Genomic DNA, 540,185 nt, shown 5'->3' with positions numbered 1-540,185 from the left:
CTGCGCGATGGCCTCCGAGATCAACCCTGCGCACGGGGTGATCTCGGAGGCCATGGGCTGTCCTATCCATTTTCCGAGACTGAACTGAACGGAAACTAAGCCCGCGCGAATCCCTTTCCTGCCCTTTCCCTCCCAGGCGGAAGCGAAACGGCTGATTGGTTGCGCGCGTGGCGTGAGCGCGCGCCTATGCAGCTGGAATCGTTGCTAATTACTGACGCTCCGACGCAGCTGTCAACTTATCAAACCACCCTTTCCCGCAGCTGCTCTGCTTTGGGAGCAACTGTTTTTTTTTTTTTGCGTGACCACGACAACGCCACTTGTCAGTCAACACAAGCTTCGCTAGAAAACAAGCGCGCCGCAGACCTTTTGTTTCTTTAGTTGCGTCGGTGGCATGACACTTGCTCGTAGCCACCGTGCTGTGCTGCGTACGCCAATGCGCGCGGAGTCTTTCGCGCAAATTCCGAGGCCGCTATATGGTGTCGTTATCGAAGTTTCTCTTGCGTGGTGCTTCGTTACGGAGTCCAAAGAATGGAAGAATGCATGTGGTTCCCTGCCTCTAGTGGCTTTCACACATTAGTGATTTGAAGGATCTCGTGGACGTATGTTTGACTGTTGTGAACCAAAGCGTGGATGGCGCTGCTTCCGGGAGACTTGTGCATAAGGCGCCTACTTTGTGTACGTGATTCTTGCTCGCAAGCACCAAGCGCAATTTTTCGGACTACGTTACACGCGTAAACGGTAATACGTACGTTTGCGGACAAGGTATAACTCCACAGCTGTATTTGCGCCATCGTGATGCTTCTTATTGGCCTTCTTGTATTTAGATGGCGACCCGCTAGCTGGTCGGCAAGCAGAGCACAAGCGACAAGCAAAATCCGCATACAGCAGAGTGTATAAAGAGCTTTCACGTTAAGCAGCTAAAGCAACCCCAATATATTGTTTCGAAATGAAGATATACTTAATTTGAGCAAGAAAGACAAAAAATTTAGATGCTGACATTTCATTCAAATGAAACAAGGCTGGTTCCAAGCAAACATATTCGTGCATACGCGTTTGCTACAACGTACATTATAGACATCTATAATACGAAATATGCGAACATGCATCCAACTATCTTAAGATGCAATAACTGCGGTAGTATTTCGCATCTGTATAGCTTGTTGCTCGAGTATCTTGTATCGTACCACGACAAAGCTGCAAGGTATCTTTGCCCAACCCTGGGTATATACTGATGCAAAACGAGCTTTGAGGCGAGTTCCATATTCCAGACATTTCTCTGCCACATCGCAAGATGCTTTACGTTGTGCATCTGAGCTAATATTGCTAGTATTGCGCACATATATGCCTTAATTATGGCACATATGCAGCGTGCCTTAATTCTTATAACGAATTTGAAAGTATCCTTCGCGCTATGGTCCGATCGACGGTTGTTCAGTGCGAGAAAGCATGCGCCATCGTGTGAACACCCCTTGCACCTTGCCAGTATCCTTGAGAAAACCAAATAATAATCGTCGCCCACTCATGCGTACGTACATGGCAGCCCAATTCAAAGCAAATTCAAGAACTGACAAAAAGGTGCAATGTGGGCTAACTAGCGCTCATCACCCGCGCAGTACCACGAGTGTACTTTTCTTATTATTTTTTGAAGGCCTGCATTCATTGTATCTAACTGACTGACAGACACATTGAAGCTGGAAAGAGAGCTCCTCTACAAGCCGCTATTTCGAATTTCAGTAAAACAGGCAACGGATCCTAACAACCACGAAAAGTGCTACAGTCGACGACGTCCGAGGTTATGGAATCGCAGAATACATTCAGAATAACAATGTCAACCCCATTTTCACGCAACATACAAAGTGTCGCAGCAACAACGCTGATGAGCAGGCGGGATGAAAAAAAAAAAAGCATCAGGTGATGCTTTGATACTAGCGACAAGAAAGGCGCCTTACCTCACAAACAACACTGTTTTCTGTTCTTTCCGGCCGAAAGAACAACGTACCAATGTTGTGCAGCCACTGCTTCTTGCGCAAGCCGTCACGCTTTCCTTGTCTTATCACAAAAACTGCATAATCACTTTCAGGCTTCTTGCTGCAGTTATATGCGCTAGAGCACGGCACTGCGCTAGCACAACACCGCAGGAAAAACAGCGTGCAACGTTCACTGCGCCGAGCCAAGGAGAAAAATGGCACCAACGAAAAAAAAAAAGTAAAACCAGTGTGCAAGATCCGCGCGTTTCCAAGGGCAACGGCAAGCAGACCAAACGGGAAAGGTAAGCGTCCGTCGTCGTCCAACGAAGTATCCGAAAACATTATCTTGATGTTTACTGCCAATTGTGCGTAGATCAGTGCATACGCGCAGCAATCAATCGTCGTGCAGAAAAATTGGCAGTGGCTTAGCACGGCTATGCCAGAATATACGTAGCGAAAGCTAAAGCCGAGACCACACGTACGCTTGCGGACGCGCGCTAGCTCGCGTCCGCGCGCCTAGCGCAAGCAAGTTCGCCGTGGCCGTGCTTTGCGTCTGTTTTTAAAACGGATTCGGAAACGGAAGGGACGAGAAAGGGGCGAGGAGGAGGCGAGGAGATCGCGCGGCGGCGGCACAGACTTCAAAGAGTGGCGGTACTTTCAAGTGATCAACGGACTTTAAGGTGGCTTTATGCGCAAAATGCGAGCGCGCGGTCACGGAGAAACCGAGCCAATGCACAGCGTTGGATTCGCCGCTGCAGCTGCTTTTAGTCAAATGCCGTGTACCGTTCGGGCATCGCGCGACGTCGCACGGACGTGTCATTCTCTGCTGCATGCTGTTCGTGCCGAATTTCGCGAGTCGGCAAAATCAGCGCAGCACTAAGCGATAACGAAACTACTCAAACGCGAAAGAGCCGTCAGGGCAGAGTAGAGCGGACACAAAACCTTTCGAACGTCCGTGTCGTCAAGGGCGATGTCAATGAGTTTTTTTTCTAAACATCGAGTAGAACGGGACAACTCGCATTTCCTTCCGTCTTATAATGCAATGCAATTATCTTTTTCATTGTAAGAGGTTGAGTACTAGCGACAGAATTAAAATTAGAAGTGCCTACGTCATTGTGCAAATTGACCCAAATTGACGCATTTGCCTTTACTGTCCCTTTAAAGGCCGGAAACTACGCCCCCCCCCCCCCCCCAAAAAAAAAAAATGTATTTTTCAGTTTGCCCATTTTTGTGCTTCTAAGACATTTGATTTCCATAAGATTTTATAAGTTTTGTTCCAATAAAAATGGTTTGGAACGTTTTTCCTTGACTTGTCAAAAGGACAATTTTGACAAAGTTGCAATTCTGGGGAGAAAAAAGCCTCTAATATTTTGGCTCTCGTAATTATTCATTTTTTACCTAAAAGACCAATGCCTGGAGTGTGCACCAAGTCAAATTTTAGTGCAATCTTTTTTTTCAGAAAACATATTTATTGAGTTATGTTTCACATGTCAAAATTACAAACTTTTTCGGGCAACTTTTGATGAGCTCCAGCTCTAGTTCAAATGAATATAGGAGATTGGTTTGTACCTCAACACACACCTTAGACATTCTAGGTCATTTCTATATCCTACCCATAGTGTTCGATTTTTTTTGCCTAGATGCTATATTTTCTTTAAACAAAAGAACCCAGTTCCTAAGGTATACCAGGAACTTTTTGTTCTAATCCAAAAATAATTACATTTTTGAAATCAACACTTCAAAATACACAATATGTGCAAATCTGACAAGGCTCTACTTATAAATAAGAAAGTTGACTTTCAAGTGTGGCCTCCCACCTTAACGCTAGCTTCACTTTAAAAAAAAACAGAGCATACAGAAGTGCAATGCGCCACAACTATTTCTGTGTTACCTAGCGGTAATATTTCAAACACTGAGTGCAAACAAAGTATTTTTGCTAATATCAAAAGTCAGATAATTCAGTTTTCGATGCCAAAGTGTTAAGGGAGAGTAAAGATCAGCGAAATGTCATTGATTAAATGTCTTTGTGTAAACCCTCCCCTTTTGATGGAAGCAAGTGAAAACTTTCGCATTGTTTGATGTGGCCCGCAAGCACTCAAAACAACAAACCTCCACATTCTATAAAAGTTGAGTGAAGGTGTGTGCAGTGGGGCCTGTGTACCAAGCGTTGAACACTGTTGTACACTACGCCAGGCTCAATAATTAACAGCTACTTTTGATTTCAGTTATGGCTTCCTCTGCTCTGACACCCAGTACGTGACATCTATTCACCGTATTCCTGAGCAGTCGTCCCGCAGCATCAGTAATCTCGAAGAATGCTTGAGCAATGCTTTGCATTTCATGTGCACATGTGTTGTTTAGCAAGCATACCATAAGCCCCTGGTGCACACTTGACAATGCCAAATCATGCACCACGCTACAAACACATCAGAACTACAGCAACACCACCCCCTTGCCAGGTCGCCACAAATAAGGTTCAAGCAGAGAGCAAATGTTCCATAGATGGACAGCAACTTCGCTGAAGGTTCTCATTTATTATTTACAGGATGCCTAAACGCAAGTCATGCCACCTACACAGGTGTGGCAAGGACGACACAAAAAGATAAGCATGCTTTGCCATGCAATGCATGTCAATTGCATGGATGGCGAGAGATGGCTATTAAATTGCTTCGTCCCATTTTTCATATCTTGTGTGTGCACATCTATGACTGTACTAATCCCAGAAATGAAAAGCAATTAGGGCTGTGCGTCAATTCCAAAAACTTTTCCCAATGTTGCTCGCCAACTATGCACAGCACTTCTTTTTTCTCGTGGAGACTAGAGTGTCACCATCCTACCGAAAAGGAAAGAAAGCAAGCTCAGCTAGATCGTTGTGCATAGTAACACCGGCAACACACCACACTTTATATAACAATTCACCATGCCACTTGGCTAGCTGAAATAAATAGGGAAGTTACCGGGGCAAGTATTATGACAGCCAAGTGATAATCCATGAGAGTGTGATTTTTCTCACACCGAAAATGGTTTTGGGTCACAAAGTGAAGGAAGCCTCAATCAAAAGGACTGGCAAACACATTTCTTGTCCCACAGTTCAGGCACACTGGACATGGACATGCCTCTGGTGCTTGGCTGGTAGCTGCATACACACAGCTTGTCTTCACTCCATCTTGTTCCGTTCGAACCGTACAGTCATGATTTCCTAAGGAAGAGATGCCGGTTAGATGCCTCGTCCAGCAGGTAGACTCACTTCACCACAGTATTGGAAGGGCTTTATCGTTTACAGGAGCATGTTTAAAAAATAAAGGGAAAAAGAATAAGGCAGAACTGATCTTACAATGCATGTCGATTTGCATTACAGCGATGTAGCAACGCATTGTATCGCCACCGCAGACACACGGAGTAGCAGTCTCACTGCCAACCACAATGGCAAATAATACCACAACACACATATTTCGAGGAATACAGATTTAAAGAAAAAAAAAGAAATATCGTCTACGACCCAGGTCTTCCCTTAACTGGATGTATGTAGCAATGGCTGATGACGGCAATGGCAGAATCCATGCCTGACTTATCATGCGACCAGCAGCACTCACCTCATCCGAGTCCAAAAGGCTTGGCAGGGCCCTAGAAAAGGAAGTAAGCGATCAGACAAGTAACAAAAACTTTGAGACAGTGAGGATTTCCAATAAAACTTACGTTTCTCCCAGGGATGAGGGAATCGTCTCCTCGACCCACTTCAGGTCATCCTCCTGCAGCAGGAAAATATGTTCAAAAATTGCTGTTGCTTAATTGCAATGTTGCATGCACAGAAAATTTACTGAATGAACATTTAATCAGCATAGAAAGCAATCAGGTAGGGCTCAATGTGTCCAGACAATTGGCACCATTGGTATTCTTGAGGCATGCAATTTAACCTTGTAATGCCAAACATAGTTCCACATAAAGAAAAATTAGAAGTTCCCCTTTAATTCTGGCCATGGACAGTACATTCGTACAAAAAAAGAAAAAAAAGATTTATTTGAGTTATAACTTAATTAGTACAGTCATTTATTAGTTAGCAAGTGATTTGTTGAACTATCCACAGTTGAGACTTGACTAACAGCTTGTCAAAAACACAACTATGGGCTTTGCATTAAGTCTGCCGCACTTTTATCAACATTTTGAGGCACCAAATTCGGCCTAGCATATATGATATGTTGAGCATTACAGGAACACTAAAGCTAAACACTAAATCGATGTAGAGTGATGAAGTACTGTCTAAAAGCTCCATTATCATTACTATTGCAATAATAGGTTGATTATTAGAAGAGCGAATGAAGGTCACAGTTCCATTTTTCTGAATCTCTCGCCAAAACCCAGACATCGGTACGTTAGTGTGACGCCACGGATTTCAAAGTGCTTATTTTTTCTCACATTTAGCCATTTGGACCACGTTGACTCAGTTAAACTTCCCGAAACTTGACATGTTTTTATCCTTGGCTCCTTTAGATTACAATGCAGCCAATTTTTGGTGATAAAGGATTAACTAGAACGAAATCTACGAAATCTAAGATGTCGTAGCAGGTGCAGGAATGTCAAGGCGACATTGCCACCGATCTTTGACCTTTGCACCTTGAATGGCTTACCGGGCCACTTCTTACGGTAAGAGTGGCTTTATTGGTGTTGCAGAAGCTTGATTCACTAATACAAGCCAAATCTTTTTTTTTTTTCTTCAGTTTCCCTTTAGGGAAGCCAGTCAAGTTCAGCATGTCACAATCTCTCTAATATAAACCTTTTTCATCCGCGATGTGGCAGCAGTGCGTTCACGACCCCAGAGAACTTCCAGTCAGCCATTTTCGACAGTCCAGTTAAAAAGAAGTATTTTGTCGCACAGTATAATGTAGGCACATATTCTTGATGTTTTCAGATATAAAATGCGTGCGCCGTATGTCGAGATCATGTATACGGTTTTTTTGTTGCATTTGACACTGCAATTCCACTTGTCAAACTTTTCTACTCTGCAACAAAACTGGTGCCAGATGTAGGGTCCCATAAATTTTTAGGCTATTGTAACTTGCGTTGCCCCGGAGTGTTTAACCAAACACTCCGGAAGTCTTCTGGGAACTATGTTTGTAAGCATGAAAAGGGTCTATAAAATGTTTCCTACTGGATCCTCCTTGTTGGCAGCTGGCTGGCCTGTTGCTGGCTTGGTGGACCGCATCTTCATGCCCTCTGCAAATGAAAGGTAGTGGCAGTGAAGGCGTGCTCAAACGAAGAACACACGACAAGCACTCACCAAAAGCATCGTGAGGCTGCTGCTGGAATTCCTCCTCCTCTAGCTCATCGTCAGCAGCATCCAGAAGTGGCGTGAAGGCATACCTGCATGGAGGGCCATCAAATGTGTGCACAGACATTTAGTTGATTCATGGAATTTAATGGCAACTACAGCAACAACTGAAATATATGTTGTTGTTGTTTTCAGAAAAATTTGTGGAAAAGTGCCACCTCGTTTTTTGAGCTGTCTTTGGCACAATTTCAATTGTCGTCTGGCCACGGTGAGCCAAGGAAAAAAAAGAAAACTGAGAAAGTGTCACCATTTTATTGCCTTTGTGACTGTGAAAACTTTGCAAATTCTGTGCAAAAGAGAGTTACTACTGTCTCAGGTTACGAAATTAGCAGATGTAGGCTTGACTTTAGTGCTGCAATCAAAAACAGCATGATAGAATACGCATTAGTGAACGGTAGCACAGTGGCACTGCACCACTCTATTTCTGCAAACAGAAATTAAAGCAGTAAAACTAGACTTTCACTGACTTTCACCATTATGCTATTCATAGTGAACTTGACGACACCATGGTGGAATTTCTTTGTGATCATTGTGCACGAGATGTCCCAATAACAGTACGTTCAATTCATTGCAAAGGTGAATAACTTCAACCATAAGCGTGCCGCTTTCTTTTAGCACTTTGTAATAAGAATGTGGTGGAAGACCAGCTATCCACTGGGACAAATCAGCAGAGCGATAGGGAGGTACCGTCAGCCACCGCAGTCTGCGAACACAGCACAAAATAGTTGAAGTTGCTATCGACGGGAGACCAACAGTACATGCTAGCAAGAACTTGAGGGCACTTAGCAAAATATGACAATAATTACATAGCAGGTGTCACAGATCCAAACCAATTTACCACAGAACGAGTGGAGCGACAACTTTTTCTGTGACTGCACACCACTTTCGCTTGCGCCGAAAACATAGCAGCTCACATACTGGAAGCTGCAAGGAGTAGAAATAATGTGCAATGTGACTTAGCACTACATCCACGAGTTGCACTTGTAATACATATAACTACACGAAAGTAATTATTCTGCAGAAAGCTCTGTGCATCAAAAACATCTGTACTACGCAACGCATTGAGTGAGACTTCTTTGACTGCACTACTTGGGTAGACTCGATACCACAGCATCACCTTCTGTTATGAAATAGAATATAGGAATGTTGAACTAACTGGCACTTGATGCAAGTTTGAAAATAAAGAATAAAGAAACTCCAACCAAAATTTATTTTAAAAGCCCGAAGCTTCGAAGCCCGACCAGCTCCCTCTTCAGGGGCGAGATGGCGTGAGAGGTAGCAGTGCTTATATGCATCTTTTTCATGCTTTGACAGGCACGGGGGCACTTTTCGAATTCAATTCTCAACCAGGCAGATCTCTGCTGGATGTTTACCTTATAAGTTTGTTTTGCACAATGTTTGCATAGTCAGAAAAAGCAAAGAAAATAAACTTTTCTGCACCGAAGCGAACACTGGGCATCACACAGCACTGCAGTGTTGAGATGCGAGTGCACCCACCGCTTGTTGTTGTTGGTAGGGCGCCAGAGGACCATGATGACCAGCAACACCAGGGAGAAGAGCAAGTGCCAGTAGCCCTCGTCAAACCATAGCTCCTTCCAGTCCTGCAGGGAGCAGAGCTGCTAGTGCAATACCAGCCACCAACCCGACAAGGAGAGCACTTACCGTCAGACATTCAGCCGTGCGGTGGTCAAAAGTCACCCACACCATGAACACAACAGACGCTGGAAGCAGGACAGTTGCTCAGCGACAGACAGTTATCCACCAAACATTCCCACACTTACCCAGAACGGCAAACACCAGAGTGTTGGTGAAGTGACGGTATAGGGAGAGTTTGATGACGTTGCGACGCAACCGCAGTGTGCGTGTTGTCTGACTGAGGCTGCTGAAGATCCACCAGCAGATGGCGCTGTCCAATAGGGCCAGCCCTATGCCCAGCACCGTCAGCAACCGGTCAGGCGTGTTCTTGGGCTGCGCACAACAGATGGTCACACAGAAAATGCTCAGGACTACGCTGACACTGTATGTCCGCTATGTGCACCTAGAGTGACGCATGCCATAAGGTACATCAGAACAGTATTATCCAGATAGGCACCCATGACGAGAAACTTGCACACACAGTGGCATCACATTTGCCCATTATACGGCAAAGAGTACAAAAGTGGGACTGAAACTGTAGAAACGGACAACTCAGGCACTGTCCCATTTCTACGCTCGGTTGCAGTTTCACTTATGTGCTGTTTGCCGCGTTACTTCACTATGCTGACAAGCCTGACTGACAACCATTTTGCAACAGATTCCCACCGGGAAAGTGGCACAGGAAGGTCCCATTTTGGCACACCCACCTTAAGTGTGCGCAAGCATCCCTCGAGGGAGGCCATCACAAAGTAGGCAGCCCCTAACCCCAGCACACGGTGGAGCATAGGCCCCAGCCGGGGCTTGACGATGCCGAAGCCCAGGCTGACCACCACCACCAGGAGCCGTGCCAGGGACCGCTTGAGGCACGACAGCACCTCGGCAAATAGCACGGCCCCTTGCACCGAGCGACCGGTTGCATTGATCGACTGGTACTCGGCGTAGAAGACTGCCTTCTCCAGCATGCCTACACAAACAAGAGCGGACGTCTAGTATATAGCCCAGAAACAGTGCACCTTTCGTGCTCATTTGTGACAGCTGCACCAATCACAACTGTAATTTACGTAAATCCGTTGGTTTCTTTCATGACAGCTAAAGTGTAAATATCGACCTTACTTTTTTATTGCATTCGTAAACATCCTAGGCAAAAGGGATGCATGCTCCCTACCATATTTGAATTGCCACCTGTCAGTGACCATTAGGAACACTTGCCATTATTGCCAGTGCACACGATGACTGAACACACCATTTCAATTAAAGAAAATTCAAGACAGCACCACTTAATTAGTAAGCTATCTCTGCCTTGTTTGCCACAACAGCAAACGTAACACTGGAAAAAGAAATCAGGCAACTCCAGCAATTCCTTCTGCTCTGAACTCACTTACTGCAAATGCAGAAGGCTCTGGCAATGGACATCAAGATGAGTAACGGACTAAATTATATGGCCATTATACTGGCTGTGCAAATGAATGCATTACTTTGTACGAATTTCAGAGACGAACATAAGTTAGCTTGGTTAGGATGCCATGTAGCAACTGTATATTCCAGTTTAGACCGAACCAATGTGCAGTCTTTCAGAATGCCGATTGAACCCTTAGATGCCAGTAGGGGCTAGGAGCATAGCACTCACCCAGAAAGATGACACCTCCGATCCAGAACTGGATACGCAGAAGGTCTCGCCACTGGAGTGCCGACACAGCCAGCCACACCACGGCGTACACCACGTACACGCCACACATCACCCCGTAGAACTGTGCACCAAGAAGACCAGCTGAGTCACCCACCCCAACAGCTGGTTACCGCCATCCAACTCACCGGCAGGAAGGGCCAGTCGACGGCCGAGAGGTAGCCATGGCTGCCCCGCAGGGACATGTCCACTGTAGAGAGTGTGCTCATATAACTTTAACTGTGCAGTTATGTGGCAAATCAGTTTCGTGGAAATCTGCAAGAAAATTTCAGGAAAGGGACAACCACGAAAGTGTCTTGCTGTACCCTTCTGTGAAACTTCCCCAACCTTGCAGATTTCCATAGAACTGATTTGCCGTATTCAGTGTCCCTGCTCTGAGTTGTCAATTAATCCATTTCTGTCTGAATTTTTTTTAACGGAGGGAAAATTTTATATTATGTGCATCTGAATGATAGAAGTCAGGGAAAAATAAAGAAACATATTCACATTGGGAGTTCTTGGCAATGAATCAAAGGTTTTATTCACAATTGTAAGGGTGCAAATAAGACCATTTTGCTGCCACCCAAGGCAGGTGATAAGCATTAGGTAGCAGGCACCATAGGTAAGCGCAGAGGCCTACCCTCAGCATGACGCAGTGCATAGACATTTGTGAAAATAGTTTTGATGTTCATTTTTCTTGATGTCAGATATCATCAGAGCAGAAAGAGTTCATTTTACCTTGCTCTGCTATCTGCTAGCCTCCTGGTTAGCTCTGATGGCAGAGCAACAGCCCTGGAAAGGCGCTGCGTCTAAGGTTCAATTCCTGGACCAGAACAAATCTTTCTTGACCAACAAAGCTTTCTTACTGAAAAACCGGTGTGTGTTTCCTTGGTGGCTTAGTGCTAATGTCAGAGGATGATGATTTTCCCCTTTCACATGCAGCTATTTGATGAGCAAGACTCACTCATTTCCATATCTTGTGTATGCTGGCCGGTACCACAGGCTGGTACCGTAGAATACTAACTGCCAGTCAGGCTTGTAGGTAGGAGTCCTTTCATCATAATAGCAGCACAAACTGTAGGGCCTGAACACGATGGCAAGAATGCCTTTGATGTCGTGTTCTACAGTTACTTATTATATTTATTATTATTATTATTACTTTATATCGGATATTGTTCATGTTCCAATTTATGCCAACAGTGACTTGCATATACTTGCATATACAGTGCTGCACCCTGCTTCATTCTGCAACCAATGCCCTAAATGTGCCCTATTTACATCTGGCAATAAACACGACCTCAACTAGGGGTTGCCTCACTGCCTCATTTACCCGAGTCATCTTCGGCTGCAAGTTATCTGCACCCCGAACTGGGGATGAAACGACTGTACGTGCAGCTCACTTTCCACGTTAATGATGACGTGGCTGCATGGGTACTGCATGCATATTAACAATTTATGGAGAAGTATTGCCTACAGGCAACACACCATAAAAGAAAAATTGTTTTCTCGTCGTATTTTGATATTGAGTATGAAGTTTCAGGCTAAATGTCGTCAGCCAACACTGAATGACGGGCAGCAAGCTTCATTTGTTGGATAAGAACGGGAACACAGGACGATGATGTTTCACGCGTGACTAGTTTCTTTTGAAGATGCCATCAGAGGATACAGACCGATACCAGATCTCCAGCTGCAGAGGTCACTCATGTAATGTAAAACAAATGGAATGCAATGCGCACCTGTTTCACATCTGACTAGGACTCTCTGTACGAGTTCCATACGAAGCTATAAGTGGCTTGTGGTGAAGCTCACTCTCGGTGTTCTGTCTTGTGTTGTCCCTCTACTGCTGAAAACATTCCGCAAGAAATATTTAAAAAACTTTCATTGAATATGCTTTCTCTGTATATTTTGCACATTTATAAGAAAAATAAACATTTCCCTTGGATATTTATGGGTCTCATGTTTAAAGGGTTAACGCGTGGCCATCCGAAACAACAAGCAGCTCAATACTCGCTGCTGCCATTGGCTGGGGCACGGGTGCTTATTGCACTGCCGTGGGTATCTCACCTTGCAAGGAAAAGTTGCCATCAGAGCGCACGTGCAGCAAGAGCATGTAGATGCCATCCTCGTTCACGCTAGACACGGTCGGCAGCTCTGTTGGCTGGACTGCCGTCTTATTGCCTCCTGCAACTGTGGCATGCCGAAACAGTACGGCATTGTTCAACAGTGCTGCCCAGCCATTTTGAGAGTGGCCGAGTAGACAAACTGAAAAGAGCTGCAATGCATGTGGGCACAAGAAATTTCAAAACCACTGACATCAACTTAAACTTGTTCTCATACAGCGTTCTGACTGCTCTTGTCTTTGCTAAAAAACAGCATTTCGCTGCTTGATATAAGCACCTGACAGGAAAACTTATTGTCCAGCATAAACTGGCAAGTATTGCAAGATTGTGCTCCTCTGGGCTGATTTGTAAATGGAAATCACTGACACATCGTCGGCTCATGCCTCTGTGCTATTGTGTGCATGTCGATTTCAATAGCAGCATGTGCATCGTGTTAATTCCTGAATAAAGGAGAGCTAGCTCCTTCCCCGTCTTTCTATGTCATGTGGAACCGACCAGCTCGATAGATTAACTTCACCATGTTCAGAGTGCATGCACAGCAACCTTGTAAGCGCCATACTTGGGTTCAAGGAAACTTTGTGAGGAATGCCAAGGATGATCCCATAGTGAATATTTAGAGTGAGAAGGCAAGTTAGGAGCGCATCTCCTTAACCCCACTACTATAGCAGAATCTTTTTATTTTCCCCCTCAACAGAGCCATCCTCCCTTCATCAATAAAATTTATTCATTCATTCATATTCCCCCCGCCGCCTTTTGATCTCGAGGACCAAGGACTACAATCTGCGTGCTTTGGGGCAGCGGTGGTTTAGTCATAGTCGGCATGAAATCGGTCTGAAATCGGTCACATGCTATTTTTTGGTCGTGAATGCCAGACGTCTTTTTAGCTTTAGTATCATTCCCTGATGTGTATGAAACGTGGATGGATGGATGGATGTTATGAGCATCCCCTTTGGAACAGGGCGGTGGGTTGTGTCACCAAGCTCTTGCTATAATACTGCCTAATGTCCTACCTAGGTTAAAAAAGGAAAAAACAAAACTATGAACTCCCACAGCCAAATTTTCTGACCCTTTATTGCAAACTTTGCTTTTGTATGTCTCCGTTTTTTGTCGTTTCCCTATTTTTCTTTCACCAATCTTCCAATCGCCTCTTACTAATCTCTATTGCAGGCATGTTTGCTTTTCCCCTGCTCTCGCTGAACCCAAGGGCTTCAAGGAGGCCAGTAGTGCCTAAATCGACCGCTGGGCGGATGTCTTCACATTCTAATAAAACATGCTCTATGTTTCCCTAGCATTACCACAGCAAGCACATGCTTCTTCCTTCTTATATCTCACTTTATAGGTGCGTGTTCCAAGGCATCCTGATCTCGCTTCGAAAAGTAATGAGCTTCCCTTTGAGTTATCATAAATTGTTTCTTTCCTGATTTCGTTTTTCCCTCTGAAGTAGCTACTCATGGCAGGTTTCTTTTCCATTACCAGCCCCCATGAGATTATTTCAGCCTCTCTGACTTTCCACTTGACGTTCTTTGTTGCTGTGTTGCCCACCCTACAGGCCACATACTTGCTGGTAAGCTTCCTAGTTCTTTTCCTCCTTTGTGAATCAATGTTCTTCCCGTACAGATACCTCCAACACTCTCCCAGCCCATTTACTTTCTTCCGTATTCCTCAGTCGTTCCTCATAATCAATTTCACTGTGTGCTTCCCTCACTTCAAAACTAGTCCAGCCCATACATCAGTGTCAGTATCAAGATGCGCCACCTTGAGGCACATGTTTCGCAGTATGAGCGTCCTCGGCAAGGTGCATGAAAAGCCTGTGCATTCCGATTGAGGCGTGCATTTCTGGGTCGCACTTACCCTTGGGTTTCAAGCTCAGCAGCTGAAAGAAAAGGAGAAGGTCTCAGCACTGGAGCTCGCAGACGGTCCGGCGACTCACCGGTGGACGGTGCCGCAGCGCGCCCAGGTCGATCAGGTGCAGGCACTGGTGGCGTTCGTCTTCGATGCGACTGTACGCTGTGGCCAACTCGAACAGCTTCGCACCGGCGTCCAGCCCCGCAAGCTGCTCCTGCGTCTGTGGCACGATCCACGTAAGTGTCGGGCCGGGAGAGCTAGGTCTTTGCTACGCACCAGAAGGTCGACGTCGAGGAACTCCTGGAAGCAAGGGCTGCGGTACATCGTCCAGCCGACCTGCAGCGTCAGCGCGTCCCCGGGCACGCTCGCTTCGCAGGAAACTGCAGCACAGAAGGCACTGGTTGCTGGCGGCCGCATTTTTCGCACGTCAAGGCGTCATCCGGTGTCGCCATCGCTACGCGCTGGCATTCACAGCTCGCGGTAGCCGTACGGCGACGCCGAATCACGACGCGATTAGCACGCGCGAAGGAACGCTTTATCCGGCCATCATGACACACTTACTTGTCACAAAGACCGTGGATCCATTGTACAGGCTCTTCTGAACGGCAAAATAATGATTGGACACCTGCGACCACCGAGAGAGAAAGAAGGGTCGGGCGGATCGTCGTCAAAACCGCGCGCGGTAGGTGCACAACACAAACACACAAGTGGCGTCGGCACAGATTTCGCACGCAGCGGGCAACGTGATGCGAAACCAACAAGCACACAACACCCGGCAAAACTTTCATGAAGCGTTCGATCGGGGGATTTCGAACACCGATGCAAACAGAACCAAGAGGCAAAAACACGCACATTATCAACCTTGAAGGACCACTTCCCCTGGTCAGGAAAACAGTTACAAGGAACGCACAGTAACAAAAGGCTGAAATATAACCGCATCTTCTTGAAACATTCACAACGTTACGTTTTACACAGATCCATGGGGTGGTTATCGCGACGGCACACACACACACTCGACCAGCACTCGACACGCTCATCAGAAAACAAATGGTGTAAGGCAAAGCGTATTTGCGCACCCAAATGTGTGACAGTTATTTGTTTATACTAGCTAAAAGTAAAATAAGTGACAAAATATAAAAAGTGTTGTAAATGCGAATCTTTAATAATTATAAGTACATAATGTGTCGACATTGCACCCTTGCCTTTGAGATTGGTTTTTATTAAAGGGTATCTCGAAGGCCACGGTCTTGCGCACTGCAAGCGCGCTAAGTGATTGGGATGGAGTGGGTGTGGCGTCGCACGCAAATGTATGGCAAAATGCCGAACACGTATACATGCACGCGTACCCACCGTTTACCTTGCGCACACAGAGACCGCTGGCACAGCGTAATACTTGTCATAGGCGTAAACGGTTGAAATAATGCTGTCTGCATTAATAAACAACAGAAAAGCTCAGGTTTTCAGAAACAACACCTGGAACAATGGGGGGGTGACCTGGATTGTCCTTTTTACTTATATTTGCGAACTCAAGAACGACACACAATTTCGCTAATCTTCCCCCCTCCTTTTTGTTTCATTTTTTTTTAGCTTTCAAAAGTTTGCTGAACTAATACTTTGTAGTCGTTTTTGAGATCGAAATTTAGATGCTTGTAGAAAAATCGATTTGCCAGGTGTTGTTGAACTTCTTAGACAATCACCTTCCCACTTTTATCACCAGATTTATATATATTTGATTGCACTCCTAGCTCCTTATTTATTACCTACGAATTCTTTATGAGAAAAGCCTGATGTAAACATCGTAAGTTAGACACAAGCAACGTCCTGCTGACCATCTTTTAAACTTGCCGTTTGGGGGAATAAATTAAGGCCCTAAGATAATGCAACTGACCTCTTTGTTCGATAAGCTACCAGATAAGCTGTTGACATTGTTTGGTGTTCGACTCCTGGCTGTTTTCTTCCAATATTGCATATATGTTGCGCAGTTGCTCATATTATGCAAGCGCTTCCTATATTGACAAAAGCCTTTCTTTTACCATTTCAAGTACACTGCTCAGTAGCAAGCTGGTGCTTAGCGAGAAACTTTAGCTGATCAAGCTTGTTCTAGGGTCTCCTTCCAGCTCGACAAATTCTGGCCAGGCATTTTTTGTGGCCGGCTTAATAACTTACACCCAAGGGTTTTTTTGGGTGCAATGGAGGAAATAAAATACGCCTCCGGGCCGTAAACATGAAGTTCACAGCAAATGCATTTGACTAATGTTTTTCAAATTTTAATGACTTGTATGTGGCCTCCCGAGTCACTTGGTTCATGTGCCGTCTCCTTTCCTGGCGTCAGAATCTACTCGTTCAGATTTTAGCACATCCTTCCAAGTCCTTTCCACATGAATGTTCAAATGATGGTGCAAACTTTCTCTATGTCGATCGCTATCTCTTCCATTACAATTTTCTGCTCCCATCTAATCTTTTTTGTCGCAACACGACGGAACATACACAATCTGTTAAGAAACACAACCAAAACTGTTTTGCAGTTTTGGTTGGCACAATATTTTTCTAGGGTTTCGAGGTCGAGAGCCTTCAGTTAAAGCAAAAAATGAAAAGTCAAGAGCGTCACATCATTACTCCAAGTTTTTGGCGGAATTCACATTTGCTATGCTCTTTCCCTTTCATTCTGCCCACAAGCCACTTTTGAATTGAAAGGACTTGCTGAGTGCCCAGTTGGTGCATACAAAGTGAGTGCAAAAAACATGCAGCACAAAAGGGAAATGACAGACACGAGACAAGTGTTCCTTCCCGTGTCCATCTCCTTTCTTTCTTGCTGTGTGTCTTTCTTGCTCTCACCAACTTTGCTACTTGTGAATGTTCACCAGTGATGACTCAACAAGCATAGCCAAACATACGTGGAGTTTATTCTAACAGGTATTTTATTAACATGTCAAGACTAGATCTTTATTCAGGTTTAACAAGTTATTAGCATTTTACGTTGAGCCTTTCAGTAACAGCTTCAGCAGTACTGAAACTTGCAAGCTGCCAGCAGCACGTCGCCCTCCACGCTGAAGTGGCTAATGCGCTGAAGTGGCTGCAGCCGGTGCTGGAACTGCAGATAGTGCTGGCCATTGACGGCCACATCATAGGTGGCATCCAAAACCTGCACACGAGAGGCCAGCGAATCTACTCGATTGGGAATTGCAGCATCAGACCACAGCAGAAACGCACTTAGCAGAGAACAACAGGAGAATGTAATAACATAGATGCAACAAAGTAAAAAAAAAAAAAATGGCACTTTGCTACAGTCAAACTCTGCAACATCGAAATAACATTCTTGTGTAAGTACCGCAACCCTCCTTTTCAAGTGTTCCCAGCCCTCATAAGCCGCAGATGTACAAGATGTGCTGTGTTAACTCCACGTGGTATTGACATGATACACAGAAGCTTGTTAATCTCCTGTTCAGTTATTTTGATAGCTAAGAGTCTGTTGGCGAGAAGCTTGTTGAAATTGATTTTCTGTCCCATTGCACATTCCCCCAGCACCACTTACTGGAGGCAGCACCTGCCGCTGCATGCTGTCCGGAGTGCACTGCGCAGCAAGGCTTCCTACACTCTGTTGATACAGTCGAACCTCTATATAACAAACAGGGTTACAAGAAATTATTGCATATAACAAAGTAAATCTAAAATGTTTGTCACTGATATCAACATGTAAAAAATACATGCTTATAAGAAAGATCAGATATAATGAAGGTATTTATCTTTGTTGAATGCAGCTTCATTATAAAAAAAAAACAATTACATTCCAGAGTCTTAAGCGCCAAAACCACTATTTGATTATGAGGCGTGCCGTACTGGGGGACTCCGGATTAATTTTGACAACCTGGGATTCTTTAACACGCACCTGATGCACGGTACACGGGTGTTTTTGCATTTCGCCACCCATCGGAATGCGCCTGCCGTGGGCTGGATTTGGTCCCACATCCTCATGCTTAGAAGTGCAATGCTACAGCAACAAAGCCATCATGGTGGGTTTCATTATAACAAGATTTAGCTGTATGTTTGTGGGTAAGCTTTCATTGCTCATTCACCATGTGAAATATAACTGAGTATTTTCAACTGGAACGTTCTTATTCCACACGTCTTGCGTAAGAACCCCAGTACCTTTCTTTTCTTCTTCTTCTTCTTCTTTAAATTGCACTATCTTATGTGCGGTGAAACGTGCAAGGGCGGCTTCGCCTCTGAATGGCTTGGTGCGCAGAGGCATTTGTATCTGTATCTCTTTCCTCTTTGGTTGTTTCCACATTTGATAATGCTAAAGGAAAGCTCATCAACTCTGCAAAATTTGTGTCCAGGTGTCCAGCAGCATGTCTTGTCATGCTGTGCACGTGTCTTAGTGCAGCCTATGTACCAGGTACCACCTGGTGCATAGGCTGCGTACAAGGTACCACCTGCTACTATGCGCTGCCCTGTACTGTGTCTCACCAATTTCATTCAGCACAGCAAGCTACAGGTCATGTCAGCCAATTGGAATATAGAACCAGATGAAGTGGTCCATTGTGTACCACTGATTGCCCTTCGCATGATGCCACCTAAATGGAAGCTTCATGGAAAGATAAGTGGCTCACAACGTGTGTGACCATACTCCCCTCCTAGAATACGCAGGCAGCTCTCACCACCGATTGGCTAGCACATCTCGCCAGCCATCACTGGATTGCACGGTGTCCACGAGGCAGAGCACACAGGCTCTGCGCTTCACAAATACACTTATGGAGCAAACTTTTTATTGCTTTTGCACTCTGCAACATATATGGGTGCATTTGCCTGAACTACTCAGTTCACATTTTGTGTGAAAACACTGGTAGCTTCTTATTGTGCATTTGGTGTATTTGGTGCATTTTTTGTAACACCACTGCAATCTGCAAAGGACCACATATGTTTTGACTACTTGGCCACTGGTGTTCGTGGTTGCTGAAATTTAGTGCTTCGATGGTGGTGAAATTTCATTACATTGAAATTGAGGATAGACACATTTCACTATATCTGGGCTAAAACTTTCGTTAAATATTTAGTTAAATTGAAGTTTGTTACATTCGGGCTTAATTGTATGATGCTTTGTGCACTGTCAATAATCGTGACACATGGAACAGCTACAGCCTATCACAGCAGCCTGACTCATACTGTGGAACAGTAAGTTTGCTAATGCAATGCAAATGCCTACAGCGCAACTTCTGTCTGTTCACTCGCTCCTGAAATTATTTCGCGAATGCTCACAATGCAGTCAAGAAGAGCCAGCCCAGTGCGCACATTAAGTTTCTCCATTCCAGTGCACCAAATAGGCCCTAAAAGATGTAGCAGCACACTTTCCTGGCCATATGCAGGAAACTGCACATGGGCAGGAAGCTATTCAGCTTACTGCCCGCCTGTGCCGGCTTGCCACACAGGGGTGTGTGGTTTTGAGGGGAAGCCATTGAGGAGAAAGGGCGTACCCGGATGAGAATGTCAAAGTGCACCCCGGGGGCAAAGGGGAAACCATGGCATTTGCGCTCCTCAGTTCCCCAGTCACCATCCTGGAAGCTGTTGCGCACCATCTCCTTGCGATGGAAGCGCGGGTTGAAGTGGAACGCAATGTCCGAGCCTAGGCCGCCGCATTGGAAGTTCAGCGAGAACCTGCACGGGTGTTGTACAGAGCTCCGATTTCATGAACAGACTAACACTTTGATTTCATTTGTAATGCCCTCATGGCGTACATCATTATGAAGGAAGGGATCACGTTTCTTCACAGGCACATAGGAGGCCAAAGAAGTGAAATACACTGTCAAAGACAAAAGAAGGAACACATCACAAATGTTTTTAAAAAAAAAAGGAAGAAGGATGACTGTGGGGCGTGCCTCTCGGCGGCTTCTGAGAAAACTACTGTTCGTGGCAAGAGACAACCCGAGCTCTGGTGCATGCATTTGAAATGCTCAGCTGTGAAATCTGGCCTGGATTCACTGGAACAAGATTAAACCTCAGCAGCTTGTGGTCCCCACAATTCAAAGAACAAAAGAAAACAAAGAAACATGTTAGAGCAAGGAAAAGGGCAAATGCAACAGAAGCAAGTGTCAAGATGGGCAGATAAGCATGTTGAAATATCTCAAACACAAATGCGAACCTTGATAAATACAACACAATAGGAGAGATGAGCAAATATTAAAGGGAACCACTAGTTGTTTATAGAATTTGTAATAGTTATACCATCCAGTGAAGTGGGCAGGTGTCAGTTACAGCATAGACTAGTTAAATAGGAAGGACCAAGAGTATGTAGCAGTTGTTTGGTCAAGACCATGAACTTCATATCAATGTTTGGTGAGCAATGCTGTTGAATGGCTTCAATTTTATTTTTCAGGCACTATTCAAGCACTTGAAATTGCCTAACCACTGTGAAATGTACTCTTTTTAAAACAAAAGAAGATATCCAATCTAGCAGACACAGATTAAAGGGTACTGACTATAGTATACATAAAGGCTTCTCTCGTTCCCATACAGAAGTTTTCTCCCTAAACAAACTTTGTGTCTAATCTCATCTTCAGGAGGTAACATGTTGTTACTTACAGAAACATGACCAACACCAATGCCGAAGTCATACCTAGCCAAGCTTAGCGCTCTGCTGTACACCGAACCAGGGCCTGTATTATGTAAAAAATACTTTTCATTTTTTTATCCCCTTTGTCAATGGTTTGCGTGAAGCCCCACCTTTGCTATTGCCAAGATTGGCCAACCAGCAGGACAGGTGATAAGCAACGGCTAATAGAATGAGACAAAAAGAATCCTTACATACTACAGTGCCAGGATGCATTGTAATTGAAATCACTTGCTCCAAGTTTTAAGACTTCCGCGAGTTCATGCAGACCAGGACAAGCGTGACTCACGAGGTGGCCTCGCTGTGTGGCCGGCCGCTGACATACACCATCAGTCCTGGTGCCAGGCGGCCACCAGGCAACATGTGCAGGAAGGGCGTCGGCTGCATTGCAGAAGACAATTCAGACTGGACTCCTTCGGGGACTGCCAATCCAGTTGCTGACACACCTATTTCACTATGTGGGCATTCTCCAGCTGTAGCAAATCCATCATCTAGTAATGTGCTTATGCTTGCACTCATGATGTTAAAAGCTACCAGGACCCATCACATCTTGCACTGTTTCCTGTCACTATTTCTTGGCCCTTTCTTCCAAGGAGCAGTAATGCTCAACACTATGTGCAACATTACAGCACCTGCCTAGGGTGATGCACTACCCTCAACTTTATGGAACAAAGTTTGTCCTATGTGGCAATAATTTTATAATGCCATGCTACTATGTGTCTGCTCAATTCATTTAAATGAAGAAGCACTCTCACGCAATTACTTTCAAAGATACAATTACTTTCGCTAGACTTTGGCACTGGACGCATCCGTGTATATAGCCGGCAACATTGCTGGCACTGTGCGAACATACCAAGCTTGGCACGACACCAGAAATGCTGTTGGCCGGATGTACCGGAGCGTCCGGAGCCATGTCGCAAACGTCAACGCATCAACGAAAGCGATCACCTGAGAATACCGCCCTTGGAGTCAGGAGGGCTCAGTTAGTGCTCTAATGGATGCTAAATATTGGAACACAACACTCACAGCGGCAAGCTACAGGCTGTGTTCACTTGCTACTGCTCATCAAGCATATCCTTGGCTACCCTTGTGAAGCAGCCTCTCTTGCACTCCTGTTGCGTTACTTCGAGTGGTTCTCTGGCCACAGCTATTGTGTGCTGCGAGTCATGACACATGTGTGGCTGGATAAGTGGAATCGATTACCGGGTTGTACACAACGGTCGGCTCATTTGCCAGTGGCTGTTCCGGCTGCTGGAAGCCCTCCATGGGGGGCATCTGCATGAAAACCAGCAAGTTTTTAACAGGACACCCCGGAGTTGTCTGTTCTTTTTCACAGTCTGAGCAAACCAACAAGTGTTCACACTCATTGAGGTGCTTTACATAGCAATGGGAGGGATTGAAAAGACAGAAGAGGAAACGGAAATGGACTATCTGCATAATATAATTTGTTAGGTGAGTAGCTCAAAAGTTTTCAAAAAAGCTTGCCTATGAATTACCGAAATTTTCAAATTTTCAAATACTCATTGAGAATTACATAGTTTTGGTCATTCACTAAATTTAACATATTTATGATGACTAAGACGTGGAATTATGACAGATATCATACACTTAATTTTGATCGCTGCAAGAGTTCTTGCAATAAACAGAAAGAAATAGTAAGGATGGTATCAATGCCTATATTGAGGCATTTTCTGAAGTTGTACAAGCGTGCAATGTTGAACTAGTTGGTTGAGCAACATTATGAAGCTAGCTATATGAAGTAATGATAGTAGCTTCATTGGCCGTATAAACTTGTAAACATAGGCATACTAACTAAGTTAACAAGCATGGTGTCATGCATGCACAAGCAAACATGAACACATCTCGCTCAATGACTACGGAAACTCGCTGTCAAAATGCTTGAGTGAGGAAGTCCGGCAGCAGCAGCGAGCGAATTGAAGCTCATGCTGCATCTCGCATCAACACAAACTAAGCAGTGAAAACACAGCGCGTGGCTGGACTCTGTTCCCGTCACAGATGGCTTTCAAGACACAGCGGAGTAGAACGCGCCTCCCCTCTCTACCCTCTCCCCGGATTGTTGCGCATGACGGAAGATGGCACACTTCCTCCAGCTTGCCTCACTTGCGTGCGCAAAATTGAGCCGCAGTGACCAGTTCACCCTCGCATGCTTTGACTCGCACATACAGCGCACGACAACGATTTTATCACCCTTGGACTTTATACGGAAACTCACGGTGACGGAGACGGCATAAATGCGCCTGGAGTGTCCATATAATTGCTATCGCATTAAAAAGAAAATATTGCTGGCTACAGGATCATAGCAAGATCAAACAATGCTGACAATCGACTGGTGGTTTATTCACAGGAAAGACATATACACATGAAAAGGCAGGAAAATATTAAATACAGCAAATTTTACATTTGTGTGTACTGCAACACCTGTGGATTCCCGTCTCCATTGCCTTTTCCTGTGGTTATCTTTCTTGAACGTGCAACTTGGTTCTTAAAAACCTGTGGATGTTCACCTATTTTGCATTATGCCTGCGCAGTATGGAATCACCGGGAAAGCACTCGAGATTTGGGAGGCGTATACCATTCAAAAGAGAGCTTCCACATTTATCAGGGGGCCATCAATTTCGACAAGGAGATTACATATCTCAACAGCTAGATTTGTTTGCTTTCCCACACATAGTCATCTGCCATTTTATTTTTACTACTGTTAGTTTTACTTTTGTCATTATTGTCTTTAGAGTGATATCTTATCCTTGTTACTCATCTTTGTACTTTGTTTATCAAATGGTCTTCAGTTTGTCCCCTTGATAAGTTGCACTTCACCTCTCCATAGTTGCTGACCAGCTGTTTTTCAGTATGTTCCTTTCCTGGATGAGATGCAGATGCGATGTTGGCGATCTTTAATACCTTCCCACTTTTTCAAGCATATATGTATTTCCTTTTTATGTATATAGTAAGTCTTTCCTACCAGTTGATAGTCAGTGCCGATGTTGTTTATTCTTCCCGTGGTTCTGTAGCTAGCACTGTTTCTTCATTGTTGTGAAGTTGTCCTACAATATTGTAGGAAACAAATCTCCACTACATGGAGATTCGTTTGCTTTCAAGAATTTAAAAACAAATGTTTTTGGAATACACTCCCACAGAAGACTACTGTTAGCTATTGATACATCAATACACTATTTCCAGTTTCTATGTGTGCCACATGTATGTAAATTTAGTCAAAACTGAAGATGTTGACCCAGCCCACCTTATTCAGGGTTATCTAGAAATGCCCTTTACACAGGAACAAAGATCTTCACATGTGCCACGTGTTCGAAGCAGATGGCAAGCTAAATGCACAAGGACATTTTGAACTGAAAGAGAAATTAAAGAAAATCCTAGGAAACCTAAGAAGTTCTTATGAGTTGGGAATGCATTAATGTCCAACTGAATGCCGCTAAGCAGTCCTTCGAGTTTCAGGCAAGTGAGAGTGTTGAGACACTTTTGCGTTTTGATTTGGCCTTACCAAGGCGCAGTTAGAATGCAGGCGAGAGCTTGGACGGGCAAGGAATGCACGGGTAACCCAGGCTTCCGGGAGTGAGGGTGAGGGCGATTTGGCATCGCGGTGATGCACTCTTCGCTCACATAACGCCAGCAAACAACTGCAGCAGGAGGTGTTCCCTTTTGCCCGCTCTGCTTCGTCTAGGCGCACTCGTGCCATGGTGTCGCAGCCAAAGGGAAATCCATCAAGGCGTGCTTGTGACGTAGAGTCGCAGCCAATGGGAATTTAGGTGCTGTTTCGCCGCTACAGACGCCGGACTCCGGCTTTTTTGCTCAATCAGCTTTTGCATCAAAATAAAAGCAAATCCTCTGTCATTCAAGTACCACTTCTGGTGAAGTTGCATGCAGAGTTGTTAAAAAAAAACTATTCTCTTCTCAAATGCCTTTCTGATGAGATGCCGATGGCTTTCTACTATTGCAGCGCTGTAAATAACCTCTGTACGAAGAGAACAACTTTTGTCCACCAGAGCAGGGTTTATTGAAGACACAACATATCACTCACTCAGATACTGTGACAATGACTTAGCATATGCAAGCTACACATTACTAAAGCTGCGCATCAGGCTTGCACATGGTACTTATGAGTATAATACACCGGTGTTATTTGTCAGTTTAAGCACAGTGCATTTAGCCACTACATTAAGCGGCATGTGTACTGTGAACTTTAAAAAAAATAGGCGCACACGGTGTGCTAGATATGCAGCAAGAAAACGCACGCACCAGGGCACCGAGGGGTGGCCGCTGCTCGACGCGGTGGATGGTGACACAGCCGTCCACCTTGAGTCGTTCCACCATGCTGTACAGCAGCCGGTGCTTGAAGTCCGCAAAGTGGTTTTTGTTGAAGGCCACCTGCACACATACGGATGGTTCCACTGAAGTCACAGTAGTACTTGCTTACCTGCCAACTTGTAAACTTAAAAATTTGTAAAGATCTCGCAGACATGGCAAAGAAATAGGGGGGGGGGGATAGCATGCCTTTTGTGGGATACATGCACACTTTATTAATAATGATTTACTTCAAATGCGGCACACAAGCAGTTGCAAAGTCGAAACAGCAGAGACTGTCAAACAACACGTTTTTAAGATCTAAGCGAACTTTTTAATTAATTTGCTGTTATCAATTGTGGGGGTCTTACATGTGCTCTTGGGACAAAGGAACAACAACACAGTAGTGCAAGCAATCACAAGGGCATTTACTGCAACTTTTATACACTAATGCCTGCTAGCTGAATTGCTATCCACAGAACGTGCATGGGCGCGGTGAGCCCGGCTCACTGCGACTGGATATCGAGAGAATATGTTCGCCTCACGCTGGACACTAACACCTGGTTGTTTGTGCGTACAGTCATGTAAACGGTGGCTTGTTCGAACCATTGTGTTCGTCTGTTCCGATGTGCTGCTCCTAGGCCTCGCAAGGCGGTCTCACAGAAGCATGGATTGGCGCAAGTGTGGAACAAAGAGAGGAAAAGCCTATTCCTTGTCACGCGCGAATAACCACACTGTTAGTTGGCATTAGTCGGTGTTAGCAGCGCAACACTCGCACCATCTCTTAGTATGTGTTGCAACCACACCTACCGCCACCAGCGCTTAGCTACGGGGAAAATAACATCACGCGACGCATGAGAGTCGAGCATCCCCACACAATTTCACTCGCTTCCAGAACTTGTCTGTAAAAACTTGCTCGAAGCAAGTATCACTCTGGCAGCCTTCATAAGACTTCCAATTGTTTACCCGCAAATTATACTTTTTCATTAACATAACAATTTGCATAAAGCTTGACACAACCTGTGTAAACAAACTTACCTTGACTTAAGTCGTAAATGATGCAGCCTTCGGTTCACCTCATTCTTACTAATTGTGCAATACAAACTACTTTGAAGCAATTTAAGGTAAGTGATAGGTTAGCACAGGACGACCATTCATCCTCCTATAAAATTCTTTAGGACGGATTACATTTGAAATGTTATTAAGGGAGTGCTTCTGAGTTTTTTTAAGAACACAAAGAATAATGGCATGTAGCGTAATAAAACAATAATATTATTACCATAAACACAGCAAATAAATGTCACGTGTACCTATTTGGCACGTTACAGTATTTAAGATGGGAACAAAGATATACAGCATGAACTCTACACTGTTTTCAGAGAGAAAAGCTATTCCTCAACCTGCTTGCTGTCTTGTAAGATGCACTGAAGCAGACAATGCAGCCCTTTATGCATTGTATAAACAGCAGGCAGGCAATGCCTACAGAAGCCAACAAGAAAAGGTGCCATACGGTCTGCCAGCTGTTACAAGCTGCATTGTATGGCTATGCAAGAACGGCTTCCCACAACATGACAAGGCCATGTGAAACAGTCTCTTATAGCCAAAAGGTTGTTTTTCCAATGGGTGGCTGCTTTACAATTTGCCACCATAATGTACAAGTTATACTTTGCATTTAATTTTATCCCAGGAGATTTCTTTAGACTGTTCAGGTATGGCTTTTTATGCAGTTGCCATACTGTCTCATTGTAGCATTTCCTTCTCTCATTGCTACACGCCTGTACAATTATATCAGCCATACTTGGGCCGGCAAATAAAAGAGTCAATGGTCCTGTCCTTTCTGTGGGTCTCGCCTTCGGTTCACTGCATCATATATATAGTAGTTCATACTCAGAAGGGCTAACAAGAGTGGATGCCTCTACTGAAATATCCTTTCAAGGTCATATTCTGGCAACGAAAAGTGCCTCGTGTAATAAGTGAGTACTGACAAAGCCTTCTAGAAAACTGGCTGGGCTGGTGAGGCAGCCCTCAGTTCCTATAAAGGCCCCCACATCAACCACCATCAGAAATTTTGGTTGTGCACTAGGATTTATAAATGGCCATTCAGGAAGCGTTATAGTCCCCAAAATATTTAAAAAGGTATAGTAGTAGCCGAGTAAGAACCAAAGAAATGTCAGAAAGCAGCCGTGTAAGGAGGCAAGCTGCCCTACCCGTATGGAAGCTTCCTATGCAGTTTCCTCGACTACTGCTGATAACCTAAATTCCTTCTCTACCGCCTCCCGCATCGAAGCAAGGAGCCATACCACCTCCGATTCTGTCATGGGCCACGACTCCCTGCCCTCCTAATACTCATGTTTTTGACTCCTCCCTTGCTGCATGCCACACTACCAGAGGCGTTCCTACGCACTCTACATTTCACGGAATTCCCCCAAGTAGTTCCCGCTGCAGCTGGCTGGCTATCAAAGCCAATTGCTTTCTCTGGCTCCTTCGTCCAATTTCGTGTTCGGTGGTTGGAATTTCGCTGCTGATACAAAGGGCGCATGCTCTCACACAGCTGAGCTACAGGGTGCATTCATTGCCGAATGTCAACTATTAAAGCTTTTTGAGATGCATGTGCTGTGCACAACAGCTATAAACAGGCTGGTTAATGGTTCTTAATGGTTAATGGTTCTTCATGGTTAATTACGTAATGAAACATTGCTACAAATGCACACCGTGAAGTGCATCATTCCTTTTAATAAAGCGAATAGCTTTCTAGGAGTATATGGCTTTTCACATACATTTAAAATCGGCAGCGATTGTTTGTTCACAAATTTTTACTGTGCAGCAAGCAATGTGTGTGTAATGCGAAAGCACTATGTGCGTGATGTCATCTCACTTGGTGTACACGCCTGTGAGGATAAAAATGCACAAGCTTTAATTTGAATTTTCAGCTTCTTTCGCTGTGTGCATGGGTGCAATACTTTGAAGAGTACATAATCATCACATCACATGATTGCCTGTTTACAATGCCTAAACCTAGTCAAGGGCCCTTCAAGCATTACTCATTTGAAACGCTGCATCGACTATCCAACAGTGGTTGCTGCTCCTTAAAAGAAGCAGGAACTGGTTCGTTAACCATGGCCTCTAAGACAAGGCAGCAAGCTTATGTTGCTCTGGTCATCATGCAAAGGGAGTAATATTAGAAATACTACGAGGCCCTCGTAATATTGGCACCAAGTGGCACACTGCAGTTTTACTCTCCCATGGTGATAGTGGCATTTACGAGACTGAAACGAAGCAGGCTCATACCAATGTCCCACGGCCCACTTTTGATCGTGATCGGCAAGTACGATCCGGATCAAATTTCTCAGTTGCGATTGGCTCCTTTGCGCAAGCTGCACGGGGGAGCCAATCGCAGTCAAAAATTTCGATCCGGGTCAGGCTTGATCTCGATCAAAAGTGCACCGTATGTCACCAGTATCAATTTCGCACAAGCCTGACCACAATCTCACTCACTAAACTGCTTCTTTCGCACCTTTTACAGTAGCTTAAGACTTACGACGGACAAGCACTGCCTGCTGGTAAGCATGGCCTTTTGTTCTTTTTATTTCACTTTCTTCTTCTCTAACAGACTGAATTTGTGATTGTTTACTTTAATGTAGGCATTGCATGATACAAGGCAGCTTGCCCGCTATGGCCACCTCTAGCTATGTATCGATTGCCAATTATGTACAAGGCCCATTCGGTTTGTCCTGCACTTCATGAACTAGTTTCCCGCTAGTTGATCAGTAGGTTTGGTGATAGTTGTTTCTCGTGCACTGACACGACACAGCCTGCATGAGCCCTGCATTAGCTCTCTGATAAGTGCAGGTAATGCTGTGAACTCATTCTGCACGAAGTTTAGAGTACCAAACGAATGGCAATGAGCAAATGCCGACTACATTAAGCTGCAGTGGTGAAACGAACAGCCAAGTGCAGCACCTTCTGAGCTAGTTCAGAAGGTGCGCGCGAATCAAACGGGCCAGCACTTGTATGCTAACAAGTGTGTCAACAGGGAGGAGCGCCTTACCAAAAATACTGCCCATTCACTAACACTCCTGTTGACAATCAACATTCAATCGTGCGCCTCTGCATGTAAACGTGTCTTGTAAAATTAAATCGTAATTCGATGAGGCTTACTGCGCAGCTCTGGCTATTTCGGGGCGGGGTATTGATACACCTAGAGGTATGCCTCAAAAAAATAGGGGGGGAAAAGGAAAAGCACCTTGTAGCCCATCTCCTCGACGAGTATCATGGCCTCAAAATTTTGTCCCTGCTGCACAGGCAGGTGCTCGACTGTCTCCTCGTCTTCCCAGTCGCCGTTGCGGAACGTGTTGAACACCGTGTTGCCGACGTCGAAACGCGGGTTCACGTGCAACGCGATGTCGCCAGTGGCTGTCACGAGGTTGATGCTGAACCTGCAGCAGGAATATATACCCAGATCGTGTCAACACGGGCAGTCAACACGGGCGATCGACTCGCCGATCATCGACGTCACCTCTTGGGACTGCCGAGAACATGGCCCGAGAGGTCGATGATAGTGCCCGGCAGTAGCCTTTCCACGGGCTGGTCCATTGGCACTACCTGCGAGATCGACGACACAGCTGCGGCACAAAGCGCTCAAGCCCAGCCCAAAGGCCTACCGGTTCAAAAGTCACCAAGCGTGGTTCCGGATACAGCGGTAGAGCGACCACCGACGACACCTTGGCTGTCATCTGTCCACAACAGCCAGTTGGGCGGTGTCTACGCAGACTACGCCGCGCGCTACATACGCCCCGCGTTGCGCTATCGCTGCTGCTGGCTGCTCAGCAGCCGTCGTCGAGTCTCGATAATCGCCGTCCTGTGAGCAGAGCCCGTGTATTCACGAGATACGTGGATACGTGGCTAGTAATCTGATGAGAAGACGCGCGCGCGAAGGTGCGAGGAAAACGTTATGTTATTGCTGGTTCTTCCAAGTACGGTGCGCCGCAGAGCAGACGGCACCGCAGGAGCAACGATATTATGGCAGCAATAGCCGCGAGCCTCGACTAAATGGTAAATAATATAAGATGTAAGTGGACATTCGTATAAAGCATTGATATTCGAAATGTTCTTGACAATATCGAATTTCTTTGAAAAATCGGTTTCCAAAAATCCAATCGGTTTCGGTTTCTTCCGAGTAGGGGCGTAGGCTGTTTCGTTTAGGTGAAACCCGTATGGGTTTCTTTTGTAGCTTCAGGTTACGTTCGTGGCATTTACTCCACTTTGCGGGATTATGCAGCTGCAACACTACATGTAAAAAAACTAAACCGAGTGCTTCGCTAGAACATGGCCTTAAAAAAGATGCCACCATGGAGGTTCTAAATAAATGTGATATGACACTATATGGATGTCACAAATGCGCGAAGCTCAATACGAAACTCAACCACAGCATCAGGGTAAGAACACATGGAATACAAGGCAAACAGCTGCAACAAATAGCAGAAAGGCACCCACTTTGATTTATTGATGTTCTTTGACATTTTACATCATGAGCACAATGAGTCACAAAGCTTACAAGAAGAAGGCTGTGGGATACTGCGGGATACTCCTAAATTTCTGATCTGTCGGAATACTTACAGCCGCTTACAACTCTCCTTTTTAATGGCGCCGATTTTAATGGCGCACCTCTGCGTGTTTCGCGCGTGCACAGAGCATAGCTAGGGTTGACACAGATGTCTAACTAGATATACCTACATGCATGTCTGCTTAGGGCCGAAAAACATCTATTAATCTATAACCAGAAACCCGCAACACTTTATCGAAGGTATTGGGCGGCGCTGGTTCAACGCTCCGATCCGAGATCAGATCTTTCTAGCACGTTGCTTGAAATACGATTAGATGCCATTTATTGGTAGTGTTCAACTTCCAGTGCTCGCTGCAGTTAAGGCAAAGTACATTGTAGTTAAGTAGATCACCAATTGTAGTTTCGCTTTCATACCAGATGATAACGCACGTATGTCACATGCCACAAGGAGACAGGTGCCTTCAGCCAATCATCACTTCAACAGCAGACAAAATGGACATGTTCACTAGGTGGAAACTTATTAGACCCCCTGCTGACTTCTTGGGAACCATGCAAAGCCACATCAACTGGGGTGATCTGTCACCAGCGCAAAGAAAACTTCAATGCAGGCTGTTTTGCATTTTTGGGATGACAAAACATTCAAAATGTGTGTCTTGCTGCTGCAATGCCTTCACAAATGCCATTTCTGTTTAGTACATTCAGTAAATGCATGCAAGCCTGCTGAAAACAGGCAACATAATAGTGTGTCAGCTACTCAAATACTGGCATTCACAATATAGTATAACATCACTAAAGCAGAATTAAAAAAAAAATTATGGTGTTTTACGTGCTGAAACCACTTTCTGATTACGAGGCACACCGTAGTGGAGGGCTATGGAAATTTTGACCACCTGGGGTTCTTTAACGTGCACCTAAATCTAAGTACACAGGTGTTTTCGCATTTCGCCCCCACCGAAATGCGGCCGCCATGGCCGGGATTCGATCCCGCAACCTTGTGCTCAGCAGCCTACCATAGCCACTGAGCAACCACGGCGGGTGCAGAATTAATTGTGCAACTTAAAGTGGCCATGACAAAGCCGTCCAGCTATTCTTTTATTATCATTGTAACTAAGAGTAGAGGAGGCCAGTATGGTTATACAATGAAATCTCGATATTGTTACGGCACAACCAAGAGTGGCGCCAGTCAGAAGATGACGGCTTAACGTGTAGGTGGAATCAGTCTCGACAGCCATCTTGTTTATGCATAGTTGTCTCTCTTGTAAATATTGTAAATAGATGGTTATCTGTGACTTCTGCAACTTAACAATACAATTCGAAATCTCTTAATTCGAACTGACGGCTCATTCGACCTGCTCCATTGGTCCTGACAAAGTCCTGTGTATCTGAATAGAGAATAGCTCCCATGTATTGAAACTCCAAAAAACATCCAACGGTTAATTTGAACGAAATCTCTCACTCCCATGCACCATATTTCGGCCAAACCCAAGGCAAAGGCAAAGCTTTGATGCATCTCTAGCTATCGTAATGTCGCATGCCATAAAAATTATGACGAAAGATGCCTGGGAAGCCGAGACTAACCTGGAGCAAGCAAAGCAGTGCACGCCCTCGTTTCCCTTCAGGCTTAGGAGGAGAAGGAAGGAGCCACCAGTGCGTGCTAGCAGGCACGTACGCAGGATTTTTTTTCGGGGGGGGCCCAACCCAAGGTAACTTTTCTGTGCAAATGAGTGGGGGGGTGTACCTTTACTAGTACAAATATGAATAGCGCCCAGCATTCGCCATAAAAATGCGTAAACCCACAAAAGAGAAATGAAATAAGGTGTATTTTACAGGTACGCCTGTGCGATACGCCTCTCCCTTACTTGGCAAACAAAGAACCACGTCAAGTGGACTCGCGCAGGAATAACACTGCCAAGCACAAGTACAGAAGCGAACGTGTAACATAAATATTGCTTTAGTAGAATAGAACCTTAAGAAACAGCAGTTGACAACAAAGGCACACGGACTGCGCGGAGTTGTCTAACTCCGCCAGCCAATCACAGAAGCAGACGAAATCGTCGTCATGCGGCCTTTTCAAAATGGCGTCGCACTTGATACCTCCGGAGCGTCTGCTATTCTTCAAGAGTCTTTTCATCGGCGGAAGCAATGAGGTGTGCAACAGACATGGACAAAATGTATCGAATCTGAGCATTTCACTCGTCAAAATTCGCTGTGCAGTTCATTTCACTGCTGAACCTGTTTTACTCATGAAACTTCACTGCCAACTGTAGTGAAACTTCACAGCGAATAGTTGTAGCGAAGCGAGCATGTTATTGCAGTTAAATAGTGAATTAGGAATTCGCCATTCCACTATAATAGGCGAGGGGAAAGGTATAACATTACGCGCTAATAATTTTATTTTGATATCTACCGCCTTACTTGGTTAACAGAAAAAGTTTGAAGTACGAATTATTTGCAGCCTCGCGGAGGAGCAGTGGCTGGCGGTTATGAGGGCGTGGGCGGGGCTTCATTGCAGACTTAAGTGGAAGCTTTAGCTCTGGTGCTCCTATCTAAATATATATGTAATGTAAAAGGAGAATTCGTTTTCCTCAGCAACCACTGCACCATATTTGACAAGCGTTGTTGCATTTTAAAGAAAAACTTAAACTCCAGTGACCGTTGGCTTCGAATTTTTCCTTTAGGTTCTCAACGTTTTATTAGAAATTGGCAAAAATCGAAAATTGTCAGAAAACTAGACTATCAAGTTTGCAACTCTGTCTTTCGGTAACGAGAAATGATATCACAATTCTGTAAATTGCACCTAATAGTACATCTAAGGCGTACAAAATTGATATGTTACGCATGAATATAAAAAAAAATTAGTAACATGGAAATACAGCTTTTGCAGAACCCTTGTAAATACCGTAACAAATTCACATAAAATATAAAATGACATATAAAATTTTTCCGCTTTGAATGTTCTAATGGATGCCGTTTACAGAACTGCGATATCTGTTCTTGATGCAGAGCTTTGGATTTGTAGACTTCTTGCTTCTATTGTTTTCAAACTGTCGAATATTTGAAAATCGTTTTAAAAAAACTCAGGCCCTAAATCGAAATTCCGCTTCCAACAGTCACTATAGTTTAGCTGTCTCTCTCAAATCCAACAAACTATTAAAATCGGTCCAGGCGCTATCCCAGAAAAACGTTTTTGTGTTTTACATGTATTTGAATAGGCCGCGTCGGAGTTGGGCCCGAGCTAAAGCTTCCTCTTAAGTTGTATCCGACTACAGTAGCGCTTTTTGAATTAGCTCTGGAAGAGATATACAGAAATATATATTTGCGGAACAATCACAGTTGTTTTGGATCCCTTGTTTACTGCTCTAACAAGTGCCACAACCGACTCGCATTGTTATTTGGGAAGCTACGTAACGATGCGTGCCCGCGAGCCGCGTACAACCGCGTATGGCGCAGGAAGCTGCGATTTTACACGTAGTGCGCCACCGCGGAAGGTTAGAAAAACATCTACATAAGCACAGCAGAGAAATGGCAATGTTAAGCGGCTCGAATGATAACTGTAGAAGCATCATTCAGAACACACGGAATTGTCCTCCACTTCCGGCGGCGTTTTCTCTATTTCCTTTTAAAGAAAAAGATGTTGATCCATAAATATTTTCATAAACAACGGTTGCAATTATTAATTTTCGCTTTTCCTTTTTGATTGGCTGTTGCCTTGGCTCTCTCCCTTAGGAGATCGCTTAATTTCTCAAATCCTTGCGACTATTGTTTCCAGTTGGCAATGTTGCACGAAAAGAGCTGTAGAATTAGGGAAAAACCAGACGAATTAACAGGTGACTGTCATATTGCCTATGAGTATAAGGGTTATTGCAGGGATTGATGATGGATGCTGTCTCGCATCATTTTATTTTCCACCTTATCTAATCCATATCACGGGTATATTGTTCCGAGGATCTGTCAGCGTCGCGGCGAGCCGTCACTCGAGGAAATAATGGAACAAAAAGAAACGTTAAAGGCAACTGGTATTTTCTCTGGCCGCAACTCGCTCCACGTGCACACAGATCAGCTGACCACGAACTGAATCCCTTTCCTGGCCTCTGGATCAGTCTAAACGAGGAAGGTTGAATATGCGAAGAAACAACGATGGGCGTGGCATTCGAATAGACGGTGACAACTAAATACATCTCGAGTTGATCGCGCGGGCCCCGAATTGACGAGGAAACTGGCCATAACATCCCAGGAGACGCCGATAACTGCCGCCATCCAGAAGGAGTGAGAAAGGCAGCAAAATGTTGACCGCCGCATAGCTGTCAAGCCTCAACATTGATTTGGCGGCGCTTTAAGAATGTGTGAGAAATGGTGGCGTGGGCGGGGAGGGGGGGGGGGGGGGGGGGGCGTCTTAATTTCGGGGGGGGCCCGGGCCCCCCCGGGCCCCCCCTTGGGTACGTGCCTGCGTGCTAGTGCATGCTTGCTCATGTTAAAGAGCGCTCGATGACGTCATCAATATGGGGCACACGTCACGCTACAGTCTTTCTTGGCTCACCGTTGCATGTTTGCCATCACACCATGGCAAACAGCAAGTGAGGTGCGATCTTATCACACTTGGACTTTATACGGAACCTAGGCTTCTTCCGGCACATGTCGCAGGATGGTGGAGGAAACATAATACATTTACAAAGTAAGGTTAGTGATGGTTCTGGTTTTGTGCACTGTATTTAAAGGGGTTCTCCTTAGCTCGGACTCGATTTTTTCAAATAAATTTCCAGTTTCCTTGAAGTTTGAATGAACCATATTCTACTTTGCACCATAAGCTGGGCTCTCGGTACACGTTTTAAGCCAAACCTCTGATTTGAAACTGCTGCCTCTAACCTTGTCGCAATGGCAGAGACTAGCATTTTGGTATACCTTGTGCGATGTCAAGAAGTGCGGGGCTGTCACTGTGTCGTCTGCTCAGAAACATCCCGAAACCATGCAGCTGCCCAATGCATCTCAAGCTGACCACTAAGATGGACATCAGTGATCAGCTTGAGATGCACATGTGAAAGCAAAACCACGCGTAGCCTGCGCACATTGACCATGCAGAACATACATTTCATTAGCTGTCATGGTTGCTGACTGCTGCATAGTCAAATGGCGATAAAAAAATTCAAATAATTTTTTTATTGCACTGGATGCACTCAAGTTTTGCCAGTTTGTTGTGGGATGCGTAAAGTGTAACGTGTAAGGCATACTTCACACTCAGAAATTTGGTGTCGTGGTCCCTTTAATCCAAGCAGGTTTGAGACGACGTGTAGAAGATAAGGATCTAGACTGTATATTCCTCATGGCATACAACTTTCTGTAACGAGCTGTCATTGCTAAGCAACAAAAGACCACCGGACATGAAGCTGGCCATTCTCGAGCTCCAGTTCATCGTCGCCAATCTCTGAGGCCAGTTCACTTCCCATTGGCTACTGCATTAAGGCCTGCATGTTCTGTTGGCGCTTCTTCAGCTGTCCATCTTGTTGGAATAGGCTGCTCGTGCTGGGCCATCACCTAGCACTGACTGGCCTTGCCTCACGGGCTGCTATCTGCATGAACAAAAAACAAGAAAAGATATTGCCAACTGTTCATTTCCAAGTGCAGATGTAAACTACAGTGTAGACCACTTATAAATGGAAGTTGCTGGAGTCTTGAACACATGCACAATGACCAAAACAATTTTCAAAGCCTGCGCAAGTGAAAAACATGCAGACCAAACAGCTATGTGTATCTTATAATTGAAGTGCGATCAGGTTTTCAATTTGTGAATGATGATAAGCTTAGAGCCCCAGGACCAGCCTTTACAGAAGGTGTTCACTGGAAGCAGACAAGATAACACAAGCAAAAGCGCAAAAGAAAAGCATTTACTTTCTGCACACACTCAAAAGGTGCAGAGCGACAATGCACATGCATTTGGTGTGCAGTGTGGCCTGGAGCGCAAGCTGCTCATGAGTGGCTACAGCACAGCATGTGTATTATTTTATTCAGAGCAGTTTACAGAATTTTGACATTGTTTTTTGTTGCAGAGTTACAGAATTGTGAACTTGATACTAGAGTTTTCTTCTTTTTTAATATAATTTCTGAACTTTCAGGGATCTTTCTGTTAAACTTGGGGGGCATAAATTGAAACTCCACTTCCAAGAGTTGCTAGATTTTAACTTCTTTTAAATGCAACAAACCTCATCAAATTCGGTGCAGTGGTTGATGAGCAAAGCGAAGAAAAAGTTCACAAGGTGCTTAAAGGGACTGTCTACTGTTTTTCATACTTCCTCCTTTGTACCCCAAAAGAAAGCTTACCATTCGAAGTGTCTAAGCATGCAGCAGCTCCTCTGGAAAATGAGCAGAAATTCATAGAACACAATTTTTTGATCTGCGTTGCTCACAGATGCCCACAACACTGATTACTGGACACGATGCCAATGCCATGCCAGCAAAAGTGAGAAAGTGGAAGTGCATTGAGTTTCTGGACCTTGGCATGTGACCTTGTGTTAAACACTGAAATTATTACCTTAATGGCTGTCCTCAGCATGTGACCTGTTGCATAGTTATCTTTTTCATGTAACCTATATTCTCATGTTCCCTACAGGTTCAGTCTGTGTAGTCAATTCTAGCCTTTTTTGCGACGATAAAGCAGGGACGTCATGGTAAGGAATGCCTACACCAGTACTGTGATGACACTGGCATGCCTTAAGAGGACTCTTTAGCTCGGGCCCAACTCCGATCCCGCCTATTCAAATACACGTAAAACACACAAACAATTTTCGAAGATAACCACTGGGCTGATATTTAATAAATTTGCTGCATTTGAGGGAGTAAGTTAAATTCTAGTGACTGCTGGAAGCGGAACTTCGATCTAGGGCCTGAAATGTTAAAAAGGAATTTTCAAAAACTTGTAAGTTTGAAGAAGGTAGAAGCGTAAAGTTTACAAATTCGTAGCTCTGCACTAAGAAAAGATATCCCAGTTCTGTAAACTGCAACTTTTCGAGCATCCAAAATGGATGAATTTAATATATCAATTTATATCTTACATGAATTTGTTACATTGTTTACAAAGGTAATGCTACAGTTTAGGTAATGCACATATTAGCGGAATGTTTGAGAGCCACATGTTTTATACCAATTTTGTCCGCTTTAGATGTGCTATTAGGTGCAGTTTACAGAATTGTGACATTGTTTTTCAATGCTGAGTTATAGAGTTGTAAGCATGATAGTTCCATTTGTTCAGAATCCGCGATTTTTGCCAATCCTTATTAAAAAATTTAAACCTAAATAACAAATTCAAAACCAACAGTCACTAGATTCTAACTTTTTCTTTTGAATTCAACCAACCTCATCAAATTTGATGCAGTGGTTGCAGAGAAAAATGATTTCTCCTTTCCCATGTATTTAAGATAGAAGTCTCCAAGCTAAAGCTTCCTCTTAAAAGTGCAATGCATTTTTGATGTTCTGAAAAAGACTGCCACCCTCACCTCTCTCTCACAATGCTACTCGCACTGTTTCACGTCACATGTCAAGAGGGAATAAAGTCAACGATCGATACCGTATAGACTCATGTAAGGAATGCACCCCCAACTCAGCAGCCCAAAATAATGAAAAAGAATTCTAACGGAGAAGCAATTGCATTTGGAGCCCCGACTGCGCTTGGCATCAGCAAATTTTTGTGCACTGTGTACTTCTGCATGCCACTACTAGATGGCGTGAGCACCAGTGTGCACAAGTCCCCCGCTGGGCCGGCACCATTAAGACCAAAAAGTCGGTCCCGTGTAAGGGCCGCACCTCATCAAAATTGTTAAGAAAAAAGAAGAAGTACGGCCCTTACACAAGTTTATACGGTAATTCGTACATGCTTGATTATTCGGACAAACCCGCAGCGCCACCACTAACCCCATAGGCTTAATGTATAAGGACAACTGAAATTTCGGACTCTGAGTGCATGAACATGTGCTAATATGGCCACTGAGTCTAGAAGAAACAGTTATAGAATTTTCGTTGTGTGTATCGGGCATGGTTGCCAGTCATGTTGCCAGCGCTCTGTGAAACCGAAACTAGCGAAGCCTAGTTGTTCTAGTAGTTCATCTGGAGTGACAGTGTAACGATGGTCCAGATTCACACAAAAGATAGCATGCTTGGCACTGTGTCAAGAATGCTGTCGCTCGTAGACGCTGATGTGTTTTGTGCTATAGTCACGCCAAATTGAAGGTATCACCGAAAGCGACAATCCAATACAGCACACCTTTTTTAGCGACATGTGGAATAAATTCACTTATTTTTGAGCTAACCCAATATTTCAGACTCCCGATTATTCGGACATTTTGGCGATCCCAATCGAGTCTGGATTACCAGTCAGCAACTGTACCCGAGGCCACATCAATGCACAACTCTGTTTGCCTGCACAAAGGCAGCGCCACTTTTCAACATGCACTAACCAAAAATAAGAAGTTACTCTCTTATGCAAAGAAAGGTTGGCATAAGTGCATAAAATGCAATTTCAGGCAATAAATTAATGCACCCAAGCAGAATAATTCTGCATGCCCGGTTTTTCGGTTATGTTACTCGTTACTCTTGGTTACTTGTTACTCTCTGAATGAACTATGTAATCTTGCTGAGCTCACAGAGCTAGAAAAACAAATTGAATATGACAGACTAAATATTTTTTTCTTAGTGATCATCAATCAAGTAAGAATAAGACATGACCAATATTTTCAAATCAAAACTGATGAAATATCCATATACTAGCACAGTATGCATATACCCCTCGAACAGTGCGTAATGACTGCTCCAAATATAGTTTCTTTCCTAGGGCCATTCAACACTGGAATTATTACTGGAATCAGTTGTCACACCAAATTCTGCCAGGAACTTTTATAAACACTATATGCCTTGTGCACCCGATGCTCTGTCATATGTGTTATCGTGTCGAGTGTGATTTGTTCATTTTTCTTTGGTTTACCGCTTTGCCTGTTCTTGTGTGTTTAGTCCTTCGCTTTTGATGTATCAGAAATGTAGTTCTCTTTTTCTTCTTTTCTTACAAATGCACTTCCTTTATGTACCCTATTCACTCCTGCAATAGCTTGTAAGGGCAGACAGTATGAATGAATGAAAATGAAATGTGACCGTACACATATTGGTTGACACTCTCTCCGTCAAACAATGCCACATGTATCTTGTGCACCACTTCCAGAGCGAAATTAGATATAATTCCTAGTTTACAGGATACATGCATGCTCGTTTCCATGCCCGTTTCCGTCAATGTGACACACGATCTTCTCATTCCCACCACAATGCAAAAGCATGTTCTTAACGGCAGACAGTCCCTCTAACAGTAAACAAGGACCAACTCTGACCTCGATGCTTTGCGCCAGGTGTGCGTCAGCTGCGGAGGCCACGAGGCTTATGACAGTGGCACTTGGGCTGCCCTGCAGCCGTCCCACACGACCTGCCCGATGGAGGTAGTCGGGTACGTGCGCAGGCAGGTCGAAGTTAATCACACGGCTGGCACGTGAAGTGTCCAGACCCCGTGAGCCCAGGTCGGTGCACACCAAAAGATCTGTCTCGCCCTCGGCGAAGCGTGCATACTGCCGTTGCCGCTCCTAAAACAGATACCCAGCATGAAGCTCATTCAACAAGGAATACAGTCTAAATCAGAACTGGGCAGCTGATGCAAAACCTCCCGGTGCAAATCAATTTCTAAACTAATCTTTTTATTCTTTTTTTATTATTTCTTGTTTTTTCCAGCGAAAATCATGTGAGTCAATGACACTGGCATAGAATCGTTCAACATGTGTGATATTACCCATGGTTGGTCTAATTCTAAGCAGCTTGCCTTCTATCGCAGCAGAGAGTTGTCATTCCCCAGCAGTATTGTTAGCCTAGGTTCGTAACCTAATCTTGCCAACAGCCACAAGCCTAAACTGTTCGGAGAAAAAGAAGGTACCTGCTTTGGAAACACCGCTTTCAGCAGTGTCAAAGACCTGATGGTGGAACGCGAGTCCGATTCAGCATACTGCATTTTTCGGTAAATAACCTGCGTCCTCATACAACCCACAACCGCAGTTACAACACCCAGAAAGAAGAATAAAAGGCCCATCCATATAACATGCAGAAACAACTGCACACAACAACGCTCAAGTCTTTATAGAAACAGTCACATGGATGACAACTCTTCCATGTCGCACCTTCAGCCAGCGGCTGTGTCCCCACCACTTTGGTGACGCTGATATCTTCTGCTACATTGCAAAGAACTGCAGTCTAGCGCAACTCCCATGGTCCGAGTTCTGGTTTTCTGGCATCGCGTGCACTATAACCCAACTGCTAACCCAGCAGAATGATTGACCATGAAAGAGAGAAGAGAGAGCCTCAATAAGTGAGGCGGGATTCCTCAGGAGGTAGCGAAACTTAAATGGCAAAGAACTCTGCCCTGATATGAAATGCCCTAAAGTGATATTTGCATATCATCTGCGCCCTCATTTTACTGTTACATGCAAAAATACTGTATGCGGCTTGCAGGTGGGGTTCTGTGTACATCCTCACTTGACTGCTAACATCACTTCCTTTATGGCAAAACCTTTCGTTCCGCACGCACAGTACCTGGATAGACATTTCCCCATGGAGGCAGGCAGCCTCCATGCCGTTCTCACGGAGCAGGTGGCCCAACCACTGGCAGCAAGCGTTCGTGTTGGCAAACACCAGCTGTGCCTGCCCCTTACGCTGCAGCAGTTCCATCAGCTTGGCCATCTTGGCCGCAGCACGCACGCGCAGGAATCGGTGCTCCACGTGGGGCAGCAGCCGGTGCAGCTGTGGGCTGGTGATGCGCAACAGGTGTCCTTCCTGGTCACCCAGCAATTCCGACAAGGCTTCCTTCTGGGGCCGCGAAGCACCTACCAGCACCAGCTGTGCATCCGGCCGCACTACCTGTGGTCAGTTGGGCGATATGCACATGGCATCACTGCACCTCGCAGACCGAGCAGCTGACATTGCTTCCAAGAGCTACGAAATCATCTCTCTTCCACACATGCTGGCGCGTGCTTCTTTCTGGCTTCTTGTCTGCATCTAAGTTTGAAGGAACATATGTATCACGTGCGCATTTTTCAAATATTATTAGGGCACTATCGTTTCATTTATGTGCTTTGTACCCTTACTGCACTGGCCGCTTGCTGTGTAAACGCACGGTAGCTGCGTTCACCCAAAACACTATTAATGACGTAAGTAGTACCTGACACTATCCACAATTTCACAGTACTGTGGTACGTTATGCTAGCATCTTGCTTCAATCTGCAAACAACTTTTTTCAAGTACTCTTTAGTGCTGCCAAAGCTAACAGGCGTACCATGGCTTCCAACAGCTGCTTTCTGCCATACTAGCAAATGCTTGTTCTAGTCTAAACAGCGTGAAAGGACAGGACAAGCTAGGACGCAAACGAGAAAGTGCTGACAAGATTATTTTGCGACGCTTGTGAACACTCAAGCTCAAACGCTTTCTGTGCAATTCCACAGCCATGATGTGCATGTTGACAGGAACAGTGCTCCTGGAATAGTGCTCTAAGCTGGACAGACACCTACCTAAGCAATTAATGCTTACTGTTTCATTATGACAGACCAGAAGCTGTGCATTACTTTCAATTATCTACTGGATCCTGCTGTTGATACCGCTGATGTGTTTTTCGTATGACCACAGAAAAGAACTGAAAAAGTTTAGAACCAGGAAATTACCGAAACAAACGAACATAGTGCAGGCTTAATAATAGGTGATCTATTCAGTCAAACCTGGCTGCCTTTACAAGAGTAAAGAAACAAACTGGCATTATAAGTGCTTAATGTCTTTGAAAGGTAAACGCTATTTGCCCAACGCCATGCACACATACTCAATGGCATTATGACAATTCTGCCTGCAGCACAGTGCTTTTTCGAAATTCATTCAGCTGCCAGACATTTGCTCCCAATGTTAGCAGTTATCCCTGCTTGCAATAGACATTTGTGAAGCAAACTGAAATAATTGTACATTGTCTAAGTAATTGTCTACCAATGCTTTAGATTGCAAAATTAATTTTTACATTGCAAGCCAACTTACTGAATTCACTGCAGCCTGCAGAAGCTCCCATCATCTCAATGTCTAGTGTATTTAGAAGGGCACACGTAGCAGCAACTTCCGATATAATAATAATAATGAGAAGAAGAAAGTTAAGGTCCAAGACAATGGCATTAAAGGGACACTAAATAGAAAAAAATTGTAATTAGCTGTATCAGTAAACTCTTCAACAATACCCGGAAAGCCATTGTTATCATGACAAGAGGATTGGTAAGCCAGAGAAGGTGCCGGAAATGAAAGTGCAGGACGGGAACCTCACTTTGAAGTTCACGCACCAGCTCGCTGTGATGTCATGGATTCCGGCAGTGCTTGCTTTGGCTTAGTGAATTTGTTAACTACTGCCAAAGACTGAAGTTGGCGAAAAAAGAGTACCTTTACCAATCCACAATGGCCCAAATACAAAAAAGTTTTGCATTCCATGTCACCACACTGACATACTGACACTAGGATGTCGATGAGAGAGAGAGAGAAAAAGAACTGACTTTTGTTGTCTTTTCTAATGAACAACCTCTTATCGTGACATGAACAAAAACAGAGTTGTGAAAGCCCACACAAAATCAGTATAAACCGGTGCAGTGTTTCTATTTAGTGTCCCTTTGCCTGTGTCGCAGAGGCATTTCTCTCAGAATTGACAAACAATGAGAAATAGCAGTCATCTTATCAGTAAATCTTCATAATTTATGAGATTTGAGAAAGCAATGGCCTATGCTCATCACTCATTGCTTACTCAGTTGCTCAGTAGTTTGGTCATGCCTGGTGTAACGTGAACGCAACTGCTTCGACGGGTGCCACTATGCCCAGACAATAGATCAACCTAAATAATGTTTGCCTGTCTTTTATGCACAGCACCAAAGGCACTTCTTTGGAGGCGTACATTATTCTTAACCCTACGAGGGTCGAAGACGAAAATATAGGGTGCCGCTAAGAAGTCCCAAATGGGTGATGCTGTGAATTTGCGACACCGTCTGTACGACTATAAAACATGCCAATTTTTCAACTCCCTGTTGCCCACCCAGCAAGTGCTGCCGCCCTGTGTAGATACAATAATTCTTTTTTTAATTCGTAGTCTCTTGTTTTTGATTACAAGGCTTGTTTATGCCGGGATATTGGTGACTACTTGCGCATCCGCGCGGCGGTTAGTTTTGGTTTCAACTTGCGCGCCGTTTCCGTTTGTCACGCTCACAAAAACTCATGTCTATCTGGTTTCTGATCTCTCAAACGGTCACCACTAGATGCTCTCTCATTTATTGCTCACAGGGGTGTGATCACGTCTGTTCACAGGTGGGCACTGGTATTACAAACGATGCTGTCATGCCAGCGTTTCTTTTTTTTTGAGACTCATGAAAATTGATTGCCCCTCATTGGAAATGGGAAAAAGCATTACCACGAGTTTCCGACTTGTTTCGTTTTTATGATGGGCACACAACCGTTGAGTTTTTTTAATGCACTCAGATACACAGTTCGATTACACTATGGATGTACATGCCGGTTGATCTTCTGCATGCAATTCGAGTGGTGATTTCTTTTACGTGGACTGCTGTCCAAGTGCTGAGTCAGAATAGTACATTTATTCCAGTGTGTATCTACTTTTTTTATTGTTGTTATGAGTATTTATGCAAGCCAATCTGCATTCATGAATAAACAATGCATGTTTACATATGGAAAATATTTTTCGTCACCTTACGGTTTATGGTCACTTAACTTTTTCCGAAATAGGTCACTCTGAAGATTTTAAATGTGAAAAGAAAAAATGTGACTCTGGAAGTCTCATTCGGCAAAAAAGAAATTGACCCTCAAAGAGTTAAACAAACAAAAGCCATTATGGAGTTGTCGGACTAAATATTTCTAGACTCATGCACCTAGTATTTTGGGAAGCACCGCACCTCGTCCACAATGCTGGTCATGGAGTCACGGAAGCTGTCGTCGAGCAAGGTGTCCACCTCGTCCAGCACTAGCCGTCTCACACGCCGCAGGTTCGTACTCCGCAGCACACCTGGAGTGGATACCTGCGCAAATCTTTTCTCAGCCATAACTAGCCACCAGTGGCTTCATCAAATGAACCACTCACTTTGTTTGCTTATTCCACAGAATGAAAAGCTACCACCCACTTTAATTATTTTTTTTTTCAGTAGTTAGCTGTATTGTCACTCCAGTGTAAAGGACAGAAAAAGATTATATGGGGATTGACCCTCTGGAATTTTAAGAATTGCCACAGAGAAACGTAGCCAAGCCTCATTTTAAAACAATGGCCCATATGTAGAGAACTAAAAGCAATACAAATATCTACATCCTCGCACAGAGGAAAAAATAAAACAAACTTTAGCGATTCCTTTGGCTCTGAACTAATTTACTGCGAAACAACATTCTTCCACAGAGAAATAACAGAGCCACAGTTCTACTACTCCAGGTACGAACCCACAAAATGCCTGGTTCTGTAAATATGACCTTCAAGCTCGGCCAAGGTCAAACTGGGACTTAGCCTGCCGATACTGGCAGCTGCTGCGTATGCCGCGTGGGTGTCTATATCTTGAAAGCGATCTGCAATGTGGACAAAGTACGACAAGTGCTGGTAGCTTCGTATGTGCTGTGCTTTCGGCACTTAGTTTGCGCTGAAGCGAGACGCAGCATGAAGGTCAATTTGCTCACTGCTGCTGCCGCGTCGAGCAGCATCTGCGTGTTGTCTAGTGGTGCAATTGTACATGCCGTAGTTGTTGATGGTGCCGAGCAGCACCTGTGTCCTTTCCCGAAGCAAACAAAACCATGCTACTGCTCGACAAACTTGGTTTAGCCGCGTTCAACCACAGCAAGTTTTTCATTTTAATTTCGCTTGAATGCACACATTAAATGCATACATTTAAAATACAATTTCAACAAAGCAAAACTTCCCTAGGAGGACCTGTCCGGATAACCAGAGTCCCAGCGGTTTCCAGAGTACTTTCTGATTTCAATGAAATTTTCATATAACATAGCAACAACCCTCCATACATGGGAATGGAGCCTATTTTTCCAGCGCTTGCTTTTGTTACAGCATGAAAAGCTTTCCAGAGACAAGGTAGAGAATGCAAATATTTCAATTGCACGACGTCTTGAATTTTAAAGAATGTTAAAAAACAAGAACACATTTTTATTCATTTATACTTCCTATACAGTGCTTGCATAATGTTGTAAAGTAAAGTAAAATAAACTCAATTTTTGAGCACAAAGTCTAAAAATGGGCCTAATTTGAAATTTTTTAAATTTTGCTTACCCCACATATTTTCACACAATAGTTTTCTTGTGCATCTTCCTGTGCTACTTTCTGAACGTGAAGCAAAATATAATCAGGATCTTGTACGTGTTGCAGCGTTAAATTTTAGTGGCAAAATTTAGAAAAAAAGAAGAAAGACAAAATTCAGAGATTTGACAGTTTTGGAAATCGAATTTTAAAAAATCCCAAATGATTTTGAAGAAATTTCCCCACATTAATCTCCTTTAAATGGTTATCTGTTTTTTGCAAAAGCATGTTGCACCATTTTGTTCCGATTACAAGACAAGGCTAAATACAGTGACGTACAGAATAAGTTGCTGTGTTTGGTGACCCGCGACTTCCGTTTCGGAGTGTCGCGTCGCGCAGCCACCAGACTTAAGTTTTCTAACGCGGCAGTAGCAGCAGCGCCTAGACTCATATGCTCCTCAAACATGAGCAGTTGGTAAAACTTGCAATTCAATGCCCTCCATTGCAGCATCTGCATCTCGTAACCTCTGTGCTGGCTTTGGGATGCTGTATCAAATGAGAGTAATACTAGCATCCATAATAGCAAAAAAAAAAAAAAAAAAAAAACAGTGTCTGCATACACAGTGGAGGATATTCCGTCATCTCTTGTTGTTTCTATTACTTAGTTTTATTAAATGTGAGTAAACAAAGCGAATGATGTCATAAAGGGCGAGCAAATGCTTTACATGACAACTACGTTCTAAGCAGGCATTATTGCCACGCAAACGACTACACAAGCTTCGCACATCCACAAAATGGCTTTGCCATGGTGGCATAAGGCCCTTTACACTTCGCACTTATGAAATTCGCATATATGGTGGCATCAGATTTCCCTCTGGGCTACAATTGTAAGAAACTCCGAGAGGTCCGCAAATGAGTGCTATACTTTGGCAAGCACCTTAGTGCTCTCGCAGGTATTGCTCTGCGAGAATTTTGCTTATGGTGAATTCCAATGGCAGAGTCGGTGCAACTTTTTCTGCTCTTTCTGCAGCAGGGGTGTTCCAATGTCAGAACGAGGGCACAAGCTGCATGTTCCAATGAGATATTGAAGTAGATTTTGAGCCACGACCACTCCGTGGAGTAGTCGAGGCTGCTCTGCAAGAACTGGCGCAGGGGACCGAAACTCTGCGTCATGTGTTTCCTTCACGTGAGCTTTTTTTCTTCTACCATTCACCACATTTGGTGACATCGTAGTAGTAGTGACCTTGGAGTTAGCAGTTAACGCCATGGACAACTCGTTGCGGTACAGGGCATTGCTTTAGCTGCTTGATAGTGACAGCACTGACTCAGATAGTTCTGATATGTACAACGAATTGGACACACAATGACAATTAAACCGTTGCTTAAGCGCGGGCTTCCTAGAGGATGCTTCACATGTGCTGGCCGCGAACAGCAGAAGCGAATGACCATATGCAGGGCAGCCAGGGCAACTCTGGATGTCTTATAGTACCTCCGTTCTTCCACTATGCCATGGTTGCGTGGATTGTGTTCTAACTGTAAATTATGAGGTGGTGATCGCTTGCAAAGGTGGTCAGTTGCTCCGAATCCACTACTGGAATTCAGCATCAGTGTCTTAGGCACTGAGCAGACCAGAATAGGAAGAGGACGGAGACAACGGTGCCATGGCCCATCCTCTTCCTCTTATAACGCCTTCAGTCATGGTGTACACATTAGTGTATGCAACTTGTTCTTGCCACTTCTGTCCAGTGATGTCAAGAAAAAAAATTGCTGACATTCAGCTTTGAGTAAATTGAACACTACTTAACTTAACTTAATTGAACACATGAGAGTGTAGTGTATTGGGGCAGACGACCAATTTGCAGAAGGCACCACCACGCCTGACATGACATTCATTGTGCCACATTGTGCAATCAATGGCGAAAGAGTCGTTTTTCCTGACTCTTATTGCTTGAGGCCATTAAAATAACATGAGCTTGTATACACCCTTGGATAATATGAAAGAGAACACCTCACTTGTGTTCAAACCGCAATTGCGTTAAACATGCAAGTCGAAACCTCGCTAACTGCTATTTATGTTGTTTGCCTGTTGAAGAATCCTGTTCATGAAACTATTCCTCATACAAGCACACACAACGAAAATTAATGGGTTTGAACACAAATTTGGTGTTCCCTTTCATATTGGCCGGGTTGTGCACTTTGAGCTGGGGATTAAATTTTTCATTGTGACTGACACAATGCATTGTGACTGACAGCACAACACATAGATTAAAAGTTTGAATTATGGGATTTTATGTGCCAAAACCCAGATATGATCATGAGGCACACCGTAATGGGGGACTCTGGATTAATTCTGACCACCTGGGGTTCTTTAACGTGCAACTAAATCTTAGTAAACAAGCCTATTTGCATTTCAGCCCCATCAAAATGTGGCCTCAGCAGCCAGGATCGAACCCAAGACCTGGAGCTCAGCAGCACAACGCCATAGCCACTAAGCTACTATGGAGGGTACAATGAACAGTTAATTACTCTTCATTATGCTGGCTTACGGGAAAACTTACAAAGCCATCATTATATTGCCCTGAATTGCTTTCAGGATAGTATTCAGCACCTTGGAATCAAATTACATAAATTTGACACACTTATCAACCTACTTTACCATAATTTGTGACTGAAGGGAGTGAGAAAACTTTACGCCGTGTGAACTGTCAAATTGTTAGAAAAACCACATGCCGAAGACACGCACCAGCAGCTGTGCTTTGTCTACATTGGCGTGTGACACACGGCGAGAAAGCAGGCACGCTGAGAGGCCACAGGCGCTGGCCAGAGTGTGGGCCACTCTAGCCAGCTGGTCGGCCAGCTCCCGGCTGGGGGCCACGACCAGCGCCTGTGGCTGCATCTGCTGGAGCTGCTGCAGCATCTCTTGCAGCAGGGGCAGCAGGTAGGCCAGTGTCTTGCCACTGCCGGGCTCGGCCAGGCATAGCACAGGACGCTCCTTCTCGCGCACCAGCACCTCCAGACACTCGAGCTGTGCAAAAAAAGAATAAAAATAAAGAGGGAGCATAATTTGCAGGGAATATTTGTTTTTGCATTACTTTCTCTCCCATTTATGTCACAATCTGTGGGTCTGAGCAATAAAACAGGGACCATTTAGCGATCCCTATGACTATTGCACAATCTCTCAAAGTAGGTATATGCCATAGGTTATCGGGCTATCGACAACTGTGCTCTAAATAGAATATGTTACAGGGCTAGCTGGTTCATTCTTGCACGGAATAATAGGTGCAATTTTTGGGCGGGACAGTGTGAGAGACAATTGAAACAGTTGCGAGCTAGTGCCTGTCCCTTGTCTGTCTCACTGTCCCATCTGAAGTTTGCGCTTATGTATTGCATGCCATAACTGTGCTCTTTCAGCAATCAACAGCTCAGCTCGAAATAGTAAGCTAATAGCAAGCTCCCATGCAAGTTGAGTACCACAAGTGACAATAATGACCTAGGTTGACCTCCCTTGGTTAAAAGCCAACTGCAACAAAATTTCGGACTACGTAAAAAGCCTAGCTTAATATAGCACACATATGAAGGAACTGAACGTTCATGCAATATTTGACGTTTGAAATAGGAGCAGAAGTGTCATGGATAGCTTGCAAAAATTGCCTTCTTTAATGCTGAAGCCGAAACTAATGCTGCCATTATTGCTTGATGGAGGCAACACCTGACCCTAAGCATGCAACTTCTCACATGCATAAATCAGTGGTCGTTAACTTGGAGGTGTTTGGCCATGCACATAGTTAATTTAAACAAGCCCGGGGCAACTGGTAGTTGATATGAGGTGCAGATTCATGCTGCATTGTGGGGTCAGCTGCAGGTACGGTTTCGAGGGGTGGCCGATTTTGGTGACCAGAGAGGCTTTGATCTTGGGATGCACAGTCAGCAAAACTGCTGCGCACTTGTTTAGGGTCTGCGGGTCGTCACCGGATGGATGGATGGATGGATGGATGGTGGCTATACCCTTTGTAACGGGCGGCGGCTGGCGCCACCTAGCCTTTTTCTCCCCTTCCTATTTTATTATTATTATTCTTTTTCCCCTTTCTTTATATCCTCTTTTCCTTAACCTAGTTTTCACTCCCCTCCTCCCCCCAATATAACTATCTAACACAGTAGAGGAAACATTATCTCCCCGATTTATGGTGTTATCTATCCCTTGACTTCCTCCACCAATCCTCTAGCCTCCCCTTCGTTACTGCCACTCTTTTCTCGTCTATTTGCCCTCGTTCCCCGGGAAAACCTAATGCCCCTTCCATATCTGCCACTGTTCCCTCTGCCACGGTTGGGCGAAGGTCTGTGCATCTCAGCACTATATGCTCAGTGGTCTCCATTTCGGTTCCGCATGCTGTGCACCGAAGGTCCACGTCTTCAAATTTAGCCCTGTATGTTTTCGTTCTCAAAACCCCCGTCCTAGCTTCGAATAATAGTGAGCTGCCCCGCGAGTTATCAAATAAGAGCTCTCTCTTAATCTCCTGTTTTTGTGCCCTATACATTGATAGCGCTGGCTTTTCGAGCATTCTTTCTTCCCACATTTTTCTTTCCGTCTCCTTCACCTCCTTTCCCACACTAGAACCACGTTGGACCCCCTCCCTCGGCTGTAGGTATCTATTCCTCAGCTTCCTCGTTCTGAGTGTCCACTTTGTGTTCAAACTTTTCATGTACAGATATTTGTACACTTTTCCTGCCCACCTTTTTTCCTCCAGTGCTGGGAGTCTCTGTTCAAATTTTAGTTTACTTATTGCCTCTCTACCTTCGAATGACGTCCATCCCATGTCCCTCTGCACTCCCTCATTAGGGGTGTTCCCGTGTGCTCCTAAGGCCAACCTGCCTACACTTCTCTGTCTCGTTTCCATGCATGCCTGAACTTCCGATTTCATGCACAGTACTGAATTTCCGAATGTGAGGCCAGGTACCATAACCCCTTTCCATACGCCCCTAACCACCTCGTACCTATTATAGTTCCAAAGTGCCTTATGTTTCATTACAGCTGAGTTCCTTTTCGCTTTTTCAATCATAATTTTTTCCTGTTCTTCCAAGTACTTTTTGCCCTCGTTTAGCCATATGCCCAAATACTTGTATTTTTCAACATGATCAATCTTAGTGCTTTGTATTTCCAATGGTTCCCCCCTTTCTTCATTGTATACTATTATCCCAGACTTCTCTCTACTGAATTGCAGTCCCAATTTTTCTCCCTCCTCTCCACATATGTTCATTAGTTCCTGTAGCTCTACTCGGGTGTCAGCAAGCAGTACAATATCATCTGCATACATCAGTCCGGCTAGTACTTGAGCTACCTTCTGCCCTTCCAGCATATAGCTTATGTCAGTTCCTATTGTGCTCTGTTCTAGTCTCTTTTCCATTTGGCTCATGTAAATCATAAAAAGCAGAGGCGACAATGGACAGCCCTGCCTGAGACCTCTTCTTATTTTAGCTGGCTTTGTAGTTTCCCCCTCCCATGTTATCTCTACCTCATTATCTGTATAAACTTGTTGTAGGAACTCAATCATCTTTCTATCTAGACCATATTCCCTCAACTGGCTCCATAACTTTTCTGGGTTTACATTATCATAGGCTCCTCTAATGTCTAAAAAAGCTATCCATAGCGGTTTCTGCCTGGCTGTCGCTATCTCTATGCACTGTGTTATAACAAATAAATTATCATCTAGCCGTCTGTTCCTTCTAAATCCATTCTGCAGTTCTCCCAAGATCTCTTCACGTTCTGCCCATTCCTCCATTCTCTTTTTCACCATCTGCATTGCTACTCTGTATATGACTGATGTGATAGTTATTGGCCTGTAAGATTTAATGTTGTCCTTGCTTCCCTTACCTTTGTAAACTAATATCATTCTGCTTGATTTCCAGTCCTGTGGAACATCTCCCCCTACTACTATTTGTTCAATAAGTTGTCGTAATTTTAATTTACTTTTCTGGCCTAATATGTTTATCAATTTCATAGGTATGCCATCAGGTCCTGTCGCTGTTCCCACGGGGACCTTGTGTTCAATTTTGTCCCATTCCTTACTTGTCATCCTTCTGTACTCCTCCTCTAATTCTGTCCTGCTGTTGTCATTGTTCTCCATTTCGCTACCCACTGGCTCTGCAAATGTTGCCTCTATTGTTAACCTAAACACAGAGCAGCGAGGTCCTCAGGGTTGAGCGCACAACTCGACGGCGATTTGACTGCAGGAGCGGACAGGCGGTAGTGCATGGAAGGGATGGAGATCACTGCTGCTGCTGAACATCTTCTGCCTCGAGGTGGTCTGCAGTAAAGCTTAGAACCCTGGGACTGCAGCCTGGCCTAGTGAGACGGAAGGTCTGCGTGCCCTAAACTAGCGTAAGGTTTTCCATTCCGTTCCATTGTAAGCAGCCAGCCATGAAAATGTCTACCGGCGTCTCCCAATGGTCGACTTGAGTGCTCTAGAGTGCTCCGAAAGTCCACGATGCACATAAACACCGGGATGCGCACAATTCGGTTGAGAGCACAATTGAAATCAACTATAATCGAGTATCAATGAGGCAAGATTGCCATTGACAAAAATGATGCGCATATCTGTAGCAGCAGTGCGGCTGCGGGCTCATGGGGAAGTTTCCGACAGGTGTCCGTTACCGCGGCTTCCCCGGCGCTCTGAAACGAGCGTGCGCTGGCTGCTCTGACAGGAGGGGAGCGACCAGTCGAAGACGCCTCGCAAAAACTGAGGCTTTCTCGGGCACCATGCAGTAGCCACGAAAAGTGCTTGCATGCGAGGCGATCACTTACCTGCACAGGGCTCGGCCGGGTGATGGACATCGCCTGCAGCGCGGCCAGCAGCCGCGGGTCCAGCCAGTCCGGGAACGGTTCTGCCTCAAGGGGCGGCGGCGCGTCTGCCAGCCGCCGCACCGTAAAGTGGTCGCCGTGGCTGCGCGACGAGCGTGTCCAACCGGCCGATGCAAGCGGTTGCCCCACGGTGGTCTGGCCCCAGTGCCAGTTACGCTCCGGCCGGCGGCAGCTCACCACAGGACGCCGCACGTTGCCCATCTGACCGAGCCGCTGTAACGCGGCACGGTCTTTCTCGAGCAGCTTGTGCCGCAACTTGCGCATTTTGTGCTGAAGGTACACGGGCGTGCGCAGCGTCGCCGTCCCATTCTCGGCAGCAGTCGTCAGCTGCACAACACGACGTGCAAGCTATGGAGACGGGCAATAGCATGCGCCGGAAAGAAGTGTGAAAGCTGCCATCATTTTTTTTATTGTCTGATTGTACGTACCTGTCTTGAAAAGAAGATGCTAAGCAGACGCTTATAACCAAACGAGGGTGCTGCTAATGACATATTTCGCAGCCACGCAGCAGCGCAAATCTTCATCACACGAAACACCAAGAATCATCACACAACACATGGAGAAACGAACCTCGGCCCGTCTCGGCTTGTGGCATCTGCGTCGTCTGCTGTGTCTGTGGCGGAAGTGACGTACAGAGGGATAGACCGCGGCTGCACAGCATGCTGCCCTGCAGAGTAGAACCGTAGAACAGTTGTGTGCAGTGCAGTACGCAATGATTGTTAAAATTTCCAGTTTTCACGCTGGGAAACATGTTTCTTGAGATACATATATAACAACTATGCGCTCCGAGCTTTTAAGCTTAGGTGTTTTTGAATCTTGCCTGAATTATTTTAAATCAATCTCATAAATCTAAATTCGTCCTATCGCACCCCCAGGGAGGTACGGTGGTTCAAGAGATGTGGGATGTGTCACGTGCAACACCATGCAGGATTGCAAACAAAATCAGAGCAGTTGGGGCCGCTGCTGTCCAGCTTTCGCCTCTCGAACCAGTCATGTTGAGGGATCGGTCGGATGCGCCAAGACGGCGCATCGATTTCCGTGAAGAGGGCACCACTCCTGCAAATCAAGCCATCTTTAGGCTCATTAAAGATGTTTTCTCTCTTTCTCTTTGCTCGCCAATTACACTTTGTTAGAGGAAGTTCTCTTTCCCGGTCACCATTTCTGGTGGCGGGGAACATAGAGTTTCCAGTTTTCCCCATTGAGCCATAAATGACAGTCCCGATGCGAAATGTTGAGAAAGAGCAAGGCAGCGGGAAGTGCTACACTTGCAGCTACCTGCCCAGTCAAGAGTTCCGAGTCCCGGCAGTAACTTCAGCAAGGCTCGGCTTTTGCGCAGAGCCCGGGTCCCTCAGGCACATAGTAGGGGGTTGCAGAGCTAAATCCTCCGAACCCTTACCCCACTACCGACATTTGGGAGAGAGCCTTGGCCAGCTCCGACTTCGTGGATCAGCAACGGCTGATTGCGAGGGCCCAGGACGCGGCCCGAGCTCAAGGCATTCTGGAATGAGGACGCCTCTCCAAAGCTGCATTCACCCAATAAAAAATGTTTATTCTCTCTCTCTCTCTCGCAAATACAAACGTTACTAAAAGTATCAAAAACATGGCAGACTGCCTCGAGCAGTGCCAGCACATGGAAGCGCAGGTTTGTACGTAGCTACCCTCCCCACTTTAGAAACCTACAGGAGAAAGTGCCGATTGTACACCCATAGCCACCGAAAAGCGGCAATTTAGAACAGGCAGCGCTCAACCGTGCGAACGTGGCAACGGGAACGCCGACGACTGTGTACGGTCGACATCATCAGAGCAGATCGGCTGAGTGAGAGCGATCAATGTTCAGATGTGTCAGAGACACACGCTTCCGCAGTGTTAACCAGCTGTGATCATTTTATAGGCCTCAGCAAAGAGCCGCCATACCGGCCCAGTGGCGCAAAAAGGATACTCAATAACTCAGTATTACCGCAAATGTAACAGCTTCGATAATAAAACTTCCTTGCCAAGTACTGTCTTATTGTCACCTCTGTTTCTAAACTAATACTAGCAGCTCATCAACTCGAGAAAATCATTTCTTAAAGTTATAGATTGCTGTGAGTATAGTTGGTCAACTTTCGACAAGGCGTAAGTGAGGAATGGCCAAGCAGGATATATGAATATTCTGGAGTAGCAACCCCTGCAGCCGCATACTAGAGAAGCCGGCGGCGGCCATATTGCTAGAGGAAAAAAATGGGCGGCTCCAGCACAAGGAGCCGCGTAATACGCGCGGCGCACCACTGCGTTTGCGGGTAGAGTCACAAATTTTTTCCAGTGACTCTATTTGCGGGTCCGGGATTTCAAAAACGCTATGCACGAAGCTCCCGGGAGCTTTCTGGTAGAAACGCGGCCACTTGCGTGGGTAGATCTCCTGTTAATGTTTCGCACTTTTAATATTTCACTATGAGAAGAGCTAACATAAAGCACATACGCTGGCGATGTGTTTTTCCATTACATTACATATTTGGCTGTGCACACATGGAGAAACTGTACTGAATATTTTGTATCTGCTGCAGACAGTTATAAAAAGACGCAGCTGCGCCCGCAAGGCGAAGCACTAATTGCAAAAGCAAATTAGTTACGAAATAATGATAATAACTTTATCGGCTGTATGAACTTTATAAACATTCGCTTAATAAGTAAATTAAGCACGGAGTCACGCGCACAGTGGAAACGTGAACACATCTCGCTCGATAACCGCGGGAACTTGCTGTCAAAAAGCTGGAGTGAGGAATCGCGGCAGCAGCATCTCTCGCTTCGATGTGAACGAAACGTCGAAAGCACAGCGCATATGAAGCCACCGGCACTACGCGCCCTCTGCAAACTTCGCAGATCGTTTAGATGAGGCCCGCGCGGGCGCACACTTTGGCCACGTCACAGATCGCTTTAAAGATACGGCGCCCACACGGCCGCGCAGTAAGCAGCAGCCGCCGGAGAAGAACGGCCCCCCTCCGTCGCCTCACCACAGTGCCTCGCGCGCGACAGAGAAGGGCGCGCTTCCGCCCCGCCTACCTCGCTCGCGCATGCGAGATTGAACCCCGTTTGCCGATTTTACAGTGGAGCTGTGAGAGCCTCGCTGGGTTTCTCGACGTGCGCAGCTTCGCCGAGCTGGGGGAGAGAGAGGTGTGAGAGAGTAAAAGCCAGAGTATAAAAATAGCATCGCGCAGCATAGGGACGCGGCGAGGGTGGATGGAGCCCAGCGGGGGAGAAGGAGCGAGCGAGGAACGCGAGCGAGGAACGCGGTCCATATGCGTGCCCTCTCTTGTGGCGCGCGAGGCTGGGAGAGAGAGAGGCTGGGAGGGCAGGCGACGGAGGAGGGGCGTTCGTCGCCGGCGGCTGCTCCGACGCCCTCCTCGCCCACCATTCAGCACAGAGTGGAGACAACCGCGGCGTCTATTACCTCTATGCTATTACGGCGTTGGCCACGCTGGCGGATGCCCCTTTGGCGGACGCCGTATGGATGCGTTGCCGGCGCTCGTGTATCTTGTGTGCGATTTGGCTCTAATTCACTGACCTTGCCCCAGCTCCGCTGGTCTCTGGTGTTTGCGATAGCAGAGCCACGCATAATTTTTATCGTCCTTGGACTTTATACGGAACCTCACGGTGACGGCGATGCCGACGGCAAAAATGCGCATGGAGTTATCGCAATAAAAGGCCTTCACACCCCATTGTTTACACTAGGAAGTACTCGCTATCCATATATATACTGAATCTAGCTAGTGTTACGTCATACGGAACTTCAGTGTGAAGTACCCAAAACCTTAATTAGCACTCTGCAATTTTCTAGTGCGCTAACAGTCCTGCTTTTATACAGAAGAATTTCACGCTAGACGGGTTAGTGCAAATGAATGAACAGAAAAATTACGAACCATACGCGTACGCAAGAGAAATGAACAGGACAAGCGCAGAACTTGCAACTTTTCGCTTGTTGTAAGTGCAGCGCTCCTGTCCACACAGATGCGGCGCAGTAACTACACGGCAACTATATCGTACAAGCACACTTTGCATTCGAGCACCACCCGAGGCCACTGCAAGCCAACGATGAAACTCCGTCCTCTCCCTTCCACTACTATGTAATAAAGTTGTTTCCTCTTCTCCTTTTGAAATATATGTAGCCCATATATGTGCTATATAAAAACACTACACAGTGAGGTGCGAACGAGTATTTAAGACGTAAATGTAATATTTACATACGCGTACCTTGCCAATCGTTCCCAAACGTGCGCACGACACGGTCATGAGCAAACGACGATCGAGAGCTTATGTTACAAGTGAAATGTTAAACCAGGCGTCATCTTAACACACGACTGGTGGAACACTGAGGTGCTTTATTGTCCTTGGAACGAATGCCACAATCAGGTAAACACGGTTCAATAAGCATGACGAACATATCACAGAACTGACATACTATCTGCCACTACGCAGGTTCGGGCTTCTTGCCTCTAGCAAGATGGCGGCCACAGGCTTCACCTTTAGAGAGCTACCTCCACTCCAGAAGTCTTTATCCATAACCGCCAAGCCTAGCACGTGCAATTTGAGAAGTAACTCAAGATCAAAGCGGCGCTAGTTGTATCTTTACAGGTACGCAGTTTTGCCACTGCAGCATTTTTGACTCTACTTTTCATCCTAAGCCTTGTGACGTCCTAATCCAAGACTCGCTTAAAATGGTAAAGGCTTTCGCTGGTTGAAGGCATTGAGGGTTTAATGCAAGAGTTTCACACAATAATTATTGTAGAAAGCTCTATGGTTGAAGGAGCCGAATGCGATTTGGGGAACCGAAAATACGTCATTTTGGATGCAACCTACAATCTAGGACATGAAGGCCATAGAGGTTCCTACAACATACTGTATGATGACGGCAATATGTTTTCGGCTCAGAAGGGCCGAAACTTGGGTATGTTCTATGAGATTCATAGCATAGCCTCCGAGGGAGCGTACCCCTAAAATCCACGCTCCATAGGGCGCCCTCTAAATTTAGAAAGCGAATCTTAAAGGCTAGGCTTTTGCTTGTTGAATTCGGCGGAAGCAATTTTTGGAGCCAGAAACACGTCAGAAACATGGGGGCTTTGGGCACCGCCTATTATTTACCCTTCGTAACGGCTCCTTCAGAGTAACAAAAAGTGATTTTGAAGGCAATGTTTTTTGTGTACAGTAAGGGCCGAAAGCAACTGTAGGCACTAAAAACGACGTCATGGACGCCATACTGTAGCGTGCACAAGCCGTTCACAAGCCAGAGCCAAGAACGGCAAGTTTTCCTCCCGGTTATGGACTCGTGAGAGTCCGTTCCGTAGTGTTGTGTGTGCCTGCGTCCCAAGGATCTTTTCGTACTGTGAGTGCTGCCTGCTACGCTTTTAAGGAAGGCCCAGTGGTAAGTGGTGATCAGGATGCCTAGGTTGTAGTTACACTAGTAAACCTCTTTTCGTGGCTAGTTGTGCGCGGGGAATAGCGATGACTTGTGGCCCTCGAAATGCTCAATTGCAGCGTCATCATGGCACGGGGAACGAGCGCCGGGTTTGACCGTCACATCACAATCTTCTCTCCCGAAGGAAGGCTGTACCAAGTAGGTGTGTAAACAACCACTCTATTTGCAATTGTTCCCGTCGGTAAGCGCAGAAACTGGGCATTCTCTTCGAGCAGTGCTGGCAAGTTGCTCCCTGAAGACATATTTACGCCCTTTGGGGCATACGTTGTCCCCAAACAGTAGTCATCTATCTTGCATGCATTTATTTTCATTTAAACACTGCCACCTTCATGTCAGGAACGCTACGCCCCGCTGATGCGCGCATGCTGTTCGTTAGCTGAAAGTGCCGTACAGTGATGAAAAAAAAAAAAAAAACCCGCTCACTAGATGACGATTGTTTGGCGTCAAGTGCAGATTATTACCCTAAATTAGCCCGCCACTGATCAGAGCGGGCAAGCAGGCGGCAGCGATGCTCAAGGGACGACGCTTCTTCGGTGGTGCAGGAGACAATACGTGTATTATGCTGATGTCGCACGGTGCACTGTCGATCGTGATCGAGCCCGATGGAGATCATAGTTCTCGATTGCGATTGGATCATTTGCGCAAGATCTGGAAGGAAACCAGTGGCGGTCGAGCAATGCGATCCCTATAGGGCTCGATCGCTATCGAAAGTGCCCGTGACACGCCAGCGAACATTGCCGCACCTAATTTTATGGTGAAGAAGTACTGACAAGGAAAAATGTCTGCCCCGCTTTTTTTCTTTACGGAGTAGCGGTTAATTCTGTAATGAGAGTACGTGTCACGGTTAAAGATTGCTTACTGTGCAGGTTCCTTAAAATGCAAACATACTTGATATGGGAGAATGAGAATAAAAGACAGATCGTGTGTTTACACTCATACTAAAGCTATATCATTCCTCTAATGGGCAGCACAAAACACATGCATAGACAATGGACACGTCAAACATAAAACAGGAAACGGTCTTTCAACTAAGTCGGAGAGAGAGCCAAGAGCTGCACATTACCTTGTCTCAGCGGGGCTCTTCAATTTATCATCCTGGACTGCTCGAGGCTGTGCTTTCCTTTCAGCCAATGAGCATTGCATATGCAGTGTCTCAAGCAGTCCTGGAACAACAGATCGTAATAGAGGCCCAGTCCATTGTGTTGGGGAAGTTCTAGGGACAGAGTTCTACAGGAGACAAGTGTCCTCGATGGAAGATGTGGTCCCACCTGATACAGGTTGCAAAGTGCATACTTAGCACCCAAGTTAAATCCACCGGAATGCAGAAGGGGAGGTGAGAGACTGCCCTCTGTGCCCTACTGAATGGCCCAAAGACATACACTAGCTGGGTGTACAGGTGTGGGCCCTGGGAACATTTCACTGGCCAAAGCCTAGACCCGTAGTCCAACGAACTGCTGCTTCTGCCAATATGAAATTCCTTGCCGGCCTTTTCACCACAATGGTGCCATTGCTTCATTACAGGCTTGCATCACAAGGATATCTGTGGTTCTCCCCCCCCCCCCCCCCCATCCCCTTCTCCGGGTTTTCTGTACTGTCACTTGAGAATGCTCTTGCCTTCACCATTGTCTCGTTTGTGATGGTAGCTAGTACACTTCATGACAGTATGAACTCAAGTGCAAAACAACTGAAATTTGGTAACTGCCAGTGTTGGACCCGAAGTCTCAAGTATAAACCCCATGCAAGCGATCTTGCGTGTGACAGTGACAAGCAATGTAATGGAGATGGCTGTCGCATTCGCTCGTTGCCTACAAGCCTACTACCCCATGCGAGCAACAATTTTGAGTGACGTCTCCTCGGTGTTGCCAGTATGAGGGCAGCAACATACGCACCGAAACTAGCGATGCGTTCTTTATTAATTTAAGTTAATGTATTTTACTGTAAAAAGAAGCATAAAATATTTCTTAGGGTCTTGCAGTAGGTTCTTATCCTTGCATGTATAAAAATTCAATCATTTGCTCCTTCCGTGCTACAGTTGGTGGTATTTGAGTGATGTACATCCAGTTCAGGCTTCCCGCTATTGGCTAGTAGCTCGTAGCACTTCCAGGCAATGAGCAACAAATTCTAGATTTGCAGAACCGAGCAACAAGACCGAGCAATCTGTTCAAGCGACGGCCTGATCTTTCGCTCATAGCTGTCATGCACAAAATCACTCTCATGGTGCTTTAGCCTTCATTGATCACAAGATACAAAGGGAAAGGCCGCATAGATCATCATCAGCTGCAAAAGACGAAACTGTTTCTCAGTACTCCGATAGGCGATTATCTAGTACTACTCTTTATTGATTTGTTCCAAACCTACTTTGCATGCCTATAGTGGCAGAAAGCTTTAGTTCTCAGCCTGTGGTGCACCATTGCTTAGAAAAGTCATATTTTGTTGCCTTTGTTTTGCATGACAACACTATTACATAGAATGTCTGTGCACTGCTGCGTCGGAAGCCAATCAGATTGCTTGACCTGTTTAAGGATTTGGGTTCATTCTACGATTTTACAAATGTTTCGTCAAGTTTTACAGAAAATAAATTCTGTCTTGCGAGAAACTCATCAGTCTCATACCCTTGAGGAGATCCTTCTCATTGTGAAATGAGCAGCTTTATTCAGACAAGGGCACAAAGCAGGTGAAATCACCACAAACAAAATTGCTGAAAAAGTCGCTGTGATCTGAAACACATCGCTCGACAGTTTGTGCTGTTCCACATTTGCTTGTATGCTGTGTCTGAAAATCAATTATCGTTATACGCTTACGTATTCCACAAAAGGTGTGTGCTCAGGACAAATTTATAACTAAATATATTCTATTCCACATCTCCCCCTTTCGGTGTTATGTCCGAGTGAGCTTACGAATTTTCAAAGTTGACAGATTGGCCAGTATGCTTATATATGAGCTAATCATATTATGTTAGATAAGCAAAGGTGGGTGAAAAAACACAGGGTAGCGTCATTGTGACCATTAGGTAAATGCAACTTTTGAAATCGGTTTCTAAGTTACATGGCTTATGTAGGTTCCTTAATCTAGGCCTTAGTGTGGAGCTGTCTTGCTGATTGCATTCAAACATACTTGAGCCTCCCTTCATTAGCAAGTGCAAAAAGATGCGCAATGCCTTGCTTGGGCCCATAGTTGAGATGGCCAGCCCTGCAATGAATCTGGGTGCTTTGACTATTTGGTTACTTATCTTGAGACAGCAGTGGCACAAATGTATGAAAGGATGCATTAATGGTCTTTTTGTGTACGGTATCTACGTGATTTTAGTGCTCTTCCTGTATCTTCTGATCTGAGAAAGCTATTCAAACTTTTTATTTGGTACAGTTAATTAAGCAGCAGCGGTGCTCAGCGACACAGGTTGCGCTCATCACCCGTGGCACTGATAAAGGCAGAACTAAGCAAGCCAAATGATGAGAGTTATGTCCCAGAAGTATGCCACACATTCTTTGAGGCATGGAATGAACTGCTTTCCAGTCTGTCTAATAAAGATGGGCACATTGCATGGTGTTCAGCATGCAAAATGCAATTATGACCACGCAGAGTATGCATTCAAGGCCATCAATCAGGGAGCTCTTACATCTATCGGAGTCAAGGGCGTTGACACAGCTGTGGTGGTCACACAGAAGAAAGTGCCGGTACGTGGCTTCACATAATCCTTGCAGCTTGAATGGTCTAAGCATAGTCTTTTTTCACCAGGACAAGCTGCTGGAGCCAACCAGCGTGACTCACCTGTACCAGCTGACTGAGGGAATTGGTTGCGTCATGACAGGAGTGGTGGGTGAGTCTCAGGGGCCCTTGTCGTCAGTGCCACTTGGTGCTGCAACATTATGAGTATTTTTCTCTGTGTTGTGCAGCTGATGGCCAGTCCCAGGTGCAGCGCGCCCGTTATGAGGCAGCCAACTGGAAACACAAGTACGGCTACCCGATCCCGGTCGAGATGCTATGCCGTCGCGTGGCTGACATCTCGCAGGTGTACACGCAGAATGCCGAGATGAGACCCCTTGGTTGCAGTGAGTGCCTGCTTGCTGTGGCTGGCCGATTTGCATATTCATGGCTGGCCTCCACGCAGGTATGATGTTGGTGGCCTACGATCCTGAGCACGGGCCACAGCTCTACAAGGCGGACCCAGCAGGATACTACTGCGGCTACCGGGCCACCAGTGTTGGTGTCAAGCAGACAGAAGCCAACAGCTACCTCGAGAAGAAGTTTAAGAAGCGCCAGGACTACAACTCCAACGAGACCATACAGGTAAGACACTTCTTCCACTGCACACTTGTGCTGGTTTATGCGGGATTTGATTCTTTATTTACCTGGGGAGTGCCGAGTACACCAGTCTTTGGCCGCACACATGATGCTGCCGCAGCTGTCCAGATGTATTCTTAAAAACGACGTATTGCTCAGAAGCGTTACCATTACACATGTATGCTATGTTAAAATGCGCGCAGTGTGCTGTGCATGTAAAGTTAAATGGCAAAAAGCACCCATTATATGAAAGGAGTCCATGAAATTCCAATTAATCTTTACATTAGGCAAGGAAAGAAACAATGTTGTATTGTCAGATAAAGTGCTAGATAGGTGGCTTTATAAATGTGAAGCCCCCCCCCCCCCCCCCCTTTTTCTCAGTAAATTGTTGTAGGACAGCACTACTTATGTATGCTAGCACCGTTCTTATCTGCTGCCAGTGATTGAAATCACAATGTTACCTCTGCCTGAACCACGCCACCACTTACAAAACACTGCCCTGCTAGAAACCATTTCAGTTTACGGGTGACTTGAAAGACAACGCCAGTTTCACGCTTGTACTGGTGCAAATTTGGTGCAGCGCCGCAGTAGTTTTTCACTGATGCAAACTTCTCAGCATATTTATTTATATTTTCATACTCTCAGGACCCGAGGGCATTATAGAGGAGTGTCTAACAATAACTCGTTCATTGCAGCTTTAAAGTACCATACCATAAGGTTTTGCACGCAACTAGCCGACATTGGAAGAGATTCGCTGTCAGTTGTGGAAAGTGTGTCGAGCAGACATCACAAGTGACAGTGTGATTAGATGATGGAGCAAGGAGTTCACAGCAGGCCAATGCAGTACACAGTAAAGACCATACTGGCCAGCCATTACTTGTATCTGTGAAACTGATGGAGAGCATGTGGCTAGCAATTTAAGATAACACCCTAGACAGCCTTGATCTTGCACTCAGTGACATTCACCTCTTTACCCACCTGAAACAATTCCTGGCGGGGCAGTGTTATGATGGTGAAGTTCCTCCGCCCAGGAATAGGTGACAGCTTGGTTTCAATCACTGTCGGTAGGCTTCTATGACATAGGAATACAATATATGTACAGTACGTACTTGGTACTGCAATGTGACAAGTGCCTGAATATAATGAGCATTTCTTTTCCGATGAGTGCACCTTTAACAGTTAATCGGAACAAACTTTCTGGATACTTGTATATAGCACTGCCAACTTTCATGATTTCATCGCGTTTGCTGTGTGCATAAGCAAAAATGTTTACATGACGGCAAGCGCTGCTGATGCCTCTACACCACATGGCCACAATTAGTACATGACCGGGGCAGTTGGAGAAGTATGGGAGAGGCCTTTGCCCTGCAGTGGGCGTAACCAGGCTGATGATGATGATGATATGAAGCCTTGCACCATCTCTGTGTGCAGCTGGCCCTGAGTGCCCTGTCAAGTGTTCTATCAGCCGACCTGAAGCCGTCCGAGGTGGAGGTGGGCGTGGTGTCCAAGGAGCAGCCAAACTTCCACGTGCTCACCGAGCAAGAGGTGGATGCACACTTGGTAGCCATTGCCGAGAGGGAGTGATGAGTTCAATAAAAATGTCCAATTCATTATGTTATTTTTCATTCATTAGAGTGGCTTATTTTCAACAGCAAGGCGCAGGAATGCTGTCGCAATTCAGAGATTTTCGCAGGTTGGAGTAAGTGCAGCCATACAACTCGTCTAGAATGCAGCAAAAACTAACTCTGCTTAGTGGGACAGATATAGCTGTAGCCTGCTGCTGCCACATGATGAAATGAGATTGTCTTACTGTAGCCTAGACAAAAGGCCGCCAAGGCTCGAGCCTCTATAGGAAACTAGATGGCAAGGAAAAATGCACCAAAAACGCACACTCCTGTGAAGAGGTGCCTGCAAATACCAAATCTAGGCAGTTGCATAAGGCTTCTGCATCAAAATGTCTTTGCCACCGCTTTGGCAATACTCCCAGAGCGAGAATCGAGGGGTTCCCAGGAACTTGGTTATGTTACAACCACATGAAGGTACGGAAATGATTGGGGAAATTAAATGTTATGTTTAATGGGAAATACAGTAATGAAGTGGATGGAAAGGTAACTTACCAAAGGTAGGAGTCGAACCGCCATATTTGCTATTATGTGTGCAGTGCTTTCCTGGCTTAGCTACCATGGCGCCATCCTTGCACGCGCTTTCTTGGATGTTGCAAGGTTAGCCCTGGGAGTGTAAGCGGCATACATGGACAACATGGTGGATGTGGAACATCCCGTGAACTGCAGTATGCGAACTAGTAGAAGGTCTGGTCGCATGCGCTATGACTTTAATGCTTTTAACAGACCATGAGAACATGCAATTGTGTAGATATCAGAAAAAAAAGGCTTGCAATACCAATGGTTCATAAAATGATGTACTAACAATCTTCTGCTAGCACAAGAACCATCCATGGAACTGACATCTTGGAGTATATATGCTACTATTCTTCATTGCAAAATGGCTTCCCAACACGCCAAGTTGGTGCTGAACAGTTGCGAAACCTGCTCATATTGCACAGACATTGACACTCGGGCTGACAATGCTGTTACTACGTTGTAACGCGTACGGGCGCTTTCATATCGCTCACTTATTGAAGGGCAAGCTAGTCTTGCACCATTGCTGTTTATTTTCTCATCTAATCTGAAATTATTTCATTGAAATGCAAGCATAGTTGCAGATGTGAGAACTGTTAGTAGGTACTTTAGGTTAGTTTTATCAACGATGTCAACTACAGCCCACTGCTTAAACAAGCCAAACCTGTAGCAGACTGCAAAATGATGCCCCACGATACACAGCACTCGTCTCTTTATTCACGATTTGGTGGCAGCCAGTGGGTTCTTCAGGACAAGAATGACAGAGTCCCCCCGGAGGAACATTTTGGAGATGTATCGGTCCTTGTTGACTGGGTTGTTCTTCTTGGACTTTCCTGTCTTGGGAATCTCCGTCCACATCTCCTTGACATTCTCCAGCACCATGTTGCAGTGCCTGCATGATAGCATGACATGTTTAAGGCATTAAAAATAGGAACCAAGGTAGTTCATGACAGATGGAACCGTTCAGTCATTTCTTTCAAGGGAATTCTGACCAATGATAAATATGGGTGATGGTCTGGGGGACGTGTGCCTTTTCAATGCAATTTTCAATTCCTGTGTTTCGACACCAAAGTACAATATGAAAAAACCTTGAGCAGAGTTCATTATTGCAGAGCATTAAGCCATCCAAAACATGACGAACACAGCTGAAGCCTAACCCCAACAGTCTGCCAGTCTCTCGCCTTTCGGTGCTGCACAAGCATGATTTGCCAACATTGCGCATGCAACGAATGCTCCAGTTGCACAAGGCCACCATTTACACGTACCTTGGCATTAAAAGCCAACTGCAAAAACATTTGGGCCACGTAAAAGGCCAAGTTTCGATCAGTCACGATACAAAGCAGCCTCCACACGAAATTTTGCTTTGAAATATTTCTGTGATTGCTCTCACCAATTAATTTTTACAGTACAGTCCTTTAGACTATTGTTGCTAAGCTAATAAGACATTTTTGTTGTTAACGTCTAATTATAATTCACATCATTTTTTTTTTTCTCTGCAGCAATGTTTCTACAAGTAGGTGATGTCAGATGCAGCTGGTGCAATATATGATCGGGTTTAGATAAACAGGAAATACGTATTACTGTATGGAAAGTCATCTTACACTAGGTAAATAAAATGAAGCAGATGAAAAGCTACCATTCAGTGCATTGCGTGGCCGAAGGGGTGGTTGTCTTTACACAGTTACAAGCTAAGCTGCATACCCTCTTAAAAGCAGTGAAAGATCTCTTGAGAGTGAGTGGTGCTGCCTCGATAGAAGCCACGTACGACAACAAGGTATTCCTGATAACAAGGTAAATTGCATGTACCCGTGGCATTTTATCAATAAGAGTGCTAAACGTACGGCCAGATTATTGCGAATGAGCAAGACCGCATCGTTAATAAGTTTTTTGCTGGGACTTCCAGGGAGTTTGATCACACGCCGTGACTGTTGAACACTAACTATTTTTCCAAGCATTAGGCCGCTATTCGGCGTAGTCCCTACAGAGACATGCATTCTGCTGGATGTGTGTGAAACGGAACAGAACAGAATGAGACACGAGGCGAGTTGCTAGCTTGCGCCGCAAGAAAAGTTTGAAATTCGACTGCGATAGAGTGCAATACTGGGCGAGTTGGTTAATATCCATAGTAAAAGAAGCGCAATATAAACGGCAAGCGGCAACACAAAAAAGAGAAGTACACAGCGCCTGTCCAGCGTACCTCTCTGTCTTGTGTTGCCGTTTCTTTGGCGCTGTTTTTACTACGGAAATAAAACTGCGCTCTTACCTATCAAAGGCTTTCACTCGACCTAAGAGCTTCTTGTTGTTTCTGCAATTAATGAGTACTTGAGTGTTGTTCTTTACAGACTGAGTTAACACCGAAAGGGGTCCGGTGTTGAATTCTTCCTCTTCTCTTTTCGCCAACTCCTCCGGAGTCATTTCACTCTTAGGTTTCTGCAAAAGACTGGTGGTTGGGAGAGGAAAAACGAGATGGTAAGATCGGGCAGCTGACTTTCTGAAAATTCGTGCGAATCGAAGGAAAAGGGACTTACGACATGGTGGCAGTAGATGCAGTAGTTCGAACTTCGACGATGCCCGTGAAAACGATGAGTAGGCGTGATGTAGCTCAAACGTGAGATGAACGGCGGCTACAGCGGCAGTAGGCGAGAAACAAGAAAAAAAGAACGCATAGGCTGCGCGTTGCACTACAACCTACAGCGTCAATCTATACAACGCATACAATGCGATCAACACACGCTACGGAACCTCGGACGCTCCAGAGAGAAAGCCGCCACAATTTGGCTTGGCTATGGCTTAGGTATGATTTGACATGGCTTGACTATAAAGAATCATGACGTATTTTTCGACTTCTGTTATTGTTCAGCGGTTCAGCAAAATCATGTCTTTTAAATCCACTTCGTTAAAGCTTTGTTGTTCAAATTTTGCATAAACATTGTATTTTCTGGTCCGGGTTATTCAATTGTAAAACCTGGCCATGCATTTGGCACTGTTACCTGTCTGGTCTTTAAGAAAGAAAGATAAAAGGTACCGTAATGCTTAAAAATAAAACAACTATCATGTCACAAATGTCGTTTGCTGTACAATGAAGTATTGAAGTATGCTGTACAACACGGAGGAAGGAAACTAAGGAGAGGCCCTGACGTCACTCTTTGTGAAGCAAAAGTGAAGCCGGAATTTGGCGTTGCTCATGGCGATGCTCCGCCTTTTGGGCCACCCTCCTCTCTTGTTTACATCTTTCGCGAAACCACGCCGCGCTGCGCGTGGTGTCGCGCGCGCTCGCGCAACATCTGGCAGAGCACGGTGCAGGTAACACAGCGCAACAAGACACGGTGACTAACGCAAACCCGCCCACTCAGCGCCTTTGCCACGGCCTGAAACCTACCAGAGCAACACGTGTGAGCGCTCAAAACCATAACAACGCCGCCATTGTGGCCCAAAAGGCGTGGCCATACAACAACAAAAAAATAAAAAAGCAGCAAAAAAATGAGAACCTACTACGTCATTTCCGCCACACTTTTCTCCTAGCGCGCGGAGGGGGTAGGGCCTCTCCTTAGTTTCCTTCCTCCGTGCTGTACAATGAAGATTGGTTTTGCTACTCGGGCCTGCGACGTAGACGTGAAGGGATCACATCAATATCATCATCAATGCGAAATGGCAGAAAACACGTATCGAATGTAGTCAGCCGCTGCCTGCAGCTGGGAACAATTTTGACGCTGAAGTGCCGTACGTGTTGTGCGAGTGTACCGGTTCGCAGCGTTTTCTCCTAAACAACCGTGTACAAGGTTCTGGTGCGCTAGCGTGGCAATGGACGGTAGAAAGCAGCAAGCTTACGGTGGTAAGTGCAAATTGTTTCGTTCCGCTGCGCGATATGTCGTACTCTGCCCCTTCTGCCTGTTTGTCCTGCATTTATTTCCTCTGTGTACTGAGAATTATTTCACTAAGGGCAAAACAGCGTACAATCTTCAACAGCATCACTTACAACAGGGACGATCACAGTGAACACAAGGCATGAGCGGCCTGCGTTCTCTCTGCTCTGCCCCGCGAGTCTTTCGCAAATGTGCAGCAGCACAGATGTTTTCGTAACGACAGCAAACAACCCATCTTCGACAACATAGGACGCTGCATAGGATATGATTCGCCTGCGTCCTCGTTGCTCGCCCCGCCCCTGTTCAAAAAGTGCATGCTGTTGAATATGGATCTAATTTGGAATTCTAGCATCATTCAAACTACTCGAATCCGGTTCGCAGGGCGACCGGCCGGCCCGCAGCTGTTCGAGGACACGGGGTTCCCAGGAGCACCATACGGCGGTATGCCACAGCCTGGTCTCTACCCCATGATGCCCGACCCGATGGCCGCAATGGCCATGCAGTACGGTACCGCGCTGGCGGGCCAGGGCAAGGACATGGTACACCAGAAGGTAAGGCGGCGCGGTATCTTCGATGGTACCGCTGACGCCTCGGTATCGCGCAGCTCGAGAAGTACGTCTCGGTGTCCAAGATCAAGTACTACTTCGCCGTGGACACGGCTTACGTGGGCCGCAAACTACTGCTGCTGATGTTCCCGTTCGGCCACTCGGTGAGTGATAGTGGCAGACGGTGGAAGCGCGGCACGGAGCTGACGGGCCAGTGCTTTGCAGGACTGGGCCGTCAAATACGACCAGGACGAACCGGTGCCCCCGCGGTACGACGTCAACGCCCCGGACCTGTATATTCCGAGTAAGAAGCACCAGAGAGCCGGAAAACACAATGTCTCAAAACGCATTTAATGCAGGCATGGCGTTGGTGACGTACGTGCTGCTTTCGGGCTACCTGCTGGGCCTGCGCAATGAGTGAGTGCTCGCCGCGTTGGTGTGCTGGTGGCATGCCCAAACTCTCTTCTCACGTGCAGGTTTACCCCTGAACGGCTAGGCCTGCAGGCAAGCTCGGCGCTCATGTGGCTGACGCTCGAAGTTCTGGCTATCTGGCTGGCCACGTACATCCTCTCCATCCGCTCCAGCCTACGTGTCCTCGACCTGGTCGCATTCAGCAGCTACAAGTTCGTCAGGTAAGGCTGGTTGTCCGTGTGGCTGCAGTATTTTCTCCCATGGTACACTGTCCCCCCCCCCCGTGCAGCATGATAGCGGCTCTGCTGGCGAGTATGCTGCTCCACAGGCCAGGATACCTGCTCGTGCTGGCCTACGGTTGCCTCACGCTTGACTTCTTCCTGGTAAGTGGCCCGACCACCAGTGTTGCGTGTGGTTCTGACCAGGACCCATTTTGCAGCTGCGCACCCTGCGGCTCTCCCTGCTGTCTGGCAGCTCGTCCGAGGGCTCGCGCCGGGGCCTTTATCTGTTGCTGGCCGTGTGTGCGCTCCAGCCGGCTCTTGCCTACTGGCTCACACAGCCCCTGGCCCAGCAGCTGCCTCAATAAACTCGTCCTGCTGCCACAGGCTGCTGCTGTCTGCCACTGGACAACCCAGGCTGCGCAGGTGTTCGGCGTAGAAAATCAGCTCCTGGGTGACCAGCCTGCGAGAGGAGGACACAAGGGTTCAGCTGGTTGAAGGCCCCCTGAGCACAGCAATATGAGCAGCTACCCGTGTTGAGGTCCTCCGTCGCGACTTATGGACAGACGTGCCAGGTGGCGTGCTAGCAGGGACCGGAATGTGGCGTGCACGGCTTGCAGGAGGGCTCCCACGTCTGTTGGGCTCAGCAGCTCTGCCACGGCAGTGTGGAACTTGGTCAGGTGGCGGGCGATCCCCCGGAAGGCTGGTGATGGCACGGGTGCCTTTACCTCCCACTGGACAGAAGTGCACGCATTTAAAAGGTGCCCCTACCCCCTCGCGCTGCCAGGCTAACCTCAGCAAGCTGCCCGTCCAGCACATTGCTCACAATGCTGGCCAGCTTGGTGAAGATCTCCGTCACATGTTCGGCATACTCCTGCAAATAAAGATGTCCTCTTTCTTTTTCTGGAAACTGAGTGATCGTCAGGATGACATAAGCAGGCTTGTGGTCAAAACCAGCACTGCAATACTGTTCGACCTTTTCACACAAGCGCAGATTTTGATAAGATTGCGAGGGAGACCTCGTGCTATGGTGTGTTGTCATCATAGAGAATACATTGTTTTTTTATTTTGGATGACTTCATCAAGAAAAATAGTTCAAGGCTTCTGTATTGGTTAACGCTGGTATGCACTGTTCTACTGATAAATTTTTGGGTCAAATGTAACTTTTATATTATTATGATTGCACTCACTTATTGCGTAAGACAAGCAAAAGCTGTCCCTTGGCTAGATTTTTAAGGTTAGACCATGTCGGCAGAATTGAAGAGGTGACTTTCACCGGGACACACTTTGACATTGTGTTGCATATGGGTACGATGCACACCGAGTGCACAAAGAAAGGAAAGCCCTAGAGATGACTGTGACATGCAGTTTTGTTCCCAACATAAAATCCAGAAACAGCAATACTGTGGCACGCAACACAGTGAATTCTCTCCACTGGTAAACCATTCCAGTGTAGCACTGTACATGTATGATTTTGCACAATTAAGAGAAACAGCCTTGGTTTGGTCCACTTGGTGCTAGCATGTTTTAAGCAAATTTCTTCAGTGAAATGCTTGAAGAAGTGCAAAATCATGTATGGTAACCAGTATGACGAAAAGTGAACTGCACTGATAGGGGGGGGGGGGGATGAAAATTGCTGTACGCTAAAACAAATTTGTGGTGATACATAGAGTACAAACTTTGCATGGTGAAAGTCGACTGAAAGGCGTTATAAAAAAAAATGTTTTTGCTGCTGCTCTTGCAAATAATTTATATTCATTAGCCAAGTTAGTAGCCTACGAAAGACATTCAAGAAATGGGTAGAATTATGCCAATAGATATGGTATATAAGGGAATTATGCAAAACTTCAAGTATTTTAGTAGTGGTGGTGCAATGTAGCTTATAACGTGCCAATTTAGGGAGAAACTGGCAAATCGTGCATTGGAGTTGGCGTCGAACCAGCAGCCAGCACTATAAGCGGAAATGTCAGCTGTGAAAGTGCAAATCTGGCCAGGTGGCAACCCAACAAACACCTGCATCATCCTGTTTGTATGTACGTGTCTTCTGTTTATCATTACACTTTTGCGAGCCTCGGCATTCACACGGCTCTTCAACTTTACTAATAGTACTTCAGAAAATCGCATGACCACCAATTTTTGAACACATGTTGTTTTGAACGGTTCAAAACAACATGTCAAGACTGGTCAAGGGCCTCTTGGGGAACTAGGGCACAGGTAAGCCAATGGCAGCTGGACTAACCTTTGCAATGGCATTGAAGTGCCTGGCTGTGTCCTTGCGAGCCACCAGGTGCTGCTCAAAGTGCGACTTGACACGGGGCAAGAACGCCACATGCAGCTGCAGGCAGCGGGCTGCCAGGGCTGCACAAACGACCTTGGCTCTGTCAATATACATGGACTGCAGGAAAGCATCTCGAAGGCTAGCATGCGTGTTCAACTCGTACTTAATCAATATGGAGTGATAAAGCGTTATTTTAAAACGATATTTTTGTTAATCTTTTGAAGTTTCACCTACCCAAAGTTGGGGGACACGAACTGCTGGGCATACACAAGAACGCAAAAGGGGTAAAAAAAAAAAAAAGCAAGCAGGGTATGGTGCTTTGGGTACATAAGAACACTTCGGTGGTGTGCCATGGCTAAAGCTCCCTAATTTTGCATTCATTAAAAGAAAAGGCCAAAGCTCAATGTTCTGAAATTTGCACTGGACCTTAAGCTCAAGCCTGTACGTTGTTGTGATGTCGCAGATATCAAAGTTGTATTTCTTTTGTGTGTGAGCCATTATGGATCAATAAACAATAAAGGCTCACAAGAAGAATGAAATTCTGAGGTTTCAAATGCAGAAACCACTACCTGATTATGAGGCATGCTGTAGTGGGTACTCTGGAGTGTAAACAGTGTAAGTTTGACTACCTAGAGTTCTTTAACAAGCACCCATATCTATGAATGTGACATTCTCGCATTCGGAGGGTCCCCTACGGGGAGCGCACCCCAAGAACAGTTGCAGCAGTTCGTACCCAGCATGCTGGCAGTAATGGTCTTGAGGCCAACACGCTGAAGCGCCCCGGCCCCCAGCACGAGCTGGGAGGTGCGCGAGTTGAAGAGCCGGAGCAGCTCCTGCAGTTTGGCCGCCAGGCTCAGGCCAACCCAGGGAAGGTCCCGTGCGCACTGGCAGTACTCGAGCACCATGCGAAGCAAGAGCAGCGTGCTGCCAGCAACGCTGTAGCGCTGCCCGTCCAGCGTCAACTGGGGTGCACTGCCCCCCTGCGTGCGTGGGCTCTGGATGTCCAGGAACTGGTCCACCATGCTCTGCAGCTCGGTTGGCACGTCCACCCGTGCCCATAACTCGCCATCGAGCAGCAGGCTACGAGAGGAGCAGGTCCGAGATGCACCGGACAGCGAAAAAGGGTGGCACAGCCATCGTCCAACAATTACCTAGAGGGAATGTCTCCGATGCCTTCAAGAGGCTAACAGTATCATAATGGCTGAATGATAAAACAGTGCATAAAATTCTGCTTTTTCTGCATTATTACATAGAAATATATTTGAGCAAAACTAGAGCAGTTGCACTGAAGTCCACAGTTAGATTGAATCGGAACACAGATGAGAATGTGCACACTCAGTGTGCATCATCTTTACCTGTTACCAAAATTAGAGTTGAAAATATTCTTGCTGCTGATGCCTGCCTAGCCACATAGCCTATCTGCAAAAAATGACAGAGGCCTAAACGCGTCTTTTTAAAGAGTTCAGCATAAGAGCCTGGCAAGTAAACATTAATGCAAGATGCATTAGGGAAGAACTTTTATGTAGATGTCATTTTAAGGAAGCTTTATTTGTGCAGCCATGACCATATCCTAGGTCACACCAAGACACACCAAATTTTTCATATCTCGACATTCCCATCATCTCACAGTGCCCTCATAACTCTCACATAGGCAGTGACACCACATTTTCCTCAAGGTAATATTGTAAAAAAAACTCTCCAGTCGCTGTTCCGTACACTGCTGGCATGTCCTCACCTGAGCTTGGCTTTGTGCTCCTCGTGGAAGCGGCTCACGAACCGATCCGCCTGCAGTGCACAAACCCGGTGTAAACAAAGCATTTACCAGAACACAAGCTCTGAACCCCTCTCCACTATTGAATTTCCTTGAATTCTTTTCTTTGGAATATGTCATGTGTGCTCTAACGCTGCCCTTTCATATGTCCTCCTTTGATTATGACTTATGTATTCTGTAGAACCCAGCAACAAACACAAGCTGATAGCCAGCAGTATGACTCATCTATTTGGTTGCCTCGTTTACATGTTGGAAAGTAGCACTTTATTTTCGTGCCCTTCATGCCGTACCTAAGAGAATAATGTCCAATAATCTGACCACAGTGCCAAAAGCGCGCTGCATCGGGTTTTACGAGACACACCTGAGTGCGCAGCGCCAGCACCAGGCTGCCTTGGCTACGGTGTTCGCACAGCTGCGCCCAATCCTCGGCGCATTGCTCGGCACGGCGGCACAGTGCGGGGAAGCTGCCTGTGTTGAGCAGCGACCGGTGCGCGTCGGACGGGACGAGCCGTGCGCAGCGCTCCTGAGCTACCTCGGCTACGGCAGCCAGGGCACTCCGTCGAGCCTGCTCGAGCCGGGCCTCTTCCTCGGCTTCCAGGGCGGCCCCTTCCGCCGCCTGTGCAGCCAGAGCGCAGTGCTGCAGCCGTGCCAGGTTGCAGGTGCGCCGCAGCACGAGTTCGGCAGCATCCAGAGCACGTTCGAGCAGCGCAGTCCACGCGTCGCCCTGGGACATGCCCTCAGCCAGGGCTGCCTTGACAGCTGCCTGCAGGGCCGTGCATGCCTCTTCACGCAGCAGCGTTGCAAAGTCCGCGCTCGCAGGCCGGTTCAGACGCAGAATGCCTGCCACCAGAGCTGTCAGGGATTCCTCCTCCTGCACATCCACAAATCTTTTTCTGTCGAGAGCAGTCCTGGTGCAGGTGCTCCAGAATGAAACATTCAGACAAGCGCCTGAATGAGTCTTAAATACTATGGAGGCAAAAACTTAAAGGGGGTGAGCACATTACTGTTATCGAAATTTTAGCTACCTTATTGCTGGCATTATAGAACATAACTGTAGCCCCAAGGAATACGAAGGCATAAATATGAAATGTATAGGTTAAATGAATTTTTCAACATCAAAGCTCAAACCCAATTTCTGAAATTTATCGTGTGACATGACCATTTGATGGCGACAAGATATGTCATCTTGTGACCAGATCGCTTGTTCTAGTTGCTCGATCTATTGGTTCTGGATATTTAGAATCTGTTGCTCATTGCCCTGAAGCGACTTGAGTGATCGTATGTGTTTTGAGCCCAGCCTATGTGCCAGAGAGACGAATGCTGGACAGTTTTCTAGGCATTGTCAGCGAGCAACCATTGTCAAAAGGCATTCTCAAGCCATGGGCTGATGCTACAACTATGAGGCAGGCAATGAAGGTGTTTTTGAGTTCCTGCATGCTGTGGGACTGGATGAGCGGCTTCAGTAGGGTTAGTGTGTAAAGTACATATACATTCACCTCTTCCCTTCTCCTTATAATTTATCTCTATACTTCCACTCTACTTCCTTATACCTCTGTGCAGAGTAGTAGGCTAGTGTACCAGTTCATGCAAACATCTCTGCCTTTCTTGCAAATAAAATCTCCGCCTCTGTGCAAGGGTGGTGTTTGGGCTGCGGTGTATGACAGTACAGCCCCTTGATCCTAAATACTGTGTCATTTGAGCAATGGGCACAACAAAGCTTGTACCCCAACTGTTCGTAGTAGTTAACACAGACGCAGGCAAACTGGAGTGGAAGGTGTGAGCCTGCTGTTAAGAGAGGTGCTCACTAACAAAAAAGTGACGAAGCACATGACCCAGAGTATCGTGCTGCCTCCTCGTCATGTTGCCTGTAGCCGTCACTCATATATGACTTAGCCACAAAGCGATATCAATCCCAGCTAAGCGGCTGGGATTGACATTGCTTTGTGGTTAAATCACTCTCGCTTGGTTTTTCTCTCTATAGGTGTCTTTTACTAAAATGGAAAACATGCCTCAGTGAGCTCACATCATCGAGAAGTCTAGTGAAGGACACCACTTTGATGTCCAACTAGTCTGGTGACTGAGATTTCACCTTCTTTAGTGTCAGAGTGCCCTAACCAGATGGTTCAAATCGCATGAAACCTTTAACGAAGATAGCAAACACATAACAAATATGAACATGGAAGTGCGTGGCCGCCAGCAATACTTCTGTCAGCGCTCTCTAGCGACATCTTCAAAAAGCTTTCATGTATGTATTGTGTGTGTGAAAAAAATAAAATGGTTGCTGTGGGCTGCTGTTGCAATGCTTTACACATTTGTTTGCCAGATGGAGTGCTCTGACAGAGGTGTACCGTTCTTCAAGGGCTGTGCACTGTACAGACTCCGCATGCCGTTCTTAAGAGCTTTGGAGTTCTCTCTGTTTTTAATGTCATTGCACAGATGCTGTGTCACACATAGGATGGAGGCTCAAATTACAGACGTTTCATGCAGGTGCGGGCACGTACCCCTCCTGGGCATGTGCCTGTGCAGATGCCACCACACTATGGTAATGTGTGGAGTGACACACTCCGAATTTCAACAAGACTTCAGTAAGATAGTGGCATGTTTAACATATATACATAGCTCTTTTCATTTGCCAGTCTTTCATACAGTTGTCTTTCATACAGTAGCCTTTGCACCTAATTGCGACAATCCTGCGCAGAATGTTAAAATGAAAAACTGAATACAAGTGCACACCAGCCCTGCCAGTGCAACACGGGCAGCCCCACAAGTGTGCCCACCTGTTGCCCGATGGGAGCCAGGTCGTCGGGCGGCCTGTTCAGCTCTGCGCTGAGGCCCCGGGCCAGGTCGGCAGCCATGCTCCGCTCGATGTGCCGCTCTAGTTCTAGCAACTGTGCGCTTAGGTGGCGCAGACTCTGGACGCCCGCCAGCTCGAGAGCCACAATCTCGCGGCTTGCCTCGATGAAATCGAGGGCGCGCGCGAAGTCCCCGCTGGCCAGAAGCCGTTGTATGGTGGGCTGCGCCTCGTGCAGAGTGGCCAGCAGTTGGAGCTTGGCGCACAGCGTCCGCTGCCGCGCCCGGCGGCGCCACAGCAGCAGCAGCCGCAGCCCACCGCCGGCCAGCTGGTCTCTCGCGCGGGCTAGTTGGGAGCGCAGCCCCGCCGCAACCGACGCGCAGGACGACAACCGCTCGGCGAGCACGTCGTGCGATCGCACCGCTTGGAAGAACGCGTCCGAGCGCAGGGACACCTGGCGCGCCAGCTGGACCTCGACCAGGTCCAGGTAGTGTGTGAGCCGCTCCTGAAGAAGCCGCGACGGCCCTGCTGCCCACGGTATGGCCTGCGCGAACGTCGCCGGCTCCTCGAGTCGCAGCTCGGGACCCAGGAACACGGCGGGCAGGCAGAGTTCGCTTCCAGCAGCGGGCGCAGCTTCCGGGGTCGCCGTCGCCGACGAGCACGGCCGGCGCGACCGCGCGCATCGCGCCAGATACGGGTCGAACAGCTGGCGGGTGATCCGCGCTGCGGGTCCTTCCCCGCCGGCCGGCGGCGCCTCGGTGAAGTGGTCCCCCCAGGTGCGCGTGAAGAAGTCGACCTCGCGGCGGCTGCGGCGCGGGTCGTTCAGCACCGCCGGTAAGTTCTGCGCCGAACGGTGCAACGTCCAGCGCGCCTCGGCCACCGCGTCCGGCCAGTACTCGCGAAGCAGATGGTGCTTGGCGACGTGCGCCTCATAGTCCTCGTCGCTGACGCCCTCGAGGGGCAACGACGCGCACACTTCATGTTCACCGTAGCGGCACACAAACGAACCGCCTTCCTTGGTGCAGTGGCGTTCGCGCAAGTGCATCCGAAACTCGTCCGCTGTCTTGAAGGCGCGTTGCTTGGGGCAGTGCTTGCAGTGCCTCCAGACGGGCCTCGACCCGCCGTCTGACATGCCCGGCGCTCTAGCGTGGGCTCACACGCCACACCGAACATGCCACGGCCCGCCAGCTTACGGCGTGCATGCTACCTCACATCCGATCTCACACCCACAGCCCCGACACCGCTCAGGAGACATGCTGACAGATTGTGCACCAACGCTACTACGGACCCACAGCACAGGCTTCCCCACAGATGCTGACATGACCCGCGACCTGTCGCACCTTGTGGCTAGAGCTCCTACTTGGATTGGCATCTGCGGTACTCGGATAGTTTATGGCGGCCATGACGTCGCTTCCGTCGTCTGCAATCTCGTTAGGCACCGTCGAGGCGCAAAAGTATGACCTTCGAGATATGCTTCTACTTCACGTGGACGCTACTTGGCTACTTCGATATATGCTTCACGTGGACGTTACTTCGTGTAAATAAGGACCCTTGGATAAAAGACAACAAAACAAAGCAAACGGTGGCGCAAAAAGAACCGACTTCTATGACGTGTTCCGGCTCTCGTATTGCGTGGGTGCATTCTACCAGAAAATGCATAGCCCTTAAGATCGGTATTTTAAATTCAGTGGGCGCTATCCATTCAAGTTGTGTTTTGGACACCACCGATATTGATGGTCACAAGCACCGTCACTCGGCCGTCTATTACCATATGGCCTTTTTTTTTCAAGTGGTTATGTTTCATTTTGGGAACTAGTCAAGCTGACTTGTCAGCTTTTTTTCCCGCGCTCCCTCACTTCATGAGTGAAATAAAGATTATTACTATTATTATTATTTCCGTTTTTATTGCGCTAGAGTAGGCAGTTACATGCTGTTCATGTCTGGAACCAGTTACGAACTCCTCTGATGACGGCCTCCGAAGCTTCACGCCCGGAGCAAGCACGCACTCAACCGCGCATTACGTATGATTACTGGTGCTTAGGCCACCCCGTTGCCCGCTTTTGCTTTGCTTCTCCTTGAATTGACGCGTGATCGCGAATGCCCTCGTCATCCATTAAGGTGCACCATTCACGGCATACATGGATATAACGAATACATGCTTATAAAAAAAAACGGATTAACGAAGATATTTTTGTGTCAAATGCAACTTTGTGTTACGGCTTATATAGAAGTCCTCTACAATCATTGCCTTTAAATTTATGCAGGCATTCAAAATGTATCTACAGCAATCAGCTTTGATTTCAAGCACTGAGAGGTTGGGTTGCTGCAAAAACATTTTAGCTTTACCATCAAGTAAACCCTAGTGCAAAAGGGAACGCGCGACCCCCAAAAGTGCTGCTTCACACAACTAGAAAAATCTTAATGTTCACAAAAATTTGATATGCCAGAAGGACCAATGAACAGCTGTGCTTACCAGAAGGCACACAAGTGCAATGAAATAAAAGTGTTACGGCCGAGCGCCTCCACAACAAAATAACCTGTATAATGAAGCAATAATTTTGTACCACTTCTATTGTGAGCTATGCGGTGCGTGAACATTAGAACAAAGTGACCTGTATAACGAGCAATTTCCAAGGCCCCAAGCATTCCATTAGAAAGGCATTCGACTGTATGAAGTGGGGAATGGGCCATTCCAACAGCTCATTTAGTCGAATCTCGGTGACATGATTATAGACGACCAGAGTTTCAATGCACATTTTGAAAGAGTCCTGGCGAAAATGCGTTAAGTACAGTTTGTACTTAATAGTATGATGGATGATAGTAAACTGATGAAAGTACGATGGATGATACCGAGTTTGTGAGCTGCCTCGAGACCTCTCGGGTGAAAGAGGAGTAAGGCCAAAGTGTGCAGTTGTGAAGACATCCCATTATCTTGGGTCTTCCATGATGCCCGCAGAGACCTACATACTTGAAAACACTCACTAGGGTGTGCAGAGACTGGGAATGAAATGAATAAACGAACGCAAAGTTGTGCATTCTGGATGTATCTAGCACATCACAACACTGAGAAAATAAAGGTCTAGGAAGCCATAATGGACTACTTCGACTGAAAGTAACCACTATATATAATATGCATAAACAAGAATGTCCTACCTTCACTTTGGTGCTATGATTGTGGTTCGTTACGGAGCTCACAACTTTCAAATGGTGTTAATAGTTTTCAAAGTCCAGAGAAGTTTGTATTATTGAAATTTTACTGCAGTTATGACACATTTCATTGTGGGTTTTTGCTCGCATCGCTACCAGCACTCATGCAAGATGTCAAGGCAGCATGACATTTGTTTAATGGGTGTCTTTATTGCAATGCCAATGTGGTGCCCATTGAATGCTGGCCAGTGAGTGCAGTCTTCAAAAATTAAAATGCAATTACGTACGTTCAAGTGGAATGCAAATTTTGACTAATGGACAAAAGCTTCAACACACACATGGAAATTAAATCGTTAGGACACCACAATGTTCATAAGGGCCAAAGGCTGCCAGTGACCATAACACAAGACACCTTTGAATGAACAATGTTTTAATCGACTAGATCTATGTACATAATGGCTGGGTACAGGGTGTGTCCTACTGCTGCACGTGGTCCTGCTGCTGCTCCTCCTGCACAAGCAAAGAAACTCTTCAGATACTCCTCAAAACGCAGATGTAGAGGCAACATCGCAAATATACTGCGCACGTTCAGTGTATAATGCTTGCTTCCCACCTCGAGTTCAAAGAACGCCCATACAGCGGGACACTGATAAGCAAAAGTTATCTCCATGGAAACATATTCCATGCTAAGCAATGGAATGATTGCCCTGGATGTGGACATCGCGTCAACAAATCAGAAAAGGTGTCTGGCACATTCCCCATAGCATGGAGGGCAATATTCACTGGCTCTCACGGGCTGCTCCCTGTCAAGCCAAATGGTGAATGCTTGCAGAACCTCGAAATACTGACATGCATACATTCTTTTTCTGGAGACTGTTTCTCACCAGCCAACCACTGCTACGAAGCTTTGCTTCGGCGCAACATGCGTCTTCATGTATCGAAACTTTTTTGAATCTTGTCGTTGATGCTAGAGCGAAGAACCTTGTCTAATCAGATTGCGTGTGCAAAGTGAAAAGTGCTGTACATTCTGGAACATATGTGAGCACCAGCGACTATGCTGGAATGTACGATAAGTCATGTATGAATGGCCGACACATTTGACTCGTACATCAAATTTCGGTGAGGGACTGGGTTAGCCACTATTGTAGTGCTCCGAGTGCTGCTCGTTTTGCCGGGCACAAGTTCATCCAATAAAGAGTTCCATTTATGACTTGGAATTTTGACAGTTCTATTTTGTACCATCACTACAAAGTGGTAATATCAGACTTGGCCGAATTGATACATCAACAAAAACTGATAATGCGTCCAAATTAAAAGGTTTGGCAAGCTACAGCGTTTGAGGTAAATTTGACACTTTTCACTTGTGCTGCCAGCTTCTGCAATGAACTGATTTCTTTATTTTTTTCATTTACAAGTTTGCCAAAGGTGTAAGAAATATGAAGGCACAGAAAATATCATTAATCTTTTTTACACACTTTCAAATTTCCAATATTATGCATTGCATGCCGCAGTTTCTACCACGTCTCGTTAAAATGTTCTCGTGCTCAAACAAAGGCACTTGCTGAATAAATAAGCTTGGTTTCAATATACGTTGTGTTTCTGGTATGATATATAAAAATTTCCTTGAAATAAAGAGGAATGGGCCCCCTCTCCACCTCCCCCCTTGTGATAGTTCTTATCTGAATGCAAGGTCCTTAATGATTGTCCTTATCTGAACTTGTTTGCACTACCATGTTGCTGTGTTTTTTTGCCCAGAAGATTTCACGCTTACAAGGCCAAGCTTAAAAGGTTTACCATAAACGTCGTGGAACAGATGAAAGAGATTTGAGGAAGTAAGCATATTGAGACCTCCCCGTAAGATATCTTAATACTCAATTCTGATGCACTCTGTCTTTCCGAAAAAAGTTACTAATAAATGACATGCTGGTTACATTCGAGTGCAAATGAAAACTGCATTAGCATAAAAAATTTGTTATCCCATCCAATACATGCATCACTGCAGCTGTTGAAGCTGCAGTAGCTTTAGGCCCACTCGACAAGTTTCCTTGGCTGCTGCGGTCTGCAGGACATTTAAGAAATGTGGTCCTTCAAATGCAATCAGAGATAGCTCTGCATTTGAGATTGTCCGGGCTATTAACTGTGATAAGGTGGCCTCCGACACTGATAGCGTGCAACACCCGGTCCACTGTGGCTCGGATTAAATATCTCCTTTTTCCACGTGAGAATAAAATAACCATCACTATCTCTCTCTCTTGCCATGAAAAACTGGCCAGTGGATAATCAAGGGCACTACATTCATCATTCCTGACTGTGAAAATTGGATGTGTGTTAGTTGGAGCTGAAGCTTATGTCAGGCAACAATTAAAAAAAAATTGTACAGGTACCTAAGGGAGTGGTGAAAAGGCAAAAAAAGCGCGACGAGGTGCCGATTCAATTCACCCCCAAAATGACACAATGCACAAAGACACACAAAAAAGGGATAGTTACAAGTACTCAGAAGTAGGCACGTACAGCAACACCTCTGTACATAAAATATGCAGAAAACAAAAATCATTATACATTTACAAGAAAATACACAACTAAAGGCCACAAAACATAATGCAGGTAAATAACTGTTCATATAAAGTCCTTTACTTGTCAAAACTTTCCGCGGTGGACACGTTCTACGAAAGGCGCCACACTCATTCAAATGCATGCCTCAGGTTTCAAGGAATGGTGTTTCAGGGAGGGGGGAACCATACCATACCTGCTGCCGTGACTGAGGCACCTGGAACGGCACAGGCTTGCCGGCGGCCTCCAAGGCATCCCGCAGCGTAACCAATGCCCATGGGGATATGCTAGACTCGTCGGCCACCTGCAGTAGCTTGAGGGCCTCATCCACGCTACCCTGCAACGCTGATATACACAGACACATCGAGTTTGTTGAAATTTTGTTGTGAGAAGTGCAAGGTACACTATTAGGGTGCAAATTTACATTCTGCCGGAACATAAATTCTGGCAGAAGCAGCAGAATTCCTTCTGGCACAAGCGCCTCGTGGCGCTTGTGCCGGAAGACTTGCGAAGAAAGCGAATCTTTATGCTACGCTCAGGTGGATGCCCTTTCAAGTGATGTAGCATGTTGCTCACAACGGCCATGTTGTCAGCCGAATACTGTAAGCCCTCTTACTGCAATAATCTGTAATATTGCACCTAAAATCATAACATAACATAGGAAAATTAACTGTTATGTTTAATTGAAATGTAGGAACAATAATAATAAAAAAGGGGAAATAAAAGTGGATAAAATGAAAAATTGGTTGATCTCTCTTTCAGAAGAATTGGTCATAAGATGAAAGTAAAACATGCATACTAGGAGGCAGTGGCAACTTCGCTATACATTGACAAATACAAGTCCCATAAATATGCAGTCTTTTATTAATTACAATTTTGCTAGAAGGGTGAAGCAATCATGGTGATAGCAAGCACTCGAGACCTGTGCTGCCATGTAGCATAAACACCATCCCGGAGGCTACCAGGCATCGCAGGCATAGTCGACGTAATGGCGAGCGCGTATGCGGCGAAACTGCATCATTAGAGCATTGCGCGTATCCACCCATACACATGTTCAAACGTGAGTGGCTGCAGTGCCAGTAAGTGGTGACAGTTTACATTAAAAAAACGTGCGAGGAATACCAATGCTCAGGCACTGCTAGAGCTACTACTTCCAAGCACTACTATATTTACTACTCTTAAAGGTGTCCAGGCTGCCGGCAATCTTTTCTACAAAATTATTCAGTGATAAAACAAATGATACCTAAATATCCTCATTGGAACAAATACACGTCATCAAGGGCACAATTCCTTTAATAAAGCAAACCTTCCTATTAGGCAGGCACAAAATGGCAAAAGTATGACCGCAAGACACTTCCAAGCACTACAATCTCAACTACTTTCATAGGTGTCCAAGCTGCCAGCCAAGCTGTCTACAAAATTACTCAGTGATAAAGCAAATGGTACCTAAATATCCTCACTGAAACAAATATATCTCATGAAGAGCACAATTCTGTTAATAAATTGAACCTTCCTATCCTTTCTATACCTATTTTCTTAACCATTAGGTAGGCATAAAACGGCAAAGCATCGCCATCTCATGGATTGGTGTGATGATGGTTGTGTGTTGTACATACATGGCACAGATTTTCTATAGAGCTTGACATAAAACACCTTTCATGCTAAACTAAAAAAACTAAAACAACTTGCCACATGTGGGCGCTGAACACACATCTTTCGCATTATGTTTGCCACGCTCTACCAATTAGGCTACTGCAGCAGCCATCTTACCATTCACTTTCCTGAATATTTTGGGTACATTTACAAGATCAGTCCCAGAAGTGCTAGTTAGCGCCTGTCAATAGCCATGGCAGTGGACGTGGAAGATCCTGTTAACTGCAGGCGTCATGCGGATCATGTTACTACAAGACGGGTGCGGTTAAAGGATGGAAATGTTAAAAGTAGGATGTGGGTTCGGCTACCACTTGAGGGCAAGTTGGCTACTCATCTTGAAATCTGGGAAAGAATGCTTCACTAGACTAAACTAAGCCAGTGCTGGTTTTTAGCTATCCAAAAGACAAAACGATCAGCATGCAAGGCCACATTTTTCAAGACTGCCCCCAACAGGGAAGTGCTGTAATGCTCACTCACCGAGAACACGGATCAAATTGCTTTGTGCAACGGCTTGGCTCCTTGGGGAGCTGCCATGAGCAGCCAATGTATCTGCCAGGTAGCGAGCCATGCGTTCCTGAAACACAAAGGAGCTCAACACTGTGCTATGCAATATCGGAGCACACAGAAAGGTTGCAGCTGACAACGAAGCCTTACGATAGCATTCAAAAGGTAAAGTTTAAAAGAAAGTAGCAGTGTTGCATGCTACACTAATACTTTTCCACCAGCCATGCTGTGAACATAGAAATTTTGAAGTTTCCGATTTGGCCTGCTACAGGAACTTGGGCGAATAAACTTGCTAGAAGCAGGGACCACTCAGTGACTCTGGCGAGACTGAGGAGCAAAAGTACTTCGCAAGTAGAATTCACTTTTAGGAAAGCCAGACAAGCCATTTGTAAATTTGAAGAAGAAACCCAAATCCGCAAAGTTGGCAGGTATACTACTGGGCACTTCAATAGTAGACAACCTCACTACCATTTATTGACATGTTTTTCTAAACCCATGCCCGCTGTGAAATAAAATTAATTCAATCAAAATAAATTTAATTAGATCAACTTTTGTCCAGCTGCGCCTCTAACGCAAGTTACGAATTGTCTGGAAAAGTGCGACCCTGCGGTGATGGCTTAACGGCTATGATGTGGCACTGCTAAGCACGAGGTCACGAGATCAAATCCTGGCCACGGTGGCTGCATTTCGATGGGTGTGAAATGTCAAAAAACGCTTGCGTACCGTGCAATGGGTGCATGCTAAAGAACCCCAGATGGTCAAAATTAATCCAAAATGCCACACTCCGGCATGCCTCGTAATTATATAGCGGTTTTGGCATGTAAAACACCAGAATATAATTGAAATTTTTTGAAAAAGTGCATTAAATCATTTTCTCATGAGATCACTAAAGTCCTTATGTCTATTACCTAGCAGCGTACAAGTACATAAATTTCAAAAACAAACTAAGCACTGGCATTTTGTACTCTTTTGCAATATTTAAGCAGCCCAGCCAAGGCTACAAGCCTTTGCACGGCATTCGAACTTGGATGTTTTCCATTGTACGGTTCTTCAGAGTGCATGTGATATACTGTAATGACCTCCTCTTAAATCTTTCTTCAGCATGAATAAATGGCTCTCCTTTAATGCTTTGGTGATGACTTTTTATTGACTAATATTGTTATGGAAATAAAAGAGGTTTAAATATATTTACAGCGTACTTACAAAGCATTAACTGGCATAAAAGATGGAGGCCAGTGTGTGCAACATTAGGAAGCGTCGAAGCCTTCTCTACTGTCCTCAGCTTTCTCTGTGGCCGCGCTTGGTAACAATACATATACACCATAGTTACAATAACAAGGTATACATCAATATAAAGCTAAAGAAATGCACTTTCCAAATATGTAATTTTTGAATAAACTTATGGAAAGATATGTCACCTAAATTGTGAAAAAATGCTTACTGAAGAGTACAGAAATTTTTTTACAATGTTATGCTAACTTAAATGCTCATATTTCTACTTATATTGCCCACAGAGCACGACAGTTTAAGTGCTCTAGCTCATAATGGACTTGGAGTACAAGGGTTTTTATGCTTAAGAGGAAGGTTTAGCTCGGGTGCTCCTATCTAAATACACGTAAAAGGAGAATTCGTTTTTCTTGGCAACCACTCCACCGAACTTGACGATGTTTGTTGCATTTAAAAGAAAAACTTAAAATCTAGTGACCGTTCATTTTGAATTTTTGATCTATCGTCAAATATTTTACTAAAAATTGGCAAAAATCACACATTCTCAGAAAACGAAACTATAAAGTTTACAACTTTGTAACTCAGCAATGAAAAATCATATCACAGTTCTGTGAATTGCACCTAATAGCACATCTAAAGCTGACAAAATTGATATGTTACACAGGAATCCCAAAAAATTTAGTCATATGAAAATACAGCTTTTGCAGAACCTCCGTAAACAACCTAACAAATTCATGTAATACTAGTATATAAATTGACACACTGAATTTGTCTGCTTTGAATAATCTAATGAAAGCCATTTACAAAATTTCGCTACCTGTCCTTGATGGAAAGCTATTAATTTGTAAACTTTGTGCTTCTATTTTTTTTAACTTTCATATTTTTGAAAATTCTTTCAACAAAATTCAGGGCCTAAATCCAAAATCTGCTTCCAACAGTCACTAGAATTTAACTTTCTCTCACAAATGCAACAAACTTCATTAAAATTGGGCCAAGGGTTATCGCAGAAAAGCGTTTTTGTGTTTTACATGTACTTGAATAGGCAGGTCTAATTGGAAGTGCTTCAAGATGAAAGCTACATATCTTGAATCTTGTTGCTTAAAGGAGTGTTCTTGCTTCTGAGGCACTGCCTCAGGCATGTACAATTGTGCACACAAAGCTTGAACGGGATAACGTGGTGGACGAGTTCTCACATCTTTTTTGTCCCTGGACTCGTGCATCACTGGCACAAACAGGAGCTGTGGACCCAGCTGTGGAAACTCCTGCAACAAACGCAACAACCAGCCAAATCTAGTTTCAGCAAGGAATCTCTGCATTTCAGCAGCTATGGCTGGCATGCACGACACAGTGAAATCGTCACAGTTCATGATTTATTTTATTACATCAACCATAAATTGTCACGATTTGACTGTAGTAAGTTAATTGCTTTATTGCTCTTTCGATTTTCTTCTTGGTCGGCAGTTGGGGGCCATAGAATGGTGGCTGGAGGTTAGTGATCAACACATCGGGCTTGTGCGCTCGAAACTCAAACTCTTTGGCACATTCATCGTCGGATGCCAACTACATAGCTCTCCAAGATGCCCTTGCTGTCCACCTAGGCTAACACTATATATGTGCAGGTTAATGGCTCTGTTCTCTGCAGAATAACCTAATGAAACAACAAAGAACAACAACATAAATATTCTCACTGCAGCAAATATATGCTATTTGCTTACATTACCATCATCATCAATGGTATCTGCACAATCTTTACATATTTATCCATGATACCCTCAGGGCCAGAGGCATTATGGATAGGAGCAGTTACAAAATCACAACAAAGTACAAAAGTGCAGCAAGTGACAATGATAAGCTACTAATTGCTAGGTTCAAATAAATAAAACCAATCAGAAAATTTTCATTGGCTGACCATATACCGAATCAATTGTAAAGCTTCTTAATTCAGGTGGAGCTTTTCCACAATTCAAATTGACAGTATCTGGAACTGATCTAGCTGGTCACACATAGCGATGGTGTAAGCTGGATGCACATAAATATGCGTGTGCATCTCTAATTGAAGATTAGTAGGTACATGTAGTTGGCGTCCATGCTATATTTCTCTTGTCCTCGTCTAACTCAGTCAATCTAATACCTTAGACTGTTTTTCATTCTTTCTTCTTAAACACACACCTGTGTTTATGTGACTTGTACATTGCAAATAAACACTGTTGCAAGTCACCATCATAGTGTTACTTGAGCCTTTGTCTTCCACGCCACGCTCATTTTTTAAGTAATTTTCCCAGGTCTTTTCCAGGACCCCACTGCCACTTATTGGTGAAATACCAATCGCTGACCACGACTTGACCATGTAGTGCACGGTAAGGAGCACAAAATATGCAGGTGGCAGTGGGTTATTGACTGCTACATGCACTGTTCATGAAACAATGCCAGCCTCAGTTTTTCACCGAGAGCAACATTATAGACCCTTTTCATTATTCTCAAGTACCCTTCTTTGCATTACACACGTGCCCTGGTGGCCCTGTTCATTGGTCAAATGAAGACCGACTGCTTGTTGCACATGCTGAGGCGTGTCTCTTGTGTGTGGTTTCATCACGAGAGCCACAGCTATATTTTGTTTCATAATACAAGCCAACTGCACTCGTGCATGCTGTTTGCAAATATGACTAATGCCACCATTAATTGGCCGAATTGCTTTGCGGAAAAGCTACCTAGCTTTACAATTACCAAAAGGGTCTTTACTAGAGGTCGCGAACCTGTCTCCTTCCTAGCAAGTGCCCTCATCGCCAGCAGGACAAGTACCTTGAGCAATTGGTCTGCCCCTGCGTAGTCCTGCTGAAGCACCCGATGCGACCACAGAGCATTCAGGGGGGTCCAGCAGTCGTGCTCCGTGCCGTAGGTGCGGCCTAACGCCTCCACTCGGCCGGCCATCTCGGGGTGGCGTGTCAGGAGCCCCACGAGACCGCCAAATGGACAGCGTCCACCGGACACCCACTCGCCCGGTGCATTTTCCAGCTGTGACAGCAGGTCACCTGCTCGTCCACTGCAGTAGTAGAACGAGGGATGCGGCTGAGTGGATGCGGTCATATACTAATGAGCACGCAGTTACATTCATGGTTTGGCGTTGTGAAGTACATGCATTTGAAACCTTATATATTATAGGTGTGCAAATACTGAATAGTGGATTTCATACTGAACATCGAATCAAATCAAGAAAAAAAAAAAGAAAAAAAGGTCGAATATCGAATATTGGAGAATTTTTCGCAATATCTAATGCTTAGAAATGTTGAGCAAGAATGTACAGTGCTGCACATTCTCTGGAGTCTCTTAGCACTGAATAAAAAGTGTTTTGCAAACTATCAGTAACTTGGGTACATAGAAATCAAAATATGCAGTAGGGTCTACTCTGATATAAGGGAACACCAAATTAGTATGCCAGCACTGATAACAGCTCGGTTCTAGTGTATCAAAGTCTTGAAAATACATTTTGTTTATCAGTAGAATTGCTGTTCAGTAGGATCGTTTTTCCCCCCCTCTGAGACTAATGAATTAGTGACGTTTTGTAGTACTGAATACCAATGAGGTTCTCAGTTTAATAGTGGACCTGTGTTTTGCAGCAATCTTTTACTTTTTGCACAGAAAGTTTTGCTTTGCATTTTTTAAAATACAGAAGGGCTCAACCAACTTTACAACAGTTGGGTTATCTTAAGGTCAATCTGTGTGACAGACGAAAGGACTGTGCGTCATGTGACTCAATCACTAGCTCGTGTGTAGCCGGCGCCGACGGTAAACAGCATGTGCCGTTCACGCCGTTTCATTGTCAGAATCGGCGTCAAGAAATCTGAAATCTGGAGAGTCGCACAAAGCTTGCGCAATGGTTGTTACCCCGTGTCCGTATCGTTCACCCGGTCTGCGTCGCATTATCATTTCGATCAGTCCCGTCAACTCAGGGCCAACTCTAGGTGGCCCCAGCCGACGCAGCGCACTGGGTCCACGGCGCACTGGGTGCTCCGTTTGTGCCAAAAAACGAAGTGAAATGCTCGCTTGGGTGGCATCCACCAGGAGGGGACCCATGGCGCATGCGACACGTGGCACTGCGTGGGCCTCCACACCCAATATACCGAATAGTAGATACACGATTCACGAATTGAAATATTCGAAAGTTCACTATTTGATTCAATTTGGTGTCATCTAAATATTCGCACACCTCTATTATACGTACTGAAACCACTCAGGACGATTATGGACATACTACACTGAACTCCCTAACGTCAGAATAGGCTTGGGCCACTTACATGTGGCAAGCCTGACAACAGCTAAAAGGCTAGCAGTGGTCATGAGGCAGACACCTGCAACACACCCACGTGGTACAGGTCCAACAAGTCACAAAACCATGGTGAGCACAGCCAGCCAACCTAGTCACCATACTCCAACCTTGTCTACTCGAGCGGGGATGCCCATGTATGGTTCCAGTATTGCAGTTATCACAACAAACTTGGCATATCATGGCAAGGTTTGACACAGCTGTGGAAATGATGCCTCCAGTGATGACAATGTAAACAGATGCCTGCTATACTGACTGATGTGGAAACTGTACAGACATGACACATGGATGTCCAATTTATGAACCCATAGAGCTTCCCATATGTTTCGTGCAGCGACCACTGAGTTACCACGTGAAATGATGGTTAGTCTAGTATACAGATGTGTCTAGTCTTTGTATTCATGGTTCCAAATGTTCTTGTGACATTATCTATTGCATTTTATCGTTATAAACATCCAAGTACTCACACTATTTTAGACAAAGCAAGGCAATTAGTCCCTGCGCGTAGCATAATCATTCCGAATTGTTGCATTTATAATGGAATATTTTGTCGAGAAAGATAAATTTGCAAAGCCACAAAGCCATTTCAATCCAGAAGGACAAACGCTAGGCAAATCTATGTACCATTTCTGTGTTGGCTGAACCACCATGATTGCAGCTCTCACAGACACTAACGCCAGAGTTTCCTCTATACTCGCGGACAAGTTTCTGTAGCTATGAAGGGAAAGCTACGGAGGCAAAGCGCGCAAAAGTGAGAGCGCTTCTGAAAAGAGTCCCGCGTTTTCATGTACATTAGTTTAACCCGGGGAAAAGAAAGCATAAACACCTTATTAGCAACAGTCAAATAAGAAAACACACCACTGAATGTAAAATTTTACTTATTTTGTTGCTTTTCTCTTCCGCGTTTGGGCAAACGCAAAACCATCGCCCATAGAAGCTGCGTCGGTTCACCGTCTGTTCCAAGCAACCAAAAGAACTGTCAAACACTGGTGGACTACTTGGCCCATTAACACATGTGCAGAATATCTGCCCCCGTAGCTTTCCCTTCATAGCCGCAGAAAGTTGTTCGTATTTTCTAGGAAACTCTGATTTCAACAACAAACGAACGTCGCGGTGTTGGATGCCAAGAAAAACTGTTGCGCATTCAGAGCTTGGTTGTGGCAATATCAAGTTAGACAGTACAGTCGACTCCCTTTAATTCAACCTGAGTTATGTGCCAGAAAGTCCCACAAAGACTTGTTTAGTTCCCACATACTTGTTTAGTTCGAACACAAAAGCATGTCGCATTGGTTAGGTTGGCCACAATGGTTCCCCCTCATGCGCAGTGGTTACGAAAAGCTTGTAGATACAAGGAATTCAGCAGACAGCGCTACTGGTTCTTTCGATGATGACGGTGACTGCAGCGATCTGCTCTGCAATGATGATGACGGCTTGCGTTGTGCCCTGGGCAATGTCTCTTTTCACAATTTCTGTCACCGCGGCCGATAATGTTGTGGTCTGTGGGCCACTGGCCGGCGAAGACTTGTATAGTTATTAAAATATTGAGGTAGTCTGTCAATGATGACAGACTACTACAAGCAATAAAACAGATTTGAATCCATTCATTGTGCCGCCGTTCGTTAATAGGAGCCTTCAGATAATTCAACCAAAACTTGCGATCTCGCAATGATCCAAGTAACAGGAGTCGCCTGTACTTAAAAAAAAAACCAAACTACCTTGTTTTACTACCATGATCAAGTTACAAGGCAGCTCTCGGCATGATGGTTGTATGTCAATGGCAATTTGCTTAATCGTTCCCCCCAATTCGACCTGACCTGTGCACGTAAGCGTTGCAGAGCAGGTTGTCATAGGACAGCTGCCGCAGCAGACGTTCGGGCAGCTGCGAGCGCAGGTTGACCAGGGACTCCACCTCGCCCAGACTGGCCAGCTGCTGGAGCAGGGGTCGCACAGCTCGGGCAGAGATGGCAGCTGGCTCAGAAGTCTGCAAAAGCTGATCCAAAAGCCGGAGAGCCTCCCGGGTGCGGCCCTGTCGAGTAAGCGCCTGCAACAACTGGAAGCCCTTCTGCCTGCCGGACACTTGGCCCCTGCAGCACAATGCAAGCAAGCATCTTCATTCTCTCTCTCTCTCTCTCTCTCTCCCTTTTTTTTGCTTGACATGGTAGTGTACAGACAAGCACACTCAACCTTGTCCATAGGTCGCCGGTATAAGCCCTGTATTCGCTCACATTCACTCACCAATGTTTTTCTGCAAGCTTATGCACTCACTCACTCTCACGTGTACTCACAGCTGCCGGCATTCACTCACGTTCCTACTTATGCCCATTCAAACTCATCAACACTCACTTGCAATCTCAGCCACTTTCGTTCACACTTGCCAGTATCGAATCATGCACTCTCACACACATACCGACGTCTACTGACGTCCAATCATACTCACCGTCACTGACTTTGGTCCATTCTCACGAAAACTGCCACTCACTCCAGTCTTTACGTCTACTCAGATTTAACTGCACTCATTCCAGTCCATAGCCATGCCCATTCACATCCCCTGTCACTCACTAACCCTCTATCTCATGCATGTGAAATGAGTTTGAAGCGAGTATGAGTCACTGTACTTGCGAGTGACCATGCCAAACTATGATTCTGCCACACTAAACAGAGGCTACCATGGCCCAACTGATGCAAAATATTGAGCAAGACGCCTTGCGGAATCTAAAACTTCACCAATTGAAAAACCAGTGGGCGGCACAGTGGCCCTACGGAGGCTTTGTCTTGGCTGTAAGCCACGTCAATGGCAAACTTACTTGCTTAGCGAAACTGAAACTGTGGGTTACATGTTTTCATATCGATATTAGCTCGTCCTGAATAATCTGAAAATTCCAAATAATGAAATTTGACCCAAAGCGTATTCGCTGGTACTCGAAATTTTCGAATATTCGCGCACCCCTTCTGAAAAGCTAAGATGTAAAGAAGCTGGATGTAGCGAGCTGTTTCTTTAGCTTCCCAGAAGCTTCCTTCATGTTGCAATGACTTACATCCAAGATCGATTAGGGTGAGCTCGTGCAACTAGGATTTCTGTTGTGCCATGTCACAGTGTATCAGCAGTGCCAGGTGTGGACACCTGTGGTTTGCAGAAGTGCAATCGATCACACTGCTTTACTGCACCTGTTTGGCCAGCTTGTCTCTTACAGGCATGTCGTCACTTTCTGCTGTAGTACTGCGTAATCAACAAACAGTGGAGTACATCTGCTTGCCAGATGCAAAGCAGCTCTAATATGCAGTGTCAGAAGACTTTTTTTTTTCACAACTGCACTATTGCAGAGTCTGCAAGAGGTGAAGTGCCATGTCGTTGCAAGAAAATAAACAATGCGTGCTTATAGCTGCCCAGTACACAGAAGAGTTAATGATTTTTATCTCCTCTGCACGAAGGTGGGGGGGGTAGCTCGCAGTGAGCCAATCTAGACGGCGCACTCAACTAAGGTCAATGACCTCAGTGTAAGCGTCAGCTGAAGTGGATGCTGCCCCTGCTACTCTCAAGCAGCCGTGCTTGCACCGCAACTCAGTCATTGAGAAATGTGGCCTTTCTGCCATCAGCGTTGCATTAAAATTGTATTTTTAACATTACTTCAAAGAATTTCACTTTCCCACAACTATTACAAAAGGTTATGAAGATTTCAAGCACAGTGAGAACTGTGGTAGGCAAAGCTCTGGCGATTAGGCAAAATGAAACGGCACATGAGTAAAGCATCAGGCTGATGCTACAAGGGACTCGAGTTCGAAACCCACAACTGGACAAATCAGTATTTTTTTTTATTGAGCAAGACCTTGCTCTCGGTGACACAGCAAACGCCGAAACGCTGAAACCCGGGGAAGTAGGCAAAGAAAGCTCCGCTTTAAGAGTTGCTTCTTACGTTACAATTGCAGCTGTGCTTTCAGTAAGTGTGATAAAGGGCCTGCAGATCTGGCACAGAACTATCACCCCATTGGCAGACACAGTGTTGCACCGCGCATGCAGCTGCCGCCAGCAGAACATGTGGTAAAGTGGCGTGCTTTTGTTGCGGCAAAGCAACAGAGCAGCCCATTCAGACCAAAGCATGCACGAGTAGGCTTGTAAAACAGGGCCGCACCTGTGCCAGAGGTCCAATGCTGCATCCGGGTCCGAGGTAAGTAAGGTGTCAAAATTGTCCTGCTTCGCGCCCGCTTCCACGGTAGGCACGGTGAAGGGTACAGGGCGGCCGAGGCGCTGCAGCAGGGCGGCGAGGAGGCGAAGCGTGCGCTCGCTGGGCTGCTCATTCTCCTCCTGCATCTGGGCCCAGGCTTCCAGGGCACGGTCGGCATCCCCTGCTGCGTCTGCATGTCCCCAAACAGGCTTTGCAGTCACATTTGATATCACAAACAGGGCTATAATGAATATCGCATATAATAAATATTGGAGACAACAAAGTAAATATAAAAATTATCTTCTCGGTATGGGCATGTAACGATTTTATGCTTGTAATAAATATCAGACACAGTCGACTCCCAACCTCAGTTAATTCGTATTTTCACTTAATTTGAATACACTGGAAAGTACTGGCTAGCAACCATACATAGGTTATGGAAGAAATACTTTTTTTAGTTCGAATGCGAAAGCATGCCACTTCGGTCAATTCAACCACCGTTGGCGTCTCCGCATGTGCTGAAGTAGTTACTAAGGCTTGAAAACGCAAAACACTCAGCATTCAGCGCTACTGCCTCCCGAGGAATGAATCCATTTTTCTTCCCTTTTACCTTACTCTTCTTTTTAGAACTTTCAAAACTACTTTTGTTTTCAGTTCAATGCTGTGGCAGTGTTTAAACACGTCGGCACTCGTTGCGGCAGGCCAGTTGTGTTGCGTTGAAAGAGCAAGAAGCAGAAAGGCATTACAAATTACTGCGAGCAATAATAAATATTTTAATTAGTTCATTTTGCCACCATATGTCAATTCAACCAGCTGTCCCTCAGGAATAAGCAACAGAGCAAAATAACTGTTTTGTTCCCACTAAGTAAATCTGTTTTGGGTGAGGTATACCTCCAGTTTCCCCTTTGTTTAATGTGTTAATTTGTGCGCTTCTTTTGGGGATTTTCAAACTGAAACTGCATATAACAAAAACCTCTTTGTAACGAAAATTTTTGAGCATTTGTCAATTTCATTACATCCAGGTTAAACTTTTTTTTTCTCACAGCCCTAATGCGTAAGTCGACCCATCGTTATAACCAATACAGTCAAACCTCGATATATCAAACAAGGATATATCGAATTATTGTATAAATCGAACAGTTTCTGTCACCTGAAAAATCTCATGCATTTTTAATTTTTTATTTCGAACGGGGTTGGACGTAAAATGGATGTATCGAACTCCGCCACCCCAGACCATGTGTGCTCTGTTGACAGGCGGTGGGCTTTCCCGCAACACCTTCGAAGATAGCGGTGGCACAATGAGCGTTCCAGACTGCTGCAAGTGCGCCGGGGGCACCATTTGAACGTAGCAGCGTACGCATGCGACGGCTTGGCTAGTTCAATAACGTCAACGACGCATTGCATTTGTCGCCCTAAGTCCTCCTCGGTGCCACGCCCTGCGCATCTCGTGCCTTACGAGGATTGGCGGTGTGCACCCACAAAGATGCGCAACAGCGTGCGCTCTGGCCTCACTCATAGACGCCTTGGCAGACGCCACTAAATACTTTGTTACTGACAGTTTCAAAGTGCTTCGATTGACAGACTTGGAGATTGCAGCAGAAGTAGTGGCCAAATGAAGACGCTGCCGAGTTTGATCCTGCAAGTGCTAATGCTGCCCCGCTCCCGACTTCAACTGGTGCTGTAGCTGCTTTGGTCCTTCTACGCCGCTACTGTAGCGCAAAAGAGGGCACAGGCCTATAGCTTGTGGGTCATTTAAGACTATGTTGAGGGCTCCGTGTTTAAGCACGCGGCTGCCATTAAGAAGCAGGCTACACTGCAGCAGTACTTTCAGCCAAATATATAATTTATGTGAAGCTTCAAGTGCGTATTACCTGTGCCACGATTGGGGCGTGATCAGGGATCATTGTTTCAGAGCAGCCGTTCGATTGCGCTGCGCGTGATTGGCCTAGGCTGCCTTGACTTCGTGCTGCCTAGGCCAATTGTGTGTGGCACAATCGACCGCGCACTCACGGCTGATGAAGTTGCCACGGCCTAGGCCAACTGAACGCGGCGCAACCGAACGCACACTCCGAACAACGATCTCTGAACGCGCCCTTGGTTCATTGATTGATTTGCAGAAGTTTTTACGCATTTTTACGTTATTTTATATACCAAATTCTGACTATATCAAACTATCTTGCGATCACTGCACTGTTTGACATATCGAGGTTTGACTGTATATCGTTATATGTGGTAGACTGCACTGTATAACCTGCACCAAAAAGTTAAAAAACTTATCAGTAATATTGGAATGCAGGCTATACGGAAATTTCATACTGAGATGTGGCTTCATGGCAGTGAGGCACACACTACCGTGAGGCCACACCCCAAGGAAAAGTTCTTTGCCATTTAATGTTTCATTATGTCCTAGGAAACACCCCTTATTGCCACCTTATCGTGTTAAATCTCTTATCTCCCCTCTTTCATGGTAGCCCATTCTTATCTTTTCAGGTCACCATTTTGTGTTTTGGCTGCATTATTATTTAGCCAATAGCACACGTGTTGCCAGTAAACCTAACTCGGATCACTATGAGCAGTGCTTGATGGAAGCCAAAGCCGAACATAATCAGTACCATTGGGGAACCCAGCCATTTACCCAAAGATACGACATGGATGAGTGATGCAGCTGCAAATGGTGACCGTTTTTACAAAGATTTGAGCATTGTTGTATGCAGTTTTTCTGTGTGTTGTTATGTGCAGATCTGCTTTCTTTCAGGGATGTTGTAATTGTGGGTGTAGGTTGCAAGCTAGAAAATACAGTCGCATGCCACATGTTTACCAACACTTTAACAAGTTCCTAGCTGGTACTGCTGTTTAACAGTTTTAGCAGAGCATTCACAGTCTGCTACGGTCATACCGGCATATCCTAACAATGTGCACACAGCCATTCAGTGGGACCGCTAGTGTGTGTGCACACAATGCTACACCAGCAGTAGAACAAAATACGTTTCCCTCACTCCCCTACAGACTCGAATGAGCAGAGTGTGAGGGAGGGTCCACTCGGCTTCATTGTCGTTTTGCAACCAAGCCGACTGCGCATCGCTAGTGTTTCCCAGAGATGCACTCGTTAAAAATACGAAATTAATTCGGCTCTCCACAGCCACCTGAGCACATAGAATAGGAATGGAGCAGAGCCTAAGTGACACTCTGCTAAAACTGCCTATCACCAGCAGCCAGACTGCCACAGATTGAATGAGTCATTGCATATCACAAACGTACGGCACCTGCTGCATCAAAGCGTGAGGGCTCTGCAAAGCTTTCAAATCTGCAGGTTCAAAATTTCGCCCTGGCACGCAGACTCACCGTACGCCCTGAAGAGGGACTGGTACAGACTGTCTCTGTTGACATCAAAAACGCTCCGTGTGATGGTGACGAGCTGCTCCAACTGTGTCACCTGCATGAACCAGTCGTGTCAGGCCCGGCCCTCTTTGAAGGTCGTTTCCCATACGCACCATGCCTCGCCGCAAGAAGTTCTCGCAGATCTGGTTCAGCCGCTCGTGCCGTGCCCGCAGCCCGGGAGTCTGCACATGGTGCACGTGCCTCAACTGACAGATACGGAGGCCAAGTGCAAAAAAAGCCTTCGCAGATGTACACAAATCCAAATAAGGGGTTTCAAGGCAAGGTTGTTGGTACATACTAGGGACTTTTGGAAATTGCACGAAGGTCAGAACTAGACTAGAGTAACACGACGAACATGTGTTTCTCTAGTTTAGTCCTGTTTTTAACATAGTTTTTAAGAAGCCACGTAAATCCAAGTAAGAGATTTATGAGTGGAAGTGAAGCTATGTAAAGCAGTTCTCGCACACTTTGGAAGTCCGAGGAGTCTGGTTTGCCACTGCCTGAGATCTACCCCAAGACTTTGCAAGTGCCTTCCGTATAGCCAGTGCAATTCCCTCGCTGTATGCAAGTCTCTTCACATGCTTCACTACATGGGAACTTGATACTTCTATAATGCCTGCTACAATGGACCCATGTTTCTGTGTTCTGTACCCCCTCTACAGGTGCAGAATGTGCATCCTGCCGGCCTTGTCATACAGCTGCTTCAGCGCTGTGTCGCTGGCTATTTCTAGTAATAATTCACCGCCGATGCCAGCGTTTGGCTGCGCATTTTCAACGACGCCCTGATCACTTACCCACATCGGGGCTCCAATCTAGGCTTCATTGATGGCTTTTATTTGATTTACTTGCATACCAACTACCTACTGCCCGCGAACTGTTGTGCAACTCCCTGTAACAGCTAGGCTATGCAGCCGTGTCAAATGTATGTCTCGCTAGCAGTGTCATGGCTTCACAGCTCCTGGGTCACTGTGCATTCCACTCGTTTGTGATCGTGCCTCTGGGTACATTCGATTCGCCTGCACCACTTGAACCAGTTCGCGAGGTGCTGCACCCTGCCATTCGTTTCAGCGGTGCAGCAATGGCGCCTGCAGAACCATGAAGTTCATTTCAAAAGGTGCAGGAAAGGTGCAGGAAAGGTGCAGGAAAGGTGCAGGGCTGGTTCATGATTTTGCTGCACCCGCTCCACTGTCAGTGCCGACTTGGTGCAAGCATACAGGTGCGAAGCAGCGGCGGAGCAGACGATGCAGCACATGGGCGCGAGCACCGTTAAAACCGCGCTTACGCACATCTGATGTGTTTACGCAACCGTGGTGTGTATTTACGCCCCAGAAAGCGATCATACCTGCAGTTCAGGACCTCTCAAACTTACGCACTCCGTAGTCTGACATAACATAACGCCTACGCCGCATCTGCACCTTTGCATTCGTTTCGAGTGTTTCGCTGGGCCTCCACCTCCGGAATCGAGCTGCACAGTTTCTCGTGAATCGCCGTGAACTGGTTCACAGTGGTGCAGGCGAATCAAACAGACCCTCTGTATCATTGTGAGTTCTACAGACACGGTTTAACTGACCTCTAGGATCTTCTGCGCCTGGCGTACGTGACCACACTCGAGGAAGTAGGCTGTCAAATCAAACAGGGTGTTGGCCTCACCATGGACCTCTGTGCTGATGTCCACCACTAGGAGATGTAGAAGCAAGAAAGAGCAACGATTAAAAGAGATACCCCACACCATATAGATCAGTACACAATGCAGTTTGACGTAATAAACTTCAAAGCCATGAAATCTGCCATGTAAAAATAATTTTGCTCATCATAACTTGAAGTCCACCATGCACAGTGAATGACCGATATTCCGGAAGTCCGATTTTTCAGACATGTCCGATAATTTGGACGCTTTCATAGCACTGCAACGTAGCCCATAGAGTCAAGTATAAGAACATTTAAAACTTTCGCCGTCCGATTTTCTGGACATATTGCCAGGACCGCAGGTCTGAAATGGCATTAATCGAAGCCACCACTGCTGCTATTTTGATTATCTTGCCACCTCGAAGTGGCGCTCTTGCACACAGATCTGCTGGCAGCCGTAGCCACCACCGTGGCAGCACTAGGCCTAGCTACTTCGACGTTCGCTACCAAGCTTTTTGCTGTTCGGCACCATGTTTTTCATTGAAACATTGTTAACAATGGTGCCGATTCTGCCTTTGTAATCCTCGCCCATGGCTTCGAAACTTGGAAAGCCGACGTGTTCCATAATGCCAGTTCCCAAAACTCAGCTTCGCCTCAATATAGAGTTGTTACAGGACGATGCATTTGCGATGTATTGCAGTGAAGCAAATTAAGAGTGGGAACGGGAGACCGTCACAGGACACGGTATGTTTTCCTTAACGTAATAGTTGTGCGGAAACCTGCAAAGTGGAGAGAAGTAATTAATAAAGGGAAAATGAGACATCCACCCAATCGTATGTTAGGATTGGGTGAATGTCTCATTTTCCCTTTATTAATTACTTCCCTCCACCTTGTGGGTTTCCACGGAACTATTACGTCAAACTCTTGCCTGTGCTTCGAGTTGTTGACAAGTTTGACTTCGCCTTGCCGTCTGCTAGCCACCTGGTTAGCTCAGATGGTAGAGCTGCTGCCCCGAAAAGGCGGTGGTCCCAGGTTCGAGTCTCGGACCAGGACAAATTGTCTTCAACTGCTAGGCTTTTCTTTCGAGGAACCCGTATGGGTTTCCTTAGTAGCAACTGCTACGATTGGGTGGATGTCTCATTTTCTCTTTATTAAGGTTCCGTTATTAATTATACACGCCTGCACCCGCCACCTCCTACCACAGTACGAGCACGGATACACCTAATAAGTGTACTGGCAGGCCTTTAGAGCTGCATTTAGTTTTACAGACTGCCTGACTTTTTTAGACGTTTTCGTGGCCCCCAGGGGGTCCAAAAAATCAGACGTTGACTGTATAACATCCGAAATCAAAAAGCAGTTGGTCTGATAAAAGATGGTGGGAACATTGCTTTCAAAGAGCTTGCTGCCTTTTTGTCTACGAAGAAGTGATTTGTACATTTGAGTGGTTGCACCAGTGCTAATCTTTGTTGAGGCTGCCTGAATATAGCTAGATTTCAGCTGACAACTCAGATTAGCTGTTGATCAACAATGTGTAATTGCCTTGCTTGCAGTGGTCAGTGCTTACTGGCCGTTTAATAACACTTCTTATTGGTTCGAACAAGGTTCCACCATCACTGATAGAGCTCATATTCTGTTGCGGATACGCTCTACTTAGAATTATACAATATTGTTAAAATTGGCAACAATACACTTTCACTAACACCCCCTTCTAAGCTTTGAACGTAATCAAACTAACTTAGAAGTTCAAAACTGAGCTAATGGATGCTGACTGGCACTGCTTTTCGAAACACAGGCATGATGCAAGCACACATAAAACAGGTAATGCACTGAACCTTTCTGCAGTTCCTCTGAGAGTTCTTTGTTGATGAGATGTCGTGACAGCTCCCCTTTGAGGGGTGTGAGCCGGTAGCGACGGGCATACTCCTCGAATGTTTTCAGGGCCCCTGGTATGTCGTCCTTTACCAGATGTGCTCGCACCAGTGGTGCCAGCAGGATGGATGACGGGCTCACCCAGCACCGCTCCAGCAGCAGCTGCAGGGCCCGCTCTACAGGACCGCCTTGCTCTGCCAGGGCTGTCAGCAGGCGGGCGGCCACCCGGTCAAGCCCGGTCTGCTGTGTCTGGCGGCCACCGTCGTTACTGCGTCCTAGATAATAGACACTGCCGTCACGACCAGGATCTGTAAGACCAAGCTCCTGGAGCCCTTTCTTTAAAAATTTATTTACAGCACATGCCAACAATGTCTAGTCGTTCAAAGCATTGATGCATAGGTGCTTAACCCTGTAATGCCCAACGTATTGTTTACATTACTCTGTTTGATAGCTCAAAATTTTGATTTAATGGCCCGAGAAGTTGGAGAGCATCGCCTTAGACGATGAACTGGCGTCTTAAGGGACCACGAAATGATTTTGAAGACTTTGTGAAATGTACAGAGTCCTTAAGTTAGGTGCTTATGATCATTAAGTGATGCATTTAAGCCCTCTGCGTAAAATGTGTAATTTGCTATAAGAATTTAAAATTCACTACCGATTGCAGCAGTGCCGCTTCAGAGTTATCAGCAGTACCCTCGCAATTGACCTAGTTAGCCCAATTGACGTCAGTTGGCCGAGCTATCCGATTGGTTACCCAGGTAGCATTATCAATAATTTTTCCAACTTTATGGTGAACAAATCATAAAAACGCCCAGTTTGCCTGCGGTTACCTGAATACCAGATACACTCAGTGCTGCAAAAGAAGGCTCGCAACGCACGCTGCTCAGATAGTTCTCACTGAGGAGTGACGGCCATGTGGCTAGTGGAGAGGTTGGAGAGCCTTTGCACACTGGCTCCAAGTAAAAGACATGTCACATCATGACACAGAGCCAGTGAAGGTGGAGCTTAGCTCCCATCAATTGACAAATGAGTTGATGCAAAAAAGAATGGCCAGGGAGCAGGGTTACTTGTAAATGTCCGTAGCTTTTTTAATATAAGATGCTTCACTTAAATTGTATCGCGAATGTTTTACTGCAGTTGCACCCTACGAATCTACAATATTTGTCCAAACCGTTTCAGGGACTCTTTAGGCACAGGAAATTTATTGCATAGCCCTAGTATCCTTTATGATATGCAGGAGTAAAGTTTCAGTTGTGGATAGTTCAGCAAACCAATTGCTGATTACATACTGTACTAATTAAGTTATAGCTGAAATAACGTTTAATTGTTCTTGCTATACAAATTTACCCGCCATGGCCAGAAATAAAGGTAGACAAGTTGTTTCAATTTTCCTTTATGTGTAACTGTGCTTGGCATTACACTGCTAAAGGACCCTTGAACAATCTCTGATAATTCCGAAAACCACTGCGGGCTCTTCTCTGGACTTTTCTCATCCCTTCTTCACAAGTTGCGACACCAACAGGGTCGTGCACGTGACATCACTGGGGTAAAAACTACCAAGTGGTCCACACACGAAGGACATCAGTTTGATCGGCTTGCTAGCAAGCTTTCCTGTCATGTGGAATAAATTGATTTCGCCTTGCGTAGCAAGTTTCACACTGCTTGTGCAGCGGTAACAGCAGGAGTAGCCGAAAGACGTGGAGTTCTGATAAGTGGAAGTTGATGGTGTTTTCAAACGAGTACGTGGACCAATGTGACTTTCAGTACTGACCTAGTGTCCACACGTCTTCCATGCTCCATTTTAAACATAATGCTATGAAGGTTAGAGGGACTTCTTTCACTCCTTGCATCTGCGATCAAAAATAGTGCCTCACATATGAAAGAAAGATAAGGGTGTGCATCACGCAAATCCATGTGACATTAGGTCTCAGATGTTCATGATGCGACACATGCTGAATTTATTATATGAAAGGCGTTGCAGACCTGAACATATTTATCAAGCAATAAGAGTGACACATTGCGGTGAGCAGCCATGACATACTACTCATGCTTGTGACCAAAACACCGTGTGTTACATATAGGAAGCACAATGGTACACACACAATATGCGATTTGATGTAACCTTATGCCTGCACAAGCTGGAGCTGTAGTATTTCAAGCAGTTATTCGGTAGAAAGCGTCGCATATCAAAAGTACCTGTGTTAAGAAAGGCACAGAGCGAGACTTTTGCGAATGCGCTAATTGTGTAGTTTCTGCAGTACTGCTGGCTAAGTAATGATTTGATTGATTTATGGATATTGTTGGTGCAAGGGCCAGGTATGGGCGAAGAGTGCCATGCAAAAGACAATGAATGGATTCTCGATGGTAAAATAACACAAATCCCCAAGTTGTGAATCTGTATTGTGAATGGCAGATGTAACTTGGTTGTAGAGGGGTCTAAAAATTAGTCACTGTAAAGTGCGTAAAATATACAGGTGTTAAAATAATGGCAATGACAAGTGGTGTATACTTTGAGCATAAAAGTTCAATTACTAGGGGATGATGTATCGAACGTGTGAGTGCCTGCTAATAAAACTGAGTATAGAGAAGTAGGGGGGTGATAGGGAGAGAGTGCCTGTGCAGAGGGTAGCGAAGGCAAGAGACAAACCGCTAGCTCGCCTTCAAGCTCACAGTGGTTTCGAGGCCCTTTAAAACCAGAGCTGTGTTTCATGAATCGCAACCACCTGTGTCCTCCTCCAGCAAGCGCAGGGCCTCGTCGGTGTGTCCTCGGCTGGCCTCGAGCGCGGCCAGGCCGAGCAACTTGTGGCTGTCCAAGCGGAAGGAGGGGTCCACGTCCCGCACCAGCCTCATGTGGTCCCGTGCCCGCTCCAGGTCGCCCATGGAAACAAACAGATCGAGCAGCTGGGCGTGCATGGCGCCCGTGAAGGTGCAGCCCTCCTGACGCAGCTGCTCGGCCACCGACAGGGCCCGCTCCACGTGCTGCGTGGGGGTGAGCAGGCTCAGCGCGTAGCACTCTCGTGCAAATAATGAAAGGAGGATGTGGCACAATAGTTTGATGCATAAAAGACAACAAGATATTTAAATTAATAATGAAATTAAATTCTCGGGCTTTATGTGCAATAACTACAATCTGATTATAAGGCATGCCATAGTGGGGGACTCTGGATTAATTTGATCACCTAAGGTGGACATGACACATGATACACCATTGTTATTGCGCTTTCAAGAAATTCCCCCATTGAAATTCAGCTGCCGCAGCCAGAATCGATCCCATTGCCTTGATCTCGTCAACACAGAACAAGGTATTTCAGTGCCTGTAAATGCAGTACCGGGAGTGCAAAATACTGCAGAAGGCAACCACAGCCTAACTACTTGTTTAACAGGTAATCTGACAACTATACACACACAAGACAACAATTTGGTTGTACTCAAGGCCTCCGATTTTTATTCATTATCATTGGGAGATTGTTACTGCTTGTTATTTCGACCACCAACACTGCACCTAGTCTATGAAATCTTTTATTTAGATGTTTTAGGAGGTTGCAACTTCAGTCTCTGACTATGCGACCTCCTCCAGTATTTATCATGGACATGTATAGAGTATTGTATGCATTATAAAACAATTCTAATTCTGAAGGCACTAGTGCAAATGTTTTCTTCATTTCACAGACAAATTCGTTGCTAAGTGTAGCCGTTTCCCCAAAGCCAAGTCGGCGAGTGCACTGACCCTGAAGCGGCAGTGGAGCAGCAGAAGCCGGCGAAGGGCTCCTCGAGTGTTCATGCCCTTGCTCTGCAAAAGGAGGAGAGAGGTGGAGTTACATCTGCAGCACAAGCATGCCACCGACAGAACATACCTGCAGCTCTAGCAGATGGGCCTCCAGCTCCTCAATGCCCATGTCGTTCTGGAAGGAAGCATAAAAGTGTGACAGAGCACATCTAGAAAATGGCTGGCCTGACACAGCCTAAACGAATTATAAGAAGCATCAGGAAACTACAAACTTGCAAGTTATTCAATTGGTCTTGCTAACTTAGAGACATTTATCTGCACAACTGAACATCGCACAACAAAAATAGGTGTCACTGTCACATTAGAATGAAACAGTCAAGTGCTTGTTGCGATCCCCAAGAAAACAACTGTGGGGACACTCGGCATTTTCTCTTTTTCTCACATACGTGTGCCATACATGCACAGGACTGACGTCGAACAGTGGGTGCAATCTGTATGTGTAATCTGCTTGCAAGACAGCATAAGCTATGGGGCGTGATAAGGCATCGCAGAGTCCACACCAAATTGTGCAGTCATCGACCAATTTTTCAGACCCGTTCAATTATTCTGACTTCCGTGTGGCACCACCACCAACTCCACGGAACCAATGTAAAAAAAGGATGATTCAAATTTTGGGCACTGCACAGTATAATTCTCAATTTCTTGAGACTGATCTGCACATGCAATGTTGCAAACACGGCAGCTGCGAGCAAAGTTGCTGCCGTTCAGGCTGTCGGCAGTGCGCTTACTTTCACTGCCAAAGCAATTTCCAAGCTTTCCGAGTGCCATATGGCTGCTGCGAAAAGAGTTTCGTTGACTCCGAACAAAACCACAACTTCGGTCACCAACTTCCACCAAAGTGGTGTTAACTGGGCCTAACCGGTGGAGGTGGTGGACATCAAGCCGTCATGGGGATAACACCTTTGATATTTTCGTATCCATAGATTACACTGAAGATCTGGCATCTGTAGTTCCATACTTCAGCATTGGTTATATTGCAGTTTTAAAGATTTAGTATAATCGAGTGCTACATCAAACATGACTGCAACGATAACTACAGCAAAAAAAAGAAAAACAAAGCTGAAAAATAAGCAATATACTAAGGTATTGTGTCATAAACAGCTTTCATGCGTGCTTACATTATAATGTTGATGACTAACATCACGCGTGGCTAATTCACCCCGTAGAATCGCACGTTTTGAAGTATCCATCATTAATGCTGGTGTGCAACTGGTCTCGCTTTATAAACAAGCACTCTGCAAGCATTGGTAAATGGTGTCTAGGCTGAAGACAGTTCAATTCTGTGTGGCTCACCTATCCATCGCAAACAGATGGACAGCTGGATTGCACAACACGTGCAGCCAAACGCTTTGAAGCACTTGGACAGTATGAGAGTGAGCGAATGAGCACAGTATACCTGAGAAGGTAGCCTAGAGTCACCAAAGTCATCCAGCTTCTCCGCCGATATCTGGTCCAGCATCTGGAGTTTACACAGAGGCACACAGTCAGCAGAGACAAGCAGCAACTCATGCTCTATCCACTTGATTTCACGGTAAAAAAACTGCAATATTACATGTATTCAGCTGTGCATTTTAGCCATGCAACTGTAAATCACCTAATGGGCAAACTGACTGTAAGAGTGAGATATCAGATGTTGGAAGTGATAGAATATGGGATTACTATTTACAGGCATGGGTTTGGCTCATTTGAAGTACGAGAGGGATAACAAACAAATTCCGGGAGAGCTTTTCATCCTGCATTGGCCAGACTGATGATAGTATAATAGGGAGTTTTAGAAACAGGAGACCCAATGTTAGGGGATGCTACTTGCCAGGTGTACACGAGAATGCAAATAGAGTACAAAATAAATGCAACAGGCATGCACAAACTTGATATCACTTGATATCTTGATCTTGATATCTTGATATCACTTGATATTTTACAGAGTTAGCAAAGCACTACATATTTGTCATTAAACTTGTCTTGCTCTTTGGACTTGACTGTAGCATTTTTAAAGACTATGAGGAAATGTTAAGCACGCATGAGTTTCATCCTTTGCCAGCTATCTGTAACATTTTAGTGTAAGCATTTCCGCCAATACCTGCATAGACTGTTGCTGACGTTTAGTAATGTGCACTTGTATTAAAGTAAAACCTTGTTGATTTGCATTTCCATGGTATCAGAAGAAATGACAGGTAATTGAAGAAAGGGTCATCACAGCCAAGCCTACGACAAAAGCAGTCAAGAACCGTCGTGACCAATATAGACTACAACCGGATACTTGCATCAAGGATTGAACCGTTGAGAGACTGCCCGTGACGTGCCCTCAGCGTGTCTGCGGTGGACCGGGAGATGTGCACCTTCTGGGAATGAAAATCAGTCACAGCATGGGGCTTTATAGGCTGTCGCTGTGCCTGACATTGACACAAAGAAGTAGCAAGCAATGTGCGACAAATCTCCAAATAAGTTGGTATCACTTCAAGCAGCTTAGCACAATTAAGGACAGCTGAAACTTCCAGTGATACTCGCCACAGAATACACAGGCCACATGTGACTCCACTCCTCTCAAGCACATAGCCTCACCATCACTCCTACAGCCGTTACACAATTATACTACGGGCTCTACAGCTGGTTCAATTTCAGAAAAGTCCCACCTACTCCAAAGTCAACAAAGCCCTCTGTCCAATCATGTCTTAGAAGTTAACAGACTCGTGCTACCTGTTTAAAATGGCCTCCCAAAAAGCTTCACACAAACAGATGCACGCACGCACACGTGCAGAGAGACAAACAGTCAGACATACAGAAAAAGAAACAACTCACATTCGCCAGCAGCTCAGGGATCAAGTTGTTCAGGTGCAGAGCTGGCTCATCCACCAGACACTCCGTCAAGAACCTTCCCGCCCAATCTGCACATACAAGGCTACTTGTAAGCACATATGTACTGATGTAAGACACTATAATTTCGCTGCCAATTAACTGTTCGTGAATTGGAGACTTTGGGCATATTCGCAGCTACTAATTTCTGCAATGTGCCAGTCGCGATGCATGCTTTTGCAAACAATCTTGTTACTAGTGCAGCACAAGCTTGGGCAGCCATGTAAATTGAATGCGCCACATTTCAGGGGTACAGCCAACACAACTAGCTGGCAAAATAAACTTGCAATTTTCAGCACGGTATCCATATTTTTGCCTGGAAAATTTCGTGTGCCCTCAAATTTTGCGACATTCTCCAATTGCAAAACTTGCATAAATTAAGCCTGCACGAGGTTGCACAGTATACCCCCCCCCCACGCTGCAGCCAGAAATTGATTCCTTTCCCCTATTCCCCTATGTTGTCCTCGGTGTCAGTGCTTGTTGGCTTCTTATGATATGACAAATAAAAATCAGGCCCCTCAGTTAACCCGCTTTCTTCTCGTTTATTACATTATGAGGGTCTCGAATCCGGCAACATTGATGCCTTCAGGTAGCATGTGTGGGTTTAATGACCCGTTGCCTTCAACCAAAAAGATCACATTCTCGTGACGCCTGCGGCAGAAAGGATCATCCGCCGTTAAGGTCTGTGAGTGGTGGCGCTGGCTAACACTCCCAGGGTTCTACTAAAAACATGAGTACCCAAGAGAGTGGATGGGGAAACGGGGTCGCGGTAGCTCAATTGGTAGAGCATAGCAAGCGAAATGCGAAGGTTGTGGGATCGTTGCCCACCTGCGGCAAGTTGTTTTTTCATCCACTTTCATTTCCATTATTTTTTCATTTCTTTATTTCATTTATTAAGCACAAGTAACTTCCTCTATGTTGACCTTGGTGTCGGTGTTTGTTGGCTTCTTATGATATCTCGAGCTACCTTGTATCGCTACTTCCGCAAGGCCTAACTAGAGTCACTGCGTCGCAAGTGGGCGACTAATGTTGTAGTTCGGTGCCGAGCTGACGAAACGCAGAAGCCGTACAGAAAGCCAGCGAATCACCCTGGCAACAAAAGTGAAGGCACAGGATACTAGCACTCGTATGCCTGATTGGGGGCAACTTTGTTCACGGCCTTCATGTTTGTGACATTGCACATGTGGATCAGCCTAAAAAATTAACAGAGACACACCAAGTGGCATCCGAAAGTTCAGTTGCCATTATAAATTGGTTCAACAGAGAAGAGGATGGTGCCCCAGGGAAGCCAAAAGGTAAGAAAAACAAGACATCAGCAAGGCTGGTTGGCCACTGTGTTATGGGAGATTGTAGGCTCCCTACTCCACGAAGTTGAACAAAACCTGGCTTGCATGCTCACGGCTGCAATGTCTACAGATTGGGAATGCTTTCTCACTGCATTCAAGAAGTGTTATAGTGCTGCTTTAAGAGGAGGCTTACCTGTGCGGCTTGTCCCTGTAGCAGTGGCCTCAGGGCCCTGCAGTGTCATGGACAGCAGCTGCGAGAAATTCGAAAAATGTCCGCATGTCAGCGTCATACCACATCTCAAACAGTGCATGGAAGACTGAACAATGCCTGAGAACTGGTAAACCCTTGCTGGCACATAATAGTAAATTTTTGGGGTAATGAAGCTGAATAAGAAGCTGAAATTACTTCCTTATAAACATGACTTCACTGAAACCACTGCCTGCCCTCATGGCCAACAGTGCCCGGCAAAAGAGGGGAAGTTATTACCGTGTAAGTTGGAGTAATGCAACAGATCATTGGGTCCTTCCAAAGGACTGCAAAAATGCGTAAAAAAAGAAAGGAGTGGCGCATAAACGTAAATTTATCCTTCCGGATTGTGGTATGCGATGTGCCAGATGACCATGGCTGCAATGAACTGCTGCAGATTCACAGCTGAGTAAATAAGCTCATGGCTTGTATGTTCTTGGTAACTGTTTCGTTTGGCTCACTGGCATTTTGCGAGTGTGTCAGCAGAATGCTACGAACCTCTGATTTTGTGCAATCCTCATTGTTGGGCTTGAGCAAATGTCGCTAAAGAAACAATTAAAAATATATTTCTTTTTACGTCTGCATCCAGTGATTAGCACTCTATCTGCACCCTCACGAAACACCAATGAGCAAAGTGGCTGAAGATGTTGCCGCGGTTGCTACTAGGCATCCGGCACAGCTTATACCAAGCGCAAGCCAACACGCTCAGATGTTCTTGTTGCATTCCAGGATCAGGTGTGATAGTGCACAACACTAAACCGAAGCTCAGCAATGTACGGTTCGACGGATCTACCAAACAATCTACAGTTCAAATGCTCAGCAATCACTGCCTTGCACCCTGCCGCAGAGTATTCCAGCAAATGTCTAACCACCATACTGAAATCCTGTGTGCTCATTAGGGACAAGCGGCGGACAAGCCCTATTGCAGGAATGGACGCGACAGCGATATTTAAAACCCAGTCTTACCTTGACCGCGGGCACAGCCTGGCGAGTGTCCCGGTAGCAGGCAGCCAGAGACGGTACTACCAGCGATGGCACCAGGTTCACTGGAAACTGCTCCACTGCAGCCGTACCAATGAGACTTATGGCATATCCGACAGGGCATTTCAAAGCACTGCCTCGGATATACTCAGTTACTTGAGCTCGTTTCCAAGTAGCTCAGTATTTGTCAATCGTTCGTAGCTCCAGTGATTGCCATGCCTAAGTATAATATTTTGGAAGATGCCGACCAAGTTAATCATTCTTTCCACACAAGGTCTGCCGCGTGCGTGTCTTTCATCAATTTATAGAAAAGTGCAGGTGCTTCTAAGCTGTACTGCAATGTGCTGCTGAGAAAGCCATGAAGGTGAGGCCTCTAAATTATTGTTACTACTACAACGGAGTGCCTAGTCTTTCTTTCGGAGCATGAATTGACTGTTTTTTTACAAGTGTTACACCACAATCAAAACACGAGCTGAAAACTATACGAGATCACACAACTACTTGACAAAGTGACACAAACGCTTCACCCCTGTGTTTTCCCTCCATAGCTCAGACATGTTGTTGTCGCATATAGCTGGCCAACCTTAGTCTGATAGCATTTCAACTAATAGATTTGCCTTTGAGTGCAGCTTCACAAACGCTGCCACCCCCCCCCCCCCCCCCCCCTAATTCAAAGGATTTGCCACAAAGCATGTGGGGATAAAATAAAAGCTTGTAACTGCACCGTTACGTGAACTGCAGCAACGTCTCTGTGAACGTATTGTCTGTAACCCAACGCATGCAGTTTTCAGATACACCTGGCTTCACTCCAGCCGTTCTACACTTGTGCATTCCCGCTTGACAACAACTAGACCATGTGCATTAAGGTGCACAAAAAGCACAGCTTCCCACCAGGACTCCTTCCACGTACAGCACTCAGATTTGTTAACATGAAGGCACGATCATGTGTCCAAAGGGGCATTCATAGTCCGACATTTACAGTGCGCAGGCAAGTGTCACTTGCGGCCAGTCACGCTATGCTGCTTGTACAGCATCAGCCGAAATGCCATCCCCTCTACACTGCCGATGCATGCGCCATTGGCTGCTCCCTTCGGCGCGTGCACAGAGCCGTGCGCCGCTTTGAACAGCTGTCTGCAACTGTCGGCGAAGTGGCATGCACACTTTCTTTTTTCCTCATGCAAATGCATTGTGGATCGGTGCAGGCAGCATGACCAACGCATGGATCCTGACGTCATCATCCTGAGTCATCCTGACGTCGTGCACGTCGGCTGCGTCCCGATTACGTTGACTGTGCCAGTATATCGATCTACAGACACTGCTGTTCTCACCATGCTGACAAAACGTGTGTGCACGCGAGCGCTGCAAGCAAACTGCACGTGTGCACCTGTCTTGGGTGGGCTGACAGCATGCACTGCACCTTCAGCTGTGCTTCGGCGATGCACTATTGCATTCTTGTTAACATATCTGACCTCTGTACATCCGCTCATACTTCAAGTGGTCTTCAGTAAAGGAACTTGTAGGTATAGTATATGCTAGGCTTGTGCAAATCTAATTCCTTGGTTTAAAGTGAAATCAAAACTAATCGTCACTGGTGTCAAATAAATTTTAAGCAAATAATTTGGACAGTTATGGACTTTGCACAAAGCCTTTACCAATAAAAGATCTACAAAGGATAGTTCTTTCAATGCAGGAAAGCTTCACCTCTAGCATCAGTTTACTTTGCTGTTAATCTGATAAAACATTGTTGTTAAGATATATTCCTGCAAAAATTCATGTTTTTCAACATTCTTTTTTTTTTTCAACTACAGCAGCACTAGGTTCGTCTGGAGGCTTTTGCTCAGTGTTTCACTACAGTGGCTGCTTATGCTATGGTCTACTTGAAATCTTGCGATGGTTGGCCCCGTGGGAACGTTTCACCTTCAGCCATCTTTGCGATGCCACGAATTGCCACCTTGACTGTGTGATGCCAGCAGATTAGGTTGCATTGCACAAGTTCAGGTCAGTGCTTTCTATCTACAAGAGAGCTTGTTTTGTACAGTAGGAGCACAGACGAACTTGGTAGGTGCGCTTGCTGTAATTGCCAGCTGGTCACCCCCGAACTTAAATTCTGCTACTCAACCTTCAGTCTAGCCCACACATGCGCCTGATTTCAGGCCTGATAATTGACATTTCCCATGACGATTTGCCGCTCACCACCACGCCTGCATTGGCTGTTAGACCTAACCGATGTTGCTTTACAAGGTGCTGGCGCAGCGGCCATATGGCTCTTGGAAAACCGAGAAACCATCTCACTAACAGAAACGGGAGTACAGGGGATAACCTGAACGGCCCCAATTTTCCTCATGCCACCACCTGCGGGGACGCCGAAGTTTCCGTGCCAGTTTCTTCTCTGATGGAAATCATTGCTGTGCTGATGACAGGACGAGGAGGACATAAGAGATGGGGGCAGGTGATGGCTACATGAATCAGGCCTAATGATGCAAGAAGTTTTGGATGCCGTAAGGTGCCTGGCTCAATTTTAGATGGGCGTGCGCGCCGACAAAACAGATGATGGCAGTGTGAATCAAGGTGGTCTTTCTATGGGGATGGTAGAATAATAAAGCAGGTCTAAAAACTGGTCATCGACTGTAAGTCAAAGGGTTTCCTTGTTTGTTCTTTGTTATAAACGAATTAGTCTTTGAATTGTTTTGGCTAGGACCATGCTATGCAATCTGACTTACGGAAACTGAAACTGTGTATTAAACGTGTTTTTAAATGATATTAGTTTGCTTCGAACACTGAAAATCAAGCCAAAGAGAATATCGAATCGCATTACATTCTACTGAACATCTGAAAATATTGAATGTTCACACAAGCCTAACATTTCCCATTAACAATACCACTGACATGCCCTACTGGAGGCCAACAACTGCTCAGCTCGGGTCAGTTCAAACTACTTGATGATGTGACAGATGTGCAGATGCTCTGCCCGCCCCTCCACTACTAGCAGTGCCAATAACTCACCGACGGCGAGGGCCTTGTCCAAGTTCGATGCTTGAAGGTGGTGTAGAACCAGAGGATTCACAATAGAAGACACACTCAGGCCCAGGCCCTGTGGATGCCACAAACAGCTCAGTGATGGCTCGTGTTACATTACAAGTTACATTTCACCTAGGCTGAAAAAGTTTGAAGTTTGAAAAGGTAGAATGTCATTGCCACCCGTTACCAGCAATCACCAATGCTGCAAATGAAGCATAAACAAACCACGGCCTCCCGACAACTTCAGTAGGGTAGAAATTTGGACGAGCTGCTGTAGCCTAGTTCAAAATTTGGCAGAATCAGCACTCTGACGAAGCAACAGAAATCAGTGACACAAGCAACAGAAAGAGTGAAAGGATGTGGAAAGTGCTGCTCCTTACCACCTTTGCGCGGCGGCAGTGGTGTGTCGTGCCACGTTCATGCTGACCCTGCATTCTTTTCCAGAACAATTGTGGTTTCGTGCTTCAGAAGGTCTATTACAATATTTATGAAATATTGTTTTCCGGATCACTTCGCATGCACCCCCTTTTTACCGCGACCAGGTCTGAAATTTTGCTGCAACGGGATGGCACTTTCAAAACAGTTCTTTTTATCTACATTCAGTTTCAATAGGCAGGGTTAGAGAAATTGGAAATGCAATGAAATGTGGTGGTTATAATCGACGGATTGTTATATCCGGGATTATTATGAGTGTGCTCAACTTATTAACGTGAGTGTTTATAATGAATATTCCATAAAATGAAGGTATTTTAGCATTGATTGTGACTTTGTTATGACACTGATAAACTGTATGTACAGTCAGATTGTAGGCTATCTCTAAAGCACACAAACCTACTCATAAAAAAGCAAGTAATATTCAACAGAAGAGCAAGTAACATTCGCCGATCTTGTTATGGAGACGTAACACCAAAGTCGATTTTCGTTTTCTCGAACAAGAGAAAGATAGCTATTTCTCTAGCTCACCATGAAACTGTGGTGACCGAAAAGTAAAAAATATCGCATCTTGATTTTTTTTTTTTTTTTAAGTATGAAAATCAGGGTGCATGTTACCATCAAATAGTTTGTCAGTTTGAACTGAAATTCGCCAAACCAAGCTGCTGATATGAACCTCAAGGCAACTCGGTGCGAAAATGCGCAACCACCTTTAGTTTCTCCACCACAGTGGCAGCGTCCTCGGTGTTCACAGCTGGAAAGACGTATTCGGCCAGCAGGTCATAGTTGGCATCCACTCCAAGGTCCATCATCTCCTTGATGACGTCGTAGATGCCCTGTTCATTGCTTCCTTGAGCCAAGACCAAAGGGTAGAAGTAGTGCGTCCGCAGCGGCATCCCCTGCACAGAGAAGTTGCAGTGGACAGGCCGGGCTTGTTTTAATTTTTTATTTATTGATTTACAAACATGCCGCAGTCTACTAAAGGACCTAGCAGGTGGACACACAAGTCTCAGCACAGCATTGCATTGGTAAAAATGACAAACATAACTTATACAAAGCAAAAGATCAACACCGATTAGACTGCAATAACGCTTCAATAAAAAGCACATCAATCGGCACGCATTTAACAACGTAGATGTGGGCATGACCTCCACTGCTAATAGGCTGCCAAATTCCATAAATGTAGTACAGCTTAAACGAGATAACAGCACAGGCTTACTCAGCAGAGATGGTCTCAAGCATCAGGCATGCACAAAATAAACAGAACAAACAGCTGTGGACTGACGGCTTAAAAATCAGCAGTTCCTTAATACTACTACGGAAGAAATAAAGAAAAATTCAACAGTAGGTTGCACGTGTATTCTGCATCTGTAAGACAGATACCTAGGCAAGCTCAAATTCCCTTGCCAAGTCAGATAAGAAAACGTCAAGGGGTGAGGCGTTCTGTATTTGGAAGAACTGCTTGTGGTAAAAAAAAAAAAAGAAAGTTTTAGAAAATGCACAGTGCTCACCTGCTGGTGCATCTCTCGCAGCAGTGGCAGGGCCAGTTCTGCAATTGAGACAACACTGTAGTTGTATGATGCACCAACAAATACGACACGAGGGCCCACTGTTAAAGTCTTGGAACATGATTCAAATCAGTTCCAATCCTATTTTTCTAGAATACATTAGAAATACAAGCTTCTGTTGTGCAACATAGGACCTTATAAAATTTTACAGCAGCTTGGTGATATGGACTATGATATAGGGTTGCTGCAAACTGCTTCACTGTCTTCTTTACCATCTATTGATTCAAAATCTCTCGAGTCAAACAATATTCTACCCAGGACTCATAAGTTCGTGCCAAGATGACGTTCTGCCCAGAGGGGAGGTCATGTGTTGCTTACACGAAATGGACGAAGATGACAACCAGACAGATGATGTGCATTCTTCCTTTCTGCCATCTTAACCATCCTAACTTGTGAATAGCCTGTGTACATAAATATTCTCTCACATTTCATCCGTTAGATTGTCATGTTGTCACAGAAACTGTAAGGCCTAGTATTCAGATTCATGAACAATTCAATATGTGTGAATCGGTTGACCTTTCTTAATGTCGATTTAAATTTGGTACAACTTAAAATCTGGCTATTCAAACACAATGTCAACTTAAGCCTTTTGTTTCCTTGTCTACACCTAGCTTTTATGAAATACAAACCAACCTGCAATGCTGAACGTACTGTATTTACTCGATTACGATGCACTGTCAAATGTAACGTACAGCTGGTTTTCGCTGCCATAAAGGGAAAAATGCAATGGCCTTGACTGTTTGCTTACGAGATTTTCATTGCAGAAGAGAAAGTATGTAACAATTTGTTCTCACTTGAAAAAAAAAAAAAGATAGGCTAGAACTTAGCCCTGCTAACTCTCTAAGTATGAGACAGCATACTTACATTGTGATAACTATGATGGCTTGACAGCAGTGCGTATGTGTGTCACGGGTGACCTTGTACACTCTCATTTATCGAAGTGACGACAACTTGTACTTCTTACAAATTTTCAATTTCATGCACAATGTGGTGCATGCTCCCGTATACTCGACACATCTACAGTTTTCTGATCGCTACCCCCAATGTAGGTGAAGTCCACCTATAACGCTATATATAAGTGTGTGAGCGATTGTGTGATTGAACCTCTGTCTTCCAGCACAGCAGCCCAATGCTGTAACGATTAGGCTACAATCGCACACATGCTTCTCTCATCCCAAAGTCGCTCTTTGAAATGTCTGGTGTGCGCATCACATGCCAGTCTCTCGCATTCTTTCCTTGTGACAACTAGCGCTTCGAAGCGCTATGCTAGACTATGCAGCCTTCACGACCGGCTCACATTTCTCAGACTGCACTATCTTTGGGATTGGCTGCAGTCCGCTGGTTAGACTGCATTGCTACAGTGAACTAGAATAAATGGGCAATGCACCGACTGACACATGCGTGCATCGCCTTATCGCGTGTGTCACGCGAAGCACTGCTCGTAGCGACGGCATTCTCATCGCCAGCTATTGAACACCCTCAGCAGACCGTAGCTCTACCCATGGCCGGTCTGGAGCGCGCATCTGCTCAGACGCCAGGCGCGCTTTCCAGACTGGCCGTGCTTCAGCGTGTGCTGCGCTTTACCATCATGCGCCTTCAATAGTTAGTGACTGCGGCACCGTCACTACTGGCGATACAACATGCCTCAGGCAAAAAGGAACAATCATGCCACTGAAAAAACGTTCTAGTATACTCTAGCACTACCTGCAGGCTGCATTTTTCAGGCTGCACCATCTTCGGGATCAACTCATATTTTTTGTCAGATGCATACCTACAAAGTGGCTGTAGTCTGCCTATAAGGTGATCACATTCAAATTTATTGCTTCCTAGAAACAGTGGACTGGGGATCACCTCATTTAGCTGTTTCGATGCGTCCTCATCATAATATCAACAGCCCATAGGATCTCATCTTCAGCACTGTCCACAGCATTTGAGATACTGCATTCTTTAAACACCTTGCAAACTATGGAGGCCTAACGAACTTACAAAATGGGCATGGACAACACCGCAGCTTTTAAAGCTGCAGCTGATGTGTGGATTGGTTTGGACTACAGGAATCTGGAATGCCAAAGATAATACCTTGCACAAACTATTGAATTTTTCATTGCGTACTCTATAGGCAGCGTCCAAATTCACACCCCAGGGACAGATTTGTATGAGTAACAGAAACTAATCCCGGAGTTTATGCTTTTGCTGAGCGCGTGCGCCAGATACAAGGGAAGGTGCCAGAATTACATTGTGGCCGCCATGTTCTGGACATTGCCTATCCTAAGGTGCATGTCATTCTTTAGTAAAATTTTTCCGGAAAGAGAAATGTCTATTAGAATCAAGCAAGCACTGTAAATGTGAGCAGCAGAGATGAGCACACGCACCAGAGCGGTTGGCAAGGGCCACTTCTGCACAGCGCACCAGGGCACGACTGTTGAGGCCCCGACTCTGCAGGTCCTTGCAGTAGTGCAGGACGCGTTCCAGGGGCTGCACCAAGGTACACAGTTGGCCTTCACGCAGCACATAATGTCAGAAGTTTGCGGAGTAAAATAAGTGCTAATGTGTTTTTACAATGCTCCGGGCAACACTGATGAAAGAGAGCAAATGCTGGGTGGTGAGGAAGATGATGCTGGTCACTGGTCCGCTGTGTGCTTGTCTCCAAATAGAATAAGTACCATATATACTAGCGCAAGAATTGCATTCAAAGCATCTCAGCCCAAAATATGAAAAAAATAAATAGAAATGAAGAGAGAGAGAGAGACAAGGACACAACCTAGTTACAGCTAGTCTGGCCAGCCGTATTTTCACATCACGCTGCTAGAAGAAACCATTGAACAGCATATGGTGCTGCATTCAAGCTAAAGGTTGTGAAGTACGTTGAGCAAGCACGCTGCCGGCCACAACATTGGCACCGGCAAAAAAATAAATAAATACTAAGTACGTCACTGGTTCAAACAGAGGTGCTTAAAGATAACTTGATTGTAATAATAACATAAGTTAACTTAATTCCCTTTTTTGGTAAAGAGAGCTCACGAGGGTCATGCATGGCTAAAAAACTCGCACCAAAATTGTTGGCTCCCGTGCAAGGGCCACATCTCATCAAAAAGAAGAGGGGGGGGGGGGGCAGAAAACAAAACAAAAGAGAAGGTGCAACCTTTACATGAGTATGTATGCTATTCTGTAAATAGGTTTTCCCTTTGCCCCTGGTGGTCAGGCCATGTCTGCGCCCGAGCTCCACCACGGACAAGCTGTAAGCCTGCAGCTCCACTGAAATACTGTGCAGAGAAGAAGTCATGTGGGAAATTTATTTAACAGAATATCTGCATGATTCACGGAGACAAGTACACAGCAGGCCAGTCACTGTAGTGACTTCCTCGGCACCCTCCTAAGTGGGAATCTAAAGGGAGAGAGGTGGGGTTTCTGGTGTGGAGACAAAGTGTCCACAGGTTGTTCCCACGGCCATGCAGTAAATAAACGTCACCATTAGGTAATTTCAATGCAGCAACAGCCCCACCTTATCGCAACATCAGAGGACAATAGAAAACGGTATGCAAGTCGCTCACCAGACCTCGCCGCACCATCTGGCTGACGAAAAAGTTTCCGTGGTACTCGTTGCGCGGCGTATCCATGGTGAGGAGCATGCGGTAAGCCACCTCGTCCTGGCCTTGCGCCAGCAGCTGCAGGCACACGTTGATGCAGTCCTGGGTGTAGCCTGCCAGGCGCCGCGTCCTTTCCAGCAGCTGCACAACACCCGCAGTGGTTGCTAACACTCGCACACCATTAAGGATGCATTAGCATGGGGACCATGTCCATCGAGGTGTGACACCCCACTTAAGAACATTTGCTGTGTATGGGCATATTTTGATCAAACTTGCATCATTGATGTATTTTGACATGGTCACTTCAAGTATCCAATTAATTATATTGTGCAATAATAGTTTTCCATGTAAATTAGGACTTTTTTTGTGTGTGAGCTAGGTTGGGGGTCGAGTGTTTATGAAATTGCTGGTTCTTATGGGGAAGGCTGACATATGATCTATACTGATTTAGGCTAAAGTCCATTTTCTTTGCTCTTGAACCCACAATAACACCCAGGACAAATAATAAGAGGGGCCAGCGTGCCGACAGCTGCCAGGCATCTCACAAAACTGGCATGATAAGAGCCACCAGTGGCGCTGCAGGCACTGGTGGTGCACAAGATGAGACCGATGGGAAATTGAAATGCTAACTAATGTTAGCTTTACATTTGCTGCTCAGAAGACCAGGGCACACACACAGACGCTCAGCAGGAAAGCTAGTGGGCTCATGCCACCAGTGGAAGGCAGCATGCTGACCTTGCTCCGCCACTGAGGTGACCGAGTGTAGGAGTTGGTGGTTGTGCCCATTTTCCTTCGTCCTTTTTTTTTTTACAGCCGGATACACCATGCCCCACCTTGTTCTTTACAAAACGCTGTTAAAGATGAGGTAGCAGGAGTCAACCAGGCAGATGTCACTAAATTCATAGGTGGCTCCTGGCTTGCGGGAATTCAGAGTCAATTGCAGCTGTCATGTTACACACTGCCTTCGCAAGCACAAAAAATGAAAAGCACTGAGCTCCACAGAAGTCTTGGACTAGAAAATTACATGGTGATGAGAGAGAATGAGAGAGAGATAATAAACCTTATTTTAGAGTGCAGCTCTTAATAGCCCATTCCTGCGGCGAGCAGCATCGGCGTAACCGAGCGAACGTGTGCCGCAAAGAATGAAAGTGAATGCCGAGTGCAGCGGTAGATGAAAGAAAGGCCACAATGAAGAGAGGAGGAGAAAAGAGCAGAAAGCGGTTGCAGTGGAACCATGAGGTGGAAAGCGGAGAAGGAGCAGAGGGAAGACGGCCTGCACATGCGCAGAGTTGCCGGTGGCCACAGCATCCGCAGCTGCGTGGGCGATCTCATTTGCGCTGCTGAGGAGAGGCTAGAGTGCCAGGAGGTGGGGAGGGCTATGCTGGTCCGTGGCGTCCGCTGCTGCGAGCAGTCTGCGGTACCAGCATGTGTGACAGGGATCACTGCTCTTAAGGGGCAATGGCGAGCGGCTACAAGTGAGGGTCAATGTGATGCTCCCTTGGGTGTTGTCGCCGCTGACACTGGTGGCACGACTTCCCCGAGATGAAGGACCACTCTCGTAGTTGGTGAAAGGAAAGCATGAGAAGATAAGCGTAGTGCCACGCAATACTGTCCATGCGGCGACGATGGGTACAATATGGCACCAAAGTAGTGCACGTCGTCTGTGTGGAAACAAAGCACTGCAAGAGCGGAGATCTGTCTACGGCGGCTGCTCTGAATCGCACCCACGCACTGCCTCTCGCAATGTCCCATTTAGCGAGGCAGACACGCCACGCTACACTCTACGCGCGGGGGCGCATTTCCTCCGAAGCTCCAGATTCTAAGGAAAGCTGGTCGACAGCACTTCGATAACACCGCGATCATGTGGTTTCCAGCGCACGTCGCCACCCCCACCGACGACGGCCCCCCTAACTTGAACGAGGTAGCACACCGCTCTGCGCGAGAACTGAACCGCCGCGCAGAATCGGAGACCGCCTCTTCGAGTTCGGAACTCCTGGTTCAAAACACGCGAGATCACCTGGTCAGGTACAATGACATCACCAAGCACTACCAGCTAAGCAGACGGTTGCTGCTCCCACCTCACCCCATGCTGAAACGTCGCCAGGCAGTCATCTGGCGACAATTGCAAACACAAACATTCCCCAGTCCGGTGCGACTGCAGCACATTTTCCCCGCGCAATACCCGACTGCTCTTTGCAAATTATGTCAGGAAACTAGAGCGACGCTGTCACACATGTTGTGGGAGTGTCGTGTTACATCAGCTGCAATGTCAGTAGCTCCGGAGGCTCTTGCGTCGAAGTGGGCCGCCGCTCTAAGCGCAGCTCCAACCTCAAGACACAAGAGTGGGCTGTCCAGCAAGCCCGAGAGGCGGCGACGAGGCAAGGCCTCGAAGTCCCCTCTAGGGAGACCTGAGCCCGGGTCGTCAAATTTGCCGGATTCAAAATAACGTTGTTTCCATCCATCCATCCACGCTACACTCCAGTTGGAATGTCCGCATGAGACAGATTATCTGTGCCAGCTAATATATTGCAAAATGAAAACACGTATAGATTTGAGCTCAAATTTTGCATTAAGGAGTATCACAATCGTCTGTGATTTTTTTTTTTTAAGCAAGAACCCGCATCTTAGCTTCCCCACCTCGATGACATTTATCTGGCCAAAAAACTACAGAAGTGTGGCTGTGGTGCACAATGACTTTTTAAATTCAAAATGCGATGCAAAATTATTTCACGTTCAAGAAATTATGGAAACAAGTGGAGGAAGATGGATTGGCGTCAGATTTCTTTTAGAGTTGTTGAGTTACAGGACTCACTTCTCAAAACCCTGCATATGTAATTGTAATTAAGGCAAAAAAATTTAAACAATATAAAGAGACTGCAACTGAACTGAAACGTGAATAAAAGAATGTGCCCAAAGTTTTGTGCAATCCGCCCTTTCTTTGTTGTCCTGGGTTTCTTACGCAAAATTACAATTACACCTCGAAACCAACTCGACCAGTTGTCTACCTTGACTCCTGCATCAGAGAATTTATGCCGCACTGAGACTACAAGGAAGCTAACAATGGAAGGAAGTGGCAGCGTACCATATCAAGCATGCTGTGGTGGCCCGCACAGGCTAGGACCCGCACCACATCCAGCAGCAGTTCATCGGGCAGGAAGGTATCGACCCGGTCGGCCTCACGTAGCGCCCGCTCCAGGCCTGCCTGGTCACCTCGTTCGGCACAGCCAACCAGCAGTGCGTGAAATGTGTCTGCAGTTGGCTCCAGCTGCGCATTCCTGCAATCCATTCGCTTAATGCATCACTGCTCCCCAAGAATCAGGCAGGACGCCCCCTTTGGAGATGATTATCTACGTTTAAGCAATTAGCATTCGAGTTCATTTATGTTCTTCCAGGACATTAGACACGGATCACAGAATGGACACACACACAGCAATCTTTTGTAATGTTGTGCTGCACGACCTTTCAAAACTTACTTAGCGAACAGAATTAATTTTTCTTGAAACTTGATGCAGCATTTGTTATATCGCAGAGGAGTCTAAATTCACAAAACATTCAGAAAATTTTGGCAGTATTGGCAGGGGATGGTATCCAGCCAGTGCCCCCACAAAAGCAGCAATAAACGTACCTCATCACCTCCAGGACATTCCAGGCACTTTCAGTGTCCCTGCAAAAAGAGCACAAGGTCAGGAATGTGTGCCACACAAATTCCAAAACAGGCTAGAGCAAGTTGCAGAACAACAAAAATGACAGTTTTTCACAGTATATGACACTAGTAGAGGGACCTTAAAATGGCTCCGATAGTTCTGTTTGAACTCATTAATAACCAGGGGAACTCATGGTGGATATTGAGGGGTCAACTTTACAACTATGGTGTGACTTTGCTATCGCCTTGAAGCAAGTGCTAAAGATTATATGGCACCTTGCACTGAAACAAGAGGGTGGTGCAGGTACCATTACAATTTCCTTTTTGCGCACTTTTCTTGCAACCTCGCACAGCCATATCTTTCATGAGCTTGAAAACATCACGAAAGGTTTTATATCTTTCGTAAAACTTAACACAACACTCGTAACACCATAGAACGAGCCTGGATTCGTAAACATTACAGAGAATTCGGGAGAGTTGGCAGGTATGAGCGTGGCACTCACCCGGCACGGCAGTGGCCCAGGACCAGCGAGTTAAAGACTTTCTCGTTGATTGCCATGTCTTGGCTCTTCATGTGTTCCAGTATCTTGCTGCAATGTTGAAACAAGGCCACGCGAGTGATTAGCAAGGTACCTGCAGCAGCCAGCTGTCATAACTTCTTTGAAGCTCAATAATTAAGCTGCACGACAACAAACCGAGCATATTATCCAAGCAGACCGGCGAAATCAAATCGTCTATGCACACTGAAATTTCCCCAACTGATGCACTCTAACCAGATGCTCCACGGGGGGAAAAAGCTTGGCAAAGTTTTAATCAATCAATCAATCAATCAATCAATCAATCAATCAATCAATCAAGGAAGTTTATTTTTCGCACTATGTACAGCGAAAAAAAGGGGGTTGGAGAAAAAAGCTGCACTTTCGCAGCTTGACAAAGCTCCAGCCACCCGTACACAGCAGTGGTAGTGTGTGAAGACAAAAGAGAGAAGAAAAAAAATTCTTATGCAACGTAGAGAAGTCATAGTTTCTGTAACACTGAATAACAAAGCACACAACAACCCACCCTGTCAAATGATTGCTAGCAATTACAGGAACATGCGTGTAACATTCAGAAGCTACAAGACCGCTGCCGGCAATGCTTAGCCTTGTTACAACTAGTAAAAATTCTACTAAAACCGGCCTGGTTGGTTTATCAAGTTCAACCCAACGTTTTGTAACCATTCTGACTCCTTCATCACAGTCGATTCTTGGAAGCTACGGCAGCTTTTTACTTGCAAACAAAGAGTGGGTGACAAAGCAGGAGCCCAAATGTGCCACAACTCAAGGGTCAGAGGTGCACACAGATTACAAAGCATGCTCAACTATTACATGTCACCCCAGTGCACAGACAACAGGCTTCCAGTCAAAAAGTGTACCCTATGCTAGTTCAGTACATAAAAACCTTGTTAATTCATGTTTCACAGGAGTGAAAAAGAAATGTCCGAATTAACTGAATTTCTATTTAGCAAACTACAAACAAATTCTTACATGACCGCGCCTTCACTTAATGAAGAAATCCACACCGCCCATTTCTATTTCGCACAACATCAGCATGGAAGCCAGAACTGTCATCATCTCGCGGTTGATAAGCGCTCGCTGTGGTGTAAGACACGGCATACATGACATGCTCTTCAGTAGTGCGCACACATCCCAATTATTTTGTCGCAAGTAAGCTGGTAGCTGGTGGGGCTGAAGTGAGTGCGCAGGTCAGAGTAGAACCCTTTGTCATTCTTGCTGACTTCCATCGTGTTTACGGCAATGCATGCACCTTGCTATTAATCAAAAAGAAACCACTGATCACCCCAATCACCACAGGTAAATCCATGATCACTACTAATGCGATCATGGATGGTGACGGCGCCGTTACAAAAGCACGGCAGTCCCACCAGTGTCATGCGCAGCAGTAAATGTGAAAAAAATTTCCCCATACAGTTCTCGCTGCTGACTATGGACACTAGTGCCTGATGCACTCTGGAAGTAATGTGTACTAACTGATGCACGGCCACATACGTCCAGATTATCCTTTTTTTTTTTTATTTCATGAGGGTTCATAACCAAGATATTATTGTACCATACAACAGGCAGTGGAATAATGCAGAGGTGGGACTACAGTGACCAAATTCTTGCACCTTACCTGGCACCGCCAATGTCTCCCTGCTGGCAGTACCGATGGATCAGCCTCTGGAATGTCACCTGCACACACAAAAAAAGCAGATCATTTCAAGCCTGGTCGACAGCTGCCTACTTGACGTTGTGCCTGAGAAAATATGGCTGAAAGAAGCTTTTGCCAAATACTCCAGGCGACTACTCAGACAGATGACCGGAATACCGATTTGCTCGGCACACCATCCTTCGAGATAGGGGACATCTCTCGAGAAGGAGAACTCTGATGGAAAGCACATAGAATGTTCTGATCACCCGAATTTCGTAGCACCCTCATCAACTGACACTGCCATGTTAAGACAGTAGAACTGTATTTGCAAATATGCATTTACATTTTACCTGCTAAGGCTAACCCCTGCTTCATCTGCAACCTCGCGGTTTGGTGCTCAATCAACATGGTGGCAACTCTGTCCACTGCTGCTATGTTTGCTGTACGGTGCTTGCGGATCATATCTGAACAACTGAGTGGCACACCTTGAGGCGTCTAAGATTACGGTAGTGGTTAACACTGGTTCTAGAGTGGGCAGCAGTGCTGCCAGGAGGTCCTAACCATCACGCAGATTCTAACAACAAGGTGTCCGAAAAACTGGTCTACGACTGTTTTTGACATCTTTTCCTTCCTTACTACATATTTTGAGCAATGCATAAAAGAAAAATTTGCTTTGCTTTAACCGATACCACGTCACGTCCCGCATTTCTAACTTGTTATAGCATGAGAAGACCCCACTGAAATAATGCATGAGCAACCAAATTTTACATTTACTTTTTATATATGATAATTCTACACCTATGTTCGGTGTATTGAGGCTTGACTGTGTTTGATGAACTATTTTTAGTTCATCAACACTAGTTCATTACACTAAGGTTTCACTCTGTGCTTTCCCTTGTTCCAGTATGTACTTGAGTATGAGCGCTACATTATGTAATAATTCCCACTAACAGGGATAATAAAATGAAATCAAATTATCAGCTACGCATATGCATATGGGTTGGTTGGTCCATGACTTGAGGAGTGTTGTTGCCTGCCCCTTTGCTGACACTGTTATCCCTACTCAGAAAAGCGTGGAATGGGCTCAACGGCCTAAAGCAGCCCATTGTCTATGAAAGGTGCCCTGCCGTGGTGGCCCCCACCGTGGCTTGTGCCCAACTCGGGACATGTTTTACCGCGGCCAGACTGAGCGAGCCAAGCGTCCAGAAAATGAGCTGACCCTGTTGGGCTGAACAGAGGCGGCCTCCATGGTGGCCAGGAAGGTGGACGGGCAGAAGGGGAACTCGTTCTCCAAGTACACCTGTAGCAGGGCGTTGTAGTGGCTGACGTCCAGCGGGCAGTTGAACGACTGCAGATTCTCCCAGACTGCCCGTGCCAGTTCTTGGCGCTCGGACGGAGGCTCCTCGCGCAGGAAGGCCCCACACATGCGCACCAGGAGCAGGCCCTGGGGACCCGAGAGACGCCCTGCGCCACGGTGGCCGAGAACGCTCATCTTGGAGGGACACAACAGCGATTAACAGTGGCCGAACAAGAATTTGACCAAAATACACAAGGACTGTTCCCCCACGGTTGACTCTTTCCTGTTTACGGGAAAAGCAGTAGTTTTAGGGTAGTCGAGTTAATATATATATTTTTTTCCTATCACAGAGCATGCTTGATAATAAAGTGTATAGTATCAAATTGTAGAGGAAGACATTCTCTTTCCAATGGTAGAAGCCCAAGACAACAAGTTCAGTAAAAGAAAGAGAAAAAAAGGGGGGGGGGATTTTAATTATATATGTACTATATAGCATACACAAAAAAAATTAAAAGAATAGAGATAAAGCTATATGAAAATGTCAATGTTGCTTCATGCAGAGAAAACGGAAAAATCTCAATATAAATTCTCAATGCAAATAATCTGTGTAATATTCCAGCAAATATCAGCTTTCTACGTAAAGAATTTCTTGAGGTATACATACAAGAAAATAACAGCCCTATGAGTACACCTGGTGCGTAATGAGGATGGCTCATGGCTGTCTTTCGGCACAAAATTCAACTATCTGCACCAGGGTGTCTACCAACCGGGAAAACCGGGAAAACTGGGAATTCTCAGGGATCTTGAGTAGTGTGGAAAAAGTCAGGGAAAACTCAGGGAATTTGGGCCTCTATCAGGGAAAATTAGCGGCAATTTTATTGAAAGGGTCGAAAGTCACGGTAATGCTGGATCGAGTAACAGACAGGAATCATAATGAATTGTCTTTGATGCCCTGTCGTCGGCAGGAGGAGTTGCCAGTGTACAGTAAACGAGCGAATTTCCGGATTCCCGATAATTTGGACAGCTTCACGGCCCCACCACGTACCCTATAGAGTCAAAGTATAAAAACGTGTGAAGTTTCAGACGCAAGAACTCTTCGCCGTCCGAATTTCCGGACGTTTTGCCATGACCGCAGGTCCGACACGGCATTAATAAAAGCCACCACCGCTGCCATTTTGATTACCTCGCTGCCTCGAACCGGCGCTCTCGCACGCAGATCCACTGGCAGCCGTAACCACCAATGCGGCGACGTTCGCTATGCAGCTTCTTGCCGTTGGGTGCCGTGTTTTTTATTGAAAGAATTCGCTGCTGTCAGCAATGGCACGGACTCCGCCTTTGCGATCCTCGCGATTGGCTTCGAAGCTTGGAAAGCACGGTGCATTGTATAATGCCGGTTCCCGAAAGTCAGCTTCGCCTCTGCACAGAAATGTTACTTGGTGAACCTTACGCAAAAGTATTGCAGTGAAGCATAACAAGCGTGAGAAGGGGCCACGGAACACAGTATGTATTCCTTAATTATACACGCAGGCACCCGGTATTTCCTGTCACAGTACGAGCATCGATATGCCCAATATGTGTACCGACAGGCCTTCTGAGCGTTTTCGAACGTGCCTGTGAAGGTTTGAGCCCCTAAGGGCAGTAAATGACAAGGATTTATTTTTTTTTCCAACTGGCCGATTTTTCGGACGTTTTCGCGGCCCCTAGGAAGTTCGAAAAATCGGTCGTGGCCTGTGCAACTGACCAAGATGCTTCAAATGGTCCTTGGGGTGAACGAGTGGCGGTAGGCGCACAACAACAGAAATGACCTACGCATTGAGGAATAAACGGGAATGGAAGCTTGCTGCCGCCGTTTTGAAGGAGCTTGAGCTCAAAAAATAAAGTTTTGGCTGATGCCGAGACGCAGGTGTCCCTCATCCAAACCAAAATAAACTCTTTAAAGCAGTGAAACACAACACTCGGGCGTCGTGCGCAGGTTGAGAGTATGTCAGGACAGTTGAGGTTGACTTACGAGCTGTTGAGAGAGAATCTCAATTGTGACAGAGTTCGGGCCTATTCCCGCTGAGGTTGCTATCAGTTGATAGAAATAGCTCATATTCGAAAATATTTGCTTCTATATGCATCTCCTTTTTATTCGTATTTGATAATGTCCGACCCCATTTGCAATTTTTTCGAAGACACTTTATTTGCTGTGCATTTTGCTAACCCATGCCTTCTATTCTCTTTTTGAATAACATAAACACTGCTCCTTACTATTCAAATTGGATTAAGTCACATTTTTATTTTTGTCATGTGCTTACTAGAGAGTGACAGCATCAGGCTATATGGTTTCAGTCCGTCTTGAAATAAAACATAGTTCTGCATCACTCCGGGAAATTTACAATGGCATTCAGGGAAAACCTGGAAAACTCAGGGAATTTGGAAATGTCAACTTGGTAGACACCCTGCTGCACAGCCGCTGGCAACAAATCCTGAAGTTGTCGCAAACACAGAAATGAAGGCAAGAAGATCCACATTGCAAATGCCACGCGGAGCAAAGCAATGGTTCAGATGGATCGGATCAGCCTCAGAAACTTGAGAACGACCCATCTCAACCTGAATCCTTGAGATGTAAATAGGACGTTTATAAATTGCAGTAAACCCTGTATGCACACTTATTTATCTGTGAAGTTGTGCAAAGCATGCACTTTGCACGGAATGACGGGTACGCACACTGCCTGTCCACCGTCAACAGTGAATGCCATTCCACGCTGCAAGAGCATACAGCATAATGTTCTTCCTGACGAGATGCCACTCACCGAGGGCACTAGCTTGCGACAGCACATCGTCCAAGTCTCGGCGCGTCACCCGGCCCGTGCGACGCACCTCATTGTCAATGCGCTGCAGTGCCCGATCTAGCTGGTGGCTCTGCCACTGCGAGGAGGAGCTCTCTCTGTTCGCTGCAGCTGCCAACACAGTGGACCTCCTATAGCAAAGAACAAGACACATATAGGTAAAGGCATCACACTTATGGTGGTTGAGTACAGCAGAGACAGCACAGTTCAAGGTGCTTAGTTTCTATGAAAAAGACTTCCAGAGACTTCCTTACGCGAGTACCAACGCAACATTCCAGACTATATCATTTTTTGTTCTTTTGAACTAAATTAATGTTGTAGGCCTTATCTAAGCCCTAGACAAATTACTGAAAAGCCTCAGAGTGCACGAAATAATTTAATATAATAGCTTTATTTAGCCGGTTTCAGTTTCAATTCCTAAGAGGTTGCTGTGTCCTGACATTATGATGCAGAATGTGGTCATCACATGGTAGCAGCACACTACCACATTTGACGGCCATTTCGGCTTGCTCTGACTATGCTGCTAGTCACTGTGATGGCCGATGCAGCAGCATAGCAGACGACAAAGCGATTGTCAAAACCACGCAGTGTCCTGTTTCCACGTGACTACCTTCTGCATCATCATGTCACGGCACATCAGAACCGAAACAGAAACTGGCTGAAGATAATCTATTGCATTTGATATATTGATAATCTGTTGCATATGGTTTATTACCGTATGTAGCGAACCTTTATTGGAAAAGCAGCAATAAGGGTTCAAGTGAAAATTATTGCCTGATCTCCCTGACATGTATTTGCTACAAAATGCTCGAGCACGTTATCGCCTCTCACATTAAATGCAGTAACTTCTTTTACCCAAAGACAGCATGGATTCCGGAAAGGATTTTCTAGCAAAACCCAGTTACTAGAATTCACATCAGACTTGCACTTTGACATGAACAGTAACAAACAAATAGACTGCATCTTTCTAGATTTTTCAAAAACATTCCATCATGTAGCCTATAGTCATCTGATATCTAAACTATCTGTGCTGAGCCTGGGCTCACTAACCCTGTCATGGCTTCGTGATTTTCTTTCTAATCTCCAACAGTTCACGGCTGTCGATAGCTTTCTCCTTTCCTCTCTCTGACATTATTCCTGGTGAGCATCAAGGCAGTGTACTTGGACCACTTCTTTCTTTAATTTACACCAATGGCGGCACCACTGTTGTGCCCTGCATGACACAACCGGAGCTAAATTTAGCCTTATGCGCAGCAGTCACTGTGGTGAGGCAGGCTAATTGGTGCAGAGAGCAGCATTCAGAGAGGAACAGCTCAGCAGTATGCTTGTCCATCCAGGCAGGAATGGTTGTGTTTGAGAGAGCTCCCTATGTCAAGTATAAACCATCAAAGTCAAACTGGTGCTTATCAGGGGTTATAAAGCCTACAAGTGAGCACTTTCTTGCAGAAATTTCAGATTTTCTCAGCTACAGGCTCTTTGCGTTCACACGTAGGGTCCAGAAATGGCGGGAAACGACTCTGGAAGCAAAATGGAGGGATATCCAACACCTCTGAACACGGCGAAATGCGTCCGACACCATAGGGAGTGCAAGCACAGGAGCCCCAGCCACCCAAGAGTGCGGCAGGCTCGAGTAGAGCTGGGTAAGGTTCCAAGATAAAATAATTTAAGTTGTTTTACCTAGGGACTCCAGTGCAGAGCAGTCTCAGGTGCCCTAGTACCCAAACAATCTCTACAAAGGGGAGAGAGCATGCTTTCAAAGTTAGACTGCAAGGCCCCCACTAGCTACAACATAAGTTAGTCGTGTAAATTTTCGAATGCATGAATAAATGAAAATTGTGCATTTGGTTATGTCATTTCTGTAACTTAGTGCCAATACACCATCTGCAGCATGCAGAAGATGTTTCACGTACTTCTCTGTGGCTGCGTCCCTGATACAGCCCACCAATTTTTTTGTTGTTTCGTTAGGATTTAGAGGTCTAGAACCATCGCTCAAGGAGAAAATAAATAAATAAAGAGAAAAGAGTACCGAAAATATCATGTCAGTACTCCCTTATTCTATTGCACATCATGAACAGTCTCCCCAGAGCTCGACTGCTGCTTATATGATACTCTGTACTTAAGCATTGAGAAGCAGCAAGCTCATACTTGCCTTAAGAGGACATTCCTCAGGGCTAACTTTGATTTCCATATTCAAACAGATGTAAAATGCACAAATGCTTTCGTTAAGCCAATGGACTGATTTAAATGAAATTTGCTGGATATGAGAGAGAATTTTAAGTTCTACCAAATTTAGGAAGTACAATCTGGATTAAAGAACTAAAAAATAAAGAAACCAAGAATTTTCTACGCTGAACCCCCCCCACCCTAAGTTGAACAAATAGGTAACTCTGCACAAAAAGACAAGTATTGTTTTTTGGTGCAGATACCGATATCCCACAGATAAACAAAACATATAGTGCAGTTCAATAAACTGCATCTGTTAAGTAACTAAAATTGCCAAATATATTTGTGCTCATAGCTTAAAAGGAACGGTTACAATATATACGAGAGTTTTGCAAAAACATTTATTACAGAGTGTTGTGTAATACATACACTTTAAATGCCTCAAGTGCAGTTTACAGAATTGTGATATCATTTTTTATTGCTAAGTTACAATGTTGAAAACTTGATTAAGAGGAAGCTTTAGCTTGGGGATACCCATTGGCATCATTGTCTGCTTGAAACATATTATGGTAAATTGAATATTAAATTATTTATTGCACTCTGAGGGCTTAGATATGTGCTTTTCTTTCCCTCTCCTTTTTTAAGCATAGTCTAAATAAGACTTCAGAGGCCAGATTTTATCCAGCTGAGCTACCGGATGTCACTTCTTATGTTTGGAACAATGCATTCTCTTATTATTTATAGTACTCAAGAATCATTGTGCCCCATGTGGTTTTTTCAAACCATGCACCGAGCCAAAAAGATTGGAGGTCGTTTTATTGTGTTAGTGCTCTGTACATGGCACATTGTAAAAATGACATTAATAAAGCACTGGATCCGTGCCAGCAAATACTTTGCTCATGCTTGGCGCAAGAGGTATTTCAACCAATATACTGATTTTCTTTTACTACTACTACTATTATATTTTATCGACTACTCTTTTTTTATTACCTGTGGCCACAGTGGTTGTAGGGCCGCTTTGGTAAATGTCACTGTCTCATTCATTTGACCCATTGGAACAAGATTCTAATTTGGGAGAAAAATTATTTACCGTACTAACATTTGTGCGCTGTGTGTATCCTTGTGGTTGATGCCTTAAGTTGTGTAATTTGGGTCTGCTGTTATATGTCCAAAATTAATGCCACTAAATGCAACAGTGACGGTGGAGCCTTACCTCCTATATGGAGGTCTGACATAAAATTAAAGATCATATATATATATATATATATATATATATATATATATATATATATAAGCTTGATGTCCCCTTACTATAATAGTGAAAAATGACTACAAGCAAACGACAAAGTACAACCATATGAGTTAATATTCACTTTTCTTTTAGTGTTTAGTGTTTTTTTTAGTTCTGTCTTTCTTACTAGCAATATATCGAACAGTTCCTGAACAGACTTTTCACGTGGCTGTCAATTTTTTTTACTGAGTAAGTTGCTGAAACAAATGAAGAAACAATGCGTGGTTCAGGCAATGATAACCAGAGTATGCATGCTGCAAGTAAATGAAACATTAAAACACGTAAATGAGTAAAATAGATTAAACAGTTAGTGGCATTAAGGTGGTCTGTAAATGGCTGTAAATTATATGGCATTAACCGTATGTCAATTTTTGCACTCATGTGCTGGTGAACGCAGACGTCAGGAATGGGAGCATGCATTCAGTAACATGCTAATGAAAATTTACCCATCCAACATTAAGCCTGCCCATGTGAACCGCTTATAATTTGCATACTGTTCAGGCAGTCCATACATGGAGGCGAAAACGTTATGCACCATGAATGGCACTATCAATAGTTGTTAGCAATTTGAATGGTGAAATCCACCTTTCGTAACACGAAACCGCGGCCCACAATAGTGTGCTAGTTCGGCGTGAAGCTGATCAGCTGAATGATCACTTGAAGTGCGGCTTCTGTTTGCGTCTTCGCGCGGAACGGTGCGCACATCATCGAAACCACGACTGTGGCAAATTTTCACACCACGGGCACTGCCTCTGCCGGGACTTGACCGCTGGATGTCCAACGAAATCAGCCTCACCTGCTCGACCTCTATAGAAAATGTTTTTTGTCAGGAGAACAGCTTCTGACGGTCATTTCTTGCTGCAAGGAACACTCTGAGAGGACCGGATCAAATCTCGTTTTGGCCATCGGTTCAGAAAGCATAGACACTGGGCTACTTTTAGAGCGCTTGCGCAGGTAGCTACGAGGGAAGCAGCGCATCATGTGCAGTGTTACTAGCTTACGCAACTCATGATGAAGATAAACTGCTTTTCAGTTTGTAACAGCTCCTGTCCTCTAGACGCCGTTTTGAGTCCAAGTCGGATACCGTGTACAGGCAAAGCCAAAGGAGAAGTACTGACCGTGCGTACAAGCTAACGAAAAAATAATACAGACCAATACATAGTTATGGGTTATAAACTCCTTAATCGTGTTCAGCTGAAATATAAAACACGTGGGGAAGTGCCCACCATCATTACCGTTCGGGGACATAGGTCGTGATCGCAAGCTGATCTTTGCAGAGGTAATACGACGCTGCACGAGGTGGGCATGCAATCCGTGAAAGCAGACGGCAAGCAGTTAGAACTTTGGTAAAACTTTGTACAGAACGCACTACCCCAGCCATTCTTGCTCGCCGGCTGCCCTTCGGCGTGTTTCGCACTCCCTTGCGGGTTTTTAATGCTTTGGATTGATGCGGCTATAATGGACAGCGCGTGAAAAAGAGCCAACGTTGGTAAGTTGTGATGATGATAGTAAAAGATACACACGCATTCACGACTAAAATTTTTGTGTGCCACATGACATGGAGGATTTTCCTTCCTCCATGCCACATGAGCACTAATCCTCGAGAACGCGCGTCTGCGTCTCAACTTCTTCCCTCTGACCACCGGCTCGTGTGCTACTTTCTAGGTTCTGTACTGTGAGCAACGCGAGGGAAAATGACGAGAGCAGACGACACGAATTCATTTAACGCTATGAGAATAGTTTGCGAGGCAACACGATTAGTCACTCTGCGACTGGAAAGGCACCTTGAGGTCATTCTTTATGCTGCATAAGGTTGACACGAAAGTTCAGCAAGACATATGAAGGTTTGACCTACAAGCCAACGGTGCCACCAGCTGCTGCTTACGCTTAGAATGCGTCTTGCGCGTTGCGCAACATGGCCTCCAAGCTTGCTGTGCGCGCCGCTTCATCTCGGAGGCCATGTACACAGATAAATAGATAAAGGGGTAGTGGCGCCACGTCGGGGCGTCCGACTATGCGACGGACTGGATTGCCCTGGATTCGTACTTCTGTGCGCCTGGAGGGTCTCGCGACGAAACCCACGGAACAGCTGGCGAGCTGGCAGCTTGAGCCACGGCGGCGGTGAATCTTTGCTGCAGCGCATTCACGCGCGTTAACCGGGTAGCATGCCGCTGTCGTACGCAGCATGGCCATTCCGGCCGCATCTTCTTTGGAGGCCGACGTGTTAAGATGCGTCGAACGGGGCTGGCTAGCAACATTTTAAAAGCAACACCGAAGAAGCCGCCACACACGGGAAACCATGTGAGTGGAAAGCGTTCGCTTGGAAATAATATCTCTTTGCCAGCGTGTCGTCTCCTCCGTGCAGGGCTATGGGCTTGGGCAAGCTGATCGGCTGCGTGCTGGTCATGTGGCTGCTGGTCGTGCTGATGATCAGCGGCCCCCTGTTCCACAGCGGTGAGCCGGACGAGCAAGTGCTGGCACGGCTCACCCGGGCCGTTGGGGAGCTAGAGTCGCTCAAGCAGCAGAATGAGGAGCTGCGCTCCCTGCTCAATGCCATCAAGTGAGCTTTGCCATTTGCCACTCAATTGGGTGGGCAAGAAGTCCTGAAACGAGGCGGTTCGCGCACTGTTTTTTGTGCATCGCAACCCTTGTAACACGCACACCTCCGATTAACTCGATACGCGCTCTGCGGTGGTTACGTCATGACACGTCGTCTGCCACACTACAACTGTGGTTTTGTCAGAGCGCTGATGGGCAACTAGGATGGAATAGCTTTTTTTTTTATCCTTCACACGCGCGCACATAGCAGCTTCTACATGCGATACTTGTCCTCCACCTATCCTGCGAGTTTCCTGCTCTGCAACTTCCATGTTTACTTCCCATTGGTCACGCATGAAGCTGATGGTTATCTGACCTGGTTGAGCGCTTCTGCAACATTTTGTTAAAATGGTTTCAGTGTCTTGTTCAGAGATTGCATGCACATGTCCTAAGGGCTGGCCCATGTGCTGCTTTCTTGCAGAGAGCCGAGCCGGAAGGAGCCAAAGGAGCCAGTTCACCAGCAAGCAGGTATGGCTCCATGCAGGGGAGGAACAATGCCCACTTAAGTATAGCAACGTAGCACAAATGATTTCTCGCAGGGAACATTTAAAGAGAACATCGCATTACTCTCATGCCATGGCTCTTCTCTTTGCTGTACTGTGTGCAAAAACAAGACTTGTGTTGTGGGAATGCCACCTGCCAAACAGGATTAGGAATGGGGCACCAAAATATGCCTGCTAAAAATATAAAAGTTAAAATTCTGCGGTTTTACTTGCCAAAATCGCAACATGATTATGAGACATTCCATAGTGGGGGACTCCTGGTTAATTTTGACCGCCTGGGGTTCTTTAATGTGTACTCAATGCACGGTACACCGGCGTATTTGCATTTCGCCCCCATCGAAATGCACCCACTGTAGCCAGGATTTGTTCCCGTGCCCTCAGGCATGTGTGCCTGCTGTTGTAGAGAATGAAGCCAGAACTTACTCTTTATTTATTTATTTATTTAACCCTCAAGGCCACATACATTACAGGGGTAAGTGGGTGAAAGATACGAGCATTAGCAGAAGAAAACAATGCAGTGATAATAACAGTGAAAAAAATTCAAGTATCACTTTAGTATACCATGCTGGATAGTGCATCGCGAGAAAGTTGATTATCATCAATAGATACTATGTTGGCTGGAAGGTGGCTCCATTCAATTGCTGTGTGTCATAGAAAAGAACCAGAAAACGATTTTGTTTTAGAATGGGATGCTTACTTTATGACGAAAATCACTGCAATGCGACATGTTCTGCACTGATAGAATAAATTTTTGAAGAACAGTATGGTGGTACATTTTACGAAGTAAATTCAGGTGTCAAAAGTTTCAACGAGCTGCAAAAGATGGGAGGGAAAGGCTGTTATGCTTGCAGTGCAATTACAGATGGAGGATAAAACGAGCTGAGTTATTCTGCACAAGCTCAACAAGTATTGCGGAGTGATAGGGGTTTGCAGAAAGCCAGTAACCCTGTGCTGCATTCAAGCGATGCTGGTTTTCGGCCACCATCATGAGGGATTGACATGGGGACATTCTAGTAGCCGTTTGTCTACCCCATTGCATACTTGTATGCTTTGTGCTGTTTTTCCAGCGTTCCTTCTCTGAGATTCGATGTGCCGATCTACTGCTGCATGCCACTATGCAAACATTGTGTTTACATGGGATGATCCTGCCATAAGGTATGTGATAAGTGCGCAACATTCAATACAGCATTCAGTGCACTGATTTCACCTGTGAAATTGGCGGCTGCGTGGCCATGCCGACTGTTCATTCATTTATTGTAACAATTAAGTGTAGCAGCTTTCATTCAACAGCCACCCAGCATATTTAAACGAATGTGTGCAGCACACATGTGGCTAGTAATCTGTTTTTCAACATCATGTGCTACAGCACTGTCGTAACGAGCTGGATCACTCAGCTAAATTTGTGTAGGTGACAGCAATCACATTCCTTGAGCTAAGGATGGGATGCCAGGCAATTGTGGCTTTGATGAGCTGAAACAGGTTAAAAAGAAAAGAGGACAATGGAGGTGGGAACCCAATGTTGCCTTGTGTCTGAACAGGGTTATTGGCATTATGCAAAAAGTCTATAGGTGGCTAACACAATGGTGCACTGTTTGCTGGTAGTAGTAATTTATTGCATTCATAGGGCACAAAAAAAGAAAGTAAAGGCTGTGGCCATAATAACTGTCTCACCTTCTAGTGGACGAGCTGTTGGGAAAAAGTAGAGCAATGGAATAGAGAAAGAGGAGGACATAAATAAGAACTAAGAAACATAACTATTCATTCTGCGAAGTACAGCAAGAACAAATGATTTAAATAAAACAATCTGGTAGACGACCCTCCCCGTACCACGATATACGCACATCCACTTGGACACACATAAGTGTGTTGCTCAGCCTCTTACCATAGTTATGCATGATGCCAGGCCCATCTCCTTCAGGAAGGTAGCCTAGCTTCCACGAGTTCTTTTGTGAGACTGCACAATGCCATCAAATAACAGTAGCACGACCTCGGAGCCTGTGGCAAGGCCCCGGTTCCCGTAGGTACTCGGGAGCTTGTGGAGCGCAGGCACGTGCGCTGGGCCACGGAGCATGAGGTAACCTAGGCATTGTATGCACCACAATTGAGGCAGGCACTGCTTCTCACAAGTACTAGCAGCTGCCAGGTGTGGGCACTGGTCCACATACAACCCCTAAGTTTATGTAAGCCGAGCATGTTGGTTTGTTGCCAGTATGTGAACCCTTGGTTGCTGATGGGCCTCGGTGGGCTCCTCCTGGTGACGTGGGTGACTGGATGCTGAGGGGCGCTCAAATCGTCGCTCATGCATAGTCTGCGGTTGCAATGCAAGAGCTCGGTTGGGGTGCACGTGCCATAGCCGCTAGGCAGTTGGCATCCTCGTTTCCCACGAAGCTGTCTGCTATGCCACTGCCTTTTATGATTAGCTCATACCTGCTCGATCCGTAATTCCCACTGCCCAGTGTAATCACACAGGGACAATCCAGCAACGTGATCATGACAGGTTGCTTGATAGTAGGGCGCACACAAATCTTTTGGGGCAAGATATAACCCACAGGTCACCATGCAGGGTGCGGTGAGCCCAGCTTGGAGTATGAGGTGCGCCGGCGCAAGGTGGCCAATGGTGTCCAGGAGCTGTGGTTCTATGCACGTGCACAGCTCAAGAAGTTGCTGCCCAGCCTGAAACAGGAAGACAAGGCCACCCTGCAACGCATTATCGATGATCTGGCCGTGCACCGCCGGTAAGTTCCACATTGGTCACCTTCTGCTTGAGGTAGGGGCAGCTTTGGCTTTTGAAATTTAATTGTTTCTCGACAGAACTAACAAAGCCAACTTTGTGCCTCTGCATCTATGCCTTGTGCTTGCAGCATGTGCCAGTGTAACCACGGTCGTTTTTTATTTATTTATTTCACAATACTACAAGCCAGATTGACTCAAGCAGGAGTGGATTATGATTTTCTAAAAATTTGTAAAAAATGCGGGTACCAGATATACGGCATTAATAAGCAAAAAACAAACGAGACTGAGTACTCACACTAACAAATGAACAGGGTTATATCTCTGCCCTTATAAAAAGATGATTTCAAACAAAAAGCATACTAACGTAACAACTTATGTTCCAAGTCCTTACACATGGTACTTGCAGTCCCTGTGTATCCAAAGCTTTTGTCCTGTGTCCGTATTCTTGACTTATCACTTTTGCAGATGTGATCTTCAGTGCACGTTGGCCACCTAATGGAGTTAAGTGTGACGAATGCATTTTGTCAACAGGTAGCACAGTTCTTTGACAGTGTGCTCGAGGTAAACGTTGTTGGTTCTTGGTTCATGTTCAAACCACTGCGCCGCAGCACCATCCAGCTGGACCTGGAGGAGATGCGCCGGGCAGACGGCCATGACGCGTGGCGGCAGGCCGAGTCACGCGCCCTGGCGGACCTGCTGCGCTCCCGCCTGTCGCAGCTGCAGCACCCCGCAGACTGCAGTCGAGCGCCCAAGCTGGTGTGCAGCCTGAACAAGGGCTGCGGCTATGGCTGCCAGGTGCACCACGCCACTTACTGTCTCATCACGGCATATGCCACGCGTCGCACGCTGGTGCTCCACTCCAAGGGCTGGCGCTACTCGGCTGCAGGCTGGGAGAGTGTCTTTCTGCCAGTCAGCAATAGCTGCACAGAGGCCGCACCAGGCGTGCCCTGGTCGGCCGACATAGCCAGCGCACCCGTCGTCGAACTGCCCATCATTGACAACGTGCAGCCGAGGCCGGCTTTCCTTCCCCTGGCTGTGCCTGAGGAACTTACAGCAAGACTCACACGGCTGCATGGGCAACCCGCTCTGTGGTGGGTGTCGCAGGTGCTGGGCTACCTGCTGAGGCCGCAGCCCAGCCTGCAGCGCTTCTTCGACCAGGCAGCGCGCGAGATGCACTTCCAGGGACCTGTGGTGGGTGTGCACGTGCGCCGCACCGACAAGGTGGGCACCGAAGCCGACTTCCACGGCATCGAGGAGTACATGGAACACGTGGCTGACTACTTCGAGCGGCTCTCTCTCAAGGGAGGCAGCATGCCCCGTCGCCGCGTCTACCTGGCCACTGATGATCCCAAGCTCCTGGCGGAGGCACGCAGCAAGTGAGTGCGAAGGCGTGTGTTGACGGCACTGCCGCAGTGTATTTCAAGTTACCGTCACCTACCTGGTTCAGGGCAATATCTGTCCTTCATCAACCACAGTGGCACCAAATGTACAAATGCTGCTCTACGGAGCAGCCATGCTTTAGGCGTGTCCGAATTAACCTGGTAATGACAGAATACCTTGATGCCCTAATATAGACGACAAATGTCTGCTAGGCCCATACAGCCAGCCTTAAACTATGAAATTCTTTTAAGGAAGAGGCTTTTACTCCCGAAATGGGGTTTTCTTCGGCATCCCCTTTTGCCCTCTTGGAAAAAAAAAGAGAAAGAGCATCCTTATTGACATTTGGCAGAAAGGAGCAACAAGGCCACATGGGACAGGACAAGCACTAGTGCAAATTTCATTCAATATTGAGAGCAGAGCAGATTGACATGGCCTCGAACCAACCTATGGCATCTGTAGTGTCGTGACAATGACAAGGCCTGTGGCATTACAGGTACCCGGACTACCACTTCTTTGGGGATAGCCGTATTGCCAACACGGCATCCTTGGGACAGCGTTACAGCTCGGAGTCTTTACGAGGTGTCCTCCTTGACATCCACATGCTTTCCCGCTGCGACTACCTGGTCTGCACCTTCTCTTCTCAGGTACCTGGTCACTTTTGTTGATACAGGCAATGTGGCTTGCACGTCTTGCAATATCATTATGCTTGCTTGCCATAAAGCTGTGCTATTTTAAAGCTGTTACTGCTAGTTGAATAGTACATGAATGTATGTACCGTAATCTTAAGTTCAAACCTGAATGACAAACTAATCTGAACACCTCTTTCTTTTAAGCACAAGTGCAATCATTCTGTAACCGGTTTTTAAGCACGGTGTGGACCAAAATGCAAATTAAGCCACTGTTACAAATGCCGCGGAAGATGAAAACGGAATAATGCATCCTAGTAACTGTTGATTTGTTCGCATTAGACTTTATGCTGATAGCGCAGTGAGATCTGGATATAATGAACATAACAACACCAAAAGCTATTTTGCTCTGACATCATTATAGTGAAAAACCGGGAGCTTATATGAAAAGTTAAGTTAAGCAAACAGGATAGCCTTTTTTAGATGCAGTATAGTATTATAGTAAATGAATTCATACAGGTGAGTGCCACAAAATAAGAAAGCACTACACGGACTTCGGTTCTGAACATTTGTTTACTGAAACAAGCCTACGGGTTTTTTCGTTTACTGAAACAATCCTATGGGTTTTTACTTGAATAAAACTACAGGGGTTTCTTGAAGTAAAGTTTACTTGAAGAAACCTTCAGGGGTTCCTTCAAGTGAACTTTGCACTTGAAGCCCAAGAAAAGAGAAAGGGAGTTCCTGTAGCGCCTGTGTTATCAAAGTTGTCAGGTTGCATTTGCATTTGAACGCTCTCTTCGCAGCTTCGCAACTATTACATGTCAATCTTACTATCGCGTATGCGTCATGCGGTGAAGCCAAACGTCAGGAGACGTGACAGCAGTGAGGGGAAGACAAAGGATCAGGGGACACAAGAGAGTTGAATGTACCCGCACTGGGTGTCTGGTGCCAGCATTGTGTTCACAGCCCCTGGTAAGCTGTCATAGTTCAGCCCAGTAATGAGCCATGGCAGAGTGAGGCCTGTAGCAAAAAGCATGCAACAGAAAGTGTGGTTACACACAATTTCAATACAATGAAATTTCACTGCCACCGCGAAAGAATACCGAGACAACAAACGGAAACTTCCACGGATGCAGATGATCGAACGGTTGAAATACAAGCGGCTGCTTATGAATGCACCTCTCAAACAGTGCACCACGCGACCAAGAGCGGCCGCCAAAACAGAGCAGTGTCATGATCCGTACAAAATCCGAGTGCGATAAAATATTATCGCACACCACCCACTGTATGCTTTGAATGTGAGTGAAAGTGGGCGATGCTGAGCTGAGAAGGATGGTGGTTTGATGGGCGCTCTTGCGCAAGCAAGGTCAAAGGGGTGGAGGAGGCAGGTTGGTGCGGCATCATTCATCGCCGACTCGCAAATTCCACAAAATGAATTTTTTTTTCATTCTAATGTGCTTTTTTCCAATTGCCCAATAATTCATATAATTCATCTAAGAAAAGTCCGTTGGCATAAAATGTTGAATAAAAGGTGGCATAAACTTGCATAAAAGATTGAATTTCAATATATTGAATGTTTGATATAACAAAGCCGATCGCCAATTTTACCGGCTTCGTTATATCAAGGTTTAACTCATAAGCAAGCTGATATGCAGAATTAGTGTGACTTTGACACACGGTTAAAATACATTTTTGAACTTAAAAGAGCAAAGGGCTTTGTGCACAAGGGGTAAAAAAAAAAGTACCTTAGGAATAGAAAATCAGATTTGTGTAGTAAATTAGTGCTATCATTTTGTGCAGATAAATACTGCATAAATATTGCTTTTTTTATTATCACTTCGTGCATTGAGAAAGTGATTAATAGCAAATAATAAAAGATGTGGTTTTTATTGAATAGTAAATTAACTGGCTTAAACTGGTTCGAATTGTTCTATTTTCTATTTGAGATCTGAACTAGAACTGAGGCAATATGTCTGAACTGCAGCACAATCTGAACTGAAAAGAGTTTCAATTTATCATCCTGGTTCAGACACCTTGAACATGTGATGCACGATTCATATTCCACTGCATGGTCTGCTCGTTGGCTCTCCAGTGACTATTCAAACCCATGAAATCGATGATACCACCTATCGCAATTAATAACTGAGGTGAATTTTATGGGTCCATGCAAACACAGCCATATCTTCATACTCAATTTTAGTGGTTTGTGACTTAGTCTGATCTCTATCAAAAAACACACAGGTTTTTATAAGGGAAGCCTATATGATGATATGGGGATCATGTGGGAAATGCCCCATATGATATAAGGGAACATACAGGTTTTTGTATAGAACTCCCATATGTTCATATGAAATTATTGGATATGATGCTTATGTGTTTTTTCAATGGAGATACACTCTGCTGCAGGCACTGTAATAGGGTAGATGATTGCACGCACACAGTCGAAATATCCTGGCAGACTTGTCACATAAGTGCCGCCACCTCTGAATTTTGAAACTGGCTTATGCGCAGGTCTGCCGCTTGGCCTACGAGATTCTGCAGCTGTCACACGTGGATGCTGCCGACCGTTTTCATTCACTGGATGACATCTACTACTTTGGAGGCCAGAAGGCCCACAACCAGATCGCCATATACAACCACACTGCCCGCTCTTCACAGGAGATCGACATCCGTGTGGGTGACACCTTGGGCATTGCAGGCAACCACTGGGACGGTTTCAGCAAAGGCGTCAATCGACGCACGGGTCGGTCTGGCCTCTACCCGTCATTCAAGGCTGAGGAAAAAGTTGACTCTGTGCCCTTTCCCGTGCAGTGACACTGGCTTTTTTTTACCTGCTTTTATGCATCTTTTTCTTCTGTGTGTCGGAGACGGTTTTTAACCCTTGCTGCTGTGCACTCCCGATGTGCCACTGGCAAAACAGGGCCACCAACAAGACTCCTGGGAATGTGGGCAGCCCTTCTTACTTCTTTAGGTTCTTGGCAATTATTTTGTGCTTGGAAAATAATAAAGTATTCGATTGATTGTACTATCACTCCTCGTGGATGATTTTAAGACACCTAGAAACAGACTAAGTGCGAGTGTTAGGGCTTTACCTTTATTACTCTAATTTAGCGCAGGCAGTTCCTTTGTTCCTATACCATCGCAGCTCTGGAAGTAAAAACACCTTGAGCAAGTTGGTGGATACATGGTGTAGCCAGTGTAGTGCAAATACTGTAAAACAAACCCAAAGAACAGAAGAACGAAAACCACAGATGTGGGAGTCTCGTATTCGCACCTAAATCCCCACTCACAACTGATTTATTGCAGTCCCTCAGCAGAACAGAAGAAAAAAAAATGCAGTACAGATACACTCATGCTTAGTTTGCTTCATGCGATCAGTTTGCCTGATGGAGGATGTCGAACTAATTAATGTAAGTCGACTTCTGTTAATTCTACTTCGACAAAACTGATGGAATTACCCGATGGGTCGAACTGCATAAGAGGCAGAAGAAGTGGTGTAACACACCCCTAAATTATTTTGAAATATCTGCAGGATTCTAACCCGCTCCCATGTGACATACACACACACTGCCCTTGATAGCTTGGACGATATCGTCGGCTGAAAGAAGGGGGGGGGGGGGCAACTGTAACTACTGCGGTGTTCGGACCCTGCAGCACGGTGGTGCTTCCTGAGTGACGTCACAGCCCAGTTTCAACAAGGATGCCAATAAATTATCGTCAGCCGACAATGAGCCCTTGGGGGATGCCTGTATCCTTTCACTGTACAGGCAAATTCGTTGTTGTGGTCATCACTGTAGAAGCATTTGCAATACACATGCCATTCTCTTAATTTGTTCGATATATAGCCAAGGCGTTTGAGGAGTGCTTGGCCTGTTGGTGTTTGCAGGAGTCTTTATTTTTGTGCCTGGAGCTGAGCTTCCCATGTTCTTGGAAGGTATTGCGCAGGCAGCTCAGATTGAACCCGATACCGAAGAACATGGACCCGAATTTGCGCAAAGGCAGGCGGGCAGCAGGTGCAGATTACATACAACGCACGTACTCCACCAAAAACGACGTAGTGTACGTAGACGCAGCCACCCGAGATCCTAAATGAGGACACCCAGTGGCCACGGTCATCAGCACAAACTATCGCAAAATCACAAGTGGCTCAATAAGCCGAAGCACCATGACTGAATCTGAGAAGCTATAGCTGTCGCTCTAGCAGCAGTGGAGGGCTTCAGAACCGGCAAAACAATTCTCAAGACGCCTGCCCGCATTTTTTGAACAGTAGAATAAGCCACCATACACTCCGTGTACTCCTCGAGACGACAAGCCGCGTAACACGCAACGCAATCGCAGCCGATTCAACACAAGATATTCTGGCTGCCGGGAAATGCAGGAATAGCGGTGAACAAAGATGCAGACAGGGTAGCTAGAGGGTTTGCAATCTGCACACCCGAAGAATCCACACTCGAAAGTCTACCGTCTCTTCCAAATGAATACTCATCTTTATTGTTACACTACAGGGGAACCGGGTTACGATATCCTTCCGCACTTAAATCACTCACGAGGGTGGAGGCCACTGATGGGAGACAGCTCCAGACAGGAACTTCCCCTAACTTAAACCTACTGTGTAAAACGTACCCCACCAGATACGCAGCTAAATACAATTAGGTGCGTTCAAAAGCCGACCTTGTATCGCACCACATGAGAATGCCAACTTATAGCAGTCCCCAAAATCATAGAGCCAAGTGTGGAGCAATGGGAGGCACTGCTGGCCAGCGACCGCTGCGAGGACCAAATTGGTTTCATGCAGCAAGCATGCAGCGCAGCTGAGGCCGTTGGAGTCCTGGACAAAGGACCACATCTATGCCAAACCCAGTCAAGAGCTTCCAGAAGACCCTGACTGGCTACAACGAAAGACCCTGCAGAGACCAATAACTGTTTTTGATGATGAATACACATGGCATATGGGAATTCGATCGGGACTTACGAAATCCTTCGTTATACGGATAATTTCATTGTGGAGGCGTCCAAATGTAATCGTTCCTTGTGAGCTGTTGTTTTTGCATGAAAATACTCCTAGATCAGGTAGAAAATAGGCAGAAAACCTGTGATCCGCGCATTTACTGTCGCCAAGCGCAGCCGAGACAGGCGCTGCTGCAAGTGGGTTCAACATTGTGTTCACTGTTGGGGCCAGGGGTGCGCATGCTGACCAGTAAAGTTCAACTTATCCAACGAAAGCCAATTTCAGAATTGAAATAGCGATAGTTGGGGCCAATAAAGATGTATAGGTGCCGACCGGCACACGGATCACATTGGGTTGTTACTCTGCCAGACAATCACAAACACACACAAAATCACCATCATGCGACCATTTCAAATGGTGCAGTACTTGATACCTCCGGAGCGTCTGCTGTTCTTGAAAAGTCTTTTCATCGGTGGAAGCGATGAGTTGTGCAACAGACATGGACAAAGTGTATGGAGTCTGAGCATTGCACACTTCAAAAGTCCGCAGTGCAGTTCATTTCACTGCTGACCCTGTTTTACCTATGAAACTTCACTACCAACTGAAGTGAAGCTTGCCAATAAATAGTTGCAGCAAAGCAAGTGTTTTATTTCTGTTCAATAAACAATTAGGCTTTCACTGTTCTGCTATCACAGATGAATGAAAACGTACAAAATTATGTGCTTATAATCTTATTTTTGTCATTACCGCCTTATTTAGGTAACAGGGAAAGTTTGAAGTACGAACTACTTGCAGTCTCGCGGAGGAACAGGACGTGAGCGGGGCTTCACTGCAGACTTGAGTTGCATCCGACTATAGTGCATTGCTGAAAAATATATAATATCTGTATAAAAGGTGTACGATAAGTGTATTATAGGAGAACTTGAAGGGAGAGTGCCATGACTGCATTCCATTCGTCTTCATGCTTGTGCCATTCACAGAAATTGATCCCAAATATGACTTGCTTTCGTATGTCGACACCTGCCAACATAAAGTGGAGATAAGCAGCTAGTGGAATGCAAATGCACACTCTGGACTGATTACACATCTGTTTATTTATTTTTTATTGAACTCTTCCAATGGATCACACAATTAACATGCGCAGTTGTGGCTCGAGTTACTGTAGCAAGCCCTGCCCAGGCTTTCAGCTTTCGAGAGCCACATGGCAGGGTGAAAATGCAACAGAAAGCATGATATGACAAAAACTAATTAGTAAATATAGCTTTAGCTATATGAAGGTATCTTCTCTAGACATTTCCATGAATGGACTGCCATATATATGTTTTCCCTTTTCCTATTCTTGTTTTTGATAATTTAGCTGTGTAATTAAATGTTAACTTTCTTATGTGCAGTACCGCAAGCTGTCACGCACAGCGTTAAGATGCTGTTCCTATGGAATTCTTGTATCCTTGTGTTGTTTCATACCAACTCCTGCCCAAGGCCTGACACTAAGGCCGGCTTATGTACCAAATAAACTATGCAGACATACGCGAACAATAAGATATTGGGTGTGCTTCTGTGTTTTAGTGAGCAACATATAGCTGTTAATTGAACATTATCTTGAGACAGATGTTTGCAGAAATAATACCGTTATCAAATAAAACTTAATTATGGGGTTTTACATGCCAAAACCATGATCTGATTATGAGGCACGCCGTATCTGGAAATTTGGACCACCTGGGGTTCTTTAATGTGCACCTAAATCTAAGTACACAGGTGTTTTCACCCCCATCGAAATGTGGCCGCCCACGATCCCGCAACCTCGTGCTTAGCAGCCCAACACAATTCTGTAATGCCATCATTAGGTTTACTGCATTGACAAAATAATGCGCTCTTACAGGGTGTAACCTGAGAAATATACCCTTCATACACCCTTGCATGCCTTAAAGGTACAGTATGGCTGTTTTCGTTAAAGTTGTGCCCTACACTTTTAAAAATATTTGCACTCTTTAGGGCATATCTTGTCTCACAATGATAATCGCCATCTGTTTTACCCATATTTCCTTTCTTTAACGCTGCGAGCCTGATACTTCCAAGTCATGAACCGCACGCGCGTTATCGGCGTCACATAACATTCTCAAAAGGAAAGTAGCGAGCACAGCGTTTTTCAAGAAAAGGAACACAAGCAATTGAGGCAGATGACGATTATTGTTGTGGGACAAATATATACCCAGAGAGTGCAACTGTTTTAAGAGTATTAAAATTGGAAAAAAATATGGGTGCGTAAAGGGCTTCTTGCACAGCATCATACACTCTAAAATGTTTACACACCTTGTCCCCAAACAATAATTGCCATCTATCTTGCTTTTGTTTGCTTTATCAAAAACTACAATCGCTACTTTCCTGTCAAGAATTCTATGTCACTGTGATAACGTGCATGGCGTTCGTGAACTGTAGTACCGGGCACACAATGTTAAACAAAAGCACTCGCGATAGATTACAGTTATTATTTATGGTTTGAATACACTTCTTGAGTTTATTCAAATGAAGGGTGGTACTGCCGCTGCAATCGCGAAAGCATTAGAAAAGCTGATAACGTTAATCGAGCTTGACATAAAGGGTATACAGTTAAACCTCGATATAACGAAGTATATTACTTTTCATAACCTCTTGCCCATAGAACATCATCTATCTAGAACTTCACTATTACGAAATGTGTTTGTATGCAATTTCAATATAACGCAATTTCGCTGCCGCCATAAAGGAATGCCGAGACAACAAATGGAAACTTCCGCAGACGCAGATGGTCAAATGATTGAATTACAAGCGGCTATTTGCAAACGCACCTCTCAAACCATGCGCCGCGTGACAAGAGCGACCGCCGAAGTGGAGCCGGATTATGTTCCGTATAAAGTCCAAGTGCGATAAGATCCCATCGCGCCCCGCGCTTTAGGTGCGAGTGAAAGTGTGCGAGAGACAAGAAAGATAGTGGCTTCACGAGTGCCGCCCCGCGCCATCAAAGGGAAAGAGGGGCAGGGAAGCGATCTTGCGGTAACGCGATCCACGGCCGGACTCGACTATCACCTCCGCGCGGAGGGGCGAGTGAGTCGAGTCCACGGAGCAAGTGGTCGAGTACGGCCGTGCGCGATCAAGCGGACGCGAGGGGGCGGAGTGTGGGAGGGGGGGGGGGGGGTTGAGTTTGCGCACGTCTCGATTTCTGGCGCGCGTCTCAGCCGTGGCTGAGCGCATACGCAGCCGTGCACCGTGCACACGCCGCGTGTGCAAAGAGTGAGCGTGTCAAGACGGCGCGGCATCATAGCTTTATTCTCGCGCGTTTAGTATTGGAGATTGCATAATCTCGAGTTTCGACGGTGAGCCGTTGGAGCGAGAGGCGGACGAAGCATTCGCTCTCCGCTGCCGGCGCTTTTCCCGATAGCGTCGTGCCAGTGCGGGCGACGCTATCAGACGCGGGGACGGAGTGCACGCGAAAGCGTGGCTGGCTACGCGTGGCGCAGAGGAGATATCGTCGACGTGGCATGAAATCGTGTCATTCGTCGCGCCGACTGCCAAATTTATCAAAATGAATTGTTTCTCATTCAAATTTGCTTTTTTCGATCGCCCGATAATTCGGAAAATTCTGCAGCCCCTTTCCGCGTAAAAAAAAAATCGATCGGCGACTGTACTTATTTGTATAAAAGGTCGAATTTCAATACAACGAAATTTCGATATAACGAAGCAAATTGCCTGTTTTACTGACTTCGTTGCATCGAAGTTTATTTAACTGCACTCACCGTTCGCCGGGTTATATAGCCTTTTTCAAATTAAGATTGTTCATTCGGCAGAGCGTAGATTGAAAAAGAAAGTATAGCTAAGCAACAATAACATAAGTGAAAACAAAGAGGACTAAATTTCAAAAAAAAATCATCATCTTTATTTAGCGATAAAGCTGGATACATTTTGGCATCGAACGGGTGATCTTGTTAAATAAAGGTTACGAATGCACTTGTCTGTACAACACTGAAGATGTCATGAAACTGATTGGGTTTTAAGGTACCGAAGTTGAGAAAATCTCGGGAGGACCTCAGACAAAAAAAAAAAAAAAAAAGAAGGAAAAACTGATAACATGCAATAACGCAGAGCTTGGCGGTGAATTACGGTAAACACTTTGAACTCCACAATAGGCTATGGAAGAAGCGCAAGAATACACAACCAAACTAAAAATCATTAAAATAATGTAAAAAGATCTAAGCACAGGGTGGTATAAATTAGCGAGTGTATAGATCTAAAAATATACAACTACAAATTTACGTACCGTGCAAACAGCCAAAAATTATTGTACAAAATACAGTGTCCCAATAACGGACCATATATATACTTGCGCTTGCGCTTGGCGGAGGGCCTAGAAGAATGAGGATCGATCTATGCTGCACTTCCGCATACACGCGTGCGTGCGCGCATGATACGTCGCTTGTGATGGTGGTGCTTGTCTAACGTCGTCTAATGTCGGCAACAGCTTCGCTGTAAGTCCACTTTCACTGGGTGGAATGGAGGCGGATCAGTTTACTCACCTCGTTTACTCCTTTTGCCTTTCAGGATATCCTAGCTGGATGTGATAAGTTGCGTCAGTCATTTTTAACGCCAAATTCTCAAACATGAAGTACACATATTATGCATAGAGTTTGTTTACGGAACAAGTTTGTGGGCATAAGTGAAAGCTCAGCAAAAACGACTCGTTCTATCTGCTTGACTCGAAACATATTCTAGCACCTGCTTTACTGCATACTTTCCACCTCCGTTTTTAGGGTGACATGTAAATATTACAATGCAAGGAGGCATACATACTAATAAAAAAAAAAAAAAAACATTCTGAGGACACCTAAGCACTTCTTACGAGTTGTGAATACGAAAGCATTCAGGCCCAATGGATCGCCGCTGAGCGGTCCTTGGTGTATGTTATTGAGTTTTGCAGATGCGCTGCTGTCTCACTGTGTTGGATCGATGCATCTGCACCTCCCGTTTCTGCGCTAAATGTTCACTACGTTATTCGGAGCTCATCGTCGCCATTCGACGCCGCTCCGCTTCGCGTTTTCGAGCCAACAGACGCTCGTGTTCTGCGCCACACACTTAATGCTGCATACAGAAGAGGTTCTGCGTGATGATAGTAATCTAAAGAAAAGACGCTTGATTCTGCAACCCGTGAGGGGGCACGGCGAAGCGTCGTCAGGGGAGAGGGGGTGGGAAGTGAAAGGTGATAGAGAAAGAGGGAGGTTGTGGCCTAGTAGACTCCACTATGCGCGACAGGTCAGTCCTCAGTAATGTTGCCAGCGTTGTAGCGGGCGCTTACAGGGTGTCTATCCCCGTGGAATTTATATACTTCAGCACGCTTCGCAGCGCAAGGAGCTGGGGACACACCAGGAACAGCAAGTCAGTCTCTGTAGCCGCTGGAAGTCCGGGGCGTCTGTAAGTATTGATCACTATGGAGCGTTCCTGCACCAAGGATGGGCAGGCACAGAGAAGGTGCTCCCTAATCTTGGGCTCCCTGCACCACTTGCAGGCAGGTGACGTGGCGCAGCCCGCGGCGTACAGCCGGGCCGCAGTCCAGGTGCAGCCAGTCCGCAAGCGCAGGAGTGTGGAACGGTCTCTTCTGGAGAAGCCGTTCTCTGGAAGCGGCTTGGGGGCCCTGCCACTAGCCACTCGGGGGTCCGGGTGAATGGAGGTGAGCAGGCACCGTAGCCGATATCTCGTGTAGTCAGAAGCCGCTGCCGCTCTGGTGACCGGGGCTTCATCGTGGTGGGCAGCTTCGGCGTAGGTATCCGCCTCCTCGTTACCGGCTACCCCGACATGTGAGGGCAGCCAGTGGAAGGATATTGGGATTCCAGCGGTGGCTATAGAGCCGTTAACTTGCCAAGCAGCAGCATCCCTGTAAGTCATGCTCGCCGTGGGTTGACGAGGGCCTGGAGCGCTGGCTTAGAGTCGCACACCACCGCCACTGGCTGCTGGGGACGATGCTCAGCAAGGAGGTCGGCAGCCAGGTGCAGCGCCCCGCGAGCTCAGCTGCAGTAGAACGTTCTGCGTCGCGTCGCCGTATCTGCTCCGTCGAAGCGCGCTGGTAACGTGGTGTTGCATCGATGCCCTCTCCCCTCACGCAACAACTGGCGCACAAAGCGGCAGCAGGTGTTCCGATTCGCCCACTCTGCTCCGTCCAAGCGCGCTTTTGACGTGGCGTCGCAGCCAATGGGAACTTGAGTGTCGCATCGCAAGCTATAGTATATTAGACGAAGCCGGCTTTTAAGGCGAAAGCCTTTTGGCTCATACTCGCGGCGTCCGACCGTCCGTCCGTCCGTGCCCTGCAACGGTGCCAGCTGTGGCCTCTCCCCCTCACACTCTCTCAGCAATTACGTGATGGCACAGTGGCGCATAGCAGCAGTTGCGCCGCCACAGCTGTGGCCTCTCCCCCTCACACTCTCTCAGCAATTACGTGATGGCACAGTGGCGCATAGCAGCAGTTGCGCAGCCACAGCTGTGGCCTCTCCCCCTCACACTCTCTCAGCAATTACGTAATGGCACAGTGGCGCATAGCAGCAGTTGCGCCGCCACAGCTATGGCCTCTCCACCTCACACTCTCTCAGCAATTACGGGATGGCACAGTGGCGCATAGCAGCAGTTGCGCAGCCACAGCTGTGGCCTCTCCCCCTCACACTCTCTCAGCAATTACGTAATGGCACAGTGGCGCATAGCAGCAGTTGCGCAGCCACAGCTGTGGCCTCTCCCCCTCACACTCTCTCAGCAATTACGTAATGGCACAGTGGCGCATAGCAGCAGTTGCGCAGCCACAGCTGTGGCCTCTCCCCCTCACACTCTCTCAGCAATTACGTAATGGCACAGTGGCGCATAGCAGCAGTTGCGCAGCCACAGCTGTGGCCTCTCCCCCTCACACTCTCTCAGCAATTACGTAATGGCACAGTGGCGCATAGCAGCAGTTGCGCCGCCACAGCTGTGGCCTCTCCCCCTCACACTCTCTCAGCAATTACGTAATGGCACAGTGGCGCATAGCAGCAGTTGCGCAGCCACAGCTGTGGCCTCTCCCCCTCACACTCTCTCAGCAATTACGTAATGGCACAGTGGCGCATAGCAGCAGTTGCGCAGCCACAGCTGTGGCCTCTCCCCCTAACACTCTCTCAGCAATTACGTAATGGCACAGTGGCGCATAGCAGCAGTTGCGCAGCCACAGCTGTGGCCTCTCCCCCTCACACTCTCTCAGCAATTACGTAATGGCACAGTGGCGCATAGCAGCAGTTGCGCCGCCACAGCTGTGGCCTCTCCCCCTCACACTCTCTCAGCAATTACGTAATGGCACAGTGGCGCATAGCAGCAGTTGCGCAGCCACAGCTGTGGCCTCTCCCCCTCACACTCTCTCAGCAATTACGTAATGGCACAGTGGCGCATAGCAACAGTTGCGCAGCCACAGCTGTGGCCTCTCCCCCTCACACTCTCTCAGCAATTACGTAATGGCACAGTGGCGCATAGCAGCAGTTGCGCAGCCACAGCTGTGGCCTCTCCCCCTCACACTCTCTCAGCAATTACGTAATGGCACAGTGGCGCATAGCAGCAGTTGCGCCGCCACAGCTGTGGCCTCTCCCCCTCACACTCTCTCAGCAATTACGTAATGGCACAGTGGCGCATAGCAGCAGTTGCGCAGCCACAGCTGTGGCCTCTCCCCCTCACACTCTCTCAGCAATTACGTAATGGCACAGTGGCGCATAGCAGCAGTTGCGCAGCCACAGCTGTGGCCTCTCCCCCTCACACTCTCTCAGCAATTACGTAATGGCACAGTGGCGCATAGCAGCAGTTGCGCCGCCACAGCTGTGGCCTCTCCCCCTCACACTCTCTCAGCAATCACGTGATGGCACAGCGGCGCGCGCGGCAACGTTCCTTCGTCAGACGCCCCTTCGTTGCAGCAGTCGAGTTGGTCGGATGGCTCCCAAGCGGCCCAGTGATGATTCCACGGCAAGCGGTTCGGAGAAGCACCCCAAGAATGTGGATTCCCCCGAATACAAACGCCAGAATACAGAGCGAATGCGCATGCGGCGGGCTAACATGTCACCGGGCACCAAGGCCAGGGAAGCGGAACGGAAGCACACAGGCTTTCGCCGAACACACTTCGGAATTTACAAAGTGTCCTTCAATTTTTTTCGCTCACTGGTCCATTTGATGCCTTCGCATCAATAACAAATGTATTTACACTCTCAGTGAGGGCGGAACCCCCATTCCCGCTGTTCATCATAGCGTGCCTTTACGTGTTACCACCCTGCACGAAGAAGCGCGGTAGTTTACTGGGAAGCGGAGGTTACAAGACAGGCGGAGGTGTAGCCTGTGGCATGTTTCGCTTGGAAGATTTGGAAGCGCAGACTGAACTGTCTCGCCCATGTCCCCCAGAACGAGGTGACCATCTGCTAGGTGACTAGTAGCGCATCTCCTCCTGTACCTTCCAGATTCCCGCCCTCAAGATCGGCAGGAACAATTCGTAGCTCAAAGCACCAAGAAGCCCAATCCACTTGTACAGGCCAGGTGACATTGGCACTTTCGTTTTTTGAGAATCTCATGTGGGCCTGTGGAAGAAAGGGTTTGGTTGGAAGAGAGCTGTGCAGTGAGGATGGGGGGGGGGGGGGGGGGGGGGGCAAATAAGATCTTTCTTTACTTACCTGCAGAATTTGTTGCCGACTTATATATTGACCAGCTTCATTTGTTAGTAGGCGATATAATTCCTTGCCTGAATTCCGACAGCTCGCGGGAACAATTACGCGCATCTTGAAAAACAGACGGCTGTGACATCAGGGAGCAGATCATTCTGACACCGAGGAAGCGTCATTATAGAGGAACTTGTGCAGCTGAGATCGGTTCAGTGCAAAGTCGATTGACAAGGGAAGAGTAAAATAACGGATGACAAGGGCAGCAAAAAGCTTTAGCCTTGCTTCGTTTCCGTGTCATCAGGCAGAAGAAAATATAACGCAAGAGGATCTGGATCGGGCCTTGAAACGTATTGCAGGCAAATAAGTCGCATCGTCCGGTATATAGCCTCCTGGAATCTTGCGTCCAGCGCCGGTGAACCTCGCGTGCTTCGCAGCTCCGGATGCCTGCAATATGCTATAAATCTCGATGGACTTTCGCTCAACAGGCTAGCTATATAGTGCTCGCACATGGAAGGCTGCTGAAGTGACAAAAAAAGGCAGCTGGAATTTCGGTAGCGCTCCCGAGACTTTAGGACGACCACAACTAAGTGATGTGACTATGTATAAGACGAACAGTTTATTCGGTTTTCTTTCCTTCTTCTTGTACGTTTTAATTATTTTAGACGAGTACCAGATCCGGATCGATCTTCTCGCACATCATCCGATCCAAAGGAAAAGAGAACGTACAACACAGATCATCATATCGTCATCGTCACGACCGTCAATAACAACAACCGTTACGCGATGGCCCACGCCGCAACAACTCGCGGAAAACTCGTTGCTTCCCCAAACTATACCGCGTCTGCAAGTTAACCCGCAACGTCTCCGAATAGAGCAACAAATTTTGTTAACTCCACAACAGCAGCAGCTGGCAAGGCATGCTTTCGCCGTGGCGCCCGCTCAGTAGCATAGGCGCACGTTGAGCGCCTGCTCGGTGATCTCCCAGGCCTGCCGCTGGAGCGTCGGGTCCAGGGCGTGGGCGGCCGGCTTCGCCTCGCGGCACTCCATGAAGTAGCGGCCTGTCGTGTGTGCCAACTCGGGCGCTAGGCACAGGTGGATGCTCGTCTGGGCACCCTCCGAGGGCGACTGCAGCAGACACGGCGACAACACGCATGCGTTTATCGTTGCTCTGGTGTTGGTGCATGCACTGCAAAAGCTCGATCAACCGATTGTTGCGTTTCAAAATGCAGTTGATGTCAGTTATATGTCACCCGGTAAGCTAATAGATACATAAGAAGCTATAGCTGAAAGAGAGTGCAATAGGCGACAGTCGACTCGATGCATGCAAGTATAAATATACAGAAGAGTTCAACAGTGGTCGAGCAGCTAGGGGATGCCACTGAAGACAGCGTTTCGACAAAGAGAATTGTCTTCTTCAAGGCGACAACTGCTTTCCTTGGCAGCGTTTGTATAGCACATTCTGTCCAATCCCCCAGTGCGCCGGAGGGTGCATTACTTCTTGAATTGTGTCGTGGATCACTTTCATCGCACATCTCGAATGCATTCAAATCGTCAGTGGGAGGTTGTGCTACTTTATTTACTGCTCCTATCAGAAGTAGGGTGTCAATTTTTGCAAAAATAGAAAGAAAGGATTCTCAAGCTACACATAGTTCACTTAGGCACTACATGTATTTTAATTATGGGTAAAAAATATTCCGCCTGAAGAAAATTTAAACGCTGGTGCTGCTTTTGCAGACAACGATCAATGGAACAAATGCAATCACACCTGCTGAGATATACTGCAACGACATCATCGCAAGCTCAGGAAGTGCAGTACGTAACCGCAGAGATAGGCGGGTGCACAAGGGTGTATGGCCTGGGCTTGCACGGCTAGACTAGGCTTGTGAGAAAATAAAAAAGGAGGGTCAACCAAGTGTCGACGCTAAAGAAGACAAGGTTGACGTACACGTACGGTGGTTCAAACTATTCGATGATTAAATGATTATATATCTCTCTATTCTATTATTCATGCTCATTATTCACTGATTTCGTATCTTATTCGTTGTCATCTTTAGCGTCGACATTTGCTTCTGTTTCTTTTTAACCAAGACGCCAGGTGGGCAGATGCCGGAGATAGCGCAGGCTATGGTGCAGTACCTGTGGCTAATTTTCGCCCATATTGGCGCTAATTACGCCCGTACCGTTAACTTTACCTACTGGCCCACTAATTCTCTCTTTTTGTGGGCACCACCGAAGCCGCCTTCCAGACATCACTGCATCGCGCGAGCACAGCTTGGTGCACGCGAACCAGCTCCATTTCTCAAAATTGTCCCGTACGGTGGCTTTGCCTCATCATGTATATATCTACGCAGTGGCACCCTTTACAGGGTCTAAGTGCAATGGGGTTAAATCTCAACTATATTGACGCTAATTACGTCCGCATCGTTAATTTTACCCGCTTTGAAGCTAATCCTCGCTTATTGTCTCGTTGAGACCTACATTCTTATAACTCTTGTAACTCGCTACCACGTTCTGAAGCCGCGAAAGGGTCGTTAATTGTTTTCTTTCGGGATGCGGTTACAAGATACCCAAATGCCAGATACGCCAAACGCGCGTGAAGTGTTAACTACGAAAACCTTATCTTCGAAATATCTGCGGGCACCTTTCCGAATAGCGGTATGACGGCGTATCGCAGGAATTTGGCGCAGTACGTGATGGGCGGCTCGCGGAAGAAGCGCGACTTGACCAGACCCGGGTGGAGGGCGTTGACGGTGACCTGCTCGCCGCGGAGCTTGTCGGCCAGCTCGCGGGCGAAGTACACGTTGTACAGCTTGGATAGGCCATACGCGCGGCTCGGCGTGTAGTGGCGCTCGAGGAACGGGTCGTCCGGGTCCAGCTGCGCCCACGCGTGCACCATGGACGAGACTACGACGACGCGCGACGGGGCCGAGCGCCGCAGCAGGTCGAGCAGCATGCCCGTGAGCAGCGCGTGGCCCAGGTGGTTGCTCTGTATGGTCGTCTCGTAGCCGTCGACGGTGAGCGTCCGCTGCGGCGGCGCCGACCGACCCGCGTTGTTGACGAGCAGGTCGAGTCGGGGCTCGGTCGCCATGACGTCGGTCGCCAGGCGGCGCACCGAGGACAGCGAGCAGAGGTCGAGATGCTTGAGCACCACGTCGCCGCCGCCGCTCGCCTCGATCATGGAGGCGAGCGCCTGGCGGCCCACCTGCATGTTGCGGCAGGTGAAGATGACCCGGGCTCCGCGCGACGCCAGCGCTTTGGCCGTCTCGTAGCCGATGCCTGCGCTGCCGCCGGTTATCAGGACCGTCTTGCCCTCGAGCCGGGCGACGCACTTGCAGCGGCGCTGGCTCAGCCGGCAGTAGAGCCACGCGGCGAACGTCAGCGCGAACGCGACGATCGCGGTGCGCACGGCGGTCTGCAGCAGCTGCAGAATCGTCGCGTCCCCATCGTCTTCGTCCGACGACATGGCGAAGGGGTCGCGGGCGGGCCGCCGCCGAAGCCGCCGCCGCTGCTGCTCGAGATGCCGCGCCTCCTCTTCTTCAAGTTGCTGCTGCTGTTCATCCAAGTCGTACTTGGCCAAGAGATCGGTGGTTTATCTCAAGTTTTAATGAGAAGTACATTTTGGGAACTGTTATGGCAAATTCGAAATTACGGTGGTTAAAGAATGAAAGCAATATTAGCAGGAGAAATCGATGTAATCATCCGTTGAAAAGCAGCAAAGAAGAATACATTTTGTTACTGCTACTGTGTCTGGTTGAGCTCTATGCCACTAGGTGGCTGCACCGTGCAGACCATTCACATTTGCGCTTCTGTTCGTCCCATGTATAGTGAACTAGAATACTTCTACTATAGTGAACTAGAATAAGTTCTAGTTCACTATAGTCCCATGAAACGACACGCAAGGGGACACGGCCACGCCCTGTCCCCTTTGCGCTTGCGTTTACTCTAATACCAGACTCGCGAAACGCTATTGCGTTAGTAATCTTCGGGTGTAAAGTGACGGCCGCAATCGCGCAAATCCTGGCGCCGATCGGATAGCGGCAGTCTGATGTGCTGCAGCCAGTTCACTCGTCTACTGGCTTGCAGAGGTACACGATGTCGCAGCCTGACATATTGCCAATCGCTACGTTTGCAGTCCACAACGCAACAAAGTCGAATCATAGCGCTCGCGAAAAGACAGACCGACACTGACGGCGGAGCTCTCGTCAAAGACGGAGCACGTTGTAACACAAGCAGACGACACTTGCTGTGTGCCGGAAGTGCTTAAGTGTACTGAAAAATTGTCCTTGTGCATTCGCTTTATGTTACTTTATATTTATAAAAACAAATGAACTAACATTCCAACTATTACGAAAATCATTTGTTTACCATAAAGTTGGGAAAATTATCGATCACGCGCCCTGGTCAGCCAATCAAATAGCTCGCCCCACTGACGTCATATGGATGATTTGCGTCATATGGGTAGGTGTGGCTTAAAATTCCGCCGCGCAATGTGCTGCGATTGGCAGCGATGTGCATTTTTAAAACATCATAAATTACACGCTTTACGCGAAGCACTTATATGCGTCAATTAATGATCAGAAGGACCTACTCCAACGACTCAGTATGTTTGTAGAAAATCGTCAATATCGCTTCAGGGTCCCTTTAACAAACTTCTCACATTGTTTCAAACATCACTTACAGCGCGTACATAGACAGGGACCAAAAGAACGACGAAGACAAGCGCTGTGTGGCCGTCAGCGCCTGTCTCGTCGTTCTTTTGGTCCCTGTCTATGTACGCGCTGTAAGTGATGTTTGAAACAATGGAATCCAACCACCCCATACCCAAACCCTGCTTCTCACATCGGCCGCGTCGCAAGCCAAGGACAGGCCGCTGATCGTTGCCAGAGACTTCAACGCGCACAGCACCGTCTGGGGATACGCCACCAATGACAGGAAAGGGATTAACCTAGCCGAGTGCGCGGACAGCCCAGGCATGAAACTCATCACGGACTGAAGGTTCCCGTTGCGCAGAGACAACTCGGTTCAAAGGGACACCACCCCGGACCTGACGTTCCTCGGAAACGCGGACAGGTCGTGGGACAACCTGCAAGAGGACCTTGGCAGTGGCCATTTCTTCCTAGAAATCAACGTCCGCATCACACCCACTCCTCCAAAGACGTACACCCAAGTCGACTGGGACCTCTTCCGGAAAATGAGGGGTAATGAGGACAGACAAGAAGAAACCTTCGAAGAGCTCCTGGAAAATCTAAAAATTACGCTGGGTAACGCCACTAAAGAAGTAAGCACGGACCTGGAGCTGCCGGCCATGGACTCCAGACTCGCACACCTATAGGCCAAGAACGCGTCAAGAGAAAGACGGAAACAGCAGAAGCTAAACAGGAGGCTGAGGTCTAAATTAACGGCAATCAAAAAAGAGATCGAAGAACACTCCAGTAAGCTGAGTTAGCAAATGGGACGAGGTGTGTAACGAAGCGGACGGTACAATGAGGAGGGGCAGCAAGTGGAGCCTTCTCAGGCACCTATTCGCCGACAGCAACAAATTAACCGACCAAGAATAATGCCCGGCTAACGATCGAAAGGCTCGTTCATCTCCACACGAAAGAAGGCACGAGTACGCGGGACTTTGCTGACGCCCTGGCAGACATCTACCTTCCGACAGGGCGCAAATCTGTCCCGTGGGACAAACCGACAAGAGGACAAGGGGACATCTCAACTCTCGCTGGATCGTCCTTTCGAAGTCTCGGAGATTGCGCACTCCCTTCACGACCTAAATGGATGGTCGGTCCCTGGCCCATCACAAACTACTCAGAAATCTATATGACAAAGCCATACACATCATTACTTACACATTCACCTACTCACCAGGGACGGAGGAAACACCCCCAGGTGTAAAACAATCAAGGTCCTGGGCATGGTCATTGGGGTTTACCGAAATGACAACGCAGAGGGACTAAAACGCATTGAAAAGAGCGCCCTCAAATTCAGGGTCATATCACGGGTCAGCACGAGGGACGGACTGAAAGAGGACAACCTCAAGAAAGCATTCCGCGCCTTCATCAGCCACGTAACCTACGCCGCCCCCTTCCTCAACTGGAAGACGGAGCTGAACAAAAATTAATCGACGCACTAATCAGAACAGGATTTAAAAAGGTCCTAAGCTCCACAGAAACACTAGCACGGAACGACTCCTCCAACTGGGGCTAAACAACACGGCAACGCAACTTATTGAGGCACAGCGAAAAGCCCAAATTAGTCTGCTCTCACTCACAAGGGCGGGCATCGAGATCTTACTAGAAGCAGGCATACAGCCCCTCTTCGTGCCACCAGAGAAGTCGCAACTATGCACAAATGCAAGAGGGCAATAACTGTTGATCCAATCCCATGAAACATACACCCGACCCGCAACGAAGGGCGGAGAAAAGCGAGGCAGTCCTCGACAACATGAGGCAGTCCTCGACAAGGCAGTCCTCGACAACATGAAATCAAACGTAACGAAACGAAAGTCCTCTTCGTTGACGCGGCCAGATATTGGAACCGAGGCGCCTACGCGGTCTCCGTGGTGGACGCCCATGGCTCACTCGACAACGCAGCCACAGTAGTTACCAACTTCATTCATGAAGCAGAACAAATGGCAATCGCGGTGGCTCTTCGAAGCTGCAAAGGCGCCTCTGTCATTTACTCGGACTCAAAAGAACAGCCATTCGAACCTTCTCGGCGGCCCCCGTCTTTTATAGAAAGCAGCTACGGTTGTCAAGAAAATATTCTAAGAAACGGGAAATTACAACCTCATCTCCCCACACATCACATATGGCTCCCGGCCCACAAAGGCAACATTTCCGGACGTCCTGATCGACTGTAATCCGAACGAGCGGGCACACCAACTGGCGCGAGAACTCGCATTTCGCGTCTGCGGTCCGCCCCCTCGCTTCGACCCAGCCTGGAGGGACCTAGACAACAAAGACCAGCTCGGTCATACCACGAAATCACTTCACATGATGGCTTAGGACGAATAATTTTTACTCCTCATCACCCAAAGCTCAAAAAAGCACAGGCCTTCACTTACAGATAGTTGCGGACAAACCTTCCACCAACAACACTAAGCAGGATCAATCCAGATCTTTCTACTGAATACCCACAGTGCGGCCGGTGCGGCCACCGCGGTCACGAATGCAACTTCGAACACATGCTCTGGCTGTGCCCTGCCAACGCGGGCACGGACTTTCCTGGCCAGTGTCCTCCTGGGACTCAGCGTTCAGAAGCAGAGCTCATCGCTCAGCTCAGGGCTGTCCAAAGGGCCCCGACTTGGGTGGAGCCGGCCGGATTGATTTAATTCTTTTTCCTCAGGACCTAAATAAAGTCAGCAATCACTCACTGCCGTGCACACAATAAAGGGATAAAGGTGCGAATGCAGCACGAAAAACCGTAGTAAGCTACGGAAATGCATGGCCTCTGAGACAACCATAACTACCGATTCCGAAGGTCCTGTCTGTGTTGCACCTTTGTGGCTCCAGTTGCCAGCAATGACTCTAGGCTGCAGCGGCAGATGACACTGCATTTGACCGGAGTGCTCCAGCACCCCAGGCTGTCATTTCAAAAAGAGTCACTCTTTCGCAGGTTTAGCCGCCGGACGACACACCATAGAATAAAGAACCAACACTGCGACACTGCCCTATTCACTCACCTAACTCCTTCCCTCACAAATCGCCTCCTTACTCCAGTCCCATGTGTGCGCCAAAAATCACCTCAGTTTATCCCTGAATCACGAGTGTCTAATTTGCAGTTTATTAATTTTAAATATCGGGAAAATCTGACTTTGCTGACGCGCCGCGACTGGCGCGAGGGCTAAGGGATCATCATCAGCGAAAAGCGCGAAAGTTGAGCACGCGCTATTTCGCGCGGTTCAGGCAGCTGCTGGAGGTGAAGCATGGTGCTGTTTGTTGAAAAAGCGCTAGAACTCGTTAAGGAGCTAAAGCGCTCGCGCGGTTGGCTTCCACCGTTGAAGGTAAGAGGTCGGGGTGGCACGCAGCCCCTTGAACCGCAGCGCCCCGAACCACAGCGGCGAGTGGTCACTTGTGCGCAGGAGGATGCACTTCGAGACTGCCTGGCCGACATGCAGGCTCTCTTCACGGAGAACCAGAACGACGTGGAAACACACATGGAGAACAGACACGCCACGGTGCATGCACGGCACGTCGCCCTGAGTCAGATCCGGCGCTGCCTGCTTGCCTACCTGTACCAGCGGCTGATGTCGGCCCGCGACATGCGCTGGGGCTTTGGCACCGCGTTGGCCGCCGAGCTCAGGGAGAACCTGTCCGAACAAGAGGTGCTGCCGCAAGTTGCTCTCTGCAGAGATTGCCACAGCGAGGGTTGGACGAGTAGACGTGTGCACACACGTCTACTCGTCCAAGCACTTCTTGCACACGAAGCACCTCAGCTAACCTACAGTTATCCGTATGAAATGTAACGACAACTGTAATTGCGGGGACCCGCGCTACGCTGGCATTTAAAGGGGTAGAGGGTTATTGCAACTCATTCGGCCGTCGGATGCGTACTGTCGCAGCTCAAATTAGCTGTTGCGGCTGCACGCGAGAAACACGAAAGTAATTTGAAATAATTCTGCTTGAATTATGCCTATCCGGGATTGGTAAACACTGCATCCAGTGCAGCTGTTGCCATCCTGACGTCTAATGTCATTAAATATGCGCGTGTAACAGCAGCATTAAGAAACGTCGTCGTACGCAGTTAATGACATTAACCGTGCCACTTATGGCACAGGAAAACAGGCATAATTTTTTTTATTTAGTGGATACTGCACACCACATCGTGGTCCTTGCAGGACGGGCAGACATAATTAACTGGAAGACTAGACATATAAAGATACAAAGATGCATAGATACATTCATATATAGAAAAAGATACACTTTTCTATGATATATTGCTCACAAAACAGTTTGTGAAAAGATCAAAACACAAAGCCTTAATCCGTTCTTCCCGGTCAATTATGGAAAGCAGAAGAGAGAGCAAACAGAGCTACGTAAACTAGATAAAAGCAGATTAGTCGCAATAGGCAACTAAGCATTGTGCCACCCAAGGCATACCTTTATTGACTTTCTTAGTTTTGGTAAGTATTGTAGTAAAGGCTGTCTGTAGAGTACACACATCATCACCGCTATCTGTAAAGCCTGCAAGACAGGTTTCCATTTCTTCAATGACGCTGGTGCCATCAGCTCTGGAGTAATCCTTAAAAGATTTGGTTTTGGAAATTTTAGGAGCAGTAGACTTGACAAGGGGAAAGAAAATTGCAACAAGGTAATGACCTGATAAACCATCTTCGATTGTCACGATATGCTCAGAAAAGGTTCGGCTTAAAAGTATAACATCCAGTATAGAACATGATGACCTTGTACATGCGTGGGTTCATTAACCACTTGGATTAGATCATGTGTAAGCATAATGTCAGAAATGATGTTAGCATTTACATCAGCCTTATTGTTTGCCTGGAGGAGCTCCCAATTGATACCAGGCAAGTTCAGGTCGCCATCAATAAAATTTTCTTCTTTAGGTAGAGAGACATGTTCTCTTGAAGTTTGATCAAGTAATCTGGTGTAGCGTCAGGTGGTCTGTAAGATGCGTACAGCACATAGCAATCACCCCAGCACGATAATCTAAGGCATAAACACTTTAGCTTGGTAGTATCACCGACAAGCGTAGCTCCTATCTGATCTTTAAGTAGAACGGCTACACCTCCGCCTTCGCGCATTCTATCCTTACAAAAAACTTTGTAATCGGGTGAATAGACAAGTTTGTTATATCGCTACGCAGCCAGGTTTCCATTATGACCGCAGTGTGCAGATCGTGTTGTAGCAAGTGAATTTCTAGGAAATCGGTCTTGTCCACCACACTACGTGCATTGAAGTTCATGATAGACAAGCATTTATCCTTGGCTGAAACTGAATTTACGCAGGAGGGAGGTTCAAGGATTTCCTAACAATTTATATCGGTATACTAACTGTTTGCAAAATTCTTGCTAGCTTGAGCCAGTGCAAATGTCCTTATTCGTTACTCGAAATACTGTACAAAATGCACAAAGGCACCAGCGTGGGCTCAAAGTGTATTGGGCCAGCTTACTTACAGAAAAAAGCCGATCAAGCATGATAATCGTGTACGAAGATGTTGGCACATGTTCCCCAACCTGACCATTGCTTCAAAAGCCTAAAGAATGCAGAAAGAACCACATGCTTCGTGCAAGGAGCGCCCCAAAAAATGCTCCTTGTGCAATAGACACATACCTGTTTTCACATTTGTGAAGCCACAACTTTCCCACCAAGGCTAATATTGATGCAATCAAATATGCACAATATTTTAGAGACGTTGAAACCAGGAGCAAGGCACATATTTTGTATATTTCAGATTTTTTTAAAATTCTCAATACTTTCAGTAAAATCTCAAATTCTTTTCATTTATGCTTTGAAATTTCACATAAGCATTCACGTTCGATTTCACGAGAATGGCTGGCTTTGCTTCTTTAGAGTTGCGCCCAGTGGGACTAATTCTCATTGGAGATGGTTACCTTTGAATCTCAAGTGGTAGTTTATTCCGTGACTTAGCAATGTAGTTCCCGAGAACAGGCTGTCGGGCTAGTTCGTTCATTACCAATAACTATCAGCACATGAACATGGGTCATAGTGAGACACATGGCCTTGTGTGCGTGTGTGTGTGTGATTTTGTCCCATTGTCTATTAACTGTTATTGATAAGTAATGTAAACATAATGGCATGTAATTGTCACTCTTGGTGTTTTCAGTGAAAATGATGTCAATCACAGCAGTCATGAGTATGCATCATTAATCTTACATATGGACAGTGTTGTGCAGCATTTTACAGAACAGGGCTAACATGTACTAGCTACACACATTGGTTGGCTGTATGTTTAGTAGTATGTAAGCTAATTTCATAAATCTGATAAAGGAAGGCCATAGTTTCTCTTTTTGAATTGTTTGTCCAAACTAGCACTTATTTTTAAGCTTGCCATGAGCACCCTTTTCAGTAATACATATGCCTGTTATTAATGATGTACTTTTAGATGCAGCACACAAGCACTGACAAATCTAGCGCAGCAAAAACTGACAAGCAAGACAATCTTTTTAGATCACAAAAACTTTTCTGACTTCACCTGCTTCATTAACTTGCCTGTTAAGGTTGCTATAAGCAAGTACCATTCCAGCATCCTTTCATTATTTGAAAACTTCAGACAGCTGGTTCAGAGACAAACAAGTCCAAATTATTTAACATTATGAAAATTCAGGAGTCTGCAGATATGAAAGTTGGGGTTTGTGTCCTGCAGTACAGCCTTCAGACATAACTCTACCTGGTTCAGCCCAGTGTGGATAGCATATCGACAACAATCGCTGTGGCTTTTATTGTTCCACAGGTCCCAGTCTTCCTGTTTGGCATTTCTCTGCAATAAATTTTTTCGCACTGAGGAATAATTCGCTTGCTGGTGTTGGAAGACCTGGATATTTTTTGGACAGAAGCATTGAGTACATCTGCAAACGATTTTGCCTACTGCAATTATCTTCGCTGCAAAGCACTGAAAACTAAGCATTACCATAAAATTAATACATTAGTGTTTACTTTAAAGGGACACTAAAGCGAAACAATAAATCAGTTTAGACTAATGAAGCATTGCCTGAGAACCCTGCAGGCAGTCATTTAAAAAAAATAGTTTGATTATTATATGAGAAAATGAAGGTCCAAGTATCAGTATTTGAATTTTGCGCCGAAACCCCAGCGCCGGTACGTCAGCGTGACGTCAGGGATTCCAAAGTATGTTTTCGCATTTGCGCCGCGTTGGCTGAATAAAGGTTCCCGAAACTTGCCATGTTTAATATTCGGTTCCTTTAAAACACAATATAGTCAAGCTGTACCGCTATATATAATTCGTAGGCCCTAGAAGATGCCATCAAAATCCAAGACGTCACAGCCCCCAGGTGCGGGAACCTAAGTAGGCGTCGCCACCCGTATTTCGTTCTTGAGCTTTTTCTGGCTTACCAAACGTCTTATCGTTGTAAGAGTGGTGTTTTTGGTGTTGTAGAACGGTTATTTACTGATGCAGAAGAAATCATTTTTCACTTTAGTGTCCCTTTAAGGACAAAATAACTAGCTATAAGAATGTTAGAAACCAGAAGGACAAAGTGTTTTTATAGAATGTAGAAAAAAATGAAAAAGCCATAATATAACAAACGAGCCGGATTGCACAATGTAGCAGCCACAAACCCATAAAAACTGCAGAGCTTCACAATAAGTGTCTGCATGCAATATAGCTGTGCAACCAGCATCATTTTCCTATACTGTCCTGGCATCATTATAGATCCTAATAAGAACATTTTTGAAGCATTTGCTTTTTCTTCACATATTCGTACCATTTATGCCCAGATTTCTGTCATTTGACAATTTGCAGGCCATTACAACAAACTGTTTGGGATACAAAAATTAAGCGCAACGAGTTAGAAAAATGTAGGTTTAGTAAATACATTATTGAAAAGATGACCTGTTGATGCACTGGACCTATAATCAAAATTAAAAACAAAAATAATTACTCTAAGTTCGAAGCACTTCACTACCCTGAGGAAATGTTCCTCAAAGCGCAATAAATAAAGCAGCAGTGTCTTGTACTAATGAACCCACAGTTTCCCTCTAGAGGTGTGCAAGCATGAAACAATTACTACACGGAAGAAAAGTGACTCAACACCCACTGTCTTGCGCAGCAACAATGGCTGCGGCGTTACAACGGCTTGCTAGCCGACTACATGTCCAGTGTCGGACTGGACCTGACCCGCTACCGGAGTCCGCCCAAGTCGCTGTACGTGCAGGTGCGGTGCATACGGGACTACGGAGACTTCGAGACTGAGGACGGCACGTGCATTGTGCTGGCACGGGACACCACGCACTTCCTTGAGCGCTCCCAGTGCGAGAAGCTCATCCACCAGGGCATCGTCGAGCATGTCACCAGCTGAAAGCCCTTTATTGGCAGCAATAAAATAAAATAAAATAAAAATGGCTTCATCTAAAAGAGTCATGTGGAATCACTGGGCTTGCTGTCGCCTTTGGCCATCTGCTCCTTGACCATCTTCATGAGCTGCTCCGAGTACTGCTGCAGCAGCGCATTGAGGTCCGAGCTCGACTGATTGAGGGGACCACCCATGGGTGCCAGGGGGGGCGGCTGCGTGTCATGATAACACAACTGTTGACGTTGCATCCATCAGACTAACTTGATCTATCTCTCTTTCTCTTTTTTTATTCACACTACCATGGATCCCTCAAAGGACTAGGATACAAATCGTATGATGCATACACTGGTTATGAGAAATGCTATACTACTGCATCCAGTAACGCTTCATGTCGGAACAGACGCAATTAGTACATTAGTACACAAAACCAACTGCAGTTGTAGCAAATTAACTTTATAATGCTACTTTTACACTAGCAACAAAACTCTGAAGACATAGATACGGAGTACTATTCGCTAACTACCGACAACGCAGTCAGTATTAAAAGAACTGTAATCAATTAAATGTCAACTTTTTGTTGATGTATCCAATCCAAAGTAAGATACCCTGTCAATTTCATTACCATGCTCTAGTTCATAATCTGTCTTAATACCCGATATCTTATCCACTTTGTGGACATTGTTATCTTGGGTGGATATGTTATCATTGTTAACTGCCACTATGCATGGCAATTTTATCACATTTTGTTGCTCCTTACACATGTTTGCATATTACTATAAAAAGGTTCAATACCATATGCTATGGAATTTATTCTGTGGGATTTATTCTGTGCTTGCCATTCTTTGTTCAAATGCACAGCATAATTATCAGCTGCCCAAGTTGTTTAAAACAGGAGGGAGAGAAGCCGCATGATGTGCAGTGCAAGCATGATGGCTGCCACAGGAGCATTTCTTGTGCATTTATTGCTGTAAAAAGGCATACTCAATTAAACGACCCCTCACCAGGTTACACATTTCCTGTTATTTAAAGCTACTCTAATGTACACTGGTACAACATGCAGCTATTTTTCAAACTCCCAAGACATAAATATCCAGCTTTATTACCCACAACTAGGTACTTTCATACAGGGTAGAGCGCCAAAATACAGCAGGCTTCTGTTAGTTCGACCCCGACAGAACCAGTGAAATTGTCTGAATTCTCTGGTAGGTTGAATTAAACAGGATGCAGAAAAAAAAATGCCACAACACACCACTGATTCATTTGGCAGTATTTGCCAGATTCTAACACGGCCCCCACAACAAATGCATGCCCGCTTTCCATGTGTCAAAAGCGAAACAAACTAACGTAGAAATGACATTAAAGCTCCTACAAGTATGAATCTAACGTGTACCCGATTTTTTAGTAAAAAGTGAATAGGAGTCCAGTGATGGCTGGTTACCTAAAGTCAGCTTTGCGGGAAAGCGTACAAATGCTACAAATGTGGATTTAGTTTCGTATTCAACTGCACTGCATAGGCTATTTCTGGCCCCATTTTCTTAGAATTTCCCCAAGAAAGCATGCGTTAGAATCGGGTAAATACCATGATCAGACATTGTGGGCTGCCGTTACTGCTTAAATATCTTCCTAGAGCAGGCCAAAAATAGGTGTTTTCGACAGATTTTTTTTACATGTGTACAATGCATTCACTGTCTCCTAAGCTCTACCAAGACATGTTGCCATGAAAGGAGTCGCTATTAGGGTCACCATAGGGGTCACGTGTGTGTGTGCTGATTGGTCACATTTTAATTACCCAGCAAAGGCCAATTTTAGGATCAAAATAAGGAAAGTTAAGACTCATAGAAATGCACAAGCTCAAGACTGAAGGTCCTGACTGGCCAGGACCTTCAGTCAGGATCGAATGAACCGAATAATCGAATTAACCGCATTCAAATTAACGGAAGTTTGCTGTAGGAATCAATTAACCCTGTTGCTACCTGGCACCAAGCAGCGGAGACTCAACATATATGTAACGTGGAGGGTTCGGAGCATTTGCAGAGCTTGGCCACCTCTCATTCTATCACGGTGAGTGAAGGCATCGCTGTGAGAGATCACAGTTGTACATACGGCGGGAGGTGCAGGTTCGGCAGTGGTGAAACGCCGTGCAGCTGGAAACTGCTGGAAGACAGGTGGTTCAGCTGGCGGTGCTGACCACAGGGGGGCCGCTCCTGGTGGGGCCAGAAGTGGCGTAGGTGCTGCTGGACGCAGGTTCTGCTGGGCTTGCAGCACACCGTGCGCCAGGGTGTTGGTCATGGCTGACCTGTCGGCTGGGGACAAGTCCACATCCATGGTCACCTGCATGGAGGGAAGACACCGTATCATTCCACATGCGATGGCTGCAGCTCATACTGAACATTATAGTACTGTAAATGGTGCTGCGAGTGGGCTGGAATCATTTCTCAACTCGTTAACTGAGAATTCTGCTAAAGATGTTGGTGGCGCTGCAATTGAATGCTAAATATGCAGCCATGGCTTCCTTGGCATAGGTATTCGTAGCTCCAGCTGTACATTGGACTCACTGAGGAAACAATTTGAACAGCTTGTTTGAAGAGTTTGCTCAGTTCCCGCTATCCCTGCCGCTGCCACAAGCCAGTTAAGCCAGAAAAATAGAGCAGCATTACTAGTTTATTTTTCTGCCTGCATCATTGCCAGTCATACAGCTACACATCAGCAAATTTTGCTCATGACACTGCGATAATGTCACTATTGTCAAGTCTAGCATTTGGAGGTTGAATTGAAATCTAGTTAAAATTTTTCATTGCCATTTCCCAGTTTTCACACCTGCCGAGTGTCACCCTTTTACACCTGAGAGATGTGCCATAGCATTCATTCAACTCCTCTATAACAGGTATCAGTACTACTCCTGTAACAGTCCCTAGTTGCATCGAACACAAGCACACCGTTCCAGTTGTCCACTCTGTAGTCGGCATCCGGGGCATCTGTTACACCATGGGTATTCTCAATTGTCAAAATAGTCTACGCACCCTCTGAAAGACGTGAATGGCGTAAGAAGTGATGCGTGCTAGCTCCTGGGCGACGCGCTCGCAAAGCTCCCGAGTGAGAGGTGCCACGGCCGGATTCGGGGGCAGGGGCCGCGGCGTTCCCGGCGTGGCTGCTCCCCCTCCACGGCCCCCATGGAGCATGGGCTCCACCAGGGCGCGTGGACCCTCGTGCCCACGTCCGCCCCACTCGCGTCCGCTACTTGGAGTCACCACCTGCGCACACATACACACACAACGTCCACCACTGATGGCAACTTTCTCAAGCATCATGCGAAAATTACGGTTTAGCTCTTAATGCAAAGCAGTGATGCGACAGCTGGTGATACTATGTATTGTGCAGTAAGCCTTTGACTGCTTCGTAAGGTGCTGTTGGAATGAACATTTGCAGCTGTGAGCGAGCCATTTCCTTTCGAGAAGTAAAAAAAAGCATGCGTTGTATCCGCTTGTGGAAGTTGCGCCTCCTGAAGTTAAAGTTGAAAAACTTGGCTCTTCATCCTGCTCCTATCTATCCGGTCATAGCCACTGGTCTCTACTAAAGGAACCCTTTAGCTCCCTACTGCTGGATTCGTTTGGCAACACGGTGTATGAGAATTTTTTGTATGCTACCCTTATCTGAATGCAAGTAGCAGATTGCAGTATGCAGCTGCAGCTGAATGCAGTATGCAAAGGCATGGCATGGCAATGTATTGTAGTAACAGCAGAATACTGCGATTTTAGAAGCTACGCAAAACCCGATAATGACGACGATGATATGTAGCATTTTATGAATCAAGCACCAACTATGGCCAAAGAGCACCATGACTAGTTAACCTGATTGATATGATGAACTTTTGGTGTCTGATTTGTTTTCTTCGACTTCCCAAGACAACCTGAGGTGCTTACATAAGCGAATCACCATTGGCACACACAACGTCGCCGCAAACCCGGGCAGTCACGAACGAGAGATTGAAGAGACAATTCGTTGCCCTGTTATGAAGCTGGACAGCCCTTAACACAAAACACTCGCACAACACTTCTCTATATATGTCATACTGTACTACCACCATGCCCTACAATCAAACCTCGTTTACAGAAAAATTACACCTGACACGATAAAACGTTCATTATATCCTATAGTCACTTATAACTGTATATTTGGCACATGCTGATATCGACATTGCTGATCAACATTTTAGATTTGCTCTGATATATCCAACAGTTTCCTATATCCGTGCTCGTTATATTGATGTTCGATTGTAGTCACAATTCAAAGCAATGCTGCATGTACTATAAGCGTCAAGCCAAACGTAAACAGCGGAGCACGCGGCCGAAACATAACTGAAGGTGTAGTGCACGCCATCCAGTGATCACTACTGACAGGCGTGCACATCGAGTTTGGCCGCACTGCGCAATGATGCGCCTTCTGCACTGCAATATTTTCGTTTGTGTTATGGTTCTTTTATTTGAAAGCGAGAAAAGATGACCGCGCAGAGTGTAGCATACGCACAGCTGTTTGCACTCCGTTTGATGCTGGTAACATATACGGTTAGGCTGCACTGTACGATAATACTCGCCCTATACTGCAATGTTTTAGCTTCTGTTTCCTTTCATATTTATTTTCTCATCTTCGAATAAAACAGAACCAGAACAAAGACAAAAGTATCACAGCATAGGGGGAGCATCACCGCACAATGCTGTCAAACCGGGTGTGCGCATCTGTCAATGGTGATGACTGGAAGGCGCGCACTACACTTTCAGTTGTGCTTGAACCACACGCTCCGTCGTTCGTGTTTCATTCAACACGGACAGTAATTCCCTCTGTGTGAATGCTACACGTCAAATTGGCTTTCATTACTCTGCGGGCGAAATGTTGTTGCTACAGACTGCACGTCCAGCGACACCTGTATGAGACGGTGCCACGACGTACCTGGGTGGGACCCTTGACTGTCGACTCATTGTCCGAAGAGGAAGAAGAGTCGTCCGACACCTGGACTGGCGGCACCCGCCTACCAGCCATGTGCAGGGCCCCGAGGCTGGCACTGCGCAGCATGCCTTGCAAGGGTGACAGCTGCTGCTGGGGCTGCTGCGGCTGCTGCTGCTGAGGCTGCTGTTGCTGCTGCTGCTGTTGGGACCAGAGGCCGACCGAGTCACCTGGACATTACCACAACCAAATAAGATTACTACCCCCTTCTTTTTTTCTGGGTGTCTTCACCAACTCTCCCTATGCATCTAACACCTTTATTTGGGCTAGATGGTGCAACATTGCAAATAGCGCGAGCAGACGGAGAGAGAGAAATTTTGTATTCATATGCACAGCTTGAAAAATTAACCATCCCGATAGTCCAAGATGATCCCACCCCCTTGGACATATTGTAAATGAACAAAGAGAAAGGCACCCATTCACAAAAACAGTGCATAGAAATTGTGTGGCTTCGTTTTCCACCATGACAGTGGCAGCTTGCCTCTTGAGAATAAGGCTCACTCTCCACTTGTCAAAGCGAGTCTGGGACAATAACATACACAGTAGTGGACAGCCTTGGATGATTTTGACTCCTTGACATTTTTTTACCATATTTGTATATTCCACACAACTTTGACAGAGGCATCACTTTCTTTGCATCCTCACGAATGCCACAATAAAGTCAAGGAGAAATTACTGTGGTGAGCATTATCTTTTGCTTCCTGTTCAACTTCTGTGATGTGTGGTGTTATATCAGTGGTAGACATTTGAAAGATAAATGGAGTAGCAGTATAAGATAGATTAGTGGTCCTGGAAATGTTAGTTTTCAGCTTTATTCTAGAGAGAAAACATCATGCCCGTCCAGTTTTGTCAGTGTATGTGTGCCTGTACATGCGTGTGTGCACTTGAGTTTTCAGTCCTTGCTCTCTCTGAATGCAGGAACAGGCTAATTTATGTGATGGAAATTTATAGCACATACCTGCTAGCCTGCGAACATTTAAATTAATAAAAAATTCCACAGACAAATCTGCAGCCAGAGGAGGAGAGGAAAGCAATAGCAATTTTGTTTTTCATTTCTTTCCCCCTGGTTTGTCCTGAGTGCACACCTTTTGTGGTATGCATGCGCACTATATTAACAATTTACCCTTAGGCACAACACACAAGCTGCAGCCAACCTGGGTCAGCAGAGAATGACGAGCAAGACACAGTTTTTAGATCACAGCGATCTTTTCCGGCGATTTTGCTGGCGCCAAATTTGCCTGAATAAACTTGCTCGAAGCAGGTACACCTCTGGTGCCCTTTCACCATCAGAAGACTTACAAAAACATGATCGTAGACCAACGGGTGAAGCTATTTCGAGAATGAGATCTTTCATAAGACTCGACGCAACGTTAGTAAAATCGTAGAATGAGCTCGAATTTGCCTTCGCATAAAATTCGGGAGGCTCCTCTAGTTACATGTGAAAGAAAAACCCTAGGGGTATTAGCAACATGACAGTGCACACCTGACGAGTAGGTAAGCCGACGTCTGGTGGATATGTCGGTCATGGAGGCAGTTCGGCGGATCAGGTTCTCTTCGGGGTTGACCGCCAGCAGGTCGCCGCTGCTCTTGCTGCTGCACCAGCCCAGAGCGTTCAGCTTCTGCCGTGCCTGGTTGAGGGCTTGCGCCAGTTCTTCGCGTCTACGGCTGTTGCCCGAGCCCAACGTAGAGCTCTCTGGCCGGTGGTGGCGAGCGGACAGGCTTGAGCGGGTGCTGGGGCTGGGCCCAGCGGATGCCAGGGAAGGGGGCGTCACTGGCTGCTCGAGGCTCTCGTAGGTGGTACGCATAAAGTGCTCCCGCTGGCCCAGCTTGTCCAGGTTTTCGGTGCTGACACACATTGACAAAGGCCGTAGCTCGGCTGTACTGCTCGAGTCTTCGTCCTCGCTGTTGGCCTCACTCTGCAGATCTGGACAAAGGAGATTGCGGTGTAAGGCCAGAATTTCCGCAAGGACTAGTAAGCAGTACGGTCAAAATGCTGAGAGCTCATTTGAGAGTTGACAGCCCATTTCCAATGCGTCATCAGACCTTTCTTTCAGCTTTGCCCTTTGGCATAAAAAATTAATTGCTTTTATTATAAAGCAGACATTACCAATTGCAAAGTTACACCATAGACACTTTAGTGACGTGTGACACTTCATTTGGCGAAAATTTGTTACAGCGAGCAGACGCAAATCACAACAGGCTGCTGGCTGAGACTGTGCTCCACACCTGGGGTACTGTTGTAGACACGTCGGTGTGGGCGTCGGCGGGGCAGGTCAGCCTCCGTAACCCGGAAGCTGCCCACAGGCTCAGTGCTGTTTCCGTCCTGGGGCACAGGGTAGAGGACGCCACCACTGCCCTCCGTGTCCGAGTGCTCGTCTTCGGCATCGCCGTCTTCCATGCGCACACTGCCACTCGCTGCGCTACTCGAGTCGCCTTCCCGGGCACCTCCACACGGGAGCTGCTCTCAAAGCATAGCATAGCATAGAATGAATGAATGAATGAATGAATGAATGAATGAATGAATGAATGAATGAATGAATGAATGAATTCCAACCAAAAAGTGTTTAACATATACTACAGGCAAAAAGCAGTCACTAACAATTTGTGAGTGCCTGAAAGCCTGTCCACCAGGATTGGGAATCCTTTACACTTTTAAAACAGAGGTCAGAGGAAAATTTATGGGGATGTACCTCAGTGGTGCACCTACACAAAATTCCTGGCCTCAATAAATACTATGACACTGCGATACTAATTATGACACTGCGATACTGCAGTACACTTGCAAGCAAAAGTATACAGACCACTATTTCCACAGAGTTCCGTCATAGTCTGCATACAGCCTGATCTGGGCCGTGAGAACATGCAGTTGTTACTCTTAAAGGGCTCCCTCACCAGGTTTCACAATTTACACAAACAAGAGTAGCGTGTACACCACGTGCCGACGATCATGCCTGGAAAGTATTGCGACACATAGCGTCGAGAGAACAGGTCAAATTTCAAAGCAAATGCTGTGCACCCTCCCTTTCAAGGGAGCTCCACTCTAAGCCAGGGAGTCAAAGTCGCGTGTACCAGTGCTCCTTTGAAGTGCAATCTATGCCACTCACCATGACTAATCATCCAATACGGGAAGCACGATGCCGCCACTTTAAGTGCACAGAGCAGCAAAAAAACGAGAAGAAAAAAAAGGACGAGGTGGAGATTGACGCCCTGGTACCTCCCTTGGCTCAGGTATGAGACAAGTCAGAGAAGGAATACTACATGGGAGTGGTACTAGAGGCAGAGGGAGGGAGTGTCCCCATTGGCAGCGATGCTCGCCTCCTGGTGGCATGGTAACAGGACACTTCTGTTTTCTCCAATAATGAACCAATCTGAAAAAGTATTTTGGTAAAACACTCCTTAAACAGCGTTTTACCAAATAATTTTTCAGACTGGTTCATTATTGGTGAAGACAGAACTGCCTCGTTACTCCTTAGACAGCATTTTACAGCTTTCAGTGTATAACCAAAATTTGCAATAGGGCCTGGTGAGGGGCCCCTTAAAAAGTCTGTGCACCACGTAAGCTGCTATGCTGTGGTTTTTTATGGTACCCACAGTCCATGTAATTTTTCTCGCAGGTGTAAGGAGCTCCAGGATGTTAAGAGGAACAGGTGAGTGTGCAACAATCTGTACGGGGGCAGTATTCCTGGGCAATCATTTTTGGGGATACGATCCCTCTCACAAGATTTCGCTTGGTTCGGCACCAGGCATGTTCCCATATAAGTCAACAGCACTTCTGGAGCTATGCCAAGCCAACTATTTCAGCACAATGCCAGGAACGCTGTCAGCCATATACTTCGATGGATCCAGTGACGAGTCACATGAAATCTCGAGAAAGTGATTGCACCCCCAAAAGTAACTGCCCAAGAATATCGGCCACATTGCATGATGGCATGCTACTATATAGTATGACTTGCTTAACACGCTCTACACATCAGAATTTGCACACTTTTTGCTGGCTTTCCTTTGATTACAATACTGGCTACCAGTGCAACAAAAACAAAGGGCTTGCCTCCAAAAATGACGACAAGGAAGTGCCCCTCCCCACTGGGCCTTGCTAACAACACAAGTCAGCAGGCGCCAGCTCGCCTCTTTAACATCATGGAGCTGTGTGTCCAGCCTCAAACAGAAAAGGAGAGAAAGATGAGAGAAGAAAGGGGACAAACATGCTAAGACGTCTGTCAGGAGAGCTGGAGCAGCACCCAAGCATCCACGATGCGCCCATGCTACTGCAAAGCACTGCAGCATAAAGAAAAGTGGAAAGAGCAGAAGCATACTATTTCAATCTCTAGAAACAGGGAAAAGGAAACGCTAAAGGAGCACAAAGAAATGCACAAGACATGCTCTCTTGGTCATGAAACTAAAATTAAAACAAGTACAGACGCAGTCGCAGCTTGGTATATCTCTGCCTCAGTGAATCGTGGTTGTCTTTTCATGTTGGATTATATAATGTCGCACCTGAGGCTTATGTCTGCTTCCTTCTGCATGTCACATCTATATTCATGTTAATCCATCTCCGACAAGCCAAAGACACCTGTCCAGGTGCAGCCTTCAGGCTTAGTCGGGGACAAGTGCCACTCAAACTTTTTTCTTCTCGGTTGTCTAAAAAGTGCCACTAGAAAAATGAATGAATGAACAATTTCTTATTTATTTCTCAGAGAGAAATGGCCCAATTTTTCAGAGAGACAGATAGCACACAATTTTAGACAGTATAAATTGAAGTGACCATCTCTTAGTGACACATTGGTTTTATACAGTTTTAGAAGTGGCGGTATACAGTCACGGCGACAAAGACGCGTGTCTACCTAAGCAACAATGCGGCAGTGCAAACCAGACAAAAAAATTACAAAAAGAAGGAGGCTTGAAGTGGTTTACAGTGGTGAAAAAAGAAACGTCCCTGTAGTGACGTTCCTTGTTTGACTGTGGCACTGTTGACATTTCTTCAAGCTTCGGTGAAAAACTGCAGCATACTTCAAATGAGTCACCATGCAAAGCAGAACTAAGTTCACACTACAGTAAGGGAGGTTGCAGGGACAGCTTTTGTAGTGCCCTGTGTAACTTGACACAAACTGGTGAGCAGATGCGAAGCTACAAAAATTACTGACAAAAATGTACAACCTTCAAGGGGTTTTTATTTGAGAAAATTTCTCCTGAAGAAGTTATTAGGATCAAATATTTTAGGGAAGCTTCATCCTTTCTCGGTAGAAAATGATGTGTGAAAAGCTTTAAACATTCTTATGGAAAAGATAATGTAGCATGATTGGGATGCCTGAAGCGTTACCTTCCCAGCTCACTACTTGTTTCCAGAACAAGGAGCTAATTTTTCACCTCCAAGCTCAGGCTTACCAACTGAAGCGCTTGACTGTCAATCAGCGCTCGGAAGAGAGTTTCGTCATCTCGTCAAGTACTACCATCGGCGGGGATGAAAATGATCCTTCTCACAAAGAGAAGCGGCAGCAAAGATGCCTTTCAGGCAGATGGTGACGTTGGACGACCGGTCTGAACTTCTCCGGTTTCACCAGAGAAGGGCAAGCACTGACTTAATATGCGATTATATGCAAAGCCGACTTCCATTCACTTTCATTCAGCCAACTTTCGTTCAGCCAACTTTCATTCACTAATGCATGACGCAGCAGGGACCAGAGGAAGAAACAAACAGAGTGGACAAGCGCCCCTCTCCCCTAAAGATTATTCAAGGCAACAGCATATATGCATGGATAAAGAATGAGGCAGCTTAAAGAAAAAAATAATTTCAAGAATCACTGGAAGAGTAGACGTTGTCTAGTCGTGTCGCGGGTTAACAAAAACTTGCTTCTGATGTCGAACTCCTTAGAGGAGAGAAGGCAAACTAATACATGTCCTGCTTGTTTACTTCTTCTTGCTTTGGTCCTTGGTGCATCGAGATACCCTGAATTGTGAGCCTGCACCAACTAACCAAGCCTACCTTTCAGCGCTTCCTCAACAGGTCATCAATATTTAAGTGCTGGAAAGCCCCGTAAATGAGTGCTCAAGCTCTGAAGTAGATAGGAGGCTAATAGCTGCTGGCCCATACCTCTCTGCCATTCTCAAACAGCGAACGTGCTGCGTCAAAGCGCTGGGCCCAGCGACCTCGGGGCTGGGGAACAGGTGGTGCGGCAGCAGGAGGCTTGCTGTTCACTGGCTGCTGCTGCTCCATCATCTGCGTACATGAGTAAATGTGCCGATACAAACGGGGTATGTAGCAGCTTTCGCAGAAAATGTTCAAGGGTTTTCAAAGACTTTCAAGGCCCTGACAAAGCATATTATTTTTTAAGAATTAAAGTGCCATGACACCTGATAGCTTGAAAACAACACTTTCTTTTATTAATCTTTTTGCATAAACCATCACTAGCCACGACAAACAAAATGGAGATGCTAATCAGACTTGATTCGTTTGACTAGTTTGCTCAAACCTTGTGGTGAAATAGAAAAATAACATCCACTAAGCTTAGCCCCCCCAAATTCAGTGATTTTTAAGCTCTCTCTAAATCTTGGGGCCCTTGATATGGCACTTTGACATTCAACGGTTTCAAGGACCACTACGAAGCCTGTGTAAAGCATATGGAAACGTAAGCAACATACAGTGGCCTGTGTTTTTATCCTAACAAATTAAGAACAGCATTTTGCCCTTTGAACTTGCTTGTGCCTTATTTTCGCTTCACAACACCATAGCATTTCTTGGTCTGCATCATTCAGTAATACATTCGGCATTGTTGTTTGCAGGCTTTGAAACCAGCCCACAGATGAGCATATGACTGAATATGAAGCTTTTTGAGTAAACATTCTTCTTGGCTCTCATCTGTTTATACAATGGTTCTACGGAATTCGCAGTCATGCTACAGCAAAACCTCGTTAAACCGTACCCGCTTAAACAATAGTTCCGTTTTAAAAGTAGTAAAGTGAAATCCCCGACTCAGCGGCCATTGAACATAATGTGTTTTGTATCAGCATAAACCGTACCAGCTTAATGCATACGTGTTGGTTAACACGTAGCATTTCCACTTTTCGTCGTGCAAACGCGGTGGTGCGTCGTCTCCATCGGGCGGCCAGGCAGAACAACAAGCCTCAGAGATCGGAACAATGGCCTCCAAGCACCCTGTGCATTTGCGTGTGAAGCCACATCATCATTAACATCCTTTCAGCGCCGTGCCAGAGAGCATTGTTGTGGCATCGTGCAAGTGAGGACTCGCGTCATGCCGAAGCTCAGATAAAAAAGACGCCGGGCGCTCAGCACAGAAGAAAAATTAGACATCGTTTGTGCTATCGAATGTGACACTAAGAAGTCGGCGCTGGCACGCAACAGGGATCTGCTGTTGACTACGGTGTGAGGCATTTGGAACGCGAAGAAGTTACTCAGCAGCGCTGCTGCAACCGCGAAGAGATGTCGGCTACGAGGTTCGACTTTTTGCCATCGTTGCCTCTGTTGTTGCCGAAGTGTCGACTAGTGACAGTGATGAGGGTGACACGGAAAGCAACAGCACGGGCCATTCAGGCCCGACGGTGGCAGAAGCTGCGCTTTACATCAGCTTTACGAAGGTAATCATCACGACGAGAACAACACCCCGCAATGAAAAAGGCGCCCTGCAACTCCTGCAGTGCTACCGCACGCGTTCACAGAGAACACGTAACGCCAACAAGGAATCTGCTATGCGAGTGTTTGCCGATAAGAGGGGGCTGGCTGAAAAGCTGGCACGCAGCTTCAGTAAGTTTGAGGCCACTGTCGTTGCTGCTAGGCCGCCATGGCATCAAACGAAAATAAAACTTTTGTCGCGCCAAGTGAATAAATACTGCATGTCTTTTTTCCCTTTCATCGCACTCTCTGCGAGTTCCGCGTTTCGTTTGTGACAGGTAAATGGGCGTGATCTCATGCTATTTCGGTTAAACAGTGCTACCGTTTCGTACGTACTTTTTCCGAGCTCCGGCCAACTACAGTTTAACGAGGTTTCACTGTATATTTGTGCTGATACAGCATGTCTCTGCAAGGGTGGAAGAAGAAAACACTAAGCAAATTGTCCAGCACCTGCTTCTTGGCCCACGATGGCAGGGGACCCAGCGTGAAGCGGTACTCGGGAGACGACTCCTCCTGTGGGCTGCCAGACACCAAGGGCCGCGCCACCGCCACAGAGGACGCCCGCCTGCGTGCAGAGGGCCTCGGCTGCTTCAAAAGGATACTATCAGGAAACAATGAGAAAATGGCAAATGGGCTCATAAATGAAAGCAACCCCACACAGAAACAGTGCACAGCTGACCAATGAAGAGGAAATAAATCCAGAAGGCCTACATCATTTTCAGTACACTCATGGCAATACCTGAAGCCTCAAGGCCCCTCGATTTAGTGATAGCAAAGGGCCACAGTCACAAGGAGAAGAGACAAGGGTAGCAATGGTATGAACAATGAAGCAAAGTGCCTCCGTCTGCATGCTTTGTGTTCAGCACACTAGGGTTGGCAAGTACACGCCTTATAAACCCCTGCAAGGGCGACACTTTTCTTTTGCAATTTTATTGAGGTGCGGCTGCTACACAGGAACAGGTCATTTGGTGCTAATTTTCTGACCATGAGTGTAAAATCCGCCGTAACCCTACACGACCACCCAACAAAAGCAAAAGCTATGCATAACGAATTTATTCATTAATTCATGCATGCCATGCACTTGGTTATTCATCTTCGCTATCACTGCCACTGCTGCTTATGCTCGCTTCGCCAGCACATTCATGGATTAAGCTATTGCCATGTATGCCAGCGCCGTACAGAATCAAACGCTTCCTTTCCATTGCAGACTCCCGGCAGTTGACAAATGAGCCAAAGAACCTGGTTGAGCTGGCTGCGAAAACTAATCGCGCAAAAAAAAACATGGCACGGGCGACTTGTGCACTGCCCGGGAGAAACATGGAGAAGCCGGTCGTGGCCGTGCCCCAAACGTCAGAGGTCAAGCGCAGCTCTCACCATCTGGTAGCGATACCTGCAAATTTGCTGATGCCTGAGGATGCGCTAATGCGCAAGAATTCGCCGATGTGCGCATGCAACATCAGTGCACCAAACACAATTGCTTCTCGGTTGAATTTTTCTTTTTTCTTTCAAATTTTGGGTTGCCAAGCTGAGGGTGCGGCCCTTACATGGGTGCTGCCCCTACACGGGTTTATACGGCATTATTGACTCGATCACATCACCTTGGCATTCATAGCTCAGTGACTTAAATTGTGCCACAAGATGCTGTCTGCCAGGTTTGTTATCAAAAGCTGCAATGCAAGTTACACTGCTGAAGCGTATAAACCACAACTTAACTGAAATTTGCTGTTTCACAAAATACTTTGCTGCAGGTATGATCTTGTTCTATCAAAGTTTGACATTACAAGACTGCCACTGGAGCTTGCTGAATTTCCCATGCACCACTAAATGTCACACCTAAGCACTGAAGAGGTGACAGTCTGACTGCAACATGCTCTTCACAATGCTGTATTAACAGTCACTCATCATGCACAACAGGGATGCGTAATACTGACGCAGAATTTATTACAACTTGTGAAACTGACACAATTAGTGAAACTGCCAGCAGCATGAGATCAGAAGATGGTTGCAGAAATCCTATCAGAAGCATAAAACGAGTTACCATGACAAGCACAGAATGGGCACAGATGTGCGTACTGTGGTTTAGAATGAGGCGGTTTCAGCTCCACAAGAATGCGTAATCGACCCCAGACATGCCACCGATGGCTTACGACATCGCATGACGTACTTGTCTCCCGGAAGCTGACAACAGAGCAGGCAATGATGGAAAGCTAGCGTCTGAGCAGCAATGCCCACAAATTATGCATTACTGTAGCCGTCTGCACTCACGGGTCTCGCTCGGCCTCCAGGGCAGCACTGCACAAGAAAGAGCACGTACAATACTCAGATGTATTGCCATTACAGACGCTCAGAAGTTCTTGCCATTACACTGCACATTATCAAGTGTTGTTCATTAAAAGCACAAACGGGCCAGCGGGCACAAGTACATAGTTTGTTCGCATACCCATGACTTTTACGAAAGTGAGAATCACAGCATTGAGAAAAACAAATTCTGGCTCCCTGAGCAACGTAGCATGCTCCACTACGTAACCTCTCATAACCCGATGGCTGTCAGGGTAAAATTTATCACTTTTTGCTCCAACTTTATATATCGTGTCGTGCACATTCGATTGTGATGAAAAGCTGGATTTTAAACACAGGCTGTCCCAAGTAACTGCCTCCCACAATTAAACATCACAGGCGTGACAGGTGCTTCAAACCTGTCAAGCCTGTACCTGTCATGCTCGATACGTGCTTCCCATCTGTTATGCCTGCACAGCACAGCAGGTGCCACCGCTGAGTGCATGCTGTGTTGTAACCCACGGCCCACTAAACTAGATGTCTGGGGGTGCAGACAACAAATGAGTGTCCATTTTTGTCAGGCACGCACCTTGCATCCTGCCACGTGGTGGGCAAGGGCACACCAGCCTGGCTGCTGCAGATCACCTGGCTCACCTCTGGAGGCAGCCGCCACACAAAGATGCAACTGCAAAGGAAGTCACAATGGCCCGTCAGAGCTCGTCATCTTAAGCCAGAGAAGCAAGGCTTTCTACGCACCTGTCACCAGAGACTGAGATGAGGTGGCGACCATCGTGGCTAAACCGCAGCCCAGTAACCAGCTCCGAATGGCCCAGCATCGAAGCCAGGCACTCGCCCGTGCTGTACTCGTACAGTGCCAACGTCTTGTCCGTGCAGCTGGTGGCCAGGTACGTGCCTGTCGGGTCCAGAGCCACCTGCCACATGGCCCATCAGATGAATTGTTAACGTGGCCTGCTGGATGGTTGCTGGTACCAGTCACTGTGCATCAATATGGCTCACCAACCAAGCCAAACAAACGTGAGAGCACTTTTGCACATTTTCCTTAGCTTCAAACACCGATCGCCTGTCAGCAGCAACGTACCTTGATGAGTGTGCCTTCCTCGGCAGGACTTCCGCGGAAGCAGCGTGTGTTCTTTCCCGAGGCCAGTGCATAGACACGCACCTGTCGGTCCTGGCATGCAGCAAGCACCTGCTCCTGTGAGCTATCAACCTCCATGTCGTAAAGCGTGCTTTTTCCCACCACGTGGTGTTTCCGCGAAAACACTGGTGGACCCTGCGCCTGCAACAGTGGAGCAGCCAAAGGGAGCGCTTTTCAGACACGCCACAACACTGCGTGGTCAGTCACCTAAAACAGATCACAAAGAGTTAGGAGCGTGTGTATAGTCATTTTGGAGACCGAACCAAATGTGAATCACGTGGTGCCAGAAACAGAGCAAATGTCGAATACTTTTCGAACAGTTCTCGAGTAATTAACACCCATTTTCAGCATCAGTACAAAACGATGTTAACACCGTAGTATATTCGCAACATTAGCAAATTTCTGCATTTACAGTTCACATTATAAAGAATTGTTTATTAAAAGCACAAACAGAGCACTAGATGCTATTAATAAGAAGCTTATTCACATACTCAGGACTCACTGGTGATTGCAAATGATAGCAGTTCAGCATGAAAAGTCTGCCTCACTGAGCAATGTAGCGCGGTACACTACATAACTTCTCGTTTTCTATGTCTGCTGTGTTATATGAAAGTTTCGAATATTCGTACACCTTTACAGAGAAAGAAGGACCATACAGCTGTAAGAGTTGGCTGTCCAAAACGGAAGGTATCCACATGGCCTACCGACCTGTTGTGCCTTCCGAAAGACTATTGACTTGTCAGCGCCGCAGGAAATCATCTGCAGTGTGCCTGGTGGGGTTCCCTGCACAAATCGCACGGCTGTGATGGAGGATGAATGGTCATCCAGTGTCTGCTGGAAGGCATAATCCTGGTCCACATCGAAGAGGTGCACGAAGCGATCACGACTGCCTGAGGCCAGCAGCCTGCCACCCTCGTCCGGAGGCCCCGAGTACTCGAGGCACAGCACTTCAGAGTCGTGAGCCTCGATCTTGCAGACTTCTTGGGCACCTGTCCTTTGCAGCTGGTGTATACTGTTCACGGAGGGAACAAGAGACCACAGTCAGTTGCAAGCTAAGAATGCATGAAAGGCCCCTTCCATTCCTTCATTCTGTAATGTAATGTAATTATGGGGTTTTACGTGCCAAAACCACTTTCTGATTATGGGGCACACCGTAGTGGAGGACTCCGGAAATTTCGACCACCTGGGGTCCTTTAATGTGCACCTAAATCTAAGTACATGGGTGTTTTCGCATTTCGCCCCCATCGAAATGCGGCTGCCGTGGCCGGGATTCGATCCCGCGACCTCGTGCTTCCTTCATTCTCCCCCGCATAGCAGTATCAGATGTTGTGTTTTGTTACCCACCTTCTCACCAGAGGCTGCAGCTGCAATAGTAGCATTTTGTACAGCACATGCCTTCAGGAGGTCCTTGCACTTAAAGGCCAACAGCACCAAAATTTTAGGCTTTGTAAATAGCTTATCTTTAAGTACAGGCGATACAGAGCAGCCTCCATGCAACATGTTACGTTTGAAATATGAGTGGATGAGTCACATAAGGCTCGCAAAAATAACCGATTTTTACACCGTAATTGGAAAAAAAAGAATGCCTACCATTACTTCGCACCAGAAGTGATGCAAGACTAAGAACACATAGTTCCTCGGCAAGAACTCCGAGGTCAGCTGTTGCCCGCACCTTCTTGCAAGTCCCACAACATCTCAGAAGTGATTTCTGCTATGTTGTGGGACTTGCATCACACCTGGCAACCACCAGGTGCATGCATCATCTGCTCAGGTGCCAGTTAATGCTGATAATGTGAAAATTATACAATCACCAGCCCTGCAAATTTGCCAAGACTGCTTCAGTAGTACCTATGTACCCCTCATTCATAACCAATTTAAACAAGTGAAATTCCTTTGCTGTTGGCCTTTAAGGGCCCTGGTGAGGCAGTAGTACTACTGTGAATGACCCATATTCGTTATATCGTGTTCTTGTAACATATATCTTCTACGATCATAGCACACCTCACTAGTCATTGACATAATTTTAATACATATATATTTTATGCACTTTACAGCAAGTGTATTTAGGCCCTTTTACAGACGTGTTACACCTACCCTTTGCAATTCGGTGCTACATTGAAAACATACGATCAATGCTTGGCACACGATGTCCACACCTAGCCCTAGCATATCAAACACTACACATCATCACCATCGTATTTACCCAATTATAATATGCACCTTTCTTCAAGGAAATGGGCCCAAGAATTGGCTGCACATTATACAATAAGATATGAAACCATGTTTGTGCATTGGCAATAGCCTACATAGCAAGTTAACAACAGAACATGATTTTATCCAGGTTGTGGCGTGTTTACGGATTAGAAGACAATTCTGTGTTAAGCGGCAATGGTGACTAATTTGTAAGCTGAATTATGCATTTCCCATGAGTGATGTGCACACAATGAGTGTGCCAATTTATGCCATATGAATGTGCAACTAAGCTAAGAGGCACACAAATTCAAGAATATGCATCAAATACAATGCTGTTAAAGTATTCAGTGTATGGTAACAAATTAATTGATTAATTGATGCTGTTTCTGAGGATGATAAGCCAACAATGGGACAAAGCCCAAGAAAATGTGACGAAAATGTGACAAGTAGCTGCTTGTAGTAAGCTGTGATCATCTCAACTCCTCAGCAATCCCTTTAGAATTTGCTGCAACGCATGTCAGCAAGAAGTTGCACTTTGGCCAAGTATGCACAATGCACAATGGAACAAGCAAAGGTAGGAGCAATCCAGCACCTTACTGTCAACAATCCCTGCTGGTGCTAAATGTAATCATCCATAGAGAATGACATGCCCAACGCACCGAATGTTGCCTGTGCGGTCGCCTGAGGCCAGCTGTTTCCCATTCGGGCTGATACAGAGGCAGCGTACACCGTTCTTGCCATCGTACGTTGTGTCCACCTTGTCACTGCTGCCACCTGCACAAAGCAACTGCTTACAACATGGCTGCACATTTAAGCTGCCCAAGAAGAGCGTCCAATAAGTGGCTAAATGAAAAGCAGGTTGAAAAAAACACACTTGCTGTGCATCAAGGACTTTGGAGCCAATCTAAATACTGAGTAGCTTGTCATGCTCTCACCTTGGAAGTCAGCATCGCAGATGAAGGTCAGGTTTGGATCCATGTACAGGATACTGAGGAGTTCCTGGGTGGGACCACGCACTGGTAAGGAAGGACAACCCCAAGATTGCAACAGCACTTACAGGACAGTAGATGTTGCGACTGCCAGCTGCCGCTCGATCCAGGTTCCATACTCGGATCGTGTCGTCACTCGAACAGGTAAGAAACGTGCCAGCTGGCAGCAGATCTCCACTGGCCGGGTAGTTCTGTGCAGCGACATTTATGAAATTGGTTCACTGACCAATGTCAAATGTAACTTTCTAGGGTTGCAACTAGTATATAAACAACTTACCCTTTGATGGGTGTGCAATCTCAAATTCGGTCATGTGTTCAGAAATTAACAAAGATAAGACAGTCCCGTGATTTCTGAGAAAATGGAAATAAGTTAACTTAGAAATGAGCTCACAACATGAAAGGCTTACTACATTACCCAGCTGCAGGCTGTAACATTCATGTAGATCAGTCCACATTGAAAGCATGCCATAAAAATGATGCTGCCAACATCATATGGTATCCAAATTCTAGTGCCATCATCTGTCATATTTGCTGTAATTACACTGAACCTTACACTGAACCGTTTCTTACCATTACGCAATTGCCTATAGGAAAGTTATTCGGTGTCTTATCGTTCTAAGATTGAAACTGTTTCAGCATCTTCTAAAGATCGGTCACTTCTGTCACTGATCACTATGACTGCACTATCTTCTGAAATATTCATAATGGCCTCCATTATATCTGAAATCTGTGCAGGCACCATATATATAGGGATCAAATGTAAGCTGCAAGATTTTTAAGTTCAACAACCGTCAGTTTGCTTGTCGATATTCACGCTACTTAGTTGTTTGGTTCCTGCAGCACAAGTCTGCCAAATAACAACCGTGTTTGCATGACATGTCTGTTACATTATACGGCTGCAGCACTTTTTGACACAGTAATAAAATGTTCGCAGTCTGTCAACAATGTCGCCACGAACATGCAAGTCAAATATATTATTCTCTTGCATGAGCAGGGAGCCTAGAACCTCACAGAAAAGGTCACTCCCTCTCTTCTGCAGCTTCAAGGCACTCTCTAATAAACCTGGCCTAAGACATCGTACACCCGCAAGACAGCCCATGGACGCCAGCCATTACTCCTAAGCGAAAGCTAAGCTTGCACATGTGTGCACAGCCCTGCAATCTTCCAGTAGATGGAGAAGTAGTAGTTGTTAACGTGTACTGCTCATATTGTCAGGGCTCCTCTGTTGTTCTACAGCACATTTGTAAGACGCCAACCTTGAAGGTTTACCATTAGTGCACTGTGGAAAGAAGAAAAAAGGAATATCATACGATGGTTACAAGCAGGTAACAATGTTTAAATGCGAGCTGTGATGTGGGCTAGGCATTTTCGCTCCTGATCTCACCGTATTGCTTGGGGGATCGGAAGGTCCTGCTTCCTTCATGACAATTCAACGTAAAGAATGTTTTATAGCATTCCAGTTTAAATTGCTAAGCTCTTCTCCGATGCTCGAGTACTCACTGCCTTTCTAAGCACACAATGGCGCAGTCCGGTGTGCAGCACCGCACCGAGCAAGCCATCGCCGGCGCTCTCGTAAACACCGCCTGGTTAATGCAACACAGCAACAAACGCTCGCACCGCCACCAACTCACTAAGGGAAAGGCGAGGTGTGACCACGCTGTGGCAAAACTTCCACAATACTGCAGGTGCAATCAGTGGGTTCCACCACTTGTGGATGAATGGATGGATGGCTGCTATAAGCATCCCCTTTGAAAGGGATGGTAGGTTGCACCACCAAGCTCTTGCGCTTATTTTGCCCAATGTCCTACCTATCTCTCTCTCTCCCTCTCTCTTTCTTTTGGATGGATGGATGGATGGATGGATGGAAGGTAGGAGCATCCACTTTGAAACAGGGTGATGGTAGTTGCTACCATGCTCAGCTTTTTATTTTTGTTTAACTGTGTTGTAAGTTATTGAAATTTGCCATTTTCTTTAAATACGTCTTCCTACACATTTAACCTTATGTCAACTCTTTGCTTTTGAGCCACCAATCTTCCAATCGCTTCTTGCTAATTTCCACCGCATATGTATTTACATGACTATTGTTATCTCTAAACCCTAGGGCCTCAGGAAGCGTGACTGTGCCCGCATCGACATCGGGATGGATACCATCACATTTTAGTATGAGGTGTTCTATTGTTTCTATAGATTTACCACACACTGTACATGTGTCTTCTTCGTTAAATTTCTTTTTATAACTGCACGTTCTAAGACATCCTGACCTAGCTTCAAAGAGTAGGACACTGCCCCTTGAGTTATCATAAAACGCTGCCTTCCTGATCTGCTGTTTCCAGTACCCAGGTTTTTTGCAGAGAGCAACACCATCTGGTGGTGTTGAAGGCAACCAAGCTTTGCATCACATGACCAAACTCCTATCTCGCATCGTGGCATCGTGTGCACTTTCCCCATTGTAAGAACCTTCTGGCACACTGCCAAGGTTTGCGCTGGGGACGGCAACCAGCAACATGAAACTGAGAAACAAGTTAAGAAAAGCTAATGCATTAATAGGAAAGCAGCAATAGGCGAGGTATTGCTTCCAGTGCTGCCACAGCCAAGAGAAAACATGGTGTTGAGGGGAAATCGTGAAATGCACACTAATATCTTTTCTTTCTTTCTTTATTGATTTATTTAAGACAATCTGAAGATTGTCTTATAGATCAATAAAGAAAGAAAGAAAGAATATCTGTGTTATTATTATGTCCTCTTCAAACACTTTTTTGGAAAATAGTATATTCACTGAAAGGCACTGCACTCACTCCAGTCTATTCTCCATTTTGGCAAAAAGGTTTAGGAGGGTGCCTTTAAATGAGACAACTGCTCAAACTGCAGAGTCCAGCAATCTGAGCGTGAACCTCTCTCAGACACCAATGGATAAAGGACACCGCAACCAGTGTCACAAGCAACCATGTGACAACAGTGACATTTTCATGTGAACATCGTGCAGGAGGGCCAACAGGGCTGCAGATAAGTGACATTACACTACACTCCTAACTGATAAATGATTCAAGCATCAAAAGAGTTGCTGAGTGCACAGTTGTGGAGGTGAAAAGCACTATGCATGTGTTCAGGAAGTGGTGCAATTTAGGAGCCCTCCAGTAAGGTTTCCCCAAGAGCATTGGCAGAGCTTCAGGTTGGCAAGTGACCAGCAACTGTAGCACGACATATTACTCGCAATGCCATTCTTAGGTTGTCCATGCACCATCAATGTCAAGCATCATCATGCCCAGCCAACCCTGAGGCAAAACAGAAGAGCTGCAGAGTGATTTGACTTGAAGAAAGGGAATGCATTTCACAACAACCATTTTCAGCTATGTTACAAGCAGCTGAGAAAATGAACTTGTCCTGAACTTTCTTATGCATTGCAATGAACTGCACCACTCAGGCAACCATAACGCTGAATAGTGCCCCACAAAATGATGACCGCTTGGTGAGGCTCTAGGCTGGTCACTTCCGCCCTGTTCATATACCAAACGTGTTTCTGAAAAGGTCTGTCAATGACACCTGCACAAGTTTTAAGAGGCACAACAATCAAAGTCATCTGGCATGAAACATGCATTGACAATACAAAGTACAGATTGGTTGCAACCCAACTATGTTGTGGAGCATTCAGAATTCCCAGAGAACCGCAAGTTGCAAACCCTTGCAACACCCAACACCTTCATAACAGAACAAAAACCTAAGACGATCAAGAGCGTCCAAGCTAAAGCTAACAGCATTCAGCAACGTTCCCCTGAAAGTTTTCAGACCACTGACCTCAATGCCCCAGATGCAGGCACTGTGGAAGAGGTAGGAGTGGCACTTTCCAATGCGCTTCAGGTCACCCACGTCCCACACAAACAGGCTGTGGTCGTTGTAGACACACGTCAGCCGCCGATGCACCTCGTCGAAGCAGAGTGCCACTGTGTGAGGGTGACGGGGTGGTGCTGAGCTTCCTCCCACAACGACAGGGGGGGCACCCCCAACTCCCGTTGCAAGGGCCAAATCCAGTCCTAGCGGGTGTGGCCGCGGCAGCGTTGCCAGGAAGTGCAGCGTCGATGGACTGAAGCATCGCACCACACCGTCCGCGCAGCCCACAAACAGGCAGTCCCGCCCCACAGTGATGCAGTTTGCACAGCTGCTCTGCACAGGGGGGTAGACCGAAGCAAAGGGCACTTCTTTCCTTATGGTCACCCAAATGAAATTATGTTTATTTTTCCATGAACAAGCACAAAGGGGCAGTTGCAGAAAGCTGCATCAAACAGCAGCTCATCTAGGCAACTGCCTCTATAGTGGGCAGCAGCACAATATAAGCATTAGTGACAAAAAAAGAAAAAAAAGAAGGTGTTAACAGATGACAGAAAAAACATCTGCCTAACTTCAAAGCACCACATATGTGTTGTTATATAACTCAGAAAAAATAACTTCCATTTGCAGGCATATTCATTTAGAATAAATAAGAAACAAACAACCTCACAGTTCCTCTAGCCCCCCCCCCCTCAACTGTACAACCCTCATTACCCATTTTGCTGCAACAGACACAGCAACCTAAAGACATGCTTCAGAACCTTGTTCACAAATCAATCACCAGCCCAACACGGTCACACACAGACAGCTGTGCCTAGTAGCTGGGAACAAGGCAGAGCAAGGGAGTATACTCACCCTGAGTTCCACCCACTTGTCGAGTAGGCGGCGGCTGTTGAATTCGCACAATAGGCCCGACCGAGTGATGGCAAAGGTGCTTCCTTGGCACTCACCCCGCCCACAGGCCACGCCACAAAAGTAGTTGTTACGCTGGTCCCCGAGAATGGCTGACCGGCCCATCAGAGGCACGGGCTCAGGCTTGTACTGCAAGGCATACAAGGTCGCCTGCTGGCATAGAGCTTCTTCTCACAAGTGAAGGAATTTTTCGATAGTGAATTACAAACATGGCGGGAGGAAGAAAAAAAAACTAGGAGGGAGCGTCATGTGACAATCTTGAAGCCTTGTGCTAAACATTAAGAGGAGGCACCATGGGAAAAGCACTCAGGCAAGCAGTCTTTGCTAGTCATCCTGTGTTGCTGCGCTGGGTTCATAGCCTGCTTGTCTGCCGAGCCGCTCACGGAGACGCTCAAAAGTTGTAATGCATTGCTAATTATGCGGACACTCTGGAGTTAGTGTTGTTGTTGCAATGGCAACAATGTTTCCAGGTACTGAGGCTGAGAATGAAAGGCACCAAATGCAGCAAGCAGAAAGCGAACGGCACAAGGCGGAGAAAAAGGCGGCAACTTCAGAAGCGAGCGGCACTCAAACGGACCACAAATTAGGCCATGTTTAGCACTTGCTGTTCCCAAAATTCAACGTGCAATATGCATATTTCCCATTATTCCCTGTGTGAAAGACTGGGGAGAACGGTGTAAGAGGAGGTTGCCTTCCAAAGCTTTTTCTTTACTATATGATTATAAACACCATACCAGTACAGGAGGCACAGCCACAGTTATCAACAACAGCACGTTAAAACACAATCGAAACCCAGTTGGCATAAAAGACGTGCATGGGTAGTATACCTTAGTCCCCCGAGAGTATTCCAGGTACCAGAACTTGACGTGGCGGTTGCCCACGGTGACAAAGTAGTGCCCGCCAGAGGAGAAGGACACTGCCTTGACCTGCAGAGAAGGAAGCTGTGTCTATAGACCAGAATCTGGAGTGCCTACAGGTGGCAATCATCTTTTGCAGGGGCTGCGGGAACTCGCAAATGAGCAAGAAGGATACCGCAGAGCCAGGTATCCTTCCCGTCACAAACCTGCAGCCCCTGCGTCGGTACTGCCGACAGATGCTGACAGGGGTTGAGATGGTGCGCTTGCTCTAAACGCAGATTCGAAAGTAAAAGATCCTGGTCTACTTGGGAAGGTACGGAAACACGCAGTGGGCCCCTTACCTTGGCTGACACTTTGTTTGAGGCCAGCTTAGTGTTGCTGCGCCAGTCCCACACGTTGACCACCATGTCATGCTGGGTGCCCACTGAGACCACATATTTGAGGTTGGGAGAGAATGCCTGCACAGGAGGAAGTTGTTGAACAGAACCCAAACAAGATCTAAAAATGGAGGCAGTTCAGGTGAAGACAAACACATTCTCTGGCCCTTTTACTTGCTTGTTTCTTGGCATTATAGCATGCTTATTAAAGTCAATAAAACATTTGCTAGTCAGCCCCTTGCATGGTTGGCTCCTTCATCTGTGTGCTCACACTGTTTTGAGCTGGACTAAGATTTACAGTTCCAATTTCAATGTCTTAGCGTCAGAGGGACATCTACCCAGTAAAATTACACTGACAATGCTGCAGTAATCCAACACGACATACCACGCAGGTGACGCCAAATTTGTGGCCAGGAAACTCAGCTGCCTGGGTCTTCTCAGCGACATCCCAGATGCGCACGTGTGGCTGATGCCCGCACTGCAAGGACAGTGGTCAGTGGTCAAGCTAGTCACCCAGCCAGTGCACTGCACCTACCTCGCCAGTGGCCAGGTACTTGCCATCCCAAGAGAAGGCCAAGCATGTGATGGTCTTCTTGGATGCATTCAAGATATGCTGCTGCCGGTTCTTGCGTGTGTTGTACAACACCAGCGCACACCTGAAAGATGGTGTACAAAATCAGAACACATGTGAATGGGTGCTGCTGTGCACCTCAAACAAACAAAATCTTTGACAGCATGAGCACAGTGCCAACATGTCTGCTATCACTTTTATTCTCAACAGAAAGTCTTAAAAATTATCTTGGTGGTTGAGTTTCAAAGCTGATGATAATGACTGGCAACAAACGCTGGATAACATTTCACAGGATCCAACTGCTGAAGCTCCACAGCACTACAATGCTAGATGCAATCCTGTGGAACTTCAGCAATTGTCCTCGCCTGGAAGGTTTCCTACTTGTGCCTACTGTACATTGCATACTGGTTCTTTCAACATGCCTAACGAAAGTTCGTGAGTTTGCAAGTTGGAAAACTCAAGTGAAACAAGTTTCATGAAACCTAATGCAACTTTCGTAATGTCACAGAATGTGCTCAACTTTATAAACTTTATGAAACATTTGGGAAAGTTGGAAGCTATGTTAATGTTCAAACAGAAAAAGCAATGCAACAGGTCAAACCACAATCACATGGAAGAAGTTTTAGCATGTTCCTTGCTAGTGGCACTCTGCCCATTTTTAGCAGTCCCTTTCCACTCAGGTGTTCAGAAACAGAGCCAGCAAGACTGGGGAAACAAAAATATGGCAAGATGGTTTCATCAGGATAATGTTAGGGAGGGCACATGATGACAAACATTGTTACATTAGAGAAGCTAGAATGACATACAGACACAAACAATGAAGAATCACCATGTCAATATTGTGCTCAGCTTCCTAACATTTAATCCCATTAACCTCTTGTTCGATTAAAACCCAATGCCTAAAGCAATAAAAGAATATTATTCAGGAAAAGTCTAATAAAAATTAAGTAAAAGTCATATATGCTTGATCCATCTTATATAGCTGCAAGTGTCACACTGACGTTGGGTGTAATGTGAATGGACAACTTTGATAAGGGTCTTCAGGTTTAATTGTTACATGACTGCTTCAATGCGAAACTCCAGGCTAGAAACCACAAACATTTTTTTAATTACGACAATGCACCAAGAGGTGTCAAAAACAGTGATACTACAACTGAACTGGTTACCTTGTGTACGAGGTCATTTTTTTTTTTTTTTTGTCAAGCTACTATGCTGTATGATAAAAGGAGAAGCTGACATCCATGAACATATCCCCAACCCCATTGTCATACTGTCACGCATTGTTTTAATTTTTGAAGTGTGTTCGTTTTTCAATAGATTATCCGGGTTGTCCCTTGGCACCGTCACAACAATGTGACAATATGAAATCCTTTTGTCTCATTGTCTACTTTGCCAATGCAAGTTTGACTTACAATGGCAAAGCTGGCATAACTTGACCTTGTGCTCTCACAATGTGCACTTGAATGTTGTTTCAACACAACTTTGATACAGTTACCAAAGGTAGGTACCAATAGTGTAGGGTATGGAAAGCACAGATGGAAGGATGGCAGCTGGATGCATTCAGTACAACGTGGTTTGCACACTTGACAGCCATACTTGCACACTACAGTAATATACTGTATTACTACAGTAATTATAAGTGCTACAGTAATATATTACTATATACTACAGTAATATACTGTATTACTGGCACAGCAACCACAGATGACTCAGATCTGTTACAGTACAGTAATAGTGTAGTTGTTGCACCAAAGCTAGCATAACGGCTAATATATATATGCACCTGGCATATAACAGGGTGCTCACTTCGCATAATCGAAATGGGTAAAAAACACTGCTATTAAAAGCCTGATATGTTAAATTACAACACTGATCATGGTATGTACTTCATACGGGTGTCACACGGCGCACTTTCGATCGCGATCGAGCTTGATCGGGATCGAATTTGTCGGTCGCTATTTCCTGCTTCGCGCAGGCTGGGGGAGGGAGCTAACCGAGGTCGATAATTTCGATCCGTATACGGCCCGATCGCGATCAAAAGTGGCCGTGTGAAGACGCTCGATCGCGATCGAAGCAGCGAGTGCCGAGTTTCATCTGTTCCAGCGTTCGCCAGTCCACCATTACCAAGACTGCCAATTAGGCGATCATAACACACCGCACAAGACACGGACGAAGACATCAAGCGCTGCTGCCGCAGGCAGATGGGCGCTGCCGGTGGTGTACTCACCCGGCTGGATAGGCGACCAAGCCCGAGCTGGGGTCGCAGTCAAGCGCCGCGCTGCTCGTCACCGTCAGACCCAGCACCCGCTCGAGCTTGACCTGCAGCAGGGGCACGGGCTCAGCTGAGCACGGTTCCTCGGGGGTGGCGGGTAGTCTCGCCTCGGGACGCATGCTTGGCGCGCGCTAGCCGCCGCCCACACAGCACGCCAACGCGCACCTCGCGCTCGCAAAAAAAAAAGGGCACCCCCACAACGAGGAGCGCTGCTGTCAACAAGGCCATTCGCGGTGGTACCGCTACTTCTTATTCCATCGCCACGCCTTTCAAATGCACCGAGTGCGCCGAGGAAACCGACGGCGCGCCTAGCACCGACGCGACGAGTGTTGACACTTTCTTTCGGATGTAAGTATACATGCAACTGGGCGTCTGCGCTGACGCCTATAACCGAGGGGATCAAGTGTTTTTTCTTTTGAACACCGCGCGGCTATTGCAAGGATAGCGGCTGCGCGCTAGGCGTGAATCAACAGGTGGTTCCGATCTCGATCGGTGGTGAACTTACCCGCTCGGAGAGTGGAGTCGCGTCCGCACGGCCTCGCTTGAGGGCCGGTGCTCGCACCACGCGTGGTACCCCGCTGCATGGATCCTCCATCTGGGAACACGGTAACACACGGACCTCAGCTTCGGCAAGCGCAGAACTCACTTCGCCCCGGAAGCAGGGATGAGCAATTTTGTTTTTGTTTCCCACCTGCCACTGCTTGAAGAGGGCACTATTCAAGGCGCACAAAAGGATCAAGATTCGTAACAATCCGTGCTACACCTACGGCAAATGCAAGTGTAAGGACGCAATGCCATCTCTGAAGAGACAGGTGTGATCTGTCAGTTGCCGGCGGAATCGGCACAACGGGAAGCGCTCGCGGTGCAGCGTGAAGTTGCTACGAGCAGCGCTGCCCCCATGTCTTTAGATCACACGATAGAAAGACAAGATTTGACGCGTGTTTTCGTGTGTTCGTCATGTGTGTCCGTACGTGTGTGAGTTGTGGTGGTTTTATACGATAGCTTCCATGCATGAGCGTCGTGCTTGCCGAGACGTGCCTGACCCCGCGGTGGGAGGCGGTTACCTGGAGTGGCGGCGGGCGGGTTCGCTGCAGGCCGAAGCATCAGCCGACAAATCGAAAGTGTGGCACATCAACGCAGTCACACGGGTGTACGGATACTGTGCGCTGGCGAGAAAGCGACAGCGCTTATGCGAGTGCTCCAACGATGAACACGCACACACGTCAGCAGCAGCAGCAGCAGCACCGGACAACGAGCATAGCGCGCACACAAACCACTTCGTGACTTCTGAGATTCTACGGCCACAGCAAGCGTAGACATTCGGCCGAAGACATGTCTGCTACGGTTGCAAAGTGCTCGCCCAATCTTCACAGTTCATCGCAAGATGTGAGCTCAATAGCCCCAACCGCCTCACAACTTGCTGTAGTGGCTGCAGTCGCCTGTCACGCACGCACCGTACTCAAAGGAAAAAAAATAGAAGTGGGGAAAAACATGGGAAAAAATGAAAATAAGAAAAGCTCGTCCGAGGCATGCTCGGTGCACAACAGAACCTCACAAGAACCTCTTAGAATTAAAAAAATGTTGAGGAAGAGTGCACCAGTGCTGCACTGGTTCAAACGACACGTTTCATTTATATTAAATTACTATTTTCCTTGCTTACAATCGCTACACATGCAGAAAGACTTCTATACGGATTCAACACACATCTCAAAGAATTAGTATGACTAATTAAATTAGGTCTTGGTCATGTGTGCTCTTCTTTCTAAAATTTTTTAAACTGAAACCGAAACTGTTTTATTTAGGGTGAAGCGGTTTGAAGTAGAATCATAAAGAAAGAGATGGCTGAATGCTGAAAGCGATCGCAACAGATCGCAAGCTCTATGAAAACGTCGTAGCCGGCATGTTTCAGCACCGTTGTTATGCATGGTTTTTTTCTTCCTCCATGTTGGCATGGCATGAATCGAGGAGGATCCTCCTTGGTATAGATTGAAGTACGGCAGCATCGTGCTATCTTTCCTCGTGCGTAGTATGAAAAAACTAGCCGGCTACTTTTACACAAATTCAAGAACGGGTCGAGTCGAGCACGGACCACCTGCAACTGGTGCATCACGACGCTCGCGCAGGCCGTCCGCTTGCGTTTACATGAACACGACAAGCAAATCTTATCCAGACAAGCTGACTCGACCAGTTTTTGTCGTATTCGTATAAACAGCTTGATGTATAGGAAGGACTGTTCCCCGCGGAGAAAGAACCGTTGAACATTGTGCATCGCTACTATCGGCAGCGCCACTACATTTTTTTCTTTTGCAGATCTTGGAGGCCACCGTGTACGAAACCAGAAACTACTAAACCGCCAGGAGATGTCGTGAGCGCCGCTCAGCTCAGCCTCAGCTGGAGTAACGTAACAGCAGCTGAGGCGGCGAAGATATGTTACGTGTAATATGAAAAGTGGCAGCCGGTTCGTGTTCGCAGGCTGTACTCTATGCACCGAAAAACTTTGCTTTCACTTTAGGGAAACATGACAATACTTAAGCTCCTCTATGGAGCAACCTTGGCCTTGCTGCTGCGCTCGGCTCGTGGTAACCTCGCCGACGACTCGGTCCTGTTCAGCATAAACTGGCCGGGTTCCTCGCCTGACAAAAAGCTGGCGCCCGCCGAGGTAAGACGAAGAGATTCAGTGGCTGGCTGATGTTTCCCCATGGTCCCTGTCGCAGCTGGAAACGCTGTGGATGGTGTCTGCCGAAAAGGAGCGCTACCAGTGCCTGTTGCCCGCCAACCCACTATCACGAGAGGTGCTCACGGCTCATCGTCGAGAGCTACCGTACTAACGTGGTTCTATGTGGCGCAGGACGCCGACGCTGCTTCCCCGTACACGGGGCCAACGCCGCTGGAGCTGCTGAAGCCGCTCTTCTCCCGGCTCTTCTGTTCCTACCGTGTAAGCGAGACGATTGAAGTGTTTTACCGCGCAGTGACGGCTGCAGTGCTTCCGGTTTTCTCTTTTAGCTGGAGCAGTACTGGACCTACGAGCTGTGCCATGGCAAGAGCGTTCGGCAATACCACGAGGAAAGCATCGATAACAAGGTCCATAAAAGCCCTGCTTGCAGTTTAGTAAAGATATGTTGGCAGCATCCTTGCAACAGTTTGTGAGCTATGACGCTGCGCGTTTCTTATTCCACGTGGACGTTTTTGTTCCAGGTAGTCCTGCAACAGTACTACCTGGGCAAGTACGACGCCAAGAAGCTGGAAGTTGATGGTAATTGCAGTTGTGACTACAACAAGCGACGACACTGTGCTTATACCTGTGCTCCGTTGATTTCAGATGCGAGCTACTTATCGGAGAAAAGCCGGGTAGGTAACTGAAAACGGGGGAGTCCCCTTACATGTTTGGGAAAGGCACGGCGCAGGCTGGTGCCTGCACTGTACGGACGTGTAGCCAATTGCACAGCTCAGCAGCGTCCATCCCTGTGCAGCGGCCGCCCCGCATTCGGCTGGAAGCGGGCCTGGAGCTTCCGTACTTTGCGGTCAACATGACCGGAGGCACGGCGTGCGAGCTGGGAGAGGGCGCGCAGCGCGCAACCCGTGTGCTGTACGTCTGCAACCCAGAGGCCCGCAACGAGGTGCTGAGCATCGAAGAGCTCTCTACGTGCGAATACCAGGCCGTGGTGTTTACCCCTTACCTCTGCGCTCACCCAGACTACAGGTGCGTCGAGCCAGCCACAGAGCGCGCATCTTTTCTTTTTTTTTTAATGTGATTTGACAAGGTGTTGGGTTTTGGAGCCGCAACCAGGTGCGTCATCAGCCTTGCCAAAAACAAGAGAGCAGTTCACAGGAAAGTGGAGGCTTGAAGTGCAATGCTAGAACGAGCTATGGTGCTGAAACCGAAATTTCAGCCAAGAGACTTGTACGAAGACGCCTTGTCAATTTGTTGGGTTCAGCAGCATTCTTTGTTTTAGCATTGTTAGCCACAACAGCTTAGTGGGAATTGGAACGTTCAGAAAGACAGAAGAGGGAAGGTGACAGACAGGTCTTTTATGACTTCCTTTTTTTCTGGCACAACAGCTGGTTGTGGCTTAGTTTATTTCACACTGTACATAGGCACCATCATTTGTTATGTGTGTGCGTCATCACCCAGCAGCTCGGTTTTGAGCATGCAGTGCCATGGGCAAGCCATCATGGACTTCTCAATATAGACTGGACATAGTAATAATATTGCATGTTTGCGTGCTGCTTGGTGGTAATCAGTGACACTGCCTAGGGGCTGTGTACTGCCTAGAGTCATTGCACAGGACACTACACAGCACAAAAAGTATCCATTGAGAGTACAACCCCGTAGCATTTCATCATGCAAGAATGCATCGTGCAAACGATTTCGACGATTTCGTAGAAACGTACCGAGTCATTAGAGGAGGTCTATCTGATCATTAATTGAAGCATGCAACTTTATTATAAGGTTTTAAAAATGTGCATCACTACTAATCGCAGCAGCGCCACTCCCCTGAGTTTTCAGCCGCCCTGTTACAATCTACTTAGCACAGGTGACATCAGTTGGGCAAGCTATACGATTGGATACCCAGGTTGCGTCATCGACCATTTTTCCAACTTTATAGTGCATGAATGTTGTCCTTAATAGTTGCAATGTTGGTTAATTTGTTTATACATATAAAGAAACACAGAGCGAGTACACAACAAAAATTGTTCACTACACTCAAGCACTTCCAGCTGCAGGAAGTGTCTCCTTGTGTTGCAACATGCTCCGTATTGATGTGAGCTGCAGGATCATTGCTGCTGTTGAGGTTTCTTGTTGCGAGAACTATGAATCGCCCTTATTGCATTGTGGGCTGCAAACCTAGTGATTGGTGACACGTCAAGCTGCAACATTGTGTCCCTTTGCAAGGCATCAGGCAAGTGCAGTGGCTGTGCACAGAAATGTAATGCTATTTAGAGCTTGACATTTGGGTCAGCACTCATTGTGCTGCAAAGGTTAAGAGAACTTGCAGTGTGTTTTTAAAAAAATGACTAAAGTGGGTGCAAGTTACAATACAAATTCTAAAAGAAATGCATTGTGCACACTAACAAAAAGTAGCACATGGAAAAGAACGAAACAAAACTGGCCAATTATAACAGAAATTGTAAGGCTATTTTTCATGACCACACATGCATGGTCCGTCGTTTCTTCCTGTCCGGTCGTTTCTTTACATGTTTTCATGTCTTTTCCACTGCAACATGCGTGGTCTGTATTGCCCCCAGCTACGCTGCCCGCTGCAGTGGTCCAGTGGCTAAGGCGTTCTTTTTCTTCTGCCACCTTGTGCAGTCCGGAAACGTCGCCAGAGAACCCAATCCAGTGTGTGGCCCAAGATGGCGCCCCCCGACGGCCCAAGGGCCTCGGGACAGAGCAGGTGCAGCTACTTCCTCCTGAGCCACTGGCGCCGCAGCCACCTCCATCAGCTGACAAGTTGTCCCAGCTGGTGAAGGACTTCCTCGCAGGCAGCCACTGCCTGACAGGGGTGAGGTGTTCACTCTGCTCCTACAACACACGGCTTGCTTACCACTTTGTGATGATTCGGAAAACGAATCTCTGGCTAGTGGCAAAATGCACAAGTACAAGAATAAGCCTTGCAATTATCATTATCTGATTATTAACATAGCCCAAAGTATGCATGATTTGGTGGTTGGTGTTCCTGACAACTAGCTGTGCGCAGTAATAATTTTTTTTTTTCATCATTGCGCGGCCATCTTATTGTGGGGCCCTTTTCACACAAATATCCCGGATTGCAATTCGCTTCTCTTGGCACCCATTCTGCAACTCTAAAAACTCCTAACAGATAGAGTTATTGGTAATTAGATGATACTGCCACACCCTCGCAGCCTTCACCATCTCTTTGTCATTCCTACTGCACTCGCATAACGCATCTGCTTGGAACACTGGTCAACCATGCTTCGATCACAGTTTGTGCGTTCACCACACGATCTCGAAGCATGACCTCAAGAGTGCATTAGGCAACCTGATGTGGTACCACTCTTCTTAAATTCCGCAGTATCATTCAGCGCCTCATCAGCAAAGATTTCTTTGCTTGTTTTGATTTCTCTATGTTGGTGGGCACTGATTAATTGTGACATTAAAGGAATCCACTCAGTAGCCATTGCGTGTGATGTCTGTAAGAGTGAGCAGAAGTGATGGAATTTGGGGGAGTTAAGTCTTAGACCAAAAACAATTTTCAGAATCATTAATGTACAAGTTATGATGCTCAAAGCCTGTAGATATGTGCAACTTTATGTGCATTTTTTTTTCCATATGAGGTCCGGCATTGTTTATCATTCTAGTTCTAATTTTATTTACGTTACCTTTACTAAATTTTTGTAAAAAATTCGCAAAATAAGGTTACTTCAAATTTCATAAACAGTGTATCGATGGCTTCTGCGTGATTCAAATAATTCTTTAAGACCAATCTCATTTGCTCTGTCTACCCAGAACAAGAATTTACAGTTGACACTCAGAGGACTGTTTTATGTACAGGAACAATTACTTGGCTCGGATGCTCACGACAGTGCTACCAGTGTAATATTGTAAAACTCCTTATTTTCACGTGCTCTTAATTACACTAGTTTTGCAGTTTGAAAATCTTGCAAAGTGTAAGGGTACATACTATATTCAGGGAAGAAATAAGAAATAATGCCATCAGACGCAGTGACCACCATGCTGAAAAGTAAACATTTATTTTGCCAGCTAGTTCTGCTGGTTGCACCTCATAAAACATGGTACATTCGATTTACTTGGCTGCACAAGCTTGCATGACGCCAGTCCTCTCAAGTACTGTACAGGAAATTACCGGCCTCACAGATAGGGAGTGCCACACTTTAATAAGCCAGGCGGCACGCAGTGGCTTCATCAGTGAGGCCATTAGAGGCGCTTTCTCATGTTTGCCCTGCTTCAGCTGTATACGGCTGTGTCAGCATACCAACGCATGAATTTGAACACACTTAATATGCACATGTAGTATCTGCAGAAGTGAGCCTTGAGCAAAATGAGAACGAAGTGAAAGGAGGAGCCAACATTTCGACAAGTGGGCTTGTCTTCTTCAAGGCCAGAAGTCCACTTGTCGAAACATTGGCTCCTGCTTTCACCTTGTTCTCTGTTTGCTCATCGTCTTGAATTTCCATCTCCCGCCTTCCCCGTATTTTCCCAGAAGTGAGCCCTATATCACAAGTCCCAAATCCTGAAGTGTTGCAGAGGCAGCTGTCATGCTGAAGGAAAGTGTTCTGCGATGAGTGCAGGGTGCAGGCTGGTGGAAGTACGAGTTCTGCTATGGCCAGCGTGTGAGCCAGTTCCATGAGGAGAAAGGCAAGGAACGAACTAGCATCCTGCTGGGCATTTGGGACCACCAGGCACACCTGACCTGGCTGGACCAGCATCCTGAGCGCAAGCCTGGCCGCACGCCCAGGTGAGATAGCTGGCTGTTGGCCCATTAAGACTTGTTGCTGTAAAGCAGTGGCTGTTTCAAGCACTGCGTTCATGGCATCTTTTCATTGCTGCTACAGCTAAATATCAACTGATTAAATTTACAATTACCTTGTTCAGAAATGTGACTCATCTCTGTTATTAACTATAGTGGAATGAAGTACAACATATTCACATATGTATTCTAATTATTGTATAATCTTTGAGTGTACTCTCCCCCCTTACACAATCACACGAGTTCTGTGCATTAATGTACTCTTCATTAAGAAGAGAGAGCATTGCAGATGTTCAATTTTGGAGGTAATCGACAGCAAGAAATCAACCCATCGTACAGTTACCATAAATAATGTTTTCAATACCATACATATCAAAAGGTCTGCAATGCTCAAATGAGGAAAAGTTGAACCCACCCACAAGTTTTAATGCATGCTATTGAAGTACAGGGTCCTGAATATTTGGTTGCGTGTGTTCAAAAAAATATTTTGCACTCACCGCTGCACTGTTCTTGCACAAATTTTGCAGAACGATCACATCTTGTTGTCTGCTTCGTTCAGTATAACACCTGGCACGATTAGTCGCCTGTTCTTTAAGACAAAAATGAGAAACTGTTTTCACCTATGGGAGAAATGGCACCTGAAAAGCCGGCCCTGGCACAGACTTGTGTCGCCGTCTGCCATCAGCAGCAGGAAGGAGCTGCTTCGCAGACGAAACGGCATCTTGAAATCGGCAGTTTACGCGGTGACACACGTTTGTGCCAAGGCGGGCTTTTCAGATGCCATTTTTTCCATATGCGAAAGCAGTTTCTCATTTTTGCCTTAAAAGACAGGCGACTAATTGTGCCAAGTGTTATACTAAACGAAGAAGACAACAAAAAATGATTGTTCTGCATAATTTGAGCAACAGTGCAGCGGTGAGTGCAAAAATCTTTTTTTGAACTCGCGCAGCGAAATATTCATGACCCTGTATATATATACTAGGGAGTTAAAAATTTTGTACCTGAAAACCCGAGCTCCTTTGTATGCCTGGACTTTGAGTCACCTAGTGCAAAACCTAACATGTGAGGGTGCCCTTGCCCTTATTTACTCACTCTCGCCCTAATATGTTGAGCCAGGAATGTACGATATTTTGCATTTTGTTGCATCTCTTGTCGAATGGGCACAAATGTGGCGAGCAGAAAGCCAGATAAAGGAGACCATATATGTCAGGCTAACTTTGATCAAGGAAATGCACAATCATTGTCAGCTGTCAGATTTATTTAATTGCTTGTCCATAGATGTGGCTGTATCGCTCATGAAAAGAAGTGCTTATCAAAGGACCTATCATTTTTACCAACCCCTCCTCCTAATGTAATCATTAGCTAAGCATTGTTCTGCTAAGGTCTTCATTAGTCTATTGTAAGTTCTTTTTTCTCCCATGCAATAGAGATGTGCATGGTCTTGATGGGTTATTGCATGAACCGGCTATGGACAAATTAGTAGACTCTTTAAGCTGTGACATTTTTTCTTCATGTCTGTCATCTACTAGTAAATTCTGTTCCCCAATCCTTACTCCAGTGATATCTTGCTATGCAGTATCCCATTCAGTCATGGTGCACATAATTTGTTCTGTGGAGTGGTGACAAGGACATACACTGAGCTGGGGTCGATTGAACCTTCTGCTTAAAGGGGGCCTAAGGAAATTCATTTGAAGTTAAACAGGCTACTTCAGAAAGTACTTCAATGCCTTCAGCCAAAGCAGAGTTCTTGGCAATCAAACACTCGCTTCACGGTGCTTCCACTCCTTCAATGCTTTGCACCACGAAGGCTACGGTGGAGCGGGGTATGCCCACAACGCTCCCCCTCCTGAAAGTCACCATGGTGCAAAGTTCAAATTTGATATTGGATAACGTAGACATCACTACTTCCAATTTTGGCGCCTGCGACGAGCCACTGTTGTTCTCAGCAAGTCGCAGTAACCTTCAATAAAACTTGGTGCTGTGCTAATTGGTGATGCATTCTTTAAAAACTGATGGTAGCGCTAAAAGGGACGAACACACGGTGAAAAGACGACACAGCGACAAGCGTTCCCTCATCGTCGTGTCGTCTTTTATTCTGAGCTGCTATGTGAAGTACCTACACAAAACAAATGAAGCTATTTAGTCTTGCTCAACTGCACAGTGCATTGCTGTTTGTAGTTTCATGCTTAAAATAAACTTCTTTAGCAACATTTGCCCAAGCTCATAATTTCACTGACATGGGAAAAAAAAAAGTGATTTGAAGCACAACATAGCAGGCATATTAATGATACATTTAACCAGTTTCTGTTGTGCTCCAAACCTCATTTCGACAGTGTGGAGCCCACTCAAGACCTGTGCCTGAGACTAGCATTTACCCACTTGCCGAAAGCAGAACAGTTCTCACTGTTTCTGTTGTAATCAAACATGGCGGACACCCATGGCCTGCAGCAGACGCTGGAAAAGCACATGTCCCAGCAGCTGCACAACCAGAATTCTTAATTGCGCTCCAAGCACTCTAAATAAGCCAGCCAAATGTGCGAGAACTCTTTTACAGACAGCTTGATATTTGGCACGCTGTGTACAACGTATCAAAACATCCATAAAAGGGTGCCCATCCCCGTCAATTCTGCATCTCACTTTGCGAAGTTTTACTTGACTAGATAGGGTCGTATTTCACAGGTTATCTAAAAAGCATGGAAGTTCTTCTACTGCCTGAACCCCACCAAACTTCCTTTGGAATCCAGAGTCGGAAGGTTTTTACATTGTAAAAGGCTTTTAAATAGAGGTGTCAGTTGTACCGAACAACACTTGTGCCTCGGGTGGATAAGACGTGAGGCATGCTGAGCACCACTTGCTGTTTTGGTGCAGGTACCTAACGCACTTTTATGGATCCGGGGACACCTGCGACCTCACGGGCAAGCCTCGCACAGTGGAAGTCCTCTTGAAGTAAGTGCTGCTACTGGTTGTAGTGCAGTGTGATCCTCTCATTGATTTACTACAGCCAGACCTCAACATGATCTAGTTGTAATTAGTGCGACATACTACATCACAAATCTAGGGATACTTTCTTTAAAGCAGCACCTACCTTGCAAGATCAAACGTACTGGTGAGGACTGCACTGAGTGCTAGCCATCAAATTGCGCCATGTCAATCTGCCAACACAACAGTGTGATCCAGTGGCTATGTCGGAGCAGCTGAATTTTGATGGGGGTGGAATGCAAGAAAGCTCGTGGACTTAACGCTACAGTGTTAATGGTTGCAACGAGACCAATGAGACAGGACTTTTGTTTTGTCATCACAAAGAAAATTTGTTTAGCAAATTCAGCATGGTGCACATACAGGAGAAAACTGTGCAGTCAGTACAGCAAGTGGTCTTTCGACTGTGCACAGACCACAGATTCGTAATTGAGATGCACTAACCTAAATTGACGAGTGTACTGGAAGGTTTCCAGTGCCATCTTTGGACTGCACTCCTTAGTTTCAAGTTACATTCGTAGGCGGTGAACACAACTGGCTTTATCGCAAAATTCACTTTAGCTTAGGGGAGTAAATGCCTAGGCTCCTGTGATGGTTCCCCTGTCCAACTGCAGGTGCCGCCAGGCGAAGGGCAACCTCGACAGTGTGTCCCTGTACTTGCTGGAGCCGCGCACCTGCGAGTACATTCTCGGGGTGAGCCTTGGATCACACACGCACCACGTGACCGCAATGGCCGCTTTTTAATTGCTGCTTGCAGGTAGAGTCGGCCATAGTCTGCAGCCTCCTGGAGAAGGTGGACGAGTACGGACTGCCCAGCTGACCCTGGGCCAACGACAGTGCGTTCATACGGCGGGTCGAAGTCTTTTGGCAGCACGCACGGGACTCTGTGACCGCTGCTTGGCCCGGCTGTTCCACTCCTGCACATGCCATCGCGACAACTTGCACCAAAATCCACACATTCTTCTTGAAATCATAGTTCATGCGCCATGTGGCTCCTTCCACAGCGTCACATGCAACTGCCGTTTTGTTGCGAAGAGGTGAACGCAGCCTCGAAGATGGTGACAAAATTGCACGTGATCACTGGCTCAGATATTGTTGACAAGCGGCATTTTCTGCACAGAAATTTAACGCGTAGGAAAATAAGTTTCATACTGCAGTTATCCTTTTTTTGCCTTAAGTCAGTTCACAAGTTGTGACAATACAACTAGAGGTGTGCATTAAAAGCATGATGTACCGATACTTTCCGAAAATGTGATTGTGGCAATACTTCACTGGGCTACAGGAAAGCATACTAGCCACTGCTGTAATCACAGGTAACATTTCTTATATGTTGCTGCAATGGAAGCTTGGGCCAGTGCAGTTAATTTTGGCTGATACAACAAGCCTTAATCTTTCACTGAAATGAGGCTCTTGCACAAGTGAAATACTTTGTTTTTTGGCTGAAGCCATAGCATGTTTTGCTCCAATGGGACAGGTAAAGCGTTCTGAGAATATGATGGCCAAAACATCCTTCACATTGCTGGCAAAGTGATTACTATTGTATAACATGTCATGAGAGCTAAATCAAAGCTTCACATTTTCTATTTTACCGTGCAGTAGTGCACTGCTGTTTGCTTTTACTTACATGGGAACAGATGCAACAAGATTACAAGCAATCATACACATTACAATATCCGTGCAGTATGACGATACTGTACACTGACCTCTCCTTAATGAAGCTGCAAATTAGGGAGGCCAACCTTGTACATGCAGCCAAGGTTTCTAGCCAAAGAAGTAGGGGTGCCATACCGTTCGCATGGTCTGCAGTGTTGGAAAGGGCCGTAATGCGCATCTAGCAACAAAAACACTTCCGACAAGTTTAGCATTACTTAAATGGAAGGTAGCACTCATTTGTGAAGCAGAAAGCAACTTTGGCACAACTACAGAGGTTGTGCGAGTTCACTGCTTCTGTGGTGTGACCCACATATGAACGCATGCGCAAACGCCATGAGAGAGAAAATAACTTAACACTTCTAGGGTTAACCTTGTACACATGCATAGCTAACAAAGAAAGAGGATGGCTGTCGCGCAAGCTGGAATGGTAAAGCATGCAAGGCGTAATGCAGGTTTGGGTTGAGCTTCCACCTGCAGCAAGTTGTCTTTTCGTTTGCTTTCATTTCCCTTTTATTTACTACTGTGTTTCTACATTTGAATTAAATTTTTCCCCTACACTTTCTCTGGATTTACATGGTTAAGGCTAACAAAAGATGGGGTTTGTAACTCATAGTGGTAAGTGCCTAAAAAATCATATGGTGTAAACTGATCTTAACAGCAGTTCCCTCCTTCTCCAGCAGTGCTGCTTTAGTGCTCTACAACTCAGCAGCGTACACCGCCATGCAGAGGTATGGTATCGGGACATCCTAGCAGCAATCGTGGCCGTGTTCCAGTCAGGCAGAATATTGCCGCAGCTTTGGTGCACGCCGGACTTCTGGGCGCGAGTAACCAAATCCAAGCTCACCGCCCGTTCCTCTGGGGACAGAGCCCTGAATCTCGCCACTGTCCGGCTGACAAGCTGGTCCTCTGCAAGGCCCGGCTCTTCCTCAAGCAGTGTGGCTCTAATTGATTCCATGTACAGCTGCACGCCGGACTTGGTGGCGGCAGGGGCAGCCTCGCTGCGGGCTCCAAACTGCAGTGTCAGCTGCCGACTGCTAGCCACCGTGTCTCCTCGAGGCTTGCCACCATTGGCGGCATCGTCCCCCACTGGGCTCTCCTGCGACTGGAGGGCCAACAAAACATTCCAGCGATTACTTTATACTTGCACAATACGGTGTAGGAAGGTGCACTTGACGCTGAACATTTACACTGTCACTCCAGTTCCTAATCACAGTAACTACGCAGTGTGAAAGTATCACTGATGGGAATTTTCAAGTTTCTTCACTGCGACTGCTCCAAGCAGTGTGCCCAAACATGGCTGAGTAAATATGCAAGAGGTATAAAGGCAAGCACCATGCTAGCGTAGCAGTGGCTTTCCACATTAGCTATGACGAGCACTAAATCGCATCTACAGTTGAAACTGCAATGTTCTTGTGAAAACCTCTGCCCTAGGTGAACGGTAGTGCATAAGTGCATCACACTACTATCAGAGTGGCCCAGCTATCACACTAAGTTTTAAAATAGAGAAGCCTTCCATGCGGATGAAACCTACAGAATTTTTTGTGTTCTTAGTTTGCAGTGATTTACTTTCTAATTATATTTACAGCAGATATGCCAATGCGAGGTTTTGGAACGCATTCGAAAACACAAATTCCCATTGCTTGTGGTGTGCTCTCGCTCGTGCAGCTTTTCTTTTTTTTTTCTCCCTCAAATAAAAAGAATGCACGAAATATTTTGAAAAGCTGCCCTGGGTATTGCCTGCACACCACAGGAGTGCTGCTCCCAGACCCGCAGTGAACAAACCAATTTTGTTCATGCAATAGACTATTTTGGACATGTTGCCTTTCTTCAAGGTGGCTGCTGCATTATTTTTCGGGTTGGCCTGATGCAGCAAATAGATGGCATGCACTGCGACTTTTTTATAACTCGGCTTTGGCAGTCTCCTTGCCACTGTCAGAAACAGCCTTGTGCTCAAATGCAAGGCTCGCTGCTAGCAGTTATTTCGCGGCCATACCAAGACAAACACCCTTTCAAAGCCATGAAACCACTGGGTTGGGCATGGAACATGTCTAGTTCCTTTGCAGGGTGTTTGAGAGAACCAATGTCTCGCTGTGCAAATGGAAAGCCGGGATGGCTTCTTTGAGATTTTGCTCGCTTTCTTTCTCTTTCCATAAACCATACACCAAACGTTCTGAAAGCTGTTACTATTTAAGTGTTTTGGGAATCGTAGTTTAATGCTGCAGATTCACTATGAGCAAAATAAGCTATCACATGTTCCACTGCTTAGCAGTGCGACAATGTAGTCTGGTGTGAACGCACTGTCGAACACCAAATTTGATAACAGTGGGAGGAAAAGTAGCCACGTGCCTGAATTTAGCACACCGTCACAAGGGAAACTCTTAGGTTTTTCGGAAAGAAACCTTTGTAGTGAAAAAAGTCATCCTCGTCTAGTGACGCTAGCGAGAACCACATGTATTAAGTGACCGATTAAGTCTGAGTTGTATTAAGTGCAAGCAAAAGGCATTAATAAACATGCATGTCTAAAATTTAGCCATGGCTAAGAGTGTGCTGTTTACCACAGTGCAAGAGGGCTTTCTTTTTAGTCTAGCCTGCCTTTCAGTGCCACGCAGCTACGCTTCACACTTGCGCTGTAGATATTCTGACACTTCAATACACCGCACTATGTGTGCAAGAATTTATTGCTGCGAACTGACGCACATCTACACATGCACTGACATCCCAGTTAATTGTCCCAGAGAAGCTTCCCTTGTACACTGCAGGACAAAATTAATTCCCCTTGAATCAAATTTCATACATTAACAATTTAGTTTGAGCAGCTTCCTTGCATTTTTCTTGAACCCAGTCGTCTACCTTCCAACTCGTTTTGCTAACATTGCACATTTTTCACGTATACATTTTACTCTTGTATTTAAATCTGCAGGGCAGCTCTGATCAGAAAAGTGTGAAGATCTATGCACAAGTTTAAATATAATTATTTTCATGAGTGCTTCTTTTTTTTTGCTTTTGGCACACTACCTTGGTGCACATAGTTGTGCCCATGACACCTGAAGGGGATATTCTAGCAAAATTTGGGGTGGATATCTTGAGAGATGAGCTAATATCAGGGCCTCTACTAAGAGAACAAGGCCTCGCTAATGCGCAGCTTCAGTTGTGCAATTGCAGAGTGTATTCTTAAGTTAATATAATTAGCAAATGTAATAACTGGAGGTTTCTAAATCACCTGACTGGACATTGCATTCAGATCTACAAACAACGTACACCTCAAATAAATCACGTTACAAGGCAGCGTAGCACTACATGTCACAGGCGATGTTAATGAAAAATGCATGCGTATTATATTTTACAAAGCCTCACCTTTGTCACCTTGAATGGGTTGCCGCGGGTCACGGGTAGTTCTAGTGTGGTGCAATGCTCGTCAGTGGGCAGCGACACTAACAAGAAAGAGCAGGCGCCACAACTCTGTAACTTGGCATGCGAGGCAGAAGACGCTCCCGTCTGCATCCTATCCCAGCCCCTACGTTGGTAAGCGGTTGAATCAAAGGCACTTCCCTAGCAGAAAGATTCAGATACACACTCTCTCATTCTCACGTTTTCGCTTCACCATTTCCTTGCTCTCAACTACTTGCGAACCATCGCCAACTTGCTCACATTGCCATTTCCTAAATTTCAATTCTCGTTCCAAAGGTACTTTTTTTATTTTTTCATGCAACATGCAATTCTGCTCTCTTTTTGTGTTTCATTTCTTATCATTCATGTGCACTGTAGGAAACACAGTAGATGTCCGCTGATTTGACTCCAGTTAGATTTTTTGGTGATCATGAACAGTAGGTTGCCATTATCCCTCAAGAGAAAAGCGTATAATAGCTGTGTCTTAGCAGTACTCGACTACGGGGCAGAAACCTGCAGGCTTACGAAAAGGGTTCTACTTAAATTGAGGATGACGCAACGAGCTATGGAAAGAAGAATGATGGGTGTAACATTAAGGGATAAGAAGAGAGCAGATTGGGTGAGGGAACAAATGCAAGTTAATGACATCTTAGTTGAAATAAAAAAAAAAATGGGCATGGGCAGGGCATGTAATGAGGAGGGAAGATAACCGATGGTCATTAATGGTTACGGACTGGATTCCAAGAGAAGGTAAGCATAGCAGGGGGCGGCAGAAAGTTAGGTTAGGTGGGCGGATGAGATTAAGAAGTTTGCAGGGACAACATGGCCACAATTAGCACATGACCAGAGTAGTTGGAGAAGTATGGGAGAGGCATTTGCGCTGCAGTGGACGTAGCCAGGCCTATGTAAACCAACCATTGATAGCCTTGTAAAGTCGTAATACAAGCCCAAATTCATGAACATTATGAAAAATTATAGAGAGTTGGCATTACAATGCTTTTTCACATTTTCAAGGCCCATTTGCTGCCGTGCAGAAATTGAGCGAGTCTCCCTAGACTGGTTTTTCTGCAGTGTCATTTCCCTCTCCTCCCTATAGTACATGTATTGGCATGCACAAAATCTTCAATTGCAAGCCAGCATCATGTTCTCCTGTTTGGGTACAATGTTTTTGTTCGAATCCACTATTCTGCTGCAGAATCAACGACCTAATAATAGCTGGCGACAGAAAATGCTTGCTCGACATGCCTACCTTTCATCGGAAGTAAGACATGTACATCACAATCTTTAAAATAGCACCATCAGGTTGAAATCACACTCTTCAAAATCGCATCATCAGGTTGAAGTAAGAGGTGACCCACCTTCCTTGCATGTGACATCAGCTGGCCTCTTCCTGGAGAGCTGCAGTGGCTTGGGCTTCAGCACCACTTCGTCAGCTTGGTCAGGGTCACGCTTGCGTGTAGGTGGAACAGCTTGAAAGTCCTGCCTGGTTTTGCCAAGATATGTTGCCAAACATGAGTTGTATTCATTGCAGCTTTAATTTTTCATATGTCGATAGCAAGCCTGAAACCTCTTACGCAACAAAAGGACAATAAGTCAAATGCCATTAATTTTTGGATAATTTCAATTTGAACCTGCAGCCATAGTCTCGAATAGCACTATACATAAAAAACTTCCAAAGCAATATGAGGCGTTACAAGAGACACTTAGTGGTGGTACTCTGTACTAATTTTGACCAGCTGTGAATCCTAAATGTGCACCAAAAGCTTTGTATGTACAGAAGCATTTCTCCATTGTTATGCAGCCAGCACAGCTGCAAATTGAACCTGCAACTTTGTGCTCAGAAATAAAAGGTCACAGTTACCAAGCTAATGCAGCAAGTAACTTGTTGATTTAAATGTAAATCAACTTCGACAGCAACAGGTCTAATTGTGCACTACAAAGCTCAGGCACAGTGGTGTCAAGGAAGAGCACAGCCAGATCACATGAGTACACACTTACTCATCTCTGCTGCTTTTTTTTTTTTGTTAGCCAAAGAAGCGCTTGACACTTTGACAATGAAAAAAAGAAATTAAGCCGCAATGTGCAAACAAAACAAGCAAGACAAGCTCCACTATTTGATCAACTTTGTCGCTTGCCACCAGGTTGCACCCTATTATCCTAAAATCTGGCCAAAAATTACCAAATTCTTTACCGCAGAATTCTTCATGAAAAACAGTGTAGACAATCTTTGAAGTATGTATTAAAAAAAATTTAAGCCGATTCATTGCAAAAGTTAACATTAATACTATGCAAGAAAATAAAATAAATAAAATGCATCGCCAACGAGAAAGTGAAAATTGCATGAAAGTAAAGAGTGTCATCGATGAGCGAAGCTCTTCATTAACCATTCCTTTTTACCAGAAACATGTGGGTGAATGCAGCTTGTCCACGGCACGGAAGGGTTCAATAATTCGAGCACAACAGGCTGATATTTATGGTTGCGGTCTGATCACAAAATTGAGCCTAGTGATCATTCCCATGTTAGATGAGCTGCCGCTAGGAGAACACACCTATGCACTAGTTGTTCTTGGGCAATGCCCACACAGTGAAGGCTGCCTCCAGACTTACCGAGCAGCAGGAGCAGTTTCAGACTGAAGTTCTTGTTCGAGCAGAAGACGCTCGACACGCTGCGCCAGCACCAGCCGTCGGCTCTTGGAGGCATACTCCACTGCCCCCTGGATCAGTCGCTCAGAATCCATGAGACGCGCCACGTCCAGCGCACGCACCTCTCGCTCCCCCTTGGCTGCCAGCTGCATGCAGTCAGAGAGGCATTGTGGATAAAAAATCACAATGCTGTATTTGCATAGATAAAGGCAAGAATGGAAGTTTGATTGCCCAGAAAATAAAGATATTAAAACTGATTGATTAGCCAACTTATTGGGCTTAAAGGCGAACCTAGGACTGATTGATTGACCCAGCTGATGGCGCTTAAAGACAAACTATTACACAATTTCACTTTGGTGAAATTGGTTATAAATGAGTAGTATATACAGTACACTGCCATTAATTCAATTTTTTGGTTGTTTCGATCGCAAAATTGTCCTTCGTTGGATAATTCGAACTTGAACAGTCGGCACGAATGCTCCTGACCTCTGTAGCGACCCCTTTGGTGGTAACGCCTGCCTTGGCAGAGCTTAGTGGACGGTGAATGCAGAAACACACATCGTCTCGTTGAAAACGCCTACTTCAACCCACCCTAGGAACATCTTCAAGCAATAACTATAGCTCACAATGTCTGATTGTGGTATTTACCCAATTCTAACGTGTGCCCCCCTTCTTTTTAAAGAAAATTATGCCCGAAATTGCCTGTGCAGTGCAATTGGACACCAAACCAAAAGTGCCTTCGCAACGGTCGTATGCTTTACTGCATAACACGAATGTATTGCGGCGGAGTTGGCAAAGCTCACTTTAGAATACAGGCTGCCATTGTGCAACGATTTTTCTTGCCAGAAAATCAGGTTTCGCATTAGCTTTCTACTTCGTTTAGGAGCTTTAATCTCATTCCTACGTTAGTTTTCTGCTTTGGACGCATAGAAAGTGAGCGCACGTTTGATTTGGGGGTGTGTTAGAATAGGGCGAAAGACTGCAAAATTAATCGACTGTGTTTCGAAGTTTTTTTTTTTTCTGCATCTTGTTCAATTCGACCCGTTGGATAATTCAATCAATTTCATCGGTCACGTTAGTGTCAAATAACCAGAAGTCGACTGTACTATTGAAGCATTCTTGGCCAAGCTGCAGGGCTGGTAAGTGTTTAACTTTCTTATAAGCAGTCTTTAACTAGTACCTAGACACGTGCACATGGTGGTCAGCGAACGCGACGCATATCTGGGCACGTCGCCTCGAGCGCGCCGCAGACACCCCCTAATCTCTGAAGTCATGCCAAAGAGTTGCACTGTTTCACAACATTCTAGGTTCCGATAATTTCCAGCGAACAACAATGGTATCATTTTGTGTTTCTTTTTTTCAATTTCTATATTAAAAATTACTTTTTTCTGGTTTCTTGTGCAATATCCACTCGTACTTAAAACACATAATTTTATGCTTAGACTGCTCTATACAGTATTTACAATCTATAGAACTAGGGCTTTTTTTTTACACGGCTGAAAGTTTCCTTGCAATTGGCCTTTAACATCCCAAAATAACAGAGACTAAGGGAGGTGCAGTATTGTAGGGCTCCAGATTAATTACGAACTTCTGGGGTCGTTTAATGCAGGCTCAAAGAATGGTCCACAAGTGTTTCTGTGCCCCATAGGGATGCAGATGCTGGGGCCAAGAACAGAATCCACAATTTCATGCTGAGCAGCAAAACACCAATGCCACTGAGCTGCTGCAGTAAGTGAAGATATTACATCCCAAACTAAAGGTGCATAATGACACGGCAGCTTCGGGCCCAAAAGAGGATGTCTGGCACATGTAACGAGCAAGCTGCTGTGGAGATACGCGAAACTACCTGCACCTACATATGTTCAGGGCATAGTTGTGAACCTAATACTATGAAACGCTTTTTCAAGCCTGAAAATGCGACAGAAAGTTGGGTTTATAGTCATATAATTACAATGTCTGCATTGGAGATCCCTTAAAGGGAAAGGAGATCCCATAGTCAGGGTCTGCACTAGGACCTCTTGTTTACAGAGATCAGGCCTGGTCAAATTCCGTTGATGGTACTGGAAGTACCAAGAAACACTTAAAAATAAGCAGTTAAAGAACCACCACAGTTCAATCGAACACACACACAACGTAGTGGTAGCAATAGCGATTGCAGTATCCGTTTCTTCAAGCCAGTTTCTTTTTCAGAGCACCTTACAAGTTCAAATAAAATGGTCTGGTGCAATGATGGCATCTATCAACACTTTTGTTACAACATTGTGGCATGAAACGCTTCACACATAACTGGCACATTGGACAACATTGCATCTACGGTTCAAAACCACTGGTAAACAAACAAAGCTGAAAACTGAATTCACCGAGCAAAACCTGTACCCATGGCAGTTCAAATGAATGCAAGTAAGGGATGGTGCGCACCGCAAACAGTTTGAGAAGCAGCAGCTGCCTCCGGTTGCAGACGTCAGCCAGCTGACGGCCCTCCTCGCCCGCACGTCGCAGGGCATCCTCCAGGCACCACGCACGCCACAGCTCCTCCTGCCGACAAGAATGCCTAGCTGTTGCAACTTAGGCCCAAGATGTGCACATGCGCTCTGCTGTTCTAACTGCACCAATCCTCTGCATGTCTACTCTACTGTGTTAGCATTTCGAAATTCCCAAATTTTTTTTCCAGGTGTTCTCCCCCAACTGCTTTTATGAAAATTCCTAGGCAGTCTATGATGCTTGTGGGTTGGGTGAAAAAATTGGTGGTTTATAGCTTGCCAAGTTTCTTCCAGCCCATAATTTTGAACTACTACCAGCAAGGCGCCTGTTATTTGGAATGCGCTATCAGGTTCTACTCAATCATGTTTTTCCTGCATGTTCCAACCACCCAGACAGGTTTGCACCCACAAAACAGGCAAAGGACACCATAATTTGCAGGTTGTGTTTGTTTCACTGAAACCATTCTTTTCTTTTTTTCTGCCATAACACTAAGCTTGCCTAACCCCTGTGGGTACCAATTTCACCGATTTAAAGCAACTGAGGTGAAAATATTCTGTTTTGTTGTGGTGGTTGTTGTACACAAACCGCCTTTACAAAAGGGACGCACTGAAGAATATGAAAGATGGATCATGGACAACATGTTCTAGGAGTTGATTTTGTTGTATCTGCATGAAACTGACCTTCATGATTACATCTGATTTCATTCCAAAGTTATGCGACGCTGCAACCCCAGTGAATAAAGAAAAAAAAAGGGGGGGGGATGCGCAAGCACGTAGCTGCACTTCTTGGCAGTCGCCCATTCCTCCACCACAACGGAAATTGCTCTCCAGGACGGAAATCAGGACAGCCTCCAGGACAGAAATCAGCTCAACTAGCAACACTCAGACCTCGCAGTTGCAACTGAGAAACTGGCATGACAGCATGCTTAAAAGAGGCTCATTTAAGCACATGATACCTTATGTAGTTGTGTCTACACTCGAATCCATTACGCTGCTCTAACTAATATTACTGTGCTGCACCAGACAGCTGAAGAACCCATACATGACATGAGCACGAGCAAAAGCTGTGCCCTGCACCATTCACTTTCAAGATCTCCCTCAGCATGTGCTAGTTGAGTAAGTAAATGAAGTAAATCAGAAGTAAATGAGATGAAAACAATTTATAAGAAGGTGTGACTTATCGAGCATGTTTGCCCTAGAAATGGTACAAAGTAAAAGAGTGACTTACTACAGTAAGGCACGCTGTCTGTTTTCTTTATAGAAGTCTTAAAAGCAAAACCACAGAGAAAAACAATCTGAGCCGTATTAGTGAATTACTCTACTACAATACTAATAATCAAACTCCTACTGTAAAATTAACGAAAATGGAGTTTCAGGAGAATTTTTTCAAGCCAACCCAATTCAGTGTATCCCTTAAGAGTCCCTTTAAAGTAAGGTGCTAGATGCTGTCCTGAACAGTAATCAAATGCAAGCATGTGGCCTCCGGCCTAGAGGAGCACTCTGCAAAAGGGAGCACCTCCAGTCGTCCCTTCTCGGAATCCGTGCCCAGGAAAGGTAGGCTGAAGTCCAGCACGACCATGACAGGTCGCGGCAAGGTGGGCGGGTAACGGGACCCCTTGCACATCAAGGCCCTGCAACGAACATGAGCACCACTGAGGCCTATCCGCTGTGACATGGCTCTGGACTTACCGAACTTGCTGGCGCGTCTCACTCACACCCAGCACAAAGTAGTGGTCTGACTGGCTCTTCACCTGCAAAGCAAGACATGACAGGGCCATCAAGATGGAAGGAAACACAAGTGGTCTCTCTGATGCATCACATGCGTTCATGATTCATTCCAAGGGCACACACAAACAACGAGAGGCATCCTGGACGGCCAAGGGCCGTCTAACCGACACAGAAATCTTGGCACATGAGTGTTCTTGCATTACAGATGGATCAGAATTAAGACAAGTTTAGACGAGTTCCATGCTAGTCCAGGACAAGCTCAGCACTTCTTGCACGAAGCTCGCATCCCTAATTTACATTGTTCTGAACTCATTCTGCGCAGATGGAACAAGAAGCAAAAGCATACCTCGTGGACTACGTCACATAGACAAATCAGAGGTAACCACAGTATACAGTAGAGTCTTGATATGATCCTGTCTCATACGACTTCCCAGTGCCAACATTTGCGATTAAGAACACAGAAAATGACCCAATACAGTTACACTTTTTTCTTACTGGTTAATATGTTCCTGGAAAACACAATCTTTCATCACCAACGTTCAGTACACTTCCAAACTGCAATCGTATGATACGTGTTCCGGCCGCTAGATCCCATCTACACAAAGAAAGGCGCGAGGCTCAACACGAATGAGAACAGTAACTGCTCGCTGCAGCAGCTTCACCGCAGTACTCGCCTACCTGTGTCACGTGAAAACGCCGGTGCGTGCTCGGTCTCCTATTCTGGTACCAGTGAATCTCGTGGGTCGCCACATGCCTCATTTGCAGCTTCGTGCTTTGCTGCCAGCCCTATCACAATAAGCATCTTCACCTATCTGTTTCACAACGCGGGTGGCATAAAAAGTGCATTACAAGCTTTTTATGCATTCAAAATAATCAAAAAGTTGAGCTAACCGAGGTCATACTAATGAAAGTCAACTGTACACAGGGGTGATGACCCTAATGTGCGTCTCACCTTACAAAACAATGTAATTTTCCCATGTTCGTCTAAGTGTTGGCAACGCTCCTACAAAGTAGGTGCTTGAGATGTGCAGTGCATAAATTCAGCAATTGAATAGGCATGATGGGTATGAGAACTAAGCGCTGCTTTGAAGATGCAACTTGTCCGGTTTTTTTTACAGCTACCACAAGCCGCAAGCCTCTGGATCAAAACAGAGCATTGTATGCACTGAATGAACTTATGCTGCCCACAAATATACCGCATTTGCATAAATGTAATGTGACTACAAATTTAAAGATGGACTGACGTGAAAATTTTCTTTATCTTAAAATTTTTTGTGCGCAAACAAACAGGGACGAAGAATAGGGGCAACACAAATTTTCTGTTTCACTTTGTTTGTTTGTGTGCGTGCATGCATGTGCGTGTTTATTTAGGTAGCTATCAACTTCCTAATCATGGTATGAAGCTTCAACTCCTCGAGAGCACCACAAACAATTAGCCACAGCACCTTTCATACGACTCGTCCTAAATGTCCAGCCCAGCTTCGGACATGAAAAGAGGGACTTAACGTGTTGCTGAAAGCAGAGGTGGAAGTCATGTGGTATCACAAACAATTTAGGAGCATGGCAGTCAATCCTATGCAGTGATTTACGGCCACGCAATGACCATGTCGCCTAAAGCTGCCAAACTCGCCCTCCCAACTGTTCACTTCTCTTGGGAATGCAGAAAGAGACGCTCTCCCCTCTTGTCCTGTCACTTGCAGAATCGACTTGGCTTTTGGCAGCACAAACAGAGTGTGTGCATGCTTCGGTAGCATAAATCTAACCCTTTAAGGACAATAAGAAAGCGAAAAGCTTGTGTCAGAAAGGCAAAGCTTATTAGTAAAAAAGATTTTTTAAACCGTGATGAAGATGGGCTTCACCGTACACAGGTTAGTTTCACTGCTTGCATTTGCTTTTCTTATTTACAAGTTCCGACACGACGCACTGTATCGCAAAATCGCTCTGCCTCGAAGAAGTTCAGCTCTGACTCGCCAAGCTTTCTTTCCCTTTCAATACGACTTGAAGAGTTCACTCCTCCCACGTAGGATACCCTTTTAAGTAGATGGCTGGTGACACAACAAAAAAGCCTATGTCCACAGGTTCCCATTTCTACAGGCTCCTTATACCATCTGGTGTCGTTTACAATTACAGAGAAACAGACAAGCTCAAATCTCCTTGAGGGCTGCGTAAGTAACAAAACAATGCTGGAGTAGTTGGGCTCATGGTTCAGCTTTTTTTGCAAGTACGCACTTGACGAGCTCAGCTCACCTTCCAGCCAGAAACTCAAGAGCTGACTGTACTCAAGTTTCTACAGCCAGGGCGGACTACTTCAGCCCAAAGTGAAGAGCCAACATGACCAGCAGGGGTACTCACATTGTCTCGGGTGTTGCAAACAGGATTCCAGCCATAAGAGGAGCCAAGGATGGAGACTACACCATTAGAGTCGACATACACAAGTGAGCCCTCGTCTGTGTACCTGCACAACATGGTAAACATCCACTGTCAAACCTGGCAATCGCACAAAGCAGCAACAAACTTCTTGAATGGGTTTCAGAAATTTAGAGGAAATTTTGTTGTGTCCATGTATGCGGTGAGGAGAACGCTGAATACTGCACAATGTACCTTCATGTTTGACGTTTATTAATTCATTGTCATAGTGCAGATGTACCAAGTGATTGAAAGCATGCAAGAACAATTCCAACACCCAGTACATTGGTTCCGCTCCTTGCTCTGGGCTAGTGCAAAAACTTTAGCATTTGTCTAGGCAACTGTGTTAAAGAAAACTTCCTTGATAGCCAACAACATGGCTTTCACTAAGAAGTCTTCGTGCTGCTTGAATCTGTACAAAACCTTGCAGCAGTTCTAGGCAGGTGTAGTCAGGATCCAATTCCTTGACTTCAAAGTTGCATTATACTGTGTGTCCCAAGCTACTTTTTAAATTGAGGACTACCCTTGGAAGTATTTTCTGATAACATTTAAGCACCAAAAAGTCGAAACTGATGATGTCAACTGAAACATCGTCCCCAGAATACCGGGCATCCTGCAAGGTGCCTTGTTCTTGGCCATTATTGCTCTTGCTTTTTATGAAAAACAGTTTAAATTAATTATGAATTTTTTTTGTCTGGGGCTTTTACATGCTAAAGCTATGCAATTATGATGGTTATGTGGCACACCGTAGTGGAAGGCTCTGGACGAATTTTGAGTACCTGGTGCTCTTTATTGTGTACCAAAATTTAAGCACCCAAGCGTTTTTGCATTTCGTGCCGATCAAGAATGCGGCTGCTACGGCTGGGATCGAACCCACAACCTCGATCTTAGCAGCGCAATATCATAGCCACCACGCTACCATAGGGCGCAACAACAAAGTTCGCAATAAAGCAGTTAAAGCACTTTTTTTTTTGTTAACCGCGTACTTTAAAATCAGATTTGCAGCCCAAGTGATTAAGCACCATTAAGTAGATCCTTTGTAACACACTGAAACCAATTCATTAGCATTCACTTGTCACATTATATGTAATTGTCTGAAAGTTGGGCAATACAGTCGGCTTGTTATTTTGACTCTGACGGGACCAACGAAACTGATTGAATTATCTTATCGAATTATCTGATGTCAAAACACACTGCTGATTCATTAGGCGATAGTTTCCCAATTCTATAAAGCACCCAGAATCAAATAAGCATCAGTTTTCTATGGGTCCAACGTCAATTTTGCTGCAATACAGCCGTGAATGCAGTTTTCAGCCCAATTCTCTCTGGTAAAAAAAAAAAAAAGGGGGGGGGGGGGCATTAGAATCGGGGTAAACAGCGCAATCGGATATTGCGAGCTAGGGCTATTGCTTGAGAATCCTCCTAGGGCAGGCCGAAAATAAGCGTTTTCAATGGGAGATTTTTGACGCATGTTTAACGCATTAACTGTCGTCTAAGCTCTGCCGAGACAGACACTGCAAGTAAACGGGTCACTATTCGAGTCACCATAGGGGTTAGGCGTTTGCTTGCCGATTGCTAAAGTTCAAACTGTCCAACGAAGACCAATTTTAGGATCAAAATAACAAAAGTTTGGGCTCATAGAAATGCATAATCGCCGACCATGACCTTCGGTCGGGACTGATTCAATAAAAAAAAAAATCGAATTATCCGGAGCCGAAATATTGTAAGTCTACTGTACTTTAAATATTTATGAGTGAAAATGACATCTAAGCACCAATGGAATGAATACGTGACTTGCATTCAGAAAAAGGCAGAGGTATTATTAAAAAATACAGGCATTTAAGTACACTGGGAAAACCTACAATGGACATAACAGTGCTGCCCTACAGAGCCTTCCCAAAACCAATATTGGAATATGTACCAGCAGTCTGGAACCAATACACAAAAGGTACGCAATGTCACTAAACCTGACAGCATCAAGAAAAAAGTCGAGTCTTGTTTGTTTTATAGCTGAACCCGATTACAATTAAGTTACATCTGACAGGAAAATATCATTATATCCAATAGCATTCATTATAAGCACACATACCAACATCGGTGTAAAATAAACTTCCATTGGGTCTATGCAAAAGAAGTGCAAGTGTGATGCCAGCAATGGGTGTTCTGTGAATTTTGACGACATATGCAATCAGTGGTCATATGCAATAAGCACGTTGGCCTGGTGGCCGCTGGCCAGCCAAGCCAAGCCATTGGCCAGAACATGCACGAGCATCTAGAATATTTTGCTTCAAGTTGCTCGTGCTGAGTTTTCAAAACTTTTGCTACTAGAATACATATTTTGAGCTGCTGAGCAAGCAAATATACTTGCTTCACTTCACTGTAGCTGATATTGTCTTGAATTCCGCATTTTCTGTTTCATTACAGAAGCAGAATACTCACTGAAATAAAAGCACGGCCAACAACATTTTAAGTTTACTTGATTATGTCCCACAATTCACAATATTCATGTTCTTTGTACCGAAATTCTAGTGTGGCTTTTTATGGTAGGATGACGTTCCCTCCAGAGCCGTATCACAGTATGTGAATCCCGGAAGCAAAACACTATCAAAAGAAATTTTTGGCAAACAATATTTTCTGAGAACTTTTTTTTTCATTAATTTAGATAAGTTTTTTTCTGTTACACCATGCCCAAATGGCTGACAGAAATATACTAATTATCCATCTACTAATATACTACAAGTAGCTATCTAAAAACTGTTAGCCAAGTTGCGATTGCCAACACTGCAGTCACACACACCCTGCCCAGGCTAGCCGCTGCCTCTCAGCCAGGGGCACAGGGATAGGAGGCTCAAGGACACCAGCACCCACATTGTATTGCACCACGGCAAGTGACTGCCACTCTGCTGTGACACCTGCACACACACATACACGCACATAGCATCATCACCACAGATGCTTGTCACTGCTTATCAATCCAAATCATATGGCAAACAAGCACTGTAGCCTGCATGTACAATAGCTATCACATGTTTCAAACAAATGGATGGTCATCACGGCATTTTGCAAAATTGAGACAGGCAGCACAACAAAAGCCTGTGAAATTTGATGGCCTGTCAGCCGGCCATACCCATACATGACATGGGAACAATAAATTACACATGCGGACTTTGCTGCACTGCTAATATGCAACTTTGCAAATGGTGTGATCACACGGGATCACGGAGCAAGAAACATTTAGGAGTGGAAACTCCGCTATTTGCGGCGACCAGAAAAGGTCACAAGCCCGCGGAGCCGTTATCGTGCTGGCGGCCTGGAAAGAAATTACCGCCGTTCAGAGCGCGCTGGAGCCGCCTGCCCGGGCGCTGCATTTCTTTTTTTTTTTCCGCTGCGGCATCTACAACGCGCCGCATGGCGCCGCCGCTGTATGCGGCCCCGTCGGCGCATACTACAACAATTGTGACTTTATCTGGTCGCCCGCGCTCACTCGTGGAGACGGGAGTTTCACCTCCTAAATGTCTTACTCCGTGCACGGGATCAGCTTGTTTGCTTGCAGCGTGCGGATGATAAAGCCAAGCCGCTGGCCCAAACATACATGAATGTCCAAAATGTGCCATTCAAGTTGCTCTTGCCGATAGATCTTCCAGACACAAAAAAGGCCACATGTAATGTGGTCCTTTTTGTGCCAGAAAGAGTGCGTCGAAAGAAATTAGGCCTATGTCACTAGGCCTAAACAGTGCCGTTTTGTCAGGAATCAGCAACCAGGTGTCATGTAGAGTTGACATAGCGGTAACTATTCTCACTGAGGCTGCCATGTTTTCAGTATCATCCAAGCCAATCATGTCCCGAAAACTGAGCGGCACACCGTGCAACATCTGAAGTTTCAGTTGCATTTATACATTTATTCTAGGGGTCACATGCAAATGCAAATAAAAACTTTCTTTGCTATAATCAATAAACAAAAATAAAAGAAAAGAAATTGACATTCGCCCAAATTGTAGCACGAAACAACAAAGGAAAGCCGTATGGATTTCTCAGAAACAAAGCCTCGCAGTTGAAGAAAAATTCATCCTGGTCTGGGATACAAACCCAGGACCAACACCTTTCCTGGATGGTCACTATACTATCTGAGCTAACCAGGAGGCTAGCCAATTGCAAAGCAAGGGCGAATTAATCGACAACTCCAGGCACTGAGACACTGAATATAGTAAGTCAATTCTGTCAAAACCCGCAGGGTGGAGGATAATACACGAAAGGAAAAATTTACACCCATCTGAATAATAGCATGAAAATACAATGGAAACCTGCACAGGTTTCTCAGAAAGAGAGCCTCGCAGTTAAAGAAAAATTCGTCCTGGCCCAGGATGTAGTTTCATGCTACAATTTGGGTGGATGCCAATTTTTGTTCACGTATTTTCCTCCACCTTGTGCACTTCCGCAGAAGTGATTTGCTGTAACCAATAATTTATCGGATCCCACATTTTGGTTTTGTATTTGCAGCAGAATAGTACTTGTTGAAGTAAAGCACAACATACCAATTTTCAGATTTATATGTTACATGCGATAATTCATTACATCTATATTCGTTATATCAAGGTTTGACTATATATGCATGCATTACTACCTGTATTGTTACAAGGGTGTTAGCAAGATAATCGAGATAATTGTGTATATAATGGTAAAAATATTTTTATATTTTGCATATATTTGTACCATATGGATGTGTGTCCGTATTGTTTTCTTTGTTTCTCACGAAACTGCCACGCCGAACCAGTATGCATTTGAATGCCTGTGTACGTTGTCAAGAAGATGGGCAAGAAGATGGGCAAGAACCATATCAAGCTGCTACATAGCAGCTTTTAGATTAAGTCCTGGCAATCGTTTTTTTTTTTCCCTTGGAAACAAGAGCACCAAATAAAGTCATGTGATGTGAAAGCTGCTCACCAGCCCCCTGGTGGAAGACCAGGGCAAGCGAGCGGCCAGAAGCAACAAGTGCAACCACTGGTCCTGGTGCACGCCACACGGCCTTCTGCAGGCCACCCAACGTCCAGAGACGCACCAGACCCGAGCTACAGCATGCGGCAACCCAGTCATCACCAACCGCCACTGCCTGTGCAAGATGCAGCGTCCTTCAGAGCTGGGGGCCATAGCTAATCAAAATGTTTACCGTGCACAAGATATCTGTCCGTACACTAGTTATCTGTCCCACTCCTCACGTGTCGCAGCACAGTAGACATAACGAAAAACTTTGGTCACTCAGTGTGCAACCCCTGATGGAAGGCACAACATCAGGGGTGCAACCCTTTTGCAATTTCCACAAAATTTTAGCCTCGGGCCTTCTCTGTAGCTCCACTAACACTAAAAAAATTTCTTATTCAATGTAAACGTTCCACTGCTGTTGGTCCTTAATGTCTGTCCCCTCTTCCTGGTATACAGAGGCACACACATGGAAAAAGAAAGGAGGCACTACAACGAATATCGTGTAACAAAGCACCCGATTAATGTGGCATAGGCAGGAAGAGCAGAGAAATTTACTCTACGCTTCTTCACCATCTGCTGTTTGGACAGCAGTCCAAGAAAAGCAACATAAAGATCTGCACCCAAGTATTACTATCATCTAATTAAAAAAGCTTGTGTCAGCACAGATGGCCTATGCGTACTAACAGATCCACTGGCAGCAAGCGTGCATTTCACCGAACAGAGATCTTTTCTGCCAGCAAAGACGCTGACAGCACCTTTTTGACATCACACTGTGCAGCTTGTCATTTAGCTATATTATTCACGTAGGCCACCAGTTATCTGTCCCACTCATCACGTGTCCCACCTCTTGCCCATTCCTTTCTTCATCTAACACCTGTTCTCTACAAGGTTGATTTCCTTGAGGAACCCTTGTGACATGGGTTCAATTCCGTTCAACATCGAAGCAATTTAACAACTCATTTGTTCAGTTTTCCCTGATTTGTACTTGCATGTTTGTACAGGTCTCTGCCACTGAGCGAGAACTGCCGCCACTTCACTGAAACATGGTAGCTGCTGCTGTGTGGTGCCGATCACCCTGTGCAATTTCTGTGCAGCATGTCGCCTGCTAAGCGCACGCCATCATTGTGCTGGGACCCTTGTAGCATCATACACATGCATGTCTGCCGGCAAACCTGCACCTGCGTTTTATGAGAGTGTGCTGTGCTGTGCACTTCATGCCTACGATTCATCACAGCTACGTTTTAACCATTAATGTGTATTAACGAGATTTTAGTGCACAACAACAAGGGAGACAACTGGATGAGCGCTCACTTGCAACTCTCTTATAAGACACTTATGGTGAGGCGAGTTGTAAGTGAGCACACAATGCAATAACAGACACAAGTTCACTGCACTGTCTGACCTGGAAACATTCACTTCCCAGAGCACACCACCAATGGACTTACCTGGATGCCATCGGAGAGGGTGTCAACGGCCCACTCCTTGTTGGCATCCCAGGAACCTAGATGCAAGCACTCCAGCTGCTGGGGCCCAGCCAACACGAGGGCCTGGTCACTGAGTGCTGCCATAGTGTGGCCCTGGGGGTTGCCCCGGTGTAGCGCATGATGCACCGAGGTGTCGTGGAACTCCACGTCAATGCTGCTCTCCTCTGCCGTGTTGTGCGCCCGGACCATGCCCACAGAATTCCACACCTGGCACCCACACAATCTCATCATAAGCACAACCTGACCTGGACTTTTCTGTGGAGCTCTATCATATCCTTACGCTAAATCCTGCAAGCAGACTTTTCACACACCATAACTGCTCCTATGAAGAGAGCAAACATACCGTTTGCTTTTCTAGTAATCAATGGTAATCAATAGAGCAAGGATATGATGGCTCCTTGGCTAAAGGTGATGAGAGTGGTCATCTGAATGGCCTTAGCGCTGCTACACACACACAATGCTCTCAGTTACAAACAACACTTTTCAGTGAAGTAGGTGGCAGAAACTGCAAAAAAACACAAGAATGCAGCTCAATATCAGCTACGATTGCACTTGCCATGCAATGTCCCAATAGTTAGAGTAGGCAGGGTAGCAAGAATGGTCAGCTTGAATGGTCATGCCCTTTTCTCCATTTGTAGCATGAGGTCTGCCATACACATAAGGCTAAATGAGCCAAAAAGGGATGTACAGTTCCAGAATTTGACATAAGGTCTATACAGTAGACTTCTGTTAATTTGACTCCACTTATTTGAACTCTCTTTAAATTCAATCCCGACCGAAGCTCCTGGCCGGAGCCCATGCATTTCTATGGGCCAAAGCTTTTGCTGTTTTGGTCTTAAAATTGGCCTTTGCCGGATAATTCGAACTTGATCAAGCAGCACGCACACACCTGATACCAATGGTGACCCCAATAGCGATTTCCTTAGCGGCAGCGCCTGTCTCGGCAAATCTAGATAGTGATAGTGAGATAGAGATAGTGATAGTAGTGATCTAGATAGTAAGATAGTGAATGTGTTGAACACATGTCAATCTCCCATTGAAAATGCCTATTTTTGGCCTGCCTAAGGAATATTTTAAAGCAATAGGCCTAGCTCACAATGTCTGATTATGGTATTTATCCAACTGTAATGCGCACCTTTTGTTTTTCAAAAACATTCGGCCATAAATTGCCTGCACGGTGATATCGGATACAAAACCAAAACCGCCTTCGCGGCGTTCGAGTGCTTTACCGCATAACACGATTGTATTGCGGTGAAACAGACTACAAAACCGTGCGGCGAAGCTGATTTTAGAAAACCAGCCTCCATTGTGCAATGCACATTAGACCCTTGCGCGTTCTGCAGCGAAGCTGTTTATGGCTAGGGTTTTGTGGATTTTCGTGTCCGTCAAGAAATCTGTGTGTGCAATAACTCAACTCCCAAATTTGATGCAAAATCACTTCATTATACGCAAAAGCTTATACGTCTCATATATGCACTTTCAGTACATTAGTTATCAATAGGCACCATTTTCAAGATCAGTAGACTCTCAGGTAGATAACTTTTTTTTCTTTTTGCTTGCTTACAGGGGTATGAGCCATGCTTAAGGGGGTATGAGGCATTTATCGTCTTACGTGACAGACAAATTTTTCTTTGGGTAGGCATAGACCTACCCAACAAAAATGTGTACGTGTACCTATTGTCACGATAACCACCGATCAGGACAATAAATGTGCCCATGCCTTTGTTCAAAATTCTGTGTCACCTCTGTGTCGTGTGCAAAACAGCTTCGCTGGTCATCCACCTTCGCAAAGTGGAATGGCACATGATTATTTCTTGCTAAAAAATCGAGTACATGTTATATTTCTACTTTATTTACAAACTTTATTGCCGTTTCAATGTTAGTTTTCTACTTTTGAGGAGGCGTGTTAGAATCAGGCAAATACTGCCAAGTGAGTCAGCTATGTGTTTCGGCGTATTTTCTTGTCTCGTTTAATTCGACCTGCGGATAATTCAATTTTGTCGATCCTGTCAGGGTTGAATTAACAGAAGTCGACTGCATATATGAGTTGCAAAATTTATATATTCATCTGAGACTGTGCAACAGGTCACATTTTACATGACCACACGCCTAATGTGACACCACTTATTGGTGCTTCAAGCTCTTCAGTCTCAGTTTTATTGACAGTCACTGCTGTATTGCATTCTCTTGATCCGGTCGTGTTTCTTGTGTCACGTTACAGCAATGCATCAACCAAGCAACTTCAATGAGCTTCTGCTTGCATAAAGAAATATGCAGAGATATTATTACAAACTAATATAAATCGAGAGACGAGCTGAGACCTGACCTAGCATAGAGCCTCCACAGGCAAGAGCAGCACACAGGCCTGATACAACCTTCCAGGATATCGAAGACACTTATTTGGCAACACGGGAGGAAGATGACACATCAATGACGTGTCTTCTCGCTGATTTCCCCCCCAAAAAATATGAGCCAATTTGCTCAGCTGAGAACATTGAGGAAGAATGAAGTTTACGAGGGAGCGTGACATGAGGTTGCTAGCCTTTGCAAGGCAACGTCCTCTGATGCTGTTTTCTCCCCGCTCTCACTAGAGGAATCATGGGAAATGTGCACATTGCGTACTGAATCCTGAGAACAGCACACCATACATGGCTCAGTTTGTGGGAGGTTTGAGTGCCGCTGGCTGCCAGAGTTGTGGCTGCTTTCTCCAGCCCGTCTTGCTCGTTTTCCGCTCGCCACATTTGATGCCTTTAGATTTCGGTCTTGACACCTGAGAACACTGATTCCACTGCAAGGGCTACAGTACCTCTAGGACATGCGCACAATTATGCGCATGTTACAAATGCCGAACGGCTGCGTGAGTGGTACAGCAGAAAAGCAGACGACGAACCCAGTGCAGATGCACTTAATGACACAGAAAACAGTTTACCCTCATGTGCTTGATTGCTTTTTCCGTAATTACTCCTTACTTTTTATGACAAGACTTCATGACTGCCACATGACACTCCCTACCAGTTTCTCTTCTTTCCACCAGGACGGAGAACCACCGAAACAACCCTTACCATGAAGCGGTGCTGGAGGTGGATGGGTGTGGAGCCAGGCTGGAAGGCTTCCTGCACCAGACGGGGGCGGTACTCTGGCTGCACGGGCGCAGTGTGCCCTGCACTTGGCACCACAGCTGTGTCCTCTTCTTCAGCATCAGAGTCTCCAAAGATGAGTGGCTCGTAGGTTGCCTTGATCTGGCCCAGGTCTGGTAACAAAAGCACCGAGCTTGTCAGAAAGGATTGACTGACGGTCTAGTCGATTCGCCACTACATTAAAAACAAACACTACCAGACCAAGCAGAACATGGAGGAGCCATGCCAGTGTGCTCCTTGTTTAGTCCTGTCTAGTAACATTTTTTTTTTTATAGTGATCCTGACAGAAGGTCAACCTTTCCATTAGTGGATTTTGCAAAATGTCTTATAAGGTGAAAAACTTCAAAGCTTAGCACAACAGCCATGTTGTTGTGCCCAGACTGCCACAGGAAGACTAGCAAATTAAAAGAAAACAATATGTAAGCATACTCATCACTGTAACAGAACAGCTAGGCTTGCAGGTTTATGTGGCACTCACCTATGCCATCATCCTCGCCATCTGCTCTTTCTTCCGGCAGCGCCTGGAAGGAGACAAACACTGTCAGCTCTGCTCACATGACAGCATGCGCTTATGGACTCAAGGCAGAGTTTTCCCAAGGAGAATTAAAAGCTCACTCAACATTGTTCTGGCAATTGCAAAAGGCGTTTATTTGGGTCGCAGAGCAGCAGCGACAAAGACAGCACCAGCAGGTAGGGTGCAGCCAGAGAGTGAACTGGGTGCGAGCCACACGATGGCAACGGTGCTTTTCAGTGTGCCGATCTTCTTCCTCACACAACATTCAATTAGTAAGAGCCGCAGGCAGAGCAAAATGCATAGAGCAGTTTGCCACAAGGGTGCAAGTTTACAGCTGTATGCTTTGACAATCTATTTTCCAGTAGTAGTTATTCTTCATTTCACCAGAATGTCTTCCATGCTGTGGTTCCTCATAGTGAAACCACTCAAGCACACTTGAAAAACGATACCGAGTTGAAACAGCTCTCCTCTAAAGTTGCACTAAATGACACACACACACACACTGCACCTACTTTCTGCATCCCTAATGCTCACCCCAAGGCTGATAAGGACAAGCAAAATGTTAAACAACACAGCAGCGAAACTCCTTACCGGTTAGAAGCCCGACAGATTGGGCTAGTTGGCAAATCGCCATGGTGCATGGGTAACAACACCAACACAGGGAAAAAAATACACTACGAGGACAGGCATCGTCCTTGTCATGTGTTACTTTGTGTTGAGTCCTGCATTTGCATTGTTGCCCAAGCATATCTGGCATACAGCTGCTTGAGTAATTGTCAATGAGTCTTCTCTGCCACGGAAGACTTCCTGTACACTGAACAGAGAAAAAAATAAATACAGCCCCTGCACATATTGCCAGCTCACCTTGGCCACCGGAGGTGGCACCTGCTCCTTGCTGCTGCCACCCTCGATGCCCTCGACGAGGCCTAACTGGCCCTGCAAGGCAAACACAGGACACTGATGTTAGCACAGTAGACTTCCGTTGACTTGACTCCAGTTAATTCAATTTTTCGGTTCGTTCGCTGTACACCGAAGATCCTGGCCGGTGCTTATGCATTTCAATGGGCCTAAACATTCATTGCTTCGATCCTAAAATTGGCCTTCGCTGGATAATTCGAACTTGACCAGTCAGCATGCACCAATGTGGCCCCTATGGTGGCCCTAATAGTGACCCCTTTAGTGTTGGCATGTCTCAGTGGAACTCGGGGGACAGTGAATGACTTAACACAAGTCAAAATTTCCCAACAAAATCACCCATGTTTGGCCTGCTCTAGGGAGATTCTTAAACATTAATGGTAGCTCACAATGTCTGATTATGGTATTTACCCGATTCTAACGTGGCCTTTTTTTTTCCTCTAAGAAATCAGAGCCTAAAACTGACCTTAGGACACTGGCCACCATTGGACTCTTGCCCAATTTTCTTGCTAAAAAAATAGCGTGTGCATTAGGTTTATACATTGTTCAGGAGCTTTAATGTCAGTTCTACATTAGTTTTCTACTTTGGACACATAGAAAGTAGGCACGAGTTAGATATGGGGGCGTGTTAGGATTGGACAAATACGGTCAAATGAATCAGCGGTGTGCTCTGGCTTTTTTTCTCCATCTTGTTTAACTCACCTCACCGGATCATTCGACCAATTTTGTCAGTCCCATCAGGGTCAAATTACTGGAAGTCGACTGTATTTCAGATCTTATCTCTAACGAAGGTGCTTGCTCAGTATTTCATGGTAATGCCTTTGTCATGAGCATTTGAGGTTCAAGAGGAAAGCCAAGAATGTTAGGAAGATTGGTGAGGAAAGCCAAAGGTGGTCACTGCCAAAAAAGCTAACCCCTGGCTTAGAGGGATGCAGTATTGCACTTGTTAGGATAACATGGCTCAATATCCTAATATCATTTCTGTTATTGTTGCTCAATACACAGAGCAACAAGAACAGAAAGGGCAGAGCCTGTTCCCTCTGCTTTGGCTGTGTCAAAACATTAATCACTTCTGGTTGGAGTGCCTTAAGTTTACTAGTGTAAATGTGTCTTCCTTCCAAAGCACAGAATGTTTGCTCCTTAAAGCCATTGTTCGTTGAAGTTAAGCTGCTATAGACGTTTCATCATCATGTGGATTAGATCCGACAGCAGCTGTGTATGGCTTCATGATTTTGCAAAGCACGCCACCGTTTGGAGGAGGAATCAGAGGTTCACCTGGGCATTGCAGTAAACAAGCTCTTTCTCACGGGGGTTCCAGCTCAGGCTGCAGACGTCCTCACCACAGGATACCCTGCGTTAGAATCACCACCTGATCATTGGTGTGCCGACAGTGAAGAGAGCTTCCCTCAAACAGGCCATAGGGCCAGACACAGTTTAGCCTCACAATAACAGAGACCCTTCAAGCACGCATGCTTTTTTTGCGAATGCGCACACTCTATCAACAATGATTTACCTTTATATGCAGCACACAAGCAGCAGAAAACTTGTAACATAAAATACTAACAAGCAACGCATTCTTTTTAGACCATGGCGATTTCTACAGTAACTTTGCTGTTGTCAGTGTCACCTGCTTGGGAAACTCGTGCATAGGAACTTGCCCGAAGCAAGTATCCTCTTGTACTTCACTATCAAAATTCTTCCAACAGAAGGTTCGAAGATCAGGAGTGGAAATGTTTTCACGAGCAGAATTAAGTGTTCTTAAACATTGATGCAACATTCGTAAAAAAATCGGCTTACTTGGCAGGTATGCATGTGGAAACTACTTTATTTTTGAGATTGCAAATGTTCAAAATCCTCGCCGTGCCGTAAGTAATCATCTGCAATCAAAACTGCCATGTTTCCTTATATGCCTTGGATGCAATGCTGTCTTCTATTGGATCGTGACAATATGTATCATGTTAATGCAGTTGCAACAATTATGCCTCGTGGTCAACAAAATTCCGTAGTACAACACTTTTGCTTGACAGTGTTACAAGTGCAGTTATTTAATACTGTCATGACAGAATGATAGCTGCTTGACATGTTTGTGGAGCAGTGACACCCTGAAATGACACTGGAAAGAGGCACTCACTGGACGCACTAGTATCAGGTGTCGGCAGGTATCGCTTTGCAAGCCAAGCCAATGGTCTGTAGCTCTGAATACCATGCTCACACGGATCTCCTTTTCAGCCAAAAGTTTAATCGTGCACATATCTTTCAACCTGTGCTTGTGGCAGCAAAGATTTCTGCTGGTTGATGAGCTTATCGAAGTCTGTACACAGTGCTGATGTAGAATGGGCCTCTTCAAGAGCTTTCATTGTTGAGGACATCTCTAGGTTCCTTGATGTTTAAACTTTCCTTGCTTCTTTTAAAGCCAGATTTTTTTTAACCCACTTTGCAATTGAAGCATCTTGGTGGTACACATCTACTTTAGAGCAGGGGTCAAAAAACATTTACATGCTTGCTATGTGGTTGAATTTGCAGTTTGGAAACCATGTTGCAGACACAGAAGTTTTCATCTGGCAGTTGGTGTTGTCCAAATGTATGAAGAGGCAATGCAGTATGGGTATACAGTAAGCACCAGCAATGACCCCATGGAAGTGCCCCCTTTCCACTTTTAGTATGCTTCGCTGCACAAATTATATGCTTCACCACAATACACTCTACAAGCCTCACTGTGTAACACGGCTGTACTGCGGCAAATCTGACTATAGAGAACCGACCAACAGCAGGCGCAGCCTCAGGCGCAATGTCGAGCGCTGGCAGCTACGCAAGAACACCGGTGCAGCCGTCTATTTCCGTGGTTATGCTTATCTCAAATATTTTTCCAGTTTTTATAGCATTGCCTAAAATAACAAGTACATTACATGCATACCAGTCTGCCCATTGACATTGCCATCAAAGCCAAACGACAGTTTCCTTCCTTGTCTAGCAGCGTGCCTCCAAAGCGACACTTTGTACAGCAAAGTGCACTTGCCCAAGGTGTCACTAAATTTGCTCATCTTACTGGGGTGTAACTCTGCATCAGGCAAGAACTGAAGCAATGTCTCTGCAGACTTACTATCCATCACCCAACAGGTGAAGTTCTCAGGTATGCCAGGCTTCAGTCCAGTATTTCTTAAGATCTCAAGTCCGATCGCCCAGATACCACATTCAAGGCACAGCCAAAGCAAATGTTGAGGAACTGATGTTGCCACAGGAGCCGAGCACTTGGGGCACGTTCCTTCGTAAACGTCTGTCGATTCCCAAACCAAGGTAACAGGTGGTGATAGAGCTACTACAGCCTGAAGCCTCGAAGGAGAGACTATTTTGCACTCATGTAAGGTAAGGGGGAAAGAAGCAAAACAGCCTGAAGCCTCGAACGAGAGACTATTTTGCACTCATGTAAAGTAAGGGGGAAAGAAGCAAACAAGAGTTTCTCACGTGTGCATCAGCTGGCGCGTGCTCAATTCCCACACCAGCAGCTGTCCTCCACGGGTGGCAGCTGCCAGCAATTTGCCACAGCCACTGAATGCCACAATCGACAGGGCCTGCAGGATTATGACGTATTGTGAAAGTACATTATTATGTTGTCTCCCGTTCCATCATTTATGTTGTGTTTCATGCATTATTATTTCACTGCAACTGTGAAGCAGCACTTAATCTGCATTGAGTTGCAAATGCAGACAAGTTGGCATCACTGCATACTAAGTGGGTTGAGAACGATGGAGAACAAGGTGGCACCACCGGGAGTTGTGTGCACACATGTTCAATCACCTCAAAAGTAAAGGGTGGGGGCAGCCCATGCTCACCTCCTGAATCGAATCGTGCATAAGCATCTCCACCTGGTCCCAGGAACCTCGCGGAACCAGCCGCACCTCTGACCACACAGGCAGAGCCAACTGCACAAGGCGAGGCACGCACTAGTTACCAAACTGTGACGAGCAGTCTCGGTGAAAGTACAATGCCAGAACTTTGGGATGCCGAGAGAAATAACAGCCCATGTGTGACAGGAAAAAAGACATGAGTCGGAATCACAACTCCTGACATGAAAGTTTAGCTCGGAGGTTACAGCTGAGGTCCTCCGATTGAGGATGGAGTTGGAACACTACCACTCCTGTTTGTGGCTCAATATTTCTTTCAAAGCTGCACTTCATTGACAGCCCACTGCTGCTGATGTAAATGAGTTCATAGCCAGGGGTAATGCTGAAGACCGTCAATATATATCTTAGATTAACTTTTTTGAAAGGTTTTAAATCTACATTTGAATGCATGCGTTTGAATGCATGTTTTTTTCGGAGCTGGTTGCTGTTCAAGTACATAAGACAGTATTGTAATTGGATACCTCTCATCTACATCGCACTTTTCATCTCATAATTCATACCACGCTAAAGGAATCAGCATGTCTGACCAAACTATCTCAACTGAAAACCCTGCTGCAGTGCTTTGCAAGCTGCCCTTAAGCATTCTACACCTGCACTACATGTGGGTCAGTTTGCATTCTAATGGCTACATCATTTTCTGCACATTCCAAGTCGTCACATCATTTCTTGGATTACATTCATGGTCACATTACAATCGCACGACAGCAAAATTAATTGCCAATACCAAATATGTTCCAGAAGCATTCAGCATCGAGATACAGCGGACAGTGGCAAAGGGTGTAATGGCCTAACTGGACCTAAGGCCTACTAAGTTCTCAAATGCCTCAAAATAAAAAACTGGGCCTACAATGTTTTGCTCTACACTGGCCTAAAGAACACTGCCCCTAGAAAGACAGCGCAACCGCTTGCATCCACAGTTCACTATTTACAATTGCCCTTGGCCAACAACGGTGTGCGGTCAGACATGACGAATCCCCACTGCAAGAGCACTCTTGGCTACATGAATAAAGCCTACACAAGTGCTTGACGAAGCTTCCTTAGGTTAGAAGACATCCACGCAGCACCCCAGCACCTTAAACCCTTATGGATGAGTGTCGCCTACCAGTAATAATAAGAACAATAATAATAATAATAATAAAAATATTTCCAGCTGAGTTTCATGTTGAGTACAAAGTTTTTGGCTAAATGTCTTCAGCCAACAGTGATTAATAGGCAGCAGGCATCATTTGTTGGATCAGAGCAGGAGCAGAGCACAAAGACGGAGTCCGGTGGTGCCTGACTCTCCTTTTTTTTAAGTCGCACTCAAAGGAAAAAAAAAAATGACACTATTTCTAGCTGCAGCAATATGATACAGTGAATGTTGCGGAAATGTTATGTACGCATCGGTTTCATATCTAACGAGAACTGCCTGTATGAGTTTCACAAGACGTCACAGGTGACGAAGGGCAAAGCTCGCTTTCAGTGTTCTGCCTGGTATTGCCCGCAGGCAACAAACCTATTGCTGAACTATAGTATAGCAGAACATCTTGCAGGCCTAAATGGTTCATTATTAAGGAGTGACACTTATTGCGCGTGACGGGAAACAGACAACACAAAGAGAAGGAACATGAAGAAAGCTTTTCTTGGTACGAAACAAGCACTGCAAGGTTTCTGGACTGGTATTTTAACAGTCCACGTTGACCTCATCTTTGCCTTTAGTTTCCCTTTAGAGGGTTAACCACTGCATGTGAACATGTCAATAACAGGAAGCGCCACCTTGTCTCCTGATGGGGACCAAGCCAGACGGCCAAGCACCTTGGAGACCCTGCACACATAAAGGAATTCTATTTAGTTTTAACCAAGAAGTAGCATTAACATATGGGGATCTCAACACACGCTTCGAGTGAGGTGGAATGAGGCTGCTGCATGCCAATAGCATTTGTACCACTATCTCACGGTTGGCAGACAGGTCATAAATTGCATTTTGGTGGCACTTCTAGTAAGCTCTTGTGCTAAGCAAATAATAGCAAACTTGAAGATGCCCGCTAACACTCCTGAAGGCCTCTTTGGTACACATGGTGGTGGAACCTGCACTGCCCGTGCTCTCTGAAAACTTCTGGCATTATTTTCTTAGTATGCATACAAATAAGAGCACTTTCTTTCCAGTTTTATGAAGAAGGAATTTTTCCACAAGTTTAAATTAAAGAAACAAGTCCTGTCCATCGTACTACTACTTTTTGTGCATATTGAGGCATTATATAATTCATGAAATGCAGTTATGGGTGCTGGAAATTCGGAATGCTGTTAGAAATGCCTGAAAGGGTGACAAGTGGGCTATCCCTCTTAAGTGGACTACTACAGTATAGTAGACTACCATTTTGCTCCTAACCCAGCAAACTTAATTCAGTATGTCAGACTGAAAACCTCTAGGAAGTTCTATAAAGTCCTTTTGCCCTCTCAGTCCCTTCACCCGAAAATTACAAACAACCATTGGTATATATTTCACACCTATATATGTTTTTCTACAAATTCAACTTATTAGCATGAACACTTCCTCAATTTCTGTTTTGCATTGAGAGCAGATGTGTAAGTTAGTGATCAGCACATGGCACTCCAACACAGGAAGGGACACCCATCAGCAGCTGTGGCAGACACGTGCCAAGCTTCCGGTCAACCACGATAGTGACCCTCCCAAAAATGGCAGTGTTCACTATTATTTGGTGCACCAACATCCTAGATTTTCTTTTCCATGGAGTAATGACGACACATGAGCTGAAACACTTCCTAAAAGGATTACTGAGAAGCAAATTCGCCTTCAATCGTGAATGATAGGAGCAAGCACTGCCGGTGATCACTGAATAAACGCACTGCTCGAGATCAGTCGCTGTAGATGCATGCATCTTCACACATTCCAGAGCAGGCAGTGATGCCGGTATTGGTTTGAGAAAGTGCTATAGCATAGTATCTGCTAGCAATGGGCTCATTTTGCCATCAACGATAATGTTCGTAATGTTTCCAATACAGCATGCACATGTCACACGAGGAATAATCCAGTAAAACAAGCAATAATTCAGCGAAAGCAGTCACAGACAAAAAAAAAGCACATGCAGCAAGACGGCATCACTTTTCACTAGCAGAGGGTGCCTCATACATACCAAATCATTTCACATTATTTTATTTTGTCGCTACTGCCTGGAATAAACAAACACAAGTAGCATCGCACTCTCTTTGTGCATGTTGTCAAATGAAGAAGTTACGCATGCTACTCCTAGTACAGTCGAACTTCATTATAATGAAGTCGTATCTCAGATGAAAATACCTTCCCTATATCTATTACTTGTCATAACCTTATGTTTGGTAAAAGCCGATATTGGCAAAAAGGCATTGCAGATTTGCTTCACTGCAATTATGTTATATAAAGTTGGAATGTATCAAACTCTGGAGAAGGTGGCAGCACAGTAGAACCCCCAGTTGAGCCCTGCTATAAACAACGCATACCTAAAATCATTGCTCTTTGGCAGGATTGCATGCCACGTCCTGACACAGCTCTGGTCCGACAGCTTCCAGACTCTAGCAGTGCCATCGCAGCTTGAAGAAGCCTGCACAAGGGCCACAGTACAAGAGCAGAAATGCAAGCAACTACAAAAACAACAACACATCTTCGTGTTTACAATGTTGCACAGAACAAATACCGCATGCTGTTCAATAGTGATGCTGTCCTTGAATGTATGCACACCTGCTGCACCGCACATAAGGTTGAGCAACTAAAGGAAACTGCCAGGGTTCTGACGCAGTACACAAACAAAATGTCGCAACCAATGACACCCATGTACATTTCTGGTGGCGCAAATGGAATGAAAGCTGGCCAAAAATGTTTACAGTACGTATGAAGTGAAGTGTTTTTATGCATAATATTGAAAGTCTCACAGTGGCACCCAGATGGCAGATGCCACTTACAAAAAGTCATTTATGTAGTACAATCGTCTATGCACAGAAGCAATGTGCGACAGGACAAGGCAAAAGCGACTGGTACACAAGTTTCATGATGTCGACGAGCTTCCATCCTCTCTGACTGACTAAAATATGACCTATGAAAGGACAGAAGCCCAACGTGCTATAGGATATTCATATAAGCACTGTATTTCAGATGCCACACTTAGATAACATGCTGCACAGATAACAATGCTTCGAAGAGGGGGCCATACATAAATAATCTTTTTATTTCTTTCTTCCCCCTAAGTATTGGGATCCAAATTTGGAGGTGCTGTTTTCACAGGGGTTCAGCTATTGCGCGCGTGCACACGCACATGCATGCACGCACACACACAAAGCAGAAAACGTAAGGCATACAAGCCTAAAATAAATGAGTTGAAAGTAGCACTTCATGTAGACTGCATTTTTTTGTGTTCTCTGACTGACAGCACTACAAACCAGTACAATTTAGCCACCTCAGCTTCGTTTTGTTTGGTTATGGAAGGTAATCGCATAAATTCTGAATCTTTGGTTTATTCTGAATGCAACAGGTAACAAGCACATCCTACTGGGGTATAAAACTGCATCATTAAATGTCACCTCCGTGCGAAACTTGAAGAACAAGCAAGTAGTTTAACAAGAACAGTCAATGTATATTTATCAAATGTATTCAGTATTTTATCGGCCGATGTTCATATTTATACAAAGGCATGCAGCCTTGCACAAGCAATGCCGCCAACATTTAGAATCAGGAGTCAATTTAGATCTGAAATCATCTCAATCTTTTGGAATTGTGAAAAATGCCACATATACGCATGGCGCAGCTATTCCAAAGCACGGTCCCTCTCATCTCTGCACTATGAAAACCAGTACATTCTGTATGAGTATGCACAAACTACTAATTTTAAATCTTAAGTTATTGTTTGCGGAGAATGTTAGTAAAGTCAGGCCTACTGCGGAAAGATTGCACATATTACATAAAAGCTGTTTTCCAAGTACGCTTCACTGAACATGCTGGTTTTGTTACTTGCCTTAATATTTGTGTTCTTTTTTTCATTACCTGCATTCTGAAAAATACACATACTTTTGTCATTTTTTCAAGCCACCACTGTGAACCTGAGATGTAGGGCTAAGACAAGCTGCTGTAAATTATATAAATAAACGAAATAAATTTTATTCCGCTCTTTATTAAGGGGAAAGGGATGACAGACAAAAAACTCCAGTGCTGTATATCAAACATGAGATTACACAGTCTCAATCATAAATTATGCAGCATAAGTACACTCATATGCACCTTTCATTCCTATCCCTACCAGCTACGTGCAACTGTATGCACAAACGTGGTCAATAAATTTACCTTAATTCTAAAAAATAATTCCTGGACATGAGTGACCATATTAGATTTAGTATGTATCTGTGGAAGATTTTCCTTTGTTTTATACCTTTGTTTTACTTTTCTCTCCTTTCCCTGATCTATACTCAATCGTTGACAAGTTGTTATCATCTGCTCTTGCATTGTTTGTGTGTTCTCTTTCATATCTCGCAGAGCTTCCGTAAAAGAAATTGCAGCTAACTATGGCATCCTGCCAACTCATTTTTCACTTCGGGTTCAAGACGACCAGTACTCAAGGTGTACAACCACTCACGATAAATTCCGCACGGGGGTCTAAACAGCAACAAAGCACAGGTGCAGTGTGACCCGTCAGCAACTGGCTGGTTCCAGATAAAACGTCCACCACCTTTAACGTGAAGTCCCTGCAACAAATGGCACAACAAAGATGCTCTTGTGACCAGTACCAGAGACAAACTGCAAATAAACATTCTGCTGTCTTAACACTGAGCAACAAATTCTATTTCGGTCCACGTAACATATTAGCCGGCTTTAAATCCAAATGCTGTTCATTGTCAATATGTTGTTGAAGATCTTACAGTTTTATCTAAATACTCAAACAAAAATTAAGACCTGTGCTAATTATTTTAATTACAATAATTCATGTTCTCCATGCAACATGGCCGACTTGTTGCTGTCATTGTCCCTTGAAGAGATCTTGTAAACAACAACAAAACCCTCTGAATCGAAATTCATGTTCTTGAATTTATGCATCATCAAAAAAAGAAACAATGTGCAGGCTTTTTGTGCTCATCCGTCATGTCGGAAAACAAGATGCGAGAAACACTGACAGTATATAAGCGTTGTCGTGCTGCCCGTCATGCAGAAACAAAACCTGCCATGAAATTTTATTTTACCCAACTTCTAAGTAGATGGTCCAACCAGTCTACAGATGTTTTATATTCCCGAATTATTTCGGCCATGGCTAGGAGTGTGTATCGGTGGCCAGCTAAGTAGATTTTGGCATGGCACTTAAAGAGTTAAGGAGGGTGAATTGTTATAATTAGGTTAGTTGGTCTTGCATAACTGTTGGCAATTAATTAGCGCCATAAGTTAGATGCACACATTGTCCCCTTTTCCATGTGCGCATCTTTTTAGCGCTCATCCCCCCGAACTGTTATTCCACTGTTGCGTGCATTTAGGTAGCCTCCTTTAAAGCATTGACAGTCACAACCAAACGCGTGAAAAGTGAGACCAATCTCATGAACCACTGTATTCAGCCATTTAGTCAGATTGCTAACGGCACAGAGCATCCTGAGAATGCCTTCATTTTCATGCGAACGTCCCAAATACATCTTGGGTACATCAAGAACAAAACATTTGCATGAGGATGTTTTCTCAGCCAGCTGAGAGGAGGCACACATCGTCAAACCACTCTCGAAAGTTCTTCTGAGGGCAATGCCATCTCGTTGCATTTTCGTCACAACTATTCCATCACAACTATTCGTCACAACTCGTCACAACTATTTCATGATTTGTAGTGCCAAAAGAACATGAATTTTGAATACAGTATTTGTGTAGCTAGAGCCAATTAATTAACAAATCATGCCAAATAACAAAATATTTTAGTGTTTGCAACTTCAGCTCCAGGTGTGTGCATGTGGTAGATTGTATAAGGCAAAAGTAGCATTTCATGCCTCCTCGAAAGTTGTGCATATTTTGGACGTGATGTCTGTGTTACTGAATAAGCAAAAGCGATATGGAGGAAAAAAAAAAGATTGCGCAGACTGCGTTGTGCTCTAGACAAGCAACTAGCATTCCACAAAGCTCTTCGCAAAATATACTGGCAACGCACACATACTTATTACAGCAAACTGCGCATTTCATTTCAGATGTGTACTGCAAACATATTGGGGAAAGTCATCTGTGGCCTTACTAAGGATTCTGTCCTCGGGATGACATATCCAGATACTCTCTGGGAAAGCGTGTTTGTTTCCACATAATAACATGGTGCGCATGCACGGTTAGGAGCGGGACTGGAATGACCCAAGTCCTCAAAGAGTCACTGGCAGTTGCAGAACCGAAAGTGAGGGGCATTACCCGGAACCGGCGACGAGCGTCTTTCCGTCCTTACTGCAGGCAACTGCGTAGACGTCAGACGGAAAGCTAGCGGCTACGCTGGTCTCCTGCCCGGTAGAAACCTCGAACGCTTTCACGCAGTAGCTGTCGATGGCGACGAAAAACGTGTCGCCCTGCCGAATGTAACAAAATAATGAGACGACGTCAGCGGCCAAGTAAAGAAAGCGCTACTTACACCACAGGCGACAGCTAGCGCCGACTCTCCGACGGAGTAAGACTTGGGTTCGTCGTCTTGGAAGCCCTCCCACGTCCTGACTTCGCCATCTGAACCGCATGTCACCAAATACCTGCAGCAACGTAACGCTATAAAGTGTCTTTCGAGCATACGCCGGTTTCCTGACGTTTACCTGCCGGTTGGGTCGTAGCAAACATCGGTGTGCCCCTCGGCATGCGCAAACCTGGTCGGCTTTACCACAGGAGGCATACCTGCTTTGATCTGCGCACCACAATGCGTACTCTCGGAACGTATTGTAAATTAATTCAGCACTCAATGTCGAAGCAACATCTGCATGAGCGCGGCTCACATTGCCATACAGATTGCGCGCCAAACCAGCCACACAATCGGAAGTGGATGTGACGTAAAAATCCTAACGTTTGCTTCGGATCAGCGATTACTTTTGGTACATGCCACATGCAGTCTGCAAAAGCATAGCCTTAGAGATTTGCTCGTGTGCTAAGAAATGAGAAGGCAACCTAACCTCCTTTTTTTTCTCTTGACAAGTAATGGAAGAAATTTTTAATGTTATACTGACCAATATGAATAATGAAATTTGAGCTTGCAGCATAACTTGAGCAAGATAAAAAAAAACGATTACTGTAAAAATTGTAAATTTAGATCTCTAAGGCTATGATTTTGTCTATTGCCGGCGCCGAAAGCAGATGGCTAAGTTTGGTTGCCATCTTTTGACACTACCTTATCGTCGCGAGACTACCACAAGCCAATGTGAGCCAAGCATGCGGAAATCGTGTGGCTATAGTGTGGCATATGAGCGCACACACACGTATGAGTGACATGAACTTGGTCAAACGAGCGTAGCCCAGAGCAGCGTTCAGCGTAGCGGTACTTCTTGAGTCTTTGAATCTTGTACTTTTGTTCAACGGTGGTTACTGACGCCGTGGTACGCATCGCTTTGTGATGAAGTCGTTTTTAAATCGCTTGTACAAGAAGATCAAGTGGTATTACTTCATGTACGATCTCCACACGTCCCTCTACATGTTGGAGTCTTGGGAGAAGAGAGTATTCAGTATCCTTTTCTGTTCTTTTCCTTTTAGTGAATACTGTTGCTTTTGGACGAAAGAAACACTGCCTACCCAGAGCGCGACTATCTAATTCAGCTAATTCTGCATGTAGATTCGGTAGCCTGATACGATGTCGTCATCGGAGCGGCGCGCGATAAGTGTGTGAAGGCCGTGTCAGGTCATGGTTCCCAGTTTTGCGCGCTCTACCGTGGCGCGGCCGGTCTGGTGCGTGCGTGCATTTTCGCTGTATTTGCGCTTTGCTGCTGCAAAAATATGTTTGATGGAGTAACGCACAGCATTTCCTTATCCTGATATCAGATATTGGGCTTGTAGCCGTCGTCGCTATGTCAAGTTACACGACCTACGTCTTCTTGCCTCGTTACACACAGAATGTGCTCCGTTATTTTGGGGTAGTTGAGTAGGTGACTGCACCACGGCCAGCGTCCAAGATGAAGTAAACTGCATTGCCGCGTCTGCCCTCCTTTTCAAGTCGCCCGGAAAGCCAAAAAAGTGCCGTGGATTGCCGTCACTCCTAGCTGTTTGACGCGCCCTCAAGAAGACCTTGCACAGTTCACGCTTGTATTACACGACGAATTAAAATAGCAACAGAGGGACAACGCCCTGTTGCAGTAATCTACATCGTGGCCACCACTAAATTTTGCATTTGGGTCTCTTCAAACAGCTAGCTAAATCAATGCGCGGTGTTCATTTATGTTCACGTGTTTTGATTTTTGTAAAGTTTTTCAGTCTGATGTGGAGAAAACTAACCAATAGCCATAATGCCATGCACAAATCAGTCTGGTTTCATTCAAGGCATGAAAAAGTGTGCACTCTTGGTTTGAACATTGTTTTATTCAGTTGCGCCTCGCACCATGTTAATCAACCAACCATCATGTCAGCTTGACAATGCTCAGTGCTTGTGCAATAACACAGTCATGCTATCATTTGACTGTTACATCACTAATGATGGCCAATGTGGCTGGTGCTTTGCGTGCATGCGTACCATACCGTGGTTGTTGCGCTAGTTGGTGTACACAAACCATGTGACCCTTCTTGTTTTTGTCTTGCATGTGCCACACTTTATTAAATTGTCAATGTAGCCTTGGCGTATAGTGTTGTAGAGGTGACTTCATAGTGGGAAAAAAAAAGCTGGAAATGATACGGGCCAATAAGCATTGCAAAACCACATAAGTTACTCAGATAAGCACATTAATATAGTGTGTCATGTGTGCCTCTGTAATGCAGAAGGATGCTAGAGTTTATTAAAGCGTTCTCCTAGAAGCAACATATTAACGAAGAAATAAAATTGTTTTTATGCCTTTCAAATTGAGATATATATATTTCCTCAGTTTCTCATGAGTAACATTACGGGTTTTTTTTGTTGTTGTTTTTTCCTACACTGCGTACAGACAAGTGTAGGGGTGGGCAGAGACTATGCCTTCATGTGCTGCACTTGGTTGACTGGACTGTAGCCAATTAGAGCAGACTGCACGTCGTCTTCTGCATCAGCAGACGAAAAAGGCCCAACATCGCACTTCGCACCCAATCGCTGCATGTATGCCCTTGCTTGAGCTCTAAAAGCGAATGTACCAGTTTCGTTTCTGCAACAGATATAGACAAACTGCACCTAAATACATTGCCAATTCGCAGCACATGACAACAACTTCTCTATGCATGTAATGCAGTGCAAAATCTGAATATCAACCATCCGTGAGTATGATAACTTATATTCTTGGAAGATTAGCTCACCTTCCTCTGTGACACACGGTCACTTGAGCACTTCGCTTCTTTCCCTGCAGCGAACCTTCACAGTTGTTGCAACATACAGCGTCGACAGTCGCAGACAAAATGGCACCACATGTTTTGCAGCTCCAGCCTGTTTGTCAGTCGTCTGCTACCTACACTCATCAAAACTGCGGTGTAGAAAGTGTCGTTTTCATGAGACACTTCTGCTATAAAAAATAACCTTGTGTAGGTAGGCGCGGCTATACTTTTCCTACACCAATTTTTAAAATTGGTGTAAAATGGTTTAAATTTAAAAAATGGCCAGCTCCTACACTGGCTACACGCGTGTAGCCAGTGTAGAAAAAAAGAAGTAGCCTTATTGTAGGTTAATTAATGCACAATAAGTGAGGAAAGGTGCACATGGCTGTTACAGTACTCCAGTTGCTGCATGAATTTTGAAGTGCCTTTGCACTACAGATATCACTGCAGCAAGTTTTTGACAATGACAAAATTAACTAGATTCTTGGATATGTGTACAATTTTCTCAATATAGTGGATAATATAAAAAGACGCACTGGAGCACTAATTTTGATCGAATGACTGACTAATCTTCACCATGAGTTGCCATCCCAATATACTCTTTTGTTTGACGAGGCTGCTAGTACTTTTTTCTGACAAGGATTTGTAGCCTAATCACTGAGCATATTCCAAGTCATAAATGTTGTTCTAGTTGTAAAAACATAATACATGAGGGCAATGTATCACATGGTGGTAAATTACATGAGACCAAAAATTAACACATTACTTCCCTGAAAATGCACGATCATTATTTATCTTAATCACCATTGCTGATCTCGGATAGCCCTGGAGTCTCACAAATACTACAGGCACAACAGTGTCTTTGCTACTAGCCGAGCTGGCCAGTCACCTTCATCAAAGATAGCGACAACAGCATATGACCATGTCAGCTTTGGGTGAAGTTGTGTGTTAACAATGCAGGCTATTGATTCCTAGACTAAATCCACAACCTGTGTTCGTATGTACAGGGTGTCCCAGTTAACTTGGACCAAGATTTAAAGAAACCCAAGAGCTCTAGAGAAATTGTACCGACTGCATAGTAGCGGCAGTCGTGGGTACTTACAGCCAGTATTTTTTAATAACGACGTATTAATTAGTTAATTGCTTTTAATTAGTGAACGTTTTAATAATTACTTGAATTGCAAACCTAATAATTACAAAGTTGTAGTGCACCTTAAATAACCTCCGAATCAAGCATTTATTTTGTGCTGAAGTGGTCCTGATAGTTTTTTTTTTTTTTTTTCAAGAAAAAGAACAAAAGACCGCGAAATACGAAATAGATGCGCACTCGCACGCCGCTATACTCAAGCGCCTACAAGCAACCATTGAAAGGTATACGACTGCATTCTCTTATCACCGCATCGTACAAGGCTCCGCTACGCTTATCAATGCGTCAGCGGCGTGTTCTATCACATAGCGTGAAGCCCTGTATCGAGCTGCCGCCGCTTGTAAAGCCGTGTATCTGTGGCGATTCGCTTGGGAGCGCTTGAGTAGCTGCGTGCGAGCGCGTTATCTATTTCGCATTTTGGATGTTTCGCGCGCTTTGGTTTTTTTCTCGGAAAAACCAACGAGGCAAAGCTGAGCAGTAAACAAATGCTCGATTCGAAAATTAATTGAGGTGCCCTACAACTTTGTAATTTATATGTTTGCGATTCAAGCAATAATTAAAACGTTCACTAATTAAAAGTAATTAATACTTCGTCATGAAAAAATATAAGTACATACGACCACGGCTACTATGCAGTCACTACTGTTTCTCTAGAGCTCCTGGACATTTTTAATATATTGGGCCAAGTTAACTGGGACACCCTGTATATGAAACAGCTGCAGCTGACACAAATTATTCATCCTGGGCCAGCACCAACATATGGTACACTTAAAAGACCCATATAAAAGGACCAAAACTTAAAGGAAGGAAGCGAATGTGCCATCTGCAGTTTGTCATTCCTTCATGGCTGAGGTTTGTGCTAATGTAGATTCTCAGCGTCCTGACCGGTAGTGCTAATGAAAACACATGGCAGTTCACATAGCTTTAGGAAAATTGCAAGCCAATGTGGTACTGCTATGGTGTTTTCTGCATTGTGGAAACGGGGTAGCAAAATGCTTTCGTATTTCAAGTGTTTGTGTGTCCACTGGACAACGCTGCAAGCAAACGGGAAGCTGTATTTGCAATGCACCGCAACAGTGTTCTATGAAATTTAACTAGTTAGCTCTTTAGTGATGGTATACATAAATACTCTAAAAAATGTTTATTTCCTATTTAAATGTGCTTAAAGGGCCCCTCACAAGACCACATAGCAAATTTCAGTTATTTGCTGGAAGTTGTTACGTGCCCTTTAGGAAGCGTTATACCACACGAATTTTTCAATGTGGTTCATTAATATTTCAGTGCTGTGAACCCATAACTTCAGGAGGTGAGGGTCACTGCCAAGAGAGACACTCTCTCCACTTACCCCATGTAGCCTCCGCTAGCGAAATTCTTTCACTGGGTTCTCCCGTACCGGAGCTCAATTAATTTAGTTAATTGATGGGGTTTTACATGCCAGAACCACAATCCGATTATGAGGCACGCCGTAGTGGGGGACTCGAGAAATTTGGACCACCTGGGGTTCTTTAACGTGCACCTAAGTCTAAGTACACGGGTGTTTTCGCATTTCGCCCCCGTCGAAATGCGGCGGCTCCCATACCGGAGCTCGAGGATCGCGTAGCGCATTCGTCACGGGCCCCACCTTCATTTTTCAAGCGAACCTTGCATTTGCTCGCAAGTTTCGGTGGCAGTCTGGTCACGCAAAAACCCAGCTGCTCCCTGAGCAGAGCATCTGTGGGAAAGGGCGGTTGGTGAGTTGACAGCTGCACCGGAGCGTGTGTCATTAACAAGGATTCCAGCTGCATAGGCGCGCGCTCACGCCACGCGCGCAACAAATCGGAGCCTTTTCGCTACCGCCGGGGAGTGAAAGGGTATCGCGTGCGCCGCGCGGGCTTCGTTTCCGTTCAGTTCATTCTTGGAAAACGGATGGGACGGCTACGCGTAATGCGTTCCCCAAAGTAACTGGCAGCCTTCGACGAGCGGCGGCGAGAACTCGTCCGTGAGCGGGCGCGCCGATCTAGCCGTTTGAGCCGCCCGAGCCCAGGCAGCCCGACAGCAACGAGAAGATCCGGAGCTGAGGGAGCGGAAGGCCGAAGCAATTCGGCACTGTTACGTGTGGGTTACTTAACCGTGCTGAAGGTCAGGTGAACGCAGGCCAAGTTTCGCTTACCCCCATTTTTCGGTATGGGAAGGGCAATTTTTTTCCCTGGCTTTTTTTTTTGCTGCGCGCGAGGTGTTGCGTTTGTCTTCTTTCGCGCGCTGTGCACGAGAACACCTGACTAGCGGTATAAGCCAATGCTACTCGAATACTGAGGCATACACAAACGGTTCATAGAACATGATCGCGCGCTGGGACACGGTAGAAAATGGCATACTTTCGTAGTCTGCGCTTGCATGACGTGCGAACAAGCAGACAAGCAAACCTCTTGCTGCAGTGCGAAAACAAGCACACGCATACATTCGGCTTGTGTGTTTTATTATTTCTCTAAACTTTAATTCGTCTATTGAATGATCAGATACACAAATAACAGATGTTGCTTTGAATAATTCTCGAAGTCACGTGTCACTACGAGCGACGTCACAGCAGCGCGATCTACGTAGGCGCACTTGTGTGATGTACGTAGACTCCCCCGCTGGGAACGCGGCGCGCGCGAGGGGAAGGGCAAACGGCATTCGGTTTGAAATTTCAGTTCTTTCCGCGGCGCGTAGCGGTGTGATTACGTAGCATGCATACAGGATCGTTATCGCGGGTTGTATGCACGGCGCTTTGTCAGCTCGAAATGGCCAGACCTGGTGACGGGCTCCAGAGCAAGCATAATCAACGAATAGAAAAAAAATATTTTGCGGGATCTTTTCCAGCAAAAGGGGGAAAACAACAGGCAGGAAACTGGAAGTGGGCATCACACCAGCCACTTATAAGTTCACTTGAAATTTGTACCCGCATCTTTCTTCATATGTGACCCGTAAGAGCACATTTCATTTGCTTTACATCACACATGTGACACCACTGCAGGCAGAGATCTTGCGTCGGTCTGTCTCCTCGTCCTGTGTTCCTGCTCTAACCCAACAAATGACGCTGCCTTCTCATTCAGTACTAGCCGACAAAGTTGAGTGAGAAACTTCGTACCGAAACTGAGCAAGAAAAAAATTTTTTCTGATAAAACGTTTGTAGGCAACATTCGTCACTAAAGTGTAGTATAGTGTCGCCCCCTGTCAGATCTGTGTCATCGCACATGTATGTTTTGTAATTGCTTAGCTAGATGGCGTACCCCCCTTCTGTCATGTGACAAGCTTGGACCAATCGGGAGGTGTCATCTAGCATGTGAAGCCTTTATAAGTAATAAACAGCCGCAGGTCGGCGAAGTCTTCGTTCCGGTTTTCATCGGGAGCAGTTAGCTCCGTGTCTCCTTCACTGCGCCGGCGCTAGCCGCGCGTTCGCCCGTCGGGGCCCCCCGCTTGCCTGCCGCTGCCGACACAACATCTTTTGGCGACGAGGGTGGGACTCCCGCAGCGGTTCCGACCGAAGCCCCGGGAAACCAACGAGCTTCGTAAGTGAAGCGACCCTTCCCGTGTCCGCACGGCAGGCAAACGCCGCCGACGCACTTGGCGTCGCGAGGCTTCCGAGCCTAGGCCTTCTCGCCCCCTTTGTTCTTCCTTGCCCCATTCCTGCTGCGAGCTCCGGCTTGTTTTCTGCACTGTCTCCTGCACGCTACCGGGCATGGCGTCTTTCACGGCGAACCTTCCCGTTTTTCTGGAATTGCCCGGGCCACCGTTAATTCCATGGCATCGATGGAAAAAAATTTTTCAGGCCCACCTCGAAGCGGCCGGCGGTGGCGACTGGACAGACGCGCGACGAGCGTCCGCGCTCGTCAGCGCTCTCGGGCGTGAGGGACAACGGAAGTACTTTGCATACGAGGAGCAGGAAGCAGCAAGGCAGTTATCCAGCGCAGCGTCAGCTTCAAGCGAAGCAGCAAGGCAGTCGACCGGCGCAGCGTCAACGTCAAGTGATGCGGTCCCGCCAGCGTCAGAGTTTCCGAGACTCTTGCAGCGGCTTGACCGGCTGTTCGCCGCGTCAACAAATGTCCTGGCGGAACGGCACGAATTCACCAGGCGAAAGCAGTTCGAGGGAGAAGGATTCCTGGAATTCGTGACCGCATTGAAGGAGAAGGCGGTACAGTGCAACTTCGCCGCAACCTACGACGAGCGCGTCCGAGACCAGATAATACATGGCGTATCGAACGTCAGCGTTCGCGAAAAGTTGCTGGCTCATGGCGAAACCCTGTCCCTGGACAAGGCAGAAGAAATTGGACGCTCGTTAGAAGCCTTGCATCGAGCGAACCGCGCGTTCGGCTCCGAAAATGTACGAATAATTGAGGCATCTCAACTTGGCGTTCCGTCGACGGGCCAAGATGGCCGACTTCTTCCGGGGAGCCGCCAAGATGGCCGACGTAGTCCGGGAGGCCATGACGATGGTCGACTTCTTCCGAGAAGCCGCCGAGACGACCGACTTCTTCCGGGAAGCCGCCGAGAGGGCCGACTTCTTCCGGGAAGCCGCCGAGAGGGCCGACATTTCGCACATGGCTCCTCCGGGAACCGTGGTGCATGCGATCGGTGTGGCAGCACGAAGCATATTGCAACGTACAGGAATTGTCCAGCAAGGAATCGGCGGTGCAACGCCTGCCACACGTTGGGCCATTTTGCATCAGTATGCCGGAAAACCCGTACTGTTCAACACGTCTCTTCCGCAGAGACGCTGTCTTCAACTTCCGCAGGGCAGCCGTCCGCGTCTGTCTTGACGGTAAGCGCTTTTGAAACTAAAAAAGATTTGGAAGTTCCAGTCGTAGTGAACGGCGTCTCCATGCGACTGCCGGTGGATACGGGAGCGTCTGTCTCATTGATGACGGCCGAAGATTTTGGAAAGCACTTTGGTCGACAGCACAGACTGTCACAAACAGTGGACTTGAAAAATTTCTCCAAGCAACGCATTGACATTCAAGGCCTGTTTCAAGCCACTGTCCAGTTTTTCCAAAGGTCATGCTCCGTCACGTTCCACGTAACGACTACAGGAACATCACTGCTGGGTTTAGACGCCATCCAACGCTTGGGCATACAGATCGACGGTACGTCGCTGACATGCCGTCTACCATCGCTTCCTTCAGTACAGAGCCCCACAGGTGTGCCTCCGGGTTTTGATCACCTTTCCAGTGACGAGTTGGGCCTCGTCAACAACTTTGTGCACCGAATTCATCGGCAGCAAGATGCGAAACCAGTATCTTCAAAGTTGCGCCGACTACCCCTGGCCCTCCGTGACCAGGTCACACATGAATCGCGACGTCTCAAGGACTGCGACGTCATCGAGCGCGTCGAGGCTACTGAGTGGGTGTCTCCACTCGTGGTGGTGCGCAAGAAGGATGGAACCATGCGGCTCTGTGTAGAGCTACGGGAACAGGACAGTCTTGTGTCTCAAGTTCAAGAAAAGGTCTTGCAGAAACAGTGGCAGACTAAACAGTACGTAGACAAACGTAGAGGTGCTCAGGCAACTCGTATCAAGGTGGGAGACACCGTCAGAATAAGATTTAACAGGAAGGGATTCTTTAAGTACAGTAAACCTCGTAAAGTCAAGGCCCAGATAGGACCATCTACTTTTCTACTCAGTGATGGGAAGACGTGGCATGTGTCTAAGTTAACCGTAGTGAGGAAGGATCCAGCAGGTAGTACAATGTGTACAAGTGATAGAAACTTTTTGTACTCGTATTCAAACTTGGATAGTCATTCCGATGACTTGTCTGTAGTGACATCGTCCTTTCATAGGCATCAGTTAAGCAGTTCGACTGACTGTATCACTTCCGAGTCTGCAAAGTCAGCAGTCGTCTCTGATTCCGTGGGGGAATCGGTAGCTTCCCAGGACTTGTTGGGACATCGAGAGGAGCTTCCTGGGCAACCCTCTCCAGCTTTGAGCGCTAACCACATTCAATTGTCCAACCAGGGGGAAGGAAATAGTAGTGGGACGACTGGGTCTTTAAAGTCGACCGATACGCGTCGCAACCCCCAAAGTTCTTCTGAGGTACGCACGCGTCCTCATCGTGTCAAAAAACGGCCTCCGTGGCTTGACGATTATGTTTCTTGAATGTAGAGCGTTTTGCCGTCTTCGAAATGCCACGGCTAGGGGCCTCGCTGTGACATTTGGGAGGCACTTCACATTTTTTCGTTCACACAGGTAAAATGTGTTCCTTGTTGCGGTGCAGTGAGTTTTGTGCCGTGTTCCGTGTTGGACTTTGTTTGAGTGACTGCCCATATTTTGGTGCCCAAGACTGGTGCGCGTGTATGTGAACTTGGGCGGGGATGGATTGAATTTGTTGTGGACTTAAGTGCGTGCTTTGTGTGCAACTGGTGCGCGTGTGTGAACATGGGGGGGAATGAACTGAAATTGCCTTTGGACTTAAGTGCGCGTCTTGTGTGCGCGTTTCACTGTATGCTTGCTTTGTTTCCAGGGGGGGATGATGTAGTATAGTGTCGCCCCCTGTCAGATCTGTGTCATCGCACATGTATGTTTTGTAATTGCTTAGCTAGATGGCGTACCCCCCTTCTGTCATGTGACAAGCTTGGACCAATCGGGAGGTGTCATCTAGCATGTGAAGCCTTTATAAGTAATAAACAGCCGCAGGTCGGCGAAGTCTTCGTTCCGGTTTTCATCGGGAGCAGTTAGCTCCGTGTCTCCTTCACTGCGCCGGCGCTAGCCGCGCGTTCGCCCGTCGGGGCCCCCCGCTTGCCTGCCGCTGCCGACACAACATAAAGCATTAACATTAAGCAAAGCAGGCACTGTGTAAGCAATTTCTTGCATGAACTTCAGCTAACAGTTGGGCAGTATGGTATGACCAAGACAGAAACAAAATGTTAGTCAGCTACCAATTAAAGTTTATTCATGAGAAAAAAACACTTCGTAGATAGTGGTAAATGATCGCTTTATTATTAGGTAAAGAAAGTCCTGCTGCCTGCACTGTAACTGTTGGCAGAGGCAAATAGAGAAGAGGGAATAAAAGATAGAGTATCGTTACAAAAGTATATAGAAATGGGAACTATTGGTGAGATTCCGAGGACGAAGTTATTTCGAAAGCGCTACACGCATGCCGGCAAGGCTACATGCTCATTATTAGTAAGTTATACTCCAGCTGCAACGAAAGATGTTTTCAGAATAGAGAGTTTTAGATTAGGGGACGCAAGCCGCTTGCGTTCCCTAATCTAAAACTAATAAAGTGTATAGAAGCGTTAGTAATGTAAGCAATTTACTGTATCGAATATGACCGCAGTTGCGAATCTTCAGCTGCTGCAGCAATTTCAACGGGCGTTCGCGATGGCGGCGGGCGACCGTGACGTCACTGCAGCGTGCAGCCAGTGTCCACGCCACCGCTGGATCCCCCCGAGAAGACGTTGGACTTGCGCTGCGTGACCACGACGTTACGGCCCTGCATGAGCGCCACCTGGGCCGGGTTGGGCATGACCCCTGGCGGCGGCGGGGGGACCCGGGCCGGCGCCAACTGGGTGAATCGGGCACCGGCGTCGAAGCCTTCGTAGTGCACCGTGTTCGGGTCGGCCGGGTCCACGTACGCCTGACCCTGGCGCAAAGGACACCACGCACTTTGCCGCTCATGCCAACCACATACGGAGCAAGCATATATAAGGCGACCCGAGAGGCTCGGTGGATTTTTTTTATTTTTCAAGGCGAAAGGCTTAAACAGCTCATGGTACAACATTTTGACCGTCCGGCGTTACGGCACCAAAATCGGGTGTCGAGCCCTCGACCTTTGGTGGGAGTCGAACCCACGACCTTTGGCGTTCATTGCGGAAAATGAATTAAGGCAACCTTACGTACGGCCTTTTGCGGGAGTCAAAGCTACTTGGAGACATGGGCGAACCGGCCAAATCTCTAAGTTGGATTTCTATTGACATCGTGGAGGCAATGATGAAGGTCGAGAGTCGGGCCCACGAACTTGTGTGTGAATTAAGGCGAAGTTAAGATAGCGTTAACTAAGGCACCCAACCCACGACCTTTAGTGGGAGTCGAACCCACTTGAAGATATGGAGGAACAGGCGATATCTCCAGATTGGAGTCCAATTGACATCGTGAAGGTCGAGAGTCGAACCCACGATCTTTGGTGTTAAGGCGCAGTTGATTTAAGTCCCGGCTTGACTCACTCGGTACGGCGATATGTCCTGACGTCAGCTGTTTTTCTACTGAATAACGATCAACAAACCAGATTACCTGTTCATAATGCCTCCTTCTCTTTTATCAATTCTGTTGCATTGTCAGAAACATGAAAGGCGGTTTCGGTTTCGTCGCGGTTCTACTTGCGTTGTAGGCCCCAACCGTGATAGCCGGGCAACTAATGCACCTTTCGTGTGAATCGCGTCGTGGTAGGACTAAACAGAACTGTAAAATTGTGCAACTGAGTCACACGTACAGACTGACGGCTCCTGCCACCGACACGATCGGTCGCCGCTGCAGACACCACCCGCCCCGTGCAGGCTGTCGTATGCGACGATAACGGGGGCCTATAAATCGAGTTGACGCAGATTTTCTCGCAAGCTGCCAGCAATGCCATGCGCTAAAACAGTTCCGCGTGGACCTGACTTCATAACCGGGGCGTATGCCTTACGTAACCGCTTCCTAGTCAGTGTAGAAGAGGATTGAAGTCAATGTGCAGTGCAATGTATAGACAAGGTCTGCAGGAGGAGATACCTGCATCTGACCCATGGGGTCCTGGTAACCCGTGGGTATTTGGTTCCACATGGGCCCTTGGTAACCCACGGGTGCTTGGTAGCCCGCGGGTTGTTGCTGCTGATACTGTTGCACCCACTCAGGCGCGGCAACTGCCGGTTGCTGTTGCCCTTGTGGCTGGGCCGGCGTCGTATCTTCGGGGGACGCGGAGGACTTGGACGAGGCCGATCCCCGCCTGCTGGAGCGCGCTGGCTGTCCTTTGGAGTTTTTAGCTGAGCTCGCTTTTTTCGCCTGATTTTTCGGCGGCATGGTGCGAAGCGCCTAGCACCGGAGTGCCAAACCACTTGCTTCTTTGATCCTTAATCCATGGCGCTTACCCACTGCGGCGGGGGAATTAACGGCCAAGAAGCCTGCGCCCAAGCAGTCTTTTCACCTACACAAAGTCGCACATATGTCGGTATGTGCCCACAACAGAGCGTTGGCCAATAGACGCGGCAGCGAATATAAGAGATATGACATGGTTTTGTTTCCGACGCTAACAAATGAATTTTATTTGAAAACATCTTTGTTATTAGAGGGTCACTTTTCGCTCTTGACTGTTCGTCCTCCGCCGGAAGTTTGGGGGGGGGGGGGGGGGGGGGGTCCCACGGTGGGGTTTCTGCACTCTAAGTTTACGCCCTTCGGGCTTGTTCCACAACGATAATCGTCGTCTGCCTTGCTTGCGTTTCAACTCGGCGCTCGCCATTTTCCTTTCGAGAATACCATGTCACGCTGATAACACACATGCCGTTCGTGACTTGGAAGTGCCGGGTTTGCAGCGTTAAACTTAATGCGGGCAAGACAGATGACGATTATTCTTGTGGTACAAGCCCCAAGAAGTGCAAACTTTTTTAAAGAGTGCCGGCGGTAGAGGAATGATGCAGCAGTTAAAAGCCAAATTGGACTGTCAACACGTGCGTTTTCGTATGCAGCGAAAACGTGGCTCATATACCCTCAAAATGCGTTTCACCCGTTGGGGTGTATATTGTGCCACAACAATAATTGCCATCTGTCATGGTGCTGCGTCTTTTTTTTTTTTTTTCTCTGGGCGAAATTAGATTTAAAGATACATTACGAGAATAAGTGGCCGCGGAAGTGACAATTCCGCTTCCTTATAGCCATTGGAGACAACCTATGCTAGCGGATGGGCCTCTTCAATTTGTCGCCCCAGGATGCCAGGGGGGGGGGGGGGGCGCCCCGACACGCTGCACACTAGAGTTACTGTATATGCTACCACAGGTGCTACCTGTGGTAGCATATACAGTAACTCTACTGCACACGAACGCGACGCTAGCTGGACGGAAGCACCACCTCGGGCAGTTGGTTATATCGACCCTATGCCCATAGAATATGCTATGCCTCAGGCAGTTGGTTATATTGACCCTATGCCCATAGAATATGCTATGCCTCGGGCAGTCTGGGGCTGTGGAGGACGGATAACCGAAGAGGTCCACTGATGCCAGAGCGCTCTCAAACGATCACCTAGATATACGCTATTTAGAGTGCAGAAATGTATTTTTAGGGCTGATGTAGAATAGATGTCTTGGAAAGGCGAAATTACGTGTTAAAATGGTTAGCCTTCAAGGCAAGTTCTTTTGGATGGCAAGGAAGTGATGGCCCGTTCTAACTTGCACGAGTGTCATGCGGCGTTCCTACACTCTTAGGCAAAGTTACACCCTTTGGCTTGCCCCTTCTGCCACACAACAATAATCGTTATCTGCCTTGATGCGTTTCCTTTCTTTAACGCTGCGAGCCCGGTACTTTCCAGTAACGAACGGCACGCGTGTTATCAGCATAGAGCAGTTTACACCGTTTGGAGTGCCCCTTCTGATAACGCGCGTGCCGTTCGTTACTGGAAAGTTCCGGGCTCGCAGCGTTAAAGAAAGGAAACGCATCAAGGCAGATAACGATTATTGTTGTGTGGCAGAAGGGGCAAGCCAAAGGGTGTAACTTTGCCTAGGAGTGTATAAGCCTAAAAAAAATTGTCAGGGTCAAAAAAAAAAAAAAAAAGTGGATCAGTTGCACGAATGCCTCAGCGCATATATAATGTTCCTCTCGGGAAATAGTACCTCAATGTTATTTTAAAGCGAGGCTTTCTCTGCCTTCCTTTCCGTGGTTTGGTGTGTCGTCGTGTACGTCTGGACGAGTTACAATAGGCGGATCCCGGAGGCAATGCAATATTCAAGTGAGCCTATCCCGAAGACTTGCGTAATCAAAGGGGGCCAGGGGGCGCAATATCGACACCAATGCGCGAACCGTCCTTGCAAAGGTTTTAATTTGCTTCGTAAAACCGCGTCATGTCCTTTCCCTCTCTCTCTCTCCCCCGTCACTACTGACCGTGGTTTTGGAGAGGTATTCTGCAAGAGTCCGCCTAGTGGACATGTCCATTTCGTCTGCTGTAGAAGTTTTGATTGGTTGGGCTGGGCCACGGAGCAAGAAATATAGGAGTGGAAACTCCGCTGTTTGCGGCGACCAGAAAGGTCACAAGCCCGCGGATATCTTTTCATGCTGGCGGCACCTGGCGGCATGGGAAGAAATTACCCCCGTTTCGGTTGCCAGGGCAACCGGTCGAGCGTGTTGCTCCCGTTCGGCCGCGCGCGCCTGACTTCTACTGAGGGCACTCTCGCGCGCTTCTTTACCGCTTGTAGCCCGAAGAGCAACTGCTGCTACGCTTCAGCCATTTGAGCACAGTAAAAAATAAAACGCGTTTTCCATGACAGCTATAAGATGATACGTAGCTTCTGGTTGTAGCCAGGGCTATCTTGCTCCGTGGCGGGCGGTTTTCGGCTTTTTGCGCTTGCGAAACTGATGGCTATCTCGTTCCTAATCGCTCAAAGGGCGACCGCTTGTTTCTCGCTCTAGTGCTCACAGGGGTGCGCGTAGGAAGGATGCCGCCGTGCATGTGTTTCCGCTCCTTTTTTTTAGGACTCGCGAAAACTAGTTGCCCTAGCTGCTTGGCGATAAGAGGAAGATTAGCGGAAGTTTGCCACGCGTGTTGCTTTTTTTGATGGGCACACAACAAAAGTTTTCTTGAGTGCGCGCACCTACGCAGTTCGATTACGGCGTGCCCGCTGAAGCAAACACCCGTGTCGTCTGCTTGTCGTCTGCTTCGAGCGGGCGCCGGAGCTGCCGGAGCCGCCGAGCCGCCTGCCGGGCGCTGTTTTTTTTTTTTTTTCCCCGCTGCGGCTTCTACGACGCGCCGCATGGTGCCGCCACTGCATAGGGTAGCGTCGGCGCATGCAACAATTGTGACTTTATCTGGTCGCCCGCGCTCGCTCGCGCTGACGGGAGTTTCACCTCCTATATGTCTTACTCCGTGGGCTGGGCTGCGCATCCATGGCGGCGGGGCACAGCCGATGAGCAGTTCTGCAGCAGACGAAATGGACATGTCCACTAGGTGGACTCTTACAGAATACCTCTCCAGGTGTCAGCAGACTTCCCAGTGGACACCCAGTGAATACACTTCGTCCGTAGGACGTCCGAATCATGTCCCAATTTCCATGCACCGTTTTCGGAGACAAACGGGACGCACCCGCGACGTCGCTTTGGATATTTTATACCACGGACGTGCCAAGCATATCGCACATGAATCTGTTTCGGATAACATGCCACGGATCCCACATGGACCATTATCGGCGTACAGATATTTGTTCACCAACTCAGGCTGCCTTTCCTCGTAACGGAATTGTTCCCTCGCATTTTCGAATTACAATCTGAAGCTATAATGTCTGGAGTTAGTGTGTACGTCATACTTTACGAATTTTCTGACCCAATTTACTTCCACAACTTTAGTGTACAATTCCGCACACGTGGGTGAATAAACTGTGCTCGTTATCTGTTCTTTGCATCTGTCGCACAGCGTATGCTGCGACCGCAATAGATATTTATAGCAAACGCTGTGCAAAAGACACTGCTACATGTCTGCAAAGTGTACGCAGCATGTTCCCGTAATGTCCCTCGCGTACATGCAAGGGATGTCCGCACGACACGGAATGTGCACGACCAAACGATCACGTGACTAAGATCCGCACGACATCACTATTTCCGCTAAGCAGTTACAGCGGTCAGCAGCAATTTTCCTGCCCTTTATGTAAAACCAATTACAAGTACTACTACTCTGGGGCTTACGGCATTAAAAGCGGATAGGTTTACTGGAGTTAGTGCAACCAAAGACGCACCTTAGTTGCTCAGCTGTGAAAACATACATTTGTCTCGTTCTCTAGGTTTTGCGTGGGGCGCCTTGACGAGAACAAACTGGAGGTATCGCAACCGCCGCGATGAAAAGTACGAATTTCAGCTGCGACGTTACAATGAGACACTGAAGAAACGATTGCGTAGCACCTCTATCTTACACATCACAAATAGTGTTAATTAGCGACATATATATAACCATTATGTTTAATACTTTTCAGTACATACATCCGTACTCAGTGGCGTAATTTTTTTTTTTTGTATAGCTACGCCATAGGTATTAGAGAATTTCTCAAACTTTGTGTTTTCCCGCTCGGATCGCGACTACAGTATAGTGAACCGAGCAGCTGCTTGCGTTTCGCCGTTTCCGACCTTGCCACCTGAGCGTTTTGCTGTTTCACACTTTAGCTAAATAAAAGCGCTGCAATAAGATTGCAGTCACGCGATTTCATATTTCGCGGGCTTTTAACTGAAAACGCCTAAAAGAAATCGCCAGGAAGCATCTACGTTGCCACAACACATTGTATCGGTCGTTCTAGAACCCCCCTTCGCGGGCTTTGATTAAAAAAAAAAAATTGCCACGAACCGCACTTCGCCCTAAAGCGCATATTTAATATTTTACATTAATTAGCGAATTAAGCGGAATGCAAGACCTACAATGCGCTCCACATACTGCAAACCATATGCCGTCGGTTTCATTCAGCTGCAGCTAACTTTATTTTTAAATGCTTCGTTCAAGTTACGTGAAACACCCTATATACTTCACCTCGCAAGGAGTTTGCGTCACTCCAGTAGCTGCAGGACCCCTTTCTACAAAAGGGCATGAACACATTCGACCGGGATAGTTGGCGTTCCGTCTATGGTTAAGGGCAAAATACAAAGGTCGACAAAAAGAAAATGTGTGGGGACGGTGATGAGCGGCTGTTTTAAATAAGGCTCATCGCCCCTCGAGCTACGTGCGCTCGCGCCACGTAGTTTGTTCATCGGCACAGTAATAAGACGTGTATATATACACACACACACACACACACACACACACACACACACACACACACACACACACACACACACACACACACACACACACACACACACACACACACCTGCATGTATGTACTTTGGTAGCAAATGAAATCTTTGTTTCACTTCGTTAACCTTCGATTTAGAGCTGTGTTGCTGGCTTCACGTTACAGTGCACAAGCTAGCGTCAACCCATCCTCTCCCACAAGCCTACTAAACTTCCGCCTTCGCCACAAATACAGGTCGTCGGTCCGCATGCGTTACTTCCGCACGCGATTGCAGCGGCTGTCCGGCAATCGTTTTTTCGGCCAGTACGAAATTTCGTTAACACGGCCACGACTCCTTACATTCCACAACTGGACTTCCAGGAACGGAGCCGGTTACGATTGAACACGGGAGTGCCGGGCGCATTTAACTCCCTACACCTGCGCAACTTCAAAAAAATTGGGAAAATGTGTAACGGTACCCCGAATTGGAGAGAAGTCGCGGTCGACGCTTCGGGCGTCAGCCCACGCTATCGTAAAACATGCACCCAGCATTACTGAACTGCCGAAGTACCTCTCAAGCGCGTATACGGGACATGGGCGAATGCTACAGCAACCCGGGCGCTCAGTTTGTTTTTCCACGACGGGGATAAATACGAGCCGCTTGTCAAATGGAGTAGGCAGCCACATTCCAACGCGAATATCAAGCACCCGGACCACGCATCGAAGGTTACACGGGGGTTACGACGAGCGGTCGAAGGCGGCAACAGCTTCCAAACCAGTCAACGCAGCGCTTATACGGCCCTGCCAGTCGGTACAGTGATGTTTGGCAAAGGAGACGATTGCGAAAACGGCAAACTCATGGTCGCACGCGGCACCGGCAAGCGCAGACGGGCGCTGCGGTCAACACACTCAACACAGGCTGGCGTGAACGGCTTTTATTAACGCAAACTCGGACGACGACCGTCCGCTGCTGCGGGAAACGGGCGGGCAGACCTGCAAGAGAAGGCACGTGCAACACATACCAGAGCACCACCACCACCACCTTTGCGGACAAATCCTGCGGGCCTGTCCACCACTCGATGCGAGCCGTCGGCCAGAACCTGTGAGGGGGAAAGAGAGACCCCGCCCAGCGCCAAACCAGGCTCTGGTTCAACAAGGAAAGGGCTGTGCCCTCTCGCAGGCGGTGCGCGATTCACACACTCCGGTCGGTGCGCGCACGAGCCCGTCAACAGAGCCAGCTACCCAACCATAGGGGAGTCCGTCTCAGCCGGTGACCGAAGCTGCAACCACCCGCTCCTGGGGCCACATGCAACGACGCTTGTGCTAACGGCACGACCCCACCGATTTTTTTTTTTTTTCTCTCGCAGCCGAGTAACGGGCCCTGCAATGCCCACAGGATATGGTGCCTCACCTAGCCCATACACAGCCCACTGAATAAGATCCCGAAGAGAAATACGACACGCCACTTCATAACACAAGGTGCACGCCTGCGACACACCGCATCCTTTATTCACAGTCAGTATGAAAGAAACAGCTCTACTTGGACAGTGATGAAAAGAAATGTCTGCTACTCACATGACGAGGGGGTGTTTCTCAAAGAAAAAAAGATGGCATGTACACACTTTTCAATGACATCAATGAGGCTTTGCTTTTTTTTTTTTTGTGATGAGAGGGAAAGCAGGGAGGAGGAAAAAAAAAAAGCTTCACAGGAGTGAGATGTGTGTGCTATGTCGCGAGAGCCTCTTGCTGCAGAGCACGGCGGCGGAACACGCACAAAGTCCGGCTAGCCACGACGCGACCTCCGCCAGTCCGTGAAGCGCGTCCGGAGAAGACGGCCCCCGAGTCCGCTCGTGCAGAGACGCGCGCGCGCGCTCTCCGATTAGAACGCGGGGGTACGCGACGCGCTGGGGTACGCCGTCCGCTCGGTCGAATAACTGGAGAAGAGAGAGGGCACGCAGCCGCGCGTTAGCCGGGCGCACAGAAGCACCCGGGCACCGGGAAGTTGGAAAAAAAAAAACACAGCAATGCCAGCAGTCCGGAGCGAGCCACACCTCCTGCTTTCTCAATGCATGCACTGAACAATGAATGGCCCGCCCACCCACCTTCCACAACCCCTTCTCCAGTCGCAGAACATGCATCACGCCCAACTTATGGGTAGGACTGAACCGCCACCAACCGCTAACAAAATGTTCAACACTCGGTTCCGTGCACAAGGGTTCGTAGGGGCAACTCACCTGTAGCCGTTGCCATAGCTCTGGCTTGGACCATCCTGAGAGCCATAGTAGCTGCTTCTGAAAGTGAAGCCACCCACATCAGCTGCAATGAAACTCGACTCGCATTATGTGCAACTGCTACTGCTGCAGGATTTTTAAGCTCAAGGTACGACCATTCTGTGTGCAACACACACAAATAACTGGCTTATCTAAGAGCAACACGAACAAAGCTGTTTACTATGTGCCAGACCTGCCCTTTCAATTCGAAGTTTCACTCTAAAGCAGCGTGGCCAAGGCACTCTCCTGGCAGTTTGCTCGTAGCTACATCACCAACAACCGTAAAGCTTGCACAGTGGAATGACAGCCGGAGTGCATTGAATTTATTTCCAAAGCAGTTTACGTTGCGCTCTTGCTTTTCGTGCCATTTTGCTACTGCCGAAATTTAGCCCGAAATCCAACATGTGACCAAAATTGAAACTTATCACGTTGCTGTTCACACAAAGAGTATGCAATATCCTCAAAGCTCGCGAAATTATCTGCAAAACGCCAGACACACGTCTTGGACAGAGTGCATGTAGTCTACTAATTGTGCACAAAAGCAAACACTTGCACTCGGCAACAAAATTAAGGGACCAACATATGTGAACACCAAGAAACAGTGACATTTAAAATGTTTTCAAACACCACCACCTGTAGCACGAAACAATGTGTTTGCCAGAAATGAAAAACTTTGCAGTTGAAGGACAACGGCGAAGCTTTCATTTCTTAGAAACCTGCATGGGTTTGTGCAGTATAGGCCAGCGGATGACTATTTATCCCTTCCATGACGCCATGGAATGCAAGGTCTTCACAACAGTCACCACTCGAATATATCAGTGCGGGTGAATATTTGGAGCTCACGTCCAGATTAACCATGCATATTGAGGGGCACAAATCAGGCAACACTGGTGTGCATCAGTGGTCAAATATCAAGATCAAGCCTATTGATGCACGGAGACCACCGCAGTCCAGGAAGCTTAGAATGTCAAGCCAGTCAGTTCACACTGAAAGCAATAACCATACCACTAACAAAACTGACAATGACTGGGCTGAACATTACGAATTGTCTTGCACAGCATTAGCCTTCTTACCTTTTCTTTGTCTATTCTTTTATGGCTACAGTTATTGCTTTATACATTCACGTTCCTCGAAGGCAAAGGAGATGCTCACCCAAAGTCATCATATGGTCGGCGGTAGTAGTAGAAGTCATCACGAGCGGCTGACGGGGGCGGTGGCGGAGCAGCCCGGCGCTCATACGGATCAGGATAGGGTCGCATGCGGTCGCCATAGCCGGGCGCAGCCCCAAAGCCCCTGTCACTGTAGGCCCCACCCCGGTCCAGGAACCGGTCGGGGCCACCAGAGCCGTAGCCCAGCCGCTCGGGGCCTCCAACACCAGGGTAGCGCGCCAATGGGCCACCACCAGGCGGCATCATGGGCATCGCGGAGCCAAAGCGCGCGTTCCTGCAATTGGTGCACCGATTTTACTCCAAACTAGCGACATCCATTTGGCAAGCACGAAACTAAACAGGCGCCACTGCAGTAGCACTGGGATGGCATTGCTGGGCAATCACTTCTGTGAGGCACTGGACATGTCTGCCAGAAATACTGTTTGACTACATACACACTGTGCCAAGCTTGTTATCTCGATACAGTATAATGCAATTAGCCATACACTTCAATGTATATGGTGCAGTCATGGTCAAACAATTGCACAAGAATATTGCAAGGCATCTAACTTTACAAACTATTACATCTGTGCTCTCGCGGAAGGGGAAAAGATAAGTTGCTAAATGCTAGAGAAGTTGCCAAACAACACCTCGGCCCTGTCGGCAGTAATGGCCCTCCTTGCCAGCATTCTGTAGCACACCAGCAGTCTAAGGCAGTCATGCTCTAGCTAACTAAAGTAGACTTTGCAAGTGTTGTTGGCAAATTGCTATCAAAGCTCTGCTGTAAACGTACAAATTGGCTTTAAAAAAATAAAAATAAGATAAAATTATGCCCACAGAGATTCTTACAATTAGAATATGGTGTGGTGCGCTACAGTGCTGCTGCATGCATGCAATCCCAGCAAGCGGGCACTGGCATCCTTTTCAGACAGCTGCCTTCGGCATGACAACCAATGTACGGTGGTGGTGCAGGTGAACACCACCACCACCGTCTTGCTCAATATTGAGAAAAGTGGGGCTCTTAGCGTGCTTATGTTTCAATTGCTTTTGTTTTTATAAATGAGAACCTAACTACAAGACTTGTTTACAGAGAACCAGAACTTGTTGGAGGCCATGCCACAGTGAAGACAAAACTTAAGCTTCAGTTTCCATAGATTCGCATACAGGTGCCATATTTCCCCCTAGGCATGCTATAATAAACTTTGCTAAATGACATTTCCAAGACACTATGCATATACCAAATGGCTCTGCACAACTGGGCACAAAATGTCAGTCAATGCATCAGTAGGTACAGCACCAAGAAGCAGTTGTAATGAGCCATCACTTACGGGTTTCGTGGGCATTCCTTTGACCAGTGACCCTGGCGGCCACAACGGTAGCACTGACCACGACCACCCATGCCTGGCTTTGGTCGCACCTTACTGTGGGAAGCCTGCAAAAAGCAGACCAAGATGGAAATGTCAAGCCACACTGAAGCAAAACCCACAGCAACTGATACTCCAGCATTTTAGAACATGTATAGTTGAACCTTAAGAATGGAAGAAAACACTGGGTCTGGCGACCTGCACATTAACAAGCAGCTTTCTTTTGAGAACGAGCCTGCAGCGACTTGAGCCTCACCTCGACAGTGATCTTGCCACCCATGAACTCTGAATTGTGCAGTGCATCGATGGCCACCTTGGACTCTTCCTCGGAGTTCATGTGCACAAAGGCATAGTTCTTGACAATGTCGCACTCCTCCACCTTGCCATACTTCGCGAACAGGGCCTCGAGAGAAGCCACATCGCACCCCTCGGGCAGGCTGCCCACGTACAGCTTCGGCTGAAGAAAGGCACGATGAAATGGTCTAGTGAAGCATCAATACCATTTAGAAATCCAAACAAGCAAACTGTAGACTAACATAAGCAGTCATCTAGGAATCGCAGAAAAGCAAGAAAGTTGGGATTACTCTGAAAAGGTATTATAGATGAAACAAGTGTCGGGGAAAAAAAAAAAAAAAAGTGGGAAGTGAGCTTTTGCAAGGAAAAAACATTGAATGCACCACTGAACAGGAGCAGTAAGTTCACAGGAAAATGTGAAGTGATTGAAGAATCAAATAAGGAAGTAAAATTACTAGAGGCAAATCTGGTGTCAATTCATTCAGGCACCACAGGAATGGCGCACACAAGAGTTTCCACAATTTGGCTAAGTTTCTCTGAGAAATCAACCTACAGCTACATTTCTTTACAGCAGTGGCGTGTTCTATGTTCAATGTTCTAGAGGGCACAAGTTTACAAAAATTCGTGTATTCAATGAACTGTCTAGCCTCTATTCATTCCAGTACAAGACTATGGGTACACTTCACATTTTACAGGCCACTCCCGACAGGCTGACGGTGCAAGCGCTACACAAATTAATACTGCAAATCGGAATGGTTTGATTGGATTCAGGGTTGCAAACGAAAACTCGGCGCCAAGGGATAAAGAAGTCAGGTACTGCGCACTTGTCTTTTCGTCCATTATTCTGGCGCCAAGTTTTGCAACCACGAAGCACCACAAAGCACGAATGGATCGTGGACCCAATTAGGCGGATCGATAACGGCCGCCCTATTTCCGACATGCATTGTAAGCCCGGCCGGCGTGGCCTGAAAGGCCCGGAGCAGTGATGTTGCAATGCCAGGAGGCGCCCTCACATTTGGCGGGCACGTGCGACAGGAAAGGAAGCCACTAGCATAAATCACACGAGCTTTCGACAGAGCCGTTTGGGCGTAAACTGCTTTTACTCACGCGAATCGTTTCAGCGCGAGTAGGAAATGAGCCTTGCGGAAGGCCCGCAAGCAAGTTTTATCGACGCGCCGCTAACGCCGCTTCCGTAATATTCGGCGTACTTCCGGGGACCCGAAAATTTCGGAATTCGAATTAAAAACCTTGAGTAGGCATATTATTGAACAGCGAAGACAGCTTGAACAGAAAATTTTTTACGGCATCTGCATAGTAATGGGACGGTTTCAAGGGTTAACCCGAACACAGTACACCAATTAAACCGCCATTAAAAAAAAAGTCTAATAAAAGATTCCGTGGCGACCACGACTGTCGGTAGAACAGGCAAAGGAACGATGCTTACCATTGCGTCAGTTGATGCGCGAACCTGCAATAAAAGTGAAAGCACAATACGTTAGTCCTGAACAGCTGTCGCCGAAGCGCACAGGCCTACTTGCCACGAGTTACGTTTTATGATTACGTTGCACTCAAACTAGAACTGAAGTGCGAGAAACAGTATGATACGCTCGATGCCCAATAAATACAATGCAAGAACAAAGCTCACTCAGCGGCAACTCGGCGCTTGCGACCTAAATGCGCAATTTCAGCGCAACCTCGAGATAGAAATCGATATGTGCGCCGCAACAAGAATGTGCGGGCCGTGCGGAACAATGACGCTCGCCACTCCAAGATGGTGGACAAGCTTTCTCCACATCGCGGACGACGCACGCTTTGAGCATGCACCGTTAGCGGACACCACCAACTCGGCTATCAAATAGCAGGGCTTAAGCCAAAACAGTACATACATGCAGCAGTTATCAAATTTAGGGCGAGCTTTATTGAGCTACCACGTCGGCATACTCCGCCGAACAAAGGCGGCACGACGCGCCATGTTGCCGGCGCAGTTACTACGTAGTATTTTAATGATAATCGACCAATACGCGATTCGGTGAACCGCTACGTCTAGAATAAAATAAATGGTACTTCTTACTCACAGAAAACCGTCCTCACGAACTGCTTTTAGCAGTTATATCGTACAAATGCCGACGGGCGACACACAGAATGCGTCCGCTTCCGACTCGCAGCACAGCCTACGGTCTGATCACGTGACGGCGCCGACTACAGCGCCGACAATCGGTGGTGGCGAGCCGATTACATGACTACGCGTTTATTTTTTATTTTCCCATACATGCTCCAATCACCGCCCATGTGTTTTCTTTCATGTTCTGCCGTCAATTTTTATAGCGCACGTGATCGACGTATTCTCTAAAGCAGGTCCTAGATTGTACTTGAGATATTTATTGAAGTGCGAAATACGGGAACCATCACTACTCTCCTTGGGCCCGCTCACGCGTTTTTTTTTCTTCTTCTTTTCTTTCGGAATTGTACAATCGTTACCAAAAACCCTGTAAAATGCGATACGCTAGCTATCTTAATTCTGCCATATTTACGTAGGCATGGCGTATAGCCCTGTCACAACAACGTCAGGGAAACGTCGCCATGAGCGGCAGTGAAGCCTCATGTTTCTTTCCATGCATTTTTCATGCCCTGCCTATGAGGCAAAACTGCGCTTACGCTTACAGAGACTTAGTTCTTTGATATAACTGATTCACGTGTTATCCAGGCATAAAATTTTACATTTACAGCCGGCTTACAGGTGTTCAAACATGAAAAGGTCACCACATCGAGTGTTTGACTTTCGGTTTTGTTTTCGCAACATGCGAGTCTGTCTCTTTTTTTTTTAATTCTTCGAAGAATTTCCAACAAGACATAGCCAGAGAAAAAAAAGATAAACAAGAGCGCGCGGCTCTGCATTGTACAGAAACCGCTGTAATATCAAAAACGTGTCCGTTACGTCACGCAACGATAGCCGTCTTTGTAATTTCGTACGACCATCTCCCAATCACAGCGGCCCAATCCCGCAGCCCACTGCGAGCAAGCGCGACGGCTATTGGCTGATGGTCGCCAGGTGACTCATGAGAACGCTGAGACACGTGTGTGTCGCTCGTTGTGTGTAGCAGCGTATGTATGTTTGTGAGCGCGCATGTGGAGCGCATTCCTTAGCGTATAAAGAGTCATAAGCGCGCGGAAGTAGCACGATGCGGCTACAAGTATTGGATTCTTAGCCAGCTGTCTTCTCAGATGAACATTGTTTTTCTCATGGATCCTCCTCGCCAAGGTAACTTTTCCTCATTGCCGCGTTTCGCTCTCACTTGCTAAATGTCGGACGTATTGTCAGGTTCAGAGGAGCATTCCGATGAAATAGCGGGAAGTTCTTATGCTTCCTTACTGCACTTTCGAATCACCGGTTCAGAGCCGCGCCGACAGCCTTCCACAGCCGTGCTATCACTACCAGCATATGCTGATATTAAAGCGCGATTACCGCTATCGGACCACATATCTCGTGATACATTCTTTATTGCCTCTTGCACTGTTGGGAGCGCTCCCAAATGGCCAGTCGATGACTCCTTGCATTGTTAAGCGCCAGTTTGCGAGGTCTCGCCAACTAATACCTGCCACTGACCAGATTCTTTCGTTATGATTTTATTGTTATTGTTCTTTCAAAACTCGATCAAGTCGGGAACTAAGTGGGTCCCCGCTGTGCGGTGAATGTAGCCGCTAGACTTACTTCACTCTCCCCTCTCGGGAGGAGCAAAATGAGAGCTCGTAGTATTTTCCTTTCCGCATTTTGTTTAGTTTCGCAGAACGAACGTAGTTACGCGCATCACTTGTTGCGCGACGGCTGAGCTTGACGTCGCGGGTTCGATCCCCGCTTGCGGTTGCTGCATTGTGGCGAGAACGACGAGACGAAAAGTGTACTTAGATTTACGTGCACGTCACAGAGCCCCAGCTGGTCAAAATTAATCCGGAGACCGACACTGCGGCGTGCTGCTTCATAATCGATACGTTTTTTTGGCACACAAAACCAGACATTAATAATTTTATACGGATGTCACACAGTGCATTTTCGATCGCGATCGAAACTGTACCGTGTGCCTGTCCAGAAGTGTCGCGTTCAAGTGCTCCAGGCGGCCATGTATGTGACGTTACTTTACCATTTATAAATACTGTTGCAGGTTCAGAACATGTCATCACTGAAAGAAGTGAACAGGCAGAGTGGATCCTTTGATTCCACGAAGTATGACATTGAAGACCTACTTTTCAAAGTCCTTGTTATTGGCGACTTCGGTGTTGGTAAGCATTAGTTTAGTTTATGAAAATTGCATTTATCATGAAGAAGCCTGTTCATAATGGACTCCGATATAGTAACTCATGCCCTGCTTTGAGCGATCGCAGCTGTTACTGTGGTTGTCAATGCAGGCTGCATTATTTTACTCGACATTAAATATATATCTAAACTAGATAATCTACTATCTTCTGCCATTATTGATTGTAACATGGACTTGCTTTCTTCCTCAGCATTATTATTTATCCAGAAGCAGCTCTTCAGCTGCATTAAAGTCATGCTTGCATGTTTGTGCTTATGCATAGTTACCTCGCCTCACTGGGCAGTTCTAAAGAGAACTGTGCATGCATTAACGAGTTGGTGAAAAATTTCTTTAATATAAATGTAAGCATCTCGCGATTTTCCAATGCAAGCCACATGTAAGTGTGTGCATCTCTTTCACTACTCTGTTGTGTTCTAAATTTTGGGCTCGGTAAAGCTGCAAAAGACAATTTTCGAAAATTTCCGAGTGAATCTGTGTACAATCAAAAACAAATATGGTGTACTTGTATCAGCTTGGCTGTTTTGCATTGATAAATATATTCCATGAATCTTTTCATGGCTTTGTGTTCTTTATAAGCAGGTTTGGCAGCAGGCAAAGAAGTGTTGTTGTGTGAATAGAGGCAGTGCTTAAAGACTTGGGTGCCGATCATTATGGACTTCGAGTACATTGTCTCTGATATCTTCCAGTATTTCTCGTGTGTTCATTTTTTTTTTCTTGTTCATTTTCAGCGCAGTAGGACTGTGAGGATAGTGCCAGAATCAAACAGTTTCCGAACAATTATTATAAAGTAATGTTCACCTCCTAATATTCTGAAAGTTTGCAAGTTTCTGTCATTGCATAGTACGTTATGAAGCATTGTTTATTAAAAGCACAAATGGAGCATTAAGGGGTATTCAAATGGAGACTCTTCAGAGAGTACGAATGATCACTGTATAGTTGGCTGTAATGTATGGCTACTTAAGAGGAAGCTTTAGCTCGGGCCCAACTCCGACGCGGCCTATTCAAATACATGTAAAACGCAAAAACGTTTTTATGAGATAACCCCTGGACCGATTTTGATAAAATTTGTGGCATTTGAAAGAGAAAGTTAAATTCTAGTGACTGTTGGAAGCGGAATTTCGATTCAGGGCTTGAATTTTCTTAAAACGATTTTCAAATATTCGACCGTTTGAAAAAAATAGAAGCACGAAGTTTACAAATTCATAGCTCTGCATCAAGAACTGATATCGCGGTTCCGTAAACGGCATCCATTAGATCATTCAAAGCGGACAAATTGAATATGTCATTTTACATCCTACGTGAATTTGTTACGTTGGTTACAAGGGTTTTGCAAAAGTTGCATTTCCCTATGATTAAATTTTTTTTATATTCATTTGTAACATATCAATTTTGTCCGCTTTAGATGTACTATTAGATGCAATTCACAGAATTGTATTATCATTTTCAGTGGTTGAGTAACAGAGTTGTAAACTTGATAGTTTCGTTTTCTGAAAATTTTCGATTTTTGCCAATTTTTAATAAAAAATTGACGACCTAACTCGAAAATTTGAAACCAACAGTCACTAGATTTTAAGTTTTTCTTTTAAATGCAACAAACCCCGTCAAATTTGGTGCTGTGGTTGCCGAGAAAGACGAATTCTCCTTTTACATGTATTTAGATAGGAGCACCCGAGCTAAAGCTTCCTCTTAAGCAACGTAGCCTGCTCCACTACACAAGTTCTGACGTATTGTGTCTATACTATACCTGCAGGGGTGGCGATTTACCATATTTTTGCTCCAATTTTATGTTTAAGTGGGTGCAGTTGAACTTTTGAAATTTGCAGACCACATTGAATAGAACACTATTCGATTCATTATTTGAATATTTTGAATATTTGCAGACCCCTACAGCATAGTTTTATTTGTGCCCATGAGTGATGAGAGTATTGTTGAAATGGATGTGCAATAGTATCTTTAAATTTGGAGCTCTCGTTTGTTTGTAAAAATGTTATTGAATGAACAGGGCAGTGCAGGAGTAGTAATCCTTGTTTATTACAGGAAAGACCTCATTGATTCGGCGTTACACAGAAGGTATGTGTACACTTTGATTCCTTCCTTTCTTTTCTTTCTGTTTCGAACATATGATATGCCATTGTACGCTGTGTTCACATGATTCTAAGGTTGAGCCTTATGTTTAGCACACAATATTGTAGATGCTGTTCCTTTTTTCTTGTTTACGACTGATTTCCAGTGCTCGCGCTTTGAACTTACCTTGGAGGCTAAATGACTATATGGTGCTGTGCTGTGGTGATGTACTGTTAAGCACAAGGTCATTTGTGGTGGCCCGGAATAAGCTGAATTTTGGGTACGCATAAAATAATTCTTGGTGGTCAAAATTAATCTGGAACCCTTCTCCACAGTGTCGCTTATGGCCCCAGTGATGCTTTAGGCCAGTTAACTCTACGTGTTAATCAAAACTATTACAATACCCTTCCTGAGGCTATTTCATCCTGTATTTCCAAGTACTGTCACCTAAACTTGCCCCATTGTTTCTTTAATTTATTTATTAACACTTTATTCCTGTTTATGCTAACAATACTGTTGCAAAATCATAGCAGCATTGTTGCTTCGCTGCTATTCTTCATACCACACTTTCTGAACCAGATGTGTTTCACTGTGGTGTTGTCTTTGGCAGGTGTGTTCGATCCAGCCTATAAGATCACCATTGGAGTTGACTTTGCCCTGAAGCACCTTGTCTGGAATAGCAATAAGCACATAACCCTGCAGCTGTGGTAAGTTCTGGTACAACAAATGGTGCAAGTAGGCAATAGGGGTCACTACATTTAACCTTGTTTGCTCTAGGGACATCGCTGGACACGAACGCTTTGGATACATGACACGGGTGTACTACAAGTATGCGTAAGTCCAGCCACTTGCTGATGTTTTGTTCACTTCCTGATTGCCTTCTCACCTCCCCCTTTTAGCACTGCTGCTGTGATTGTCTACGACTTGTCAAGGTGAGTGTACAGGGGTGTGCTTGACACCTGCTCCTCTGTCTCGAAGTTTACCGCTTGGTCTTAGAACTATAGCATACTTGCAAACTCACGAAATTTTCTTAGTTTGTTAACCTTTTCATTGAGGGGAGGCTTCTTGGATATTATAAAACGAACATGACAGTCTAACACACATAATGACAAATGGTACACGTAATACGGTCCTCACATTCCTATCTTTGTTTTCCATCTCATATCTAGTTTCGTACTGATGCGCGCGCGCTTCCAAGATAGTGCCACTGTGTCTGGTTCAGGAAAAAGAAAACTAAATGTACGACAGATGAAAGAAACATGCAAGAGTGGTCCTTACACTACAGTTCAGATATTTTAATGGAGAGTCTCCACGGTAGTGGAACACAAAATCGGGTCGCTATCCCTCCACTCAGCGGATGCGGGCACCACGCAGCGCAACCCCAGCCATGAAGGGGCAACAAACGGCTACAAAATGTAAATTACAGTATGTACCGTAACTTATTTAGTAAAATTTTCTGAACACATATTTGATTACTTGTGCATTTTTTATTTCTCATACAAGCGATGTCCACCTCTTCAAGTAGTCCAGCTCAAGCACTGAAATTGCAGTATCTGCAAAAAAAAGAGAAAGTTTTCTCGATAGCATTTCGTGTAAGGCACAGGGAAATGAACAAAAAAAATCTTGCTATTTGGCAGAAATTTGCATCGCCGCAGGCATTGCAGTAAAACGAGCAACTTGGATGTGGCCACGAATCTCCTGCATAGCACACATTAAACATTTCCCCTTTCAATGTGACTGGTTGGGCTTTGTCTGACTTTTTCTCTGTTTTCCTTTTCATTTTTTTCAGGCCAACGACCCTGCACTCTGTGCTGAAGGTTTGTATTTCCTTTTTCTCTCTGCTATGTGCAACAGGTGGCCACAGCTGTGGCTGGTTTGTTTAACTTTAGATTGACAGATGGTTCATGCTTTGTTCTTCCAGCCAGTACACCTACATGGAATGTTCTTGTTGTCACGTGCCGCTGCAATTATTCGATGATCTGCACATGTTGTCAAATGCAGGTGCAATTATTAGATGATCTGCGCATATGAGGTTTTGTTTCAATGCATGGCCCCGCTCTAGATTGCTATTATTTCTGCAGTTTAAATGTGTCATAGCAAGATTTTCCCATGTTTTTTAGGACTTGAAAAGAAGTGAAGCCCAATATGCCTCGTCTGGAGAAGCAGTTGTGGTTGTCAGGCTAATGCTATGCAGAATGAACATAATTCGTTCCATTTGTTGTTTTGTTCTTTGAGACATGAGGCTTTGCGAGACTTGTTTCCCCAACTGTTTTCTATGTGGAAGCTCATTAATTTGGTCTGTGGCCTTGGTTAGGCATACGAAAAAGAACAAGAAATAGGTGGCAGGTGAAGAAGGCTATTTACACTAGTGTATAGTACACTTGTCTGCACTTTTAGAAATACGTCCGAGTTTAATCTGAATTGGAGTAATGCACGTGCCTGGGTTTACCTGGAAGGCCGCACCCGACCAATCGTACGGGCAGGGCCGAGTAGGGTATATTATGGTGGGCCTGGGCCAGGCCTTTGAGCACACACGGGCGTACTGCATAGATCCAAGGCATTCTTTGCAAAGCTGGAAAAGGTGGCTTTTAAATACATTAGCAAAAAAAAAAGAGACTGATGTTTTTAATTTTGTTTTGTTTCTTTAACAAACAAGCCTTGTTGGTGCAAAAGTAAAGATTCTAAAAATCGCTATTGATACAATTTGACTGTTACTGCTTTTGTGATAACACTATGCTTTCGCTCTCGCTAAGATTATTTCATTCCAATTATGCTATTTACTGCTTTTCATTTATTGCATGGCACTGCAGTACACATCGATGGCTTCCACATTAACTGCAGTCACAATATTCTTCGTTGTCTCCACAGGGTCGGTGTTTGTTGTCACTGCAGTTTTATTGTAACATATTATATACCACCTAAGTAACAACATATTTCAGGCATGTACCACTGTACATGCCCTAAAAATGTTGCTTGGGGATGTTGTTGCTCGGTGATTCAAACGTGATAGCCTGCTGGGATTGCGGCCGGCACTTTTTCCCTGTGGCATACAATGAAAGCGAGGGCCTTTGTGACGCATTATGACTGCATTTGGCCACCCCAGTGATCACCCAGTGCTTGCTTGTGGCACGAAAAGTGCCGGCTGCTATGCAGGCTGATAATCGCATTTTAATCGCCGAGCACTGTACACGCAGAGTTCCTGTGGTGGGCCGGGCCCAGTCAAGCAGGCCTGCGCTTGGAGTCGGGTTCGAGCTGCGCTCGGCATTCAAACATTGGGCAGGGGCTTGGTCCGAGCCGAAAAACCAGGCCAGTGCAGTGCTCTAGTCTGAATCGCTCCTCGGCTAGATGAACGAAAGTCGCCATGGTGCAAAACTTTCTCCCGTCTCTGTCCTGGCTCTTTCTTGTATATCCAGAATGGTAGAATTCATCCAAAGCCACAAGCCTCTGCCTTTTATTCGGCACATTTTTGAGGTATGCAATGGCACCGTCTAGGTAGGGTGAGGGGAAAGCAACGGCTCGGGAACCTGAATGACTGGTAAATGTGCAGGTGCGCCTGCACACAGACGTGGTTGGATCGTTCAGAAGAGTTGTGTTCACTCTAGGAATTCTCTGTGTGAATGTGATTCATGAGCGAGCCACTTTGTTCTGTGAAATGTTCGCAAATCGAGGTGATTGCTTAGCGAGTCATTCCTGTATCTGGGCAGGAAAAAAAAAAGAAAGGAAATATGAATGTTAAATAAATTCATCCTTTGCCATATATGTCACCATACAAACAAAGGTAACTCTCTGAAGCTAATCTTTTACAGCAAAGGTGTTAAGCGCAGTTCTTCCACTGTTTTTGTTTGGTGATGGTTAAAGCCATTAGTAAAAGCTGACTTGCAGTGGTGTGGTCAAGATCAAATGTCAAAGAAAAACGAGCAATGCAGCCTGCATCAGAACCTTTAATTGCTTTTAAGCATAATTATCAACTAGAATCATCATAATTATCACTATAGTAGGCAATCGCTTCCTTGCAAGCTTAATTCATTTACTTGCATCTAATCCATAATTTCTCTTTCTCACGTTGCGCTTTAATGACTCCCTGTTGGAGGTCATTTAGGAGGTGCCCAAATTGACAAACATTCCGTGGGTATCATGCCTGTGCTCTTTGGCTAAGCCCATTTTAGTATCTGTTCTTACGAGTATGTTTGGGAAAGAAAGACGAAAGTCTTTGTAAGATGTTCCAATATAGTGTGTAGGGATGACAGGACACCTCGGTGCACCGTGGTTGGTTCAAACCTGCCCATTAACCGCAGCGCGGTTTAAGCTCGAGGGAAAAATGCACATTGATCAGTATACATCTATTACTAACACTCTAAGCAGACCAACTAGCTATGGTAGACATCGCCGAGGGTTTTCCTTTGAAGAGAATGCACTAAATAAAGAGGCATTCCAACTTGCCAGCTGGGTACGGGCGGCTGCGATGTCTGCCATGGCAGAAACATGGTTGGCTAACCACGTGCGGGAAAACCAGAGCGGTGGCGGAGACCTCCACCCTCGCCACTTGCAGGAACCGAAGAGGAATCGGGTGATCTAGAAGGGAACTCGCGTGACTTGGCCACTGGTGCCGATAGTGCTTGCACTCTTAAGCTTTTCTCTTTATTATTACTATTTTAGTCTTTTTGCAGTCTGGAATATAGCCCAATTGTGGAGGATTAAACATTGCATACACAGGACAGAGAGCTAAATAAAACGAGCACTTGCACTGTTTCATCTTTGATGATGCAATGTGAAAAAGTTGCATTGTGGCGGCGTATCTCGGAGGCAATCTCATTTTTATTGGACCTATTCCAGTTTTCGTACCAGTGTGATTAAATGGTGACTGCCCAGCTAGGAAGTGCATCTTCATTTCAGTGATTGTGTGTCAGTTTTTCATCACCGGAGAACTGTTTAACAATTGCCAATTTCTTGCAAGTGTATTACATGCCGACACTCCACGTTGAAAGCCTAATGGTGCTGCCACTTATAAAATGGCAGCAAACTCTTTTTCATTTACTAATGAGATAGCATTGCTTGGATGGAAAGCACCAGAGAAAGTGACCAACCTTAACTGAGAACTTGACTTCTTTTTTTTCTCACTACTGAACCAAACTGAAGAAAGGAAATGACATTCAGGTTCTGTTCTGATTTGCATAAAGATATCGTGAAAACTTGCGAGATAGGGCTATTGAGAATGCGGCGTCTTGTGTAAGGTAGCTGAGGTGCCACTCTAACGAGCAACAGAGTATGCAACGATTTTGGCTAGAGTAGTTGCCTTGCTGCGCAGTGGAAGGCCGACATTACTGCCAAGGTGGAGCAGCCAAATGGGCGGCCCCTGCCAGTGCTGCTGGTGGCCAACAAGTGTGACCTGGGACTCCAGCCTCCCAATGCTCGGTTTCTCAGCGCCTTCTGCCAGGAGCATGGATTCGCTGGCTGGTTCCCAACTTCAGCCAAGGAGAACATCAACATAAGTGAGTGAAAAGAAAAGCAGGATGTCCACTCTGCACCATCTGCATTGGGTTCACTAGTAGGCCGACAAGTGGCAGTGCTACTGATGTTGTTGTGTTGCAGTGACAGTGTAGATATATGCTCCTTAGGTGAGGACACTCGCGAGACGTGATTGACCAGATAAAGTGGCAATAGCACGTGTCCATCGGCCCGATGACAGCAGCAGATACCTATTGGCGCGACGATACAGCTTCAAGGCAGAAAAGGTTTTATTGGTTCTATCTCCCGTTGGTATAGCAACCGATCCTTCGCAGGTAATCCGAAGTGATTGAATGTCACGCAAAAGTAGGTCACCCTGATGAGGAGAGAGCTTGGGGAGAGGGCATCGCCTCACTGGAGCAGATATGGTGATGCAACGCCAGACGCAGACGCTGTTCCCTGTTTGCTTGTGTTGTCTGTTATCTGTCCGCGCCAGCTCTCGCCTGCTTTCTAAGTGAAGTTGTGTCTTCCCACTGATGGGTATCCGCTGCTGTCACCAGGCTGATGATCATGTGCCGTTGCTATTTTATCTGGTCAATTGCTTCTCGCAAGTAAGCCGAGAAGTGTCCTTACCTGAAGAGCACATATATATATCTGGCACCGTGGTTGCATGTAACCCCTTCAGTGTCGTGGTTTGCTTCTGCATTTTTGTCAGATAGGAATGTGAGGACCACAAAGAGCATTTTCCACTATCCGTGTCCTTTTTTCATTTCTGTGCAATCAAAGATAAACCATTGTTATCCCCAATGGTGAACTACATTGTGTTCATTCTATAATATCCGAGAAAAATACAACAACACTAAAAGGGTTAAAAATTTCAATGAAGTTTCACTTCAGCTAAATTGGTTATGGATGAGTAGTATATACCACAGACGCTATCTTGGCAAAGCTGCAGGGTTGGTAATGGTATCATTTTCTTATTAGCAAGCTCTAAACAGCACCTAAGCAGATGACACATGCACCTGGTGGTTGTCGCTTTGACTTAAGTCCCAGCACGCCATGTCCGAGATTTCTCGTACATAGTGCTATGGGTAATCACGGCTGCCACCTTCAAAGGTCATGCCGAGGAGGCACACATTCAAGGTCATGCATCATTTCGCACGAGCTGTAATGGTGACTGTTTTCCTTCTTTCTTTATGCCCCCCCCCCTTAATTTTTCGATTTCAGTATCACAAATGCAATTCATGCTGGCTTTTTTCAGTGCTTCCACTTGCACTTAGTACATAAAATTTTGCACGGAGGCTCTTCTGTATCTACACTATATTAAATTGGTCTTTTTTGGTTTTGAAATTTTGTTGCAGTTTACCTTTAACAGTGCCAGCCATCTACCTGATGGGTCTGCAGACATTCCAGTGATCAAACAGTGAGGCATGAGCAGGCCGAAGTGTTGTTGCGTTAAGCTTTGGATGCTCAGTTCACCCAATCTTTTTAAAGAGACAGCGCGGCAACTAATTAGTGTTGAGCCAAATAAACAACACACATTGGTTGAGCTTCCCTCTTGAATTTGTTGGGTGACAAGGCACACACAGTTAATTGTTGTAGAAATATGTTTGCACAATGAAAACGGAAAGCATTCTTTTTGTCAATTTACCAGCTAGGCAAGTAATTTCGCATTATACTGTTTAGGATCAAGTACGACTGCCCTTCAATTTCGAACTTGGAGATGTTTGTGCTGTTCGATTATTCTGTATGCATGGGTACCTCTGACTGTGGGGCCCTGAACCACCTTTTATCAAAGTGGAGAAATGCATTCGAAATTAAAATAGGCCATTTCAGAAATACTTTGCCACAAAAAGAACTTCAATGCGTTCATCAGAATCGGAGTTATTGGCAATCAAACATGCCCTTCGCAGTGTTTCCGCCCCTTCTTCAATGCCTTGGACTGCGAAGGCTACGGCAGAGCAGGGCATGCCCACAACAGTCCACCTACCGAAGGTCGCCGTGGCTAGTAATTGAAATTAGAATTTGGATGTTAATATAGATGCCACTACTTTCGATCTTGGTGCCTACGGCATGGCAAGTGTAGGCCGAACGCAGTTGTCCTCGGCGAGCCGCAGTGTGCTTAGCCAGGGGACTCGTTGCGCCACTCCGTGGCAGTCGCGGTATTCACACTTGCTTCACTACGTAGCAGACCGCACCTACATGCAACTGTAGTGCGTATGCGCGGTGTTTGCTTTGTGCGCAACAGGGCTTGAGTGCCTGCTCAAGCTCATATGCTCCAGTCTGACTGTGCTATGTGGTACAGACCGGCTTTCTGCCTCACCAGCTTGACCGATGGATTGTAGCCACATCTAACTTGCTCATTTTGAAGCACTGTCAATAAGTCTGCCAAGGCATCTAACCAGGAGTGAGCACATGCTGGCAGCCGTGTGTGTGGTCTGACCTTAAGTTTGGTGTGGTTTGAGGCTAGTTGGAGCGTTCAAAACTAGCCGAAACTAGTGAGACTCAACGGCTACAACATTGATAAGCAGGGTGGCCAAAGCTTTAATTCCTACGCAGGCGGCCCCAGCCGAGCGTGCGCAGACAATAGTCTGCTTCTATTGGAGGCACATAATTATTTTTTAAATTCGAAAGCACATTTTCGCTTACTTCAGCCTGTTTATTAAACTTTGTCAATACGTATACACAGTAACAGTGGGAAAAAGCGCACTGATCCAAACACGTTTCCTGATTGACGTCGGCGATTGGCCAATAGCAGCAGCATGTGCAAACATGCTATATTACGAAATAAAGCGTCCAGAAAAGAGTGAGGAGCAGGTTTCTGTTGAAAAGAGATCAGTTGAGGAAAAGGCGACTTTGCACTCCGCTTGCTTGCAAAGAGGGGGGTACCTTTACTAGTATAAATGTGAATAACGCCCTCCATTCGTCATAAAGACGCGTAAACCCGCAAAACATAAATGAAGTAAGGTGTATCTCACAGGTACGCCTTTGAGGTGCACATCTTTTACTTGGCAAACGAGGAACCACATCGAATGGACTTGCGCAGGAAAGAAGCACAGGAAGAACACTGCCAAGAACAAGTAAACAAACTAAAGTGCAAAATAAAGATTTCTGTCATCATCATCATCAGCCTGTTTTATGTCCATTGCAGGACGAAGGCCTGCCCCTATAGTAGATTTCTATAGTAGCATACAACTTAAAAAAAAAACAGCAGTTGGCAACCAAGGCGCACGGACCACACGGGGTTGGGTTACCCCACCAGCCAATCACAGAAGCAAACAAAATCGTCGTCATGCAGCCTTTTCAATGTGTTGCTGTACTTGATACCTCTGGAGTGTCTGCTGTCCTTGAAGAGTCTTTTCATCGACTGAAGCAATGAGGTGGCAACAGAAATGGACAAAGTGTATGGAGTCTGAGCATTTCACTCTTCAAAAGTCTGCCCGCCATGGTTGCTTATTTGCTGTGGTGTTGGGCTGCTAAGCACGAGGTCACGGGATCGAACCCCGGCCATAGCGGCCGCATTTTGATGGAGACGAAATGCGAAAGCACCTGTCTACTTAGACTTAGGTGCACATTAAAGAACCCCAAGTGGTCCAAATTTCTGGAGTCCCCCACTACGGCGCACCTAATTATCAGAACATGGTTTTGGCACGTAAAACTCCATGATTAATTAAATCTTCAAAAGTCTGCACTTCATTTCACTGCTGAACCCGTTTTACTCATGAAATTTCACTGCCAACTGAAGTGAAACTCGACAATAAATAGTTGCAGCGAAGCAAGCATGTTATTTCACTTCAATAAAGAATTGGGCTTTTGCCATTCCACTACAATAGGCAAGGGAAAACATATAGAATTACCAGCTAATCATTTTATTTTTCTGGTTATCACCTCATTTGGGTAACGGGAAAAGCTTGAAGTACAAATTATTTGCAGCCTCGCAGAGGAACAGTGGTTGGTGGTTATGAGGGAATGTGCGGGGCTTCACTGGAGACTTAATTTGTTATTAATTATTAGCTCTGGAAGAATTATAGGGAAATATATATTTGCAGAACAATCACAGTTATTTTGGATCCCTTGTTTACTGCTCTGCGAAGGGAAGTGCCAAAACCAACTTGTATTGTTATTTCAGAAGTTGCATAATGATGCGTGGCTGCCAGTCTCATACAGCCGCGCAGAGTGCCGGATGCTACGGTTCTAGACGTACTGCGCCCACCGCGGAAGGTTGGAAAAACGCCTACATAAGCACACCAGCTTGTTCCACGAGCGTACAGACCAGCTGACTACAAGCTGAATCCCTTTCCTGGTCTCTGGATCGGTCTAAACAAAGAAGATTGAACTAACGAAGCAACAGCCATGCACTTGACCATTGAATAGATGGTGACAACTGAACGCATCTCGAGTTAATCGTGCAGGCACCAAATTGATGAGAAAACTGGCCTTCACACCCCAGGGGAAGCCAATAAATACCGTCATCCAAAAGGAGTGATAAAGGCAGCAAAATGTTGACCACCGTATAGCTGTCAAGTCTCACCATTGATTTGGTGGTGCTTTAGGAATGTGTGTGAGGATTGGTGGTGTGGGCGGGGAGAGGCTGGGGGGCATGCCGCTTAATTTCGCCCCCCACCCCCCGAAGATGGTCGGTACGTGCCCCCTCGGTACGTGCCCGATGTCAGCCCTAATACAGCAGGTGATGCGCAGGAGTCACCTTCACGATTACTCTCAAAGAGGAGAAGAAAAAAAAATTCAAGAAATTGGAGCACAGGACGACTGCAAGATGTTGAATCCATTCCAAGGAAACAAACTGTTCCTGCCATGAGTGCAGTTGCTGAGCCCAGTAGGCTGTTTTCTTCTCCCACAAGCCCCTAAGAATCGTCCCCATCAGAAAAGAAAGTGGAAATTGCTCAGTTACTGAAATTTGATGGAGAGACTATCAAGGTAGAAAGTGAAGTGGCCGCTGATTCTAAGGGAGCATGCTTATTTGCAAAGAAAGAGGAAAAAAGAGGTGGCTGGCCATACCAATTTGCCAGCACTGACTAAAACATGTTAGGCCTAGCCGGGCCTTATGGTTGAGCTTCAGGGCTGTGACTTCCCCCACATTGTACACTCGCCCAGTTGCAAGCAGTGCAGCAAAGAAATGCCCTAGCACCAAGGATAAATGCGGTCAAACCCAAATATTATAACAAACCTGTATAGAGCTGATTATTCTACTCCCTCCTTCCTACCAGGCCGACCCTCCCACCTCATTGTGGGGTGGCTGAACACAGCTGCATATGTCAAGGAAGCGCTTCAAACACGACCATGTCAGGATGGTCCGACTCGTATCGAACTGGGGCCGTATTCTGTAGCGGTTCGCTTTGGAACCGGTTCGGTCTGGCTGTTACGTCTGGATTACGTCACTCGAAGAAAGGGTGGAACGGGGCAGCGCGAGGGGAACCAATCAACGAGCGGCGGTCTGCCGGAAGAACACGTCATCATTTATGTTCGTACTTGGGGGACGGTATAGCAATAGAAGGATGTTGATGGTTTGATAAAAAAAACATTGGTTTGTATAGAACACTTGCAAATATAATTTTCAGTAATAAATGTGAGCTTGCGGCGCAGACGGCTACTGGGAGTTGTAATTTTATTTGTGTTGTTTTCTTATTTAGTCGCTAGGTGGTGTGCCATACGTTATGCAACAACTTGCCTCTCTTTGTTTACGTTTTGGACTTGTTCGCGCGCCGAAACCAAAACGATGTCGTTGCACAAGGACAGGCGGCTGGGTTCTCATGTTTCAGCGAGGCAGCGCGAAATACTCGTTTCATTTGTCGAGGAGCACCCCTACCTAGCAAAGGCGTTGTGTGTGTTGGGCCAGCACAGCTGACGGCGGCTTTCTGTTGCACCGTGGATGGGAATCTAACCCATCCTTTTTCTTTGCCCACAACCGTAATGGCCTTGGCGACGGCTGTAATGATCCGGTTGACCGAAGGCTGTGACAGTGCAATCGCTTCTTCATTCCCGACGCACTGTTGAAAGCTCCTGGTGGCAAAAAACCGCAGCGCGCACAGCACTTTCATCGTAGTGTCGACACCACGAAATCTTTAAGGTCCGAGATGTTCTTCCAGCTCATCGCAAAGACGTCGCACTATGTCTTTGGAGAGCCTAAAATGCCTTCGAAACTCTTTCTTCGGCCATGCCGAACGTGTCGCGTCGTTGCCTCTCATCGCGTCGTTGTCTTTCGGTGCTCGCCAGCAGCACAACCTAGCACAACCAAAGGAACCACCATTTCCGTCTCTGTCTCGTCTTGTCTAGGTGCCGGCTCGTGAGCTGGCGCGAGACTAGCCGGCAGCCACGGTTGCCCTAGCAACCCTCAACATCATGCTCGCCACCGCGCGCGACCCTCGAGCGAACCACTTCTCCGCGGTTCCTCTCGTAGCAGGGAACCGGTTCCTTTCCAGATAATTGACAACCTGTGTGACGTCAACAAAATTTGTCGTCCCGCCCACCAGGCATGACGACAATGAAGCGCCGACCAATGGCAACAGCCAGACCGAACCGGTTCCAAAGCGAACCGCTACAGAATACGGCCCCTGGACGTCGTATATATTGAGCTCGGGGCAGGGAGGTGGGGGGGGGGGTGTTGTCAGGTGAAGGGCCCTGCCCAACGCTTCAGGACTCACACTCGCAATGGATGGGCTGAGCCTGCAGTGTCAACATTAGGAGAAATGGACTGGAGCCTATCTACACTATCTTGTGCAACGAGGATGCCATTCTTAGTGATGCTAACAAACACTTTTAAGGGCCCGTCACCAGGTCCCATAGCAAATTTTGGTTATACGCCGAAAGTGGTTACATGTCCTCTAGGGAGCGTTCTGCTGCAAAAATGTCTCAAATTGGCTCATTGATAGCCGAGATAGAGACATTTCAGTGCCGCAAATCCATGATTTTAGTATGCAGGCTCCACTGCCAAGCGAAACACTCTCTCCACTCGCCCCGTGTAGCCTCTCCAAGCGAAATTCCTTTCCTGTGTTCTCCCATACTGGACCTCGAGGATTGCGTGATGCATATGTCACCGGTCTCGCCTTCATTTTTTTTTCCTTGCTTTGTTGTTGTTGTCTTTTTTTTTCCGGTGCTGCTCATTTTAAGGCAAAAGCCTTTAATGGCTCATACTCGCGGCCTTTGTCTGTCCGTCCGTGCCCTGGAACGGTGCCAGCTGTGGCCTCTCCCCCTCACACTCTCTCAGCAATCACGTGATGGCACAGGGGCACTCGCGGCAACGCTCCTTCGTCAGACGTCTCGTTGCAGCAGTCGAGTTAGTCAGATGGCTCCCAAGCGGCCCGGTGATAATTCCACGACAAGCGTTTCGGAGAAGCGCCCCAAGAATGTGGATTCCCCCGATACTAAACGCCAGAAGAATGAGCAAATGCGCATTCGGCGGGCTAACATAACTAACATAAAGAAAAAAGACATGGCATAGTAAGTCGAATGGGCACAGGCTTTTGCCAAACACACTTTGGAATTTGCGAAGTGACCTTCAATTTTCGCTGGCGGCGTCGTGCGCGAGCTGTTGTCTCATTTCGCGCAGCGCACCATTTTGTGCGCTACGCACAAGGACACATGAGTAATGGTATAATTCAGTGCTACACGAATACTGAGGCAGAACAAGTGGATCGCAGAGCATGATCACGCACTAGAACATGGTAGAAAACGGCATAGTTTTGGTACCTGCGCACGTGACTGCATGACCGTGGGAACAAGCAGACGAAGCGGAAGTACATCTCTCTTGCTTCGGTGCAAATTAAAACAAAAAACACGCAGGCATTCCATTTGTGTGTTTTATTATTTCTCTAAACTTCAATTCGTCAATTCAAGCAACAGATAAAATCAATAACAGATGTTGCCTTGAATAATTCTCGAACTTGGGTGTCGCCATGAGTGACGTCAAACTGCGGACACGAGTATGTAGATGCAGGGACACGGGTATGTCATCATCCGCTTGGAGCGCGGTCGCCACTAGGAAAAGAGAAAACGGCGTTCGGGTTGGAATTTCGGACCTTTCTGCGGCATGTAGTGATGTAATTCTTTGCAAACATGATTGTTAGCGCGCATTGTATGCTCTGCGCTTGTCAGCTCAAAATTATCAGACCTGGTGAGGGGCCCTTTAAGGCACAGGCAAGAACTACGGCCTACTACATGTTTTCAATAAATGGAATTCCGCCTTGGCTTTTCTCCACTAGGGATAACAAATCTCTGTAGTGAACGCATCACAAAAATTTGTTTTAAGTAGGGGTGTGCAAATATTCAAATATTGCCAAATTGAATTAGTGATCGTTTGAATAATTTGATTCGTGAATCGACTATCTACTATTAAATTTTTTTTAGTATTCAATATATTCGGCACAGATACCCACAGAGTGCCACATGTCGCATGCACCGTGGAGCCCCTCGTGCTCATTGCTGTCTAAACGAGCATTTCACTTCGTTTTCGGTGCAAAAAGAGCGGTGAGCACGCACAAGCCGCCGTGGATGATGCGGTAGCGGACTTTTGTCACTGCATGCGCTCCTCGTTGTTGGCCTGCTGCAGGGATGACGCACACAGCGCATGAAGAAGCCATGCCTGCCAGGGCTGCCTTTGTCGGTACATAGTTCAGCAAAGTCAACAGGACTGATTGAAATGATAATTGCGACGCAGATGGAGGGAATGGCAACATAAACAGTGCTTCATGAAGTGCAGAAGCATAAGTGGAAACTGGGTCGCCAATAGGCACGCAGATTGCGTTGGATACACGGCGATGAACTCCCCGCCACTTCAACAGCCATCGATCTAACCAGAACGCACATTCTCGGGACCGATCACTGATGAGCCACCCATAGGAACATATTAGCTGCAAGCATTTTGCAGTGGCTGGCTGCTCAAACCTCTACAGAGCAAATAAGCAAAGCTTACTTATTCATATATAGGTTAACCGCTTTTATTTACACAGCATGAGCTTTCAACTTATATTTGTGAACAAAGCTAGGAAAGTACCAAGCTGAACGGAGCGTTGCCACATCGTCCAAGGGCGAATTTTCGTCGTGGCCACACTGCCTAGACCATTAGGTCTAATAGGGCTGCTTCGGTATTCAGGCACCGCTAGTTTTAGGTGTGGTACACACGAGTTTGGTTGTAGTATTGAACTATCTTTTGGCAGCCTGTTCGTTATGACAGAGTTTGAGTGTACATAGAACAGTTACTGCTAGCACATCGTTGCAGGAGGGGAGTGACTCACCGCAGAGGGAGGAAATCTCGTTCGATGAGTGTAGGGCAATATGCCTGCGTTAGCCTTTGATGGGTGTGGTTTGCCCGGTGTATTAGGACCACACATGAGCACTGGCACTGCTCTTCAGCTTAGAATTTGAAGGAAAGCAACACAAGGTATGTGCTCGTGTCCAGCAATTCCCGAAGGGGGTCGTCGGAGGAGAGGAAAGCTGCCCCGAGAGGTCCTGTCTGCGTTCATGCTGCATGTGGCTAGAAGAACTAGGGTTCAATTCTAGGGGTATGTCATTGTCAAAATTTTTAAATTGAATGCTTAACTTCAAATAATAAATCAAATATCGAATAATGATGTGCAAATGCATTTATTAGCCAGTTTCATTACTTTGATGTGGCAAGAACTGCTGTAAAGAAACAGCCATGCAAAATGCTGGCGCACATTTAGCCTTGCTCATTTGCCATTACTTTTGCAGTACTTACCCCGAGCTTATTGCTCGATGACAAATGCATAGTGACACAGGGCCAAATGCCCCTGAATTAATGGACATTTGATGCTGCGTAATAACACACACGTTTGTGAGACAAGGCAGTTTGAAATTAACAAGGGTCGTGTAAACTGGCTTTTACTGTAATGGCCTTCTAGTTTTTTTTTTTTAACTGCTTGCAATATGATTACAATGTTCCACTGGGTTTAAGTAAAGAAACTTGCCAAAAAGTGCATCTGCATATCATTATTCAAAATTGAGCCTTCGTATTAAAATATTTCTATTTCACTGGAATGGTTATGTATTTTTGTTGTGTGCTGTTGGCACGATTGCCAGATAATTTAATTGTGGTTCTTCCTATGTTATGCAAAATAAGGCACCAATGTTCCATCCTTGCAAATGTTTAGGGTTGTTACCTTTCATGTGTCCCCCCCCCCCTTTTTTTTTTTCGTGCTTCCTCTATATTGCTTAATGTGCCTTTAGAATACAGTATGCAGTCTGCACCTTGATACACCCTCCAACCTGCTTTGTCACGGCCAAACCTGTGGGCCAAAATATGTGTGATTAGTAACCTGTAGAAGTTAGTGGCATTGGTCTTTACTTCGCTCAGCACGAAGTGAATCCTCTTGCAGACGAAGCCATGCTGTGTTTGGTGGAGGAAGTGCTGGCTCAGCGAGAGGACTGCCACCTGCCTGGACCCCGTGACCAGTCACTGAAGCGCCTTGGCCCTCACGCAACACAGCCTGGCCGTAAGCCTTGCTGCCACTGACCAGCAGAGGGAGACACTGGACCAGCGGCAAGGTGTTTTAGCCGAGCTATTTGATCAGCCGCTGATCCAGCAGTATACGCAAGTTTTCTTCTTCGGGGACCGATGTGGTGTCTCGGTGGCTATGGTATTGTGCTGCTAAGTATGAGGTCGTGGGTTCGATACCCAGCTGTGGCAACAGCTTTGTGTTGGCGGTTGGAATGTGAAAACACTAGTGTACCATGCATCTGGGTGCTCATTAAGGAACCGCAGGTGGCCAGAGTTCATCTGGAGTCCTCCATTGTGGTGTCCCGGATAACTTACTGTGTAGTTTCTAAATGTTAGACCCCACAATTTAATTTTTCTCTATGGATGTGTTCAGAACAAAGGTATTAGGTAAGCAGCTGCAAGGTGGCTGCCAAGGGATGCAGCAGCTCATTTGGCTTGGAAGTAGAGTGATGTTTTTTCCACTCATTCTAGTTCAACTTTACTAGTTGAACTAAAACACTGTGTTGGCTGGAGTCATTGAATGGATGTTTTCCCTTGCATGGCTGATGTTCGGTGTGATGAATGACTGCAGCTGTGCAAATTTGTTTGCTCACTGACTAAATGTTAGTGTTCAGTAGTCTTTTTTTCTTTTTTTTCGTCAAATACTTTTGGTCTCCAATATCGTAACTGTGCGTAACTGTCACTCATGTCACAAGGGCTTTCACTAAACAAGTGACTACTTTTGTTGTACAATATGTCATTACACTATTAGCTACGCCAGGTCACTTGTCTGTGAGAGCAGACCGCGCATAATTGACACAGTCATAAGTTGCCGAACAGTATTTGAGCAGACAGCATGGTCTGATGGAAGCAGCTTTAACTATGCAAAGCCTGTAATATTCGGTGGCATTTGTAGGGTGTGCCTTAGTGTGTTGGGCCTTTCTTTTTCAGTTCTCTTTCACATGGGCTTACTTTGCAAGGGAGCACTGTACCTTACGGCTGGCAGGTGTCGTAACAACACGAACATTGTGATTACACAGTCTACACTTGACCATGCTTGTGGCTGGCCTCGATTTCGTGCCCATCTTTTGTATTGTAAAGTTGTAAATTAATATCGTATTGCGAAGGGAACAAGCATAAGCATTCCACCTTTTAGGCAGGTGTCATGGCTTAGTGTTGGATTTCATTCATGGCAGTTATCATTTCTGTGTACGGTGTAAGGCATGCGCCCTTTAGGTCAGGACACCATGTGGAATGAACAGATTACTTTTCTATGCTTCAAAACACTGCCACCAGGTGGCTCACTGTCTGTGATGTGGCAGAGTCATTCTCAATGCGGTCTCATTTATAGTGAATGAAACTGCCATAGCTGGAAACGTCAACTAAACGTTTATCCTTGGCACAAGGTTCATGCACCCTTTACGGGAAAGGAACACATTTGAGTGATTGCAAAGTGAGGAATTTTCGGCACACTATTTGAGTGTGCTGTTGCTGTGACAGATAGTGCACAAAATTTTTTATGCAGCGTCTCTCTCCATCTCTCGAATGAGCACAATTTGCACGTGCGTTTGGAGTATAGAATATTCACAGTGCTTCAAACGAATTTGCATGTACCAAACAGTAGACAAACAATGTTAAGCGGCGTCATGACACTGTGGCTCAGGGGTTAGCACTGCGATGCATAATTTTATTTTGTGTCTTGCTTTTCTGGCTTGGTTCGAGAGTTGCACCGGTTTGTGACTGGTGATGCTGTTCTCAAAAACCTGTGATGTGAAAGCATGTGGTGTCAACACCTGAAGAGGTCCTGCACTGTGTACTGGTGGCAGCCCACGTCTGTCAAGAACCATGGGTGTCCAGCTCATCTGTGCGAGGAACTGAAGCTTGTAGATGCTTGTCTTATACAGAAAAGTCGTCCAACAAATACTGGGTTCTTTTCGAGTTCCTGGTTCTTGATCTCTGTTTTCTGTTGGATTGGACAATTGGCTGATGAGAATTTTAGTGAAGCCCAGTGTGAAGGAAGAATCTTTACTGTAAAGGACTAAGTTTGAAAAAGACTTTATATTTGAGTCATGGGCAAGTGGCCGCATTTTTATTACTGTTTATTTCCTTAAAAAGGAGCTTGCCGTGTTACCTCTTGCTGGTGAACTTACAGCAGCTGCTGCTGTTTTGGCCACATTCCAAAGTATGCTTATGGACAAAGCATTCTTGGAAAATTATTTATGTCCAGCTTTAAGGTATTTGCAGTTTTGTTGCAAGTGGAGCCTGGGCGGGGCTTAGTATCAATGTCTATTGCTCAAATGGGCTTTCATTAGTTCACTTTTGTTTGGCGCAACCTTCAAGTTTCCTACTAAAGTTACTAGAGGGAACTTTGACGCTGTGATCATTCTGCTGCCACAGGAACTAGGATTAGTACTACTAGTACAAACATTTGCCTGATCATCGGTTTATGACTTCGCACAATCTTGTGGCTTTATGCTTGTCCTAGGCAAACTATGCTGTTTAGACTGTGCTTTGTCCACATTTATTGGTCTGCATTTCGAAACATTTCTGTTGTATTTGTAAACACAGAAGGCAGTAAGGGTCTGTGCACACGCATAATCACTGAATTGTGGCATTTATAGTACAAGATTTTGTTGAATATGGTCGGCTTGCCAAGTCGCAGAGCCAACTGAAGCCATAAGGACAAAGTTCAGGCAAATCCATGTACTAATCATCATTTCCTCGTTGTCGGAACCACCATGCTTACAGCTCCAACAGACAGTAGCGCCAGAGCACCCACTAAGAATTTCTGTAGGAAGCTCTACTGGTGAAGCCAATGGACACAGGGTAAAGAGCACCATTCACGTGGCTTTTGTTCCTCATCGCCAGTTATCTACTGTTGGCTGCTTTCAGAAGAGCAGTCGTGCTTCAGCGCCATCATTGGTTTCCTCGTGTTCTGCTGATCCGTGCAAGGCTATGGAAGCTGTGTTTGGGTGGGGGCCAGAGCACGACATCCCTTTTGTACTGAGCTTTCAGTGCGTGAAATTGCCAGGGACTATGGTGATCTTTGTAAAGCAGCTGTAGCTTCGTAATGTCAAAGTAAGGCCCACTCATTCCAAATATTATTTTCGACACTTGCATGAAATTGTTAACTTGCATTGTCTTTCATTATCCCAGCATTGAATGCAGTGCGAAAATGGCGCAACATTTGTTATGGTCACTTTTTGGGTTTACTATATTTTGGGGTGCGTTGATTGCCGCCAAGTGTCTGTACCAAATGCAGCTTAAAGTTCACGCCAAGTGTTAATGAGAATGACTGTTCCATAGTATTGCTCATCCATAATGACATTCCATGCATGCTTTATTAAGTGACGTGCATTTGTCAAACTACCTGTGCAAGACACTGTTTTTTGTACAATGTTCCTTGCTTTAAAGAGTAGCTACTATGTATGTTAGCTGTAATGTGTATGTTGTACTATTCAAAGTTTGGACATTGCCCGAGCACTTTGTGCAAGGATCTTCAGGGCCAATATCCAATGCAGTGCCTTTTTCACTGCACAGGAGAGTCTTCTGGCTGAACATTTGCTCATTGCAAACAGATTTGCTGCAAAACTGTAGTGTTAACATCCCATCAACACATTGGCAATAGCTGCTTCTGTGAACGTGGCGACTAAGCCATGGGATTGTGCTGTATGGTGCTGAAAGATATTGCTTAGTGTCTGCTCAGGCCACTATTTTGAACGCACATGAATACGTTTCTCAGGAATTGCTTTTTTGTTGTTTTTTGCAATCTTGAGTGGATGTAAGCAGTAAGTAGTTTAAATGTTGAGCAGCCATTTGCTCTTCGTGTTGCTTGTTCTGAAGGAATATGAATCTGCGTGATGCCAAGGCCATTCTGTTCAGTTTGTGATGAGCAGCCAAATGGAGCTGTTAACAGCTCAGATTTGGGGAGCCTCCATACACAGCGCAATTTTAGGGTGGTGACACCTCCACAAATTCTGCCACTCTTTGCCACCAAATTTGGCAGACTACCATTGAGTGCGTCAAATATTTTTTGTTACAAAAGTGCATCCTACAAAACATTGAACGCAAGCAATTGTGGAGTACAGTGGTGCATGCTCGGTAGTGTTATCTTGCACTAAAATGAGAAGTTTATTCAGCACTGTCCTTCTACTTGAACGTAAAAAAAAAGTGTCTTTTGAAGTGTTTAGTAACAAAGAATGTTCCTATTAGTCTGTTCAATTATGCAGTAAATGTGTTGTGTGTAGAGCTCACATACACTATATAGTTTGGTTGATGCGGGCAGAGCTTATGGAAAAAAATTCTATTACTTGCACACCACCAACAATCGGGGGCAATCTGGGTGACCTCATTATAAAACGCCATTTTGATTCTCGCATAGCTAAAGGTTCGGCAAGCATATTTAGGGGGCGGCAGCATGCCCTTTCCGAGGTTGGCACCACCCTAAAGCAAGAGACAGGCGTTTGTGGGAAGGCTCCCTACTCTAAACGGCTTTCAATGGAAGTCGCAAGCATAGTGGTTTGGTTGAGCTGGGGACATTGCAAGGTGTGGTGTTGGGTAGGGCACGAGAAATGAGGACAAAGACTGAGACACCCTTTACAGGGCAACGTGTGTCTCTCTCTTATATTTGACCCTAATTTTCGTGCGCTGCCTACACAAAATTAAAGTGCTGCCGAACAGCACTAGTGATATGCGGTGTTCTGCTTCTTCCTGGGCTGATATAACTTCATTGCAAACAAATATAAAGCTTCTGTTTTGTTCGTTGCCAACTGCCAAAGCAGGCAAGAAAACCTTGGGTCTTTACTTGTGACTTGACACATTGCATAATTTTGGCACGGAGCACAGTTCCAAAGAGTCTGTGTCTTTCTACACAGTGAAGCAAGGCTTAATATGTGTGGAAGGGCAGGCCAGTCAGTTTGTGTAACATTTGGCATCTTCAATTTGTCGTTCCTGACTGCCCAGACCTATCTGAGATGCTGCTTTCAGCCAGTCTTTGTTCGTGTGCATGGTTTTCCGGGCAATTCTGTGCTATTCAGGACGACGAATCAAAGAGGCCCCTTGTCAAGGTTAAGACTGCAAGACAAGGTAGAGAGATGAAACAACACGAGTTCTGTCGTGTCTTGTTTCTCTGTTCTGGCTGATGATGCTATTTTGTGTCTTTGATTCAGACAAGACTGCACAATGCAATTAAAAAAAAAGCATGGTATATGGTCCTGGCACACAAAATTTTGCCCTGGCTTTGACTGACTTTTTCGTAGACTTAATTTACAGCAGATGGTGAATGGCTGCATGGCTGCCCTTATTCATTTGCGACAGTTTTGGCCCCAACAGTGTTGATTAATTAAGGCTGCTAGCTGTGCTTCGTTGTAGTGGAAGTTACAGAACTTTCATTTAGTAGTTTGTTACTCTCTTTGCATGCTCACAAAAGCACATGCTTCAACGGTGTAATGTCGTTGCACAACCAGATTGTGATCGCATGCTAATGTGGTTTTACTGGTACTGCTGTGTACAGTGCAATGCTTGTTCACTGGCCAGGACTTGTCCTCTCCTTGAAGCAGATGCACGTTTGTGTCAGTGGCACACACAGTGTTTGTGTGTACCATGACATTGTAATGGCGAAGTACACTAGCAGTGTAATCTCATCAAATGTTGTATGATCGAGCGTTCTCTTTTTGTTTTCTGGTGGTGGTATTGGTGGTGGTGGTGTGCAGTTTACCCGAGCTGAACGGCCTGTGTTTTTGCGGCCGTCAATGCGTGCCGATTTGTTTTCAGCTTCGGGGAATGTTTTTTATAGTATTGTTTTGTTTTACAAGTGTTGTTTACCTTGTCATTGATCACTGCATGTCATGGCTGCCAAATGCTGGCATTTGGTGCATTTGCATTTGTTTGCCTCACTTTCCATTGGAGGTGTGCTGGCATGCCTTCGACATTTGTCCTCTCATTACTGGAGTCCTTGCATATGTTTGTGCGCAAACTGCTCTTGTTCCGCAAACCTTCTTCCATATCTGTGTGTGACTGCGGCTTTTTGATTATAAAGGTAAATTGAGTATAAAGTGGGGAACACAGTACAAGAAAATAAACGTGTTCAGTTGAACACTAGCCAGATTTCAATAAAGGTTAATATTTACACTGTTACTGTAAGCCTCTGGGTGAAAGTTTACTGTTCTGCATTAATGCTGCAGTGACCTCGCTTGCTTTGGAAAAACTATTGTTTGGAAAGTAGCACATGGTTTTCATTATAGTCTTCATAATGCCAAAAACACTTAATGCGGCCATTTTTTTTTTACTAGCTTCAGCAGCTCTTTTTGACTGAGCTTCTGTAATGGAAGTGTTGTCATGACAACATGAAATGGCAACTGAAATCGCAACGGGCGAATTCAGAAGGGATCCAGTGGCAGAGTGCACCAATCAGCTTGATCCAAGATACATGAGGAAGTCACTCTTGCGGGCATTGCAGTTGCTCCTGCAGCTTAAATAACATGATCACCTCGTTAGGTTTTGGTCAATCCCAGCAACATTTTCTTGCCACTCAAGAGTATAAAACATTGCGGTTAATTTTACAAGTGTTAAAGAAAGAAAATAGCGGCTGGTACCATAGGCAGAACTGTTACAGCTTGATGCAGCCGACCAGTGTTGCCTGATTAGATGTACTGAAAGTTGGATAAATAGGAGTGCAAGTTATACAGGACTTCCTGCTAAACTGCATTCGATTTTGCCCTCAGACTTTGCACAGGGTTAGCATTTAGCAATGAGATTTTTAATACTACGTTTATGGGGACTAGCTTACCAGTTGTCAATAAATTCGAGTAGATGTCGTCTGTAGCGATGTCACTCAAAAATGTTAGATTCCACTGCAATAGAATGTGATGCTACATTGTGAACACTGTTCACCGTAGCTGTTATAGATGGCACCACCATTCCATTGCAGTGGACCTATGTCTTGAGTGGCATGCGGACACCCTCTTAGTACTGGCCAGTTTCATCAACAATTTCTAATGCCCATAAATTGGTGTTTAGGTAAACTCGCTGCAAAATGCTACATCAAAGCAAAATTTTAGCGTGAGTGAGCCAGTGGTTCAGCAGGATTACTGTAGTCTTCTTGTATAGCTAGAGCACCTATTTATGTCACACTCAGTACGTTGAAGTTTTCGTCAAGCTTATCGAGTGTGGTCTCGCAGTTGCTGTTGCAGAAAACAGTACCAGGAGATACCACTCTAGTATAGTTTGGCACAGCGAGCTCTCACTAAATGTGAGAACATCAATGTACGGTGCACACCCCCTGCACTTCAAGGCCCTTACCTCTAGGCATCACGAGGTGGCATGTTCTTCCAATCCAGAGTTTAGCACTGCTTACAGCAAGTTGTTGCATTGGCTGCTGCAAGCTTTTTGTGGCATTCTAGATGCAGGTCCGGCGACTTCGAAAGGCCATGAAGCATGCGCTCGAACTGTGGCAGGTATGTGGTGCTGGGGTATTCCTCAAAAAGTTGAAAGCGTCGGTCGTTTTTACTAGTGTGGTGGGCCCATGAGCATAGATTGTTGATTTTCTAGAGTTTGCAGTGCAAGTGCATTGCTTGTGTTATTTTGAACGATAGCAGAGCACAAAATCGCAATAGTCTCAAAATGTACCGTTCGATCAAAAATTTCGGTTCTTGTACTGTGACCCCACTTTATGACCCTGCTTTAATGCACTGTGTTTGGAAACTTGGATTATTCATGTGTGGCGGAAAAATTTGCCTGCCATGTTCAGTTGTTACACACGTGAACTACTGCGCTGATAATTTCATGCTTCTATACCTGAGGATAATAGATGTGTAACTGCCATCCATTGACGACAGTGTGGAATGAGTATCCATTGTATTTCTTGGGAACATATTTCTTGCCAAATACTTTTAAGCAGGAAACACTTTGTACGATTTCGCGTGTGGGTTGATGTACGGTTTGTCGTATCCAACAATTTTCAGTAGTGGGCAGCCATCTTTCACACCTGCATCGGATGTCTCATTCTACCACATGCCACCTGCTTTACAGTCATAGCACTACATGATAGTGGTGGTAGTTGTGGTGTAACGTCACATGTGAGCATTTATCACTTTAATGCATTGCAGGTACATTTTCACGTGGCGTGTGCAACTGAGTTTTACTGCGAAAAACACTTGAATGCGAAAGAATGGGCTGAATGTCTCCGTTCGTTAGCATGCATCTCAAATGATTTTTATGCGACATGAGAAAAGTGTCCTGGTGGTTTGAGATATTGAACCAGTGCTTAATGGGACTTTATAGAGAAATGCTAGATCTGTTTCAACTGATCGGGTATTCCTTGAAAACTAACTTAATTATTAGAAGTCGTAGTTCCATTTCTTGAATTTAATGCCAAAACCACATCCCAGTATGTCATTGTGACCTCGTGGATTTCAAAGTAAATTTTTGTATTTGGGCCACTGTAGCTGAGTGAAAGAACTCGAAACTTGCTAAGTTCAGTCATTGGCTCTTTTAGTATACAGCATAGTCCAGTTTTGTCGATAAGAAATAAACAAGGCCCAAGCAGATGCTGTCAAAATCCGTGATTTTACACGAGCGTCACAACTTCAGGGCAGTAGTATCACCAGCCGTCTTTTCTCTTCAAGTCATTTCAGTCTTACCAAATCGCTTTTTACAGTAAGAGTGAGATTTTTTGGTGTTGTAGTAGGTTAAATTGCTAGTGCAACTTGGGTAATTTTTCTCTTTAGTGCCCCTTTAAGTCTTCAAGCCAAGTGCTCCAACTAGTACTACATGTGCGCCTTATACTGGGCTCAACTGTTGCAAGCTAAGAACTGGGCTGGATGTGTTTGCCCCTAGCTGAACAGATTCCCCAGGCTGTGCTGAATGACATCTGGTAGGAATGGCAGAGTGGGTGTGACGGCAATGACAAGTTAAAAATGAAAGTGTTGTGCTTTTCGAAATCGGTGCAGTATACAGCTGTGGTTAAAAAAAGCACCTTCAGACCACGGCATGGAGAGTACAAGTTTCAGCCAGAGCATTCACATCAGCTGATCGAGGGTGAGAAGTAGTAGACTGGGAAAGGAAAAGAGCCTTGCGAAAATGCCCGATAAGTGCTGTCTGCGGAAATTCTATTAATGGCACATTCAACTGGTCGTTTATACCTGCGAAGTTTCAAAGGCTGTTTAACGGTGTAACTAATCTTTATCATGACCATAAACATGGTCTGTATAATACAGCTTTATAAATGTATTTGAAAGCACTGTCAGCTCTCAAAAGACCAGTTGAATGTGCCTTAAGGGAATCAGTTACTGAAATCTCCCATGTCATTTCTTTTTTTCTTTTTGCATACACTGCAATTTACGTGCAGCTTCATTGTTAACAAATAGTGTTTCATTGTAGATAAAGAAAAGTAATGTGTGTATTGTTAGATTCTGTGTATAGTTTGATGTGCAGCATCCTGACAAGAACAGTTGCAGTTGTCATTTTGCCATCCCTCATAAGGAAATGTTACACTGTGAAGTCATTTCTTTTTCTACATTGCTGTTTCTTTAGCCACACAGTAGTGCAGCAAATGTTATGTTTATTGAAAGTAATTTTTTGTCTTGCTTACACGTCCTTTTACACACATTTATTGGCTGAACAAGAGTAGCTTGTAGAAGTTTTGCTCATTTTTTAAGCCATTATTCCTCAAATGAAAGCTTGTGATGAACAGGAAAGGACTGCTAGAGATTGTACAAGGATGTTTTGCATTGTTGGTACTCTTTTTTGTGTGCCAACAGAATTGAGTGAGCCAGTGTTGACATTTGAATAAAGTTTCCACGTGAAGTCATTGCAGACACTGTTGTTACTACGGCTTATCAAGGATACTTTGGCCGCAAGTTCTGTGAAGCAAGCCACTCGTTCCGTGGCGTAATAACAAGTCAGAGAAGCAGTACAGAGAATGACGTTTATTGTAGCCCTCAGGTCTTGGTAGTTTCGCTGCCAAAATATTTAAGTTAGACATTCGAGAAGTCTGACTGAGCAAGATTTCACACGGGTACGACGGCACACAAAAAAAATATTTCACGCTATGTCCTTCCTGGCACTTATAGCAGCAGGCCCAAGTGCGAGGGCAGACTAGAAGGTCACAGCACTTTTGCTGCCTGTTAAGGTCCACAGTCCTTTGCATAGGCTTTGCCATCCTTGGTCTGTTTTCGGCAGTGTAGCTATTCTGACTGAGCAGGGGTGTACCTTCGTTGCAGTGGGCATCAGTAACATATATCACAACCAAAGGGAGGCCTTGGGCACAAACGCAGTATGGCTTCTGACTTGATGACTAAAGCCGCACGAATGAAGGCATGCTCAAACGCTGATGGGGACACATCGAAGGCACCGGGTTGGTCCCTATGGAGGGTGTGGGGTGCGCTCTCAGACACCCGCCGAGGAAGACGGTTCGGTGGCGAGCAGCTCGAGCAGCGTGGCCGAAGCGCGGCAGCATTGCACGCATGGCTGCTGGTGGTCGTTCTGAGCGAGCTTCTGCTCCAGCTCCACCAGCTGCCCCATGAAGTTGAGGTTGGGCGAGATGATGGGCCGCTTTGCCTTGAGGTAGCGGTACGCGTCCACCAGCGGCAGCCGCAGGTGGTGCATTAGGTAGGCCACTGTGATTGTTGGTGACCGAGATACGCCCGCATGGCAGTGCACCAGCACTCTGCTCCCACTTGCATGCGCCTCGTCTGCGGGAGAAAGCAGGAAACTGTCAGTACATCTGTGCACACAAATTATTACAGGCCCATTACAGCCTGTACAATAGCAGGCACATCTCCACAACTATTACACAAATATAACGTAAAAAACTTCTCGATAGAGGTTAACAGGAATTTCAAGAAGAAAATCTAAGGAATAGAATGACTTGTAACACAATCAACAGTGTAGCAGCAATAGTTGGCAAACTGTTCCAGTAAGAGAAGACCAGCAGGGAAAGGAAGTAGTAGTGTCTGTCGACGCATTTCGTGTGCCGCGGTCCACTCTTAACGAGTGCATAAATAAGTGATACAGATAATGAGACTGTCGTATATTGAAGCGACCATGACAGAAGATAAGAGGGATTTTAGACTGATTACTAAAGATAATAGGTTGAGCTGCATTATTAAATTATGCTCCCAGAATTCATTAGAAGCAATCTTTTACCGCGATAGGAGGCCTGGTAAGCCAGAAAAGTCTCGGAAGTGGTGATGCTGCCTTCAAGTTCCTGCATAAGCTAGCTGTGGCGTGGATTTTGACAGCGCCTGTTGGATACCTGTAAACGTTTTCCCAGTGAAGATGGACTAAATAACATTACAAATATGTGAAAGACTGCACTTGGCAAGTTTCGAAAACTTGCTACACCACAGTGGCCCAAATAAGAGAAAAACTGTTTGGCAAGACAGACGAAGTGTGCATTTAAAGATATTTCGGTTAACTTCAGTTAGAGGTTGACTGAACCAAAAAAAAAAAAAAAACGAAGGCCAAGTTTCCATCGTTTCAAGCTTCGCGCCAAAGCGGCAGTGGCGTCACGGATCTCGGAAGCATTACCGCGTTTGGGCCGTTAATTGTGGCGCCGTAAAAATTGTCGAATGTCACTCAGTTCGGTTTTTGGCGCCTTTAAAGTGCAATGTAGTCTGTGTTTACCGGTTAAAAATGTAACTGGGGCACAGCAGACGTCGCCAAAATCCACGAAATCGTATTTTATGAAACTATGCACGGAATCCGATGCGGGAACTTCAAGAGAGTAGTATGGCGGAGTGACCACCGACACTTCGTCTTTCGCGCCTTTTCGGTCTTCTGAAACTTCCTATTGTACCCTGTTCAGTGCAATGACAGAGGTAGCGACTGAGGTCGCACTACCGCCCCTGTGTGTGGCGACCAAAATGACTGACACTCGCAGCGCCCGATGCTCAAATCGGCCGGCAATAGTTCTGCGAGTCGCCGGTGCGAGCCAGTGAGTAATTATACTTTTTTTTAGTTGCGAGCGGCTCAAGTGGGATCATCTCCGAATTGAGCGTAGAATATGTTAGCTGGTGCATTTGAGGCGGGCTTTGTAAAATATCGGACTGAAAATAATTTGAGTTCGTAGTGCAGCGATATGTACTTTCAGGTCGATTGACAACAATTTGTTCGAAGTTGTGCGATTCGCGAAACGGTTTCACCTCCGTTTACGCATGGTAAGGGCTGGGGGGAGGGGCGGCGCATTCCTTTGTTCGGTTGCGACGGTGAAGCGGGAGGCTTTGCACCGCGCTGAAGAAACCGGACGCGCCACAATGTTTGCTTTGTGCGAATCACCGTCGCGCGTTTCCGGTTGCAGCTCGCGCGGGGTTCGTCCGAAAGTCGCGAACATTCTTCGACGCAAGCGCCCGTCGAGGGGGAAATCCCCAGGTCGGGGAGGAGAGGCAGGATTCGAGCGTTCGCGGAATCGCACTTGTCCAGGCCAGTGGCAAACGCGATCGAAGCGACGACGGTTGTTTAACTACGTGCGTGATCGCCGACTGCTCCATATGTGCAGCTCTAGAAAACTTGGTAGCACGTACGTCGCGCATCGGAGGCACGCCAAGGAAACGTGAATAACAAACCACGAGGAAACACCATGACTCGCTGTTTGCGAGTGAGTGATTAGACGTCTTTATTGAAAACTACGTGAAAGAGAAAAAAAATATTTGTAAGAAGACTTATTGACAAAATAAACTTAAACATGCCCTCAGTGCCTACATGTATCGAAAATAATTACTAAATCTAACTACACATTTTAATTAAAACGAAGAAGCAGATAAAAAAAATAACTGCATAGAATTCTCCACAACGTCAGTCTGGGGCGCAAGCGCTTTCTCCTGAAAATCGTGCAAATATGGCATTTTTTTTCCTTTTGTGTGTGTTTCTTCTTCTGGCCGTGCTGATTAGAATGCGGTTCAAAAGTTGGCTGTTGCCCGTGCAGAAGTAAGAAATTACGTGTCCCGCGCCCATTAAAACCTCTTGACGATCGCATCCGTTCACAGGCAACAGGTTCGGTGATCGAGGCATAAACGGTAACGGGGGTTCCTTTTCGCGGTGACAGGTTGTTCCGGTCCGAATGTAGAGCGCAAAGAGGCCTCAAGCGGTTCAGAGAACAGCGCAAATAACTCGGGTTCAACGCAGCAGTTCCAAGACCGACAACGTCCCACGTCTACGTACACGACGCGTGCGTGATCGTTCCACGGCGTATGACGCGCTGAGTAGCGAGCGAACGCATCAGTTCCCGGAAAAACCTTCGACGCTTACTACGTACACGTGGTGGATCGTCGATTACTTCGCGGAGCAAAACTGACGCGGAAAGAGGGGGTAAGGCGCGAGCCTGACGAGGACGGCGAAAAACGCGAAGGTTAGAAAAGAAAAAGAAAAGCGGAATAACTTTTAACGACATGGCGCTTCCTTGTCGCGGCGACGGTGTCTCCTTGCACAGACACGTGCCAAGAAAGTGCGATATGCGGCGCGGGCTGGCCTCACTACAGATCTCTCCGTCTTCCTTTCTTTCTTTTTTTTCGTCCACCCGGTCAACTCATCCGGTATATCACAACATATACGGTGATCCACAAGCACATCTCGTACCGCATAATTTCAGGGAAAAAAATAATAAAGAACCACAAATTCATGCAAAATCGATATGCTCTACGTGGAAAACAAACAAACGAGAAAAAAAAACTGTTAAACAAGCTTAAGCGAAAATGCACCCGTGTACCGCGCATCGGGTGCACGTTAAAGAACCCCGGGAGGTCAAAACATGAATACGGAGCAGCCCCACTACACAGCGTGCCTCACGATCAGAACGTGGGTTTTTTGGCACGTAACACCCCCAGATTGTGACTGACATTATTTAAGTGGAAATGAGCTAATACACCAATGTGATGCTGGCATTGTAATAAACGAGGCCATAAAAGTACAGTGTCGATGACGCGTCCTCTTCGAAGGCGTGGGAACAGCGCGAAAAACGATGACGGAGACAAGAAAGACGCGCACCTCAAACGTATGCGTAACCCCCCACCCCCCTCTCGATATTCCCACGCCTTCTAAGAAGAATCCCAACGTCGCGCCCTTCTGCGATAACGTCATTTACTGGCGAGCCAGCATATGCGCGTGCGTCTGCAAATGCGTCACAGCTCGCATGATCTGCTCAGCGCGTCAAGTGCCGGACGGCTCGTGCGTTCGTCGCCGCCAGCGCCCTCTCGCTATCCGCGCCGAGGCCGCGAAAGCGAATCACGTTAAAAAACGGTTAGCGCAATAAACGTACGCGCGCAACAATCCCTGCTCACTACGCCGCGTTCGACCCCCGTTCCCTTTCGCGCTGTCAACGCTTCGGCGTGTGTCATTCACGCAACCAACCGTCGCTCGACAGACGACCGGCAGACGGGCAGGCCGCCGTCTGCATCCCCGCGCGGTCGGACCGGCCGCGGGGGTCGCCGCGGCGTTTCGCGAACGCGGTGCGCTTTCAAAAGCGCGCGCGCGGTTCGAGCCCCGCTGACGTCACGTGGGGGGGGTCTGCAGTGACGTCACGGTACGCCTTGCGGAGGGCCACGTGCTCGTCGCGAGGGTGACGCACGGTGGCAGGTAGGTTACGCAGGGCTGCTAACAATGGCCACGGCGCGCAGCTGCGGAACTGAGCGAACCCCTCACTGAGTCACACACACACACTCGTCTTCCCTCGATATGCGCGGACGGGGGATGTCTCGGTGACGACGAGAGAGAGGGTGTCAACAGTTGCACTACTGCTGGTTCGGACTCGGTGGTGCGGTGTGCGGCAGGGGCTCGGACGCCGATGACGTCAGCGCGCGAGCGTATGCTCGGCGGATTCCCAGCGAACAACGCGTGCGAACATCTGTGCGTGCGTCAGGCACCCCCCCCCCACTTCCCCCTCCCCCCTTATGTGTAGTCACTCTCGCTCGATCGGGGTGAGCGGGACACCTCAGACCCACGGCTCGCGAGTGAATACGGATATGTAAAAGCGCGCACACACACACACAAAAGTAACCTCCGACAAGAAGATACACTGCGAGTGCTGAAAGATAAACGACGGAACCTGCTAATACAGCCCTCGATCCGAGTCTGGTAGCGCGCACCAGGCAGTTTTGTGAGCTATGAGTCGGGCTGTCTCTGTGTGTCACGTTCGAACACTTCGAAACGTGACGCAGAAAAGAAGATCTCGACAATAGTGCGGAGTGCACTGGACTGCCAAAGTTACGTTATGACCTTACTATCCCCTATATATAGCTGACAAGGTGGTTTAGAGGGATTACATCAAAGGCAGCATCGGAAAAGATTAACTCCCTTGTTTAACGATTCAAGTTAAGATTACAAAGTACCCTTACGGGACCGAAATTCTCTGTGCTTATGGTTTAAGAGGACCGTCAAGCAAAGCGCACAGAACAGTATTACCAAGTCCGCGGCCTCCCTCGACTCTCGCGCTCCTGACCTCCCGCATACCCTAAATTGCCTGAATCATAAACACTTGGTACATGCTTCCGTTCAAGCCGAATAAAGAGCAGAGGCTGTCGCAATCCCTGTTGTGTGCCGTGTTGTCGAGGCGTATACATACGCGTCTGGAGTGGGGGGGTTCTTGCTGACTCATGCATCTCACGCGCCGACTGCAAATTTCATTACGTCATCGATATGACATGAACCTGCACTTGTTATAGACGAATGTTGCCCGCGCATGCCAAGGCACAAACCACGGCCACGCAAACTGACATCAATTACTGCTTCATGCAGTGTACGGTGGCGTTCCAAGCGAAATCTTGATCACTGCTTATGTGAACGTTGGTCCCGTCATCGATTCGAAGCTGCGAGTCTGTTTAATGTTTCTATACTTTTTGTTTGCGTGGTTGGCTTTATGTGTGGCTTGGCTTTAGGGCGTTTTAAGCAAGATCTGCGTGCAAAGGAGAAAGCTTTCTTCCAGAACTTGACTTCGCGCACTGCCGTTCGTGTGCAGTCGTGGTTTTGTCCTGGTACGCGGCGCATCTTCCGCAGTTGACGAGTGTACGTGCAGGGTGTCCCACATAACTATTGAGCCAAGAATTGAAAAATGAAAGGCGCGTCGGAAGAGAATTGAACCGAACGCATACTATTCGCAATAACCTATAGCAACTCAGACAATTTTTTTTGTTATCCCCATAACTGACTAAATGATTAAGGTCTAATTACCCAACTTTTTAATTATTAGCTGAGGCCTTTCTATAACGCTGCGAGCCCGGTACTACCCAGTCACGAACGGCATGCTCGTTATCAGTGTGACGCAGCATTCTCGACAGGAAAGTAGCGAGCGCCGAGTTTTCAGGAAAGGAAACGTAAGCAGGGCAGATGACGATTATCGTTGTGTGGCAGAGATACACTCTAAAGGGTGTAACTTTTCCTAACACTCTTAAAACGGTTGCAGCGTTTAGGGTGTATATTTGTCCCACAAGAATAATCGTTATCTGCCTTGCTTGCGTTTCCTTTCCTGAAAACTCGGCGCTCGCCACTTGCCTGTCGAGAATGCTGCGTCACACTGATAACGAGCATGCCGTTCGTGACTGGGTAGTACCGGGCTCGCAGCGTTAAAGAAAGGAAACGCGGGCAAGACAGATGACGATTATCGTTGTGGGACAAGATAAGCCCCAAAGGGTGTAAATTTTTCTAAGAGTGAAGAGTGCGGACGATTATCGTTGCGGGACAAATGTACACCCCAAAGGGGTGCCACTGTTTTAAGAGCGTATACGATCTGCCCCGCACCATCTGCGCATGTTTATATAGGAGCGCGGCCGGGGGCGTTGCAAGATTTCGCACGGCGTCAAGCGTATACGCGCAGCTTGGATCGATTCGATGCACCTACCTAGGAACTGGAAGGCGTCGTCGAAGAACTGCTTCAGGTTCTGATGGCAGCTGTCCGAGGCCGGCAGGCGCTTGCACCGCAGTCCCGGGCAGTGATCCGCATGCTGACCTGCCGCCGCCGTGCCGTCCGCGCTCGTTGGTTGCTGGAGGGCCGGCGTCACGTGAAGCACGTGCCCGACGCCGAGCCTTTCCAGCAGCTCGGCGTCCCTGGCGTCGCGCTCGTTGCCCAGCAACAGGAAAGGGAGCACGCACGTGGTCGGCCACTGGGACACGTCCCGGGCCTCGGCCGAGTCCGGACACTGCGGCGGCGGCGTCGGTGCGGCGCTGCTCGTGCACTCGTCGGCGAACTGCCGCTGGAACTCGCGGAAACCACCTGCGCACAATCGGACGCGGGCGCATTTAGTTGCGGCGTCCTTTTACGTGGGACAAACTTGCTGCATAATCACTTTATGCTAACAGATAGCTTTAGATTAGGGGACGCAAGCGGCTTGCGTACGCAGGAACTAGGGGCCACGGCACTGCGCATGCGCAGACGCCTACGGCTGCGCATGCGCAGTACCGTCGCCCGTAGTTCTTGCGTACGCAAGCCGCTTGCGTCCCCTGATCTTTTAAATCCCAGTGCCTCCTTGATCGTCTGTGTGGGCAGGCTGAAGGAGACCATGCAGTCGATTTAAATCGCCCGCAGCGCCACCTATAGGCGATCAGCCGCGCGCCTGGATTAAGCCGCGAGAACGACTGGACACAGTGCATTTATACAGTGCTGCCGTGGCTAGTGCGCGGAGATCGAGCTCGCAATTTGTTGGGGGAAGGGATCTTGCAACGCGGAATGGCTCCCGACACTTATCGTCGTCATCATCATCACCACCACAACCATTACCACCATCATCGATAAGTCTATTTATGTCCACTGCAGGATGACTGCCCCTCCCACCCACCTCCAATTACCCCTGTCTTGCGGCAGCTGACCCCATCACATGCCTGCGAATTTCCTGTAGTTTCATCACGCCACGTAGTTCCCCGGTGTCCTCGACTGTGCTGGCCTTTGTTGTCACCCACTATAGGTAACTGCAATAGGCATACCGCTTGTATATATACCTGCCCTACGCATTGCATCTCCCTACGCGACATCAACGACCGGACCTCAATCGTTACGAAGACGGCCCCGCATCCTCGCAACTCACTTCTGCTCGCCTTCTCCATATGCACTGGGTCGCACGATCGAGATCCGCGGCGCTCACGCCTGCGTGCGGCCCCGCAAGAAGCTGCACGCTCGGCGTTCGAATCTCGCGCGCGCGCGCGTGTGTGACTAATACGCTCCATTGATCGCCTTCATCGGGGGACTACTACGGGCGAGGAGTAAGGGGGACGGGGGAGGGGAGAAAGAGCGACGCTGGGCGGCCGAAACGTCGCTCTCGGGTCCGTGATTCATCGCAGCGTCATCGCGCGCACCGCGTTTGACTCACGACTCCGAGCGACAGGCGAAGCACCCCGCATCTTCACCGGGCGGGCCCGGCCGGTTGTGGTGCGTCACGTGACTGACCGCGTGCGAACACGTCAGCCAACCAGGGGCGTACGGACCGTGGCCTGTTCGTGTGTGTGTGTGTGGCGGTTGCGAGAAACTGTGTTTGCTGTAATCCCCGCACTCAGTTTGTATGGCAAATAGTGATCGTTTTTTTTTTTCGTATCGTCAGCGTCCTATAACTAACGGATGGGCCCGTCCCCTCAGCGGCTGACGCTGCTGGTGGCTGGCCACGTGATCACACGCATTCCCGGAGGCCGCCAGCGTGGGAAACGTATTTTTTAGTAATCGGGAAATAATTGGACGCAGTGCGATAATTTACGCTGACTGTCACTGCATCCTGCGGACACCATGGAACTGCGATGTTTGCTGATGAAAAGCTCTCGAACCAAATTTCGCTAACTTGGTAAACAAATAGATAGCGATGGAGAAAGGCCGTTCGGTGCAAGGGACCACACGTCTGCTTAGGAGGAGATCCTGTGGCACCATTCTCGATTTCCGTTAACCTCGGATTTCTCTAAAAGTGGTTCGCAGAACAGCAGTGACGGGTGGGCGCAGTCTTGGGAGGTGCCTCAACGTCGGCTTCAATCATCGATCCGTGCAAACGCGTGAGCTGAAATGAGAGGTCGGCTAAACGTATAGTACACGTCGTTAGTGACGACTGTCACTGTCTACGAAGTCCGCCACTGCGGCGAGATTTGGCTACCAAGAATTATTTTCAGTTGACGGCCGCGTACCTAGTATAATAATTTGTAAACGCCCTTCCCGCGCGGGATGTTCCACTTGTGCACGCGCTCATTTTGCTGCCTCTGTGTTCACACCGTTTATCCGGCCAAAAGTTAAGTGTTTCTTAAAGGGATTCTGAAGAGAGAAAAAAATTATTATAGCCATGTTAGTAAAGTATCCTTTCGCAACGCTACAAGATGCACTCTTACCGCCGGAATACGCTAGGTACGCAAGGTATACTAGGTACGCAAATACGCAAGACGGGTGGCGACGCCATCTTCAGATTCGCGCACCAGCTCGTTGTGACGTCACGCATTTTGACGCCGTCTGTTCTGGCCTATAGTTAAATTTGTATCGGTAAAGGTGAACGACATTGTATTCCAAGATAGGCAAAGACTGAACTGACGAAGATTCAAGTACCTTTACTCAACCACAACGACTTAAATGCGCAAAAAGAAATAATTTGCAATTCGTGACGTCACACCGACGTACCGGTCATGGGGTTTCGGCGCGAAATTTAAAAAGAAAGAGAAAAACGCCGACCGCCACTGTTTTTCTTCTAATAACCTATTACCGGAAAATCAACGAAATCGACGAAAGTGCTTAAAGAGTGCTTTGTCCATGTCAATTGATTCCGCATTAATATTTGGTGTCCCTCTAATAACTTCTTTACTGTAGAACGGGGAAGGAAGAAGGGAGGGGAGGAGGAAAGAATGCCCGTGGACAAGGAGTGCACGCCGGCCCTGAAGACAAGGGGCGCTATGTGCTCATCGTCTAGACACTTGCATTGCCCCCAAAAAAGTAAGCGAAAGAATCGGGACAAAGCGAGAACGTTGTCGGAACCTTCTCTATTGAGTACGCACTGGAATCGCCGAACTCTCAGAAGGTGCCGACCACGCGATCGCTATCAGTGAAACCAAAGTCCTACACAAACAGACGCGACAAAAAAAAAAAAAAAAAAAGGCTGTTGCTGCAGTCGTGGCACTTACAGAACACGCCAAACGGCACCAATCGTTCGGAAAGCAATGCGACGCGGCACAATAATAGCCTCTCACCTTCAGCGCTGACAATTAACCCTTGACCTCCCCCCCCCCCCCCCCACGCAACTCTTGTCTCTGCCTTCGTCTTTCCCGCCCGTCAAGCATGCCAGAAAACAAGCTTATACAGTTTACGAGACTCCCCCGTCCCTTCATCATCAAACAAATAGAAGGCTGCGCACCGCTCGTGTATAACCACAGACGAAGGGGCCGGAGTTGGCCCGGCGGACAAGCACCACCTTTTTGGTTGGAGATGTCGACCTTTTAAATTAACTCCGCGAGACAGGTGATTCTGTCGAAAAAGAAAAGTAATGATGCTTAGCTTTTTCAGCTGCCAGTCCGCTAACTTCCACACAAAAAGCTCGACCAAAAATGCAGCTTTAGAAACAATGGATAACTAAAGGAATCGCGGTTGAGCGACCAGTCTGTGAACGGTATTGCAAGACACGTCCCGTAACTATTCCACCATACACAGCGTGGTCTTAGCGCATTATGTTTCGTCGATGCCGTTTTCAAGGGGCAAGGGAGGCTAACAGCGAAGGGCGCAATGACGGCAGTCTTCCGAATAAATTGCGTGGTTCAACGTCCAGAAACTGCACAGAGGGGATTATGAGGGACATCTTAAATGGAGGACTCCATATTAATTTAGATCGCGCGCCATTTTTTTAACGTGCATACAATGCATGTTCCACGAGCGTATTTCCCTTCCCATTCTGGCCTAATCGGGCTATGGCCGCCGCGGTCGGGGATTCGAACCCGCGCCCTCGAACTCGGCAGTGCAATGCCACAGCCACCGATCTATTATAGATACCGCGGCGGCTCAGACGGTCTGCCGGTGCTCTCCGAATCAGCCGAAGCACCCCTGGCAATGAGTGACTCATCATGCGCACCAGCAGAAAAGATGGATACAACACGTGATTCAGCAGACCCGTGGTGGTGAGACTCAGAGCGACCCGAAACTGGCAGCGCTCCAAGATGGCCGGTGGCGGAGGGCGACGGTTTTTTCCTGCTCTAAGCAGAAAAAAACGCTGCCCCTTCCGAAGTACACGCATTCTCACGTATAGTGTACACACATCGGCCACAACGCCAGGTGCGCGATCCGAGTGTAGTCGGGGAAGTCCCGGACTGTCGGACGACGGGGCCAAGGGCCGGAGGCTGTGACTCAGTGCGGCGGCGGCGGCCACATTTGCAGCAGCCGTCCTTGGGAGGCCGCGTCCTTTGAAGGTGAACGGCGGAACCGGACACGGCGAGGAAAGCCGGTTTCCAGGCGGCCTCGCTTCGTGTTTTGCGCCACTGTTGTGTGTTCGACGATGGTCTGTCTCCCCTCGGCGCATTCGCCGCCAATTCGGCCTCTCCTTCGTTACGTCGCCCTATACGTCGCCCGGGGCGCGAAACGCTCGACCGAAGCGCGCTCGCAGTAACCAGCGTGGCCTCCGAGATCGCGCAGACGTAGCCGTAGTAATCTCCAGGGGAGAACGTTCTCAGAACACGCTGCTGCACATGTCTCTCTTGGGATTCGCTTGCCTGGAGTGTTATTTCGGAAGACACTGGTCAAATTCCGCGATGTCGTTGAATTCGCCATCTTGCGAGCTGTGATTGGCTCGCGGGGTCGTTACGGCTTCTCTGATTGGCTCGAGACGCCAACGCGGCGGAAGAAAGGTTCGCTCCCAGTACAGACGTCGCAGATCACCGCTCAAGCTGGGAAACAAAGACCACCTGTCACGGAACATATCGAGCACCGTCGGATGCCTCTTGGCTACGGTTTCAGAAACAGCCTCGTGTTAGAGTATTCTATTTATGTCTAAACACGTTTTTTGATTGATCGATTGATTGATTGGATGATTGAGCCTCGTGTTAAAGTATTCTATGCATGACTAAATGCGCTTTAGATTGATTGATGATTGACTGAAAAACAACCTCGTGTAAGTGTATTCTATACGTGACTAAACACGTTTTTGATCGACCGATCGATCGATCGATTGATTGGTGGATTGAGCCTCGCGTTAAGGTATTCTACACATGGCTAACTACGCTTTTGATTGATTGATTGATTGATTGATTGATTGATTGATTGATTGAGTGGTTGGTTGGTTGGATGATTGATTAAACGAAGAGAACCCGACAGGCTTCGAACAAACGGTCGGCGAGCACACACACTCACAAAGACACGCACACAGCGCGATCGACTCACCCTTGAGCACGGCGGGCGAGGCTCCGTTCTGGCACAGCACCGCCAGCACGAGCGCCAGCGACGAGCTGGGCTGCGGCGACTCCAGGTCGCCCGTGCAGTCGTCGTAGACGACGATGTCGCGCGCCTGGCGCAGCTCGTCGCGCGCCTGCCGGCAGCCCACCAGGTCCCACAGGGCGAGCCGCCCCTGCTGCAGCCGGCGCCGCGTGATGCGGTCGCCGCAGTTCACGTTCACCGCCGACCGGATGCGGCCGGCGTTGAAGCTCAGGAAGGGCCGGCAGTCGACGAGCAGCAGCCGCCGCCGCCGCTGCCACGAGTCGACCAGCTCGCCCGGCGTAACGAGCCGCACGGCGCCGCACGACAGGCGACGGCGACGCGGCGCCGGCGCCGCCGACGACGACTGGCCGACGCCGGCCGGGGACGACGGCAGCTGCAGCTGCAGTCGCGGCCGGGAGTCCAGTGCCAGCGAAGCTCCGCACGACATGTCTGCGACAGGAACGAAAGAAAGAAAAGTGAATACAGCGATCCTGTTACATATGCACGACACCGAGCTCGAGACAGGAAAGAAAGAAAAAAAAAAGTGAATACAACGATTCTGGTTACACATATGCACGATACCGAGCTCGAAATGCGCTGGCTGGGAGGTATACGGGCTCTGCGTAATCACATTAGAGATGAAGCAATAAAACTTTTGTTTGGGCTTACACGTTTGGGATTAGATGAAGCACATGCAGCAAGTTTCCCGAATGAGCAGGGTAAAGTTGTAGGCGCTGCTAACGTAAAATGATTTCTTGGCGAATGTCGCCTGACTGGACCCCTCGGAACTGTATACCACGCGGCAGCGTTGCAGTTTACGGACGCAGCGCCATGTAAACCACCAGGATCTCTGAAACCAGAGGGAAGGGCGGGAGGGGCGAGCGCCCCTACAGGGTCCGTTGCATAGTGAAGCTGAGCCCTCCTTACCCCTCGCCCCCCCCCCCCCCCCCACCGGGGAGCCAATTCCACTGGCTGCCGCCTTCAACATGCGCGCGGCGGTTACTGAAACCTCGAAAAACGCAAGAAACTCGGCATACTGCAGTGACGTGAGCGACGCTGACGACATTGACCGCAGTAGTGCCTCGCTGCAGCGACTGAGTGCAACCGATGTTAAGACTGTGCCCAACGCCGAGGCAGTGTTTAAGCATGTTCTGGCACGGTTGAGTCGCCACGTCAAGAACAAGAAGCAATAATTGATTACATGCTACTTTAAGCAATAAAAAGAAAGAATCTTTGAATTTGCTCATTTCGGCGTCGTTTAATTCGTCATTCCGGATAATTCGACCAAACGTTATGCCCCGCAAGATTCGAATGAACGGGAGTCGGCCTGTTTTTTGTTGTTGTTTTTTTTTTGTTAAGGTATCCTCAGTGTTCCATACTGTCGCTTTGCCACGTGCAGTTGGGATGCTCCAGCTTTTTTTTTTTTTTTTTTGCCAGTTCAGGTTGTTTGCAGCCAATGCGCCCTCCCACTGAACGTTTTGTTAGTTCTTAAATTATACTCCTCTAATTCAGTGCGCGTTCTCCCACCGTGAATACCATATGCAGTGCCTCATTCTTCGTCCCAACGTAATTGAGGCTGTTCCAGAATTTTCTTGGCGCCCTCGATCCAGTTTTTCCTGCACGAATATATAGGTAGCTAGTGATCATTACGTTTTTCTTTTTTTTCGCCGAATTCGCGCTTTTGCATTTCTTGCGCCGAATATTCCTCCCATGCTGTGCCTTCCTAAGTGCGAAGTTGCAAACTATGCTCACCGATACTGAAACGCGACAATCGGTGTGTGTGGTTACGTCGGCGATGTTTTTCTTTTTTTTTTTTTTTTGTCCCACAGGTAAGCGCTGGTTGCTGGGGAACCAAACACACTTACAATGCTTCACGAGGACGCTTGCTTTCATTGTGTACCATGATGGCATCAAGTGCGGTGCCCCAGCGCATATATACATTTGGTGCAAAAAAAAAAAAAAAAAAACGCCGGCAGCCGTATGCGCTCCGACTATATCGCGTTCCAGTCGCCTTGCGCTGTAGTGCACTCGAATAAAGCATTGAATTCAAGTCCAATTCAATATCGCTGCTTCTCAAGACGCTCCGTGCTCCCGCTCTCTCACGGTAAAAGTGGCTTTAAGTTGTTATTGTAGCAGGGTAATCCACTAATACAGCCCATTCTTCTCTCCTCTCTTTCTCTCTCTCTGCTTCTCTTTAAATGTGTCTTTTTTTAAACGCCAAAGTGACGGCGCCCGTGTGCGGAAGCGTCGTGCGTGCCGTGCCCCCCCCCCCCCCCCCCTCCATCCCGGACGCATAAGGACGGCCCGGGCCCATCGCACGACGTCCACGCCGCCGCCGCCGCCGCCGTGGTGGTGATGGAGGCGCATTCCTGGAGCACTACCTCAGGGGCTCACAATTAGCGCAATGCGCGAGGGGTGGCTGGCTGGCTGGCTGGCTGCGACATGGGACACCTGGTGGCGGACCTTGGAGTCAGGCCAGGGATGTGAGGCTGCTGAGTCAGCCGCGGGCGGCCTCCCGAAACGGCATCATTCCCGGATGACGGTTTGGGGGGTGGTGGTGGGGGAGGCGGTGGGGTCTGCAGCGATTCAGGTGAAGGCGCCGAGCCGCCGCGTACACCGCTGCTCGACGAAAGCCGCGACCGACGTCAGCCCGAAGAGACCGGGCGGAAGCGGAGTGGCTTCCCGCCCGTGGGAACGAAAACACAAATGCGGCGACGCCGGCGGAGAGCCTTCCTTCCGCTCAGGAGGAAGTTCGCTCCAGACCGAACGCTGATCAATTCCGTGTAGCGGGAGTGCACGTTTCAAGCTCATTCGCAAAGGCAATAGTCGATGCTCCCGAGAGGCTCCCGAAAAAAAGAAAAAGAAAAAGGAAACCTGGCTTGCAAACGTACTATCCGAATTTCCGACCATCGGGGGCAACGTGTACCGCATGTCGGTAAATGCGTGCAACGACTGTTGAAGTCGCGCGGCAAGGAAACTTTGTGTATTCGTGGCTAAGTGTTCGGCACGAAAGCAAGACGGGACAAGACAGAGAATTAACTGAACAGGTGCTCGATCAACTCGCAATTAGTTTTTTTTTTCTTCTAGAAAATACGCGTAATATACGTATTACCAGCTGCACCCAGACATGCGCAGGCATAGGTTGCTCAAAGGAAGAAAATTCAGTGCACACATGCGTAGACATTGGTTCCTCACACAAAGAGAATGCCGTGAAATCTCAGCAAAAATTCAGTGAAAGTTTAAAGAAATCGTACCATATTCGCTTTTTCTGAGAGATGTACCGCTTATAAATTGCAAAACATTTTCTTTTTTTCCGGTGCGACGTGAAACATCTATCCGTAAGAAACCAATGGCTGAGCATGTCATGCACATTGCTGATGCGTACACATTATGCGTGTTTCACAGAAAATGATTTTGCGAGTTGAGCACCTGTCCCATTGTCTCTCTCGACCCGTCTCCCTTATCGTACGTGCTCGGGCTTTCAGCCCTGCATGATCACGTATACCAACTAGCCCAGCAGACGGCTTTGCTGAATCTTTACACGAACGGTTAGTTCGTTGTACCGAGGTTCTTCGCCGCCTTGTCTTGCGACACGGGACATAAAAGCTCGCTGACGAAACGTGACGCGTAACCGGACGCCGTCACGAGCACACACGCACTGTGTGTGCTCACTGAGACACACAAATTCGTCCCCTCGCGGACTCGTTGCGAGAGAGAGAGAGAGAGAGAGAGAGAGAGAGAATCGTGTCACAGTTAAGCCGCCGCTGACACCGCGGGGTCGGTGACTGACCGCGTTGCGTGTCTGGCCGGTTACACCACCGTGAGAGTCGGTCGGCGCCTTGTGGAGTAATGCCCGCGCTGAGCTGCTTGAATACGACAGCTTACAGGGACGCGTTCGATGCCGGGTTCACGCCGGTGCCATTGGCCGCTGGACTCCCCGTCACGGCGCGCACCACCGTCGCAGCGTACAATACGATATACTCCGTCACGTTAATTACGCGCAGCGCAGTGGAAGCCGCGGACGCCTGGGCCAACCGGGAGGACAAACGCATCTAAAGGCACGTCCTTCACGCTTCTCGTCGTCCCGGGCAAGTGGTTGCGGGCGCCGCGAGCCTTGGCTCCTGCTGCACGGAACTTGGCTCGGGAGACGTCGCGATTGCTTGCGCAAAAGCGTGTCGCCGGGGTGAGGGGTGCATGCCGCCGCGTGATCTGAACGTGACCACGAGAAGCCGCCTCGACGGCTGACTCACGAGCATGCGTCGCTTTCGTTCTTCTTCTTTTTTTTTTCTTGTGGCCGGACAACGTTCTTCGCATATTGTTCAAAGTAACTGTATTCACTTCGTGAGAGTGCGCTTCTGTCCCTCTCAAAACGACACGCGTCAGGCAGCACTGCGACGTACGGCCTGCGGCCGACTTATATAGCCGGCCTGAGTCAGCGTATGTACACTTTCGCCACCCCCGACAGCGCCTAAGATTTACGGGACGGTCCTGGGTCTCTTCTGGTGTCGGTTGTGGCTGGGAGTTGCCTTCACGAAAGCTTACTCGGCACTAATCGGAATGGCTGATAGTCCTGCGTGTGATGTTTGCGGATGCGAGCAGAACATTGGCCACTTATTGTGCCGCTGTCCTCAGTTTCAAGCACAAAGACGATCTTTGTCCAACACATTGAGAAAACTAGATGATCGTCCTCTGAGCGAACAGACAGTACTAGAGCACCGTTGCCACCGATCGTCGGCTCAGAAGGCAGTGGAGGCACTTTCGTGCTTCCTGAGAACGTCTGGTTTGCACGAGCGGCTTTGACTCAATGACTGTCTGTGCACGTCTCTACACCCTCTCTCTCTTCCCCTTCTGCCTTTCCCTAGCGTAGGGTAGCAAACCAGACTATGGACTGGTTAACATTCCTGCCTTCCTTATATCCCCATCTCTCTCTCTCTCTCTCTGGGTGTAGGAACGACACGCGAGGACGCATGCAACATTCCCCCAGTGGCGTAGCAATGGGGGGGGGGGGGGGGGGGGTAATATACGTCTGAAGACACCCGGAAATTGTTGATATCCTCGACTTCCTCGACTACAACCGAGGGGGGGGGGGGGGGGAGAGGGTGACAGAAGACCTATGGGCCCCGGGTACCAGACGACATAGCTACGCCACTGCATTCCCCCCCCCCCTCCTTTCTCTTTCACCGATGCAGACATCTATGATGCAAAGCATGTATTAACACTGTAATTCCCAAACACAGTTCCACATCGAGCAAAATTAGGACTTCACCTTTATATCTGGCCGTGGAAGAGAGAGTACATTTGGACAAGAACAATGAATTGTTAACTGAGTTAAAACTTGACTGGCACATTAATTAGTTAATTTGTAACTGGTTCGCCTGAACAGTCCTCAAAATCTCGCTCCTGCGTATAAAAAACGCTACTGTATAGGCTACGTCTTAAGTTCCCTAGCTGGGCTTAAAACAAAAAATAAAATATCGAGGTATGGTTACAGGGTAGCTGCGTAACCCGCTCTTATCCTTCCTGCAACGTCGGTACGTTCGCAGCATATAATTATCGCAGTAAACTCGGCCCTCGCGTCGACGGCCACGAACCGGCATGCAAACTCGTTTTCGGCTTGTATACCAGCTAACGGCAAGGTCGTCTGGAACGCATTTGAATATCGACTCGGGCTTTGGCAAACGTTCGCCCAGACTACTTAGATAGAGCGCCTTCAAACTGGCGAAACTGACTACGTTCTTATCGACTCTTCAGAAAAGTCTTCGAAGTGTTGCACACGCTTGAGTGCAGCCTACGCTGAGCTGCCGCGACCGAATTGATGATATGACGCCGAATGAAAACAACTCCGTTTTTGTCGGCCGCGCCCCACTGAACGCGTCACCTGGCTCACAATCAGCCTAATTAACAACATTTATCCAGACTGGTCTTCCATGGTAGGTCACTGACCTCATCAGCTGACAGCGAGAGACATTGCGGACGAAGACGAGATTTCGCACTAACTTTTTCCGTGACGTCACGGGCTGTGACTGCGTCTCGCTGAGGCTCCTTTCGAATCGCGAATGAAGTCGACAACTTTGGAAGCATCAGTGTAGATATATATTTGGGCTTATTGGTGTAACATTTTGCAGTTCTTTTTTCTTGCAGCGCAAATAGCACAAGGACGTAGAAAACAGACACACACAGGCTCTCGCGAATGAAGTTGACAACATTTGTAAGCTACTGCTGCTATTACAAAAAAGGAAAGAAAAGATAACCTAAATAGGCACGAACACCGCGACAACCTTAAAGTCACACTTATCGGCTCCTACAAGTGTACGAGAAATTTAAATAATATTGGCCCCATTTCGCTGAATAGGTTAACATAAAGAGTTCAGGATAAGCCTGTGCCTCCATCCTGAACATAATCCACGAGTTTGCAAATATTTTCCGAAACACACCCGTCTACTGCATCCAACTTCCTTCGGCATACTAATGAGTAGACCGTGCAACGGTTATCGCACGTACTGCCTACAGCTGATTTTAACGAGGATATAATTACTTGGCGCTTTGTTCTCCACCTGTGCTGCGGCAGCGTGAGATTTGCCATTTCCCCCCGAAAGTTCTCAGCCGTGTCCTGCACGGGCAGTCATAAGTCAGCGCTCCAGGCATTCACACACTGTCCATGGGTCCCATCTGACGACTGAAGGCACCGAGAACGCAAGCCATGCTTCTCTAAGCGAACCGTTTAAAAGTTTTCTCCGCTAGAAATGCTTCGCGTCATACGTAGTGCGTGGATATGTTGCTCCCGGCGGGTAGTGCATACCTGGTTGCAGCGAAAGTTGTGTTGAAGCGGCGGCTTTCAGTACAACAGCGTCTCGCCCTACGAAGACGCACAGGACCGATCGAGCGGCCGTCGATCGTATGCTACACGAACGCAGAATCGCCGGCCACACCGGGAACGGGCACATAAAAAACGCCGCTGACTTCCTTCGGAGTGCATGGATTATGATGTCATGGGTCAGGATGTCGCAGGTGGCCTTCGAGGCGACGAAGTCATTAACGCCCGCGGCAATTTGGCAAAACACCGGACACCGTTGGCACCAAGTGGTCGTTCCGCGGGCGAGCGCCACTCATCGACGCAATCGGTGGCACCACCCGTTTAGCTTTCTCCAGCGGCACGCGGAAATGCCTGTGGGCACACGACGAAAAGAGGGGGTCTCGAAGAGATGACCGCCAAAACCTCGCTCCCGAAACGGGGCTGCAACATTCAATCGAAGGTTTCACTTCGGCGCGTGCCCCAAGCACGATCGCTGTGTTTGGGTGCGAGCGATCGGCTGCTCTCGAGTTGTACCGAGGTGCAAAAGAATGCGGTTAGGAAGGGAAAAGAGAACTAGAGGCGTCCCCCTTACCTGTTGAAAGTGTTGACAGTCGGTCAGTGCAGGAGGTGTCGGACTCCTCGCGAATCCTTCGACGACGGCGAAGACGGATCGAGGGGCTCGAGAAAAGACGAGATCAATCCGGGGCACATGAGCGCGATCCGCACGGCACGTCGACAGGCAGCGCTCTGGCCGAGCTGAGTCGGCTTGCGACAGCAGCGGCAGCCGCCGATGAGTCACCTCCGTTGCGTGGCGCAGCCTCATCATAGAATACTGCCGCTACTGCCGCTGGAGGCCGCTGGCTCAACCGCCGCGCACACGCGGCAAACCGGCGGGCACTGCCCCAATCGGCCGTGACGTCAAAAATACGTCACCCGCAACAAGCTCCGCCCGGCGAAGCCGTGCTGAGGCCGTGGAGATGCCATGGAGATTTTTTTCACTTTTCTCCACGGAGGATGAGGGCGATGGGGGTGAGAGAGGTGAAAGCAGCGAAGGCAGGCGTGGCTGGGATGAAGAAGGCTAGTGTAGCGATCCCTCTTTCGTAAAGGACGCGGAAAAAAACCGCTACTCGGGGGCGCCTTTTGTCACCAGACGGCGGCAGAAGCGCGACACGGAAGACGCTCAGCCCCGAGCTTATCGCGGTTAGCGCGTCCTTTTGCGCTGTTGTTGCCAAAGGGCATTCCTGACTCCTTGTGGAGTTCGCTAGAGTGGTCAGACAGTTGTTGAGCCATGAGCACATCACGGAAACAATCGATTGTGAGCGAGAGATCGAGTGACTGTCGCAATCGCTGGGAGACTTTTTACAGCGAAGCTGTCTATGGCTAGGATCTGGAGAAAAGTGTGTCCAAGTTCTTGACGAAAATCATCATTTAGGCCGATCCTGGTGATAGTGAAGGGTCCAAGCTCAGTGGCACATACCCATGTGGGCTCGCAGACCTCTAACGCGCTCTTGACATACCCTTGTCACACGTGGGACCCAAGGAGGTCCCAGGCACAAGGGTAAGTTTGACAAAATGTTCTGTACAACTTTTACAGCGAAACGGTCAATGGCTAGGATCTGAAAAAAAAAAAATGTGTCCAAGATGTTGACGAAAATCATCATTTAGGTCGATCCTGGTGATAGTGAAGGGTCCAAGCTCAGTGGCACATACCGATGTGGGCTCGCAGACCTCTAACGCGCTCTTGAAATACCCTTGTCACACGTGGGACCCAAGGAGGTCCCAGGCACAAGGGTAAGAACCGATGTATTTGACAAAATGTTCTGTACAACTTTTACAGCGAAGCGGTCAATGGGTAGGATCTGGAAAAAAATGTGTCCGAGATGTTGACGAAAATCATCATTTAGGCCGATCCTGGTGATAGTGAAGGGTCCAAGCTCAGTGGCACATACCCATGTGGGCTCGCAGACCTCTAACGCGCTCTTGAAATACCCTTGTCACACGTGGGACCCAAGGAGGTCCCAGTCACAAGGGTAAGAACCGATGTATTTGACAAAATGTTCTGTACAACTTTTACAGCGAAGCGGTCAATGGGTAGGATCTGGAAAAACATGTGTCCAAGATGTTGACGAAAATCATCGTTTAGGCCGATCCTGGTGATAGTGAAGGGTCCAAGCTCAGTGGAACGTACCCTTGTGGGCTTGCAGACCTCTAACGCTCTCTTGAAATACCCTTGTCACACGTGGGACCCAAGGAGGTCCCAGGCACAAGGGTAAGAACCGATGTATTTGACAAAATGTTCTGTACAACTTTTACAGCGAAGCGGTCAATGGGTAGGATCTGGAAAAAAAAATGTGTCCAAGATGTTGACGAAAATCATCATTTAGGCCGATCCTGGTGATAGTGAAGGGTCCAAGCTCAGTGGAACGTACCCTTGTGGGCTCGCAGACCTCTAACGCGCTCTTGAAATACCCTTTTCACACGTGGGACCCAAGGAGGTCCCAGGCACACGGGTAAGAACCGATGTATTTGACAAAATGTTCTGTACAACTTTTACAGCGAAGCGGTCAATGGCTAGGATCTGGAAAAAAATGTGTCCAAGATGTTGACGAAATCATCATTTAGGCCGATCCTGGTGATAGTGAAGGGTCCAAGCTCAGTGGGACATACCCCTGTGGGCTTGCAGACCTCTAACGCGCTCTTGAAATACCCTTGTCACACGTGGGACCCAAGGAGGTCCCAGGCACAAGGGTAAGAACCGATGTATTTGACAAAATGTTCTGTACAACTTTTACAGCGAAGCGGTCAATGGGTAGGATCTGGAAAAAAAAATGTGTCCAAGATGTTGACGAAAATCATCATTTAGGCCGATCCTGGTGATAGTGAAGGGTCCAAGCTCAGTGGCACATACCCTGTCGGCTTGCAGACCTCTAACGCGCTCTTGAAATACCCTTGTCACACGTGAGACCCAAGGAGGTCCCAGTCACAAGGGTAAGAACCGATGTATTTGACAAAATATTCTGTACAACTTTTACAGCGAAGATGTCAATGGGTAGGATCTGGAAAAACATGTGTCCAAGATGTTGACGAAAATCATCATTTAGGCCGATCCTGGTGATAGTGAAGGGTCCAAGCTCAATGGAACGTACCCTTGTGGGCTTGCAGACCTCTAACGCGCTCTTTAAATACCCTTGTCACACGTGGGACCCAAGGAGGTCCCAGGCTCAAGGGTAAGAACCGATGTATTTGACAAAATGTTCTGTACAACTTTTACAGCAAAGCGGTCAATGGCTAGGATCTGGAAAAAAATGTGTCCAAGATGTTGACGAAATCATCATTTAGGCAGATCCTGGTGATAGTGAAGGGTCCAAGCTCAGTGGGACATACCCCTGTGGGCTTGCAGACCTCTAACGCGCTCTTGAAATACCCTTGTCACACGTGGGACCCAAGGAGGTCCCAGGCACAAGGGTAAGAACCGATGTATTTGACAAAATGTTCTGTACAACTTTTACAGCGAAGCGGTCAATGGCTAGGATCTGGAAATAAATGTGTCCAAGATGTTGACGAAAATCATCATTTAGGCCGATACTGGGGATAGTGAAGGGTCCAAGCTCAATGGAACGTACCCTTGTGGGCTCGCAGACCTCTAACGCGCTCTTTAAATACCCTTGTCACACGTGAGACCCAAGGAGGTCCCAGTCACAAGGGTAAGAACCGATGTATTTGACAACATGTTCTGTACAACATTTACAGCGAAGCGGTCATGGCTAGGATCTGGAAAAAAAATGTGTCCAAGATGTTGACGAAAATCATCATTTAGGCCGATCCTGGTGATAGTGAAGGGTCCAAGTTCAGTGGCACATACCCATGTGGGCTCGCAGACCTCTAACGCGCTCTTGAAATACCCTTGTCACACGTGGGACCCAAGGAGGTCCCAGTCACAAGGGTAAGAACCGATGTATTTGACAAAATATTCTGTACAACTTTTACAGCGAAGCGGTCAATGGGTAGGATCTGGAAAAACATGTGTCCAAGATGTTGACGAAAATCATCATTTAGGCCGATCCTGGTGATAGTGAAGGGTCCAAGCTCAGTGGCACATACCCTGTCGGCTCGCAGACCTCTAACGCGCTCTTGAAATACCCTTGTCACACGACCCAAGGAGGTCCCAGGCACAAGGGTAAGAACCGATGTATTTGACAAAATGTTCTGTACAACTTTTACAGCGAAGCGGTCAATGGCTAGGATCTGGAAAAAAATGTGTCCAAGATGTTGACGAAATCATCATTTAGGCCGATCCTGGTGATAGTGAAGGGTCCAAGCTCAATGGAACGTACCCTTGTAGGCTCGCAGACCTCTAACGCGCTCTTTAAATACCCTTGTCACACGTGGGACCCAAGGAGGTCCCAGGCTCAAGGGTAAGAACCGATGTATTTGACAAAATGTTCTGTACAACTTTTACAGCGAAGCGGTCAATGGCTAGGATCTGGAAAAAAATGTGTCCAAGATGTTGACGAAATCATCATTTAGGCCGATCCTGGTGATAGTGAAGGGTCCAAGCTCAGTGGCACATACCCCTGTGGGCTCGCAGACCTCTAACGCGCTCTTTAAATACCCTTGTCACACGTGGGACCCGAGGAGGTCCCAGGCACAAGGGTAAGAACCGATACTTTTGACAAAATGTTTTCTACAACTTTTACAGCGAAGCGGTCAATGGCTAGGATCTGCAAAAAAATGTGTCCAAGATGTTGACAAATAAACCGTCGTCTATAGCCACGTGGTACACAGCGGCGAGGCTCGAGCGGGCGCAGCTGCGACGCCTCTGCGCAATGGATCACGTGACGTGTCGTCACACCTTCACAATTGCGTGCCGTTGGCTGAAGGTCAAACGCTCGCCGAGATTGACCTTGCGAGTTGTACATCGAGTAGCAGAGCTTTCGCTCTAAAACGGTGCACCGGAGCGATGAACGCTGTCGCCCAAACGCTAGTCAACATCAGTTTATATGTATAAAGTAAAAAAATAAGAAGTAGAAGGACAATAAGAATAAAACTAAAAAATAAAAATAAATAAGACTAAATCAAAAGCGAGAGAAAAATAAAAAAATAAAAGAAAAAGACGAAACAAACAACGAAGTTACGTGTTTGTGCCTTTATTCAACCAATATAGAATAACCACCATATAGAACTTAATGTAGCTATTGAGTAATACAGCTTATCTGGTCTTCCATCTTCACATAATGGAAGGGCTCTGAATTTTTTTTCTCTCTGTAACGCTTTAGCATTGGGGATGTCAAAATGGAAAGAAAGTGTATGTGTGTGATATGAGCTTCTGAACAACGCTTTGCAACTTGGTGAACGCGGTTTAAATCATGGACCCTTTATCTCGCATTGACCGCTCAATCGCCACTGAATCTTTTTTCACCTCCGTTATCTCCTTTGATATAATAACGAATAAAGAATTAATGAAGAACGTCGGGTACCTCGTGTCATTAGCTTCATTGCTTTGAGGCGAAATTCAAGGCGTAAGGGCCCTTTCTACAGCTTGACCACGACATTTGAGCCATCTTTTGCTGGGAACAGTCCTTTTTCTTTTTTTTTCTTTTCGTCCTGGTATGCTAGACGGAATCGTCTCCTGTGTCATCAAACGTCCGAAGAGATGTGCTCTTTAATGCGGTTTCACTACAGCTGGCTGTAACGACGTACGACGTGTTCATCTGGTATTCAAAGGCACAGTATATACCGCTCTGCGATTCGAGTCTGTTCTCAATGCACTTCTGGCGTCAAGGCTACTGAAGGCAGCCCACTACGTGGTCATCCTCTGCACGCGAGGTGTAAGAAGGACCCATTCCGAGACATTCCCGCGATGCCTTCCTGTCGATGTCACGCGATGGTTCTGCGCACAAACTGCCGCCAATGCGTACGTGATCGGTTTTCCCCTTTTGCTGACGATTTAAGTCTGTCCTCTCCCCCGCACGGCGGAAGGAAAGTGAAGCAAGGAAGCACATTTTTTTTCCCGTTAGTGTTAAAAGCTTTAGCTATAGTGGCCAACTCCTAACAATTTCCTAACTAAAATAAATGCATAAAACGCAGAAACGCTGTCACGAGACAATCGCTTGACCGATTTGAGTGAAACTTGTTGAACGTGAGAGAGAAAGTTAAATTCTAGCAACTGTGGCAAGCAAAATTGATTTAAGACTGGGAATTTTTTTAGCGGATATTTCCGAAAATTGCGAAGAACTAATTACAATAGCGGCATGAAATTACAAACTCGTAACTGTGCACCAAAACCAGACATCTTAGTTCCGTAAACTGCATATGTTAAATAATCTCAAAGGAACACATGTAATATATAAATTTACTGTACCAAGTAAAATTTTTACAATCTTTATGAGTGTTTTTCACAATTTCTGCTTATAGATTAGTGGTAGCATTTGAGAGTGGTAGACACATCAAATTTGCCCGCCTTAGATGTGTCACTAAAGGCGGTTTACACAATTGGGGTATCCTTGCTTATTTATTGATGAGTTACAGAGCTCTAAACTTACTTGTTCAGTTTCTTTTCTTTTTTAATATTTCGATCCTAAATTACTTTTTAAAAACCATTGACGGCCTAAATAAAGGAATATGCTTCCTACAGGTACTGTATTTTACCCAAAACATATCTACTCCTGCAGCCACTCAAAAACAAGCGAGAAATTCTCAGGAAGATGAAGGCTTGAAGTGATGAACTGCGGTAATCCTGCCGTCACCAGATGTTAACTCTTTCTTTTTTCTTTTAAGCTTCCTCTTAACAGAAAGTCCCATATGGGCATATCAGCATCTCAGGCGGATACCCGCCCGAGATGCTGCGCGATGATGATGATTTATTGGCATCCCCTTTGAAACGGGGCGAGGAGAAACTCTCACCTAGCCTGATTGAGTTGCTCAGGTGTGCTATAAATGCTGTTCCTTCTAGCATACTTGTATACATCTATTTAGTATTCTCTATCTATTTTGTAGCGCTGCCTAAGCCTGTACTGGATCCGGTCGTGTCAGTCTCTTCCCTGCTTTTTCTTTCCACCAATACTCTAAACGTATCTTGCTTATCTCGACTGCTGACCGCGGTTGATACTTCCGTCTACATTAAATCGAATCCTTTCTGGAAGTTGTACGTTGCGTACTGGTCTCGCTGGGTGAATTCATTTCCATTCCATTAGGATGTGTTGAGTGGTCTCCGCATTTTTGCTGGAGCACTCACACGCCTCATCTAATTACGAATATTTGCTCCGGTGTGTTTTTTTGACCTTAGTTAACCAGCTCGAGTCTCAGATAGCGAGGCACTTCCCTTCGTGTTATCGTAAAGGAATTTCCTTATAATTTCTTTTCTTTCTCTTTTTCTTATTCTCGTAAATCTCCATGGTCTGTTTATCGTTTCCACTCTGCGTCCAATTCGCCGTCTCCGTTTTTCTCACTTTCTCTCAGATTCCTCCCGGTTGCCTCTTGACACTTTCTATTACCTTGTACTCGGTTGCCAACCTTCTTGTCCTCTTCCTCCATTCTGTGTCCACGCTTTTTTCAGGTACAGATACTTGCGCACTTTAGCCGCCCATTTGTTTTGCTCCACGTTCCCGACTCTTTCCTCAAAACTCGCTCGCTGGCGGATGGATGGATAGATGTTACGAGCGTCCCCTTAGAAACGGGCGTGTGGGTTGCGCCGCCAAGCTCGATCGACCGTGCGTCGCCAGCGCGCTCTGTCGGTCGTCCGCCGCACCAGCTGAGGCCAATAATCGCGCGCGGAGGACGCACCTAGGTGTGTGTTGTGAGTCACGGCGCGCGACCGCTCGAATCAGCGAGGACACGCGCTGAAGGTTGATTCGTCACAGCTGACTTGTCGCAGCTGCGTGAGCGGGCCGTTGCAAGGCCAGAGCAGTGTCCCTGTATGTGGAGCACGTACAGGAACACTGGGCCAGAGCACTGCGACGCTATAGGTTGACAGCGCAAACTTTGTGCGAGCCAGGGAGGGTGCGCGGGCGGTTTAGCGTTTCGTTCATTCCCGCCTGAAGGCCAAGAGGAGAAGACGAGAGGTATCTGTCGGGGCCACTTGTTACGGACAACCGATGCATAAGCCGGCGTTCTGATGTATTCGAAATCTCGTAAAACGAATTGGTTTTTACTGCATCCCCCTGTGGGAGCTTGCGCGTTCGGTTGGAGTGCGCCGCCGGATGTGAAATGTGCTAATGCGTGCAGTGTGTGTGTGTGTGTGCGTGTGTGTGCGTGTGTGTGCGTGTTTTCCCTCAACCTCATGTCAAACTGAAGCCGCAATGCTCTCATTCTTACGATAAAGGGAATCAATCAACCAGTTTTATATTACACTCCAGAAAGAGTTTACACCGTTTGGGGCGTATCTTTTCCTCAAACGATAATGGTCGCCTGTCTTGCTAGCATTTCCTTTCTTAAAAAGCAGGCACGGTGTCGATTATTGTTTGGGGACGAGATAAGCACCAACGGGTACAAACTTTTTTTTTTTACACTTGCGCGTGCCAACTTGTTTTGATTACAAATTTGGCACAAAGTTGTTTTAGAGTTTAGGGGGCGGAACGACCAGTCCGGTTGTATGTAAGTGCACGTCTATTTAAGTACTCCTACGTCATCTGATCAGCGCCCTTTATAAGGCGATGGCGTGGTGATAAGTGCGCCGTCTTCCTTGAGTTATCACGCTCGGACAACTCGTATTTTTGGTTGCGCTGCACAGAGTCTGCGAGACGTAGCATATGTTTATGTATCTGTAGCAGTTGGCTACACATAGGGTACCCACCATCCATCCACTATACCCACCACGTATATCATTATATACATATTTGCCATTATGCCTACTACAATTCCCAGCATGCCCACCATAAAGTTTATGAAGCACAATGCTGGGATTTGCAATAGCACTGCAGACTACCTTACATCCCCCGTCTTCACCTATCGAAGCAGACTTTTACTTCAACGTTCCCCTGAACAGACGTCTCCGAAGGGAATGTCTCACATGTTGGTGAAACGAAAGGTATTTTTTATCGTACCTTACAGGGACGGTTTTATCCGCACCGTGGTATAGCTTAATTGCAATGAAAAAAAAAAAAAAGAAAAAAAAAACCCGACTTAGAGTCACAGGAGGCTGCTCAGTCTACCCCATCCCTATATAAGCTGGCTACACCCTTGCTTTCGGGCCACAATTCCCAACGATATAAATAAGATTACGCGGTCGAATCCGCCGCTGCCTTGTTTCCATTTTCCTATTCCGTTGCAGGAACTAAAAACACTGTGCACTCATCTCGGATATAGTAATGTAGAATGTCGGGTGAGTTGGTGACTAATCATCATACCGGGTGGGTGATGATTAATCACCCGCACGGTGTGATGATTGTCCGTCCCAGGCCACGGTGCGTTGCTTCGCATTCTACCTAGCTCCCGGCAACCGCGGTGAGTCAATCGGGTACACAGTGAATGCGTCTGAAAAGGCTCGGCTATATCGCCGGATGTAAGGAACGACTAGCAAAGTGCGTCTGGTATATTCCGTGCAGTGGCAGACCAGACCTCCCTGGGCAAGGGTTTAAGAACCCCGCTAAACAGCTTCGCTGTGTTCTATGCTCGGATTTGCATACCTCTACAGAAGGGTGATTTTCTTTCTCTCTCTTTTTTCCCCGTTTCGTTTACTTCACCTGAATTTTTTTTTAATATCTTCCTGACATTACTGGCACTGATATTATTCGTACTGAAATTAAACTGATGTAGCTCGTCATACTATAATTGGGTGGCACAAACAGGGCGCCCGACATTATTAAGGTTGCGCATGCTCGCCTGGTCATGAATATGCAAGGATAAGTAGTCACGCAGTCAACGAGCTTGTTTTTTTTTTTCGGTCGCGCTTTTAATTGGTATAAAGAAATAAATTTGGAACGCTCCAGTGACTTTCTGATTCTCTTAATCCAGCTACACTGCTAACAGCAGGCATGGATCGATACTCGGTTTGCGTGGGGGAGGGAGGAAGCGTGGATGCTTAAGTGTATCGTCATCATCATCATCATCAGCAGCAGCAGCAGCCTGGTTACGCCCACTGCAGGGCAAAGGCCTCTCCCATACTTCTCCAACAACCCCGGTCACGTACTAATTGTGGCCATGCCGTCCCTGCAAACTTCTTTATCTCATCCGCCCACCTAACTTTCTGCCGCCCCCTGCTACGCTTCCCTTCCCTTGGGATCCAGTCCGTAACCCTTAATGATCATCGGTTATCTTCCCTCCTCATTAGATACCCTGCCCATGCCCATTTCATTTTCTTGATTTCAACTATGATGTCATTAACTCGTGTTTGTTCCCTTACCCAATCTGCTCTTTTCTTGTCCGTTAACGTTACACCCATCATTATTCTTTCCATAGCTATAGTTGCGTCGTCCTCAATTTAAGTAGAACCCTTTTCGTAAGCCTCCAGGTTTCTGCCCCGTACGTAAGTACTGGTAAGACACAGCTGTTATGCACTTTTCTTTTGAGGGATAATGGCAACCTGCTGTTCATGATCTGAGAATGCCTGCCAAACGCACCCCAGCCCATTCTTATTCTTCTGATTATTTCCGTCTCATGATCCGGATCCGCCGTCACTACCTGCCCTAAGTAGGTGTATTCCCTCACGACTTCCAGTGTCTCGCTGCCTATTGTAAATTGCTGTTCTCTTCCGAGACTGTTAAACATTACTTTAGTTTTCTGCAGATTAATTTTTAGACCCACTCTTCTGCTTTGCCTCTCCAGGTCAGTGAGCATGCATTGCAATTGGTGCCCTGAGTTACTAAGCAAGGCAATATCATCAGCGAATCGCAAGTTACTAAGGTATTCTCCATTAACTTTTATCCCCAATTCTTCCCAATCTAGGTCTCTGAATACCTCCTGTAAACACGCTGTGAATAGCATTGGAGAGATCGTATCTCCCTGCCTGACGCCTTTCTTTATCGGGATTTTGTTGCTTGCTTTATGGAGGACTACGGTGGCTGTGGAGCCGCTATAGATATCTTTCAGTATTTATACATACGGCTCGTCTACACCCTGATTCCGTAATGCCTCCATGACTGCTTAAGTGTATGTTACGCTTTAATCGAGGCCTCGGTCGCGATGCTTTAGTGGGTGAGAACATAATCTTCCTTGTTTCTTTCTGGACAAATAACTTTTGACGCAGCAATGTTAATTATGCACAAGTTGTCGCCTCTGTCACACGTTATTTTGCATTCACGTTGGGCGCCAGTTGTGAACGTGGCTCTGTCAGGTCACCTCCGCATGTAATAAGTGATACGCTGGGTACGGTGTTATTACGTGTGTGAATGAATAACCAGTATGCGCAAATAATACTAAAGCACTCATCATGTCAATCTTCTTTTTAGGAGCTGTCGCATTGGTTTAAAATGGGGCTTCGATAGATGTACCGTAAGATATATGTATTAATATATACTTATCAACAGTTGGCGGGAGTTAAAGCTGCAAGGAGTGTAAGAAACAGTAGAACTGATAAAGAGTGCTTTCAGCTACGAGAAGGTGCTATGCATGTGCGGTCATTTTCGTTCTTCATTTTTTTCTCGATTCCATTCATGCGACGTGTAGGCAGCACGCGGCATGACCACATGCATGTCGTTAACGGCGGCAAGCGTTTCACCCATTAAAAAAAAAATTACTCAGATGACTTTCTTCGAACTTGGCTTGCGTTTCAAATGTGTTTCAGTAACCGAGGCGACGGACCTAACATACACAGTCACGGATGTACGGATGTACGGAACGCGTTGCGAAGGGCGCATAGATAAGTTATGACTGTGCGACTTGGTTCCACAGCGAAAGAAACAAAGAAAAAAAAAGTGAGAAAAAACTAGCGTGACGTCAGGCCGACAGTCTCGGCAAGGCAACCTCCTCTGACGCCGCCCTCGCCTTTCCGCCTGCGTGTTGTCTCCAGGGGAGTAGGCCCTCCGTGGTTGACGTATACCTTTCAAGACACTGTTTGGTTCGTGGTAGCTATTAGTGACGCCCCCGTCACGATTTCCTTCGCCAACCGCTCTCGCCTCTACTCTCTCTTTTGCGTACCTATTATGAGGGAGCGTCACGCGACAATCCTGAAGCCTATTCAAAAAACAATAATAAGAAGGAAATATCATGGGAAAAGCACCCAAGCCTGCTATACGGCAAGCGGTGCGTTCTAGTCGCCCAGCGCGGCTGCAACGGGTTCGTCGTCTGCTATTGTTGCTTCGCCGCTCGCACGGCCGCTCGGAAGTCGGAACGCGCGGATGATAAATCGGCGCGCGCTTCGGAGGTCGCACGATTATGATGGAAGAAAGAAAGAGGCTGGGAGGGAGCGTGACGTCATGCAGCATAGCTAGCCTTCCCGCCGGCGACCTCCTCTCTAGCCCCTCTCTCCCCGCTTTCACCATGGGAAATGCGCACATCGCGCCTTCTGCTCGCCGCATTTGGCTGCCTTTAGTGCTCGGCCTTGACGCTTGGAAACGTTGTTGTCGGTGCGACGGCGATACCAGACATACGAAGCATAGTACGCACCGCTATCCGCGGGTTACAACTTCCGAGCGGCCACGCAAGCGGCTCAGAACGGAAGCGGACGATGAATAACACAGCGTAGTCGCGCGAGGTGACTACAAAATCCGCTCGCGATATCAGGGGCTTGCAGACGTTTCCCATGGTTCCTCTTTGGGAAGTATTCTCGGACGATTACTTTCGGCGATACTGCCGCCTTCGCGTGCTGTAGTGCTCAACCGGCCAATTAACCCATAAACCACGAACATTGCCAATAGAGGTACATTAACTGTATCAGCTGGAGATTCAAGACCTCCAATAGAGGTTGAGATTGCTCTAGTCTACGTGAAAATAACGTTATTGGTACTGTCAAAAGTCCTATTTTTTACGTTGAAAAGATGTTTTGAAAAACATTTTTGGGGATATTAGTGTAAGGCTGAAATGCGCTACAACTGCGTTACCCAGATGACATTTTGTACATTCACATTACCGTGTGGGAACAGTTTGGCATATTTGTATTGACCGACCGTAAGTAGAGCATAACATTTTAATAACATCGCTGGGAAACAAAACCTCGCGACGCTGCCTGGCGCATCAAAGCTTTTGCCTATTGCTTGCTATGTTAAATGTTACGTCCTCAGTAGGCGCTACGTGACAGGTACAAGGGGGAGAATGCCACACAACAAGATCAGATACTTCGCGTGAACGCATAAGCGCGCAGACGCGCCCGTCCCTGTACTTGAGGACCTCACGCCTGGTACAAGTATATCATGGAATTACATCACACTTTAAGAGCAAATTGAACGTCCAATTAGATGCAAACATGCAGTAGTGAACGTGCAGTAGATGCAAACATATGACACGCAAACATGATATATATGAACAATAATTTGAGCAAGTCAGGAAACATGTTTGTGATAGGGAAACTGAAAAAAAACGGTATCTGGGAGGAGAACTATTCATGCGTGGTCGAAAAAGTTTTGTCAGGTCCTTACAAAATACATTGGATGCCATGTGATATATATATGTATGTATGAGGGAATCTTCGAAAAAATACAAATGAATACAGTAATTAATAATTAATTACAAATTTATTTGCGACGCTGTGACTTATATATATATATATATATATATATATATATATATATATATATATATATATATATATATATATGGACGAACTTTAGGTGATACTGTTCAAACGGAGTGCACCAACAAAATATAGGTACCATTTCGTGCTTGAATGATATCTTATGTACATACAGTATACGTTATCTGGTAGCCTAGTAATAATGTAGATAGTACGTCCTATAAACAGGAGGTATTCAGAGACCTGGATTGGGAAGAATTGGGGATAAGAGTTAATGGAGAATATCTTAGTAACTTGCGATTCGCTGATGGCATTGCCTTGCTTAGTAACTTAGGGGACCGATTGCAATGCATGCTCACTGACCTGGAGAGGCAAATCAGAAGGGTGGGTCTAAAAACTAATCTGCGGAAAACTAAAGTAATGATTAACAGTCTCGGAAGAGAACAGCAGTTTGCGATAGTTAGCGAGGCACTGAAATTGGTAAGGGAATACATCTACTTAGGGCAGGTAGTGATCGCGGATCCGGATCATGAGACTGAAATAATCAGAAGAATAAGAATGGGCTGGGGCGCGTTTGGCAGGCATTCGCAGATCATGAACATCAGGTTGCCATTATCCCTCAAGAGAAAAGTCTATAACTGCTGTGTCTTACCAGTACTCACGTACGGGGCAGAAACCTGGAGGCTTACGAAAAGGGTTCTGCTTAAATTGAGGACGACGCAACTAGCTATGGAAAGAATAATGATGGGTGTAACGTCAAGGGACAAGAAAAGAGCAGATTGGGTGAGGGAACAAACACGAGGTAATGACATCATAGTTGAAATCAAGAAAAATAAATGGGCATGGGCAGGGCATCTAATGAGGAGGGAAGATAACCGATGGTCATTAAGGGTTACGGACTGGGTTCCAAGAGAGGGGAAGCGTTGCAGGGGGCGGCAGAAAGTCAGGTGGGCGGATGAGATTAAGAAGTTTGCAAGGACAGCATGGCCGCAATTAGCCCATGACCGGGGTAGTTGGAAAGGTATGGGAGAGGCCTTTGCCCTGCAGTGGGCGTAGCCAGGCTGATGATGATGATAAACAGCCGCGCTTTTTCTTATGAAAACGGCACTCACGCGAGACGCAACATGTAAGTGACTTCAAGACGTGGACGTTTGGATCAATTATAGACGTTGAAGAGACGTTCGTGGTTCACAGGGATAGCTCATGTGCTTTCGCTCTTTTTTCACCAGCCACATTTTCATCTTTTATGACTAGGCTTCAAGACTGTCTCTTAGGTTTTCTTCCCTGCTTGTTTCTTCCTCCATGCTCTCAGCGCGCTTGACGGTATTTGATCTTGTCATTGTGTGCGGGAGTTCGCCGAAGTAGATGAGGAGTTAGCAAAATGGAGGTTTATTTACATTCAGTACAAGAATATAAAAAAAAGCAAAATAACAATGAAAAGTCATCGTTACGGCCGGCAGCGAATCGGACGCTGCGGCCCGCGGCAAGAAGAACGTCACTCTCTCCCCGATGTTTCTCTCGCTTATAACCCGTTCAGTCCGTCGGGGTCACGTCATCTTCGGCCAATCGCCGAGACCGTGCAGGTGTCGTCATGTTCGTCCAATCGTCGAGCCCGTGCTAGTGTCGTGATATTCGGCCAATGGGGACACTCCGTGGGTTCTATTCTGCGTATCGCTGACCTCCGTCCGGCCTTGCCTCTCCGCCTGGAAGGCGCTTGGCTGGAAGGGAAGGGTCGTTCTAGAAAGAAGTTCCAGTGCTGCGAGGCAACTTCTCCCGGGACGAGGGCCAACAACCTCGAACAGTGCCGGCTTCCAGTCGCAATTTCGGGAAGCGTCACGTAGAGGGAGACAAAAGTTCCACACGTGGCAGAACACAAGGGGGTGATGGGATAGCCAACAATGGTGAACGCGCACCTGCGTTGTGCCTTACCGTGCTTCAGCGAGTGGTTGCGTTCGAAGGACTTGACCGATGCTATATTGACAATAGGTTTACTCCGACTTAACACGTTCGAACAAAAGGGCATAGACGTTTCGACACCTACGCAGGTGGCACTTCAGCATACGCCTATGCCAGCTGCATAGTTGGGGAAGCGTCTATACCCTTTTGTTATAATTTGTCACGTTAAGTCGGAGCACACCTACTTTCAATCATGAATTCACCCGGCTTTTGGAACATTTTTTGCATTTGACCGATGCTAGCTAATTAGTCAATAGCTAACAACGGTTAGAAATTACCACTGGCCTTTGACGTGATGAAGGCCTGTTTCTCATCAGCATTTCCTTCGTATTTTTTTTTTAATGATTAGGCTTCGAGGGTGTCACGTGACGCTCTCTCCTAGTCCAAATTTCCATCCTCCACATTTGGTTCAGGTCGCGTACTTGTGTCTGTCGAGCTGCGGGAGCGACCCTTCCCACTTCATGGAATGATATCTCGTAAAGTGCAGCAAAAGAAAAGAAAAACGGTCACGAGAACAAACGACAGACGGACACAAGCGCTAACTATCAGCAACGAAATTTTAATTCCGGGATTGGTCGTACTTACACGCACACAAACCCACGTGCACGGCGATATGAAACCACTGTATGATTCATGACGGTATGAACGCAATCTTAACACTGATACACCATAAAAATGCAAGAAAACTTAAATGTTACATTGCAAACGAAGTCAACTTTCAAGGCTTGCCTCGGGTGCTGACTTCGTTTGCAATGTAACATTTAGGCATTCTTCGATTTTTATGATGTGTCGTTTATAAGATTGCATTCATGTCATGTATCACAGTGGTTTCAAAGTGTGCACGCGGTTTTGTGCGCGTATAAGTAATAACGGTCCCAGAATTAAAAAAAAATTTGTTGTTGATAGTTAGCGTTTGTGTCCGTCTGTCGTTTCTTCTTGCGTCCGTGTTTTTTTCTTCTTTTTTTTGCACCATACCAGATACCATTCCATCATGACTAACCAACAAGCTCACATCGCCACCCTCGTCGTCCCTCCCCACTTCCTCCTAACCTGACTGACCTAACCTAACCTGTCCCCGGACACTCAACAGGTGAGCGCCCTTGTCCGGGTTTAGCGGGGAGGAGGCGACATCTGGCGTCGGGGGACATGAGTCAGGCTCGGCTGACGTCAGCTGCCTCCACGCGGCTTCCACCCGCCGAGGGGTGATTTGCTTGGCACTCTACCTAACTCCCGGCAGCCGCGGTGAGTCAATCACGTGGCGTGGTTCTTGTGTTTTGTTGGGAGTGCCCGAATATGGATTGGCCGCCAGTGTGGGCCGACCTCCCCCCGGTTCGTTCACAGCCGTGCATTTTGTCACCCGCGCGGCCATTCGTGGGAGAAAGCGTACCGCGGGGTCACGTGGGACGCGTTCTCGTAAGCAGTTGTAAGTTTGAACTGTAGTAAAAATGTGCTTTGAGAGCGGCAATGAATCGTCTCGAGGATCGTCCGTTTCGGCGAGTTGAGCGGGGCCGTATGGGTAACACGTCATCGCAGCGCTCCTCTCTAAAAGCCTTAATAACCTCATTTACTGAAAGTGATATTGCATACAGGGTTTTTTTTTTCTTTCTTAGCTGCTGCACCAAATGTCTAAAAAATTATTTGTGACAGCACAATTATAACTCTATATCTAAATTACTCAATGAGACGGCCTCCGCATCTACGAGGAATAGAAATTTTCAATTTAATAACTAACGCAATTATGCTAATTAACTTTTTTAAATTAATTTCTTTGCGGCACATGTTTCATTTTACGAATTGTGGCCAGTGAGTTGACATGGCGTGTCCGCTTGTAACCAATTCTCATGACTACAACAGTTTGGAGATGTTCATTTTGAAAGTGTGCGACTAAAATACATTCGCGTTTCGGTTACTTTTGGGTTTCAGTGTATAAAATAGCTGTTTTTTTTTTTTTTGAAAGTAACTGGAACAATAGTGCATTTTAACCGCAACTTTGACGGCGCATATGTCGAAACCGGTGCCATCTTCAGAATTCGTTCCAAGTCGATATGCCTTGCAAGCTTATAAGCTACAATTCATAGATTGAAATATGTGCCGCAAAATAAATAATTAAAAAGGTAATTAGCGTAATCGCGTTAATTACTAATTTAAGCATTTTTGATTCTTCGTAGAAGTAATGGTCGCCTCATCGAGTAATTTAGATCGAGGGTTACAATTCCGCTACTTGCCAAAGGCAATTTTTGACAATTTGGTGCAGCTACAGAAAGAAAACACCATATATATGTACTCTTAGTATGTCCTTGGTATATGTGCGTTTAATTATTTATCTTGTAGCACTCTGTTGACCTGATTGACTGATTATGGTTTGTGGAGAAGCCGAAGATGCCATAATTGCCAACGTTTCCAGTTCAATTCAAATCAATTACTCGCTCGCTCCTATTTTTTGCCCAGACGACAACCTGTGGCCATGGTTCACCTTGCCACCCAGTACGCTTCCGGTAGCGCTAAAAAAAAAAAAAAAAAAAAAAAATGGCGACGAATTTAGCTTGACGAGTATTCACCCGTCTCGCTTGCTATGTGTTGTCTTTTTCGGCGCTACAAACCTCTTCTGGAAACATGCACCAATTAGCCCCCCTAGAAGTATTACTGAGTATTCATCCATCCATTTTCATCCATTTTATTTACTCTAAAGGTCTATCGGGCATTACATAGGTGGAGGGGGGGGGGGCATTTTTAGTACTGTGAACACTAAAATTTACATGCACACAACAAAGACTATAGTGGTGCTAATCATACTTGCATAAACACTCTTGCATAAAGAAGTATACATACGCTTCATCCACAAAGGTGGGAATACGAAAAAAATTTTTTTACAGAAAGCAACACAGCAATTCGGACATGCGGATACTGAAGCGCGGGATGATTTATTTGATACATCATAAAAAAAGATCTGAATAACACCGTAATGAAAGAAGTGAAGCCATTTGCAGATGTCAAAACTGCCGAACATCCTCGGGGATTATGTCAATGGATTTTGGTAAGCGATAAGAATTGATTTAGTGCTTTTGAAAATTTATCAGTATTTTCTTTCTCCGCTACTGATCTCGGCAACTGGTACCACTCCTGGACTGCCAAATGCAGAAATGAAAAACGAAGTAGATCGGTGCAGGCAAATGGTTGACGAACTTTAAGAGAGTGGTCCGAGCGTGTGAACGTTAAAAATTAAATTATGGGGTTTTACGTGCCAAAACCACTTTCTGATTATGAGGTACGCCGTAGTGGGGGACTCCGGAAATTTGGACCACCTGGGGTTCTTTAACGTGCACCTAAATCTAAGTACACGGGTGTTTTCGCCCCCATCGAAATGCGGCCGCCGTGGCCGGGATTCGATCCCGCGACCTCGTGCTTAGCAGCCCAGCACCATAGCCACTAAGCAACCACGGCGGGTCGTGTGAATGTTGCAGCTGGAGTCGTTGTTACTAAGGTGGTATAAGGTGTAGGGTTGTGATATAGGTTATATGAAAGAATATTAAACGAGACGCCTTCCTTCTTCTTTCTAGTGCTGCAAGGTCAAGGCTGTCTTTGATTTTAGATACACTTCAATAGGGAGAGTAATCCGACACGATGAAGCTAACAGCTTTGTTTTGTAGTGGTTCGAGCCTCTTGATGAGGTGTGCTTGATCTATGTACTTATATATCTATATAAGATAAACTTATCTATATACTTGTATACTCGTATACATGCATCGAAATTTTATAAACACTGGAAAGGTGAGAAATTACGTGATTTCCTGGGTATTGCTTTTATTACAGCTGCATACATTCTGAAGCGACGCGAGGTAATATAATTAGGCAAGTATAACTGCACCAATTAGGCAATCTTATAAACCGAAAGAGTCAAACGATCGATCTGTAATGTGTGACTTGAAGTCCGTCGTCAGAATTGACAGACCGCTTACGTATAAAAGCTGACGCTGCTCATTTCTTCGGAGCAATAATTTAACCGAGAAAACCGAAACTGAAATGCCCAAGAATGCAACTCCCACTAATTAGTCATTCATGGTCGCCTGCTATGGGAATTTCACTTTCGGTTTTCGGGGTGAAATACATTCATTACTCCACATCAGCAGCGCCAGATTTTTGCAACTAAGTTCAACGGTTAGGAACCTTTCAGACGATCGGTTTCAAGTCTCGAATTAGGATCAATCGTTTGGCTATTTTGGTTAAATAGTTCATCAGGAAGCCCAATTTATACAGTCTATACTACCTGGCGTTGGTCCGGGATGTATGCCGTTGTGGTATGCTTTCCTATTTACGCATGCTCTTCTATTCGTTCTTCAGATTTCATCGCGCGCACATTCGTATTATTCAGGGCTGCCAACCTTAGGTAAACTCCCCTAGATCTAGGGATTTTATGCCTTGTTAGCGGAAAAGGGGAAAATTGCACAAATCTAGGTAAACTTCGTGCTATAGTAGATCATTGACGTTACAGACATGCGTTGCATATTACGTGCACATGGCATGTAGGAGTGTATTGTGCGGGAATGTGCCTGTTTGGAGTCCTGCGAGTGCGACTGCGTCTTCTCTTGTTAGCCTGGAAAGAGAAGGCGGGCAGAGTTTTCTCGTGTTCTTCTAATGGTAGATCATTTCCGTGTATTGGTTTTGCAGACTCCTTCCGTCGGGTCCACCGGTGGGCGGGAGTTCGGTGCTATAGCCCGGTAAGATGTGATCGGAGAACGTGATAGCCCGGAGAACGTGCTCTCGGGCTCATGCCACTGCCGCCCAGAAGATACGGATATCCGGTAAGATGTGTGCTTGTTCTTTAAGTAGGTCGAGGTCGGGCCTGGGCCCATCTGGTAACGCCGGCAATACCTCTTGCCAGTCTGCAATGACGGTTATACTTGTGCTTTGCCGGTGCACGTCGTGGCTGCTATCGCCATCGCCGTCTCCTCCGCCCTGTCCGTTTCTCTGGTAGACACCGATGCCGATGTCACCTCGCTACCGTCCTCGTCGACTACGCTGCCGTCGCGTGCTCTTCCGATCCCGTATAGGTTGCCGCGTCCGTGTACGCGATTGCTTCGCCCTCTCTTCGCCTTCTCTTCGCCCTCTCTTAGCCCACTCTTCACCATGTCTCGTATGTCTTTGCGTGTTCTTGTCGTGCACTTGGCCTCTTCGTCTACTGTGTGTCCCAGTCGTCGGAGCGTTGCTCTGCCGGTGGGTGCGAGTCCACTATGCTGACGGGTATATGCAATTTACCATAGCCATGCACAGTATAGTAGCACAGACATATCTAACATGGTTTACCATCACCATCAATGATCAAGCTGAATTAAACTCAATATAACTTTAAACTCAAATCACTGCAATAATAAAAGCAGCATTATATATACTAGACACAAATTTAGCAGGGTACAATGGTTAATAATTAGGCATGCATCATGAAATGATATGCTGAAATATTAGAATAAATGTTGTAATATAAAAATACATGTGCATGCATGTTTATACAAGTAAAAAATGGGACTACATGGAGTGGTGCCATTTGACAAATCAAACAACCATATACATAACTGCGAGTCGGCCTAGTTGGAACATATTCATTTTTGAACAAACTTTTTGTGCACAAAACTAACAGGGACAAAGAAAAGGAGCAACACAAGGACGAGCGCTTTCTAACAACTAGTTTTATTTTCGAAGAAACACCAACTTAAATACCCACAGATCTGCGTGATCCAGTTAACAGAACACGCCAATAGCGCATATAACAACACTTGTGATAAAATGACGCGGATCAGTGCGACCCGGTCAACATAAAAACAGCAAAGCGCATAAACGAGCACTTAAGATGAAAATCCGTTAAATATATGGTGATAGGAGCAAATTCTCTTGATGTAACAATGAAACAGGAGGATGACTGATGCATTTGCCCTTTAGTTTTGCAGTCCAGCGCGCTTCCACAATTTCTCTCGCGGTTTGATTTCTATGCCTAAGCAATATGTCGGTGCTTATAAGGTAAGGTGAGCAAGCATGTTCTTGACAACGCATTGCCAAATGCGTACTAGGGCGACATTTCAGACTATAGACAAGTGTTCCTTAGTCTCGTGTTAATGCATCTCGCAGTCTGCCATACGTACGCATGACCACACGTCATAGGAATCTGATACAAAACATTATTCGCACAATCGTCAAATTGGTTCTTACTCGGATGTTTAATACTACATTGTTTGTTTGCATCATCCTTACTTTCGAACTTACTTTTTACCCTAGAACACACACTACCTATCTTGTTTTTAGCCGAAAACACCACTTTTACTTCGTAACTCCCAGCCACCTTTTTAAGTCTGTGGGAATTAAAGGCCGTACACATACGGAACCACTGAAACCTTGGAAGCTAAATCTTTCTGCCTTTGATTCTTTGTGCGTAGTTCTTTATCCTGTTTAAGTATTTTCATTAGTCTAACACATGACGCCAGCATAACAGCGAGCGGGTACCCAGCCTTTCTCAACCGATCAACTTGCTCAAGAAATGCAATGTTTGCAAGAAATGCAGAATGATTTAGCTTCCGAGGTTTCGGTGATTCCGTACGTGCACGGCCTTTCACACAGACTGATAAAGGTGGCTGGGAGTTACGAAGTAAAAGTGGTGTTTCCGGCTAAAAACAAAATAGGTAGTGTGTGTTCTAGGGTAAAAAAGTTCGAAAGTAAGGATGATGCAAAGAAACAATGTAGTATTAAACATTCGAGTAAGAACCAATTTGTCGACTGCGCAAAGAACGCTGTGCATCAGATTCCTATGACGTGTGGTCATGTGTGCGTAGGGTAGACTGCGAGATGCATTAACACATGACTAAGGGAACACTTGTCTAGTCTGAAAGGTCGCCCTAGTACGCATTTGGCAATGCGTTGTCAAGAACGTGCTCGCTCACCTTTTCTTATAAGCACCGACATATTGTTTAGGCATAGAAATCAAACCGCGAGAGAAATTGTGGAAGCGCACTGGATTGCAAAACTAAAGGGCAAATGCATCAGTTGAGTTGAGTTGAGTTCAGTTGTTGTAGGCTACTGGTGGGATTAGCCTTGCAGTTGCTGCCGGCAATTGCTCCACCGTAGCGACACTTAAAATAAATAAATAACATAATCAGACACAGACCTCACAATTACAAATGGTCACTCCTCAGTTCACCATGTGGAGGCCAAATCCGTGTCCTGTAGGTAATTTAAAAGAAGGCGATAGACCTCCTTCCCTACACAACCGGTTCGCGCGCGGGAAGACAATGTCCTGAAGAGAACTGTCAGGAACTCCTGTCTTCTTGAGGGACCCGAATAACACCCTCCTTTCCGCGTTATACACAGTACAGCACATTAGGTAATGTTCTATGTCACCGCACACACCACACGTTGAACATAATGGTGATAACGCCAGGCCAGTCTTATACATCCACGCAGGGGTACGAGCAGAGCCCGTGCGAATGCGGAGCAGTAAGGTGGCGTGGTTTCTTTTGAGACCCTTGATCACACATGGCTTGTGAGGTGAGCTCCACAAAGAACTGAAGTGGCAGAACACCGCTTCTCTGAAGAGTCTGTTGTCGCCTTGAGGCACTCTTCTCAATGGATTCCCGGACAGCGCTCCATGGGCGAGGCTGTCCGCCATCTCGTTGCCTATATATGATACCTATGTGCGAGGGCACCCATTGAAAACGTATGGAGAAGCCTTTAATATGGAGATTATGCACCGAGCGTAGGGAGCTAAGACATAAGGCATCAGTAGGGAACCCGTGCTCTAACCTTTGAAGGGCAGATTTTGAATCTGTAAGAATGACAACAGGTTGAGGCGTACAAAACCGTAGTTTCTCCAGAGCTGCCTCAATGGCTACGCTTCCGGCCGTTGTGGAGGACAGGACTGCAGTGAAGCGAACAGACCAATCATACTTCAAAGAGGGAATGTGAAAAGCAGCTGCACTAGATCCTTTGACCTTGTCCACCGAGCCATCAGTAAAGATTTGAAGATGACGTGCATATTCAGTCTCGATATGTTCCAGCACCAGCGAACGCGCTGCCGCCAGAGGAGAACTCCGCTTAGCGCGTACGTGAGGAATTGTCAACGAACAATCGAGGCTCGCGAATGACTAAGGTGGTTTCAACCTCTTAGTTCGACCTCTAGTGTCAAGACCCAGGTAACCAAGAGTATTTAGTGCCAAGTACGCTCGGGACTCATATCTCTTTCGAAGGCGCTGTAGAACGGCTCGGCCGGCTGCCGTCTGTTTGAGGCGGCCAATTTGCGTCAATAACCTTTGTGAAGCGACTAGGCTATGAGGTCTCGATAGAGATTCATAAAGTACTGCATTGTTAGGAGCAGTCTGCGGAACGCCAAGAGCCCTTCTTAGGCCCTTTCTGTGCAGAACCTCAAGTCGTTCCAGCTGTGATATCGAGGGGGAAATTAAAGGGAGCCGATGCATTATTCGACTCGTCACTAGTGCATCGTGCAATCAATCTGATCATTGAAGAAGGGTGATTTCCCCATTGCTCACTTGCATCAGTCATCAATGATCAATGAATCAATGCTCAATGCATCAGTCATCCTTCTGTTTCATTGTTAGATAAAGAGAATTCGCTCCTATCATCATAGCTTTCATCATCATGCTCAATGCTCAATGCTCAATGCTCAATGCTCAATGCATCAGTCATCCTTCTGTTTCATTGTTAGATAAAGAGAATTCGCTCCTATCATCATAGCTTTAACGAATTTTCATCTTAAGTGCTCGTTTATGCACTTTGCTGTTTTTATGTTGATCGGGTAGCGCTGATCCCCGGCATTTTATCACAAGTGTGGTCATATGCGCTATTGGCGTGTTCTGTTGTCTGGATCGCGCAGATCTGCGGGTATACAAGTAGGTGATTCTTCGAAAATAAAACCAGTTGTTAGAAAGCGCTCGTCCTTGTGTTGCTCCTTTTCTTTGTCCTTTTTAGTTTTGCGCACAAAAAGTTTGTTCAAAAACGAGCCATATACGCATTAGGCACCCGCCATCATCACCACACGTGTCACTACCCTTGACACACCTATTGTCGCTGTCACATATATTCGCTCATTTTTCTTCCACTATGTGTCCCACGATCCACCGAGTACGCCCACCATTCACGCAAGCACGCACGCCATTTACCCACCATTTACATGTCACCCAGTACGTACACCCACCATTCACCCAGCACATCCATCATTCACCCGCCATTCCGACAGGTCACCCAGTATGTGTACCCACCATCCTCCCAGCACGCCCAGCATTCACCCACCATTCACGCAGGTCACCCAATATGTACCCCACCATCCACCCAGTGCACCCACCATTCACCCAGCACGCCCACCATTGAGACAAGTCACCCAGTATATATCCCACCAATACATGCCACCATCTACCACTGCACCCACCATCCACCCAATATACCCACGATAAATTCCATTATACCCACCATGTCTTCCACCATGCCCAGCTCATTTTACATCATGACCAGCATAAAATTCATGATGGGCAATGCTGGGATGGGCAATGCTGGAGCATTTGATTTGACATGTCAAATGCTCCTTTTGCATCGAGGGTCAGGATGGCGCGATCTGTAAGAGTGTGTCTTGCGTAGGCAAGTTTAGTCGAAAGCCGCGCACAGTGTCGAGGAAGCAGCCTTTCTCTTCCATGTTGAGCCACGGCCTGTTGAGTACCATGTGATCTCATGGTTTCCCACGCACGAGGTGGGAGAACTCGGTGAGATAAGTGCCTGGGCGACGGCGTAGTCAAGGGATTAAGAGAGTGCTGTCGGAACGCGTACCATGCATGGCAAAGCCCAATGTGGAGCTCGACCAGGGCGAAGGTCGTGGCAGCGATGAGAAGCCTCACCCGCTAACACCGGGATGCGATAACAATCGACAACGAGACTCTCCGAAACGCGACGCGATGGGTGGATGGGATAAACTTTATTGCGACGACCTGGCTTGCGTTGCCCTAGATGGCTGGCCTCCTTATTCCAGGAAGCCACGGCTCTCCGCCGACAGCCATGGCCCTGCAGTCCACGAGCTCGAAACTGGCCCTCTGGGTCCTCGCATACCAGCAGAACCTCCCACTGGTCTTCTGATGGTTTCTGTACTTGTGGTGTACTTCTTCGGGTTGTTTGTGCATATCCCCAGACCATGTGGTAGAGGGTGTTGGGGTGTACCTCAGCAGTCTCTCCGATATGTCCCCAGGTACAATGCATGTAATAGAGTTCCGTTCGGGGAAAAAAAGAAGAGAAAAGGATTAATGGCTAAAAAAAAGAAAGAACGCGCATAAATGTCTATTCGTGTGATGTACAGGCAAGGTAACTTTAAGTTATATTCACCGATGACTACGTCTCAAAGCGAGAAATATCTGGACTCCGACCCAGGTGGCATTGCAGGCGGTTCTATGACATTTCGATGTAGACAACGCCGTCGCACGTCCGCCTTCGCCGACGCCCTTCACCGACGGCTTTCATCGCACGAAAACCGTCAAGGAACATCGCCTTTAGCTGTAAAACGAACGTCAAACCTGACCCACGTGAGTAAAAGTTCGGGGAGTGAATGCGACAAAGTATACTTTGCATCGTTCGAAAAAGTACCGTGGGCTGTTCTTGGAAGAAAGCTTCTTTTATTTCTCTTTTATCACTGGAAACCTACGCACCAAATGTGTGAAAGAAGAAATCCAGTCACAGGAGGCGCCTAATAAGCCAGGAAAAAGCAGCGCAGCGTATCAACAGCTGCGTTTACGGATGGATATGACTCATCCGACGTGCATCTGTGGCTGCGTACGTTGCAGTCTCCGAACAGCTGTCATGCATTGTTACGCTATCGATGTACGGATAAGCAGCCCGGCTCGGTTTATTTTTTCCCTCTGCACTTGGCCTACACGCGAGCGACCTTTGATCTGCCGCGCTCCATGCATAGGTGTTGCTTGGTCTCGTTGAACAGGGCTTTGCGAGTATTCATTTTCGTCGACCGAATCTTCAATACGACGAATCGAATAATGCAAGAAGCGAATCGAGTCGAAGCGAATACTATTCGATATAAAGAAAAGCCGTTCTCACCATTGATATATGATGAACAGCCGTTGTCACCACTGATATATTAAACCGACGTTCGCGTCCTGCTGTATTCACGACGTTAGCAAGTTTCCGTCATAACATTGCACGTTATGGAACGTTGTTTGCTAGAAGTCCGAGTGGAGCGTTCGGAACAAATAAGCGGTTTTGTTTGCATACTCGGGACCCTTGGGAGAGTGTCCCGATGATCGAGGTTTAGAAGGAAACTTCTGACTCCCTGACCCAACGCATTCTTGCCCCTATTTTATGTTTTGATCGTGTGCACACGCTCGAGGAGTTAAACCATTCGAAAACTATTCGGAAAACATACGCGTCGTGGTATAGCGCCATTGCTGTATGGTGCTACGCTTCTGAGCTCGAGGTTTCGGGTTCGATCCCAGTGACGGCAGCCACATTTCAATGAAGGCTAAATGCAAAAAAGAAAAGAGAAGCTCTTGGACATAGATTTAAGTGAACGTTAAAGAACAGCAAGGGGTCAAAATAAATCTGGTGTCCACCGGTACGGAGTGCCTCATAATCAGATTTGTGGTTTTGGCGCGTGAAACCCGGTTACTTATGATTTAATTACTCATTTGGAAAATGTTGCATTTACGAACACTGGTTTTTCGAAATTTTCGGATAATCGCATATAAACGTAGCAGTGATTACTGTAGCTAATAGCTCGAGGAATATTTGAACGGTGTTAAAAAGGGTAGGAAAAGTTTTTTTTCCTCAGGTTAACTGCAGAAATGTTACCCTAATTCACTAAAAATATGGCGAGACATGTATTCATGACGTCGCACAATGGTGGCTACCGCGGTTAATTAGGACGTACGATATTCGAACGATACAGTTTCTTTTTTACTCTAGAGAAGCCAGATATTTATTTATTTATTTATTTATTTATTTATTTATTATCCGCACTTTCAAGGCCCTTTGGCACTACAAAAATGAATGCTAACAAAGCAAAATAAAGAAATAGAGATGTGCCCACAATAATTAATGTATATATATGTATATATATATATATATATATATATATATATATATATATATATAAGCGATAGCGGTCTCGAATGAAGACACGTCCGGGATGGGAAAGATTGAACCAAGAAGTTGGTTCCAGTCGACACTTTCGTACGGGGTAAAAAAGAGTTATGGTACCTGTTCGTTCGGTGCGCTGGAAGTATCAGTGAGGCTGGAGTTACCAATGAAGATAAAGCGTTGTCGGTGCCCTGTAGAATAATTTACTCTTAATAATTAATTAGGGTGAAATGCGTGTATAACTCACACCCTTACACCCTTTTGTGAGTGTGAGGGTGCGATTTTCTTTTTCCCCGCTTGTGTTGCCACGCGGTATAGCGTTAGTATAAAACTAAATATAAGCATACAGGCCCGTTTCGTAGAGATTCAGAGTTGTAAACACGTTCACACCCTTGTTCGCTCCTTGAGGGTGCAAGTCATTTCAAAGTGTGACAGCCTTCCGAGCGTTGAGATTAAGGAATGTGCGGCCATCTTCGGTTGCCGCGGGATGATCTCGAGGAGAACCCTTTGTCTCGCATTCATTACGACGCTGATGCGTGCTGATGTAGGGCTGAGGGAATTTGTTGTCATGGGGAGGATGGAGAAAGAACGGACGGAGCATGGCGTCTGACAGCTTCGGCCAAGGTACGCCCTCCTCTGACGTCGTTCACTGCCCGCCTTCTATCGCTCGGGGACATTGTGGGGAAAATGCAGACACAGTGATGCACAGTGATGCAACTTTAATGCCGCCTATTCAAATGCACGTAAAAGGCTGAAACGCCTTCCCGACATAACAACTGGGCCGGTTTTAATGAAATCTATCGCATTTCCCGATACAGTTTTCTGTTGCTCAATACGTGCTGCATAAGAGTGCTTTTCCGAGCGTGAAAGAAGCCCTCGAATACAGTCAAAGTGCCTCTAGCGGCCAGTCGCGCGGAAATTTTGTCATGCGATTTTATGTAAAAAATCGGTCATCCATAATGAAGGAGACAAAAAAAATAAAGAGGTTGAAGGCGGAGGCGTTAACCATGGTGATCGTCCATTTGGCGACCCGGCACTGGCCTAAAGGGAAAGGATGAGGAGAAGAGAATCTGTCCACACAAGCTCGCGGGAAGACTTGTTATCGTTGACCTCCGTGGGTGCCGAATATCTGGGCGCTGTGTTGACCCTAAGTATACCGGAAGACGCCTGTTGACATGACCAGAGTCATCGTGTGACTCACGGGGCGTTCCCCTCTACCAGAGGGGCGGGGGCCTTTGCGGCTTCTCGAGGCAAAGGCTGGTGTGTTCTGCAGCATCTACCTGGATGCTGCAGAACAAAACCTGAATCGAAGTACATGAGCGTTTATTTATTTATATTTTTTTTTTGGATTCCGTCGCCATCGAAACGCGGCCGCCGCTGTGGGGATCGAACCCGCGACAGTGGGTTTGAAGACTAACGTGGAGAAAATACTATAACGTGATGTACTGGTGTTCAGTAGCCTGGCAAGGGGGAAGCAAGAATTGTTCATGATTGGCCGTCATCCTATTGATGCTATCCCCAGTACCTATACGCCCCAAGGATCACTCTTTTGCACATACTTGTTAAAACGAAATGGGATATAACGAAATAATCGTGGTATTTAAATTAAAAAAAAGGTTTTCAAGTTCACAACACAACACTATAGACAATAAAAAACCACATTGGAGACCGATTATGTCCCATAGTTGTGTTCGGGTCTAAGGAGGATAGCCAAGTACAGTCGAGCGCCTTTACAACAGACGCCTCTGCAACGAAACGAGCTGTATAACGGAGGAATAATTCTGTCCCGGTTCTGTTTCCATCTGTTCGGTGCGCGACCTTTACAACGAAGTGACCTATATAACGAATTATCTCAGAGGCGCCAAGCACTTCGTTATAAAGGCGCTCGACTATGTGTTCATATTGCAGCTGTACATGCGATAATGGATATAACGAAGCATAACAGGCAGAAAAAAGTAATTCTGAGTCCCCATTTAACTTCGTTATAACGAGGTGTTACATTACACTAATACGCAAGAAAATTGACGGAAGCATGGCCGCCGTGGAAGCTTAATTATAAAGCATCGTACTGATAATGCAGAGAACGTGGGCGCGACTCCCGCCTACGCCATGTTATCTTTTTCGACCCACTTTCATTTCCAATTATTATTTCTACATTTCGATCAATAGTAACAAGAGTAATTACCGCTATGCTTTGCCTGGCTTAAAATAGGCCCTTTGAATCATCTTGTTTGTGTGGCTCTTTGTGAAGAGTGTGACAGCAGCATTTATTAACGCTTTCGGATCAGTCACACTGTCTCGCCGAACCGTATAATCTCAATCACTGCGCATTGCTTGGTTCTGTTGACCCGCTTTGCGCATATGAGACGTATTGAAAGCACAAGTTACCTCAAACCGATAGAAGATACTACAGTACAAAATGTATTTGCGGATGTGAATGCTAACAAGGCGGCTGGTTACGATGGCATTACTGTTAAAGCTTTAAAAGATAATGTTGACCGTCTCTGTCCTGTTCTTACAACCATATTCAACCTTAATAAAGAACGTGGTACATAACTTGAAACTCTAAAGATTGCTTAAGTATCTCTTATATATTGTGAGCATTATATTACTCCTTCATATTCTTCATCTGTATATATTCATCATCATGGCCAGCGTCACATAGCGGTTTCATCGCACGCTGTCCGACATTATATCAATGTACATCAACCCTGACTACACCAATTGGGATGTCATTCTACCTTTCGCCACTTTCGTATACAACACATCCGTTCAACGCACTACGGGGTATTCGCCTTTTTTCCTTGTGTATGCATGGTCGTCAACCGATCACTATCCTTGACGTTTCTTTCTTTGGTGTCCCCGTGCCGTCGTCCACATCAATGTGTGAATATTCGTTTCGCACATTGCCCGATGTCGCAAACGTGCCCGCCTGAACACCGACGCCAGTCAACAAGACCGCAAAACTCGCTATGATGCACTCCACCGTGTCGTTTCCTTCCACCCTGGAGACGAAGTGTTGCTGTGGACCCCAGTTTGCGCTCCTGGCTTATGCGCGAAATTTCAGTCCCGTTTTATCTTACGATACTGCCATGATCGGATTTCAGATCGCAGTATCTATAAATAAATAATAAATAATCGGGACCTACACTGTTCGGGAACATATTTCGCCAGTTAACTATCCTGTCACTCCCGTTGTTCCGCCTTTGGACGGCCGCTGCCGTGCCACAGAGATTGCGCATGTTTCGCGTTTAAAGCCTTTCAAACGGTGTTCGCCGCCATAACCAGCGGCCAGGTTGCCCACTTCCACGCGCGGGGGAAGTTGTGTGAGTATTTTATTACTCCTTCATCTTCTTGAACTGTATATATTCATCACAATGGCCAGCGCCATCGGCTTCAGCGCGCGGCCTGCTAAATAAACCATCGAGGTTTAACTGCTGTCTCGCTATATAAATGCGGCGAAAATAATGACCCTGGAAACTATCGGCCAATTTCGGTACTGAGTGTGATTAATACCGTGTTCGAGAAGGTTATTTCTATTCAATAAAAAGAGTACCTGAGCACCAACAACATCTTACTCTCAGCATGGCTTCAGAACCGGTCGCTCTACGTCATCCACTGTACTAGAGTTATCCCAACGTATAAACGAATCACTCCATAATAATGGATTAGCCTTAGTAATATTTCTAGACCTCAAGAAGGCTTCCGACACAGCTATTCATTCCATACTACTAAAGAAACTTGAATCCTACGGTTTCAGTGCCAGTACTTTCAACTTATTTCCTAGTAACTTAACCAGCAGTTTGTTAAAATTAATAACTTTACGTCTTCGTATTCTTCTGTTAAACCTGATGGGCCTCAGGGATATGACCTTGGACCTATTTTGTTTTCTTTATATATTAACGGCTTTCCTTCACTTCTCACATCTGCCAAAACTGTCATGTACGCGGATTATACCGCACTAGTGTTTACTGGCCAATCACTTCATGAAGTAATGCACATCGCTAATACAGGGCTTATCCGCGTTTCATCATAGTTTGGTGCAAATAAACTTACACTAAACAAATCAAAAACTCACTACGTGATTTTTCATTCTAGGCATAGTCATGTTTTTAAATGTGCATCTCTGCAAATATGTCTTGATAATATCGCTTTGGAGCAGGTGAACACAATTAAATATTTGGGCGTTACACTAGACAGTAGTTTGAACTGGAAGCCTCACATTGATAACGTATGTTCGAAACTAGCAACAGCGTGCTATGGGTTCTTAAAGGGGAGGACATGTTTCGATATTTCGGCATTGAAAATTATTTACTTTTCTGTCTTTCATTGCCACATCACATACTGTTGCGAATCATGGTCTTCCACATTTAAAGCACATTTGGATCGAATTGTACGCTTACAAAGGAGAGCGGTGCGGATAATGACGTTTTCCGATCCGTTCGAATCCAGCAGTCCCTTATTTTGCAGGTTGAAAATACTTCCTTTTACCTTATCCTCCGAAATGAAATTCGCTATTTTAGGGAATAACATAATATGTCGCAATCACTCACTGTCGTTTAGTATGTTCGTGATTCCTACACGAAATACTAAATATGCCACTAAAATAACTTTCGATTTGCCAGTTACCCGAAACACATACGGTCAAAGACTAATTCAGTATGAAACATCTTACCAATAGAAGTGAAGAGCGCCAGTAACTTTGTGTTCTCGATAAAAAGATAATATCTTTCAAAGATCAGTTATGAATGTTGCACTGTCTTTATGGTGATATTGTCTCTGTAACCATATATACTCTCTTATTGCTGCACTGATGTATGTTTTTTTTTCCTCTTTTGTTTCTCGTCCTGTTTAATTATGTACAACCAATACGCGATTGTTCAGCTCTGTCTTGATCATTGATGCACATACGCTCGTATACCATAATAATGTCTAAATGTCTAATGTCGAAATGTCTATCCGTCCGCGGGAACGCACTTGCGCAATTTTACGGAAGGACGAGCGAGGTCAGTCGCCTTTTCATCGCAGCTTTCCAGCGCGCCGCGCACAGCGCTATCCATGCACTGCGCCCCCCAAGTCACCGCTACACTCTAAATGCTACACTCTTAAGCAAAATTACACCCTTTAGGTCGTATCTTGCCACACAACGATGATTGACATATGTCCTGCCCGCATTTTCTGTCTTCAACGCTACGAGCCCGGTACTTCCAAGTAACGAACGGCGTGCGCGTTAACAGCATGACAGAGCATTCTCGACAGAAAAGTAGCGGCACCAGCGTTTTCAAGAAAGGAAACGCAAGCAAGACAGATGATTATTATTGTGTGGTAAAATACGACCCAAAGGGTGTACATTTGTTTAAGAGCGTGAGGTGAGCACAGCAGGAGTAAAGTGTCCGATTCACTTTTCAAGGCGTTGCTTTACTCTCGTAAAAATTGGCAGGTGGAGTGGAACGCGTTGTTTACTCCGTAAGCAACGAGGGAGTGAAATGTTCGTTACACTCTGTCCTTCTCAGTGAGTGTAGAATGTCCGTTCTACTCTTGCGGCAATAGAGAGCAAACGTATTCTGTACTCCTGCTTCAGCTGCAGGAGGCTGGTACGGGACATGGCGACGTGTCACTTATGTATCGCCCGAACATCTTGCGAGTTTCTTGGCCGCGTCGCCTCGCGATCACCGCATGAACTGGTCCTGTAGATGACAGTGGCCTCGCAACTGAATAGAGAACGTACCTTTCTCTGTGACTGAACATTCGAGACATCAAAGGCGTCTTCAGGTGAAATCTGTTCTCGCCGGCGTCTCGAAACAAGCAGCGCCTGAGCTGTCGGCGGGCAGCCATTTTCTATTCCTTTTGGAACGGGGCTGTCTCCGCCTCTTAAGGAAAAATGCTTTTGCTCGGCGTAATCGTGCGTTATTAGTGCTTACGCTTAATTCTGACAGCTGGGAAGCTTCTTAGCGGTCTCGTGACATCGCGTATAGCGGACAGGCGAAGTGGGCGCTGCCCGAAAATTTTGGACCAATCGCGGTGTGTTAATATGGCGGCGGAAAGAGTATGAAACTCGTAGTTTTGCGTTATCGGCACCGCCGTGCTGTTCTAGGTGTCTTTGTCACTTGCGCTTGATTCCTGCATTCTTGCTCAAACTTTGATCCTCACCTCAGCAAGCTTTATTAATAAGCACTGCTCAAGCAGCCAGTCTGGAATGGGGACTGCGTATTCGTGAGCGCTTTGTGTTGTCCACAAAGTATTTGCAAAGGCTTTACTGAACAAGCTCTAGCATACTGTTATCGTCCGTCGCTACAGGTGAGCAGAATGAATCGCGCATAACAGAAAAAAAAAAACTAATCGCGCGCTCACCCGTTTCCCTTCCACCTGCGTGTGAGTCTTAATTGCTAACTTAAATTTCGGGCTTTATAACGCCCTAAAACTTCACAATGGGTTATGAGGGACGACATATGTGCATACTGGAGAGTTTCGAATTAACTTTGATCACCCATGGGGTTGTTTATAACTTCCATCAAAATTTAAATACACGAAGAGTTTTTTTTTCTTTGCATTCAGCCTTCATCGGAATGCGGCCGCCGTAGTCGCGAGTCGAACCCACTACCTCTGGCTCGAAACGGTTCATTTGTCGTGACTGAGTGCATAGTGTAGCATAGTGTATTGTACATAGTGTAGCAACGTTCAAACGCGAGTGGCATCTACCTCAGACGGGAGACGCCGTCGTCTTTTTCATGGGGTGCTGCTTTGGGCGAATTCACTGTGGCCTGATGGTCCACAGCGACGTGGTGCTTCACGTGCCTTTTTTTTTTCTTGAGCACGGAGAAAGTGAGGCCAACGCGCACGCAAAGTCCCAGTTTTATTAACGGCACTGTCGTCAGTCCTCTATAGAATTATTGCTGGTGTCGCTCGCTGCTGCCTTCGCGGCACGATTAACACTTGTCCACCTATAGTGACGCCATCACAAAGCACGGGGAGGTTTGCCCGCACCTTTCGTCACAGAAAGAACCGGAGAAAGAAAGACGAAGACGGGCACGGCATCTTCTTGCTGACGCGCGGGGCAGAACCAAGGTGGAGGCATTGTCCAACTGATATGCGAACCTCCTGCTGCAGAGTCTATTTTGTACGGCAATGGCGGGGGGCCTGCTGGTAGCAGTGACGTCACGGCGACGTCACGAGCGCTGGAGATGATTCTCGGCTGTGCCAAACGCTTCGGGCAGCCTCGCGACGGAGAAAGTTTGGGGAGGCGGGCGCGGCCGTGCGCCGGTTTTTTTGAAAGACTCTTGTCGCTTGCGCTGGAGGGTGGTGGGTGTGCTCAGACGTACCACTCGCGGAGGTCCTTCTTTCTCTTGGCGCCGTTGCCAGCCTTGGGCTGAACGGCGCCGTTGAGTTGCTGCGCGGTGGCCACCGGTTGGTAAGCCTCGCCCTGCTGCGCGGCGGCGCCCTTGGAGGCGCCCGCCGCGACCGCGGGCGCCCCGGCCTGCTCGACCTTGTAGGCACCTGCCGGCCTGCTGCGGAACTGGTACACGAGCAGCGCCACGATCACGATGCTGATGAGGATGCCGGCGATGACGCCGATCACCAGGGCCGTGCTGTCCGCCGAGCTCTTGAGCTTGGGCGCCGGCCGCGCCCTCTCCTGGTCGGGCACGGTCAGCTCGGGGATGGGCACGCTGATGACGGCGGGCGGGGCGCCCTGCGTGCTGCGCGGCTGCCACGGCGCGCGCGTCACCGTGAAGGTGCGCACGATGCTCCACTCGTGCTGGCGCCGCCGCGTGGTCGTCGACGCCGAGGGCGTCGCCGTGGGCGCCGCGGCCGTCGTGCTCGTCGTCGTCGAGCTGCTCGAGAAGCTTTGGTCGGGTGGCGGCGGCGGTGGCGGCGACGCGCCGTCGTCGTCGCTGTCGGGCGCCGAGCCCGAGCCGCCGTCGAGGCAGTCCTCGTCGTCGCAGTCGCCCTGCGTGACGACCACCGGTGGTGGCGAGGGTGCCGGCCTCGCGGTCGGTTGCACGTATACGGCTGTGATGAGGTCGTCCCCTGGAAAGCGCGAGCGCACGTTTTCTCACGGGAATGGAAAGCTGGGCCAGTGTGTACACGAGTGCGTGGTTGGCGAATAACAGCGTGGGTGAGGACGAAGAAGCAAAAGACGGCCGGTAAGGCGCTGACGTCAACCTAACAATTGGAAAGCAGTTCAAGGGGGGGGGGGGGGGGCGTATTCTGTAAGGGTCCACCTAGTGGACTGTCCATTTCAGCCGCTGCTGATTGGATGCAGCTGTACGAGAGAGGAGGAGACGAGCGGCCCTACCCAATCAGCAGAGGCCGAAATGGGCAGTCCACTATGGGTGGACTCTTACAGAATACTCCCCCCCCCCCCCCCCCATCGCTCGCAGACAGGGTCACGAGAAAGACCTATAGACACGACGGTGCGCTTCGTACCACCCCCGCGCTGTTAAGGGCAACCACGCATTGTCTCTCAATTGGACGGGCAGGCGGCACTTCGCAGCGGACGCAACGAACACTGAGAGTCGAAGCACATTTGCCCCGCTCCGTATAGTCTTACCGGAGCCGAAGCCGTCCGCGCCGCAATCGTCGTCATCGCTGTCGAAGCAGCCGGAGCCTTCCGAGAACACCAGGTCGTCGCCCTCGTAGGATCCGGGAGAGGCTCGCGGTTGCTGCGGCACACACAAATACGCCGGTATGTCACCTCGCCCCTATGCGAAACGCGCAAGCTGAAGAAATGGGCAGCGCACCGTGCCTTAATTCAAAAGGCCTGAATGTGCAGTGTTCATCCAATTCACCCCACTGAACGTGATCCTTAATATGTCATCGCAATTCAGTGTGACTGGCCAATTAGCCCATATGGCCACCCACGACCACCACGCGACCGTTGAATGATCTAAAGTGCCGCGAACCTGAGAGGACGTTTATTGATGTTGCGCTAGTCAATATCGTCCACGCTAAAGGAGGCCACAGCAGTTGCTTCTCGAGGCCCACTTATACCTATACTGTGATGCCGAGACAATTCACGCTTGAATGTAGAACTGAATGATATGGATTGCCCCTATAACTATGTATATCATCGACCACCTCCTCTTCAGCGGTTTCATCGTCTAGATCTCTCTCTCACAGACGCGCACATACAGATATATCTGTGTGTGCGCGACGTGGAAATACGTAGTATCTGCACGGCAGTGTTTCTTCGCGAAGAACTCTACTAAGCACTGCCCTTCGCTGAACATACAAAAAACGCTTTGCCAACGTACTTTCCGGCGGTTTGCCAGCACTGTATACTGTCGCTTTAACCAAACGAAATTAAAGGGGCATGGTCCTCATTCGTGTAGATCGGGATGGATCGATGCCAGCGGCAACAAGCATGCGTGCGTGTCTTTGGGTATAAATATATAGCCGGACCAAGCGGGAGACTTTTGACTGTTTCCAGAACGCCTTTCAAGATGTGGATTAAGTGCATACCAGAAAAATGTAGCGTAGCTTGCACCTAAATAAACGAGATCTCGCACTATCGAGAGCGCCGAGGCTGCATAAATTATGAGAGGCTCTTCTTTATACGGGACACTGGAGAGATTTGCACTGCACGACGAGCCGCATGCAATGGTAAGCACGGTGGCCCACCTGCTGCATGCGTGGCGACCCCTTGGGCGGCTCGTACGGAATGGAGAGGAGCAGCTGTACGTCCCCCTGGATGCGAACCCGGGGCTCGTTCTCGGCGGCCAGGTCCAGCAGGCGCACTCCGTCGAACACCAGGCCCGCCATGACGCCCTCGAAGGGACGCTGCACAGTGTCGCTGTCGGCGCCACCTTGCTGGTGGCTGCTGCGGAAGCCGCCGGTCTCCACCGACCAGTAGCCCGACAGCACGCCCGGCGCACGACCTGCGCACGTTGGGGGCGATTATACACGGCTGTGTGTTACAATACGTAGACGAGTAAATATATGTTGCAACTAAGCAGAACGCGCCCTTCTTTATAGTTCTGACCAAGTCGGCAAAAAAGACAACTTCGGAAAGAGAATCGTCAAATAAAAAAAAAAATATCGCCGCCCAAGCAGTCCGTACAGGTGATTAACCAGCGAAGCTGAAACGCGCGGCCCCGGTGTTTATCACTGGGTTAATCCCAACGGTTCATTAAACGACGGCTTGGTAGGATGCCGGATCCTCAGTACACAGTTGCTGTTTGCACTCGGCTGCACGAGCCTGTTCTTGTGTCCGGGATGCAGCATCAGCACGGCGTAGACGAACTCGTTCCCGGTTCTGCTCGCGGCGTTGCTGATCGAAGGCTGCCTGCTCCTCAGAAGTACGTATGACGCGTGGCCTACCCATTTCGGAGCCGGAGAGAAACTGCTGCGCGCGCGCTCGGCTGTGACAGAGAGCAACGACGTCACTACTGGTGCAGCCATTCGCGCGCCTGTCTTTTTCAATTTTGTTTTTTGTGCATGTGCATGTGGTTGCCCCGGGGTTTTCGGCGTACAAACGACGGATGGATGAATCGGTTAGCTTTACACAGCTTCGCTGTAGAAGAAAATGCACGATGCTGGTTACTTTGCTGTCCAAACGTCCCGGTGGACTAACAAATTGAGAACGATTGGGGGCTCATCGGGAAGGTCTCCTTTATCGCTGTATTCGTGTGCGAGAAAACGTGGTCACGCTTTCTTATTCGCTTAATAAAAAGGAACCACAGCGCAGCTAAAACTGAATTGTCTTTTTTTCCATAGGTTTGCACATGAAAGAAAGTTAAGAAAAAACAATAATTCGTGCTTCCCTTAGCTTTCTTTCTTGTCGACGGGAGGTGCCGTCAAGCCGCAGATACGTATAATACGTTTTTCTTTTTTTTCAGGTGCGTCCCGTTAGATCGGTTTCGTACGCGATGGGCTCGAAGCTGTCAACGTCGACTGTCTCCAGCATTCTTTGGATCAGCGCGGAAAACTACAGCAACACAAAAATGGGAAGCGCACAGGGTGAGCGCTGGAAGAATGCAATCAATCAAATCAATCAAATCTTTATTTCCAACGACAGTTGGGGGTCCCTTAGGCGAAAAAGCGGTAGTAACACCACTTGAAAATACCTAAAGGTCCACGTACATGACAGCGGTATTATGATTCATACGTTCAAAAACAAATTTACAATAATCAAGTAAAAAATGCAGTTCAAAAAAAAAAAATAAGAAGAGGTTGTGCAAATACAACAACGGAACAATAGAACAAATAATGTCAATATATAAGTACACTCCAGAACAGTTGTACATTATAGTTGAAATATTGAATGTTCACGTGAACACACATCATAAAATGACGAAAATAAACGTGTTACAAGGAATAATGAAACATACTGGATCATGTTCGGGCAGAACACAACAGACATTAGAAAAGAGTTAGAAAAAATTCACGCATTTCTTTTTTTGTAAACGTAGAAAAGTTGGCGTCTTTCTCCTCATATTTATTAAGTAGGGACGGCAGTGTGAATCTAAGAGACTGCAAAAAATAGGTCGTGCGGGAACGAGGAACACGCCACTTGTCGGTGCTGCGGGTGCGTGAATCAGTGTAATGCATGCTTATATTAGATAAATCTTTAATGAAAACTTTGAATTGTTCGTTTGAAAAGAAATAAGCATACATTAAACGAAAATCGAACATGCGCTTCACACTGAATATTTTATAGCGGGTAAACAATGTAACTGTAGAACTATTCGATTCCAACTAATCGATTCCAGCTCGCCCAACTTTTCCACCTTACTGTCACCAGTGGTGGCCGGAATGGAAACACGTCCTAATTAAGACGCGCGTCAGACATGTAAGTCTCCTCACCCTTGATGCTTCTCGCGTGCGCCGTCCGGTCGTCGACGGTGAGGGTGACGTTGGCCCCGTCCCGACGCACGCGGGCCACATGGTAGCGGCCGTCGTTCACCCGCAGTCCGGGATCGCTGGCCGTCAGGTCTCCCGCGTTTCCCGCGCTGTACGTCACGAGGAGCTTGCCACCCTCCTGAAGGAAGAGCGAGCGAGCGAGCTCGGGCTGGGTCGAGGTCGCTGTACAATTTTGTGACATTACAACACCACCGCCATTCTTGAATCAGCACTATATATGCTTAACAAATCCTCGTTGTTACGGATGTACCCACGAACTGTCGGCACAGCAGCGAAATGTGACAGATCCTTGAACTATACTACTGCACGGCGTGCTAGTTGTCTCTGACACCAGCTACTCTGCCTGCCCCCAAAGAAAATGTAGCCAGTTGGTGAAACTTGGATTATTTGTTCCGCCTCGAGGTCTTCTTTGCATTGCAAGAATACAAGGAAGGCCTCGAAGCGGGACAAATAATCCAAGTTTCACCAACTGGCTCCATATTATTTGGGGGCAGGCAGAGTAGCTGGTGTCAGAGACAGCCAGCACGCCACGCAGTAGTAGCTGCAAGGATCTGTCATATTTCGCTACTGTGCCGACGGTTCGTGGGCACATCCGAAACAACGAGGATTTGCTAAGTGTATATAGTGCTGATTCAAGAATGGCGGTGGTGTTGTAATATCCCATAGTGTTTTAATTGACAGGGGCTAACTGGTATATGGCATGACTGTACGGTGTAAGTTGCGCTGCTTAAGTGGCACATAAAGGAAACACGCACCCACAAAGGCGGCGCGTGGTCTTTGTCCGTTTCGTGTTCTCGGGTCAACGATCCCAGTGTGCGCCTCCTAAGAGCAGCGCAAATAATACCGTAAAGTCACGCTCAGTAGTTGAACGAGAAATGTCGCTGAAGCCACGGCATCAGCGACGTGCCTTGAGCTATGCTGCTCACAACTTCAAAGCCACCGTCTTGCTGCGAACTTCTGTCTTGTTCTGCATAAGGTCACGTCGTTATAATAAATTACGTTCTCTCCGAGTCACACGGACGGAGTGCAGGCACTGCACAGAACCGCCGCCACTCCCGAGTCCACTCACTATGTGCAGGAGCAGGAAGTGCTGGTCGGGTCCGGACACGTGCACCAGCACCGCGTCGTCAGCCGTGCTGAGGAAAGCCAGCGCGAGGAGATCGGCGCGAGACGCCGCTCGCGGGCCCCCGCTCGGCGTGAGGCGCACCAGGCCAGGCCGGGGACCGAACTTGTACGCGATGCTCTCTGCGAACGAAAGAGGGTGCCGTGTGTGCAGTGGGTTGCTTTTTCTTTTTAATATATAGGATGCCTCGATGTCCTCCTCGCCCGCTGCTCCGTGCAGGGTGGATACATTCTTTGACGGGGATCTCGCCGCCAAAACCGCCATTGCCATGCCCAGCTCGCGGGTCAAGACGCGAACGCTTGGACCGTTTCGATGGGGTCTCTCAGAGCGGGCATGAAAATGGCGGCGGAACCGCCATTGCCATGCCCAGCTCGCGGGTCAAGACGTGAACACTTGCCCCGTTTCGATGGCGTTCCTCAGAGCGGGCATGAAAATGGCGGCAGTTGTCTCCGCCTTGTAGGGAGCGGCGGGCGAGGAGGACATCGAGGCGTCCAGTGGGCTGCATGCTGGGGCGGAGGGGGGGGGGGGGGGGTCGTTTTTGCAGGTTGTTTTTGCGCGCCTACCGTCCGAGCAAGTGGGTCCGCTGAACGAAGTGGCGTCGCAGTCGCACGACTGCTGCTCGTTCCAGCCGGGTGTGCACACACCTCCGTTGCTGCACGCCGTGTCGCCGCACGGGGCCCACGTGGCTGCGAGGGAAAAAAACGCAAGCGCGCGGTCGTCAGACGCCCAACCACGTTTTTTGAAAGTCGATTCCAGTGAAAGCACTTCGTCCGTGGGCCATGCAAATTCGTGTTCCAATATCCGAGGGCCGTTTCACAGACAAACGGGAGATCCACCGCACATCCAACTACGGATGTCTATTTCAAGGATCTCCTGAGGATAATACTGTAATCGCGACCTTTTTTTCACCCCGCGCGTGAAATAGTTGTCCTCCCAGAGGCTTTGCCTTTCAGTTTCCTCGTGACAGAATTACGATTTCTCATATATGTTCAAATTACAAACCGAGGTAGCATGCGTGTGCAGCTCATGCGTGCATGGTACTTAGCGTATTTTCTGACATAAGTTACTCTGAAAGCCAATTAGTTCAATATGTCACTGCGGCCAGGCCGGCACTAGGCCTATAGTAGAAGAATGAGGAGGTCACTCCATTTCCGCGCGTGCGCGTCTGTACGCATACTCGTGCACTCGAGGTATCTGATCTTGCTGCGTGGGTGCTCTTCCACTTGCATCTATCCCGTCACATCTGCCGCGAATGGAATATATCCATTATAGCAAACACAGAAAAAAAAAGGCCTTGACATCTTGGCGCCTCCTCTCTTTGTTCCATTCGCCAGTGGCGTCTCCTCTCCTTCCTCTCCTCACCGGTGATCACCGCTTTCCTGCGTCCACCACGGACTGCGCCCGGACAATCATGGGGCACTAAAGGCTTACGCCTTAAAAAGAAAGGCCTTGACAACTCTGCGCAATCTAGGCAGCATGTGCGACCAAACGACTGTCCGAGAAGCGTCCGCTGGAGCTACATTCAACGCAGCCCTGGGGGTACTCGTGTCCCGGCAGAGGGAGTCCATATAGGATATCTAGTGGAACGTCACTGCAAGTCCGTGTACGTTTACGGCCGCGCTCACCGTGGCACCCGCGGGAGACGAGCGGGCTCGGAAGCAGCGCGTCGTCCAGCGGGTGCAGCGCCTCGCCGTTCAGGTCGAGCGAGGCGAGGCAGCCCAGGAAGCCCGTGCGGGAGGCGAGCGTCTTGGGCAGCGCCGAGTAGCCGCCCCGGCGCACGCCGCCCAGGTAGAGTAGCCCTTCGAGGTCCAGGTGCACGTTGGCGCCCGGGCTGCTCACCGTGGCCACGCGGTCGTCCACCACCAGGCTGTGCTGGCGCAGCGAGCTGCGGCCCAGCGTCACCGCGTGCCAGCGGTTGTCGTTGAGCGGACGCGCCGTGTTCGACCGCACCTGCGCAGGTTCGACGCCCGTTTTGTCCATCGCCGACCGGCACGCGAAAAAAAGATGGCGTTGCTGCGCCACTACACGCGGTCATGAAGTGGCGAAGCATGCTTTACAGCTCGCGTTCGCAGCGGAAACAACATTAAAGGGACACTAAAGCGAAACAATAAATCAGTTTAGACTAATGAAACGTTGTTAAAGAACCCTGCAGGCAGTCATTTCAAGAAAATCGTTTGATTATTAGATGAGAAAATGAAGGTCGAAGTATCAGTATTTGAATTTCGCGCCGAAACCCCAGCGCCGGTACGTCAGCGTGACGTCAGGGATTCCAAAGTATGTTTTAGCATTTTGGCCGCGCTGGCTGAATAAAGGTTCCCGAAACTTGCCATGTTTAATATTTGGTTCCTTTAGAACACAATGTAGTCAATCTGTACCGCTATATATATACCGCTATATACCGCTATATATATACCGCTATATATAGAGTAGGCCCTAGAAGATACCATCAAAATCCAAGACGTCACAGCCCCCAGGTGCGGGAACATAAGTAGGCGTCGCCACGCGTATTTCGTTCTTGCGCTTTTTCTGGCTTACCAAACGTCTTATCGTTGTAAGAGTGGTGTTTTTGGTGTTGTAGAACCGTAATTTACTGATGCAGAAGAAATCAGCTTCCACTTTAGTGTCCCTTGAAGCATTTACCTAGACGAATGATCAACTAGCGCAGCCGAAGGTTGTTGTAGACTACGCATTAATTTTCGCCACGCGCGAACACACACACACACGCACCTTTCGTGGTCCGTCGCCGAGGTTGAACTGGTAGTGCAGGTGGCCGTCGACCAGCTCGACGGCCACGAAGTCCTGCCCTTTGCCGGCGTTGTACAGCAGCAGGCCGGAGGGCTCCAGGGTTTTAAACTGGAAGTGCAGGTGCATGGACGAGTAGGCCTTCAGCTGGGGCAGGCCCACGAACGCCAGCCGAGACCGGAACGTCACCGGCTGGTGCAGCTGCGACGGCTCGCCCTGGGGCCCCAGCTGGGCCGTCATCTGACGAGGAACGAGGGACAACTACGGTGACGACAAGCGTACGTTTCTCGAACTACGCTGGTTCGGCACGAAGATCGAGCAAGTGTGGACCGCAGCACAAACATGATAGTTGGAAACCTCCGTTGGGTTGCTTGCCGTGATAATAGGGGGGAGCTGGGCGTGACTCAGACGTCTGGCGAGAGTATTTATATCATACTTTACTTGGCCTGCCACAATTTCGACGGCCTCAGACGAGAAAGGCGGGAACGTTTTTTTTATTTTTTAAGTTCAGCGACACAGTTAGCGCTGAGAGAGAGAGAGAGAGAGAAACAACTTCATGTAGTCGCCTGCAGAACGACACCATGACTAAATGGCACCGTGACGCGGGCCCTGACGTCTTCTCAGCGGGTGGTCTCTACTCAACTCCAGCGCGTGTTACTCCCGCGGTCGGTCGCCCTGAGGGGCAACGTTCCGTCGGTTTCGCTCGGCCTTTGTCTTTCAAGAGCCGCCGAGACCTGCTGGACGGCCCAGGTTTGGCTTTCGTGGTCGTAGCATTCCGCCGCAGTCGCGAGTCGCGGCGGAATCGTTGTACTTGTCGAAGCTTCGTCGAGGAACTTGGTGCAATCCCATAGGATGTGCGTCAGGGTGGCCCTCTCCCGCTGGCACACGCGGCGCACATCACTCACATATAATTTCGGGTATAGATGAGTCATTAACACTGGGGTGGACCCAGTTTGCAATTGTCTGAGAAACCATTCAGCAACAGCGCAGAGCAGTTGATATTTTTTATATTAAAAGAAGAGCTTTATGTCGGACGTGAGTGTTTAATTTAAACGCACATGACATCCGCCACGAACGTAACAAGGACAAGTTACCACGCATAACACGCACCCAAAGTGTGAATTTGCAGGCAAGTGAAAGTGTAGATGTATGTTGTCGCTATAGCCACGAACGTGCGGCGGTTAATGAAAGGACCCGCCGTGGTTGCTCAGTGGCTATGGTGTTAGGCTGCTGAGCACGAGGTCGCGGGATCGAATCCCGGCCTCGGCGGCCGCATTTCGTTGGGGGCGAAATGCGAAAACACCCGTGTACTTAAATTTAGGCGGACGTTAAAGAACCCCAGGTGGTCGAAATTTCCGGAGTCCTCCACTACGGCGTGCCTCATAATCAGAAAGTGGTTTTGGCACGTAAAACCCCATAATGTAATGTAATGTTAATGAAAGGCTCCCGGAAGCGCGTTGACTCGCACACATGGAGAAGAGCGTGTGATAACGTGGCCCAACGGAGAGAAACCTCAGCTTTCGGTGAAATTAACTTGTTTTACATTTCTATGTCTTCAGTGCGCTTTGCATGAAAGCGTTGGGTGATTATTCGCGCATTAGAAGCAGCGTTCAACTAGTAAGTGAAATGCATCACGTTTCGAGCGCGTCATTCCACCTTCAGGCTTCATGTTAATACACGATCGTGGTATTCGTGGGTGACACTATTAGAAAAACAGTAGAGAGTTTTTGAATCGGGGACCCAGGACTCTGGGTCCCCAAGCCCCGTTGAGTAGGCTTCTCTTGGGCTTAGAGGAGCAGCATAGTTTGAGAATTAGGCCAAACGCTGACAGCGTTGGGTCGAGCGCTCGGGAGGTTGCAGTGGGAAAACTAAAAAGTGATTGAAATAATAAAAAAAAACAGAAAAAAGGCTTTTCTTACGAGTGAAAACGAACAGAATGCATTCTTGAGCAAAAAGGGGCAAACGTTAAATTGTAATCAACGTAATCACTGTGTTAGTACTACGAATTAAGTATGCTGCTTTAAGACCCAAGGCGATTTGGGGACCCACGCTTGTTTTCGATATTTAGGTCATGGGTCAACGTCCACGCAAGTACCCAAGACTGGCTTGGGTTCTGCGCATGCGCACCTGTGGCCGGCAATTTTCCTGTGTCCCCAAGCCGCGCTGGAGTCCCCAGTGCTAAAACTCTCTAGTGGCGGCTATGAAAAGAAAAAAAAAAAGAGAAAAAGAAAGAATACCTGTAGGCTGGGTATGTGTCCCTGTCGGGCCATCTCGAACAGGGGCTGCCCGTTGAGCTGGAGCTGTTGCATGTGTCCCACGAATCCCGGCAGGTCTCGTGCCGGGAAGTGCGGTCCCTCGCGCGTCACTCCGCCCACGTGAACCGTGCGCATCTCCAGGGCCGCGTGCTCGCCGCGGATCTCTGAGGGTGGGCGAATGCATTCTGTAGACTGCTAAATAGACAGCTAAGTGGACAGCGGCCATCTTAAGACTCGTTCCAATTCTGACGAAGCTGGCAAAAGGGACAGCTTCATGAAGGGCAACATAGAAGTCAAAAACGATGCAGGGTATATAACTTTGCTCTCAAAACAAATAACAGCTGAGTGAGCAGAAGGCTTAGGACCACGAGGGAAGGTCGTCTGCTCACGGGAAAACGTAGTGATGCTTTCTCGTGTGGTTAATACAGGGTCCTTGATATTTTACTTAACTGTTCTTACTGAAATTTTGCGAAATGATCGCATTTCGGAGTCTACGTCGTTCAGTGTAACACTTGCCGCAGTTAATTGCTTGGTTTAACAGCTGTAAGCGCAAAATCTTTTTTCGAACACGTTAGGCAAAACACGCAAACCCTGTATAAGCTACGCTGTGTTTTTCATACATCAGGTTCCCACGTGCAAGGTGTTAAAATGCGGCTATAATATGTGCTCGTCTTAACTTTTTCTTGTCGACGCGAAGTGGCATCAAGTCTCAGAATCGCCTTCCAGACGGTTCCGGAGGCATTCCATTACTTGGGTTCAAAACATTCTTCCCAGCTATCAACGTAGACCGTCTCCAATGCTGGCCAGAATTATAACACCCCCTTTTAGTGATAAAGACTATCATAAGTAACGCTACAAGAGCGTCTGGAGCCAAAAAACACGAAGATTAAACAAATATTCGTGTCATCATCATCATCATCAGTCTATTCATGTCCACTGCAGGACAAAGGCCTCTCCCTATCAATCGTGTAGTAGCTGACCGATCTCAGCGCCAGATTTCCACCTAGGATTTTTTGTACGAAACTCTGGTGTAATAGACACGCTGCCAGTGGCGGCACGCAGACAGCTCAGACGGGGTTGTCAGAGTGACTGCGTGCGTCAAACGAAACCTCTAGTAAGAAAACCATCACGATGATGACACGTGTGCATTGACAATGAAAGGTTAGTGGGTATCTGACATCTGAGGCAGCTGTATAGGGGTCATTGGGTAAATTTGATCACTCTACGAGAAGGAGGGGCAATGTGGCGATATATAGTGGCACGGTGGGAAGTCAATCCGTATGGGCCACGAACCTCCGGTGGTGGTGTCCGAGTCCAACTTGAGCTGCACGCGATGTCCCCTGCGGTCCAGCTGGACGCTATGCCAGCGGTCGTCATCCAGCGCTTGGCCCACGTAGAAGATCTGCGAACGAACACCACTCTTTCAGTGGCGCCCGCAGTTGATACATGTCGAGTAGTGCCCGGTCTTCCTATTCATTGTTCGTTGTATCTGCCCCTTCCAATGAGTTCCCGACAAAACTTCCAATAATTCAAGATCGTGCGCCCGGCCACGTCGCGATGCCGACGGCGTCCATTTTTTCTACACCAATGTTGCGCCCATCTTTCTTGTACCGCGTTAACAAACTTCTGCAAAGCTCGGCGCATAACTTCTCATTTGCTCGTTTCGATACCTCCAAATTGTGATTAAGCTTAATACAATGCCCGTAGTTATGGTGTTTATGATATCCTAGATACGGTGACGTTACGCTGTATGAGCTCAAGGTCGCGGGTTCGGTATACTCACCATTTCAAGGGGGGACTGAATGCACAAAAACGCTCGTGCATCGTACGTGCTTCGAGTGCACTGTCCAATAACCCCAGGTCGTCGAAATTTATCCCGCGTGCCTTTCATTAAGGCGTCCCTCATAAACGACTGTGCAGTTGCAGGACGTTAAACTCAAAAATTTGTCTTTAGCCTTCGTTTGTGGGTAGCTAAGGAAGCCAATTTACTCATTATAAAATTGGGGTATAAAAATTAATGTGTTCTAGAAGTTTCATTGCTTTTGAGCAAGTGTACTTCCCATAGCCATAGGCATAAAGGCGAACAAGTTCTAATTCTCCTCGATTGGAGAATGGTGCTTGAGCTTTATGGGATATATAAAATGAAACCTCGCTATAACGATATAACGAAGTGAGCGAAATTCTCCCTGAAAGTCCCATGGAGATTCATAGTGCAGTAGATTCAATAATGGATTTAACAAAGTAACGGATATATAACGAAAGTAATTCTAGCTCCCCCCTTTCAACTTGGTTATGACGAGGCTTCGCTGTAGTGCATATATGTAATGCAGGTTGCGGAAACCCACCTTGTTTCCGTCTCCGAGGTTGTAGGCGACCTTGAGGCGCGCGTTCTCGAGCGCCAGCACCAGGGCCGTGTGCAGGGTGGCGTGCGCGTCGGCGGCCGCGGCCAGCAGCAGGCCCTGACCCCGGGCCGAGCGGAAGCGCAGCCGCAGTCGCTCGGCCTCGGACCTCAGCGGCCGCGACAGCTGCACGCGGGCGAACTGCTCGCCGTTGAAGCGCACGCTGGTCGCCTCTGCGTTGCGGAACGAAACGAGCGCGCGCGGTTTTGTGCAGCAAGAAGGACTGGGCTGGTCACTGTGTGTACAACGCGTCAAGCTTGCGACAAGATGCCCCGCATGAAACCAAATACTCTGTCGGGACGACGGCACTAACTAGACAGCGAGAGAGAGAGAGAGAGAAAGAAATAAAGCTATTCAATGAAACATAGATATTTCTATCGGCGTGTCTATCGTCGCCTGCATGCTAATGTTGATGAAGGAGAGCATCGGGGATTGAAAGGCCCCAAGAGAAAGACATATATGGCAGAAGAAAGAAAATGAAAGAATGAAAGCACAACAATCAGTGGCGATTTAACGGTAAATGCGAGAGAAATGCTTTAGCGTTACGTCGAGCCTCTTTGAGGTATGTATGTATGTATGTATGTATGTATGTATGTATGTATGTATGTATGTATGTATGTATGTATGTATGTATGTATGTATGTATGTATGTATGTATGTATGTATGTATGTATGTATGTATGTATGTATGTATGTATGTATGTATGTATGTATGTATGTATGTATGCCGTCACTTCGCTCCATGAAGAGGCAGTACGTGTGTCGAGTAAGCACCTAAACGATTTGCAACTGTGGTGAACGAGGTGTAAATCATGGATCTAGGACCGCACTATACATACATACATACATACATACATACATACACACACACACACATACATACATACATACATACATACATACATACATACATTGTGTGTTTGTGTATGTCCTTGGTTTCCTTCTCGTTCATACCTCCTACCTCGTGACCGGCTTAAGCATTCTGACACCGCACATACACTTTCCCCCCACCCCTTTCACAACTCCTAATGCCAACCCATTCAAAAGAAGAAGAAAAAAAAATGCGGCACTAACTGAAACCATCGAATAGGGACGCTCACCCTTGGCGCACACGGGCCCCGTGAAGGGCGTGTGGTCGCAGTCGCAGACGAACCGGTTCCAGCCCTCGACGCAGCGACCGCCGTGCAGGCAGGGCTGCGAGGCGCAGGGCGGAGGCCCCGCGGACCGGTGGCACGAGGCGCGCACGGCGCCGGAGTCCTGGCGCTGCGCGTACGAGGCCAGGTCGACGGCGGCGCCGCCCACCACCAGGTCGCGCAGGCAGCCGACGAAGCCGAGCCGCAGGGAGCCCGACCAGAGGGCCGCGGGGAGCGGCGTGTCGTCGCGCGACGTCGTGCCCACGCCGCCCACGAAGAGCGGACCTTCCACGTCCAGCTGCTTGGAGTTGCCTGCGCGGGACGCGGCGGTTTGCGGGACCACGTAAGTGGCGAGCAGTTGAATGAATTGGATGTTTATTTCTTGCGTATACATCTGTAATAGTGTAAAATATCTGAGCAGGTGTGTTTGGCAGGGCCGTTATAGATAAAGAAGGTTCGCGCAATCTTCGCAACTGTACAAAAAAAGTAGGCATTTAAGACCTTTGTCTCGTAAGTTCAGTCCTCGGCAGCGACTGGTTATATTACCAGTATAAAATTATCTATACACAGTCTAACGACAATGGGTTGATAAAACGTGGGTGGCCGGATGTCTCAAACAGTGCGTTGATCAGTCTGCAGACAACAGTTAACAGCAAGTGTACGGTAATATAAGTATATAATAATTTTATAGACAACAGTCGATAAGAAATGTAAGGCCTAAGTCTAGTGACCGTCGACAGGCTAATATAAGATTTGTCTGTAGAAAGTCTATACAGCTTATATACAAATTTTATACAATGGTTATGAAATTCGCCTCCTACGAGGATTGTGGGAACACACAGATTTTTATATGGGACCCCCATATGTTCGTACGCTTTTGGTCAGGCTTTCGGGTTTTTTTTTTTCGTTAGGCTACCGTCGAATTCTCTATAACGAAGTCCTCGCGGCCCCTCCGAAGTCATTCGTTATACAGGTTACTTCGTTGTAAAGGTCGCGCACTGCACAGCTCGCAATAGAACCGGCACAGTTTATCCTTCGATATACAGGTCATTTCGTTGTAAAGGCAGTCGCTGTAGAAGGCGCTCTTCTATATAGTGTACTAGAGACTGGTACACTACAGCTCGACTGCATATATAGTTTCACGGGCAGGCGTCGTGCGCATATGCATACCTGGTGCGACGAAGTCGGACGCGGTCTCGTCCACGGTGAGCGTTCCCGCGCGGTCCGTACGCGCCACCTGCACCTGGTGCCAGTGGCCGTCGTCCAGGCGGCGTTCGCTGCGCACCTGCGCGGGTGATGTTCGAAAAACCCGCGGTTCGAGTCCCCCGCGCTCTCTCGTCGAAGCGCGCGCGCTTTACCTTGACGGGTCCCGATCCGAGGTCTAGTACGAAGTGCAGGCGGCCCTCGAGCAGCTCCAGAGCGATGAGGTCCCCCTGCGCGCCGCTGGCGTAGAGCAGCAGTCCGTCCGGCTCCACGGTGCGCAGGCGCACGGACAGCGCGCCCGCGGTGCGAGGTTCTTCCCAGCCGGGGAGCGCCTGCAGCAGCCCGCAACACATCTCGAGTTTCGTTTCAGAGAACCGAGAAGAAAAATACGTACAGGCGGCTTAGGCTACCGGCGAAAAGGCAAAGGAAGTCCGACAGGGGGGCCCGCCCGCCCTCTCCCCGACCCCTTTCCTCTTTCCAAAAGAGACAAAACGAAAAGGAACAAAAGCCAATTCATCACCGAAATGACACAACGCTGAGTGTTTAAATTCTCCAAGAAGAGTGCAGAGCTGCAATTTGCAGGGGACAGAACTGGACAGAAGTTTGTGGTGTGTGTGCTTCGACCAACTTTGTCCCTGTGAGCAACAGTGCGTTTATCCAAGCCTGCAAAAAGAAATTGCACTGCACAAAAAAAAAGGAAGAAAGAAGGGAGAGGCGACAGCTTCAAGCACGGGAAGTAATCAAACTGCGCGGAAGTCTTATTATCACTCAGCGGAAATTATCCAAAGAGGTTACCAATTGGGCCATTTTTTATATAGCTATCAAATCCTAATTGATAGCGACGGTTCTTCTGGAGATTTCTTTCTTAACTCAATGTTTTTTATAACTCCGCTTCAATGCCCATTCAGTTAGGCAGCGCTGAGCTGTCGACGCTTACGGAGAGAGGGCGCACCAGACGTTTCAAGCGCTTATATAATGTTGGCGGAGAACAGCGGTTAGGCAAAGAGCGCGCTTCGCAAATCAGTTGCGCGATGCGCACGTGCCCTTTGCGTCAGCGCATTTGCACCAGCGGCACATGTACAACTTCCGAGCACGAAAACGAGCGAAAGAGCTGAATAACGTTATTCGCTTCAAACAAACGAACAAACAGACGACAGACAAACAAACGTGTCTGCTTGTCCCGCGGTCACCAGCAGCCTCGCCGTTCTCACCAAAAACGAGTCTCTCGTGGTAAAGGTGACCGGGTCGGCGGCGTCCACCTCCTGGCACACGAAGTGGATGTTGCCCCGCGCCTGGACCAGCCGGTTGCCCGACCGTGCCAAGTCCACCAGGTCCAGCTGCAGGCTGTCGGCCACCAGCTCGACCTGCGCGGGTGGCACCGACGTCACTTTCTCGCATGTGTGTTTAGTCGGCATGCGCACTCACTCGCCACGAGCACACATTATCGACTCGCTCCACGCTAACTTCACAGACGCGTGACGTGATTCGACGTGAGTACGAGCGGGAGTGAATTCGGTTAACGTATGAGTGCGCAAGAAAAAGAAGAAGTTGGGGGGGTTTTACGTGCCAAAACCGCGCTCTGATTACGAGGCACGCCGTAGTAGGAGTACTCCGGATTAATTATCGACTACCTGGTGCTTTCTACACTGTTTATTTAAATCTTGAGCACACGAGTGTTTTCTTGCGTTTCACCCCCGTCGAAGTGCCGAAGCCGTGACCGGGATCGAACCCGGGACCTCGAGCTTATCGGTCCGACACCATAGCCACTAAGCTATAACGCGGTTGGTAAACGTAACTATACCAACTAAAGTGAGCGAGGTAATTTTGAGTGGACCCGAGTGTGAAGGTAAGTGCGACGTCACCTCGGCGAGCGTGAGATGACGTGAGTGCGTACACCCGTGTGCGAATGGGAGCGAACGCGCGTACGAGGGTGAGAGAGTGCCGCGACGGTAAGTGCAGTAAGTAAAACTCTTGCTTGGGCTAGTTGGTTCATGCTTGAAGTAGTAAAGGCAAGGCGCAGAAGACCAGGACTCGAGAAGAAGAACCGGTCCTGTCTTTTGTGTTCTTCTTCTCGAGTCCTGGTCTTATGCGCCTTGTCTTTACTACTTCAAGTGCAGTAAGTGTGAGTGAAAGTGACCGCGAACGGCATGCGAATGTTGGCCCATATTAGAGGGGGCGGCGATAACGAGTGGGTGAGTGAGTACGTGTAGATTGCCTGCATGCGCAAATATTGGTGAGTGAGCGTTGCGAGTGAGTGTACATAGAACGCTTATTCTGCGCTGGCCTACGAGCATCGCCTGCTTCTTCGCGAGGGGAGAGAAGGAGGGGGTCGAGGGAAGGAAACGCGGCGCACCTTTCGCAGACATCCGACGAAGTTTGGCCTCTTTGGTCCCGGAAGCGGGACGTCGGCGCCGCCCACGAAGAGCGCGCTGCTCGCCAGGAAGGAGAAGGCGCCCGCCGTCGAGCCCCGCTCGGTGTACACGCCGTCCGCCGTGATGGACAACTGCGGTGACCACCGCCGTCAGCTTTTCTTTCTTTTCTTTTTTCTTTAAACTTGTATGCGACAACCTATACAAACTGCGTCCGTGGCCAATTGTTGTCCGTTTCTGGATGACCATGGCGTGCACCCTTCCTTCGACGATTCTCTTCGTGCTAAGTTTATAGTTTAGCCGATCAGACAGTCCACCGTTTCTTGCGGCGAGGAGAACTTAGACCTCATCGCGAAACTATACAGGAGCGCTGCTGTGGTTCCTAACACAAAATGATAAAAAGACTGAACGGCTCTGAGAATAGTTGAAAGTACGTGGCGAAATATTCGTGCATGCGTGTGCGTGCGTCCGGGCGTTGTGTTCTCTCTTTTACGCTCTGTGGAGCTGCTCGCAAGCTTCGAGCCCCGCTATAGAAAACTAAAAACTACGGAGTGGCCAACTCGGAATATTGAGTACAGACATTGAATGTATTTCTTTTGAAAGAGAGTACAATGATTTTCACTGTGGTAATTCAGAGACCATTGCGCGAATGCGGTGCCCACTGCGAAGTTTCTATAGAGATGAAAAAAAAAAAAATCCAAGCCGCAAGAAAATGAGGACAGACAAACCGTATGAACACACACCACAAAGTGCTAACAAATTGGGTTTTAATTGTGACGAGAGCAATCAACAGGAATAATAACCGATGTGCCCGTGAAAGCAAAAGCGCATTGTCGGGAGAACACGCCGCAGGATAAAACTAACCAGGAGAGAAATTTGTTTGTTCATTTCTCCAGCTTGTCCTCGTTTTCTGCACTGTTCTATACCGCAGAACGCCACGTTCAGCCAGTTACTCCGTGTCGCACACTTTTGAAATTTCAAATCTTGTTAGCTGAAATTGCCGCGCAGTGGCGTTCTGCAGACCCCGGCCGGTCGAAGCCTGTCCGGAGCAGTCGACTCCCGTTAACTTTACCGTTACGAGAAAGCAAAGTTAGGTCGAATTATCCGAAAAGTCGAATTATATAAAATGGTGCCAAACTGAACGAATCGAAATCTCTTTTTTTTTATTGCTTGAAGTAGTCTCTTATGACCTTTTGCTTCTTCCTTTTGAATCGCGAATCAATCAGCATGCGGCGATTAGCGCCGCCGGCATGTTTAAACGCTGTCTCAGCCTTGGACTGTCACGTGGCTGACAACGTCATTCTCGGCGAATATCCCACAAACCTGAACGCTGTCGTTGGCGTTGACGAAATCATCAAAAGAGACAGAAAGAAGTAGTGCCGTGCACTGAATTACACGCGCTTTCATGGTTTTAGTAACCGCTTCGCGCATGACGGGGCGCCGGTTACCGTCATTGGGGGCCGAAATACCCGATGCTTTCTTCCGTAGTAAATGCATTGTTTCTTGTGGGAACGTTTCAGTGCGTTCGGAATAAGCGAAAAGTCGAATTAACCGAAATCACACACATAGAGAGAGAGAGAGAGCAATCTCACGTGGTAGAAGCTGGTGGTCTTGGTCATGTGGCGCACCTTGCGGTGTACCACCACGCGGTGCCACTGGTTGTCGTCGAAGCGCACCCTGGCGGGCCGCACGCTCTTCTCGAGCGCGCCGGCGCCCAGCACGACGGAGAGGAGGAGACCCCCGTCGCGCAGCGACAGCTGCATGAAGTCGCCGCCGCGGCCGCTGTGCCACAGCAGGGCGCTCGACTGGCGCGTCTTGAACAGCAGCGTCACCTGGTCCGAGCCGCTGATCACGGGCGACCGGCTCGAGTCGAGCGACAGGAACTCGTGGCCGCGGAAGGTGGCCTCCGAGGGTTGCTTCTCTGCACAGCGCACGCGCGACGAGCGACCGCCCGTTGCTATACTATGCGCAACAAGTGTATCCTTCCTCTTGTTCATTTTGTTGTTGTTGTTGTTGTACAGTATCCAGAACGGTGTTTCTCAAATAGCGGGATCACGTACCCCAAATGTGTCGCGACCCTTTTCCTGGGGTTCATGTAAAGTCCGGCTATATGGCTATCACCGATGACGTCAATGTTTCTTACCAACCTCCGACGTCAAGCTTTAAACTACACACTTCCCCCTTCGCACTCCTTTGTCTATCGGTGCGAGACGACGAAATTTCGCCTGGGAGGTACCCGAAGAAACGCTATCGCATTTAAATCTCGGTCTTCAGGGACTAAACTACATCTCTCTGATTAAAGTGCACGATTAAATCAATATCCTTGTTACAAAGACATTACCGTGCATTTTTGGCAGCTATCTGCTGCGGTTACTGTGTCTTAAATAAATTAACATCTAAAGTTATCCGCGTCATATTGAAAAGCGTAAATTTTCAGAAGGCTTATAAGGATTGGAGAAGCAGGGGAAGAGTCATGGTAGGTCTCTCTCTGGGGTAAAATATTTTACGTTGTTTTATACAGCCCCACAATAGTTCAACAAAGGTGATTCTTCGGCTAGTTGATACGGTTTACTCATTATGGCAAAGCCTTTAGCGCGATCCAAAAAGACAGGGACGCGACAGAGACACAGGACAGCGCTATGGCTACACGCAATAGTGCTTGTCTCTCGCAGGCTCCACCACCTGCTCACCCACCTTGGTCGCAGAAGGACCCTTCGTAGTCCAGGCCCCGACAGTCGCAGACGGGGCCCGTGTCGGTGCTGATGCAGCTGCCGCCATGTTGACACGGGTCGCGCTGCTCGCACGGCTCGTCGCTGCGCAGCCGGACTCCCTTGAAACCTGCGCGTCAGCACCGTGCTAGTTGGTCGCAGACTGGCCCGCCGTGTCCCCCAAAATTTTTTAAGAGTCTTTGTCGTATGCGGAGTTAACTAAGCGCGAGAAGTACCGCGCGTGTCGTTTGCCTTCCTTTAAACCAACGGCGAGTTCCAGGCGGTGCGAGTGCACGTCTGGGTTCGATGTGTGGTGATACGCATAGCTGTAAATTATGCCACCGCGTGTAAAGAAAAAAATACATATGCATAGGCAGCACGCTGACTTGCGACGAAGTCTCGCAGTATACTGACGCGAAGACGGAATGATACACGTGTCGTAATTAAACAGCAACAAAAGTCAATTGGAGACGCTAGGAAATTCTGGAAGTTGGCTTTTCCACACTATTAGGTTGCCCTACGCAAGATGGCCGACGTCTTCCTCGCCGCGCCATTTTGCCGAAAGTGTACAGGCTTTCAAACGATGAGGATGTGGTAAGGAAGATGTACGGTGACGAGATCTGTGGTGGCAAGGAAGATGCACGGTGACAAAGACAGCGGCACAAGCTCGTGTTCCTGCTCCCCCGCCCTATTTCCGACTTCGCAGGGGACGTCCGCCCATTTATGCGTAGGTCAAGTTAAAGCACCCCTCTCCACGCACTCGGTGATATCGCAGCATACCGCGCATCTCCAGTCGTCGTCGTCGGTGCCTCCACATAAAAGAACGCCCGGCTCACCGATGGGCTCCTGTCTCTTGGGCGGCCGGCCGTGCTCGGAGGCGTACACCACGTTGCGCACCGCCCCGCGCAGCCTCGGCTCGAAGAACACCGTGGGCAGCGAGAGGGCGGCCAACTTGGCTCCGTACCACGAAGGCACGCCGCCCACGTACACGAAGCTGTTGCTAGACTCGTTGCCCATGTGCAGGTCGCTGGCGCCCTGGATCACGCCGCTGTCGCTTTGGTCGTCGACGCGTAGCCGCGTCTCCGCCCTGCACGGCGAGCAGTCCACCTTCAGGAAGGGCGCGCGCGTCGCTGTGCCTCGCGCGAAGACGTAACGATGACATTTGCTTCGCAGGTCTCCGACAGTCAATTACACGGCCTTATGTTCGCACTGCGCACGTTCTCTGAGGCCGCTTTTGAGAGTCTGCGAAGATGACCCGTCGTCCTGGTGGTTGCCGAAGGATGTTATGTGAGGAACGGCTTCTTTTTTGTAACGTACAAGTTCAACCGATGTGCTTGACGTTTATGCTCCTTTCATGACGGTACGAGAATTGCTGTGGAGATAGTTACACAAAAGACATAGGCCTAATAGACAAACTAATGACTAAGAAGCTCTAGCCTATCTACGTCAACGCCATCACCTTTGTCTCAACTGCAGGTACATAATATGACTATCTATGCTCTTGCACGTCGGCAGACACAGATACCTTGCATGTCATTAAATAGGTTTATCTCACTCCATGGTCCATGCACGCTTTACCATGGAAACACACTGGCTTGCGAAACAGGGCGTGGAAGAGGGCGTACCCGTTGCGCAGCAGCTCTGCACGATGCCATGCTCCGTCGTGCAGGTTTCGGCCCGCGCTGAGCAGGAAGGGCGCCTCCGACACGGTCCGGCCGCTGCCGTAGCCAAGGCTCAACCGCAGCCTGCGTTGCGAGCACAGCGTTAGAGGGCACTCACAACCTGGAAAGCTCAGACGGTCGAGGGACTGAAGAAAGTTCGTATGGTGGGGTTTCGTAGTTAAGGCGGCGGTACTGAAGTTACGTAGTCTAAGGTGGGCAGAGTTTTAGTCATAGAATGTACACCACCGGTAGTGTCATTGGTTGAGAGACACGCCTTTCGTCAAACCTTACGTTCAGGAGTACAGAAAACTGGTCTATAGTTGATGTAGTTTGATCTCTGGTGTAACTGCGCCACTGAAAGTAAACAAACACAGAAGAAAGTAGACACGTACGGAAAAAAGAACAAGAGCATCGCCACATTCTCTGTCTTCTTTTGCTTTCGCGTGCACGGCGCCATTACGCCATGGACATCGATTCTGTCAAACTTTGGACCACACTAACTATACCGTTGCGACTTCAATCTGGCCCAGTCACGCAGGCAGACAGTCGGGCTTGCAACAAGATGATGCCGTAAAAAGACGTTCACGCTGTGTGATTAGCAGGACACCTGCGGGAGCTATTCTGTAAGAGTCCACCTAGTGGACATGTCCATTTCATCTGCTGTTGAAGTTCCGATTGGCTGGGCTGGTCTGCGTGCCCGCAGCAGTGAGGTGCCGCAGCCAATCAGCACTTCAGCAGCATACGAAATGGACATGTCCACTATGTGGACTCTTACAGAATACCTCCCCTGTTCGGACTGCGAACAACGCGTACAAGCTCTATTATAACGGTATTATATACTGACGGTGTGTCCGCCATATATCTGGCGACGTGCCTGAGCGTTCCCTCGACGAGCTTGAGCTCGACAAAGTCTCCGTGTCCGCCGTCGTCGGCGTACAGCAGCAGCCCACTGGGCTCCTGCGTCTGGAAGTCGAGGCTGAGCGTGGCCTGCGGGCCAGCCTGCCAGCGGCGAAGCTGCGCGTACGAGCTGCTCGATCCCTCCAGCACCACGGCCGACGGGCCCAGGGCGGCCAGGGACGATTCCTGCAGAGTGAACGCGGTGAGTGATTATGGCCAGTTTGCCAGCAACCGCAGTGTCGCATGCCTACGGACGGAAGGGGACGAGCAGTTTTTGAAGTCTCTAGCGCGCACGCGCGCGTACGAACGGTGCGTTCGTGCCAGTGTTTGCCAAGGAGCGTAGATCCTCGTCAGCTACGTTCGTGGGATGCGACGGGAGTCGATAGTGGCTAATTTGTTGCTGTTCGTGAGCAGCTGCTCATATCCATGGAAGCAATAAGCAGTAATTTGGAGGACGCTTAAGCTTCGCCTTTAAGAGTGTAACGCGATAGCATTCAAAGATACATGATTGCTTCTCACGCTCGCCGGCAAGTGCAGCTTATGCAACCGTACTGTTTACCGGGAAACGCTGGCGGCGAACGCTATGCGCGAAGGCGAGCTTTCTGGTAGAAACGCGGCCTCTTGCGTGGGCCGCGGTTGCGCGGAGGCGAGCGCCATCTGGATGGTGTTGTTGCAAGGTACCGAGCCCAGCGCGCCGCCCTATGAATGGTAGAAACGCTGGAAAAGGGGTTTATTTTTTAGTTTCCGCGTAACAGAATTATGTTTTCTCGTATATTCAAATCGCAATCCGAGGCTATCATGTCTGTAAGTTGTGTTTAGGTTGTACTTTACGATCTGTCTGACGCGTCTTCCTTTGAGGAATTCTCCGCGTAACGGCTCTGCGCCACGCGGAGGTCCTGCGCGGTTGTGGTTCGGGATGGTTTTTCGCCAAACGATGTCCGACGCAAGACGCCGACACCGGATTTTTTTGCGACACGGGGTCCTTAACGCTACCGCGTTAAAAAGCTACTGAAGCGCTTGTGTAGGTGCTGAAGCCCTCCCACGCTTTCTGCTCGATCTTCTGTCGCAACAGGCAACTTGCTACACACTCTTGCAGTTTTGCGTCTTGCTCACGTCGAGTTTCGAAACCCACGAGTGGTGACTCTCGCCTTACCAGCGTTCGCGCTTCACGTCAATAGGCACTGAATAAAATAACAAGTCCGGGATTAGAAGCCTCTCCATCCCGCCGCTCCCCGTTGCCTCACTCGTCTCTTAGTTAGACGGCGAAGTACAGGCTGAACCGTCGCAGACTTCGATGCTGTCTCCTAGGAGCTGCCTTCTTTGTCGTCTGGGTCAAGATTGGAACCGGGCGACCTAAGATGGCGGCTGTCCGACGGAGGCGTGGAAATAGCTGTCTGCACGGCGAGATTTCGAACACCCCCAAAGTCACACGCGACATGCTGCGACGTCGCGACAGCAAACTTCGTTTGATTGTGTCCTTTTTCTTTTTTTCGAACAGCGTCCATCGATTGCAGTTTTGTTGGTGATCCAAGTCACGACAAAGGGGAAAAAAAAAAGACGCAATTATGGTGCTTTGCGCCAGTCATTTCTAAGCTTTCTCTCGCAGAGCAAAGACATGTTTTTGATGGACAATCTAGTGGTTTTTCTGAGCACTTTACTCCATGATAGTTCGAGTGTATTTGGTTATGGCAGCGAAACCTCCGCGCTAATAACCTTTGTCGTGTAGTTCACTCAACATTTAAGTGATTAGTACCTCGTGGTTGTGGTTATTATTTTTTTTTCACCTTGACTATTGCTTTACCGCACTCTTGATGGTGACAATATTAAGCCGTTATCTTCGTTTCTGTTGGTGATCACTAGCGGTAATCAATTCTTTTGCTTTTCGTAGCCCTTTTCTGTGCCACACCCACGGTGGGAGAATGCCACACCCTCGAAAGCATTATTGATGTCGCTATCTTCGCTTAACTCTATGAGCTTCTTTTTCTTGTTCGCAGACAGACAGACAGACAGACAGACAGACAGACAGACAGACAGGCATGATTGATTGATTGATTGATTGATTGATTGATTGATTGATTGATTGATTGATTGATAGATAGATAGACAGACAGACAGACAGACAGACAGACAGACAGACAGACAGACAGACAGACAGACAGACAGACAGACAGACAGACAGACAGACAGACAGACAGACAGACAGACAGACAGACAGACAGACAGACAGACAGACAGACAGACAGACAGACAGACAGACAGACAGACAGACAGACAGACAGACAGACAGACAGACAGACAGACAGACAGACAGACAGACAGACAGACAGACAGACAGACAGACAGACAGACAGACAGACAGACAGACAGACAGACAGACAGACAGACAGACAGACAGACAGACAGACAGACAGACAGACAGACAGACAGACAGACAGACAGACAGACAGACAGACAGACAGACAGACAGACAGACAGACAGACAGACAGACAGACAGACAGACAGACAGACAGACAGACAGACAGACAGACAGACAGACAGACAGACAGACAGACAGACAGACAGACAGACAGACAGACAGACAGACAGACAGACAGACAGACAGACAGACAGACAGACAGACAGACAGACAGACAGACAGACAGACAGACAGACAGACAGACAGACAGACAGACAGACAGACAGACAGACAGACAGACAGACAGACAGACAGACAGACAGACAGACAGACAGACAGACAGACAGACAGACAGACAGACAGACAGACAGACAGACAGACAGACAGACAGACAGACAGACAGACAGACAGACAGACAGACAGACAGACAGACAGACAGACAGACAGACAGACAGACAGACAGACAGACAGACAGACAGACAGACAGACAGACAGACAGACAGACAGACAGACAGACAGACAGACAGACAGACAGACAGACAGACAGACAGACAGACAGACAGACAGACAGACAGACAGACAGACAGACAGACAGACAGACAGACAGACAGACAGACAGACAGACAGACAGACAGACAGACAGACAGACAGACAGACAGACAGACAGACAGACAGACAGACAGACAGACAGACAGACAGACAGACAGACAGACAGACAGACAGACAGACAGACAGACAGACAGACAGACAGACAGACAGACAGACAGACAGACAGACAGACAGACAGACAGACAGACAGACAGACAGACAGACAGACAGACAGACAGACAGACAGACAGACAGACAGACAGACAGACAGACAGACAGACAGACAGACAGACAGACAGACAGACAGACAGACAGACAGACAGACAGACAGACAGACAGACAGACAGACAGACAGACAGACAGACAGACAGACAGACAGACAGACAGACAGACAGACAGACAGACAGACAGACAGACAGACAGACAGACAGACAGACAGACAGACAGACAGACAGACAGACAGACAGACAGACAGACAGACAGACAGACAGACAGACAGACAGACAGACAGACAGACAGACAGACAGACAGATAGATAGATAGATAGATAGATAGATAGATAGATAGATAGATAGATATCGCCTCTGTGCGGGAATTTAGTCTTTGTGCACCGAATTGGAGGCCGACCAAGTCGACAGCAAGCATGCAGACATATCAAGCTCACCTGGCCGAGGACGAGAGGCAGCACCGTAGTGGCCAGCAACAGCAGCAGCCACAGCATCGCTCCGGTCTCCGGCCGCACTAGCTGCGCGAGCAGGGTGACGTTAATTATACGCTCTGTTAAACCGCGACCGCATAGTTGGAAAGTGATAACACTGGCACAATCCTGTACATGGCACGGAAGCATATCGAAACTACGCGACATTTTATCTGTAGCAACACATGCCACCGAAGTCCAAGATCGTGCGAGATGTAGTCAAGGGTTGCATGCTCATTCTGAGAGGATAACTCATTTGTTGAGACGGACGCGCACATTACACGTCAGAAGTTTGCATGCCATACGATCATTTTTCGGCAGTTATTATTGTTACGTGTTATCTTATTTACTTAGAATATTGTATGAGGCCCGTTTGGGCATTCCATTGAAACAAAGAGGGATTGAAAAATAAAACAGACGTACGTATGACAACTCGCACATCAGTAAAAATCCATGTGCAGTCCCCACGCGAATGGGCGCTACACTAAACGCCAGCACGGCTCGCGGTAAAAAACTGGGCAAGGCGAGTAGCGAAGAAAAACAACAACATATAAACATAAACGAAGCCGCACAAAATGAAGCTCATTCAGAATATAACACGACAAGCAGTGCACTGAACCAGTTGCTGATTCGGGGGGGGGGGGGGGGGGGGGATGTGGCGGTGAGGGCGGTCGCCGCCGCCACCTCCCCCCTTACCGGTGTCAGTGATCAAATGATTATTTCGATTAAACTGCACGAACTTGATTTACTGTGCAAGAATAAAATAACCTTCAGTAGCTGCAGCACACTGTGTCTCTTACAATAATTTCGCACTCCATCCAGAGCAATTATCAATTTAAGATCGCATTTATTAAGGCACCGATATAAGTACTCACCCATTCTAACAATGACATTACGTTTATTTCCCCCATAATACGTCGAGAGATAGTATTCGTGATTTAGAGACTTAGCGTAACAAATTATGAAGCTTTCTGAAACGTGGTAGCCCGTACGGTCTTATTTCCCAGAATTATTTATTAGCGAGAAAACCGCTTAGAAGAGATGAGTGGAATGACTGTTAACAAAAATTAACTCTGTTTATAATATGGTGGGAATCATGTGACAGCGGTAACTCCATAAAACAAGAAAGGGACTCTACTCTCCCCATTGTCTGACTTCGAGCAACCCCCTTCCTCCTAAATTGTGTGGCTGGATCCGCCACTGCACTGAACATGGGTAAGATATATAAAAAAAAAAGGTATGATATGTGCTGTGCAATTCAGAACAAGGCACAAAACCGAAGTAACAAGGGACTTCTACTTTTAGACTTGAGCAAACAGTTACGCAATCCCCAACGTCCAGTTCACTCGTGCGGATGGACGACCGCCGAACACTGCTGCTGTGCTCACATGGACGTCATTCGAGCACAATTCAATGTGTTCGATGCAGGGAGGATTGCTCGCCGTAAGAACTGTCCCCTAGTAACCCAATTCGCGCATGATGCATCGTAGCACGAAGCTGTGATAACCGGCGGAAGTTGAGGTGTGTCACTGGGATCGAGAGAGAGAGAGAGAGAGAAAGAAGGCAATTGGGGGAATACGGTTCCTCTGGACGGTCGCGAGGTTCGAAACGAAGGACGAAGGTTAAGGCCCGGATTCTGAAACGCTCCTTTCCTAACTAAGGATGCCTCACACGCTGTGAGGCGACCTGGCGTCAATTCTGGAACGTACCTTACTAAGGGGCACTAAGTTAGGGCCTCCTTGGTGCTTCCCCGCGCTTAGGGAGCCGGCATGCTACCTTCATGCGTCCTAACCGCGCTCCTCTACCTGAACGTATGCTTCTCCGCATGACTTTGAACGCGGTACGCTCGGCTAGGGTAGGTGCCGTGCGCAGCCAAGGCCGCGGTAGCCAGCCGCCGTGTACTGACGCCCAGTTTGGTTACGCGGACCGCGTTTTGTGCCATATCTTTTTTGCACTGTGATCTTGTGGAAAGCGAGCGGCGAGAATGACGGCCTTGCAAGACGATAGCTTCGAAAGCTATGCACGGTTTCTTCGACGAGCAAATGAACTCCGTTACGGGACTGTGTACAAGCCTCCACCTTTGACTCTAGCCCGGCGCCTGACTGACAGGCAGAATCCACTGGAATACTACGACGAAGGGGACTTTCTAGCCCGGTATCGTTTTTCCAAGCGAGCTGTTACAGCCATACTGGCAGAGCTGCAACTGCAACTTCGCGTCGACGCACGTGCGGCATGCTGTTATATTCTGTGCACAGCCGCTCCCACGCTTTCGCCTTCGCGTTCAGCGACACAGCATCTGTTTTCCTGCTTTCAATCACATTGCTGTACCTTTGTAGAAGTTCCGTGAACAAGTCCTTTTCTTCTTCCGTAAAATATGCTTTGCCCGGCATGGCAAATACACATACACACACACACACACGAAAGAAAGCGCACGCAAAGAAAGGAAAAAAGCGACGCCTGACCAAACGAACTCAGATGCTGCCATAGTTGCTAGACTGAGATTGCTTTCTTGCCACGCGCATCCTTTTCGAACCATTTTTACGTTATTAACCAAAGAAATGTAATTTATGCCCCAGTATAAAAGTAGAAATGCAATTTTAACAGTCCCGGCACTTTGTCTCGGCAACTCATTACAAATATTTCGCATTTTTTGTGGGTAATCTCGAAACCAGAAGCCTCTAACGTTACACTTCCTTTGGCGAGGCGCTCCTTCCGCAGGGAAGGCGAAAGGAAGCTTTTAGAATTCGCGGTGGCCTTCCGAGGGCGCCTAACGTTTAGGTAGCATGGAGGGCTCCTTGCGGAAGGTAAGGAAACGGTCTAAGGTTAGGAGGATTTCAGAATCCGGCCCTAAGGGTGCGAGGCCTGGGAGCCAGAACGCGCACAATGGGCAGCACGAACAAAAGGTTCAGAGAACTGAGTTACAGAGACAGAACTCGCTTAGTACGACATTTCCGCGGCACTACACTTAAATGTTCCTTGAAGTTCTGTTACTCCGTTGTTTCACTCGACGCGCAAGTAACGATGGTTACTATAGTTAGAATCCAACCGTAGGGACTCCTCTTTGCAGTAGAAGCCCGTGGCATGTTGTAAAGAGCGCTTCACTGCAAGTGTGGTGCATATGTGGCAGAGCACAACTAATTGAATGGTGCAGGCGACGGGTTTGTGGACGTTGTGGCAGTCTTCTTTCTGTACACCCTGCCCGCGACATTATTTCCCTCGGGCTGCGCAAGAGCTTCCTCATTTTCTGCTTGGTACTTCTCATTTCCAAGTTTGAGCATTCTATTTGTGACGCAACTCGGGATCATGCTCGAAGAGAGTGACGTAAGGAGAGAGATCGGTGACAAGGGGGAGACCAGATGAGATGTTAATATTTCCCAGCTTTATATTCCGCCCACGCATCCAAAATGAAACGCCGGCGCAAGACGCCGCCAGCGTACCTCGCCGTTCCGATGCGCTGATTTCTCTTGGGTGCCAGTCGACGACGCTCGCGCAAAGTGAACGCGTCGAGTTCAAAGAAACTCCGTTATTCTGCTGCGTTTATATATATATATATATATATATATATATATATATATATATATATATATATATATATATATATATATATATATATATATATATATATAAAGCTGCAGTCGTGATCCTGCCTGCTCTCAACTTTATTGCTACGTAAGCGACACGTCCTCCTCAATACGTGAAACTGCTTTTGAACAGAGTGGTTGCACCATAATCTCTATAAACGGGCGACGACGCTTCTTTTTTTTTATCACGGCTTTGTGGTAAAAAAAGAAAGTGCGAGAAGAGACCAACACACGCGTTTTTGTAGGATGATGAAAATAGCAGAGAGAGAGAGAGAGAGAGATGTCACGTTCTTGTCACCAATTGCGTAACTCTGGACGCTTTGACGAAGTCGCGACTGTTACGCAACAAAAAGGTCTCCGGAGACCACGTATTCGGTAAGTCGTCCCTGGCCGCGGAGCCGAGCAATTACGGGCGGTAAGTTAAGCGCACCCGTAGCAAATTGACTAGTGACCGCCTCCACAAAAGTGGCCGGTCGGAATCCGGTAGAGTGTGTCTGGCTCACGTACACACGGCCCACGGTTTCTCGTGATTGCTTTCACCGTATAAATGGAACGAGCAAGAGAAACGCAAAGTCTCACAGCCCAGTGGTGTGCCATACAAACCACGGCTGCAGGCAGGCACAGTGTGGATTTCAGGGCGTGGGAGTCGCAGAAGAGCCAGACAGCCGAGTTCTCACGTTTGCACGGATCGCAAAAAAAAAAAAAAAGAAGAGCGAATGAGCTTAGATTGGAACCCGTCTGAAACAGACGAGATCAAGCTTCCCTAAGAAATTGCCAGAGCTGTAGTCATCCATCGCTTGAAAGAGCGCCGACGCGATCCGTTTTGCGTCCCTACGAGATATCTGTAGATGCCTCGCGTATTCATTCAGTGCACCTCGGAAGTTTTTTACCCCTCGTGTGGGAAGGCTGCGGCGCCCGAACTTTGCCCACATAGCGCACAACGCTCGTTTGCGAGTTTGCTGCCGAAAAGCGGCGTGTTCCCCTCGCAAGGGGAGAAAGCTTGGCTCGGCTCAAAGCGACTTGTCGCTGGGCGAGTCGGCGCGGTTTACTGTAAATTTCTTTTTTAACCCGCGTGGAAACGGGCACCACACAGAGGACACGACGCACACAAGCACCGCGCTACCAGCTGTTTAATGTGCACGTATGCGCCATGTCTTGCCATGTCTGTGTAGCGCGCACGAGCGAAACACATTGCCCTGTTCTGGCGTACTGTGCGATTGTGCGTGTCATGTTCTCTGTGTTGTCTGTTTTTTTTTTCGCCGCTGGAGAGAATGTATTGTAAAGCTCCTACTCAGCGCGTGCGGCAACGCTCATTTGTCGACGGCCGCTTCTGTCAGTGACGTTGCACCGCGCCTTGTGTTGGCCTGGCGAGGCGCAACGGCACTTGACATGCACGTACACACCCCTGCTGCAAGAGTGCTCATGACAGTGAACGAGGCACGAGCGATTGCGTTCTGTTGCCTCCGCTTCCTTCTGATGGCTGTCCGCTGTTATGAGATTTGAGCGCGACCATGGTATAATGCCTCGTTCTTTTTTTTTTTTATCGGCATAAACCTCCGCTCGACATTCTTCGCTCGACAGTCACCAAACATTGCGTTCGTCCTCGTGACGTCGCTGCGTCGACGTTTCACAGTGCGCATTCGCATGAACTGCTGCCTGCGTTTCGGGGAAGCTTCGAAACTGTGTAGTCCACGAACGTAGGACACTCCCCTGACGTTGAAGTTGTGATCCGTGCGGTGCATAAACGTAAGGGCATTGCACGAGAATACAAAAAAAAAAAATTGATGAACTTCTGGGGTTTTGCGTGGCGAAACCACGACCTGATTATGAAGCAGCGCCGTAGTGGGAGGCTTCCCGATTAATTTCGACCACCCGAGGTTCTTTAACGTGCACCCAAAGCGTGGTACGCGAGCGTCTTTTTGCATTCCGCCCACATCGGAATGCGGCCGCCGTGGCCGGGATCGAAGTAGCCACCTGGTTCTCAGCAGCGCAACGATTGCAGGTTTCATATAGGATGACATTGCAGACAAATGTGCGCATCGCGTTTAGTTTTATAGCATTTAATGAAACGCTTCGCGAAGGCTTCGCTTCTCATAGATTCCAACATGTGCCTCGGATCTGCATATACTTTTTTTTTCTTGTTCCTCGCATAAAAATCAGAGAGGCGCCAGGAGCTCCTCTTCAAAACGTCACCATGATAGAGCTCCGCATGCACGACGAATGAGGTGAGAGGGAGAAAGAAGCATCAGGATTCCCCCGTGTCCGTGCACCGGCCGAACTGAATGATTGATTGGCCGCTTTATTGACGAATCGATTTCGCCCCTCGTCTCCCCGGCGTCGCGTAGTGTAGTAATGAGCACGCGACGCCTTGCACGCTGCTCCCGCCGCCGGGGCAGCGACGGCACCGCCCCCTTGCGGAGGAGCGAGACGGCCCTTGCGCCGTCCATTTTTTGCAACGCTTCGATCGCAGTCTGCCGCCTGGTTCTTTATGTTCTATGGTGGTCTGCCGCCCGTGTGTCGACGCGCGCGCCCTCGGGCGACAGATTCTTCGGGATGAGGCGGCGCGTACTTCCGAGTCCCGGTGGCCTCGTTTTCAACTCGCGCGGCTGCGTCTGGGCAAAAACCTCGCGCAACGGGAAAAGAGGGGGAGGGGGGAGGGTAGCGGAACTAATTACGAGTGTCCGGCTATGATGCGAATGGCATTATTTTGAGATGAAAATTAATGTGTTGTACACCTAATGGGTCTTTGTTATTTGACGCTACGTGCACTATGTACACTCTATACACTACGTACACTTCATACACTACGTGCGCTTTGTGCGCTACGTACACTCTATACACTACGTACACTTTATACACTACGTGCTCTTTATGCACTACGTGCTCTTTATGCACTACGTACACTTTATACACTACGTACACTTTATACACTACGTGCTCTTTATGCACTACGTACACTTTATACACTACGTACACATTATACACTACGCGTACTTTATGCACTACGTACACTTTATACACTACGTCCACTTTATACGCTACGTGCACTTAATGAATTGACTTTCGCACTCTCACAAGTATAGCTGTTCTTTTTCGAGCTATATCGTACGTTATGCATACTGAAACGAAGGCTTTTATTCTGGCCGAATGACAGAAGCGATTACTATCTACGCGAACCTTATCCAAAATTTCTTCAAGACTTAGGCGTCAGCGCGTAGAACACCGCCGCTCCCGTCAGCGTACCGTGGGCTTCGCGAAAACGGTTAGTCACAACGAAACTTGCCAAGAATGCTATTCGTACTAAAAGAGCTTGCTATACGAGTTTTATGTCCCAAACCTGCACAGTGGGTTTGTGAGATAGGCGCCGTAGTGGAGCATCGACTCCGGCTAAATGTTCGATCACCTCGGTTCTTGCAATCAATGCTTCGGCTGAAACTCCGATGGTTTTTTTTCCGTGTTTTTTTTATTTCACGGTTAAAATAGTCTAGCCTACACCCTTAAATATAGCGTGGGCTAAAGCTTTTTCTTGCAAGTAAGGCGTACCAGCCTACACAATTAACGGAGCATCCTGTGTTTTTAGATATTTTTCTCTCTCTCACCTATCGCATCCCTTTTTCCCTCCCTCAGTGCAGGGTAGCCAAACGGAGATAATATCTGGTTAACCTCCCGGTCTTTCCTTTGCCATTCTCTCTCTCTCTCTCTCTCTGTCAAAAGGGCGAGTGCATAGCGGTTGACATCGAAGAAAGACAAGGTGCTTTCAGGGTGCATTAGTGTATGAATGAGTAAAGATGACGGCGCAATAGACTAGGACGGAAGAAGAACACAAATTACAGCACCGGCATCGGTCCTGCCGTTTGCATTCTTCCGTCCTGTTCTATTGCGTCTGGATCTTTACTCATTCAAGCATGAACCGACTAGCCCAAGCAAGAGTTTTACTTGAACATTAGTGTATACGATGTTATTTGTTGTCTAGACTGCACTACATTTCGGGAACGGCTCACTAATATTTTTTTCTTTGAGTAGTTACACACTCTAAGCGCGCGCAGTTTGAGCGACCGCACCTGGGTCTCATTTCGGCCCTTTCGCGCCAATTATGCATTATTATTGCTCCGTATACGTATAGCTCTACGCCAACTTCGGGCGTCTTTTACGTTTCAATCACCTTCATTTTCACGCTTTTTTTTGTCGTTGTCCTACGTGTGCTAGAATGCCTCCAATTGCCTTACTTTGACGAAAGTGGTCGGAAAGTGGCAGTCATACCCAACTCCCACGAAGTCCAAATTGAAGACCTTGACTTCGACATGTCTTACTGGGCTTCTGAAATCAAAAAAAAGGAAGAGAGGAAGAAAACCCCGTTGGGGCACAGGTATGATCGAGCGTAGAATGTCGTTTCCCTCTTCGCCGGCCAACCAGCCATGCATGGCGCAATGGCCTTTGAATTGCGGGCACGGGCGACACTTCCTCGGGCGTTTCTTCTCGAGGTTGAGGCGCCCAGTCAGTTAAGGAACCCTTCATCTTTTCTCAAGAACTAGTTCTGCTGTACTTTCTTCTTACGTAACCTCGACCCAGTATAGATCCGACACGCGTACAGATGGCAACAAAAGAAAAGTGCTTACACCGAAAAGAAGGAGGGGAGGGGGAAGGGTGAACAAAGTCTTTTAGTGCGACTGTCATCCGCAGGTGCGCGATGCCGGCGGCCATGAAAGCGGTTCAGGCGACGTCGGGAACATTCCCGTGCTGTCTTATACGTGCAAGCCTTCTTGAGGATATTGTTCGAGAACAGATTCGCCAATTGATTTGTTGTACCGCCGATTGTGCAATTCGGATGGCGTTTGCAGCTACATATACCGCAGCATAGACTTCATAGACTGCTGCTAGCGGAATGTTCCAGATCAGCCGCCATGGCCACAAGTAGCACTGGCTAACACTCCCGGGGTCCATATCTCTACACGTATATGGGCAAATGCTCAATAAAGTTGATCGGAGAACAAGCCGTCGCCGTGGCTCCATTGGCACAGAGCAGCGCACGCGTAATGCGGCCGATGTGGATTCGCTTTCCCTCCGGGGGCAGGTAGTCTTTTCGTCCATTATCAGTTTACACGTTTCAGTTTAAAACAACAAGTTCCGCTATGCTTTCCCTTATTCCGTGCTTTCCTTGACTTCGCGCGGTTGTGAGCAACAAAATATCAAAGGTGCAGGTTGTTGCGCTGATGCGTTTACTACTACGCGGCCGAATCACCTTTATTTTTTCTGCGTTAAAAAAAGACCGTTGATCAAGTAGGTCGAGTGCTTTCGTCAAAACGGGTCTGTGTGACGTGTAACGAGGGCGGATCGTTAGGAGGTGTTCTGGACCTGGTCACGCCACTCGCGGTCACTGAAACGCGGGTTGACGGGGCTTGACTGACCCGAGCCTCGTTTTCGATGTGGACATTGAGAGGTAGGCGTGCTCCTAGCTGGGTGAGAGGAGATGCCGATTCGGCCTGGTAACTCGTATACCGTATGAATTCTTTATACAATACATATTCGAAGGTTGCGGCAGAACAAGAGAGAGCTGATAGTATTAGGCGTAGCGATCTAATAGCTTCGAGAATAATGGCTAGCCGGGCTTGTTGGTACGAACACATTCTTTAGCAAACAGCCCGAATAACGGGACACATAAAAGAGGCACACGACACCGCGTTATAAATCTATGGGCACTTTGCTGAGCTGAACTGCGATAGGCGAAAGCCTATCTATGACTGCCTCTGTTGCTGTTGTCTGGACTGTTCTGCGAACGGACGCCGCCGTGGCCGCGAGCATGGGATGCAATCAGAGCCATATGATTAATCACCGCTTTCCTGCGTCCACCACGGACTGTGCACGGACACTCATGAGTCACTAAAGGCCTTAGCAGCGTCGACAGAGTGGAAGTAACGGAAATGCCTCGGGGTAGCGGACGCAAATGCAGGAGCGACGGCGCTGAATCCAGCCGTGCGGTCACGCCAAAAGTTCACGCGCCCTTATTTGCACGCGTCGCTTCAGCTATATTCTGCAACAGGGTCCAGGAATCGCTCCGCCGTGCTTACTGACGAAATATAGCGTTCAGCTGGCACGAACAGTGGATCGCCCTTTCGTTGTTCCCTGGCCTTTCTTCGTGACCGTTCACTTGGTTGGAAACGTCCGAAGACACCCGCCGTTGTTCCTTGCTTAGTGGCTATGGCGTTGGCCGCATTTCGATGGGGGCGAAATGCAGAAGCGCCCGTGTGCCGTGGTTTGGGTACACGCTAAACAATCCCAGGTGGTCGAAATTCTCTGCTAAGGCGTGACACCCGCCTCTCCCACCCCACACGCGCGCGCACACACACAGACGCACGCACGCACACGCGCACACACACACGCACACACGCGCGCGCTCGCACACACACACGCCCACACACGCACGCACGCACACGCGTGCGCGCGCGCGTAAGGAGAAAGACAGCACAGCACGCGTATACGCCAAGTGAACTTTGTGGAAGTAATGAGAACCTTTGTTAAGGTTAACCAGCTCAAGGGCCTGCGTAGAGGCACTGGCATTTTGGACGCTCTCCTTCAGCGACGTGTTGGCGTGCTGTGGTGGAAAGGAAGCAATGAGACCGAAGGTCACGCATGGCTGGTCGATCAGCGCGCGTGACTGCCGAGAACGTGACCCCTTCCCTCCCCCTCCACTCGCCGCCCGTATCGCTGCAACCGCGCATTGCGGTAATGCCGCAGATCCGCCAACTTCTGGAGTATAGACAAGTTCGAAGGGCGCAAACCCGGACCTAAAGAGTTCTCTTTTCGTTAGTTCGTGTTACTGGTATCTCGTTTTCACCAGCGGTATCCACAGCGTGTGCACGAACTAAACGAAATTAACCAGCCGGCATCGATCCCGATACATAATGTAAAACGAGACTTTAGGAAAAAACTGAACATATCAGGCGATGTTGTTAATGTAATCTCAAGATGAAGTATTTGTAACGCTGCTCCGAGACGTTATTTAGCTTGTGTCTCCGTGATATATAGTATATGATCACGAACGCGTCATGTTGTAATATCCATGTACCTGTGTCGTCCGCCTGAAATTTTTCGTCTTAATCAACCTAACCCTCCCCCCCCCCCCTCCTTTGTGTTTTCTGTCTTTCTCTTCCCGGTGTAATCCCTATCAAATGCGCTGTGTATAGTTCGGTAAATAAATAAGCACTGTTTCGTTGTCTGAACACCATGGACACCATCACATCTGAACACTATCAAACTGCATTGATTATCATCAACTCTTGAAATCTTCCGCGCTTGTGCTAAATTTCGTGCTGCGTTGAAACCGCCGGCAATGCAGCTATCGTTGTTAAAGAAAGCCAATGTCTTTTTTGTTGTTGTTTTTTAGCCCCATATTTTTTGCAATCCTCCCTGCTTAAATAGTCGACAAAAATTTGCACTTAATCTGCTACCAACAAATGCCGCTAACATTGCCTGTCGCGTTCGAAGGCGACAACCCCCTATTTCCACACCTCTTTTATCCGGTCCACACGTACGCTTATCGGTGGAAAATGGGGGCTTCGTGACGGAGGGTGCGTAAGCAATGAAACATTTTCTTACAATTGCATGAGTAATATGCACGCGCACACAATGTGCACTTAACGAACGACTCCGTCCGGGTGACGTCAAGCTTTTCTTTGGAAACGCATTAGGCTACGCTGCGATGCAGCTGTGTTCGCGCGCCAGAAGTTAGCGTAACGCACGATTTACGCTTCTCTGGGAGCTTTTGTTTCGCGTTTCCAAGTAGTGCAGCGAAGGCGAGCTTTCCTTACTGGACGTCACAAAGACGTATGGCGGCCATGGCTCAAGAACATCAGCCAAGCGGACGAAAGGAGAAAAAAAAATGACCAACGTCATAAAGTTGTTGCCCCGCATGAATGTCGCAACTCATTTGTTCGACTCGTCGCTACGACTTGTGCCTACGATTGAATCGTTGCTATGGTAACTTAATATGCGTACCTCGAAGTCAGGCGTGGAAACAGCTTTCACTGTGAACGGTAACACCGAGGCCATGCTTTTGATGACCCTTACTATAACCCCTTTCACCATTTGCTTCATTTTTCAGACCTGCTTTAGGCAATGTATGTTACACACGTATATATGTGGTATAGTTACTGTGTCTGTCTAGTTCGCTGTATAGTGTAGCCTAATAGTTAACAAGATAAACGTGTACGTTCGATTCTATTATACTAGGTTCTGGGTTCCATTACTTCGAGGTCGTCTACTGAAGCACCCTTTGAGATCACTTTTACTACGAGCATTGAGTGTAGAACACAGCTTTGCACAACTGCAGCCGCTCAGTTACGGTGGGACTGACTGTATAGTACGTGGATTTGTACAAATTTATTGTTAGCGCCTTCAATAGTTTGGTATTTCTGAAGTGCCAAGCATTCACAGTTTTCTAAACACAGCAAGCCAGTTAGTCCCTGTGCGCATGCGCAATCGTGGGGAATATCTTACACTTATAACGCAAAGCGTCGTTGAAAATTATCCAGCACTTCCACGTCACAAGGCCGCTTGAAGCCAGACGGGCGAAGCTTGTGCAAACACATGTACTGTCCATCATACCGTACTGGCTGAACCGCCGTACTTGGAGGTTTTGTAGACATTAGCGCCACTTTCGTCTAGTAAGTTTCGATAAAACATTTGTACCCAGAAATTTCGGACGTTGCCTCTGCGGCCATTTGTCAAACTTCACACCAATGCACTGGCATGACTCAATGATCAGCATTTTAAAGATGACATTTGAAAAGGCCGCCCTGACTTTGAACAACTTTCAGTTGGAAACGTTGACAGGACATGCCCTTCTGATAACGTGCGTATTTACTGCACTTATTCGTAACTTTCCTGCTGCGCTATAGCAGCGTTTTAATCCTGACAGAAAAAAAAAGCACTGCTGTAACACAGCAGAGACGTTACGACTAAGTACCGTAAATACGCACGGTAATAAAAAGGTGTACCCTCTCGACGTTGCTAACTGACAGTTGCCGAAATTGGGGTAGCCTTCTAAAATATTATTTGTTCTGAAAACAGAGCCCGTTGAGTAACGCTAGTGCACTGCGGCGAAGTTCGACATGTAGTGGAAGGGGCAATGAGGAAAATTCCTGGACATGACATGACGCGAACCGATGGTCACTCGCGTTGTGAGGCCGCAGAAAGGTGGTAACGATGTTTGCAGCTGTTCAGTTCGTAATGAAGCCTCAAAATTTGAACTAACGATGAACAATAACAACATTAAGACACGTCTGTTGGAAATAAACATATATTCAATTCAATTCTATTCGGACCTCTGCCGTAAAATTAATTAACGCACGCAGAGTGAGTATGTGGTCATGTGGGGGCGGAGGGATTCCTTTTCTCTTGACAATTAATTTGCAAAAAAAAAAAAAGTGAGGCTGGGCGTATTCCTGGTACACCGGACCTTTCCCAGAGGGGCCACCCGATCACCGGAAAGCTGTCTACGACAGGTTGCTGTTACGCTTCTTCGGTCCCTGGGTACCCAACTGGTTACCACTGTTGCACATTGCCTCCTGCCCAGTGTTGGTAAAGGTGACAAAAAATAGCTTAGTGACATGCAGCTTGCATGTCACTAAGCGCCCCGCAGCGTTTTGTCATACCTTCGAGCATGGCCTCCGTCGCTGTTACGAAAGCACAAGTCCAAGGAGAAAAAAAAAGAATTTGCTCCCTATTTCACCCGCCGACCTCTCCGCACTTATATATATGTATATACATATATATAGCCAGACCGAGCGCTCGGACCGGTTGCGCGATAAATACAATCAGCACAAATCCAAAAACTAGGACAAGTCGAAAGCGACCGTACAGGCTGCGTTGTTTCGCTTTCAGGTTCGCTTGACATTTGCAACAGTGGGCTGAGGCTCCACGATGGGCGCATTCGGGTCCAAAACCATGCTAGAAAGACGAGCTTATACGGGACGATTGCGCGTGACATTTTCTATAGTGGTCAGAATTAACACGTGTTTCCGAGCAGGTTTCTTTCGTCTTTTTATCTTGCTGCCGTTTCAGTTTACGTTGATGGCACGTAGGCATAGTCGCGGGGCACTCGCAGTCGATGACGCAGACCACGAAAGGCCGATTAGCTGGGTTTCCACGAGAAACGTCCAGTTGCCTCATCTGCAGCGAGCGATCAATTGCGTTCTCTTTAGTGTTCCAGTCGCCACCGAATAAAACTGCGCGAGGACGCGAGAGAGCGCTTTTCGACCGTTACTGGCCACGTATAGAGGATGGGTACATGGTTCCGTCTTTATGCACGACCTGATGTGGAAAAGGGCGCGGTATGCTCGCAGGAAAAAAAAAATTACCTATCGCATCGAGAGTATATACTCCAGAAGACATTGGAAAGAATGCCGTAGCTTTTCTTTCTTCTTTTTTTTTCCTCCTCCTTTAGTGTCGCAGTTGTTGGCGGACAGTGACGTGACCTGTGGACTCGGCGGCTTGCGAAGCTCACTAGGTTGCGAGCGGCGTTCTAAGCTTGAGCCTGGCTTTCCAAGCGGGTGTCGCCGTAATGCTTGAACTATAGTATACGCCGAGTGGTACTCTTTTCGCGATCCATTCCGCCTAACGCGCTGTACCAACCAGCCTCTCTTTAGGTATACAGAGCGTGGTCACTCCAGAGCCTGCATGGGTGTGACGGTGAGCACCATCGCACCATCGCATGGCGCAAGAAGCACGATGAGCCTGTCTATACTCGCCTAAGCAGCGCACGTCAAGATTTCATTTGGGCGATGTTTCCACATGCACTTTCTCTGGGCAGAGAAACGGTTTGCAGAGGACGCGCTTCGGGGGCTCGAGGAACGGATTTTGCAGTCTGGTCTTACGCGAGGTTGCAGTTTTGCCACTGTTCTCATTATTTCTTTTTTTTTTTTTCTTCCGTGTGTGTGTACGGGTGTACAGTGCCGACGCTAGCGTATATCGCCGGGTAGCGTGCATGCGCATGCCTTCAAGTTGCGCGCATGCTGGGATGCACACTCACACACAAAAAAAGAAGAAACGAGCGATCGAGTGAGAGGGCCGCTGCTTGCACCCACCGCACTCGCCGGGGTCTGCGGCGGTGCACCAGTAGCAGGGACGCCGCGCATCCAGCACTCACACCGAGATGGCAGGTCACCGTCTCGCTGGCTGGCCGGCCCGGTCGATGAGGCGGCGTCGGAGCATGGCCGCCCCTGCAGTGGTCGCCGGTTCCGCTCACCCCACACACCGGCGTTTCGTGGGAAAGCCGCACCGCACGCGCGCGCACACACACACGTTACGGCTTCGCTTCGGCACGGGCCACCACCGTTGGGGCCCCCGAGAAAGAAACCGCGCTCACGACCCCGGCCGCCGAGACGTACGCGTCCCCACTGGCTTCCCGGGCCGCCGGTTTCCGGGGTAACGGGTAGTGTGCAACGCGCGCGAGCCGCCGCGATCGATTGCGAGCGGCTTCGTTCGTGCGGAGGAGCCACCTGCGACCCCCTCTCCCCCCCTTCCGCCCTTCTCCTCTTCCCCACCCACCCACCCACCATCAGCCCCCCCCCCTTCCCCCCTTTTTTTTCGGACGCCGCAACCTTCTTTGCAAGAGTGGTAAGATTGCATAACCGTTTGTTCTCTCCCGTGTGCACTCCTGTGCACCGTGGCTGTCCAGTCAGCGGGCGGCTGCTAATTGCGTTTCGTGGTACAGACCGCACGTCGCTGCACGCTCGACGCCTCGCGCGTCACTGACGTCTATAATCAGCCCGGATTCCCAAGAGTGCTCGCTTAAGGGCAATAACGTGCTGTTAGGTTAGTTGGTTTGACGCAGTGACCTAGTTCTCGGCGTTTCAAGACGAGACGGCACAGAAGAGACGAGCACTGGCTCAGCGCTTTGTCTTGTCTTGTCTGTTCTATTTTGTTTCCTGTTTGAGCAGAAGAAAGAAAAAAGATAATAATAACAACAAACATTATACTTATGACCACTGCAGGCCGGACTCTCTCAGCGATCTCAGATCAATCACCCGTGGCTTGCTCCACATGACCTCATGGGGGTCAGCCGAAGAAACGGCATTATGGTAAAGGCAGTCGTGTCCCACGCTACACGTGTTCTTTTAGTCAACGTGCTTACACGTGTTTTTTTTTTATTCAAAATGTGTTTTAGCCAACGCCCGTCAACACGGCTACACGCGTTCTTTTAGTCAACGCACATGGCGCACAGCTGCCCTGGTGACGGGTCTCGTGGGCGTTCGAGACGTGGGGCCGCGACACCATTGCACGCGTGAAGGGTTCATGAGCAGCGCGGTTCGCTCTCAGAGGGACCCGGGGTGAAGTCCATTGATGAAGCCCGGTGGTGAAGTCCAGTGATGAAGCCCGGTGACGAAGCCCGGTGGTGAAGTCCAGTGATGAAGCCCGGTGGTGAAGTCCAGTGATGAAGCTCGGTGAAGGAGCCCGGTGGTGAAGTCCAGTGATAAAGCCCGGTGGCGAAGCCCGGTGGCGAAGCCCAGGGGTGAAGTCCGGTAGTGAAACCGAATGCGCGGTGCAATCACACTTCTCCACCACGCAAGCATATTTCGCCGGAATGGCCTGCATGTAGGCAAGTCAGTAAATCTGGGGCAATGCAGAATGAGAAACGTGGACTCGTTAAAGCTAAACAAAACGAATTGGTCATACTAACGTCTTACAAGTCGTTCAACTGAGCCTCAAAGCAATGGAAAGTTTAAATGCTCGAGAGTATATATATATATATATATATATATATATATATATATATATATATATATATAATGTATAAAAAGATCATGAGACATTCCACTCCGTGAAGGTCGTTGACGAGCGAAGCTGTTTAGCACACGACACGGTGGTGACACATAATTTTGAACAAAGGTACGAACTTATTTATTTCCTTGATCGGTGGTCATTATTTCACTCGCAACTGCAATCACATTCTTTGCTAATGTCAAGTCGATGCACGCACGCCGCTGAGTGCTCGGTTGGGCCGGATCGGTGTGGCATCGCAAGGGACATGTCTTCAACGCGGAACTCGTAAACCGCTCCCTTTTCGGTACCGACACATCCATATTGAAATCAATGGCAACAGGGGTATAGTGTCATCGCAGCTAATTCACGCAAAGTGAGTAGCCATGAACCTTACGCATTGCATTCTTTGCCTCCTTACGGGGGTATGAGCCATTGATGATGACAGTTTTTGACATGCTGTTCTGCATGTTGTATGCGCGATCAGAAAGAATTTTAGCACTGTTCGCTTCACTTTGCTTGTAGCCTCTGCCTTACGGGGCTATGAGCCATTGCATTTTTTGCTTGCCTACAGGTGTATGAATGCTTACAGGGGTATAAGCTGTTGATGACGATAGCTTTTGTTCACGGAGAACAAAAATGCACGGAACCCTAGCCCTACACACATTCGCTGTAAAAAAAAAATGTGCATGCTTTACAAGAGCAATGCGTGAGCCCAGTTGTGTGTGTGTGTGTGAAGTGATTTTAGGAAAGGAAACGGAAGAGATGAGTGCAGCGCCGTAACTGTCTCTCACAGGAGGACACCTCAACAGCACTGCACGGGGAAGGGGGAATGGGAAGAAAAAGATGAAGGAGAGAAAGACAGGTCGAACGTGGCAAGGGGAAAAAAATGTGAGTGCGGGGCTCAGAGCCGCGCTCTCAAGTGCGTCGCATTACAGTAGTCTAGCAGTGCCGAAAGAGCGTGCTTCACGATGGACGAGTGGGCTGCAGGGAACAGCAGCGCGGTCGCCGTATCGTAAGTCAGTCCCAGTCGCCGATAGATTGTACACAAGTCCGTGCGCTCCACATCGAAGGCAGGGCATTGTTGACAAAGGCGTCGTGGTACAGGCGACGGGTATTCGCTGCGTGAGTTGTGCGCGGCTTGCGGAGTAGCTCACGGGGATGTCACGTGTTTGCACGTTCTGAGCAGCGTTCACGTGCTGTGGCACCGTAGTGCGTGCGCTCTTTGCACTTGCACGCAAGCCCCCTCCAAGAGTGCGATATTGAATGTCCCACAATGGCCCGTCTTTTGGAGCCTCCGTTATTGGGTTCAGTCGCAGAAAATGTTTGCTTGGCAATCCAAAATTACCTAATCGAAACCAGTCGATTACCGTGTTAGACTGATCGTTCTCCCTCCCCACCGTAGCTTTTATTTCTTGTCTATTAATAGATTTTTTTACGCGGTTTTCTTATGTTTATTTTTTTTTTCTCCCCACACGAAACGTTTACTTTTTGAGCTCCAACGTTCAAATTGTTGACTCCCTTGTTTTTTATACACCTACTTAACCACCCGATTCATGGCCAATCCCCCACTGTGGGTATGTGCGACAGCAGCTCAGGACAACAACGACACTAACGGCCTTCGCCCGCTCCATTCAAATGTTGCGCATAGAGTGCGCATTTCGGCGCGCAGCAAACAGCACCGCACGATGTTCGTCGAGGACGCGCACCAGCGACTGGCCCCGTTCCATCGCGGTGGCGGAACTGGACAATCGAAGCGGCCGCGCGTCGCCACTGGCGGGAGTGCATGCCTGCCACCATAAAGTGTGGCACACCAGCTCCGCTGTTGAAGACAAGCTGCCAACTAAGCACTTAAGAGTTACGACACGGATGACGTCATTTAAATTTTTATTCGGATATTTTGACGATACGGAGGCTCGAGGAGGTTTCCTGATGCGCAGCCACGTGATCCGGTTGAGCAGTCATAGAAGAAGGCGCTGGCTTAGTGCGGTGGCGCCCGTGGGCGAACAACGTCGTTGCCAACGCGTGTAGGTCAGTGTTTCGGAAACTGAGGTTCATTAACCCCAAATGGGTCATGAAACTTTTGTTTGCGCGGGTTGTTGGGGAGGGTGGGGGGGTTGAGGTCATGGGGGGTCCACTATCATTATCACCAATGACATCAATGCATCTTACCAACTTTTGACGTCAAGCTTTATGCTATCCACTTCCGTCTTCGCACTACTTCGTTTGTCGGTGTGAGACGACAAAATTTTGTCAGGAAGGCAGCCGAAGAAATGCTGTCGCATTTAAAGGCCGCGCATTAAAGGCTAAACTACATCCGTTTCAATAAAGTACACTATTAAATCAATCCTTGTTAGGAAACATTAACAAACATTTTTGGTAGCTCTCCCTGCCGCTGTTAATTTTTTTTAGTAAATTAAAATGTATATGCATCAGCGTCACTGAAAAATGTAAATTTTCAGAAGGCTTCTTTATAAGGTGTAGGGTTATGGTAGGTTTGGCACTACTAAAAGGGAGGGGCGGGGGGTCACGTACTGAAAGTGTTTAGAAGCAGTTGTGCAGGAAGTTTGAGCGCACACGCACTGTTACTCGCACTCTTGTTTTCACTTGCTCGTTTGAGCTGCTGTGACGTCATCGATCAGCTTCACTAGGGTGGCGGTCTGGGAGATTTGGTTCTCCATGACGTTTTCTTGGTATTATAACACCACAGAGAATAAGTTGCGTCGACGATGCTCTAGCTCCTGTTTCTTCTTGTTCTTTCTTAATTTTTCGATGACTCATTCTCAGTTGCGGTAATGTCAAGGATGAACGAGTCAAGAATGTTGAAAATGAGTCACTCATAAATTAGTTGCCTTAACCATGCCCGCATCTCCTGTTTCTTCTTGTTGTTTCTTAATTTTTCGATGACTCATTCTCAGTTGCGGTAATGTCAAGGATGAACGAGTCAAGAATGTTGAAAATGAATCACTCAAGAATTAGTCGCGTTAACCATGCCTGTATCTCATGTTTCTTCTTGTTCTTTCTTATCTTATTCCCCCCTGACTCATTCTCATTTGCGGTAATGTCAAGAATGAATCAGTCGGAAATGTTGAAAATGAATCATTCAAAGAACAAGCTGCGTTGTACTGTGCCTGTAGCTCCCGTTTATTCTTCGTCTGTCCTTTCTTTTTTTTTTCTCTCTCTCTCTCGTCTCATTCCGAGTTGCGAGAATGTCAAGAAAACGTTACCGATAACCACACGTGGCGAATGCTGCTATAGAGCGTGCGTTCGCATTAGGGGCTTTTGGTTGGAAGTAGATCGTGCTCTCCTTTCCGCTCGGCGTGCGTGTGGTCTACGTTCGAGGAGGAGGGGGAGGAGGAAGAGGAGGAGGAGGAGGCACGGTCCGCCTCCGAAAGGTCGCCCTGCACCTGGCGTCCCCGCGTGCACGAAGTGATCGGGCAGGAATCAAGCCGTCGTGCAGCTGGCGCTAGACGGGGCAGGCGCGAATGGGGCGAGCCACAACAGGCGGGAGTGGATCACGTGCTCTTCGCATGGGGGAGGCGGGGGAGGGGGTCCGTCGTGCGCAGGCACGCGACCTTGTCTTTGAGCAGTTGACCGCTTGGCCCAGGGGCGGTGGCATCACACACACACGGCGCACCCCTAGAAACGTCGTGTGTGTGTATGCACTCTCAATCCCATTATACGCGCAGGCAGACCTGCCAAGTGGAACGTATACTTGCATCCTCTTACCCCGTAGAACTGGCGCGAAACGATATTAAACGTGAGCATCGCCCGTGTATACCTGACGCGGTCAAAAAATTAATCCGGAGCACCTCAATACGACTCCCATTTCTGGCCCTTGCACCATTAAACAACACACATCGAGCGATCGAAAAAGTGAATCCCGAGTCCCCCACTACGGCATGTCTCATAATCATATCGATGGTTCTGGCACGTAAAATACCCAGAATTTAATTAAATTCGATTCGCTTTCGCCGCTATTCGATCCGCATTCGATTCGGTCTCAACACTCGCCATTCGCGCACGCATATACTGATACGTTCACTCCAGTTGTACTGACCGCAGCTGTCTCGAACCGCGACTGTACACTGTAAAACAAGTTACATCCTTAAATGTGAGATAGGGTGTAATTAGGTCTATAACCATTACACGCAAAAGGTAGTAAGGGCGTGAGTTATAACCCGAATCGCGCCCTTATTCACGTTTAAGGGTGCAAATTATTTTACAGTGTATAGCTGCCGGCACTGCGGCTTACACGTGATCGAGAGCATCGCTTCACATGCAGCGCGGGTCAATCGTGCCCCCAGATTGGTGGCTGCACGGGCTGCAGCGCAGGGTCACAACCACAGGTCGGCAAACTCACTCAAGTCGACTCACTCAGACTGGAACCGACCTGTGAGCCTGTGAGTTCGAGCGAGTCCGGCTGGGTTATAATTTTGGTGAGCCTGATCGAACCTGGCTTTATTGCGAGAGGAAGTGAACAAAGTATGTAACAGCAGAGATGGAGATGATGGGAGTCGCCGCATAATGTCACTGCTGGACATTCAGAGCTGCAAGGCAAACCAGAAACACGTTTTCAGTATGCGCCAATGTCTGAAAAAAAGAGAGAAAGAAAGAAGAAAGGAGGATGTAACGACACGAAGAATACGCTGCAGTGCTGAACAGTGGTACACGAACCAGCACTGGGAATTGAGGGTGATTTTTCTTGATTCGATGCAGAACTTTTGCAAAGCGCGCATACGCGTCCGCAAGCAACGTACATAGAAAGCACACTCACGTGTGGTTATACATCGTTGCCTGGCATTTCCTGAGTATTGCAACGCCAGAACGTAGGTTTTATTTTTCGTAATACAATAGATGTACCAGGTTCGTAGATGAGAGCGGCATAAGACGCGGTGATGTGTTTGTACAAGTCGAGCTAGCGAGCTGCTAGATAAAGCAGAGATAGCGAGCTAGGTAAGGTCGAGGTCGGACTCAAAACGGCTCGAATGCATTTTAAGATCAACAATTAGACGGTTAATTAACTGACACGGATATATTAATTAGGCACGTAACGGCGCATATTATTTTCCTACAGGTTCTCAATTTGGCACACGAATGGCACATACATAAACGCAAGCGGCATCGTCGTACAGGGCCTGTGCCCCCCCCCCCCCCCCAATCTTCCCGCTATGTCCCAGTTCATTGTTAAACGGAGTACAACTAGCGCGAATTTTCCCTTTGGCAAGTTCACAGCCGTCGAACTTTACAACAAAAGATTTCATCTTTAAGGGGGGGGGGGGGGGGGGGGCAGGTGATGATGGCACTGGAACCTTTCTAATACGTCAGTGCAGTGCATTGGCTATAGCTTTAAGCCGGCATCGTGCAGCTGTAGAGCTATTCATCTTGGGTACTAGGTGCGAACACACACAAGAAACAAGGAAGGAGACGCTCTGTCCCGTCTCCTTCCTTGTTTCTTGTGTGTGTTCGCGCCTAGTACCCAAGATGAATTGTGACCAGCTCGCCCAACAAGACGTCCTTTTAAGCTGTAGAGCTAACCAAGTGAGAGCAGTCACAGTGGGGTGTTCCCTTTAACAGTGTACCGCAGTGTAGTATAGTATAGCTGCGCTACGCTCGGCGACAATGGGTACCTTGCGAGCGCATCCTGGGCACGGACACGAGCAACACCAGACCCAGCAGGAGCACGGCCGTGATGATGGCGTAGCCGGCCACCTCCTGCACGCTGGGACACTTGTACGACAAGGGGTCACTCCAGTACGGCTGCCGCTGCCGCTTCATCTCCAGCACGTAGTTGGTGTGCGCCGGCTCGCCGGGTGACAGCGACGCCTTCTTGCCGCGGGGCTTGGGGGCCTCGGGTCCCTTGGCCTTGTTGCGCGCCGGCTCGGACTGCGACAACGGCAGGACGGCCGAGGCGCCGCCTTGACCCTGCTTGTCTGGTAGGGCTTCCTTCGGCGTTTCCAGAAGTTTCTTCTCTTCTTTGCTGGGCGCACTTGCGGAGCTGGGCTTCTTCGGGGCCTCGGTAGCGCCCTCGGGCGTCTTCAGCGGTACGGCGCCACGCGAGAGGAGCGTATCGATGGCAGCCATCCGCAGGGCGGCCGACTGCGAGGCCGCTTGCGCAATGTCCCCGCCGGGCCGAATGACCGCCGGGGCCATGGTCGCCGCCCTGCCGCGTTCGTCCATCTCCTCGTAGAATTCGTGCTTGAACGACTCCTCCGTCTGGAGCACGCGCGGTGCGGCGATAGGAGGCGCCGGCTGCGCTTTCCCAGCATCGGCTGCCGGAGGAGGAGGCTCCATCTTCTCGGACTTCGCACCTGCCGGCTCTGCTGGCGGTGCAACGGCATTGGTCTCTGGCTTATCCTTGAAGGACACCTCGCTCTTCTTCTTATCCGGGGTGTGTTCCAGCGACTTGGCTGAACTGCCTCGGCTTCGTGGACGTGGTTCAACGAGCCGCAAGACGAAGGACGGTTGCATCTCGGGTGGCGCTTCTTTCGACCCGGCCGAAGGACTGTGTTTTCCGGGGCCTTTGGAGCGGACTGAGGCACGCGACGACGAAGAGTGCTCGCGACCTTGCGTTATGCGTATAGACCAGTCGGGCGCATTGTCGAATCCGTGCGAGGGTGGTCTACCGAAGCCTGCCGCCATTGCTTGCCCTTGTCCCGCGCCGGGTGGCCCACAGCTTCCTTGCAAGCCTACAGCCACAGAAGGTGGCGTGGGCATTCTCTTCGGCGGCCGCGAGATTAACTGTGCGGCCGTTGCTTGTTTAGAACCGCTGGGGCCGTACAAGTACTGGACTGACCAGTTCGTTTCACCGGCGCCTGCCGGTGACTGCTGGACACTCAAGACCGGAGGCGTTCTCTCGCGCGAGCTCGCGGACTTGCGCGGGCCAGGTGCGCCAGGTCCATCTACCGCCAGTTGCGCAGGCGACGCAGAATTAGAAGGAGAGTATTTAATAACCCACCGAGGACCACCTTCCTCCTCGAAGTACAGCTCCTGTGGCATCGGCGAGGCTTGCACTGGCGGGGGCTCTCGGGATCGGGTGGCTGAGTGCTCTCGCGACTGTGTGGCCGCATGCCCGTGTGGTCCTCTGAGCTTGTACTCGTCTCTCTTGAGGGCGCGCTCTTTTTTCGCTAACCAGCTCTGATAACTGCTGCCCTGGTTGTCCTGTCTCGTGTCCTTGCGTCCCGTTTCGCCTTCGTCCTGCTTGTCCCCGCTCCGCGAGGAGAACCAGTTGAAGATATTTGAAAGCATGCTTCCCCTAGAGGCAGGCTTTGCCTCTTCTTCTTGGCTTTTCTCGGCTACGTCTTCGGAGCTGCTGTTCCGCCGTCGGAACTTTGGCTTCGGCGGCAGCGGAGGATAGCCGATAGGCGCCGGTGGCATCACAGGAGGCGGCGGCATCACAGGCGGAGGGGGTAATGGTGCAACGACATCTGGCGACCTTCTCCGAGGCGACGATTTCTTGTACGGTCGGGGCGCTTCGTCACACGAGGACCTGCACAGGTCACACACGGAACTGCAGCAGCTCTTGGACTTCTTTGCGCCGGCGGCCTTCTCGGAAGACGGTTGCTCTTCTGGTCCTCCGAAAAGGTTGCACACGGACTGCCAACATGACGACGGGGGGACTTCGCTGACCGTGTCGCGGGACGGCTTCTTTGACTTTTCGCCGGGAAACCGTCCCGCGGAACGGACGCGCCTCTCTGCGGTCGACGAAGGAGCCAGGGACGATGCCGCCGTGTCGTAGGAAGTAGAGCGGTGCATCTCCGTTCGAGACCAACGCCTCTGCGTTCTCCGGGCTCCAGGGAAACCGACCCTTATCTTTGCCAGGAGGGCGTTGTCTGTGTCGGTGTCTGCTTCGGCGCCGCTGAGCACAATGTCCGGCGACGGCGTGCTGCGCTCCTCCGAGTGATGTCTCCGCTGTCGTCTATCCGTCAAGGTACTTGACCTGCCGCTATGTTTGGGGCTGGGTGCTGTCTTTGCGGACGCTCGAGGTGGGGACCCACCACGGCTGCGCTGGCCTGTGTAGAAGGCCTTTCGGGCGGGGCTTCCGCGCGGGCTAGGCTGACTGGACTTTTTTTGGTGCGTCTCCCACGCGAAGCCAGGCTCAGGTTCGGCTTCCCTGTTAGGACTGCCGCGCGGGCTAGGCTGAGTAGCCTTCTTTCGGCGCGTCTCCAACGTGGCGTCAGGAGACATGGCTTCTCTGTCAGGACTACCGCGCGAACTAGACTGAGTAGGCTTTTTCCGCCGCGTCACGCACGCGAAGCCAGGAGGTGCGGCTTCACTGCCAGGACTGCCGTGCGGACTAGACCGCATAGACTTCTTTCGGCGCGTCGCCCACGTGAATCCGGAAGGCACGGCTTCGCTGCTGGACACTCCTGGGATGGCGATCTTCTCGCTCCCCTCTGACAGTTTCCCCTTCGACGAAGCGCGACTGGCGGAGCTCCCTTCCGTCTGCGTGTCCATGGAACGAACCGGGCGTGCCTCCCGTGGCACTCTCAACTGGACACCTTTTCTACTTTTGCTTGTTCGTGACCATGAGAACCAACTCTGAGGCTCGGTGTCGCATTCGTCTTGACTGGAGTTTTCTTCCACCTTCGCGACGAAGATATTGCGCAGTTTTCCGTCTCTGCGCTTGGCCCCACTGCCCGTCTTCTCCTTTGGCGGCTTCTTTCTTTCGGTTTCCTTTCTTTTCCTCATCTCGTTCTGCTCCCACCTCGCGTCTTGCTCCTGGATGGCCTTCTCAATTTCTACGATCTGCTCCTGGACTCGTTTCTCCAATTTCGCCACGGGGTCCTCCTCGCTTGCCGACCCCCGCGACGAAACAGCGTGTGCACTCGGTGCGACGGATTGGGTGCCTCTGGTTTCGTTCGGCGGAGACTGCGTGGACGTAGCATTTAAGGGCATAAGAACGGGACTGAGCTCGTTCTCCGAGTTCATCACGTACCCCACCGTGAAGGTGCTGCCCACAGACGGCGGTGGAAGCGGAGAACGGGCGCGCTTGCGTCTTCGCTCGCGGTGGCAGCAGTGCGGCTCGCGCTTCTTCGGCTGCTCTTCCGAGCTCTCCTCTGGTCGCGAGAAGGCCCCCTTGAAGCAGGATGATAGTGGGCAAGCCGTGGCTCGCTCTGAAGAACTCTGTGCGCGAGCAGCAGGTGGCGAAGCTGGTGGCCCGACACTCTGCGGAGGGCTTGTTGCCGGCATTTGTCCATAGTATGCCATCTGGACTGCAGCTGGAGGCGTCATTTGGGCCGTCTGCCCCAGGAAAGGGGTGGCAGAAAGTGGCACTGCTGTTGGGGCCGCCAGTTCTGGGCGGAAGTTGGGCATGTAAGGGGGACAGACAAAATTTTGATTAACGTAACCAGGGTAGGACGGGCTTGTGCCAAAGTTTGGCGACAAGAACGACGCTTCCACGTTTCGTGCGTGGTCCGGCGGTCCTCCTACCGGCGCCCAGGGTTGCTGAACTGTTTCAGTCTGCGTTCTCACGCGCGTGTAGCTGGCGTTCCTTGTTTCGCTGTTACTGTCGTCTATGTCCACGTGTGTTTTGACTCTCGGGGTTATGACACTGGGCCGGCCCGTCGCCGTTGTCGTCGGCGCCACGCAGCGTGCGCTACCACCGCGCTCCTCCGTCTGCACTGTCTTCGTAGACGTGATCTTTTCCTGCGATGGTCGTTTCCTATAAACTGCCGGAGACCGTACGCTCGGCGCACGCGGTTCGTTGGCGTTCTCGTGACTCTCGAACGTGCTCACGCTTTCTACCCGAAGAACTGCTTTCTTCCTCCTCGTCCGGTACTCCTGATCTGGTATCCACCAGCCTTTTGCTTCGCTAGTCGGAGACGCAGGCATGGTATCTACGAATGGGGCGGGCACGGGCTCGAACGCCGGATTCTCGTAGCAACCACCATGCCACGAGTTAACAATGCTGGGAACGTACGTGTTTCCCCAGTACTGACCCTGCAAGTTTGCTGGGGTGTAAGGCCGTTGCTGAAATGCATGCGTCATCCTACGGGCGGGAGACACGCTTCGTCTAGCGCGTGGACTCGAGCGCGATCCGTAAGCTTGACCCACTCTGATGTTCTGTTGCGCCGATACTGTGGTTCTCGGCCCTACGTACGGAACGTCGTGCTGTCGGTAGACGTCCTCGACGCGACGACTTTTTCTCGTCGCACCTGCTGTGGAAAGCCTCAGTCTGCCGTACGGAAGCTGTCCGCGCGCGAATTCGGGCGATCTGCGCCGAACCAACGGCATTCGAGGAACCCCACCGGTTGCCGGCGCGACGATGGCTTCGACACCAGGATTTCTTGGGTAAGGCACACGTAATTGAGGCTTAGGGGCACTGAATGAGGCTTGAAAAGCACCACATTTCGTGGCACCGAGTTCTTGGTACACGGGAGGCTCACAATAGCGGCCGTAAGGCAACCAGTCCTCGGCACCAGCGTGATAGCCAAATTGCCCCCTGTAAGGTGGCCCCAAGACTTGCTCGGCGCTTCCGGTACCTGGTGCTGCCATCGAGCCGTTTGGACCCAATGGGTTTTGCTGATCTGCAAGGAAATTGCTATTATCTTCGTTGAAATGCAGCTGCCTACCTATTGCAGCTGTCCGAGTGAAGTGCTCATTTCCAAAGTTTGACCCCAAAGCATCGCCAGTGTTTCGTAATATCCCGTTGGGTGCTGGAATGCCGAGGGCACTTGCAGGACCCGCGGATGTCTCAGACTTGGTGTGGAACTGCGCCGCTTGGTTAAAGTGAACACCGTCTACCTCCAACGAACTGCTGGACGACACGCTAACAGCTCCAAGCCTTGACATAGCAAGCGCGGGTAATGGCGACTGAGCTTCGCTGGAGTTGTGTGCTGTCTCGTAGGCAGTTTCAAAGTCCATCATTGAGTGGGCAGAAGGGAAGGTCATGGCGCTCTGTCCCCGTTGTCCTTGAAACTCTACGGAAGAAGGGTTTTGAGCGGCGTCCGGAACCCAGTGTGACACTGCAGTATTCTCTAAAAATCGGACTGTACTTGCCCTGTTTCGCGGTGACTCGAATGAGGAACCGACCAAATTCAGGGGGTCTTGAAGTCTCTCCTCGTAAAAGCTACCTATTGGTTGCCCGGGCTGGTTCGAACTGTTGTACGTGGCGGGATTAGAATTGTCGAATGAGCTCGACCCTTCGATGGAGCCAAACAGTTCCCTGGAAGGTGTAACTTTAAGCGTCCGCCGAGCATTTCTTCGCCGGACGATTCCGTCGACGTCTATATCTGTGCTGCTCTCTTCTTCATCGATAACAGAAAGTAACGGTCGCGTCGTGCTTTGTAGCATTTCGCTAGAAACATTCAGCTTCGATCTGCCGGCTGCATTGCTTTCTGTGTGTAGATCACCGACGAAAACGCATCGGCTGCTTCCTCCATTTTCATTTTGCGGTAGGTTTTGTATGATGAGGCCTTCCATGATTGACGGTGGAAGTACTCCGGACGATCTACTGGAACGCGGCACCAAGTGGCTGACGCTCCTGACTGGGAGAAATTCTCCAGATCTTCTTTCCGCAAAACCACACGCAGTTCTTGAAGATTGACGACTTATGTCATTGCCTGAAGCCTCCTGAGGTACTGCAGTTTCAGACGCTTGAAACCTGTCTCTCGAAGAGGGCAAGTTTTGCACGTCTCTGTCAGTGAGGCCGATTGTTGTCGCTGAAAAACCAAATTCTCGTCTAACCTCGTGACTTGGGCTGATGCAGTCATGCAGGCTCCTGTTGGAGGACGACTTGAAGTCAGGCTGGCTGCGTTTGGAACGATTAATACTGGGCCGCTTGTCCAGGGACTGGCTAGATGCTATAGCTTGACGATCCTTGTCAGTGAGGCCGATAGTCGTCGCAGAAAAGCCGAATTCAGACAACCGGCTTGTGGATCGCGTGCGGTCACGTGACAAACGATTGCAGCTCCAACGCTTGTCCAGTGAGTGGCTAGGTGCTATAGCACGACGGTCCTTGTCCGTGAGGCCGAAAGTGGTCGCCGAAAGGCCGAACTCGGACAACCGGCTCGTGGGGCGCAGGTGGACATGCGACGAGGAGGGTGTGCCCGATTCGCGCACGGGCGGCAGGGCTTGGCGCTCTTTTTCGCTGAAGCCAACTGTCGTGGCCGAAAAGAGGAATTCTTCCCTCAGCCCTGAGCGGGCGCTGGCCCTTGATATCCTGTCCAATCGTTCCGACGACGCAACGTACCGTACAGTTTTGGCTTCTCCCAAGCGGCGACTGCGAGACGATGCGACCGCGGTACCCGCCGGTTCGTCGCTCTCGTCGACTGACAACTCACGCAGAAAAGGGCCGCCGGCCTTGTTGTCTCCCAAGCCGTACGGACTCGACAGACGACCATCCTGATCGCTACGCGCGACGCTCAATACCTTGGTCAGGCATCCCAGGCTAGGAACGTTCGCTTCGGGAACTACGGCAGCGCGGAATGTTTCCCTGCCAGCGACGCGTTCGCGTTCGACGTTCTTCAGCGACGGTGGCACTCGGTCTGCCGGTCGACCCTCGGGCGCCGGAGGCTCCGCGGATGCGGATTCCTTACTCTTTGCGTCATCGCCACCCTGTTCCGTCGTCGCCGCAGTCGCGGGGTTCGACGGAGAAGACCCCGTGTGCGGCGGATAGTCGGCGTCTTCTTCTTCCGCTGGCGGCGCCACGTCGCGCACCCGATGGGGGTTGCCGACGGCGGCCATCGTGAAATCGTGAACGAGACTCGCCTTGCTGGACGTGGCGGTGAGTATCTGCCCTTCCAGGTGGATGCTGGTGCGACTCCTGGACGGGGCGACGCCCACCTCGAACTCCTCCTTACCCTCCGGCGACTGGTGTCCGGTCGCCCTCACGCGGATGTTCACGTCACCCAGCGACTCCTTGGGTCTCAGCTGAACGATCGAAGAGCCCGAGTGCGCCTCCGCCAGGGTCCCCGCCGTCGTAGTTGTGGCGTCGTTCCGCGTGGCCGCGGGAGTCGTGGGAGCTAGCACGTTGATCTTGGAGCGGACTGCTTTGGCCGCCACGGCCGCTCCTCCTCCGCTCGCTTCGTCTTCGTCTCGTCGTGCTGCGTCATCGTGCGCCGCGTCGCCCGAGGCTTCCGCTGCTGTCGCCGCGTCGGGAAGCGGGCCGTCGGCGGCGCCTTCCGTCTTGCTCGAGACCCAGTGCACCCTGACCGAGCCCGTAGGCGATCCGGTCACCTGACGCGTTTCGAAGGACCACTGGCCGGAAACTGCGGGACGAATGGCCGTGTACTTGTGGCACTGCTTGCGGGAGAAGTCCCTCGCTTCTTCGATTTGGATCGCGATCGAGTCAGCGCCGCTTGACGAAGCGCACTTCGCGGCGGGGACGCTCTTGTCGTCGCGGTCGGCCTGCGACGAGGTGACAAGACGTGAGGATCGCTCCTAGAGGGAGCGTATATGTCTTTACAGTAAATGAGAAGTCCCGCGACGTTAGAAGAATTATTCCTGGGTATTGACATGGAGAGCTACGTTAACAGACTAAGCGTAAAGAAAACGTACAGCGCAGGAACACGAGTCAGATACACGCAGATGTGGGGAATATAATTGCTGTCGCAGTGATTTTAGCACCGCAGGAATTGATTACGTATCCTGTTTTATTTTTTATGCAAATTTTGGTGTACCTACGCATAAAGACACTTCGCTTGGGACGAGGAAACATTTACATTGGACAACAAAACAGATGAAAACGTCAGACGAGCACGATGTACTTGTATGCACATATCCGGGCGTTAAAATATTGACGCTTATGTTATATGTACCGACATAGTACTGTGTGGCGTATTAAATGTTTTTGGACACGTTAAAGCGCGCTTGATTCTCCCCGAAAAAAAGAAAGTTGGTGCTTTATTTTATTTGCAACATACTGCAGTCCGAAGACTAAGCAGGGGTACAAAAAGACAATACAAGACAGAGGACAAATAATACGGTCGATAATGTACACATTCCACGGCAGGCAAGGGTACAAAATTATTATTGGGGACACCCCACCCCTCCTACCAAACTGCACTGCAATAACGAAAACACATTTCATGAGCTTATCAGTAAAACGCAAAATATTGAAGACTTTGCATTTAATGTCATTCTTTCTATGCAGCTCACCAGAAGAGAACGAGAAATCTTCTAATTACCGTAACTATGTACTCCAGGTATGATGCCTTCTTTTTCTATATAACTAGGTGGCACAACTATGTTTGCGACGCACTGGTCCTCAGTTGGCCGGGAAGCTCCGACCTGCGACGTTGATTCGCAAGTGCCCACCTGGTTGCTTCTCACGGCTTGGCCGCTGGACGCCTCGATCACCTGTGTGACCAGCTGCCTGTAAGCTATCGCAGGTTGCGTGCAATGACAAACACGCGTTGTCGACGGTGACTCAATTGCTGAAGTGAGATACGAGCTGTGCCATAACGGGAATTCTTTTCCACTACTTGAACTCGCGAGTATGAAAATATTGTAGCCGTTTTAACCTATAGCTGTGAGATGCGTAGCTCTGCGGACTGAGCGATGACGTGGGGAACGCGCCGTATCCGCGGAGTAGCTCATGGTGCCTGTAAAGCAGAGGTTCCCGCGACCAAGCCTTTACTTCCATCCTCCCCTTTTTTCTTTCCTTGTTTCTTCCTTAGAACTTTGCGCGGGAACAAGCAATCCTAAACTGCGGTCGACTCTGCCAGAAGCCGAGTTCAGGCCGCGCTTCGTAGGTTCTTAGGCCCATGGCCCTGCGCAGCAACCTGCTTGACGTACCGCAAGTCCACATCCGGAGCCTCGTTCCCAATTTCGGCCAGCTCAGAATACGGAACCTCCCCCCCCCCCCCTCCCTTCTGATATCGAACAGCGCGTGACCGCACACCCCTCAGTCTCTGAGGCCATGCTTTATTACACACGCTCAGAAGGCTCACCGTGCGAGCGGCGCCTCGCGGCGCCTCTTTCGTCCCTTCGAGCAGCCCTACGTCGGCGGCAGCCAGCAGTGGGGGCCAGGCGCCCGCGGTGCCATCGAAGCTCAGGTCGGAGCACGCGTAATCCGGGAGCTGTGGCCAGCCTGAAACGGGCAGACGCCGTGCCTCAACGGGATAGTGCGCTTGGAACAGTGCCCCGATCCCGGGTCGCAAGGAAGAAAAAAAAATATGTATATAGATTGGATTCTGTCGTTTTACGTGCCAAAACCACGGTCTCATTATGAGGCACGCCGAAATGAAGGGCTCGGGATTCATTTTGGCCACCGGAGCTCTCTAACGTGCACCCAACGCACGGTACACGAGCGTTTTTGCATTCCACCTCCTCGATGGGGATCGAACCCGCCACCTCGGGGTCAGCAGCGGTATTCCATAGACACTGGGCTTGCTTTATTTTATCATTATTATTATTATTATTATTATTATTATTATTGTTGTTGTTGTTGTTGTTGTTGTTGTTGTTGTTGTTGTTGTTGAAGCCACTGGGCTACACCGCGGCGCGTCATGACGCAAGGTATAGGCAGCCCGTTCAATGTGTCCCACGCAAGGCAGAGCCGCATATACTACATAGCTACATATCCCCTTCAGGCGCCAATTAATTCTGTCAATTGAAAATTTAGTTTCACCACATCCGCCACTCTCACAATCGTGAAAGACGTACAGCTGCAGAAACGGATTACGAATTTTTTTTTATATTTCAATTCGTCAGGGAGGTTTGCTTGCCGTTCATACCAGCATGCACCGTGCGGAACCTCCCTTCTGATATCGAACAGCGCGTGACCGCACACCCCTCGACCTCTGAGGCCATGCTTTATTACACACGCGCAGAAGGCTCACCGTGCGAGCTCAACGTTACAACTTCAAGGTGTTTGACAGCGAGAGCGTATAGGCAAATGACAGCGAAAGAGGCGACAAACTAAGAGGTCTTTTGTCGTCCTTTTTTTCTACGTTCGGGCTGTCAACAATTATGGATCAGCACGAACTAGCCCGGTCGCATACCTCACTACAATTTTAAGAAACTGGTGTAATTTCCACGAACGAATAGAGGCTATATAGTAAAATAGACTATGGAGGCCAAAATGACTGACAGGCTGGGCACGCGATGCGTCAGCTCACCGCCTGCTGGGTTATCGGAAAAGCAACTGACGTCCTTTCGCGCCGACTTTAGGTATAGGTTGTATAGCCATGGCTGTGTGACATGCACATTTCCTGCTACTACATGCCTATGTACTCCCTCTCTTGCCTCCGATAAACATTTGTTGAAAGTTAGAGCCAGTTAGAGCTTGCGTGTCTTGCCTCCTCTGCCCGCGTCTTGGTTTTGAGCTGTACTCAATCAGCAGTGAATGATTGCCGGAGCAGGCTCATAGAAGAGAAGCCAGTACCTGTTTTGCACGTTTCACGAACGTTGTTAAAGCGCCCTTGACACCTACAATGCTTTTTAAGCACTGAGAGACGAAAATGTCGAACAGATTACCAAATTTGTTCTTGTGAAGCAACGTGATTTTAATTACCTTGAACAATACCAGCAGAAGCGTAGCACCCGAAACCTTGTGCTGTTCCACGTTTACATTCCTCAAACGCCGCCGCTTGATCAGGCGAACGTTTGTGAATGAAATAGTTCAAGTGACCGTCGTTGCTGTCTCGCAGGTTAATTTTATTTTTCTATTGAGTTAGAAAAACAGGGAAAAGCGAAAGGCTCAATTTTTTTATTGTTAATTACAACTGCGTGCAGCCAATATAGACGAAGAAGTCATGGGAGAGCTATAGGAGAAATATTAACTGTAGTTTTAGTTTAAGTGCAGAAATAAAATTAAAGTTGTCGAACGGACAACTTGCACGGCTACCACTGAGATACAGCGACAGCCGTCCCCTGTGGCCACTTTCCTGAGCATTAATTTGTGCATGCGTAGTATACCTACTTGGTCCTGAATATGTTAGCAAGCCTAACTCATGGCCATGCATGGCGGATGTGGAACATGATTTCAACTACATGCGTAAGGCAGTGCGTAAGCTTATGAGCTATAGGCAACCGGGCAATAAACACTCGTATGCTACCTCATGGCAACGAGGGTGCCAAAGTCGAGGCCCTGGCTACGCGATGGAATACAACATTTCTGAAGAAGGAAAGATGTGACTCTACATGTAGAATAAATGGAGCAAGTACAAACGTGCTACGTGAACATGGCAATGAATTACACATGTTTACATTGTGTCCAATGTCTACACTCTGTCCCGTTGTCCTCTATTGTGTGCTGTGTGTCGTTTTTTGGCGCCTTAAAATAGTTGTACTCAAACCAACAAGCATTGGCAAGATGACGAACTATGCCATGGATTAATGCTAGCATGTAAGGATGCTCGTGGCGGGATGCTCGTATCACGGTTGGGTAGGACGACTATCGCGTGGGCGCGATCCCTCCACATTCACACAGCTCAATGCGAAGCAGGACCAGTACTCACAGTAACGTCTTACGCTATATAACTGTTCGTAAGAGAAAACACCAGCCAGTCTTGATGCTAGACATATAATTAGGGAAGACAGCTGGCGAACGGCGAATAGCACTTACAAACTAAAAGGTTTGGGGGAATCAGCCCCAGGGTCGGAGTTCACAGAACCTCCTTGCGATTGTTCGTAAGAGAAAATTTCAGCCAATCTTGGTGCTGGACATGTAATTAGGAAAGGCAGCCGGCCATTGGCAAAGAGCAATTACAAACGGAAAGCTTGGTGAATCAGGCCCTAGATGAATCGAATGCGCGGTGCCCTACCTACGGTACACTTGAAGCCGAGCTGACTATACGCACCCGTGCCGACATGCATTCCAGTATTTTTAGTTGCATGGTCGAGCTGCTGCGAGCGCAATGGTGAAACACGGCATTTGAGAATAGCTTTTAAGAACGCCGCCCCCCTACCGCTCTGTAGTGTACGCGGTTTGTTCGTGCTCGTCTCTATTTCTCTCTATCTCCCCCTTCCGCTCTCTTTCTCTTTTTATTCCCCTTCACCCTTTTCCCCCTGCAGGGTAGCCAACCGGAACTGCCTCCGGTTAACCTCCCTGCCTTTCCATGCATCCCTTTCTCTCTCTTGAGAATAGCTGTTCGTGCGAAGAGAAGCCGACGACTGCGTAACACGTTCAGTGAAACTGGCCACCCTACTTCGGGTGTGTAGCGGTTGAGAAAGGGGGGGGGGAGGGAGACAAAGTCGTGGCACTCGCATTGGGGTTGGCCACACTAGCGAAGGGGAGGCGCACCGGGCCCGGGGTCCAGCTGTGCGAGCAGCGCCGCTTCATCCTGCAGCGACGCGGCGGCCGGTCTCACGCTCAGCGACACCTGGCGCCGGATGGTCACCTCGCTGCTGCCGGCCCGCTGGTCCTCGCGTTCGCCGCCTGCGTCGGGAGTGAGCACCGCCAGTTCGTAGGGCCGCGTCCTCGAATGAGCTTCGTCGGAAATTTTGGTTACTCACTCCAAGAGGTAAAACGCCCATCCAGGGAGCATTCTACAGCAAGAATCTTTAAAGAAGGGTTTGGTGTTAGTAGCCGAGATAGAAGGCAATAGAAATGCCGTTAAGCAATGGTTCGAGGAGGCCAGGCACTGTCGCCGCAATAAAGCAAAGCCACCTGGACAGCACGAGGCATGCGCGGCCTGCTTTATTACGCCATGCTAATAGGGCCGACTGGCCATGGAAATACTGCCGAGTAATGCTCGGCGATTTTGACGTCACCGCTTTTTGTCATGCCTGGCTTGACAAGAGAAATTTCGGCCCTGCTGGCGTGACGTCATGTATACAGCGGAGCGTACAGGCCTTGTGAAATAGCGGCGCAGGCTCTTTCCCGTTGAACAGTGGACTATGGCGCCAGCAAGCAACGTTCCTCCCTTGTCTTCTAACCCTACCGAAGCCGAAGGCCCGCCTCCTCTTTCGTCGCAACTATATACCACCTCTCCTTTCTTTCTTCCTTTGTACTTTTAAATATTTCTTTCTTTTTGGTCTTCCTCTTTTTCTTTTTTTTTCACGGCGCATTTCCAGACGTGGTTCCGCGCTCTCTACCTTTCACGAGAGTATCTGAGTTCGCGCTGCTGCTGGCTATTTGTGCTCATCGGCCACCTGCGTGTGACGCGAAACCGCCGCGCGTGTGACGTCATCTCGCTCGCTGGCGGAGCGACTCCTCCGACAAGAGGGCGTGGGGTTTAGTTTGAAGTTTCAGCAGTTTCTACGGCGTACGTGGAAGTAATACGTTGCAGACACCATCATCACGCGTGATCTACGCACCGCGCTTGTCTGTTTACAATGCCCGAACCCAGCTGACGGGCCCTTCGAGGCGTCGCGCCTCTTAGCCGTCTCTTTCAACAGCGCGCTGGGTCGTGAAGTCAGCTTAACTCGGCACCCTTTCCCGCCGGTGTCTGACTGCCTTTTTATTTTATAATGAACCTCGGCCCAACGGCCCGGAGGCTTCTCTGTTAGACATCTGGACACAGCACAGCAGCCTCCGTTGCAGGGCAGCCAGCAGTTGTTCGGGCGTGTTGACAACGTGGCTACAGCCACGGTGAAAAAAAAAAAAAAAATGAAGAACGCTGCGTACCGCGCCATGGAGTGACAGTGCTCTCGCCTATCAGACATGGTGCAATGGCAATAAAAATCAAAGAAAAAAAGTAAGAAAAAGGCTTCGAACTTATCAGCTAATTCGGTTCCAAACAAAACTAAATCCTGGGATTTCACGTGCCATCATCACGACCTGATTATGAGGCCTGATTATGAGACCTGATTATGAGGCACGCTGTAATGGGAACTCCCGGATCGATTTTGACCACTTGGGATTCTTCAACGTGCACCTAAATCTACGTGCGCGAGCGTTATCTGTTCTTTTCTTTTTTCATTCTGCCCGCATCAAAATGCGACTCGGAATCGCCTCCCCGAACTCGTTCTTAGAAGCGCAACGCCACACATCAACTGCAAGCTACCGTGGCGGGGCCTCCTGCAAACAATATCTGTAAAAAGATACGCATATAAAACGAGATAACCGAGTGACAGAAGTTAGGGAGTTGCGGATAAGGCGTTGCAGAAACAGTTTTCCTGCAGCTTTACGAAACAATTCGTGCACTTATCGGTTCCTCGAATGGCACACCGGTGAGCGGGTGCTTCGGCGGACCAAAGCGCGGACGCGCCACACGGCAGTTTTCACATGGCCCGCCGCGTTACAACACCATACAAACACACCGAGCGCAATGTCGGCAACGTATGCACGGCACGGTTTGCAGCCACTCACACGGATCGTCGGCCATGGCAGCGGCCCACCTCACCCAGCGTTTGGTTTGGTTTCGCGCCTGGCGTTACGGCTCGACCCACTACGGGGCGTCGGCCATGAATTGGGGCGGTAGTAGGGGAGAAAAAGAAATGAAGAAAACGAAAAGGAAATTTTGTAAATTAAAGAAAAAAAAACAACGACAACAGAGGGATAACGATAGTTGGTAATATTAACTTTAGGGATATATTTAAATAGAGGTGCCGTTAAGCATGTTGCTGTTAACGAGAAGGGTAGAAATTTGGCCTTGCTGGTACGACATGCTGCAAATGAAGCTCAACATACACGGACAGAAGGAGATTACAACGCGCGCGCGATATGCATGCGATGTGGTGGTATACGCAGGGTGTTCCAACTATCAAGCGCAACGTTTTTAAAAAAAAACATGGCCCGTTCTACGCGAATACAAGCAAGTGCACATTGTTCGAAGTCGAGTATAGTAGCCGCCACTAATATTTTGTTGGTGACATTCAGTTTAATAATTCAGCGCAATTAGTTCTTATCCTTCGAGTTATCGCTCTTAATACCGAGCTGTCAATGAAGCATGTGTAGGAAATTGAAAGAAACTTGGAACAGGAATATTCTCAGCCAGGTACTTCTTGCCTCTATTTTTTTCGACTGATAAAAAAAGCCCGCGAAAAAGAAAGAAATATCACGTGACTAACCGTCCACCAGCACTTGAGTTACTGGCATTTACAGTAACCTCTAGCCCGCACCGAAAAGCAGCGCCCTCAAGCAAGCTCCGTAGCAGTTAACATAGCCGGCGATTTATCATGGCCCGCGACAGCGGGGCACGACAGATCGCCCACTAAAACTAACACGAGCGAGATTGAGCAGATGAGATTGTCGTGGGGAAGGCTTGCTATCAATGTGCAACTGAGAGTTTGTTTACTACATCTAACGGACTCTCGAATGCGCGGAGAGAGAGAAAGAAATAAACGTTTCTTGTTCGAAACAGCGTCCCGAGCGAGGCCCGGTGTCACCCTGAGGCGGGGAGACTCCTTAGTCCAGGAACCCTCTGGCTTCGACTGCCCTCTTGGCCCTGGCGACGAGTTGTCGACGGTCTTCCAGGTCCACGAGGGCGATCCTGGCCTCCCACGTTTAGAATAGGGGGTCTTCGTTTGCTTGTTGTGCTCATTTCGCATTCGTTTCCGGTTTCATTCCGCTGCCTTCTTGCCACGGGCATTCCAGAAGAAAGTGTGCCAGGGTGTCGGGTACGTTGCAGAGTGGGCAGAGTTAGCCGTGTAGCGTCGGGTAAAGGTGGTGCATCATCGTTCCGCGAGTGTAGGTGTTACTTTGTAGGCGTCTGAGAAGAAAAAAAATGTACCAGGTGTAAATGCGAACTTAGTAAGGCTCACGTCGTGGCCGGGTGCATGTCCTGCTGCCAAATGTATATACGGCTCCACGAACAGCGCGCGACTGCTGCCCACTGTGCACATGTACTGACACACGGCGGGCTGCGAAGGGGCCTCACAGCACTGTCCAAGAGATCTTGCGGCGTGCAAGAGTTCTATTTAATGTTTTGTAGAAGCAGCGGATGGCTCTTCTCAAGCTCTCGCGAAATTATCTAATACGTATCCGTGAGTCGTGAGGCTCATAACTGCTGTTTACAGCCTAACTGAGTCAGAGGAATCGAATAACCAATGGAGTCTGACAAATATTTTTTCTGCGACCGTCTTAGTCCCTGGGTTCAAATCCGGCATCAGAGGGAGTCGAATCAGAAGTCGGACTGAGACAGTCCGACTGTTTTTAGCGGGAAAAAAGAAATGTCAGCGACGCCGTCGAAGCGAGGATGATGATAAATAAATTTTAATGAAAATGAGCAGACGAAAGTTTTGGTCGTCCCCATGTGTGTGCCTTCCTCAGTCAAGGATTCCATGGTCTTCGCCTGGCTCGCAGGACTCTCCCACCCCCGCACCCGAGGCTAAGTCGAGCGGAGGCGGTAGTACTGATACAGCTCCAGATCGGATCGCTACCGAGCCCGAGACTGATGAATCGCATGTACCCCAAGACATATCCGACCGATGGGTGCAGAGTCTGCCGGAGGGAGACCGTAGACTACACACACATCTTGTTTGGACTGCGTTAAAAATCCAGAAGATGCAAAATCAAGAACGCTCCCACCGCGGCTCGAGGCAGCCGCGAAGAGCTACGACCGAGACGAACAGCTCTGGGCCGTCCAGCAGGTCTTCGAGGCGCTCGAAAGGCAGGGACCCAGCGAGCCGGCAACGGCGAGCGGAGACCCGCGCCGAGTAACGGCGACTTCGTAGATGACGTAGGCCCTCGTTGGGGCGCGCGAGCGCCCAACTGCAGGCATAGATAAAGTTCACTCCAATCCAATCCAATCGCCGCGGTCTGGCCTTGTCCATCTGTCGGGACTGGTCCTCAGGACTAGAGCTGGTCAGCTGGTTCTGCCACTGCTCCGCGGCTGGTTGGGAAATGGGTTGTGTGTATGTGTCGTGCTCGCATTCCCATAGTAGTGTGTGTTGGGATCTTGACAGTTCTTAAATCTGAAATCGTAGTTGGTTAAATATATAGCGTGAAGTAACGTACCATGCGTGTTTGTAGTTGTCCAAGTGTGACAGCGTCTCTTCTGGACAGGTTGGCGTGTGGGAGAGGGTAGTTTCCAAAAAAGACTTTCTCTTTTGTGTACAACAGATCAGTGACATGTTGTACTAATAATGTTTTTTACCTGACCAGACGGTGTTCCGACGAAATATCACATTCGCACATTAGTTGTGCCGTAGAAGAGTGGAGGCGGCCCGAATAGCACCAGCGAATACAAAAGAGGTGGCATGGAATGTGGTAGCTTCAATACAGCGTCGAGCCTTCGCTCATGGGCTCAACGGTAATGGCCATCGTAATGACATATAGCTACAAACTCATTCCAGACATAAGTTACGCGGAGTAGGGAGACTTGACCGGGGCACTTCATCAGCGATCGCATGACGTCACCAATGGACGTACGGACGAGGATGCTTCGATCCTTGGGACCTGGTTTATGAGTAAATTTTATTCAGCTGCAGGCAAGGCATGGCAACCTGTTCTAGAAAATTTATCAACGTTCGCTCCGAATCGGCCCAGGAATATTGTTGCGAACATGAGCTCACACTAGTTTGACTCTGCACTATATGGACAACTCGAACAGCTGCGAGACGGTCATACAATATCCGCGGATAATTAGAAAAAAATTAGAGTTCCTGGAAATCTTGTTCATTCGTCAGATGAGCCCAGCGGGACTAGGGAGGCGTTCACGGTCTGCAGACGGCGCCCATGTAGACGACGGAGTGGTTGTAGTGGTGCAGCAGCACGTACAGAAACGGCCTGTTGGCACGGAACGCGATCGTGGAGGCATCGAGCGGGTTCGGCGGCCGGGTCACTTCGCCCACCCCTTCTTCGGTGGTGTCGAACAGCGCCTCGTGGATGAAGTTGTCGACGCAGAGGCCCGTGCGTGCGCCCGTCATGCGGCTCAGGTCGACGATGTGGTCGTCGAACAGGTTGGTGATGCCGAGCGCCTTCAGCGCCGGCACCATCTCGTACGACTTCTGCAGCCGGAAGCGCGGAATCCACACGGCCATCGACGTCACCGGTTTGAGGTCCTTGAGCAGGCGGCGCACGGTGCTGTAGTTGAGCGCGGCCACCAGCTTGCCCAGCGGAACGTGCCGGTCGGGCAGGATCAGGAGCAGGCTCAGCGAGCGGCAGACGTAGGACAGTTCGAGCGCCTCGCACGGGATGTGCGTGCTGCGGCAGTAGAGAGCCGTGCGACACGACTCCATCGTGTCCACTTGTGCCTGCGCGGTGCGAAGAAACTTTGTAGGGCGGCCCCGCAGAACGACGGACCCTTTTTCGCGGAGCAGTTTGCTGTAGAGGCACGAGATGGCGCTTTCGGCGACGCGCCGTGTGATGCCTCGGCGAAAGCGCGCGGAATGCGATCAGCTGTCGGGAATGCAACTGGGTTTTCGGTAACGCACTGTTCTCTACTCATGCTGCAAAATGTGGAGCGCTAAAGGGAAGACATGTACAGTAGCTGGCTGCAACAACAATATTACCGATGATTACGATACTTCCTAATGCGAAATTTGATCGCAGCTGTTAACGTGTTTTCGTATTGCGATATGTTTGCTAGCGCGGACAATCTGGCTCGTGCGGCACATTGCAAACGGAGCGAAGTGTGGCGCGACTTCCTCGCTAATCGGGAGATCGCGAATGGCAGCGCGTGGGTGACGCGTGGGCTTGATTCACAGCAGGCGCCGCAGACAGACCTCCGCTCAGGCAGCGCTTTGTTTCCGTATAGGGTATCGGCGGACGCGCTCGCCGCATGCCATCGGTGAACAGACGATGGCGCGCTACTCTCGCGCCATCTCGTAGCGGTCGTCGCCGCAAAGCCCGTCTTGCGCGGCACTAAGTTTTTCTTATCACGCTTTCCTCATACCCTCCTCCTCCGTTTTCCTCCTCTAGAGCCATAGCTGAGCTCATTTAGGCTTCGCTATCGCCGCCTTTCATCCCCCGCTGCGCTCCGCGTTCGCTCTTTCATCCTTCGCTGTGTTCGTACGCTCGGTTACGCCGAGGGACGCCGACGCTAAACGCAGGAATGGGTGCTTAAGAGCTAGGCTCTAATAGTGATTGCCCTAGGAACGAGTGAATCTATGTGACCAAGCCCTCGGACAGCTGCTACATAAGTACTCTGTGTTTCCGGCCCTTCGCGATGCACGGCTTTCCTTGAGGATGAAAAAATTCACTCATCTATCAGCGTTGTATCGCTGACCTTCAAGGAAAGGACATCAACTCCGGAACGTCGGCGAAAGTTCGTAGCGCTCGTTACACAGCTAGTGACAAAGGGAGTAGCGCCGCTTCCTGGCATAGTAAATTTCTAGCACCTTATCTACACATTCATCCCCACTCACTCACGAACTTACGCCAACTGTGTCGCCAACGTGTCAAGAATAAATGAATGAACGCACGCTTGAATAAATGCGTCGAAGCATGGCTGACGGTGACTACGCCTATACAGCACACGAATGTACGACGCTTGCCCTACGGTTCATAGGGCAAGCGAGTGACTAGCGATAATGCGTATTTGCTACAAGCTATTACAAAGTACAGAACATGTACGTTCCAAGCCTTATGCGCTGCAAGAGAACGCCTATCGCAACTGAGCCCACCGCGAACGATTAGGCAGAAAAACAGTCAGATAGTGACCGCACCGAGGAACGTTACTGAGTCAGAAACGTGACAAGACGCTGCTTCAAAGTGTTTGCCGAAAAAAGGACGATGAGAAACACGCTGATCATGATTTAATTCACATGCGGAAAGTTTGGGAAGCTTGGTATACATATCTAACCCCGCTTTTAGTACAAGCGCCGTATACTCTGCGCAGTTTTAACAAGGCATAATGCTTCGAAAGCGCTTACACGTTTTCTGAAGCTATAGGGTCAAAGCTTTATGTTGTCCACCCAGTCATCGTCTACGATATCCGCCGAAACAGAGGTTTCCTGAGCCGCACCAGTGCCATGCCATCCACGGAGACAACGCAGGCAGCTGAGGCAAGCAATGGACGCGTCACCACGTGATCAAACATGGCGGCGCCCAGGGAACTGCTGTGAAAGGGATCTATTCGTCCACCTCACAAGTCGTTTGCGGCCCTCTTGAAGCTGAAGGACTCCTTAGCCAAAAGAAAGGCCGAATGCCGCTCCAGACGTGTTCATCCACGCCGCGTCGTCTGCTCACCGCCACAGTAATTTGCGCAAAGGTATGCGCAAAGGTATTGACACGTCACCTATCACTGTAACGTATCATGTATGCCTAGCACAAGTAAAACTCTAATACTACCAATAACGAGACAGTTGCGCCGGGAACTATATTCCGCTTCACAAAAATATTACCTGTGTACGCCTCGCACCTTCGGCAGTGCTGCACACGACTTGTGAGATGGAGAATAGAATACCGGGCATAATTTGTTTAGGTTGCTTCGAACGCACGCCGATCTTGGGCCTGTATGCCTGTAACGCGTCTGCATTGCAGAGGACAACAAAAGTGTCGGCCAACCGTCTCCCTGTTGTTGACGTAGAAAGGCGCCTTGATGGGTCCGTAGAAGGGCTCGCTCCAGACACCCCGAAAGTAGATGGCGCTGACCAGCAAGAGTCGAGTGCTCGCCGTCACGTCGCCTTCTCGCATCAGTTGCGTCAGGTTGCCCTCGGTTGCCTGCATGGAGGCACGCTTGGCGCTTTTACTTCACAAAGTTTCATCTCTACAATCACTAGAGCTCGAGCGAGTATAGACAGTAGAAGAGAATGGAGCCTTACGAATGTAATGCTTTCAAAGTTTAGGCGCAGTGTGTTGTGCCATAGCTGAGCTCAGTTAGTCGCAGTAAAACCAATTCTGCGTGGCTCTTGGACGGGCCCGTTCCAAAGTTATAAAGTCATGCATGTGTGGCGCAAGTCACCTGGGCGGCCCAAGCGTTGATCTCCTGGGCGGCCGCCTGCGGGTTGTCCTTGAAGTTGAGCCGGCCCAGGTCGCACGAGAAGGTCTCCACCAGCGTCTCCCTGAACTCTGGCAGCACCGGTATTTCCTTGGACACGTATATCCTGCTGCCCAGCGACACCTGCGTCCAGGAGGACACACCGCGAGAAGAAAGTGAAGCGCGGTGTCTTCGTCCCCGCGCACGGCTGAGGCGCGCACCTTTGTGTTGGGCATGGCGCCGTTAAGCATGGACAGTATCCTCTCGCAGGTGCGGTACATGTTGTTGGAGTCGACGGCGCCCAGGGCGTGCACCACCTGCGCGGTGGTGGCGTCGCCGCTGCCCACGATGGCCATTCCCAGGGCGACGGCCACGCCGAACGGCGACAGGCACACGTTGGCATCCTGGGACTCCTGCAGCGCGTACGACACCAGCTTCAGCCCGAAGTCGGTCAGGGTGCAGAAGGGCCGCCCCGTCGTCGGTGTGCCCGGCGTCGCGGGCGACGCGGTGCTCAGCTGGGTCCGCATTGGGCTCGCACTGCCGGCCGACGCCATCGCCTGTGCGGCCGCGATGTCGATGGCCCGGCGGCTGACCGAGAGGCTCGCGGGAATCATTTCGTGCCATTCTTTCTTTCCTCTGTTTTCCAGACTGCGTGCACCCCGCCCAATACTTCTCCCACCTTCGCATTCCTATCAGGCATCCATTCGGGGCTTCAACGTCGATGAGGATCGCCTGGCCTTCCACCTTGAAAGGCTTAGACTATGCGCGTGCGCAGTTGTATTTGTTGCATTTTGACTCGCTGAACATATTGTTTTGCGGCCGTGACGATGGTGACGACCAACTGAACGAATTTTTGCGGCGGGTGACAGGAAAGCATCGTCGGCGGCGGTTGTGGAAACGAATCACATGACTTAAAATTGACTCCTATTTCTATTGCAAATTCGATCTTACCCAACGAACGAGCAGTGGGAGGCGTTGCTGACCAGTTCGGCATTGGACGGCCGGCGAAAGCTGATCGCCGGAGCCGGAAGTGCTGCCACCGCTGCATGGTGTCCTGGACTGAAGGCTCCACCCAGCCTCGGGATCTTTCTCCTTCCCGCGTCCGATCGAAATAAAGTTGTCTCTCTCGCTCTCTCTCTCTCTCTTTCATGTCGCATGCGACGGATACAGTTTTATAAGGCATGCCCCTGTTTTCCTAAACAAATCTACAACCTCCGCGTAAAACGCGTCTCGCCAGTGGCGGATTTATTATTTATCCAATGGGCAGTATAGCAACCTTCTTTAAAGTGAGGGTTCCTTTGGCTTTTACTGACTGTTTGTGTGGACGGCATTACGGCGCCTCAAACTTGGCCGCGATCTTAGAGACAATGTATAATTAAAGGTGGTGACGTATGCGTGGTGGACCAATTCTGATACCGGAGAACAATGTGTGACCGCGTAAAGGATCTTAATGGGCTTTGTAACGTGGGTATAGGGCCGTGGAGGCAGTTCAACGTCGCAGCGCCCCACACGCTTCATGAGAATGACAAGTATAGCTATAACCTATAAGTGTCTATACGAACCACGTGACGGATCGTCTATGCGATACTCGAGCGCAAGTTATGTTCAGGACAACATTCATTTGGGCTAGATGGTTCATACTTGAACTAGGAAAGAACAGCATTAACTAAAACAATCACGAGCGGGAGAATGACACAGGACAAGCGCGAACTTAATCTATTCACTGAAATATCAGCAAATATAAGGAAAATCACAGACATGCGCACAAGGACCACAATGCATCATCTGCCAAGCCGTTCAAGCTATGACATTTCGCTCTAAGAGAGGGTCACAGAAGTATCACTAACGCAAGTTTTTTTTTTTTTTTTTCTCTATCTTCTCTATATGGAATGCTTCCAAAACCTCACGTGCCTTTATAACTCTGCTTCGGGTATCGGGAACAGACGACTGGGACGCCGTGTCTGTTCGCCACCTTTTTCACATTGTGAGCGATCCTATATGCATACGGAACCACTTCCGGCTTCGCAGCTTGTTTTTCTTGTGCGCGCGGTTTCTTGACCGTGGCACCTTTGATTTTCTGCTAGAGCGGTTCAGCCACTGCTGTGATGACCGTGCATGGGAACCCGGCCGAAACCAACCTATGAACTTGCTTGTCATAGCTCGCACGCATGGCATGGCGACACGATTTCACAAGGGCAGGCTCAAGACAAAGTTTAGCAATGGATCGTTTTACAGTTTTTGAATGAGCCGACGCATAAGGAAACAGCTCCTTTTGTTCTCGAGGCGCGTACTGCATGCCAACATGCATGCTCTTCGCCCAAGGTAAATGTCCAAAAACTACAGGTGCCCACGCAAGGGTATAGTTCATGTGTCAATACCAACATCCGCTGTCTGGGACAGTACCTACACGGATCTCGTCGTATCAATCTCTTCTCTACTTTTTTTTTTTTTTTAAGCAATAAGACTCTTTACGGAACCACCGAAACGAGGCTAGATAGCTTCGCATAGCATCGATTCCTACAGTCCTTATGGAATCCGCAAGTTGTGTCAAAATGTTTATCGAATAAAAGTGTGTGGAACTTTGCTGACGCTAGGCAAAATACGTGCATAAATTTTGTACATTCAAATTTTCAGCCATGCGTTCGAGAATATACTCGTCACGTGACTGCGAATGTGGTCATCTGCAGTACATAACGCGCTGCTCGTGTTTTATGTAGTTATGTACAAGTCGCAGCCATTTCATAGCAACTATGGGGCTATGACGTCGACACTGCACGACGGCCATGCCGTGTACTGACGTTGTACCTCCAAGTTAACGTGCCTACACGTCATTTGCAGCGAGGAACACAGACTCGCAATTATTTTTTTTCCTCTTCCACTTTCCTATCAGCAGTGGAGCAAGCTACAAGACTTGCATTTTAGGCCCACCTGTTTGCCTTGCCTCAAATAAATTTGCTTGACATGTTTGTAGGCGTGATGTACGCGGAAGACACTGCCTTGCACGGTCGCTATCTCACCTGAGGTGGCGCCGGCAGTTGGCTCTTGCCTGGAGGCGACCTCGTAGTTTGTTGCTGCGATTTGCATTTCAGCTCACAATGGCTAGGGAGTCTCAGACTCTCGTACCATGGTGCCCTATAGCCAGGGTGTGGCACACCGGTCACGAGTACCCCCCCTGGTTTCTCTGTCGGTATAAGGTCTGCCCAGACCCATGCCTCCCTCGACAAATCCACCCCAGCTGCAGAACACAATTACTAGAGCTCAATGAAGTTCTCACTCACTCACTCTGACTACACCACTCTCTCCTATTGTCGCCACTGTATACGCTGATGGCTGCGTCTAATCGCGGAGGCAACCGCGCGTCACTCATTCCTCCAGAAACCTACGAGCGAGTTCACGGCCGTAAGCGCCCGCACAACTCGCTGTTGAAGACCTTGTGGATAGCGCTGCCTCGGTGACAAAGCGACACCGCCAGACGTGAGAGAAAGCAATAGAAGAAAAGGCAGGGATGTCAATTGGACGAGCGTTAGGTCTGCTACCCTATACTGGGGTTAATCGGAAGGGGAATAGAATTGTGAAAGAGGGGGACAGTGAACAATGTGTGCATGCGGGCGGATGCACAGGGCTATGCAAACGGTCACTCGATGCACTTAACAAAATACACCACTGCGCGAACAGCTATTGGCGCCACCGAAAGATGTGGCCACGGCCCGAGTATCCTTGACTCAGAAAAATGGTCTCCAGTCCAGCCGGGCTAAGTTGTTCCGGAGCGAGAGGCGTTGGACGTCGTACCGAGGCCTCAGGTACACAGCTGATGCTCAAAAGTTACCTTGCACCTGGAGTAGTCGCACGTCAGGCTCTGGGTCATCCCACTACAGTAGGAGTCGGACGAAACACTGACAAAAATCTTCCCGTATCTTTTTTGCCGTTGAAGAAAAACGTTTTCTTTCTCTCTCTCTCTCTCTCCAAAACGGACCACAGCGATACAGTGCAAAATACAGACACGCGCATCCTAAGAAGCTCTGTCGCCGCCGAGGCGCCCGAGGAAGATGTAGTAGAGCACCCACAGCGCGTCCGACGCCGCCGTGGGCAGCAGGGCCAGCGTGCTCAGGAACAGCGGCCACAGGCCGCGGTCGCTCACGTAGAGGGCGCGTGGCCGCCGGGAGCCCAGCGCGTGCTCGACGTGGCCGAACAGCGGGCTGTCGTCGAGTCGACCCGGAGACAGCGCGCCCTGCTTCGACCGGCAGCCGCGCGCGAAGCCCGCCAGGTGGGGCCCGTGAGCGAGACGCTGCTCCTCGTCCATGGAGTCCCACATGGCCTGCGTGCGGAAGAGACTGTTATAGGGAAAGGGATCTATAGGAGATCAGGGGAGGTGGACTAGAGGCAGTTCTGGTTATTGCGCTGTAACTTGTACAACCTTAAAAGGTGTAAGCGCGCGAGTCGTAAACCCTATTTGCACCCTTATTCACTTTTAAGGGTGTAAATTGTTTAACGGTGTATCATGAAAAAGACACGAGAACCACGTGGAGAAACAACAACTGGGCAGGAAAGGGCGTGTCATAGCTCTGAGAAAGAAACGAGACATTTGCATCGGCGATTCGTCGGCCTGTGGCCCTGCGCAGCAATGAATGACAATTTTTCGCGTGCATACACTCTTAAAACGGTTGCACCCTTTGGGGTGTATATTTGTCCCGCGATAATAATCGTCATCTGCTTTGCTTGCATTTCCTTTCTTGAAAACTAAGCGCTCGCTACTTTCCTGTCGATAATGCTATGTCACGCTGATAATGCTCAAGCCGTTAGTGACTTGGAAGTACCGGGCTCGCAGCGTTAAAGAAAGGAAACGCGGTGAAGTCAGATGACGATTATCGTTGTGGGACAAGATATAAGCCCCAAAGGGGGTAAATTTTTTAAGAGTGCACGCCATAGCAAGTTCCAATGCTTTCTTTATTAGTCCGATTTCGATGCGCAAATGTGTTTGGGCACGTCGGCACACCTCCCACGTCTTCTCTGAATAAACCTACATTGCGAGTGACGCTCTTTCCTGTCCGGTTCTCTTCTCGTGGTTTCACGCGCCTGTCTCCTTCTGACGTGTACCCCAGCCCAGCCAATCAGAACTTCAGCAGCAGACGAAATGGACATGTTCACTAGGTGCACACTTACAGAATGACCCCCCCCCCCCCCCCCGCCACCCCAGGTGCCACCACGAGCATTGTTGGCATTGTACGCGATTCGGCCGTATTGTCAAATTCGCCATCGTGTAAGCTGAGATAGGCTCAAAACGCCGTCTCGACGGAATTTGACAACATAGCGGAACCACCCTCGGCTCGTCGATCCGCGGCGTACGCATACTCTTCAGCAGGGAAGTTTGGGCGTGTTGGAAGTTCATTCGTAAACTGGGATACATAGCGCAAGAACGACACAAGGACGAAGCAAGAACACGTGACGAGCGCTAACTTTCAACAATTGACTTATTGCAGCTGGTAAGCATGTAGATACTCACGGGGAAGCCACTGCAATAGAAGCATAGTAGTCACATGACTGCTTTTCCTTTTCTTCTCTCCCTTCAGTATGTCTATTGCAGTGGCTTCCCGTGAGTATATATATATATGCTTACCAGCTGCAATAAGTCAATTGTTGAAAGTTGGCGCTCGACCCGTGTTCTTGCTTCGTCCTTGTGTCGTTCTTGCGCTATGCACCCCAGTTTACGAGTGCGCACACTCGCCTTGTTTTCGTCGGCCTGGTGGTCCATGAGCGCCGTGTGCTTGACCAGGTCACCGGGCCGGACGACGCTCGCGTGCGCTCCGTGCCGGGCCAGCTCGAGGCGCAAACAGCGGCTAAATGACTCGACGGCAGCCTTGCTGACGTAGTAGGCGGCCATGCAGGGGAAGCTGGGCGCCGCCGACACCACGGTGCTCAGGCTCACCACGCGACCTGTACGCGAAAAGAGGGATTGAGAATGTTTCGATTCATTTCGTTTTTATTTTCCTTTTTAGAGCGCATTCTTAGGTGGCCGTTCCTGCGTCGGCGTCGTCCCGTGGCGTCCTCGTAAACGAGCGCAGAGAATGATGAAAGACGGCGATAGCGAAGAGAGCGCGAGCAGGAGGGTGCAGCGGAACCATGAGGCGGAAAGCGGAGGAGGAGGGTATGGCGATAGCGTGAAAGGAAAAGCGTAGTACCGTGCAGTATACGGGCTTTGCGGCGGCGATGGTTACGAGATGGCACCAGAGTAGCGCGCGTCGTCTGTAAACCGATGACGCTACCGATGCCATAAAAATTATGGGTTTAACGTGCCAAAACCACTTTCTGATTATGAGGCACGCCGTAGAGGAGGACTCCGGAAATTTCGACCACCTGGGGATCTTTAACGTGCTACCGATGCCATAGATAGAAGCAAAGCGCTGCATGAGCGGAGGTCTGTCATGCGCGACGGCTGCTGTGAATCACGCCCACGCCTTGGTCACGCGCTGCCTCTCGCGATTTCCCGACTATCGAGGCAGTCGCGCCACACTTCGCTCCGTTTGCAACGTGTCGCACGCGACAGATTGTCCGCGCCAGCCAATATATCGCGAAATGAAAGTGCAGATATACAGCCGCGCTCAAATTTCGCATCGGGGAGTATCGTAGTCGTCGGTGACTTTTTCATTGCGATAGCAATAATGCGAACACTCGAGGCGCTCTCTAGCCGTCGCCGCGCTGTCGCTACTTGGCGCATACTCCACCCGTGCATCGTTTGTTTGAGACGCAACGTTTGAGAGCGAAGGGCGATCGCGCATGCTAGCGCAAGCTGGGTCGGAAGACTGGCGGCAACGCCACATGACCTGCCGAGTGCTGGAGGTGCGGCACAGTTGAACTGGTGAAGGGAACGGCAGCGCTGAAAGCTCGCTTTGCGACAAGCGCGCGCATTTCCCGTTGAAACTGCCGGCGCTCCTCAGCGCGCGCGCCGCAGCGCTGTGACTCGTGGTCATAGAGTGCACCTTCTTTTTATGTACGTTTCTGGGTGCGTGAAAAGCCGCTCGTTTAGTTTGGAAGCGACTGTTTACTATATATACTTTGTTTCCCACAAGACTACCAGTCTCATCACTTCGTGTAATAGTTCACTATACTCTGCTAGTGCTTCTCCTTTCGCGGGCGAAACTGCGGCTTATTACAACCTCCTCCGGAATCTTGAATTTCCTTCCACCGTGTACTTACTATACGCACAGTAGTACGTCACTGGTCATACGCATGCCGGCCAAACGTATCTGCTTCCCAACGACGAGATTCACTCTACCTCGAGGTTTTGTGGGGATGCGCGACTCTCACGAGTCTCCTGATATGCAGTTTTTCCCGCATAGCTCGCGTCTCCTGTAATCCGGCTTCTCCGCGTAGCTAAGTGCCGGCTGCGGTCATTTGGTTGCAGCGCATCACGAGAGCTGGCGCGATGGGTGGATGGATGTTATGAGCATCCCTTTCGGAACGGGGCGGTGGGTTGCGCTACCAAGCTATTCCTATTATACTGCCTAATGTCCTACCTAGGTTAAACAATAAAAAAGAAGAAAAAGAAAACACTATGAACTACCACACCCTAATTTTGTGATCCCCTATTGCAAAATGTGCTTTTGTACGTCTCCGTTTTTTGTCGTTTACTTTTCTTCCGCCAATCCTCCAATCGCTTCTTAGTAGTGCATATTGCGGACGTGTTTACTTTTCCACTGCTCTCGCTGAACCCAAGGGCTTCAAGGAGGCCAGTGGTGCCTAAATCGACCGCTGGGTAGACGTCTTCACATTCTAATAAAACATGCTCCATAGTTTCCCTAGCTTTACCGCAGCAAGCACATGCTTCTTCCTTCTTATATCTCACTTTATAGGTGCGCGTTCTAAGGCATCCCGATCTCGCTTCGAAAAGTAATGAGCTTCCCTTTGAGTTATCATAAATTGTTTCTTTCCTGATTTCGTTTTTTCCTCTTCAGTAGTTACTCATGGCAGGCTTCTTTTCCATTGCCGCCACCCATGAGATTATTTCAGCCTATCTGACTTTCCGCTTGACCTTCTTTGTTGCTGTGTTGCCCACCTCACAGGCCGCATACTTGCTAGTAAGCTTCGTAGTTCTTTTCCTCCACTGTGTATCAATGTTTTTCCTGTACAGATACCTGAACACTGTTGCGCTGCTAACGCCACCTAACGGCGGGTTAGTCGGGCGACTACGGGTCGGCTAGCGGCGCGGACGTTCTGCGCGTGCGCCGATCCACGCTTCCGCGAGACCGTCTCGCGAAACCTCGTTCGAACGCGCCACCGTTCACGTGACCGTACGCGCGAACGACCAAGCATTTGTGTCCAGCATGGGGCAAACACATTCGCTCGCGATCCGGTCGCGGTGAGTTGGACTTCCTCGATTTGTCGCGCGCCCATCGGCACTTTTTGTGGATAGCAATTCGGCTAGCAGGCATTAGTGTATGAAAGGCACTATAAATGCCCTTGCACTACTGTGACGTCGTTCCTTTGTCCCAAGAGCACGGGTGAGGCCCCCCGCAATTTCATTGCGAAAACGCGGCCACGTGTCGAACCTTTGCTCCGTCGGATGAAGGGCAGGCAGGCCTTGGTGAGCCGTAGGGTGCCCAACAGGTTGACGGCCATGGTGCGCTCCACTTGCTCCGGTGTCATCCACTCGAACTCGCCGAGCACGCACACTCCGGCGTTGTTCACCAGTCCCCACAGGCCTGCATGCGGTGAGCCACGTGATCGTTTATAGCGCGCTGAGTGCAGAACACCCGCACTTGTCACGCACGTGTCATAAGCCACGGTTCAGAGTAAACAGACGGGCGTCATATGGCCTTCTAAATGGAGGTGATTACGGCGGAATAACGCGAAACAATATGAAGGAAAGGCTCGGCAGGAAAGAGAGTCACTCGCTCTTGCTGTAATAACCTGTTGCAGTAATAAGTTGCCCTTCCAAAATGCAACAAGAGTCACTTTTACCACAAGGACAAGCTTGAGAAGTCATCAGAAGAAACGCAAAATCCAAGCGCGGTTGGCGCCTCTGCTCCCGCACCACCTCACCGTGACGTCATGGATACTGGCGTCGCCTAGTTTTTTTTTTCTTTTTTCGTCCATAAGTATGGACTCCATTCTATAATATAACAGGGCCAAATAACGAACTTATCAAGCATGAACAACTTTTGCTCTGCCACAAGTGTGTAAATAATAAATACGGAGAATACGCTATACGAAAGACCGGCGAATTCCTGAGCATATATAGTGTACGTGCGTGCGTTTGTATATGGGGGGGGGGGGGTGTAGTCGACTGTGCAATAGCAAAGCCACCGTGTACATGGTTGGTGCCGAAGCCAAACTGGTCGACGGCCGATGTTTGGCACAATTTTGGGGGGGAGTTGACACTGCCAATTTTTCCGAGCAGCCATGCATCGGCAATAGGCGGGCCACGTTCGCTGGCCGACCATACGCTGATGCAGAATTGGTCAGAGAACGGCGTGCAATTAAGAATGTCACACAATATATTTTTTCAGGTCATAGCTACAACGGGCCGATATATTCCAGCTTTGCAGGTATGCGAAGTTGAAATGCGTGACATGGCAAATTCTTGACACTGAAGTAGCGAGCCCAAAGTTTTCAAAGAAGGAACGCAAGCAAGGCAAACGATGATCGTTGCCATGGGACAAGATGCACCGTGAAGTATTTAAAATGATCTTTTTGGGGGGGGAAGGGGGGGGGGGACGTGCTTACATAATAATGGGCCAACCCCAGGTCTCCCCAGAATTCGTTAGCGTTTTCGACGGCTTCACCTCGTCTCCTATTTTAAAGCGAATAGTTATGTCTGACTATACCGTGAAAAGGTCGACAAAGTCCGGGGCACTATGCCATGCGCTTTGTTTTTGCACGCGGTACCTTGCCTATAAAGGAGCGCTGGCGACAGCCCTTCTCCTCAAGTAGTAAAAGTAAACGTATTTGATATGCAGTGAAACGTGATAGATCCAGGAGGCTAGGTGACTAGTCGCCGCCCAGCTGGGGGAGCCAATCATCATCATCATCATCATCATCATCTCTCTCGCCGCCGCCCGCCCCGTCTGGTGGTAGCAACAGAGGGATAAGGCACCAGGAGAGGAGACCTGCGCTGTTCTCCACATAATTACGCCGTGAAACAACGAACGCTACCTAAATAACCCCACTGCAACGAATGCGTTACAAGGGTGATGCGTGGCCGAACTTAAGCGCATCGAAACTTGGAGCGCAGCAATAAACACGGGACCTCGTCTTCCGTTGCGCTCTAAGTTTCGGTGTACAGTATAATGCATTACCAAATCGCCCACGTCTATCCATCATATCCCGAGTCTGAGATTTTCTGGGTTAATTATGAGCTTTGGAGATAATCACTGAGCAATCGTCTTCCTCCACGCGCAATTTCCTCGATGTCTTAGAGGGCTCTTCACCAGCAACCACCGGGAATTTGGTTACTGCACTACAATTTATAAAGCGCCGTCTTTGAACCGTTTTGCTGCAACCTTCTTTGTTCTCCTTTTTTTTTTTTCAAATTGGTTCAGTATACAGGTGATAATAAATATACTGAGATGTCGCGAGACCGTGCTGCAAGGAGGCAACCTTCACTTAGGCACTCTCTCCCTCTGCCTCGCAAGTTTCTGCAAGCAACAATCCGCGTCATCTTTATACGTCGCGAGCCCCGCTTCAACTGAACGTGTATTTCAAATACTGGAAGTTAGTTAATTCAGTCAATTTTTTTCCGTCTTCCTTTGACTCTGCACGGCACACTTCCGGTTCGTGGTTTCGCGCGTATCTGCGCTTGGAGTTACGGCGCTTTTCTCGATGCTGCTGCTTTGTGGCGCGAAGACGACACTCGGCAAAAAAAAAAAAAAAAAAAAAAAAAAAAAACTGCACACACGCGCAAAGCACTCGAAAGCGTTATACAAGCGTTACGAGCATTTCTTCCAGGCGTCCCGAGGGGAACAAAATGTGGCTTCGAAGTTAAATTTACAGGAAGCTCACAGAGGCCGTTCCGTGGGTCGCATGTTAACGAAGTTTTAATTGGTGTAGTTAATTACACGCATTGAAATGAATAAAACAGAACAGCTTCGCTGGAAATTGGTTTTGCGATTCTGCACGGTCGCACAGCTAAGCTGCGTTCTTTTTTTTTTTTTTTTGTAATCTTTACACAGTCAGGACTGTTTTTTGCGCTCTTGTCTTTAACGTTATTGGTACATTACGGTGCTTTTATGATATTATATTCCTTACGTGTCGTTTTTTGTAGTAGTAGTAGTAGTAGTGGTGGTGGTGGTGGTACATGCGAGTGAAAATACGTAACGAAAAAAAATAGAAATGTTTACGGATTCTGCGCACCCATCGCATGCGCGTGAGCCGTGCAACATATCAACCGAGGTCATCAGTGCTCTGCGGCGATTTTCTGTCTTTTAAATGATCGTTAACTTTGCTTGACGCCTGTGACGTATAACTCGGCGCTGTGGCTATATGACACTGATGCCGAGCACAAGGTCGCCACGGGTCAAAATTATTCAGCGCAGCCCTCCACTGACTACATTTCTCGTATACGTCCCAGTATTGCTTCGGGACGTTGAACGCCGTGGATCAATGATGCGTCTCTTATAACCCACCGTACAGTTTCGCAACATTAAACACCTGAATTTGAACTTATTGGTGCGAAAGCGCTATATGTCCCATGAGGCAGAAAAGCCGGCCCTGTCCGCAACGAGTGGTAACAAAAATCATCGTCGTCAGCGACGTCATCAGCGTCTTGTATGACGTCGCAGTAGTAATACAGGATTAAAGGGCAACTCCGACGATTTTTCGATGTCCACTGACCTTAGTAAAATTTTGAATATGCGTTCTCTTTTGCACTCTGATTATCTGTGGCAAGCAACATGGCTGCAAGTCATTCAGTTTTCCTGAAAATAAATCTTTAAGATTGGTTGCCTTCCTGACTCATGACTTTTTACTGGCCACCCTGCGTTTGTGACGTCAGAGACTACATTGCCACCGTCGCTGAAATCGCCGCTGTCTAATTCGAAAAATCTGTAGCTGCCTGTGTCGTCAGGAGACATCATCAGCTTCGCTTGTTTGGTGTTAGCGCCGCGTGTACTGCGTGTTCAGCACGCGTTCTGCGTGTTTACTAATATTATGGTAGTGTGGGACCTGACGTCATCGAGTCACCGTGACGACAGACGAAGCAGCTACCCGTGTTGGTATCTTGTTTATCGGTTATTTAAGATTATCGATGAATTTCTAAGCAAATTGAACCACCCCACCGGTGACAGGACTGTCAATGCCATTTGAAAATGACAATACCCTAATATGGTTAAAAAACGCCAGAGTTGCCCTTTAAAGTTAGGACGAGTGACGTCACGAGTGAAACTTAAAGTGAAGTAAAGTTATTTAAGGTGTAGTAAAGTAAATGAAGATGAATTAAACTGAATGAAGAGCAATGAAAGTGAATTAAAGTTGGTTAAGGTTGACACAAACTATCGCTAGCTGGATTAAGGTGGAATAAGGTACAACTGTGAAGGACACGTGACTATGTATGACGTGACGTATCATGGACCTAACCAATTGATTAGAGGAGTCACTATAATTTCGCATTCAAATCACGTAAAGATATATACATAAATCACTGTCAGTTTTCCAGACTCGGCTGACCTTTGTCCTGCACCTGTCCCTGGACGAGGGCCCGTTGGACGCTCTGGTCACTGGTGACGTCCAGAGGCAGCACCTGCACCGGACACTCGCCGTCGCACAGCGTCGCCAGGTGTCGGGCGCCCTCGCTGTCGTCATTCAGGCAGCCCGCCAGCACCCGGTAGCCGGCGTCGTGAAGCCTCTGCGCGAGCCGCAGGCCGATGCCGGAGTCGCAGCCGCTCACCAGCACCCGCCGGCCGTCGCCCGCGAGACGTTCGCGGCCGACCGGTAGCCAGCCGAAGACGAAAGACGCCAGACTTACTAGCCACCGTACCAGACAGCTCACCAGCTCGAATACGCGCCGCAGCATGGTCTCCGCCGCCCGACTGGGCCGACTCGCAACCGACTTCGCGGCTTCTGCCGTACGCGTCATAACCGCGCGCGCGCGGGAAGAAACTACGGCCATGCTACGGCCCTGCCGTACGAATGCGAACACGCGGTTCACTTTCCGTAACTCCTAATGCACGCATAGGCGTCTGCTCTGCGAGCGCCGAGGTGCGCCAACGCCACCTAGAGGAAATTCGTTACACGGCTGGCCGGATCGCTCTCGCTCGACGGAAGAAACCGATAGGCGGTCGCTAGCCGATAAGACGTGCCCTTGATAGGGCAGGTTGGAGCCGGCGACCGGATCCGCACGTTAGCGAACAACAACACGCCCTGCGTGACGACGAATGTATAAGGTGTGCGTAAAAAAACGCGGCGCAGCTTCTGCGAGCGCCACTCGTCTTGTTCTTGCGGAGTCCAGAAAGAAAAAAAAAACGCAGCTGTCTGCGCTTTAATGACTTGTTTGCTGGCACGTTGGTTTTGGGGCGATGGTGCACGTCTTGCAGCGCGAATATGCTGGTGAGTGATAACGAAAAAGATGACGCACACACAGGGGCGCTGTACTTTCAACTTTATTTATTTTCGCAAGTGTGCACGATATACTGTACGTATATACAGTGCAGCGAATATATTAAAACAAAAATGGAAGACGTACAGACAAGTATCGCACACATGTGGTCACCACATAACTGCAATCGCGTCTATCGGGAATGTGGAAGAAATCTCATTTCTTTTTCCTGTGAACGCTATGGAAGCCATACTTGCGTATGCGTCCTTTATTTATTTATTATTATTATTGTTATTTAATTTTGCATGCCTCCATACTTTCGTACGTCTACTTATTTGCCGCTCTGTGTGTAATGCAGCAGTTTCGGCCAAAAATGAATGAAACGTGCTTATGCACTGGGTATCACACGGCAAGCGACTGAATGAAGACCTAAATGGCTGGAAACAACCTTGGTGACGTTGTACAGTTATGCTCGTTGAGCCTATCGTTCAAGCAACGGGCAGTTTGTCCGATATAGTGTGCCTTCCCGCAGGATAAGGGAATTGAGTGTACACTACGTTCAAAGCACGTTGCACGAAGGACGAAGCACTTACGATATTGGCTATTACAGAAATTCTTCACCTTTTCTTAGGCGTTCACACGCAATTGGAACATTTCTGGAAGCGTTTAGGGGCGTTAGATAATACCTCATGAACACCTGCCTTCCTCATACCTTTCTTGAGATTGTTTGAAATGAGGTGACGGCCGGTGTGTTGAGAGAGAAAAGACGAATGGGTCCTTATTTTTCTTATCATTCACCGTTCACGACTCGCTGATTCTACCGATAACGTATATAAGGGGGAGCGCCGTTCGCGCCTCTTACGAAGCAGGAAGAGGAACAGAATTGGAATAGAATCGTTGCATTGTCCCGACCCATACGTCGCCTCCTCTGGTAAAGTTCCTTACCGAAGATTCCAAGTATACTCTACTTCGTGCCGGGAAAATCTTTAAAGGGCTCCTCACCAGGCCTCGTCGGAAATATTATACGTGGAGGGATGCATTTGTTGATATCACCTTTGAAACAGGGTGGTGACGGATGCTGTCAAGCTTGTTAACTTATTTTGCTTGTGTCGCTTAGATTTTTTCGTCGTTAATTATCGGTTCTTTAAAGGTACGCTATAAGAAAATTTTCAGTGGTACTTCATTGAAAGATTGGGCTTCTATAATAACGAATTCGTCATTCTTAGCGATAACAGAGCTCTTGCAAGCGAGAAAATGGCTAAAAGGAAAAAAAATTGGCAGTGGCTTAGCTCGGCTATGCCAGAATATACGTTGCGAAAGCTAAGGCATAGCATGGTTAGCCTTGGTTAACCTTGATTGTAAGTCCAGGTTAGTCTGGTTGTCTAGCTATGTTGCGGCGTTTAGCCAGTCGTTCGGCGCGCTGTTCATCTGTTTCCTGGGCGACTCGTTTCCTCTTCATCTCGTTCCGATGTCGATTCCAGGCCTCCTCCTGCTTAACAGAATTGTCGCCGTCCATACTGCCGCCTCAACTGTGGTTGCGGTGCACGCGAGCTCTCCTTTTCAATCCTCCGACATGTTATCAGGCATGCGACGCAGCTGGCAAAGCGAGCGGAGGCGAGCGCAACGACGAGGAACGCGGTGCGACGTCATGTGCCGTCATGTGCGGCAAAATCGCAAGTTCGCGACCAGTAAAGCTTTCGCTTTAAAATTGGAGTGGCGCCGCCTGTTTGGGACCATATGGTACCTCTCATGTGACGTCAGCTCTAGCTGATTCGCAGGGAGCGGAAGAAAGGAAGGCCACGTGAGAAAGGAAGGTCACGTGAGGTCATGTGAGGCGATTCCAGTCGGGGAGTAACAGCGGCACCTTCGGATGAAATTCGTTACTCAAGGAAGTCATACAGGGTGTTTCTGTAAAGACATTAAGTAAACTTTAAAGATAATCTGTGGGAGATGTCACAGTTTTAACCCTTGAGCAGGGTTGCCCATAATGCAGTTTTTAACTAATTACTTCGCATCACATGTTTCATTTTACAAGCTGTAGCCCGGCAGTTCGCAAGGTAGGACCAATTGAAACGAATTCTCAGGATGACACCAGTTTCGATATACTTCCCGAACTATGCGAAGAAATACAACGGCGCACGGTACAATTACTTTTGTGCTTCAATGCGTAAAACGGCGTTTTGATAAAAAATAGAACGACAGTGCATTTTTACAGCAAGTTTGATGGTGCATATATGTCGAAAATGGTGCAATGCACAGACCCTGAACTTACATAGAGGAACTAGAATTAGATATCCGCCACCACACAAAGCCCTCACAAAGGAGGAAGCGACCAGCTCGCTCAGATTACAAACAAACTCCTTCCCCGACTTACACGTGCTCAATAAGATGTTTCCGACGCAATACAGGGCCACCTGCCCTTGGTGCGGTGCCACACCTACACTCTACCACATCACCTGGGTGTGCGAACGTAACAAAGCATTCCACAAACACGAACACCCGAGTGCGGAGCAATGGGAGTGTCGGCTCACCAGCAGCGAGCTCACGGTCCAAAGGGCCCTAGTGCAGCACGACTCAGTGGAGCCTTGGAATAGGGGCCCACCCTTGCTGAAGAGAAGTCTCAAGTCGCCAGCGCCAAGAAGATGAAGACGACGGAGACCTAGTAACCGCGAAACTCTTGAAAGACTCAATAAAAGTTTTCACTCACTCACTCACTCACTCAAATGGATATGCCTTGCAGTCTCACGAGTTAAAATTTTTAAATTGCTATATGTGACGTAAGGTAATTCATTTAAAACCTAAATTAGTGAATCTTTGTTAATTAGCGGATTCCGCCTCTTAATTAGTCCGCCTCTTCGAGTAGACCAGCTCAAGGACTGGAATAGTGCTATCTAGGCCATTTTTAAAACTACTTAAAGTCTTCGCAGGAACACTTGGTACATGGCACACAGAAGACGACGATAAGAGTTCTAGGCTAATAATCTATCTATATATAATTTAATATGTTCATTTAGTATCCCATAAAGGGACTGACAACTGGCGCCAAATGTGTTGCGAGACGTTGATGGAAATGAACTGACCATCATTTATAGTAATGGGAAATCGAGCAAGCTGTTCACAATTTGAGTGGTAATTATACTTTGATATTCGCAAAGAAAGTGTCAAAAACCAGTAAGTTGCGAGAACGGGCGGTGAAACCTTGGTACTTCGGATGTAGTCTGTGAGATTATCGTATGTAAGCCGGGTGTTATTAAACATCGCATACTTATCGCTTAAAATTGCAGTTAGTATTATCATAGGCTCTCGCGCTTTATTGTAAGCACGTTAGTAAGTAAAGTGCGCGCTAACAAGCCTTGCTCGCGTCCCTGATTGCATGGCGGCGCACATGATTACTGTCGTATGCGCGCGAAATTATGAGCACGCATGCGAGTAAAGATCCTTTGTTCCAGCTTGCTCAGGTCTTCGAGAGACGACATGCTTCGGAAATCAAGAACGCACGCGTTGGCTAGGGCAACGCGTTGAACTGCGTAGCACGTGTAGAAGTGTCGTTTCATTTTTGAGAACTTGGCTTGGCTTGGCTAACAAAAACCTTGTTAATGACCAAAGCTGTTGGACAGGAATCCGCGAAATCATGTAGCTATTATTGTCGAAATAATTTAATACTTCAGGGGAGGCCCTACGTATCATCCAAAGTGCCAAAGACATGAAACATCACTCTTTGGCCTGGTTCCCTGCTCACCTTGGAACCATTGAGGGTGCCTCGATCAACCCCAACGAGGAGGCGCACTCAGCTGCACGAGGTTTGACTGACCGTGCGCTGGGCAACGCGTCCTCTCCTGGGCGACCCGAGCCTCTCTGCTCGTACAACGAAATCTGATAATACAATTATCTGTCAAGAAGACTACTACCTTTGCCGCACTCCTCGCTGTGCAGGGCCAAGGCAGTCACTCTCAGACTTCTGCAAACAAGCACTTACCCGAGCCCCGCGGCGCTGCACACTATGTACCCCGAACGGTTCCCAAGCCCGGACTGCCCTCTGTGTGGTGATTATGCGGACTTCGAACACGTCCTGTGGGGCTGCGCCTCTGCCGGTCCCCCTTTCACTCAAGAGGAAATGATGAGGCTAATTAGGGCCCAGGATCAGAGCTCTCAAATCCTGGCAGTCCAGAGGGCTCGCGAGAGGGCCGTCAGGTTTCACCTGATTGTCCCCGAGTGGGCCTAGCCAGGTGACCTGGAGTTTGCTTACGTCTATAGTGGACCAAATAAAGTTGTTTCACTCACTCACTCACTCACTCACTTCAGGGGAGGTATTCTGTAAGAGTCCACCTAGTGGACTGTCCACTTCGGCCGTTCTTCATTGGCTAGGGCCGCTCGTCTCCTCCTCGCTCGCACAGCTGCATCGAATCAGCAGCGGCCGAAATGGACAGTCCACTAGGTGGACTCTTACAGACTGCCCCCCCCCCCACCCCAGGAAACATTCATCGCAGGAACATCGGCTTGATGATCATGATGGTAATCTTTTTTTCTGTCCACTGCAGGACGAAGACCCCTCCCAGTGGTCTCCTATTACTCCTCTCCTGCGCCAACTGATTCCAACTTGCGCCTGCAAATTTCCTAATTTCATCACCCCACCTAATTTTCTGCCGTCCTCGACTGTGCTTCCCTTCCCTCGGCACCCATTCTGTAACTCTTATGGTCCACCAGTTATCTGCCCTACGCATTACATGGCCTACCCAGCTGCATTCTTTTTCTCTTAGTGTCATCTATATAGAATATCGCCTATCCCCGTTTGCTCTCTGATCCACGCCGCTCTCTTCCTGTCTCTTGATGTCACGCCTAACGTTTTGCTTTCCATCGTGATTTGCGCGGTCTTTAACTTGTTCGAGCTTCTTTGTCAACCTCCAAGTTTCTGCCCTGTATGTTAGCAACGGTAGAATGCAATGATTGCACGCCTTTCTTTTCAATGATAGCGGTAAGCTTCCAATCATGATTTGGTAACGCCTGCCGTATGCACTCCAACCCATTTTTATTCTCCTGCAAGTTTCCTCCTCATGATCATGGTCCCCTCTAAGTAATTGACCTACAGTCAGATACAACTTAAGTTTGCAGTGAAGCCCCGCTCACGCCCTCATAACTGCCAGCCACTGTTCCTCCGTGAGGCTGCAAATAGTTCGTACTTCAAACTTTCCCTGTTACCTAAACAAGGCGGTAACCACGAAAATGTAATTATAAACGCGTAATTTTTACTAGCACAAATGTGAATAATGCTCACCATTCACCATAAAGACGCGTAAACCCGCAAAAGAGAATTGAAATGTGGTGTATCTCACAGGTACGCCTGTGAGATACACATCTTCTTTACTTGGCGAACAAGGAACCACACCAAATAGATTCCCGCATGAAAGGGCAGGAAGAGCACTGCCAAGAACAAGTAAACAAGCGAAAGTGTAAAATAAAGATTTTTAGTAGCGCTTTCTTATTTAGCTCTGGAAGAATTATAGAGAAATACATATTTGTGGAACAATCACAGTTCTTTTGGACAGCTCATTTACTGCTCTACCAAGTGGCAAAACCAACTCGCGTTATTATTTCGGAAGTTGCTTAATGATGCGTGGTCGGCAGCCCCGTACAACCGCGTAGAGCGCAGGACGCTGCGGTTCTAGACATGCTGCGCGCGCCGCCGAAAGGTTAGAAAAACACCCACGTTAGCACAGCAGAGAAGTGGCTACATCAGGCGGCTCGACTGATAACCGTAGAAGCGTCATTCAATACACACGGAATTATTCTCCACTACCGGCGGAGTTTTCTCTACTTCCTTTTTAAATAATAAGATGTTGATCGATAAATATTTTCGCAAACAACGGCTAAGTTTGTTGATTTTTGCTTTTCCTTCCTGTTTGGCTGTTGCCTTAATTGGCTCTCTCCCTTAGTAGATCGCTTAATTTCTAAACTGCTTGCGACTCTTGTTTTCAGTTTTCAATTTTGCACGAAAAGTTCTGTATATTTAGGGAAGAAACCCGACAAGGTAACGCAGGACATTCATGTTGCTTATGGGTTTAACGGTTATTGCAGAGTTTGATGAGGGACGCTGTTTCGCATTATTTTATTTTCCACCTTATCTAACCCATATCGCGGGTACATGTTCCGAGGATCTGCCAGCGTCATGGCGAGCCGTCACTCGTGGAAATAATGAAGCAAAAGGAAAAGCTAAACGCAACTGTGGTTTTCTCCGGCCGCTACTCGTTCCACGAGCATATATATATATATAGACCAGCTGACAACGAACCGAATCCCTTTCCTGGTCCCTGGATCAGTCTAAACAAAGAAATTGTACTAATGAAGCAACAGCGATTCGCGTGATCGTTGAATAGATGGTGACAGAAAGTGAGAAAGGCATAAAGGAGAAATGCCTCGACCTGCACCAATAGATGATGACAACTGAACTCATCTCGAGTTAATCGCGCGGCCACCGAATCGATGAGAAAACTTTCCTTCACACCCCAAGAGATGCCGATAACTACCGCCATCTAAAAGGAGTGAAAAAAATTGACAACGATTCCACTCTGTGAAGACAGAATGACAGCGAAAACTGACGACAGTCAAACCTCTCAAGCGAAAAGAAAAGTGCTTCAGCTCCGCCGCAGGTCGGTCCGAAGTTAGTGCAACACCCGGCCGACCCACGGTGGAAGTGAAGTAGGCGTTAAGCACTCCCCATATCTGGGCCGATCCCAACGGTAGTCTAATGCCAGGCTGACCCGCGGCGGAGGTGAAGCAGGCATCCCGAAGAGGTGGGCCGATCCCGAAGGTAGTGCAATGCCTGGCCTACTCGCGGCGGAGGTGAAGCAGGCAATAAAGGGGCCCTGAACCACTTATTATCGAAGTGGAGAGAGAGATTTGAAGTGAAAATAGGCTATTTCAGAACCGCTTTGCCGCGAAAAGTACTTCAATGCGTTCGGTAGAAGCGGAATTATCGGCAATCAAACACGGCCTCAGCTGTGCTCCCCTTCCTCCTCCAACGGCTTGCACTGCGAAGGCTACGGCAGAGACGTCACCATGGCGCGCAGTTCAAGTTTCCGATTTGGTGCCTATGCCGCGCTAAACGTAAGCCAAACGCGGCTGTCCTCAGAGAGCCGCAGTGCGCTTAGCCGCTGGACTCGTGGCGGCACCTCGCGGCGGCCGCGGTGTAGCCGAGCGCAGCGACCAATAGCGGCCGCGTATTGGAGTGTGCTTTATGACGAAATAAAGCACACAGAAAAGAGCGAGGAGCATGGGGTTTTTGAAACGAGAGCGTTTGAGAAAAAGATGACTTCGCGCTCCGCTTGCGAGCTCCACGGACCGCGCACGACAGCAGAACTTGGCTGAGTTGTTCACAACAGCGTATGCTACCCGCGGACTATGTTATTTCACCAAGCCCGAGGGGTGGTTCAGGGCCCCTTTAAGCACTCTCCATACGTGGGCCCATCCTGAAGGACGCGTTAAAGGTTCCCGAGCCCACAGGTGTATGTGGCATTGAGCTTCGACCCTTTCTGCACTATTACCAGGATCGGCCCACATAATGATTTTTTCAGTTGACGGACGCCGAAAAAACTACGGAAGGTTAGTCATACATAGCTTTCGCTGTAAAAGGCAGCAAAATGTTGACCGCCGAATAGATTGATTTATCGGCGCTTTAGGAATGTGTGTGAGGAGTGATGGCGTGGGCGGGCAGGGGGGGGGGGGGGGGATTTGCCGCTTAATTTCGGGGTGGGGGGGGCAGGCCCCCTCGGGCGCCCCCCTTGGTACGTGCCTGCTTCTTAAAACGAAGAGCACTTCTGCAACTGTCCTGCTGCTTCGACCAACCTCCTGTAGGGTCAGATCTAAGGAATGACTGGCGCAGTGCTGGTACGCTCGAGCTCTTCTACGGCGAAATGACCCGCGTAACGAAGGAATAATTGTGACCTTGTTCTATTGTGAGCTGTGCTGTGGGCGACCTTCACTACGAAGTGACTTGTATAACGAATGATTTCGGAGGACCCAAGCACTTCGTTGTAAAGTCATTCGACTGTATGTAGACTTCGATTGAATGTCACTTAGCTTCTTCTGAAGGCCTGTGAAGCGGCCCGTCAAAGCAATGACCTCGTAAAGCGCTCCGATCGTGTCCCAAACGAAGAAGGACGTCCTTTATGACCATGAGCAATGTGTCATCCTTCTAGTATGGAGGGCTATACAGTCCAATAAATTCCTCTTCGACGTCGAGCGAATCATTTTTGACCCAGCACAAGCACAATGTGAAATGCTCGTCACCTGCCAAACACGTTGTACCGTCAGCAATGGTGACAAAAAACGGACTCTTTCTAACTTCTGGGTCTCTGCTGCCTAAGGATAACAGAAGCTGACGGTTTTAAAAGGGAGAACTTAGCCCTGCCGCCCACTTCCGAAGCTACTGCTATCAAGCTTGGCGTCTATGGCGTCTCTATGCGTGTTAGATGCGAAATATGTTCCTTCCAAGAAACAAAAAACAGCACTGAAGACGTGACATGACGAAGGTGGCGTACATACGACAGTTCTGAAGTAACGACCAAGTGTTTATTGAGCTGGAAGAAATATGCAGTCGAGTCTCACAAAACGCGTCAAAAAAAAAAAAAAAAAAAGAAAGGAAAGAATACGCGGAGTGATTCTGGCGAATTCATGCTGAAAGGAACTCGATTTCCTTCTGGAGAAGTGAAGTAGACGGATAACTTAAGCATGCGTCGCGGATATATTGAATGATAAAAGCTTCAGAAAGCAATTTTGCGCGGTCATAGCGAATTTTAGCGTTGCGTTACCGTTCTGTCGACACTAGCGGGTCCAGAGAGGGAGTCCCCCCTGCTCCTCCCCCTCCCACTTGCCTTTATTCCGCCTCTACTAGCACGTTAGATACCTCTATAACAAAGGCAACTCTGCGTAAGTTGCGTGCACTGTGGCCACGTGTTCCACCGTGTCTTCCATTTGCCAGTGTTTCTCTTGCGCAACCTACACCAAATCTCCGATTCAAATTTCGCGCAATGCTCCCATCACAGCGATATATTTCGTTTATATTCCTATCAAGGGCGTGTGGTCATGAAGTGTCTTGCGTGTAAACGTTATCGCTTTAGAACTTTTAAAAAAGTGGAAACGTCGTCACATCGTTCGCTTGAGTGCCCAGCTGGCGCGCATATGTCCTCTCCGCTGCACCATCTCTATGGCAGCACCTCGGACGGCTTTCGGAGTAATGGAAACCAATTGGACGTAGCATCATAACGAGCCCCCCACCCTAAAAAGAAAGGCTATAAACTACTCTTCATTGCGCCATGTTATTTTTGCTGCAATTAAATACGTCAGAAGTAATATGAAGCCTTATATTTTCATTAAACACTTTCCAACTTCATAATAGTTCGTAGTTTTGAGTGGGCAAAAACTTTTGCATGGCCTCCGAGATTGTAGCGTTCTGCGGTTGCATGCGTTGTTGCAATGACGGCTGCAACAGCCATCGCGCGGAAGTTCTTTTATGCGCAAATGTGCCACACCGTATTGAAAGCATGCAAAAGAGCATAGAGAAAGGAAAATTTATTTTCTTTGTCATACAAAAGATAAGCATTGCTGACGTCATGACTGCCATAAGTAATTTTAAAATATGGGAGCATTGACGTCATAATTTTGTTTGGAGTATGCAAAAGTATCGCCTTTGAGATTAGGACATATGATTCTGCAGGAACCGTTGCCAGGGGTGCGATGTGGACACCACTTATTTTCTTGGACGCCGATCCTGACCGGCCGCTTGCTTGCGCCATCGACGGCCGGTTTCTCGTCTGGCTAGTGTGGCTCCGGCTCGGGGAGTAGACAACGGCAAACCTTGATTGCCTGCATGTATTCAAAAACAAGTACAAAAGAGCGAAACAAGCGTTCCCTCCTCACCACCGCTGCATTGGCTGCATCTTGAGGGACGCGCAGAGATCTGCTTTGTGTTTGTGTGTTTATTGCGGGAAGCGTACACAGAAGTGCTTCCAGCCTGCCGACACAGCACGGTGATGTGGAGCCTATGCAGAGATCGGACCGAGGCGTGCCATGGCTAGCGGCGAGAACGCCGCCGCACCCTTCGGCTTTATCGCGCTCGGGGTCGACCGTGCTCGAGACAGCAACAAGGCCTAGGCCTAATCAGACCGTCGGTGCGACTTCGAACCCGCGGCTGCGACCTCGAGGCCGTCATGGAGCAGCCGCCGAGCTTCTGACTCCTGCGACATGTTTTCTGTCCGGGACGCGGACTCCAACTTGGATTTAGACGGCCAGGAGATCGCGTCCAAGTGGAAGGGTCTGCTGGTGGCAGCGCTCAAGAAGGTGAGCGCAGTGGCTGCTGCGAGAAACCACCAAACAGCTGTGCGTGCGGCTCGGCGTCCCCGCATGGTCCCCGCGCGTGCACCCGCGGTCACTGCGCTGCTCGCGCGCGCCACGGACCAGCTGCGCGTTCGCGAGCAGGGCTCAACGGGCGCGGCGCAAAGAACGGCCAAGTGCACTGCACTGCGAGCTCACGCGGGGCGCAACCTTGTTTGGCACCCTGTCCGGTCCGAGCACGCGCGGCGCAAACTGTGCGCTACATCGCGCCTGACAACACCGTCGGCACCAGTGGAACCCGTTTTTTCTCACTGACAAAAAAACTGCTGGTGGGCTTTTATCTGAGCGCCGCTCGCGCGTCCATCCCAGGCAGCAAACGGTCGCACCTCATGTGTGTTATTTGAGATAAGTTTTCGTCACACGGTGTTTGCTTGATTGAGCTTCTTTCTTTGCCCAGCAAAAGGATTTCAGTGTCTTCATTTCTTGCGTCGCACGGTGTAGCAGTTGCGCGGGCACCGAAGTGTTATCACAGCCCGCTGGCGATGCATTTAGGCCTCGTACCTTATCAGAATTCTATCTGCAAGTATCCATGAGCGCAAATGCAACCTTTAGGATTGCACATGCGAAAACGAACTTTCCTTTAAAGGTTTGAAGCAATAGCCGTGTAAATGCACTTGAGATACTTCGGATGTCATGACGTGATTTCGTTTAGAAAGGTGTTCTACGGTTTCTTTAATGCTCTGGTTTTGATACGCAGTGCATTCAAGAAAAAAAAAATTTGTTTCTCGTATACTAGTAAGCTTCTCTAGTATTACCATTTCTGACCATCACGCGTCGTAAACTTTCTATTAGCCCATGATGTACTGAATTTCTTCTTTACGTCAGACGAGCACCATATGTAAACAGTAGTGTAAGTTGTTACCATGCTGCCGAGAATATCTTGCCACTCGTTTCATGTTTCAACCTCGATCCTAGCTGAGCGCGGCATTCCCTTAGCTTGCAAAGAAATAAATTTGCACATTATGTATTGATGCAAAGTGGCCAAGCTTAAAACTGAATATCCCCGATTACAGATGTCTATCCAATTTCTGAAAGCCATCTCGTCCTTCGGTCGCGAAAGTTGACGTCACTTTGTGGTTATGATCACTGCCTGCATCCTGGTAAAAGTAGAGAGAAAAGAAACACCTCCATCCTGGATGCATAGTTACCTGCGCATGTGGAGGTATGTAAGCAGGGAAGGGAAGCCCTTTCATTGATCATGGAATAAACAGTAGTGGTTGATGCTTTGAGGTCAGCATGCATATGTTGTTGAGTTCATACAGGCTATCTCAGGTGCATGTGCACTTTGCAGTCGTGCAGACAATTTAAATTTACGAGCACTGTGACCACAGGTGCAGTCGTGCAGACAATTTAAATTTACGAGCACTGTGACCACAGGTGCATTGGTGGACATAGTAACTATACAAGCACTAATGTGACAACCTGCTTTGTTTACACTCTGTGGAAAGACAGCTGCTTTAAAGTAGTTCAGCTTATGGTGGTCACTGTCAGTCCCGTTTCATATTGCTAGTATTAGTGCCATAATACTCAACAAACACTGAAGGCAAGGAAAATGAACTTTATTTAACCATGTAATTAAAGGTTAAGGTTTGAATTTGTAATTTTTCTATTGTTAATAAGTGGGCTAAAATGGAAGAAAAGACATTTTGCTACTGGTGAAAGCACATCCACGGTGGGGTTCAGCTCCCACCATTGGCAAAAACGTTTTGTTTGCTTTAGAAAGTCTAATGGCTGTATATATGCTTATACATTGCATACTTTCAAAGGAAGGCAATACCTCCAAGCAAAATGCTGCCAAAAGTCTCCATGCCAATTGCATCCACTGCTGCAGGGATGTTTACTTTTTTTTTTTTTTTTTGCTGGTGGTAGTAGATTTGGCTCATCCAATTAATGGTACTTAGCCTTCGGAACTCATTATGTGCTTAGTGAAAATTGTGCCACTGCTTGTTCATTCTGGTGCCACATTTGCATATGCATGCTACACTTTTAGAGCCCTCCCCCCTCACTAGGCACCACCTGAAGTTTCGGTTTACACTATAAGTTTTAAAGGCTCATCCAAGGATCATTCTGCCACAAATAAAGTCCTAAGGAATTGCGAGGAGACAAGCTACCCTTCCTGCGCGAAGGCTCTTTCCTGTTGCCTACAGCCAGTGTCCAAAAGTGATCTTCGTCCCCTGCCTTCTCCCATGTTGGAGTAAAGGGCCCTTCTCCTCTCCTTTGTCACAGCCCCAGTGCCCATAGAGTTTCCGTACAAAAATTACTAAAGGGACTTAATACTTTGGGGGATTAGATTGGGGACCTTGTGAAACTTTCGTGGCTATAATTTTGGGGGGGGGCGGCACCCTGGTGACAATGTGTCAACTCAGCAGGCAGAGCCTGCAGCCGCAAGGAATGCATTGTGGCCGAGATCGCACGCTGTAAGATTGATGCACTGACACTGGGCGATTCCTACGTAAAAATTATGGCCAAAATGTGTTTCATGCCATGCAGGACACTCGTGTGCACAGCTTCTCAACTATTTACGGTTTCAAGATGTAGCAGCATGCTTGCATGTACATCTTGGCTTGTCTGCTTGTTTCATTTTATTAGTATCTCGTAGCAGTGAATGGCAGTTGAGGGAGATTTTCAGGGCATTTTGTGTCAGAGCGTGTGGTGAACGTTGCTCACTTCTGGGAGGCAAAATGCACAAGGTAGCGCAGTGTGTTCTTGTATATGCCGTAGACTTGTGATTACTTGAACACTGGCAAATTCTAGATAAAATGCATTACTTTAAATACTTTGGTTCGTGCACTGAGCTTTCAATGCATTCTGTGCAGCTAAATGCGTGTTTTTGGTTATTCTCGACTGTCAGGTTTTGTGAAACGAAGTGCAGTTGTTTGAAGAAATATGTTCATAAGCTACAATTAGGTAAAGCATACTCGTGTCCGATACTGAATCTGCCGTGTGTGTTAATGTGGTGCCACTGGTGCCCCATGTGCTTTCATGCATCCGTTATAGTAGAGCACCATTGGGAGAGTTAAACAGCTTTTCTATTACTGGTATTTATAAAACCAATTTTTCGTGTGCTGCGCCGCTTTGTAGTCTTCCGGCGTCTTCAACCACGGACACCATGTTGCAGCTCATATTGCACGTGACTGTACACGTTTACAATTGCGCATTGTCATGTTGAAATGTGTTTAGCAAGTAAGGTGTCGCAAAAATGGGGGAAGGTAATAGCATAAACTTCGGGGAACGGGAGGATAAAAAAGGAAGTGGTTTGGACAACTGGGATGCGAGACCTGTTGTGAATGGGTGGTGCACGAAGGTGCATACATAGTGGGTGTGTGGTGAAGGCCATTGCAGAATAACTAGCGGTGAGTCTCGCACTGTACTGACAACAAGAGAGAGGCATAAAAAGTTGCACTTTCGCTGGTGTTCTATGAAGAATGAATAAACTTTGCAGCTGATATATATATATATATATATATATATATATATATATATATATATATATATATATATATATATATATATATGCTAATTTTGATTGACAGTTACTGGTAGCAGTTGGCAATCTATGGGCTGTGGCAAAAGTGATGTTCAGGAAACCTAGCATAATGTTTGAAGCTGATATGGTGCTTGTACCACCAGCATGCCGGGACAGATCTTTACACACAGTAACACTTTAGCATTTGTATGATTGAGCTAATGAGCGTTTGTATGATTGAGAGACCTGCTATTACATATGTAAACGAACATGAAGCGCTGTAGGAAAACATGATTTGATACCTTTTCAAATTAAGTTTAGTTGTCAAAAATACTTGCCAGGTTATCTGCCTCACTGTATGTCCTATGTTTCACTGCTGCTGCCTTCGAAACATCGCTAACCATCTAGGCACATTCTGCACCTTGATAAATAAGGCAGTCATTGAGAAGCATGCTTGTAGTAACGGACGTTTGCAGTGATCATTTATTGATATACTGAGAGCAAAAGCAGTCTGCAGGCACATCCTTGATACCCTGATGTTACTGGGACGCAGTTGCCTAGGTACTTAATTTTGTGAGTGGTTTTGGAGAAATCCTTCATCCATGCTAGAACATTCGGGCGCACATATGAAGAGCTTTATCAGTGATCAACAGGGAACCTTGTTCAAAGCCTTAGTAAAATGTAGAGAAATGTTATGTTACTGTCAATTAAGTTGTGCATCATGGAGACAGATTGCCAGCTACGTCTTGCATGAGAAATATCTTTTGACATTCATGCTGCAAAGTTGGAAAGAAAAAAAATTGAAGTCCAAGGAAATCCATATTTAAATAATGTGTTTGTTTCATTTCTCTTACAAGTTTTGAATTTAATTAATAGCAGCTTGTGATAAAGGTTCTATGTTGTGATTTATACGAGAAAGACCATTTATACTCAAAATTTAGTTCTCTCATGGTATAGTTTTCCCCGTGTGATAACATAAAACGCAGCGTGTAGAGTTATGCAGCGAAAACAGCGGCATTTGTGAAATATTGTGAGGTAATATTTTTGGCATTTCTAGTGTTGACTACTATCCAAAATTTGTTTGGATTATTGATAAGCAAGTTGTTGTAGTGAAAGGGGCACATTGCATTATGCAATACATCCACATTGGCATTTTCACTTTTGTAGCACTTCTTAGCATCTCCTAACCAAGTTGTGTTGAAACTTTAGTGAACCACACTTCGTGCTCATGAGAACGGAAGCCAACCTTAGAAACACTGTTGTTAGCCTGAATCGGTGGTCTAATTGGTAGGGCTTTTTTTGCTGCTGCACAAAACAAATGACATAAGAGCACAGAAAGGCATACATCGGTACCTGTTTGTTAGCTTGTTTACTTTTTCTTGAAACCACTTGGCAATAGCAAAAATGGTAATAAAAGTTTGTTTTGGACAAAGAAAATGAATTGATAAGGGCTGTGTTATTGTCGGTGTAGTCTCCTTTATGGATAAACACATAATTTATTTTCTGATATGTCTCGTGTTTCAGTGGGAAAAAAGAAAAAAAAGTATGGTTGATTTATGATAAAGCTTAGATTACCCCCATTTTTTAAACTACTATGCTTTGATAATCATACAAAGATATATGATTCCTTTGATTTTGAATTAACGCAAGTTGACTAATTTTAAGGGCACTTTTGTTATAACATTTATTACTTGAATTGGTATCGATGGTGTGCTGCATAGAAGAGTTGACAACATGCTAACAACTTTATTTCAGTAATAGTAAGAAGTACATTTATGAATGGGTGATATGGTTTTCAAGATCTGTAATGCTGCAAGGAACTTGTGTGATGACGGTCTTCATGTTTGATTATGTATATGATGATGATGATGATGATCTTACATGTTTCATCAGCAACCAACAAGTGTCTGTTGCATTGCATAAGCATACGCAAGGTTGCCTTACGAGCAGGCCAAGCAGGAAGCTCTTAAGCAACCATCCATAAACTCGCACCATTCTAACATCTAGTGCTGGACTTTTTTATAACAGTGAGCACTTGTTGACATTAATATTACTTTCTTCTGCTCATTGTGTTATGTGGTCATAATCAGTGACTGAAATTGGCACTTAAAGGGATACTGACATAATGTTTCCAAGTCTCTCTCTCTCTCTCTGTAAGTGAAGGTCCAGTACTTGTATAAACTCCAGAAAAAATACTCTCAAGCCCCACATACCCTACATAATTAAAAAATTTGGAGGACGCTTAAGCTTCGTTTTTAAGAGTGGAACACGATAGCATTAAAAGATCCCCGACTGCTTTTTAAGCTTCCTGGCAGCTGCAGCTTATGCAACCATAATGTTTACTGCGAAGCACTGTCAGTGAACGCTAGGCACGAAGGCAAACTTTCTGGTAGAAGCACGGCCTCTTGTGTGGGCCAATCCTGCATAACTTTCAGGTTTCTTTTATTGTTTCGCACATTTAATATTTCAGTCTGAGAAGATTTAACATAGGAGGCATGCGCTATCGATGTTTTGTTTCATAACATTTGTTTGTAGACTGTCATTCTCAAAATTCTGAGGAACTTTAGGGATAGAATGGTGTGGCAGTATAGCCCGTATATACCGCATGTCATACAGCATGGCATGCCATATACATATACCTAAATATATATGGGAATTTTCGCTCACGGGGACACCGGGCACTGTCATTGACACCGGATTTTCTGTTACACGGGGCCCTTAAGGCTCTCGTGTTAATATAACAGCTTTTCTACAGGCAGTTTAGGTTTCGTTTCTACCGTGTTGTGACGTCATGATGCAGTATGTGGTCAAGTGAGAGCAGGACATTGCGATGTTTTAACATGTGCTCTGACTCGCTCACTCAACCGCTATGCTGCTACATCAGCCCTCACTGGGAGTAGCAGCATATGAGGCGACCTAGCAATTGTCAAGACATCACACGGTATCCTCCTGGGAAACGAAACCAAAAGTTGCTGTGGAAAAGATGTTAAATTATTTACAGTGCTTTGACACTTATCACAAATTTTTTCTAAAGTTTAGAGGTCTAGGGCCTTCATTTAATGAAAAAAATGTTACAATTGAAAATATGTCAGTACTTCTTTAACACAAGTCCACCCTTCTACTGGGTTCTTTTTGGTTTAACAAGTGTCCTGCTCAATACAAACAGCAGTGTCCACTGAGCTGACATTCTGGAAGATGATCAGTTGGGAATCTGGCCAATGTACCCTGTGTTGCCCAGTATGCATAATGATTCTTTATCGTTAACTGCATAACTGGGGAACATGTCTTTAGATGCCTGCATTTTTAAACTTGATAATGGGAGCTGTGTCTAAGGGCCCACTGCATTTTGTTTGGTGCCAAAAATTCCATCTGTGCATTGTAATGATGTTGATAACTTAAAAACTAGGAAAATGCAGTAAGTTTTCACAGAAACACAAACTAGCTCAGATTTGTTCTCTGGCTATGCGCCTTGTCAGGCTGGTTAAATTTCTTTTACTGGTTGCTTAGACAAGTACTACATTATCTCCTGATGGAGAAAAACAGATGCAGAATTCCAGATGTTTGCATTAAATGAGCATTGGATGTTATTGCATGCATTAGTGACAAACATATGCATGAAGTTGAATTTAGTGGCCTCATGCATGGCTTAGAGAGTGTGGGTGTGTTATATTATAGAATATGATTTGCTTTGTGCTATAAATGTGTCCTTTGCTTGTCTCTGCATACAGTTAAACACCATCCTCTAATTTAGCAATAGCGCTTTCACTGAGCAATCGTGGAGTGCCGCGAGAATACACAAAAATGCTGTGCCAGCCATTTTCACTGCTCACAGCATTGCAGATAAATGAAGCAGGGTGCTATTGCACTGCCACCAGTTCCCATGAGCAGCACTTAGTACTAGAGGGATGGGGAGCTGTGAAACTGAGTTGTTGGTTCTAGTAATATTGGCATGAACCGGGACTTGAGTAGTCTTGCATATGTGAGAGGAGCACGAGATCATGTGGAGGTAAGAGCAAAGCTGCAGCTCTGTAGCCTCTGAATGTTCTTGTAGTTGTGTCCCTGTTGTTGACTTGGAGGCACCATCTCTGCTGGAAAGGACAAGCTACGTGTAAGATTGTGTACTGGGGAACTGTTGGACCTGTGGACCCTGTGCGTTCGTTACCATCAGTTAGGGTTTTGGAGAAAAATGTACCTTGGGCCACAGAGAGAAGGTCAGGCATGTCTTGGCACTGCGGGAGGAAGTGGTGAGGCCAGACAGTCTGCTGAGGTAGTGTCGCGCTCTAGTGATGCTAGAGAATGCAATCACGGTCGTATTGAACAGGTGAATTTTCACTGGAAAATTCCAGATTCTCATGGAAAAACAGTTGTGGCATACTTATTCTCTTGTGGGTAATAGTTGTGAAAAAGGCAGCACAACAGTGGCAGTAGCAGATTGCAAACCGGCTCCCAATCTGTTGTGGGGATTGTTGTATGCCAGAGGACTCCCAGAGGTCTCGTATCGGGAAGTAGTTGCACGAGAACAAGCAGCTGTGTTAGTTTGGCCATCATTGTCCTTGGCATTGCCACACATATTGATGGGGTGTTCCATTTTTCGTCAACTTTTGTATTTCGAGTCAACGTGTGTGCACCTACGCGCCCTGCCCTCTTCAGTGGCTCGTGTTAACCACATACCAGCTGCAAGTTTCTCAAATGAAGCCATCGAGAAAACATTTAGTGAGAGATGAACTAAAGTTCCTGTCACTTGCTCACACCCATATCAGCAGCCGGCCACTGCTAGCTTGTGCGTTTATGCATTGTCTACACTGCATTGCAATTGGTAAATGTGTCGTGTCCCCAATTCAGGTTCAGTGCCAGGTGCATCCCACGCTGACTGCCACTGAGGAGGCCCTACAATATGTCGAGGGCCTGGTTCTGCGGCTACTGTGGACACTGTGCGGAGGCCGGCCGCACTCGGTGCAGGATGTGGAGGACCGCGTGCGCCGCCTGTTCCCAAACCCCATCGACCTGTGGGCCATCCGGGATGCCCAGGCGGCCCTGGAGCGTGGCCGTCGGCGCTCCTCCCTGGTGCTGCCGCTTGACAAGATACACCCTCTCCTGAACAAGGTAGGCTCTGCTGAGGCCCTTCATGCAAGTGTGCAGCTACGTCAAAAACGCTGTTTTTGTACTTATCTCCCATACTTGTAGCTCCTACTTGAATATCGCAGTTTGTAAGCCAGCAGCCAACTCCACTCAGAAACTGCAACTTCTGATACTGCACGCATGTCAATCGTGTGCCTGTACTTGCCAGTACTGGCACTAGAAAAATGCGGTGTGCTGCCTCCCTCATAGTGGCAATGGCTGCATTCAGTTTGAAAGCACAATATTCCTGACCCCGGTGCTGCTTCTGCTTCTCGTACAATGCCCGGTCTGTGTCCTGTCTTGTGAGGCATTTTGTGCTGTTTGAAACTGGTGCAGGTACTGGGCTACCGGCTGGACCTACAAGTGAGCCAGTACATGGTGGCTGTGCTGGAGTACATTGCAGCTGACATCCTCAAGCTGACTGGCAACTACGTCAAGAACATCCGTCATGTGGAGATCACGTGCCAAGACTGCAGGGTCGCCATGTGCGCTGACAAGGTGTCGTGTCTTTGTTTCCTCTGGCTTTTTAACTTCTGCTTGAAATACAATCTGTCCCCGCATCTTTCTACTGGAGAAACCAGCTTTCGTGCAACCTTGACAAGAACTTGGTGCACCCTGGTCTATTTATGCGGAAGCAAACGCTTCATTAGGTCATCATATAGGAAGGTGTTTACACAACTTTGCCTTGATAGCTCCACAAGGAGGCGAGTTGCATCTTGCAGTGAAATGACCAGCAAATCTGAATTATTAACTTTAAAAAGGCTTGTTGTGTTCTTTGTGGAAATTTTCTGTTTGTTCAACGAGATTTTAGGTGCACTGCTTTTTTTGGGAATCCGAAGGGGAATTACAATTTGTTGTCACCTGTTACGAGATTTGACTGTACCTTAAAAAGTTTTTTAAAAATAAAGAAATTAATGTTTCCTGTGCTTAGGAAAAATCTGGCAGTGGTTGACTTGTACAGCAGCTTTGATATCATGCCCTCTATTAACATGATTACGTTCTGGTAGCTTAACTGACTCATCTTCTCGAGAGCGGTGGACTGTACTGAAATGCGAAAGTCATTGTGACTGACAGTTATCAGAATGCCAGTTGAGGATATTGCATTCTTAAGCCTTTCATGGTGAATTTTTTTTTTGCTGAGTGTAATATTTCCCGTGGGTAAGCATGCATTGTTTATTCATAAATACAGATGGGCTTGCATGCATACTTATAATAAGAATAAAAAAAGTATATTCTACACTGGAATCGATATGTTCCGATTAGGCACTTGGGCAGTAGTCCACATCGAAGGGATCACCATTTGACTCGCATGCAGATGACCAATCAGTGCATGCGTCAATGGCGTAATCGCTATTGCGCACGCAAGAAAGCTCTACAGTTGTCCGCTCTTCAGAAAAATCAAGCGACTCGGGAACTTGCTGTATAATCCTTTCTTCCATTGCCAACAGGGGGCAGTCAGTTGTTGCGAATCTCGAGAAAAAACACGCAGGCATGGCAGTGTCGTTTGTTGTACCAGTGCCCGCCTGTGAACAGATGTAACCGAACCCTTGTGAGCAATAAACGAGCAAGCATGTAGCGGTGATCCTTTGAGAGATTAGAAACCAGAGAAACATCAATTTTTGCGAGCATGACAAACGGAAACAGCCCGCGAGATAAAACCAAAACTAACTGCAGTGCGCACGCGCAGATGTACAAGCGGTCGCCGATGCGCCAGTGTAAGCGCGTCGTGGAACTGAAACCAAGAGACTATGGAGTGAGACAAAAATTTCTTGTATCCACACAGAGTGGCAGCATTTGCCGGGCAACAAAAAGTGGAAAAATTGGCATGTGTTTCAAACATACAGACGGTGTCAAATATACGGCATCAGCCATTTGGGACTTGTTCGCGGCACTGTATATTTACATCTTTGACCCTCAGAGGGCTACAGTTATATATTTCTTCTGTTTGCATCCTGACTGTGCCGTCTACTGTGCACGCATGTCCAGGTGCTCATGGACATGTTCCATGGTGAAGACCTTGCAGCAGCCGAGGAAGAGTCCCTGGGCAGCCGGCCGCCATCCTCGTACGACGAGGAAGTCAAGGACCTCATTGCCGAGGAGAGGCAGCACATACGGGAACTTAACATGATCATCAAGGTTTTCCGAGAGCCCCTCGACAGGCTCTTCCCAGGGAGCAAGGTGTGCCACCTTTGAACTGTCGAATTGGTTGTCCTGACCCCCCTGCCACCCTGCCGTACTTATCGTAGCAGTTGAGCCCGGTTTCCTGTTGTAAACTGTTTCTAAACAGAAAAGTTCCCCTGCAAAAGTATAGGCGCTCTGAGCACATCAGTGAGACTCCACCTGCTGGTACATTCCAGGTAGTCATTACTTCTCAGATGTTTTTTCACATATCGCACTGTGATCAGGCTATTCCAGGAATTCGAGGCATTCCAGCTTAGTCTACAGGAACACACCTATGCACAGCACTACTTATTGGCAAAATTGTGTTGTTTTGTTGCAAACTTATATTGGAGAAAGGGTGGCTTCAGTGCCTATCTAGGGGAGTGGATTAAACAAAATGGAAAGGAAAAACAGGAAGATTACAACACACAGATCAATCTCCACATTGCGTGAAAAGTCTTAGATCGCACAGCAGCGGGGCAAGGCCTCAGCTGTCATGCGTAGTCCAATATTCAGACATTTTAATGTGCAGCTTGAGTGTGTTTCTGTCGGATATTGATGTAGCTGGGGCACCCCTACAACATATGTTTAGCTGTCAATCAAGTGCCTTTGTGGCACATTCAGCAAGCAACCATTGTAGCAGCGGCAGCGTTGACCTGCGATCCCTTTGCTTCACCATCTGTTTCTGTGCTGGAGTTGTCCGTTCCCTTGTTGTTGTAGGCCACAGCATTACGGCAGATTTATTGTTGTTGTTGTTGTTCTGGGAACGGAGCCATAGTGTCGTCTCCAATAAAATGCTTTAATGGAAAACATGCACTAGCCAATGTCAGTAAAATGCAAAGTGGGTTCAAAAGATTTGAAAACAACATGCTGTGATTATTAGTAAGTTAATTGTGTCGCCTACTTGTGTTCTCTCCTTGGATCTGCATTAATTCTGTGCAGCAATAGGAGATTTAACCGCATCGACAAAGCCCCTATATTGCAATCCTGTGGTTTACTTAGGCCTAGCTTGGCAAGTGCTGTTATTCTTGAAAGTTGCTTTTGCCAGTGCTGCTCCTTTTTTTCATCTGAATGCCCTCTCTGAGTGGTAGTCTGTAGGAGTCATAGGAGTGGTGTTCACTTAGAATTAATGGTTAATCTATATGTGATGTTTGATACCCAAAGCACTAATGGCATTTACAATCACAGGCAAAACTAAATTCTGCATGGCAGTGTAAAACTTTGCTGCCTGTAGAAAATGATGTGAAAATTTACTGCATAATTCCAGGATTTCAGGTTTCCTAGCATAACAGTGTAGGGGTGCATTTCCTGGCGACAAACAACAAAAGCTGTACAAAAATATTTAGTTCCGTTAAAGTTTTGTATCAGATTTATGAGATTTAGTGTGGTTGGCTTCAGTGGGTCAGTTTGGGAAGTCGGAACAACATTCGAAGCAAAATCCAGGACAGTCGCTGTGCTGTTAGCAGTGCCATAGGCAGTGGTACCAGAGTTGGGCTAATTTGTGAGTGGAACTTAGTGGAACTAGTCGGCTGCACATCGCGCTGTTCCACACTTTCAACAGCAGCCGCGACATTTGGCTCTCTAGCCTGATCGAATAGAACTGCACTTAGGGCTGCAGTTTGGTAGCCAGCATAATTTATGTATAGATGCATTTTCCTTTTCGCCTTCTTAGCACCTTCTTGTTTCCATATTGTAATTTCTTCAGGTCTTGTTTAATTATTTTTGTTTTAGAATCAGCTTGTTGATAATAGTTGGTGTTGTTTAGGAATCTGGGAGTGGACTTCTTTTAAACATAAATAGGGAGACAGCTTGCTGTACCTGAGGTTCTTTTTTTTCCTCCTCCCTCTTGCTGCTTCTTCATTTCCTTTTTTTTCTTTTCTCTTTTTTTTTAAATGTGTGTCCCAAACTGTTCTCCTGAGTTACTGCTGTTTCTGTCTTTCCTCAGGATCTGGATGTCATCTTTGGCAATGTCATGGAGGTGTACGAATTCAGTGTCTCTCTCCTTGGCTCCTTCGAGGATGTCGTAGAAATTACAGACGAGAATCAGAGTCCTGCCATCGGTTCCTGCTTCTACGAAATGGCTGAGGTATGAAGGCTGCCTCCTTATTTATTTCTCTTAATGTGCTGTCACACCAGAATGAGCTGCAAATACAAGCATACAAGAAGGCACATTTTTCACATCTGCCGGCAGGTGTATCTGATTCGTTCACAGATGCTCAAGTTTCTAGACTGGAATGCAGTTAGTGCTTGCTTGTGCCAAGATTACACATTGTAGATTCCAGTTTGTATTTCACTTCTGTGCAGTGGTAGTATATATAACAGCTGTGTATTTTGCCTGAGTCGGATGATTTGGAATATAATTTTGTAAATTTCTCTTCTATATCCCCCTTCTTGTAGTATGACGAGTTTGATGTCTATGATGACTACGCACAAACCGTGGTCCCAAGAAGCTGTCGCGACATGTTGGCCGAGCTGCTACAGAAACCCGATGTGGCCAGCTCCCTACAGGTGGGTCGGTTGGAGCTACTCTTGCCGGGGGGGCATGGGCTATGCTTTGCAGTGCATATGAGCACCGTTACTGGTGTGTCACTTCGGAGTGTGCAATGGGCGCTGCTTGCCCATTCTTGTCACTGCACAATGATGCTGAAGCTTTGGTAAGGCCTTCATAGCATAGGAAGCATGCGGGAAGCGAGGAAGCGCCACAAACACACCACAAGGTGTCGCATGGTCATGAACAACCTGACCCTGACCACTCTCACGCTGTTGACATGAGTGCTGGATTTGGACTGAGCACTGTGGCCGGTTGCTAATGGTTTGCCGGAATAAACAGTGTGTTGAGAAAGACTATAGGAGTGTGCCAAATGGCAGCGGAGGCCACAGACCACCTGCACATGTGAATAATTGCGCATTGATGACGATGAGGAACGCTGGCAATGTCAGGCTAATTACTATTTTTATGTAAATGATGCACGAGTGGCCAGCTGTCCATCGCTGAAGCGGGAGCTTGCAGCTTTGTCAAGCTGCCAATTTGTTCGGCAGCTTTTGCTGCATTCTTTGGCCATCATGTACATGTGATGGGAAATAAAATTACCGTATTTACTCGATTCTAACACACCCTCGATTGTAACGCGCACCCATCTTTTGCAAACAAAAAAGAAAAAAAAATTCTATCAATTGTAACGCGCATCCGTTTGCCATGACCTAAAGAAAGAAAACTCCTTTACAGTACCGCACACCTCATTTCTTTATACATAAAGATAACTTTCTCTCATTTGGAAAAAACTAAAATTTACTTCCAGTGCACTATAGTTGTGATAAATAAACAAGTCACAGTTTCGCCCGAAAGGAAAAGTAAACAGGGCACTGTCACGGTGCCCCTGTTGGTGCTTATGGCTACCGTACGTTATCAGTGGACATATTCTGCGACGACCACTTCGTCGATACTATCGCCTTCGCGTGACGTAGTGCTCAACCAGCCAATCAGTGCATGCCTGACGGTGATACTGTCGCCAAAAGTCATTGTCTCAGAATATGTCCCCTACGACAGCAAACTAGTAGACAGCTATACGAAAAGTAAGGATAGTAGTTTTATTGGCCGTATAAACGTTTAAACGTTCGCTGGCAGAAGAGGGGGAATTGACCTTTGGTGCGGCCTCTCCCTTCAAGGCGAACTAAGCAACGAGAATGCAACGCGGTGCGTCTAGATGCCCAGACTCTTGTCTCCGTCGCAGATCGCTTTCAAGATAGGGGTCGCGCCGCACGTAGCAGCCGCCAGCGTAGAACGCCTCTCCCATTTGCATCAGTCTCGCACGTAAGTTTCGGGAACTCGGAGCGCCCGTGATGCGGCCCAATTTCCATCCATCGTTGCACACGTGATCGCTTTCCTTTTAATTGCGGCATCATGTTGAACTCCGCATGTCTTTGCAGTCGGCACTTCCATGCTGATGGAGCAAACGCAGAAAACGGGAAGACGGACGGTGCACTAACCTAAGCCAAAGGAAGCATTGCCTAAGCACCCGTACTGCAGCACACGGCGAAAGCTATCTCGAAGCGTGTACGAGGCAGCAATTTTGAAATGCCGATGGCGATATGGTAACGCAGATTTCGGGTCGTACTTGATTCTAATGCGCACACAATTTTTGGACCCGTTCTATCGGAAAACAAGTGCGCGTTAGGTTCGAGTAAATATGGTATTATTATTAGTTAGGGTATAAAAATGACATCAAGACAGGCTGTTTCTTCTCTCTCTTTTGCCGCACTTACCATAATTATGTGTGCTTGGGGTGCCCTTCTGCATGCTTTGCCTTGAAATATTTGTTTGTTGTGCATGTGAATAGGTAATGCTAATAGGATAGGTCTGTTATAGCATCCGTGATTTCATCATGTTGAAAGTTGCATTGTTGTACTATTTTAGGGATTCCTTGCACATGGTTTCATACACTTGTGAAACCCACATGGATGTTTCAGGCGATTTATGTTGCTCTTTCTTTGCTTCCTTTCTTCTACCAAGACTGCTGGACATGGCTTTCTGCTAGCAGTGAAGTATGTGCTCCCAAGGTTGCTTGTGGGTCCTGTGGCCCACTGCTTTCAGTATTTTGAAGCCATCAAGGTGAGTGCTGCGGCTCCACTTTTGCATCAGTGGGTCACTTCTCTGCACCTGTTTTTTACTAGTCGTAAATGCCACACATTCGAAACTTTGAGTATTCAGTTCAGATGGGTTTAGTATTCGGTTCGATTAGAAAGGCTCTTTTTCAATTCGAGATATTCAAATCCCCCAGTACTGCTGCAGTATTCCCGCAGTACCGTCGTGTTATGCGGTGAAGTGTACAGATTGTACATTAGCTATGCGGTGAAGCATATCAAAAGTAAACCGGGCACTGTCACGGTGCCCCTGTTGGTGCTTATGGCTACCGTACGTTATCAGTGGACGTATTCTGCAACGACCACTTCGTTGATATTATCACCTTCGTGTGATGTAGCGCTCAAACAGCCAATCGGTGCGTGCCTGACGGTGATACTGTCACCAAAAGTCATTGTCGCAGAATACGTCCCCAGCTCACCCACATTGTACTGCCTCTTGCATCTGGACAACACCAGCTGCCAGGTGGAAACCTCTGTGTCTGCTACTAATCTGGCTATATGCTTAAATACAATTTCCAAACTACAAACCTAACCAAGTATCAAACTTGAAGATGGTTTTAGACCCTTGCTCTAAAGTACTTGTGTTCCAACAGGATGCTTCAATGGCAAACTGGGGTAAAAACCTGGCTTTGGCAGGAGCAAGGAAAATTTCAGCACCAAGGAACCCAGAGGCCGGTCAAAGCACTGACATATATGCTTAGTAGGGGTGTGCAAATATTCAAAACTTCTAAATAACGAATTGAATACTGTCCTATTCTATTTGCTCTTAGAATCGAGTAATCACTTTTCGTAAATGTGAATATTTTTTTAATGTACCAAAAGGTCAATTGCGACCAATTAAACATAAAATTTGAGCAGAAGTATGGCAAGTTTTCACCCCCACAGGCATAGTATAGGCGTAAAACATGAACTTGCATAGTCTATCAGGCTACATTGCTTATGTAGCCAAGCTTTAAAGGCTGTACAGTGATAAAAAAAAGATCAAATTGTCGGATTTTACGTCCCAAAACCAAGATACAATGATGAGGCACGTCTTAGTGGGGGACTGCGGAATAATTTACATGGGTGCTTTTGCATTTCACTCCCATCGAACTGATTCCGCCACGTGCGGGATTTGATCCTGCTACCTTGTGCTTAGCAGCGCAATGCTAAAACCACTCAGCAACTACAACAGGTCTCTGTACAATGATAATTCATGCTCTCTGAAGAGCCCTGTGCACGTGAAGAAACTTGTTTGCTCCTGATGCTCTGTGTGTTTTATAAACGCTTCAGAGCGTACTATGTCATGACAGAAACTTGCAAACATTAAATACAGTGGAACCCCGTTCATACGTTTTTCACTGGACCGGGGAAAAAAAACGTAACAGCCGGGAAAACGCAACAGTGAGGAAAGCTCCGAAAATGAATGAAAAAAGTGCAGCTTCAACTATAGACAATTTATTTCCACAGAGTGCGCTTAGGACTTAAAACAGTCTAGAATGGTGGCTTGCCGTTTCTTGGCCACACGTTTCTCAATACCCTGGAAGGCCGCATTGCTGTCAGCGTCGCTGTGAGGTGCGACGTACCTGCGGAGGAGGTCCAGAGCCGCAACGGCTTCTCCAAAGCTAGGATTTGGCAACTCCCCGGCATCATGCGGCTCGTGCTCCTTGTCGTCACTGCGCCACGGCAATGGCAACGGACGAACGAATATCCGCGGGAAATTTTGCCCTCTTTGGCGTAATCATGCTAACAATTGTTTAGTATTGCTGCAGAGCGCGCGCCTCCGAGCAGCCCGGGTGCGCGCAACGCGGCGTGGGAGAAACATAAACAAGAGAGGAGAGCAGGCCCGATAGGCGGAGCAACGCCACGAGCAACGCCAACTTCCGCCAAATAGCTCGGCATTTTCCGTCCGTGGGGGTCGTGGATGGCATGAATCCGTGACGCATAGTCACGTGATGCACCGTCTGTCGCGGAAAAGAATGGATTTAGTCCGTCGTGTGGATCCACCATATAGTGCGGCCTTGCAAGACGAAATGCCACTTATAGTAATGCAGCTGCCAGAAAATGCCGCAGACAAGTGAGGCAGTTGGCTCTTTTTAATGTGGTGGAGCTCTCCAGATGAGGCCGGAGTGAAGAGAGTGCTCAAGGAGAATGCAGAGGAGGGGGAGGGGACTCTGGGCAAACAAACAACGGGCAGTAAAAATGCCGCCAGAGCAGAGGCGGCAGTGCAGTATATGTATTCGCTCTGTAGGTTGCGTGGGTTGCCGCTTTTCAATGGTGCACGCTCCATCCCAAATGCATGCATATTGTTGCTTTTTGGCTGTTTAGTTTGTGTCCAGAAAGTACAGTTTTTTGCGACTCTAGCCTCACAGAAAATTTTTTTCACGAATTTTGCTGTGTGTTTGATATTTTGCTGCCCAGCAGTTTCGCCAGCTGGGCCTAACAGAGCTGCCTCGTTGGTAGCCAGCGAGCAAAGTTGCAGTTTCAGACTAAAGTCAACAAAACGCTTTGCCGTGTCTGTATAGCACTTGGAAAGCGGAGAAACCACCTTCACAATGAAAATAAGTGCACCGGTGGCAACTTGTTTTTGACATCGCACACGCTGATAAGTCTGAGAAATAAAATGAGGCACTGTATGTACAGCGTACGAAATTTCGATCCCCGTTCTAGAGCATCAGTTCTGTGGAGTCATTGGTGGTGCCACATTGAATTCCAAATAATTGAGCATGTCTGAAAAGTTAATTGGTGACTTACAATTCTCCTCTTTCTTTTTTTTAAATCTTATTTACATTGCTTCATGCGAAGACCATGGGTCCTCAGACGTTTACTTTTCACAAATTTCAAATGGATGGAAACATCCCGGTCGCACACTTTGATTCTCTGATTCACGTGGCTGCTTGGTCTGCATGTTTTGCATGTTTGCAGCCGTTGAAAAATAGTGTTTTGGTTATATTGTGGGTATCCATGACTTCAGCGACTTGCGTTACAGGTGGTCTATGCTTAATTAGATTTTGTTTAGATAGGTTACTGTTGCTGTTGTAAACTGCCAGTTCATCCCAGAAATTTTTCTTCCTCTGAATCGCCCAACTTTTTGGTAAGGGTGTGTACTTTAACAATTACCGAATATGTCATCATCATCGTCAGCCTGGTTATGCCCACTGCAGGGCAAAGGCCTCTCCCATACTTCTCCAACTATCCCAGTCATGTGCTAATTGTGGCCATGTTGTCCCTGTAAACTTCTTAATCTTATCTGCCCACCTAACTTTCTGCCGCCCCCTGCTACGCTTCCTTTCTCTTGGAATCCAGTCTGTAACCCTTAATGACCATCGGTTATCTTCCCTCCTCATTACATGTCCTACCCATGCCCATTTCTTTTTCTTGATTTCAACTAAGATGTCATTAACTCGCGTTCGTTCCCTCACCCAATCTGCTCTTTTCTTATCCCTTAACATTACACCTATCATTCTTCTTTCCATAGCTTATTGCGTCAAACTCAATTTAAGTAGAACCCTTTTCGTAAGCCTCCAGGCTTCTGCCCCGTAGGTGAGTACTGGTAAGACACAGCTGTTATACACTTTTCTTCTCTTCAGGGATAATAGCAACCTGCGGTTCATGATCTGAGAATGCCTGCCAAACACACCCCAGCCCATTCTTATTCTTCTGATTATTTCAGTCTCATGATCCGGATCTGCAGTCGCTACCTGCCCTAAGGATGTATTCCCTTACCACTTCCAGTGCCTCGCTACCTATTGTAAACTGCTGTTCTTTTCCGAGACTGTTAAACATTACTTTAGTTTTCTGCAGCTTAATTTTTAGACCCACCTTTCTGCTTTGCCTCTCCAGGTCAGTGAGCATGCATTGCAATTGGTCCCCTGAGTTACTAAGCAAGGCAATATCATCAGCTAATCGCAAGTTACTAAGCCATTCTCCATTAACTCTTATCCCCAATTCTTCCCAATCCAGGTCTCTGAATACCTCCTGTAAACACGCTGTGAATAACATTGGAGAGATCGTATCTCCCTGCCTGACGCCTTTCTTTATTGAGATATTGTTGCTTTCTTTATGGAGGACTATTGTGGCTGTGGAGCCGTTATAGATATCTTTCAGTATTTTTACATACGGCTCGTCTACACCCTGATTCCATAATGCCTTCATGATTGCTGAGGTTTCGACTAAATCAAACGCTTTCTCGTAATCAATGAAAGCTATATATAAGGGTTGCTTATTTTCCACACATTTCTCTATCACCTGATTGATAGTGTGAACGTGGTCTATTGTTGGTTAGCCTTTATGAAATCCTGCCTGGTCTTTTGGTTGACAGAAGTCTAATGCCCCTGACACACGGGCAAAACTAAAGTCCTTTCCAGTAAACCCCTTTTGCTACTCTGAAGGACCCTTTGCAGAAAGGAGTTGCGCCGATGACACACGGCACTGCACTGAACTTCTTTAGGTAGTTGCTCAGATGAACGCCGCAAGAAAAATAGCGCTGGATGTTAAAGCCACAAGAGAAAAAACATTCTTAAAAAGCTGCGTATTTAATTACACTTAGCTACTGTAGAACCTAAAAATATATTTTTTTATTGTTGATGGCTAATAATGCCTATAGTCGTTTCTTTTATTCGCGTTTTTGCGTTGTTAGCAGCCATTTAACTTGGTCCAGCAACTATGTGCAGCCGGTGTTTTGCTCGTTTTGCTGTACGTGATGCCCACGTTTCTGTCGTCCTTTTTCACGTCTTTGTCGTCCCTTCCTATGTGCGTGCAGGCGTAACGCGTTTTATTCAGTCTGTTATTCCAACAACTGTGGTTTCTTCTGGGTATTTCCTGCGGGCGCTGATTGTGCAGTCTCCATCTCGCGACGTGAACACGCCACATGCGCGCAGCAAACGACGACGACACTGCCGGAATTCAACATGGCGGCACTAGCGACGTTATGCGAGCGTTTGAGAGTATAGCTAGAGGAAATCTTCACTATTCGACAAATTGTATCACCGCTAACAATTAAAACATTTTTGCAAGATAAAAAAAATACCTATGGGCACCGTAGTTGTGTGGCAGGTTTCCTTCTATTGACGAGTTGTGCACGCTGTGTGCGAGAGTAACTCCTTTTCCGCTCGAAAAGTAGTTGCGCGATCTCCTTTCCCGAAAAGGAACTTTGCCGTAAAGGAGATACTCCTTTGTCGTGTGTCACTGCACTTGAACGCCTTTCCGGTAGATGTCCCCTTACCTAAAGGACTTTAGAGTGCCCGTGTGTCAGGGGTATAAGTTCTTCCTGATTCTATTTGCGATTAGCTTAGTAAATACTTTGTAGGCAACGGACAGTACGCTGATCGGTCTATAATTTTTCAAGTCTTTGGCGTCTCCTTTCTTATGGATTAGGAATATGTTTGCATTCTTCCAAGATTCTGGTACGCTCGAGATCATGAGGCAGCATCAGAACAAGCAACCGATCTCAATAATGACAAAAGAGCGCTTACACTTCGTCCTCGGCGTGCATGCCCCGGTGCTGCCGTTTTGTTACGCAAACACGGTATGCGGCCTAGCGTTCAGGAGACACACGGTACGATTTGGCGCCCGATCAAACAAGCGGCGCGGAATGCTTCGGCGTGCGGCATACGACGATTCGGGGCACACGGTGCGTGCATCCGAAAGATCGAGCGGCGCGTAAGCTCCGCCCAGATCAAGCACCCCCCCCCCCCCCAGCTCGACTTCGTATCCACGTCGAGAACAACTCCGCACAGCACTGCTTCGCTTTACGCGAACAGTGTCAATAAAACTGTGCCCCTGCGAGTGACACAACACGACGGCACGTTGACCACTGACGACTCCGCTAACAGCCAGCGATAGGGCTGGTAGGCCTAGCTAGGCGGACGCTGCGGCCGACGGCGCTTGCGATCCAGCCCGAGCTCGCCGAAGGGCGCTTATTTTTGCCAAAACAATTAACACTGTACACTTAGGTCGCCCGGGATTAAATACAATTGGTTTACTCGACGCAGTCGCTGCGAAGGGCAAACGTGCAAGCGAAGCGACCAGCCTCGCTCAGACGGTCGGTGTGTGCTGTCTGCCCGCGAAATGCCCTCTCGTCCCGGCTCCCGATCTCGCCAGTAGCTTAGTGCTAGTGTACTAGGCGCTGCTTTGCATAACAAGCACACGTTCGAGATAGTTTTACTGAACTAGTAACTATTTCGGGTCGGAAACAAACTGCAGCAGGCAATGAAAAATAAAAAAAGACTGCGAGATACAGGCCAGCCCGCGCAGCCTCCGTGGAGGGAACGTCAGAGAACGTCACATGCTAGCCGCGCTGTCATTGGCTGCGGCCAAACGACGGTGCGGTTGTCGGAAGATCGAAATCTGCCCGGTTTGTCGCACGCCGGACGTCCGATCCGGCCATGGATCCGGCGCTTCGGCACGGCAAAACTCCTCGATTCCGGCGCGTCGGACGCCGGATCGGACACCGAATCGGACCGTGCGTCTCCCGCTTCCCTCCTGAAACTGTATGTTCAAGAAATGTTTCAGGGACCCTTTAATGTAACACTTGACGTTGTTACTTGCCTGGCTTGCCAAGAAAAAAAAAAAAGAATGAATTTGCCTTCGTTGGTTCACATTGCAGTAAGTGATCACGGAGGCTGTGTCACTTCCGCTGTTTGCAATACGGCAAAGCATTGCCTTCGAGATGCTTGTTATTTGCTTTCGCTTAATGAACGCAAGATTTCTTCCTCTTTCTTTTTTTTTTTTTAATTTGAAGAAAAAAACGCGCATTTATGTATAAGTTATGTTTAAATGGAAAACAATGTTGTACTTATTAATTGGATAAATAGAAAAAATACAGCATAATACACTTTCTCAATAAACTTTTCTCAAACCAAAACACGAACGGTTTCACTGAGGGGAGCGGCGGAACTACGCGCATTGAGGCGGGCATTTTGTGCACGCTTGTGGACGATCGCCCTTTGTCACACGTGTAGGGACTCCGAAGCCGCGCGCACGCGTTAACGACAGGCGCGTCTCCTGCTCCGCGTGGTCGGGTCGTGTAATTCCTTTTCGCTGTGGTGTTCGGCGTCATTTGAAGATTCTGAAATCGCGAGGGCCACAAGCTTGCGCGATGGGTCGTGCGCTGTCCAAGTCTGCCGGGACCCACAAAGCGGGCAAATGCATCTCCAGCCGGACGGTTAGCCCACTAATAGCATGCCATTTCGCCTCCGCCGTGTGAATGCCAAGCTAGTCTTGTGCCGGATTGCTCAAAGATTCGAGAAGGTGCCGATACGCGTTTACCAAACTCATCCGGAACGAGAGGCCGGCCGCCTTACATGGTGTCTCAGAGGTGGTGGCCGTGAACAACTTTGGTGCCATCCCGTGCACTAGCTTTCCTTTACGAGGCAGTCTATCGGCTGTCTCAGTGCCAAGCTGCCGCTGCAGTGAGATCGGCGTCAATTTGGCACCAAACTGTTAACTTCAGTCGCCGACAGCTGATTAGGCCTAACTGCCTAGGCCATGTTGCCGTGACAAAAAGTCGCCACCGGCTTATGTGATTACCGTCTGTAAGCCGCCGCTGGAAACTTCCTGCCAACATATTCGTGCAGGCTGCTCGTTGGCGATCGGTCCCTAGATTGCGTGCACAGATTAGACGTCTGTTGAAGCGCCGTTCGGGTCCGCAGGGGATTAGCCAGCAGCTGCCCCGAGCGCATGCGTCACAAGTTCATCCGCGCGCGCGCGCGTGTCGCCACACGTATTCGATACGATGTGCGTGTAATCGGGTGGCTGATCGGTCAGATCTTCACACATGCTTTCCGTACGCGCTGATTTTATGGCTTTGCCCGCGTGGTTGCTCAGTGGCTATGTTGTTAATTGGGCTGCTGAGCACGTGGTCGCGGGATGGAATCCCGGCCACGGCGGCCGCATATCGATGGGGGCGAAATGCAAAACAACCGTGTACTTAAATTTAGGTGCACGTTAAAGAACCCCAGGTGGTAGAAATTTCCGGAGTCCTCAGCTACAGCGTGCCTCATAATCGGAAAGTGGTTTTGGCACGTAAAACCCCATAATTAAATTAGTTATTTTATTGCTGTCCCCTCTGTCTATGTCACGAATGAGGATTGTTTCATTCGGTCCTGTCGATCGTAACGAATCGTGCACCAACAGAGGCCGTGGAACAGCTGCATGTATCAAGGCACCTGCACTGCGGCTGGATCTTTATTCAAAAAAATGAAATAGTGGATATTCGATTCACGAATCGCATTGTTCGAACATCTTTCACTCGGGTTCGAGTATTGGCACACTCTTTTGGACATGTGTTGAAAGTGGTATTGCTGCGTTCTGATGCTTACTTGGTCAGAAAATTTTTAGCTGCAAAAGTTGGGGAATTTTATGAATTGGATTCGCTGACGCTCTGTTTTTGTAAGAATTCAGTTCAAGCTGAGAATTGACTCTTTGCATACATTCAGAAGAAGTGATGTGGCAGAGTTAGGTTTGTTGAGGCCACTTCAACATGCCCAACTCAGCATATTGATATTTCTTCTGTCTACGTGCAGGTGTTGCAGCAGATGGCGCCATCTGAAGAAGATAGGGAAACATTGGAGCAGGCAGAAGGATTGCTCCGGAGGCTCAAAGCCCAGCTAACACGTACCTGTGCCGACAAGCTGCCACGTAAAAGGCCTGGGTAAGAGCTTGGGGTTAAGCCAAACATCTTTTGATTGTGAAAGCAATCTACAATTGGCCAATTCAGCTTGTCACTGTAAGCTGGCTATCTTCTGAAATGGCGTACCGTAAGTGGAGCAAAAGTTGTGTTGCTTTCTTGCCATTTGAATGCTGAACTGTTGTTTAAATGGTGGAGATTTCCTTAATGAAACTGTAGCAGTAGTGCACATGGCGGGTGAGCAAAGCTTGTCAGGTGTGAATGGCTCTTGGCAACAAAAGAAAGAACAACCCCATGGTGAAATTGTACAAAGAGGGAATTTATTACTCTTTCTTTACTGAAACACCAGCTAGCCAAAGTACATACAAGGAATAGTTCCTCAATGAGACACGCTGAAGGAATTGAGACTCAGCTTGCTCGTGGTAGGCTCTGGCACATCCATGAAGCACAGGTAAGCACGCGGTCAGTTGTGTGCATCTATGTCCCGCAACGAAAAAACAGGAAGCAAGTTTCTCTCACACCCGTGTAATCCGTGCTGTCTACACATGCCAACATTGTAACACTTGTGCCATCAATAAATACTACTATAAATATGTTATTGAAGAGAAGGTTTGAGTAACACTGGTGAAGTATTGAAGGTCATGAGGCGTTTATTGTGGTAGCTTGAGTAACAGCACTCGTGCATTGTATACAGGCTGGCCTAGGGTGGGATAACATGCTTGCAAGGGCATCACATTTAATGAACAGGGATATGTAATGTTACTTAACATGCTATGCAGTGTTACTTAACATGCTCTTAAAATTGCCCCTTGATGTTTATAAGAATTTCTCTTATGAAACCAGTGCATTTGTCCACGAGAATCAAAATTGTTTCAGCATCACCTTAAACATTAATTGCAGAGAGGCGTCCCTGCGCATGCACAGCCGTGACCGCCGAGCCATAGCGCTGCACAAGATGAAGGAGCTGCAGAAGGCTGTCGATGGCTGGGAAGGGCGAGACATTGGCCAGTGCTGCAACGAATACATCATGGGTAAGAATGGTCGCCCACCAGTCCCGTCTCTGTCATGTCTGCCACTAATGCGAGCTGTGTTGGCAGCGTACAGCACGCCTTGTGCAACATGCACTTTGTGGTGGTGTGTGCCATCGCCATGTACTATTCTTGCTGAATGAAGCACGTCAATTTAGGCCTGAGTAAGTAGTTAGACCTAGTTTAGGCCTAGCAATTTTCTCTGGCAGATTTCATTCCGCAAATATAGTATGTGTGCGCCACACATTGCTTTAGTTACAATGGCATGATACATACCGCTAACCTCTTGCTTGCAGCATCCCTGCACTTGCTACCGATTTGGATGGACTTGAGGTGGCACAGCCATAAAGCTCTTTGTTATACTCCTCCTTGCCAGACACCTCCTAGGTGTCTGGAAACTCTGTGGGAGTGCCGAGATGTAGAAGGTTAGGCTTGTCCTGAGCCATGCCCTGGTCTTCAGCATTGTCATAGCTGTGAAAATACAAAGTCTTCTTGCATTTAAGTATGCATAGCGTGTATTGTTTCTCCTGTAACACATATTGACATTACACCGCTTAAATATCACTAGTAAAGAAAGAAAACAAAAACCTACGGTTGAAACTAGAGCATGGTGAGCTCCCAGTTTTTCATCTTCCAAGTTTAGCCGCACACCACAAAAATGCTCAGCTGCTGATCAATTTTCCGGACACAGATGAGACTGCGAAAACATCCAAATAATCTAGTAGTCAGAAGAAAACGAGTTTCAATGAGAAACATACTTGCATTGTTTGCTTACGATTCCAGCTGTGCGGATAACTCGTTCAGGCTTCTCAATGACTGATTCACTGCATCGGGATGACAAAAAATTTCAAAGTGCATGAGAGATTTTGTCCGGCATGTGCAGAGGGAACCCTTGGCAAAGTGGGCTCTGGCCGCCGGCTGACCGAGCGGCACCTGTTCCTGTTTGATGGGCTGGTGCTGCTGTGCAAGCACAGCAATAAGCGCTCCAGCGTCACCGGAGGACCAACGCCTGAGTACCGCCTCAAGGAGTGCTTCTTCCTACGCAGGGTGGAGATCCTCGACCGAGAAGACACTGATGGTATGCACATGTTTGTTGAAGGGCAGAGTTTGGGATCTTGGTTAAAAAAAAGAAATTTTCTAAATCATGAATCCTCAAGTGGCGGTGCTTAAAACTTGTAGATATATGTGCAGTTAAACCTCGGTATAACAAAATGTGTTTGTATGCGATTTCAACATAACAAAATTTCACTGCCGCTGTAAAGGAATGCCAAGACAATAAATTGAAACTTCGGCAGATGTAAATGGTCAAATGATTGAACTACAAGTGGCTGCTTGCAAACTCCAGTCTCAAATTGCCCCCTGTATTACAATAGCAACTGCCTAAGTGGAACTGCATCATGGTCCGTATAAAGTCGCACCCACACCCATGCACTGTGTGCTTTAGGGGCAAGTGAAAGTGTGCGAGGGTGGCACAAGAAAGATGGTGGCTTCACGAGTGATGCCTTCCAGCGAGAGAAAAGGGAAAGAGGGTGGGGAGCGAGCTCGTGGTAACGTGATCCTGCACCTGCGAAGGGGCAGGGGGGGTAAGGGGTCAATTGGGGAGATAGGTTGGCTTGTAACTCTGCTGGCCGTGGCTACGCATGGCTGTAAGCACGGCTGAGCACGAGCACATATGCAGCCGCGCACCCTGCTTTAGAAGTAATCTGCTGCATGTGCAAACAGTAGGCATGCTGAGATGGCTTGGCACCACGTAGGCTGTTCTCCCATGTCTTTAGTACTGTTGAAACTCGATTTATCAAAGTAATGATCTCGCTCTGATTTTGTTAAATCGGGAAGTTCGCAAAATTGAGATAGGGATTCGGTCCTTCAAAATGTAAAATTGTAACATGGTGACACTCAAAGGCTACTGCAGCATTGTATGTGCCGCTAACCGTCGTATTTCTTGCGTCCTCTTGTGACAGCATAAATTATGTTCACCTTTTCTTCGAGGTTGAGCACTTTTCTTTTCTCCTTGGGAGGCTCCATGTGCTGGCCATGCAGGCCGGGTAGACGGTCACGTGAAGTTGTGACAGGCTGCCGATACGCAAAGTCGCGGAGAACAAATGCAGTGATTGTGCGAGCAGGTTGAGCAAGGGAAAGGAAGAAAACACTTCATTAAGACAAAGTTGCAAGAAGATGATAAGCGCCATCTTTCACTGAAACTATGAACTAACGAAAGTAACCACCACCGCCCCTAGAGCCATTTGGTACATAAGAGTGCTACCGACTGCAGAGTCTGTTGTTCCGTGCATGGGCACGGCCTGCAGTCTCGCCAAAATAAAGCTAGGGCCTTGACTAGGGCACCTAGATGTTTCAACACGATGGCGTTAGAGCGCACGCTCAAAGAAAAACCTATATGTGTCAAAATTCGAAAGAAATCACCGCTTCTTCTGCTCATTGATTTCAGGAAAAACATTGTTAAATTGGTTTTTGTTAATCAAGTTTTGTTAGTGTTGATGACAGCATTGAAACCTATGGGTACTTGCCGGGGAATGGAAATTTCTTCGTTAGATCGGGAACTTCTTAATATCAAGTTTCGTTAGATCGAGCTTTAACTGTATTAGAGGTTGTGTAATCTCGAGTTTTGGGGACCCACGGGTGCGAGAGGCAGACGAAGCATTTGCTTCCTGCTGCAGGCACTTTTTTCTGATAGCATCGTCCCAGTGCGGGCGACGCTCTCAGCAGCGGGGGTGAAATGCACGCGAAAGTGTGGCTGGCTTCACTTAATTCGTACCACCGATGCGAAGATATCATCTATGTATGTGGCACGAAACCATATCATTCGTCACCGACTCCCAAATTCATGAAAATGAGCTGTTTTCTCATTGAAATTAAGTTTTTTCTATTGCCCGATAATTTGGAAAATCTTACGGCTCCTTTTTATGTAGAAAAAAATCAATTGACGACTGTACTTATTTGCATAAAAGGTCGAATTTCAATAGTTTATCCAACTTATATTTCTGTGTTAAGTTTCCACAAAATCTGTCTCTCAGATTTTGATAAGCTGGCTATCGATGGCTTCTCCACGATTTAAGAAATCCAATAAGACTAATCTTATTGCTCTGTCTACCTGAGAACAAGAGTTGAAAGACGTTGAAGACATCCACAAAAGTGTCCTTTGAGTGTGAACTTCAAGCTCTGTTTTCATGAGGTGTCAAGAATTTTTCATGCAGAATTCATGCAAATAGAAATGAGGTGACTAATTCGTTCACTAGGTAAAGGCATGTCGATGCAGCAAACATTTGTTTGTCATTTACTCGATCCATTTGATTATTCAACATTTTTATAATTTAAAAAAGTTCTTCAGTTCTACAACATAGGAATTGGCGAGATTTTGCTGTAATATGCCAGGTTGTAGTCATTTCTTTGATTCATTGTGACATTCACCAAGATGCCATGCACAAACTACCAAGATAAGGGTGATGGGACAGGGTTACATAATAATTCCTTGGTGCACCACAAGGGTAAATTAAAAACAAGGATTAAATGACAAAGAAGAAAAGGCCAATTGGCTTAACTCACAACTAAAAAATTGAGGAATTATGCACTATTATGGAGCACAATCAAGCCACATGAGCACTACTTCAAAACAGGAAATGAAGAATGTTGACGGAATGAACCCAAAACCAGCAGTAAAGAATGGTTGTGGCACACCTCAATTGGGCCAATCTTTTCTTTGTTCACTGCACGTATGAATAAGCACTCTAGAAAGCCAAGTCCTCTTTTCTTTTTTCTTTTTGGAAAGCATGGTTCTCTCTTGTGGTTTCTTTCTTACTCGACCTAGCTTTCTTAGAATGCCCCCTCCAAAATTTTGTTTTTGTGAAAACGTGAATGATTTGTGCCTGAAAGATTCAGTATCTTTACAAGCAAACCGATTGGTGTCACTTTACTGCAGAAAACCTTGAATCTTATCGGCAGAAAGGTACCTCACTGGAAACAGTGACGGCACCTTTGAGACCCGCAGTACCCATGTTGGTTTCAAATTTTTGCAAGTTTTTAGGTTGTGCAGCTGTAGAAGCATCTAAGTTAAATATGTGTCGGCACGTGCCCAGAGGCTTCAATATTAGCCCATTAGTGGGACATATGTCGTGGCTTTCTTTGTCATGGAAGAATTTGGATAAATTTTCGGGCAGATGAAGTTCTGCATGGATTCTTCTGCTGTTGTTTTTAGTTGTTTCCTGCTTAGCATACGCTTTACCTATTTCGCTTTACCTATTTCATCATTCCGCAATACTTAAAGGAAGCAGGGAGTGCTCATTTGAGTAGCATGGGTCTGTGTGCATGAATTTTGTTTTTGAGCAAGCGCTTGACCCCCTGGTACCCGGTTGGGCTCTCGGGGGTTCAGAGCCCAACTAGGTACTGGGGTAGCAAACCGGACGCTTGTTTGGCTGACCTCCCTGCCTTTCCTCTGTTTACTCTCTCTCGCGTTCTCTCTCTGGGGCCGAAGTGGCCAAAAAATAAAACATCTCTGGTTAGGTTCCGTGGGGGGAGAAAAAGTTTGGAAACCTCTGCTGTAGACAGTTGCCACACGAACCATTCAGATAAAGCACACCCTTGCAGCTTTCTAAAACCTCTGTGTGAAGGGGCTTGGACTGAATGTACAAATGGCAGTAAGAAAAGAATGTGCAAACGAAATCAACCATTTCTCGAACCATTTAGGCTATTTTGTTGTGCTCTTCCTGGGAAGTCTACTAGCGGTTGTTATTTTGTCTATAATATTTTCAGTGCTGTCTGCGACTTAAAGGTGTTTTTGACAAGCTGTGCCTATTCTTCGTGCCTCCTTTTTGCAGAGCTCAAGTTTGCCTTCGAGATAGCACCGCGTGATGCTCCACACATTGTGCTTTTTGCCAAGAATGCCGAGGAGAAGAGCAACTGGATGGCAAGTCTTGTCATGCTAAACATGCGCAGGTAAGCTCAAGTTCTTTTGTCAGAAGCAAAACAATGCGTGCAAAGATGGTAGCCAGGGTTTCTGCACCGCTCGGGAGAGCCATAGCTCTGCATGTGACATGAAAGTTCAGAAGAAGTCTTGTCGATATGCAGCGAGTGATGAATATATGCCTCTAATAGATGTCAAATATAACAAAGGTGGTGGTGCATCTGGTGCAGCTTTATTATAATGAAGTTTGACTATAGTGTACAGCATGTGGCATGTACATTTCCGTATGCCTTTGAGGTACAAAATCATTTTAGTGCAGATTGCGAGTGTTTAGAAGGGAAGTCTCTAAAGATTGAGTATAAACAGGCAAGCATCTTGGCTTTACTGTGGAGTCGGCTGCATTGTGCTTGTTGATTTTTTTGCATCCTGTGCAGCATGCTGGAGCGAACCCTGGACAGCATCCTGTCTGACGAAGAGAAGAAGCATCCGCTGCGTCTACCCGAGAACTACAGGTCAGCAACTCCATTCTGACTTGCAATTTGGCTTGGTGGCATTTTTAGGCTCTGCCTTGTGCTTGGGTCTCATTGCCCCATCCACCGAGTGTGTTTCAAGAAATACCAGTGAACTCGGCGAATATATTCACACGTATTGACTCAGACCCTTGAGGGCTTGTAGTATGGCATACATAGAAACAAATCATAAAATAAATGTGGCAAATTCTGTGTTGCCATTGGTACGATCTTGTAACGTGAAAACAGAAGGAAGCACTTGTCTGTGAGGTCCAAGACTGCCTTCCTTGCTCTTGTATCATCTGTGCTGTGCACCCTCAAGAGGCCCCCCCCCCCCCCCCCCTTTATTTTAAAAAGTTTTTAATGATTTGCCATGCTCAACCGCCTCATTCTTGCCTCACTGTCTGCAGGTTCTCGCTGGAGGACTCCGAGTCCCAGGTGGTGCTGGAGGAGAGTAAAACGAATGCGGGCGTGCCACTCATCCGAGGCGCAACCCTTCTCAAGCTCGTGGAGCGGCTGACGTACCACATGTATGCGGACCCCATGTTCGTGCGCACCTTCCTCACCACCTTCCGGTCGTTCTGCCAGCCACACGAGCTCCTCGACCTGCTCTCTGAGAGATATCCTTTCTTTCTTTTCTCTCTCACTGCAGTTGACATTTGACCTTTCGGGGCACGCAATGTTGATATGCACAAAGAAAGCGCATCAAGTGGGCAGCACCGTGAGGCAAAGGAAAGTTGACCCTGCAAACATAGTGCGCTAAGTGCACTACACTATGCACTCAAGGTCGCGGGTTCACTCTTGGCTGCAGGAATGACTACAGCATTATTAGGGTGACTCGAGCAAAGAGAAGACAGCATTGAATCCAACAGCCCAAGCAACACACTGCTTGTTTGAAAGTGCTAAGACTATCAAGGTGTCTGTGCTTTAACAATGCAATTACCTTCATTGGCAGAGCAAGAATGGCGGTTTCACTAGGCTTGGACGCTTGTAACATTTAAAAAAACATAATGTGTTTTGAGAACTAGCGCCGACCCTTCATTGAGTACCGTAAAAACCGTACTATAGGTCGGGCCGGAATATAGGTCGATCCCCCAACTACACAACAGTGACAGTAGTTATTTAAATGCTGCTCGCATGCTCTTTTCGGATACTCCTGTCGGACAAGTGTCTTAGCTTAGTTACAAAATTTTGATTGGCATTCTCGCTTCAAAATGAAGCTGCAGCTGGAACTTCTGGCCTTGGTTACAACATGGCTGCTTACCAGATACATAGCCACAGTATAAAGCCCGGAATACTCCTTTGTAGAGTGGCTTGTATTGTTGGGACGACTTTTCTTTCTCTTAATAGCCATTCCATTTCTCGTAGTACCGTGTCAAGTGGTAACACTGCATCAGCAGTGCATGCTTGAAATTTGTGAGCATTTTCCTTAACGTGAATGTGCACGTTCGATATTCCTGAGCCTCAGGCTCCTCCCTTGGCTGAGCATGGCGAAGGAGCTGAAGCTGAAGCCGCACGTAACCTTCACCGAGAGTGCCTCAAGCGCTTCCGTAAGGAGTACAGCCAGCCGGTGCAGTTTCGGTAAGCAGTCGTGCACCTGTGCTAGAAACGTTTTATGACAGCCATTCTGTCTGTGTGGATAGAACTGTCTGTAGTGGGTTAGGGCTTGAACAGTGTTCAAAATCCTAGCGGGAACTCCATGCATAGACTGTAATACAATGAAAGACAGAACTGTTGCCGGTCACGAAAGAGGTGCATGTGTGTGTATATGTGCGTGCGTGCGTGTCAAGTGTTTTGCCAGCGGCCGGCTAGGCCATATAGAGAGCCCACTCGGCTGCAGTGGTTATATAGAATGCTTGAATGCAATGCAACAATGCCATTTGTATTCTTTTGTGCCTTCATAGGCAGGCCCCGTCTCTTCCTGCCCCCATGGAACACAAGTTGCAGTTGATGTGTGCTACGAAGTGAATGCACGCCAACTGTATTTTTATGGTGGTCAGTCAGTTCTTAGAAGCACGCTGTTGGTAAAGGGGCCCAGCAATAATTTCTAGCCTATTTGGTATGTGTACAGTGGAATCCCGTTGATACGATTCTGCATATGTTTTTTGGGGACATGTTTCTTTTTATTTTCCTGGCCAATGTCCCATAGGAGCAGTATATTTTCATATGGCCATTGCATCACATTTTCACCTGAAATTGAATAATATGACTGCAGAAGTGGGCTTTTACTGGTACTTCTAAAGCTCATAGCTTCAGATTCCAGTGCACTATAAGCTTAAGTAACATTCCAACAACCCACAAACAACTTGTTAAGCTTAACCTGGGCACACTGGAGGAAAAACACGCATGACGTGCTGCCAGCGGTAAAATGATGCTGAGGCAGTGAACCGCTGCTCGGTTAAGTTGGGGAACGGCAGCTTCTCTTTTTTTTTTTAGCTTCCAGAAAAACTTTCTTACGCATATGCAAAAGAAGAAAGTTCAGCACAAACTGACGAGTTATTATTCAACGTTGCTAGATAAAAGCACGTCGGCTGCCGTTCGTGTGGCGTCAAGGAATGCTGCTCTGCATAATGTGTTGTGCAGAGCAGCATCGCTCGACTCCACATGAACCTTTGCTATTGAGTTTTGCACCGAGTATGCTTATTTTCATACTTCTTTGAGCTTGCATTGGATAATACGATTTTTAGATTATAGGTTTTATTTCCCGTTTCCCTTGAAGATCATGTCAACGACACTCCACTGGATCTGGTTATAAAGGGCATCACCTAATGAATGCTATCCAGCAAGGAGTATTGAAGTGCCTTATATACAAGTGGAGTTACTGGCAGGCAAAACATTACTCTCCAACCTATTCATGGTTTTTGCCGCTCCTTCTTCCATGTCACGCACACTAAATGTTATAAAGTGACAAACCATTGATCCCGATTCCCCGTCCACTATATGTCACACTGGTTGTGTTCTACTTTTTATGCACAGTAATGCAGAAACATCCCTAAAATATCCTGATCTGCCAGCAACTCTGCCACAGACAGCATAATGAGTCGATGGAGCAACCTTTAGTAAAACGTTTGTGGAACAAGTAGCAGCAGAACGTTAGTATTAGGGCCAGGTATGTTGGCCAAACCAGGTCATATAGTGCAAAAATGGCAGAACTTGGACCCATAAAAATTGCAGAATGCACAGACTGGACCATTGTTCTAAATTGTGGTTTTATAGAAATGGCAACTGTGGCTTTATAATCACAGTTAGAGTGTAGTGCACTGTTTTTTTTTATATATATTTCGTTCATTTCGCACTGAAATAATGTGAGGACTGACTTTTATCAACATGAGGCACTAAAAAGGCTGCCACCCACATAACTGATTGCATGCGTGACTCTCATGAATTGCATTGTGAAATTGAAAACACGCAGTACATGGAACTGCATGTGTGTGCGTTTGCCCACAGATGTACCGATTAACATTGATTAAGATTGATTCATTACAGTAATGTTTTACATTTTAACAGGTACAGAAGTAGCACGATAGGTTGTCCTGAAGTTAACTGTCAGGGGACAACCCTGGCCCAGCATTGTTGCAGTATTTATCTGAAAATTTGCAAGAATGTGCGTCTCACATTTGCTCCGAAACGTGCACCATAGCTGCGTAGGCCAATCGCATCACTGTGTGTGTTGCAGTTACCAAAACATTTCCTCATTGTGGGCTTTGCCGTTGTGACGCAGAGTGCTGAATGTGCTACGGCACTGGGTGGACCACCACTACTACGACTTTGAGCGGGACCCCACCCTGCTTGAAAAGCTTCGTTCTTTCCTTGACCGTGTCAAGGGCAAGAACATGCGCAAGTGGGTCGAGTCCATCAACAAGGTCATCCAGCGAAGGGTCAGTGCATGGCTTTGCTTTGGCATGTTAGTGAAGCGGTTCAAGGTATTCAACATCTGGCAGATGTTGAATAAAGCTGAATTGAATTGAATTGAATTGATTGCACCTAAACTGCTGTTAACATGCTGAGGGGGCAATCGCTTGGAAGAGGAAAGACACAATTGTCACCACCCTGTCATCCTTAAAACTTTCGCTTTTTCAATGATGTGGATTTTTTGAAAGGAGTACTTGGTGGCATGATTTTTCGCCGATGTGTAAAGCAGGATGGGTTGGTCATTCATTCATGATAAGCACTTGTGATGCCTGCATTTCCCATTTCTTTTGTCCTTCTGTACACATGCATGTCGCTGTTTATGTAAGGTTAGACCCAGACAAACCTTGTACCAACTGCGACTGTGCACATTGGAAAGGCAGCAAGCGGCAGGGCACTAGCCATGGATCTTAAATTGAACACATCGATTGTTAAAGAAACCAAATGGCGGACATTTTATTTAAATGTGCAGTGTCGCACTTGTGGATGTCGTACATTCGCATAGACAAGTATACCTCTAGTTTAACATCGCGCCTTCACAATTGCAACTTGACACTGTGTGCAAGTTCCACATTGAAATTCAGGGTTCGATGGAATCCTGTCTGCTCGAGAAGAGGCCCAGTATAAAAAAAGAGAATGTTGATGAAGAACTAAAAAAAGAAACATATGGGGGAAAATTAACACCTTTCTGCTCGACTTCCGCACGAGAGCCTCGACAAGGCTTGCACAACAGCACCGAAATGTGTTGATGTAAACAAAAAAAAAATTAAAATAATGAGGTAACTTCAAAAAAAATCAGCCACTCTGGTCACAGCACCTTCTGAAAGGCAGTTATCAACTGCAACCAGGGCCACATGCTTGTTATCTGGATGCCTGGCTTTCTGCTTAGGCTCAGTGTCAGCTACAGTTTTGTGGTGGCGATGTGTGTGTGAGCGTATTTGTTCTGTAGGATTTTTCACACTGTTGTGTTACCACTTCATCGTTCGCAGAGTGAGCAGCTGGATGAACCCCGGGAGTTCACCTACAGCTATGAAAAGAGCCCGCCTCAGATTGAGTGGTACCTGTGCAGCACTCCGGACAAGTTTGACATTCTGACGGTGAGCACGGTCCACCCGGCATCACTGGGTACCTCAGAACACCTCACATTTGTCCACTGAATACTGTGCGCTGCAATCTCACAATATTAAAGGGGCCTTTCACCACTTCCTTCAGGGCCACAATTGTTGCTCTAGATCTATTCTCAGCATGTCAAAGTAAGAGCGAGAGGAATTCTGATTGTTAACACGTACAAAGCTACATTATCTGTTGTAGAAGCTTCAAAATACAAGCAACGCGAGAGTTCTCCCCGACTCAAATTTCTGCAGCTCTGGGCCAGTATATTGTGGTGATGCCTTTTTCTGATGCTAATGCCCTTCGGCATTTTTCGCATTCGTAAGTGGCCGTGTTTGACATTCCGCCCTAGGTGGAGCTTCACTTGACCACTCACAAACGACGTCACAAATTTGCAAATGGCCACTCGGGAAAGACATTAGAATTGGGAAAAGGCACTGCTATAAAATTGCGGCCCTGGATGCCACATGCTAATCCCCCAGTGACCTAGAACTGCAGGGCTCAATACAGCAGGGCATTGACAATACATAGCAGAAATTGTTAGGTCATGCTTGCCAAGCTTGCTGAGCTTTTTGTTGTCGTCACTTCTATGGTTACTACAGCTTCCATGTGGCTGTCATGATACTTATTGGGCAATAATTAAAATGGCTCTAAAATGTAATGTCATAGTCCTTTTTTTTTTTTGTCAGCAATATCATGCAAACCTAAATCACATATTACATCATTAATTAATGATCATAGTGTTGCAGATTGTCATCACGTCATCTGCACGGAGCGCACAAAATCGCCACATCCTAACGATGCTGTTGGTTTCGCCAGACAAACATTCTCAGGCTTGTTGCAGGATCCCTATAAGAATGCAGAGCTGCGATTCCCTCCACAAGCTGTCAGACCACAAGTTCATTGAACATGGTTGGCTGCATACTAGCAAAGGCCTTAATGCAAGATTTTGGCAGGAATACGCAATGTTTTACATAAATTTAGAGAGAAATTATGCAGGCAGCCGAGGACTTTGTCCTTCATGTAATTAGGTAACTGCGAGACATGTTAATTTGGAAGCTAATGCAGAAGCGGCGGCTCCGGAGGCTTAGTAATTCCTCGAAACACCTGTTGCATGAATGCGAAGTACTATTTTCAAATGAGACGGATTAACAACGGACATTTGGAAGTGATCTGGCAAAGTTCTGTCTCTGTGAAACTCCATAATTTGATTTGTAGTTGCCATCTCTGTAGCAGAATATCCGGGTTTTCAAGGATTCATGTTCGTCTTCATTACTGAGCAGAAGCAACTACGGTACTAGTCCTGCTGCTTCTGCTGCTTAATACACATTTTTAAAGATGTTTATTTATGGAATTGTGGTACATTCAACAGGTCACTGCTCCAGGGTGCTCTCGTAGTATGATTTACATTCGACCAATAGAAATCAAACACTCGAGACGCATTTGCCTGGTTCATTCAGAGTGCCTGGGCATGCTCCCACGTTCAACCTAGGAGTGCGACCGAGGTCCTACAGAAACTCCTATCATGTGGCTACTCCAGTTTCTCTGGGAGCAGTGAGCATATTCAGTTGGGACAGCTGTTCTCCGGCTCCTATTTTGATGGAGGGCTCTGCGTCACTGCAAACCGAGTTGGTGTATAAGAACAAGTCAAATGTACCATTAGATGCCAGAGGTAACCTCACTTTCTCTAACAAAAAAATTTTTGTTCCAAAGTAGCAGCAAGCACATATGGCCAATAACACACTACGTGTTTGGTTACTGTAAAGCCGGTTTGTAAGGCTAAAACATGTTGCAACTCCTCTTATAATGTATCTTTGAGTGGTGTTTGAATGCTCTTTATTGAGATCTAGTTCCTAAATTTATTGGGGTAATTTTTCTTTCTCTCTTTCTGTTTTGAGACTGGTTTAGTGGTATTATGCATGGTCGTTATCCAAGTGTACTAATGTTTCGTTTATTTTGGCGTCTAAGTGGTATTTGCATTACAGAAAGTATCAGTATTTTTGTCACCATTATGTTATGTTTTAGTTTGTTTTCACACTTCTGATTTTTCACATTATGCTCAAGCTGGTGATTGTGTCACGCCTTTTGCAATGTTCAAAAGTTTGGTGCTGTGTGAGCTGGCTGTCGAGGCATACTTCCAAATTATTTGCTTGGAGATAAGGTTGCATGGAATGGCTTGGACACTGACATTCCTCTGCACTCTTTGACCCACCAGCTCCACCCAATCGAGATAGCACGGCAGCTGACTCTGTTAGAGTTTGACCTGTATCGAGCTGTGAAACCGTCCGAGCTGGTGAATGCTGCCTGGACCAAGAAGGACAAACACAAGACATCGCCAAATCTCCTCAAAATGATCCATCACTCATCTAATGTAAGTTTCTCTATGTTTCCCGCACGTGCCAGGATTCTGTTTCTGTGTATGAGTGAGCTAACATTCATGATGATGAATGCGCTATTACCTCAGTTACTAACATTCATGTTTTGAGCTCGTACCAAATGCTAACAGGTCAGGCGATCTTATTCGACCTTTAAGTAGGATTCTCAAGTAGTTCTCGGGGATTCTCTAGGCTTTTGTCACTGTTTTAAATTTCTAAAGCGACCGCCAGTATCAACACTATGCCAACATGTGCAAAAATTGCATTGAGCTCCCTTCTTTAATCTGAGAACTAGTGCTATCGTATTTTTGGGCACATTTCATGAAACCCATCGCAACATATGCCATGCCAGGCAAATAAAATTGTGAAAAAATTGCCATTCTTAGTTTCTGTGGTTACAGCTTGCATAAAAGGATGTTTTAACAAAGCTTGTGCAGACAAATGTTGAATAACTGTAGATGGTTGGATTACCTTCCCAGAAGGCCTTCGATTTTAATTGCCTGCGATGAACAGTGTGGGTGTCATGTATTGTGTGTGTGTGTGTGTGTGTGTATCAGTGAAGCATTCAATCACAGGATCCGGCAATGAAACAGGTCAAAAGAAAGAGGCACATAGGAAAAGTATGGGGTTTTCCTGACAATTCCACTAAAACAGGCCTTCACTCTGACGGAGTCCAGTTCCCAGTCAAAACATCGTTCGAAGGAACGTATTGTGGGAGCTTTCTGCAAAGAAACTGCTGAAATACAGCAGTCAGTGAATTCTTCAGACTCTGAAGAAGACTGAACTTGGAGTCGAAAGCGATAGTCATATTACGAACAAAGAAAAGTACAAAAAAAAAAGGAAATGTGTACGCACTGTGGAGACTGTGGAATAGCAGTCCTTGTGATATTGGGTTTGATGTGTGCCACACTAGTGCCTTCCTACATCACTAGATGTGATTCTGCGTGACATTTGGTTTCCTCGCAATTCTCACGCTCACTTTTTGATCACGTTATTTCGGTGAAAAACCCAACTTCAAGGAGTGTAGTGAAGCCAGCTTTCTCTAGGATTAAACAATTTTCTGACTGTGTTTCGGACATTTATTTAATTTGCCTATTCATTCAAGCACATAGAAAAAATTAGCATTTTGTTAAAGTTTTTTTTTTTTTTCAGCTAACGCAGGAGGTAAAGAGTTAAAGATATGTGAAGTCAAAGCAAATAAGTCTAGCTGCAACACGTAACATTAGTTGCCTTGCTTCGGACGAGGAAAGAAAGACAACACGAACGCTTCAGTGACAACCTCAGGCACTGACACAATATATTTTTGATTTCACTCCCACTTACCTACAAAAGTTGACAAGATGCATGCGTTTTTGGCATAACACAGCTCTTATAATGCACAACTCAACTAGTGAAAATTAACTGATAACCTAAAGAAACTAAGGTGAACCTTCACCAGTTTGCAAACAGGCAGCTTCACGATCAGGTGTCTCATGAAACAGTAGGCTGTGGTTAAAAGAACTAAGAAAGCATGAAAATTTAGAAAGATACATAAATTCAAGATTAGACGAATCCATGTACTGCTAACCATCATTCCCATGGTAGTTGCACAATTGTTCAACTAGAGTACCCCCTTGTAATGTCCATAAGAAATTCTATGGCTGGTTCCAATTCTGACAAAGCCAGCAAAAAATGACAGCCTCGCGAAGACAACACCGAAGTCTAAAATTATGCAAGCTACTTTGTTGTTCAAACAAGCTGGCAACTGAGCAGAATGGTTGCAAATATGACTGGAAGGCAGTCTGCTCACGAGAAAACATAGTCACGCTTTCCTATGCACTCGGTGTAAGCTGCATTGTTTCTTCCATAGAATCACACACGAATAGAGCTAAAGAACTAGCAATGATCTGTGCTTTTCATGGGTTTTTCTTTTTGACGCAAGGTTGTGTCGAGTCGCAGAAACTACTTTCAGGCGTGTTCCGTTACTTGGGCCCAAAGGCGTTTTTCTTAGCTGTCCATGTAGACTGCCTCCAGTACTGTCTAGAATTGGAGCACGCCCTAGAGTGAGATATGTGGACCAGCAGCAGGTCCTTGGCCATGGAAATAGCAGGTTGTCGTTGTCGGTCCATGCAGTTTTCCTTCTGGTTGGAGCGGTGCATTGTGGAGTCTGAGAACTACGAGGAGCGGTTGGCTGTGGTGTCCCGCATGCTGGAGGTGATGCTGGTGCTGCAGGAGCTCAACAACTTCACGGGTGTCTTTGCTGTGTCCAGTGCGATGTCCAGTGCCTGCGTCCATCGGCTGGAGCACACATTCAACGTGAGTGAGCTGTAGCCTTGGGCGCAATGCAGCGTTCTTTGTTGAGCAGCGCGAGGGAAACTACAGGCAAAAGTGGCACCTCGTATTGGGCACACCTGGTGATGCACATGTGTGTCATTTCTTAAATTTTACTGCAGGGTCAAGTTAGGACTTCAGAGTCATCAAGCTTTATGATCACTTTGGAATTCTGCCGTTGACTCGTGAGTGACTGGGGCTTCTAAACATCTGAAGCGCAGAACAAAGTGAAAACACAGTTGTCAACCAATTCTTAAACTCGTAGTGAACCATGGAAATGTCCAAATAATTGGGCAACTTGAGAAGTGTTTCGTCAGATAAAATAATTTTATTTCGTTCTTCACACCAGTGGCATTAATGAACTTTCTTGGTGTGGTGCATCAGTAAAATAATCCAGTCGATCCCCGGTCTATCGAATCTGAAGGGGATCACAAAAAAGTTCGTTACATAGGTAATTCAATATATAAGATGAACATTTTATGCAAACATTTTTAGGGGGATATTACGGCTGTTCGGTGTACACAATTCGTTATAGTATGTGAGTTCGATATATCCGGGTTCAACTGCATCTACGTGAAATTTTCTGATGGTTGATGCCACAGATGTGCATCATTGTGACGACGAAAATTTCAGATGTCACATGTGCCCTGCACTGCAGTGGCAGTTTAGGCCTTCCTGCATAACATCAATTCAGAATTTTCTCGTACACCTGAGATCAACCTGCTCCATCCAGGAAACACACAGACTATGGTAAGCGCATACGTAATACTAGTCGTGGGCTGGTTGCCCACTGACCTGAACACTGCTTCTACAATCATCAGTATAGCCTGCGTGCATGACAACTGACCAGCCACCTGTTTCAACATATTATGAACAGCAAGCTTCCCACAATGTCTAGCCACCCAGGAGTCTTTTTTTCCCATGGCTTAGGCTAATAGCAGCACAGCTTGAAGAATGCTTCTGCAAGCTCAACAGTGAGGAAGGAGCCAGTGGTAGGAAGTATATTTCCCAGTGCTTGTTACAGAATTGAAAGAAGTTGCTTGTTACTCTGTGAAACATGTTTGTGCTTGAAGTGTATCTAAGCACTGAAGAAGCCATTGTGTTGCCTTGGCCGTAAGTGGTGTTTCTCTCTGCTTTTTAATTGACCACAAGCTGAATCAGTTTTTTGTGTGTACTACTGTCATATGCTACATATTGGGGGATAACCTCTAGAACACACTCTGGGTAGATTTCTGTCTGTTTATGAAAGTGCAAGACCCCTTTTATGCCATGTGTGTAAAATGTACTGAAAAAATTAGGTGCTTCCAGGGGTGGTGTCCTTGCTGGTCGGTGTTCACGTGTGGCTCATCACTTCTCATCTAGTAGATGTGTCCGCTCTCACTGATCACTTCGAGTGCTGCATGGAAATCCTTTAGAGGTTGACTTCATTTTGCTGTGCTGGTTGGTGCAGAGTATCAAGTGTAACCTGAAGAAGGCACTGGATGAGGCATTCGACCTGTATTCCGACCACTGCCGCAAGTACCAGGAGAAGCTGCGATCCATTAACCCACCCTGTGTGCCCTTCCTCGGTGAGACTGGCTTCCTCAGTGGGTCGTTCTGCACTTTGTGACGTTTACTTATGTAACAGGAATTGTACAGGGTGGCGGCAGTGTTGTGCATTCTGTTGTGCTTTTCCTCACGTGTCAGTTAGGCAGCCTGGGGCTGTATTTTGTAACCATCTGTTTTAACGCGAGAATGTTAAGGACCCCGTGTCGCAGAACAATTCGGTGCCTGCGTCGGCATCCAGCGTCGGATGTCGTTTCGCCAAATAGATTTTCGGACCACCCATACCCAGGCCCTCCATGTGTGGCGCAAGGAAGTTACTGAACTAATTGTATTTCTCAAGCTAAAATATGTAGAAAAATCATAAAGTATGAGTTACACACAACCTAGACATGGTAGCGTCGGATTGTAATTTTAATATACGGGAAAACATAATTCTGTTATGCGAAAACTCAAACAAACCCCTTTTCTAGCGTTTGTACCATTCATAGACCGGCCATGGCGTCCGCCATTTGCGCACGCCGGTGTGTGGATATCTGGAGTCCACAGAGTGGCGTGCCCGTTTCCTTGACATAAATGCCGCTCTCCTGTGCCGCGTCGCTGCCCACACAAGAGGCAGTGTTTCAACCAGAAAGCTCACCTTCGTGCATAGCGTTAGCCGCGAGCGTTTCCCAGTAAGCATTATCATTACATACGCAGCAGTTGCCAGGAGGCATGAGAAAAAATCGGGAATCTTTGAATGCTATCGCGTTCCACTCTTAAAGGTGAGGCTTAAGTGTCCTCAAAATTTTTACTTCCCGTTATGAGGTTAAAAATAATGGAAAATGAGATGGATTATTGTGTAATTAGGCCCCTGCTATAAATGAAAGGCTCATTCCACTGAGCTGCTGGCTTTCTTGTGCTGAAACTTTGCCCCGTGATGGACATCCAAAGTGTAGCATTTTGTTTAACCTTTTACCACATGGTGTATCACACGTGATATACACAGAACAACTTCCTCAAACTTAACAAGGGTAATAAGAAAGGAAATCTTCCGTATTTAACCTGAATCTATATTGTGCTTAGCAATGATAGCTGCTGTAGCTTCGTAAAAGCTCAAGTAAATTTTTTTTTTTTTTGAAATGTGTTTGACGGTAGCTTGTCACAAAACGGACAAAAAGTTAACAAATAGTTTATTTTCCAGAAGTCGTACATCTGTACGAACTGTGCAAGAAATATGGCATTGATTTCCTTATCAGCCACTGTGATGTTTTGAACGAGACATTTGGATGCGAGACTGTGAGGGAAGCTTTGATTGCTGTTTCATATGTTTGTTTTATTTCAGCGTGTTTCATACGTTATGCAGTTTTGTGGGTTAGAGCACAAGTTTGTTTCATTGTGAGAGGATACAAGCCGTGGCAATGTTCACGCAACTGCATGCTAACTTTAGCTCTTGTACATCAAACCTAACAGTGTAGTACGCCAACTTTTAATATGGCACTTTTACCATGCAATGTACTTTTAGTATGTTGTGCACACTCTAGCAGTAACATCACTCCCATCATTTTAGCATGGCTTTATACGCACACCGTGTATCGTTTTCGCGCTTTACTCATCGTGCCATAACATCCACTCAGTAACCTGGCGCGCTTTGATCAGATGCCACTTGTGAAAATAAATCCCACACATCATCTTCAGCTGCATTCTGATAAGTGCAGACATGGACCCAGGCGGGTACTGCATTTTGCTGCTCTATCACGGAATGTGGAGTGCTCAAAGCTTGCTACCGCTGGAGTGCTGCTCTTTTAATGCGTTCGCATTAGAAGTGTCAAAGCAGGGGGAAATGCTCTTTTAATGCACTAGCATCAGAAGTGTCAAAGCCGGGGAAGAAGTGTATGGAAAGCGGGTCACATGGTAGAAGTATGTATATATGTATATACACAGATGTGGCCAAAAAAAACTGCCTTGCTTTGTTCGTGTAGCATCGGAAATGAAAGTGACCTACATGGAAAGAGGTGCAACCTGATGCCAACGCGTTTACCTTGCATTCAGCGCTAAATCACCACTGATCTTTTATTGGTGCAGGCATGTACCTGACAAATATTCTGCACATTGAGGAAGGCAACCTGGACTTCCTTCCCAACCACGAGGGTCTCATCAACTTCAGCAAGCGCCGCAAGGTGGCCGAGATCACCGGCGAAATCCAGCAGTATCAGAACCAGCCGTACTGCCTCACTGTCCAGCCAGAGATACGGGTATGTACCCCTGTTGAACGGAGTGCATAGACTGTGTGTGTCTATGCACTTGCTTATTACATGTGCCAGTCATAGGAGCCAGAGGCTAACTGCTGCTTATTGAAGGAGGCAGCATAGTATTACAGTGTAAAAGTGCAGCCTGACAACAGTTGTATGCTTCTAATACAGAGAAGGAACCGTGGGAACATAACCTATAGGTTGCCACATTACAGTGTTGTTGACGTGATTGAGCAGCTTGAAAAATCAAGGCAGCTTTTAATCCAACTGCAATATTGTTGTGCTAAGTGATATACCTGCACTTAAACTGAGAGTACATGTTATTCCCTATTGCGTTTATTGCATTCCTCGCAAAGAAAGCCCCACCAGGAAAGGCTGCAAGAAATCGAACAGCATGAACATCTTGTTGAGCTTTTAAATTTTAAAGACTGTGGAAAGGTAAACATCACAAGATGGAAGAAGGTATTGCTGATTGGGAAACAGTGGGAAACGTGAATGTCCGTAATGACAGAGATCTTACAGGCATAGGTGAAAGCGGTGGCAAACATTTAAAGCATCGCCTGGAACAAGTCTAGACACCTGCCTACTTCGACATGCCTTCAACAACTCTACTTCACTTTGGGTTGCGGCAGAATGGGATGAAATTCTGGCCGATCTCGTAATGCAGGCATAGCGGAAATGCACTGTGCATGTTCTTTTTGCGCTCGTGTGGCTTTTTTTTTTTTTTTTTTTTTTTTTTTCATTTGGATGACATTGAAGGAAAGTTCTTAAAATTTTCTGACCATTCAAATTTGGTAGTCAGCCTAGAGTTGAGGCTGGCCTGCATTTGAATAAATATGGTACATGTCTAAGAAACAAAGCTGGAATTTCTAGGTCAAATCTTTATGGTGCAAAAATGTTTCACAACAGAATATCTGCGAATGCACACTAGGGATGGAATGGGCAATGAACTCTCCCTCTTTTTCTCCCATGTGGCAGCAATTCCTGGAGAACCTGAACCCGCAGGAAGATATGACGGAGAAGGAGTTCACCGACTACCTGTACAGCAAGTCACTGGAGATAGAGCCCAGAGGTTGCAAGCAGCCTCCCAAATTTGTGAGTGTCCCGTTGAGTAGAACACATGGATGGAGCCCTTGAAAGAAGGCCAATGAGATGCTACGAAGTGTAGGGTAGCTGCCATTTTTTGGCAAGTCCACCAGTTAGCTTGACTCAAGAGCTGTGCTACTTACTGCTAGTAGCCAGTGCTTCAGTCTTACAGTAAACCCTCGTTAACACGAACTCGCATATCTCGAAATATTGGTTAAGTCGAAAGTTTTCCATGCCGCGCCTTCCCCACCCATAGGTGTTATGTATTCGCACCCGTTTATCTCGAAGCATTTTTCAGGCGTAATACGGATATCTCGAAATTTCGACCGGGACAGCTGTAGGCAAAGGCCGTTACCAAAAGGTGATACAGGCTCCGCGCGAGCGCTTGGTTCCTACTAAAGTGCCGAACGCGGTCACGATCTAAGGGCGAATACAAGATTCCCGCAGATGCAGCCGTTTTCCGTCAACCACGTCAAGTAACCTTGGAAGCAGTCACGTGGTGTGCGCCGCTTGTGCGCGGGGGCTCATGGGTTTTATCGGGTAGTCGCGCCACCGCATTTCGCACGTGCGAACGTTATTGTGCGTGTGTAATTCTGTTAGTTGTTTGTTTCGTCGCGCTGTGCGCATGACGCGTTGACTGCGATGTTTTTTTGTGTTTGTGTGTGGTGAATGGTCGACGGACGACGACGATGTCCCGCCCCGAGCAGTGTAAGTCTCTGACGCTGGAGAAAAAAGTCTTGTTAATCAAGAAAGTGGAGAAAGTGGGAAGATCCAAAACAAGCATCGCCAAGGAATTCGGCATCCCCTTGTCGACGCTTTCGACAGTTTTAAAAAATCGGCAGAAGGTCTTTGATGGCTTCGAGCAAAGTTTTTCCAGCGAGCGGAAGCGGATTCGGGCCTCGAAATTCCCGGACGTCGAAGCAGCACTCATGCTGTGGCTCCGGAATGTCAGGGCAGCCAACCTTCCCGTGACAACCCAAATGATGGAGAAGGCAGACGCTCTGGCTTTGTAGATGGACCGCACAGACTTCAATTGCAGCAATGGCTGGTTTGAACGATTTAAAAAAAGAAATAACGTGGCCTCGAAGCCTATCCACAGCGAAAGCGGCTCTGTTGATGAAGGAGCTGCAGACACCTGGCGCAACCACCGCCTCGCTGAGCTGCAAAAGGCTTACGCGGACAAGGACATTTTCAACCTCGACGAAGCAGCACTGTTCTATAAGATGCTGCCTAGCCGCACATACACCCCGAAGGGAGAAGCGTGCTCAGGTGCTAAGCAGCGCAAAGATAGTGACGATACTTTTCGGAGCCAACTCCACCGGCGATGAAAAACTGCCGCTGCTTGTTATCGGTAAGTCGCTCAATCCAAGGTGCTTCCGAAATGCATGGCTCCCAAGAGATGCGACTTACCGCGCCAATAAAACGGCCTGGATGACTGCAGCGCTCTTTGAAGAGTATGTACGTGCTCTTCACCGCAAAATGGCAAGGGACGGCCGGAAAGCGTTGTTCGTTGTGGACAACTGCCCCGGCCACGGAAAAATCAACTTGGATTCAGTCACGCTGGAGTTCCTGCCTGCTAATATGATGTCCGTGCTCCAGCCGATGGACCAAGGAGTCATTGAGGTTGCTCGCAAGTTCTACAGGAAGAGTCTCCTGCACCGCATTTTGTGCTCTTACGACAGTGGTAAGAAGTACTGATTTGCTGGGTGCGGTCCACCTGATCGCCGAAGCCTGGCGACAAGTACGTCCATTGACGATTGCCAATTGTTTCGCGCACGCAGGATTTTCGCGCGCCGAGAAATCGCTCGAGCCAGACACTGACGAGTTCAGTGATTGCGATGAACTTTGCGACCAAGTCCGCAAAGCTGCCGGCTGCGCCAGCGATGCCGAAGACTGCGAAATCACCTTTGAAGAGTATGCGCTCTACGAGTCGGACGTGCCCGTTACCGGAATGTTGTCCGACGCCGACATTGTTGAAATGGCAGTGAATGACGGTGATCACGCTGGCGAAGAACCACCTAGAGAAGTGCCGACAACTGCAGAAACAAGGAACTTGCTACGTTTGCTCTGCAACAAAGTTGAATGCAGCGGCAGCGAACAACGGCTCATGCGGTGTGTTCAGCAGCTCGAGGACGCTTTTCTTGGGCCGAATGCCAACGCCAAGCAGGCAAGCATCACCTAGTTCTTTCCAAAACAATAAAATTCAGTTTTGCCTGGGAATTCTGCGTTTATTGCAAAAGCTCCCCTCGTGCTGTGGAGCGTTTGCCTCGTGCTGTGGAGCGTTTGTTAGCAGTGCTGGTTATCACTGGCTCTTTCAGTGACCCGGTCGCTGAAATTTTCGGCATTTTGCTTAACTCGAAACTCTGCTTATCTCGAAATTCTTCCCGGATTTTACAACTTCGAGTTAACGAGGGTTTACTGTACTTGCAACTTGTGATCCACTAAAGAGGATTGTGTCATCCCCTGGTCTGTAGGTTCCAGAACTTGTAAAGTAAGAAAAAATATTTACCAGGCGTAGAAGTGAGGTGTTGCCATTTCACTGATTTGGTCCCTAGCCTTCGTCTCATTTTTCCTTCTTGCTCTACTTCTCCAAGTTAAAGCCGTTATGAACAGGCCACTGACTTTGGCTACCACTGTATGATTGGTGCGCCTGACTCTCCTTGCAGCCACGCAAGTGGCCTGACGTGCCACTCAAGTCGCCGGGAATCAAGCCACGGTTGACACGATCAGCAGGCAGCCACCAGGTGCTGCCCAGTTGGGGAGGCGCACCCCCTGCCTCCGAAGGGGAGGATGCCACACCTCCGACCAGCCCCTCCACCCCGCTGACCCCCCCCTACATCCAGCACAGCGACTCCAGTGTGTTTGCGCCCGTTCTTATTGGTGCTGGTGAGTGCACGCTCATCTTTATTGTGCATGCACTGCATTTTTCGTTTTCATTTATGGTGCATTCCTGGCACCCACCCTTAAATTTAGTTCAGCGCAACAAAGACGAGAGACGGTGGGACCACAGGACTAGACTGTCCACTGTCTGATTCTTTCTTTGCGCTACGGAAGTACACTGAAATGTCCATATTCCCACCGCGGTAATAGAAAATGGTGGCACAATAACTTGCTCGCATCCCAACTGACATGGTCAGGGATTGTAATCGTTCGAACAAATATTATGCAACATCACATGCACATCTGCCATGAAAAATCTTTCTTTTTTGCATCGCTTTCCTCCGGGCTGGTTCTCCGTGCTAGGGCTGCAGTGCCATGTACAAGGAGATTAACACACATGCACTGTCCATCAATGAAAAATATATAAGCTCTTATTAGGCATACATAAGAGTGTCAGCCTAGAGTGGTTCCTTAAAAGCCTGCAAAGGTTTCTATATGGAATCACTAAAGTGTGCAGTTTATGTGAAAAGCAGTGAGAAGGCAGTGGTTGCTGCAGTGCCAATGTCCCTCTAAGGTTCATCGCAAGTCCATATAGGTATAAAGATTTTACCGCACACAAGGTTTGACCTCGTGCTCTCGTGAATATGATTGAAAATCACCTGCGCATGCACGAGACGTGGCAGCAGAGTGTGGATTAACAGCTGGTGCTGTCCAAAGCTTGTAGAGTGGACCGATTTGAGCAGTCAGTCTAGGAAGCTTTCACACAAAGCTTTGTCAAATTTGAAGGCTTTTCACCAGATGGTAAGACGCAGCAGTTTTCTGTACAAGCGCCGCGTATCTTGTTTAATAGTGAAGGGGGGGGAGAGCAACGGAGGTCGTGGAGGAGAGGAGCACTTCCCGATTGGTCTTCACCTGTGTCTTGCATGAGCATCAACTACTGACTGCAGGGACTGCATGATGAATAGATTGAGCTAATGAGTGTGCTTCTGTTGAGCATACTTTCATAGCTGCACTCTTTTCTATCTGTGTGCAAACTGGCATTTCATCCACACACAGAACAAGTGCCCCAGTATGCGACACCTGAATCAGCCATGTATAGTAATGTACTCTGTGTATGGTATATAGTTGTAGCAGATGATGACAAGCAACTGCAACACTCGCATGCAATGAGCAAAGCCTCATAATGACTCATTTTCGCTGAGACTCCATCTGCTAAGAACTGTTGGTGCTGTGGTATTCTCTAGTCAAGGTGCCCTCTGTGACAGCTGCACCAGTAGCTAGGTCATGTAATGTTAGAGGAGGTTAAGTTCCAAGCTCACTTGTTAGCTAACGTGCATCCTACCATTCTGGTGTGTATTCTGGCAAAGAGCATCACAGCAGTTCTCCATGCAGTTAACTTTTCTGTCCACAGCTTCAGTGCCGCAGCTTTAAAGGTTCGCATACAGTCACCGACTGGTATTCCGGACCCCAAAAATTTGGACATGCTCGATTATACGGTCTGCTTCGCGGCACCGCCATTCTCCCCATAGACCATAATGTATAACAACTGCTGAAAGTTCATGCACCGACCATGCACCGACTCTGACCGGTGCATGCTTCAACTTGCTGAACGCCATTTTTGTTTTCAACGGAGCCTCCTTGCTGCCCCACGAAGTGGCGCTACTGCAAATCCCTGCTCATCATCATCGTTTCTGCCTGATTCGATAGAGTGGCTCTACAGCAGTTCCGGTTTCAGCTTAGTAAGCCATATCAAGACAATCCAGCAGCTGATTTGTTTCTTCGCGCACGCCGCTGCGAGTAGGCCACGTTTTTCGTTTGTGCGACTGGTGTCAGCATGGTGGTGTTTGCTTTGTGTGCTATGTTGAGGTTCCGGTGATCCAACGCGGCACACGGAAACATCGCGTTAAGTGTCTAATGGCGCAGACTGCGCTAGGGCATGCCGGCAAGCCTCGGATTTGTCGCCTTTCGATGTGCTCCCTGCTGACGCCGAAAATGTTCTGCGGGGACCTGCGCAGTGGTTGCATTGCGATTCCGGACACTGTCTCATTTGTCAGTTTCACAGGTGCTGACATGCTGTACTGATATGCGCAGAACTCGATGACGGTGAGATCATTTGTCAGGTTTCTGCTGCACTGCCGGACGATGACTCCGAGTCGGAAGATGACGCACCATGTACTACACTGCCGTCGCATGCGGAGCTAGTACAAGCAGTCACTGTGCTTTCAGCCGCCTATAGTGATCGTACGACCCTCTCCGAGATTCAGGCTTATCTGATTGCGCGTAAACAGAACAGAATACAACGGCGCATTCACGATTTCTTCAAGCCTACTGCCGAGCCCGAATAAGGGTGGGGAAATAAAGGATTTCTTTCTTTCTTTTTTTTTCTTAATCTGCTTTTTCGGACACCTGTTTATTCGGACATTTCCGCAGTCCCCGTGAGGTCCGAATAAACGGTCGGCAACTGTATTTAGCCAGTGGATGCAGAACCATGTATTGAGACATATTTTTTGTTGACAACGATGTATTTTAGCTGTGTTATCAAAACTGAACAAATCTAATTGCGGCGACGGCATTGACTCTGTCTTTCAGTCCCCACAGTAACAAGAATCAAGGACTTTTGATAACACAGTCGTAGCAACTATTTGCATATCTTTTGCGAAAGTTTGCAAAGGGGATTCACTTACAGCATGTGCTCTGCTCTTGCTTGCCATTGACTGCCGCAGCTAGCACGAGACATCATAGCTCGCCACCAGGACTGCACCACTTTCTCGCTACATGCTTCATGCATTTCGGGTTACTAACTTGTTGTTGAGGTGCCACTAATACAGAGAAGGGATAAAATATTGCTCAATATTTTGACAAATTTGGTGTTGTGAAATTCATAATACTGAAATATTTCTACATTGATAAAGGAATATGCTTTTGGCTGGGTGAAGGCTTTCAGACCTTCCATAATTCGAAAGTTTTAATGCAAAGTGGGGGGGGGGGGGGGTACAGTAATGAGGATATCAAGTTTAAATTATTCTTATTAGGCCACTCAACCGAGGTTCACAATTCATTTTACAGCCTTGTCACCTGCAACAACACCGTCTGTGCCACCATCCCATCCGCCTCCGCCACCCCCGCCATCCAACTTGCCACCCCTGCTGCCGCCACCACCGCTGCCCCCACGCAAGAAGCGCGACTCTTCCACTTCTTCGTGCGACCCTTCATCACCGACAGGAACAGCCTTCTTCTCCGATGTTCCTGACCAGGCCCCACCACTGTTACCTCCGCGTGATGGCCCACCACAGAGGGACGTGTCTCCGCCACCACCACCTCTTCCCCCGAGGCGGGACGGCGGCTGGACCCTGCCAAGGACACCGCCCCGTACCATGCCGCTGGACCAGCACCAGCCACAGCGAACTTTGTCTCGCCGAAACTCTGCCCACAATGGGGACCTGGCAGCACTGCTGGTGCCAGGGCCATTGCCTCGCCGAGACATGCCAACTGTCCTGTCCCCGCCTCCACTCAGGCCGCCACCCTCAAGTACCCCTCAGCTGCCCCCGAAGACGCACAGGCAGCCGCAATTGGTGGTCAACCACAACAGCAGGTAGCCCCCGCCATCGCCCGGGACGGATGGTCAAGCTCTGCTGATGTGTACTTTTGTTCCTGAAAGCAAAGATAGTGGTACGCAAGTCAGGCCCTGGTAATTCAAGCTGGAATGAAGTGACAGGCCGAGCAAAAGGAGCCAAGAGGCATTGGCAAAACGAACTGGTCATCACTTTGTGGCAACGTCAGAAAGCCAGAATTTAAAAAGGCCCCCTGTGATTCTGTGCCTCCATATCCCTTCACTTGGCCCACAGCTGAGCCTGTAGAAAGTCGGGCCCCAGAGGCAGGCCCGCAGGCACGGACCCGACTTCTGCTGAGACTACGCTATTACTTGGGGGAGGCTGGCCTCATTTAAGAGGCCCACTCTGTCTCTGGACTACAGCGACGTGTAATGAAATGGTCCCCGAGTCTTCGACCAACGGGACGAGCAGCGCCTTGCCATTGCAGCAAAAGACGTGTACATAGACCAGTGCCTGTGGACGGCAGGACCGGCAGGCGGGCATTCATTTGTGATTTTTCTTTTCCCTCGTTGTTGTTGTTATTACCCGAGTGTTGGGTGGGACACTGTATTTTCTTTATTGTGCTTGCCACACTAGAACAAGGTAATTTATTTGCCCAATAAAAATGCAGTGGCGGCTTGCCGGTCTCTCTCAGTGGCTCTGGAAAAATGCCTGCACCTTCTGTAGGAGATCTGCACTGGATGCGTGCTGGCTGCACTTGCTTGCAGCACGAGCAGAGCCTTGGAGGTCTCCCATCTGCAAGAGTTAAGGCCAACAGTACCTTCCATCAATGTCCACGCAGTGGACATGTCCATTTCATCTGCTCCTGAAGTTCTGATCGGCTGGGCTGTGGTACACATCGGAAAGAAACGGGTGCCAGCAGCCAAACAGCATTTCGGCAGCAGACTAAATGGACATGCCCACTAGATGGACGCAGAATAGAATTTGGAGTCACTGGACTCTATACACCCCCCATACCCCCCTTGGTATTAGGCCCGTTTTAGTGACCTGTTGTGCTGACCAGCGAAGGCACAGCAAACCAGTCGCTTTACGGCTCTGGGGTGACCAACAGGGCAGTCTGTGACGCCGCATGGGCTTGTTGCCACTCTTGCATGAATCGCATTTGCTCACCTGTTCAAGCACGAGCGCGCGGTTGTATTGAGCCTCGCACAGTTCCGGTGCCATTTCGCTGGCCGTGACGAAGTAGGATGCCGCCTGCAAGCGACGAGTACCGGGATATAGGGTTTAAGCTTGGAGCGCCCAACAGCGCCACGCCACATGCACGTCACCTGGTCAACGTTGCCGCTGGTGAGCTCGAGGACGCCAAGGTTGTTGTACGACTCCGCGTGGCAGTTGTCGTAGACCAGTGCCAGGCGAAAGGCGCGGGTCGCCAACGTCTTGTCTCCGGAACTCTGTGAGAGAATGTGGCTTAATTGTAATGTGAACATTTCTACCGATTCCACTTCCCTCGGCAACTGCAGTACCGTGTCTGAGGCCGGGAAGACACATACATATATAAGTCTGGCTAAATTGCCAACAGTAGCCCACCGTGACAGGGGCTACCCGCCGCGACAGCTCAGTGGCTACGGCCATAGAGAAAGCTACGGCATTGTGCCATAGAATAAAGAATGCTGCTGAGGTCGCAGGATCGGCTAGCTGCGGCTGTAGCTGCGGCTGTAGCTGCATTTTGGTAAAGGCGAAATGCAGAGACCCTCGTGCACTTAGATTAAGTCGCACGTTATAGTACGCTGGGTGTTCAAAATTCATAATAAGATAGTGGTTTTGGTGCGTAAAACCCTAGTATTATTTTTTGCATATAATGGCGGAGGGAAAACGGCAAGGAAGTGTTGGGGGAGGAGGGGGCAGAGTATGATAATGAAAGCGCAATCCTGCTGCGCCTGTGCATAAGGGATCGGCACCTCGGCGTAACTGCGCCCGCCATCGCTGTCCAAGAAATGTGGTTAATAATAAAGGGAAACGGACATCCAGCCGTTCGTAGCAATTGCACAAAGGAAACCCACACGTGTTCCTCGAAAGAAAAGCCTCGCTGTTTGAACAAAAATTCGTCCTGGTCCGGGACTGGAACCCGGGACCACCGCTTTTCCGGGGCAGCCGCTCCACCATCCGAGCTAACCAGGCGGCTAGCAGGTGGCGAAGTCGAATTTGTCGGCAACACTGAAGCAAAGGCGAGGGTTTGACGTAATGGTTCCGCGGAAACCCGCAAGGTGGAGAGAAGCAAACAATAAAGGGAAATCGGACATCCAGCCGTTCGTAGCAATTATTTGCTTCTCTCCACCTTGCGGGTTTCCGCAGAACCATTACGCCGAGAAATGCGGTTAGTTGGCGCGAGACAAGGACGTCGATCGCCATTTTTTCAAGAGTGTTCAGCGATGCAGCGACTGCGGTTCCTGTTGACACGATTTGCCGGGGAAGGTGCAAGACGCAAGGAGGAACACGGAGCACAGGTGGAACGATAAAAGGCGTCGTCATGTCATCGTCATCGTGTCCCACAGGTGCGTACTTGGCGTCACATTGCGTAAGTTTGGTCCGTATATATACATAGTCCGCCTCCTGCTCGGAACGTCGTTCGCTTCGCGCCATGAAACTAAAGACAGCACTGCGGAACCAGGTCGTCGTAAAGTGCATAGCCCCCACCATAGCCACCTGTATGCATCCACGGTGTCCTTTTTTTTGTCACGCGGACGATGTTTATGGGCTGCAGGGCACGACGAACACCTGTTAAATGCGCTGACAGCGAGCATGACAAGTCTTGTATGACGCTAAACAAGGACAACTGCGCCTTTTGGCGTTTTTGTTTGTTTGTTTTTCTAGTCACGTCTTGTCCGCGTGTATCGTCGACGCTCTTCAGTCACTGCAGAGGAGCTATTTTCTTTGCAGCTTATTCGTTTCACTTTCAGGTGAGCACCATGTTTAACTTTCTTTTTTCGTGATGCGACTCGGCGAATGCAAGCCTCGGTTTTGATTGTTCCTTCGGCTATGTAGAGCACATTGTTTTGGGCGGAATTAAACCTTACCGATGGTCGTCAGGTGCTTTTAAGATGTCATTGCAGATCCCACGCTAAACAGTACTGGATACCACATGTATAACATAACCAATATAATAAGAATTCGCATGCAGACATCATGCTCATACTTTGACGCTGTACGAAACACGCGAAGTTATGCACTAACCATGATTAATAGTAGTGAATTCAATTACGTTTCCGCAGCTCGCTTCCATACGGAGCCTTTTAAACGTTTTAAAAGTAATACTAATAATAAATACTGAAGTTTTACGTTCCAAAACTGCAATCTGATTATGAGGCGCACGCAGTGGACCCGGGAGGACTCTGGAATAATAGAGAGTTTTAGAATAGGGGCCCCAATATTTTGGGGCCCCAAAGAGCTTTGCGGGTGTTAGCGTTGGGGCACGCAGGAGTGAAGAGTAGGGCTTTCCGTTTGCAGATAGCGTCTTGCGCTGACAGCGCCACTACGGCGTCTAAGAAAAACGATTAAAAATAATTAAATAAAATATACCATCTGATGATATGAATAGTAATTTTGACTTGCGTGTATTCGCGTTTAATTGCAATTTAGAGATTATTCTTCAAGCAGCAAACAATTAGTTGTGCTTAGTTTGGAGCAACAAAACCAACTTTACGTGCCTTCACCAGCCAAGCTTAGCCGTGTTAGGCCTACGAGCCATAAAATCCACACTCGAATTCGGAATCAGCGGCGTCTAATGAATCAATCTTCATAACACACGCTAGTTGAGAGAAAGCGATAACTGCAGTCACTTCTCCTAGCTTGCGAACTTCTCGCATTACCGCGAATCGAACCCAGTTTGGTGCTAGATTAGAGCCGTCGCTTCGATGGGTGCCGCCATGTTCGTTGACGCAAAGCTTTTGGGAACGCTATTTGAGCTCCCGCTAATCGGTGAAATAGCGTTCCCAACGCAAAACCCAAACGCAGTTTGCGTCTCGCGCATGCGCAGTTGCTTCGACGCTATTTCTTTGGGGCCCCAAAACGTTTGGGGCCCCTATTCTAAAACTGCTAATAGAGAGTTTTAGAATAGGGGCCGCAATAGTTTAGGGCCCCAAACAGCTTTGCGGGTGTTAGCGTTGGGGCACGTAGGAGTGAACAGTTTTAGAATAGCGTCTTGCGCTGACAGCGCCACTATACGGCATCAAAGAAAAGCTATTCGAAATAATTAAATAAAATATACCATTTTATGATAGGAATAATAATTTTTACTTGCGTGTATTTGCGTTTAATTACAATTTAGAGGTTATTCTGTAAGCAGCAAATAATTAGTTGCGCTTAGTTTTGAGCAAACCAACTTTACTAGCCTTCACCAGCCAAGCTTAGCCGTGTTAGGCCTACGAGCCATAAAATCCACAATCGAATTCGAAATCAGCGGCGTCTAATGAGTCAATCTTCATAACACACGCTAGTTGGGAGAAAGCGATAACCGCAGTCACTTCTCCTAGCTTGCGAACTTCACGCGTTACCGCGAATCGAACCCAGTTTTGTGCTAGGTTAGAGCCGTCGCTTCGATGGGTGCCGCCATGTTTGCCGACGCAAAGCTTTTGGGGACGCTATTTGGGCTCCCGCTAAATTGGTGAAATAGCGTTCCCAACGAAAAACCCAAACACAGTTTGCGTCTCGCGCATGCGCAGTTGCTTCGACGCTATTTCTTTGGGGCCCCAAAACGTTTGGGGCCCCTATTCTAAAACTCTCTATTGTTACTTAGCTATGCTTTCTTTTTTCAATCTACGCTGTGCCGCGTTCCGCCCCCCGTGTCGGAATGCCGTCGGGATCGAACCCGCGATATCGAGGAGGATGAGGGGGAAATAAGCTTATTCGAAAAAGAAAAAAACAAAAGCAAATAGAACGCATGCTCAGCAGCTATAGCGCAACGCCATCCACTGAGCCATTGTGGCGCTGATACGCGTATGGGGCCGCATTATCGATATACCGAGTTCGGCGCGTTGCAGAGATAAAAACCCAAGGGAAGACCACGTAACGAACGGAACGGCGCGCCTACGATATTCGAGAAGTTTCCAATTTGCGTAGTTCTCGATTGCATCGATAGCAGCTGGGGCTGTCCCTATCATCTCGGCTCGGACGCTGCTTCACGAAAGAATTAAGTACCTCCGTAAGCGACTGCTGTGAAGTGCGTTGTTGCTCATGTTTCTAATCACCTGTAGTTACTTTCTCCTCCGTTTTCAACACTACAAATCTTATTATTTATTTTATGGGGTTTTATGTGCCAAAACCACTTTCTGATTATGAGGCACGCCGTAGTGGAGGACTTCTGAAATTTCGACTACCTGTGGTTCTTTAACGTGCACCTATAGTAAACGGGTGTTTTCGCATTTCGCCCCCATCGGTATGCGGCCGCCGTGGCCGGGATTCGATCCCGCGACCTCGTGCTCAGCAGCCCAACGCCATAGCCACTGAGCAACCACGGCGGGTGGCAGTATAAATCTAGTTACATCCTTGAGAGGTTGCTCTATCTGTAACTCAACATCCGTATGGTCGAATGTTGTGAGTCACAGACAGACAGCACTCTTCTGCAAATTGGTTTGCCGTTAATTAAGCTGCCCTTAAAGGGCCCCTCGCCAGGCCCCATAGCAAATTTTAGTCATACGCTTCAAGTTGTTGCAAGTCCTCTAGCGAGCGTGCTGTCGCAAAATTTTTTTCAAATCGGCTCTTAATAGCCGCGATAGCAATATTTCAGTGCCGCGCGAGCCCAAGATTTCAGCAGGCGGGCTCCACTGCCAAGCAAGACGCGCTCTCCACTCGCCCCGCGTAGCCTCCGCAAGCGAAATTCCTTCCCTGCACTCTCCCCTACCAGACCGCGAGGATCGCGTGACGCATACGTCACAGGCCTCGCCTTCATCTTTTTCTCCTCGCTTTTTTTTTTCGGCGCTACGCACTTCCGCTGACAGCGTCGCGCGCGAGCTGTTGTCTCGTTCGCGCAGCGCACGATTTTGCGCGCTGTGCACAAGGAAACATAACTAGCGGTATAATTCATTGCCACACATATACTGAGGCAGAACAAGCGGATCGCAGAACATGATCACGCGCTGGAACACGGTAGAAAATGACATAGTTTCGGTACCTGCGCACGTGACCGCACGGCCGTGGGAACAAGCAGACCAAACGGAAGTACACCTCTCTTGCTTCGGTGCGAAGTAGAACAAAAAAACACGCAGACATTCCGTTTGTGTGTTTTATTATTTCTCTAAACTTCCAATTCGTCAATTCAAGCAACAGATCACACAAATAACAGATGGTGCGCCTTGAATAATTCTCGGAAGTCACGTGTCACCACGAGCGACGTCACACACTGCATACCCGAGTACGTAGACGCAGGGGCGCGAGTACGTCACCGTCCGGCTTGAAGCGCCACAGCCGCGAGGAGAAGGGAAAACAGCATTCGAATTGAAATTTCGAACCTTCCCGCGGCGCGTAGCGATGTAATTCTTTGCAACATGATCGTTATCACGCATTGTATGCTCTGCGCTTGTCAGCTCAAATTGGCCAGACCTGGTGAGGGGCCCTTTAAAAAAAGAAGAAAAGATCTTGTATATACAAGAATCGGTGTTCGACTACTTTTTTCATTTTTCCCCCCCAAGATTCTTTTTTCTTTTTTTTTTTTTTTTTTTTTTGCACATTAGAGGCTATCCTTGAATTATTGAAGTTAACGTCCCAGCTAACGTTAGCCAAGCTGCTGAAAAGAAAAAAAGCTTTCTAAGACGGCTAAAAAAATAAAGTTACGGGGTTTTACGTACCAAAACCACGATCTGATTATAATGAGGCACGCCGTAGTGAGGGACTCCGGAAATTAGGACCACCTGGGGTTCTTTAACGTGCACCTAAATCTAAGCACAACGGGTGTTTTCGCATTTCGCCCCCATCGAAATGCGGCCGTCGTGGCCGGGATTCGGTCCCGCTACCCTTCGTGCTTGGCAACCCAACACCACCGCCGCTAAGCAACTACGGCGGGTTTAAAAGACACGGTGCAAGATAGACTTTAAAACCCTCCGGTATTCGGTCGTCAGACCTCTTGCAACTTAATATCGCAACTCTTGCAATCGTATACTGCATCTGTCTGTCTGTCTGTCTGTCTGTCTGTCTGTCTGTCTGTCTGTCTGTGTCTGTCTGTCTGTCTGTCTGTCCGTCCGTCCGTCTCTCTCCTTACAATTTTGCTAATCTTAGCTGCCAGCGCTTGTGCGTGGTATACGGCTGATCTCGGGAGGGAAGCCGCATGAGCTCGCGACGTACTGACCAGTGCGACGAGCCCCAGGTTGTACCAGACGTCGGCGAGCAGCTGGTCCTCGGCCAGGGCCAGCGCCCGGTCGAAGCACGTGAGCGCCATGTCGTATTGCTGCGCGTAGAAGCAGCACAGCGCCAGGTTGTTGTACAGCTCGGCCGTCGGCATGCCCAGCTGCAGCAGGCGTCTGCGTATTTCCAACAGGGGCGCCAGAATGGCTCGTATCTGCGCAAAGCAAAAGACTGCGCCGTGCGTCTCGGCACTATGCAGTCGCTGCAGCACCGCCACATGCTACAAACGTGTACTGCGTCGCAGACACCGGCTATACAGGATAGGGTATACCAACTATCATGCACGAAGATTTAAATATATGCAAATTCCACGTAGCTGGACGGAGGTAATGTTGTTTGCCGTCGCTTGGAGATACCTTTTTCTTTTGCATTCCGTCTAATTGCATAATTAGCCTTAATTGATCATCTTCTCAAACATTACTATTAGATGGAAAGTGTCAGTGAAGAAATTGTGGAGCAACGTGAAAAACTTCCGATACAGCTTTCCTTTGTTCAATACGCGCTACATAAGTGTTTTTCCGAGCGTCAAAGAAGCCTGTGAACACACACAAACTTGCCGCGCTACCGATCGACCGCTGGAGGCACTGAATACACACGCACACACCGCAATATGCGAAAGAGGTTAGAATACGGACAAACATACTGCGAACGAGGTGAAGTTTCCTCGAGAATGCTAATCGCATAATGCAGCACTCGCCGCGGTATAGTTCAGTGGCTGTGGCGTTTGCTGCACCACGAGGTCGCGGGTTCGATCCCCCCCGGCCGCATGTATGTATGTCAACCTGCTCCGTCCCGGCCTCCGCGGCCGCATCCCGATAGAGCCGGAATGAACAACGAAAAAAAAAAAAAAAAAAACTCGTACACCGTGAGTTGAATGCGCGTTAAAGAACCCTAGGTGGTCAAAATTAATCCGGAGTCCCCCATTACGGAGTGCCTCTTAATCGTGCGCGTGGTATTGGCACGTAAATTTAACTCCAGAATTCCTGTTTAACGTGTCATCCTCTGATAGGTTAACCACCGTAAAGTTGAAGTATAAGTTTAAAAAGAAAGAAAAAAGCTAGAGCTCGTTGACATATCCGAACACAATAATTGAACTGTCCCAGCAAGAGCTTTCCTTGAATCCCGACAATACGCTCGATGACATTTAAAAAACATACCGATTACCAAATGTTTGACGTAACTAGAACCAAACTTTAAGAGGAAGCTTTAGCTCGGGTGCTCCTATCTAAATACATGTAAAAGGAGAATTCGTTTTTCTCGGCAACCACTGCACCAAATTTGACGAGGTTTCTTGCCTTTAAAAGAAAAACTTAAAATCTAGTGACTGTTGGTTTCGAATTTTTGGTTTAGGTCTCTAATTTTTTTATTAAAAATTGGCAAAAATCGCAAATTTTCAAAAAAAAAGGAACTGTCAAGTTTACAACTCTGTAACTCAGAAACGAAAAACGATAATACAATTCTGTGAATTGCATATAATAGTACATCTAAAGCGGACAAAATTGATATGCTATACCTGAATCTCAAGAAATTTATAAGTATGGAAATACAGCTTTTGCAGAACCTTTGTAAACAACGTAACAAATTCACGTAAGATATAAAATGACATATAAACTTTGTCCGCTTTCAATGGTCTGATGGATGCCGTTTATAGAACTGCGATATCTGTTTTTGATGCAGAGTTATGAATTTGTAAATTTCGTTCTTCTATATTTATCGAACTTCCGAATTTTTGAAAATTATTTTAAGAAAATCCAGGATCTAAATCGAAATTTCGCTTCCAACAGTCACTAGAATTTAACTTTTTCTCTCAAGTGCAACAAATTTCATTAAAATCGGTCCAGGGGTTATCTCAGAAAAACGTTTTTGCGTTTTACATGTATTTGAGTAGGCCGCGTCGGAGTTGGGCCCGAGCTAAAGCTTCCTCTTAAATATAGAATGGTACAGCTTAGACTGAAAAGACCAAATGTATACCGACCATATAGTTGTCTTGAGCTGCTTTTTGAAGTGCAATTAGTGGGCTAATTAGTTTAATTAGGCAAAAAAATTAGTTAAACGTTCCTTCTAAAGCTTGAGTCGCATTTTAAAAGTTGCAGATCGTGCTTAGAAACACCAAATAAAGTTGTTTCCTTTACGTTTGGTTCTTTTTGCCGGGCTCTGAATTATGGCCGCAAACTATTAAAGAAATACGTAACGGCGTTCTATAGCAGAGAACGCTCAGTCCGAAATATTGTGCGAGAAATTCGAACTGATGTCCCAAACAACTATGCCGAAACTAGAAAAGTCGCCGCTATTACGGCTCGCCGCAGTGAACCACAACCCAAACTCGTCCTGTCGTGGACCGTGGTTCCTGATCGTTTCATATGTGCGCACATGCTACGCACAATGTATACTACAAATCAAGACGCTTTCGTAAACTTTAACATCAAAAAAGGAAACAAAGAAATAAAGAAAGAGAGAGAGAGCCACGTGCGGTTCATTGACGTCACATCTGTCTCAGCGTGTGCGGCTTCCTGTGAATCGCGAAACAATAGACAAGTAATGCGACTCGAGTTGCTGGCTCATTGGCCTTTGCCCTGCCATTTGTTAAAGCCTCTTCGTTATCTCAATGCATGTGCATATAGATCGAGCGACGGCCATGGAATGACGTCTTGGCAGGGTTCGAACCTTGAACCGAGATGAATTTTTCATCCGAAGCGAAGTTTTATTTTTCTGGACACGGTACGAGTTGATTTGGCTTCATTTGGTTGGTGGAGGTATATGGCGTATAGTTCACATTCTGGAAAACCAGCGCAAATTAGACGAAACAGAATGGGGGGGGGGGGATTGCGGCAGAACCCATACCACGATGACTGCTGACGCTAATGCATTAGCACTGAATCAATATAGCGACACAACGGATTGCCACGGTCAAAACGAGGTATATGTATGAGGCGTGCACTGCAGTGGGACTCCTCTTTTCCGCACCGGGTGGGTGGATGGATGGATGGATGGATGGATGGATGGATGGATGGATGGATGGATGGATGGACGCTATGAACGTCCCCCTAAAAACGGGGCGGTGGGTTGCGCTACGAAGCTTTGAGAGCGATAGCTCTACCGTTCCAGGTAGAAAACCTAGAAAACGCCTGGTTCCGTAAACCTGACCTTCAAGCTCAGCCAAGGTCAAACTGGGGCTTGGCCCGCCTAACGAACAGCGGTTCAATGTCAGTCTTTCGTGCCGCCACCGCCAGAGGCGCTCGATGCATCCAAGTTCACTGTACCGTTCATTTGTTATAGCCTCTTCTTTAGGCCAATGCATCGAGCGACTGGTCTTCCAGAGTGTGAAATATACTCTATATATCTCCACCGACCTAAATGAAGCCGAATCAACTCGTACAGTGTCCGCGGATAAAACTTCGCATGGTACAGTTCACAGTAACTCGGAGGCGATTGGAAGAGTGGTGGAAGAAAAGTAGGGAATTAAATGACAAAAAACGGAGACGTACAAAAACAAAGTTCGCCATAGGCGGTCAGAAAGTTTGGTTATGGGAATTCATCGTGCGTTTTTCTTTCTTTTTTTTTTATTAACCTAGGTAGGATATTAGGCAGTATAATAGCAACAGCTAGGTGGCGCAACCCACCGCCCCGTTCGAAAGGGGACGCTCATAACATCCATCCATCCTTCACTGCGCGTTCGCGCCGACGGCGCCGAGCAGCGTCTGTGTGTTGTCTTGTGGTGCAATTATAGATGCGGTGGTTGCTGCTACAAAAAGTTAAATCTCTGCAAACCAATGGTCTCCTCCTTTCCCAAAGCGAGCAAAACCGAGCTATCGCTCGACAAAAACTTAATTTACGCGCGTTCAACCACGGAAATTTTATTTCTCTTATTTAATTTGTCTAATGTCCTACCTATGTTAAGAGACAAAACATTCCCAGCATCAAACTTCTCCAATGTTCCCAATAACGGGAACTTTGTTTTTGTACGCCTCCGTCGTTTGTGGTTTCCTTAATTTTCTGCCACCAAGCCTCCAGTCGCCTTTTACTAAGCTCTAAGCGGACATGTTTACGCTTATTCTGCTATTTCTGAGCCCAAGAGCTTCAAGGAGGCCAGCGGAGCCTAAACTGACAGCTGGGTAGATATCTTCTCATTATGAGAAAGTATGTCCCGTAGTTACCTAGCTTTACAGCCGGAAGTACTTGCTTCTGGTTCCTTGGACACCTCGACTTGTAGCTATATACGCGACGGCATACTGATCTCGCTTTAAAAAGTTGACAGCTTCCCCTTGAGTTATAAATTGTCTCATTCCCGATATCGTTTTTATTTCTTAGGTAGTAGCTCATAGCAGGTTTTCACCCGCCGCGGTTGCTTAGTGGCTATGGTGTTAGGCTGCTAAGCACGTTGTCGCGGAATCGAACCCCGGCCACGGCAGCCGCATTTCCATGGGGGCGAAATGCGAGAAGACCCGTGTACATAGATATAGGTGCACGTTAAAGAACCCCCAGGCGGTCAAAATTTCCGGAGTCCCTCACTACGGCGCGCCTCATAATCAGATCGCAGTTTTGGCATGTAATACCCCATACTTCTTTTTCATAGCAGGTTTCTTTTCAATTGACGCCACCCAGGAAGTTGTCTGAGTCTCGCTGACTTCGCGTTTGACGTCTGTTGTCATGTTGCATACTTGCTGGTACGCTTTCTAGTTCTTTTCCTAGTGCTTTCTACAGAGCTTCCTTTCTTTGTGGTTCTAGTTCATTAACCAGCCTAACGGGAACCTCGTCTGACCCTGTGGCTGTGTGGTTCGGAATTTTCTCTTCAGCTTTTTTCCGGTCGAAATTTCCCTAAGAACACTCGGCGCCATCTAGCGCCGCTGCCGCGAAGCCTGCGCGTGGCCCCCGAGATGTACGGTGCGCCGGTGCGTGCAAACGCTCTCGCGCTTCTTTCTGGACACGCTGCGCCATCTAGTGCCACTGCCGAGAAGCCTAGCGCAGCGACGCCTGCGAACGCTGAAAATAGGGAAGGTTCCCTCGCTTGCCGCATACTTAGTGCCCCGTACACCGTGAGCCAAGTTGGCGAGAGGTTAATTGAAGAGCGACACATACCCAGTGCATTCTTGGCGCAGCTCGCTAAAGCGTTAATGCATGCATTCGTTAAGTGGAGCAAAGTGATGAAAAGAAAAGTATTTTACATATGCAGTGCGAAGGACGGGACGGCGAAGAAGACGGGCGCGGTTTCATCTTTCGCATTGCATATATTAGATGTGAATTCAAATTAATTTGCCGAGAAAGACAGTGCAGATGACGCACACTGCATGGAGGCAGCGAACCTCGTGAGCGAAGCGAAACACTTGTTTTGCGAGGCGGTTTAAGCTTGTCGGCCCGCGATGCATGCGGGCGTTGGGCTGAGACTGGCTTTGGGTCAGTCCGCCTGCAAAGTGACGGGTTGCCTGTGCCCTCTGCTCTATGACGTCATGCTACTAGGCCCGAAATTTCCATTTCCAAGCTAGGCGTGACGAAAGCGCTGACGTCAAAATTAGCGCGGCTTACTTGGGAGCATCCCCACTAGACTCTATGGCAGTTGGGCCAAGTAGCATGACGTCATGGATTCGCAGCACACAGGTGGTTTAACGGACTAAATACGCTTACCAAAGCGCACGTGAACACAGTTAAGCCGGACTGAACCCTAGGGTGCGAATTCAAATTTTTAGCAACCTCGGTGTGCGCCGTTGAGTATGAATAAAGATCGAGTTCCGTTTCTCCTTCTGCGCGACAACTTTCTTCGGACAAAATTAGAGGCTCCTCGCGCACTTTCTCCGCTGTGACATCGACTGGAATCCAGGCTTCGGAGTAAGCCTGTCACGTGACAAGCGCACAACCGAGGCATGTCCATGGCCAGGAATGCTGCGATTTGCCGTTTGCATCACGGACCATCAGCACCACGTCCCACGACGGTCTTTGGTCATGTTGTTTCCTTTTATTTTATTTTAGTCTCACCTTCGCTGAGTGGTCCGGACCACGGTGAAAGGTTCTTGCTCCCTGGTTCGGACCGAGGGACCAATGTTGTTTAAGAGTGCTGGAAGTTTGTCTTCCAGGCTCGTCCCGCTGGTGTCTCACTGTTTTCTGCGGCGTCCCATACAATCACCCGCAACCCTCTCGCTCATCCCAGGGTATATTAAAGGACTCTGCTCGTACTGAGGGCAACGAATTAAGCCGGCCGTACGGGCGTCTCCGTTTCGAATCTGCTGCGCGGTGGTGAGAAGGTGCGATAGCGCTGTTGGTTCGCCACAGCGTGAAAAGATGTAGTTAAGGCCGCGTTGACTTTCCTTTTTTTCTAGGCCTCTTGGTTTTTAACCATTTACATTCTTCTTCACAAAAAAACTCGTCGTTCCTTTGCCTGTACCCTCCGTCTTCCTACCCGTCGCTATGTGGGCGTCGGCACCCAGGTGAAAATATTCAACTGGAATCCAATTGATCCCAACTGGCATTGACTGGGACTGACTGGTTCCAGTAGGAAACCAACTGGTCCCAGTTACAGGCCAACCGGTCCCAGTTAGAGACCAACTGGGATGCAACTGGTTCCAGTTACAAGCCAACTGGACAACAACTGGTTCCAGTTCGGATCTCAACTGGAACCATCACCAGTTGGGATCCAACTGGAACCTGAACCAGCCGTACTGGAAGCAAATGGTCCCAGTTGGATCTAACTGGAACTTTGACCAGTTGTATAGTGGCAACTGTAGTAGTTGGGATCCAAGTGATATCTTGACAAGTACTCGTACAGCTGTTAACATAAAAAAAGATGAGTTAAGTGATAACGACCGAGTCCGAGTCACATCAGCGCCCCCGGCGGCGAACCCGCGTACCTGTAGAACCTGAGCGCCATCTCCGGCTGGTCGGCGTAGAAGTGGTGCGTGGCGACGCAAGCGATGGCCTCCACGTGCACTGCGTCTTGCGACAGCAGCTCCCGGTACAACTTGGCCGAGCGCTGCAGGTCGTGCAGGCCCTGCGAGCACGGCGCGCGCTGCAGCGACATCGGCACACGTACACGCGCGCTCACCCCGCGCATGCAACGCAGGGGCGGCCACAATGTGTCCGTACCTCGTAGACGCGCGCCATGGGCGCCACGAGGGCGGCCTCGTTGGGGAATTTGTCCAAGCCGCGCCTGTACGCCTCCACGGCGGCCAGCGGCTGATCCATCTGCAGCTGCACCTGCGACACGCAAGAAGCGGCGCGGAGAGAGAGAGAAGTGGTTCTTGCGGGAGGAAGGAAGAAAGGCTGGCACTATCTTCTGCAACCCTTGCGGGAGTACGGCTCAGCGCCAGTGGGGCGGGTGAGATGGGAGTAAAGGAGATAGAAGGTGGGAGGGAGAAAGGTAGAATGTCGCCGTGGCAGCAACGGAGCAGACCAGCGGAGCGTTCGCGAGCCTGTAGCAAGAGAGAGAGAGAGAGAGAAATTGTACTCTAGGAAAGGCAGAGAGGTCGACCTGAGTTGGCGTGCTCTAACGTGCCACCCGTCATGTGGGAAAAAGAAAAATGAAATAAAAAGAAGGGATGGCTGATGATGAGGACGTATTAGGAGGATGCTAGAAGATGCACGATCTTGCAGCACTCCTAATGGCTCAGGCCCAGTTAGGTGTTCCAGAACATCTCTCAATGAAGTCTGTTGCACGCGTTTTTTGTTGCACGAAGTCGCATCGCTCGACATTGACCGACGTGAAAATCTCTCTGCCGACCTCGAACACCTGTGCCCTGAAAGAGAGGCGAGGTCGGACCAATCTATTGCTATATCCTCCCCGCGGGAAAAGCAAGGACCTTGACGGAATCGATCGTGTCAACAAAATGCAGCTGATCCCTGACGACCAAAAAATTTACCCCTCTGAAACAATTTCCTGGATCTGAATTCATCTGAATGGCTTCCGTTGCGGTAGCTCAGCGGTGTTACGGTTGGCATCTAGCACGCCGTGCAAAAAGGATTTTCGCACACCATGCCTCGTCGAAACGAAGCGTGACTTCCTAATTCGCAATGGTCATCTCGAGTGTCTGCCGGAAGCCCCGCAGTGTTTACAGGCCTCTTTTGTGTACGTGTGCGACTTCAGAGGGACCCTTTCCCCGAACTGTCAAACTCTACCCTGGAGAACGCAACAGTGGTTAGCGCGAGCCTTCCTGCGCTGCTTCCTTCGTACGTCGGGCGAACTAGCCCATCAACTCGCGCTAACCAAGTCCAACAGCTTCATCGACGTAACTGCACGGAAAAATCACAAAAGGCTTGTGGAAACATCATTCTACCTTGCTACGTAGGTGATGTTCTAAACTTCGAATCTCACCACTATCTTGAACTTGTAAAAGCTCCATCTCACCGTTCCGAGCCCAGCTAGAGCTCTGTTCCTCTGAAACTGGGCGGTTGTTGAGTCATCGCTCGCACGTAGGGAGTACTTCGGCAGTTTCTTCACCTCACACACAAAAGGAATCAATCACGCTAGGCTCCGAGGCAAAAAAATACAAAGAATGTGTCGATCATTACCATATCCCTTACATTAAAGAATGCTCCTTCCGCCGGGAGCTAGTTCCTTCCCTCAAACAGTTACCAAGACCACAGCTATGCGCAACGTGGACGATTGGTGCCAAGAATGTTTCCCTTTAAAAAACGCTATTGCATATTTGACGAACGGCTTAAGTACACGCACAAGTCTGGCGGGCTTATGGGGTCGCGCACTAAAGCTCACTGACACTCGGCGGTCATGAAAGTCTTTCGGTTGCTGCAAAACGCCACAACCATGCCCCGTAAGAAACTTGTGTTATACGCCAGGAGTTAAAGAAAAGACCGTACGCGAAGCGGCAGGTGTCCCTCAACCGGAACATGCAATACAAGCGCAAGCGAATCACCATGTTCCCCGCTCCTCTCCTTATCCTTATTCACGTCCCTGCATCCCCTTTCCTCGAACACTTTCTCGCCACGGAGGCGACGTTCCTAAAGCACGGCTGAAACGGAGAGCTGGTGGTTTTGTGTATTTGGTAGGTTGATCCCACCGCAACGACTGTTCACTTGCCAGAAGCAGAGCCACGGAAAGAACCGAGAAGGCCAACATGAACTCGAAGTAATGGCTCGGACGGAAGGTCAAGGGGGTTGGAGGTATCGGTGCTGGTACGGTAAGCATGCGGCAAAGCATAACGGCACGCGCTGTGGTGGACAGGGAAACGATTCGCCCAGCACGGAAGAGCGTTTCGCTCGTCACGTGTTAAGCGATAGGTCTGCGAATGAATCAGTCGGTCGAATGGGATCTTGTGGAGGAAAAATTGGGGTAAAGTGCAGCGCAGTAACTGCCTGTCAGTAGAGAGAAGGAGATTCTTGTTGATGGGAAGGAAGGGTTGGGGTAAAGTGTAGCGCAGTAACTGTCTCTCAGCAGAGGACACTTCAACCGCGCTGCACAGGGGGTAGGGAATGAAAGTAGAGGGAGTGCCTGTCAGTAGAGCAAACCTCAACCGCGCTGCACAAGAGGGAGAGGGAATTGAAGGAGTCAACATCATCAACGGCACCAAGACGCCTCGGACGCGGAAGGTGGCTTGGCTCTCGGCGATTCTGCATAAGCGACGGCCTCTGCGTATGTGGAGCTAAGTCGCGCATAGTCGCGTTAAAGCAGAGCTTCTTGTGTGGCGTTCGGTCTTTCCCTGGTATTCTGGAGGAGAGGGGGTTCTGGTGAGGTGGTCGGTACTTCGTTCGCAAGGTCGGTGAAGCCCTTCCCCTACGAAGTTGGTGCGGCATATTCAACGGCGAAAATACGAAGACAGTGAGGCGCGCAAACACGGAAAGGATCAGCGCTGTTCAAATTTTAAAATTCGCTTCCAAATGACCCGTTTCCGCTGCGAGCCGTCTTCGTCGAGTATTTATGCTGTTCGTGCGCGTGACCTTGGCGTGATCACTGCTGCCGGTATGCAAGGGTACTTTTTCTTGAAGCCTGGAGGTTTGAATGGAAGGCGAATGACGTCGTTGAAATCTACCGCGCACGCGTGCCGCGACGCTTAGTCACATGGTATTTACATATCTGTCGCCCCCATAGACCTCTCGAAATTCTTCCCTCGACAAGCGCCACCCTTCGCTTTCGTGACGCAGACGGCTAACAACGACAGACGACAAGGCTGGGCTCGTGCCATTTGCAGCCGCTGCTGTAGCTGTGTACCTCGCTAACTCGAACGAGCTTCGCGTCGTTTAGATTTCAACGCTGCGTTGGATATGTGCGTGTGCTTCTTTCTTTCTCTCTTTATTCCCTTCATGCCGCGTGTCGCATTTCGAGAGGCATGTTCTGACGATCTGAAGCGTTTCGCGGGAATCCCCGACCTGTACCCGCAGCGGCTGCAGCTGCGCTGCAGGAGGCGTGACGTCACCTCGCGCGTAACCGGAATACCTCCTTCGAAAAGATGAGCGCCGGTGCGTTTCCGCGAATTATCAGTCGTTTGTTTGTGTTGCCATGTCTGCGGGGATGTGCGCGCATGCCGGTATCTCAGAAGCGGCCTCCTCGCGTGGCTATCACGTGATGCTTACGCGCGCGCTGGCTGAAAGGTCGCGCGGAGAGGGGCGCTGAACCGTGGCTCCCTGCAGGGAAGCACAGAATGACCTTTCCCGTCAAACCTGTCCCCCCCCCCCTTTCTCTTTCTCTATAGCGCGCGCCTCTAGCTTGCTGAGACCCGTGCAACTCCTTCCCCATTCTCGGAACTGGGGAGACTCCTCCCCGCAATGCGGGGAGAAATCCGCCTTCCACGGTCTACGTCTTTCCCCAGATGCTGCTTTGTGTTTCGGCTAACAAGTGTGCGACGGCGGAGCGCTCTTCTCATCCCCGCTAGAGGCTGCAGAATGAGATGTTTCATTGGATATTCTAGAGCTTTACCTATTTTAAGTATTGCCCTAAATTTAACACTTGCGAAGTAGCTTAACTAATCTTTTCAACTAGGCAAAGTAAAAAAAAAATGTGGTTGGTCCCACGCACTGTGGCAATCGATGTAAGCGAAACATTGCATGCTGTTTGCTTTGAATGACTATAATTAGCAGTGGTGTTGGTGGCGAATGTGTAATTTCTTCAGCGTTTAGCACAAAACGAGAGTGACGAGTTGATGTAAACCATTACTTCGCGTGCACCACTGCTGTTTGTCTGTGTAGTCCACAGAACGCAGGGGGAGACGTGTTCGCGTCCGGCGTTGTTGTGCGTCATTGCCCATAATCTCTGAGAAGGTTGCGCATTATCGTTGCCTCACGGGACACATCGCATCGTGGCAGAAGTGTCAAACTTTAATCGAATTGCGGGGCTGTACGTAATTCCATCAATTACTATAAAATTCTATGTATACGCGGTCTGCACCACGTTTCGCTGCGTAGAGAAGACGCTCCTGTTCCGCGCGACGCTTCTTTCGGGCCTGGGTGTCCTCGACGCTGAGTGCACGCTTGGGAGCCGTTTTGCTGGCGCGTGTTCACGTGCTCTTTCTGCATACGTGGCCGGCACGCTGTTGAGACGTCAGCTCAAAGCGCTCTCTTCAGGCTATGGACGCGATTGTAATGTTCACACCGTGACAGCCTAGAACGCGACCTCCACAGCTCAGCACCTGCATTTTTGTCGCATAGGAAGGCAAGCACAACACGTACAATACACACAAACTGTGAAACGCTGGTGCGCGGCGGCCGCGATGCGCGGAGGCGAGCGCCATCTGGTGGTGTTTCAAGAAACCCAGCGGCGCGCGCGCCGAAACCATAAATAAAGCAGCGCCCGGGAAGTCGGCAGAAGAGGCCAAAGAAAGCTTCGCTTTGAAAGGTCGTGTAGATACACGTATATATAAAAGGCGTAAGACGTACCAGGGGCACGTCCAAAAAATAAGCACTTATTTCGACGTACCGGTCGAAAGGCCGGTCCCCGGCCGAATCGTCGAATTCAATTTTCTTTTTTGCACGTGCGCCTGGCACTTACGATTTATCAGCCACTGGACCCACAGTACACCTACGCCATATATATATATAAACCGAAGACCAGACAAGAAGTTTGTGTGTGTTGTGTGTGTGTGTGTGAAAGGTAGTGCACGTTAAAGTACAAACAAATTCAAAACAAAATAATGCGACGGTACGCCGAGTACTAGGTTTGCATACCTGAACTTCGTAGAAAAGCTATATAAAGCTTATAATTTATACTCTCATAATTTTGTTCAAGTTGTTACAAGTAATTTATTCGCCTATCATGTCGTAGCCTACGAAGAACAATCAAGAAATGCATAGAAGTATGCTTACAACAATTGAGATGGTGTCTAAAGATGGTCTAAAGTAATTAAGGTAAATCTACGCACTACCACGAGTACCGCTTTGGTCACCGATCTTACAGCTCAGCGCGTGCTGCATGTACCACGCTGTTCGATTTGATTTCGGAAGGGATGCATATGCTTAACAATGCACAACGTGTGTGTATATATATATATATATATATATATATATATATATATATATATATATAATTTAAGCTTTACCAGTAAATTAGTTGCAACAACTTCAAAGAAGAATATGAAAGTATAAATTATAAGCTTTGCAAAACCTTTCAATAAAGTAATCTCACGCAGAGTTAGTACTCGGCGTATTGCTGTATATTGATATTAATTTGTACTTTACCGCACAGTACCTTTCACAAAATAAATGACCTCTCTCCTCTCTTCTAGGCTTCGGTTTTCTTTTAGTACAAATAGCATTATCTGCATTGTCAGACCAGTTTTCTTTCCTGCTATCTAGCTATGCAACCAAATATATGGACCGCGATCCCGAAGATGGTGCAGTCTAGCCTAAGAATCTTGGCCGATCCCGAATGTAGTGAGTCTAAAAATGTGGGCCTAACCTCGTTGACCGCGAATCTTCAATGAACAAAAGAACATCCTTCAAAATTTCTGCGTTGCTGGGCAGATTCGAGCCCGTGTCACAAGGGTTCCTGAAGCACAGCAGCACGGCGCTTCTAGCGCGCTGCGCCACGAACGCTCGCCGCGAAGGAGGTTATTAAATATCAGCGTTCGCTCGGGTCGCACATCTCGGAGGCAACGACCTGACTTCGCGGCGGCACCGCTAGATGGCAGAGCGGGTCCAGAGAAAAGAGCGAGAGGAGAGCCCGCGGCTGCGTACACAAAAGCCCCTTCAATAGCTTACGCATTTTATTGCGAAGCAATACTACTTTAGGTCGCACTTCAGCCGGTTCCATGGCGAGGCGGTGGTAGGCACCATTGACCTTTAGCGTGACCTCGCTGCGTGACGTCACACCACGTGACCTAGAGTGACGTCACACCAGCTGTGTAAAAACGGGGCCCCATCTCACGCCGTCGCGAGTCGAGGCGGTAGCCACCAATGGCGGCCTAACTCCCGCTCCTCTCACCATGGGCGCGGCGCGGCGCCCGAGTCATCCTCGCGTGTCGCGACATCAGCAGCGGCCTCCTCGCAGCCGCCGACGTTCGGCGGGTGTCGAGCATCGAGAACGTCGTCATGCGCTACTTGGACCTCTCGTCCTTCAGCTCGATACGGGCGTTCGCCAACGGCGTGCTCAAGTCCGAGATGCACCTGGACGTACTGGTGCTTAGATGATTCACTGTAAGCCGTAACACTAGCATAACCCAAGACTACCACCAGCCATACTACCAGCTGATCCGAGAATAACACACTATTGCTTCGCAATCACTAGGCTTAACCAAGCTAAGCCACGGCCGTCTTTTTTTTTTAAGACAGCGCTAACCGCTGAGGAGCCGACGCCTCCTATAGTTCCGGTATGAAGTTTCTGCGCTGCTTTCTTCCGAACATGGCCTTCCATATGTTCTTTCTGCTCTCGCCGAGAACACGCACGCTCAGGCAGTCCGTACGCATTCCCGAGCGTGAGCACATTCGCAGGCTGTTGCTGAGCCCTAAATGAGTAAATAAGGTTTTCGTTCGATGCTTCTGCAATGCCGCGTCCGTACCGCCCTTCATCTGCACTTTTCACGCAGTGTCCATTCATACGTAGCGTGAATTTACTTCGCACAATGTGCGCCTTTAGCGCCATTGGGGCACTACAAAGCTTCATCAAAGCAAGATCACAACCACTGTTCAGCTTGTGCGGGTACAATCGTCGGTACGGTCGCGGAGAAAGCGGCCGGCGGCGCAGCCATGTGCGCGGCGGTGAAGAGGCTGATAGAAATATCATGGCGGCACTTTCGCTTCCGTCGGTTGGTGCGATCTCGGAGGCCAGGCAAAAGACTTTACGGTGGCGCCGCTAGATGGAGCAGCGTGTCCGGAGGGAAGCAGTCGAGATGAGCAAGAGACTGAGTACTGGCGGGAAAAAAAAGGCAGGGAGGAAGATATTGACAGAACCGGATCTGTTACAGACTTAGGTAACTGTACAAGGTAGATTATGAAATTTTAGGGAAGATGACTATTTGTCATCGCCCCATTTCATAAGGGATGCTAATAAATCATCATCATCGAAACGCGAGAGAGGAACCCAGCTGCAGTACCCGCCTCATACATGACGCGTTTCGGCTATTCGTATAATTGTGCAATTATCAACTAGTTCTGCCTTTTTTTTTTTTTTGCTCGGCAAAGGCGGCAACCGTAAGCCTCCGAGATATACTGCAGGGTGATCTGTAGGGGGGGGGGGGGGGAGGGGGAGATTGGTAACACCGCGAAAAAGAGTAAGGCATCGCAGGGCGTATTACCCTGGCGAGCCACAGGAACGCCCTGGGCTGAGGGTCGCCGGCCTCCGCCGCCTTTCGGAACTGGTGCTCTGCCTCTCGCAGCATTCCCAGCCTGAGCAGACAGCGGCCGCGCTGCAGCGACCACCATCCGCAGCAGTCGGTCGCCCGCTCCTGGCCCGCCAGCTCAAACGCCTGCGTATACGTGTGGCTTGTCAGTCACCACGAGCAGTGGGATTTGCTTTCGCGAACTCCGTACGAGCTTAGTTGAGCTGACCCAGCCAAACCCTACCGCGTTTTACATACATCTTGCCAAGCGAGCCGGGCGAGTCAGTTCCACGGCCCTTGCTAGCAGGTTCACCGAACTCGCCTAGACGCTCGTTCATGCCGACCTGCAAGCGTTTACGTGAACCCGACGACCGGATTTCGACCTGACAAGCCGAACCTATTCTCAGCTTTGATTGGCCCACGGGGCTGCTACGGCCTCTCTGATTGGTTCAAAAAGCCATCATGGCGTAATTTGACACTATTCAGAATCGCAACCCCTGCACGCTCTGACTGTACGTGCCCTGTTGAAGTGCAGGACACCCAGTAATCATATTCGGCACGCACACGGCATCTTCGGTCAGGGGACGACGACGCCACGGCGCTATTTTGTCGTTCATCGAGCGCGCATGCTTACCTGTCTGACGTCACCTCGTTGGTGGTACAGGAAGCGGAAGAGCGGCTTGGAGAGCCACGGCTTGTCCGGCCAGCCCGAAGAGGCCGCGCCCAGTCGACCGAACTCTGCTAACTCTTGCACCATTGCGGGTGCCGCAGTCGTCGGCCGGGCCTGCACGCACGCAATAGAGTTAAGCGTGCACGGTATTCCGGCAAACGCGGGTGGTTTGAGCGGATTGCCGGATGGGCGGAGACGTAAATGTGAGTGCTCGGAACAGTGCAGCCACCCGGGAGTGCAAAGCTCGAGCAAACAGAGCCAAGTGTACGCTTCTTCGCTGCTGGTGTAAATTTTCAACAGCAGCGTAACCGTGTTCACGATTACGCGGTTGCCAATCATTTGCACCAGCAGCGAAGTGAAATACACTTGCTTAGTGCAATCTTACGTGTTTGTCTGGTTGTGCTTCGTGCCACCAGGTGGCGTCACCCATCCGGCCGCTCTAGGGTGCCTCGATGTCCTCGTCGAAGAGGACGTCAGGCACCCTTGGCCGCTCACGTTTACACCCAGCTCATGCGGCAAACCACTGGCTTGCTGGAATACCGGATGCACTGAAGCTCTTTGTGATTTCGTTTGTTGGTATGGTATGGTATAGCGCATTACGTTTTATTTAACTCCCGGAGATTTAGGTACTTATGACAGGCTTCACGCCCATACCATACGTGAACGGTGGGAACGAGCACAAAATTTGACGGGGATGAGGGAGGACACTTGTGCTCGTTCACAGCCTCTAAGTATAATTGTTTCGTCATTAATCGCGACATAGGTGTGCAGGAGTTCGCCGCAAAAAAAAGGGATGAAAATATATATTTTTAAATGACCCAATGACTGCCCAATGCGGTGATCATGTCGTCACGTGGAAGTGAACGGGTGAGGACAGGCCAGCCAGGTAACAACATCGGCTCGTTATTAGACAGCAGCCCATCTCTGGCATCCCGTTGGCCGAGGAATACCGGTGCGCGGGGCCGATTTTGCGAACGCTCATAGCGCAAACGGACTATGGCTTTTCGTGTTTACATAGTCGGTCTTATTTTTTTTTTTCGATTACTTTATTTTTTTTACCTCGTTGCACATTCTGTAGATAGTTTCCTTTCTCCTATTGTACCATTTCTCTTTATGTTCCTTAAAAACAATAGGGAATTTTAGATTTTTCGCACCCAAAGCGCGACGCGCTGATTGCGTTCTTTAGTCCCCGTTTTCCCTGATTTTTGTATACCCTTTTTGCATTCTTTTTTGTAAATCCGGTGGCTTGCGTCCCTAAAATATGGGTGCGAAAAACCTAAAACTCTCTAGTAGTGCTTCCCGTCACCCCTTTTCAACCCCACCTTCACTGCTGAACGCCGTTCACGTTTCAGCAGCATATACAGAGTGCGGTCAGCAGAAACTTCCCTGCTTTCGCTCTCTTCATTGCGATGAAGGCAAAAAGATCACGTACTCATGACGCCTCACGAACACGTCAAGAATACGTCACGTACTCGTGCTGCCAAGGTTTGTGAGTGGTGGCGCCGGCTAACACTCCCAGGGTTAGTTTCGCCCGGAAAGTAGACGTGAAAACGGCGCCGCGGTAGCTCAGCTGGCAAGAGCATCGCACGCGTAATGCGAAGACGTCGGTTCGTGTACGACCTGCAGCCAGTTGTTCTAACGCGACAGCATTAAAGTCCCCGTGTTGCAGAAACCCGTCAAAAAAAGGAATTTCAAAGCACGCATACCCAACCACGCAGCCCCGAAACTGTTGAAATTAAATATCTGTTCTGTTTACCTTGTGGGACCGCTCAATTTCTTTACGTTTGAAAGGTAGCCTGAAGAATTCCTCTTTACCTACTATATATATAGATTGTACTGAAGGCACTGGGCAGTGGGCATAGTGCTGGTGAAAGAGAAGACGACGAGAATTGCTTGCTTCCCCATTAAGCCTACCGGTATACAACCTAGAACTAGTGCTGATAGGCGAACACCCCCCCTTGTATTTGGTGGAGGTGCAGGGTTACGATCCCCGTAGACACACACACACACACTCACATATATATATATATATATATATATATATATATATATATATATATATATATATATATATATATATATATATATATATATATACAAAAGATGACCAACGAGTTACTATAGTAAAGCTCTTGCTTGGGCTAGTTGGTTCATGCTTGAAGTAGTAAAGGCAAGGCGCAGAAGACCTGCAGGACTCTAGAAGTAGAACACAAACGACAGGACCGGCGCCGCTCCTGTCGTTTGTGTTCTTCTTCTAGAGCCCTGGTCTTCTGCGCCTTGCCTTTACTACTTCGAGTTACTATACTTCACGCTGCGTGTGGGCATACGTGCCGTTCTTCCTGCGGCTGTGGTGAGCGCCCTCTCGACGCCGTGCCGCGTGGCCGCGGTGCGGGTCTGGGGTCGTCGCCGTATTCCAGTCAACGGGCGACCCTCGCGGGTCATTGGGCGGCCCCCACCGGTCGGAGGGGGAGGGGCCCGCAGGGAGGTGCCCGGGCGGCCCGTCTGCGCCGTCGCCTGCGAGATGCACGGGTGCGCCAATCAACCGACTGAGAGGCGCAAAATTAGGCCAGCTTGTTACGTGTACTCGCGTTGCCGTTTTACGTAAACATCATAATAAACCTATGTTTAACGTCCACTGCAGGCTTCTCCCAGCGATCTCCAATTACCGCTGTCTAGCGCCAGCTTGTCCCATCTTGCATGCGAACTTCCTTATTTCATGGTGCCACGTACATACATCTCTGCCGTCATCCACTGCGCTTCCTTTCCCTCGTCACTCATACTGCAACCCTATAATAGACCACCGGCTATCTTTCCCTATCGAAACGTTCCGCACGCATTCCATTAATTCAGTATAGCTGTTATGGAAACTTCACGGAATTTTATACCTAATCCATGCAGATTCCGTAAGGAACATACGGAATTCTTGGAATGGCGTACGGAACGTTTCGATGCGCATTAAATAGCCTAGGTGTCCGGCTCCATCTCTCGCAATTAACGTCAACTAGAGGGTGTCGGCTACACCCGATGGCTCTCTGAGAATCCACACTGCCGTCTTCCTGTCTCTTAAGAGGAAGCTTTAGCTCGGGTGCTCCTATCTAAATACATGTAAAAGGAGAATTCGTCTTTCTCGGCAACCACAGCACCAAATTTGACGGGGTTTGTTGCATTTAAAAGAAAAACTTAAAATCTAGTGACTGTTGGTTTCGAATTTTCGAGTTAGGTCGTCAATTTTTTATTAAATATTGGCAAAAATCGAAAATTTTCAGAAAACGAAACTATCAAGTTTACAACTCTGTTACTCAACCACTGAAAATGATAATACAATTCTGTGAATTGCATCTAATAGTACATCTAAAGCGGACAAAATTGATATGTTACAAATGAATATAAAAAAAATTTAATCATAGGGAAATGCAACTTTTGCAAAACCCTTGTAACCAACGTAACAAATTCACGTAGGATGTAAAATGACATATTCAATTTGTCCGCTTTGAATGATCTAATGGATGCCGTTTATGGAACCGCGATATCAGTTCTTGATGCAGAGCTATGAATTTGTAAACTTCGTGCTTCTATTTTTTTTCAAACGGTCGAATATTTGAAAATCGTTTTAAGAAAATTCAAGCCCTGAATCGAAATTCCGCTTCCAACAGTCACTAGAATTTAACTTTCTCTTTCAAATGCCACAAATTTTATCAAAATCGGTCCAGGGGTTATCTCATAAAAACGTTTTTGCGTTTTACATGTATTTGAATAGGCCGCGTCGGAGTTGGGCCCGAGCTAAAGCTTCCTCTTAACGTCACGCCTAACATGTTCCAGTTTATAAAGAGTAGTGTTAAAGGAGCACTAACACGACCCGTTCTCGAGGCGCCGAGGTTGGCTGGACGGTTAGTACTCGTCAATCATTATTGTTGTAAAGGCAGCGCACTAGTGCACGCATGGGCGAATACACTGCAGAAGCAGACGACAAACCAGAGTTGAACTTGTAAGCCGAGTATTTTTGTCCGCCCTGTTTCTCGGTGCTAGCGTTTGTCCGCTTTCGTGTTCGTGCGTGTGTCGCAAGTTCGCTACCGTTACGAATTTTTCTCGGTGTGACGACGTCAGGATAATATCTATGACGCCGTGAGCCCGGCATTTCGAGACGAACTTTAGTACATCGAGTTGAAATGTATCCGGCAAGTGTTTCATAACCTTCGTACTTTTGCGATTTAGCGTCATCATTTCGCTTAATACCGAGAAGCGCGCGGTAGAGTTTTTATAGCTTAGAACGTGTGCGTCAGTACATACCGAATTGGTCAATGACCTTGTTGAACTCACACACACACACACACACGTGCAGAAACCATCTATGATGATTGTCAATGGGAGCGAATAGCGGGAAGCTTCTAGAAAACTATTCGCTTTATCGAGGGAACGATGTCCTTGAAGGTGTACGTAGGTTTGTCGCAGGGAGGACATGTGCAGCTTATATGTGTGCATCGTGCACCTGGTGCACGTTAAAGAGAACCCCAGGTGGTCTAATTTAATCCGGGGTATACCCCACCACGGCGTGCCTCATGATCAGATTGTGGTTTCGGAACGCAATACTCCGGAATTTAGATCTGCATATGTACACTCAACAGCAAAAGTTTACGGGATGTGGTTTCCCTTTCAAACGTGAATTCCTGCACTGTTGAGGCATGACACTTCGTATTTAATGGATCGCTGTGTAGGTGGCGAAGGCCACTCCATGCTGGAACATTTATATTCGAGACTGTGTGACCACGCTTCGCGATAATTCAGCTTCTTGGCAGATCCTGCGTCCCGTAAACTTTTTCGGTTGACTGTACATATAGGCCGATCCCTCGTGTCGTCGTATGAGTGCGTTGTTGTCTCCAACGGCGCGAGCGTCGGTGTGGAAGGCGACTGCCACCTGTAAACCCTCAGGGACTCCGCAAAGCTCTCGGGCAACAGCAGGTGCCTCTCAAAGAGATACGTAATAGAGAGATTGGAGTGTAGCGTGTGGCGACAAACGTATACTGGAGTATAGCGTTACCTTATGTGTGATGCACACACTGCGCGTGCGCAGTACACGTAAGCTATACACGCTACATGTAGGGCTCTTGCGAGCGTATATGTTATAACGTGACAAGCCAGAGTTATGCCTATTGTTAGATATGGGGCTGTTTCCTGAGCCTACTTCGAGTTCCCCAGACCACATCGAATCGCGCCACTGCTAATTAAGGAATGCAGAAACACGGAAAGCACATTCCAGAGGAGCGCACGTGCAAACAAGTTGAAGGCCCCCACTTCGTACGCCGCCGGTAGCCATTCACTGCTTGACTCTTCCAGAAAGCCAGGGGATAGCCCGGCACTGTTCCAGGTAACGTGAGTCCCGAAGCCAGACGGCTGTGATGTACCGGGAAGGCCTGGCAGCGTCGCACCTGCCGCCTTTGAAGAGGGCATTTGCAAGCCAGCGAGGCCATACCGCCGGGAGTAGGGGGCCCTCGGACAATTGGGGCCCAAGCGTCGCCTCACCGGCCGCCTTTGAAGAGAGCATTGCACCACAGCAAGGCAAGACCGCGGGGAGCCGCCGGGTGTGACACCATCGCACGGGCGCCTTCCATTGGCTGAAAATGGCGTCATATGAGCGGGCTCTCCCATTGGCCGAACATGACACGTCTTCCAGACCTCGAAGGGTTTAAAAGACTCAGACCGAGAGCATCCCAGAGATTCCAGAGCAGTCCCTGATTGACCTCTCTCGAACTTCTTGCCGCGGGCCGCAGCGTCCGAGTTGCTGCCGGCCCGTAATGACTGTACGACTGTTCATTGACGTCTCACTGTAAATAATGTAAAATAAACCTCCCAAGTGTTTTCATCGCAAAGTCCGTCCTCAACTCCTACACTATAAGCTTTTCCATCTCTCCTCCCCCTACGATGTTACGATGCCCGCGGGCTTTTCTTCCCGCTCACCAGATAGTAACTACTACTACTACTACTACTACTACTACTACCACCACCACCACCACCACCACCACCACCACCACTATACTGCCCGTGAATGCTTCGTACTGTGCTTACAAATGAAGTGTTAAAGAGAGAGAGATGGAGAGAGAACAAGAAACAAACAGTAGCGCGGTCTACTCGCGCTGCTAGCGCTGTTCCCCCAACTGGCCCTCCCCTTTCTATGATAACGGCTCTCGCATTCCGAACCCACGTCGCTGCTTGCTCGCACTGAGACCCTAATATCTCGTATTGCTTCGATCACTCCTACAGTCGACGGTAGGTATCAAGAAAGTCGAGCATTACGGCGACTTCTGTTTAGAGAGAGAGAGAGAGCAATCGTGGTGCATGGTCCGTTCTCCAGCCCGTATGACAAGGGAGAGGAAGGATTCAGTGCCCTAGTCGGGGCAGTGGAGGCCGAGAGCCTGTTCATTTACTTGAGGGTGCCGGTCACAGTTGTCTGTAATCGCTCAGCGCAGCAAATGACACATATACGCGGCCTTGCAGATATTTCTATTGCAGTGAAGTTGCAATATAGAGTAAGCTGATGAAGAGGCTTTAAGGGTTGCTACGTTGTTTCAGCTGGTGTGCTGTGATTAGAAGATGTACACTGTGTCATGGTGTCATTCGGCATTGTGGTTTAGCAGCGAGATTGCCATTTCGTGTCTGCTGATGTGCCTACTAGGTTTCGTGATCCGAAACGATCCTGCACTGCTTCACAGTATGTCTGTTAATGTAGTGTCACCGGGGCATCTTAGAGGGATGGTGCATATTCAAGTGATCGACGAATGTAAGTGGCGTGGAGAAGCTTGCCAAGTGGTCGTGGTTCTACATAAAAGTTTCTTCGTCGGGTACCCAAGTGCATGGTTAACTTTGGCGATGACATACTTCACGTGACATACTTTGTAAGATGAAACCGACTCGGGGGAAGCGTTAAGAAGATAGTGGTGAGACGCGAAGATATGCTAATGAGACGCGAAAAGCGCGAATTAACTTACATTCACAAATCTTTATTTCTGTGTTGTGCGACTGGCACCTGGCAAGCATTGTCGAATACTCTAGAGATATTTAAAAATTTGGGCAAAAACTCCCCACACTCTTAAAAAAGTTTACACCCTTTCGGTTGTATTTTGTCCCACAACAATAATCGTCATCTGCCTTGCCCGCATTTCCTTTCTTTAACGCTGCGAGCCCGGTACTTCCTAGTCACGAACGGCTTGCGCGTTATCAGTGTGGTACAGCATTATCAACAGGAAAGTAGGGAGCGCCGAGTTTTCAAGAAAGGAAACGCAAGCAAGGCAGACGACGATTATTGTTGTGGGACAAGATAAGCCCCAAAGGGTGTAAACTTTTTTAAGAGTTGTGCACTGGAAAATCGTCGCTTAGTGCATAGAATTCTGTGTAATCATTAATTATGAATACTCTGCCCAAAGCTTATACTTTCCAAAGAATGCCACGCACACTCTGACGATCTCCCCAGTAAACTTGTTTTTGCCATCATTATAGTGTTTGGCAAACGAAAGAAATCTTGTGGCGCTTTGTTTCTCGCACAAGCTGTCCGCCGACGCGCTCGCCTGCGTTCCACACTTTTAAAATGTTTACACCCTTAAGGGTGTTTTCTTGTAACACCCTTACCGTTAGGGCCTTACAAAACTTTATAGAGGCCGACAACGGAGCTCTAACGAGAAGTACGATGACAAAAGACGTAGTTGAAAACTATGTAATCATTCTGACTGCCTTGGGCGCACAGAAGCATCCAACAAGAGAATTTTACAGGGACAGATATGAAACTCATATATTCTGAACTCTCATAGCCCTCTCCTTCTACCACGTGACCGGTTTCCTACATTTCACAAACGTACTTCTTTTCTACTTTGACAGGGAGGGAGGGGAGGTTGTTCGACCTGATCGTCGAGCAGCTCCTCGGCGAGAGACTGCAGCCCCTCGAGCTCGAGCTCGTCCAGCCACGCGTGCTGCGTCAGGGCCAGCATGCCGAGCCACTGGAGCTGCTTGGACGCGTGGCGCTCGCACAGCTCGGCGCACTCGGTGAAGTGGCGCCGCCTATACAGGCTGAGCGCCTGCTGCACGGGCTCCAGGTCCGCCGCCGTCCCCGAGCTGCATGGGCGCGCGCGGCGAGGCTTAGTAGTGTGTGGGGGGGGGGGGGGGGGGGGGGGGGGGGGGCACTCGCGATCCTCGAACTCTCCACGTTTTATTAGAATGTGACGACATCTGCCCAGCGGTCGATTTCGGCACCACTGCTTCAGAAGAACACTTTGGCCTAGTTGGTATTTACTGCATATATTGACCGCAAATAAAGAAGGGGACAGAGGGAGAGAACACATAAACAGCACGAGCGGTTTACGTTTATGTGTAACGTTTACGTTTATGTGTTCTCTCCCTCTGTCCCCGTCTTTATTTGCGGTCCATATGATATGATCGGCACCACTGGCCTCCTTGAAACCCTTGGGTTCAGCGAGAGTAGGGGAAAAAGTAAACATGTCCGCAATAAAGATTAGTGTTGAGGCGATTGGAAGATTGGTGGAAGAAAACTAGGGAAACGACAAAAAAAAAACGGAGACATGCGAAGGCAAAGTTCGCAATAGGGGGTCAGAAAATTTGGTTGTGAAAGTTCATAGCGTTTTTTTTTTTTTAACTTGGGTAGGACAATAGGCAGTATAATAGCAAGAGCTTGGTGGCGCAACCCACCGCCCCGTTCCAAAGGGGACGCTCATAACATCCATCCATCCATCCTCGTTGCGCCGAGAAGTAGCAAAGTGAACCGCTGTAGCTAGCATGCTGCTGCGTTTCGAACTTGCCTTAGGAGGAAGCTTTAGCGCGGGTCCAACTCCGACGCGGCCTATTCAAACACATGTAAAACGCAGAAACGCTTTTCTGAGATAACCCCTGGACCGATTCTAATTAAATATGCTGTATTTGAGAAAGTTAAATTCCGGTGACTGCTGGAAGCGGAATTTCGATTTAGGGCCTGAATTATGTTAAACGAATTTAAAAAAATTCCTAAGTGTGAAAAACAGAAACACGAAGTTAAAAAATTAATTGCTCTGCGTCAAGAACAGATATCGTGGTTCTGTAAACGGCATTCATTAGATCCTTCAAAGCGGACAAATTCGATTTGTCAATTTATATCTTACTTAATTCGTTACGTTTTGTGCAAGGGTTTTCCAAAAGCTGTATTTTCATATTACTAAATTTTTTTTGAGATTCATATGTAACATATCAATTTTGTCCGCTTTAGATGTTCTATTAGATGCAATTCACAGAACTGTGTTATACAGAGTGGTAAACTTTTTTGCCAGCTTCTACTAAAAATTGACGACCTAAATGAAAAGTTCGAAACCAACAGTCACTATACTTTTAAGTTTTTCTTTTAATGCAACAAACCTCGTCAAATTCAGTGCAGTGGTTTCCGAGAAAAACGAATTCTCCTTTTACATGTATTTAGATAGGAGCTCCAGAGCTAAAGCTTCCTCTTAATAGCCTCCAAGATCTTCCAGTGCGCTGCCCGATCTCGGAGGCTGTGTTTTAACTGAGAGAACTACCTGGAGTGGTAGCTGGACACTGTAAAATTCCGCCATGTTGTGTAACTTGCGATCTGGGCAGCTTCGGTTGGCCTGCTACGGCTTCTCTGATTGGCTCAAAATGCCGCAGAATCTGACAAAAGGACGAGTTATTTTCTACGCCAAAACCTAGGCTGAAAGTGTTCGCACTTCAGAGAAAAAAAGAATTGTTGGCTGGTCGGAACGCTCGCAGTACACTGTACCTTTATACCCCCTTTTGATATTTTATTGGATGCATTCTTTATTCAAACCAGTGTGACCGATCGCCCCCCCCCCCCCCCCTCCGTGGTTACGAGCCATGTTTGAGGCAACAACAACAACTACTACACTGTAACCGTAAAGTGAACTCTCACAAAGGAGGAAGAGGAGCTTCGTCTCGACGAGTTCAACAGAACAAACAAGATATTAAATATTCAGTTACGGTACGAGACCTTGACCCCGGACAGGAGATTAACGTAAATAATCGAGTGCTTACACGAGAATTTTCGGCTTTCATTGTTGTTTTTGTTGTCTTTATTTTTTGCGTTAAAGGGACTGACAACCAATTTTTGTGGTACCCCTCTTTTTAGCTCAACGGAAAGCTTACCGGTCTGAGTGCCCAATCATACAGTGGTAACGCGGAAAACGCCGTGTAACATTTTGTGTACAAAATTTTCCGATCTGCATTGAGGATGTTGTGCTCAAGAAACCTGCTGGAAACAGTGTCAGGTGAGCGCGATAGCGATTATACGCCGGCGTTTGTGGATAGCAGACGACAGTTGCGGCGATAGCTGTTAGGAAGTGATATTTTGTTTATCAAACCGATGTTCCTGCGGTTCATATTTCCTGAAGTGATGAATAATTGTTGCAATACTAGGTGGTGCCTAAATTTAGGCCCAAGCGACGGCTCCCTCCAAGTAACAGAAACTGATCTCGAATACCATGTTGTCGCTGGCTGCGTGCGCTAGGCTGTGTTTTAGCCAAGCCAAGCTAAATGCTAGGATATGCCATTGTAGTCAGATAAAACTGAAGCCCCGCCCACGCCCTCATAACCGCCAGCCATGGTTCCTCCGCGACGCTGCAAATAGTTCGTGCTTCAAACTTCCCATGTTACCTAAATAAGGCGGTAACTACAAAAATATAATTATAAGTGGGTAATTTTATGCTTTCACTCGTGGAACGGTGAGAGCCTAATTCTTTATTGAACTGAAATAAAACGCTTGCTTCGCTGCAACTATTTACTGTCGGGTTTCACTACAGTTGGCACTGAAGTTTCATCAGTAAAACTGACGTGGCAGTGAAATGAACTGTACCGTGGCCTTTTGCAGAGGACTCCATACACTTTGTCCATATCTGTTGCACACCTCATCGCTTCCGCCCACGAAAAGGCTCTTCAAGAACAGCAGACGCTCCGGAGGTATCAAGTACGAAGCCATATTGAAAACATCGCATCACGACGACTTCGTTTGCTTCTGTGATTGGTTAGCGGATTAAGACAACTCCCCGCTAGACATTCTAGTACACTCTAACTCCGCGCGGCCCGTGTGCCTTGGTTGCCAACTGCTGTTTCTTTTTAAGTTGTATCCTACTATATTGATACGGCACTCATTCGCGACACAATTCAGTCGTCGGTGGCATTTTGTATCTCACAGAGACCACAGAACTCGGGCTACTAACTCGCGAATTCGCGCGCGTACAACAGCTTTCCTGCTCAGCCATGCAGCGAACAGCTCTGCCCACGGCCGCTCGATGCAAAGCAAGGTCTCTATCAGCAGCCGTCCCCGAGCAGTGGCGCCGCAGCGGGCGCGCGGAGAACTAGGCCCGAGACTCCGTTCAGGCGCGACGCAGCGGGCCGCACCTGCATGCTTTTGCGTCGAGCGGCCGTACTTTGCCACTCCACTGGCCATCACGAAGGCAACGTCACTCGCTAGTTTCTTTCTTTCTTTTTTTACTTCGTAATGCGCATAGAACAAAGTGCAAAAACCTCATAAGATAAGCACTACACTTACAAGCAATCACTATGCGATGCTTAATAACAGCCGACTTACGTACTGTGATCTCCTATACACTACATGTACATCCGAAGTACCAAGGCTTCACCGCCAGATCGCGCCACTTGCCTGTTTTCGCGACATTCTGTGACAAGTTAAAATTATTGTTCTTAGTTAAATCACGAACGGCATGCTCGATTCTGTTACGATAAATCACGGTCTTTTCGTTTCTGCCAACATCTCACGACACGTTCTGGCCGGTTGTCAGTCCCTTTAAATGAAGGCCCTGCAGCACCTTGAAAGCCTAACAAAAATACTGGCAAGCCCCACAGCGTTCGAAATAGCTTACTATAATGAGTTTTCTGCGGGTCAGTTTGTGTCTCATTTGCCGGGAGGTGTATTTGTGTCGCGACCACCGACGTCATGACGCAGAAGCAGAAGGCCCGGTGGTAACGTGGGAGCTGCAAGACATAGGAATGTTTTGGCACGTCGCTCAGCAGTCCGTAACCGATAACAGACCACCGAGCGATATAACGATCACCGAACGAAACACGGCTCTCCTGGGAAACGAAACCGGAAAGTGTTCGTAGAAAAGCTATTAGTAAATCATTTAAGGTGCTGTCTGAGCTTGCCAGATATATTTTCTGGGGTTTCGAGGTCCACGACCTTCATATATATATATATATATATATATATATATATATATATATATATATATATATATATATATATATATATATATATATATATATATATAGTGTGTGTGTGTGTGTGTGAGTGTGATTCAAGGAAAAGTTCTGTAGGTCCGGTGAATATAGGTAGTTGAACAAACAAAGGCGCACACTTCCGAAAATTGCATCTTTTAATGTTTTAACGTTTAGGCCGTGGCACGGCCTTCGTAAGAATATATATATATGGTGCAGCAGAAACATTTGAACATTGTGGTGGAACGCCGCGGCATTTATCCAGCGATAAATGTGAAAGTAGAAGCAGGCTCTGGTTTGAAGGACAGTAGGATATATATATATATATATATATATATATATATATATATATATATATATATATATATAACGCTCAGAATGTTTTGCATTTTATGCAGTGCTTTATGCCAATACATGCGTCTGATGTCTAGGACATAATGGTACGCCTGAGGTGCGAGTGCCAGCCATTGAGTGCATGTTTCATGACACGTGTACCGTTGCGCCCTCTGCTGAGTTTTTTTTTTTCTTTTTCTTCTTTTTTCTTTCTTTCTTTTTTTTTTTTTTTTTTTTTTTTTTTTTTTTTTTGCGGTGAAGTATATTGACAAGTCACAGCTCAATGTCGCAGGAATAAGTGCTTTCTCTTGCAGCTGTGGTTATACATCTACAGCGTCTCGCACCTACTGCGCCGTCCGCGCAAAGTGAATCGCGGGTCGCAATAACAGCGAGGAAGTAAGGACACCGCTATGTTCTTTGCGCCGCGGAAGGACGTCGTGCTCAAACGTGCGGATGCGCACAAATACACTCACTTGTCCGTCATTTGGCCTGCAGCGCTCGTCTGCTCGCACGACGTGCCGCGGAAGGTGTTCGGGTGCGTGTGTGTGTGTGTCGGTACGACGCGTTGCTCCGGCAACGATCGCTTGCGCTGCTATTTGTTGGAAATGCCGGCAGGGGGCGCAGGCGATCGGCAGCAGCGTCTCATTACTTTTCGAAGCGAGATCGGGATGCCTTAGAACACGCACCTATAAAGCGAAATATAAGAAGGAAGAAGAAGCATGTGCTTGCTGCGGTAAAGCTAGGGAAACGACGGAGCATATTTTATTAGAATGTGAAGACGTCTGCCCAGCGGTCGATTTAGGCACCACTGGCCTCCTTGAAGCCCTTGGGTTCAGCGGGAGCTGTGGTAAAGCAAACAGGTCCGCAATAGACATTAGTAAGAGGCGATTGGAGGATTGGTGGAAGAAAAATAGGGAAACGACAAAAGACGGAGACGTACAAAAACACAGTTCGCAATAGGGGATCAGAAAATTTGGACGTGGTAGTTCATAGTGGGGTTTTTTTTTTTTTTTTTTCATTGGTTAACCTAGGTGGGATATTAGGCAGCATAGTAGCAAGAGCTTGGTGGCGCAACCCACCGCCCTGTTCCAAAGGGGACGCTCATAACATCCATCCATCCAGCGCGCAATGTTTCGAAGCCAGATCGCAGATCGTAGCCAAGTCGTCTCCTCTAACGCGGTGTTAGAACAGGGGAGGTATTCTGCAGGAATCTACCTAGTGGACTGTCCATTTCGGCCGCAGCTGATTGGCGGGGGCCGCTCATTTCCTCCTCCGTCGTACAGCTGCATCCAATCAGCAGTGGCCAAAATGGACAGTCCACTAGGTGGACTCCTGCAGAATACCTCCCCAGACGACTTGTCGATGACGGCAATACTTGCGTGTAGCGTGGGGTCATTGCCTGGTACGCCCTAGTGTGGAGACAGCGCGAGAACCATATAGGACACATTTCGTTAGGGCGTCGCAGTGACCCTGCACGAGGCAATGGGATTTAGGGATTGTGGTTAAGGAATCCGCAGTGGAAAATAATAAAAGCGACTAGAGTATTGATGGTGCAAAACCAGGGAACATAAAGGATTTGTTTTAGAGCAGTGGATGTCTTTCGCGATGAATGACTTGTTAACACGAACCGTGGGCCTTATAAAGACCGAAAATAGGCGCAGAAGAAAGTTAAAAGTTACGAGCTTAGCGGCATCCGCCACCACACGCTTTCCAATACGACGCTCATAACATCCATCCATCCGTCAGGTTTTATGTGGGGCTTGAGAGCGCTAGATTCTGTGGCGCTAGCTGGGAGATGAATCAGTTTATTTATTTATTTATTTATTTATTTATTTATTTATTTATTTACATGATACTGCAGACCTATTTGATCCAAGCAGGAAGGGCAAATTCAAAGAAGGAGTACAATGCTTTGTGCAAACAGGGAGGCCAAATGATTTATATGCCCAAAAACAATAGAGGTCCCAGCACACTCCCCTGCGGAACACCTGATGTGACCTGAAGTGGAGAAGAACAAAAGCCGTCAATTTCCACATATTGTGTTCTCTGCTTTAAGTAGGCAGCAACCCATTTTATGAGTGGTACCGGTGCTCCAATTATTTTAAGCTTCAGAAGTAGTTAATTGTGAGGAACCTTGTCGAATGCCTTACTGAAATCAAGATATAATACGTCAACTTGTCCGGAATTATACAGGGTGTCCCACATGACTTGAGCCAAGAACTTAAAAATTAAAGGCGCGTCGGAAGCGATTTGAACCGAACGTATACTATTCTAATAACTCAGACATTTCTTTTTACTCATAACTCACTAATTAAGGTTAATTACCCAACTTTTTAATTACTGGCTGAGGACCCCAAGCATGACTCGTAGATTTGTAGAACACCTTCAGAAGCCACCGATCGCGTTGTTTCCTTTACAATACGTCTCACGTTGTCCTTTTCTTTTTCCCAGGTTGTAAAGAAAGCCCGCGAAATATGAAAAAAAAAAAAAGGCCACGTGACTGAGCGCATGCGCAGTGGTATCGTGCTGCTCTCAAGCGTGCGTTCGGTGAACAAGGCTTTCCCCCCTCCCCTGTGGGAGCAACACTCATCTCGTCAAACCCCGCAAGCGTTTTCCAGACAATCGCTGCCGGTTAATTGACCCCCTTCATGTCCGCTTGAGTTACCGGTTGGCGGCCCTCCGCGCAACGGGTTGAAAAAGCCACCTTCCTCGCCGTCACGGCTGAATTCCACGAAACACACTCGCCACGCGTGCTTTGTCATCTCTGGTCTCTCCGGTGGGTCGGGGGACGCCGTCACGGCTCTCAACATACTTTCCCTGACGACCCCCGTCTGCACTGTTGAATGACCTCGACGTCATTGCAGCTGCATCCAGTACGGAGAAGACAGCTAAGAAAAGCATGGCGAACCGTAGCAAATGCTACAACTTCTACGCTCTCGAAGTGAAAAAGAAAACGAAAAAGGTCTAGCACAAAAATACACGAGGCACGTTCGATTGGCCTGCACCACCTGAACCAGTTCACGAGTTGCTGCACCCCGCCGTTCGTTTCAAAAGGTGCTGGAAAGGTGCAGGGCTGGCTCATGATTTTGCTGCACCGGTGCCGATTTGGCGTAAACGTACAGGTGCGAAGCAGTAGCGTAGCAGACGACGCAGCTTACGCACGTATGATGTGTCTACGCAAGTGTGTGTGTGGTTGAGGGGGGAGGGGGGTGTTTACGTCCCAGTAGCCGATCATACCTGATCATACCTCGTCGTGGTGTCGTCTTTTCACCGTGTGTTCGTTCCTTTTAGCGCTACCGTCAGTTTTAAAGATCATACCTGTAGTACAAGGCCTCTCAAACTGGACTGCGTCTGCACCTTGGCATTCGTCTCGAGTGCCGCGATGTGCCTGCACCGCAGACCTCGAGCTGCACAATTAACTTTTCTGCACAGCTGCGTCGTGTCGTCTTTTCACCGTGTGTTCGTTCCTTTTAGAGCTACCATCAGTTTTAAAGATCATACCTGTAGTACAAGGCCTCTCAAACTGCACTGCGTCTGCACCTTGGCATTCGTCTCGAGTGCCGCGATGTGCCTGCACCGCAGACCTCGAGCTGCACAATTAACTTTTCTGCACAGCTGCACAGGTAACCTTCTATGCAAATGAGGGGGGAGGGGGGTACTTTACTAGTACAGATGTGAATAATGCCCACCATTCGGCATAAAGACGCGTAAACCCGCAAAAGAGAACTGAAATAACGCGTATCTCTCAGGTACGCCTGTGAGATACACCTCTCCTTTACTTGGCAAACAAAGAGCCACATCAAATGGACTTGCGCATGAAAGATGCGTCGGAAGAGCCTTGCCAAAAACAAGTTAACAAGCGAAAGTGTAAAATAAAGATTTCTAGTAGCGTTTCTTTGAATGAGCACTGGAATAATTATAGAGAAATATATTTGCGAAACAATCACAGGTTCCTTTGGATCCCTCGTTTGCTGCTCTTCTGTGCACATTAGCACAGAAGTGGCTCGATTGACAACTGTGGAAGCGTCATTCAAAATACACAGAACTATTCTCCACTTCCGGCGGCGTTTTCTCTACTTCCTTGTTAAATAAAAAATGTTGATCCATAAATATTTTCACAAACAGTTTTCGCTTTTCCTCCCTGTTTGGCTGTTGCCTTGGATCTTTCACTTAGTAGATAACTTAATTTCTCAACTCCTTGCGACTCTTGTTTCCAGTTGCCAGTTTTGCACGAAAAGTGCTGTACAATTAGGGAAAGGCAGAAAGGCAGACATTCAACGTTCATTGCAGGGTTTGATGATGGACGCTGTTTCGTATTATTTTATTTTCCATCTTATCTGACCCATCTGTCAGCGTCGCGGCGAGCCGTCGCTCGAGGAAATAATAAAGGAAAAGTTAAACGCAGCTGGCATTTTCTCCGGCCACAACTCGTTCCACTGGCATACAGACCAGCTGACTATGAACCAAATCCCTTTCCTGAAGTTCAACCTTCAAGGAAGGTTGAACTAACGAAGCAACAGCGACGCACGTGATCGTTTAATAGATGGTGACATAAAAATTATGTTGGGCATTATAAATAAAATATTATAATTAAAACAATAAACTACGCCCTGCCTGCTGCAATAGATGGTGACAACCGAACTCAACTTCGAGTTAATCGCGCGGGCACCGAATCTATGAGAAAACTGGCCTCCTCACCCCAAGAGATGCCGATAACTACCGCCATCCAAAAGGAGTGAGAAAATTGACAACCGTTCCGCTCTGTGAACATGGAATGGCAACGAAAGCTGACGACAGTCAAAGCTCTCAAACGAAAAGCAAAGTATGAGTTTCACCTCCGCGGCGGGTCGGCCTGAAGCTAGTGCAATGCCGGGCCGACCCGTGGCGGAGGTGAAGCAGGCGTTAAGCACTCCCCATACGTGGGCCGATGCCGAAGTTAGTGCAATACTAGCCCGAACCGCGGCGGAGGTGAAGCAGGTGTTAAGTGCTCCCTTACGTGGGCCGATTCCGAAAATAGTGCAATACCAGCCCGACCCGCGGCGGAGGTGCAGTTCGCCATTCAGGGTTCCACATACACAGCTTCGCTGGTCATCCTTCTTCACAGCGTGGAAGGGCACCGACATTTTTTTAAGGGCTCGGTCTCGCTCGGTCAAACAACCGCAACAAAAACGCGTACATCTTCTGTCTCTGCTTTCCCCCCGCACCTACGGTAGCAACACCCGCGAGCATCCATCCCCAACTGCGTGTCTGCGCAAGATGAGCTCGCATGACTTTCTGTACCGCACACCGCGTTTTCCAGACCACCGGGCGTATAATGAGGCTTTCGCCTTAAAAAGCGATCGTGGCCCAGTGGTTAGAGTACCGGGCTTCTGTGCTCCACGGCAGAGGTTCAATTTATTATTGCTGTTGTTGGTTACACGTTACTTTCTTTTTTATTATTATTATTATTAAAGCGAGGAGAGACAGGAGTATATATACCTAGCGGAAAGCGCCAAGAACGAGGCAAGGAATGCGATCGCGTCAAATGCAGCTCGCATTCCATGGAGCCCCGTATTGTCGCGTCTCGTGGCAACTGCAGGGTTAAATGCGCGCGCCGCCACGGCGTATCCGCACGCGTTTGTTTTCGCCAAGGGGGGGCTCCAGCTCGGGTCCGCAGCCACCGTCTCGAGCGAGAGCCGTGCTGCTGCGGTGACTCAGCGCACGCCGCCGCTGCCGCAGGTGTTTCGATTCACGCGAGCCGTCTGCGCGATTGTAAAGCGCGCGCACCGAAGAGAGAAAACGGGCAACATAGCGGCGCGACCTGCTCGCCAAACGCGACGTAAAAGTACGTCAGTCAGTCTGCCCGTGCGGCGAGTGTGACCCAACTACAGCCTCTGTTTTGCTACAAAGAGCGCGATCTCGGGTTCTTTTTTTTCCTTCACTCGCACTTAATGAATCTGGAGGTCGATGGGCGCAATTGCACTCCTTTTCTTTCTTTCTTTTTTCTTTTTTCACAGACCACAAGTGTTTCTAGGTGTAATCCCAGGAGCGCTCATTGTCGCGACCCATGTGAGCGGACAAAGTGCAGACCTTTCGCGAACGGGTCCGTATAGAGTGCCCTACTACTAGAGGGAACTTTGGGACTGCGATCGCAGAGCCACCGTGATGGCAATGGTGGGTAGTATCGTAGGGTTACCTATTCCTACAAGGGTCTCGGCTCTATCTCTTTTCTGCCCCCCCTTCCCACCCATCGATATTGCACACACACACACACACACACACACACACACACACACACACACACACACACACACACACACACACACACACACACACACACACACACACGCATATATATATATATATATATATATATATCATGATCGGGCCCCTCGGTTAACCCCTTTCTTCTCGTGTGTATATATATATATATATATATATATATAGAGAGAGACAGAGAGAGAGAGAGAGAGACAAATGTTTTAATGATGAAAAATAATATTAAATAGAGATAGACATACTGGCTAGACTACGACAGGTGCAGTAAAACTCGAATAGTTCAAGCAGGCCAGGTGACTATACGTCGTTGGCCTTTTAGCGGCCACAGACCAATGAATAATTGCACGTTGCTACTGCCAACGTGCAGTGCTGATGGACGTAAGGAAAGTATACTGTGTGTGACAACCGCCAGAACGATGCCTGCGCTTCTTGCGCGCCCATTGTTTCACACACGCTTTTCTTGCCAAGAGAGAGAAAGAGAATAATATATCTAACTGATGCCTCGCGAGGCCTATTTGGTAAAGGGAATAGAGCATGCAAAGGCTGCTAATTGACATCACCACGTGTTGTGTTTCGTGCGAACACACATTCATCCAGTTAATCAGTGGTTGGACATTTTGCGGAGGGGTGTTCCTTCGTGCGAGCTTGTGTCGTTGACCTCTTTCTTGTCATCGATGAAACGATGTTTGGCGTGCATTGCCAGGGTCGTCATGTGCTTTCTGTGGACCCTCTCCTCCTCGGATGCGGAGTTTTGCGACCTCTGCAGACAGCCGCGCATTGGACGATTAAGAAATCACCTGCTTCTGTTTGGCTATTTCCCTAGCGTGGTGATGCGGTGAATACGAGTGATACCTAAGAAGCCATCTTGCCTGCTATACACGTGTGTCCTCACATCATATACACATAGCTTGTGCTCCGCGAAAGATGCAGCCGCGTGCTACGATGCAACATGTACATACTGTGCTCGCTAATCCTGTAAATGAGCGTGCCTTAACCTGTAAATATGTTTAAACTAATGTCTCCTGATGTATATAGACCCCTGTTTTCCTTCTAACTATCGTCCTGTAGCAAATCCTAACCAAGCAGTCATTTAACTCTCGTCGTGAACGTACGGAAGACGGCGTAGGCCCGCTTACCCTCCGTGTGACGTAGGGTGTGACGTTGGGGGTGACGTAGGGTGTAACGTTGGCTGTGACGTAGCGACTGCAGCGTGGTAGCGTAGGCCAGCTACCCATTTTCTAGAGGCACCAACGGCGTAGTAGTGATGCCAAACTATCGAGAGGGCTATCGATAGTTTAGCCACTATCGATAACGCGCTATCAGCTATTTAAGATCACGCGACGTAACAAGAAAACACTGCAAAACATAAACTTAGTGACATTCCCTTGTTCCCAACTTAGTGTTACATATATGGTCAGTTATCGCGAAACTTCTAGTAATATTACTAGCCAAGGATTGAAAGACTATCGGTTGCACGCTCGATAGCAAACTATCGCAACGCTATCGACAGAACGAGGGCACTGATTTTGGCTAGCTGGTTGAACGTTATCCACATTCTGAACAAACAGCGCAGACAACAGGACTTCGAGGCTGTTTTTGTTTTCCTCATTCTGGGGTATCTGGTGACTCGCTGCTTCAGCTGCGTTTTCTTTATATCTCTTTTTTTGTGTGACGTGGGCTATTTTTCCTTCCCGCCTTTTTTTTTTTTTTTTGTGTGTGTGTGTGTGCGTGTCAGTCATTTGCGTTCCTCAAAGAAACCCACCAGGGGTGCGACCGGAGATCGTTGTTCAAACGTTGTTGTTCAAACGTTGTTGGATCACATCCC

The 540,185-nt window shown here is 47.4% G+C and overlaps 24 protein-coding genes and 2 long non-coding RNA genes across 37 annotated transcripts; 9 read left to right on the top strand and 17 right to left on the bottom strand.

The window, feature by feature from the left end:
* Positions 1 to 4,481: 4,481 nt before the first annotated feature.
* LOC126533440 (transmembrane protein 87A) lies at positions 4,482 to 15,599 on the bottom strand. Its single transcript, XM_050180606.3, has 17 exons — positions 15,409 to 15,599; positions 15,118 to 15,181; positions 14,833 to 14,936; positions 14,642 to 14,776; positions 14,563 to 14,584; positions 12,656 to 12,778; positions 10,741 to 10,802; positions 10,556 to 10,676; positions 9,636 to 9,892; positions 9,075 to 9,261; positions 8,956 to 9,014; positions 8,791 to 8,894; positions 7,243 to 7,325; positions 7,114 to 7,178; positions 5,664 to 5,716; positions 5,561 to 5,591; positions 4,482 to 5,166 (listed from the first exon to the last, which is right to left on the bottom strand). The coding sequence occupies exons 1-17, from the start codon at positions 15,493 to 15,495 to the stop codon at positions 5,125 to 5,127; spliced, it is 1,599 nt and encodes a 532-aa protein (XP_050036563.1). The 5' UTR covers positions 15,496 to 15,599; the 3' UTR covers positions 4,482 to 5,124.
* A 1,840-nt stretch (positions 15,600 to 17,439) lies between these two features.
* On the bottom strand, positions 17,440 to 30,466 carry LOC126533441 (galectin-4-like). The gene is made up of 8 exons (XM_050180607.3): positions 30,139 to 30,466; positions 29,994 to 30,079; positions 29,721 to 29,913; positions 25,433 to 25,561; positions 22,364 to 22,435; positions 21,450 to 21,541; positions 20,028 to 20,208; positions 17,440 to 17,698 (listed from the first exon to the last, which is right to left on the bottom strand). Exons 1-8 carry the CDS (start codon positions 30,208 to 30,210, stop codon positions 17,555 to 17,557), a joined length of 969 nt encoding a protein of 322 aa, XP_050036564.1. The 5' UTR covers positions 30,211 to 30,466; the 3' UTR covers positions 17,440 to 17,554.
* Positions 30,467 to 36,279: 5,813 nt separating this feature from the next.
* Dbp21E2 (putative ATP-dependent RNA helicase Dbp21E2) lies at positions 36,280 to 54,634 on the bottom strand. Its single transcript, XM_055071918.1, has 8 exons — positions 54,618 to 54,634; positions 53,780 to 53,876; positions 53,153 to 53,536; positions 49,097 to 49,378; positions 45,023 to 45,145; positions 41,643 to 41,966; positions 40,400 to 40,645; positions 36,280 to 36,604 (listed from the first exon to the last, which is right to left on the bottom strand). Coding segments are annotated over exons 1-8 (1,497 nt in total). The 5' UTR covers positions 54,620 to 54,634; the 3' UTR covers positions 36,280 to 36,565.
* Positions 54,635 to 58,470: 3,836 nt separating this feature from the next.
* On the top strand, positions 58,471 to 64,557 carry LOC126533444 (proteasome subunit alpha type-6-like). Its single transcript, XM_050180610.3, has 7 exons — positions 58,471 to 58,604; positions 58,718 to 58,800; positions 62,238 to 62,332; positions 62,394 to 62,475; positions 62,552 to 62,707; positions 62,767 to 62,945; positions 64,371 to 64,557. Exons 2-7 carry the CDS (start codon positions 58,725 to 58,727, stop codon positions 64,521 to 64,523), a joined length of 741 nt encoding a protein of 246 aa, XP_050036567.1. The 5' UTR covers positions 58,471 to 58,604; positions 58,718 to 58,724; the 3' UTR covers positions 64,524 to 64,557.
* A 1,215-nt stretch (positions 64,558 to 65,772) lies between these two features.
* Positions 65,773 to 67,857, bottom strand: SmD2 (small ribonucleoprotein particle protein SmD2). The gene is made up of 3 exons (XM_050180611.2): positions 67,606 to 67,857; positions 67,341 to 67,517; positions 65,773 to 65,969 (listed from the first exon to the last, which is right to left on the bottom strand). The coding sequence occupies exons 1-3, from the start codon at positions 67,608 to 67,610 to the stop codon at positions 65,795 to 65,797; spliced, it is 357 nt and encodes a 118-aa protein (XP_050036568.1). The 5' UTR covers positions 67,611 to 67,857; the 3' UTR covers positions 65,773 to 65,794.
* An 848-nt stretch (positions 67,858 to 68,705) lies between these two features.
* Yif1 (Yip1d-interacting factor 1) lies at positions 68,706 to 70,482 on the top strand. The gene is made up of 8 exons (XM_050180615.3): positions 68,706 to 68,909; positions 69,322 to 69,491; positions 69,545 to 69,649; positions 69,711 to 69,789; positions 69,845 to 69,902; positions 69,962 to 70,117; positions 70,186 to 70,279; positions 70,336 to 70,482. The coding sequence occupies exons 1-8, from the start codon at positions 68,879 to 68,881 to the stop codon at positions 70,480 to 70,482; spliced, it is 840 nt and encodes a 279-aa protein (XP_050036572.1). The 5' UTR covers positions 68,706 to 68,878.
* On the bottom strand, positions 70,448 to 78,809 carry scat (VPS54 subunit of GARP complex scat). Its single transcript, XM_050180613.3, has 8 exons — positions 76,941 to 78,809; positions 74,525 to 75,034; positions 74,128 to 74,177; positions 73,126 to 73,472; positions 72,354 to 72,472; positions 70,908 to 70,988; positions 70,646 to 70,848; positions 70,448 to 70,577 (listed from the first exon to the last, which is right to left on the bottom strand). Exons 1-8 carry the CDS (start codon positions 78,084 to 78,086, stop codon positions 70,448 to 70,450), a joined length of 2,586 nt encoding a protein of 861 aa, XP_050036570.1. The 5' UTR covers positions 78,087 to 78,809.
* A 1,705-nt stretch (positions 78,810 to 80,514) lies between these two features.
* bsf (bicoid stability factor) lies at positions 80,515 to 134,015 on the bottom strand. Its single transcript, XM_050180612.3, has 31 exons — positions 133,799 to 134,015; positions 129,074 to 129,240; positions 126,201 to 126,445; positions 124,964 to 125,022; positions 123,295 to 123,381; positions 122,774 to 122,812; positions 122,231 to 122,423; positions 119,113 to 119,289; positions 117,934 to 118,036; positions 115,505 to 115,542; positions 114,704 to 114,892; positions 113,547 to 113,634; positions 110,529 to 110,623; positions 109,509 to 109,566; positions 107,976 to 108,061; positions 107,441 to 107,518; positions 106,573 to 106,635; positions 105,244 to 105,291; positions 105,117 to 105,179; positions 104,113 to 104,368; positions 101,353 to 101,664; positions 99,465 to 99,571; positions 98,008 to 98,076; positions 97,859 to 97,949; positions 94,484 to 94,706; positions 92,171 to 92,440; positions 88,835 to 89,075; positions 87,229 to 87,297; positions 84,782 to 84,878; positions 82,848 to 82,996; positions 80,515 to 80,611 (listed from the first exon to the last, which is right to left on the bottom strand). Exons 1-31 carry the CDS (start codon positions 133,942 to 133,944, stop codon positions 80,579 to 80,581), a joined length of 3,939 nt encoding a protein of 1,312 aa, XP_050036569.1. The 5' UTR covers positions 133,945 to 134,015; the 3' UTR covers positions 80,515 to 80,578.
* A 598-nt stretch (positions 134,016 to 134,613) lies between these two features.
* On the top strand, positions 134,614 to 143,428 carry LOC126533448 (alpha-(1,6)-fucosyltransferase). Its single transcript, XM_050180614.3, has 7 exons — positions 134,614 to 134,864; positions 134,929 to 135,123; positions 135,583 to 135,629; positions 138,228 to 138,399; positions 139,006 to 139,773; positions 140,271 to 140,421; positions 142,915 to 143,428. Coding segments are annotated over exons 1-7 (1,638 nt in total). The 5' UTR covers positions 134,614 to 134,862; the 3' UTR covers positions 143,218 to 143,428.
* An 11,191-nt stretch (positions 143,429 to 154,619) lies between these two features.
* On the bottom strand, positions 154,620 to 157,569 carry LOC126533539 (retinol dehydrogenase 14-like). The gene is made up of 2 exons (XM_050180706.3): positions 156,662 to 157,569; positions 154,620 to 155,145 (listed from the first exon to the last, which is right to left on the bottom strand). The coding sequence occupies exons 1-2, from the start codon at positions 157,481 to 157,483 to the stop codon at positions 154,960 to 154,962; spliced, it is 1,008 nt and encodes a 335-aa protein (XP_050036663.1). The 5' UTR covers positions 157,484 to 157,569; the 3' UTR covers positions 154,620 to 154,959.
* A 4,296-nt stretch (positions 157,570 to 161,865) lies between these two features.
* LOC126533452 (DNA replication complex GINS protein PSF1-like) lies at positions 161,866 to 167,091 on the top strand. The gene is made up of 3 exons (XM_050180621.3): positions 161,866 to 162,022; positions 162,101 to 162,343; positions 166,787 to 167,091. Exons 1-3 carry the CDS (start codon positions 161,945 to 161,947, stop codon positions 167,033 to 167,035), a joined length of 570 nt encoding a protein of 189 aa, XP_050036578.1. The 5' UTR covers positions 161,866 to 161,944; the 3' UTR covers positions 167,036 to 167,091.
* Positions 167,025 to 196,784, bottom strand: Wdr62 (WD repeat domain 62). Of its 4 annotated transcripts, none has more exons than XM_050180616.3 (25): positions 196,142 to 196,784; positions 195,583 to 195,672; positions 195,033 to 195,124; positions 192,770 to 192,890; positions 192,620 to 192,712; positions 192,199 to 192,315; positions 191,828 to 191,926; positions 190,944 to 191,129; positions 190,059 to 190,424; positions 186,335 to 186,457; positions 186,213 to 186,276; positions 185,937 to 186,051; positions 183,793 to 184,096; positions 183,028 to 183,225; positions 182,685 to 182,860; positions 182,518 to 182,613; positions 181,917 to 181,943; positions 180,102 to 180,252; positions 178,116 to 178,241; positions 174,254 to 174,485; positions 173,511 to 173,951; positions 171,974 to 172,197; positions 170,050 to 170,280; positions 169,133 to 169,360; positions 167,025 to 167,241 (listed from the first exon to the last, which is right to left on the bottom strand). In XM_050180616.3, the coding sequence occupies exons 2-25, from the start codon at positions 195,670 to 195,672 to the stop codon at positions 167,095 to 167,097; spliced, it is 4,047 nt and encodes a 1,348-aa protein (XP_050036573.1). In that variant the 5' UTR covers positions 196,142 to 196,784; the 3' UTR covers positions 167,025 to 167,094. The 4 variants fall into 4 exon arrangements, with proteins under 4 accessions (XP_050036573.1, XP_050036576.1, XP_050036575.1 ...); XM_050180619.3 differs by having other exon boundaries at positions 180,102 to 180,216; positions 196,142 to 196,783; XM_050180618.3 differs by lacking the exon at positions 181,917 to 181,943.
* Positions 196,785 to 197,412: 628 nt separating this feature from the next.
* On the top strand, positions 197,413 to 207,714 carry LOC126533455 (endoplasmic reticulum lectin 1). The gene is made up of 12 exons (XM_050180623.3): positions 197,413 to 197,736; positions 197,792 to 197,869; positions 197,926 to 198,012; positions 198,081 to 198,158; positions 198,273 to 198,330; positions 198,397 to 198,425; positions 198,548 to 198,777; positions 200,389 to 200,581; positions 202,350 to 202,516; positions 205,397 to 205,474; positions 206,119 to 206,197; positions 206,262 to 207,714. The coding sequence occupies exons 1-12, from the start codon at positions 197,596 to 197,598 to the stop codon at positions 206,322 to 206,324; spliced, it is 1,281 nt and encodes a 426-aa protein (XP_050036580.1). The 5' UTR covers positions 197,413 to 197,595; the 3' UTR covers positions 206,325 to 207,714.
* Positions 206,334 to 243,018, bottom strand: Ctf4 (Chromosome transmission fidelity 4). The gene is made up of 24 exons (XM_050180622.3): positions 242,498 to 243,018; positions 242,326 to 242,437; positions 242,112 to 242,263; positions 240,328 to 240,436; positions 238,208 to 238,308; positions 236,486 to 236,534; positions 234,659 to 234,748; positions 234,291 to 234,397; positions 232,104 to 232,179; positions 230,778 to 230,849; positions 229,878 to 229,920; positions 229,325 to 229,512; positions 226,224 to 226,469; positions 224,743 to 224,908; positions 222,599 to 222,713; positions 219,748 to 219,850; positions 217,357 to 217,418; positions 217,184 to 217,298; positions 215,606 to 215,722; positions 213,152 to 213,333; positions 211,903 to 212,027; positions 210,512 to 210,588; positions 208,002 to 208,259; positions 206,334 to 206,421 (listed from the first exon to the last, which is right to left on the bottom strand). The coding sequence occupies exons 1-24, from the start codon at positions 242,572 to 242,574 to the stop codon at positions 206,347 to 206,349; spliced, it is 2,817 nt and encodes a 938-aa protein (XP_050036579.1). The 5' UTR covers positions 242,575 to 243,018; the 3' UTR covers positions 206,334 to 206,346.
* A 10,155-nt stretch (positions 243,019 to 253,173) lies between these two features.
* Positions 253,174 to 255,433, bottom strand: LOC126533540 (uncharacterized). The gene is made up of 2 exons (XM_050180707.3): positions 255,017 to 255,433; positions 253,174 to 253,892 (listed from the first exon to the last, which is right to left on the bottom strand). The coding sequence occupies exons 1-2, from the start codon at positions 255,302 to 255,304 to the stop codon at positions 253,653 to 253,655; spliced, it is 528 nt and encodes a 175-aa protein (XP_050036664.1). The 5' UTR covers positions 255,305 to 255,433; the 3' UTR covers positions 253,174 to 253,652.
* An 858-nt stretch (positions 255,434 to 256,291) lies between these two features.
* On the top strand, positions 256,292 to 257,880 carry LOC140219521 (uncharacterized). The gene is made up of 2 exons (XR_011895854.1): positions 256,292 to 256,350; positions 256,399 to 257,880. It is a non-coding gene; the product is annotated as an uncharacterized lncRNA (long non-coding RNA).
* Positions 257,881 to 261,073: 3,193 nt separating this feature from the next.
* Positions 261,074 to 267,500, bottom strand: LOC126533457 (uncharacterized). Of its 4 annotated transcripts, none has more exons than XM_055071920.2 (7): positions 267,384 to 267,500; positions 266,753 to 266,776; positions 265,271 to 265,471; positions 264,979 to 265,082; positions 263,655 to 263,945; positions 262,467 to 262,523; positions 261,074 to 261,332 (listed from the first exon to the last, which is right to left on the bottom strand). In XM_055071920.2, the coding sequence occupies exons 2-7, from the start codon at positions 266,753 to 266,755 to the stop codon at positions 261,089 to 261,091; spliced, it is 900 nt and encodes a 299-aa protein (XP_054927895.1). In that variant the 5' UTR covers positions 266,756 to 266,776; positions 267,384 to 267,500; the 3' UTR covers positions 261,074 to 261,088. The 4 variants fall into 4 exon arrangements, with proteins under 4 accessions (XP_054927895.1, XP_054927896.1, XP_050036583.1 ...); XM_055071921.2 differs by having other exon boundaries at positions 262,467 to 262,520; XM_050180626.3 differs by lacking the exon at positions 261,074 to 261,332 and adding an exon at positions 261,699 to 262,166 and having other exon boundaries at positions 262,467 to 262,520; positions 267,384 to 267,499.
* An 854-nt stretch (positions 267,501 to 268,354) lies between these two features.
* Positions 268,355 to 297,381, top strand: LOC126533458 (ras-related protein Rab-32B-like). Of its 3 annotated transcripts, none has more exons than XM_055071922.2 (9): positions 268,355 to 268,567; positions 269,466 to 269,583; positions 271,656 to 271,688; positions 272,293 to 272,389; positions 272,460 to 272,516; positions 272,582 to 272,614; positions 273,472 to 273,499; positions 276,988 to 277,171; positions 280,108 to 280,233. In XM_055071922.2, the coding sequence occupies exons 2-9, from the start codon at positions 269,475 to 269,477 to the stop codon at positions 280,209 to 280,211; spliced, it is 645 nt and encodes a 214-aa protein (XP_054927897.1). In that variant the 5' UTR covers positions 268,355 to 268,567; positions 269,466 to 269,474; the 3' UTR covers positions 280,212 to 280,233. The 3 variants fall into 3 exon arrangements, with proteins under 3 accessions (XP_054927897.1, XP_050036585.1, XP_054927898.1); XM_050180628.3 differs by lacking the exon at positions 280,108 to 280,233 and adding an exon at positions 287,477 to 297,381 and having other exon boundaries at positions 268,358 to 268,567; XM_055071923.2 differs by lacking the exon at positions 280,108 to 280,233 and adding an exon at positions 278,489 to 279,038 and having other exon boundaries at positions 268,360 to 268,567.
* Positions 297,382 to 297,488: 107 nt separating this feature from the next.
* Positions 297,489 to 317,521, bottom strand: LOC126533459 (dual specificity protein phosphatase 10-like). Its single transcript, XM_050180629.3, has 4 exons — positions 317,293 to 317,521; positions 309,875 to 310,357; positions 304,403 to 304,774; positions 297,489 to 298,268 (listed from the first exon to the last, which is right to left on the bottom strand). Exons 2-4 carry the CDS (start codon positions 310,353 to 310,355, stop codon positions 297,964 to 297,966), a joined length of 1,158 nt encoding a protein of 385 aa, XP_050036586.1. The 5' UTR covers positions 310,356 to 310,357; positions 317,293 to 317,521; the 3' UTR covers positions 297,489 to 297,963.
* LOC129385324 (uncharacterized) lies at positions 298,276 to 356,158 on the top strand. The gene is made up of 3 exons (XR_008612897.2): positions 298,276 to 299,512; positions 336,925 to 337,058; positions 355,215 to 356,158. It is a non-coding gene; the product is annotated as an uncharacterized lncRNA (long non-coding RNA).
* On the bottom strand, positions 351,220 to 393,433 carry Nrx-1 (Neurexin 1). The gene is made up of 23 exons (XM_050180630.3): positions 393,072 to 393,433; positions 378,377 to 378,457; positions 374,706 to 374,914; positions 373,796 to 373,915; positions 373,007 to 373,257; positions 372,157 to 372,300; positions 371,055 to 371,383; positions 369,447 to 369,596; positions 368,305 to 368,457; positions 367,249 to 367,425; positions 367,061 to 367,175; positions 365,858 to 366,202; positions 364,704 to 364,930; positions 363,652 to 363,760; positions 362,341 to 362,522; positions 360,089 to 360,343; positions 358,987 to 359,311; positions 357,925 to 358,047; positions 357,308 to 357,483; positions 356,182 to 356,356; positions 353,998 to 354,254; positions 352,928 to 353,039; positions 351,220 to 352,404 (listed from the first exon to the last, which is right to left on the bottom strand). The coding sequence occupies exons 1-23, from the start codon at positions 393,120 to 393,122 to the stop codon at positions 351,689 to 351,691; spliced, it is 4,782 nt and encodes a 1,593-aa protein (XP_050036587.1). The 5' UTR covers positions 393,123 to 393,433; the 3' UTR covers positions 351,220 to 351,688.
* A 5,496-nt stretch (positions 393,434 to 398,929) lies between these two features.
* LOC126533520 (uncharacterized) lies at positions 398,930 to 414,962 on the bottom strand. The gene is made up of 5 exons (XM_055071896.2): positions 414,947 to 414,962; positions 412,937 to 413,071; positions 409,641 to 409,780; positions 400,377 to 408,129; positions 398,930 to 399,339 (listed from the first exon to the last, which is right to left on the bottom strand). Exons 1-5 carry the CDS (start codon positions 414,960 to 414,962, stop codon positions 399,323 to 399,325), a joined length of 8,061 nt encoding a protein of 2,686 aa, XP_054927871.1. The 3' UTR covers positions 398,930 to 399,322.
* Positions 414,963 to 417,975: 3,013 nt separating this feature from the next.
* LOC126533462 (serpin B9-like) lies at positions 417,976 to 425,750 on the bottom strand. Its single transcript, XM_050180632.3, has 4 exons — positions 421,661 to 425,750; positions 421,425 to 421,583; positions 421,028 to 421,183; positions 417,976 to 418,773 (listed from the first exon to the last, which is right to left on the bottom strand). Exons 1-4 carry the CDS (start codon positions 422,051 to 422,053, stop codon positions 418,234 to 418,236), a joined length of 1,248 nt encoding a protein of 415 aa, XP_050036589.1. The 5' UTR covers positions 422,054 to 425,750; the 3' UTR covers positions 417,976 to 418,233.
* LOC126533522 (D-beta-hydroxybutyrate dehydrogenase, mitochondrial-like) lies at positions 425,449 to 435,071 on the bottom strand. Its single transcript, XM_055071897.2, has 4 exons — positions 434,097 to 435,071; positions 429,983 to 430,135; positions 427,054 to 427,370; positions 425,449 to 425,754 (listed from the first exon to the last, which is right to left on the bottom strand). The coding sequence occupies exons 1-4, from the start codon at positions 434,536 to 434,538 to the stop codon at positions 425,449 to 425,451; spliced, it is 1,218 nt and encodes a 405-aa protein (XP_054927872.1). The 5' UTR covers positions 434,539 to 435,071.
* A 9,703-nt stretch (positions 435,072 to 444,774) lies between these two features.
* Positions 444,775 to 497,468, top strand: Sos (Son of sevenless). The gene is made up of 23 exons (XM_050180644.3): positions 444,775 to 445,296; positions 453,659 to 453,919; positions 454,271 to 454,432; positions 455,921 to 456,112; positions 458,040 to 458,180; positions 458,492 to 458,602; positions 460,605 to 460,703; positions 469,240 to 469,367; positions 470,244 to 470,374; positions 471,255 to 471,449; positions 475,201 to 475,318; positions 475,721 to 475,798; positions 476,206 to 476,415; positions 477,242 to 477,376; positions 479,517 to 479,673; positions 480,694 to 480,801; positions 483,030 to 483,185; positions 485,302 to 485,484; positions 486,950 to 487,067; positions 489,106 to 489,275; positions 490,251 to 490,367; positions 493,025 to 493,244; positions 496,305 to 497,468. The coding sequence occupies exons 1-23, from the start codon at positions 445,201 to 445,203 to the stop codon at positions 496,832 to 496,834; spliced, it is 3,816 nt and encodes a 1,271-aa protein (XP_050036601.1). The 5' UTR covers positions 444,775 to 445,200; the 3' UTR covers positions 496,835 to 497,468.
* On the bottom strand, positions 485,552 to 532,651 carry BBS8 (tetratricopeptide repeat protein 8). 4 transcript variants are annotated; one of them, XM_055071924.2, is made up of 11 exons: positions 532,576 to 532,651; positions 527,422 to 527,632; positions 521,867 to 522,049; positions 519,500 to 519,649; positions 518,842 to 519,012; positions 511,253 to 511,363; positions 511,018 to 511,157; positions 504,126 to 504,297; positions 498,118 to 498,240; positions 497,960 to 498,043; positions 485,552 to 485,917 (listed from the first exon to the last, which is right to left on the bottom strand). In XM_055071924.2, exons 1-11 carry the CDS (start codon positions 532,584 to 532,586, stop codon positions 485,909 to 485,911), a joined length of 1,365 nt encoding a protein of 454 aa, XP_054927899.1. In that variant the 5' UTR covers positions 532,587 to 532,651; the 3' UTR covers positions 485,552 to 485,908. The 4 variants fall into 4 exon arrangements, with proteins under 4 accessions (XP_054927899.1, XP_054927901.1, XP_050036596.1 ...); XM_050180639.2 differs by lacking the exon at positions 485,552 to 485,917 and adding an exon at positions 497,422 to 497,584; XM_055071925.1 differs by lacking the exons at positions 485,552 to 485,917; positions 518,842 to 519,012 and adding an exon at positions 497,422 to 497,584.
* Positions 532,652 to 540,185: the final 7,534 nt, after the last annotated feature.

The sequence above is a fragment of the Dermacentor andersoni genome, chromosome 7 (assembly GCF_023375885.2).
Source record: "Dermacentor andersoni chromosome 7, qqDerAnde1_hic_scaffold, whole genome shotgun sequence".
Classification (NCBI taxonomy): Eukaryota; Metazoa; Arthropoda; class Arachnida; order Ixodida; family Ixodidae; genus Dermacentor; species Dermacentor andersoni.
This window is presented reverse-complemented; position numbering and strand designations above follow the sequence as displayed.

Bases quoted from the DNA above. Each gene is read 5' to 3' on its own strand.
- Dbp21E2 (XM_055071918.1), bottom strand. The intron at 49,379-53,152 runs GTAAGTGATCGC...TTTTTTGCACAG, and splicing joins CCCGGCCGAGCCCTGTGCAG to CTCGAGTGTCTGGAGGTGCT. The intron at 40,646-41,642 runs GTACTGTGCGTG...TATCTGTTTTAG, and splicing joins ATGGGGAAATGTCTATCCAG to GAGCGGCAACGGCAGTATGC.
- bsf (XM_050180612.3), bottom strand. From the start codon at position 133,944: ATGGCTGGGGTAGTGCGTTCTGTACAAAGTTTTACCAAAGTTCTAACT. The intron at 123,382-124,963 runs GTAAGGTGCAAG...TCAACATTGCAG, and splicing joins GGAGACATTGGCGGTGCCAG to CAAGATACTGGAACACATGA. The intron at 109,567-110,528 runs GTAAGACTGGGT...AATTTCTCGCAG, and splicing joins AGGCTGTGCCCGCGGTCAAG to CTGCTGTCCATGACACTGCA.
- Sos (XM_050180644.3), top strand. From the start codon at position 445,201: ATGTTTTCTGTCCGGGACGCGGACTCCAACTTGGATTTAGACGGCCAG. The intron at 475,319-475,720 runs GTAAGCTCAAGT...CATCCTGTGCAG, and splicing joins GTCATGCTAAACATGCGCAG to CATGCTGGAGCGAACCCTGG. The intron at 479,674-480,693 runs GTCAGTGCATGG...CATCGTTCGCAG, and splicing joins ACAAGGTCATCCAGCGAAGG to AGTGAGCAGCTGGATGAACC.
- Ctf4 (XM_050180622.3), bottom strand. From the start codon at position 242,574: ATGCCTCCTGTGGTAAAGCCGACCAGGTTTGCGCATGCCGAGGGGCAC. The intron at 229,513-229,877 runs GTGAGTGCCACA...TTTTGTTACCAG, and splicing joins TGGCGAGGATGATGGCATAG to ACCTGGGCCAGATCAAGGCA. The intron at 213,334-215,605 runs GTGCGCACCATC...GACTGCATGCAG, and splicing joins TGCTTCTCAAACTGTTTGCG to CTGGCAGCCAAGGGGGAGCG.
- SmD2 (XM_050180611.2), bottom strand. The intron at 65,970-67,340 runs GTAAGAGCGCAG...GCTATCATGCAG, and splicing joins CGAGTGAAAGCCTTTGATAG to GCACTGCAACATGGTGCTGG.
- LOC126533539 (XM_050180706.3), bottom strand. From the start codon at position 157,483: ATGTCGTCGGACGAAGACGATGGGGACGCGACGATTCTGCAGCTGCTG. The intron at 155,146-156,661 runs GTGCCCGCAGAT...TGTCTGCTGCAG, and splicing joins TCATACCGCTATTCGGAAAG to TCGCCCTCGGAGGGTGCCCA.
- LOC126533462 (XM_050180632.3), bottom strand. From the start codon at position 422,053: ATGATTCCCGCGAGCCTCTCGGTCAGCCGCCGGGCCATCGACATCGCG. The intron at 421,584-421,660 runs GTGCGCGCCTCA...TCCTGGACGCAG, and splicing joins GCGCCATGCCCAACACAAAG to GTGTCGCTGGGCAGCAGGAT. The intron at 418,774-421,027 runs GTTGGCCGACAC...CGCACCGCGCAG, and splicing joins ACGTCAACAACAGGGAGACG to GCACAAGTGGACACGATGGA.
- LOC126533448 (XM_050180614.3), top strand. The intron at 135,630-138,227 runs GTATGGCTCCAT...GTCACCATGCAG, and splicing joins GCCAGTTCACCAGCAAGCAG to GGTGCGGTGAGCCCAGCTTG. The intron at 140,422-142,914 runs GTACCTGGTCAC...GCTTATGCGCAG, and splicing joins TCTGCACCTTCTCTTCTCAG to GTCTGCCGCTTGGCCTACGA.
- Yif1 (XM_050180615.3), top strand. From the start codon at position 68,879: ATGGACGGTAGAAAGCAGCAAGCTTACGGTG. The intron at 69,790-69,844 runs GTAAGAAGCACC...CATTTAATGCAG, and splicing joins CCCGGACCTGTATATTCCGA to GCATGGCGTTGGTGACGTAC. The intron at 70,280-70,335 runs GTAAGTGGCCCG...CCCATTTTGCAG, and splicing joins TCACGCTTGACTTCTTCCTG to CTGCGCACCCTGCGGCTCTC.
- BBS8 (XM_050180639.2), bottom strand. The intron at 522,050-527,421 runs GTCGAACAACCT...TGCATCTCGCAG, and splicing joins AGGAGCTGCTCGACGATCAG to GCGACGGCGCAGACGGGCCG. The intron at 519,650-521,866 runs GCACGTATGCCC...GCGTGCGTGCAG, and splicing joins CCACAGCCGCAGGAAGAACG to GCCCGGCCGACGACTGCGGC.
- Wdr62 (XM_050180616.3), bottom strand. From the start codon at position 195,672: ATGGAGGATCCATGCAGCGGGGTACCACGCGTGGTGCGAGCACCGGCC. The intron at 186,052-186,212 runs GTGAGAGCATGA...TGCTTTGTGCAG, and splicing joins CTGCGATGCTGACTTCCAAG to GTGGCAGCAGTGACAAGGTG. The intron at 172,198-173,510 runs GTGTGCACTGTC...GGTAATGTCCAG, and splicing joins TCGGCTTACCTACTCGTCAG to GTGACTCGGTCGGCCTCTGG.
- LOC126533459 (XM_050180629.3), bottom strand. From the start codon at position 310,355: ATGTCGTGCGGAGCTTCGCTGGCACTGGACTCCCGGCCGCGACTGCAG. The intron at 304,775-309,874 runs GTGAGTCGATCG...GATTGTGCGCAG, and splicing joins CTCGCCCGCCGTGCTCAAGG to GTGGTTTCCGCGAGTTCCAG. The intron at 298,269-304,402 runs GTAGGTGCATCG...TTTCTCCCGCAG, and splicing joins CGACGCCTTCCAGTTCCTAG to ACGAGGCGCATGCAAGTGGG.
- LOC126533522 (XM_055071897.2), bottom strand. From the start codon at position 434,538: ATGGCCGTAGTTTCTTCCCGCGCGCGCGCGGTTATGACGCGTACGGCA. The intron at 427,371-429,982 runs GTTCGACACGTG...TTTCGCGTACAG, and splicing joins CTTCATCCGACGGAGCAAAG to GTCGCGTGGTGAGCCTGAGC. The intron at 425,755-427,053 runs GTAAGCATATAT...TTCCGCACGCAG, and splicing joins CAATTGACTTATTGCAGCTG to GCCATGTGGGACTCCATGGA.
- LOC126533452 (XM_050180621.3), top strand. From the start codon at position 161,945: ATGGTGCTGTTTGTTGAAAAAGCGCTAGAACTCGTTAAGGAGCTAAAG. The intron at 162,023-162,100 runs GTAAGAGGTCGG...ACTTGTGCGCAG, and splicing joins GTTGGCTTCCACCGTTGAAG to GAGGATGCACTTCGAGACTG. The intron at 162,344-166,786 runs GTGCTGCCGCAA...TGTCTTGCGCAG, and splicing joins AGAACCTGTCCGAACAAGAG to CAACAATGGCTGCGGCGTTA.
- LOC126533457 (XM_055071920.2), bottom strand. The intron at 263,946-264,978 runs GTAAGTGATGGC...CACCAATTGCAG, and splicing joins AAGGAATGCCCACGAAACCC to GAACGCGCGCTTTGGCTCCG. The intron at 262,524-263,654 runs GTGAGCATCTCC...CTTCACTTTCAG, and splicing joins CGACCATATGATGACTTTGG to AAGCAGCTACTATGGCTCTC.
- LOC126533444 (XM_050180610.3), top strand. From the start codon at position 58,725: ATGGCACGGGGAACGAGCGCCGGGTTTGACCGTCACATCACAATCTTC. The intron at 62,333-62,393 runs GTACGTGGCTTC...TTTTTTCACCAG, and splicing joins TCACACAGAAGAAAGTGCCG to GACAAGCTGCTGGAGCCAAC. The intron at 62,476-62,551 runs GTGAGTCTCAGG...TGTGTTGTGCAG, and splicing joins CGTCATGACAGGAGTGGTGG to CTGATGGCCAGTCCCAGGTG.
- LOC126533440 (XM_050180606.3), bottom strand. From the start codon at position 15,495: ATGCGGTTATATTTCAGCCTTTTGTTACTGTGCGTTCCTTGTAACTGT. The intron at 12,779-14,562 runs GTAAGTGCGACC...GGCATGCCACAG, and splicing joins GCTGAGCTTGAAACCCAAGG to TTGCAGGAGGCAATAAGACG. The intron at 9,262-9,635 runs GTGGGTGTGCCA...TGTTGTGCGCAG, and splicing joins GATGCTTGCGCACACTTAAG to CCCAAGAACACGCCTGACCG.
- LOC126533458 (XM_050180628.3), top strand. From the start codon at position 269,475: ATGTCATCACTGAAAGAAGTGAACAGGCAGAGTGGATCCTTTGATTCC. The intron at 272,615-273,471 runs GTGAGTGTACAG...CATTTTTTTCAG, and splicing joins ATTGTCTACGACTTGTCAAG to GCCAACGACCCTGCACTCTG. The intron at 277,172-287,476 runs GTGAGTGAAAAG...ATCCTCTTGCAG, and splicing joins CAAGGAGAACATCAACATAA to ACGAAGCCATGCTGTGTTTG.
- LOC126533540 (XM_050180707.3), bottom strand. From the start codon at position 255,304: ATGCCGCCGAAAAATCAGGCGAAAAAAGCGAGCTCAGCTAAAAACTCC. The intron at 253,893-255,016 runs GTATCTCCTCCT...CCTTTGCGCCAG, and splicing joins ACCCCATGGGTCAGATGCAG to GGTCAGGCGTACGTGGACCC.
- scat (XM_050180613.3), bottom strand. From the start codon at position 78,086: ATGTCAGACGGCGGGTCGAGGCCCGTCTGGAGGCACTGCAAGCACTGC. The intron at 73,473-74,127 runs GTGAGGACATGC...CTCCTCTCGTAG, and splicing joins GAGCACAAAGCCAAGCTCAG to CCTGCTGCTCGATGGCGAGT. The intron at 72,473-73,125 runs GTACGAACTGCT...TCGTTTGTGCAG, and splicing joins CATTACTGCCAGCATGCTGG to CCCTGGCAGCCCGCTGCCTG.
- LOC126533455 (XM_050180623.3), top strand. From the start codon at position 197,596: ATGACAATACTTAAGCTCCTCTATGGAGCAACCTTGGCCTTGCTGCTG. The intron at 197,870-197,925 runs GTGCTCACGGCT...TATGTGGCGCAG, and splicing joins CCAACCCACTATCACGAGAG to GACGCCGACGCTGCTTCCCC. The intron at 198,159-198,272 runs GTCCATAAAAGC...TTTTTGTTCCAG, and splicing joins AGGAAAGCATCGATAACAAG to GTAGTCCTGCAACAGTACTA.
- Nrx-1 (XM_050180630.3), bottom strand. From the start codon at position 393,122: ATGCGCGGCGTCCCTGCTACTGGTGCACCGCCGCAGACCCCGGCGAGT. The intron at 367,176-367,248 runs GTAAAGCGCGCG...TCACCCGCGCAG, and splicing joins TCGGATCGGGACCCGTCAAG to GTGCGCAGCGAACGCCGCCT. The intron at 352,405-352,927 runs GTAAGACTATAC...CGCGCTTTCCAG, and splicing joins CGCGGACGGCTTCGGCTCCG to GGGACGACCTCATCACAGCC.
- LOC126533441 (XM_050180607.3), bottom strand. From the start codon at position 30,210: ATGACAGCCAAGGTGTCGTCGGTGGTCGCTCTACCGCTGTATCCGGAA. The intron at 29,914-29,993 runs GTGACGTCGATG...TTCCTGCTGCAG, and splicing joins GTTCTCGGCAGTCCCAAGAG to GTTCAGCATCAACCTCGTGA. The intron at 25,562-29,720 runs GTGCTTTTCCTT...GTATGTGTGCAG, and splicing joins TCGAGGAGATGGGCTACAAG to GTGGCCTTCAACAAAAACCA.
- LOC126533520 (XM_055071896.2), bottom strand. The intron at 409,781-412,936 runs GTGCGCCTCCCC...TGCCCGTTTCAG, and splicing joins ACAGCTGGACCCCGGGCCCG to GCTGGCCACAGCTCCCGGAT. The intron at 408,130-409,640 runs GTGAGCCTTCTG...CGCTCCCTCTAG, and splicing joins CGCGAGGCGCCGCTCGCACG to GAGCGATCCTCACGTCTTGT.